This window comes from Mastigoproctus giganteus, chromosome 10, assembly GCF_048544385.1.
Source record: "Mastigoproctus giganteus isolate SK-2022 chromosome 10, ASM4854438v1, whole genome shotgun sequence".
Lineage (NCBI taxonomy): Eukaryota > Metazoa > Arthropoda > Arachnida > Uropygi > Thelyphonidae > Mastigoproctus > Mastigoproctus giganteus.
In genome coordinates this window covers 46464305-46965202 of record NC_143584.1, presented here as the reverse complement: position 1 = coordinate 46965202, position 500898 = coordinate 46464305, and the positions used below count along the sequence as shown (strand labels likewise).

Below are 500898 nucleotides of genomic sequence, written 5' to 3'. Positions count from 1 at the left end.
AGGTAATGTGTGTGTACTTAACAGTAGTAATATGACTGTGTTTGGTTAGCCAGTAACATTTATTAATATATATTATTACTAATAAATGTTATAAAAAATATATATATAATTATTTATAACAGTTATTAACCTTTCCTAGGCCTATAAATTTATCATTTTATATTTTGAGATTATTATGCATTACTAAAGCTATAGGATGAAGCTCGGTGTTAAAGATTATATGTAGTCTATATATAATCTTAAATTGAATAACAGTCGAGTTTGATCATTCATCCATCTAATGCTAGAATTGCTTGTTAGTACTTAGTCCTGTTCAGAGTAATGTTTACTACACTGATTAATTTTTGTTCTTCTAACAATTTTTAAATTTTTTTGCATAAAAATATAAAAAAAAAAATCATTTCCAAAAAATAATAATATAAAAAAATTCATTCAAATTTGAGCTTCCACCATTATTTGATTTCCTATCTCTCTCAGTTCTTTATCAGAGTTTTAAATGCAACAGTATAGAAAATTTTGCTCGGCCTCTCTCTGGTATGTGGTTCCAAATTTTAGGGGAATTATTGCCTCCATCAGCAATTTTTGTGAAAGTTCTTATGTTTTGCCAGTGTATCATTTGTTCCAGTGGGATATATAGACTGTTTGCAGCCTTTTAAGAAAAGTTACTGGAATCAAGCATTCAAATATTCTTCAGAACATCAGACAGTGTCTGATAACTTTCTCTGATAGTTCCCCCCCAATCCCTGTTGAAGAATGTGATTCTTTTTCACTGTTTGCCTTTGAATTTTGCTAGTTTTTTCTAGTACTGCAGTAATCCCATGGTGGATTTTTTTTTATGCAGCATATTCTCTAAGTATTTTCACTGCAGAGAAACACATTCTCTATTTTAATTTCACATTCCAGTGATGCTAAAAATAAGAATTCTACAAATAGCCATTAAAGTCTCACATCTGGTGAGTATTGGCTTGGCATACCCAGGGTCCTGAGCTGGATATCATTATTCTTCTCTTTCTTGGTGATTCCCTTCTACTTTTCTCTCTCTCTCTCTCTCTCTCTCTCTCTCTCTCTCTCTCTCTCTCTCTCTCTCTCTCTCTCTCTCTCTCTCTCTCTCAGGGTAATTCAGAATTTTTGTTTTGGCTGGTGCTGCATAAGCTTCAGACTTCCTTGCACTATATGGCTAATAATTTTAAAGTTAACACTGCCAAAACAGAGCACTATTGTAAAAAAAGTTTTTTTTTTTTACTTTTACTACTTGTTTTACAGCATACAAAATAGCATTCTATTTAATGAAATTTATTTATGTGTAAGTAAAAATAATATTAAGTAAAGTGAAAATGTAATTTCTGCTGATAATAGATAAGAAATACCTAGATTATGCTTGTTTTATATTTGTTAAGTTTTTTCAATTTAGATTTTATACTGAAAGTGTGTTATTTCACTTTGTTTTTTTTTTCACTCTGTTGTCATTCACTTTTTACTAGAGAAGATTAATGTACAGTAGTTGATTTTGGACTGCATTAATGGAATGATTTTGTCTTTTAATAGTTAGATAGCTTTCTCCTGTCATGGTGCCCTTAAAAAAAGGGTCCAAGTACATCTATTCAAATTTCAGCCCAGACCATTCAGCCAGAAGTATGTAAATCCTTGTTAAAAAAATAAACGGGGATTTTTAATTAACAATTCCATCAGTTTAAATGTGACTTCATCAGTCCACTTAACAATGTCAGTGATATCTAGGTTTGTAACACTCTTGCCAAAAACCATTCGGTAAATTCCAATCTTCTGTCTGGGTCATCCTTGTTCAAACTTTGGTATGATAAATCTTTTATTTAAGTTCCTTTTTGATTCTATCTAAGCTTGTTTTAGAAGTTCCAAACTTTCTTTGAGATTTTTTTGGCCTTCTGTCTTCCTTACAAGTTCTAAATTGGCATATGTCTTTGAGATACAAGGTCTGTCAGATTTTGGTAAATTGTGTACTGTTCCCACATCATCAGATTTCTTCACAATTTGCTTTATGGTCTTTATTGTGGGTGGTTTATATCCAAAAAAACATTTTGGACTGGTGTGCAACTTCTTGTTTTCATGTTTCAACATTTTCATGTTTTTAATCCTGTCCTTCATTGTAAGGCTCATGGTACTTTTCCCTATGTTTAAATTATTCTGAAATAATAATAAAAAATTACAAACTATTTGAAACAGAAATATTTATAAAAGAGAAAATATGGTTTAATAATCTCATAAAAAATAAGGTATATCCATGAACAATCCTGTATATATATATATATCCAAGTATGAAAAAGCAAATAGTAAATGTTATAATAAATATAAATTAACACATCACTTTTAACTTTTAATTTTAACTTTTAATTCACTTTTAACTTTTAATTCATATTCATATTCATATTCATATATATATATATATATATATATATATATATTTTTTTTTTTTTTTTTTAACTGTGCAGAATTGTAATCACCACCTCCTACTTCTCCAAATGTACAAATTACCCAAGCATGGGGTGACCAGATGCTGACAGCACAATTGGGACAATGCAAACTTTTCCATGTTTAGGTAATATACTCTAAATTTGAAAAAGAAATATTTATAAAAGAGAAAATATGGTTTAATAATATCATAAAATAATTAAATTCATATATTTGAGGAATAATTAAGCAGTATTACAATAAAATAATCAGGAGTCAAAAGCTTTTCCCAGTCATATTTTATCAAACTTCTTTCTGTCTTAATCATATTTTTATCGATAAAAACTTTACACCTTGTAATGGCATTAATAGTTTTTACATTCATATGGGTTTTATTCATCTGACCAGTGAACATTGATAGGACAAGGGAGTCCAAACATACTTTAATTATTGTGATGTGTTAAAACTATATTCGGGGAAAATAAATTTTCCAAGAAAATGTAGTTTTTAGAATAATAGTAGTAGATTATAAGTTACAAAATATTTAAAATTAATTATAGATTTTTCTCCACTATAATTTGATAACTCAATACCAATGTCGCCACTTATAATAATTTTGAATAATGATTCGTGAATTTCCAAAAATATTCTTTTAACATTTCCATTATATACCAGAATGGTAAACAAAGAGCCAGATAACTTTTCAATTTCCAAAGTCTGTTCATGAAGCACAAACTTCAGAAAAACTGACAAAAGCAGTAACCAATGACTAACAAAATCTTCAGGCAGTCATAATCCCTCTCTTTCATTTCTTAAAAATGAAATTTTTAAACCAAGAAAATTAAGCTAAATAAGTTTGTCAATTTGAAATTTCATGTCAATATTTTTGTGCATATTTGGTAAATTTATGTACCTTTTAAAAGCATTCATTCCATAAATTTAAATTTATTGAAGGGGTTCAGCCTATTTTTTTAGGTATTCACTAGTCCACATGTATCAAATATTTCCTCTTTAAATTATGTCATTTCTTCACCCTAAATAAGTGATTAATTAATTTTGCAAGCACTTAAGAAAATAATTTATTATATATATATATATATATAAATTTTTTTTTTTTTTTTTTTTTTTTGCATAATTTAAGCAATTCAGTCTGATACATGTAGCTCATGACTTCTATTATGCACTTTTCAGAACATTTACTGAATATGCCAAGCACACTGTATGGAAGTACATTTCATTTAATGGTGATTCAAAAAATTTTATAATAAAATTTTGCTGGCTTTTTTATGCAAGAAAAAGATGCCTTTAATACTTAATCAGTTGCTTTGTATAAATTTAACCAGTGAGTTTTTCAGTATGTCAATAACTTCTTATATGTTCTATCTTGTAAAGGACAAAATTTTCAAATTACAAAGTTTGATGGTTTAGTAATGAAAATAACATTGCAGCAACCTTGAGCAAGATCAATGGAGATTGCAAGGCAGGTTGTTTGTCTGCCAGTCCACATGAAAATATGCCTTTTAGCCCACAGGAGAATGCTGTGCAGAATGACAGAGCAAATGCACTCAAAATCTGCACCACTTACAGATAGAGGAGAAGGAAGGGAAATGTATGCCCTTCCTTTTCTTCTGTCTATAAATGGTTATCTGTATGCCCATCTGTCGTCCTTATTTTCTTAGAATCTCGGTAAATTTAACGTGCTTAAGTGGTTTTTGCAGTATTAAAAATATGAATGCCTTTTATAAAGTTACATTTGGTAGATTGTTTGAGTTTGAAAATGAATTCCTGCAAATGGAGATAAAAACTGCTGGGTAAACCATTACATTTAAAATTTCAAGACATATATGCATCCTGAAAATAAACATTTGGGACACTGGGACAAATCCCAAAAAAAAACTGAGACATCTTGTCACCCTTTCCAAGAATAAATCGTATTTGAAAATTTGTTTAGTTTGCTGATATATACAACATGATGATTGCAGAATACCAAATGTCAGAGAGAGAGAGAGAGAGAGAGAGAGAGAGAGAGAGAGAGAGATTGTTCTTGGCATAAAGCACAGAGTATTATGTACAGAGGGGACCACCATTTGATTGAGTGTGCAGTGGTGACCCATAAAACTAACATGGCTTCCAAATCTGGAAGCCATGTTCCCGCATTACCATATATTGTGCTGTTAGAAAATATATTGGATTATTTCTTGATTGTAGAACTGTTTTTTTTGCATTACGGATAAGAGGGTTTTGTGTGCAGAAGTACTAAATCAAGATTATACCAATTGCATGATTATTCAAAATATTGATAGTATCATGATTGAGATATAACTTACCTCAATTTAATAATATAGAAAATGAGCTCCAAGGAGATTTTGCTCTTTTGTCATATCTACTCCTTTGGGTTAACACTGGTGGGTCCACTTTCTATGTATTCAACAGCCAACTCAAATTGAATTGGCTCTGCCAGCATGAAAAAAAACACACCTTCACCCTTTGAAGAGGGAGATTCCCAAATCTGTGTGAGGTTCCTGTGGCCAGTTTCTGAGAGAAGCACTCTCTGTAGAGCGAGTTTCTTTGAAGTTTTGTAAAAATGAAAACTTTGTACTTAAAAATTATTTTATATATTAATTTCTTATTTTGACTTAATTACCAAGCATTAGAATAAAATTATTATCAAAAATCAAACTGGAATTTAAAAAAAAAAATTGGGGGAAAAAATCTTGAAAAAATTTGCAAAAAATAAATTCATTGCTACTTGTTTTTGAAGTAGTAATATCCTCAACATCTCTAAACTTATGCATTATGTATCACTTAATTTGATTTAATCTATTTGTGGATCAAAATTGCAGACTGTTTTGTCAGTTATAGCTTTTCTAAGCCAAATTTGACAATAATGGTTAACAGGTGCAATGTCCCCCCCATTTTTAAACTTGTTTCTGTTTCCATATATTAAAACTGTGTACTATTAGTTTGAGATACAGATCAGAGATGATTGCATGTAGTAGAAAAATTTCAAGACCATACATAAAGGTCTGATGTATTTGAACAAAATGTAGATCTACATACATACATACTCTTGAAAAGGTTATAGATTATTTGATTACTGACATAATTGCAAATTTGATTTCAAAAGGTCCAGATTAAGAAGAAGAAAATTTAAGAATTGGCTTCCTTCAAGATTATTCCCTCCTCCTCCTTCCCTATATTAAAATAAAATGGTGGTCATTTACAGCTGCTACTAATAAACTAAACAACAGGCATGACAAATATCCTCACAAATACAATGACAGAGGTGTTCCATGTTAATATGAGTACTGTGAATGAGCATATTCAATGAAAAAGTGGCATACTGCTGACATTAAACCTTTCAAGTTAAAGTTAACTTGAAACAAGTTATAACATGAAATATTAAATTATAAAAACTGTAGAGTCTTAAATAATTGAACTTTAATCTTTACATTTTAAGGAATAAACAATATTTTTATTTAATTTGATTTTTCCCCCCTGAAAAAGAAACCAATGAGACTTTTTTCTTTGAAATATAATTCCTTAACTTCCCTGACTTGAATGTGTTTTTGAAAAGGGGCCAACATAAATCATTTATCTAGCTTTATGGCTAAAGTAGATTTTTTAAAAAGTGCTATATACTTAAAAGGGCTAATTTGTATATTTCTTATATATATTTATTGTATGTGTGTCATTCAGATGTATTTTTGGCTATTATACATTGTCATGATGTGCACTTTATTGTGTATATGCAACATTCAGTGTGCATTCTTTTTTTAAACATTGAAGTCTTGTTTGTAATGACATATAAATGGTGATATATTTTGACTGAAATAATAAGGAACAAATTGCTGATTTGTATTTTCCTTGTCAATAGATTTGCTCTATGTGGAGTGCACAAAATAATGTGAATTTATATGTTGAATAGCAAAAATAAATAAAAAAAATCATAAAAAGAAAATAAAACTATCATTTTAAACATTGTATTCAAATCTTTCACTTAAAATATTCTACAACATTCAAAATAATATACATAATATTTTAGGCTATTATCACGAACAAGTGCTATAAGATGTTTTCATGGCAAAGAATTTGGGAACTGTCAGCATTAAAAGTTTTAAGTGTGTCAGGGAGTCATACTTATAATTAAAGTCGTTTTATAATATTATATGATTGAAAGAGACTTACTAAATTTTAACAGACAAACTAATTTTAGTATAAAAACTTCAGTAAAATAAGGCAATACCCCAAATTTTGGTACTGTTAATAATCACTTAACACCAGCATGAGAGAAAAAGAGTGAACAAGTGTGCCAGTAACTGAACTGCCATATACTACCAGGTCTGCTACTGTGGAGTTTATAATTATAACGAGAGAGAGAGAGAGAGAGAGAGAGAGAGAGAGAGAGAGAGAGAGAGAGAGAGAGAGAGAGGTTTGAAATCACTGGCAAATGTCTCAATGTATGGAGCTAACTTGGATGTGTAGATGTCCAACACTGTACCCAAATGCTCATGTCATTTGTAACCTGAACCCCAACTTATTCTCAGTGGCATATCCACTAGTAATATTTAGTTCCCCCAAGGCTGAGTAAATTGGAGGGGGGAAAATATATTAATTCAGTTACTGTCAATCTCACACACACACACACACACACACACACACACACACACACACACACACACACACACACACACACACACACACACACACACACACACATAATATATATATCATTATCTCACTATCCTCATGAAAACCTTCTGGTTTTAGCCCTGTTTGTGGTTTTTTTTTTTTTTTTTTTTTATAGAGATTTGTTTACATATTTGTGAGTCCAAATAATGCTGACATCTTCCATACAAACTCTTCAGTTCAAAAATTCATTATTTAATAATCGAAAAAATTAAAGATACTTTGTGGAATTGAACTTCTGTTTTAGTGTATTATCACTTTGAAATTCATTGAGTTCCTCTCAAGCCTTTTGACACTGTTTGTAATGGATAAGTCAGCAAGTAAATGTTCTGGTTTTTGATTAAAGTTGAATGTACTTTCATAAGGTGAAAATGAGAGCACATCCCATCCCCTTTGGAAATTACACCTATTATATAGCCAGATTTGAACAGTTTTCATTGTTTTGTAACAAGTGAAAGTGCAAATATTTTTACTTCATTTATTTATTATTATTATTATTTTTTTTTTTTCAAAATTTTTGCAGTTCAGCACATATGAGAGTGATCACATGAAACATTTATTTACTTGCAACATAAGTTCACACCAGAATTTTAATTTTTCCATCACGTTAGTAAAATTGAGCTTCTATAGTGTGTTCAAAGAGAGATACAGCTAGTGGATCAAGCATACCCATTATGTCACAGTTTCAAAATGGTAGTATGCATTGTGTCATGCACCAAGGTGGAGATGGGTGGTGTTGTATAATTAATCTGCTAAAGTTGATAAACCAACAAACATTTAGGTAGAATGAAGGCCATTAACAATGATCTTTCTTTTTTAAAGGCAGTTTACAGAATTTGAATGCCACTTCTTTTCAAGCATACTATGCTATTACTCCTGAATGCAGTGAAGAAGCAGAATGCTTGATTTAAGAAATCACCTGGTAACTTAGGTGCCTCATGGTTATATACAAACAAACATTCATGGTACGAATTACCATATGTGCAGGGTGCAGAAACTGCCAATAAACCACTTGGATTCAATAAAGTATATGCACTCTGAATGTTATTGGTAACTGACAAATGTGAAGCAGTCCTGTTCATGTTGAATTCTTCCTTATATACCCCCCATACTCATTATACTTCATGCCAAGTGATCATTAACTGACCACCTGAGTGACCATTTGCAGAATTTCTGCCCATCCAGGATGGGTATATTTCAGGATGATACTTCACAGTACCTTTTTGTCAAGCAGTGGTTCTAAAATTACAAAGGTATCCATCTGCTATGGCCTTCCCAGTCACCTGGGCATGTGTAAATTATCAATTATACTTATGTATGGATGTCCTACAGTGTAGGACTGTTCAGAATCTTGTGGATTCCATGCCACGCCATATCGGTGCCATTCTGCATATGGTGGCCCAGTGCCATACTGACTACTGATGGTAGGTACTGTATTTTCATTATTCTGTACATCCCCCACCCTATACAATATAAATTTAAATGCCAGTTAAAATCTTTAAAATTTTGGGAGAAAGAGCGGACTTAAAATTAATTCTACATAGGATGGAGTGGTTTGCTTCTTCTTTGTCAGAATAAATGAAAAAGAGAGAAAAAAATAAAGGATTAATTGCTGTTGTGGGATAGCCCCATAGGCAGATTCGGGGTAGGGGCACCGGGCACGTGTCCCCCTGTAGTTTTTTGGAGAATATACACCAATCATTTAAATTCCCTTCAGCTACAAAAAAAAAAATATATTTTTTCATTTTTAACAGGATTTTATCTCTTTTTGCATTGTGGCTCAGCTATTTTCAACTGACTACAGTTGGCAACACTGATGCTGATGTGATCTAGTTTGAGGCATTATGCAATTTGGTCATGCGTAATATTCACATCAAAGTAATTCAGAGTTTAGATGAGTGCCTGTGTTTGCCAGTCACATTACGTTTGAGTGTTGTATTTGTTTTGTTCTGTGCATTATTTTGTGCCTTGTTTCTGCACAAACAAGGCACAAAATGGTGCACCCCCTGTCACAAATGGTGCCCCTCCTGTCATTTTTTTTGGATCCACTACTGGATAGCCCCATAACAACAAGTCATCATCGGCTGGTACAACTATTCTTTTAAGTAATTTTCAGGGATCCAGTGTTTCTCATCAAATGTATGATAAATTAATTTATCATTAAATTATTTTATCATTAATTTATCAATAAATTAATTTGACATAAAGGTATAATGAAAGAGTAGTGTGATTATTGGAAGAAATAAGTGATTATGCAGCATGATTAATAAAAGATAATATTCACACTATGCAAAATGAAAAACAGAAAAAAATTAATTAACTCACTTGCTGCATCCCAATAAAAGAATGTTTACCATCATCATCATCAACCATTTTCAATTCATTGCAGGATGAAGGCCACTCCGGCAATTTTCCAGTTCCTTCTGTTTTGTGCAATGGCCATCCATTTACTACCCACAAACTCATGAATTTCATCTGTCCATCTCTGTTGTTGTCTTTCAGGTTTCCTTCTACCTCCTCTTGGGTACCATTCTGTTATTTTCTTAGTCCATCTGTCATCGTGTCTTCGAGCTATGTGTGTCCTCCCAAGACCATTTTAGTTCTTTAGTTTTGATAAGAATGTCCTTAACTTGAGTTTGCTGTCTAATCCATGTGTTTCTCTTCTTATCTAATAGTTGATTCCCAATATAATTTGTTCCATTCTTCGCTGTGTAGTTCTCAGCTTCTCTTCCATACTTTTGGTGAGTGCCCACGTTTTAACTTCCTTAAGTCATGGTGGGGAGAATACATTGGTTCACTATTTTATGTTTCAAACAAATTGGAATATTGCTCCTCAGTATGTGACCATATTTCTTGAATACTATCCATCCAAAATTTATTCTTCTCTTGACTTCCCAGCCATTTATCATTATTACAGCTAATGACTTGTCCCAGATAAGTATATGACTCCACCCTTTCAATTACTGCTCTTTCAATCATTATATCCCTTTCTGTGGCATACTTGTTCATCATTACTTTTGTTTTAGCCATATTCATCTTTAGTCCAAAATCCTTACTAACTCTGCATAACTGATTAAGATTTTCCTCTATATGTCATCTGCAAATCGACCACAGTGTCATCTCCAAATCGACCACAATGTCATCTGCAAATCGACCACAATGTCATCTGCAAATCGTAAATGGTTTAGGTACTCTCCATTCACATTGACTCCTTTCTGCGACCAGTCTAATCTTCTGAAAGCTTCCTCAAGGCAGCAGTAAACAACTTCGGAGATATTGTGTCTCCTTGTCGAACTCCTTTCTCAATTTTAAATTTGCTACTGTCTTTGTCTAGTCTAGTCTAATAAAGGAGGTAGCATTCTCATATATTTTCTTCAAAATCATAATATATGGGATATCTATGTCTTGTCTTTCCAGTGCCCGAAACATTGCGTTATGCTGTATGGAGTCAAAATGCCTTTACATAATCCACAAATGCTAGGCATAATGGCGTTTTATAATCATTTGCTTTCTCCATTAGCTGTGACATTACATGAAGGTGATCCATAGTTGAGAATCCTGTCCTAAAACCAGCTTGCTCTTTTGGTTGATTCTCATCAAGTATTCTTTCTAATCTGATAGTAATAACTCTTGTGAACAACTTGTAAATGTGGGATAACAAGCTAATTGGTCTATAATTTCCAATTTCTGATTTATCTCCTTTCTTATGCAGCAAACTATGATTGCATTATTCCACTCCTTAGGCGTCACACCTTTTCTAATGCATTTTGTGAAGAGTCTTGCCAGTTTTTGTGTCATGTCATATCTCTTCCTCCCAATTTTAACAACTCTACAGTAATTTAATCTTCCCCTGGGGCTTTCTTGTTCTTCATTTTCTTCAATGCATGTTCTACCTCATCAGGAAGGATACCAGGTATGTTGTATGTGTTACTAATTTGCGATCCATCTTCCCCATTGATGGCATCGTTCTTCCCTCACTCCTTGTATAACTCTTTATAGTAGTCCTGCTATTTGAATTATGTCTTCTCTGCTATTTATAAGTACACCATCGCTATTCTTCAGCTCAGTATCATTTGTCTTTCTGTATTACTGCTCATGGCTGCTGATTTAAATCCTTTGTTTTCCCTTAATGCTTGTTCTACTTTTCTTGTGGCGCCGCCGTAGCCAGGTGGGAAGGAGCAGCAGTGCGTAGCACATGCTTCTTGATTAGACCGGGGTTCGAGCCCGTCACCACAAAATACGGAGGATGCTGAAAGGTCAGGGAATGATCACCGCATATCCCGGAGCAATATGGCCTTAGTTGCTAATGCTCCTAAAAACCAAAAAACAAAAACAACAACTTTTCTTGTGTTAAATTTTCTTATGTCCTCTCTGAGTCTCTTTTTAGTGGCTTTGCATAACTCAGTATACTCAATTTTCTCCTTGTCAGTGTTTTTCTTGCTCTTCATTTGTCATCTGCAGTTCATTATGACAAGTGTTTCTTGACTAATTTTTTTTTCTTTGGATTTCTTTTTACCTATAGGTTTCTTGGGCTTTATCACTTTCAGAAAGTTGCAATATTCCTCGTCGATATCTTGGTCCTGAGCAGTCTGCAGAAGCTCAAACTTGTTCTTAAGTTCCAGTACATACTGCTTTTTCTCCTCTTTTGTTATCTCAAAGACCTTTGTATTATTTACTTGAGTCAGTTTTTTCCTTTCTTACATCTGTATCAAGTGTGCATCTTACCATTCTGTGATTGCTTCCAACATTTACCTTGTTCAGGACAGTAACATCATTCACGATATATCTTCTGTTAGTGAGGATGAAGTCGATTTCATTAGTTGTTAAATCCATTTAGGCTCTTCCATGTCCACTTTCTGTTTGCCCTTTTCTTGAAAAAAAGTGTTCATTACTGACATTTCTCTAGATTCTGCAAATTCCACAAGTCTTTCACTTCTTTCATTTCTTTCACCAATTCCAAAATTTCCTATAGTTCCCTTTTCTGCGCTGTTTTGTCTCTTTCCAACCTTAGCATCAAAGTCCCCCGTAATGATTGTGTAATGAGTTTTCTGTTCATCTAGAAGACACTCAATTTCGGTGTACATTTCTTCTAACCTCTTCATCATCATCATGGCTCAATGTTGGTGCATAAATCATTATAACCTTTAGCTTATACCTCTTAGAAATCCTGAGTAGTAGTCTTGACACCCTTGGTGATGTACTTTTGAATTACAAAATGTTGTTTTTTATATCTTTATGGACCAGAAAGCCAACTCCACCTTCACTGTTTCCATTGGTGTACAGCAGATTTCCACTTGATAAACTTATAAGTGATTCATTTCTTCTTGTTGTTTCAGCCAAACCGATGCTATTCCAGTTCACATTTTCTAATTCCTTTTCCAGCTCTAATATCCTGTCTTCACTGATGAGCAATCTTACGTTGTAACAGGCCAAGTTCAGTTTATGTGCATGGCAGCCTGGTCTTACCCAGAGATTCTTAGCACTCTCTGCTTCCACTCTGATCCTGAGGGGAAGTGAAAGCCACTGGGGACTGAGGGCCATTTGTTTCGTCTTACTGTCATGTTCTGGAGCGTTTGGTCTTTTCCTCTTCCCACTGACCAGACGTCTTGAAGAGAACCACTCTACACGTTCGTTGCCACCTAAGTGACGTAACAGGGCTTACCATCGAGGTGTGCATGAGTTCATTTTAGGGAGGCAGGCCAACTGGATTTCTCCTAAATCTTCTGAAAGAGAAAAATATTGGATCCATCAGTGTTTTAGACTGAGTGTCTGATAACACACAGAATGCCTGTTCCCTTCTAAGCCCATGTTTAACCATTTACCCTTAAATCGTCTTATGGGATGAAGATTTTGCCTCATAGCCATAAAATTATTTAGCAATTTCCAGCCATTTTGAAGTGAGTACACAATAGAGTAAAATACAGGTTTAGAATTTATAAATGTGTATTAGGTGGTTGTAATTCATTTATGGCATGGGAGGAAGGTTATTATTGCGGTTCATGAGCAAAATTACACTCGTTGATAGTAAAGAAAATTTTTCAGCTAGTTCTTATATAAGCATTAAGTTGAACCAATACATATCTTTCAAATTGTTGTGTTTATGAACAGCATTTCCGCAGCTTTCATCCATTTGTATTTGACCAGAAAAAAGAAATCATTGGCCATACTCAAATAAAATATCTTATGCAGCCTTATGTGTATGCACCAATGTTTGTAACTTGGGGAGAGTAATGTATTTTCATCACATAACAGGGATGAATTTGATTGCACAGGGCTCCACAAAATCATTAGGCCTGGTGTAGCTGCACTTGTTGCACAGCCTAACACTTACTCTGGTCCTTGCTTAATTCAGTCTTTCAAAGTATTGGTATCAAAGTTTAAACAAACTGGGTACATTACTGATAAAAACAAGATCATCCCACAATTTAGATAGAAACCATTGCTGAGATTAGTTGAACACTTCTCTTGCAATCTCCTAAACAAATCAACTTCAGTTGATTTGTTTAGGATAATGCAAGAGAAGTGTTCAGGTGTTTACAAATACCCAGGACATCCAACTTAAAACTCACCAAGATCCTAAAAGTTCAACAGCCCAAGAGTTGTTACTCTCAGATCCAGAAGTCTGAGAGCAACAGTTCATATCACTCAACTGGAATATGACCAGAAATGGTCATATTCCATTTTCTAGACTGCATTTTACAGTTTGACAAAGGCCTTTTTTTTATATTCATGGTGCTGTTAGGGCTATTATGTGGGTTTAAGAAAGGTGCTGTTATGTGGACTTAAGAAAATCCCCACACAAAAACTAACAAACCATTATCTGATGAGAGAGTAATGTAGTGTGGTTTCAAAACCTTTCATAAGTGGACTATATTTTTAACCTGGTATTAGTATTATCTCATTTTGTAACAAGTGATTTCGCTAGCCTGACAAGCCTCAGATTTTAACTTTAATATTTGAAAGAAGTATTTAGTTTTTGAACTGTGCTTGGACTGTAGTAATGGTTGACCTTTTTCCAGTAGATTTCAAAGTTTATTAATTATATTTAAATTATCAGAAAAACGTTGGTAACGTTAAGAGAAACACGAAACAGTCTCTGCTAAATTTCAGTTTGTTGAGAAAATTTCAGTTTGCATGAAATTTCAGCACTACACAAATGAAACCAATGTTTAAAAAAAGACTGAAATTAATATATTTGCAATGAAAAAAAAAAAAAAAAACTATGTAAAAAATATTGTAAACATGAAATCATTCACATTCCTTTTCTTTTAAGTTCTTGTAACATTCACTACATGAAAATTCACCTGGGTTTGCTGATTACCATTTGTAGCCAGAAACTCAACAGAATTTCTCTTATTTTCTCTGATATAATAGCCAAATAGGCAAGTGGTGAACTTTGAGAAGCTTTTGGAATGTGAAAAACATGCTGTTGTGATGAAAAGCAGTGTTTCACTACTTGATGAACTGTACTTAGCTGGACAATGCAAGATGACACAATGATATTGTGTCATCTTGCAGGCCCACTCAGCTTACAAAAAGTTAACACAATATAAATGAACAAAAAAAATGCACTACATGCAAGACTTATGACACTATTAAGAAGGTACAAAATGTAACAACAACTAATCTCCAACAAATAAGTTACCAGAACTGAATATTTTCTCACTGGGCCTGTCAGATGATGTGATGCCACTGCCAAGTTACACCTACATAGGCAAGTGGTGAACTTTGAGAAGCTTTTGGAATGTGAAAAACATGCTGTTGTGATGAAAAGCAGCGTTTCACTACTTGATGAACCATAATTGGCCGGACACAGTGTAGTAACATAAATTATATTGTGTCACCTCACAGACCCACTCAGCTTACAAAAAGTGAACACAATATAAATGGACAGAAAAAGCACTACATGCAAGGCTAAAGATACTATTAAGAAGGTACAAAAAGTAATTACTATCAATCTCCAATAAGCAAGTTACCCAGGACTGAATATTATTTCACTGGGCCTGCCAGCTGGTGTGATATTACTGCCATGTTAAAGAAATAATTAATGGATGCTTCGTTATGTATTTGTGAACGGATGGAGGTATGTGGATATATTGCAAAATGGTATTCAGGTCACGAGACAGAGAGGCATAAGGGAACATTTTAGTGGTGACATCACTGGAACTTTGGAAACAACGTGGCTACCTGGCACTTCAGATTTGAATCCCGAATATTACTGGCTGGGTGGGTTGTCTTTAGACTGCATCTGTAGACATGACGTAAAAGATGTCACACAACTGAAGAGGGTAATCAAAATGAAGATACATCCAAAGATCAGCTTTTCTCTCCATTTTACAATTCCTTTACTAAAATTAGATTATTGAGTCATAAATATTGCTCAAGAGACAACACCTTGAGCAATATTTGTAGCCATGTAAATCGAAATCCCACATTAAAATTGGTTATGTTTTCTTGTAGGTAGTTTAATATGTTTATATCAAAACATTCAATATTTTTTGCATTGTTATTTTATGGCTACCCTGTACTACTTTTAACCAGCCAGCAAACTAGCTATGAAAAAACAAGGTTACATGAAAAAAAAAAAGGAAGGATGTTCTACCCTTTTAATGGGTATCAGTAATTAGTTATTCTGGATATTTACATTTGCAAAATGTATCTTATGTATATGATATCTTTATTTAAATCCAAAACTGCAGTGTGTGCCTGTGCACACTTCAGTAGTATTAGTATTAATCAAGCCAAGCAATGCTAGGAAGTGAACTTATCCTGCATGGGCTTAAAAAAAAAAAAAAAAAGGAATTAGTCAACAATTGGTCCATTTTTACAAATGAAATCAATTTCACCTTGAGCCTTGTCAGACTCTCTGCCTCAGTTACCTTGGCTTGGGGAACAGCTTATTCCAGTGATTAACAACATACTTCCCAAAAGTGAATTTCACAAGATTAATCTTTTAATCTTCTGTCACTTCATAAAATTTTATATTTGTGTCCCCTTGTGTACTTGTTTCACTTGCCAGTGTGAAAACATGTTCCTCATTCATTTCTTATTCCTTTAATACAGTATTTCTCTATGACAGATCCCACTTTCTGCAGTGATATTGATGGCTTAATGGATACTCCAAATCAGGTTTTTATACTGGGCTCCACAGAACTTTGGGATTCTGCGAGATTTTTAATGAGAAAGATTTCATAAACTTTGTCATGTTTGTTTAATGAAAGTGGAAGTCAGAGATGAAGGTTTTTGATATATATATATTTTAATATAAGAAGTCAAAACACTGTTCTAGAACAATGTTTTTCAAAGTGTTCTCTACAGAAGTCGGTATTTTCATTAAGGGACACCAGAGGTTCTGCAAATGTACTGTTAATTTTTTTATTTAATTTGTATAATCATATTACTGGTTTTAAAATATTGTTAATTATTACTTAATGTTTTTAAATATATCAGAGTCCAGAAGGTTTAGAAAAGAAGGATTCTATGGTTTCCAGTGTTGCAAAAAGGTTCTGTAACTAAAGAAAGTTTGAAAAGCCCTTCTCTAGGTCATAAGCATAACCTTGAAGACTGGAGGTTTTTGTAGACTGAGAAAAATGTAGTTTAAAGGACATATAATGTTGCTTATCCCATGCCTACTGGGAAATATATATCCCAGTAGCACCGGATTTTTCCTTGGAGGTGGCTGGATATCAGACCACTGTTTTGACTTGAAGAACATTACTGGTTTAATCATTTGCATTTTAATCAGGTCTCTCTGGGAGTGCCTGATGCTTTCATCCATTTTTTTAAAACAATCTGTGCAAAATGGTATTGTTCTGGTTATTAACCACCCTTCCTACCTTTAAGTCACCAGCAAACTTCAACAACTTCTCCTAACTCCCTCATCAGTATCATTAAGGAAAATGAGAAACAGAAGTGTCCCCAACACCATTTCTTGAGGGACTCCATTTGCTACACTGGTCCATCTGTGGTATGTCCATTTATGGCTACTCTGTCTCCTCTCTCTTACCAACCCCTGATTTAATGAAGGATCTTGTCATTAATCCTAGTTTGCACAAGGAACTTACTAGGAGTGCAATAATTGGTTGGTAGTAGGAGGAATTTACCACTGGGCACTTGTCTACTGGCACCCCTAAATAAATAAAGGATGCCAGATGGACCATTTATTTATTTAGGGGTGCAAGTATATTACATTATCTCTGGGAGCCAGGTAACCTCACTGCTCTTCTGGATCTTACTGACCATTGAAGTTAAACTTATTGTCTATAGTGTCCCATCACTTCTTTCACATCTCTTTTGTGAATTGGAACTGTTACCACTTCTCTACTTCAATGGATTTTGTTAGCCCGAGAGTTTTTACTTTCCCTGTAATTCCAACAAATCCAAACTAATACTCAGTTATCAATATTGTAACAGAACAACATCAAGCCTGAGTCGTGAAACTATCGGGAACTAATTGCCAGTTGAGAGAATAGAGAGAATATTCCCGAAGTAGTCAGGTGACATTTTTATCCCAGAGAACGTGAAAACCTCTCGCGCTAACTAGTTTCCCCCCCATATCTGATGAGAAGTAAGATAAAACTTCCCCGAAGACTATCAGAGCACGTGGGCCAAAGAACAGTACATTCGCAGCATAGGTCGAACATAGGATACGGTGAGCCACAGAGAACGTTATTTAGGGTTGTATATAGAGTTGCATCAATTAATATAAAATGAAAGAATGCAGTAAGCCAGGCTCTATTCGCCAACCATGATACCCAAAAGATTTTGTGACCGGAGTAACAGAATGGAAGTCGTGGGAGGTTGGCAAGAAGGGAAGCCAGCGTGAGAAAAGTAGGTGGGCATTTTTTATTAATACTGTATCTCCAACACCACGGCACCCAAATAAGTTAACCAGAGACAGGAGGACCCCTTTGGGAGTATGAGTCATCCCTGGACCGTCTTGGACAGGAAACTCGTAACTTCCAGTCCAATGAGAGAGTTTTGCTCTAAAAGACAAAGGAGAGCACAGAATATAAAAAGGGTTCAAAACGAGCCCAAAGGGCTGTCAATTTTCTTCCTATGTTCATTGGAAGATCTTCGCCACCATCAACATAGTTGCTGTCAGTTCACTGTTGTCTAGTGGAACCCTGCGGTCGTCTAATCTGGTCACTGTCGCTGCCAAAGTCACCATCGGCTTATCGCCCAAGCCTCTTCAGTAGCTGTCCATGCCATCCGTTCTGGCTGAAGAGATAGAATTGTGAAGACCAGAGAAGATCACCATCAACTCCACTATAGAAGGAAGCCTTGTAACAGGCTCCAGGACAAACCAACTTAACCTGGTAAGCAGACCGTTCTTACGTGTGAATGAGCATGTATGAAACAGCCAAATTTACATTAAACTAAATGCTTCTTATATGTAGAAATTAGTGTTTATTCAATAAGGTATATCATAGTTTATACATTCTAGAGATATTTAGAGGATGCCAAAAGTCAAAGAATGGACTTGTTTCGAAAAGATAGAATGTAGAACTTTGTGAAATCACTAGACCATTGCATTTTATAACTCTTAACTATGTCCTGTTGTTAGCATATGGTTGCAAGCGATGCATGCTTTATTCATTGTATTAATACTGAGTGAAAGTACATTGTATACATGACCTTTTTTTGTTTATAATAAATGTTATGTGTTATTTGTATGTTGCATTCTCTCTGCTAGCATCTTGAAACACGCCAGGGTAAATAAACAAAGAAAATGGATTTTTGCGGGGTGGAAAGACACTAAGTGATCTTTCCATTACAAAACACAACATGATCTGTTGCTGCAACGATCAGCGATCATTAAAACCCTTGACTGTCGAGGGCTCGGATTTTTTGTCCCAACCAATTGAACATTTGAAGCAGGATAGACATCACAGGCGCACCCCGAAGAAAGTGGGGGGTGAACAATTTTTCCAGAATATAATTATCTCATTACATCTTCAATGATATGATGCGCTCATATTCAACCTGTTTTTTAGCATGACATAGCAGGATATTACCTTCCACTCCTAGAGCCTTACCTTTTCTCAGCTTCACTACTTTATTTTCCCATATACCCTCCAAGTTTCAAGTATATCACTTAATTTACAACGGACACTCCCTTTCACTGATTCTTCATGATTTGAGTGGTCCTTCAACTGTACAGATTGTTCCTAAGTAGTTATTTAATTGTCACTCACTACTACTTGGATTTATGACTTTTCCAGTTCAATGAAGTAAGGGATTTATGATTCATGCCTCCTTTTTTGTATTCACGTATACAATGAATTCTGTCTCCATTTTAGCTCTCTTTGCTAGTGATATTGAGTTTTTGCCTGTCTTACCCAGGGGCTCACACCTGGTGAGTATGGGCTTGGCACACCCAGGGTCCTGAGCTGGATATCATCATTCTTCTCTTTCTTGGTGATTCCTTTCTACTTCTCTCTCTCTCTCTCTCTCTCTCTCTCTCTCAGGGTCAGGGTAATAGGGATTTTTTTTTTTTTTTGGCCGGTGCAGCATAAGCCTCAGGCTTCTTTGCACCATATGGCTAATAATAATAATAATAATAATAATAATGTGTTTGTTTATAATAGCAATAGTTTAACTATCCCCTATCCCATGCATCTTTCTTTTGCTCAGTTAAATCCTTAATCTCCATGGTTATCCTCCTGGGCATTTTTCTTTTACAGAACTCCACTTGAACAAATGCATTGGTAGCCTCCAGGATACCTTGAATGTCTCCAGTTAACAGAGCTGAAAAAATGCTTCATTTTGCTATAAACCCTTTTCTTAAAATTGAAACCCTATCCTTTGCCCAAAGAGATTTCTACAGTCAAGGGAAAGGGGGAAGAGCTTCAATTTCAAGAAAGGACACTACCCATTTAATGATATTCCGCTCACTACCTGCTTTTGGTTCCTGCATGTGTTAAATTTTAGATGCAGTTTGGGTCCTTGTTGAGAAGTTGGTGAGAACCGAGGATATTAGAACCCCTTGTACTTTCTCTGGCATTTTGGAAATGAAAATCATCCGGGTGTCTCAAAAATCAGTTTTCCCATGGCCTATTGCCAGTTTATGATTTCTAATCTATAAGAGGCAGGTCAAAATTGCCCATAATGAGGAAATTGCACTTGGTTGCCTATTTAAGTTGCCAGTAGAGGTTTTTGTCATACTCCTCAGAATTCTTTTGTCTGTATTAAACCCCAACTATCATCTTCTACTGCATGTCTTCTTGCACCACACAGACTCAAAACCCATCTAAACTTCATGACTCAATACAGTCTGATTGCTTTCAGAGAGCATTTAATAATAGGCATGGCTCCCTCTTTCACTCCTGAGCACAAGGCGCCTCCGTTGCCAGGTGGGCAGAAGCAGCAGTGCATAGCACACGCTTCTTGATTAGACCGGGGTTCGAGCCTGTGACCACCAAATAGGGAGGATGCGGAAAGGTCAGGGAATGACCATCACATATCCCCGGAGCAATATGGCCTTAGTTGCTAATGCTCCTAAAAACCAAATAACAACAACAACAACAACAACAACAACAACGCCTGAGCACACTATAATAAAATTTGTCATCTGCCCATGTTTTTATAAATTGTGTGTGTGTTTGTTCTCTGCTCTGGTCAATTTGCCTGTTTTGCTAGGCACAAAAATCTGTGTTTCTTGGGGGGGGGGGTGAAATGTTATCCACACCTGAAACCAACTAACTCAGCCACAGTGAAAAAAAAACAATAAAAGTACCTCACATCGTTGATGGTATTCAACCTTGGTCTTTTCCACCGAGTGTGAGGAGAATGATGATTATAACTACTGCTACCCACGTGGACGACTATGAAGGGGGTTGAAAAGTTTATAGCCCAATATAGATCCCTCACGGTTTTCACGAAAGACTATTGCCAATATGTGCTGTGACTGTTGTGTATTCATAGAAAATTTTTCAAGTTTGTTATTCTCCTTTACAGAGGGTGTTGAAGTGCAGAAAGTGAACGAAGATAGCAATTATTGAGAGAAACAAGAACCATGCAGTCATCGAGTACCCTCATTTAGGGGGAATGTTGCTGGAAGAAATTCGTGAAGACATGCAGCAAACATTAGGGGAATCTTGTCCTACATATGCCATAGTTAAAAATTGGGTTGCAGAATTTAAGTGTGTATGAGACTGTTGAAGATGCACCCTGCTGTGGATGGTCTGTTACCATGTCAATACCTGCAGATCTGAATGAATGCCATTCATGACCTGATCTTGCAATGACTACAGAATAATATTGAAGCACATTGAGACTTTTTTTTTTGTATGAAAACCCCAAACATGAGAGATATTAGAACCTATAGTACTTAGTATCGTGCTTGGGTTGGAGGTTGAGAAGAGGAAAGAAGATATTTGTTGACATTAGACTTGAACTTCCGTAAACTGCAATTTTCAGGAAATACGTATGAAGGAAGGTTGTTCCAGAAGGTTGTTTAATGAATAAATGAAGATGAAAAGTTGGTTCTGTGAGTTTGAAGTTGGACAGTAAATGGATGTTGGCTGGTGGCGGCACGTGTTCGGACTGTTTTGAAAGAGAGAGCGGGAATTATAGAAGCCACTTCAGAAGAACAGTACCCATGGACGTATCTGTAGAAAAGTCATGCAGCAGAAACAGTACGTCTATGAGACAGCGAGTGAAGAGACTGTTAGAGGAGTCATTAATTAACCTAACTGCCTTCTTCTGAATGGAATGTAGAAGCCTGAGAGAAGTTTTGGGGGCACCACCCCCAGATGTGGGAACAATATTCTATGGCAGGACGAATTTGCGATTTGTACAGAGTGAACAGCTGTTTGGAAGAGAAGTAATGCCGAGAGCGAAAGAGAAAACCAAGTTTTTTAGATGCAGAGGAAGCAATATTTGTAATGTGCTTGTGCCAAGAGGGATTATAAGTCAGGGTAATCCCCAAAAGGGATATATCATTTTGCCTAGAAATCGGAGTGTCACCAAAGATAAGCTTGTGGGCAACTGAGATGAGCAGTAGTTGAATCAGCCGATAACTGAGATTCTATCAGAAAAAGTATGTGTGGTTTGGCAGACTGCAAGTGGAGTTGACATAATCGAGATTAGAATTGAGACCACGTCTATTTGTGAAATGAAATAGGAAGTGTTTGGGAGGTTTAGATCTTTTTGCGGATAAGCTTACTCTATTAATTTGACAATTCATGGTGTATTTAATAGTAAGAAAAAGTGGGAGGGGGGACGTGCTGTATGGAGTAATGAAATTTTTGGATATGGCATACACATGGTAAGAATATACCCAGATCCTTGACATAACGGCCTCAACAATGCCCCCTGCATACACACTACTTGGACTCCCTCCAGTCACTATCTGGCAGAGTAGAGGTAGCAAGATTATACACTAGCTGATCCGGAAACCTCCCAAAGAGTTACCAATTGGTTCGGTCCCATGTACTAACTAGCAGCCGACCTGCGAATACCGTTTTAGAGCTATACCCTCGAAATATAAGGAAGATTGGATCTCGCCATGACATTCATCATAACCTCAAAAGTCATCAGTCATACTGCATGATGGAAGAGGTGGGGAAGGGTTGACCGGAACTTAGTTGACCGGAAAACAGTGAAACATGGGTTCCATCACTTCAAGCCTCCAGTAAGCAAAGTGGTGGTATTGCACCAGATGATGAGAGTCATCTGCCACCTAGTATTGCCTGGTAACACAGAGGGGCGGCATTGCTCCATGTGGTGTGGGCACCACACCTCAATCCCTGTTTACGTTGGTTCACACCTGGGTGGTCATCCACAGTGTGCTTGTGCATGTTGTTGTTATTTTGGTTTTTAGGAGCATTGGCAACTAAGGCCATATTGCTCCGGGAATATTCTTTCGTCATTCCCTGACCTTTCCGCATCCTCCATATTTGGTGGTGACGGGCTCGAACCCCGGTCTAATCAAGAAGCGTGTGCTACGCACTGCTGCTCCTTCCCACCTGGCTACGGAGGCGCCTGCTTGTGCATGGAGGTTATACCCAGGATTACTAACAGTCCCAGCATTGTGAAGGTGCAAGCAGAGGATTTGGCTGTCACAGACCGCCCGGACTTCACTGAAATTGGGTCCACTTAACTTGAATGTCACCCGAATATCAGTTCCGTCAGCGTTTTAGGCTCCCAGGTAGCAAGTACAGCTTGTCTGGCATATCTAAGAGAATATCTGTGACAACCTCAAGGACCAAGGGCTATTCAACATTTCCCATGAGTGAGCTCACAATATTGTGGGCCGACTGGGCTAGCCGGGTGGAAGTGCCTGCCTGGCAACCCAAAGGTCGCGGGTTCGAATCCCACCTCAGGCTTGGATCAGAGTAGAAAATACAAAAACTTTGAGTGGTGCAATATGGCCACAGAAGCCGACGCGCCAACAACAAAAAAAAAACAATATTGTGGTGAATGTTTTTGGAATGAAGGAGGTTTCTTTGAGGTGGACCCCTAAAGCACTGAATGTAAATCGGAAGCGGGAAAGAAGTGTCATGAGATTGTGCAGTATGAATCTAATGAAGCTCGGTTTTGGAGGCAGTGTATCACTATGACACATCCCTTAGTCGCTGAATATTATTCAAACTTTCTGATTCAATGTGACCTATGAGCAGTCGATGTCTACCTACTTCTGCTCTGAATCGAAAAACAAAACAGTGAAGCATCCTTCCTCTCCCTTCCTAAAACATTTAGAGTATAGGAGTGATTATGGTTGATTTCCTGGGACGAGGTGCCACTATCAATACTGAATATTATTTGCATCACATGCCTCTACTACTACTACTGTTCTAAACTTTCATTCATCGCCTAGAGCCCGATAATTTTCTCAAAAGATGCAAGAACTCATTACTATAAAAGCCATTTAAAAATCAATACCGAGAGATTTTATAATTTAGCGAAATTATAAAAAACACAGTAGACAAATTCCACCCTCCCCAACAAGGATAATAACGTACCTAATAGATTTAATGTCCTGCCCTCAACTAGAATGAGAGGATGCCATTAATAGAACTGTCAAACAGCACAACAGGGATATGGTCAAGGTGTGTTTGTTTTAATTTTGGTCTCCAGGGTTTCTCCTATATACCGCTGTATCACCTGAAAAGGCATAAGGCCAAGGCTGGCAAGTGTATGTATGCAGATGTGTGTGTGTTGTGTTGAGTGCTGGCAGCTGGTGATTTTACAGCCAGGGGGGCCAGGGAACACCAGCTCCCCTAACTCCCAACCTTGGCCATGAGGAGGTGTGCCAGGGTCCACTTTTTACCTGAGACATGGGATATCAGGCAAGCCTGGGAGCCCAAGGTATTCAGGAGGGGAAATAGAAGGAGGGGTATTGAAGGGGAAGAAAAGTGGAGAAAAAGCAAGGGGATGATAGGAGAAGACATCCCCAGAAAAGAAAGTATTAAAAGTTCAGATTATAGAAAGAAATAAATACTTGCAGACCAAACTAACACATTTCGGTAAAGCCACCAATTGTTTCAAACAAATAACTAATTATGCATAATTTACAAGGCATCATTTGTGACATTTGACACAACTTAGAGAAAAAATCAAATACCTTATAAAGAATTGACTTTATGGAGCAAGACTTCCAAACATTTGGAGTCTAACAACTGAGGAAACTGTCCCTCGTACACTCTCACTATCCCTGTTGTGCTGTTTGGCAGTTCTATTAATGGCATCCTCTCGTTCTAGTTCACAGGGGGCAGGACATTAAATCTATTAGGTACGTTATTATCCTTGTTGGATGGGATGGAATTTGTCTACTGTGTTTTCTCCACATTATTTTCTCTAACAGTATGAGAAAATAATGACCTACATTTGTTCAAATTTGCAACCCAAATACAACTCACAATTTACAAAAGAACTCAGTCAATTAAGTAATTGTTATCATAAATTATTCAATTTATATCTCCAGGAAACGGAGAAAAGAATTACAGAATAAGAATCAACACCAACTTAATACTTATTCAGCACTAAATATGAGATGAAAATCAAGTGTGCCAGTGTCTAACATAGTTTCCACCAAAGCCAGTTTACACGAAAGGCAAAATAATGTTTACATAACATATTTGAAATTTATATCACAGTAAAACAGTTCCAGTAAAAAGAAAGTACAATGAGCAACATAGCAGAACTCAATTGCCCTCAGACTGGAGAAGACAGCAGATAGTATTTGCATGCAGTTCACTTTACAAAAGTATACTCAATCTGTTAGCACACTAAAGTTCTTTTTAACAGTCAGTAACAATATAGTAACCGCGTTGAAATATTAATGTCCAGGTAAGAAACTGACAGATTTATATCAGAACCAGAACAGTGAAGTATAAATAAAAAAATTACGTATTTACACATCAGTTCGCCACTCCTGGGGGAACCACAAAATAGTATTAGTTTACCATTTAAAATACTAATACTTTAAAACTCTAATCTAACACTTCAGTATTAGCAATACATTTCCTTCTCTCAAATAATTTATCTGCAAAAGTTTTCCTCATTCTCAAGAAACCTAGCAATATTATCTGAGTCATAAATACCAGTTAGCAGCTGTGAGTCGTTTCTAATGTCTAGGTATGCATAGCAGTCAAATATCAGGGGCTCCACTGTTTCTGGAGCACCGCAACGACAAAGTGGAGAGTTAGCAAAGCCCAAAGCAAATAGTTTACTATTCAAGCTCCCATGTCCTGTAATTAAAAAAGTAGTGTTTAATCCAGGGTTAAACCAACTAAGTTGTTTATTATACTTTGAAATAACCAGTATAAATTTATTTGTAACGCTAACAAGTTCAGAGATAAACCAATTTTGTTGCCACTCTTTCAAGAATTCATTCCTGAATCTACTTACATCATCCTTCTCTTGTAACTCTAGATCATAAGTAAAATTGTCCATCCCAGCAGGGAGAGCTCTCCTATGATGATACATTAAATACTGAAGCATTACTTCGTATTTGATCGGGATCCTATGGCAAACAGCCCAAAGCATAACGGTTGATACGGTTCTGCAAGATTTGGAAACAGCCAGTAAAAAGAAGCATTGTGCCTGAACAATATATTTTTTAATAAAGCGATGATTCACTCTAAAACCCCAAACTCCAGAGGCATAACACACTATTAGTATAAAGATGCAAGAATAGTATAATTTGAGTGCAGAGGTTTATTGTCCCAGACATTTTAGTAATCTTAATGATCTTGCTTGTCAAAACCTTAATTTTCTGTAAAATAAACTTTGCATGGTGTATAAAACGAAAGCGATCATCAAGCGATCATTAAGCCTAAGTGCTTGCAGGTTCTAGTTATTTTACTTTCCACTCCATTTAATCTAATATTTGGGGGACTATTTAGATTACAGCAGCCTTTGAGTATATTTATTTAGTTTTACTGATAGAGATTTGTAACTTGTGTGTTTAACCAACAATTTAGATCATCCAGTATCTCATTAGGTCTTCTCCAATTCAAAGTCTCGAATCACCGAAAACAACACAACGAGGTCGTCAGCATAAGCAACTTTTAAGATTTTTTCCTGGTCCACAGAGAGCCACCTGTCAAGGACCACGTTCCAACAGACAGGTCCGAGCACCGATCCCTGAGGACATCCGATCCATTGAAAAAAAGAACCTGAAAATGCAGGAACTAAAAGGGATACACATGATGCTAGAGTAATCAGAAAGTACGTCCTCCGCTGTCCCATAACTCTGTATGGGTCGTCTGCATACATTCACAAAAAAAATGCCAATTGTTTAATGCTAACCTATCTTCTTCTTCTTCATGTGCCTTGTCCAGTGTCTGCATGGGTAGCACAGTGGTATCATCACTGTCCTACCCACACCGGGTTGAAAAGGCCTGGGTTCGAAATCCGTCGATGATGTGAAGAACTTTAATGGGTTTTTTCACTCCATGGTTGAGTTAGTCGGTCTCAGGCGTAGATATCAAGGTTTCCCCCTCAGAAACTGGGGTTTTTCGTCCAGCAAAACAGACCAATCAACCATAGAACACACACACACACACAATTAACAGACCTAAGACACAGCATGGCAGATGAAATTAATTATTTGGGTGGCCTAAAAATAATAGTTTGGTTTGTTCCTTGTCCAGTCTCTAGACGTTGGCAATGACTAAGGAGAAAGCATTTCTCTCTTCCATTAATCTGAACAGTTTTACATTTCGTCAGTCCATTGTTGAATATTATGTAGCCAAGACGTTCGCCTCAATCCATCTCCCGTTTGCCTTCAATCTTTGCTTTTATTATCAACTGAAGTACATGATATTTTGTCTCCCCAAAGAATGTGGCCAAGATAAGAGATTTAATGCTAACCTACCTGTTATTTTTTGGTTTTAATAAGAGGTGCCTGAATATCTGTGCATGCATGTATCACAAAAAATTATATTAAACATGTAAATAATAATAAATAATAACAAAAAACTACATATTTTATAAATGATTCTTTTATTAATATACAGTATTTGGTAAGTTTAAGCTTTATTTTTTTATTTTTTTTTTGTTCATTGCATGTATATGATATTATACATGTATAAAATATAAGCAATGCTTATATAATTATGAAAAGAAACATGTGAAACAAAATAAACTACAAAAATTATACATAAACGGTGAATTATAGATATAAAAGCTAATATTTTTAAAAACATTAGATAAATACTTAGTACTGTATAATGTATATCGCGGTATTACTTTGCTAAAAATGCTCCACGATACCTGATTTCGGCTTTGAAGGTACAATGTATTTTATGACCCTACCCTGGCTACGTCACTGGTGGTCTGTTCCCACAACAAATTTCAACAAGTTTATTATTATTATTATTATTATTATTATTAGCCATATGGTTCAAGGAAACCTGAGGCTTATGCTGCACCAGCCAAAAAAAAAAAAAAAAAAAAAATTTCAACAAATTTCAACAAGTTTATTATTATTATTAGTATTATTATTAGCCATATGGTTCAAGGAAACCTGAGGCTTATGCTGCACCAGCCAAAAAAAAAAAAAAAAAAAAAACAAATTTCAACAAATTTCAACAAGTTTATTATTATTATTATTATTATTATTATTATTATTAGCCATATGGTTCAAGGAAACCTGAGGCTTATGCTGCACCAGCCAAAAAAAAAAAAAAAAAAAAAACAAATTTCAACAAATTTCAACAAGTTTATTATTATTATTATTATTATTATTATTATTATTATTATTAGCCATATGGTTCAAGGAAACCTGAGGCTTATGCTGCACCAGTCAAAAAAAAAAAAAAAAAAAAAATTCTGAATTACCCCGAGAGAGAGAGAGAGAGAGAGAGAGAGAGAGAGAGAGAGAATCACCAAGAAAAAGAAGAATGATGATATCCAGCTCAGAACCCTGGGTGTGCCAAGCCCATACTCACCTGATGTGAGCCCCTGGGGTTAAATTTCTTGAACTTTAATTAAAAGTCACTGATTCCTGAGATGGTTCAACTAGCACACTATTTCTAGAGCCGAACTATAAATAAACCTTGAAATCACCACCGTGGAAACAACAGATTGTCGCCATTAACATACTTCCACTGGCCAACCTCGTCACAGGACGCCTCGAAGCCCTTGTTATTACGGGATTCGGTTTCTGCCTGCGCTGTGATAATAAAAAATGTTGTTTATACTCCGACACGAAAACCAGGTAAGTGGAGTTTACACTAATTCAATCAATGTTAATTGTATTTAGTAGTCACGGGCTTGAACCGCGGTCCACTCAAAGAGTTTACGCTCATGACCACTCGGCTACGTCAGGCCTGATATGTTCAGCAGTTTCGACTGAGTTGTTTACCCACAACTGTTATACATCAGACTCTCGATTTACGGGGATCGGATTGACCGGGACACTTCAAGACTCCAAATTAAAAAAAAAAAAAAAATCAACCAGAAATCATAAAATTCAAGTAATAACTAGAATAGGTATAAGCAGATATTTTGAAAGTCGTAAATAAGCGAAAAGAAGTGGCGTTATAAGTCATCATTGGGAGATTATTATCTTGCAATCCTCGCTGTCTTCACACCCTCCGCTTAAAAAAAAAAAAAAAAAAAAGACCAAATGTTTAGCATGATTTAGTGCGTCGCTTCGATTGTTGTTTTCCGTTGCACTGCAAAAAGACAAATTTTGTTTCGTTATTTATATCAGAGGGTTGTCGAAATTTATTTTATAGTAAATATATATTTTGGTTAGAAATCGTGAAAATGATGGGTAAACGCAAAAGAGTTGCGCTTTCAGTTAAATTATTCAAAAGTTTGAAAACGGTGCATCCTTTAATTAAATCTCTAATGAACCATTATAATGTTGGTTGACCAAACCATGCGACATTGTAAAAAATAAAGGGAAGCTATTCGATTTAAAATTGACATCACAAAAAAAATAACGGGAAGTATCGTATTTGACACACGAGTAGTATGTGGTAAGTTTTTTATCTATCGCCGTATTTTTTACGTAGGTTGCTGAACATTTTTCGATAGAGTAAGTCCCCGACTTACGCAACTACGGATTTATGTAAATTTGTTTTCACTCAATTTTTTTTTTAGGTTGTAAAATTTAAAACAACAACAAAAAAATAATAATAAGCAATCAATAACGACGATCACTGCGCGCACAAATTGCACAAGTGAGATCGGAGTAACAAGCAAAAAAAAAAAGGTAATTCAAATTTTATTGGAAATAAAACATTAATAATACATAATATTTTTTATTTATTTTAAAAAATGGTTAACATGTATTTTTATTTTCCCTGTCTCTCTCTTTTTTTTAAGGGTCCCAATATTTTCTTCTGCGCCCGGGGTCTCAACCGACCTTAATCCGCTCCTGACTACCAGTGTATAATAGATTGCGTTAACAGAAACGCCCAATAAAACGGAAAGTGCAAATTGTTTTTATGTTTTTTGTTGACCTCCAGAAATGTGCTTTAGTAAAATGTGAGCTCGCGCGGGGTGATGATAGTGAGTTTTCGCCTTAACCCTGGGAAGTTCTTTTCAGAAAATTTAATTTTGACTGTTATCATGGTGCCGACTAAGAGAATAAATGACAGCGCTAATAGTAAATCTACCAAGAAAAAGAAAGCGATCGATTTGGATCAGAAAATTAAACTAATAAGAATGTATGAAAATGGTCCAACATTAACAAGCATCGCGCTGAATTCAGATTTGCCAATAAGATATATGTTATTAGCCATTCCCGAGTTACGTAAAACTCGAGGAAGTAAGAAGTCCTGGAACGTATGTCGGAGACGCCTGTGTTTTCGGATTAACCGGGAAATCGATTATCCGGGATTTGTTTTTTACCATCTATCCCGATAAATCGAGAGTCTACTGTATATATTGAACATCCGCAAAAAATATTCACGGTGGGTGCCGCCACCTAGACCTGCAGTCAAAACCTTCATTTGTCCGTTGCAGCAGCAGCAGCAGACTCGGTACAGATCGGTTCTTACCTAAACAGCTTTTTCCTATCGTCTTGAGCTAGCGTTCGAAATCAACAAACTTGTCAGTTATAAGAAATGATCATACGAGCTGCTCCAACCCCATTCCAGGATTCTCAGCACCGGGTGTGACTTACTCTTTGATTTATTTGTGTTGCGCTTGATTTATTGTGTTTAAGAATTATAAAATAAGGCTCATCAACCTTATTTTATAATTTTGAAGTGCATTTTGATGCCTGTGTGCTTTTTAATTTACCTATTAATCCGCTTCATTGTTAACCCCTGGCTTCCTTCGAGTCTGATGGGTCTTTGCATTTATCGTTTTACAATAAAGAGCATTTATTATTTTTTTATATAGGATATAAGCTCCTTATGATGAGCAATTTTCCATTCACAGGTCTTCAAAGTGAAATAGTTTTAACCATAGTTTTGTTTTAAAAGAGTAAAGATTTTTCTGAAGACAAATCTAGCACTGAATCAATTATACGCATTGTCTGAGGGGCTCACATCTGGTGAGTATGGGCTTGGCAAACCTGGGGTCCTGAGCTGGATGTAATCATTCTTCTCTTTCTTTCCTTCTTGGTGATTCCCTTCTACTTCTGACTCTCTCTCTCTCCCCCGCCTCCCTCTTTCTCAGGGTAACATGGGAATTTTTTTTTTTTTTTTTTTTTTTGTCTGGTGCAACACGCTTCCTTTGCACTATATGGCTAATAATAATAATAATAATATTGAAAAATTCTCGTCAAAATTCGTTAAAATCAGTTTAACCTGCTCAAAGTTCATTACATTTGATTTTTTTTTTTTTTCGAAAGTTTTTAAAATGTTTCAGAAGTTAGGAACCGCGATCGCCGTCCTATAACATGGGGATCCATTGAATATTTTTACTTGAAAAGGTGAATGACTGTTTAGAGTAAACATTGAGGAAACAACGTAACGTTGTTATAAGGAAGAACAAGAAAAAAAAAATAGGTTTCGTTTGAGGTCTTTGAACAGGATAAATCTGAAAATGATTGGTGAAGAATTTGATTAATCTAATTATCTGCTGCCTAGGTAAGCAGATCGATCAGTTACATTGCACGCGAGCTGTTGTAAATCGTATATTGAAAAATCACATATAAAATAGATTTTATTTTAAAAATCATATAAATGGAATTTAAACAAAAGAAAAGCGAACATTCTGTTTAATAAATGAGATTATTATTATTATTATTAGCCACATGGTGCAAGGAAGCCCGAGACTAATGCTACACCAGCCAAAAAAAATTCCCGAGTTAACCTGAGAGACAGAGAGGGGAGAATCACCAAGAAAGAGAAGAACGATGGTATCCAGCTCAGGACCTTGGGTGTGCCAAACCCATACTCACCAGATGTGAGCCCCTGAGGTTGATGAGAGTAATGGAATATTAGCATTAGCATTAGCAAAGGCACATGATGCAAGAAAGCAAGCTTATATAGCATCAGCCAAAAAAAAAAAAAAAGTTTCACCCATCCACTCGCTACAAATGTTTGTCAAGTTCTGCCTTGAATCTATTTAAACTATCAACTTCTACAACGTCAGATGGAAATTTGTTCCAGCAATCAACCACCCGCTGGCTATATCATCATTCTTCTCTTTCTTGGTGATTCCTTTCTACTTCTGACTCTCTCTCTCTCTCTCTCTCAGAGTAACTCGGGATTTTTTTTTTTTCCTGGTGCAGCATAAGCCTTAGGCTTCCTTGCACCGTATGCCTTATAATAATAATAATAAAGGCAAACTTTCGCACATCTATCCTACAACCGTCTTTCCTCAATTTGAATTTATGCCCTCTCAGGCGATTATTCTTAGCAAGAGGAAGAATCACATTAGCATTGAGCATGCTCAAACCATTCAAGGCTTTATACACTTCAATCAGATCACCTCGCAGGTGCGTAGTCTCCAGACACTGTAATTTGCAAAACTTAAGCCTTTCATCGTAAGAGCAACCCTATGTTCCATTCACCAATCTTGTTGCCCTTCTCTGTTCTCGTTCCAACAGCTCTACATCCTTCTTAAAATGAGGCCTCCAGACCTGTATAGAGTACTCAAGGTGTGACATGACCAATGCCGGATTAAGGATAGTTGGGGGGCACTAGGTAAATTATATTTGGGACCCCCCAAAAATAATAAAAAAAAAAAAAGAATGAAAAATAAATAAAAGTTAGGTGGCAAATAAATGAAATTTTGTACTTTTGAATTTTTTGCTTAAATTTTCGCTTAAATTAATCAAGATTTTTATGATGATTACTGAAAAACTATTTTAGAACAGTATAGGAAAATGTCTTGGTTTGGGGGCCCCTAGGCATATGCCTCATTGCCTTAATGGGTAATCCGCCACTGGACATTACCATTGCCTTATACAAGGGGATTATTATTACCTCCTTATCCATGCTAGAAAAATTCCTGTATATCATTGACAATACACCATGAGCTACTCTTGCAAACCGTCAGCACTGCTCAGAAAACTTCATATCTGCCTGCACAATTACCCCCAGGTCCTTTTCATTCTCTACCAGTGTCAGTGTGGTACCACAGAGAGATGGCACGTTATTCTGGGATTACTGCTTCCCATATACAGTACTTTACATTTCTCAATTTTAAACTTCATTTGCCACCTCTCAGACTATCTGCTCATCTTTTCTAGATCCTGTTGCAGCAGTGTACTGTCATTAGTGTCATTAACAACCCTACCAACCTTCGTATCGTCTGCAAACTTGGACATTAAGCCTGATATACCATCATCAATATCATTTATAAATACAGAAAACAACAATGGACCCAACACCGAACCCTGAGGGACTCCACTAATAATATTAGTCCACGAAGAGCAGTGTCCATTGATTACCACTCTCTGTCTTCTCTCACGCAACCATCCCTTTTATCCATAGCAGCAATTTGCCTCCAATGCCACACTGCTCCAATTTTTTCAGCAGTCTTCCATGTACAACAGTATCAAAGGCTTTTCTAAGATCCAAATATATGATATCAAAGTTATTCTTTGCATCCAGTTCCTTTGTGACTACATCATGGTATCCGATCAAATTAGTCAGACAAGACTTCCCTTTAACAAACCCATGCTGTGTCCGAGCTATAACTGAAGTCTTGTCTAGATGATCCTGCAATGCTTCTTTAACCAATGCCTCCATTAATTTCCCTGGAACAGAAGTTACACTAACAGGTCTGTAATTACCTGTGTTTCCCTTTGATCCTCCTTTGTGGATTGGGGTCAGATCTGCACATCTCCAGTCCATGGGTACCTCCCCTGAGTCCAGGGAAGCTCTCATAATTATGGCTAAGAGCTTTGCTTACTTCCTTTGCCGCCTCCTTTAATATAACTGGATAGATTCCATCCACCCCAGGTGCCTTTCTTGTATTTATCTTTGGACAAATATGTTCGATATTTGTTCAAACGATGCGATTGAATGCAATATAAGATTACAGAGATGGATCAGCAAATAGTTGCGTTAAAGAAAACAGCGTAATTGTAAATAAAATCCCAAGGAAAGAACGGAAAGTCTTGATAATAATTTGTATTAGGTTGTGTTGTTTAGAATTTGTTCCAAAAAAGTTAAAACACCAGTCGCCAGTATATTATGTATCTGTAAATCGTGTATATTTTGTAATTGGTTTGCTTGTTTTCGCAGAATGAAAATTTCAAGTTTCCGGGAGAAAAGAAGGAAAAAAAAAAAAAAAAATTCCGCTTTCCTTTCAGACGGTAAGTATTTATTTCCTGGCTTCGACCCGCGACAGGAATTACACCCAAGCTTATTGTAAACACGGTGTGATAGAGGGCGACTGTGATTTATGGCCTAAGGCACCAACTTGGACGTAGCAATATGTCCTCAAATTATGATGCTCTGCCATGGCCACAAGTTGTGTGAGTATCGCATCAGTACGAAATATTAGAAGAAAAAATAAAAATTATTGAAATATATTTAACTAGCCAAATATGTGGCACAAAGAATATTGCTACCGAAACCATTGTTAATCCCCCTTCACAGGGCCGGATTAAGGATGAAACAGGTCCCCGGCCATATTTAAATTTGAGGTCCCTTTAATATATACAGTAGAGGACAAAAAACCTGTATCACCTTAAAAAAAGTAACATTTGTAGTGAAACGCATAAGAAATTGTTTGATTACAGTCATTTTGTTTGTCGCAAAGCAAAGGTATTGCGTCAGATAACGCTTCTATTGCATCAGACAGTAATTGCACGGTATTGCATCAGCCATTTCTATAAATAGGGCGTTGGAAAGGTATACACGCTCATTAGTATCCTGTTTTGTGGAGGTGTAAGCAGGACTCCATATGTTCAGTTGACACCAAGAAAAAAAAAGTGTAACTGTTGCTCTGTCCCAGAAAGAGCTGTTTTATCGCTGATAAAACAGGCTTCCACTAGTCAACAGTATCCCAGGTGCTGAAATTAAAGCGTGAAACCGGTGATGTGAAGAGAAGGCCTGGATCAGGCCATAAGAGAGTGACTATGCCTTCCCAAGATCGATATTTGAAATGGCTTTGCCTTCGTAATCGCTATGCTAGTGCTCTTGATCTAAAACTGGACTTTGAGTTGACCTCTGGTGTTGAAACAAGAGCATGAACTATCCAAAGACGGCTTTCGGAAAGTGGTCTGCATACTTATCGGCCCAAGAAGAAGCCTTTGTTGACCCAATAAATGAGGAAGAAGCGATTTGCTTGGGCTAAAATGAATATTTCATGGACAAAAGAGCATTGGGACATCGTCATCTTTTCTGACGAATCGAAATTCAACCTGCATGGCTTGGATGGAAAGCGATATGTCAGAAGACGAAAATCGGAGGCATACCATCCTGACTGCATAACACCGACCTTAAAGTTCTCCGCCGGTCAGATGGTCTGGGGATGCATAACAAACAAATGGGTGGGGCGAATTAAGTTTATTAACGGAACGGTGAATGCAGAAAGCTGCACTGCTATCTTGGAGGAGTGCCTGAAACCGGTTATTAGGGATCACCATACAGACGTCCAAAACTGCATTTTTCAACAGGACTCAGCACTTTGCCACACAGCAAAATTGGTAAGTTTTATGCTACTTAGATTTAATGATGAGTTTGTCTTCTTGTCTCACAAGGCTTAAAACATACTTACACCAATGTTTTCCCTCGTTTTTCTCCCTAGAGGTGCAGTCATACCTCAGAAATGCTGGCATTACAGTGAGTATACAGGGTTCAAATCTGACTGTTGCTGGACTGGCCCAGCAACAGTCAGATTTGAACCCTATTGAAAATTTCTGGTACATAATGTCCTCTAAAATTTCTCAGAAGAAGCCAACAAGTAAGGTTCAGCTGCAGAAGAGCATTGTAAGGGTGATGTGGCACCACGAAATTGGGCAACCGTATATCCAGAAGTTAGTCTATGCCAGATCATTGCAAGGCTGTAACTGCAGCTCGAGGAGGAACAACAAAATATTGAGGACTTATTTTTCGGATTTACAGTACATAATACTATTACGTTAACTCAGTGGTTTTTAACGGGGGTGCTGCGGCACCTTAGGGTACCGCAACATTCCAGGAGTGCTACGTAATTTGGGGTTAAGTTACTTAAACTTATTTTTTTAAAATTTATATATTTATTTCATTATAAAAAGGTGGAAGGTATCTTTTTAATTTTGTGGCGATCTATAATTGATGTTTATTTAATTCCTCTATATAAAGAATAGGGGAAAGAATAACGAAAATCAGAAGATCAGTATAGCAAATATCGGTGGCTGCAAAGTATCACCCATCCACGCTTGTTTTTCCTGTACATTCAATTTTCTGTTTTTTTATTCTTTTAAACTCCAGTTAAACATTTTTTGTCTCTTTTTTAATGAATATGGAATTTACAAAAATTTAGGGTTAAAATAATACAATGGAATACAATTTACATTAATAAGAAAGTTGAATAAATCACTCCACAACAAGGGAAAATTGGGCCCCAAGAGTATTGAAAAAATTCCTACATTGTTTGCTAAAGGATAATTAAAGAGGTTTTCACGACTTTAATTATTATTATAAAAATCAGCAGGCCTATTTACACTGAGTGGACAAAAATCATGGGACACCTACCAAGTAACGGGTAGGCCCACCTTTCCCCAAGATAAGAGCAGTCACACGAGGATGCATTGAGTCCACTAGTTCACGAAAACGCTCCAGGTATTTCTATCCATGCTTGCTGCACCGCTGTCCATAATTCCGTCACATTCCTGAGTGGAAGATCCAAAGCTCGAACGGACCTTTGCACAGCATCCCGAAGATGCATCACAGGATTCATGTCTAATGAATGGGGAGACCATTCCATGGCTCTAAAATCTGCAGAATGCTCTTCGAACCATGTTCTAATCACCACGGCTCTGCGGGGATACTTCCTGCTGGAAGTGTCCGTTGCCCTATGTGTGCATGATGACCATGAAGAGATGCAGATGGTCTGCAAGGATGGACACGTAACCTGGACCGTTCAGGGATGCGTCTACACGTACCAGAGGGTCCTAACGTGTGCCAGTTGAATGTGCCCCAGACCATTACCGACCGTCCACCTGCCTGAACAGTTCCTTGTTGATATGACGGGTGCATAGCTTCATACAGTTTCTACAAGATATGCACCCTCCCGTCCGCTCGAAATAACTGGTAACGAGACTCATCCGACCAGGAGACCCATCTCCAATCATCCATCGTTCAGTGCCGATGTTCTTTCGCCCAGTTGAGGTGTAGAGTCCTGTGTCGTGGCGTTAGCAATGGGATTCGGTGAGTCGGTGGCTCCCATAACCTGTTGCGGCTAATGATCGCCTGATGGTATTGGTGGGGCCGTTTATCCATACTGACATCGAATTACCGTCTACGTGAATGCAATGATGCAATATGCCTATATACCTGTCAAGCGGTGGATTCGTTCACTAGCGAGAGAGGGTGACAGCGTCGCGTTGTTCAGGAACCAGGTATCCCATGAATTCTGTCCTTTCAGTGTAAACCCTCTTGGCTCCGGAGCTGGGCACAATTTTGTGTCCCTAGTTTGTACGAATATGTAAGTAAATTGTAGTGTGAGCAAATTTTATCCCCCACCTCCCCTCTACTATCACAGCTGAAGACTGGGTCTGCGATCGTGAGGGACAAAATTTGTGCCTGAAAACAAGTCGAGTTAGAACATGCTTGGCAATTACTGCTGGTCTTTTGAAGGCAGGGGCGTATTCAGGGGAGGGCAAAGGGGGAATATGCCTCCTTAACAATTCGTTTAAGTGTATGTGTTCCTAGGTCTGTCTAAAACAACACTCAAAAACCTGGTCATCCATTACGATAGGGTTTGAAGGTATTCGGAGGGGGGGGGGGAGTAAGAGACATGCGAGTAATATTGGAGCTCCAAATATTTTAAACTGATAAAAATTCAAAAATTTTTAAAAGTATTTATTAATAAATTGATAATACAAAAATATCTGTTTTCTCTAAAACCAGACGTAATATTAAAATTTCAAGGACGATATTCGTATTCAGCACTGAAAAGCATGTGATAACATATTTTACTATCAAAAGAAAAAAAAAAAATTAAATCATTTTATTTTCCCCAAACTTCACCCATGTTATTTATTTATTTTGTCAAAGTCGAAACAAAATTGTTCGTTCTAGGGTTTTGCAGTAGCACGAACAGATTGATTGCTAATATGACATATAATGATTGGTCCCTGCTGGAAGTAGCTATGCCTTGCTCTTGCATTTCTGTAATATTCATGTCGTTAAAAGTGAAACCTCGGTTGAACCCCACATCTAGCAAAACCTACAAAAAAAAAAAAAAAATTTTTCGAGAGCCGCAGTGACCTGCCGGTCGCAAATAAAGGCAGTTCTTCCGTACAGCATTATGGCAGTCGGTGTTTTTTTTTTTTTTTTGTTTGTTTGTTTGTTCCAAATGAAAGAACTTATTCCAGCTTTGGCGTTTATGAGTAATAACAGAGTCATCTGAGCATAGCAACTAGTTCTCCAGTGAACTAGAAATTCAAAATGAAATTAGTCTAACTGCATATTTTCCTAGTTTCTCTGATGTTATGACAATGTCTTACTGTGGTATGAAGACGTATAACTTTCCATGCTGAGAAGTTTATTGGACTGGCTCTCTTTACGAAATCAGAAAAGAATCTAGCTACTATTTTCTCTAACAAAACTAAGTTATTTTTTCCACTTTGCTTCTGAAAATAATGTTAAGAAATACCACGGGAAAACCGTCGTTGTTAAAAAGGCTGAATATAGGAAAGAATAAAAGGTAGGATTAAATAAATAACTGTATATATTTATTAGTATGTTGCGAATTAGAATAGAACTGTTACTTGGATATCTTAGCGTTGAATATTTCTCGAGAATAATCTTCTGAGAACATTGTTGTTTTCTCAGACTATAAATTATTCAACTATGCTACTTTGATTCATTGAAAAATTAAGTATTTATTAATGGCCTGTCATTTTTCATATTGCGTAAAGAACTACTAAACCTGAACGCGAATCAGCAAACCTGTAAGATAAAAAAAAAAAAAAAAAGAAGACAACTATTCTTTTCGTGTATGTTGTAATTCCAGCTACCCCCGCTCCCCTATACGCACACGAGTTCATCAGTATTCGGTAAATAGTTCATTTATTTATTAGTCCACTTCGTAAATGGAGTTTTAAGCATTAAAGCTGCTGACCAGTAGTCCTCATGGGTATCACAGTTGGTAGGATTGCCATCCTCCCCACAACGAATGGAAAAGATCTGAGTTCGAATCCCGTCGTTGATGAGAGAAATTTTTATGGTTTTTTTTTTACAACGTGACTCAGTCAGTCGATCTCAGGTGAGAGTAGCATGGTTTTTCTCCCGAAAACTCGGGTTTTTCGGCAGCAAACAGAAAATCGAACTCGGAACACATGCAATTTACAGACAATATACACGGAGCAACATTGCCTTAGTCGCCCATCTCCTAAAACCGGATAACAACAACAGCTTACGAGAATAACTCCATTTCAGTACAACAACTCATAATGCACTGACGTGACATGTTTTTCATGGTGCAAGAAAGAGCGGCTGCTGGTTCGTCACTTCATGAAAAATCGAAGGCAATATTTGCTAACCGGCACATTTTAATGCGCAGAAAACACTTTAGCGGTCCATACACCATTAAATATCGCTAAATTGTAACCGTTTCCTCAATAAAATGAGCTTTAGTTAGCGTTCCTAAAAACTTCAACAAAAAAACGTATGCGTGTGTGTTCTGCATATTTATTTATTTATTATTATTATTATTATTATTATAATACAGGGTGTCTCAAAAATATTGGTACAAACATTTAGGGGAGGTAGGTAACATCTAAAGGAATGTGAATCGCGTAGGAACCCATAACCGGAAACGTCACGGGAAAGTAGTAGCAGAGGCACAAGAAGCAGAAATGACACAAGACAGTAATTAGTGGCAAACATTTATTTGACATAATATTAACAATGGAGTACGAGATGGATGCATTTCATGATGTTACGACAGATGCTCGAAGGTTCCACCATGAGACGCGATGCATGCGTGACACCGACGCAGCATGGATTGGCGGACACGGTCGAACACACCTGGAGTTTCTTTGACAGTAGCAGCAGCGCAGACGAGTCTCGCCACGAGATCCATTTCCGTCTCCACAGGCGATTCGTACACGGTAGATTTGAGGGCCCCCCACAGAAAGAAATCAAGGCTCGATAAATCAGGTGAGCGTGGGGGCGAGGCAACGGGTCCACCACGGCCAATCCATCGACGCCCAAAACGCCTGTTCAAATGGTAATGAACACACCTGCCATAATGGGCAGGCGCCCCTTCATGTCGAAACCAAATTTTGCGTCTCACATTTGCTGGAACATCGTCAAGTAACCCTGGTAGAACTTGTTCAAGAAAGATCCGATATTTAGCGGAGTTCATGCAGGATGGTAATAGGTATGGGCCGACTAAGCAGTCACCGACCATACCTTCCCACACATTTATTGCGAAGCGATGTTGTGCCGCATGGGGGTGCACACCGTGCGGGTTGTCGGGAGCCCACACATGAACATTGTGCTGATTGAATAAGCCTTCTCGAGTGAAATAATCCTCATCCGTGAACAAAACATAGGCTGGAAAATTCAAGTCTTGTTGAACATTTTCTTGGAGAAACCACTGCGCAAAAGCCACACGTGCAGGATGATCTGGGGGAGCAGTAACTGAACCCTTTGGAGATGAAAGGGGTGTAAGGAATCGTCGTGCCAGACACGCTGTACACTGCAACGAGATACTCCTGAGGCAACGGCACATGTGCTGCTAGTAGGATTATTCTGGACGGCATTCAACACACTTTCTTCCGGGCGCCTCCGTAGCCAGATGGGAAGAAGCAGCAGTGCGTAGCACACACTTCTTGATTAGACCGGGGTTCGAGCCCGTCACCACCAAATATGGAGGATGCGGAAAGGTCAGGGAATGACCACCGCATATCACGGAGCAATATGGCTTTAGTTGCTAATGCTCCTAAAAACCAAATAACAAACAAACAACACTTTCTTCCATGGCGGGAGTTCGCGGCCAACGTGGTCTGCCGGCACTACTCATGTTACCTCTAAATGACCCATAATCGCACAAATGTTGATGCACACGCGCAAACAAACGGTGGTCCTGTACATGTCTGTCTGGGAAGCGTTCTCCATAAATTCGTTGAGCGGCTCGTCCATTGCCTCTACTAATCCATACACTAGGTGCATGTCTGCCAGCTCACAGTTCGTATATCGATGCATACTCTTCGTGCGGTGACTACTGCTTGAATGAGTAAACCAGAAATTTTCCCTCTCGCGAACTGATGAACAGCGCCGTATACCGACTTACGGTGACGTTTCCGGTTATGGGTTCCTATGCGATTCACATTCCTTTAGATGTTACCTACTTCCCCTAAACGTTTGTACTAATGTTTTTGAGACTCCCTGTATATATATATATATATATATATATTTTTTTTTTATGTTTTATAATGAATTTACTCACATTTTTCTCTCTAAATAACCACCCAAATACAACGTGTGAGTGGTGGTCTTCTACATTCATGACTAATAAATAATAAGCATTCGGCAAGGAGAAGGCTGTTAACAGTACAACCAAGTATGGTCTAATAGAAGAAAATCTTTATTGTACAGTAAAGATACAATAATGTGCCCGCCACAGCCAGGAGGCCAGGGGCTTGACAATGATATAGGGTAATATAAAAATATGTACAGTATAAAAATATGTGCAGTATAAAAGATTACATAACAATTAAAAACGTAGCATTAGCCATTCAATAGATATGAGTATGTACATAGTTGTGAGGCAGACAGTGCACCAAGGTATGTGCACGTTCATATGTACAAAGCACATATTTAAGCATATTCACACAAGTCAGAATATTTCACAGTGCCAAATTGATGTTCGGTATTGCATTTTCTTGTGAAGACAGTTCGTCGATTAATAATGGGTTCCGGAAAGTTTTCCGAATAGTTATCAAATTGTATAGTACATTTAGTCAATAAACTAACTTAAACTTTAGTGGTTATTTAGAGAGAAACATTTCATGGAAAATCACAATGTAACATTTCCTAATTATATCATGCATATTCTCACACAACTACGGTGGTCCGAGACAGTTTTTAAATTCTATACAGTGGGACCAACTTACGATGTTACCAACAGCAAATTCAAAATGGGAAGCATTCAAAGAACTTATCTTGGAAGTTACTAGGCTTTACATACCAACTAAGAAATATTGTTCAAGGTTTAGACCTAAGTGGATGTCAGATGAACTAATGAGACATGTGGCAGGGAAGAAAAATGCATGGGATACATATAAATTAACAAGTGGCAGTAAAGCCAATGGTATATATAAGCTGGTCTGTAATCAAGTCACAAAGGAGGTTAGGCAGGCAAAGCAGATTACGAGAAATCTTTGGAAAAAAAAATGCAAAGAAAAACAGCAAAGAGTTCTTTGCTTATGTGAACTCTAGAAGGAAGGGAATGAATCAGATTGGTCCACTTGATGTCGATAGATGGTTCAACTGTTAATGATCCTGCTCAGGTAGTTAACAAACTGAATGAGTATTTCGCATCTACATTTACACATGGGGAATTATTTAAGGAGGAGAATTCCGAGGCGTATTAAACTCTGGCAGTGAGCTAGATGATTTTGTAATACCTCAGAGCAAAGTGGAGGAGAAATTGTTGAAGATAAACATAAGAAAGGCACCTGGGGAGGATGGGATCTATCCAGTTATATTAAAGGAGGAAGCAAAGGAAGTAAGCAAACCCTTAGCCATAATTATGAGAGCCTCCTTGGATTCAGGTGGGAGGCACCCATAGACTGGAGATGTTCGAATGTGACCTCGATTCATGAGAGGATCAAAGGGCGACACAAGTAATTACAGACCTGTTAGTTTAACTTCTGTTCCGGGGAAAGTAATGCAGGCATTGGTTAAAGAAGCACTGCAGAATTATCTAGACAAGACTTCAGTTATAGTTTAGACACAGCATGGGTTTGTTAAGGGGAAGTCTTTTCTGACCAATTTGATTGGATACTATGATGTGGTCACAAAGGAACTGGATGCAAACAATAATTTTGTTATCATATATTTGGATCTTAGAAAGGCTTTTGATACTGTTGCACATGGAAGACTACTGTACAAATTGGAGCAGTGTCGCATTGGAGGCAAATTACTGCTATGGATAAAGGGATGGTTGAGTGGAAGAAAACAGAGTGGTAATCAATGGACACTGCTCTTCGTGGAGTAATGTTATTAGTGGAATCCCCCAGGGTTCAGCGTTGGGTCCATTGTTGTTTTCTGTATTTATTAATGATACTGATGATGGTATATCAGGCTTAATGTCTAAGTTTGCAGACGATACGAAGGTTGGCAGGGTTGTTAATGATACTAATGACAGTACGCTACTGCAACAAGATTTAGAAAAGTTGAACAGGTGGGCTGAGAGATGGTAACTGAAGTTTAACATTGACAAATGTAAAGTAATGCATATGAGTAGCAGGTAGCCTCAGAGGAACGTATCAACTGTGTGGTACTACAATGAGGGTGGTAGAGAATGAAATGACCTGGGGGTAATTGTGCAGTCAGATATGAACTCTTCTGAGCAGTGCCGACGGTCTACAAGAGTAGCTCATGGAGTCTTTTCAATGATGTACAAGAATTTTTCTAGCAGGAAAAAGGTGATTATCCCTTTGTATAAGGCAATGGTCATGCCACACCTTGAATACTGTATATAGGTCTGGAGGCCTCATTTTAGAAAGTATGTAGAGCTGCTGGAACGAGTACAGAGAAGGGCAACAAGATTAGTGAATGGAACAAAGGGTTGCCTTACGAAGAAAGGGTTAAGTTTTGCAAATTACAGTGTCTGATGACTAGGCACGTGCGAGGTGATCTGATTGAAGTGCATAAGGCCTTGAATGGTTTGAGCATGCTCAATGCTGATGGGATTCTTTCTCTTGACCAGATTAATCGCCTGACGGGACATAAATTCAAATTGAGGAAAGACGGTTGTAGAATAGATGTGCAGAAGTTTGTCTTTAGCCAGCCCGTGGTTGATTGCTGGAACAAACTTCCATCTGTCGTAGAAGTTGACAGCTTAAATAAATTCAAGGCAGAACTAGACAAACATTTGGAGCGAATGGATGAGGGAAATGGGAAGGGATTTTTTTTTTTTTTTTCTGGCTATTGCTATATAAGCTGGCCTTCTTGCATTATACGCCTCTGCTAATGCTAATTGTTTTAATTTTCTGTTTTTTTTTTTTTTAATCTAAAAATACGTTTTTGAAATCTTGGGTTGGTGTTCCCTTAGTTAACGTTATATTATAAGAATTTTAATTAGCAGATTGATTTCTTTACCATAAAACTTACAAAACAAACATTTACCCCTTCCCAAAAAAACAACCATGAAAGGTCAGGATATTCCTCCTAACTGCACTTAATTTAACAATTATTTTATTTTTATAACATATAATTTATTAATAATTTTGAATTTGTTTTTAATAAATTAATGGTGGACATACGTGTTGTTTTTTTTTTTGTGGTTGTTGGCGCATCGGCTTCTGTGGCCATAATGCACCTCCCAAGAGATTTTTGCAGTACTTTGATCCAAACTCGAGGCGGGATTCGAACCGCAACCTTTGGGTTTCCAGGCAGGTACTTTACCCACCTAGCTAGCCCGGTCGGCCGTGGACATATGTGGATCTACGATGTCTTATGTCGACACATGGACACTAGTTCAACTCCGACATGTGCACTGTGAAATAGTCACAGTGCACAGTGCACTGTGAAATAGTCAGATATCTGTATAGGCCGGCGGTTCTCAATGTGTGGTCCGGGGACCACTGGGGGTTTTCGAAACCCTTTCAGGGGGTCCGCGAGGTCAAAACTATTTTTTATAATAATACTAAGAGGTTATACTAAGACTTTGTGGTCCTCAATAATTTTTAAGAGTGTAAAGGGATCCTGAAACTAAAAAGTTTGAGAACCTCTGGTTTAGTCTATTTTTGTGTATTGTGTTGCTTGTTCCTTCGTTCGTTTAGTTATTTCTGGCGACATTACCACCTGAAAGCAGTTATCATCACAGTGATCAGTAGATATAGGATTATATGCACTAAAATACGTTAAAATATGCACCCAAACATTAATATGTGCACTACAATTTTTACATTTATTACTCTCTTTTGCAATTAACCGAATCAAAATTTCTTTGTATTCAACATTTTAAAGTAATAAAACCGTTTATGAAAAGTTAATATCTTTTTTAAAAGTTTCCCTTTCAAACTCACACCCGGAATAATTTTTGTTACAATGCATGATAATATACTGTATATGTGACTGCGTTGTAATTTTAAATGTGAGATTTTGGAGCCTCTGCTGCATTTTCTTTTCCATTTGAAAATTACAAAAGAGTTACCTCAATATTTCTTCATAGGATAACTTCTATCCTCAATTCTACAGGCCCGATTAAAATGATTTCAGAATGATTTAAAAACGCATAAAAACTTCTTTAAAATTATTAAATGTGTTCAACACTCTCAGAACATGAATGATCCGACGACCCGGGATCATAGTCAAAAGCCCCAACCCGACCCAAGAATCCATGAGTGACTGAAAACATTTATGTCAGATACTTAAAAATAGCCGTTGATAAAATATATTATAAAATAGAATCTACTAAATAAAACCGCGACGATGACAATAAATTTCTTTATAAATTAGTGGTAATGATGCAAGAAAGCAAGCTTATATAGCATCAGCCAAAAAAAAAAAAAAAAACCCTACACAGTTCACTCATCCTTACCCTCCAAGAATTTATCTAGTTCTCCCTTGAATTTATTCAATCCATCCACTTCCACAGATGAAAGTGGATGAAAGGAACAGATGAAAGTCTGTTCCTGCAATCAACCATCCGCTGGCTGAAAGCAAACTTCCACACATCTATCCTGCAACCATTCTTTCTCAACTTGAATTTATATCTACTTGTGTGTAGTCTCAGCATGTGGAAGAATACCATTAACATTCAGCTTACTCAATCCATTCAAGGATTTAAACACATCAGTCAGATCTACCCGCAGACACATAGTCTCGGGACGCTGCAATTTGCGGAACTGAAGCTTTTCTTGGTAAGCGCATCCTTTTGTCCCCTTCACCAATCTGGTTGCCCTTCTCTGCACCTGTGCCAGCAGTTCTTCATCCTTCTAAAGTGAGTACTCAAGATGCGGAGTAACCAAGGCTTTATACAACGGGACAATCATTTACTTATCCCTAGCAAAGTTCCTATATATCGTTGACAAAACCCAGTGAGCTGTCTGACTACACAATTACCCCTAGGTCTTTTTCATTTTACACTACCCTGAGTGTAGTACCACGCAGTTGATAAGTTACTCTGGGATTACGCAGTACCTTATTTGTCAATGTAAAACTTCAACTGCCATTTCGCAGCCCATCAACCCAATTTTCAGGCGCCCCCGTAGCCAGGTGGGAAGGAGCAGCAGTGCGTAGCACACGCTCTTGATTAGACCGGGGTTCGAGACAGTCACCACCAAATACGGAGGATGCGGAAAGGTCAGGGAATGACCACCGCATATCCCGGAGCAATATGGCCTTAGTTGCTAATGCTCCTAAAAACCAAATAACAAACAAACAAACACAAATCATTTTTCCTAGATCTTATTGCAGTAGCTCACTCTGATGACTGTCATTAAGCACTCTGCGACCTTTGTGTCACTGCCAACTTAGACATTAAGCCTGATATGCTTTCATCAATATCGTTGATAAATATTTAAAATAACAATGGGCTCAGCACTGAATCCTGGGGAACTTCACTAATAACATTAGTCCACGAAGAACAGTGCCCATTGATAACTACTCTCTGTTTTCTTGCTCTTTGATCATCCCTTTATTCATAGCAGTAACTTGCCTTTAATGCTACGTTGCTCTAGTTTGTACAGGCGTCTTTTATGTGCAACGGTATCAAGTCTTCCTGAAATCCATGTATATGATGAAAAAATTATTTTTTGCATCCAATCCAGTTTCTTGATCCAGTTCCTTCATAGTATCCTATCAGATTTGTTAAGCAAGGCCGCCACTTAACAAATCCATGGTGTGATTCAGAATAATTGCATACCTGTCCAGATTGTTCTGAATTACTTCTTTAACCAGTGATTTCATTTTTCCCCTTGGAACAGACTTTAAGCTAACAGATCTGTAATTGCTCATGTCATCTTTTGATCTCCCTTTATGAATTGGGAATACATTCGCACATCTCCAGTCCATAGAAACTTCCCCTGAATCTAAAGATGTGCTCATTATTATGGCTAAGGGTTTGCTTGCCTGCTTAGCTGCCTCCCTTAATATGATTGGATAGATCCCATCCATTTTAAGTCAATCATCAACAATTTCTCCTCCACTTTCCTTTCAGTTATCACAAAGTCATTTAACTCATCGGTACAGTTTGATAAATTCCTGGAATCCCTTCCTCCCTCCCCTAAGAATTCTTCTTGTGTGAATGTAGGTGTAAAATATATATTCAATTTGCCTCAACATAAGTAAGTAGGGTCATCAACGGTTAACCTATAGCCATCAAGTGGCCCAATGTGAATCAATCCCATCTACTTCTGTTTTTCTTTGCCAGAGACTTCTCATAATATGCCTTAGCTTCCCTAACTTCTGTTGTGACTTGATTACAGACTAATTTATATCTATCATAGTATTGAAATTGAAAGTTTTACAAATTTTCAAAAATGCATGTTCATTTCCTGGAAGTAAAACTCCATTTTCTGTGAAGTCTTTGCCTTGATGATGCCAAGCTTCTTGCATTCCACAGGAGCAAAGATCTCGTGGGTAGCACAGTTGGGAGGATCGCCTCCCCCCCACAGGGTGGAAGAGACCTGAGTTCGAATCCCGTCGGTCGGTGACGTGAGGAATTTGTATGGGTCTTTTTCACAACGTGGCTGAGTTAGTCGGCCTCAGGCAAGGTAGCTATTTTTTCTCCAGGAAATTCTGGTTTTTCGTCCAGCAAACAGAAAACCGACCTCAGAACACACACGCAATTTACAGACAATATACACGGAGCAACATGGCCATAGTCGCCGATGCTCCTAAAAACCCAACAACAACAACAGGAGCAAAGACTGCATTGTGCCAATTTAATTTGACTGATTCATAAGCGTAATCATGGGTGACAGACAGTGACCGCCCAATATGCTGACGCCTCAGCCGCAGTTGCTTTGGCGATTACTGCACATAAACATACTCATTCAGTGATGTTAACCATGACATCAAAGACGACAGATATTTGTTTTCTGATCACATAAACTTGTCTGCGCGGTAGCACAGTAGTATCGATACCCTCCTCTCCACACCCGTGGAAAAGGCCCGAATTCGAATCCCGTCAATGATGCGAAGAACTTTAATGGGCTTTTTTCACTCCGTGGCTGAGTTAGTAGGTCTCTGGCGTAGATAGCAAGGTTTCTCCCTAGAAACTGGAATTTTTTCGTCCAGTAGATTTGGCAAATCGACCAGAGAACACACGCAATTTACAGACACAAAATGCGAGTTTATGTAATTAATTACGGGTGACCCTAATATAATAATGTCCTATTAGAACGTCAGCTCGGTAGCACAGTGGTGTCTCCACCGTCAAATTCCTGAATATCTTTTCCGCACTGAGTGGTAAAGGCACCGGTTCGAATCCTGCCGATGACAACGCGAGGAATTTTCATGGGCTTTTTTCACTCCGTGGCTGAGTTAGTCAGTCTCAGGCGAGATAGCAAGGTTTTTCTCCCCATAAACTGGGGTTTTTCGTCCAGCAAGGCAGGCAAATCGACCAGAGAGCACACGCGATTTACAGACATAAACAAATGGGTGGATGAAATAAATTTCCGAGTGACCCTAATAAATAAATGTTTTTTTTTTTTTTTTTTGTCCTATTTAGGCCGCCCGAGAATTACCTCATCTGCCCTTGCGTATTATGTCTGTAAATTTCGTGTGTTCTCTGGTCGGTTAGTCTGTTTTGCTGGAAGAAAAACCAAAGTTTCTGGGCGGTGAGGGATATTTCTAGTATTTCTTCCAGCTATCCTCTCATGAGACCTACGAACTCAGCAACGTAATGAAAAAGGCCCACAAAAGCCTCGTTTCATTGACGGGATTCGAACCCCGATCTTTTCCTTCCGGTGTGGGTGAAGACGATGATTATAATTACTAAGGTTCGGATTTTTATGACTTTAAAAATGTCAAAAATGATGAAAATATGTCATTAAATTTAACCAAATATGACCTTTAATATCATGTGATTACTGGCTCGGGTGGAAGTGATGATCAGGGTGTATTTCTTTTAAGAGCTGTACTATTGAGGGCGCCTTAAGGAAGACCTTTTCAGTCAGTGATATCAGCTTGTCAACATCTTTAAATTCCGAACGCACTTGTTCTGCTATACGGTAGAGACCATGGGCTTAACCCCAGGGGCTCACATCTGGTATGGGCTTGGTAAACCCAGGATCCTCAGCTGGAGATCATCATTCTTCTTTCTTGCTTTCTTGGCGATTCCCTTCTACTTCTCTCTCTCTCTCTCTCTCTCTCTCTCTCTCTCTCTCTCTCTCTCTCTCTCTCTCTCTCTCTCTCTCTCAGGGTAATGCGGGAATTTTTTGGCCTGTGCAGCATAAGCCTCGGGCTTCCTTGCACCATATGGCTAATCTTAATAATAATAATAATAATAATAATAATAAACAAATAAGATGTATCATGCTCAGAAAAAATACCTCCAATGCTCTCCCGGCTTTGAACATGTAGGCTGCTGAATCCGTTAATAAAAGAAGTGGAAGAAAACGATCAGCTTTTACACCGTCCAGCCACAAAATACCTGAAACAAATAAGTAATTGTATATTAATTTAATTTATCATTTTATAAATTATACATTTATAATTTTAAATAATTAAATGATAAGTAAAAATACAAAAGTATAATTTTAACCGCGTAGACTCCCATTCATTTGTAGCAGCGATTAGTCGATCACAGAGGTAGGTACTTACCGAGAGAATCATTAAGAAATATAGCAAGAGTTGCATGATTAGTTTTATCCAGAATCTTTGATGCAAGGAGATACGATTTAGATGGTCCGTCTGAATCAAGCTTTCCGACAATAAAAATTAGCTACATTTCTGCCTTCACAATCGGTGGTTTCATCAACTGAACCCTAATCTAACAGGTCTGTAATTACTTGTGCCACCCTTTGATAATCCTTTATGAATTGGGGTCACATTTGCACATTTACAGTCTGTGGTTACCTCCCCTGAGTCCAAGGAAGCTCTCATAATTATGGCTAAGACTTTGCTTACTTCCTTTGTTGCTTCCTTTAATATAACTTAATATAACTGGATAGATCCCATCCATAGGTGCCTTTCTTGTGTTTATCTTCAACAATTTCTTCTCCGCTTTGCTCTGAGGTATTACAAAATCATCTAGCTCACTGCCAGAGTTTAATTCACCTCCCTGAATAACTCCTTATGTGTGAACGTAGATGCAAAATATTCATTTAGTCTGTTAGCTACCTGATGACGGAGATAAATCTGTTAAAATAGCAATGAATGGTAAATTATTATTGCTGGGATCAGTTCGGTTGTGTTTGTCGTTCCAGGATGCTTACCCACCGAAGGGAGTCTGTAAACTATAAGTCATATAATATGCTTGTAAACTGCAAGTTTCTGTGGTCGATTTGCTGTTTGCCAGACTAAAAACCCGATTTGTCGGGAGAAAAAACCATGATACCCCCCGCCTGAAGCGGATTAACTCAGCCACGTTTTCATAAAAATATTATATCAATGACATTACCAATGTGCGTGACGATTCAAACAGCATCCCGGTCCATTTCCAGTACAATGCCCAACTGAAATCTCCTTTGGGTAATCAAACAATTCTTTCTGGAAAGTCTCCAATACACTTGAATAGTCCATGAGAATGAATTCAAGGTCTTCATACAGCCTACTTTTATTGTGAAGGGATTGTGCCTGATTAGTCTAAGGGAGATTAAATGCTGTCTTTAGTGGATTTCAGTTATTATAAGTTGCTATTGCAAGTGTTACAGCCCATTTCAGCATTGCGCATCTGATTTATTTTTTTGTTTTATTGGGTTAAAATAATAAATTTAATACGGCCATTACTTTTTTTTAAAGGGATTAATGAAATAGGAAAAGAGAGACTGAATTCTCTGTTTTCCTTTTCATTAAGCACTTTACTTCTGAAATAGACCCTGTCTGACCTTGAGTTCATTCTCGGGGCGGCAGGAATATACATACTTAATGAGAAGAGAGAGAGAGAGAGAGAGAGAGAGAGAGAGAGAGAGAGAGAGAGAGAGAGAATAAAAAAAAATGAAGGTCTTTAACTCTTCGACCTCAGAGGCATAAGCCCTCATCAGCATACGAGACTTGTCCTCGTGCAACGGCACATGCGCCCTTGACTTGAAAGGCCTCCATCTGTGTAGTTCTACATTAAAACAACTCCTCCAGTTTAACGGATAATTACGTAATTGTCTTCAACCAGTTTCTGTAGAGTTTAATAACCGATGACTATTAGTGCAGAAAAATCTGCAAGTGGCATTAACTGCTGTGTGTTCAAAATTGAAATACTTTCCCTTTTCGAAAAACGTTTTATTTTTTACGTTCAGGTTAACAAATGCTGGGTTAGAAAAGTAAGGAAATGTTGAACGCACATAAAAGGATCATATTTTAATAAATTAAAATATAATTGACTTTTATGGGCGTCAGAAAAACAAAATTGCCGTAGATCCTTTGTTAATGAGATAACCACCGAACAGACTCTTGATCTAAGATTGCGATTTTTCTTTAAAGATGAAAAATAAATCCTTTGTGCTTATAGATGCGTTAAAATTTATTGCTCCAAACACTGAAAGTAGAATTTTCTATGGAATTCAGCATCAATTTTTAGATTCACCATAAATTAGTTAATTAGATCATTTATTGCTAGAAATGTGTCAAAAATAACGATATAATATTTAGCAATTTGACCTTTCACGGCCAACAAGCCTGGGTTCTAATATGATAGGGACGAGGTTGATCTTGCTGTTGCGACTTTGCGTGATAGCAAATGCCCTGGACTGGACCTATTAGAAGTTACCATTGTTAAAAGAATCTAGAGCACCCGTCCCCAACTGATGATGAACCTCTTTAATGACTGCCTACAATATGGGTCCTTTCCTTCTCCTTGGAAAAAGGCAAATCTTAAATTACTCATTAAGCATCCCAACAAAACAGCAAATCAGGCAAATTCGTACCGCTCAATCGCTTTACTTCCGGTCTTCGAAAAAATACCAGAGAAGCTTATTGTAGCGAGATTCCAAAAGTACTATAAAGAAAGAAACCTAAACTACAGATATCAATTTGGCTTCACTGCTGGGATGTCTACAGTGGATGCCATTAACCCGGTTATTAATACTGTTTCAGCCTCCAAGGAAAAGTATGTCCTCGGCCTCCTTGTGGACTTCAAAGGAGCCTTTGACAATATTTGGTGGCAAAGTGTCCTGGAGAGATTCTGAGAGGCCGGGGTCTCCGTGCCTATTTATCGCCTCATCACGGATTATTTCCAGAATCTCTCACTTGTGGTCTCTAGTGGATCCTGCTCTGTTGCGAGACCTGTGACTCATGGTTGCCCTCAGGGATCAGTTCTCGGACCAGTATGCTGGAACGTGGTGTTTGATGGGTGGCTGGCTGCCGAACATAATTGCACTACCAAGATCGCTTACGTAGACGATTTAATTATCCTTGTTTCTGGAAACTCCTGACTTCAACTTGAAATCCGTGCTAATGAAGTCCTATTAGACCTAAATGAGTGGTGTAGTACACATAAATTAACTATTTCTGTTTCCAAAACAAAAGAATTCTTCTCAAAGGAAAATTAGACCAAAATATGCCTCCAAATATTAAGATTAAAGAACAATCAAAAAATTAGTTAATCGTACAAATACCTAGGAATTATGTTAGATAACAAACTTCAATTCATTACCCATGCTAAATATGCACTAAGCAAAATCAAGACTTTGACAGGCAAAATAATCAGAATTACCAAAGGTTCTTGGGGTCTGAAATCCTCCACTCTCAAGCTGTACTACAAATGTATATTTATTCCTATTGTCTGCTATGCTGCCGGCGCTTGGGGCCCCAGTATATGCAGAGTCATGGTGAAAAAAATCTTGACTCAAGCCCAGTGCTTCTTCCTGATTGCAACTTCAAGGGCTTGTCACACGATTTAAATCAGCACTACAGGTAATCAACGGCAAACTTCCAATTAAATACGAAGTACTGTACAATTATTTTCAATATTGTAGAAGGAAGGGTATTGCAGCACAGTTCAACCAGTTTTCTGTTAACATGGACGTGCCAGTAAAAGAAGACAACACTAGATTAAGAACCAGTTCCTCCAGGAATGGCAAAATGAATGGACTATTGCCAACACTGGAAGAATTACTACCCTTTTTATACCTCAAGTTTCTGAATTTGACAAAAACCATTAGCCCGTTTAACCCAGGTCTTCACCTAACTTTCCTTCTATCCGGGCATGGCAGCCTAAACTCAAAGTTATTTACTCTGGGTTTGGCGGCGTCTCCTCTATGTAAATGTGGCTCAGAGGTTGTTGTTGTTATTTGGTTTTTAGGAGCATTAGCAACTAAGGCCATATTGCTCCGGGAATATGCGATGGTCATTCCCTGACCTTTCCGCATCCTCCGTATTGGTGACGGGCTCGAACCCCGGTCTAATCAAGAAGCGTGTGCTACGCACTGTTGCTCCTTCCCACTTGGCTACGGAGGCGCCGTGGCTCAGAGGAGGCAGTCCAACATGTAATCTTAGAATGTCGATATTATGCAGATATTCGATTTGAACTTCAGACATTGACGGAAGTTTATGATGTAAATAACTTCACCAAGTTTTTAGAATGTAAAGTTATGAAGGTTAATGTAGAAATTGGTGCTTCAACATACTGAGTTCCAAGTGTTATAGATAAATAGACAAATGTGCGGCTATACTATATTGGTCTCAGACAAGAGACTTATTGTTTGTAATCATTCCTGTAAAGTTGGTGGATCAAGATGTTTTGCAAAATCACAAATTTTAAATAATGTACAGTTACTCTTTAGCGGCGGATAGGGGAAACCCTGGAGCCCGCAGAAAATAATAAAATACTTTGTTGCCCTGCACTGGGAAGGACGTTTGCCGGAAAAGTCCATTTGAGTAGCCAGAATTCCAATTCAAAGGTGGGTTTTATTGAAGAGGGTGCGGCCGACGCCCAAATTTCAGGCGCGTATAAAAGGTGGATAAACGACGGTCTGAGTGTAGTTGACTGTGCTTGTTCTGTCATCAGCGTTTTCAAGTGTTGCCTGGAAATCTATTTAAGACGCGCAGCACGAGTGAGGAGAAGCTCAAGTCGGCAATTGAATCTTATCTTGTGATCAAACGCTATCCCAAAGTCAGTGTAACTTGACACCATTGGTACGGAGGCTCCGTAAAGCATAGTTAGGGGTTTGTCCCAAAGAAAAGAGCAGGTAGTCAGACTTACTGGGGTTGATTTTAAAATCAAATTGCATGAGATATTAGTAATGGCAATGATGCAAAAAAGGAATCTTATACAGCATCACCCCCCCCCAAAAAAACCCTCCCACATCACCTGTCCATCCCCTCCACCAATCCCACACTGGGTGGAAAAGACCTGAGTTCGAGTCCTGTCGATGACGTGAGCAATTTTTACTAGCCTTTTTCACAACGTTGCTGAGTTAGTCGGTCTCAGGCGAGGGTAGCATGGTTTTTTCTTTCGGAAACTCGGATTTTTCGTCCAGCAAACAGAAAATCGACCTCAGAACACGCGCAATTTACAGACAGTATATACAGAACAATAGGCAGTATATATGGCTTCAGTCGCTAATTCTGAAAAACCGCCACCAGTTTTGTCTAGTTCTTTCTTGATTTTATTTAAGACAGAAACGGACGTTCGCAATAACAGATGGAAGTTTGTTCCAATAATCAACTTCCTGCTGGCTGAAAGTAAACTTCTTACATCTGTCCTGCAACCATCCTTCCTCAAACGTCTGCTCCTTCTGTGTAGTCTGCGCAGAGGAAGGATGCCATCATCAGATGACATCATATGGCTTTACAGTACAGGAACTATTGGCAGGTAGTTTGTTTGAAGATGAAGAAAGATGTGGCAGAAGTTAAAGGTAAAAGCATGGGTTTTAATTTCAGAAGAGGGGAATAGATGCCATGTAGAGTTTAAGGCTCTACGTGGCATCTGTTAATTGGACGAATTGCAGAGGGGGAAAGGATTCATTAGAATTATGCAACACATTATTGTAAAAGTAATTATGCAACATATTATTTTAAAGGTATTCCACAAAAGGTATTCCACCTTTTGTGGAATACCTTTAAAACTATAATTACAGAAGCCGTGAACAGATATACACCATTAAGAAAGTTGCAGAGCGAGGAGTATTCCCGAGAAGGATGGAATCTTCCTCATATGGATGGAATCCTTCTCTCGTAACAGAGCAGAAAAAGATAGCATAGGAAAGTTTTAGAGCGAGGACAAGTTTATCTGTAATAGTACCACATATAAAGTTATGAAGGCCAAGACTGAGTATGAGAAAGCTGGTTAAGAGAGTAAAGAATGGGGACATGGTTTTTCACGTATGTGAACACAAAAAGAAGAAAACGAATCAGATCGGACCCTTCAGCACTGGGTGTGGAAAAGTGTAAGACAACCCAGCTGATGTTGCTGATGAATTGAATAGGTAGTTTGCATCGGTCTTTATCGACGAAAGACCCTGCATGATGAGGGGAGACTGTGTGAGTGAGGCTAAGCCATATCAAATTAGTGATTTCGAAATTACAAAATGACTATTGAAAAAAGTTTCCAGCCAAAAATCATGTAAGGCCCCTGGACTCAGTAATTTTAATTAATTAAATTACCCAGTAATTTTCAGAGTGGTGGCTTGAGAGTGTGTTGAACTATTGAGGTTAATTATGAGGGCGTCGAGTCCATTGAGGTCAATAAATGAGGTAAGTATAAGGCAATTGAGGTTAAAAAATGAGATAAGTATAAGGCAAATCGAGAATGCCAACGTATCGCCAATACATAAAGGCAGGTTCTAAGAGTGAAGTAGGAATTACAGATCAGTTAGCCTGACCTCAGTGGTAGGGAAAATCTTAGAGCCAATGATTGAGTGCAATCAACGGAAATTTATATAGAAATTACATTCTGAAGGACAAACAACATGGTTTTGTTAAGAATAAATTGTATTTAACTAACCTGATAAATCTATTTTGACAGACATAATACTCTATTTTGACAGACATAAGCTTGATGAAGGGAACAATTTCGATATTGTTTGCATCTTATAAGGTATTTGACTCAGTCGCTCATAAGGGTTGCTCTATAAGCTGAAACATTCTGTGATTACTGGAAAGATCCTAAGATGGATTTCAGAATGGCAGCGGAGTACAAGATAAAGGTTGTTGTAACGTCAGAAGTAGGATCCCTCAAAAATCGATTCTTGGAGGCTTGGTCCATTATTGTTTCTGATTTTCATAAACAACATGGAAGAAAGGATACAAGATCACTGCAACAAGATCTAAGCAAATCGGGTCGATGGGCTGAGAATTGGCAGTTGAAGTTTAACATTAACAAATGCAAATTTTTTGCACATGGGTAACAGTAACCCATAATAACTTACCAGCTGTGTGGTACTACACTCAGAATAGAAATAATGAAAAGAACTGGCGTAATTGTACAGTCAGACTTGAAATTCTCTTAGCAGTGGAGACAAGCTGCCAGGACAGCTCGTGGAATTTTGTCAATGATATACAGAAACTTTACTAGATAAGAAGCTGATTATCCATTTGTATAAGGCCATGGTGTATACAGGTCTGGAGGCCTCACGTCAGGAAGGATGTAGATGTGCTGGAACTGGTGTAAAGAAGGGCAACCAGATTGATGAAGGGGAAAAAAGAGTGCTCTTACCTAGAAAGGCTTCAGTTCGAGACTAGGCACCTGCGGAGAGATATGACTGAGGTGTTTAAAGCCTTGAATCAATTGAGTAAGCTGAATGTTAATGGTATTCTTCCACATGCTGAGACTACACATATGAGAGGCCATAAATTCAAGTTCAGGAAGGATGGTTGCAGGTTAGATGTGCGAAAGTTTTCCTTCAGCCAATGGATTGCTGATTGTTGGAACAGGCTTCCATCTGTTGTTGTAGAAGTGGATGGTTTGAATAAATTCAAGGGAGAACTAGGCAAATTATTGGTGGGTATGGGTGAACTGGTTTTTTTTTTTTTTCCTCTTCTGGCTAATGCTACATAAGCTTGCTTTCTTGCATCATTTGCCATTACTGTTGTTGTTGTTTGGTTTTTTTTAGGAACATTAGCAACTAAGGCCATATTGCTCGGGGGATATGCGGTGGTCATTCCCTGACCTTTCCGCATCCTCCGTATTTGGTGGCTTGCCGTTACTACTATTACTAATAATAATTTCTCTCCACTTACCTTTTAGTTATCACAGAGTCATTTAGCTCCTCGTTAGAGTTTGATAAACTTCTGGCATCCCCTTCCCTAAAGAATTTCTCATGAAGTTTAAGTGAAGTGAAAGTCATCGTCAGCCATTTTAAATCCACTGCAGGATGAAGGCCTCTTCAGCAACTTTCCGGTTTCTTCTGTTTTGTGCAATGGCCATCCATTCACCATCCACGAACTCGTGAATTTCATCTGTTCATCTCTGTTGTTGTCTTCCGGGTTTTCTTTTAGCTCCTCTTGGGTACCATTCTGTTATTTTCTTAGTCCATCTGTCATCATGTCTTCAAGCTATGTGTCCCTGCCAAGACCATTTCAGTTCTTTAGTTTTGATAAGAATGTCCTTTACTTGTGTTTGCTGCCTAATCCATGTGTTTCTCTTCTTATCAATTACTGCTCCTTCGATGATTCCCTTTCTGTGGCATACTTGTTCATCATTACTTTTGTTTTAGCCGTATTCATTTTTAATCCAAAATCCCTACTAACTCTGCATAACTGATTATGATTTTCCTGCGATTCTTTGGGATCGTGGCTGTGTGAACGTAAAGATGCAAAATACATACTAGGTTTTTTAACAACCTAACTCTTAAACTCTCAACAGTTAAACCATTGATATCAAGTGACCCAATGAGATTTGCCCTTTCCTTCTAGTGTTTCTTCTTTCTTCTTCTTTGGTCCTTAGCTAGTTTACATATGTATAGAAGTTCTTGCCGCTTTTCTTTGCGTTCTTTGCCAAAAACCTTTTATAACTCTGTTTTTGCTTGCCTAACCTCCTTTATGACTTGATTGCAGACTAGTTTATATCTACGGTAGGCTTCTGTATTACCTGATAATTTTTATGCATCCCATTCATTTTAATTCTTTGCCATGAGCCTTAGTTATTAATCTGACATCCATTTTGGTATAAACCTTGAATAGTATTTCTTAGTTGGTGTAAAAAGCTAAGCTGCTTCTACGATTAACTCCCTGAACGTATTCTTGACTATATAAAAATAAACTTAACTTTTTTCTAGTGGAAATTAGTGCTTTCCTTTGTTTTATATTTGTTTGTATATTCCATGTGTGTCCTTTTCTTAATATATGCAGTCTTTTATATTTTATGTGCAACTAATCAGAAGAGGAACTCCAGCTTTAATTTCATCGTCCTCTGGACAATACAGTAGTTTTAACTATTCTCTCTCGTTTCGAGAGGACTGGATTCTAATCCCAGACTTGCAAACTGCTGGAATTCTGAAAAGCCGATATCAGAAGGAAGAAATAGCGTTTTTTTCATGAGTTATTCTGGGTTTTTCAGCCGCATAACATGCGAATCGACTCGCGGGCATAGCAAGGAAAAACAATGTTTTTCTTTCACAAGCATTTCAGTTTATTTTGCAATCTGAAAAAAACGAACTGAAATTTATAAACGCATGTATAATCAAAATTCATTATAGTATTTTATCTTTATAAAGGTTTTCCTAATTTAAGAAAATAAATTTAGGTATTGTGAAATGAAATTTTCATTACTTTAAACCAAGAGAAATTCTCTTAATTTTTGCTCTCCTGTCGATGTTTATTTTAAGGTGACTTTACCTACTGTCTTTCTGAAAATAAACATAGAAATATAAGTTTAAACTGAAACATGACTACACTGGTGTTCAAAGAAAGTGCATCACCCCTTAAAATTGTAATTGTCGCCCGAATAACGTAAATATATGGCAATATTTCTTACAGATTGCATCAGATAAGATTGACACGCGTAGGTGATGACGTAATATTGCATCAGTTATTACTTTCAGCTATATAAGCACGCTCTGCAAGAGTTGCAGTCATTCCTTGCTTGTGTCAGGATGGCGAGTTATGTGCAGTTGACGCCACGAAGAAAGAGTGCTATTGTTGCTTTACGTGAGGAAGGATGTTCTTCCTGTCATATGGCTTATAGAGTGTCTCGTAATCAGTCGACAGTGAGTAGATTTCTTTCCAAACTCAAGAATACTGGTTCCACTGATGGGAAAAAAGGAACCGAACACAAACGAGTCTCTATGCCAAAACAGGACCGCGTTTTGAAGCGATTATGCCTTAAAAACCGTAAAGCTTCTTCTTTTGAGCTGAAAAAAGAATGGGAAGAACATACAGGAGTGGTAGGAAGTGCAGTAACAGTCAGAAGACGCCTCTTCAAAAACGGACTTGTAGCCGGTCGTCCTAAGAAGCCTCTCCTCGCACAAAAAATGAAAAAGGCCCGATTAATTTGGTGTAAGGAGCATGTCAAATGGACCCCCGAGCAGTGGAAGTCAGTTATTTTCTCTGATGAGAAGGAATTCAACCTGCATGGCTCTGATGGGGGACAAACGATTCGTCGTATACGTGGTGAAAAATACCATCCAGACTATATGGTGTCTACAGTGAAATTCCCTACCAGCCAAATGATATAGGGGTGTAGTTCGTATCACCTGCAGTTTATAAAAGGTTCCGTAAATGCCAGTGGATACTTGGCTATATTGGAAGGCAAATTGCTGCCAACCATTAGAGACCATTTCAACTTGCCAAGTAACTGCATCTTTCAGGACGACTCTGCTCCTTGTCATCGGGCGAAAAGTGTAAGTAGGCACTTCTGTAGTTACTTTAGCTTTATTTCTGCATTAGAGGTTCGACAGTAATCTGTTTACATTTGTTACAGGTGAAAAAATGGTTGGAAGAACAGTCCATTACAACTCTTAGCTGGCCGGGAAACAGCCCGGACCTGAATCCTATAGAGAACTGTTGGCATCGTGTGGAATCTGCAGTTGCCAGAAAGAAATCAAAGGCCCTTCGTGAACTTCAGGAAGCCATAATTCGTGTTTGGAACCACGAACTATCAGTTGATTATCAGTTGCATACCGTCGAGGCACCAACTATCAGTTGGTGCCTCCACGGAGTGCTGCTGTCATCAGAGCCAGAGGCTGTTCAACTAAATATTAGTTTGCACCTGGTGAACCTTTCATTTTGTTTTCCATTTGAAATGATAAACTGAAGCAAATTGAGGGCTTCTGATAATATTTCGGCCATAATTGTAGTGTTTACCAAAACTGTTGTATAAAAGTTGCAAATGCTCATTTTGGAATATTTTGAGAACACCAGTCAAATATTACTTAGCTTTGCCTTAACTATTAATAAATATCTTTTGTTTATATTTCTATTTGTGATGCTAGTCATTAATGTAACATTCCATCGCGAAAAAGGGTTAGAAATATAAAATTCCTAGATGATGCACTTTCTTTGAACACCAGTGTATAATGAGGCCACAATAATATGAATTAGATTGAGGAAACACTCTTCATCGCATGAATAATATAAAAATAATTTTTGTACCTATTTATAAAAGTCTTTCGATATGTCTCCTGCAGATAAACATTGTTATTAAATACGAGCGTTTGCTTATTCTGTTTTGCAAACCGTGCTTGGTTTCATAAGAAGACAGTATATTACGATTTTCTCAACTCTGTTATAAATTAAAAACAACTCCCTTGGAGCGATCGCATTATTTAAAATATAATTTTTGCCTTTCATTTCCTTTTATACCTAGTCGCAAAGTAGTCCAGGAATGGACTGCTTTCGTCTACTATGATGATATGATCTGTTTACACCAGACTGCTTAAACAAGATATGAATAAATCCATTTTACCCTTCCTGGGCTTGGTACAAGGAAGAGGGAAAACTGGTGTCATAAAAGAAACTAATTCGAACTTTATGTAATGTATTTTATGATTTATATATCTTTAAAACACAAATCAGTATTTTGCAAACCGAAATATCGAATGGGTAAACAGTTTTGTTTTTTTTAATAACGAAATTATAAACTTCCGAATTGATTTCTTAATATTTAATTTCTCTTGTTAAATTCATAAGGCATTTATACAACCGTGCATGAGGCTTGCTTGTTTTTCCCCTTAAAGCTTTGGTTATCCAGAAAATAAACAGGCAAACGACAATAAGATACATGCAATTTATGGGCACAATTCGAGGATACTTCATGGCCTTACTGGTGCAAAAATCAAACTACAATTCAGCTATCTTTATAATTAGTTCATACATTAGACAGATTTTATATTTTTGTTATGCATTAATGAACTCATTTACATAAAGGCGCATTAGTTTAGACTAATTCCGCTTCTCCTTTTAGCACAAATATAGTTCTGCAATTCGTGAATGCCTCTTGCCGAAACATTAAGCCATGAAGCAATGACTTTCGTCACCGTTAATAGTTTCAAAGTTTTTCTTTAACACTTTTCATTCGGTTTTTCTAATTCGTCAAATATCAGCTCTGAAACATTGGAACAATATTAATTAAAATGCAATGAGATGGATTTGCTAAGTCTTAATTAAAACACGCAGAATATGCTCATATTTATTATATTGCAAGAAAAGAAAAAGAAAGGAAGAAGAAAGAAAAACCTACTTAGTGACCTGCGTTTTTGGACAAATTGAAAGTCCCGTCCCTGAAAATGTAGGTTTATGACCTCATCTGACCCCATTTTTTACATTAGAAGTAACTCGTTTTCAGGCCGTTGAGAATTTTCCTTTTCTGATGAGTGGCAGTTGCTTGACTTGTTCACATCACGATGAAAGGAATAGTAAAGTGAGTAGTAACTGGAATTACTGAACAAGTAGCCAAATGTGTAGATGAAATTGCACTTGATGTGATTCATATGAACTGCTTTTAAAATAATTTCTTTTGATGCTTTTTGTTCGTTCATCGCAGAAAAACTATAAGGGTCTTAATCTTGTCCCAGAGAAATAATATGATCAAACTGAAATCTTTACTCATATGAAAAAAGTTAAGAAAATTATAAGTTTTTCTCTGTTAGAAATGTTTCGCCTCAAAGGTGAAAATATGTTTAAAATTGAAGAAACGTATGCCATGTAGTATGAAGGTTTAAATGCTTTATCAGGAATGTGCATAAATTTGCAAATGCTAAGCACAGCATTCAAATTCACACGTGCATCCAAAATAGGCATAAAGGTATTTTAAGCCTATTTTTATAGATTTTAATTTCACAGGTCTGTACATCACAACGGTATCATCTGGGTGATTGTTGCTGGATTGTTGATGGAAAGTCTTTGAAAGGATGAAGATAAGCTAATCACGTGAAGACTCAATAGCCACTGACTTGAGAGAATCCGCACAGAAGTTGTAAAAGTTTTCCTTCTGTATCGTTTATTCACGATAAATTTCGGCAGATCGATTTTGAGATTTTTCGCTCTAAAGAGCATTTGTGGTAAAAACCTATTAGCCAAGTGCAGCCTTTATTTTGAAGAGAACAGGAAGGGCACGGCTCTTGGTGAACAGTAGGGATACCTACAACGATCCCAAATGATAGAACTGATTGTCTTTATTCCATTTTAACTGTAATCCCACATCATCCATCTATCATAGATAATGCAAGGAGGTTTGAGGAATTCTTAGCAGAATGGAGAGCTCTGTTGTGCTCGTGGGGCTGTCATGATATGATAGTGTTTCAGAACAATCGAACGTAAGGTCCAGTGTTCTGCAGATAAAGGCGCTTAATTTGGAGAAGCAGGATCCTCAGATTTGCACCCTATAAGTGATAGTAGGGTAAGGAAACTACGTGTATATTTCCTGGTGACAGAAGATAGCTGATTGTTGAAAATTTAGGACATTACCCTTATTCTCCATTGCAGCCACAACGCCTTTAGGTGGAGTATTTCCAGATGAAAGAATTTATTTCTAGCGGAAACGGAATTTAAAGGCAAATATTAGCATTAGTAGAGGCATATGATGCAAGAAAGCAAGCTTATATAGCATAAGCCAAAAAAAAAAAAAAAAAAAAAAATATCCCTTCCCATTTCACCCATCCCCTCACTCTAAATGTTTGTCTAGCTCTGCCTTGAATTTATTTAAGCTGTCAACTTCTACAACGACAGATGGAATTTTTTTTTCCAGCAATCAACCACCCGCTGGCTAAAGGAAAATTTCTGCACATCTCTTCTTCAACTTGAATTCCTCAATTTGAATTTATGTCCCCTCGGGCGACTAATTTTGGCAAGAAGAAGAATCCCATCAACATTGAGCTTGCTCAAACCATTCAAGCCCTTATACACCTCAATCAAATCACCTCAGGTGCCTAGTCTCCAAACACTGTAATTTGCATAACTTAAACCTTTCTTTGTAAGAGCAACCCTTTGTTCCATTCACCAATCTCGTTGCCTTTCGCTGTACTCTTTAGGTGGAGCAACTCTACATCCTTCCAAAATGAGGCCTCCAGACTGTATACAGTATTCAAGGTGTGGCCCGACCATTGCCTTATACGGTACAAGGGGATAATCACCTCCTTATCTCTGCTAGAAAAATTCCCGAATATTATTGACAAGATACCATGAGCTACTCTTGCAGACTGTCCACTGCTCAGAAAACTTCATAGCCGACTGCACAATTACCCCAGATCTTTTTCGTTCTCTACCACCCCGAGTTTAGTGCCACACAGTTGATACGTTACTGTGTCAACTCCTAGATCCTTAGGCTATTATGAAACAGGAATATAACGCATTATACAGTGATGGATTGATCTGCATCGACGTTCTTTCAAGCTATTAGGCCAGTATTATTGGACTTGATGTGTAGACTAAATTGGCAAGGTAATTTGCCAAGGTGAATGAGGAAAAGATTAATTCTTGCAGTGATGGTTTCGCTACACTCGTGTTGGGTGATCTGAACAATGAACATTAGATCATTTGTGTATCTTTTAAAAGGTGTTCTCTACCATGCAAGGAGGGAAGCAGAACTGACGGGAAACGAACCAGAAAAAACTCCTCCATGTGGTATTCCAGCCTTAACCTGTTGACCACATGTTTATGTGAGTTAGAGCGTCGTTCTGGAGAGTAGAACGGACCTTACCTTCAGCATGGAAGTATTCCTTACAGAGACATAAAATGCTATTTATGTTAACAGAGTGAAAAGCTACTTATGTTCCTTCTGTATGTACTCCCTAATAGTGTGTATGAGAATGAGCTGCGCCTCACGTCACTTTTCTTCACACGCTGTAACCTCTGTTGTCTGATTTGAAGTCTGCTGGTTGGTCATATTCATTTGCTGTAAACTCCTGTCACCTGCTTTCTGTTATGGGTACTACTATATGAAACCTCAACCCCTTCAGACAATAAGGATTCCCTTTGTTGTCGAGTTGTGTGAGAGCAATTTCAGAGTTAACCTCAAGAAAATTAAGAATTCTGTTTGTGATTATGCTGTTTGGTGGGTCACGAGATGTACATGAAATCTGGAAACAGAAGTTTTTTAAAAATCTTGAGCGAACATCAGGATAAAATTGGGTCACCAAGTAACTTCCTGCTGGCGGCTTTCCTTTTCTGTGGGCCTCGAACAGAAAGACCTATTGAATAAATAATCGCGCAAATTTTAAACTTTGTAGCTTAAGTTAAATGTATGGACAAATGCTGTCAAAAAGATAAAAATTTTATTACAGCTTGTTTTAAGTTGTGTTCATAGGCTGATTTGAAAGTTGTAAGGCTGAAAACTCTGAAGCTGCTTTATTACTTTAAGAATAACTTTTAAAACGCCTTTGTTCGGTACCTGACACAACCACTTGCATCTCTTTGATAGATTGCAGCCATAGTGGCATAGTATTTAGGGTTAGGCGCCACCTGTGGTTCCCCACATCTACGCCGTATGTACTCCGTGATAGAATGCAGAACTTCTGCATGTCTGGTTTATGCACAATTGTGTTATGTTCTGTTGTTGTGTCTCTGGCTACTTGGCCGCAGGGCCCCTAGTAGAACCCTACGTTGCCCGCCACCACCACCACTGGGAGGTGAGCCAAGCTGCCTTCATACTCTGGCTGATCTCCGACAGGGTCGTCTGAGTTTTCTGGACGGAGACCAAAAAAAAATATAATAATAAAAATATAAAAAAAAAAAGGAAAGAGTGGGGGAGATAGTACAAGTGGTGGATTCAAAGTATGTAAAAGGAGGAGGATGACGAAAGAAGGCATCCTCCAGCGGAAAGAAGAGGTGGGAAGGGAGAAGTAGGAATCATCCCTGGTCTGGGAGCCCACCGAAGGCCAGGGAAAGGAAGACAGCTTGCAGAACAAGGGAGGTCTGAAAAGTTGGGTAGGTGCAATGTCTGAGTTTGATTGCAATTAGTTCAGTGCCGTAATTCCAACGAGGAAGATATCCAGATATTCAGTTCTGATAGTGGCCGGTGATGGAGGAGGTACGAGGAGAGATCATAGCGGTTTCAGGAACGTCTGATCTGGATGTCCATCCAGATCAGACGTTGGTATCATCTCTCCATGTGTGGGATCACACATGGAGAGATGATACCAACGCCTTTTGAAGATTGCTGAGGCATATCTGCTAAAAGCTAAAAACGCTTCTTTTGATTTTAACAGATTGCTTTCCGGACTGAGCGTGGTTAAATTTATATCCAGTAACAGTTGATTACGTAGGTCCAGGTAGCTGTTACACGAGTGCATTATGTTGTGCCAGTCCTCTAGTTCTCCACAGGAATTCAGGTTCTTTGTGATGGCATGGGAACGCCCCTGTGAAGCCCGCTTGGAGGTCAAGGGGGATACAACCTGTTAATACTTGTAGTGCTGCTGTTTATATCATTCTCCAAGCCCGAGTCATTTTTAATAACATCAACCGTTGTATCTGCAGAATAACTTTCCTAGTGCTGATGATGGACAAACGATGGAACCATACAGCAGCGCCGTATGTTACGAACGGTACAAAAACAGCTGAATAAAGAAAGTGGAATCCCTTAAAACCCCAGTCTTTGCGGATGAAGCGAGCAAGCATATTGATATAATTTTTGGCCTTCTCTTTCATGGACTTTAGATGTGGCATGAAAGTTCTGTGATCATCTAGGGCAGAGGTTCCCAAACTTTCTCGGTTCACGGCGCCCTTAGTGTCCCAGTAGTTTTTTCACGGCACCCCTAGGCCAAAATAAATACCTAACACAGTGGTTTATAGATCACCACAAAATTAAAAAGATACAATACAATGGATACCGTACACCTTTTTATAATGAAGTAAATGTATAAATTTCAAAAAAAAAAGAAGGGTTTAAGTAGAGAAGAAGGGCTTAAATTTCAAAAAAAAAAGAAGGGTTTTTTTTTTTTTCAAAAAAAAAAAATTTGGGTTTAAGTAACTTAAACCCAAATTACACGGCACCCCAAGAATGTTGTTGCGGCACCCCGGTTGAAAACCACTGATCTAGAGTAACGCCTAAATATTTGAATGAACGTTGATTCTTGAGTGCATGTCCTTTATAACGAATGGTTGGTGGTCTGTTGATGTCAAGACAGCCGTTGAGAAGCAGGGTTCTGCTTTTATCTGTAGAGATTTCCAGCTTATTCTCTTCAACCCAAACTGACAGGGTTCGTGCTGAAGTTGTGTTGACTCTGGTCTCAAGACTGTGTTGGCTCTGGTCTCACAATAGCTGCACGAGTAGGGCCCTCAACAATGATAACTAGGTCATCTGCACATGAGAGCTGTGTGGTATGAGGGAAGTCCTGCAGGAGTAATTCATTCAGAATCATATTCCAAACAGCTGGCCCCAGAACAGAGCACTGCGGGCAGCCCTGGTGAGTTGGCTGGTGAAACTAAGAAATTTTGTTTTCATGGTAACTTTTCTGTTAGGAAGTAATCTGTAAGACATTTGAAGATGTTGAGGGAGTAGCCGGATATTCTGGCTCGCCGCAAGATCTCTGGCCAGCAGACGGTGTCAAAAGCTCCCTTAAAATCTATAAAAATCGCCAGTACGTAACGGGCATCAGAATTATCTGCTAGCTGAGTGGTTTTCAGTAGTGCATCAATAGTTGAACACCCCTGCTTGAAGCCAAGATTCCTGCCATATCATATGCTCGCCCAGACTTAAACAAGTTTGTAACTAATTGTACCTTTAGAGAGGCTGTGTTTAGCTGACCTTCCATTGAACCTAATATTACCTACTCTTAAGGCGCACCATGCTTGTGCTGTAAGGCAAGGATTCGCGAATCATTATCGTCATCAGTGCACTGTCAAGGGCGGGTACAGGCATACACTCAACAACACTTCTCCATATCTCAATATCCTCAAGCCTCCTCTTAATTTTCCACCATCCCCTTTGAATTCATCCATCATAGTTTTTCCCAATCTCCTTCTAGACCCCTTTCCTTCAATTTTTCCCTCCATCACATCCTTCATCAACCCTTCACCTTTCAACGCAACTTCACCTTTCCTTTATTTCAACGCATATCCAATACAAATTATCTTCCACCTTCGCATCAAACAGCTCTTCTAACTCAGCCACGTTCTCAAAATCTCTGCATTTCTCACTTTATCGACCCACCTTATCTTTTCCATCCTTCTCCATACCCACATCTCAGAACTTTTCAATCTTCCGTTCTCAGCGTCCCATGTCTCTACTTCATAAAGTACTACACTCTGCCAGATATCGTACCAATATTTTCCTTAAACCAATTCATAATTCCCCATATATTCAATATATTCAAGTCTCAAAATCCTTTTTATTCGTGTTCTTATTTTTCTGCGCTGTTTCTATTATTGTTCATATTTATCTGTACTGTTTGCTTCTTCCACCACTAGGCTTTCCAAATACCTACCTGCTCACCTGTTCTACTCTCTCTCTCTCTCTCTCTCTCTCTCTCTCTCTCTCTGTTTCAATATCTAACTCTAATTTTCTCTTCTCTCTATCATAGCCTTTGTTTTCTCAGTATTTATTCTCATTTCAAACCTCTTACAACTTTGTTTAGCCTATTAACTAATTTTTACAACCTCTGTCAGAATTTATCACCGGTGCCATATCATTTGCAAATCTAATACTGTACTCTCAATAGCCCCTTTCCTCATTTTCACTCCGTACAGTTCTCTCTCATTCATATTTCCTTTATTAAATGTCTCTTTAACTATTTCTTCTACATACGAGTACCCGGACTGCAGCAATAAAAGAACACGAAGTGAGAGAACTCAAAAATGGTTTTATTTTTATTCAAAGTAATCACATCTGATTGAAATGCACTTATGACATCGTTCTAAAAGTTTCCGAAAAGAGTCAACGAAGGCATCCAAAGAGATGAATTTCAGTTCGGCGCTTACGTGTTTCTTTATACTCTCAATATCCTGAAACCTCTTTCCTTTAAGGTAGTTTTCACTTAGGGAAAGAGGAAGAAGTCCGCTTATGCTAGGTCGGGAGAGTAGGGTGGATGGTTGATCTGTACAATGCCAGTTTTTTCAGAAATGTCTTCACCACAAGTGCGGAATGGGCAGGGGTATTGTTGTACAACAAGAACTTTGCGCTTCTCTCGAAATTGCGGCTCCAAACGGGAAAACGAGCTTCGGTAGTCTTTGAAGGGCCTATACGTAGAACGCAGCATTGACACACTCACTCTCTCTCTCTCTCTCTCTCTCTCTCTCTCTCTCTCTCTCTCTCTCTCTCTCTCCCTTCAGGTACAAATTCCTTGTGAATCACATCTTGTGATCGTGTTCTTTGTCAAAGAACACGATCAGCATCATCGTAATCCTGGACTTCTGCAAACGTAAATTTTTGGACATTGGTGATGATTTTGAAGTTTACTGCATGCTGTGATGCTTCGTTTCTGGGTCGTGCACAAACGCCCAACACTCATTTCCAATACAGTAGAGGAAATTAGGATTGTCTTGATAAGTCTAGATGAAGTCTTCGTATGATGACACTACGTTGCTTCTGCTGTTATGCGTGGGGCTGTGTGGCAAAATGTTTGCAGAGACCTTCCTTTTCCTTAAATCTTCATGCAAAATTTGACGAATCGTCTCCTTATTCATATCCAGCTTATTAGTCATCATTCTGCGGGTTAAACGCTGATATCTTGTCACAATTTCCCGAACTTTTGCAACTCTGTCCTCATTTCGAAAGGACAGTGTTGCAAAAATTTGTGATGACCTAAGAAGTGGCCGACCGTACACTTCTTAGGTCATTGCGAATATCCTTACGTCCGTCTTTGAATTGCTTATACCATTTAAAAACACTGGTACGACTTAACGTTTCATCACCATAAACAGTTTTTAACATTTTATGCGGTTTTATTGCATATTTTTCCAGTTTAAAGCAAAATTTTATATTCTTTCGTTGCTTCATTGCAAAAGCAATAACACGGAACTGGTTTTTACTTGCAACCTGTCAGCTTGCTGGACAATCTCTGTACCACTGTCTGTTGGAGGAAGTTTGAACTACAACATATTACCTTTATTTTCAAACTCATCGAACATGATTGCAATAGCACCAGTCCGGGAATTTTATTGTCTACTAATCATTCTCCTGTCCTTCAATCCATTCCTATCCTTTCCAGTGTATTGAATAAGTTAACCCAGTCTATCCCATCAATTTGCAGTTTCGCTGCTGCTGTGCAAGATATTCCACCAATTTGCATATAAAAAGATGAAACTGTGGTGTTTACGCTCTGTGTTGCAAGTTACTGTGTTTACTTTATGGAGTATTGTACGAATTTGTATGGCTCTGAGAGGAATCACCACCAGAAGCATTCAAAGAGAAGGAGGAGGCTAGATAATCCAGCACTGCAGCCCTTTGAATGCCGAACTGTCTGACTTCCAACGTATATTGGAAGTCAGACTCATCCAATGCCATACTCAGCGAATTATGGCATTGGATTTTCTAGGAATTCATATGTAGGATCATAGGATTTCTACTATATTAAAAACAATAGTATATATTTGTCATTTTCGTGTTATAATCTTTTTTAAGAAAATGACTGACATTTCATTAACACATAAATTAATTATATATTAATTATAATTAATTTATAATTATAGTTAAGATCGCAGAAATGACGAACCGCTGACCCCGAAGAGAAGTTGTTGTCCGAACATTGAACGATCTTCGGAGGCCCGAATATCCGTAGGGGTATAGGGCCGGACTTGTTGTAACCCTAAGCCAGAGGTTCCCAACCTTTCTCGGTTCACGGCGCCCTTACTGTCCCAGTAATTTTTTCACGGCACCCCTAGGCCAAAATACTTAACACAGTGGTTTGCGACGTTTTAATATATACCTATATAATAATTTTATTCTTTATATAGAGGTGCTAAATAAAGATCAGTTATATATAAAGATACGGTATAATGGATAATGTACCGTACCTTTTATATTGTACCCTTTTTTATAATGAAATAAATATATAAATTTCAAAAAAATAATAATAACTTTGTAACTTAAACCCAAATTACACGGCACCCCGGTTGAAAAACACTGCCCTAAGCTATAACATGTATGAGATTCTTCATCGGTTCACTGTAACAATATTAAGAAAGAATTTAAAGGTGGAGCGAGGCCCCTTGTAATATGAGGCCGTAAGCTGTAGCTTTTTTAGCTTATGTGTAAATCCAGCACTGGGTATGCTAGTTATATTATTGTATTGTCAAGTTGCACTTTTAAGTTGCACTTCATCCTGCAACAAATTTGCAGGATGAAGTATGTATGTAATTTGTTTGGCAACTTTGGTTGGACTTTGGTCAACAGCTTATCACCTCTTGACCTTAATCGCCTTGATTATGGTAGTGATTATGCATACTTATATGTATGTATACACGTATAGCTTTGCTATAGCAAATATCTTATTATATATGTCCATGATAGTGTGTTCCTGGACATTATGTACATTATTATTTCTAGGCTATATAGTTCATTCAATAAATATCATTTATTTATTTGTTTAATTAATTTCAGTCCATGACTGACTTAATTCGTGAATTTTGGTATTTCTGATCATCCCTGCACCCATCGTAAGCAAATAAGGGTGTGTATATATATATATATATATATATTTAAAAAAAAAAAAAGAAAAAGATAAATAAGGGTCAAATAAGGGTCAAATAAGGGTGAAAATAAGGGTCAAATAAACATTATTTCGTTTATATTCTGCATTGGGGATATGGTGGCAATGTGTATTTTCTGTAGCTACACCACTACTGTAATTCATACAACTACGCTACTGTCGACCACGCGTGATTTATGTTGAATTCTAAATCCGAAAGATACGTCCTGATGAACGTGTACATGACGCATGCGCAATCTCTCTCTTTTTTATTGCCATAATGACTGTACTTCTTCTCGAAGCAACAGGCCAATAACACCAGTTCGCGAATTTCCGTTCGAGTGCTCTACACTTCCCTCACGTGAAACTAAATATCGCCTAGGAGGCAATTGAACGGTAGCACGAGGTACACGGTGGTACTCCCGAGAGTAAAGTTTTAATATCAGAAGACAATTTCGATATGGCTCTTGGAGCAACGTACGAGTACTTTTATAAGTGGGCTGAAAAGTAAGTTTGTTTCATGAATTGTAGATCCGTTGTCCATGTTTTTTAACGTACAATAATAACTCGAAATTGCTTTAATTAATTCTTTCAGGAATTAAAGCAATTTCGAGTAAATATAATTGTTGAAGTTACACAATATTTTATGAAAAAGATTACCTAATATCAAGCTTCACGGTACTGGCTTTTTACCAACCTTTGGTCTGTTATCCTTATTAAATTTTTCAGTTTTACATCTTATTTATTTATCAGTCTTTCACTAAGATAATTTGTTGCCACGCGTCAAAGATTCATCTTCTTTGTACTGTAAATTGCACTTCCAATGCTGCCAGAGTGTTTTTTTTTTTAATCTAAACTTTGTACAAGAAGAGTAATTTGATATTGAAACCAGCTTGGCTTGTATAGAATTAAAAACAAAGCGAAAAGGATATTTTAAATGAATCAAGTAAGAAGCGTAGAGAGATTCTTTTCCTGTTTTTTTCTTTCTTTCATTTGTCTGTATTTATGCTTTATTATGTTTTAATATGTACTTTTATTCCTGGAAGATAAAGCATTTGGCAATCAACTGAAACATATTTATTTTATAAACTTTCCAAATAAGGATGGGAATGTCTGGGAATTATTAGTATTTTGCTAATAAAACATTGCTTGGATGTGAAAAACATTTCTCTATTAAAAAAAAAAAAAAGAAAAAGTTAGTTAATGGACGCAGTGTGTTACATTTCAACCGCGTTCGATTTTTTATTAAAGTAATTGATTTTTTTTTCTTTTATATACTCAATATAAATTATAAAGTGATACTCAATTTAAATTATAAGTTATAAATTATTATTTTGAATAAAGTTTCAATTTATTTCTATTATATTTTAGGTTAGTATTCCTTTTTATGATCTATCTTCTTCCATACTCCTCCTGATTTGTATCAAGTGTGTCCGGTATCCAGAGACCGTCCAGCAAGCCTATCTATCTTGAATTAATTAATCGACATAAATCAGCGCCACCTCATGAGCATTGTTATCAAGGTGGCGCTGCATAAATACGCGAAACCGGAAGTTGTGGATATGTGATAGTATCGCCTTTTTTTTTGTTTTTTTTTTGTGGAGACCACGTGGCAATCTAGTGTATCAGTGGGTTGCCAGGTTAAAAAAAAAAAGTTTTTTTTTAAGAGTGGTGGGGGGGGGGGTTCCTTTTGAAATTTTCGAGTAATGAAAAAAAAAAAAATACTGCCACTTCATTCATGTTTACTGGGAATGCAAAGATGCTTGCTCACAGGCGTTGAAATAGTAACACCCCTCCTCTCACATACTGTACACGTACGTCATACACCTGAGTATATGAGGTACATGTACATCGATATCGACAGTCATAGTTTATACAAAAGCGTTTTGGAAAAAGCTCATTGCTTTTTCGTCGCATCATCCTTTTCAGAACTAGTATTTTTTTAAAAAGAATCTTTGGTTATAACGACTTCCTAATGAATGAGTAGAATGCTATATTGCTTAATAAAGACACTACCATGATTTAAATTGAATAGACTTCAGCTGTGAAAGTTAAGCAGAACTTTTCAAGATATACCAACCTCTAAAGGGCGGCTCGTCCATAGGCACTGCAGTACCCCCAGCTATTTAAATCTAGATATAAATATACAGTGAACGGAGTTATATGAAATTTTGTGGAGAACAATGCAACGCAATGAATATTTTTATTAACAGAACCCGCGTATAGTATGCGCATCCTCTATTTCCAGTAATCATTTCAATAATAAACGAATAAAAACACGAAATCGTTTTCAACTTTGAAGTTTTATTAACCGTAGGCCTCGCTGTGCGCCAAGCAGTGACACATTTTGCATTCCAGTGAATATCTGGTAGTTGTTTGCTAACAACATATTGGCAACTTGCCAATATATATTTTTTATAGGTGAAACGAATCAAAGTCACTGAAAAGCGCGCAGTGCGGATTTCATCGTTGACTATGATGGGTGTATAGCCACAATGTTGGTGTATTTTTGTTATTCGCCCGAATTCCCATTATGTAACTAAACTATATATATATATATATCTTAGTTTATTTTTTAACTTTCATTTCCTCTTTTTATTTTATTATTTTTTTATTTTTTATTTTTATATATATATATATTTTTTTTTTTTTTTTTTTTTTTTAGGTCCTAGCCGCCGAAATCTCAGGAAATTAAGCGGCAGGACCTGCCAGAGTAAATCTTAGTCTACTGGTGTTTCCTGGTCTGCCTCCACGGGGCGAAAGTGGGGCAACGTTGGGCCTCAGTAGGGGTCCAGCGGCTAAACGACCAGATGAACAACGGTACATGACATTACACATATACAATATCCATACACTTTTAAATCTCTGGCATTTCCCAGCGAACTGGTTCACTCACAATGAAAGCAACGCGGAGATGGGGGAAACCCCTGGTGCCGTTTGACCCTAAACACACTTTACACTTTACACTTTACACTTTACTTTATGTAACTAAATAATATCAGTGTTAAGTCAATATTCAACAGTGTAATTATGTGATTACAGCTGAATTGCGAATTAAGCTTGTGTAAGTAAAACTATTTCTACTACACAATTTTGTGAAATTTGATTCGATCATGGCCTCCATGCTTCCCGATGAAGTAAATTGCGTGACAGTGAATAAACTTCAACATCTTAGATTTTCACATTTATCTTTCCAAGAAAAAAAAGCGATTAAAAAAGAAGCCCCCCCCCCCATACACCAATGATTCAAATTTCTCATCGGGGAATAAGTAATAATAAGAAATATATTGGCAGTTTTAAAACTGAATGGTACCAAAGGAAAAGTTAGCTTTGTGGTTGTGTATTTAAAAATGCATTGTTTTGTTTTCCATGTTTACTGTTTGGAGGTGACTTAACGTGGACAAAATGTGGCTTTACAAACAAACAGAATGAAAGAAAAAACTCTAAAACATGAGAGTTCGAAGAAACATATTGATAATGTGATTTCACTATTGCTTTTAGGAAGCGTAAATATCAAAGAACAGTTTAGTGAGGCCTACAGACTTTTGATCCGCAAACATAACAGAACAGTTAACAAGAATCGTGTGGTATTATCTAAAATAGTAGACTGCATTAAATTTTGTGGACAGTTTGAAATTCCTTTACGTGGACATGACGAAAAAGACGATTCTAAAAATCCAGGCGTATTCAGAGGATTAATAAATTTTGCCTTTACAGTAGATTCCAATTGCGCCTCCGTAGCCAGGTGGGAAGGAGCAGCAGTGCGTAGCACACGCTTCTTGATTAGACCGGGGTTCGAGCCCGTCACCACCAAATACGGAGGATGCGGAAAGGTCAGGGAATGACCACCGCATATTCCCGGAGCAATATGGCCTTAGTTGCTAATTCTCCTAAATAAATAACAAACAAACAGATTCCAATTTAAAGAACCATTTAGAAAGTAATGCAGCATTTAAAGTCATTTCAAAAACTATTCAGAATGATATTCTTGACTGTTTTAATTTCTCTTTTTATTTCATCCCGGCATATTTGCCGAGATGAAATAAAAAGAGAAATTAAAGAAGCTTCATTCGTAGCTGTCATGGCTGATGACAGCTACGAATTGTTCTGAGATATGAACTAAATGGAGACATTTTTGAGCGTTTTTGGGGTTTTTCACTCCGGGAAAACCAAACGGCAGACAGAATATCGAAGTGAATTCTAGATCAGTTAGACATAATCCTCGAAGGAAATACTCAAAAACTGGTTGCTCAGACATTTAATGGCGCAAGTTGATGAAATGCAAGAAAGGGAGAGTTCAAGCTAAAATAAAAGAAGTGGACAAAAATGCACATTTTATTCACTGCTATGCACACCAACTGAATCTGATGATGAGAAATGCAGCAATTAGTACTCGACATTCAAGAATATTCTTTTCGAACCTCATGTCATTATCAACATTTTTCTCGAGATCAGCACAGCGTCCCTCTATGCTCAGAAAGCATATGTGTTGCCCGACCTTCCCCTACAAGATGGAACTTCAATATACGCACCGTGAACAGCGTTTATGAAAATTTTGAATCCTTAAAAAAGTACCTTGAGGAACTACAATTTTTCTATCAGATAATGTCTCACGTGGAAGTTATTTATAATCAAATGCAATCTCGAGAAATTGAGGCAGTTAAAATGCATGAATATATAGGAAACTTTAAGAATGCCATTCTAAAAATCAGGAATTCAATGTACTGTGAAAATTCTTCAAAAACACTCATGATTGAAGCGAAGGAAGTATTCGACTATATAAGTGTTGGCATAGGTGAGAGATATTCTTTTACAAAGCAATTAATTGCTGCCAAATTGTTTAACAAGGAGAACTTTGTCATTTTTCGTAGGAAAATGCCCATGAAAGAGGTACGGGAGCCTACTGAGGCATATCCCATGATTGAAAGAGAAAAACTTCTTACAGAATTACAAGTTTTCTATAGCAGACATGATCTACACAATTATTGCAAATTAACCGACTTGCTGAAATTTATCTCAGAAAATAATCTAGCCGAAGTTCCTGGTGAACTTACAAAACTCAAAAAAGTTCTTTTGACCATTCCGATGACTACTTCAGAGCCTGATCGCTGCCATTCGACATTAAAAAGAATAAAAACATTTTTAAGGAGCACTATGAATCAGGAAAGGCTAAATGCTCAAGCAATGCTTTCAACAGAGAAAAGCTTGGTCAACATTGCACCAAACTTGAATGAAAAAGTTATTAATCTATTTTCAACAAATAAAAACCGAAGAATGGATTTTGTTTTTAAATAAAAGTTCAAGTCTGTTAATGGTAAATGTCTAGTTAATGTTTTGTAGTATTTTTAACGTGCTTATTATTATTACTGTGTATGTCTACATGTCTTATAACCAAGGCAATTTAATGTAACTTTAAGACGTAGCACCCTCAAACATCAGAGTCACGAGCCGCCACTGCAACCTCTTCAAATCTATGAAAACTCTGTTCTGTGAAACACACGAGTTTTGAACTGTCCTGCTTAGAACTATATGTTCAGTTCACAGAACATATAGCTCTAAGGGGATGAGTCTCTAAGGTGATCGTGGACTGGTGTTGTTGGTGGAGTCCCACAGGGTTCGGTGTTGGGTCCTCTGTTCTTTTGTGTATTTGTCAATGATGTTGATGGGGGTATATCGGGCTTGGTGTCGGAGTTTGCGGATGATGCAAATGTTGGCAGGGTTGTTAATGACAGTGATGGCAGTGTGCTGCTGCAGCAGGATCTGGATGATTTGGGCAGATGGGCTGGGAGGTGGCAACTTTAACCTTGACAAGTGCAAAGTGCTGCATGTGGGTAGAAGTAGCCCCAGAGAAACGTGCCAACTGTGTGGTACTACACTGAGGGTGGTGGAAAGTGAAAGAGACCTGGGAGTGATTGTGCAGTCAGATGTGAAGTTTTCTGAGCGATGCAGACGGGCTGCCGGGGCAGGTCGTGGGGTTTCGTCGGTGATATGTAGGAATTTTGCTAGCAGGGAAAGGGAGGTGATTGCCCCTCTGTATAAGGCAATGGTCGGGCCACGCCTTGAGTACAGGTCTGGAGGCCTCATTTTGGGAAGGATGTGGATTTGCTTGAGCGTGTGCAGAGAAGGGCAACAGGATTGGTGAGGAGAATGAAGGGGTCTTCTTGCCAAGAGAGGCTTGGGTTCTGCAAATTGCGGTGGCTGGAGACTATGCGCCTGCGCGGTGATCTGATTGAGGTGTGTAGGGCCTTGAATGGGTTGAGCATTGAGCACGCTGAGTTCTGTTGGGATCCTTCCACTTGTTCAGATTACGAGCCTGAGGGGGCATAGGTTCAAATTAAGAGGGGACAGATGTAGAATGGATGTGCGGAGGTTTGCCTTTGGCCGGCGGGTGGTTGATTGCTGGAACGAGCTTCCATCTGTCGTTGTGGGGGTTGATAGGTTGAATAGATTTAAGGAGGAACTGGACAGGCATTTGGAGGGAATGGTGTGATTTTTTTTTTTTTTTTTTTTTGTGGCTGATGCTGCATAAGCTCATGCACTTGCTTTCTTGCATCACATGCCACTACTACTACTCTCAAATTCAGAGAGCTTTATGGTCTGTGTTTTATTAAGTGTCACATTGTGACACACTTTTGTCTAAGTACCGTCTCTCGGTTGTACATGAAATTTGTTACTGATGATACCTCTTGTGATTATTATCAATCAAAGCTGGGGCGACAGGCAGGATGAATTAAGAATTTTTAATTATTATAAATAATAATTATTTCAATTATTACTAGCGGGCTTCGCCATCTGCTCGCCCACGCTTTTATGCGTAAAATGCAGAGGTATACCGAGTAAGTCAAATCTTTTCTATGTAAAAGACACATCTGTCGAAACGCACTGGTTGATATCTAATCAGGAAATGACTAATGTAGTTATTTACCTGTGAATTTGTAGTGCGCGGCATTCTCAAGGTCGAATAAATCTCAAGGTAAAACTCCAGAACGGAGTACACCCTCCAACGCGGTGGCAAGTAAAACAGTGGGAAAGAGTAGTTGACAAGTTGTGACCCCCATATTTCGACAAACGGACAGGAAACAAGCAGTGATTGGCAGAAGTCACTGTTTTCCTCGCCCACTGTCCTCCTAGGTTGATATGCCTAGGGTGTTTTTCTCCACATTTTCCGCTATTTTTAAATCGGGAACTCGTTTTTCCATTTTAAAACAGTGGGAGGGAGGGATAAACACCCTACCTAAGCTAAGCTGCTCCCCTCCTCGACGACACGAAACAATCAGAAAAGGGAGGTGACTTCACCTGTCAATTATCGCCGTCTTCCTCGCTTTCATCTAACTACCTGCCGATGTATACTATCCCGGACTTCAGCCAATATATATAACTATGTAATTATTAACCTGCGTTTACATAGGTCACTCAGGAAAAGGCCTTTTGCTTCGGGTTCTATAATAAATGAAGAATATTGTTGCATCCGAAAGAGCAGGACTAAAATATTTGACTGAAATATTTACAAACTATACAAATATTTAAAATATTTACAAATATACAATATTCATTAATACTGTATACAAAAAACATTAAAATTGAACATCAAATGTTAGACAGTGAATCACGTGCACGAGGTTGGTGAATGCAATGGAATCAGTTGTCAATAATTAATTGCATTTGTAGTGATGTAATTGCCTCTCCCTCTTCTCCCATTGGCTCAAATAAATAGGAAATAGGAGGAAAACATTTTTACTGTATAGATAAATATTTTATATTTTAATTATTTTAAATAATTAAAAAGGCCAAATATTTTTGTATCACGCGTGGCACTGTGCGAACTCTTTGCAACAATGAGAATTTGACATTGACCTGTCATGGTGTGAAAGTGAGGTCACGCTGTGACGTCATTAAAGCACTTGCTTATTGCGGCATTAGTCGATACAGGGCTTCCATTTTATATGAGTACAATGATTTATAATTATTTCAAAGAATTAGAGACTATCTTAATTTTTGTTCATATTCAGGTGTTTTTAATCATATTTCTACTGTTTGTTTATGAATTTTTTTTGTTTTTTTAGATTTTATTTTAAATTTGTGAAAAAAAAATTTTCTAAAGAGTATTAATAACCTAGAAGAGCACAAATTTCTTCAAGTGAAACAACATGGGCATGATAACATGCAGTGGCATCGATCAAACTCTTGGTAAATGCCCAGAATTTCAATTGAAAACTTCTCTTGGGTTCGGCCTTCTTTTAGTTCGTGATATAATTAAGGTTGGAGTTGCTGCATCATAGATAATTAATGCCAGGGTATTTTTTCACAAAAAAAGAAAAAAAAAAAAAATGCAAATGATTTTTTTCCTGGGCGGAATTAAAAATGTGAACAATGAAACTTTTTATAGTTATTGATTAGAAACAGTGAATATTTTATCAAAATTTTTATTGTCAAAATATTGTAAAAGTAATAATAATGCTCTCTTATTAATAACTGCAATTATCAGCAGTGAGGTGAACGTGTCTATAGCCAATTTGGGGAGAATAATAATAATCATAATTATTATTATTATTTTAACTATCCCCGGGTGTAACCCATATCTGAGAAGAGAAAAACCCTCCACCTGAGATTGGCTAATCACGGCCTCGATTGAACAAAACTTTAGAAATTCCTGCAGCGGTCGACGGGATTCGAACCAGAACCTCTCCAAACGAATGAGAAGTGATGACACCACTTTATTGTCAAAGAGGACAATTCGGCGGGAATCCCGGAAATACGGCAACCTGGTTACACTTTTGGCCGCAGCAATATATCTTCTTCTTCTTCTTGGAATTCTCCGCTATATCAACAGTTATCCTCTTTTTTTCTAATAATTTAATTTTGTTCCTTCACTCTTTTCTGTCTTCTTAGTCTCCATTTGGACACTGTCATAAGCGTTTTCGTTTGCCACACTCACCCCCTCCATCCATGTGTTTCTAGGTCTTCCTCTCCTTTTCCTTCTAGGGAGTATCCATTCCATTGCTTTTTTAGGTAATCTCTCTTCCCTCATTCACATAATATGTCCATACCATTCTAATCTTTTTTGTTCAATTTTGTCGATGATGTTTATTTGAGCGTCCATTGCTTTTCTTATGTCTTCATTCCTAATTCTTTCTAGTTTAGATCTTCCGACTGACCTCAAAAAATCAATATCGACAGCTGGCAATTTCTTCCTTTGCCTTTCCTTTATAGTCCAAATCTCAGATCCATATAGTAAGATACTCTGAAAAACTGAATTATATAGTAATCGTTTGGTTTTTGGGAGAATGTTATTGCTCCATAATATTGGATTGAACATTCCCAAGACCTTTCTTCCCTCATTAATTCTCCTTGTAACCTCATCTGCAGATGAACCATCCGTCTGCACAATAACTGCTAGATATTTAAACTGCTTCACATTCTTTACCTCTGCTCCATTTACACTCAAAATGTCCCCTGTTGAATTCATATATTCCGTCTTATTAAAACTTATTGTCAAACCCCATTGTCTATATTGTTCCAATAGCTTTCTGCACATATAGTTAGCATCCTGCGCAATCAGTACCTAGTCATCTGCGAACAAAAGGTTTGAAAGGTAGATGTTTTGAGCCACACACACAATCCCATTGGTTTGCATCTTTGGGACCAAGTCTTCAGAGTCACTTCCAGGTAAAACTTGAATAACGTTGAGGATAAACAGCATCCCTGTAGCAAAACTTTTGTTGTTTTAAATTTCCTTGATATTTCTGACTGAATTTTAATGCAGCAAGTGTTATTTTTGTATATTTTTCTTATGTCGACCAGCGGTTGTCGTATTGATATTTTTCCCATGGCACTCCACAGCCTCTTTTTTTGCGGACACTGTCATAAGCCTTTTCCAAGTCAATAAACACTTAATCTATATCCTGTCCAGTAGCTTGGCATTTTTCCAGGATCTGCTTGACCGTGAATAAATGGTCAATACAGGACCGTCCAGCTGTAAATCCACACTGCTCCTTCGAATTTCTTTCTCTAGTTTAGTTTTCAGTATCCCACTAAAAAGCTTTGCAATTGGGTTTAAAACACAGATTCCTCTGTAGTTTGAGCAATTTCTTCTATCCCCTTTCTTAAACGCAGAAGTGATGTCATCCCTGATGGTATTTCTTCTCACTCGTGAGCAGTGAGATGATTTTTCCTCCTTCGTGTTTTAGCAGCTCCATATTCATTCCTACAGGTCCAGATGCCTTTCCATTTATTTACAGAAATATATTACAAAGTTAAAATACTGTACTTTCACCGATAACAAAGAGACGAACGTTGATTTTTTTGTCGCGTGAAACGAGATAAGAACATGACACTCCTTATATGTACATATTAAATATCTTCTGTGAAATTAAGCACGTACAACTGCGCACTTTGTTTCTAAACTTCTGTCTTGTATTTAAAATGGGTAAGAATGGTTGATTTTTGTTACCATCCTCCCTCGCTTGCATGGTGTGTTGAGGGCAGAATTTTGTTACGAAAAAAGCTTATAATTTAACACTCCAATCAAGTATTTGTACAATTGAAAATATAAAAACAAAACTAGTTCCAGAAAATTGCTCGCGTTTAGACCACCCATTAATGTAACACAAAACTACATTGAGAAAATGATACGGTAAGTTTACATGTTCGTCCATATCAGCGATGTACGCATAACTTGTGTTGCAAGCGCATTTCAAGAGGACAAGATAAGATAATGCAAAGTTAAAAATATTCACTTTTGAGGTGTAATTTACGGATGAGTCAAATGTGAAGCTTTTCGAATTTCTGTCGGTTGTAAATTTAAAAAGTCACATCTTTCCACAAAACAAAAACTGGATAAGGACACACACACACGCACTACAATGGCGGAGTTGAACTAACGTTCTAGGAGCCGCCCTATCCTAAAACATTACAATTAGGCCAAGCGTTTGATTAGGTGAGGTGACGCCCTACACACCATTAAGAGCTCAGATTGTGTTGTTGGCTACGCAAGCTTCGCAACACGATTATTGTTTTGAACAGGGCCGTGCAAAGGTACTTCGGGACCAGGATGCCAAAGGGCTTAAGGGGCCTCGTTCATTTATGTTGAAACTTTGATGGCTCCCTAGATCGGTGGCTTTGGTGCGGCGCATCCAATGCACCCTCATTTGCACGGTCCTGGTTTTGAATAGTTTGATATTAACGCTCCTCATTTGCCTTCCTTTCTCACTCTCCCCGCCTGTACCTTAACTGGAAAGCGATTCGGTCTATTCAACTTTAGTAAGTATGATTACCTAGTTTTAAAGTTACGCAAAAGTCGGTCAAGTTGCGTGCCACTTCTACTGTCATCCAACTTAGCGTTGGGGGCCGAAATCGGTGATAATGATAGCGTAGCTCTCTTGCTAAGCGTGCTTTTTCGTGCGTGAAAGAAAGCATTTATTTGATCTACTAACGGATTGTAATTTTTGAATGGTACGTGTTTTGGCAATTGATTTTTATTTTATTATGAATAAGCCATTATTATCATTACTGAACATTCTGCGTGAGAGTTTTGGTGCATATGATCTTCATGGGAGCTACTACGCATATCAGTAGATATCAATCAACTGATATGATACGATAGAAATTTAAAATAAACTGTGTTTTTACTTTCCTTTTTAAGTGTGAGTTAACAGTTTGGAAGGAATTTCCATTTATAATGGCATTAAAGGAAATGAAATGTTTCTGAGTTTACAGGGCCGGCTAAATCATTATATAAAGATAGAATGTTCAATGGCCACGGGTGACTTTCCAACTTTGAGCGTCAAAACACGATATTGACTCTCCAGACACAATTTTTAATTCATTTTCATTATGCAGTCATCTCTGTCATCTAACGAAAAAAAGTGTCACTGGAAAGCCAACGAGAAAGTACCGTATTTCCGAAGCTTGGCCTTGTTCAGATTTTGGATGAGTTGTCATCCTTCGGTGAGTTTTCACATTCGGTGACATTTCACAGCCAATAAAATTTACTTGAATATATATTTATTAAAAAAAAAAGAAAGCAGAAAACCTTTTTACATGTGAAGACAACTGATTTTGCAATTGCCTTATAAGGTACGATGTTTTTGTTGTTGTTCTTTTCCTCAGACGCCTTGTATATTTGTTCCATGTGAACTTTGCAGCATTATAAGCGAATTTTACCATTTTTATCAATCTTATTTTATTAATTACTTCTAAACCGATAAAATTTCGTTATCGAAGAGTGTACTTGATATAAATGTCCAGTTTCATATAATTTTACTTCCAGAATGAATATGAGTATCTCTAGGGGTCAATTCTGTCACGTGGTATCTTTTTAGCTGAGTAAAAAGATATTAATTTAAAAATAACTACCTTTTTGATTCATTTCTTTTTCTCTCAGGTACTACTGCAACTTTCTGTTCGCCTTAAAAATCCCATTGAAGTACGTACTGTACCTTCAATATTTTTAAAAATCCTTTTCCTTTATCTCTGGTTTCACTTGTGTACAGTCGATGTTTGTAAAATTTTATGAATTTAGTCGTATATGTGTTGGACTAAATTTGGTTTAAAAATATTTATGTAGTGCACCTTTTATCTATGGAGATTTACAGTGGAAATTCATTCCAGTTAGCATTTAATTGGTTGGTTTGTTAAAATAAATAAACCTGTTGAGCCCTTAGCAGTGGGGGAAATGTTCTGTTTCCGTTGTAAAAATAAGTTTGCCCTAGGTAGCCGAGTACTCAGTATATATATCTACTCTGATATTCCCTGTCAGACACTTCAGAATAATTTGGAATTTCTTCTTTTCAATGTTTTCTGGTTTAAAATCTCTCTCTCTCTCTCTCTCTCTCTCTCTCTCTCTCTCTCTCTCTCTCTCTACCTAATTCTGCAAAATTCGCGTGCTACCTCTATCGTTCTCCCATCTCCACTAATCACCTGGAGTTCTTCTTTGACTTTTTATCTTTGAAACTCGACTTTCTCCGGTTCAGTTTTTTTGACGGTGAGATAATTTTCATTGTCGATTTTAACATTAATAAATTCAGCTGCCTTCAGTTTTCTAGTCACATGGACCCAGCTGGTCGAGATGATGAAGCTTTTGCAATTACCAGTGACCTCGCACAGATTGTTCATTTTCTTACCAGAATACCAGACAGTCCTAACCATAGAGCCAACATCCTTTATCTTTTTCTCACAAACAACCCTTCCAACTACACAGTCGAGGTGAGTGGTCCACTAGGCAACTCAGATCACGATTAGGTGGAGCCTTTCTTTCATGCCATTCTCAGCCTTGTGTTGTTTGACATTACAAGAATGCAAAATGGGATGATCTGCGAGATTTTTGTTCTTCTTTTCCTTGGTCCGATTACTGTTTTAAATCTTCTGATGTAAATGTTTGCTTAGATCATGTCAGTGAAATTATTCTTGTAGAGATAAAATCCTTTATTGCACATTCCACCTTAAAATCTTGTCTTGTTTATACTCCTGCACGACCACCAAGTCAGAGGAGTTTACAATAAATCATGAATAGAAGACTTAATCGTCCTCTATCCAAACCTTGGTTTCCAGTAAGTGTGCTAAGCCTGTTCAACGTAATGTTGCATATCGGAATTGGCTTGTATCCAAATCTCCAGGTTTATTTCGTGCCTACACCAAACCTCTCAACAGTTTTAAAGCAGTTATTAATCAGTCGAAACTAGATATTGAAAAGGTTAAGAGAAGAAAACTTGCTTCTTCTCCAAACGGTAGTCGAGCATTTCGGTCTCTTGCAAAAGCAATCAGCCGCAACTTTGCCCATTTGTACTCCTCCTCTGTTAAAACTTAATAGTTCTATTGCCAGCACAGCTAAAGATAAAGTTAACTTACTAGTATCCTGCTTTTCTCCTAACTCTTGTATTGACGATCTTGTTAAATCACCTCCTACCATTCCAAGTATACTCCACTTGATACCGCCTATGGCCTTCCATCAAAATGATATCAGAAGAGTTTTGAACAATCTTGATGCCAAGATTGTTCAAAAACTTCAGGTCCTAATGGTATTTCCCAAATTGTTCTAAAAACCTATGTTCGTGAGAGCTTACTCCTGTTCTGCTTTTAGACTTTTTATACATTTTTATTCGACTGCGGTTTTTCTTTTTGCTTAGAAATTTGGTCATATTCAGCCAATTACTAAAAAGAATGACAGATCTCTTACGTCACATTATTGACTCATTGCACTTACCTCTTCTCTTTTCAAAGTAGAGACATCCATTATCCGCCTACTCCTAAACTATCTTAACTTTCCATATGATCAATGGTCGCTAATATGGATTCCGTTAGTGTCAATCTACTGGTGATATATTGGCTTATGTTACCCATCTCGAACAAATTCATTGGAAACGTTTAGCGAAACTCAAGTTGCTGTTCGCATTTCTAGGGCTTTTGATTATTTGCCATAACATGCTTCTTAATAAGTTTCCATTGCAGATTTTTTTTTTTTTTTTTTTGCAATCTTATCGCTAATTGCGGGTAATGGTAGATGGCTGTCTTTCTTTTAACTTCTCCACTAATGCTACAGCTCCACAAAGTTCTCTTATTTCTCCCGCTCTTTTCCTCTTGTATATTAATGCCTTGCTTCCATTCACGAAAAATCCTATCCATAGTGGTGCTGATAATAGCAGATTGCATTTCCACTCTCCAGTTTGAGAAACCTTGCCCTGCACAAACAGCTTCAACAGTTCCTTAAATGCGCATCTCTAAGTAATTCATATATGTCTTATATCTCGCAAAAAGGATGGTGCTATGTTTATCTTCGACGATACTAAGATTTCTAGACAAGATCGTGCATCCATATTAGGGATTATCCTGACTCCTAATCACTTGTGGCATAAACACATCATAAATATTTCTTCCTCTGCATCTAAAAAACTTGGTTTTCTCCATCGCTCTCGGCGTTATATTTCTTCTGAACTGCTATCCACTCTTTACAAAAAACTCAGATCCGCCATACCACGGAATATTGTTTCCACATCTGGAATAGTGGTTTCTCAACCTCTCTGTCTCTCTCTCTCAGACTTCTAAACTCCATTCAAAAGAGGGTAGTTAGTTTAATTAATGACCCATCTTTTGCAAAATCTGTCTCTCTCTCTCTGTCTCATCGCCGTTCTCTTTCTGCTGCATGCCTTTTCAGTAGATATTTCCATGGGCACTGTTCTGAATTGGTTTCTGTATCTCCACTCTTTCTTCCAGACCAATCCGAACACGTGCTGCAGCTAGTCAACATTCATTTACCGTCTTACTTCAAACTCATTGGACCAATTTTCTCCTTTATTCCTTCAACTTCCGTTTTCTGGAACAACCTCCCTTCACATGTATTTGCTGAAAATTATAATCTACGGAAAGTCTAATGTGAACAAGTGTCTTCTTTCATCTTCTCCACCTTCAATCCACGCACGGTACTAAGTACTGTAAGTTCTAATACTTTTCTTGTTTTTGGGGGTTTCATTAAAAAAAAAAAGGAAGTTCCATACTGCATAAACTGTCTATTGGATTCATTATATGAGTATGTTTGATTTTGCTAGATTTCCGTCCATCTGGGGGAAGTCATAATTTTTCCTCTTTTAGACGTTTGTCAATACCGTTATCCTTCATTATGCCTCATAAATATGAAACACATTATTATTATTATGAAAACAATGAATATTATAATTATGAAAATCATTTCTCACGAAAGTGTTGAATTGATATCTCTTAATTGCTTCAACTTTATATATTTCGATTTCAGGCATAACTTTTATGTAATAACATAGTGTTATACGTAATCAAACTGCATTCTGTTAGAGGATAAAAGCCGGTAAAATGCAGAAAAATGAAATAAAATAAAAAACGAATTAGAGCTCGACTTTCAAGACCTGTAGAAATGGGACAATTCGTATTCATCAGGCATTTCTTTCTTTCTTTTTTTCCGACCTGATATGCCGCATTTCGTCCAGTACGCTCTTCCGTGTTTTCCCCTTCGATCTATCAGACTGGCAAAGCTTCCTGTATAGACTGGCTAACGTCATTGGCAGTCCAGTTCTCTTCTTGCTGCCATTACTCTCAGCTCTCTCTCTCTCTCTCTCTCTCTCTCTCTCTCTCTCTCGAAAGATGTACTTTGACCGAAGAGCACCTTCAATCGTGAGGCTAGTAAATGAACCGCACATCGATCAACCGCTTGGTTGATTGGGGATTTTGACACATCGGTTGCGCCAGTTAATTTGGTATGCTATATTTATTAGTATTTTGTTTGCACACGTATTTGTGTGTTTACGGGCTGGTTTGCATATTATGAGATTTGAAAAACCCGGAATAACTGGTGGAGAAGGAGACGCAACTCGTCCTCCGGAGTTGCAGTTTGGCCTTGAACCACATCAGAATATTTATCTTGCAGAGCAGTAGACCGTAGCCTTTCTGGACTTTAGTATTAGACGTCGGATTTCTTAATAAGTTGTTTTTGAGAGCGATAGATTTCCTATCTCTTATCCAAAGTATTATGACAGTTTTTTTTTTTTTTTTTTTTGTAGTTTTAAATAAAATAAATTTTCTGTTTACACACCGAGAGGACTACATAAGTATCAGAGAAGTTCACAAGATAAAGAGAAAATAGAAGAGCATTATATCGTATTTAATGGTCATGCTGACTTGAACTGCAGTCATTCGAAGTGCGTGCGCTCTGGTATCCTAGCTCTTGACCATTCGGATAAGTAGTGACTGTTTTTCATTTCATTAGCTCAATATGCTATATTGGGGGATAGGACACGTGTTGTGTTTTATACAGGAACATTACAGCTGTGTAAAATGGTGTAATGATCAGAGTGCTATGTTTATGTTGTTTTTGATCCCTTTGCTACCAGGAAACAGCGAACTCTAGGGAGTTCGCTGTTTCCTGGTAGCAAAGGGATTTGTGTATATTATGCTACGAGTGGCAGGCCACAACTTTACGCGTACGGTCCTACCAAGGACTAATGAGACTAATGGACTAATGAGACTAATGGACTAATGTACCTGGGACTAATGAGATCCCGTACTCATAAAAAGGCAGGGGCTAAACAGTGCCAGCAAGTACCGTGCCATCAAATACCCAATCTGATAGCACCAGCAGAGAATCCTACCAAGGACTAATGAGACTAATGGACTAATGTACCTGGGACTAATGAGATCCCGTACTCATAGAAAGGCAGGGACTAAACAGTGCCAGCAAGTACCGTGCCATCAAATACCCAATCTGATAGCACCAGCAGAGAATCCGCTCCTAAAAGAGTTGAGCAAAGGAAGTCTCACCCTACAAACAGAGTCTACAAGTCCAGGATGAGATTTTTCAAAAGTCAAACCAGCCCAAAATTCAGTCCAGAATGGGTTCAAGCCATAGTCCGAGTTCAAAACAGGTGTAATTTAAATGAAATTGTTGCAGAGAAAATTCAGTCCACGGAGTCATATAAAAATAAATTGCAAAGTGCACAAAATTTCTTAGCGGTATCTTCCTATGCTGGAAAAATTGACTATCATCTGAAACGTTTAGATTAAATACGTTATCGTTACACGAATTTAGAGTAAAATTCATATTGAGGTATCCAAAGTTAGCTGTGCAATGAGATATAAGACTTAATCAGTCAATGTTTTTTTTTGGCGCTTCATTTTATTTATTTTTATGAGGTCTGTATTTAAAACAATTACTTCCTCCCTTACATAGTATTTTGAAAGTCGCCGAACCCACAAAACTACACATATCTCCGGTTATACTGGCGGGAACAACATACAATTTGGTTAATGTGCAGACCTGAAGCTTACCGTAGTTTCCGATCTAATTCCAATAACAAACGGCAGGGGGAAATTTAGGAAACAGAGTACAGTACTTACATGTACTAGACCGTAAACAAACGAGGGGCCATCGCACTTTATGAAAGTTTGGTGTGTCCGATCGATCATCGGCCTGGTTTTCTTTATAGAAGCGTTCCACACTCAGCGATATCTGTAAATATCTCAAAAGTTCGTAGAACAACTGACCTTGTAGAATGTCTGAAAGGGTATTTACAAGAAAACGGCGCAATCACAAACATGTAAACATTTGCAGTGCCCCCGGAAACAGTAAATTCTGGAGATTGCGTGATCTAGATCTAAGAGACTCGGTGGCTGCTAAGATCACTAGACCCTATCTTTACCTCTCTCTCTTTTTTTTTCTTCTATGGAAAATATCCTAAAGAGCGGGCATTTACGAACAATCCACGCTCAGTTGAAAGAAAATCACCGTTGTAATTGCCGACATTCCTCAGGAGACGCTTCACTGCGTCGCCGAAAACGTGTGGTCGAATTCAAGCTTGTGTAGCACACGATTGGTAGCCACTTCCAACATTTCTTATAACGCAGTGTGACTTTATACATGGACATGACATGTGTTTTTGTCATGGGCGGCACCTGAAACGTCAGTTCATCTCTGCCTCTTATCTCTGTGAAGAACAGTACCAATGTAGAAGGGCCAGACATGAGTAGTGTATGTTTGTGTATATTATGTGTGTTCTGTTCTGGACTCTTGGCTACCCAGAAGCATCAGTCACTGGACAGATGATTTTGGGTACTCGTCCACACCACGGGAAGGTGGCCCAGTCCCAGTGGAACTCACACTGTCTCAATTCGAGACTCTGACCCACCTGATGTTGGTGTGACTTTATACAATAGATCTATACATAAACCAAATTATATGTTGTTCGGTTGGTTGTTGTGGGATTTTAGGGGCATCAGCGATGTAGCTCATATTGCGCCGTATATATTATTGTAAATTGCGTGTTCTGTGGTCGATTTTCTGTTTGCTGGACGAAAAGCAGAGTTTCCTGGAGAAAAACCATGCTATCCTCGCCTGAGACCGACTAACTGAACCACGTGAAAAGGCGCATACAATTTCTTCCCGTCATTGAGAGGATTCGAACTTTGGTTGTTCTTGCAAGAGTGACTGGAAATTTGTGTAATTTATCGGTTCGGCTCTTTATAAACACCCCGTACACCCCTGAATCACGTTTAGATATATCATCATTTCTCTACCACACGCTTTCAACGCTTTGAAGAAAATATGATGTAAGGCTACTGTGCAAAGTTCGTTGTGAATAAGAGACGTTCTAGCTACTTTGAACTGGCGATTTTTATGAAGCTCAGATTTGTTAACTTCAAATGGTTATTATTAATTATTTTCTGTGACCATGTTATATGATGATCGTTTATTTTTGAACTAATCACCGAAATATTTTCATCAAAGGCTGTTATTCTATCCAAAAATAATAAAAGCAGGAAGCCCTACTTATCGATAGTGGCAAGTAAGAGAAATCACTACCAAAGAGAGCTAAATATGGGGAAAAGGAGTTCTACTCATACATGAATACAAAAAAGGAATAGTCAGTCACTTTATTTTATTGTGAAGTAGAATGATTATAGAAAGACCCAGCAGAAGTGGCAGACGAGTTAAATGGGTAGTTTGCAATGATATTTACAGCTGCAAGATCGTTTGAATCATGACTGTGGTTAACAGTGACAAGGAGACCAAGGAGTTGGATTTATGGAAAATAAATGATATAATTATTTTAGAAAAGTCTATCAAATTCAATATTATTAGACATAATAGTGTTATAAATGGTTTTAGAATGTAATTTATTCCTGGAGAGTTTATATACAAGCCAGTCAAGGACCCACCAGATGCCCAGTTAAATATGAACTGATACTTTACACAAGGACAACTGTTGAAGGACCACCCAGAATATACTGTACTATAAACGAGGAAAATAACTCCCCCATAACAGCTGAGAATTCTCACACGCTTTGCAGCATAAACTCCCTGAATTAGCAAAAAAAGCAAAACAAGTTGACAAATCCCAACAATAATGATATGATAGCCAAGATTGTATGTAGTTATCCTTTCCTCTAGGCTTGAAAATTTTAAGTGCACCACTCGGATACTAAAATAAATAAATAAATAAATAAATATTCTTTATTATACAAAGAGAGAAAAAATTAACAGCACTATTCATTTTCTCTGTCGACCCAAGCCCTTCACGATCAGAGGTTAACAGTGAAAGGTTGGTTAATAGATAATAAGAAAATAAATATAACCATGATGTATCAGAATGTTAGGAGCTTGAGAAACAAACTTATTAGCATCCTGCGTTAATATCCGAAACGAAACTTCAGGAGGATTAACGGAACGTTGCGATAGCTCCCTCACCGGCAGTTCTGGTACACTTCACTTCCAGGAAAGGCAGAAGAGGAGGTGGCATTACTATTTTTTACAAAGAGGCAGCCGTTGAATTAATTAGCACAGAATCGAGTAATTCTCTGAACCTTGAGGCATTGGCCATCAGCTTAGCTAAAATTCCTGAATAATAGATATCTGTACAATGTATATCCCTCCTCCTTCCACCACATATCGTAGCCGAGGCATCCAACTGGTCCATAAATTATCTACACCTTTCAGCTTATCATATTGTCATCGGAGATGTTAATCTAACTACATAGCTTATATAGCCTACAAGAAAGTTCTTGTTGGCCATCTCAAGTCTGCACAGCTAATCGATGACCGACCCACCACAGGAGTAAATCATCTAGACTTGCTTCGCCTCCATAGAATATATTTTGGTAGACTCTTGAGACTCATTTTCAGTGCTAATATGTACCATAGTGACTATTCCCATGCATGTCCCAGTTTCGTCAAACAACGTTGAAACTTCCATTATTATCAGCCTCAAGTTCCTGAATGGTCAAAAGTGCTCCAAGACCCACTCTTGTACCTTGTCACTTCCCTGAATCTTGTGAAGCCTTGCTAGCGACAATGCTGCTAACAGTGTGGGCTAACATCACTGCACGTTGTGCCTTCTCAAAGGAGGCAAGGATTTCATCTCACTCCAAGACTTGATGGAATATAAAGACGAACATGGCCTCTGAATTAAAGCAGAAATTGTCAGATGTGGAAAAACCTAGCGAGATTAATAATCGGATATCTTAAGAGTGCGAACGCAATTTAAAAGGAAAAAGTCAAGAGCCATTATAGCATACTTTGGTCTCCAACTACAGCAGGGAAAAATTCTGGTCGAATACGGGTCATACAAATTTATGGTCGATAACTTTCCCAGCCAGATAAACGCAGCCCGATGGCTTGCGTATATTATGAGATTTGACACTCGTGGACAGGCAGCAAAGATCTCTTAACTACTCGAACATTAACAATAACAAGACAAATAACCTTTATTCCCACCACGGCAAGTTTAGGGTTTACAAAGTAAATGTATATTTCATAGAAAAAATGGTACGTGTCGAAAAATAGTATATAAGAGAAACAGAAACAAAATAACATATCTTGTAATAAAAAGAAGATAGAACATAATGAATTTTTCAGGGGAAGACTTAAAAAGGCCTATGGAGCGCTGTGGGAGATGCAGGTAGTCCAGCTTGAAATTATGAAAGCAAGTATTGATTGGATCAGTCCACACAGTTATGTTTGTTTGTTTGTTGTTATTTGGTTTTTAGGAGCATTAGCAATTAAGGCCATATTGCTCCGGGGATATGCGGTGGTCATTCCCTGACCTTTCCGCATCCTCCGTATTTGGTGGTCACGGGCTCGAACCCCGGTCTAATCAAGAAGCGTGTGCTACGCACTGCTGCTCCTGCCCACCTGGCTACGGAGGCGCCCACACAGTTATGATGACCAGTCAGCAGAGGAGCCTGCCATGAGAAGCACATGGCGCCTATGAATCGTGTTCTGTGCAAAAAGATGGAGTTCAGCATAGAGTTCTTGGTTTCTATCAATCACCTGATTTGGTAGGAAACGGTCCGATAAGGCAAGTCTGTTGGAATGCACAATTAAAGTTGGCGTTCATTTAGTCGCGTGGGGGAGAGGGGAAAAGCCTTGAACACGTTCCCATATACTGGGCTCCGATATAATGCCGGTGACTATTTTAGCAATGAAGTCTTCTGTCTTCAACTAGTTTTGGTAGCCTCCTTAGCCCCATTTCTTGTACTCTACAACAGACAACAACAATATTGTCTGTTGTAGAGGAGGGGGGGATTTAATTTGTGGATGGTCCATTTTACTTACCAGTATTCCCCGGATAAATGCGCCTCATGTTAGTGTGGGCACCCGATGCCCATATTTCAGCTCCGTACAGTAGCTATACAACCTGTTGGATTATTTTTCAGTGAGAAGATAATATGGGCTGGTAGATGCGTTGATGGAGAGCCCGAAGCATTTGAGATAGTTTTCGAGGTAGCTGAGATTTTCACTGATATTAGTGTTTAACCTTGTCTCCAGGATTGATTCTAGTTAGTATCTTTAGATCGTTGATAGCATATTGTGTGTGTGTGGGGGGGAATAAAAGGAAGACTTTACTTCTTTATTTTTTTGTTGTTTTTATTTAATGATAATATTAAATATTCTTTAATTTGTTCCCTATTATTTATATAGACCTCTTTTTTCTTATACTCCCACTTACACATCTGACTTAGACTTCACAGGAGAATTCCAGATTCAAGGGAACTTCTCAATTACGTATAATTCCCTTCGGAAAGGCTGAATGTTCAAGAATGACAAAAGCACACGTAATTTATAACATAACATAGTTTATTTACATATATATATATACAACATGATAAAATGATCAAAACTCAAGTACATACTAATATTATTCAAATTTGCCTATGTAGCATCAGATATATATGGGATTAAATACATTGGTTTTACACTAGAAGGGTTATTTCTTTCTACACAACATAATCAACATCCTTACAGAAACTTGCTATAGTTTCTTCTTCCTTCACACATGAACAATAAATACTTAAGAGGTTTAGTTAACACCCTTTATATGCAACCTTTTGTAAATCAAATTTTTACCTTATAAATTTATTTAGGAATTTCACTCTTAACTTCTGATTTAATTAATGCCCCTTTTTGTCTTGGGGAATATGATATCACACATTTTCTCTAATCAAGATGAATCGTACATTTAACACCAATTTCTGGACTAATGCTTGTCCCAAAGGGTTAGCTACATTCAGAAGTTCTTTTTCTTTCTCTGTATTTCTCTACCCTTCCCTTCCAAAATATATCATACATATATGTTAGACAATAACTAATAACAAATATCCAATTTCTTTCCCTTATCTTTCTACACATGTCTAATTATACATTACTCAAAACCCAAAACTATCATCTGACTTATCTCTATATTTATGTATTTTTATTTATATCTTTGTACAACCTTCCCTTAACATCTTTCTAAATTTCTACTAATCTGATATTAGAGTTCCTACAGTCCTTTATAGGTAAGTGAGAATACCTTATAACTAGTCACTTAATTTTACGAATCGGATTTCTCCGTTTTGGGGCCTTCAGCTCCTTGTCTGGGAATGGCATCATCGTTTGCCAAGGGCATTCATCTCAAGACTTCTAGTTTCTCAATGGGCTGTAGTCTACGTCTGGATAGGGCATCACTGTGTCTCTTAGGAATTTATGAGCTCGTCTTCGATACTGCTACTTAGCCTATGGTTCAGCTATTCTGGCGGACTCGGGATTACAACTTTACCTTCTCAGCTCACTTATTGCGCATTGCCTTTATCACTGCCTTCAGATGATGGACTAGGGTTATTTCTTTCCTTGGCCTTTATCACTGCCTTCAGATGATGGACTAGGGTTATTTTTCTCCTTACACTACTTATTTTCACGCTGTCCGCTTTCACTACCATCCTATTACGGACTAGGTTTATTTCTCCATACACTTCACTCATTTGCACACGGGCCACTACCCTTGCCTTCCTCCGATGACGGACTAGACTTATTTGCATACGGGCTACTACCCTTTCCTTCCAATGACGGACTACTCTTATTTGCATACGGGCCACTACCCTTGCCTTCCGATGACGGACTACTCGACTCGACTGTTCTCTTCTATCATGAAACTCCTAACTTTTCTTAACTTACTGACTACTTAAACTTATCTAACCCTTCAGTACTCCATCTTAACTTTGTCAGATCTTTCCCAACTGGCTGACAAGACAGGACAGGACTTATCTAACCCTACACAACTTATTACTCCATCTTAACTTTGTCAGAACTTTCTCAACTGCTGACCTCAGTCGTTATCTAACCCTACACACTTATTACTTCATCTTAACTTTGTCAGATTTTTCTCAACTGCTGACCTGAGTACTTATCTACCCTACACAACTTATTAACTCATTTTCCCATTAACACTGTCAAAAACTCAACTCTGTGTCTCTAACTCATTTCTATAAACACCCACATAAACTCAACTCTGTGTTTTTTCCTATCTCATATTAAAACCACTAACAAAAACTCAACTCTGTGTGACTAACTCATATTTACCGACACTGACAAATATCTCAACCTTCCCTGTCCTTACTAACTTATTTTCACAAAACGCCAACAAAAACTCAACTCAGTCTTCTCTTGGCTGCGTGCGCTCTCTTTTTGTTTTCCGCATTTGTGTACCTCCCTTTTGTGTTGGCCCACTTTCGCTCAGAAATTTAACCACTCGTACATCAATATTTAAATTTACATCCCGACTATTCGCTAGTGTGGGTTTCCCATGCTATCTCCATCCCCGCTAGATTCAACCTTCCATTTTAATATCACTATTCCTTCCCAGGCCGTCTGTTCTCTTTTGAAGTAGGCCGAACCCTACAGACAAGTGTTACTAGATTCGCACCTACCATAAATTTCTTCGAGACCAGCTATTCCAGACTACCAGACGCTAGCCCTATTGTTTTGGACACAGTATTAGCCCTGTGCTCACTTCCTGTTTGTCTCCGATCAAAGGGATGTTCCGTCTGATTCGGCTCACTTTTCTTTGTTCTCGAGCGACCCCCCCCCCCTTTGTTGCCTATTCACCGATGGCTCTGCTACCCGTTTTAGACCTTCAGATTTGTTTACGGTACTTAGCTGAGTGTTTATCCATCTGTTGGTAGAAATTTCGCGCAGTAATTCTCACGACTCTCCCTTACCTTCGATTAGCCCTCTCTTTAATTTAATCTCCCCCATATTTTTAACGATCCACTTTGTTCAATTTATTTGATTTGTTATATTTTATTTTTCAATATAACTATTCCTAACGTATCCTTTCTTATTAAATTCTCAGTTTGGGAACGACGATCTGTTATCTTTATATACAATTTACTTGTAAGATTTTACATCTTATAATATTGACGTTGGACATTCTCAATAAAAGGTAGAAAAATGGCTGTGAATAAAATCCCAGAAAGTACTCCCCCACCTTGTGGTATCTCTTGGGTAATGGTTCTTGAGATCGTACGGTCGTTAGCCTGGAAGATGGTGGTTCTGTTGCGAAGATCGGCACTGATGAACCATAGCATATCCCTATGGATTTCAAAATGTTGTTCCAAGAGGGTGAAAAGTGTCCGATTGTGGAAGGTATTTTCATCCTAATTTATTATTGTTATCATTGTATGAGTATGGTCACTGTATGATCATTGTATGCTAATGGTAGTCCTGGCTTCAGACTACGACGATTAGCTTGCTCTTGCAATAAAGACTCTCTCTCTGTTTTACAGTATGTAGTTTTCCTGTCTCTGCTATTGGAGGTGTATGCATTTCAGGCAATGAAGGTCATCTCCGTGAGGCTGATTAGCGTGGTTGCTGCAGGAGCGTCAGTCGTACAGTAATGTAATCCAAATGCTGTTTCTTGTTCAGCATCACGTGCGGTGGTATTTGCGTGCTAGTAGCGAAGCGTGACGTTTTAGCTTCTTCCTTATTTCTCCAGCGTTATCCAGAAAGCCACTACGGTCTATATGTCACTCTTATTCTACACTACTTTTGTCGACCTCTGTTTTTAAAGCTTTTTCTTTTATTAGTTTTTTTTCTTTTCACGTTTTGTTACGTAAATAAAAGACACGACGATGTAGAATTGAAACAGTTGTAGAATAAAGGAAACGAATAATTTTTAATTGTTCAGCATAGTTTGGTCACGTCATTGCGTGACCAAACTAGGCTGAATAAACGAAATATTTCGATTGTCTTTTTTTTTTTTTGACTCTGAGAAAGTATTTCCTCAGAGAGCGTTTTTTCTTTAGCATTGTGAAGACGAGGCCCTGGTGCGAAGTGGTTGATTTAAGACTCACACCGAGCTGTGTTCTTTCTGTTGTTGATAGCGACAGGAAAAATAATTCGAAACTTTCGCCCATTTAGATCTTCTTTTGTATTTGCACTTTTCATGTACAAGGTGAGCCACTAAATGATTGACATATTTCTTTAATATCTCACATTAACAATTTTATGAAATCTGTCTTAGTAATGTAATTTGCTAACACTTTGGTCTTTAGGAAACTCAGTCATGAAAAACACGTTCATTATGGCTATTAGTCCTTGAACTGGTTGCAACAACTTGTAGTCATATTGCACACACCTGATTTGTTACAGTTCACGCGATAAAGGTCCACATTAATGAAGCTGAACATTTCTATGATTTTTCCTACGAGGTGCATCATGTATTGCAGTTGGTGTCAGAAGACTGTTCTTTACGTACCCTCCTAAGCAGTAATCATGGGGATTTACGACGTGGTAAAAAGTGCAGCCATTATCAACCCACTGCAGGATGGAAGCCTCCTCAACAATTCATGCTGAGGGAAATGGACCATAATCTGCCACGCTGGTCCAGTGCGGGTTGGCAGATCGACCGTATTCAGCAGTCAGGGGCTTGAACCCCGGTCTACTCAAAGAGCGTGTGCTACTGCACTCCCGCTCCTGCCCACTCGGCTACGGAGGCCCGTGGTATGCTCTCCTAAGCCATGGGCTCATTAGTCTCGTATTCTTTGAAGGAACCCTGAACACAGGATGATCGCAACATGCTGATAAAGGGCTCTGTTTCGATTATCGGCAAGGGAATTAAACTCGCAACATTGCTTTTTTTTTCTTTTTTTTCAGGATTGGGTTACACCATAAAAGAGAGGAATTGTATTGGACTTTCTGGGTGAGACATCTCACCACTGCGTAATTTTCACAGAATTTGCAAAGATTTTCCATGTGCTGTGCTGTAGCCATTCATATTTGCAGCCGCCATGTGATTATTTGTTATGGGGATATATCAGGAACAAGGTCTTCGCTCCCGAAGACATGAAGCGTGTCATAGGAAGAATCTGGAACCTTGAAATCACTGTAGCTTCATTAATGAGCATCTCTCTTAGAGTTGCTACCAATCCGGTGCATAGTTTGAAATGAGTGCAGTAACTCAACAGCAGTTATATTGAACATGTTTTTCGTGTCTGAGTATTTCCTAAGAACCAAAATATCTCTAAATCGCATTACTATGTCAGATTTACTAAAGTTATAACTATGAGCCATTAAATAAATATGTTATTTAATGGCTTTTTATGTTATTAAATAAATATGTTATTTTATTTCGCTGCCCATCCTGTATATATGACACCTGAAATCATCAGTTGAATTCTTTCAATGTACTGCGTTCCACATAAGAAAACAATCACTGCAGATCTTTATACTAAAGTTTGAGAAGGGCCATAAAGGAACAGAAGAGGGGAAATTTATACCTGGTATCTTGCCTCTTCATAACAATGTACACACGATTATTGTCATGAATAAGCAAGACTGTTTCTATACACAAGTCTCATAAAACAATTGCTGTCCTGGGAGATTGTGGATTCCCGGAGTTAAACAGCACTTCCTACAGTCCCAGTGATTGTTTCCTCTTCAGAAATATGAAAAAAGATGCCTGGGCGTCGATGATTTTCAGGTGATGACGATCTCAAGGAAGCTATAAATGGTTTTTTCAATACACGTTCAATGCACGTGTACTGAAATAATTAAAAAAAAAGTAAGTAGATGAAGTAGATAACTTTTTTGAATGACCCTCGTAAGTTTTGCACTCGCATCGATCCAAAATTTAACACAATCTCGGCAAAGACTACCTGTATATTAAACGAACATTGCCAGAATTTTTTTGTAGGAGAGGGAGATCATCGTTATGAAATCCAGTATCTGCCCATTCGTGCGTTCCCTTTGCCTCTCCTCCATCCCGATACCCATATTCTTGGATATTTCACGTCCAAGAATATTTCATATTCTTAGATATGAAATTATGTGGTTGGAGTAGGGGTCCCTTGAGCTGTTTCACTTTTTCGGCCATTGAACACACACTTATACAGAGAAACTGCGCAATTAAACCTCATGAAGTAGAATAGTCATAAGAACAATAGGCTCATTATGGCCTGTGTCGATGCACCAAAAATCTGGATATCAAATTTACTGATATTTGGTTGTGGATGATTTCGGTTTGACTGTAGTTTTTTCCGGTTCATTTTTTATGCGAAACGAATCTGTAAATAATTTATTGCGTAAATGGCCATTATGTTGAATGAAGTAATGTGGGTTAGAAGAAAAACGCTCTCCACGTGAAATTTCGCTTGGATGCAGATTACAGATTTTACCCGAATCTGAGCAGCGTTAAGTCACACTTATGTTTACGAGTCTTAATCTGTGTCCGATGTATTTGCACTATTTTTTACACTTAAAACACCCGAAAGTACTATTCACTTTTTTATCGAGTTATTAACCACGTTAGCTTATTTTCGTGCACTAAGGGGCCCGCCCACCGGTTTCCTTGCTCGTCTTTGAAAGTGATGTGTTCACTGACTACCTGTTCATTAGTAGTGAAGCATACTTTCTTTATGTAAATTTTTAATATAGAAACTGCAGGCGTACATTAGATTTTCAGCCATTTCTAGTAAAACTTGGCTTCTTAATGAGTCCAAGGAAGCTCGATTCTTTTTCAGCATGGAGATTTACCACAGCTCGGAAGTGCAGCACCACCTCTGTAGTTCTTTCAGGTTATTTGCACACGCATAAAGCCTTCGTTCCTGAATTGCAACGACAGGGATTTCTATTTATAGTTTAACATAAAAGCAACCACCCACACTACAAGTAATATCATTAACTTTTTCAAGCAACAATTTCTCAAAAAGTAGTTTCTGAATGGGTGACAGTTCACATCCACCTGCTTACCCGATCTAATAACTCCTGATTTCATTATGTTGGATTTCTCAAGAACAAAGTGTACTGTAGTAGACCTGAAAATGTGGGCCACCTGAAAAACAATGGGACTTTGGCTGTTCGTGTTGTTTTCAGATAAACGGAACATTGGCAACTATTTTCTTCATGTTTCTGGTTCTACTTGAATTACCTTTTCTGTAATTAAGGATGTTTCCTTTTTCCTAAAATTCACGAACAGTTGCAGCTGCGTTCATATGGAAAGCAGTTTCAAGTTTCTGTTCGAAGGTTCCTTTGTGCTTTTGGAACAGAATTACCACTTTTTTAACTTAAATTTGTCTTTCCCACGTTGCAGTTAAATTTTGCTTTCTGGTGTAAAAAAAGATAGCCTATTTTGGAAGGTAATTTTATCGGCTATTCCTCTTAGTTAGTGGTTTGAAATTAAGAACAGGAGAACTTTCTGTCCTTAATTTAGCGGTAGGCCCTGTCTGTTTAGCCTTTTAAGGATGCAGTGCTGATCAGCTGAGAGTAATCAACTTATCGTCACTTTTTCCTTCACTTGTGAAATTTCTTGCACGTATATAGGGTATCATTAGAAACTGTTTCATATAACATTGATATTTCGTGCAGTTTCAGATTTATCCTATGGATGGTGACGTATATTATATCGAAACGATGTAAATTGGACATATGTTTAACGTATATACATTACATTTTATAGAGGTAGTCAAATGTTTGGACACGCCAACTTGTTTAAACTTCACTTAACTATTGATTAAAAACAAAAATTATACAAATCAGTAAAAACACACGCATACATGTATTAATATTTTCGATTTACATAATGCATTGACCATGCCACATTACGTTTTTAGAAGCCAAAGACAGAAGTTTGAACAGAATTTTGCTCCTTCCTCCCCCTGATACAGTTCATTACAGCAGCGCAAAAGATCAATCAATTCTCGACTGAACTTGCTGCTCTTTCCGCGTTAGGGTTATCTTTAACGAGAATGTCACCCTTTTCCCGAACACAATGAAGGTTTCAGACATCTTTTATGTCGTGAGCTGTTTTACTTGTGATGCCTGTGTTTCCTCTTCCTTACCTGTATTACCCGTATTTCCTCTTCCTTCTACACCCTTACTGTTTGTTGTTCCAGTTCAACAATTCTCGTTGCTCATTTGAGCATCGTGCGATTTCAGCGTCTTCCCCAAAAAGGGGAGGTCCCAGGATTTTTTAAACGAAGGGATTAAAGCAGTGTTCTGGGCAAATATTAAATTTTAATCATTTCATGTAGTAGCAACAAAATCTAAATTATTTTGATCTATAAGAGCAGATCTATAGGCGCGTTAGCCATTATCTGGAAACTCCTCTTCCCCATGTTACTTACGTCCACAATCTTTAACTGAATTCGGTACATTGAAAAGTTTTGAACACCGTGAACACACTCGGTCACATTTTGCCATACGCTGTTTATCGTAGTAACTTACAAAAAGTCGCCAATGTCTCTGTCAGTATGAGTAATAGATGAAATGCCCATGTGTGCTTCAAGTCAAGATAGAATGAAACAAGCTTTTATTTGTTTTCACTTCTAATCTCGTAGTAGAATCGGCTCTCACTATTCTTACTTTGAAATTCACCAAATTTAAATTTCTTCCATAAAGATAGTTGATTTACATAGTTGGTTTTATATTATATCCAAGAAGGATACAATTAGACGCGTTTATACATATTTGCATAGGTCTTCACCGTGTCTAACTATCCCTCCGGATGGTTAGAAATGGACTCCTAGTAGATGGATACTAGGATACTAATAACTGGACTCCTAGTAGATGGATTTTCATAAATTTTATACTTAACTCTTTTAGAAAGATGTATCGAGGCCATCCCAAATTTCATTAAAATCAAACCAATAGAAATCCGAAAAGTATTGTTACTTTTTCTGTCTGTCCGTCCGCTTATAATAACTCAGATCCCAATAGCTGGAATCCATGAAATTTTATATTTGACTGTTCTAGAACAATTTATGCAACTTTCCCATATTTCATTAAAATCAAACGAATAGAAATATTATTATTTCTTTTTTAATATATATCACATAGGCTATCCATATATTGTTTGTATAGCTGAAACACTGGATATTATGTTTGTTGCCGTGCGCTCATCGGATGATTGAATGGAAATATGGCGGATGCACAGAAAGAAATGTCACGGTTCATGCATAAATGTCGTATTTTGGCTCATTTTTTGTTAATAATCATGAATTATTACTATTAATAGTGGCAAACATATAAGAAAGCAAACTTATTAGCATCGGTCAAAAAAAAAAAAAAAAAAACTCACTTTCCATATCACCCATTCATCTTCCGCACGCTATATCCTGCAACCATCCTTCCTCAGTTGGAATTTATGCTCACTCATGTGTATAGTCTGAGCAAGAGGATGGATTCCTTTCATTAGCATTGCGCTTACTTAATACATTCATATTTCCTAACGCGCCTGAAATGTAACGCCCTGCGTACTTTATGAAGAAATAACAAATCTAATGCAGTGTAGTTGGTTGGTTGGTTATTAGGATTTTTATGGCGCATCAGCATCTAAGGTTATAATGCGCCAAGAAGTGTAGTAGTTGTATCATCCTTCACATCTCGCTAAAGCAGATACCAACTAGAATTCTATTGTATCTCCGAAATTATATCCATTGGAATATTACACGAAGGTTTAGAAGTCACTTTCGACCCCAAGTTTTGCTTTCACAGCTCAATAAAGCCTTAGTAAATAAATTGAGAACCCTGAGATGTCTATCCAAACAGCGTATTCTTTATGGTAACGACCACAAAGAAATACATCAAAACCTTAATCTACTCTACGATGCTGTATGCAGTTAAAATGTGGGCAACAAAGAGAGATCAGTAAAGAAGAGTATTGGTTCCTGAAATGGGCTCTGTCAAAACATTGTACCTCTATTCCTCCCCCTTCCACAAAGGAATGTGTATTATTCAAATGACCACACAAATACACGGTTGCCGCCTACCATTAACCATTATTGTATGAGGAACACGATTACAACTGAATTAATAACAAGAGGTAATTAATGGACATTTGCATTCCTCTCAAAATGCACCAAGACAACCAACACACTAGTGTACGCTGGTAGCTTTGGAAGCACGCGCTGCTTCGAAAGCGACCAACTTGTATATAGGCTTGAACTTTCCGATTTTACCAACAGTGATTCGCCCAGTGTTCCAAATATTGTAAGTAAATGATAAATAAATATGCAATTACTATTTGTCAGTCCCCCCCGCTCCAAACTTAACCTCATATACTGACTAGTACTATGAATGAGACCAATTGCTACTACCAGGAAGTATTTCTCTCCTCTAGAGGGCTTTGTTATGTGATCTCTGTATATAACCACTCTGAATAACATCTGTCTCATGGACTATAATATTGATGCAATCCTAATTCCAACAGGTGCTAATAGGAAATCCATTTGTCCCAATGATTTAAGTGCAGAATTAAAACATGAATAAATAAGGCTTTATTGCATTATCGAAAAAAGTAAAGAAAATGGCTGGTATGGGCTCACGGCACAAGCCAAGCAGGGTTTCACAGAGTAAAAGGAAACGAAATAGACTGAAACTGCTGATAAAATGAGGTTACACAAACAAGTTCACAATATCCTTATATATGCTATATCCAGGTTAGTACATTTACATACGCTTAGTGTAACCTGATTACAGTTCAGAAGTTTCGTTTATAACACATATTACACCTTAAGGTTCGATTCCACGTGTTATGAAATGCGCAAGCGTCGAGTAGCTCACAAAATATGACTCACGTGAGACACCAACTACATGACCAAGTCATTACGGAACAAAGCCTGCCAATCGATAACTCTGTACGTGGTTACACAAGACTCAATGTTGCCTTCACGGCTAGCACAGTGGATAGAATCACCGGGTGGAAAAAGCTTGGATTCAAATCACGTCAATGAGGCGAGGAACTTTTACGGGCTTTATTCACAACGTGTCTGAGTTAATCGGTCTCAGACGAGGGTAGCATGGTTTTTTTTCCTCCTAGAAAAAAGGGTTTTTCGTCCAGCAAATAAATCAAATAAAGCATATCGACCACACACTATTTACAGACATAGTATCCTTGAGCCTCATGATCTTAGTTGCTCTGGCGCCTAACACACACACACATACAAGACCTAATGTAATGGTTTGGTGGAATTGAGGAGGCAGTTAATGTCAGGATTTGCCTCAGACGTTAGTTAAGATACTTTCAGCTTCACGGAAGGGAATTATAAGCCAGCATGGCAGCGGTATATCAGGAAAGTAGGACTGTATTGCTTCAGGTGAGTCCATTGCAGTTTCACTTCTGCAAGAACCGGAGCCGGTTCTTGTAAGAACTAAGCTTGTACTTTTTGTCGTTTAGCAATTTGTTGAAGTCCGTTTTGAGGGTTTGGATCGAGGTTATGTTCGCGAGTATTTTTACAGTGAAAGTCAGCCTTCTATTGGCTACTACAGAGGACAGTCTAATGTAAATTAGACTGTCCTCTGTAGTAGCCAATCTATATTGGCAGTATATTGGACATAAATACTGGAATTTATGTCTGAGAGAGAGGCGAAGAATATTTGTGATCCAGTTTAGTACCAGTACTTAACTGTCTAAATTCTTTGGATCATCGATGATCGGGTACATATTTCGGATGTGTAGAGGATTATAGAGTTCATCATTAGGTACACGTATTTCCTGATTACTGCGGAATCTTTTACTTCTAATAATTGTTTGGCTCGCCATCTCAGTTGGCTGAATCTGTGTGAAACTGCAATATAGAGTCAAATAGTGCATCCATATCACACAAACCAAAAACCAAACCAGACTATTATATTAGGGTCACCCCGTAATTTGTCTGTAAATTGCATGTGTTCTCTGGTCGAGTTCCCTGTTTTGCTGAACGGAAAAACCCCAGTTTCTGGAAAAAAAAATACCTTGCTATCTACACCTGAAACCCACTAACTCAGCCACGGAGTAAAAAAAGTCGATTTAAGCTCCTTGCGTCATCGACGGGATTCGAACCCGGACCTTTTCCACCCGGTGAGGGGCGGACGGTAACGATACCACTGTGCTGCCAGCGCAGACCACCCGTATCAGACAACATACGATATCTCTTGGCCACATAGGAATGGCTGTAGTGAGATAGGGCCAGGTTATGGCATTACCCTGGCATTACATTGGACGAATCTGTACATAGTGTATATTCTGCTGTGTTCCTGAAGAAGAAGATATTGTACATATTGCACATAGTGTCTTTCTGTGGAGCTTTTCAGAATTCGTGGAATTTGCTTTCACTGGTTTTTTTTTTTTTTTTTTTTTTTGTTAGAAGATCAGTCATTTCTTCAACAACTGAAGACGTTCTGCCTACAAGGGGTTAGGCAAACTGTAATTAAGATGTTTTGCTGATCCTAGTTCCTAGGATGGGATTTTCCATGAGATAGGTCTCCATGGTTAGAGAAGTTAGTCCACTTCTCCACTTCTTCCTACTTTATTCTTGCTTAACGTCTTCTCACTTCTAACTATTGGAGAGTCCCTCTGTTGATTCTCCTCTATTCTATCCATTTACCTCCCCAGATCCCAAACTTCTCCCTCTGTATTCCTCTTTTTCCACTTCACTCTCTTTTTCGGGCATTCTCAGGTGTTATGCCCTGGGCTTGCCCAGCAGGAGATAATTGATCCTGGCCGCCTCCACGTGGCGGGGATGGGGGGTGAGACGTAGTGACCAGGTGTTACTGCTTCTTATCTGCTAAGAGCCAGGCACCGGCCGATAACATAACAACAGAACACATCATAACACTTACACGTCCAACACACTACATACAATTGGCCGGTCTTGGCATAAGCTTCAACACAAGAAGTACAATAGCGGCTTATGGGGGAAACCCTGGGATCCGCCACAACAACACATGAATATCCCTGAATATCCCTGTAGTGAGATAGATTGCCATCTTAGTGAAAACACGATTTAGACTGATGTCGCTGGTTTTATGGGTAGTTTGAAACCATCTGGGTTAAATAAATTTTCTGGTTATACTCCGGCACGACAACCAAGTTAGTAGAGTTTACAATAAATCGTCAATACAAATATTTATCGTATTTAGTAGTCACGGGCTTGAACCCCTGTCCACCCAAGGAACGCGTGCTATGCACTCTCGCTCCTGACCGCTCGGCTTTTACTTGTAGGTCATTGAGTTTGACGGTAATGGTGTTTATGTTGATCATTTAACCATTCAGCGTGATTCTTTTAAGGGTTTTTAGATCATCTGCGTGGAATGTTACGTCGGGTTTGGTTTGAATTAATGGGATGGTGGTGAATGTGAATAAAATTCCGGAAAGGACACCAGCTGATGTCCTCGCTAGACTATCTCTTGTTATATTTTTTAATTATAATGTTTTTTCCATACTCTGGCATGACCACTAGCGTAGAGTAGTTTGCAGTAAATCTTGAATACAATCGTTAATCGTGATAAGCAGACACGCAAACTTGAACCACGGTTCATACAAAGAGTGTGTGATACATCGCTCACGCCCCTGACGATTTGCTACGTCAGATCTAACGCCTTCAGTTGTGCTCAAGGTAGAATAACCAAGCGTTTTTGAGTGACGACGAAACGAGACACCAAAGAGTCCCATATTTTCTAAGAATACCATGTTATTTAGAAGTTACACGAACATTTTAAGTTGCGCACACATTTGGTAAGTGGTGTTTTTTTAAATTTTATTAAATGTTAGTTGAACTGATTGTGTAACAGGAAATAATCTTCGACCCGTTTATATCTGTGACATTCTGTTTTATAAGACATGTTATGTGGATAACTTTTCAAGGTTAAAATTATTTAAAGAAAGCAATCACAATAAAATACTATTTACTGATTCACCATTTCTGTTCAATAGACACGAATTTGTAACATCTACAGCATATAGCAGCACATATCAAAGTAGAGTCATCTGTGTTTAATTATAGAAAAGTGTACACACTACACTTTTCTAAAATAACTAAGTGATATTCACGTGTTCGCGATCCACAAGCTCACTACGCAGTCTCACGTGTCGCAATGCCCCATTATTTTTTAAAATCTGTCCCTTAGGTTAACTTATTTTTTATGAAAATCCCTACACGATAGGTATTATAACCTATAGTACTTAGTACCATGCGAGGGTTGAAGGTTTAGAAAATGTACGAAGATATTTGTTGACTTAAATTTCTATAAATTGTAATTTTCGAGAAATACGTGTGAAGGGTGGTTGTATCAGAAAACTGAAGTAGAAGAAATCAGTGAGGAAGAAGAAAACTTGGTTCTGTGAGTTTGAAATAGGACAATAAATGGAGGTAAACTGGTTGCAGCACGCTTTCGGGCTGGTTTGGAAGAGAGAGGGCAAATTATAGAAGCCAGTTCAGAAGAACAGTACCGATGGAAGTATCTATAGAATAGACATGCAACAGAAATAGAATTTCTATGAGATAGAGAATGGTAAGTCATTAATTAACCTAACTGCTTTTTTTCGAATGAAGTTTAGAAGCCCGTGAGAAGTTATGGGGTCACTGCTCCAGATGTATGAACAGTATTGTATGGTAGGGCAGATCTAAGATTTGTACAGTGATTATCTGTTTAGAAGAAAAGTAACGCCGAAAGCGAAAGAGAAACTCCAGTTTTTTAGACACAGAGGAAGCAATATATGTGATGTGCTATCAGTGCCTCCGTTGCCGAGTGGTCAGGGGCGGGAGTGCAGTAGCACACGCTCTTTGAGTAGACCGGGTTCCAAGCCCCTGACTGCTAAATACGGTCGATCTGCTAACCCGCACTGGACCAGCGAGGCAGATTATGGTCCATTTCCTGCAACATGAATTGTTGAGGAGGCTTTCATGCTGCAGTGGGTTGATAAGGGCTGCAGTTTACTTTTTTTTACTTTTATTCCAAGAGATTAGAAGTCAGGGTAATCCCTAATATAATAGAGATATATGATCTTGTCTAGAAATCTGAATGTCGTCGAAGATAACATAGGAGCAGATGAATCCTTTTTACGATAAGAATCCATTTTGCGAGATATAAGATAGGAGTTTTAAAAGGATTGAAATTAACTAAGTTATCTTTTCCCCATTGGAGAATTACTTGGAAATCAGCATTTAAGGAATTGGTAGTGGATGTTCGAGAAGTTTAAGCTGTATGTACAGAGTATAAGGCTTCTCAAAGTGGAAGTTGGAATTCAGTATGCTGTCATCAGCAAAACTATGGATAGAATTTCAAGTTATTGGAAGAAGGTTATTAATATACAAGAAGGAAAAGAGCGGGATAAAGAACTGAACCTTGGGGAACACCAGCATTAGTAGAGAAGTTAGAAGACAAACAGCTATCTACAGTTTTCTCTCTGATTGAATTGAACAGTCAGAGAGAAAACTTGATAACAAATTACAGCAAAAAACAATCGGAAATCCATAGGCTGGCAGCTTATTTAGAAGACCTTTATGCTAAACACAACCAAAAGCCTTTGAAATGTCAAGAACAAATATTTGAGTTTTAACAAACGTTTACATTGAATTTATCCACAGATGGGTCCTGGTAGGTACCACACTTGGCATAATCATCGTCCTCTCCTACCGGGTGGAAAAATGTAAATTGCCACACAGGCCTAGGCGAAGCGTGGGAAAGACAGTCTTTCCGACCTCATTTTTCAAAGGCAAAGACTAGACCTACTCTGCAATATGGGCAGTGAGATAGGAGCTTGTAGGGATCAGAAATTCCCCACTGAAAACATAATCATTACAAGAATGCATTGCCCCAATATAATGTATGCTTCTACAATGCCACCTTCAACGCTAAACACAAACAAATTTCTGGGTCTTCAGTATTGCTATCCATTCTGTTGAACAACTTGAACGCCATTCCCGAAGTTCATCTTAGCAAACAAAGCATTCTGTTTCTTTTTGTTTATTTTTTCCTCAGCTTATTTCTGGACGTACTGACGCTCCTGATATAAATAATTGGTTAGGGATCATAAAGTAGAGAATATCAGCTAGCATATCCACGCCTGCCACTCTGTAGTTTACTGAACAATGTATTGTAAGTGGGCTAAAAAGATTATTTCCCCTAACTCTCTGTTAGACAGTACAATGAGCTTGAAAGCGATCCAAATAGATTTTGTGAAAATATCAACTTTTTTTTTTGTTAGTTGTTGGCGCATCGGCTTCTGTGGCCATAATGTACCTCCCAAGGTTTTTTGCACTACTCTGATCCAAGCCCGAAGTGGGATTCGGGCCCGCGACCTTGCGGTTCCAGGCAAGCATTTTACCCACCCGGCTAGCCCGGTCGGCAAATATTAACTACAGGAGAAAGTTCTTGGATAATACATATCCTATGATCCAATTTGAACAAGCTTTGAAACGCTTTAGTTAAAATGCACAATTGAGATAGCATGAAGAGAATGAGTAACGTATAACTAGGACTGTTATAACCGCAGATATTCAGTTGAAATACCTGATGTGACTGATTTATATAAAGAAAATTGACAAGTTATACATAATAATATATTAAAATCGATGTGTTTAACTTAAAACAAAGTTGATAGACTGTATACACGATTTTACCTAGGTATTAGATGCTGCATATGGAATCTGCGTAATATTAAAAAAAATCAGATATATTTAACTTAAAACAAAATAACAGACTGTTTGTAAAGTGGTTTATATTCTTAACTAAAGTAGTATGGACAAAGGTGGTTATCCTGTTGTATAATGAATGGTTAGGCTGTATAAGGAGTGGTTAGGCTGCATCATGAGCGCGGCATACATGTTTGGAGGGCTCATTTTAAGAAGGATACAGATCAGTTGGAATGTTATGCTGAGAACAACACGGTTAATCAGGATACAAAAGGATACTCATATTAAGAAAACTTTGATTTCTGTAAAGTGCTGCATCTGAAAACTTGAAATGTGCAAGGAGCCCTGATTGCAGTATCTAAGGCCTTAAGTTGGTTCAATAAACTAAATTCTGATGGCATCCGTGCTCGTTCTGGGGCAGCACACAGAAAGGGACATAAATTGAGGAAGGATGATTGCTGGATCGATGTTTGGAAATTTGCCCCCAGCCAGAGAAGAGAGTAATGAATTATTGGAATAAATTTCTACCTGTTGTTGTGGAAGTGGGTATTTATAATAAATTTAAATGGACAAATGAAGTGTACTGTTTTTTTTTTTTTTTTTGTGACTGTGATGGTGTTTCCCTGCATCGTTTAGCCAACACTAATACTAATATGATTTCATATATTATATTATGGAATGTAACGATCGCCCTCCTAGCTGAACGGGGGTGTTCATTGGGAAATAAACCGATTTCATTAAATAATAATAAGAAGGTTAACACTGAACTATATATGCTGCTTCTAACTGATGTTTGCCACCTTTTGCGAAATAGTAATGGCAGATAAAGCGGGTGAACTTCATACGTGGATGCCCACCGCTGTTGCTTGACTCGCCAAGTTACAAAAACTCGTTCCAGGGTCATAGAAGGACAACGGAGTAGATGTGTGTGGTTCAAAAGAGGCAGAATGTTTTTCGGTTGCGACACAGATATCTCCAGAGTTTGGGCGTATTGAGGACGTCTCTCTCTCTCTCTCTCTCTCTCTCACACACACACACACACACCTGACCACATGTGGTGTTGGCGGCGTTCCCATGGTTAAGTATATTGTGCAAACAGCACCATTCTAAATCCTTTCAGTACTGGCTAAATTATGTATGACAATCGAGTCATATATCAAATGAGGTTTTGATAAGAGATTCACATTTCATTTATAGTCTGTATATTTTCCTATTTTAGAATACATTTCGGTAAGTCTCATTGCTGACAGTAATGCGCAAGAACCGGAAGTTCCATTCCCGATTCTTGGTAAAATATAGAATTCTTTGTATTTCCGATTCTCGGGAACAGTACTACAATTTCCACGGAATATTCATTTCAAATTATAATAATACTACTCATTTCAATCAATGCTTTAATTTCAAATAATACTCATTTCAATCTATATTTTCTGAAATATAGATCACGAATATATTTTGTGACTTCCTCTTCCACTGCCACTTCCTGAATTTCTTTTTTCTGTTTATAGACCGGTGCGAATAATGTACTTAATATTCTAAAAGATTTTAGTACAATTTTTTTTTTTTTTTTTCTGTGTAATTCAAGTATGTTGAATAACTCATACACGTTTCGCAGATTACTTTTATCAGGAGTGCACAATAAGTGAATTTGCTATCTGAGGGTGAAAGAGGTTTGGACTACAATTCCCCAACAGTTTTCGAGAATGAATACATTTAGCAATAACTGAAACATTACATCATTACGTAATGTAATTACTGTACGTGTTTTGGTTATAGCTAAATGAAGAATTGCAATTGCAGTAGGTGCAGTGGATATGACGATTCGATGAAGGTGATGAATCTGATAATATATTGTGTTTGGGGGACATTAAAGAATTAAATGTTCCGATGTAACCATTGCGATCGGGTTTCCAAAATGCATTAGTGAAACTGGCAAGATTATCAAATTGTTTAAAAAATTGGCAGAAAAAAAATTCGATTTTATAAAATGATGTTAATTTACATAATTGAAAAGGAGTCTCATTCTCGAGGTGGAATAGTCAGGAAACCATGTTTATTTGAACACATACAAATGTGTATGTAAATTTTGAATGCTATATTAAGAATTTTGAAACTTTTCTGTAAAAACATTGATATAATACATAATTTAACAAAAACGCGGGTATTGAAATATATAATAATCATTTGTGTCCACATATTTTCACACTTCTGTATGTCTGTTTAAAATCGCTTGCCCACGGGGTTAAGTTACTGTTTGTCTGCAATGATGATGAACAGGATTTATCCTAAGCAACGGGGAAAATAAAACAATATCAGGATAATTAAAATGAAACATAGATTTTGGAATAAACAGTTCAGAGTATATGTGGTTAAAAATAAGCACTCTCAGCATTCAGACATGATCCTATCGTGTTGCCGTGATGGATACATGAAACTTCATAGTTGGCATACAACTCCACTGACTACAGGTAAAACCAGTGTGTAAAACCGAATGGTGATATTTGAGTTTCGTCCTTGGGGAACCGAAGATGTGATAGTACAGAGTGGCAGAGCAAGGCTGTAGGCTGGGTGTTGTAGAACTTCCCACCTATATGCTGCAGCTGAAAAATGAGCCTGATTGTTAAGGGCAGCTGTTTTATTAATGATCTTGATGAGCACTGCTGGACGTTTTCAAGTTCACTACACTAGCAAACTACACTCACCGCTCTCGACTCCGATGTGTATCCACCTCATATCACCTTATAGTACGTGTATCTGTTCTGTTTGGTGTGGCCATTTGTTCTTTGCTTATTCCAACTGTTTATTCCAAAGTTTGTTTCATTTGAATGACCTTATAATTCTAGTATGATTTCACAAAATTTATCATTTTTAGCAGGAAAAATTGACAAAAAGAATAAGCAGATTGTAAATATAGAGTTTGAATTATTCATGTAGTGTGAAATATTGTAAGTTCTGTATTAGATGGTTTTTTTTTTTTTCTGTATAAAATTTTTGTAATATAGCGGTAGATTTATTTAAAAATATATTCATGCGCATACAACTTCCACCAGACATCCAGCAGATTTTGAGTAAATATATCGATTATTCATAAAATTTTTAGTTTCGTAGATGGGAGGGAGGGGGGCTTTTGAACTTTTGCCTACGACTAGGTACTTGACTTTGACAAAACGACGAAATCCCGTCCCATTCTAAGTGATGTATAAAACTTGGTAGCAAATTTTAATGTGCAAATTTTAAAGCCAAGAATAGGATATCTATAAACTGCACAATATAGAAATTACTAAAAATATTAATTTAATGGCATTAAGAGGATAAAATGTCCTCATAATGTTATTTTCCGACTTCCAATCTTACAGGGTGCAGTTAATGCTTTTTGCTGTCCAGAAATTTATCCGGTTTTTTTTTTTTTTTTTTTTTTTCTGAACGCTACACAAAGATAACGTTCAAATTAGCTATGCTTACATTATATATATATAAAGAGTAATTGAATAAATTTTAAGTTTCAGGAAGTGTTCAGTAATCGATTGAAAATGTATGACCTTTAAAAAAAATGCTAGAAAAAAGATCCTTGTTATTGGACAGTAGCAGCATGGCACTGCTCCCGGGTAGAGAATTTCAGATCAAGAGAACCGGGAGAGAACGTGAGGACTCAAGTTTCTTTTATAATAATGAAGTTATTGGAAGATATTCTCTTTTATTTTCAAAATTGTAAGCATGTTTAGTTCACTCAAAAACTATTATGAAAATGTTAAAAGTAGAAATGCTTAGTATTCATCTGTTCTCTCAGAATTGAATTCATTTTAGAATTTTCCCCAGTGATTCAGGCATATACTAAGAAGGAATGTACACTAAAAGGGCAGAATTCATGACCTGGTTCCTGGGAAACGCGACGCTGTCACCCCTCTTGCTAGTGGACGAACCCACCGCTTGGCAGGTATATAGGTACACTGCATCTACGTAGGCGGTAATTTGATGATAAACGTATGGATAAACGTCGTGAGTTAATCGCCTTTGAAAGAGGGATGATAGTGGGTGCTCGACGCATGGATCACTCTATCGCGGAGGTGGTACAGAAATTGCATTATCCTCGTTCGACAGTATCAAGGTGTATCAGGAATACGCTATTTCCGGAATAACATCTCATCGTGGACAGCGCTGTGGGTTGAGAAAGGTGTGGATGAACGTGTCCGTCGACGTCTGTCTCGCATTGTTTCTGCCAACCAGAGAGCGACAGTGGCACAAATCACCTCCGACTTCAACAAGGGAGGTGCCAGGAACGCCTACACCAAGACCATCAGGAGATCATTAGCCGCAGTAGGTTATGGGAACCGCCGACCCACCAGAGGTCCTGTTGTTAACGCCACGACACAGGACTCTACGCCTCAACTGGGCGAAAAACATCGGCACTGGACCTTGGACGATTAGAGACAGGTCTCCTGGTCCGATGAGTCCGTTTCCTTTTAAGCGGACGGGAGGGTGCGTATCTGGCGGATACCGCACGAAGCTATGCACCCGTCATGTCAACAAGGAACTGTTCAGGCAGGTGGACGGTCGGTAATGGCCTGAGGCGTGTTCAACTGGCACACGTTGGGACCTGTGGTGACTTTGAACGGTCTAGGTTACGTGTCCATCCTTGCAGACCGTCTGCATCCTTTCATAGTCATCGTGCACCTACAGGGCAATGGACTCTTCCAGCAGGACAATGCGCTTCCCCACAGAGCCATGGTGACTAGAACATGGTTAAAAGAGCATTCCACAGATTTTACAACCATGGAATTGCCTCCTTCTGGATGCTGTGGAAAGGTCCGTTCGAGCTTTGTATCCTCCACCCAGGAATGCTACGAAATTATGGACAGCGGTGCAGCAAGCATGAATGGAAATACCTGTGGAACGCTTTCGTGAACTAGTGGACTTAATGCCTTGCCGTATAACTGACCTTATCCGGGCGATAGGTGGGACTACCCGTTACTAGGTAGAGATATTCCATGATTTCTGTCCACTCAGTGTATAACTGATGTCAGGTGGTTTCTGTAAGTTTGTTTTGTTTTTCTTGAAATTTGTTTAAGAGAAATGATTATTCTAAACCAAAGTGTTATTAAATGAAAGACTACGGACTCTACATACGAAATGTGAGATAGATGTTTTATTTAATATTAAATTTATTATATAATTCCTTTTTACTTTTCTTGAGTATTATTCTTTCAAAAATTATTGTCAGTCTTTGTGACAGCTTCCTTCAACGCCTGAGGCCCACAATGCAGCCTAACTAATTTTTATAATTTTCTCTGTGATCGGAAGAGCCAAGAGCTGAGGGTAATTTTGGACAGAAAAGCAAATTTCTTATAAGGAAATGAAGCAGACACAAAATACGATAAAACAAAACATTTATTATAAATCATAGTTCAGTTTACATATCATATGGAATATTCCACAAAAAATAAGGGTAACCTGTTTATATTATCACTTGCTTTCAACATTAATACCTTCTTAATTAGTACCGCAATGCAGGGCCGTGCCGAGCCATTTTAGTACCTGAGGCAAGAATGAAAAATTGCGCCCTCCCCTAAAATATAAAAAAATAAGGTATAAAGGTATAAGGTATGTTAGTGTCTAACGGCTCCTGGGATTTCTCCCATCTCCGCGGGTGTACATTGTATCGGGGCCAGAGATTTGAAGTGTGTGTGGGGGTGGGTCATGTGCTGTATATTGTGTTGTGCCCTTTGTTCCTCCGGTCTATTAGCCGCCGAGCCCCTAGTGGGACCCGACGTTACCACACCATGCCACGGGGAGGCTGACCGGGTGTACCACTGTAGCTAGAGTACTCTGGCGGATCCTGTCACCTACTTTCCTGGGATTTCAGTGGCTAGGACCAGATTTGAGAATGAGATGATCGCTGTTTCTTGAGCAACGGTTGTAATTTTAAGAGAGCGTAGGGTTGTTCGCTGATAACTTGTTCTAGGGCCAAATAGGTTGGGCAGTAATTTTGATGTTTTAAATTTAGACCTGTGGGGAATGCGTGTGTGTATATATAATTATATGTATATACACACACACGCACACACATATATATATATATAAACTAAATAAAAAAAAAAAAAAAAAAAAAAACGTTGTGCAAGAGAAAAGTAAGGCAGAAGACTGGAGGGTAGGAAACAGAAGAAAGGGGCCAATAGGGAAGATGGCCCCTGATGACAGTGTGGCATGCCCAGTGCCTCACCAGAGAGAGGAGTGGGGTGGCGGGTGGACGAAAACCACCACCCCACAAAAAAAAAAAAAAAAAAATCATTCTGTAAGAGAAAAATAGGGGGGGGGAGTAAAAGAACGGATGGCAGGAAACAGAAGAAAGAAGCCGAAAAAAAAAAAAAAAATGAGAGAGAGAGATATACTCCGCAAGTTCAGGGTAGGTACAGCTAGCACGGCCAGTCAGTTGGAGCCGACAACTTGCTGGAAATCCAGCAGTGTGAGTGCTGCTATGGTGGATGGATCATGTTCAGTAAGGTCTAGTTCAGGTGCCGTCATTGGGACTCCATTTGGTGAGTCTGTGTCGCATCCAGACTGAAGGCTGGTCCAGTAGTCCATCAGAACGAACAGTGGGGGTGGTCAAAACCGGGAGTCCAAGATTGATGGTCAAGTCCAGGGATCGATGCTAGGCCTCTTCTTGATGAAATGTGTCACATCTGGTCGAGAGAAGTTTGTCCAGAAATCAATGATGAGGAATTTGTCAAGGTATGTGCGGACCCTGTCTTTTATTGCACTGCTGGTCAAGTCTTGTGCAAGTTGGCCCAAGGCGTTAGCATTCATGGCTCAATGATGCGTAGCAACAATTGGCAGTCATGGTTGTTATGACCTATTGATTCGGATACTAAGGTGGTGGTAGCGCTTTCTGCCTGGTAAATAAGTCCATTGCAAATTGAGTCAGAGCTCGGTAAGTTTCTTCATTCTGTAGGGTGAGGTGTTCTTGATTTTGGTAGTTGAAACGTAGTTTTGTTATTAGGATCCTCCTGAAGTCCTCGTAGATTTCACAGCTGTGGGCAAGGTGCTCCCACGTCTGATCCTCTCCACAGTGGCAGCGGGGTGAGTCTGAAATTCTGAAGTCATGTAGTTTTTTCTGGAAGGAGCCATGTCCAGTGAGGAGGTAGGTAGCATAGAGTCCTGGTGAAAACCAGACAGGTGTGAGGGGGTAGGAGGCCCTGACATCAGGGAGGAATCTTTTGGTGACAGCGCCTTTAGTTGATGCCTGCAATCTTTCTTGCCAGGTATCTGTTAGATGTTCATTAAGTCTCTTCTTTTCAGCGTTTCTAATATAAAAAATAATTAAAAAAGACGTATTTAAAATACATTTCTGGTACACGTTTTAATAAAAAAATAAAATTGAGGTATGACAACCATGGTGGCGCGCAGAGCTTGGTATCTGTACAGTCGCACGACAAAGATTTTCGTCTTGCAAAAGCAAGATGATAAACGAATTGGAATAATCGAAACATAAAGTCCAAAACGTTGGCAATTATTTAATCTTTCTTTTTACTTTCAGCATTATTTAATCTTTCTTTTAACCTGAGGCAAGGGCCTCTTTCGCCTCACCCTCGGCACAGCTTTGCCGCAATGTAACCGCAATCTTAAATCGATACCATATTTTTACTTTAAAATTCAATATACAAAATTGCCATATTATTATAGCATTCAACAAATGCTATAATGTAGTTTACTACAACGAAACATCACATACTTTACAATTTTTAAGTACAAATGTGTAGTAGTGGCATGTGATGCAAGAAAGCAAGTGTATGAGCTTATGCAGCATCAGCCAAAAAAAAAATCACACCATTCCCTCCAAATGCCTGTCCAGTTCCTCCTTAAATTTATTTAACTTATCAACTTCCACAACGACAGATGGAAGTTTGTTCCAGCAATTAACAACCCGCTGGCTAAAGGCAAATTTCCGCACATCTATTCTACATCTGTCTTTTCTTAATTTGAATTTATACCATCTTAGGTTCGTAATCTGAACAAGTGGAAGGATCCCATCAGAAATTCAGCGTGCTCAACCCATTCAAGGCCTTATACACCTCAATCAGTTCACTGCGCAGGTGCCTAGTCTCCAGCCACTGCAATTTGCAGAACTTAAGCCTCTCTTGGTAAGAGGATCCCTTCATTCCCCCTCACCAATCTTGTTGCCCTTCTCTGTACACGCTCAAGCAAATCTACATCCTTCCTAAAATGAGGCCTTCAGACCTGTACACAGTACTCAAGACGCGGCCTGACCATTTCCTTATACAGAGGGACAATCACCTCCTCCCTGCTAGCAAAATTCCTATAAATCATTGACAAAATCCCATGACCTGCCCTGGCAGCCTGTCTGCATTGCTCAGAAAACTTCATATCAGACTGCACAATTACTCCCAGGTCTTTTTCATTTTCTACCACCTTAAGTGTAGTACCACACAGTTGGTACGTTTCTCTGGGGTTACTTCTACCCATATGCAGTACTTTGCATTTGTCAAGGTTAAACTTCAGTTGCCACTTCTTAGCCCATCTGCCCAAATTATCTAGATCCTGTTGCAGTAGCACACTGCCATTATTCTCATTAACAACCCTACCAACCTTTGTATCATCTGAAAACTTCGACATTAAGCCTGATATACCTTCATCAATATCATTGATAAATAGACAAAACAACAGAGGACCCAAGACCGAACCCTGCGGGACTCCACTAATAACATTAGTCCGCGAAGAGCAGCATCCATTAAAACCACCCTCTGTCTTCTCCCACTTAACCATCCTTTTATCCATTGTAGCAACTTACCCTTAATACCATTCTGCTCGAATTTGTTCAATAGTCTTTCATGCGCAACAGTGTCAAAAGCTTTCCCGAAATCCAAATATATGATATCAAAATTATTTTTTGCAACCAGTTCCTTTGTAACCACATCATACTAAACTATCAAATTTGTCAGACAAGACTTTCCCTTAACAAATCCATGCTGTATCTGAATTATTGCTGCAGTCTTGTGCAGATGATCCTGCAATGCATCTTTAACCAGTGACTCCAGTATTTTACCCGGAACAGAAGTTAAACTAACTAGTCTGTAATTACTCGTGTCACCCTTCGATCCCCCTTTGTGAATTGGGGATAGATTTGCGCATCTCCAGTCCGTAAGGACCTCCCCTGAGTCCAAGGATGCTCTCATAATTATGGCTAAGGGTTTGCTTAGTTTTTCTTTGCCGCCTCCTTTAATATAACTGGATAGATCCCATCCACCCCAGGTGCCCTCCTTATGTTTAACTTCAACAATTTCTCCTTCACTTTGCTCTCAGTTATTATAAAATCATTAAGCACTCTGCTACAATTTGATAAACTTCTGCCATTTTCAAACCTTAATAACTCCTCATGTGTGAATGTAGATGCAAAATACTCAATCTGTTGTTTGCTGTCTAAGCAGGATCATCAACAGTCGAACCATCGATATCAAGTGGACCAATCAGATTCATCCCCTTCCTCTTAGAGTTTATATAAGTAAAGAAATCCTTGGTGTTTTACTTAGCATCTTTTGCCAAAGATTTCTCGTAATCTGCCTTCGCCTGCCTAACCTCCTTTAAGTGAAAACATTTATTATTCATAATTAAAACTAAAATTCCATCCAATATAACATCTCTGCCAATAAAATGCTTTCTAATCGCAGAATGCCTCTAAATAACTGAAATCCAATTCTGTCATCTTAACCTTCTGTATATACAGTAGGCGCCGTTAATGTGATCAATGATATTAGAATTGTCTTCTTTATCGAATCAAATTTAAAAAAAAAACAATTCAAATAATTAAAATGAACTATACTTTTATCGTTTATTAGAATAGTTCGGTTATAAGAATCAATTTAGACCTTTTTTTTTAAGCACGTTTTTGTAGGTCATAAATTTAAACGCCCATAAAACAATTTGCAGATTCCGGTTTCTTATTTAAGTGTTTTTTTTTTTTTTTTTTTTTTTTTACAATCTATTATAAACAGGCAGTAAACTCGATCTTATTGCATTTGCGATAATACCGATACCTAAAATTCTAAGTTTTTACGTATTATGATGAAATGTGTTTCCCCTTCCATGAAATCTTCAATTATATACCTAAACCGTAAAGAAATTTCCATAATCTTCTCTTCATTCCTATAGCTAAACTTTTTAATCATTCAGTATCTCACTTGCGCGTGGCGTCCTAGTTGCAATTTGGACATGCCGTGTTATTGATTGGCGCTTATCCCTTTTACTGTTTTAAAATTTACAACCCAAAAAAGTGTCAATGAATAGAAAGTCAGTGGATTTGAGCTTAAAAGATAAGTTACGACTTCAGAAACATAAGATAAATTAAACTTAAGCAATGTGATTCAAAGGGAAGCAGAAGTAAAATTAGAAGTGCCTCAATCATTTTGATAAAAATGATTAAAATCGCATTAAACACTAATGGGATTAGTGGAACCAGAAGAAGGAAGCGTGAAGAAAATTCCAAACAGTAGATGACGCTCTGTTCGTTTGGTTCAAACAGACCAGCTCATTTAATGCGCCAGTCAGTGGAACATTCTTCTTCTAAAAACTAATGACTCTTAAGGCGATGGATGGATGGCTGACAAGATGGAAGGAGAGGCAGTATTGTTTACAAAACACTTCATGGAGAAAAACAAGATTCCGATGGCTCTGCAGCTGGCAACTGGTTGGAAACTTCTTGACAACTGTGTTAAGCACTTGTAATCCTGAAGACATTTTTAATACAGATGAAATGGGGTTGTAATATACAGGGCTACCCGTGACCATTGCATGATTTTTAAAAATGCCTCTGTGACTGCAGAAAAGAAGATCAAAGACAGAATTACGGTTCTTTTAACATGCTACATGTTGGGAACGACCAAGATGAAGCCATTAGTTATAGGCACGAGTAAATCATCTAGATGTTTTAAGAGTAAAACCTGTTGAATATGGCAATAAATGGGATTTGGGATTGGGGAAGAAAAGTAAAAAGATTGCGCTGGTTTTGGACAACTGCCCAGCTCATCCAAAGTTGACTTTCAGAAACGTTGAATTAGTTTTTCTAACTTTGAATTCCACATCACTGATTCAACCTCTCGACGAGGAAATAATAAAAACCTTTAAGACCTTTTGTAGATCGAATATGAGGCGACGAATCATCCGATATCGCAAAGCAGATAACTGTTCTAGATGCATTTCATATCAGGACCTGTAATGAAGTTTCCGTAATCTGCATTAGGAATTGTTTCCAAAAATATGGATTAATTATTCATTGATAATCAGCTAAGTCACAATACTGATATGTTGAAAAGCCTGAAGACATGAGTGAATGGGAGTTTAATTGATTTGGCGAACACAGATGTGATCCCCAAGTTACTACAGTTTTAACAGATGACGAAATTGCCCAGTCTGTTACTGGTAATTTCATCATGGAGAAGGAGAATGAGGAAAATAAAGGTGAATCCGAACGAATTCTAGTTACAAAACGACAAACTCGCGAAGGTATAGCCATCCTGAAGAGAGCGTTGGAAGAAACTTGTGCAAGTGATTGTGAATATAGACTGTTATACAATGTTGAAAAATCTGTAGACTTTGATATAATTCTTTGAATTATATCAAAGGACCCGTATTTAAAAAAAAAAAACACTTATTTAAAATGCATGAAACTTGGTGGGTTACTATTTGAAGTGTTAAACATTAAGTACAGAAAGTTTTAACGCTGCATCACTACCCTTTCATACTCAGGTCACGAACTTTTCAACCGCTCCTCGTATTTGAAACTTTAATTTAATCTTGTACTCTTTTATTTTATAACGCTATTCCAGTTCTTATTCTTACACTACTAGTACTCAATTCAATGGCAGTTCTGCTGATTTACATTTTTTTTCGCAGCGTTTTCTCTTCGCTCTTTCTGTAGATCTCGTCCCGTTTCCTTGCTTAGATGTAGGACAGCTTTCTTTAGATGCAGGAAAGAAAATATTTACTTATATTGTGGCTTCCCATAGTTAATGGGACCGCAGTCAAGCTTATGGAATGCTGCATAACTACTCGGTCGTTCGACTACGTTTTACTTTTTTTGTTCTTGCTATTTTTTTTTCATAGCTTAAATTTAATATTTTTAAAAATCTCTCACTGCATCATGGTTACTTTACTTCCGAGTCCTTGGTTCTGTGATTTCGTTACTTTTAAAATCGAATAAACGATGTTACTGAATTCATAGCTTATTCACCGAGCTTATTCATAAAAAAAGGTAATAATAATAATAAAGGGCAGAATGAAATTCTAGTAAGTGCCATATAGGTATTTGCAGATGTGATTTATGTATTGATATTTTAAGTCCAGATACTCATTCTTTCTCCATTTTCATCCATTCAAATTCATTTTTCGCTTTATTTGAGCAGAAAATAGTAAATGGAGCTTTGAGCTAAAACTGCACGAGGAACAAATTATTTTAAATTTGGAATTAATGATTTAAAATTATGCACGTGTACCCAATTCTTTGATTTTTATACCGGTAATCTTTTTGTTTGTTTTGTTGTACGAAAAACTCGAGTTTCCAAAGAAGGGTGGGGTGGGGGTAAGAACATACAGCTGCCTTCTCTTTACTGACTAACTAGTAAGACAAAAACGAAACTGTCAAGTTCCATATGAAAATCGTCACTAATATAAAAAGTTTGGAGTATGAATTCACGGGAGTAGAATCCAGATTTCAGTTCTGTTTAAAATCGTCGAAGAATGATGTTAATATGTGTATAACGAAAAGTAGAGTTTCAAATGTGTACCATGTTTTCAAAATAAAACGAAACCAAGTGTTACTCTCACCCAATTGTCTTTATCGTGAGGGATTGATCTCGTTGCTGAAACCAGGTCCGGATAAATCTGATGCGTATTGTTCGCTAAGAATCAAAATGTGATCAGAGGCGGATTTAACGGCAGGCGCACCGGCGCACGCCCGGGGCCCCGAATTCTGAAGGGCCCCGCAAAACCCCAACTTTACATTTTTTTCTAATGACACAAAGTTTGGTTTCATATGTGAAATTTTAATTACATACAAGTTTTACGTTAATTACGTTACGGCGGTAAAACCTGATAGTACGTTTATATTCGCTTATTTTCATTATTTCATTACTACGCTGCATACTATTCACATACTACGCTGCATAGGCCCCGCGCGGCTGCGCTACCGCTCATCAGAGGAATAGAATCGTATTTGCTCCTTTGTACTTACAAAGATGCAGTGCAGACTTACGATATACGCAAATACGCGTATATCGTATATTGTTGAAATTATATTAAGATAAAATTAATTCCTGTTGTTACATCAGCGCCTCGATTTTCGTAGTTTATGAATTTTTTTTCTTTGAATTTTAATTAATCATTAATTTATTGTACTATAACGAAAAATCTCTTCTTTATTATTCTAATCATCAGACTATTAAATTTTATATTTTTCTTTTCATTGATAGGCTACCAATGGTAGCTAGAAAAATGAAACGACATCTATGAGGGGCTGAAAAAAGACAAATTAAAAAAAAGACGCGAATATAATATAATACATATATTATATTCAATTTTTATTTGAAACAAAACATTAATAGTATATAATATTTTTTATTTATTTAAAAAAATGGTTAACATGTATTTTTATTTTCCCTGTCTCTCTGGTTTTTTTTTTAACAGGTCCAATATTTTCTTCTGCGCTCGGGGACTCAGCCGACCTTAATCCGCTTCTGTTAGTCATTAACTAACAGAAGCAGATTAAAGATTTAACTTCTAAAATCAAGTAATTAACTCTTTGTAAAAAGAGTTAATTACTTGATTTTAAAATTTTGTTGTAGCAGCTGCAACTGCCCGTCGATGTTGTCTCCCTCCCCAAGTTTTTTGGGAAGGAAGACATAATGAAATGAAGGAAGACATAATGAAAGTCCTACTACAAAATACAGTAACAGTCAATATGAAGTAACAGTCAATATTACATGAAAAATGAGTTAATAATACAGGTGGCGGCTTTAATAATATAGAACATTGCTCTACAGCGGAACACTTGGGGAGGAAAGCAAACGGAATAGGAACGTGTTATAAAACGTGGGTTATAAAAAGTAGACATAAAGCAGTGTACTAAGAAGATTGTAGCGATTTAGAGAGCTGTATGTCAAGGAATTGGAAGAAATTTGACACAAGAAATTGGATGCGTACAAGAAAGATACGATATATTTTCAAGAATTTTTATAAAACTTAGAATTGTTCTAACGTTACCCTTTCATTCAGCAGAATCAATAATCCTCCTCTAATTCATTTTGGGCCCAATGCCTCGTCATCTAATATGTGACGCCTATACAGGCCGAATGCCTCGGCATCTAATAGGTGACGCCACTCCTGGGATTTCAGTGGCTAAGATTTGAGACCAGATTTGAGAATGAAATGATCGCTGTTTCTTGAGCAACGGTTGTAATTTTAAGAGTTAGTCGGTCTCAGGCAATAGCAAGGTTTTTCCGCCCCCCCCAGACCTGGGGTTTACACCGGACCCTAATATCATAATTTTTGTAATTTTAGCAGAGGTTGTTCGCTGATAAGTTGTTCTGGGACAATAATTTCGATGTATCAAATTCCTTGTGTCAAATTTCTTCCAATTCCTTGGCTCTCTAAATCGCCACAATCTTCTTATTACACTGCTTTATGTCTACTTTTTATAACCCACGTTTTATAACCCATGGGGCATGAAAAAAAAAACGTTGTAAGACGTTGTAAGAGAGGGGAGGGGAGGCAGAACACTGGAGGGTAGGAAACAGAAGGAAGGGGGCTTACAGGGAAGATGGGCTCTGCAGACATTAATCATTAATTTATTGCACTATAACGAAAATACACATATGAAGTAACAATCAATCATCAGACTATTAAATTTTATATTTTTCTTTTCATTGATAGGCTACCAATGGTTGCTAGAAAAATGAAACGACATCTATGAGGGGCTGAAAAAAGACAAATTAAAAAAAGACGCGAATATAATATAATACATATTATATTAAATTTTTATTGGAAATAAAACATTAATAGTACATAATATTTTTTATTTATTTAAAAAAATGGTTAACGTGTATTTTTATTTTCCCTATCTCTCTCTCTCTCTCTCTCTTTTTTTTAAGGGGCCCAATATTTTCTTCTGCGCCCGGTGCCTCAGCCGACCTTAATCCGCTTCTGAATGTGATCCCATTAGATTTTGAGAATTCATAACGGAATCTCATTCTAGTTTGTTTAATATTTGTTTTGTTGAATGTAATAAATGATATTTTATATGTACCATCATTTATTATTATTCCAGTATTTGTTTAATAACTAAAGTCTTTATTACAGTATTACATGGGCAGTAATCACGATTACAGTTTTCTGATATTTTAGGATTAAATAATATTTAATATAAATTAGAAACCTGACTCTTGTAAAGCATACCTTAAACTTCTTCTGCTTCCCATGAAATGTTTACCTATCTACATCCCTGAATTAGTTCCTCCGAGGGCCTTCTCTTTGCCTTCTACTTAGTATTGGATCCCATGATGATGCAATGTCGGCCTCACTCTTTCATACCACTCTCGGAATGATTTCGCTGGTGCATCTTTTGAGCGGTTCTGATTTTATTAAGTCCATCCCTCGACCATGTTTTTTCGACAAAGTAGGCTCGAGAAGACAGACTCATATTACAAGGCGAAGGCGTGTGTGGTAAGCGCCTAATCAAGTAAGGCAACAGTATATTGTATATCTAAATTGCGCGTACCACATGCAATTTAGAATACTCGGGTTTGCTGGACGGAAAACAAAAAGCAATGAAAATTCTGGGGTCATTGACAGGATTGGAACGTGGGCATTTTCCATTCTGCGTGGGATGGATGGTGATTATATTCACTGTGCTACTGGCGAGAGCATGACAAAGCCAGTTAAATACTTATATCAATCAGGACAGTCTTGATAACGCAAAGTAGAATATGTGGATAAGGCAGTGCACATTGAAAAACACAGAAACTGCCTCATTTGATTCAATCCTAGTTAATACCAGTTGATTCAATCCTGGCATTAGCCAGGATTGAATCAACTGCTGATTTTGGTAGTCTGCAACCCTGGTGCGCACATTTTTAGAGTCACTAAAAATAAGGTCGCGGTGGGGGGGCCTTGGACCAACGTTGTTTCGGATTCCCTCCACCTCCTTATGACCTTATAGGTTCTAGAGGGGAGAACCAATATGGCCGTACTTCAGTTCACACTTGTTGTTTTCTGCTCCGCGAATTTAGATATGATTAACTAGTTTTAACTTGTGCCAAAGATTGGATTTTTGCCATACCAAAATTTTTAAAGGAGTTCTTCCAGGTGGTGAGATTTGTTTTTCATTTACTTGGGTATTTTCGTGTATTTTAGCTCGTTATTTATCTAATGCTAGTAACAATGGATCAGCTCACCACGGCGCCATTGTTCTAGAATTGGAGAGTGCAACGATCAAACTTTTCTGCTGCCATGGCTAAATTACACTTCTTTGACTGGGGAGGGATGTTCCCACTTGTGTCCTAGCCTAAAGCGATCTTGTTTTGTACTGAGGGAAGACCACCTGTCTGCATCTCAATGCCCTGAGAACGACTATAGGAACTGATAGTGACCTTCCTTCTTTGTGTCAAGAACAATAGTGACCTTTCCTTGTGTCTGCTCTGACAGAACTAAACCACTGTAAAAGTATTCTGATAAAGGATTAAAATTTGCTGCCCTCCAATAATAGCAGTGAAACGAGCAATATGTCGTCAGAAGATTTTGTTCACACCTGTCAAGCCTATCTGAAGAAGGTAAAGCACATAATAATCCAATAGCGACTGCGGCCGATCCCTGTGTGCGAAAATTGCTCAGGACGGTCACTAATTTCTAAATTGACAAAGGTGGCTAAAGAGCCTTATGTTTGTGCCCATTGCCACTCAGCTGTTGAGAAGCCACAATTAGGCGAATCCAACTACCCAGAAACCGGGGACAGATCTTTCTGCTTGTTTCGGCAAGCTCTATCACCCTCAGTGACTCAGATCCCGATAATCCAACATCGACCCGATTATCCTGAAAACGCTGCCATGAATGAAGAAAAGCCGTCCCGCTTGGATCACCACCTCATTGTTGCCCCTGTAGGTCCGTACAAGACCAAACTGCAACAAAATTTGCAGAAAAGCCAGATGACACCAGACCCAGCTCAGCTTGTAAGAAACGAACAAAGAAGCAATCACCCCCAAACGATAGAGAAATGAGAAGTAACGGCGAACCTATGGATACCCAACTGGTGATGTGTAACCAACCAGACTGAAGAGGTAGCTAAAGAGAAGAGTAAAGAAACAAGCAGAGTACTTGAACCAGCTTCAAACCTGTCACCCATTATGTCTCGACTAACAGGAAACCCTGTTGAGAAAATTATGGCTATCAGGGAGACACTTGAAGAAAACCTTCAAGCGGAATCACTGCTTCCACTCGTTCTGATCTTATCACCATTTTTAGCAATATGGAGACGATCATCCTTAATCTCTACGTCGAGCATGAGAGACTACAAGCCAAGCTGGAGGCCTTAACCAAAGAAGGGGAAATTCAAACGCAACAACGCCCCCCCTACTTTCACAGAGGTGTTGAGGAATGGCGCTAAAGCTGCACCCCACAAATCTGACGAACCCCAAACTAAAAGAGTAACAAGAAAACCAGAGTAGCACATCATCCTAATCAAACCCACAGAGGATGTGCAACTTGAAACAAGCCAAGCAGTCAAGGAGACTTTAACAAAGAATTTAAAAGAACAAATGAAGACAATTAAGTTCAAGAGTATCCAGAAGGCTAGGCACCCAGGTGTGTTGATCGAAATGGACACTAGAGAGGAGGCACAAAATATCCCTACCAATGGTCATATAACTAAGTTTGGATTAAGGGCGGAGGCCTCCAAGAACAAAGGGCCCTCAATTATTTGTTTGGCATAGATTAGAGCATCACCCCTGAGGAACTTGCAGAGGAAATCTATCATAAAAATCTCAACCTCTATCTTCAAGAAGATGCAGAGTCCAACTTTCTTTGAGGGCGTGGCAGGCCCTAGAAGCTCAGAGTCGTATATTCATTGGCTGGGGAAGCCACAGGTCAAGGAACACATACAGGTCCCTAAGTATTATAAATGCCTGCGCTTTGGCCACACATCCTACACGTGTAACCAGCATGCATCAACGTGTGGGCACTGCCCCCAAAAAGGACACAAATACAGGGACTGCCCAGCAAAAGACCAATCTGTGCTAACTGCAAGGCGGCAAAGGCGCCTCACCAGCACTCGATCAGGGATGGAAGCTGTCCAGTATGCCAAAAAGCCTGTACCAATCAAGAATTAATTATGGATAGAGATCCCCCCCCCCCAACTTATCAACATCATGAGATAAAGTTTATCCAGTTAAATGCAATGCACAGAGAGCCAGGGCTGTAGCTGACCAATTAAAAGTTAAAATGGAGGAAAACCACATTGATGGGCCTGTTCAGGAGCCCTACATCCACTCTGGTGCAGTCATGGGATATCCTGCATCATACAAACAGTTTGCTGTACAACGGGCAACCCATGAACTGTAGTAATAGTCAGGAACCCGGACTTCGCTACCACAAAGATTGTCACTGAGTTCTGTCAACAGTGCCTGTGCACAGGTTATAACTTTCCTGGGCTCAGAGTCTCTGCTTTCCTTGTACACCCATCCTGGAGAAGACATAGCTGCAGCAATTACAATTATCCAGTCTGCTCTCCAACTTCTCCCGTGGGGGGGGGGCTGATTCTTGCCATGTATGCAAACTGCCGCTCTGTGCTCTGGCACAGCCATATGCCTGACCGATCTGCTCTTAGGAATGGCGCAAGACTAGAAGACTTCTTTCTAACATAAGGTCTCCAGATTATAAACTGCCCCAGCCAACTCCACACCGACAGCAGCACCCTCTGGGAGAGTACCATCGACGTCACTGCAGCAACCCCTGATATGGCCAGCAAACTGGCGAGATGGGCCGTTCAGGAGTCTTGGACGACGTCGGACCACAGAGCAATATCACTCGCCTTGGTTTGTTCTGTGGAACGCACTTCCCCCTGTTTCCAAGGATGCGATTCGCTACAACACGAGGAAGGCTGACTGGCTCTGTTTCAGGACTGAATTCTCAAGAAGACTCCCTGAACATCTCAGATGTATTTACCCTGGACGACTTTGTAAGAAGAATTACATCTACCATCAGGAGTGCCTGCGACCTCACCATCCCTCGCAGAAGGCCCTACAGGTACGGCGTTCCCTGGTGAAACCACCAGCTACAAGACCTAAGAAGAAGAGCTCACCACGCTAGGAAGACGTTCCAGCGAGCACGGGTAAGACTGTTCCCCCCCCCCTGAGAGGGCGCTGTATCGTCCAGTGTGGCTCATGTGTAGTGAATGTGCTCCTGCTTTTTGAGATATTTAATGCGTTCATTGACAACCCCCTTATGTGTAAATATGTTTTCCTAGAAGTTAAAGTTGTGGTGAGTTCATAGGTGATTTTTTGGTTGCTGGGACCATGGGGTTGTGGAATTATTTGCATGAGATTATATTACAAACTGAGTAATTGATTTCATAGTCGTACATTGCATTGCATAGTGCTTATACATATATCACTGAAATCTCCCATAGAGATACCATTATCCCATAGACTTTGTATGGATGATAATGGCGACTTGAAATATTCCATTTTTTGAAATTAGTCATGGAGACGGAAAACATTTACTAGCGCCATCGCAGTATTGACTTAATATCGTTTGTTCATTAGTTTACTTAAGCCTTCTGTTGGATAACATTGTGGGCTTGTTTGGGCTGTCATTTCTCAATCTTAAAGTTGATATTTCACCTCATCTATTGGTCCTTGGGACCCCGTTATTGGTAGGTGAGGATCTTATAAAAATACTTAATTTCAAGAATTTTTCTGGCGCCCTCAGACTATTAGGGACTGAGATCTAGACACTGCTTTTCGAAGATTTCAGAACTTCCCTTCCACTTTCCATCCAGCTGGATAAGTGAAATACATATTAAACATAGACATATTGATATAACTCTGCCTTTAGGGTACTAATGAGTATCCTATTAGGATTGAGAAGACAAGTTTAGAACAAGAGGATAGACAATAGTCGTGTGGTTTTTTTTTTTTTTTTTCCTACACTTATCTGACATGGATACTGACTTGGACCATGACCAAGTTAGGATACTGACACAAGATATTGACATTGAGAATTCTTCTGGATCAGAGTCTACGGATTCATCTAAGAAAAAAAAGGGGTGCAGGGGGAAGAAAACTCCCAAAACTCCTAGAATTACTCAAGCTCGAGGAGATAAAAACATTGTGTTGGAGGAGAGTCCCTCTGTTTCGTTGGCTTCTGAGCCGCCGATGGTCATTGTCGATAGTAACTCGATTCCAACGGAATCTTCTGAAGATCTTTCTCTAACAGAGGGATTGGACCTGGGTGGGTCTTTGAATGCTTCAATTGTATATGCGACGGTTGCCAAAATCAGGAAAGCTCTGGGAGAGTTTCTATCAAAGGATTCTAGCAAGATAACTAAGTCTTCCTCTAACCGCATTCATAGTCTATGGGCGGATCTAGAGGCAGTTACCACCGCAATCTTAATTGACAATGAACGACTTAAGACCAAAGCATCTGAATTGGAAATCAGAGCAGGTCTTTTGGACAAGATGATACAGATCCAACGTGATCTACATCCTCATAAGACTTTTACGGAAGTTGTTCGTGGTGGTACAAAGCGAAATAGACAGACTCCTGAAATAACAGAGATTCCACTGCTAACGTCTTCAGTGGAGGTGGCAGCTTCTTCGGGCAGACCAATTGCTGGTGAAGATAGGATGGATTCCGGAAGTGGGATCTCTGATTCCGAAAACATACTAATACTTAGGCCCTCAGCAGAATCTTCCCTGGCGTCTAGCCAGGATATCAGGAAGGCAGTTACTGACGTGATTAAAAAAGATCACAAGGACATGAAAATCAAGGGTGTACGTCTTTTGAGAAATAAAGGTGTGTTGTTAGAGACAACAAATCCTGATGATGCCAAGAAGATCTCAAGTGCTTCTGCATTAAAAAAAGCAGGATTATCAATAGAAAAACCCAGATTGTCCGATCCTACAATTTTGATCTACGGTGTCCCGAAGGAATATTCTAAGGAGGATATTTTGGAGGATTTAATTAATAAAAATTTAAAAGACTTTGGTTTTAGCCAGGAGGAAGTTAAGAATGAGATTACATTCAGATTTAAAACTCTGGCACCGGAACCAGAGTGACCAATTGGGTTATTGGTTTCAGCCCACGCCTTATGGGACACGTGGTTCAGAGTGACAAAATTTATCTAGGTTTTACGTCACACAGATTTCGTAAGTTTACACTTGTAAGCAAATGCTTCAGATGTCTGGGATATGGTCACAGTGCGCAGTTCTGTTCCCATAAAGCTGTATCTTGTGGCCACTGCGGGGGTGGAGGCCATGTTTTTTCTGACTGTGTTCACAAGGAGGAACCACCTCAGTGTGTTAATTGTAAACGTAGAGGTAGGGATTGTAATCACTCGGTCAGGGATAATAAATGCCCTGAGTATCTTAAAGCTGTTGAATTGACAGACCGAAGAACCAGACATGAATAATACAACGGTAATTGATTCAACAAGTGTTAACCTGCAATACGGCGAAATAAAAATTCTTCAAATTAATGGCCAAAGATCTCGTGCAGCGGCGGACGAGATTAGGAAAGCTGCTGATGATCTGGGGTTTGATATTGTATGCTTGCAAGAACCATATTACTCTTCTCAGGTAGGGGGTTCAGCGTATAAAGTTATAGGATATCCAATTTCGGCAAGGATTATTGCCTCAAGTGACGATCGACCCAAGGCCGCCATAATTATCTTTAACAGTGAACTAGTAATAACAACTATCTCAAGTGAATGTTCTGCTACCACAGTTTGTATCCTGGTTTCCTCCAGGGACCAGTCGTTTTATCTGGTTTCCCAGTATTTTCCTCCTTCAGAAGATATTCAGCCAGCTTTACACAGACTTGACAGGGTATGTAGCAGATTTTCAGCTAAAAACTTACTAATTACAGCAGATTTCAACGCTAAGTCTACACTTTGGAACAGCGGCTTTTCTGATGCTCGAGGCGAGCAGTTGGTTGATCTGATCTTGGATCATAATCTCTGTGTAAAGAACTTGCCAAATAAACCATATACATTCTCGACGACAAATGGTGAATCTAATATAGATGCTACTTTAACCTCCATTAATCTGGTGGATAGGGTGCAAAATTGGGACGTCAATCCGTATCTAATTAATAGTGACCATCGAGCAATCACCTTCTCGATTTTACCGGAGGATAGGCAAGTGAATATAACAATAAGGGATTTAAGGCGTTTTCGGATGGACAGGGTGAACTGGACCAAGTTTCGTGAATATCTGAATACAATTTTTAATGGAGATGACAAAGTAATCATTAACACCTTAACAGCAAAAGAATATGTTTTTCTGGTTCAATATCATTTATATCAGGCAATGGCCTACTCGACGAAAAGAAAACAGACAGGAAGAACTTCTGTCCCATGGTGGTCTTCGGCATTAGCTGAATTGAGACAACAAACTCAACAAGCACGAAAAGCATACCAAAGGAATAGGCATCTATCGGACGCAGACACTCAGGCTTTGAAAAATGATTACAGAGACTTGAGGAAGAGGTACCATAAAGCAATTGCTGATAGCAGGCAAAATTGTTGGCAACGTCTGGTGAAGGAAACAGGAAATGCTGACCCTTGGGGTATAATCTATAAGCTTTCAAGAAATAAACTTTTGTGTGGTGAAATTTACAACACGATAATTAGAGAGAATCAAGAAACTTCGGACTGGGAATCTACAGTCGAAGGGATAGTGAGTAGCCTATTTCCGGAAGATTTGCCGTTTATGGACAGCCCTGATCAAGCGGAAATTAGACGCAGTAATCGTGAATATAAGGGGACAACCGAAACTGCCATTTTTAATATGCTTGAGCTAGGTGCTGCAGTAGCTAAATTGAACCATAAAAAATGTCCTGGCATTGACCTCATTGAGAATCAAGTAATTGAAAAATTTTATGAATTCTTCCCTGAGATTTTATTAAACTTATTTAATAAATGCTTGCTAGAAGGGCTTTTCCCTCTCGAATGGAAGCTTGCGCTCTTAAAAATCTTGCATAAACCGGGAAAGCCAAAAACAAACCCCAGAGCATACAGGCCAATCTCTTTATTGGCAAATCTTGGCAAATTATTTGAAAGGATGATTGCCCCAAGGATTTTTAAATTATTTACAGAACATAATCTCTCCTCTGATTGCCAGTTTGGATTCAAAAAAGGACGTTCCACTGAGGACGCAATCTCAACCCTGCTGACTTACATTCAGGAGGCAAACAGCAAATATGTTCTTGCTGTTTTTATTGACTTTGAGGGCGCTTTCGATTCCCTTTGGTGGGAGAGTGCTCTCAGGTCACTGCAACTGGCAAAGTGTGATGACTACCTGTTCAGAGTCCTCAGATCTTACTTTAAGGATCGACAAATTAGAGTATGTGCAAAGCATTTATCATACACGACTACCGTTTCAAGAGGATGCCCTCAGGGTTCAGTCTTGGGACCTCTCTTTTGGAATGCAGTGCTAGACCAGTGGCTCACGAAGGATAGCGATGAGTTCATCAAGGTTGCATATGCAGATGACTTGGTGGTGGCGGTGCAGGGAGGATCAAGACAAATTCTCGAACAAAAAATTCAGTCAGTTTTGAATAATTTAGTGGCATGGGCGGGTTTGAATAAACTAAAGATTTCTGTCACCAAGACCAATTTCATGGTGTTTAAACACCACTTCGATTATGGAAGGCCGCCAAAGGTAACCCTATATGGTACTCAAATTCCATATGTACAGAACACCAAGTATTTGGGTTTAACTTTAGATGATCGTCTCAGGTTTCATGTACATGTCACTAAAATCAATGAAAAAATCAAAAAGTTCGTAGCTGCAGTTGTTAGAATTTCCCGCAAGGAATGGGGTTTATCCAAAAAAACTCTGGTATTGTACTACAAGACGATATTTCTTCCCATTGTAGATTATGGTGCTGGTATTTGGTTTGCGGCTGCTACCAAGGTTACAACTAAAGCCAAGCTTCTGTCCCTGCAACGTACAATGTTGCTTACAGTTATACGCGCTCCAAGGACAGTGTCGACAAATGCCTTACAGGTTATTGCAGGTACCATCCCCTTGGATTTACACATTATTTTCCGAGGTATTGTATATAACTTAAAGAAGGGAAGGGCGTTACAAATATTGAATATCACCTCTAATCCAAATAACAACATAAAGGAGGAAAAACGTAGAATTTGGGGCGAGCTTGTGAATTGCTGGCAGCAACGTTGGGATTTGAGTGAGTATGGAACTATTACAAGAGGCTTCATTCCAGCCGTAAGCTTTGCAATGGACAGGAGGGTGTCGTCTTGGTTTGCTCCCACCATGACAACGAGTTACTTAATCACTGGACATGGCTTAAGGGCCAAACTATTTGAAAGAGGATTAGAACCTGACCCCTACTGTTCGTGCGGTGAGGTTGAATCTTGGAGACATGTCATCCTTGAATGCGGACTGTATACTTCAGACAGGCAGGAATTACTAAATAGGTTGCCAAACCTCACGGAGAATAATTTACCTCTCCTGGTTCAGAGGTGGGACATCTTTGCTTTGCTTCAGGAATTCTCGGCCAAAGTTTTTAAAAGAAGACAGGAGCTAAGAAATCTATTGCAGGGTACCAATTAAGGGAAGTGCTGCACATTTGACGAGAGAACACTTCGTGTAATGTCATCTTTATAGGATGTTTCTTGTTTACAGCGAGATGATCTTCTGCTCCTGGACACCCAATTGCAGGCTTGCATTTGTGGATGGACTCTAAAGTGAAGATAATGTTAATGTTAATGTTTCTAAGTGTTAAGTTAATGTCATTCTAAGTGTATGTATTTGCTATTTACATGTAGATAATCGTATAATGTTGCTTTTGTTCAACAAGTGTACATTGTTCTTAGTTGGAAAATTTTTATTTTATTTTATTTTTTTTTTTTTATTTTATTTTATTATTTTTTTTTTTTCGCTGGCCTCCAAGTTTGGGCAGCCTTGGGGGCGGGATTGCTGGCACCTACCAGTATAGCACTACTTCCGGTAGGTGCAGGATTTGTGCATTACAGCACACATAGAGAATGGTGGATCCAGGTGTTAGTTAATCCCTGGTGGCGAAATGGCCTGACATAATGCTCTTTTTTTCAGGCCTGTTTTGCAGACGTTCTGAGCTTTCTCAGGAGTAAAAGGTGGAGATGGGCTTGTGTCTAGGAGCCACCCTTCATATCAGGACACACACAATCAATGTACAGAAAGACTACAGTATATATAAGAGCTTGTATATAAAATCTGTATATAAATATTGTATATAAATTGATTAATATTGTATATAAATTGATTAAGATATCTTGAGAATGTATATACAGTTATGTGTTAATAAATAAAATAAATAAAATAAATAATGTTCCCCCCCCCCCCAAGTGTCTGCGCGGTAGCACAGTGGTATCGTCACCGTCCTCCGCACACCGGGTGGAAATGGCCTGGGTTCGATTCCCGTCGATGACGCGAAGAAATTTAATGGGCTTTTTTCACTCCGTGGCTGAGTTAGTTGGTCTCAGGCGTAGATAGCAAAGTTTTTCTCCCCAGTAACTGGGGTTTTTTTCGTCCAGCAAAACAGACAAATCAACCATAGAACATACGCAATTTACAGACACAAATACGGGTTAATGTATTTAATTACGGGTAACCCTAAAATAATAATTTGATTTTTTGTCCCCCCCCCAAGTATGGGCAACCCTAAAATAATAATAATTGTCCCCCCCCCCCAAGATCTGCGCGGTAGCACAGTGGTATCGTCACCGTCCTCCCCACACCGGGTGGAAAAGGCCTGGGTTCGAATCCCGTCGATGACGCGAGGAACTTTAATGGGCTTTTTTCACTCCGTGGCTGAGTTAGCTGGTCTCAGGCGTAGATAGCAAGGCTTTTTCCCTAGAAACTGGGGTTTTTCGTCCAGCAAAACAGACAAATCGACCATAGAAAATACGCAATTAACAGACATAAGACACAGCACGGCAGATGAATTTCATTATTCGGGTGGCCTAAAAATAATAGTTATAGTTTTTTACCTATATCAGTCTGACCTCTCCTTATCCACTTTAAAACCCAACTTGTCTATACTTTATAATCATAACTTTCTCTTTCCTTCTTACTTTTTTTTTTATCACCGTCAGGAAGCTTAGGCAACCCTGGCAGAAGCCAGCCAGAGTATGATGGGCAGCCTGGTCCCCTTCCCACGGTGGTGGTAGTGGGCAACGTAGTGATCACTAGGGCCCTGCGGCCAAGAAGCCAGAGACATAAGAACAGAACAAAACACAATACTTCATAAATCAGACGTTACACTTTTTCTGGCTTTGCAGTAGTTCTGTATTGTATCACAGAGTACTTAAGGTGCAGATGTGTAAAACGTGGCACTTTCTACAAAACACTGTGCCACTATGTAGGTTCTAGAGCAACCTTCTAGAGTACCACTGCACCTCCGTAAGTACGCCTTTAATGTTAGTACGCGAGGTTGTTTCAGCACTCTATGAACCTTTTTTGAAGTGAAACGTATTTAGGCGCGCCCCAGGTAGTTTTCACATTGAGTACCCTATGGATTGACAATAATCGCCACGAACATGCGACATAAAATGATTCATCTGCCCCCCCCCACAATTATACCACTGCGTACCAGGCACGAGCGACGCGGCGCCGTACGTAGCAGCGAAGCATGACGCAATCAGTACCCTACAACCCGCCCACGGTGTAACGCTTACATGTCGCGTTTACGTTTTAAATCGCTATATCTCAGCTTCTAGCAGTCCGACTTTAAAAATTTAAAAACCAAAATATTTCTTTTGTCATTCTCTACCGTATTTCATAAAAAAAATTCGACGAAAAAAAAAAATTTTAATTCAACATGCCGAAGACTAATAGTGAGCGTTATAAGACGTATAGAGCACACGTTAGATATTAAACCACTGTAACATTGAAATAATAAACGTTTCAAAAGATTTTAAAGAATTTTCAATTAACTTCCGCTGTGCGTGCTCGGTACACACTTTTTTTTTCTTAACAAAATCGTTTTTATTACTCAGTGGTAAACCGCTCTGGATGTCTTTCGGAGTTAGCTTCTTCTCCAAGTAAATAAAGGATCGTTATTACCGAGTCTTTGTTTTCAATAATGTAACTCTACAAACAAATTAGATGGCATTCTCTTCCTCCCTGCAATAAGACACAAAGCGCTCACAGCCTCTACGAGTCATATCTTATTGAAGGGAGGAAAACTGTCATCTTCTAACTTGCTGTACACAGTTTCGCTGTCAACAGACATTGGAATCAGGTTGTTTTTATTAATTAGGTTTGTTACGCAGGAGTAATCAAGCGAAGAAATGTCACAGCCAGTAGCTATATATATCTGCTCGTAATTCAATGTGACCTTTACTGGTTGCTTGAAAGCGGACGACATTGTAAGAAACAATGTCTTAGTGGTTACGAGCAGTTTTCATTGCAGTTATTACGATTTATAAATCGTAACTGCAATGAAAACTGCAGAAAGAGAGACTAACTCTCTTTCCTGCAGAATTGCATAACTCGATTCAATCTTTCTCTAATGCAAGTCGATTCAATTATCTCCACCCTGCTCTGTGTAAACTTATTTACCAATTTGATCTGTTTTGCTTGATAGACTAATTGAGTGGGCGTATTTCTTAGTTCCTTTCCGAGTTCTTTGGAAAGAAAAGTTTTATACCGGATTAATTTATAAATTACGAACGCTGTAAATAGAAAAGCTGTTTTTATAATCCCCAAATTGCGGTCGCTAGTATTAAAGGGATATAGCAGATAAACTTGGAATTTTGCAGTGTCTTCTTATTTAGAGCTATTTCATACCATAGAAGTAAACCACTTCTACAAGAAAATCCAAATCTACTGGCATATGCCGATGATTTAAAGTTATTTATAATCTTCAAAGCCAGTGATGATATTCGCAAAGTTATCAATGATGCGAATTCACAGATTTGTGAAATCATCAAGTACCTGAAAGATCTCAATCTGAATATAAATGCAAGCAAATCTGCTCAAATTACTTATTCCCTTCAGAAACAAACCAACCACATAGAAATAAAAATTGCAGATGTCCCAATCCCAAATGTTTACGCTCACAAAGACTTTGGAGTTGTTTTTGATAAAAATCTCTCCTTTAATGCCCACTATTTATATGTTGCTCAAAAAATTCAAAAAGCAAAATGGTTAATCAAACAAGAAACAGCAGCGATTCAAGACAGAAAAACAGTCATTAAGCATGTTCAAAGATGCATCTTTCCCATTCTGTCCTATGCTTCCGAAATCTGGTCTGGTGCTCCTCAAGTAACCGTCAAGAAATTCCTTGCCCTAGAATATTGGGTTCTTAGATGGCTCAATAGTAAGCTTCGTTTTCCCCATACAATATCCAGGCAACAGCTTTATAAAAACCTAAAAACAAAGCCTCTGCAACAGATGATCAACGAGTCTGGTGTCATGCTTCTTGCAAAGTTAATCACCTCTGCATGCGATTCACCAAACTTAGCCAATATAATAGCTATCCCCAACAGGGAAAATTCAAGAAACTAGCAATTCAAATCCAACCTCTCCAGGCTCAAACAAATGGACAGAATGTTCCCCAATGCATCTCTTCACCTCATAAATCATCACAACATTGATTGCAACAGGTTAATCAACTCTGAAGCCTACAGGAGTCAGATCTCCGATAAAATGAAGAAAAATAATCCAACCCAGTAATTACAACTGAAAGCCAAATGTCCTGTTCTGCAATTTTTTTAAATTCATAACTGTTCTGCAATTTTTAAATTCATAACTAAAATTCCTAGGCATTGTTAATATCTATATAAAATCTGCTATGTACATATACTCGATTATTTTATGTCATTCCCGTTGTATTTTTACCTGCCCCTAGCCATGTGATGGGCTTGCTATATTTGCAATAAATGAATATTTATTTATTTATTTTTAAAGTGCACGAGCGATGTTGAGCTGACTTGGCCATTATTTATTTCAGTCTAGTACCTTTTTCTGTTTTCTTAGATATTTAATGAAATTTTCTGATATTTAATGAAAATATCAGAAAATGAGCTCTTCGTTAAACCCAACGACCTAAATAACAGTTTAAAACAGTTTGATAACGATCTTTTTCTGCTGGCGGAACAGTATTGTTTTGTAATTCGAAAAAAGTAATCAATTGTGGTTAGAAGTACTTTTATGCCCAACATTTACAAACTTCCAAAGCAACTGCAACAGTGTACTTAAAGTCTACAATGACTCAGCACATAACCAGATAAAATTTTACAATGAATGAAATAATGACTGGAAGACACTACAGAATCAATCATGCTCAAATATTATTTGCGAAAATCATATACAAATAAATTTATTATTAGAGTTTGCCTAAGATATTTATGCAGATCAATACTGATACATAGCTGGCTGTGTTTATGTATGTATATGTATTGCTACGCTACATTTAAATTTTTTTCCGCTACGGATTATTGCAGGGTGGGGAGGGAAGATCATCAATTAGTTTTCTTCGCAGACAGGATCCGGGATCCTTTATTGGTGTAAAATTAATAACACGTAAAATAAATATTATAATAATATATTTTTATTTAATTTTATTAAGTTTTATAGCGCACGTAGAAATAAGGTTATAATTATATTGAAAATGTATATAATTATATTTGCAATTAATTGCAAATCTGTACATATAAATGTGCATACTAACGAGAAAAATCAAATAGCTTTTCTTATATACTTAATGGAGAAATATCAGGGATTGCCAATTATAAACAGTTGTTTTTCGGGATTATACCGGATAAATCATTGCTGGGGAGGGAGGAAGAAGTATGGGAACCAATGATTCCCAAAATTTTGTCACTTGAACCACATTCCGAGTTAAAAAGGCGTTATTAAAAAGTGCTTTCGAAACTCAATCCAGTTTATCTTAGTGTTGCGGCTCATCCAAGTGGCGGATACAGTTTGGAAACCTATTGAGTGAACCTTAGGCATGTATTGCCATTAGAAACGAATTTTCCAATGCATCGAACTAAAATAGTTTAATTCAACACCGTTTTAAATCCTTACATTATCAGCAATTTGTGAGGTAGTCCTTAGGCCAATTTCATAAGAATGAACTGGCCCATGCGATAAGTTTTTATTTCTGATACGGAAATAGTTTTGATAATTCAAATGAACGATGTTTGCCTGACTACACTAGCTGTAGTAGTTTCAAGTCTCCAGACAAAGGAAAATAAAAACAGTACTCGGCAGCTCAGGGTTATTCATTGGCCTTCCTCACTGAAAATTAATAAACTTGATAATAAGCACTCAAGCTCCTGCTACCAGAGGACGAGGAGGGGGTGTGGAGTGATCTTATCTTAAGCCACTTCAGAGAGTACTGATATCTCCATTATTCTGAAGGAGTAATGGGGATGTCACAAACAGGATTGCCTGTTGGCAGAACAATTCTGACTACTAGGATGAAATGCCTTCAAGCACCGGATCTGAGCTAATCGTACCACTACTGATCTAGCAACCGCAATCAAAATCCCTGGACTGCCAACCAGAATAAGAGACATCACAATAACTGCTACTGTGGAACTTCATACTAGTACTACGAACATTCCCTACGCTTGGGACCTCTACCACTGAATCCCAACTATGGCAGAGGCTACTGTGTGCCTCTGCCATAATAAACGCCAACTGCATATCGCAGACAGATTCATCCACATTCAGATGGTCCAAGATCTGGATTTTGATCTCTCAAGGTTTTCCAAAACGCTGAGATGCCGAAAAGCATCTTCGATTAACTCATCTATGATGCTTATCCATGAAACTTGTCATTTCGCCAAACTCACTGTGTAGATGTCCTTGGCTTCCTGTAGCTTGCCATCTCACTGGTGAATAAAATGCAGGACGTCAGTGAAATTATACGTTGTATATATAATATCGCCTGTGTTTTTTTTTTATTAGTATTTTTGGCCCCTTTCAAACGAAATGTGTAAATATGTAATTTAAGTCGGTTCCGTAAATAGAAATGCAATGATGGCATTCATTGCTTCAAGATTGTCCAAAGTCTTCTTTTCTCTGACGCTCCAAGATTTTGGTGGGACTCAGGAAAGAAGGTTTATTGATTTCTCGTTTCATGTTTGTGTGTCCTAATTAAGCTGTATTTTCCCCTGTTTTACTGTAATTCATTTAAGTCTTACTCAGTAGTTTGCCTTCTGTGTATTTAACTGTCATCCTTTGATTTACTTCCTTTTTACTTTTTTTCGTCTGTATATTAATTAGTTATATATGTGGAGATTGTGCTGTTTTATTGTAGTTTCAAGTGTTATTTTACACGTGAAACTACAGTAAAATAACAATATTTTTCAGAGCATATAATTACTATACGTCCTCCGCTGTCCTGGATATTCATCCCCAGAAGGAAGTCCAGATTACTTAGGCACGATTTTGTTAATGTATTGCCTGGGGAAGGGAAATAAGCTGAGATTTCCGGTTAATGCCCCTGGCATTTCGGAATTTGCGTATAAATTTGTCCATTTACTGCTCATGGTTTTGAATTAATAAGATCTTCCTGTATGTGCAATGTTTTCTCCACTTGTCGGCCTACTTGGTTAACAAAATAAACTTTATCATTCGTACTTCCGGAAAAGAAAAGAAAGCATTTATAAATTGTTTTATCGCTTGTTGGAACAGTCAGAACTGGCATTCTGACTGTTAAAAGAAAGGAAATTACAACTCTTATGGAGTCGAGGTCTATATTTGTAAGATTTATTTTATTTTAAGTGCACTTTGAGCGGTGTGGGCGACCGTCCAGGGTCTCGCTGTTGAAATTTTCAAGTCGGCTTATAATATAAATATCTTAGTAGTAAATTAATAAGAGGAGTTTACCTCAATATAGTACGTGGAACACTTCCGTATGATACCCTCCAGAAATTAAAACGGAAAAAACGAAAAAATCGACAACTTACCGGTACATTAAAGTAAAATATAAATAATTAAAGTAAAATATAAATAATTAAATAATCAATTTAACACAATTCAAAATCAATTCAAAACAATTAAAATTCAAATTAACGCAATTAAAAGAATCTAACGGAAATATTCAAAACGATTTTCCTTCCTGAAGCTGACAATGCTTTTCGACCGACTGTCGTGATCACAGGAATGAAAATTACCGAATCAGGCTAAACCTGCAACTTAAATAGTGATTATGTGTCTTCGCGCATGCGCGTAAAGGTCCACGCATCGGAGATCAAATATGGCCGCCGAACATTAACAGAATTCTCGTGTAATTTAATTTCAACGGTTTCTGCAATTAATAGTCGCGTATAATTACGTTGAACGTTAAGTATTTTGGCCTCGTTAAATAAAAAAGTATGTTTTTCGTTAATGGCATGAAAGGCTAATTCTGACGCTGCTGAACGAGAAGCACGAACTGAGGCTTCGTGTTGATTTACACGGATATTAAGAGAAAACCGCGTGGAACCCTGATAAGACGAGTCGCAATCACCGCAAGAAATGTTGTATACTAGATCATTAATTTGTGTTGCGAACGCCGAAAGAACCGAGCGATTGTTCAGTATAGTGTGTAACTTCCGTATAGGCCTAGCTATAATTTTAAATTCGGTATCTTTAAAGAATCTGTTAAGCTGTTTGTGCCACTGTTCAACATATGGGACAGAAATAAAGTATTTTTTGATATTACTATTGTTGATTGGTGCAGTATTTTGTATCCTATCCTTAGCTTGTACCCTAATTCGATTTATTGTGTTAATGGGATAACCCCTGTTCAAGAATCTGCTAGTTAATATTTGTATTTCTGAGTCTAAAGCAGAATCCGTCGTTGAATATTTATAGGCATTTAGAAATTGATTAAAGATAATCGATCTTTTGTAGGTGAACGGGTGGTAGCTATTATAATGTAGAAGCATACCGGTGTTTGTGGGTTTTCGATAGATGCTAAATTGTATTTTGTTCGAGTCCCGGGTAAGCGTGAAATTTAGAAAGTTTAATGACTTAGTATCCGTATCTTCCCTTTCCAGTGTAAATTTGAGTCTAGAATGAATATTGTTAAACGAATGTAAAATATCTTGGATAGTACTACTATCGGTAATAACTAGAACATCGTCTAAATACCTCCCATAGTATGTGATACGGGGACGAAAAGGTGTCAAATGTATCTGCTCAATCGTTGAGAGATAGATCTCTGACATTAAGCCACTCAGGCTCAAACCCATTGGTAATCCAAAAATTTGTTACAAATTTTTCCTCAAACCCATTGGTAATCCAAAAATTTGTTACAAACAAATTTTTGGATTACCAATGGGTTTGAGCCTGAGTGGCTTAATGTCAGAGATCTATCTCTCAACGATTGAGCAGATACATTTGACACCTTTTCGTCCCCGTATCACATACTATGGGAGGTATTTAGACGATGTTCTAGTTATTACCGATAGTAGTACTATCCAAGATATTTTACATTCGTTTAACAATATTCATTCTAGACTCAAATTTACACTGGAAAGGGAAGATACGGATACTAAGTCATTAAACTTTCTAAATTTCACGCTTACCCGGGACTCGAACAAAATACAATTTAGCATCTATCGAAAACCCACAAACACCGGTATGCTTCTACATTATAATAGCTACCACCCGTTCACCTACAAAAGATCGATTATCTTTAATCAATTTCTAAATGCCTATAAATATTCAACGACGGATTCTGCTTTAGACTCAGAAATACAAATATTAACTAGCAGATTCTTGAACAGGGGTTATCCCATTAACACAATAAATCGAATTAGGGTACAAGCTAAGGATAGGATACAAAATACTGCACCAATCAACAATAGTAATATCAAAAAATACTACTTTATTTCTGTCCCATATGTTGAACAGTGGCACAAACAGCTTAACAGATTCTTTAAAGATACCGAATTTAAAATTATAGCTAGGCCTATACGGAAGTTACACACTATACTGAACAATCGCTCGGTTCTTTCGGCGTTCGCAACACAAATTAATGATCTAGTATACAACATTTCTTGCGGTGATTGCGACTCGTCTTATCAGGGTTCCACGCGGTTTTCTCTTAATATCCGTGTAAATCAACACGAAGCCTCTGTTCGTGCTTCTCGTTCAGCAGCGTCAGAATTAGCCTTTCATGCCATTAACGAAAAACATACTTTTTTATTTAACGAGGCCAAAATACTTAACGTTCAACGTAATTATACGCGACTATTAATTGCAGAAACCGTTGAAATTAAATTACACGAGAATTCTGTTAATGTTCGGCGGCCATATTTGATCTCCGATGCGTGGACCTTTACGCGCATGCGCGAAGACACATAATCACTATTTAAGTTGCAGGTTTAGCCTGATTCGGTAATTTTCATTCCTGTGATCACGACAGTCGGTCGAAAAGCATTGTCAGCTTCAGGAAGGAAAATCGTTTTGAATATTTTCGTTAGATTCTTTTAATTGCGTTAATTTGAATTTTAATTGTTTTGAATTGATTTTGAATTGTGTTAAATTGATTATTTAATTATTTATATTTTACTTTAATTATTTATATTTTACTTTAATGTACCGGTAAGTTGTCGATTTTTTCGTTTTTTCCGTTTTAATTTCTGGAGGGTATCATACGGAAGTGTTCCACGTACTATATTGAGGTAAACTCCTCTTATTAATTTACTACTATATTATTATCAACGTAGAACATATTGAGTATTACAGCTCTGATTCATACTATCTAATATAAATATCTAGAATTTATTCAGTCTAGATGTTTGAGGAATTATTAGTCTAAAGAGATTCCAGTAAAAAAAGTAGTTTTAAAAAATAATACTTTGACTTGAAGTTACTGTACCTTGTATCTACTAAAATTCAATGCAAATTGTCAGTTTATTATAGTGAACACATGCTTTCAAACAAGTCATTGTTTACAGAGAAACTAATATACAGTTTTTTTCTTTTTCATATTTAATTTTAATACAGTTTAACCCTGTTTCTTAAATTGACAAATTGAACGTACCGTTATCTGTTTTGTTTGCAAATCTACATAAATATTACTTTTTATTAATTTAAGCCAAGGCAGCTATGGCCACGAGGTGCCAGTATATTGTATTTGCACGTGTTCTTCAGTTAGTTTGACAATTCGTTGGATGAAAAACCAGAGTTTAGACAAGCAAAAACCCATGCAAATCACACCCGAGACTGACTAATTCGACCACGGTGTTGAAAACCCCATAACAATTCCTACTTCCTTGACGAGATCGAACTCCAGTGTTTCCCCCACATGGTATGGATAAACGGTGATCTTAAGCACTGTGTTAGCCACAAGCGTTAAGTTATAAGTTAGTGCTATTGCATCATTTTAATACGCAGCAACCCACTAAAGTAGTACATAATTGGCATCATTTAAGTATATCTCATATTAAGAATATTTATTATTATTATTATTGATCTTTATATTATTTCTCCCTGATTGGGGGTTCTACCTCGTAACGGGTATTGCTGCCAAGTACATACACAGGGTTGTTGTTGTTGTTATGTCTGGGGTTACTATTGGTCGAGGAACTCTCTCACTATCCTACAGGTGTTCAGGATTGCGACTTTCTGGAGTTCCTTTTAGGTGTTCGCTACCTGTTGCTGCTAGGTAGGGTCTTTGGCACCATACCGGTGGTTGACACGATGATCGGGGTGGTCGTTACTTCTTGCATATGCCACATCTCTTTGATCTCCTGTCTTATGTTAGTTTACTTCCTGATTTTTTCCCCATAAATTTTCTGCAGTTTGCCAACGTTGGGTACCGCTATTCAATCAATTGTTGTTGTTATTATTATTATTATTATTATTAGCCATATGGTGCAAGAAAGCCTGAGGCTTATGCTGCACCAGCCAAAAAAAATTCCCAAGTACCCTGAGAGAGAGAGAGAGAGAGAGAGAGAGAGAGAGAGAGAGAGAGAGAGAGAGAGAGAGAGAGAGAGAGAGAGAGTCAGAATTAATTAGAAAGGAATCACCAAGAAAGAGAAGAATGATGATATCCAGCTCAGGACCCTGGGTGTGCCAAGCCCATACTCACCAGATGTAAGCCCCTGGGGTTGTTATTATTATTAATTTTTTTCCGAAGAAATGTTCCTTTACAGCTATGCAGCTAGAGAAACGAGTTACATTCAGAAATTAAATAATGGCAGACAAATGCATTGTGTACAGAGTCCAGATACACGGTCTTAAAAAGCCTTTGGTAAAGATACATAAACATAAAGATACAACAAAGCGTGGATAGAGCGGCATCTCCAAGCGACTCAGCTAGAGCATGACGAGGGCATGCATATCTGCAAGAGTGGAAGATCTGTAGGTTTTGTCCTTGCACAGCTTCTCAACGTCAATGGATAACCTATTAAATATTTCAATGGAGTTAAGTGGAAACATATTGTCCAGGGAGGACATACTATGCAGCTTAGATCTGTGTTGGGGTGCGTTGGTCCAGCATCTATTTCTATCTGACGGTTTGGCGATGATCTCCCAGATATTAGGGGAATTCAGTTTCGCGGATAGAAGCTGAGAGAAAGTAACAAGGTTCCTAGAGATGATGTGATACCTCCAAGGAAGCATATTACGATTGGTGATCAGAACAGATTTTGAAATTGTAGGTGTTAGACCGGCGATCTTATTTAGCCATTTTAAAATCCAGTATTCCAGGGATAAGAACCTGGTCTGGTAAGATGAGGTGTAGAAGATCATATAGTTGAGGCATATGAAGGAATTGGAATTATGCATCGAAGAATGTAATTGGTGATAAGGTGCGGATTATGAAAGTTAGAAATCTCCTGTTTCACTGACAATAAAGCCGCATATGTTTTCATTCAAGTGGCATTAAAATGAGGCAAGAAAGTAAGGTCTCTGTGCCAGGTGATGCCCAAATCCTTATGTCGGGTTAGTTTTTTAACTGGGGAGTTCGCTATAATGATGTTCACATCGTTGATATTTCTCTTCTTGGTGATAGAGAGTTGCGTGGTTTTCTCTTTGTTAATGGAGAGCCCAATCGCATGAAGGTAGTTTTCCAGTTCATGTAGCTGTCGGTTGGAGCTCATAGTAGTAGACTGGGGGCATTTTGTAACGATGAAGAACTTTAAATTATCGGCGTACGTGTTAAAGTTAGCATGATTTGCGAGGAAGGGTTCTATAGATGCGGCAGAGAGAACACCGCCTTTGGAGGGCCCTCTGGAACAGAGAATCCGGTGATGATGGTTCTGATTTCTGATGCATAGGGTCTTGGACTGTATTTCTTAAAAAGAAATAAAATGTAGCCAGAGATTTTGAAGTAATCGCACAGTATGGCACGTAATGCATGGATGGACAGATTGTCGAAAGCCGCATTAATGTCGAGGAACACAATATCAAGTTGCTCTTTGTTGCTTAAGGTACATTCAATTCTGAAAAGTGTGTCCATGAGGTTGGTGATCGTAGATCGTCGAGATAGTACACTATGGAGGGTTGTGGACAAACATATGATGAGTGAGAGCAGGGAGTATGGATTTTTGCATGATTTTGAGGAAAGTGCATGCTACAGCAACTGGTCTGTAATCCTTAGGCGATTTTGAGTTAGACTTTTTTTTGGGACGGGAGAAACATAATGTGTTCCAGATGGTAGGGTAAGCTCCTGTTTCGAGGCTGGAGTTGCATTCGTCAAGCAGGAGGTCGATGACATATACACTGCGATGCTACTGAGATAGTGATAGGTGGATCGCAATCATATAGTTTGGGGGGCACGTAGACTAGTAATTTAACAGCAGCTTCAAGCAGAGGCGAAATTGATTCATTCATTTCACACTTTGTGACATGCAGGTTTGTGGGGAAGAAAAGAAGGTCTCTTCTGGGGGATCCTCACGAGATAAGCACATACAGGGACTGTGTTAGGGATACTAAGAGTAAAAATAGCCACACACATACACCGATGAGCCAAAACGTTGTGACCACCTACCTAATATGACGTTGATCCTCCATGTGCAGCCAAAACAGCTCGTACCAGCCGAGGCATGAACGCTACAAGATTTCTAAATGTGTCTTGTGGTATTTGGTACCAACATGTAACCAGCAGATCCTTTATCTCCTCTCAGGTCCGTGGTTGAGACGCCGCAGATCGGAGTTACTATTCCAACACAAACCACAGATGCTCGATGGGATTGATGTCTGGGGAATTTGGAGGCCAGGGCAATACCTGGAAGTCTTCCTCATGTTCCGCGAACCAGTCTCGAACAATCCGGGCTGTGTGACATGGCGCATTATCCTGCTGAAAGACGGCAGAGGGGAAGACCGTTGCCATGAAAGGGTGTACCTGGTCAGCAATCATGTTTAGGTATAGGTATATTTGGGTCTAACGGCTCTTGGGATTTCTCCCATCTCCGCGTATGTACCCTGTATCGGACAAGCCAGAGATTTAAAAGTATATGGGTCATGTGGTATGTAGCATATTGTGTTCATTTGTTCATCAGCCTGTTAGCCGGCGGGCCCCTAATGGGACCCGACGTTACCATACCGTGCCACGGGGAGGCTGGCCGGGTATTACCTGTAATATATAGTACTCTGGTACGTTCTAACACCTACTTTCCTGGGATTTCAGTGGCTAGGTACTTAAAAAAAAAAAAAAAAAATGCTCGCGGTTAGTCATTAGCGTTTATTAGAATAATTTAGAAGAAGCTTGCGAAGGGCTATATATACGCTGAAATAATATTTTCTCTATGCCTAAATGGGTCGGGAAAGAAATTTGATGTAGTTAAATTTGGACACATAGGGCTGGAAACGCTGTAAAATTCAACAGTAAAAGGGGTAGGAGGCTGAAGACTGGAGGGAATAAAAGGAAGTAAGGGGCCGATAGAGAGGATGGCTCCGCGTTTGCAGGGGGAGCAGGCCCGTGCTCCACCAGAAGGAAGAGATTTGGGGGCAAAGCCCCCTCTCCCCAATGGTAGAAAAAGAAAGCACCGTTCAAGAGAGAAACAGTGTATGATGAGTCATATGACCACCTTGGATGTCCTTTATTTCAGGTGCCCAACAAGGCGAGATAAGGTTCTTCTGGTGTTCTGTGGTGTCTCTGACCGAGTCGAATCACAGTTACTGTCACAGTGGAGGACACCGATATGTCCTACCTCCAGTCTTTATTGGTGTCTTTTCTTTGTCTGTGGTAAGAAAGTCTCTTCCAGTTTGGCCCAGTCATATCATAGCAGTTTGTTGTCGCTTAGAAGGTCAACCTTAACACACCCGGCTGCCTCTCCGTTTGGGAATCCATTCCTGTTGACATTCGCTTAGGAGGTCAAGTGGGAGACCAACTGCCTGATCTTTATCAATGGGTTTCTTTTCAAAGTAATATACTAGTCTTATCCCTGTTTTGGACATGTAGGTTGTATAAGATTCGTTGTCACTAAGGTGGGCCAACCAGATCCTGGTTACCTCACAGAGGTAACCAGGATCAGTTCCTGATCGTGTGCGAAAAAATTTCTGTTGTTCTGTAGAGGGGTTTTTCTCTACAGAACAACAGAAATAATGACACCGCCGCCACCGGCTTGTTTAGGTATAGGTATAGGTATATTTGGGTCTAACTGCTCCTAGGATTTCTCCCATCTCCGAGTATGTACGCTGTATCGGACAAGCCAGGGATTTTAAAGTATATGGGTCATGTGGTATGTAGCATGTTGTGCTCTTTGTTCATCTGCCCTGTTAGCCGGCATGCCCCTAATGGGACCTGACGTTTCTATACCATGCCACGGGGAGGCTGGCCGGAGGAACAAGGAAGGATGTTCTTCCCGACATATTGCTTATAGAGTGTCTTGTAATCAGTTGACAGTGAATAGATTTCTTTCCAAACTCAAGAATACTGGTTCTGCTGATAGGAAAAAAGGAACCGGAGGCAAACGAGTCTCTACGCCAAAACAGGACCGCGTTTTGAAGCTCTTATGCCTTAAAAACCGTAAAGATTCTTCGTCTGAGCTGAAAAAATAAAGGGAAGAACATACAGGAGTGGTAGCAAGTGCAGTAACAGTAAGAAATCGCCTCTTCAAAAATGGACTTGTAGCTCATCTTCCTAAGAGGAAGCCGCTCCACACACAAAAAATGAAAAGGCCCCATTCATTTGGTGTAAAGGGCATGTCAAATGGACCCCCCAGGCAGTGGAAGTCAGTTATTTTCTCTGATGAGAAGAAATTCAACCTGCATGGCTCTGATGGGAGACAAACGATTCGCCGTAGACGTGGTGAAGAATACCATCCAGACTGTATGGTGTCTATAGTGAAATTCCCTACCAACCAAATGATATAGGGATGCAGTTCGTATCACCTGCAGTTTATAAAAGGTTCCGTAAATGCCAATGGATACCTGGCTATATTGGAAGGCAAATTGCTGCCAACCATTAGAGATCATTTCAACCTGCGAAGTAACTGCATCTACCTCATTTTAAGAAGGATGTAGATTTGCTTGAGCGTGTACAGAGAAGAGCAACAAGATTGATGGGAATGAAGGGATCCTCTTACCGAAAGAGGCTTAAGTTCTGCAAATTGCAGCGGCTGGAGACTAGACACCTTCGAGGTGATCTGATTGAGGTGTATAGGGTCTTGAATGGGTTGAGCACGCTGAATTCTGATGGGATTCTTCCACTTGCTCAGTTTACGAACCTAAGGGGGCATAAATTCAAATGGAGAAAGACAGTTGTAGAATAGATGTGCGGAAATTTGCTTTTAGTCAGCGGGTGGTTGATTGTTGGAACAAACTTCCATCTGTCGTTGTGGAAGTTGATAGCTTAAATAAATTCAAGGAGGACAAATATTTAGAGGGAATGGTTGTGTAAATTTATTTATTTATTTTCTGGCTGATGCTGCATTAGCTCATACGCTTGCTTTCTTGCATCACATGCCGCTATTACTATTACTATCGGGCGAAAAGTGTAAGTATGCACTTCTGTAGTTACTTTAGCTTTATTTCTGCATTAGAGGTTCGACAGTAATGTGTTTACATTTGTTACAGGTGAAAAATGGTTGGAAGAACGGTCCATTACAACTGTTAGCTGGCCAGGAAACAGCCGGTCCTCAATCCTATAGAGAACTGTTGGCATCGTGTGGAATCTGCAGTTGCCAGAAAGAAACCAAAAACCCTTTGTGAACTTCAGGAAGCCATAATTCGTGTTTGGAACCACGAACTATCAGTTGATTATCTTCAGATAATTGATCTTGTCAGTGCCTCGACGGTGTGCTGCCGTTATCAGGGCCAGAGGCGGTTCAACTGAATATTAGTTTGCACCTGGTGAACTTTTCATTTTGTTTCCATTTAAAATGATAAACTGAAGCAAACTTAGGGCTTTTGATAACATTTCAGCCATAATTGTCGTGTTTACCAAATCTGTTGTATAAAGGTTGCAAAAGCTCATTTTGGAATATTTTGAGAGCACCTGTTAAATATTATTACTTTGCTTTGCTTTAGCTATTAATAAATATCTTTTATTTATATTTCTATTTGTGATGCTAGTCATTAATGTAACATACTATCGGAAAAAGGGTTAGAAATGTGAAATTCGGTGATGATCTTTCTCTGAACACCAGTGTAATTATGTGTTGTGTTATTCACTGTGATATAAGCATCCAGAAAACAGAAGTGAGAGTAGGAGTATGTTATGAGCCAAATGATGATATGAAGAACAGCGAAAACAGACAAATAAGAGTAGGCCAGTAAATCAGAATTATTTGGGAACTTTTGTGTTGATAGTCATGGGCGATCCCACTAATTCCATTAGCACAGCAGAACATTTTAGATTTATTGGAGACTGTTTACTATACCAACATGTTAGAAACAAGAGAAAGAAATACTCTTGATCTGCTTATCAGCAGTGGCTCTTCATGCATCAAGAAACTTCAAGTAAATGAACCACTAGGTTGCGATGATCATAGAATACTGACGTCGGATTTATTTAAGAATGCATTTATTGTTAATCGTAAAAAAAAAGCAAAGATTTTGGCTTTCACAAAGACGACTGCAGTGGTCTCAGACAATTTTTATTTATTTATTTTTATTTTATTTTTTTTCAGAGGGACAAACTAATGTTGTTAACAAGTGCAAAATTCCAAATGGGAAGTGTTCACGGAAGTAATCATAAAGCAACGAAGCATTTTATGTCAACTAATCGAGATTGTCGAATGTCAGATGAACTGACGAGACTACTGGCAGAGGAGAAAATTGTGGGATGATTATAAATCATAGGAGTACACGGAAACCTACAGTGATGTAACCTAATCTGCAATTTGGCAAGCTAACACATTATGAGAAGCCGTTGCCTAAGGATGCGAAAAAATAGCGAAAATAACGAAGAACAAAATGACGAAGTTCATCATTAGTTATGCTATCCAATCTAATTGTTCCATTATATGGATGGCATAACTAATGATGAACCTGTTTAGCTTTCTTCATCTACATTCATACGCGAAGAAGTTTTCAGGGATGGAAATACCAGAAGTGTACACAATTCTAACTGTGAACTAAGTGATTTTATGATAACAGAGGAAGGTCGGTGAGAAATTGTTAGAACTCAAAGTAAATAAGGGGGCTGAAGAATCTAATTTTATTGAAAGAAGCAATAAGGGTGGCAAACCTTTAATCGTAATTATAAGAACATTTTAAGATTCTGGGGAGGTGCTTACAGATTAGATATGTGCAAATGTCTCTCTATTTCACAAAACGGGATCAAAAGGCAAAATGAGTAATTACAGACTTGTAAGCTTGGCTTATGTTGTGTGCAAAATAATCGAGTCAGTGGTTAATGAAGTAATACACCTTGCGAAATCCTGTAAAGGTGGAGGTTCATGGTGAGCAAAGGGTGTAGTGGGTTGTACGGGCTCAATAGCAGGTCACTGCGTGACAGTTGACATCGCACTACAATATGTGGAATGCAAGAACAATATCCCAAATGACAATGCACCGCACATTCAGACGTATGGGGGTTCCACAGCAGACGCCAGAGCGGCGAAGAGTCTACCTCTCTTCACCCCTCAATATCATCGTCGACGGAGAATGCTGTAGTATCAACAACACGCTGGTTGGATGTTGGATGGCTGGAAAAAATGTTCTGGCCTGATGAGTCCAAATACCTGGTGCAACGCGTCCACTGAAGCCTTCGTGTGCGGCGCAAGCACCACGAGTCCATGGACCTATCGTGCATGGTGCCCACTATCCAGGAAGGTGGCAGTGGTTGCTTAATATGGGGCGAGAACTAGGATCTCTGGTGCGTATGGATCAACGATTCACTGGTCAGGGCTAAAAACTAAACTATTATATTAGGGTAACCTAAAAATCACTTTCAGCTACCCATGTGTATTGGTTCTGTAAATTGCATGTAATTCAGGTCGATTTGTCTGCTTTGTTGGACAAGGTCCCCCCCCAAGTTTTTCTCGGGGGGAACATTGCTATCTACGCCTGAGGCCGACTAACTCAGCCACGGAGTGAAAAAAGCCCATGAAATTTGCTCGCGTCATCGACGGGATTCGAACTGAGGCCTTTTCCTCCCGGTTTGGGGAGGACGGCGACGATACCACTATGCTATCCGCTCAGACCACTGGTGAGTGCTTTCGGCAACTCTTAAGAGACCATGTGCACCCTGCCGTGTTGCATTTTGTTCCGAACAGAAACGAGATCTTTCAAGACGTTAATGTGCCGTGTCATCGGGCTCGCACACTGTGCATGAGTGGTTCGGGGAACACAGTTAAAATATAATACATCTTTATTGGCCCTAAATTCGTCTAACCTCAATTCATTTGAATTGAACACGTGTGGGATTTTTTGGAAAGGGAAATGAGGCGTATGGACACGCAACCGTCATCTATTCCGACTGTGTGGAAGCTTGCATGCAGCATGGCCGTAGATCCTTATGGACGTCTTCAGACATCTAGTGGAGTTAATGCCTAGGCGAATAGCAACTATTATTCGTGCGAACAGTGGTCCAACACACCTAAAGAGACATTTTTTAGGGTGAGTAAAAAAATTAAAAATTTTTTTAAATGCAGTTCTCTCGTTGTTGGGGAGGGGGATCGCGATTCGTTGCACTGACAGTCCTCAAGTTTTGATGTATGTGTAATATAAAACAGAGTACTGTATTCAATCGGATACATTTTGAATTTCTCTGTCATTGTCGGACGAATAATTTTCTGAAAGGGAGAGGGGAACCAAAGCAGTGTTCTTGGGAATCATTGAGCTTTAATCGTCATGTATCAGCAAAAATAAAAAAAAAAAAACCTCCACATTATTTTTATCGTGAGGAGGGTATATAGTCCTGTCTGAGACTGCACTGCTTGCGCTGGAATTATTTTAACATGATCTTTTCCGTAATACAGTGGTTTTCGACCTTTGTTTAATAACGGCACCCTTAAGTAATTTATTTAATTTTGTGCACCCCTACTCAAATTTCTGCCTATTATATATATATATATATATCGGTGCCATGTAATTTGGGTTTAAGTTACTTAAACCCAAATTACATGGCACTCCTGGAATGTTGTTGCGGCACCCCGGTTGAAAACCACTGCCGTAGTAGATGAATGAAACGAGTAAAGAGATTTCTATATTTCCCCTATTTTTTGCTCATTCCCCTTCTGTTTTTCTCTTCCTTTTCCTCCTTACAACTGTAACAACAAGTCACATAGCCTGAAGTCAGATACAGCATAACCATATCCGTAAACAAAATTGCTAGTAATTCAGCATTAGTTCTGCTATGTCTTCATTTTTCCCTTCCCTTTCATTCCTGTTTCCTTTTACACTTAGTAGCATAAAAGTAATGAGTAACCATTATTTTTATGCTAACAAGACTTGAATGCACTGAACTTTTCATTTGATATATTGTATTTTCACTTCAATGCAAATTTTTTTACAAATCTTATGTAAGGATCTGTTAGGCTACATTTTGACTAGAATAATTTTTGAAGTAATTCATAATTCATTAAAAATAAAAATTCAATCTGCTATTCGAAACTTAATATTTAATAGATTATTGATCGTTTTATTGAGTGTTGCCAACAGTTTCGTTAGAAAATAAGGATAGACCGTAGAGCAACATGTAGTCAGAATTAATACTCCGTTAGCATTTGTAGAAACAAAGTTCTTATCAAGTAGGGATGGATGTTCAGTTTTGCAGTTGGACGTTGTTTATCTGAACATGATATTTTACATCATCAATGATGTAAATGTCATGGACAATGATTTTGCAATGGTGTACAGACAGTGGTGGATTTAAGGATCAGTGAGATCCGCAAATGCTGGCCGTCTCCCCTCCACACACGGATTAACAACTACAATACAGAAATAAAAGCAAGTACAATTTAGATATTATGACTTTTTTTTTTTTTTTTTTAATTTCTAGAAAAGCTGAACATTGATGGCATTAACAGTTATATATATTTTTTTATTTTTCCATGATCTTTATGTTAGTGTATAAATAGATATAGCAAAATGTTCAAGAACATAATTTTGTATGTTACTTTTTTGTTGTTATTTTAATACATGTAAAAATGCTTCTTTGAAATATAAATTGCTAATCTTTAATTTGTTAACAATTTCATTCGTCATTATACACTACCCTAACATGAAGGGAGGAACATATTTCAGGGATGTAATATGTTCCCTCCCCTCAGAACAAAACTCACTCTGAAGAAGAGAAGTCCGGAAATTTCTGAGACATCCGGGGTGATGTAATTTTTATTGCCTTTGCTAATTTTCTAGGATACCTTAATATTGGCTAACATTATTTGATAAACAGTGCACAAAAATTGGTGATCTGATTTTAATTTTGTTTTAAGTAAAATTATTAATCAGTCACCTCTAGGAACCCCAGAATTATCCATATCCAGGTGCACTTGTCATGTTTTGGTTAACTTCAATAAAAGACGTAACCATGGATCTTTGAGATAACAAATAATGGCCAGATGTAGCTCGCTCACTGCTTCGCCTGATTGCCTAAGCCTTCAGTGTGCACCTTTTTTCGAGTGAATTCATTCCGAATTTAGTGGCGTAACCTGACCTTTTTTCACTAGCGGAAATGAAAACTCCTACTAAAACCGAAGGGCAGGTTTACTGCCCTGTCTATCGTCTTTTTGCCGGCTCTATTCTAGAGGCGGACATGAGAACAGTAGGGAGTACTGTATTAACATCTCCATCCAAACCCAGATATATGATTATTGTACCTGGGTTTGGATTTTGAATTCTGTACAGAATATAGGGACACATAAGGACACAGAAATCAAGTTATCTTTTACGTTAAAAAAAGACAAAAATCAAAATACTTTTCACTATTATAAAAAGAAAACACAATATAATCATATTGATAAATCTTAGTCCAATTCGTTGTTAGATCCTATTTCGTTTAGAAGGTTTTTGTCGTATAAAATTTCAAACAAGTGAATTCGTTATCAGTTGCAACTTGCAGAATTGCGTTCTAAGCGATTTCGCTCCTCTGGCTGGTATATATTCGAAGGAAATACATAATTTTCATATTTACCAGCCAAGTTGTGAAAAAGACCCATAATTCCTCGCGTCATTGACGGGATTCGAACTCACATCTTTTCCACTCGGTGAGGGAGGGCGACTGTACTATTCACGACAGCTTGGTATGAATCACCACTTATTTTGATTTCAAAGTGTGCGCTCCTTTTAGATGGAGCAATTTCAATGATCTTGTGCGAAAAATCGTACCTACTGCCCTGAAAGAGTTTCAGAGCCATCTCTGAAACTCTTTCAGGGCAGTAGGATCATTCTACCATATCACAAGAACATCAACATTCTATAATCTGGTGAGCAGGGGCGTCCACAGAAAATTTTCCAAGGGGGGCAAAGCTTGGAGACAAATAATTACATCAATAAATTTTTATTTAATTAATTATTATTTTTTTTTTCTCAAGTAGATTATAGAATACAGTATTGCACCAATACAAAAACACATACATAATGTATATAAATTTACAATATAAAGGAAACAAGAATTAATATATATATATATAGATAATAATAATTTCAATAATCACGTATCGTATAAGAATTGAATTCTCCGTCTACCGCTTGTAAACCTATTGATGACATTTTCAATAAATTTCTTCTTTACCGCTTCCTCTTCTAGTTTCTTCCTGTGCACACTAATCATACATAAACCTGATAAGTGAGTTTCTGAGATAGTGGACCTTAACCATGTTATCACACGTTTCAAGGTGCTGAAACTTCTTTCAATGGTACAGGTCGTAACAGGTAATGTCATACCAATAGTTATTGCCGAATTAATAGAAGGAAAATAGTCGCAATGTTCCAAAACGTCTGCTAAAGTTTGGGGAATATCAGTCGAAGGAAAATTTGTCCATTTTTCATACAACGTTGCTGCCTCTATTTCTAAATATTGTAAATTGCATTTTTCGCTTACTCTTTTGACGTTGTTTTGGAACTTTATTTTATCTATTTTTAGAATATTCTTGGGATGAAACTAAAATACTGAAAACTATTTCGTTATCTGAGAAAATTCTTGATTTTAAGGATGAAATTAAAGAATCTAAGTATGGGATAAATATTGATTGCCTATAATAGCCTTCAGGTGTGATAATTGCATCTGTATTTCTGTATGGAACATCGTCTAGGTATTTCTATTTTCATTGTTAATTTTTCAGCCATATCTAGTGAAAGTTTATAAATCTCTTCAAATTTTTCCCTATGAAATGCAAATATTTTAAGTAAAATCCCCAATAAGTTGGTGAGCGGCTAGTAAATCTACATATATGACTTGTAATGTTTGGGTTATTGGTTCGAAAATAGCAGAATATTTTGATATTATATTTAAACAAATAATAAACATTGAAGTACTACATGATGTTACTAAGCAATGCGCTTCTCGATGTGTTGATCCTGTCCAGTTTATAGAAATTTCTTCTAATTTATTGAAAATGAGTTGAATTATTTGAAAAAACCGATATACTTTGATATTTCGAAGTCCATCTAGTTTCTGAAAGTAAAGGAATTGGCACGATGGCTCTTCATTTTGGACTTTCTCTAAAAAATTTTACTATAGATTTTATAATTCCTATTTTCTGGCGAACGTCTGGTACAATGTTTAGGTCATTCACAATTAGGTTTAATCTGTGAGAAGCACAATGTACGTAAGTGGCTTTTGGATATATATTTTTTATCTGGGCTTGAACACCAGCTTCCTTCCTGCCATACTTGCACATCCATCGTATCCGTGTCCAATTAATTTGTTCATGTCCAAACCATATTCAGTACATTTATTTAAAATAGCGGAACTAATACTTTTCACATCCATATCAGAGTTTTGTAAATTCTAAAAATTCTTCCCTTATATTTTTATTTTCGTCAACAAACCTAATGCCAAGTGAAAGCTGCTCTATCCCAGCAATATTTGCGGTTTCGTCAGTTAATATCGAAAATCCAGTAGATTTATTTGCAGCAGATACAATGCTTTTTCCTATTTCCATTTCACAAAGTTCAATTAGTTGATGTTCAGTTCGAAGTGTACCGGGCACTTGCAGGAGCTTTCATCAAATGATCTTTTAAAATTAAGTCTCCCGCTTCGATCCGAAATTGAAATAAATCAAATAAATTTCCAAAATCACTCCTTTTTCCCCGTAACGGCAAATCATGTGTGGCACAAAATACAATGGCTGATAAAATAGAACCTAATTTAATTCTATTGGACTCTAGTTTTTTGTATTGATTTATCAATTTTACAAATTATATCTTTTTCTGGATGTTTGTGGATTGTCATAAAAATCTGTCCATCAATGGCAGCTTCTTTGTGCCATTGAGATGACATGTGATTTCTGGAGGCTTGGTTAAAATCTTTATATTTTATAAATGGAGTTTTTATAAATGCGCCTTGACAGCCCCGATGTACTTTTGGTACAAAAAAAAAAAAAAAACCCGCAATATTTTCAAAACGCACCTTTTTGTAGTTTTGAATAACACAACCATGGTGAGTATTCCTCTAATCAGAGCAGGCGCACCGGGCGCGCGCCCGGGGCCCCGACTTCTGAAGGGCCCCTCAAAACCCCAACTTTACATTTTTTTTCTAATGACACAAAGTTCGGTTTCATATGTGCAATTTTAATTACGTACAAGTTTACAATCGGCGGTAAAACCTGATAGTATGTTTATATTCTCTTATTTTCATTATTTCATTACTACGCTGCATATTATGCACATACTACGCTGCATAGGCCCCGCGCGGCTGCGCTACCGCTCATCAGAGGAATAGAATCGTATTTGCTCCTTTGTACTTACAAAGGTTCTCCTGCAGACTTACGATATACGCAAATACGCGTATATTGTTGAAATTATATTAAGATAAAATTAATTCCTGTTATATTCCTGTTACATCAGCGCCTGGATTTTCGTAGTTTATGAATTTTTTTTTCTTTGGATTTTAATTAATCATTAATTTATTGCACTATAAGGAAAAATCTCTTCTTTAGTATTCTAATCATCAGACTATTAAATTTTATATTTTTCTTTTCATTGATAGGCTACCAATGGTAGCTAGAAAAATGTCATCTATGAGGGGCTGAAAAAAGACATCTATGAGGGGCTGAAAAAAGATAAATTAAAAAAAATACGCGAATATAATATAATACATATATTATATTAAATTTGTATTGGAAACAAAACATTAATAGTACATAATATTTTTTATTTATTTAAAAAAATGGTTAACATGTATTTTTATTTTCCCTGTCTCTCTGGTTTTTTTGTAACAGGTCCAATATTTTCTTCTGCGCTCGGGGACTCAGCCGACCTTAATCCGCTTCTGTTAGTCATTAACAGAAGCGGATTAAGGATTTAACTTCTAAAATCAAGTAATTAACTCTTTGTAAAAAGGAAACGTTTAAAATTTTTTGTTACAATTTGTTTCCTTGGTGAACAGCAATAGTTGCCCTGTTGTTGTAGCAGCTGACTCTGCCCGTCGATGTTGTCTCCCTCCCCAAGTTTTTTGGGAAGGAAGACATAATGAAATGAAGGAAGACATAATGAAAGTCCTACTACAAAATACACATATGAAGTAACAGTCAATATTACATGAAAAATGAGGTAATACAGGTTTTAATAATATAGAACATTGCTCTACATTGGAACACTTGGGGAGGAAAGCAAACGGAATAGGAACGTGTTATAAAACGTGGGTTATAAAAAGTAGACATAAAGCAGTGTAATAAGAGGATTGTGGCGATTTAGAGAGCTATATGTCAAGGAATTGGAAGAAATTTGACACAAGAAATTGATTGTGTAAGATGCGTACAAGAAAGATACTATTACAAGTAACGATATATTTCCAAGAATTTTTATAAAACTTAGAATTGTTCTAACGTTACCCTTTCATTCAGCAGAATCAATAATCCTCCTCTATTTAATTTTGGGCCTTGTCATCTAATACTATGTAGGTAACGCCTACATGGTAGCCATATGCTTCGTCATCTAAAACGTGACGCCTATATAGGGGCCAAGTGCCTCGTCATCCAATAGGTGACGCCTAAATGCATCGTCATCTGACAGGTGACGATTATATAGGGGCCAAGTGACTCGTCATCTAACAAGTGACGCCTATATAGGCGTCAAATGCCTCGTCATCGAACAGGTGACACCTGTATAGGTTCCAAATGCCTCGTCGTCTAATACGTGACGCCTGTATAGGTTCTAAATGCCTCGTCACCTAATAGGTGACGCCTGTATAGGTTCCAAATGCCTCGTCATCTAATAGGTGACGCCTGTATATGTTCCAAATGCCTCGTCGTCTAATAGGTGACGCCTATATAGGTGCCAAGCAGCATTGTCTGCAGAGCCCATCTTCCCTGTCAGTCCCTTCCTTCTGTTTCCTACCCTGCAGTGTTCTTCCTCCCCACCTTACTTTTCTCTTACACAACGTTTTTTTTTTCATGCCCCGTGGGTTATAAAAAGTAGACATAAAGCAGTGTAATAAGAAGATTGTGGCGATTTAGAGAGCTGTATGTCAAGAAATTGGAAGAAATTTGACACAAGGAATTTGATACATCGAAATTATTGTCCCAGAACAACTTATCAGCGAACAACCTCTGCTAAAATTACAAAAATTATGATATTAGGGTCCCCTGTAAACCCCAGGTCTGGGGGGGGGAAACCTTGCTATTGCCTGAGACCGACTAACTCTTAAAATTACAACCGTTGCTCAAGAAACAGCGATCATTTCATTCTCAAATCTGGTCTCAAATCTTAGCCACTGAAATCCCAGGAGTGGCGCATGGACTACGCGGGTCATATGCGCCAAAAACAAAGGGCACAACACAATATCCTGCACAATATACACACTTTCAAATCTCTGACCCGATACAACGCACACCCGCGGAGATGGGAGAAATCCCAGAAGCCGTTGGATACCTTGGATACCTTAAGAGGCGGATTTAACGGCGGGCGCACCGGGCCCCGACTTCTGAAGGGCCCCTCAAAACCCAAATTTACACTTTTTTCTAATGACACCAAGTTTGGTTTCATATGTGCAATTTTGATTACGTACAAGTTTACAATCGGCGGTAAAACCTGATAGTATGTTTATGTTCGCTTATTTTCATTATTTCATTACTACGCTGCATAGGCCCCGCGCGGCTGCGCTACCGCTCATCAAAGGAATAGAATCGTATTTGCTCCTTTGTACTTATTTATTTATATTACTATTAATTTATTTCTTTAACTTTATTAATTTTGTTAAATTAATAAATTTAACTTTGTTAAATTTATTAATTTAACAAAGGTTCTCCTGCAGTGCAGACTTACGAAATACGCGTATATCGTATATTGTTGAAATTATATTAAGATAAAATTAATTCCTGTTGTTACATCGGCGCCTCCATAGCCAGGTGGGAAGGAGCAGCAGTGCGTAGCACACGCTTCTTGATTAGACCGGGGTTCGAGCCCGTCACCACCAAATACGGAGGATGCGGAAAGGTCAGGGAATGACCACTGCATATTCCCAGAGCAATATGGCCTTAGTTGCTAATGCTCCTAAAAACCAAATAACCGGAGCAATGTTGTTACATCAGCGCCTGGATTTTCGTAGTTTATGAATAATCTTTGAATTTTAATTAATCATTAATTTATTGCACTATAACGAAAATACACATATGAAGTAACAATCAATCATCAGACTATTAAATTTTATATTTTTCTTTTCATTGATAGGCTACCAATGGTTGCTAGAAAAATGAAACGACATCTATGAGGGGCTGAAAAAAGACAAATTAAAAAAAGACTCGAATATAATATAATACATATTATATTAAATTTTTATTGGAAATAAAACATTAATAGTACATAATATTTTTTATTTATTTAAAAAAATGGTTAACGTGTATTTCTATTTTCCCTGTCTCTCTCTCTCTTTTTTTTAAGGGGCCCAATATTTTCTTCTGCGCCCGGTGCCTCAGCCGACTTTAATCCGCTTCTGCCTCTAACCAAGCAAATCTAAACTGTCTCTTTCCAGAAGAATCTTTTTTGACATCATAGTCCTTGTTGGGAACATAAGTATTAGAAAGGATTTCAAATTTTAAAGTTGGTGTTATAGCAGAGACTCCAACGTAAGAACCAATATCATATTCTAAATAAATTATTTGATGAAATTGACTCGACAGTCATTTTGAATCGATGTTCCAGGAATCGGATCAACTTGTGTATCCGAAGTCATACATTTTTCCTGCTCAATTTCTATTTTACGTTTTTTTGCATTTTTTTCTTGGGAAGAAAAATAATTCCTTATATTCTGAAAGAGGGGAAACGCAAATAAGAAAATGTTTTTTTTTTAGAATAAAACTATAAATACATTATTTTCATTTTACATCGATTTTAATGAACTTTAATTCTTGGGAAAAAAAAGTATTCGGAATTAATACAGTTTTTAACACAATTTCATATATTAAAAAAATTGACCGGCATATTTAATTAAAAATCAACTAATTAATTAATCCCAAAACCCTAAATTAAAGTATTTCAGTTTAAAATTTAAAAAAATCATAAAACTAACAAGTAAAATTTAAAAATGTATTTTTTAAAAATGTATTTTTAAAAATGTATTTTTAAATTTGTAAGATAAAAAAATGTATTTTTTATCTTACCTTTTAAAAATGTATTTTTCTTTTTAAATTTGTTTCACTTTAAATTTACAATTCACACTTCACTCAGTGACTCACTAGACAGAGGGCAACCGAACTGGTGCTGTTCACAACAGTGTAATGAGCATTTTTTTTCACAAATCAGAAAAAGATAAACCAAAAACAGGAACACATGTTTTATTGCTGCAATAAACCAAAAACAGGAATACGTGTTTTATTCCTGAAATAGATGAAACACATGTTCTATGGTTACCCCGCCGAGGGCCGAAACCCTCCAACCCGTAATTAAATTTTAAGGCAGACAAAGCGTCCCATGGTCGACGGTGTAAGTTTACATATCTCAATCACTTTAAATATGATTATAATTTGTGGAATTTTTTACTCGATCCCGGGGGGGGGGGCAAGTGCCCCTCTCTGCGGACGCCCATGCTGGTGAGGGAGAAGGCTTCTGTGAAATTAGCTTCCAATTTGGACAAGGAAGTTTTTAATAAAGGGGGAAATAAGTTTCCCCTGTGTGTTCAGAAATAAAAATAGAAATGTTCGGAAATAAAAGTTTTGGAAAAAGTGAAAGTATTTGATTACATGTAGGTGTTATCAACTTCATAATGTTAGTAATTTAAAGTGGAAGGAAGCGGCCAATGTTGATTCCTCCTTGAACGAATGATGTGAAGTAGGTTTCCACATCTGAAGTAAAGATGAAGTTGACGTCGTTGAGCACACAAGTGAAGATGGAGTTGACGTCGAAGCTGTCTAAGCGGTCATTCGGATGGATCCTGATGTTGCTAATATATTGATGGGGGTTCTTATAATTTTTTTAATATATAGTATTAAAATAGTATAGTATTTAATATATAGTATTAAAATAGTATAGTATTTAATATATAGTATTAAAGTGGCAGCACTGTGCTGCCACTTTATTAGGCACACCTACCTAGTAGCGTGTTGAGCCTCCTTTAGCCTTCAAAACAGCCTGAATTCGTCTAGGCACTGATTGAACAAGATGCTGAAAACGTTGTGCAGGAATGTAGTACCATGCAGACATGAGTGTCACACAGTTCCTTGAGATTCGACGGAGGTGTAGGCCTGCAGCAACAGCCCTTTCCAGCTCAACTCAAAGATGTTCAATAGGATTGAGATCTGAGGGACTGAGCGGACCGCTGCAGCAAAGAAAAGTCATTGTCATGTAACTGGAATCATTCCATAGTAATTCGGGCTTTGTGCACCATGTCAGATGGAAGTAACCATCTGATTGAGGATAAACTGTCAACATGAATGGATACACTTGGTCAGCAACAATGTTTAGGTACGATGTGGCACTCAGACGTGAATCTATGGGTATCAATGGACCCAACGTGTGCCAAGAAAACATTCCCCACACCATAACAATAACCCCACCACCTTGCACAGTAGTCGTCAGACATGATGGGTCCATGGATTCATATTGTTTTCGCGAAATTCTGAGCCTTCTATCAACATGATGCACCAGGAACTTCGACTCCTCAGACCAAACAACTGTTTTCCAATCTTCTAGTCCAGTGCTAGTGTTGCTGTGCCCACAGGAGGCGTGCTCTCTTGTTCTTCATTGATAAGAAAGGTTCGCGATGTGGCCGTCGGCTGTTGTAGCCCATTCGCGACAAAATGCGACTAGTGGTCAGTTGCGATAGTTTGTTCTGCGCACTAAGGTTGTACAGTATTCTGATGTGATGTGCGACATTGTGGCCCGTCTGTTTCCTTGCACAATTCTAGTCATCCTCCTCTGACCTCTCTCATTAACAAGTGATTTTCTTCCACAGGAGTGCCGTTGAGAGGATGTTTTCTGTTCGTTGCACCATTCTCGATACACCCTTGAAACTGTGGTGCGTGAAAAGTTCAGGAGAACTACCGTTTCAGAGATGCTTTGTCCAGCACGTCTTGCAGCTACTGCCATGCCACGTTCGAAGTCCGTTAGATCACTTCTTTTCCCCATTCTACGGTTTGTACGCTTAACTGATACTAGAAAGGTTGTTCTGCTGCATTTATATCCACAACGGTGGTCATGTGACTTGCAACGTTGTGGGACAAACCATTTGTGTGCACAGCAGTGGTGTACTTAATAAAGTGGCAGCACAGTGTATATAAAGGGTGATTGCTGATTACTCTCCTTATGTACTTTAATGCATGGAAACCTAGAATTATTGGGATTAAGGAAGTTCTGTGAAGGAAGTAGTATCGTCGATTTATTTTTGTTCCAGTAGGAGTATTAATATCTCCTTGACCCTCGTATTCAAAGCGAGATCATGGCCACTGATGACTATCGAGGCTTTATTGTTGGGGTACATAAGATGTATTATAACAGTGGCTATGGCTTTATGTATTCCCAATGTGGAGAATGTAATCATTTTGGAAAAGTTGTTGGTTCTGTGGTAGAGAATTGTAATCAAATGATCTGCGATACTTTATTGTTTAAATTGTATCACCAGCACCATTTTTTGATCTTGGTGATAAATTGTACTAAAAATAAAGGATGAGAAACTTAGTACGAATGAATTGCAGCCCTTTGTTATAGAATTTTTTTTTTTTTTTTGAGTGTTGATGACGGATGGTACAGATATTGGGCTTTCTGAGTCCTCAGGCGTGCTTTGCGAGAGGGGGAAAAAAAAAAATATATATATATACTTCTTGTTTAGTGTTTAGTCTTCTTTTGGTCAGCTTCCTGTTACTACGTGTCCTGTAAGTACAGCTCTTCCCGTTGTTTGCTGACTCTTTCATACTTCCTGTTTATGACCTAAGTCTGAATGAGTTCGCTTCCAGTTAATTACAGGTTCATTTAACGTAGGCTTTAAGGACCGTACCGTTTTTTCTACACCGACTAAGCTAAGGAACGATAATCTGTGCCAACGTCCTCGATGTCCTTGAGAAGCGAGACTGTGTGACGCCCATATTTATTAAAATACAGTATGAGCTTTGAAGGTCGTTAAGCAATTTAAAACGACATAAAGGAAGGTAGTTGTTCTGCGTTAAAAATTCACGAATTTGAATGATACTGTAAAAAATGAGGTTATTCACATTGCAAATGTACCGTTCAAAAATCCATACGCATTTTTGTTAGAAAATTTGCCAAGTATTCAGGGAAATATATTAGCATAACTCAGATTTTTCTTGCGAATGGTAATATCAGAATGGAACGGTGCGTTTCAGTAATTTTTATTAATTAATTAAATAAGAGAAATTAAGTTAAATGTAGTTAATTATTAAATGATAATTATTTACCTTACTTATTCTGAATTTAATAAAATTTTAATTATTATGATATAATATTTATATTATAAATAATATAACTATTCTGGTATGACGTAATATTTATATGATGTACATAAATCCTTACGTTCTACGTGTTCGTTATGTTTTCTTACTGCGCCACATGTTAGCCATTCTTTCATTTTCCCAGTAAAATTTTGTAGAAAGCCCTCCTAAAACCTTTGCCCATCTTTACCCCATTGTTCTTTACATTGAGGTAGATGCATTGATGTCTCACTGTACTGAAACCGTAACTATTAGCCCTCTCGAACCCATAAATTCTAAAATCCTAGTACAGTACAGTATTGTGTAGCAAAGCTTTATTCCAGTCATATTGCCTGGCTTTATAATTCTACAATACCTAAAGCAGTAATTCCTATATACACGAGGGGATGGGGTGTCAAAAAGTTCGTACCCTTACCTAGAAATAATAGCCCTAGAAAGGTGAAACTTCACAGGAGCTTTAATCCTTTTCTATGTACTCTCCATGTGTAGTAACACATTTCTCCCATCTATGGATCAGTTGTTTAATGCCGCACTTTTTTGCCTGAAACCACGATTCCACTTCATTGATGACTTTCTGAGACGAATCAAAGGGGAATCCACGCAATGGTTTCTTCATTTCTCGAAACAAGAAGTCTGACGGTGCTAGGTGAAGAGAATGGGGTGCTGCAGTAGCACAAATCCAACAGTTGGCGAGAACATTGCATTCAACATTGCTTCTGCAAAGGCGACAGCAATCTTGGAACTCATCGTGCAGAGACCTTAGATATGTGCAGATGGCCATGTAAAATTCTGTGGGCAGACCCATAACTAATTCCCACTGCATTTGCGATGAAATTAATTGTCACTCAGCACCAACTGCTCAACCTTTGCAACCGTATCACTATTTGTGGATGTCGATGGCCTTCCTTCTCTTGGCTCGTCAAAGACACTTGTACGACCTCACTGGAACTCACTTTTTCCACTTTTTTACAGTCATAAGATGGAAAATTCTGCCCATACACAGCTTTCATTTCTTCGTCAGATTCCCGAGCTTTCTTGCCCTGCAAATGCAGGAACTTGATCGCTGCTCGATACTCCACTTTGTCACCCCTAGCGTCCTTCCTCAGATGCCGGGCTCCACCTCTGGTGTACGATCACCTACGGGAATGAAATTTCACATGTTAGTTATTGAATATGTAGACAACTTATATTAAAAATGGCATCTTCCTACTGATGTTTTATCTAGGTCAGAGTACGATTTTTTCTTTTTTTTTTTGATACCCCTCGTATTATATGCAATATACTCCGCCTGAACGTTTGGAATCACAGAGCATGGCAACAGTTTTCGGTAATTTTTTTTTTTAAATTAGCAATGGCAGTGTAAGTTTTAATATAAAAAAAAACAAAACAACAACACTGCAAAGTATTTTAAGATTTTCTATTAAGCATTGAAAAATTTACAGCAAAAAATACTGTAATGATTAATATTAACAAGTATACTGATTTTTCATCAAAATATCTTCCATAATATTCTATCATTGTTTTACACAGACGTGGTATGCTGAGGATTAATTTTATAATAGTGTCTTGGCTAAGTGTCTTGACCAAGGCTGTAGTGGAGGGCATGCGCCGTATACCCTCTGGAATTCAATTAATACGCACAGTACAGTATACTCCCTGCATGTGTAACATTCACAGAGTATACCTTCTGCTAATTTTACAACTACAGCACTGGTCTTGACTAAACATTATTACAAGTGATCTGCAGTAAATTTTCATGGACTTGACGGTCTAGATCAGTGATTGTCAAACAGATCTATCAACGATCACCCATCTGGGCGAATGTTCGGTCGCCGCGATAAGGTAAAAAGAGGGTTTCTGCGAAAATGGGAAATTATGATAATAAGCTAAAATTTTACCACTGAAATTATTTTTTATCAACATTTTTAAATATAAATACACACATTTTGAAGTGTTTATCATTACTGAGACATAACTACTTGTTATTTTTGAATAACATATATATTTTTAAAATTGTAAATACAGGGTATAGAGAATTTTATTTGTATTTTAAACACAACTTGTCAATTTTAGGACACAAGCCCTCGTGGGTAGCACACTTTGTAGCATTACCCTCCTCCCCACAGCGCATGGAAAAGACCTGAGTTAGCATTAGTAGAGGCATATGATGCAAGAAAACGAGCTAATATTGCATCTTATATAGAGTTTGACTACCATGGATGACATGAGGAATTTTTATGGGCATTTTTCAAAACGGGGTTATAACAACGACAATTGGGGCACAAATTGCTCAGAACAAAACGTAATTCACTATCAATTTGTTTCTCGCCTTACATTTAATTGACATTAAACTAGAAATCGAAATCCACAAAGATAAGTAATGGGAAAAAACCGCTAGGGAATCACTTACAATAAAATGGGATATGTTTACCGACCAGGGTGAAAAGCACGACTAATACTGAGGACTGTTTGTTTGGAAATACACGGTGTGAAAATATACAGTGTCTCTAGAATTTTTATTGTAGAAATTTAACGCTTTGGATCTTAACAATGACTCGTTTCACCCAATCGTACAAAATGAGGCTGACACACACAGAGAAATACTAAGTTAAAAAACTGTTCTAGATGTCTTTTCAAAATTTCACCTAAACATTGCATAATCGTTGGATTGACTCTTCCACTACAGTTTAGTCAAGGATTGAGAGAATGAGGAAAATAATGGTTGAGATAGAGAAGACCCTAAGCTTGAGCAACCCTAAGCAAGAACCACTTGAGAATCACTGGTCTAGATGATCCCATAAAAGCTCTATTGGATTTATGGCAGGCGACCGGGGTGGTCCCGCCATAATTTGCAACTCCCTACTGTTGTTTAATTTCTAGAAAGCTCCTGTACAGCCTAGAGCTGTGCCTTGGGAAATTGTCTTGTTGTAATATAAAATTTATTCCACAAAGTCGAAATCCAGAGGATATTGCATTATGTTCAAGAATGTTTTTGTGGCCTTATTTTCTTAAAATTCCTCTTACTCCTCAATTTATATTATTGCAAAACATTATAATCAAGTGGAAGTAGAATTCTTCCACTTTCTAGAAGCTTTTAAAATGTTCTACCACCTTCAGGAGTCTTCTACATCTTTCTGAAATATTCTAGAAATTATTTAAATATTATTTGAGTTTTTTGATTTTTATACATAATAGAAAATATTTGAATAAAAATTGCTAAACAAGTTGGTCCCATTTTAATAAAATTTGAAAATTAAGAAAAATGAAACGTGATTTCAAACTTTTAGGCGGAAGTATATATATCTATAATTTATATAATATTTTAATTAATTATAATATTCATTAATTTATAAATATCACCCCAAAATTATAACTCCGATTGAGCTATAAGCCGTGATCTTAATAAATGACCCAAAAAAAACTAAAACTTTCGGAAATTCAAGACTAATTTAACATGCTTTTCGGGCGCGGAATGGAACTCGTCAGTATAAAACGCGCAAAAGGCAGTTAATGCATATACGCCCTCGTGGATAGTACAGTTGATATAATCACCGTCCTCAGGCGAGGGTAGCATGGTTTTTTTTCTTTTTTCCCCACGAAACTCGGGTTTTTCTTCCAGCAAGCAGCAGATGGACCACAGAACACAAGCAATTCACGGATATATTATAAACGGCTCAATATTAGCAATATGTCCTAAGTTGCTGATGCCCCTAAAATCCTACAATAGCCAACCAACCAGTAAACGGGAACAGCGGTGATGCTCAGCATCTTTATTGGGATACTTTTACCCAACGACAATGTCCAGGCAATGATACTTTTACAGCCACCCAACTGCGTCCCTAACAGAGAGGATATTTTTTGTCTGTTACTATTGATTTATTGGGTAAGAACCAAAAGGTTTGAACACGTACTTTAAAGGAACAGGACCGTTTGAACACTTACTTTAGAGGAACTGGTGGAAGATAAGATCGAGGATTCTGGAACTAACACGTGAAATGTAGTAGCAGTATTAGGTGTTGCACAGTCAGTTGTATGAAAAATTCTTCGTGAGCAGCAGCTCTACCCATATGACGTATAGCGAGTGTAGACCCTCTCGCATGATTTTTATCCAGGAGAATTGTTGTGTAAATAGCTTCTGAAACAGTATATTGAGCCTTCTTTGTTTTGTCTGTTTTTCATAGGTGAATCACAATCACGACAATTGCCAAAGGGCACAAAAAACTATTATTTTTAGGCCAACCGAATAATTAGATTCATCTGCCGTGCTGTGTGTCCTATGTCTGTTAATTGCGTATGTTGTATGGTCGATTTGTCTGTTTGCTGGACGAAAACCCCCAGTTTCTGGGGGGGGGGGACCTTGCTATATACGCCTGAGACCGACTGACTCAGCCACGGAGTGAAAAAAAGCCCATTAAAGTTTCTAGTGTCATCGACGGGATTCGAACCCGGGCCTTTTCCACCCGTGAGGGGAGGATGGTGATGATAGCACTGTGCTATCCGCGCAGACTGCCCAAGGGAATAGGAAAATCCTCCTGTTATCTCGGCATCAGCAGCACTTTTATTGAAAAATTTGGTCTGGTGTCATTGGTAATTGATCTGATTGGTCCACCTTTCCTGACGTCTACATTCATGGCCAAAATTACAGGCGGAGGAGGAACTGCCTGAATTGCCCAAAGAGTTCCACTGAAAACACACCTTCAAATTTGGTTCCAGCATATTTTGGCTTCGTTGTTCGGTAATTTCTTGATAATAAGTATCATAGCAGTTCAATTACTAGACGTGGAACAACTGCATGAAGTGCAGCTTTACCGAGTTAAATCTGCTGGATTTAAATTGAGATACCTCAAGAGTCTGCTCAGTAGCGCTGTGTTCCTATGTTCCGCCAGTAAGCAAAATAAAATTTGCCGCCCTAAATGTTGAATACTGATAAGCGTTAACCAATCAGAAAACAATATCAAAAAATTTCGGCGCCCTCTTGAACTGTCGTGGAAGACTAACTTAGGGCCGCCGCAAGGGGGTAGGCTAGGTAAGCGTCGCCCGTAAGCGACGCTTACCTAGCCTACCCCCTTGCGGCGGCCCGAAGTCTGTTTATGCTGTCCCGGTGCATAATGCACAACTTCTCCAAGAACGAATCTGAATGGTTGACAAACAATTTGGAACACTCCGAGAATTTTCAAAAGTGTTCAACAAACTATGGAAGACGCACTGAGGTATATGTTGCTGCCCTAGGAGGCCATTTTGAACAATTTCCCTGAACGTAGATGTAAAAGAACGTTCTCATCAGTCACTTACAGTATGTATTAGTTTTTTAAGAAAAAAATGACTTCAGTTAAACATCAGCAACAAGTCTGGACCCATGTTGAACATCAAGAAGACAAAGGTGATGCCTACTGGGATGGAAAATTAAATGGAGGTGAGGTGGTAGTTTTGTTTTCATGGCTACAGAATAGATAAGAATGCTCTAGAGAAATTCAGAGAAGACTAACTGGGAACTTGCTGTGGTAATGTATGTGAGAGTTGGACCTAGAAAAGAAGATTTACTCCTGTCTATGGATCTGAAGAAGGCTACTCAGGATACTTTTGGACAGCGTGGAAACCAATCGCAGAGCCATAGACCAAATAAAGCTTGTCTGTTCCCTCGAGGCAATGATAGTCAAGCAGACGCTATTCTAATTTGGACATGTGATGCATGCACACAATTCCTTTTATACTTAGGAAGACAGAGGGAAGTAGAATAGGAGGAAGACAATACTTAAGACAGATGGATGAGAGACATCCTCAGAGGAACTCCGAAACATAACGAAGATAGAGCGAAATGGCGAACGCTTGTTCAAACATCACCAGGAATTGAGATCGACTTGAAGGGATATGACAACAGTATACCTCGCTTAACGACAGGGTTAGGTTCCTCGAAAACGAGTCGTTAAGCGAAAGCTGGTTAACCACATGGCAATTTCTCATACATTCCAATGTTATAATGCGTTTTTTGAAATTATAGTAAATTTTGAAATAAAGTTGTTGGAGAGTAATAAGAAAAGAAGTCGACCTGCGTATTTTGCATAAATGACGTAACAATGACTGCCTAGGTATATAACAGTATAATAAGAGAAGTATTGAAACTTCGTACATGTATTTAATGTATAACCATGAAAAAAAGGAAAATGTTAAATATAATAATGAATATTTTTTTGTTACTAGCATTTTTTTGAACCTTAATCAGTTACAGAAATAAAACTTAACTTCTGGGTAATTCAAAATAGGAATATCAACATCTGCGTACTTGTCTTTTGACTCTGCTGCTCTATTGCTTGTCTTAGTTTTTCTCAGGTAATGTCCTATAACATGTCCTTGGGTGTTATCAATTTTTGTATCAGTATTAGCATTTGTTCACCGTTGTTTAGCAATTTTTGGTTTCGAAGTTCAAGAGTTCCTTTAATAGTCAAATTTCACAATGTTATTCAAGTAAATCGACTAAATCAGCTTCTCCAATGTTATCCAAGCAACACATTTTTGCAGTTTCTACTATGATTCTTTATATGAATTGTGCTGGATCTTACAGTCCAAGGTAATTTTGAATACAATAGACCATAAGTTTTCTCCAAGCTCCAGTCATATTTGTCTTAACTTCCTTTCATGCCGCTTCATCCTTTCCCCTAAGGGCATTTTGGACCCATTTTAAATGTTGGGAAACAATAAATGAATCAAGTAGGCACAGAACAAATGAAAATAGCCTATAAGTTCCCTCTATTAATAAATTACGCTTCGGTTTAGCGAGATACATCGCATCGATCATTTAATTTTAATCATCGTGGAAGGCTGTTAATCGGTAATTTCTAGAAATTATTTTTAAGTTCTTGTTAAAACGAGGTGAGTGATGTCGTAAGCCGAATATTGGTTTTAAATTTCAGTCAGGTTTCATTATAATGAAATGCGTTGTTAAGTGAATTGTAGTTAAGCGAGGTATACTTCTACCTTGATAAATAATGTCCGCACAAGTCATGACAATCAAACACAACTCGTAGTTCATAACACTGATATTCATAAAATATCATGTATCATATAAACAAAATATTATAAATGACAAAAACATTATATCACTGAATACTTCATTCATTAAATTGAGTGAAGTATTCAGCTAGCTCAAAGTTCATGATGAACAGTGAATTGCATTAATTAAACTTTCCGTTAGTGGATTCTTGTAGTTGGAGTCAGTTGAAAACTAGAAGGTGAATCTTGAGCAGCTGAAGGGTTTGGATCATGGAGAATGTCTGTGCATGCAGAAATCTATCAGAAACATGTCGGTGACGCTTGTATTGAGTAATATGATCGCTGGCATTCGGATATGCCAGAAGTTATGAAATAGCAATGATACTGAAGAACATTTTTCATCGTGAACGTGAGGCATCTTCAGGTTATTTTGCAATAGTCTCTGAAAGTTTTCTGTTAACTAACTGTATGAACAGGATATTTACTAACGATATCTGAATATACGGTATAAGCTCATTTCCTTGCATCATTTTGCTGATATTTATTTAATGTTCCAGCAGAACCATAGTAAGGATGGTAAGTCCAGCTTGCATGCATAGCTGTTTCCCCCTCGTGTTCTCGTTGTGCCCAAGCTGTTGTAATTCACGTTTGAATTGCATGTGTGTTATGTGGTCGATTTTCTGTTTGCTGGACGAAAAACCAGAGTTTCCTGTAGGGAAAAACCATACTATCCCCGCCTGAGACCTTCTAAATCAGCCACATTGTGAAAAAAATCCACATAAAAATTCCTCACATTATTGACGGGACTCGAGTTTATGTATTTTTCCACCCAGAAAACTGCGATTCTACCAACTGTGTTACTCACGAAGTCTAGACAGTCAATTCCTGTCTAGACCGAGGAACTTTTAATGGGCTTTCTAATTTTCTTTTTTTTTTTTTACAACCATGGCGGTGTACTCATAGGTTGCCTTGATTTTTTTTTATTTTAGAAAACCTGATTTTTCATCCCAGAAACATGTCAGACGAACCATGCAATACAGTGTTTTCAATCTTTCTAAACTGTGGGGCCACCCCCTTGCAACCAAAGTGGATGGACACTCCATTAGCAGCAGTGATATAGGTGAAGAAACTCGAAGTATCAATTTTCATTGATAATTTTCGAAGATGGGCAGATTTCAGGACTTGATGGGCTAGACTCTAGATGATTCCATAAAAGCTCTGTTGGGTTTAAGTCAGGCGATTGGCGTGGCCATACCATAATTTGCAAATCCTTCTCCTGTTTAGTTGCTAGAAAGTGTCTGCGCATCTTAGAACTATGCTTCGGGTCATTGTCAGGCAATTAGGTGGCAGGACCTTGCCAGAGAATAATTCGCAGCCTGGCTTACCTCCTAGCGGTGTGTACGGGCAACGTGGGGTCCCATTAGGGGTCCTGCGGCCAAAAGCCAGACCACAACAACAGAACCCAACATAATACTTCTCATATACGACACACAATACTTTTGTCTGGCTTTTACAGAGTAATGTATACTTCACAAGAGTACTTATGGCACAGTTGTGGGAACCCATAAGTGGCGCCCCTCCCCAAACACTATGTACACTATGACTTATTGTAATAAAATCTATTCCACAGAGTCATCCTGAGGAGATTGCATTATGTTCAACAATGTATTTACAGGCTTTTCTTAAAATTCCTGCAATTCTGAATATATCAACCACTGCAGAAAAATAGAAGCAACCCCAGATCATGATAGAATCACCCGTGTTTGACTGTGGGGCATTTTTTCTTCAGTTGATCGCTTCACATAAACCCTCCCTTGGATCCAAAAACTTCAAATTTGGATTTACAAAATGCTATAATTTTTCAGCATTTATTTCTCGTGTCTGTTTGTTATATAATAACATTTATCAAAATATTTTCCTTGTATCTTTTGTCTTTTTCTAATACTGAAATTAATTGGTAAAAAAAATTTCCAATATTTTAATGTAATAAGGTAATGCTCCTCTTCCATATTATTTGGATATTAGTGCCTTGGGATTTAGTCGCTTGCAATGTCAAAGAGAAATTATCTTGGTTGGTCCCTATGGGAAGAGCGAGGTGTCGCTAAGAGCTTCGAACCGTCGAAAAATGGCAGGTAGTGAAAGCGATGATGAGGTAGGATTATGTTTATAATTTGTGTTTCGTCTAGTTTTTTTCAATTTTGTTTGTTGTTATTTTGTTATCAGCTTTGATAAGGAACACTGACTAATTAAAATAGGAACATCTTGTTTAAAAATATATTTTGCAATAAATTGAGCTCTTAAAAATCCAGTAGTAAGCTTATGTAAACATTCTATCACGAGCGCCTAGTTTCTTTGAACGATTTCTTATTTATTTTTATGATTTTGACAAGATTCCATTTATCCATAGAAATCGTAGCAGAGAGATTTATTTTTGATAAATATGCCGGTTAATATAAACATATCAATAAAATGAATAATAAGCAGTGTTTTTGAGCCAATAAGGCAATTGAAAAGATTACACAATGTCATATTTTTACGCTAATACCCAAGAAAATAGTGTAGGTATCTGTTTTATGAAGTTTTCGTTAATCCCCTTTCCCCTGTAAAAGTAGCACTCGTGTAAACATGCAAAGAAGAAGCAGGTCAGCCTGTTATCTTTAGAGTTATTCTAGACCTGCAGTCATAGGGTGAGGCTGTGAATCAGTGCCAGGAGATAGGGATGATTACTAGAGTTGGCTTCCTCTTTTACATTCCCCCCACCACTTCTGAAGACTTAAGGAGGATAATAAAAGATAAATTAAAACTAAGGAGCATTGCACCCTTAAAAACCAGTTTTGCAGGTTTTACTAGAAGATATTGGCTTTGGGGTTTGAGATTTCCAGTTTGTGTTACCAACGTCAAGTTTGTATTATAATAACTGTAGCTTTTTTGCAAATGTGCTCTAAAGTATTGGAATAGTAAATTTATGCAAAAGTAACTTGTCTTTAAAGGGATCATTCAGGAAATCAAAAATTTTAATAAGGAAAGTTTTTTGCACTTTTTCTGAAATTGGTTCTTCAACTCTTGTTAATTGATTGCTTGTTATTTGAAGGCTACATAAACCATGTTAAATGGATGGTGAATACTGATGAACATTCTGGTCACCCCAAAACTTTATTTATTTATTGTTTTTGATATATCTTGTCTGATTATTTACCCTTAGCATGGTGCCATTTTTACTGTTAGTTAAAGAATAAAAATGGCACCATGAACAAAACAAAATGTGTCAGCGGGGTTACTCATGGTGCATTTGAATTCCTGTGATACTACAAATCTGTGAGAATGCTTACATTTTTACCTTTCTTCAACCAGTAAGTAACAGTAGTAGTTGGTAGAAAAGTATTGAAATCCTCACGACCAAGGGTAAAATAAAACCAGTAGAGTGCAGGAAATTTAAATGTTTGTGGTCTGAAAGATAGTATTGCACTAGTTAAGGATTGAGTTTAAACTGTAATAAATTTATGCCATGTATGAAATTTTATACTTGACGAACAGGAAATTTTTTCAGTGTTATGTATATCTACAAAACCTAACTTTGAGGTTAGTGAAAAATATTTATTTTATTCTTCAAGTGATTAGATTTTGCTGGCTGTTGTATATTTATCTTACACTCTCAAGCTAACAAGACACAAGTGTGTAAATTATCCATTCATAATCTTATAAGTTTAACAACTTGATTTTTTTAGTTCATTGTAAAAAAAAAAACACGTAATTGTCAAAATAATAATTCCATAATTATATAATGTTGCAGTATTTCATAATTATGGGATTACTGCAGACCTTTGGCGTGATGTGTTGAGTTTTATTTTTAATGTTTTTATTGAATAGCATTAGTATAGTCATATGATGCAAGAAAGCATCCCCCCCCCCCATACTTCTCCTTCAACCCATGCATGGTACTAAGTACTATAGGTTTGATACCTTTTGTGTTTGGGGATTTCATAAGAAAAAAACACCACCTCCCATTTCACCCATCTATTCATTCCAAATGTTTGTCTAGTTCTGCCTTGAACTTATTTAAGTTGTTGACCTCCACTACAGCAGATGGAAGTTTGTTCCAACTATCAACCACCTGCACTGGCTGAAGGCGAATTTCTGCACATCTACTCTCAGTACTTTGTACAAGTTGCAAAGGATCGTGCACAAAGTGGCGGGGGCGCTGTGGCTCAGGGGAGAACCAAAGGGGGCGATTCTCCAATGTATCATAGCCTAAAGAAATGTGCAACATGTGAAATATTTGCAGACCTTTCTGGGATGGCACACAGTGTTGCCAAAGGGGGATGTCTTTGTGTGTACTTGATGTAAGCAGTGTGAAGTTAGGCGCCAACTCAGTGTTGTTATGGGCCTTTACGAGAGCTTGAAAGACAGGGTAGATGCCCTCGAAGGACTTGAATTGGGGGACCTATCTAGTTCTCAGTTGCCCACAAAACTGCTAGCTTGGTGGGGGTTCAGACTAATAGATTAACGGTAGCCACAGGCAGAGGTGAAAGTGATTCTTGCACTGCTTCTATTGGAATGAGCAGCCTGCAAAGCAAGGTACTTGTGATTTCGATGGCTGCTGGGTGTCATCATAGAACAATTAAATACATGGGTTGTGTTAGGGTAACTAAGAGTAAGAATAGGTGTATGTATACTTGCATGTACACCAATGCTAGGAGTATAGCAAATAAATATGATGAATTTGAAGTGCTGGTCAAGACACCAAAAGAGGATATTGTTGGAATATCAGAGTGCCACACGGATATAAGCAGTGCAGAATTGGAAATTTGGGGAATACAGTGTGTGTAGAAAGGATAGACAGGACATGAAGGGAGGAGGAGTTATGCTGTTAGTTAAGAAACACAAAATCTAAAGAAGTGCATCCAATTGATATTGGTGGACAATGCAATGTTGAACAAGTGTGGTGTGACATAAGCACTGGTAAAGGGAAAATGAGAGTAGGTGTGTGTTATAGGCCTAATGAATCTGATGAGTATAATGAGCAATTGTGCAGAGAAATAGTGGACCAGTAAATCAGAATGTCTTATAATGGGAGATTTTAACTTTCCAGATATTGACTGGAACTTGTGGGTTGGTCACTTGCACGCTAGCAAGACTTTTGTGGATTTATTGGACGACCGTTTTCTACAGCAGCATGTTCGAGAGGCAACCAGAGGGGAGTAATACTCTTGATCTGATTACACTAACCAGCAAAAATTTTTTTTTGTCATACCTCTGCATTGAAAATATGTGATTCTGGAGGAAATAAATGCGCTGATTCCGAAAATCACCATAAAAAATCTCTATCACATCTACATCTAAAGTGTACCAACATTTTAATGTTAAAATAAAGTGAAATATACGTATAATACAAGTAAAAAAATATATGTTCTGTATAGCTCATTAATTTCGGAAAAAATATCATATATCATTGCAAAATATTTATATTTCAATAAAATGTAATCAACATACCTGTAATTGTCCTTAAAAATGTTTACTACTAAGGGATTTTCTTTTGTATTCCTTCTTACTCTCCCTCACAAGGAACCAGCAGTAATTCCCCATCATTACAGGATACTAGTGACCTTGGTACTGCTTTTCCATCATGCAAATATCTTGATGAAACTGCTTCCCTTGTTCATCACTTGCATCTCCCAGATTTTCGGGGAAAAGTTCGAGATGGAATGAAGAAAAAGAATTTTCAATGATATTCTACAGCCCGTGTTTTTTTTAGCACTCAAGTAAGTTTGACACCAACATTTCATAGTTTTTTTCTTTTCTATTACCCAAAAAACCATGTACTACTGCCTTAAATGATCTCCAGCCTCCTTTAACTGGTTTTCAAACACATTGTCTTTCGGCAGTTTCCTAATTTGGGGTTCTACGAAAATTCCTTAAGTTTGGCATATGCTAAATTAGGAAACACACTTCTCGAGTATGCAAATCTGTTATCTTCTTTACCTAGTCGCTTCACAAAATTTTTCACCAATCCAAGTTTGATGTGCAGGGTGGAGGAAGAACCTTGTTTGATTGCACTAAAGGAATATATTTTGCATTTCATTGTCTTGCTTATCCCAATGTTGCGGAACATAAAATGTTCTTCTGTCACATGGCTGTCCCACAAACACAAAAAACAACAATATTTTGTGAAACCCCCCCCCACAAACTAATAACCTTAAGATCACTGCATAAGTTCCAACCATAATCCTGGTATTTTATAGCATGTAGAACCTCAGACATGCTTTCATGACTTTCTTTAAGTCGAACTCAATGACACACAGGGACTGATGGAAATTTGTTGCCATTATGAAGCAAAACTGCTTTTAAACTTAATTCTGAGGCATCTATGAATAAACACCATTCATCTGACTTAAGTACGGCACCTGGTTCTTTCAGAAGTCCAATAATGTCTTTGAAAACCCACATACTGTCCTCCAGGGCAAAATATTTCGAAAACTCTTCATGTCTTTTTCAAAAAACTGAAATCTTTGGGACTCTTTATGTTTGGAGGATTACAACCCTGAGAACATATCACAATCAGTTAATACTTGGAAAACCTTGATACAGCTTACAAAAATCCTCACCAAAAATGCTGTGTGCTCTCTTCAAATGTAAATAGTTGTATCGGAATTTGAACCTAAGAACCATAGGTAGAAGTCTGATTATGTTTATCAGAAGAAAATAGAGGCCAAAATTAAGTATGTCATAATTACTGGGTAGATTATGCGAATGTTTTGGTAAAATGTAATGTAATATTTGGGTAAAAAGTAACTCCCTCTATATTTAATAACTGTGCCGTGATGTGAAACTATCATGGTGATTTTTGAAAAAAAATCTATACATAAAAATTGGTTAAAAGCAGCATTTAATTTCTTGGAGGTAAAAATCGTGTTGGCTAATGTTATCAGCAGTGATTCTTCATGTGTTAAGAATCTGCAGATAAAGGAACCACTAGGTGGCAGTGATCACAGTGTACTGATGTGAGATTTACTGAGACCACTGTAGTCATGTAAAGGTGACTACAGTGGTCTCAGAGATTTTTTTTAAATTCTATAGAGTGGGATCAACTGATGTTGTTACCAATGGTGAATTCTGAATGGGAAGTCTTCAGCAACTTAATCTTGGAGGATACTAGGCTTTTCATACCAACTAAAAAATACTGTTCAAGGTTTAGGCCTAGACTGATATCAGATGAATTAATGTGGCTCGTGGTAGGGAAGAAAAATGCATAGGACGCATATAAATTATCAGATGACACAGAAGCTTATTGCAGGTATAAACTAGTGTGTAAACAAGTCACAAAGGAGGTTAGGCAGGCGAAGAAAGATTACGAGAAATCTTTGGCAAAGGATGCAAAGAAAAACAGTAAAGAGTTTATTACTTATGTAAATTCTAAAAGGTAAGGGATGAAACCGAAGTTTGGTCAACTTACATAGATGATTTGAATATTAATGATCATGCTCGGGCAGCTGATAAACTGAATGAGTGAGTATTTTTCATCTACAGTCACACATGAGGAGTTATTCAAGGAGGGGGAATGCCAGAAGTTTATCAAACCCTAAGAGGGAGCTAAGTGATTTTGTAATAACTGAGTTAAAAGCGGAGGAAAAATTATAGTAATAGTGGCATATGATGCAAGAAAGCAAGCGTATGAGCTTATGTAGTATCAGACAAAAAAAAAAAAAAAATTCACATAACCATTCTCTCTAAAAGTTTGTCCAGTTCCTCCTTGAATTTATTTAAGCTATCAACTTCCACAATGAAAGATGGAAGTTTGTTCCAGCAGTTAACAGCCCACTGGCTAAAAGCAAATTTCTGCACATGTATTCTACAGCTGTCTTTCCTCAATTTGAATTTATGCCCCTTAGGAGTTTCGTAATCTGAGCAAGCAGAAGAATCCCATCAGAATTCAGCATGCTCCTCAACCCCCAAGGCCTTATACACCTCAATCAGATCACCTTGCAAGTGCCTAGTCTCCAGCCGCTGCAGTTTGCAGAACTTAAGCCTCTCTTGGTAAGAGGACCCCTTTGTTCCCCTCACCAACTTGTTGCCCTTCTCTGAACATGCTCAAGCAAATCTACATCCTTCCTAAAATGATGCGTCCAGACCTGTATGCAGTACTCAAGACGTGGCCTGACCATTACCTTATACAAAAGGATAATCACCTCCTTTTCTTTGCTAGCAAAATTCCTATATATATCATCAACATAACCCCATTACCTGCTCTGGCAGCCTGTCTGCATTTCTCAGAAAACTTCATATATGACTGGACAATTACTCCCAGGTCTTTTTCATTTTCTACTACCCTAAGTGTAGTACCACACAGTTGGTATGTTCCTCTGGGGTTACTTCTACCCATATGCAGTACTTTGCATTTGTCAATGTTAAACTTCAGTTGCCACTTCTCAGCCAAGCTGCCCAAATTTTCTAGATTCTGTTGCAGTAGCACAGTACCATTACTGTCATTAACAACCCTACCAACCTTTGTATCATCTGCAAACTTCGACACAAGCCTGATATACCTTCATCAGTATCATTGATAAATACAGGAACCCCCCTAACTTAAGTAATACTTGACTCAGGAAAAATCGTAGAAACGTATTTTGCATCCTGTAGGAATAAATAAATATCGTGAAAATATCGTAATGTGAACTCAATAACACATTGTTTTTTTTTTTTTTTTTGTAATTCATTCCAGGTCCTCAGAATTTGTAAATATTGTTATATTACTAAGCTATTTATCTCTCTAAAAGATCATAAATGTAATGGAACTTGCACTACCCTTTCATCGTTATCATATGTTCCGTTATAAGAATCAATTTTGAACACCTTTGTGATGTTTTTCTAAAACACGCTTCTGGAGGTTACTACCATAAAACAAATAAAACAATTTTTGCACTTTCCAGTTTATTGGTCTTTTCTGTTAGTGTATCTAATTATAAACGGGTAATAAACTCTATCTTATTCCATTTGTGATAATACCGATAACTGCAATTGCATGGGTTTTTACGCTATTATGGTGAAATGTGTTCCTGTTCACTGAAATCTTCAATCATATAAAAAACAAATTTTCGGAAACTTCTCTTCATTCCTATTTACGTATTACAATGATGAAGGGAAAGCGACCAGTAAAAAATGCAAGTGGTGGTAGTGCCAGGAAACGAAACAAAATTGATTTCGAAATGAAGATGAAAATGATTAAGAAGTACAAAGCAGATCAAAGTTTGTAATCTATTGCAAGGGAATTAGGTCTCGCTGCTTGTACAGTAAATACTATTTTAAAGGAAAGTGTGCACATAAAAGAACATGTTAAAGGATCAATGCATTTAAGATGAACAGTGATCACAAAACAGTGTTCAGGTGCTATATCGAAGATGGAACAGCTGTTAATAATATGGATGGAAAATCAGAATCAGAAGTGAGTGCCCCTGAGTCTAATGACCATTCAAGCAAAAGCAACAAGTATTTATAAAGATATTAAGGATAAGTACTGCGAACCCCAACCCAAGTTTGCTGCAAGCAGTGGGTGGTTTAATAGGTTCAAGCATAGCGATGGTTTCCACAACGTTAAAGTATGCAGTTAAGTCACCAGTGCCGATTCTGCAGCCACAGAGAAATTTTGTGATGTGTTGGAAAAAATTATTGAAGGCAGCTATCAACACAGCAAATTTTTAATGTTGACTAGACTGCTCTGTATTGGAAAAAAATGATGCTGGATCGAACATACATTTCCAGAGAGGAAAATACAGTGTTAGGTTTGAAGATGTCAAAAGATAGGGCAATGCTCTTACTTGGGCCTAATGCAGCGGGGGATTACAGATTAAAACCACTGCTTGTGTACCATACTGGAAATCCTCGTGCATTTAAGGGCATCAATAAAGCCACCCTACCCGTGCATTTCCAATTGAACCAGAGAGCATGGATAACAATATCTCTCTTTGATGATTGGTTTAAATGCTGCTTCATTGCTGAGGTTGAAAAATATTGAAAAGACAACATTCACTTCAAGATTTTGCTTCTATTAGATAATCCTCCTGAACATCCTACACATCTAGATGATTTCAATTTGAACGTGAGAGTCATATTTCTACCACCAAACATCACTTCACTCATCCAACCTATAGATCACAGTGTTATTTCGAATTTAAAAGCATACTATTTATGCACAATGTTTGCTCATGCATTATCTGCAGTAAATGATGAGAAAAATTTTACGTTAAGAGACTTTTGGAAATCTTGCAGTATTTACCACTCCATCTTAAACATTAATAAGGCCTGTGTGGAAATTACTAAAAGTTGTTTAAATGGTGCATGGAAGAAAATATGCCCACTGCATGTAAAAGGCTTTGAAGGATTTGAAGAAGAAGAATCATATGAAGAGGTTACAGATAAAATTAGCATTAGCAAGGGCACATAATGCAAGAAAGCAAGCTTATATAGCATCAGCCAAAAAAAAAAACAAAAAAAAAACTCCTTATTTCACCCATCCCCTCGCTCCAAATGTTTGTCAAGTTCTGCCTTGAATCTATTTAAGCTATCAACTTCTACAACGACAGATGGAAGTTTGTTCGAGCAATCAACCACCCGCTGGCTAAAGGCAAATTTCTGCACATCCATCCTACAACCATCTTTCCTCAGTTTGAATTTATGCCCTCACAGGTGATTATTCTATGCAAGAGGAAGAATCCCATCAGCATTGAGCACGCTCAAACCATTCGAGACTTTATACACCTAAATCAGATCACCTTGCAGGTGCCTAGTCTCCAGACACTGTAATTTGCAAAACTTAAGCCTTTCTTCATAAGAGCAACCCTTCATTCCATTCACTAATCTTGTTGCCCTTCTCTGTACTTGTTCCAACAGCTCTACATTGATGCCTCCGTGGGCAGGAGCAGCAGTGCGTAACACACGCTTCTTGATTAGACCACGATTCGAGCCCATGACCACCAAATATGGAGGATACAGAAAGGTTAGGGAATGACCACCACATATCCCCGGATCAATATGGCCTTAGTTGTTAATGCTTCTAAAAACCAAACAACAAGAACAACAGCTCTACATCCTTCTTAAAATGAGGTCTTCAGACCTTAGCATTAGCATTTGTAGAGGCATTTGATGCAAGAAAGCAAGCTTATGCAGCATCAGCCAAAAAAAAAAAAAAAAAAAAAACCCACTTCCACTTCACCCCTCCATTCGTTTGAAATACCTGTCCAGCTGAGCCTTAAATTTATTTAGGCTATCAACTTCCACAACAAGGAATGGAAGTCTGTTCCACCAATCAACTACCCGCTGGCTAAAGGTAAATTTCCGGACACCTATCCTACATCTGTCTTTCTTCAATTTGAATTAATGCATTCTCGGGTGATTATTCTGAGCAAGAGGCAGAATTCCATCTGCATTGAGCATGCTCAAACCATTCAAGGCTTTATACACCTCTATCAGATCACCTCGCCGGTGCCTAGTCTCCAGACACCGTAACTTGCAAAACTTAAGCCTTTCTTCGTAAGAGCAACCCCTTGTTCCATTCACTAATCTTGTTGCCCTTCTCTGTACTCGTTCCAGCAGCTCTATATCCTTCTTGAAATGAGGCCTCCAGATCTGTATACAGTATTCAAGGTGTGGCCTGACCATTGCCTTATACAAGGGAATAATCACCTCCTTATCCCTGCTAGAAAAATTCCTGTATATCATTGATAAGACACCATGAGCTACTCTTGCAGCCCATCTGCATTGCTCAGAGAACTTCATATCTGCCTGCACAATTACCCCCAGGTCCTTTTCATTCTCTACCACTGTCAATGTAGTACCACAGTTAATACGTTGCTCTGGGGTTGCTGTTTTCCTCTGGGGACCTGTATACAGTACTCAAGGTGTGGCCCAACTATTGCCTTATACAAGGGGGATAATCACCTCCTTATCTCTGCTAGAAAAATTCCTATATATCATTGACAAGACACCATGAGCTACTCTTGCAGACCATCTGCACTGCTCAGAAAACTTCATATCTGCCTGCACAGTTACCCCTCGGTCCTTTTCATTCTCTACCACTGTCGTGGTGGAACCACAGAGTTGATACATTACTCGGGGATTACTGCTTCCCATATGTAATACTTTACATTTCTCAATGTTAAATTTCATTTGCCACCTCTCAGCCCATCTGCTCAACTTTTCTAGATCCTGTTGCAGCAGTGTACTGTCATTAGTGTCATTAACAACCCTGCAAACCTTCGTATCATCTGCAAACTTGAACATTAAGCCTGATATACCATCATCAATATCATTTATAAATACAGAAAACAACAATGGACCCCACACTGAACCCTGAGGAACTCCCCTAATAATATTAGTCCACGAAGAGCAGTGTCCATTGATTATCACCATTTTCTGTCGTCTCCCACTCAACCATCCCTTTATCCATAGGAGCAGTTTGCCTCCAATGCAAAAGTTGTGCAACAGTATCAAAGGCCTTTCTAAGATCCAAATATATGATATCAAAGTTATTCTTTGCATCCAGTTCCTTAATGACTACATCATAGTATCCAGGCACCTCCGTAGCCAGGTGGGAAGGAGCAGCAGTGCATAGCACACGCTTCTTGATTAGACCGGGGTTCGAGCCCGTCACCACCAAATACGGAGGATGCGGAAAGGTCAAGAAATGACCACCGCATATCCCCAGAGCAATATGGCCTTAGCTGCTAATGCTCCTAAAAACCAAAATAACAACAACAACATCATAGTATCCAATCAAATTAGTCAGACAAGACTTCTCCGTAACAAACCCATACTGTGTCCGAGTTATAACTGAAGTCTTGTCTAGATTATCCTGCAATGCTTCTTTAACCAGTGCCTCCATTAATTTCCCTGGAACAGAAATTAAACTAACTGGTCTGTAATTACCTGTGTCTCCCTTTGATCCTCCTTTGTGGATTGGGGTCATTGCACATCTTCAGTCCATGGGTACCTATCCCTGAGTCCAAGAAAGCTCTCATAATTATGGCTAAGGGTTTGCTTACTTCCTTTGCTGCCTCCTTTGTTATAACTGGATAGATTCCATCCACCACAGGTGCCTTTCTTATGTTTATCTTCAACAATTTCTCCTCCACTTTACTCTCAGTTATTACAAGATTATCTAGCTTACCGCCAGAGTTGAATATGCCTCTGGCATTCCTCTCCCTGAATAACTCCTCATGTGTGAATGGAGATGCAAAATATTCATTTAGTTTGTTAGCTACCTGAGCAGGTTCATCAACAGTTGAACCATCAATATCAAGTGGACCAATATGATTCTTCCCCTTGTAGAGTTTACATAAGTAAAGAACTCTTTGCTGTTTTTCTTTGCATCCTTTGCCAACGATTTCTCATAATCTGCCTTCGCCTGCCTAATCTCCTTTGTAACTTGGTTACAGACCAGCATATATCTATCATAGGCTTCTGTGTCACCTGTTAATTTATATGTATCCCATGCATTTTTCTTCTGTGTTTTGTTCAGATTTTTTTTTTGGCTGGTGCAGCATAAGCCATAGGCTTTCTTGCACCATGCGGCCGTTACTAATACTAATGTCTAATTAGTTCATCTGAAATCCATTTAGGCCTAAATCTTGAACAATATTTCTTTGTTGGCATGAAAAGCATAGTAGCTTCCAAGATTAATTCTTTGAATGCTTCCCATTTTGAATTTGCTGTTGGTAACATCATCAGTTGGTCCCACCGTATAAAATTTAAATACTGTCTCAGACCACCATAGTCACCTTTACTAAAGCAAAAACCCTTCACTTTACCCTTGATGGTAGTTATCTGTTTGAGTAAATCCCAATTCAGCATACTATGATCACTGCCACTTAGTGGTTCCTTTATCTGCAGATTCTTGATGCATGAAGAATCACTACTGATAATCAGATCAAGAGTATTACTCCCTCTAGTTGCCTCCCGAACATGCTGCTGTAGAAAACAATCATCCAATAAATCCACCAAAAAGCCTTGGTAGTGTGTGTGTGTGTGTGGGACCAACCCACAAATTCCAGTCAATCTCTGGGAAATTAAAATCTCCCATTATAAGACACTGATTTACTGGCCCACTCTATTTATCAGCACAGTTGCTCATTATACTCATCAGATTCATTTGGCCTATAACACACACATCTACTCTCATTTTGTAAAGGTTGCAGAGGTACTTCAGTTGGAGGATGATGCCAAAGACATGGAGGAGTTAAGAGGAAGAAGAGAAGTAATTATCTAGCGAAGAGCTTATTGACTTGCAGGCAGTGATAGTGAAAGAAGAAAATGCTGACGAAGCTCAAAATGAACCTAATGAAGAGCCGAGATGCTTCATCAGAGAGATGGCAATGGCATTTCGTGAAATTGCGTCGGCAATGGCGAGGTTTGAGAAGGTGGGTCCTGACAGGAAACAATTCTTAAAAGTTAACAGGGGGTGAATGATATGCTTGCTTGCTACAAAGAAATCTATGATGGAACAGTAAAGCCACCGTCCAGTCATCCATTAATGTTCTTTCGTAAGGTTGAGCGGCCGACCACTTCTAAATCTCCAAAGCAGTGTACTTATCTGCTGAAGACCTTGATTCTGGCAATGATGCTCAAGAGGTAAAACTTACTGACAATATTCGTGTCTCCTTTCTTTTTTTGTAATTTTATAATTTTGAAATTTTTTTAAATTGCATGCTTTTGTAATTTTTCTTGTGCATGAGACAAAAAATGGAATAATTATAATAAATAATTCTAGTTACATGTTCGTTGAACATTTCTTTTTTGATTCAATCAATTCAGCGAGCACAGTTGCGAGTGCTGCACAAGTATGGGAAAAATTCTGACTTATGTACGTTCTGCGGAGTGCAACCCTTATGTAAGTCTGTGAGTTCCTGTATACTAAACAACGGTGGGCCCAACACTGAACCCTGTGGGCTCGCTGCTGTTTAGTCCACGAAGAGCAGCGTCCATTGATTTCCACTTTCTGTCTTCTCACACTCAGCCACCCTTTTATCCATTGTAGCAACTTATCCTTAATACCATTATGCTCCAATTTGTACAGTAGTCTTTCATGCGCAACAGTGTCAAAAGCTTTCCTGAAATCAAACTATATAATATCAAAATTATATTTTGCATCCAGTTCCTATGTAACCTCATCATAGTATCCAATCAAATTTGTCACACAAGACTTTCCCTTAACCCATTACCAGCCAGAATTGAATTTAAAAGAAAAATGCCATTTTCTTGCTTAATATCAGCTAAAAGCATTCAAATGAAGAAATTGTAAAAAAATTTTATTCAAAAAAACTCCCTGGTTAGAGAAAAAAAGTACGTCCCAAAAATGGGATGTTGGCTGAGAATAAAAAATATTTAGGAAATTAGACAAAGAAAAAAATAAAATAAAATAAAATTTATTCAAAATCAAACAATGGTGTTTTACACTATGTATCAAACATATAATAATAAAAAAGTAATTTAGTGTGAAAGGGAACAAAACATATGTCATGTAGGGGTACATCACATTTGTTACACAAAGTCTCTTTGTTTTTTTACCACATAAAGCACATCTTCGTTGTGTCGTTATTGGAACTACCAAATGTCCATTGCCATCAAATCTCACGTCCAAGCTCACTCATCCACCTAGAAGTTTAGACTTTTGTGGCCCTGGCCTCTTTGAAGCAGAAGTTGTTTTAGAAAGGTAGGCCAACACTACTTTCCTGCGTACATCCAGAAGCAATACATTTTCTTGAAAATTTGTAATTTGATACAATCTCCAAGTGTTGACAATGCATTTATCTAGGAGTTGTGTGAATAATGGCCACCACCATTTTTTTGAATGAATTCTGATTCTATAAAGTGAAACTTGCTTATCTAACATGTCCGCTCCACCCATATGTGAATTATATTCTTGTATGACCTTTGGTATTTGAATTTGCTTTCTGTCTTTATGGGAGTAATGTCTATTTTGTCCTAATGGCTCAATGCAACTGTAATTAGTGGCAAGTGAAACCGGTTTATTATCATTCTATTTTAGCACAAGTACTTCATCTGGAGGATTGATTGGAACATCAACATCATCGTTATCCATGTCTTCCCAAAATGCAGGATCTGCAAACATTTCCTCTATCACTTTTGTAGTTAGATATTTTCTAACAGTGTACTTTCCACCACTCATGGCTTTGTTATATAATATTTTTACAAAGGTAAACCACTAAAATTTCGTTTTGACTCGAGAAACATCCACGTGCTTGCTGATGTTATTTTCAGCCAATGTCCTAAAAATGGGACATCAACATAAATAACAAATTTACAATAAATAATAGTGTAGGTGGCTTACCCTTTTAGTTGAATCACAAAAAGCAACTATTCTAGAATATATTTCTAGAGCCCTTATAGTGTTTGAAAAAACAGAGAAATTTTTATACACTTATCATTCTTATGACACACACACATGCTTGAAAACAAAAAACTTGTAAATGCTTTCTGTCCTAACTTTTTGTATTTCAGCTCTGACAATAAACGCCGTGATTATAGATCAGTTTCAAACTACTGTACTGCCTGTAATCCAGTTTACTGCATTTCCATTATTTTTATTTTCATTAAAAGTTGTGTCCCATAAATGGGACAATGGCTGTTAATGGGTTAACAACCCCCATGCTGTGTCTGAATTATTGCTGCAGTCTTGTCTAGATAATCCTGCAATGCATCTTTAACCAGTGACTCCATTATGTTACCGAACAGAAGTTAAACTAACTGGTCTGTAATTATTTGTGTTACCCTTCAATCCTCCTTTGTGAATTGGGGATACATTTACACATCTTCAGTCCGTGAGGTCTTCCCCCGAGTCCAAGGATACTCTCATAATTATGGTTAAGGGTTTGCTTAGTTCCTTTGCTGCCTCCTTTAATATAACTGGATAGACCCCATCCACCCCAGGTGCCTTTCTTATGTTTAATTTCAACCGTTTCTTCTCTACTTTGCTCTCAGTTATTACAAAATCATTAAGCACCCTGTTCATCATCATCAACATCATCCATTTTCAATCCACTGCAGGATGAAGGCCTCTCCAGCAACTTTCCAGTTCTTTCTGTTTTGAGCACTGGCCATCCATTTACTACCCAAAAACTCATGAATTTCATCTATTCATCTCCGCCTTTGTCTTCCAGGTTTTCTTCTAGCTCCTCTTGGGTACCATTCTGTTATTTTCTTAGTCCATCTGTCATCATGTCTTCGAGCTATGTGTCCTGCCCAAGACCATTTTAGTTCTTTAGTTTTGATAAGAATGTCCTTTACTTGAGTTTGCTACCTAATCCATGTGTTTCTCTTCTTATCTAACAGTCTGATTCCCAATATAATTCGTTCCATTCTTTGCTGTGTAGTTCTCAGCTTCTCTTCCATTCTTTTGGTGAGTGCCCAAGTTTCACTTCCATAAGTCATGGTGGGGAGTATACATTGGTTCATTATTTTACGTTTCAGACAAACTGGGATATTGCTCTTCAGTATGTGACTATATTTCCTGAATGCTATCCATCCAAAATTTATTCTTCTCTTGACTTCCAGCCATTTATCATTATTACAGCTAATAACTTGTCCCAGATAAGTATATGACTCCACCTTTTCAATTACTGCTCCTTCAATCATTATTTCCCTTTCCGTGGCATACTTGTTCATCATTACTTTTGTTTTAGCCATATTCATCTTTAGTCCAAAATCCTTACTAACTGTGCATAACTGATTAAGATTTTCCTCTAATTCTTTGGGATCGTGGCTTATGACCACAATGTCATCTGCAAATCGTAAATGGTTTAGGTATGGTTAAATGGTTCACATTGACTCCTTTCTGCGACCAGTCTAATCTTCTGAAAGCTTCCTCAAGGGCAGCAGTAAACAGCTTCGGAGATATTGTCTCCTTGTCGAACTCCTTTCTCGATTTTAAATTTGCTACTGTCTTTGTCTAGTCTAATAAAGGATGTAGCACTCTGATATATTTTCTTCGAAATCATAATATATGGAGTATCTATGCCTTGTCTTTCCAGTGCCCGAAACTTTGCCTTATGCTGTATGGAGTCAAATGCCTTTTCATAATCCACAAATGCCAGGCATAATGGTGTTTTATATTCATTTGCTTTCTCCATTAGCTGTGATATTACGTGAAGGTGATCCATAGTTGAGAATCCTGTCCTAAAGCCAGCTTGCTCTTTCGGTTGATTCTCATCAAGTATTCTTTCTAATCTGTTAGTAATGACCCTTGTGAACAACTTGTAGATATGGGATAACAAGCTAATTGGTCTATAATTTCCAATTTCTGATTTATCTCCTTTCTTATGCAGCAAAACTGATTGCATTATTCCACTGCTTAGGCATAACACCTTTTCTAATGCACTTTGTGAAGAGCCTTGCCAGTTTTTGTGTTATGTCTCTTCCTCCCAATTTTAACAACTCTACAGTAACTTCATCTTCCCCCGGGGCTTTCCGATTCTTCATTTTCTTCAATGCATGTTCTACCTCATCAGGAAGAATATCGGGTATGTCGTATGTGTTGCTACTTTGCAATCCATCTTCCCCACTGCTGGTATCATTCCCTCGCTCCTTGTATAATTCTCTATAGTAATCTTCTGCTATTTGAATTATGCCTTCTCTGCTGTTTATAAGTACACCATCGCTATTCTTCAGTTTCAGTATCATTTGTCTTTCTGTATTACTGCTCATGGCTGCTGATTTAAATCCTTTGTTTTCCCTTAATGCTTGTTCCACTTATCTTGTGTTAAATCTTCTTATGTCCTCTCTGAGTCTCTTTCTAATGGCTTTGCATAACTCAGTATACTCAATTTTCTCCCTGTCAGTGTTTTTCTTGCTCTTCATTTGTCGTCTTTGGTTCATCATGACAAGTGTTTCTTGACTAATTTTTTTCTTTGGGTTTCTGTTTCCCTATATGTTTCTTGGGCTTTATCACTTTCAGAAAGTTGAAATATTCCTCGTCGATATCTTGGTCCTGAGCAGTCTGCAGAAGCTCAAACTTGTTCTTAAGTTCCAGTGCATACTGCTTTTTCTCCTCCTCTGTTATTTCAAAGACCTTTGTATTATTTGCTCGAGTCAGTTTTTTCCTTTCCTTTCCTACATCTATATCAAGTGTGCATCTTACCATTCTGTGATCACTTCCAACATTTACCTTATTCAGGATGGTAACATCATTCACAATGTATCTTCTGTTAGTGAGGATGAAGTTGATTTCATTAGTTGTTAATCCATTTGGACTCTTCCATGTCCACTTACTGTTCACCCTTTTCTTGAAAAAAGTGTTCATTACTGACATTCCTTGAGATTCTGCAAATTCCACAAGTCTTTCACCTCTTTTATTTCTTTCACCAATTCCAAAATTTCCTATAGTTCCTCTTTCTGCGCTGTTTTGCCTTTTTCCAACCTTAGCATTGAAGTCCCCCATAATAATATTGTAGTGGGTTTTCTGCTCATCTAGAAGACTCTAAATTTCAGTGTACATTTCTTCAACCTCTTCATCATCATGGCTCGATGTTGGTGCATAAATCATTATAATCTTTAGCTTGTACCTCTTAGAAATCTTGAGTATTCAAGATTTCAAGTATTCAAGATTTCTTGTATTCAAGTATTCAAGATATACTTGAGTATTCAAGATTTCAAGAGTAAAGTCGATTTCATTAGTTGTTAATCCATTTGGACTCTTCCATGTCCACTTTCTGTTCACCCTTTTCTTGAAAAAAGTGTTCATTACTGACAGTCCTTGAGATTCTGCAAATTCCACAAGTCTTTCACCTCTTTTATTTCTTTCACCGATTCCAAAATTTCCTATAGTTCCTCTTTCTGCGCTGTTTTGCCTTTTTCCAACCTTAGCATTGAAGTCCCCCATAATAATAGTGTAGTGGGTTTTCTGCTCATCTAGAAGACTCTCAATTTTGGTGTATATTTCTTCAACCTCTTCATCATCATGGCTCGATGTTGGTGCATAAGTCATTATAATCTTTAGCTTGTACCTCTTAGAAATCTTGAGTATTAGTCTTGTCACCCTTGGTGATGTACTTTTGAATTCCAAAATGTTTTTAAAATCTTTATGGACCAGAAACCCAACTCCACCTTCACTCCTTTCACTGTTTCCATTGGTGTACAGCAGATTTCCACTTGATAAACTTATAAGTGATTCATTTCTTCTTCTTGTTTCAGCCAAACCGATGATATTCCAATTCACATTTTCTAATTCCTTTTCCAGCTCTAATATCCTGTTACACTGCACCCTGTTACAGTTTGATAAACTTCTGGCATTTTCCTCCCTTAACTCGTCATGTGCGAATGTAGATGCAAAATACTCATTCAGTTTGTTAGCTGTCTGAGCAAGATAATCAAAAATCAAACTATCGACATCAAGTGGACCGATCTGATTCATCCCCTTCCTTTTGAAGGAAGGGGATGAATGAATTTTTCTTAGCATCCTTTGCCAAAGATTTCTCGTAATCTGCCTTCGTCTGTCTAACCTCCTTTGTGACTTGATTACAGACCAGCTTATATCTGCCATAGACTGCTGTGTTACCTGATAATTTATATGCATCCCATGCATTTTTCTTCTCTGCCATGAGTCTCATTAGTTCATTTAACAACAATTAGGCAATATTTCTTATATCAACCTTGAACAATATTTCTTAATAGGTATGAAATGTTTAATAGCTTCGTTGATTGTTTCCTTAAATGCTTCCCACTTAGAATTTGCTGTTGGTAACATCATCAGTGGTCCCACTGTACAGAATCTAAAAACTGTCTGAGACCACTGTAGTTACCCTTACGGAAGCAAAATTCTTCCATTTACTCCTGATGGTAATTATATCTTTAAGTAAATCCCAGATCAGTACACTGTGATCACTGCCGTTTGATGGTTCCTTTAACTGCAAATTCTTAATACAAGAATAATCACTGCTGAAAGCCAGATCAAGAGGATTACCTTCTCTTGTTGCCTCTCAAACATGCTGTTGTAGAAAACAATTGTCCAATAAATCTGCAAAAGACTGTAGGGAGCATAGTTTCAAAAGAAAGCCAACATTTGCTTTAAATGTTATTCATAAATTTGATATCGCCTTCCTCTACCACAATATAAGTTTCTAACCTATGTAATAAATTAGAATGAACATTCTTTAGAATAGGTCTGTTAGTTTCAGTACATGCATTACACATTCTCCTTTTGATATCAGTGAATTGTTAGTGGGTTTTTCGTACACTTCTGCCTTAATGAAACCTGAGAAGTCTAAAGGATTGAGACTGGGAACATGGTGGCCAGGTTAGCTCATCCCCATATTCTATACACTGGTCTTTGAATATGCGTCATACTGACTGGTACAATTTTTTGTTTGGTGGTGTACCATTGTTTTGCTAGAACAAAAGGTCCTGTCGGGTCTCAACTTATGTAGAACTTTTTAACCAGTCAAATATATTAATGGAAAGTAATTCACAATATTTTGCCCTAATTAGCTTGCCATCAAGAAAAACCAGACTTACAACATTATCTCCACATATGGCTCACCATACAATGGCAAAGCATCTCACACGAATACAAGTATTTCTGCAGCAGTAAGGATTTTGATGGATAGATACTCAGTAGGGGCAGTTGTGTCTGTTTGAAGCCACCTTGTCGGTCCACAGAATATTGCTGAGAAAAACTAAGATTTTTTTTCTGATATGGTTAGCAGAAAATGACAATACTCCAAGCAGGGCCATAAAGGTATTTGGGTGCCCCGGATGCAAAACAGGCCTCATTTATTTATGTTGAAACTTATGATGGTTCTCTTTATTGGGCCCTACGTCAGGGGCTTTGTTGCAGTGCCTCCCATTTGCACGGCCCTGACTTAATGTTTTGTATTATCACTGTCATGCAAAGTGTGCTGTAAAAGCAAGTTATACATGATTTTACAAAGGTACATGTGAATGAACACTAAGAAGTTATATTCCTAATGATGCAGTTCCTCCTGTTGAAGGATACTCCAAACCTGATTGTGCTTGATACTGTATATGGAAGAAGCTTCCTGGACACTGACACTGCTAGTTGAATGTGACATGAAGGCTATAAATTCTTCTCTTGTGAACATGTTTGTTTCTTACTTTTTATTCAACATGCCTCCAGTTAGTATAAAGTAACTTATAACATGCATAATTGTGCTGTGTGATATTTGCAGTCTCTGGGGATGTCTTTTGGAAAATAATTTTGCTATCACTTTATAATATTTTGGCCACATTCTCTGCACAGTAATACCATCTCACATAAATTGGTTTTGGGAACATAATTTTACAAAGGTACATGTGAATGAACACTAAGAAGTTATATTCCTAATGAATTTTGTTTTGCTCTTCCTTCAGTTTTTGTAGCTTGGCTAACACTGTAATATGTAAATTTCATACTTGCATGAAGTGCATAATCTGGATTTTGCCGCATCATGTGAATGGTCAATTCGTGTTATATTTGCATAAAATTCTGTTCTGCAAGGTGTTTGTTATTCTCAGTGGACCAGCAAGAACTTGTTAAATATACAGAAACTTTGCTAGCAGGGATAAGGAGGTGGTTATCCCTTTGTACAAGGCCATGGTTAGGCTGCATCTTGAGTACTGTATACTCACTTTACAAAGGATGTACACCTACTGGTGCAGAGAAGAGTAGCCAGATTGCTGAAGGGAGCAAAAGTGTGCTCGTAACCAAGAAAAGCTTCAGTTCTGCAAATTGTAATGTCTGGAGACTAGGCACCTGCAGGGATACCTGATTGAGGTGTTTAAGGCCTTTGCTAGCGGGTGGTTTATTGTTGGAACAAATTTCCATCTGTTGTGGAAGTGGATGGTTTGAATAAATTCAGGTAAGAACTAGACAAATTCTTTGAAGGTGTGGATGGTGAAGTGTGTAGTGTTTTTTTTTTTTTTTTTTTTTTTGACTGATGCTTTATAAGCTTGCTTTCTTGCATCATTTGCCACTACTATTAATACCATTTCATGGGTTGTTGAAACTGACAACCTTTACATTTAAATCAGACATTGACTCTTAATTTTGTACTGAGGTTTATACTTGCTTTTGAAACTGTACTACCTGTATCATTTAAATAATTACTTGATGTGCTGTTCTCTCCTGTAAACACCATACCAGTTCTAGTAATAAAGTTCCTGGACTGTTTGATGAGTTTGAAAATAAATGTAAATGGTATGTTATAGTTCAAACTTCCTCCAACAGATGGTGGTACTGATATTGTTTAGTAGGCTGACAATATCCGTACCAGGTTGCATATAACAACTGGTTTGTTAATAGCATTAATGTTCCATGTAATGATTTTGCAATGGAGCATTGAACGAATGTCAAATTTTGCTTTAAACTGGGAAAATTTGCAACAGAAATAAAATGCAAGAAATGTTAAAAACTACTTGTGGTGATGAATCTTAAGTTGTACCAATGTGTTTGAATGGTATAAGTGGTTCAAACATGGATGTTAGGATGTTCACAATGAATCAATAAGTAGGCATCCATCAATCAATCAATCTCTCTCTCTCTCTCTCTCTAGGCGCCTCCATAGCCAGGTGGGCAGGAGCAGCGGTGCATAGCACACGCTTCTTGATTAGACCGGGGTTCGAACACGTGACCACCAAATACGGAGGATGTGGAAAGGTCAGGGAATGATCACCACATATACCCAGAGCAATATGGCCTTAGTTGCTAATGCTCCTAAAAACCAAATAACAAACAAACAACCATCAATCTCTTGAAATAAGGACAGTTGCAAAATTTTGGGAAAGTTTGGCAAGAGATTATTGTTTGACCATCAGAATGATGACTGATGAGTTGGATATGAATCAGATGATTCATCAAATTCTGCATGAAGACTTAGGGTAAAGGAAGGTCTGCAAAATTTGTGCCAAACAGCCTCATAGGTGAACAGAAGCAACAAACACTTGCGAAGATAATCGTAATTTCCTCAACTGTATGGTCCCTAGAGATGAGTGTTGAGTGTTTCAGTGCTACCCAGATGTGAAGTGTCAGAGCATGCAGTGGACTTCAAAATCATCACCAAGACCCAAAAAGGTTTCATTTACAGAAGTCCAGGATCAAGACGACAAAGACCATGTTTTTCAATGAAGGTAAGATACACAAGGAATGTTTACCTGAAGGGGGCGGGGGGGGAGAGAGAGAGAGGGAGAGAGAGGGAGAGAGAGAGAGAGAGAGAGAGAGAGAGAGAGAGAGAGAGAGAGAGAGAAGTAGTAGTAGTATGTGATGCTGCAAGAAAGCAAGTGTATGAGCTTATGCAGCAGCAGCAAAAAAAAAAAAAAATTTCACGCAACCATTCCCTCTAAATATTTGTCCAGTTCCTCCTTAAATTTATTTAACCTATCAACTTCCACAACGACAGATGGAAGTTTGTTCCAGCAATTAACCACCCGCTGGCTTAAGGCAAATTTCTGCACATTTTTTTTCTACCTCTGTCTTTCCTTAATTTGAATTTATGCCCCCTTAGGTTCGTAATCTGAACAAGTGGAAGAATCCCATCAGAATTCAGTGTGCTCAACCCATTGAAGGCCTTATACATCTCAATCAGATCACCACGAAGGTGCCTAGTCTCCAGCCATTGCAATTTGCAGAACTTAGCCTCTCTTCATCCCTTCATTCTCCTCACCAATCTTGTTGCCCTTCTCTGTACACGCTCAAGCAAATCTACATCCTTCTTAAAATGAGGCATCCAGACCTGTACGCAGTACTCAAGGCATGGCCTGACCATTGCTTTATACAGAGGGACAATCACCTCCTTTTCCCTGCTAGCAAAATTCCTATATATCATTGACAAAACCCCATGACTTGCCCTGCCTGCCCGTCTGCATTGCTCAGAAAACGTCATATCTGACTGCACAATTACTCTCAGGTCTTTTTCATTTTCTACCACCTTAAGTGTAGTACCACACAGTTGGTACGTATCTCTGGGGTTACTTCTACCCATATTGTCAAAGTTAAATTTCAGTTGCCACTTCTCAGCCCATCTGCCCAAATTTTCTAGATCTTGTTGCAGTAGCACACTGCCATTACTGTCATTAACAACCCTGCCAACTTTTTGTATCATCTGCAAACTTCGACACTAAGCCTGATATGCCTTCATCAGTATCATTGATAAATATACAAAACAACAGTGGACCCAACATTGAACCTTGTGGGACTCCACTAATAACAATAGTCCATGAAGAGCAGCACCCATTGATTACTACCCTCTGTCTTCTCTCACTCAACCATCCTTTTATCCGTTGTAGCAATTTTCCCTTAATACCATTCTGCTCCAATTTGTGCAGTAGTCGTCTTCCATGTGCAGCAGTGTCAAAAGCTTTCCTGAAATCCAACTATATGGTATCAAAATTATTTTTTGCATCCAGTTCCTTTGTAACCACATCATAATATCCTATCAAATTTCTCAGACAAGACTTTCCCTTAACAAACCCACGCTGTGTCTGAATTATTGCTGCAGTCTTGTCCTGCAATGCATCTTTAACCAGTGACTCCATTATTTTACCCGGAACAGAAGTTAAAGTAACTGGTCTGTAATTACTTGTCATCCTTTGATCCCCTTTTGTGAACTGGGAATACATTTGCACATCTCCAGTCTGTGGAGACCTGCGCTGAGTCCAAGGATGCTCTCATAATTATGGCTAAGGGTTTGCTTACTTCCTTTGCTGCCTCCTTTAATATAACTGGATAGATCCATCCACCCCATGTGGATGGATTTCTCCTCCAATTTGTTCTCAGTTATTACAAAATCATTAAGCACCCTGCTACAATATGATAACTTTCTGGCATTTTCAAACCTTAACTCCTCATGTGTGAATGTAGATGCAAAATACTCATTCAGTTTGTTTGCTATCTGAGCAGGATCATCAACTGTCGAACCATCGATATCAAGTGGACCAATCAGATTCATTCCCTTCCTTTTAGAGTTTATATAAGAAAAGGATTCCTTGCTGGTTTTCTTAGCATCTTTTGCCCAAGATTTCTCGTAATCTGCCTTCGCCTGCCTAACCTCCTTTGTGACTTGATTACAGACTAGCTTATATCTTTCATAGGCTCCTGTGTTGCCTGATAATTTATATGTATCCTATGCAGTTTTCTTCTCTGTCACGAGTCTCATTAGTTCATTTGATAACCATTTAGGCCTAAATCTTGAACAATATTTCTTAATAGGTATGAAACTTTTAGTAGCTTCCACGATTAATTCTTTTAATGCTTCCCACTTAGATTTTACTGTTGGTAACATCATCAGTTGATCCCACCGTACAGAATTTAAAAACTGTCTGAGACCACTGTACTCACCTTTACGGAAGCAAAAACCATTTACTTTACCCCTGATGTTAATTATATCTTTAAGTAAATCCCGCATCAGTACACTGTGATCACTGCCACCTAGTGGTTCCTTTATCTGAAAATTCTTAATACATGAATGATCACTGCTGATAACCAGATCAAGAGTATTACCCTCTCTGGTTGCCTCTCGAACATGCTGCTGCAGAAAACAATCATCCAATAAATCCACAAGTCTTACTAGTGTGCGAGTGACCAATCCACAAGTTCCAGTCAATATCTGGGAAGTTAAAATCCCCCATTATAAGACATTCTGATTTACTAGCCCACTCTATTTCTCTGTACAATTGTTCATTGTACTCATTCGAGTCATTAGGCCTATAACACACTCCTACTCCTATTTTTACTTTCGCAGTGATTATGTCACCGAACTGACTCAACAACTGGATGCACTTCTTTTGATTTTATGTTTTTCTTTATTAACAGCATAACACCTCCTCTCTTCCTATCCTGTCTTCCTTTCTGTACACATTGTACTTCCCAATTTCCAATTCTGCATTCCTAATATCTGTGTGAGACCACATCTCTGATATCCCAACAATATCTGCCTTTGATGTTTTGACCAACACTTAAAATTCATCAGATTTATTTACTATACTTCTAGCATTGGTATGCATGCAAGTATACATGCATCTATTCTTATTCTTAGTTATCCTAACACATCCCATATACCCACCTGATTCACGATGACTGATGGCAGAGCTGCATTCTACATTTGGGTGCTATTGAACTACATTTCCTGGGTGAGGCTGCAATTTCGAAAGAAACGCAACTGATTCTTGTTGCATTACAACTTCCTGCCTATTCTGCACTTGTGGTGAAGACATTTCTGATGAAATATGGTATTGTACAGATCAACCATCCGCCATAGTCTCTGTCTATCACCAGTGGATTTCTTCCACTTTCTCAAGTTGAAAACACTCAAAGAAACTCTGAAGGAGATTTCAGATCTGTAGACATATCTTTGGAAGCTTTTTCTCTTCTTTTCAGAATCTTTTGGAATGGTGTCATATGTGCATCTCAATCAGGTGGTGGTTACTTTGAAAAAAAAATAAAATCATTTTTGAACTCCTTGATTTTTTTTTATTCCTCAGTCCAGGAACTTTATTGCCACACCCCTTTGAATGTTTTAAATTATTTGTTTATCTGCTGTTCTTTTATAAAATTAAAATTATTTGAATTTACTATTGTTGTTATTAGTTACATTGTTACCTTTCATTTATGGAAATAATAGGATTGGTCATAAAATATTGTTGACATTATTGATAACTGATCTTTGATAAAAAAAAACATCCAAAATCACGAAGTTAAGCTGAAATATCCATTCCTGTTTCTTTTATCCTTTTTTTTTATGTACTAATTATGCATGAAATAACTTCGAAATTTCTCTTCCATTTTCCTCTCAGTTATTAAAAAATAGTTTAGCTTCTTGTTAGAGTTTGATAAACTTCCAGCATCCCATTCCCTAAAGAATTCCTCATGTGTGAATGTAGATGCAAAATACTCATTGTTTGTCAGTAACCAGAGTAGAAACTTCAACAGTCACACCATTGATATTGAGTGGACCAATTTGATTCATCTCCTTCCTTCTAGAATTTACATAAGTAAAGAAGTCTTTGCTGTTTTTCTTTGCATCCTTTGTTGAAAAATTTCTCATAATCTGCCTTCGCTTGCCTAACCTCCTTTGTCGGCGCCTCCGTAGCCAGGTGGGAAGGAGCAGCAGTGCGTAGCACACGCTTCTTGATTAGACCGAGGTTCGAGCCCGTCACCACCAAATACGGAGGATGCGGAAAGGTCAGGGAATGATTACCGCATATTCCGGAGCAATATGGCCTTAGTTGCTAATGCTCCTAAAAAAAACCAAAAAAAAAAAAAAAAAAAAAACCTCCTTTGTGACTTGTTTACCGACTAGCTTATATCTGCCATAGTCTTCTGTGTCATCTGATAATTTATATGTATCCCATGCATTTTTCTTCTCTGCCATGAGTCTCATTGCACCTCCGTAGCCAGGTGGGCAGGAGCAGCAGTGTGTAGCACACGCTTCTTGATTAGACCGGGGTTCGAGCCCGTGACCACCAAATACGGAGGATGCAGAAAAGCCAGGAAATGACCACCGCATATCCCCGGAGCAATATGGCCTTAGTTGCTAATGCTCCTAAAAAACCAAAATAACAACAACAACAATAAGTCTCATTAGTTCATCTGACCTCCATTTAAGCCCAAACCTTGGACAGTATTTCTTAGTTGGCATGAAATGCTTAGTAGCTTCCAAGATTACTTCTTTTAATGCTTCCCATTTAAAATTTGCTGTTGGTAAAATCATCAGTTGGTTCCACTGTATAAAATTTAGAAAATATCTGAGACCACTGTAGTCACCTTTAGATTCTAATACCTCTCATGTTTGGGGTTTTCATTAAAAAAAAAAACAAAAAAACCCTTCCCTTTACCCTTGATGATGATAGTTGCATCTTTAAGTAAATCCCACATCAGTACACTGTGATCACTGCCATCTAGTGGTTCCTTTATCTTCAGATTCTTAATACATAAAGAATCACTGCTGATAATCAGATAAAGAGTATTACTCCTTCTGGTTGCCTCTCGAACATGCTGCTGTAGAAAACAACTATCCAATAAATCCACAAAAGTGTTGCTAGTTGTGCAAGTGACCAACTCACAAGTTCCAGTCAATATCTGGGAAGTTAAAATCTCCCATTATAAGACAGTCTGATTTACTTGCCCACTCTATTTCTCTGTACAGTTGTTCATCGTACTCATCAGAGTTCTGTTAGGCCTATAATACTCTGCCACTCTCATTTTGCTTTCCTAGTGCTTATGTGACATCAAACTGACTCAACATTGTAGTTTACCCATGTAAACTAGATTCACTTCCTTAGATTGTGTTTTTTAACTAACAGCATAACCACTCCTCCCTTCCTATTCTATCTATCCTTTCTGTGCACATTTTACTCCCCAAATTCCAATTTTGCCTTCTTTATATCTGTGTGACACTATATGTCTTGATATCCCAAGAATATCTGCCTTTGATGTCTTGACCAGCACCTCAAATTCATCTAATTTATTTACTAAACTCCTTGCATTGGTGTTCATGCTGGTATATGTACTTGTTCTTACTCATAGTTATCCTAACACAGCCCATGTATTTACTTATTCCATGATGATTCCTAGCAGTCCTGGAAATCTCCAGCACCATGCTTTCCAGGCTGATGCTCATTCCAATAGAAGCAGTGCAAGAATCACTTTCACCTCTGTCTGTGGCTACTGTTAATCTATTAGTCTGTGAATTCTCCCCCCCCCCCCGAGATGCAGTTTTCTGACCCACCTAACACTGGCTCGATAGCATCAGCCAACTAATTTTGCACACTTTCTATTTAAGTTCATCTTTTCTCTGTAGAAGCACTCTCTCCTGTTAACAAGCACAGACCAAGCTGAGAAAAATTCTACCGCATGAGCCTTACACAGTCTGTCCTGGGCTGAATTGATTGACAAAGCTCCCATTATATACTCCCTTCTATCATGTCTGGACAGAATTTTAGACACTTTCGAATTTAACCATAACTTGTGACTTTTTTCAACACTGACCTGTACTTGAGTCACCGACAATAACTAACTCCTGTTGGACCAGCATATTCTGCCCCGAAGATTGTCACTCTGTTGCTTGATGCACAAGAGTGAGTTTCTATGTTGAGTTGGGCAGCTGAGAGCTTGATGGGCCCCCATTTTAATTCCTTCGAGGACATCTTCCATACTCTTCAAATTCTCATATATTCCCATCAGAATGCTGAGTTAGTGCATAATTTCTTGACTCTCTCTGCAGCAGTGTACACAAAGACATCCTCCTTGGCTAGATCCTGCCCTGTTAAAGAAAGGTCTGCAAATGTTTCACAAGTTGCACAATTTTTTAGGCTGTGATGCATTTTAGAATTTCCCCCTCCGGTTTTCCCCTGAGCCACACTGCTACAAAAATAACTAGTTAAATTTTAAAAATAATGAACACTCTGAAGCCTCTTTAATATCTTTGTAAAACGATTTATTATCTTAATTAATCAAGAATATGGTAAAAATTTCCAAAATACTTGTCCATTTGCAGGAGCTCAAAACTTTACGTCTTGGCACTTCTAATCTCGTTTTTAATTGAAATATTATTTGAAATGGCTTGTATATTATATATATATAAATAAATATATATAAATACACTTTTTCACTACATGCAATGGAAAACAAATTAGGTTTTTATTTTTTATTTATTTATTTTTTATGTAAACCCCAAATACGAGAGGTATTAGAACCAATAGTACTTAGTACCGTGCTTGGGTGGGAGGTTGAGAAGACGAGAGAAGATATTTGTTGATATTAGACTTGAACTTCTGTAGACTGTAATTTTCAGGAAAGACATAAGAAGGAAGATTGTTCCAGAAAACAGCAGTTGAATGAATAAACGAGGAAGATGAAAAGTTGATTCTGTGGGTTTGAAGTTGGACAGTAAATGGATGTTGGCTGGTGGCGGCACGTGTTCGGACTGTTTTGAAAGAGAGAGCGGGAATTACTGAAGACAACTCAGAAGAATTATTGAATTAAGATGAATCATTAATTAACCTAACTGCCCTCTTCTGAATGGAATCAAGAAGCCTAAGAAAGGTTTTGGGCGCACCACCCCAGATGTGAGAACAATATTCCATGGTAGAGCTGATTTGCGATTTGTAAAGAGTGAACAGCGGTTTGTAAAAAAAGTAACGTCGAGAGCGAAAAAGAAAACCAAGTTTTTTAGATGCAGAGGAAGCAATATTTGTAATGTGCTTGTGCCAAAAGAGAATAGGAGTCGGGATAATCCCCAAAAGATATATATCATTTTGCCTAGAAATCAGAGTGTCACCAAAGATAAGCATAGGAGCAGAAGAATCCTTTTTGCAAGATATAAGACAAGACTGAGTTTTAGAAGGATTGAAATCAACTAAGTTGTCTTTGCCCCACTGGAGATGGGCATTTAAGGAATTGGTAGCAGATTTTCTAGAAGTTGGAGCTGATTGAGCAGGACAAGGTTTTTCAAAATGGAAAGTGGAATGCAATGTGCTATCATTGGCAAAACTATGGATAGGATTTCCAATCAATGGAAGAAGGTCATTAATATACAAGAGGAAAAGAGTGGGGGAAAAAACTGTACCTTGGTGGACATGGGCATTAGTGGATTAGTTAGAAGACAGAGAGCCATCTACCATCACTCTCAGTGAGCGCTCAGACAGAAAACTGTATAACCAATTACAAAAAAACAGTTGGCAAACCATAAGATGGAAGCTTGTTTAGAAGACCTTAATGCCAAACATGATTGAAAGCCTTTGAGATGTCAAGAGCAACTGCTTGGGTTTCACCGAACTTTTACATTGAATTTGTCCATAAATGGGTAACATAAGCCAGAATATCACCAGTGGATCAACACTGATGGAATCCATTCTGGCTATCGTTGTTCAGATGGAAGGTTTCTAGATAGTTGTAAGAGTTGGCGGTTAATTGATTTCTCCATTACTTTAGAAAGAGTACAAGTAATTGCAATGGAATGATAATTGGATGGCAGGGACTTGTCACCCTTTTTAGGAACTGGCTGGATATGAGCAAATTTCCAAGCAGAAGGTAAAATACCTTTGGAATAAGAAAGTGAAAAAAGGTGGCAAAGAACAGGAGTAAGTTCAGAAGCACAGATTTTGAGAACAAGTGCAGAAATACCATCAGGATCTGGAGCTTTCTTAGCATCAAGATTCGTCAAAATCCTTCTGACATCCTATTGACGGAAGACCACAGGAGGCATTGAATGGAGCATGTTGGGAATGGTGGGAGGTGTTTTACGAAGATCATTAATACATGAGTTGGAAGAAAAATGAGATTCTAGCAGGTCAGCTTTATCCTTGGTTGAAGTGAAAACAGAACCATCTGGTTTTGACAGTAGTGGGAGCAGAGATGGACAAAAGTTGTGGCCAATAGCTTTGGCAGGAGACCAGAATGCTCGGCTACCATTAGGGCAAGAAGCAAATTTTCTACTCTTAGCATGTTCAAACTCTAGTTTGAACTGATTAATAAGTGCTTTCCAATTGTTTCGAGCTTTGTAGGCAGAAAATGAAACTGAAGAATTAGAAACAACCCAATTCTGATATGCAATGTTCTTCTCTTGAAGAGCCTTAGCACATTTATTGGAAAAACAAGGTGTAGATATAGGATGAGATTTTAAAGTGGAGTGTGGTATAAAGGATTCCATTCTTACAAGAATAAGTTCATTGACAAGATCTGAGCAACAGTTGACATCAGAAGTTTTGAAACGGTAATCCGACCAAGGAAAAGAAGAAAATAAATCTCGCAGGCCATCCCATTTTGTATTCTTGTAATGCCAATCAGTATTCCATGGTAACAAGGTTGGAATTAACCATGAGATAAAGGCTCCATTGGAGAAGAGACAATCACCAAGTTGTGATCTGAGGAGCCTAAAGGACCTCTCACTTCAACCGCGTACTTAGAAGGGTTGTTTGTGAGAAAAAGATCAAGCATGTTGGCTGTATGATTAGGATTGCCCAGTATTCTCGTAGGTAAATGAACAATCTGTGTAAGGTCATTAGTAATTGCAAAAGCCTCAGCATCTCGACCAGCTGGGTTGGAGTGACTAGAAAACAGAAGCCAGCTGGAGATGGATTTGACACAATAAGGTAGAGAGAGAGATTTTGAGCCAGAGAAGATCGAAAAGAGGAGATTCCAAATTAACAAGTCTCTGACAGGGAATATCAGAATGGACATATGCACAAGTTCCACCTTTGAGGCGAAAGGAATCATACATTGAATATTTTGGTCAACTGAGATAAGCAGTAGTTGAATCAGCCAATAACTGAGATTCTGTTAGACAAAGTAAATGGGGTTTGGCAGGCGCAAGCGGAAATGAACATCGTTGAGATTAGAATTGAGACCACGTATATTTTTGAAATGAATTAGGAAGTGTTTGGAAGGTTTAGATCTTTTTGCAGATAAGCTTACTGTATTAGTTTGACATTTCATGGTGTATTCAATAGTAAGAAAAAGTTGGTGGGACATGCTGTATGAAGTAATGAAATTGTGGATATGGCATACATATGGTAAGAATATACCCAGATCCTTGGCATAATGTGGCCTCGACAATAGAGGTAGTAAGATTATACATTAGCCGATCCGGAAACCTCCTAGAGAATTACCAATAGGTTCGGTCCAGTGTACTAACTAGCGGTCGGCCTGTGAACACCGTTTTAGAGCTGTCCCCTTGAAATGTAAGGCAGATTGGATCTCGCCACGATGTTCATCCTAACCTCAAAAGTCATCAATCATACTACATGATGGAAGAGATTGGGAAAGGTTGACTTAGCTCTGGAGACTAAACATGGGTTCCACCACTTCAAGCCTCCAAGCAAAGTAGTGGTATTGCATCGGTTGATGTTAGTCATCTACCACCTAGTACTGCCTGGTAACACAGAGGGGTGGCATTGCTCCATCTGAGAATGGAGTAATGCTGCCACACCTCGACTCCTGATTATGTTGGTTCACACCTGGGTGATCACCCACCGTGTGCTTGTGCATGGAGGTTATACCTACGATTACTAACAGTCCCACCCTCATGATCCACTAAATACGGAGGATGCGGAAAGGTCAGGGAACGACCACCGCATATCCCCGGAGCAATATGGCCTTAGTTGCTAATGCTCCTAAAAACCAAATAACAACGACCCACCATCGTGAAGGTGCAAGCAGAGGATTTGGCTGTCACAGACCGAAAGTTCATACTTATATCACATGCAAGCACAATATCAATGCTAAATTGTTAGCAGATTACGTTTCAGGGTTCTTACTGAATCCTGTCATCGGATCAACAGTAGGCTCGGAAGTCTTCGCTAAAGCTATTTCCACCTTTTGTTTAAGTTTTGTTGTTGACTGATGTTAAGAAATCAGCATCTTCAAAAATCTTTACTATTAATATGAATTGTTCAGTTTCCATGGGCCCTAATCATGTTGCAAATATTTTTGTCTCATATTTTAAATCTCTAGATGAGAATTTACAGATTGTGAATATACATCTAACATTTCATATGTATAAGATATGATGTTGATTGCTGTTTTGTCACAGCCAGCAAGAATTTGATTTTGCTTCTCAAGGATGGTATCCTTTCATTACATTAAAAACATTATACTAAATATTCAGGGTGTCAAAAAAGTCTTGAACCAATGGTAAAAATATGAAGTGAATGAGCAGAATTTCAGATACTGGTTAAATGTCCTTCAATGTGGGCAGGCCCAAAAAAAAAAAAACCTGTATAAGCAAAACACAATAACCCATTGGGTTCTTGTGTGGAATCCATTGGTTCCAGACTTTTCGGACACCTTGTAGAATGTTTTGATCTGTATATATATTAAAAGCATTCATTGCTTTCACATTATCATCCATTTTAGAAAGTCATTCCAGATCCCATCATATACCATATAAAGAAATGACTTATCACAAGAATATATTTACTTTCAAAATGTGAATGCTAATTAGAACACCATTCAGATTACATTTTTAGTTCATACCACAAATTTTCCAAATTTTCTGTATATCAGCATTTGAAGTAATAATTTTATATTTTTAACTTAATGCAAGGTATAATGAGTGAAAATTGTTTTAATTCCTGAAGGAAGTTAGTGAAACTTCCATCATACTACCAACTCATCTTGTTGACTTATTATGTAATAGTTTTTGTTTATTTTTTAATGAAAGCAGCTAAGGCCACAAGACAGCAGTGTATTGTGAGTGTAAATTACAAGTATTCTATGGTCAGTTTGTCTGTTTTTCCAGATGAAAAATTACTCTCTTTAATAACAGCGACAGCAAAAAATATTTAATGGCAAAGGCCTCATGCTATGAGGTAGAATGACTAACATATAGGTTAGCACAAAAGCATAATTTTAACATAGCCATCCACCAAAGTAGTTTAATTAATTAAATTGGCATTGTTTTGGTTATATCTCATATTGTGAATGCCTTTACAATGAGTTGCCATGGTATTGTACTACCTTGAATAAGTAACACTTCACCAGTGGAGAAGACTACTGTTACTTATTCTCAGCGGATACCGCCACCCAGACGGCACCGTTTCAAAGCTTGTTGGTTTCTCCTTGGTTGGTGGGCATGTGCCCTGGTATTGCAATAGTGACAACTCAGTTATGAAGTATAACTTCACAATATGAGAGATGCCTGATGGCGTGCAGTGATGTAGACTATAAATATTTAAGGGCAAAGGCCTCATGTTACGAGGTAGAATGACTAATGTATAGGTTAGTGCAAAAGCATCATTTTAATGTAGCCATTTATCAAAGTAGTTTAATTAATTAAATTGGCATCATTTTGGTTATATCTCATATTGTGAATGCCTTCACAACGAGTTGCCATGTTATTGTACTACTTCGAATAAGTAACACTTCACCAGTGGAGAGGTGGAAAAATGATGCTTTTACTCTAACCTATATAACAGCGAGAGCTTATGGCAAGGTTGTTACAACTACCAGGTTTTTTTTACCTTCATGTGAGGACTTCAGAAACTATGGCAAACACTGGAATATAAATAGCAAGAAAAGTTGAGAATAATAGATTTTAAAATTGCATTCTTAATTCTGACACTAAATTGGATAATAAAATACAAAAGTACCTTCAGAAATAATTTTTGAGGGAGAAACTGTTCACCGTTTGCCTGAAACCAAGTAACAGTTATAGCATGAAAAAAAAAGTTCATGGCAATTGGAAGTTGACAGGGTGCATTAAAGGATTAATTTTGAAAAAATATGGTAATATAATTATTAATTAAAGCAGTTATTTTTAGATATGTTAAACAGTGCATTGCAGCACTCAGAAGCAGTCCATATTCTAAACTCTGAAACTTTCTAGTAAAAGCTATTTCTTGTATTTTTTTCCATGTAATGATCACTACTGTGGTTCTGAGATTGGGCAATAATCTTTAGCATTTCAATTCTGTACATAATTGCCCATAATTACTGCTTTAATGAATTTTTAATTATTTAAAATAGTTTAAGTAATAATAATAAGCTTAGCTGTAGTGTGAATTATGTTTCAAACTACTGATGTTATCACAAAAAAAAAAAAAAAAAAACAATAACACACATACCACTAATTATCAGTTTTAAAGGAAAGAGAGGGAGCTGCTGATTTTTGTAATATAGAAGCAAAGCATGTTTTAAGTGGTTTTTTTTTTTTTATTTCTTTATTATTTATACTTAAAAATTATGGTATTGCATTATATTCATTTTTAGTCAGGCAATCGGTTAATTTGCAAATCTGAATTCTTAGTTGACTTTTTTTTATTATTTTGTTTTAGGCATATGAAGATGCATTGGATGGACAATTGTAAGTGCTTGAGTGTTGTATGTGTGGAAATTAGTGATATTAACGTGATATTCAAGTGACTAATATGTCTTGTTATTTTTTGTTAATGAAGTTTTGATGTTGCCCTAAATTGGCATCTTGAGAAGACTAATTTTTGTTAGAGAAAATTATTTTTTATATCATTTCTAATTTATTTTATATTTTAAATATCTTTGCAAAATTTACAAATAATTATGTACTAGCACATGTTCATAATTTTTGTACTATATGTTTTACAACTTTATTCTGTATGAACCAGTTAGTGCAAAGCATCATTTTAGTTTGTAGTAAATCATTGAAGTAGGTGAAAGGGCATAATTTTTGTTACATCTCATATTGTGAATGCCTTTACGATAAGTTCCTTGGTATTGCACTACTTCAAATAAGCAATGCTTTGAATTAGAGAAGACTACTCTAATTCTGATTCCAGTAGAGAAGACTACTGTTACTTATTTTCGGTAGATACCACCACACAGATGGCACTGTTTTGAAGCTTGTTGGCCTCTCATTGGTGGGCGATGTGACTCATTGTATCACTGGAGTAGATATCCCAGTGATACAGTGAGTGACAACCCAGTTATGAAGTTTAACTCCATAATATAAGAGATGCCAGATGGATATGTCAGAGCACAGTGTGAGATGTAATAAAAACAATGAAATTTTGCCTATTTCGGTGATTTACTATGAACTATAATGATGCTTTGCACTATCTTGTTTGTTTAGTAAATTCCCCTTAGTTTGAGGCTTTTGGCTCTAAACCCTTTTTAGTAATTTTATTCTTTTTAAATGTGTATGAGTTAATGCAGAAAATTAACATACAGGTCAAACAGTTCCTTCTCGTATATTTTGGAAAAACCAAAATACTAAATTGTGTGTGAGAGAGAGAGAGAGAGAGAGAGAGAGAGAGAGAGAGAGAGAGAGAGAGAGAGATGACCAACCATTTGTGTGAATCATGACAGCTTAATATTTGTTATGGCACAAATGGCAGGTACAGTTGATATGCTGTTATTGTCTACTTAAGTTTTTATTGCGGCTTGATTTTTGTAGCATGCAATTTTATATCAGTTTTATATAATGAGCTCACTGAGAGAATGCTGATAACTACATAACATAAGAATGTGAGCATTCTTCCAGAGTAAACCTTGCTTTGTTTAGAATAACAAATTGCAATAAATTTTTGCTTGTGTACCCATGCAGTTAATCATTTTAATTGGTTGATAATCATTATTGAATACATCATCAAATACATATTCTATTATCTTGGATATCACAGTCTGTTCTGTGGGAAACAATTTCTAATAACAGTGGCCAGGTTACACATTTGTATAACCAAATTTTTTTGACTTTCATGCATTCAAGCAAGGCATCAAAAGTTGCGGTAGTGGGTGTATTAGGGTACAGAACTCCCCAATTGGGTTTTTTTGGTATAAATGGCAAAAAAAAGGTGGGAATGGTGAATTTTAAAATTGGATTCTTAATTCTGACCTTATATTAGATAATAAGATTGATAAGTATCTTCAGGTATAATCATTATATTTATATAAAATACAGTAGAATCCAGATAAGAAATTCCCACATAAGAAGTTTTCTCCTGTACTAGGTTTGGTTTCTTAAGTCCAAATTTTTTTCTGTATATTGTAACGTATTATTTTCCTACTTAAGAAGTTTCTGAGTAAAATGTTTTCCTGCATAAAAAGTTTGTGATGCAGAATACAGAGTGTATTATTATAATGACGCTTTCCCACTTATTATGTTTTTTAAATATAGAAATTCTTATTTTCAATATTAAAAAAAAATATTAAAGAATATAAACATTTTGGTAATCGAATAAGTTAGTGCCAAGCATAATTTTAGTTCTTAGAAAACCACCGAAGTAGGTGAAATTGTATCGTTTTTTTTATATCTCATGTTAATGCCTTCACAATGAGTTGCCCTTATATTGCACTCCAATAAGCAATGCTTCGCCAATGGATAAGATTAATGTTACTTATTCTCGGCGGATACCACCACCACCCAAAGGATTCCTGGTGGATACTACCAACCAGGGTTGGTTGCATCTGCCCGAGAATCCACTGGCGAAGTGTTGCCTATTCGAGAATCCAGTGTCAAAGCATTGCTTATTCTAGGTAGTTCAGGGCAACTCGTTGTGGTATTCACAATATGAGATATCATAAAAATGATGCCACCTGCTTCGGTGATTTTTTATGAACTAAAATTATGCGACACACTAACTTGTAGTACATGAATCGAAGTGAGGAGGTTCTGGGTTTAGATGGAATACAGGTGAAAATTGTGCAGCAATTTAAATACCCGAGTGCAATTATCCAGGCTGATGGATCATCTGTGCAGGAAATTGAGGGAAGACTGGGTGAAGGAAGAAAGGCCATAGGAATGCTTAATTCTGTGCTATGGAATAAAAATATTATTAACAAAACTAAACATCAAATATATAATGCAATATTACAAAGTGTTTTATTATATGGATGTGAGACTTGGACTTTAACTGAAAGATAAAAAAATAAACTACTGGCTGTTGAGATGGATTTTTGGCAAAGATCGGCAAGAAAGTCTTGGACTGAAAAAGTTAGAAATGACATGATGAGGAATACAATGAATGTCCAAAAAACCATCATTAATAAAATAGATTGGAGTTGTTTGGCCATGTGAAGAGAATGGAGGATGACAGATTTCTCAGAGGCATCACGGAGAAGGAAAAAGAGAGGGAAGCCCAAGAAGGACGTGGATAGAGGGTGTGAGAGCAGCCATGAATAGAAGAGGACTGGTGGATGGAGATTGGGAAGATGGAAGAAAATGGAAAAAAAGAATAAAGGAATGACTTTTCGGTGTTAGGTTGAGGAGAACTGTTATAATAATGGAATAAATCCTAAGAAGAAGGCGACGACTAACTTCTTCAATTAGTCAATTTTCCATAGTCTGATGCCTTAAAATCTTTTTAGTATAAAAATTTGGATATAATGGAAGTGACATATTGCAATTGTTTTCATCGATATCCATAATTGGATAGCTTCGACTATATGAAGCAAGCACAGTAAAGGAATTTTCTGTTAAGTTCTGATTTTTCTGAACAGTTCTGAATTCCTTAGTGCAGGGGTGGTTAACTTAATTTGTGATGTGATCTATTTTTCCCCCTTCAAAATGTGCTGTGATCTACCATCTCAAGAATTTCATTGCACATGGTTAAAAAAGTTATTCAACACATATTTAAAAATGTTTAAAATTAAATACAATTCAGAATTCTTATTTTAAATTCATATATACATAAATTTTTAATTTATGTGAAGTTTGTGTTTTCATGTCATCTACCAAGCTTTCAAAATCGGGGATATATTGTGATAAGGCCAACGTAAAGAATCTTCTGTATGCAAGTCTGTAAAAGTAGAGTGATTCTTCGTCTTTGTTTCAAATACGAAAAGGCCAATTCACATAGATATGTGGAACCAAAACAGGAATTTAAAAGTTCACTGCATTTTTGACATTTGGGTACTTTTCTCTACAAATGTATTTCCAAAAGTCATTTTCTGATGATCTGGCTTTTAGGAAGATATCGTTTTGCAATGTAATAATTTCATTTTCAAGGAATACTTTCTCCATGTGAAAAATCTTAGCGATGTTTTCTGCAATTTGTTTTGTAGCCAAGTCAATGTTAAATGGATAAGAAATATATTGAACAATGTCTTCAATTGTTTTAAAATCACTGAATCTGGTTTCAAAATCATCCCCAACTTTCTCAATTTCAGAAACCTTATTTCTCACTATTAAGTTCAAAAGCAGGATATTTTTGCAAATGATCTTCCATATTTGCAAAAATGATCAATGTTTTTTTTTTTTTTTTTATTATTTATTGATTTTTTTTCCTTTGAGATCCTTAGCCATTGCCAAAATTTGATATTTATATGGAGAAATACTACTAATCATGCCACTCATATTTTTATTTTTTCCTTGTAATTTCAAATGTTAATGAGTATTTGGTAATGAGTTTAATGAACAGAATATTAAGCAATTAGAAATCCTCAGTTTAAAAATATTTCCCATGGGCAGAGTAAAATATTTATAAATTATAAAATAGTATTTAAAAATGATCTTTAACTTATGTATGTGCATGTTTTCATTTTTATTCGTGTAGTTAATATTTTATACCATTAGGTCATTTTCCCTTCTAAGAAGTTCCCGCGTAAGAAGTTCTAAACCTCCAATCCCTCGGAAAACTTCTTATCCTGGTTCTACTGTATATATATTTTGCTGATTGCGTTTAAGGTCAAATTTAATGATTGAAAATGGAAAGTTTCAAATCTGAGAGCTCCAGAAACTAAAAAAAAAATTCTTTCTCCAAAATGGAGCCTTAAAGAATTTTTTTTATAACTTCTTGTTATTTTTTTAATAAATTTATTTTTAATAAAAATAAATCATTAAATATTTTTTTAATAAAAAAATATTTAATGATTCAAATGGGAATGGGAACAGAGTTGAGAAAGATGAGATATTTATGCGAATATTTTTATGTTGGTTGATATTGGCTGATCATGCACCTCTATGAGGGTTAACTCAAGGTAAATTGGTATGCAATTATAAATATTTTTATTATGGTATTGTGTTACTGTAATCTACTGGAATGAAATGCTTTTTAGTCCTACATACAGGTAAACAAGCCAACATGCATATTAGAAAAAGGGCCTTGTGCATTGGGATAACCTCAATAACAAAATTACTTCAGAACAACTGACTGAATTTTATTAAAATAAATATGAAAAAGTAAGTTAAAAATAAGTTAAGAGCAAGCACAAACAATATCCTAAAAGTGATAAACATATATACAGGATAGAATAAGTTAAAATCACAGAACGTAAGATAAAATAAGTCAAAAACAAGAGTGAGTAGCTTTTAAGGTAAGGGCACCTCTTTAACAGCCAAATAGTATATGGCATGATACAATATAAATAGAAGCTTTATGTGATAGAGAGGAAAACCAAGACACAATGATGTCAAAAAAAGGGGGTGCAATGAATAAGGATGTGGTGTGATAAATAACATGTTACTAACAATATTCTGAGTATGTCAGTGTAGCTGACTCCATATTGGGGTTAGATTCTGGTACCTTTCTTGTGGTTAAAATTGGAGCACTGTGTAGAAATATGGGGCACAAACAATATCAAGCAAAAACAGAAATTGTGTAAGAAATTGTGGTAACAATCTCACCATTATTGCAAGATCAAGCAATAATGTGTTGTTCATTCCAGTAATGCTGAGCAATGTTGGAGCAAGCAAAATTGGCAGTGCTGATAGCCTCCTCATACTCATGAATGTGCCCTTCCGGGTTTACCAATCTGGACACCATATGTGGTAAACAAAACTATTTTGTATAATCCAAGGGTATCTGGGTTTTTACTTTAGTAACGAGAGACTGAAACTACCTGCCAAGGAAGTTGTGCATATTTAATGTGTACAAACTTATTTAATTCAGTAGTACCCTGGCAAGACTTGGAAACACTGGATAGTGGACATCAGCATTAGTAGAGGTATATGATGTAAGAAAGCAAGCTTATACAGCATCAGCAAAAAAAAAAAAAAAAAACCCACCCTTTCCCATTTCATCCATGAAGTTTGTCCAGTTTTGCCTTGAATTTATTTAGGCATAACTGGACAAGATATGTAGGCAATAAACAAGAATTCAATATTGTGAGTGGCGTGCGACTGGGAGGATGTAATGTGACATCATGAACCTGTAGCTCAAGACTTGATCTTGGTTTCTGTTTTTGCTTGTGGCCTAAGGCACTCCATATTTCTACGGCAGGCCCCAATTTTAACTGCAATAAAGGTACCTATATACATTCCATTATGGAATACACCGTCCTTGGTATTGATAAGCACTAATGCACTTGGAATGTTGTTACTAGTGCTTGCTAGTGCACACAGTTTGTAGTATTTGTTTGATCATCTATCTAAACGAGAATATTTGCATCTCCTCGTTTAGATAGATGATCTTTTTGCAACTGTATACAAGGTTATAGCAGTATGACCAGAGAGCTAGGGATTCACAGGACAGATTGTAAAATAGCACATATATATTAAGTTTTTTGGATATTAATTAATCTAACAGTTAATTAATAAATAAAATAACACAATTTTAATTTGTTAATTTAATTTTATAGTTAAATAATATAAGACAAAAGAAATTTGACAAAATAAACAGAAGTAGAAGGGGTAAATGAGGAAAAGTGCTAACTCACTGAGGTGCATGTTCAGACTGGTTTGGAAGAGTGGGAGAATTATAGATGTTAATTCAGAAGAACATTGCCCATGGAAATACAAGAGGGATTTGAAAAGCTTGTGGCCTGAGTATGAAAGGATAGTGGTACAGTGTTAAAATAGTAACCCACCAAGTTTTGTGCAGTTTCAGTAACATCTTTTTTTTTTTAAATTACAGGACTTAAGTCGACAAAGTTGTGTGAATGAAGAAAGATGGACAAAATCAGTTACTGTGCAGTCATCCAGTGTTTGGGAAAAAAGGAACTAATGCCATAGGCAGTTTGTAAGGATATGGTTGCAACTTTGGAGAAGGAGGATGATGTCCCTTCTTATTCCATGGTTAAGAGTTTGACAGCAGAATTTAAACAAAGGAGGAAGACCTTGGAAGATGACCCACCTGTGGAAGACCTGCAGCATCCATCACTCAAGTTGTTGAAAATAGTGTGTATGATTGGTGATGAGTGATTGAAGAGTGATGGTCCAGTACATTGCCACCTTGGGCATCTCATCTGAACATGAGTACCACATAACAGAGTTCCTGTTATGAAAAAGGTGTCAGCACAATAGGTCTCAAAGTTGTTGACAGCAGATAAAAAAAATTGCAACAAGAGTTGTCCAGTTAAGTGAATATTTGCATTGTTTCCTTGCAAATTTCCTTGCAAGGTTTGTGACCATAGATGAGATGTGGGCTCATCAGTTTCAGCCAGAGACAGGAGCAGTCTAAATAGGGGAAACAGCTCATCTCTTCCTACTCAAAAGAAAACCAAGAAAACAAAAACAGCAGAAGGAATCAACCACTTGTGTGTTTGATTCCTTCTGCTGTCAAGGTGATGCCTCTGGTTTTTTTGGGATACTGATGGAATGTTGCTAGTGCGCAGAATGGCCAGACAGTCACAGGGGCATGTTACACATACTTGTGAGTGACTTACTTGCATCAAAATATCAGATACAAATGCCAAAGAAAACTCAACAAAAGAGTCGTGTTTCACCAGAACAATGTGTCTGCTCACAAGTCTGTCATTCCCATGGCTGCACTGCATGAGTGTGGCTTGGAAATCTTGGACCATCCTCTGTATTCACAGATCTAGCACTATCAGATTTTCACTTATTTCCTAATTCGAAAATATACCTGGCTGGCAACCATTTTTCCACTAACAATGACATCATTCTGCAGCAGATGCATTCCTGAAGGCCCAAGAAAAAAAACTTTCTTTGCACTTGGAATGAATGCATTGCAGTATAGGTGGCATAAGTGTATTGGTTCCAAAGGGGACCATGTTGAAAGTAGCATGTTACCAGACTCATCAAATAAACCTTTCATAATCAGGCCATGAACTTTTCAAGTGCCCATCATATCTGTAGAAAAGGCATACAGCAGAAACTGAACATCTGTGAGACAGGGTGGATAGGATTCATAAGAGATACGTTATTAATCATACTGACTGCCCTGTTTTGAACGGAGTCTAGAAGTTTTGGGAGCACTGCCTTAGATGTGGGAATAATATTTCATAGTAAGGGGGGATGCTTCAAGATTTGTGTAGCGAGTTGTTTAGAAGAAAAGGCACTGTGAAAAAGAAAACCTATTTTTTTTCTTGATGCAGAGGAAGCAATATTTGTGATGCACTTATGCTAAGAGATTAAAAGTCAGAGTAATCCCTAATAGAAATATCTTGTTTAGAAATCTTGAGTGTTGCTGAAAAAGAGCATGGGAGTAGTAGACTCTTTTGTGAGAAATACGAATGGACTGAGTTTTAGAAGGATTGAAGTTTTCTTCACCCCGTTAAGGCATTAGCTCATTTTAATTGCATTGTTCGTTTGATTAACTCATTATAAATGCTATTTTCATGAGATATGATCCAAGAAAATTATTTCAGGAAATATAATAATATGTAATGAATATTATTATTATCCAGCCACAGTACAAAAAAAAAAAAAAAAAATATATATATATATATATATATATATATATTTTTTTTTTGTACTGTGGCTGGCTTGGTTGGAATATAATCAACAAGATCATCACTGAAATCTGTTATACCTGGGTGGGGGTATATCTCGGTATTGCTGTACAAATCAATCCTGTGCTGTCAGCCTTCTGTTGACTGTTTTCTTTTATGCTCTTTTGTTTCCTATTAGATCTTTAGTTTTAACCATTCTTACAGAAATACAGTAGAACCTGGATAAGAAGTTTTCCAAGGGGGTGGAGGTTTAGAACTTATGAGGGAAAATGACTTAAGGGTATGAAATATTAACTACACAAATAAAAATGAAAAGATGCGCACATAAGTTGAAGATCATTTTTAAGTACTATTTCAGAATTTATAAATATTTTACTCTGCTTATAGGAAACAATTTTAAACTGAGGATTTCTAATTGCTTAACATTCTGTTCATTAAACTGATTACCAAGCTTGCCTGGAGTTTCAACATACCTTAAAAAGTCACAATTACAACAAGACAGAGGAACAATCCACTAAGTAATTCAGAACTTAACGCTAAATGTGGTCGACGTATCTGATTATGGATATCGATGAAAACATGTCACTTCATTTGCAATATGTCACTTCCATTATATCCAAATGTTTATACGAAAAAGGTTTTAGTGCCTCTGACTGTGGAAAATTCACTAATCGAACAAGTTAGCGCATTGTATAATTTTAGTTCATAGTAAATCACTGAAGTAGGTGAAATGGCATCGTTTTTGTTATATCTCATATTTTGAATGCCTTCACGAGTTGCCCTGCTATTGAATACTTTCGCCAGTGGATTCTCAGCAGATACCACCACCCAGGGGTGGTATCTGCTGAGAATCCACTGGCGAAAGTATTGGCGAAAGAAACTGGAGAAGACTAATGTTACTTATTCTCGGCAGATACCACCACCCAGGGGTGGTGGTATCTGCCGAGAATAAGTAACATTAGTCTTCTCCAGTTTCGAAGTGTTTCTTATTGGAGGTAGTGCAATATCAGGGCAACTTGTTGTAAATCTAATTATTATTAGCTATATGGTGCAAGGAAGCCTCAGGCTACCTTGCACCATATAGCAATCATGTAGCTTGGGTGTGTGCCAAGCCCATACTCACCAGATGTTGAGCCCCTGGAGTTTGAAGGCATTCACAATATGAGATGTAACAAAAATGATGCCATTTCACCTACTTCAGTGGTTTAATACGAACTAAAATTATGCTGTGCACTAACATGTTTGATTGCCAAAATGTTTATATTGTTTTATATTTTTCTAATATAAAAATTAAGAATTCCTATATTTAAAAAAACATTAAGTTGGAAAATGTCATTATAATAATACACCGTGTATTCTTTATCACGTACTTTTTATGCCGTAAAGCTTTTTACCTGGAAAAATAATACATTACAATGTATAGAATAAAATAATATGTTACAATATAAAGAAACCAAACCTAGTACAGGGGAAAACTTATGTGGTAATTTCTTATCTGGGTTCTACTGTATTTGATTCCTCTTAGTTTCCTTTATGCCATATTTATGCCTCTCCTTTATGCCATATTTCTTCTAAATATGAATGAACCAACTTCTAGATAATTTCAAAATTGGCAAATCTGAAATAAAAATTCTGATTATATTCTTCTTGACTTTTCTGCCACATATCTTTAGTGCAGATATTTGATTCTGGCATTCTGTTTAGCATAAAACCTGAATATTCTTTCTCAGGCTTACATTCAACAGTTTTTCTAACCTTCTTCTCTAAGAATTTGCTTAGAATTTTACCTGATACCCTAAACATCAATTCTTGTGCAGTTTTCATAACAGTTTTATTTTCCTTTTTATATATTGATACACTTACCATTGTACTCCAGTCTTTTGGAATTGAGCAAGGAATACAGCCTCTGGATAACATGATGTAACATGTGGTTTCTTTTTTTCATGCAGATCAAATTCTTAGCATTTCCTGTCAAATTTCTTGTACTAGTTGTTTCCTTTACTTGATATTTTCCACCTCAGTAATAGAGATAGTATCCAAAATTTCCTCAATTTCTACCTTTACCTCTTTTTTTGTTCCTTCACTGTAGTTTTCCTCAAATTAGTGACTTCAAATGCAGCAATGGTTGGCTCCAAAGATTTAAAGACAGGAATTCTGAGATTTTTAACTAAACGTGTAAACATTTTTCCTTCTTTGCGATAATGGTTTTCCATATTTTTCCCAGAATATTTCCAAGATTTTCATCTATTTTTGCCGCTTGCACTTATCTTTATTTTCCAATAAAGATTTATTAGCTTTATATGATGAAAAAATGAGTGAGACCACACATTAGCATTATTTCTCTGTTATACTTTACTTTGCCAAAAAATAATTTTTTTTTTTTTTGTTTTCTCTACTGCTTCTTAACTTCTTGTTACGAATTTCATGTAGGATTAGTAGAGGCCTACGATGCAAGAAAGCAAGCTTATCAGCCAAAAAAAAAAAAAAAAAAAAAAAAACCATCCATTCATTCCAAATGCCTGTCCAGCTCAGCGTTAAATTTGTTTAGGCTATTAGCTTCCACAACAAAAGATGGAAGCCTGTTCCACCAGTCAACTACCCGCTGGGTAAAGGCAAATTTCCGCACATTTATTCTACAACTATCTTTCCTCAATTTGTAACTGCCCTCTCAGGTTCTTAGTCTGAGCAAGAGGAAGAATCCTATCAGCATTCAGCTTGCTCAGTTCATTCAAGGCTTATACACCTCAATCAGATCACCTCGCAGGTGTTTACTCTCTCAAGGCACTGCAATTTGCAGAACTTAAGCCTTTCTTGGTAAGACACCCCTTTGTTCCCCTCACCAATCTTTTGCCCTTCTTTGTACTTTCATCAATCTTGTTGCCTTTCTCTGTACTCATTCCAGCAGCTCTACATCCTTCTTGAAATGAGGCCTCCAGACCTGTATACAGTACTCTAGGTGTGGCCTGACCATTGCCTTGTATAACAGGATAATCATCTCCCTGTCCCTGCTAGCAAAATTCCTATATATCATTTACAAGATTCCATGACCTGCCCTGGCAGTTCATCTGCACTTCACAGCAAACTTCATATTTGACTGCAAAATTATCCCCAGGTCTTTTTCACTTTCTACTTCCCTAATTGTAGTACCACACAGTTGGTACGTTTCTCTTTGGTTATTGCTACCCATATGCAGTACTTTGCATTTGTCAATGTTAAACTTCAGTTGCCACTTTTCAGCCCATTTGCCCAACTTGTCTAGATCCAGTTGGAGTAGCATACTGTCTTTACTGTCATTAATCATTAACAACCCTGTCAACCTTTGTATCATCTGCAAACTTCGACATTAAACCTGATATACCTTCATCAGTATCATTGATAAATATACAAAATGACAATGGCCCAACACCTAACCCTGGGGAATTGCACTAATAGCATTTTTCCACGAAGAGCAGTGTCCATTGATTACCACCATTCTCTGTCATCTCCCACTTAACCATCCCTTTATCCATTGTAGCAGCTTACCCTTAATGCCATACCTCTCCAATTTGTACAGTAGTCTTCCATGTGCAACAATATCAAAAGCTTTCCTGAAATCCAAGTATATGATATCAAAATTATTTTTGACATTCATTTCCTTTGTGACCACATCATGGTATCCGATCAAATTGGTCAGACAAGACCTCCCTTTAACAAACCCATGCTGTGTCTTAACTATTACTGCAATCTTGTCTAGATGATCCTGCAATGCTTCTTTAACCAGTGATTCCATTATTTTTCCTGGAACAGAAGTTAAACTAATAGGTCTGTAGTTATTTGTGTGAATTGGTGATGCATTTGTGAATTGGTGATATATTTGCACACCTCCAGTCCATGGGCACCTCCCCTGAGTCCAAGGAGCTCTCATAATTATGGATAAGGGTTTTTTATTTCCTTTGCTGCCTCCTTTAATATAACTGGATAGATTCCGTCCACCCTTTTAGAGGGAATTGTTTTTTAAATTTTTTTTTTTTTTTTTGGCTGATGCTGCATAAGCTCATACACTTGCTTTCTTGCATCACATACTACTACTACTACTACTACCATCCCAGGTGCCTTCCTTATGTTTAACTTCAACAATTTCTCCTCCACTTTGCTCTCAGTTATTACAAAATCACTTAACTCCCTGTTAGCGTTTGATAAACATCTGGCACTCCCCTCATTGAATAACTCATCTGTGAATGTAGATACAAAATACTCATTGTTTATCAGCTACCTGCGCATGATCATCAATAGTCAACCCATCTATGTTAAGTGGTCCAATCTGATTCATCCCGTTCCCTCTAGAGTTTACATAAGTAAAGACCTCTTTGCTGTTTTTCTTTGCATCCTTTGCCAAAGATTTCTTGTAATCTGCCTTTGCCTGCCTAACCTCCTTTGTAACTTCTCCAGGGCTCACATCTGGTGAGTATGGGTTTGGCACACCCAGGGCTCCGAGCTGGATATCATCATTCTTCTCTTTCTTGGTGATTCCTTTCTACTTCTCTCTCTGTCTCTCAGGGTAACTCGGGAATTTTTTTTTTTTTTTTTTTTTTGGCTGGTGCAGCACAAGCCTGAGGCTTCCTTGCCCCATATGGCCAATAATAATAATAAAAACTTGATTACAGACTAGTTTATAACTAACATAGGCTTCTGTGTCACCTGATACTTCATATGCATCCCATACATTTTTCTTCTCTGCCACAAGCCTCATTGATTCGTCTGACCTCCATTTAGGCCTGAACTTTGAACAGTATTTCTTAGTTGGAATTAAAAGCCTAGTAGCCTCCAAAATTAAGTCCCTGAAGACTTCCCCATTAGAATTCAACGTTGGCATCATCAGTTGATCCCACTGTACAGAATTTAAAAACTCTCTGAGACATCTGTAGTCACTTTTACGAGAGCAAAAGCCCTTCCCTTTAGCCTTGATGGTAGTTAAATCATTAAGTAATTCCCACATCAGTACATTGTGATCACTGTCACCCAGTGGTTCCTTTATATGCAAATTCTTAATGCATGAATAATCACTGCTAATAATCAGATCAAGAGTATTACTCCCTCTGGTTGCCTCTCGAACATGTTGCTGTAGAAAACAGTCATCCAATAAATCCACAAAAGTCTTGCTAGTGTGCGAGTGACCAACTCACAAGTTCCAGTCAATATTTGGAAAGTTAAAATCCCCATTATAAGAAATTCTGATTTACCGGCCCACTCTATTTCTCTGCACAATTGCTCATTATACTCATCAGATAGGCCTATAACACACACCTACTCCCAATTTTCCTTTCCCAATGCTTATTTCACACCAAACAGACTCAACACAATGCATTGTCCACCAACATCAATTTGTATCACTTAAAATATGCTCCTTGACATAAACTTGTAGCAATTTTTATGTTGAAATACTGTGCATGGCTGCCACAATTCTACTAGCCATTTATCATTATTGTTAGGTAGGCGCCTCCGTAGCCAGGTGGGAAGGAGCAGCAGTGCATAGCACACGCTTCTTGATTAGACCGGGGTTCGAGCCCGTCACCACCAAATACGGAGGATGCGGAAAGGTCAGGGAATGACTACCGCATATCCCGGAGCAATATGGCCTTAGTTGCTAATGCTCCTAAAAACCAAAACAACAACAACATCATTATTGTTAGGATTTTTCTAAAATATCTTTGTCATTTCTTATAATGAAATCTTACCACCTCAACAATACTGTTCTTTCTTTGGCATTAGTTTCTCTTGTTGTCGGCTGTTTAGTGTTTATACTAAGAATCCTTCTTATTGTACTATTTTTGGAAGTCTTATAGCCCTTGAAAAAATGTAAACCCCAGTGATTGTAAAATAAAAAACAAAGAATTCATAGTTCATCTCACAGCTGCCTGTAAATTACTACCCGTAAATTACTAGTCACCAGTCCAATTTTCTTAGTTGCCAGTGGTGACCTGATTTGTCGAGCTTTGGAGTAAGGTACATTAGACTGTCAAAATAATGGCACATTCAAGATAATGGCACATTGAGATTGGATGTTTACATTCAGTGCAGATGTCTTGCAGTGCCAAAAAAAAAAAAAGAAAACAGCATGTCACTTGAATACCTTTTTGTTTAAATTTGCCATTTTGAAAATTAATTCTGTACTGATATCAAGGATTATAGTGCTGTTTTACATTTATTTTAAATTAAAAACCCCTCACTATGGCTTCTAGGGTTAATAAACTTCATACAGAGAAGGAAAGAGAATAATTAAGAACATTAAAACTCAGTGACAAACTTGATATAATAATAGAAAATGGAACAGACGTAAGCAGGATTGTATTAATGACAGAATACAACATTGGATCATCAACATGTTTGTTTTTTATGTGCAGTTGATAAAATAGCATTCTTAATCTCTCTATTTCTTATTTAGCCTCATTATTTCTACATTAAATATATTAAAAATCAAACTTTCTAGATAACAGAAAAATCAAAATAACGGCATCTTGAATCTCTGAAGGGCCATTATTCTGAAAGTCTACCGTATAACAGTGAAATAATGCTAATGTGTGGCTTGACTCATTTTTGATCTAGTTTGCATTCATGCCTAGTTGTAGTCTGAATGCATACTGCAATCTCTAATCATGTGGCCTTTAATGAGTTAGTCATTATACCCATTGTACAGTAGAAAGTTCAGCATTTTGAATTTGAATTGATCATTGTGATGTATTGAAAAATTAACTGTGTATAGAGTTGTCCTGTGTGATGCCAAATGCATAAACTGGTAGGGCAACTAATTGCTGTATGAAATACATATTGAAATACTAATTGCTGCATGGAAGTTGAAAGTATGACTATTTAGTGGAATCCTGGAAATTCTGTAGGTCTGTGGAACCTTTCTTAGTCTCAAGAAATTTCTTATGCAAGTAACTTCTGAGCTTAACTTTCCTGTGAACTGCAGTTAGTGTAATACATCGCAGTAAGCTAGCAGAGTCAGTAACTGAAATTAAATTACGGGAATGATTTCTTATTAAACAGAATCGCATAGTTTAGAATTTAAAAAGCAGAATTTCTGAATTAGGGATAGCCAAAAGTGAATGTGTTGAATTTTTGGTCAATAAATTGTTGCCTCTTTGTTTTTACAGAACAGTAACAGTATTCTCGCTCATTTAAAAAAAATTAAGGCACTAATGAAACGTGGATGGAAAGTGGTATCAGGCCTTTCATCCAATTACAGTGGTATCCATAAATGGAAAATCTAACAACAATGCACCCCACTTTTGTGAGGTTGCTTGATCAGGCAGTTTCCATAGCCTGTGCATTCTCCATAATTTGGCTCACAAAACATGTTTTCTTATTAGGACATATACAGGATAATGTATACAATTCAGATGAATATAGTGAATTAAATAGAAAAATGAATCTCTCAGGCTTTTAATACTGTCATTACAGATATGTTGAAGTATGAAGAAAGTTATATTGTAAATTGAACATGAAGTTACAAAGGCTCTTTGTATTGAACTGTTGTAGCACTAAAATTAACTATGCACTTGATGCTTTACAACAAAATACATTTTGTTATTTTTCATTTTAAAATCTTTAACAAATATAAATGTGTGAAATTATGATAGTCATTCTTGAAGATCTGTTAATATTCACACTCTTTGTTCAGAATAATTAAATATACATGTTTCATGATATTTAACTCATTGATGAAACTTGTTGAAATTAACTTGTCTAATTTTATTAGTAAGTCAACAGAGATGCCTGGACTTGATCAGTCCATTGCAGAGGCTGCAGGAGCACTAGATCTTTTTCTTCACAACAGATTTAATGATGCTTTGGAGCTAATGGTACCATGGTAAGTACTGTTTTGAAACCTAGTATTGTATAAATAGGCTTTCTTTAATTAGCAATTTAAATAGTATTTTTCCAGGAAAGTTGAATTTTTTTGACTGTTTCAACAGTGAACTTTAATGTGTTGTATAGTTGTCAGTTCAAAATTTTAGAATTTTTTTTTCACCCAAGACAAAGGATTAAAATATATTTTAAATATGCATTATTTTTAGCATTAGTAGGGGCACACGATGCAAGAAAGCAAGCTTATGCAGTATCAGCAAAAAAAAAAAAAAAAAAAAAAAAGCTCCGATTTCACCCCTCCATTCTTTCCAAATACCTGTCCAGCTCAGCCTTAAATTTATTTAGGCTATCAACTTCCACAACAAAAGATGGAAGTCTGTTCCACCAATCAACTTCAACTACCCGAATACTTTATATTTTATATTATCCAAAAAATGTTTACAAAAGTAAACTTATTTTGTTCACAGAATCTTTTGTAAAGCATGTTTTGTATATAAGAAATATTGCATGTTCAGAAATACGTTACAGCACATGCAACTTATTGTTACTTTTTACATGTAATTTGTCAGTTTTGTTTTTAATGTTTAATTTTTTCTTCACATTAATATGAAAATTCACCTTTTAGTGCAATAAAAAACATCCAGGTACCACATAAATAAAATAAGAATTAATTTATTATTTTATTTTATTTTAATTTTATTTATTTTAATTATTTTATTTATATTATAAGAATTATAATAAATATTTTTTCCTTATATTTTAAAAACAGATTTTTTCTTCAAGCAAATGTTTTAAAGCATGTGTTTGAAGAAAATTCACAGTACCATACATGTTTTTCAGCAAAGCTTTCCTTTTTTAACTAGTGCATTTTGAAAATAAATTGTTTTGATGAATTTTTCATAAACTATTTCGTTAAAATGAAACTTACAAAGGCAATAATAGTAAGTAATGAAATATTTTCATTATAGTGAAATTTTCATTAAAATGGTATTCATTGTAACAGAATTTTAATGTATAAATTTTTTTTTTTTTTTTTTTTTCACTTTGTGCAATCATTGAGAAGGCTCTAAGGGTTTAGCAAAACCACTAATTGGAGTTGAGGAGATTAATGGAGTTATGGGAACATTACAAATTAGCTTCACAGAACAAAATTGCACTTTGGTGTAACCTCTAATTAACTTATGAAGCAGTAATAAATATAAAAATACGAAATACCTCACATTTAGAGAAAAACATGCTTTAACAGTAGGAAGAGATATATCAGTACAGTCAGTCCTCGTAACCCGTGTTTACACTACACGAATTTGATCATACACGATTTATAAATAGGGGAACGATATCTTATATAACACGAACCGAATTCGCTTTTGTGTTTACAAGAAATGGCGGTCAAACGCAGAATTGCCCCAACCAAACGCAACACGATAGGAATGAAGAGAAGATTCTGAAAATGTATTTATGTTTTTTATATCAGTGAAGGGGAAACACATTTCACCATAATAACGTAAAAACTAACATAATTCCAGCTATCGGTATTATTGCAAATGCAATTAGATCGACTTTACTACCAGTTTATAACAGATTCCACTAGCAGAAATGCAACTGGAACTTGTTTTTATTGTTTATGGTAGTAACCCCTAGAAATGTGCTTTAGTAAAATGTGAGGTGTTAATAGTGTATCTCTGCCTTTACGGTGTTGTTGTTTATTCAGTTGCTACATGCGCGCAGCTTTGTTTATGTGTATCAAGCGTGCTTCCTCGTTTTGTAATTGTGCTTTATTCCCTAAAAATGAGTAAAATACTTAAAAGGTGGGAAAAGGAAGCGTCCTGGTGAAGACACTGCAGATTCAGAGAGAGAAAAAGAGAAGCAATATCGATAAACAGAGGCAGACTGGGTCAAAAATTCTTACCCAGGAAAATTTGTAGTGGCCTCATACTATGGTTTATGGCCAAAATCACACCGGGGTTTCCCCGGTAAGGCTTATGGCCAGTCCGCCTCTGTCGATAGAGAAAAAATATGAAATTGTGAAATGCTTTGAGCGAAATGAAAGACCATGTGATATTGCACATGCTACAGATGTAAATGAGGCAACGCTGAGAATTACAAAGAAAGCAGAGAAAATAAAAACAACTTTCATAGCTGGAACAACTCAAAGTGTAATTAAAATCCATTTGATTAAGACACAAAGAATTGGAAGAGTTGGAAAGGCTGCCATCTGTTTGGATAGAAAATCAAACAAAAAACAAGTTTGCTTATGATAGAAGCAAAAGCATTAGCAATATTTTATTACGTAATAGTCGTAATAAAATACGTATTTTATTAAGATTATTTATTGTGCTTGGTAATGTTTTGGTTACAAATATGTGTTCAATCTTGGGTGGTCGGCACCTAACCCTATTTTTCCCATACGGCCTGTGTTTATATTGCACGATTTTGCATTGCACGAGGGTTTCTAGGAACACAACTACCGTGCTATACGAGGACTGACTGTATTGTAAAAAGCAACAAGATATAAAATTTAAATTGTCTGGATGGGTAACGTTACCATTGAACTGAAGTTTACTAATTTTCCTGCAGATTAATTAATGTGATCTAATGTGATTAATTATCTACAGGGTAAAACACATTTTTACCAATGGCTTCATTTTGTGCTTTATGCTTAAGCATCCTGAATTATGAAAGGCTAAAAAAAAGTTATTTATGATAGATTGACACGTTTTTACCAATGATTTCATCTTGCGCTTTGTTTAAACATTCTGAATGATAAAAGTTCCTCTAAAATGAAGCAATCCTATGCAATAATTTGTATATGGTGAATTTCACAATGAAAACTATACAGACGTGGTTTTTTAATTCAACAACATCAACTGAGTGAAAAACCATGTTGAAGTGGTGGTGAAGATTATTAAGTCGAGCTTCATGGGTAGGACAAATCAGAATCATTGCATATGAGTCACCCTCAGGTTGTAATGAAGCTATGACATTTTTTAGTGCAAAGTGCATCATTACTACATAATTGAATTTTAAGACAAACTGAAATTCGTACATTAGCCATCATTATTATAAAATCACATACTGTGAAATTGTTCACAGTGAGAACAATTTCATTCGGCATTGTCATAATGACAATGCCTAATGTACAAACTTTGGTATGTCTTAAAATCCAACAATGTAGTGATAATGATGCTAAACAGTATAATAGTTTGAATTGTTTGAGGCTTTTTGCACTAAAATTTTATTAGTTTAAGTTGTAATGAAGCTTATTTGGATAGTTTAGTGAACTTACAAGTATCTGTGCTCTCAAGATGAATGTTTGTTATTGTTATTTGGTTTTTAGGAGCATTAGCAACTAAGGCCATATTGCGCCGGGATATGCGGTGGTCATTCACTGACCTTTCCGCATCCTCCGTATTTGGTGGTGATGGGCTCGAACCCCGGTCTAATCAAGAAGCGTGTGCTACGCACTGCTGCTCCTTCCCACCTGGCTACGGAGGCGCCAAGATGAATGTGATTCATTCTGTCTTTCATGTCATTCCTTTAAAGATTTTCAGTATGTTCATTATTGACAACAACAGATTTGGTTCCCATGTGTTCATTGAGATTACATCTGCTTTAGATATGTAACTTAGACTTCAGATGTGGTAAACTTGCTAGCATAAATCCTCTCTTGTAGTTATTGTTGAAAATTGTATTGATCAAATGGAAATTGTTGTTTTGTCTAGTCTATATATCTAGTCTATATATAGACAAATATCTTCATATTTGCCTATATGAAAGGCACGCCTATTTTCCTTGATCATTTGCAAAATTAATTTCAAAAGAATGTGTAATTTAAAACTAAATTTTATAGTCTATCCCTTAAATTCCTTCTGTATGTTATTATTAGTTTATCCTTCATCAGAAAATTCATATATACCTTGCTTCAAAAATAGTACCTTGTTCCAAAAACTTAGTTTTCATTGATCAAGTGCAAGGTTAAAGTCATCAGTGCATATCAGTAGATATACAGCATTGTGTTAAATTTCAGAAACCATCGGCTAGATTTCTAACAGATTTTCAGCCTTCTTTAATACACCTGTGCTACTTGAAAATTGCAATTTTTTTAAACACACTTGTCTCTGGAAACCTCTCGCTTATCTTTCACAGTCTTCAAATCTTCCGTTATGTAGCTCACAAATTAGTCAACACGTATAGCCTGTAACTTAAAACTATTTTGTAACTACAATGTGACAACACGTTAGAACTTGCAATTGCCAGTGTTTTTTGGCCCTATACTTTATTGCTGTCTACAAGCAGTTTGTCAAAACATGAGTGGTTGTATGATGGTTCTGTCATTCAGCAAATTAAGTGATAGCCTGTGATGAAAGTAGAAAAAAAAAATTTGCTACATGATTATTAGCATTAGCAGTGGCAAATAATGCAAGTAAAGAGCTTATACAGCATCAGCAAAAAAAACCCCCTTCCATTTCACCTATTCATTCCCTCCAATAGTTCGTTTAGTTCTTGAATTTATTTAAGCTGTCAACTTCCACGACAACAGATGGAAGTTTGTTCCAATAATCAACCACCTGCTGGCCAAAGGCAAATTTTCACACATCTATTCTGCAACCATCCTTCCTCAGTTTGAATTTGTGCCCCCTCGTATGTGTGGTCTAAGCAAGAGGAAGAATCCTATCAGCATTGAGTTTGCTCAATCCATTTAAAGCCTTAAACACCTCAATCAGATCACCTCTCAGTTGCCTAGTCTCTAGATGCTGCAGTTTGCAGAACTAAAGCCTTTCTTGGTAAAATCTTGTTAATGCAAACTCATTTTATACAAAGTACTCATTTATATGAAGCACTTACCATTCCCCTGCGAAAGGATAGGATTTTTTTTATGTACATATATTTGTTTATTACAAAATTCTGTTAATATGTATTACAAAGTTCGTTTTAACTCCATGAGAAATAAATATTATTTTGTACATTTAATACAAATCTTGGCACAGTTGTCCAATTATTGCCCCTGTTATTGCCACTGGCCACTTGGTTCCCTGCTTCCCAAAGGATGGCACTGACTTGTTAGAATTTACTTTTGTGTAAACAAAACCAGTTTGTGGTAGCTACAACTTAAGTGCACTCTGAAAAATATCATATTGAAAGATGAGATATTAAATTAACAAAAGAATAAAAATAGTTTTTCTAAGTTGTTTACATACACTCCCTTGCTCTCCATGGGAAAAGGTCAGTTGCAATTGCAATACCAGTTCAAAGAATCTTTTGCTACAGTATAATCTATTTTTTGAGCCATTTTATCTGGAACTTGGGTCTTTAACTTAATTTAAAGTTTGTTTATATTAAATCTCATCTAGTAGTGCTAGGGCAACAAAACATAAATAGATGGAATTAAGCCTGGAAATTAAACTGAAAATTATACAAGAGACTGATAGAATAGAATGGACATTGCAAAGGAATACAAGATCTCTTTACTTACTTTATCTACGATACGAAAAAACTTGAAGTGCAAAATACTGGAGCAGCAATAACAAACAGGAAATAAATTCCTGGCTCAAAATGTGAGGAGCTTGAAACAAAACTTGAGTGGTACCAACAAATGCGTGCATCTAATTTGCCAATATCAGGTCTGATTTTGCAAGAAAAGGCAAATTATCTCTAGCTCAGCAACCCAGAATTAGTGACTTCAAATGCAGCAGTGGTTGGCTCCAAAGATTTAAAAACAGGAATAACTTGGTTTCACAAAATGTTTGCAGCTAGTCTGTATTAATCTACAAAGACAAGGCTACTGACTGGTTGTGTTCTGTACAGTCCATTCTTGAAAAATATGAGGCAAAGGATATTTTTAATATTGATGAGATAGGTTTATTTTATAATTTGCTGCCAAACAAAACATTTACTGTTCGTGGAGAGTCTTGTCGATGGTAGAAAGTTAAGTAAAAAAAGACTCACTGTTATGTTATGCTGCAATTCAGATGGCAGTACGAAACTAGATCAGTGGTCTCCAAAGTGGGGTGTGCGAGATAATCTGCAATAAATCAATATTTATTAATTATGAAAACTTTAGTTTTTCGAAACATAATTGGAAATAAAAATTATAAATAAATATTTCTTTAATACATCAATATGCGGCTTTGTTTGATCGCACGCTTTATTTGGTCATGCCATCGATCATGCACATTCAACTTGAATTTCAATTTAATTTTGTTTTGAACTTTTTTATTTGTGATCTTTTAAAATTATATGTGATTTTATAAATGTGATTTTAGATATAATGCCTTCCATGTAAATGATTTATAAATAAAAAAATATATTAAACTTATCTATTTATTTTTTTATTTCGGGGTGTGCGCTAGTCCTTTTAAGTAAAATAAGGGTGCACGACCAAAAAAAGTTTGGAGACCACTGATCTAGATGATCCTGCGTTACTTCTTTTACCAGTTATCCATTATTTTCCCTGGAACAGAAGTTAAACTGATGGGTCAGTAATTACTTCTGTCATCCTTTAATCCCCATTTGTGAATTGGAGATACATTCACACACCCCCAGTTTGCTGGGACCTTCCCTGAATCCAAAGATGTCATAATTGTGGCTAAGGGTTTGTTTACATCCTTTGTTGCCTCCCTTAATATAATTGAATAGATCCCATCCACTCTATTTTGCTTTTCTCATGTTTAACTTCAATGATTTTTTTTTTTTCCACTTTCCTCTTAGTTACAAAATTATTTAGCTTCTTTTTAGAGTTTGATAAACTTCTGGCATCCCCTTCCCTAAAGAATTCCTCATGTGTGAAACCATCAATACTGAGTGGACCAATTTGATTCATCCCCTTCCTTGTATTGTTTACATAAGTAAAGCAGTCTACTGTTTTTCTTTGCATCCTTTGCCAAAGAGTTCTCGTAATATGCCTTCACTTGCCTTACCTCCTTTGTGACTTGATTACAGAATAATTTATATCTACCATAGCTTCTGTGTCGCTCAATAATTTATATGCATCCCATGCACTTTTCTTCTCTGGCATGAGTTTTTATCGGTTCGCCTGACATCTGTTTAGGCTTATACCTTGAAGAGTATTTCTTATTTGATATGAAGGTCTAGTAGTTTCTATGATTAATTCCTTGAACGCTTCCCATTTAGAATTTGCTGATGGCAACATGATCAGTTGGTCCCACTGTATAGAATTTAAAAACTGGCTGTGACCACTGTAGTCACCTTTATGAAAGAAAAAAATCCCACCCTTTACCTTTGTTAGTAGTTATATATGTTTAAGTAAATCCAAAATCAATACACTGTGATCATTGCCACCTAGTGGTTCTTTTATCTGCAGATTCTTAATGCATGAATAATCATGCTCCATGGTCCTTGAGGTTGTCACAGACATTTTCTCAGATATGCCAGACAAGCTGTACTTACTACTTGGGAGTCTAAAACGCTGATGAATTGATATTCAGGTGACATTCAAGTCAAGTGGACCCAATTTTGGCAAAGTCCACACATTCTGTGACAGCCAGATCCTCTGCTTGCACCTTCACGATGGTGGGACTGTTAGTAATCCTGAGTATAACCTCCATGCACAAGCACACTGTGGGTGACACCCAGGTGTGAACCAATGTAAGTAGGGGTCGAGGTGTGGCGCCCATTCCACATGGAGGAATGCCGTCCCTCTGTGTTACCAGGCAATACTAAGTGGTAGATAGATGACTCATCAACCAGTGCAATTCCACCACTTTGCTCATTGGAGGGTTGAAGTGGTGGAACCCATTTTTAGGCTCCAGAACTTAAGTTCCGGTCAACCCTTCCCTATCTCTTCCATCTTGCAGTATGACTGATGACTTTTGAAGTTATGATGAACATCATAGAAAGATCCAGTCTTCCTTACATTTCAAGGATACAGATCTAAAATGGTGTTTGCAGGCCGGCTGCTAGTTAGTACACCGGACCAAACCTATTGGTAACTCTAGTAGGCTTCCGGATCAACTAATGTATAATTTTGCTACCTCTACTCTGCCAGATAGTGACTGGAGGGAGTCCGAGTAGTGTGTATGCCAGGGGCATTGTCAAAGCCACGTTATGTCAAGGATCTGGGTATATTCTTACCATGTGTACGCCATATCCAGAAATTTCATTACTTCATACAGCATGTCCCCCCCCCACTTTTTCTTATTATTGAATACACCATGAATTGTCAAACTAATAGAGTAAGCTTATCTGCAGAAAGATCTAAACTTCCCAAACACTTCCTAGTTCATTTCACAAATATACGTGGTCTCAATTCTAATCTCAATGATGTCCATTTCCACTTGCAGTCTGCCAAACCCCATGTACTTTTTCTGACAGAATCACAGTTATCAGTTGATTTAACTACTGCTCATCTCAGTTGCCCAAATTATTTGCTGAATGATTCCTTTCACCTCAAAGGCGTTACTTGTGCATACGTCAATTACAATATTCCCTGTCAGAGACTTGGTAATTTGGAATCTCCTCTTTTTGATCTTTTCTGGCTTAAAATCTCTCTACCTCATTGTGTCACATTCATCTGTTGTCTCTACCATTCTCCCAACTCCACTAATCACTTGGAGCTCTTTGACTTCCTCTCTTTGCAACTTGACTTTCTCTAGTCAACTTTTCCTAACAATGAGGTAATTTTCTTTGGTGATTTTAATCTTCACAACTCCAGCTGCCTTTTGTTTTCTAGTTACACCGACCCAGCTGGTTGAGATACTGAGGCTTTTGCAATTACTAATGATCTTGCACAGATTGTTCATTTACCTACAAGAATACTGGGCAATCCTAATCGCAGAGACAAAACACACTTGATATTTTTCTTTCAAACGACCCTTCTAAGTACATGGTTATAGTGGGTGGTCCTTTAGGCACCTCAGATCACAACTTGGTGATTGTCTCTTCTCCAATAGGGCTTTTTTCTCATGGCTATTCCCAACCTCGTATTGTTTGGCATTACAAGAATGCAAAATAGGATAACCTGCGAGATTTCTTTTTCTTCTTTTCCTTGGTCGGATTACTGTTTCAAAACTTCTGATGTCAGCATTTGCTTAGATCGTGTAAGTGAAATTATTCTTGTAGGAATGGAATCCTTTATTCTGCACTCCACTTTAAAATCTTGTCCTTTATCTAAACCTTGGTTTTCCAATAAATGTGCTATGGCTGTTCAAGAGAAGAACATTACATATCGTAATTGGCTTGTTTCCAATTCTTCAGTTTCATTTTCTGCCTACACCAAAGCTCGCAACAATTGTAAAGCAGTTATTAATCAGTTCAAACTAGAGTTTGAACACGCTAAGAGTAGAAAATTTGCTTCTTGCCCTAATGGTAGCTGAGCATTCTGGTCTCCTGCCAAAGCTATTGGCCGCAACTTTTGTCCATCTCTGCTCCCACCTCTGTCAAAACCAGATGGTTCTGTTTTCACTTCAGCCAAGGATAAAGCTGACCTGTTAGCATCCCATTTTTCTTCCAACTCATGTATTAATGATCTTGTTAAAACAGCTCCCACCATTCTCAACATGCTCCATTCAGTGCCTCCTGTGGTCTTCCGTCAATAGGATGTCAGAAGGATTTTGACGAATCTTGATGCTAAGAAAGCTCTAGGTCCTGATAGTATTTCTGCATTTGTTCTCAAAATCTGTGCTCCTGAACTTACTCCTGTTCTTTGCCGCCTTTTTTCACTTTCTTATTCCAAAGGTGTTTTTCTTTCTGCTTGGAAATTTGCTCATATCCAGCCAGTTCCTAAAAAGGGTAACAACAAATCCCTCCCATTGCAAATACTTCTACTCTTTCTAAAGTAATGGAGAAATCAATTAACCGCCAACTCTTACAACTATCTAGAAACCTTCCATCTGATCAATGATCGCCAGTATGGATTCCATCAGTGTTGATCCACTGGTGATATTCTGGCTTATGTTACCCATTTATGGACAAATTTAATGGAAAAGTTTGGTGAAACACAAGCAGTTGCTCTTGACATCTCAAAGGCTTTCAATCATGTTTGGCATTAAGGTCTTCTAAACAGGCTTTCATCTTATGGTTTGCCAACTGTTTTTTGTAATTGGTTATCCAGTTTTCTCTCTGATCGCTCACTGTGGGTGATGGTAGATGGTTCTCTGTCATCTAACTTCTGCACTAATGCTGGTGGCTCCCAAGGTTCAGTTCTTTCCCCCACTCTTTTCCTCTTGTATATTGATATACCTTCTTCCATTGACTGGAAATCCTATTCATAGTTTTGCTGATGATAGCATATTGCATTCCACTTTCCAATTTGAGAAACCTTGCCCTGCTCAATCAGCTCAATTTCTTAAATGCTGATTCCCAGGTATTTCTCCATTGGGGCAAAGACAACTTAGTTGATTTCAATCCTTCTAAAACCCAGTCCTCCCTTATATCTTGCAATAAAGGATTCTTCTGCTCCTATGCTTATCTACAATGACATTTTGATTTCTAGACGTATATCTCTACTTGGGATTACTCTGACTTCTAATCTCTCTTGGCACAAGCACATTACAAATATTGCTTCCTCTGCATCTACAAAACTTGGTTTTCTCTTTCTCTCTCAGCGCTACTTTTCTTCCAAATAGCTGTTCATTCTGTGTAAATCTCAAATCTGGCTTACCATGGAATATTGTACCCACATTGGGAACGGTGCTCCCAAAACCTCTCTCAGGCTTCTAGATTCTATTCAGAAGAGGGCAGTTAGGTTAATTAATTTCTCATCTGTAACAGAGTCTCTCCACCCTCTGTCTCATAGACATACTTGTTTCTACTGCATGCCTTTTCTACAGATACTTCCATGGGCACTGTTCTTCTGAACTGGCTCCTATAATTCCTGCTCTTTCTTTCAAAACAGTCTGACCACTTGCCACTACCAGCCAACGTACATTTACTGTCCAAGTTCAAACTCACAGAACCAAGTTTTCATCTTCCTCATATATTCATTTAACTGCAGTTTTCTGGAACAATCTTGCTTCAAATGTATTTCCCGAAAATTACAGTCTACAGAAGTTCCAAGTGTAATGTGAACAAATAACTTCTTTTGTCTTCTCCAACCCAAGCATGGTACTAAGTACTATAGGTTCTAATACCTCTTGTGTTTGGGGTTTTCATTAAAAAAAAAAAAAAAAAAAGTCAGAGTGCAATTGGTTGTTGGAGCAAAAATATGGTGCAAGGAAGCCTGAGGCTTATGTGGCACCAGCCAAAAAAAAAACCAAAAAAACTTTTTGTTAATTAGCATTAGCAAGTGCACATGATGCAAGAAAGCAAGCTTATATAGCATCATCCAAAAACACACACACACACACACACACACACACACCCTTCTCATTTCACTCACCACTCACTCCAAATGTTTGTCTAGGTCTGCCTTTTATCTGTTTAAGCTATCAACTTCTACAATGACAAATGGAAGTTTGTTCCAGCAGTCAACCACCTGCTGGCTAAAGGAAAACTTCTGTACATCTATCCTACAACTGTCTTTCCTCAATTTGAATTTGTGCCTCTCAGATGATTATTCTGAACAAGAGGAAGAATCCCATCAGCATTGAGCATGCTCAAACCATTTAAGGCCTTATACACCTCAATCAAATCACCTTTCAAGTGCCTAGTCTCAGACACTGTAATTTGCAAAACTTAATCCTTTCTTCGTAAGAGCACTGCCCACAAAACTTCATATCTGCCTGCACAATTACCCCCAGGTCCTTTTCACTCTCTACAACTGTCACTGTAGTGCCACACAGTTGATACGTTACTCCGGGATTACTGCTTCCCATATGCAGTACTTTACATTTGTCAATGTTAAACTTCAGTTGCCACCTCTCAGCCCATCTGCTCAACTTTTCTAGATCCTGTTGCAGCAGTGTTCTGTCATTAGCGTCATTAACAACCCTGCCGACTTTTGTATCGTCTGAAAACTTGGACATTAAGCCTGATATACCATCATCAATATCATTAATGAATACAGAAAACAACAATGGACCCATCACTGAATCCTGGGGGACTAGTCCACTAATAATATTAGTCCACTGATTACCACTCTGTGCCGTCTCCCACTCAGCCATCTCTTTATCCATAGCAGCAATTTGCCTCTAATGCCACACTGCTCCAATTTGTGCAGCAGCCTTCCATGTGCAACAGTATCAAAAGCCTTTCTAAGATCCAAATATATGATATCAAAATTATTCTTTTCATCCAGTTCCCTTGTGACTACGTCATAGTATCCATTCAAATTGGTCAGAAAAGACTTTCCCTTAACAAACCTGTCGTGTCCGAGCTATAACTGAAGTCTTGTCGATCCTGCAGTTCTTTAACTAGTGCTCCATTAATTTCCCTGGAACAGAAGTTAAACTAACAGGTCTGTTAGCAGGTCTGAAGTACCCATGGGTACTTCCCCTGAGTCCAATGAAGCTCTCATAATTAAGGCTAAGGGTTTGCTTACTTCCTTTGCTGTCTCCTTTAATATAACTGGATAGATTATATCCACCCCAGGTACCTTTCTTATATTTATCTTCAACAATTTCTCCTCCATTGCCGGTCCCAAGTTCAGATGAGAAAGGAGGAGCATGCCTCATGTAAAAAAACCCTGGGCTCGGTTGGCTCCGGCCGACAGTACCTGGGATGGGCCCCTGCCTGAGTTACCGGTGAAGATGGAGGATCTATCTTCAGCAGCAGTGGAAGTCTGTCACTCTTCCAAGATACTGGTCTAATCTAAATTGTGGACTCTGCAGCAGAGGAATGGCAAGCTGGCTGCATTATTTGCCTTAAACCCTATGGATCTCAGTCATTGTAAGATAAATAGTCATGCTTCTGCATCCTAGGTAACCAATGTGGCTGTTCTTATACCATGGTGAACAGCTGTGAAGAAAGCTACATGGTCAACCAAAACTCAAATGTATCTCTGAACGTTAAAAACGTAAGATCGCTTTACAAGACCGGGAAAATAAAATTGGTAGAAGAATTGAAAAACGTCAAATGGAATATCGTAGGAATTTCAGTGACACATTGGACAGAAGAAGGAACACTGGATATGACAGAAGGAAGAATATTTTATTTAGGGAGAAAAGACAGCATACATAGAGAAGGAGTTGCTTTCATAGTAAAGAAATATCTATTAAATTCAATAATAGAAATTCATCCACACAGTCAAGAATGATAAGTTTAAGAATAAAAGGTAAAGAAAAAGGAATCTTCATAAAAATAATCCAGATATACACCCCAGACTCCTTACATGATGATACAGAGACAGCTGCCTTCTATTCAGATCTACAAGAAACCATAGATAACACAAACAAAAAAGATATTTTAATAATAATGGGAGACTAATTCTAAAGTTGGAGGTTTTTCAACAGATTTCAGTGACGTATTAGGAAAGTTCCGGATAGGAAATAGAAATGAGTGAGGAGAAGAACTCTTGAACTTCTGCAAAGAAAATAAACTATTCGTCACCAACACACTGTTCTACCACAGATCTCAACATAAGTATACATGGACATCACCACATGGAAATACAAAAAACTGTATCGACTACATTTTAATAAATAACAACTGGAAATCATCCATTCAAAATGTTAAAACTCTTAGAAGTACAGATTTTGACACCGACCATGAACAAGCAGCAACAATTAAATGGAAATTAAAAATACGAAGCCAAAAAACAATAGAGCAACATTAAATATATCATGATTTGAAGTAAAAGAAATTTATTGGAAAACACTACAAGAAAGATTAAAAGATAAACTATTCATTACCTGTGGAAAATATATGGGAGAAAACCAAACAATTGACTAAAGATGCAGCCTTAGAAACCTTGGGAACAAAACCAAAACATCCTTGGATTACAGTAGAAATTTTAGATGTATGAATGGAAAAAAAGACAAATGAAAAACCTCCTAAACAAAGAAAATAGTCAAGACAAAAGGGAAAAGTATAAAGCCCTAAAAAAACAAAATAGACAACCTATGTAAAGTTGCTAAAAGGAAATGGTTGGAAGACAAAGCAGTGCGAAGAGGCAAATAAACGTCACGACTCTAAAACAATTTACTGGGTTATAAAGGAACTCTCTAAAACATACATCCCAAAAATACTGACGATGAAATATAAAAACAGGAAGCATGCAAGAAATTAAAAAAAATATGGAAAGAATATTACCAAACCCTGTTCAAAGGGGAAGGAAAAAACACTCTTGCCATTAGATAATAGAAGAGATAAAGCACCCTTGATAACAAAAGAAGTTCAGAAAGCAATTAGCCAATTAAGAATGACAAGGCACCCAGAAATGATTGTATCCAAGCAGAACTATGGAAATTCAGAGCTGATGCAATGTTAAAACACCTCGCACAATTGTTTAATCTAATTTTATTTACAGGTGACATACCAGAAGACTGGAAAAGTGGAATAATAGTACCTATACACAAAAAAGGAGATAAAGAAAATTGTCAGAATTATAGACCCATTACCCTTTTAAACTATATACAGTCCATTCCGGTTATTTGGGACACATCGGGACTAGTGCATTTTTGCCCGATTAAGCGGCTGCCCCAATTACCCGAAGTTTCACGTAAATAGTTAAAAATACAATGGACCCCCCCCTTTACAATTGGTTCACTGTACAATCAAATCACGTTACGATGGAGTCACCATAGTAAAGTACCGTTCACTATACGATGTGCAGTAAGCGCTGGTCATTGTGATCACCTTTGTGAATTGAATTTTAATTCTATTAAACAGCGATTCTAATTAGTGAAAATAGGAGGAATATTATCCACAGGCTATAAAAGCAAAGATATATTAAGCACAAATTTACCCTTCATTACCTTACCAATTAAAAAATTAAATGATACGTGAAAATCGGAAGAATATACATGATAATTGAAATAATTAATACGTACTGTAATATGTACATACGAACTAGTTGACATTTCTGTTCACTGACATTTGTGGGTGGGGGTTAAAATTTAAAACAGTAAAAAGATAAGCAATCAATAACAAAGAACACGGCACACACAAATTGCAAATAACACAAAATGTGTAAGTGAGAACGGAGTAACGAGTTACAAAGCTTTAAAAATAGGAATGAAGAGAAGATCTGAAAACTAATTTTTTTTTATATGATTGAAGATTTCATGGAAGTGTAAACACATTTCACCATAATAACCCACAATTCCAGCTGTCTATTATTGCAAATTCAGTAAGATCAAGTTTACTGTCCGTTTATGATAGGTTTCACTAACAGAAAAGCCCAATAAACAGGTGACTGCTAATTGTTTTATGGTTGTGACCTCCAGAATTTCGACCGAACCACGTGGTACCGTCAAAGACAATCGTAGGGTAATCTTCAGTGCTGCGGTCTCCTGCCCTGATTAAACGGCATGCTGTCCCAATTAAGTGACGTAAACCCTGGCTATTTTCTCGTTTGGTTTCTGTTTTTTAAGATTTGCCCCGATTAACCGGTGGCCCAAATAACCGGAATCCACTGTATATAAAATATTTATAAGGATCTTACAAAATAGGATACTTAAAACATATGAAGAAACAATAGGGGAAGAACAAGCAGGATTTAGAAAAGGCAGATCAACAATAGACCAAATATTCACACTAAACATCATTGCAGAAAAATATTGGAATAAGAAGAAACCTCTTTATCTGTGCTTCATCAATTTCAAACAGGCATTTGACTCTGTAAACAGAGAAAATTTAATGAAGCAACTACAAAAAATCCCACTTGATCACAAAATAATCATGTTTATAAATAATTTCCACAAAAATATAAGAGCAATAGTAAAATTCAACAACCATAAAACAGAGAAATTTGAAATAGAAAAAGGAGTCAGGCAGGGATGCCCTTTTTCTCCATATCTATTTAATATCTACCTAGAAGAACTAATGAAATCAATTGAAGAAAAAAGAGGCACAATAATAAATGGAAAAAATATAAACCACATAAAATATGCAGATGATATTGTGATTTTTAACAGAAACCAAAGAACAACTAAAAGAAATATTAACAAACATCGATAAAGCAAGCAACAATTATGGAATTAATATTAATATAAATAAAACCAAAGTTAAACAAATTGGAAAAAACATAGAAGACATAAACATCCAAAATCAACAAATAGCACAATAAAAAAATTTGTATACCTGGGTTCTAATAACCGGAAACCTAAGTAATATTGACCAAATTAATCACAGACTGAACATCAGATGGACAAACATAAACAAACTCAAAAACATATGGAAGAGCAATAAAATCTCAAATAGTCTAAAAATCAAACTATATGAAACTGTCATCATACCCACAGCAACTTATGGATCAGAGAATTGGAGAATAAATAAGAAAGAAAGGCAAAAAATAATGTCATTTGAAATGACATTATTTTTTGCCTTTCATAAGGAAAATCAATAAAACAAATTGGAGAGAACATAAAACTAATGAACAAGTAAGGAGAGATCTAAAATTTGAATGCAGAATAATAGAGCAGATATACAAAAAACAACTTTATTCGTTTGGACATGTGAACCAGATGAAACAACACAGGCTGCCTAATGTAGTACTGATAGGAAGAATTGGAGATAAGAGACCACCAGGAAGACCCAAAAGAGAATGGCTCCAATTCCTAAAGGAAAACACAGGCTTTCAGAGTTATCAACAAATGATGGAAGATTCAAGAGATTGACAACAATGGAAGACAAGATCTAAATAGGGACTCAACCCATGCCAAACAGAAAAGTAGAATGATGATTTCTCCTCCACTTTATTCTCAGTTATTACAAGATTATCTAGCTTACTGCCAGAGTTTAATACACCTTTGTCATTCCCCTCTGTGACTAACTCCTGATGTGTGAATGTAGATGCAAAATATTCATTTAGTTTGTTAGCTACCTGAGCAGGATCACCAACAGTTGAACCATCGATATCAAGTGGACCAATCTGTTTCATTCCCTTCCTTCTAGAGTTTACATAAGTAAAGAACTCTTTGCATCCTTTGCCAAAGATTTCTCGTAATCTGCCTTTGCCTGCCTAACCTCCTTGGTGATTTGGTTACAGACCAGCTTACATCTGTCATAGGTTTCTGTGTTACCTGTTAATTTATGTATCCCATGCATTTTTCTTCTCTGTTACATGTCTAATTAGTTCAGCTGACATCCAAATAGGCCTAAATCTTGAACAATATTTCTTTGTTGGTACGAAAAGCCTAGTAGCTTCCAAGATTAATTCTTTGAATGCTTCCCATTTTGAATTTACTGTTGGTAACATCATCAGTTGGTCCCACCATATAGAATTTAAATACTGTCTCAGACCACCATAGTCACTTTTACTAAAGCAAAAACCCTTCCCTTTACCCTTGATGGTAGTTATCTGTTTGAGTAAATCCCAATTCAGCATACTGTGATCACTGCCACCTAGTGGTTCCTTTATCTGCAGATTCTTGATGCATGAAGAATCACTACTGCTAATCAGATCAAGAGTATTACTCCCTCTAGTTGCCTCCCAAACATGCTGCTGTAGAAAACAATCATCCAATGAATCCACCAAAAAGCCGTGTGTGTGTGTGTGTGTGTGTGTGTGTGTGTGTGTGTGTGTGAGAGAGAGAGACCAACCCACAAATTCCAGTCAATCTCTGGGAAATTAAAATCCCCCATTATAAAACACCCTGATTTACTGGCCCACTCTATTTCTCAGCACAGTTGCTCATTATACTCATCAGATTCATTAGGCTATAACACACACCTATTGTCATTTTTCCTTTCCCAGTGCTTATGTCACACCAAACAGACTCAACATTGCATTGTCAACCAACATCAACTGGATGCACTTCCTTAGATTTTGTGTTTCTTAACTAACAGCATAACCCCTCCTCCCTTCCTGTCCTGTCTATCCTTTCTGTACACATTATACTCCCCAAATTCCAATTCTGCACTGTTCATGTCTGTGTGACACCACATCTCTGATATCCCAACAATATCTGCATTTGATGTCTTGACTACCACTTCAAGCTCATCAAATTTATTAACTATACTCCTAGCATTGGTGTACATGCTTCTACTCTTAGTTACCCTAACACAGCCCATGTATTTACTTGTTCCACTATGAATCCCAGCAGTCCTGGAAATCCCCATTGCCTTGCTTTCCAGGATGCTTCTCAATTGCATTTCAATAGAAGTAGTGCAAGAATCACTTTCACTTCTGCCAGCGGCTACTGTCAATCTGTTAGTCTATGTATCCCCCCCAACCTAGCAGTTTTCCGACCCACCTAACTCTGCTTCGATAGCATCAGCAGATATTCTTGCACCCTTTTTATTTAAGTGTATCCCATCCCTGTAGAAGCAGTCTCTCCTGTTAACAAGCACAGACGAGGCTGAGAAAGATTCTACCCTTGCACAATCTCTCCAGGGCTGAATTGATCAACAAGGTTCTCATCATATACTCCCTCCTATCATGTCTGGACAGAATTTTAGACACTTTCAAATTCAAGCCTAACTTGCAGCTTTTTTTCAACATTGACCTGTACTTGTTAAGTAATTCCTCAGGTCTCCTACTCTTAATATCATTAGTGCCAACGTGTACAACAATATCACCCTTTGTTGCCCTTAAAAGATGATATCTGCTTTACGTCATCAACCTTTGCCCCTGGCAGACTTATTTATTTATTTTTTTTAATTAAAAAAAAACTCAAATTCAAAAATCTTTTTTTTTTTAAATTACCCTGAGAGAGAGAAAACAAGAGTCAGAAGTAGAAAGGAACCACCAAGAAACAGAAGAATGATAATATCCAGGTCAGACCCTGGTGTGCCAAGGCCATACTCGCCAGATGTGAGCCCCTGGGGTTTATAGTTTGAATAAATTTAAGGAAGCATTAGATACATTTTTATAGGAGATGGATAAATGAGTGGGTAGGCTTTTTTTTTTTTTTGCTGTTGTATTATAAGCTTGCTTTCTTTCATCATTTGCCACTACTAATTACTAAAAACGGATAGAGCAATGGCTGCTATCCTTAGATTGAGGGTGATTGTATCGAAAATTAAGTTAGTATGTAAGGTATAAATTTTTTTAAGTTAATTGGACATTACTTCCTGGTACACCTTATTTATAATTCAAAATAATTTTTTCCCAATTATGAAGAAATTTAATCTGAAGCTCTGTGTTCATTACTAGATTACCTTGAAATAATCTGAAGTTTAAATTTTACCTTTTAATGTCTTATTCATATAAATTCTTCCTTATGAGTATTAGAATTGTTTTGGTTGTATGGTAATTTTTCTTTAAAGGGCACATGCAAGCATGTATTATGCACTTGGAAAAAGTACTGTTCTTTTCATGCAAGCCATGCTTACACTTGAGTCGGTAAGTGTTGCAGCTTCTTTTTGTATTCTGCTTTTTTTTTTTATGTGCGGGGTATCATAAAGTTCGTACCCTGACCTAGATAAAACATCAGTAGGAAGATGTCGTTTTTTAATATAGGTTGTCTACATATTCAGTAACTAATATGTGAAATTTCATTCCAGTATGTGATTGCACACCAGAGGTGGAGCCTGGAATCTGAGGAAGGATGCTATGGTTGACAAAGTGAAGTATAAAGCAGTGATCAAGTTCCTGCATTTGCAGGGCAAGAAAGCCTGGGAAATTGAAGAAGAAATTAAAACAGAATTGTCCATCTTATGACACTGTAAAAAAGTGAAAACGGGAGTTAATGTGGTTGTACAAGTGTCTTTGACGAGCAAGGAAAAGGAAGGCCATCAACATCCAAAGACAGTGAGATGGTTGCAAAGGTTGAGCAGCTGGTGCTGAGTGACTGATGTGTGACAATTAATTTCGTTGCAAATGCAGTGGGAATTAGTTACGGGTCTGCCCAAGCATTTTACATAACCATCTGCACATGTCTAAGGTCTCCACATGATGGGTTCCAAGATTACTGATGCCTTTGAAGAAGCAATGTTGATCGCAGTGTTCTCGCCAACAGTTGGATTTGTGTAATGCGGATGTTGAGAACACTTTTTTGATTGGTTGATGACAAATGCTGGGGGGTACCAATATGATCTGGAGACTAAAGACATGTGGAAGCACACCTCCACCCCCATCTCCCAAAAAGGCAACGACCACTCCATCTGCAAAGAAGGTGATGTTGTCCATGTTTTGGGACAGAAAAGGTATTATACTGACAGATTACACACTTACTAGAGAATACTACAGAAATCTCTTGAAAAAGTTACATGATGCTTTGAAGGTGAAAAGGTGTGGAATGTTAACCAAAGGTGTCCGTCTTCTGTCAGGCAAAGCACCGACTCACACGGCCATTATCACCAACTTTGTTGCCAGTGTGGCTTGGAACTACTGCAGCATACCTCCTATTCTCCTTACCTAGCACTGTCAGACTTCTTGTTTTGAGAAATGAAGAAACCATTGCTTGGACACCGCTTTGATTCATCTCAGGAAGTCATCAATGAAGTGGAATCGTGGTTCCAGGCAAAAAGTGTGGATTTCTATGATCAAAACATTAAACAACTGATCCATAGATGGGAGAAATGTGTTTTTATACATGGAGAGTATATAGAAAAGGATTAAAGTTCCTGTGGAATTTCACCTTTCTGGGGCTATTATTTCTAGGTAAGGGTACAAACTTTTTGATACCCTCTCGTATATATGTAATAAGTATAAATATGGGGTGGAAAGTTAAGTTGTAACGGATAGATAAATAATAAAAATATGTCATTTGCACCTGAGTGCACAAAGCAGCAGCAAAGGATACAAAAATTTATATATGTGAGGTAAAGTTAATAGTCTGATGAAAAGTGTGAAGACGGATGCATAAATCACACAAAATGCCAGAACTAATAGAAGAAGGATAGTAGAAATTGAAGATGTTGAAGGTGTGAGAAAGATTGAAAGAATGTGAATATCCTATATGATAAAATTAATTATGCAAAATTATAAGCTGAATTGGATAGCCAATTAGAGAGCCTGAAACTGTAAAGCGAAAAATGATTAAATTAATATATACAGTGTGTCCAAAAATGTATGCACACTTTGATTGTTAATAACTTCTATGTTTATTTTCATAAATTCAATTTTTTAATTTTATAATGAAGAAAAAATGTGAGGGAAAAAAATATGCATTAATGCAAGTGTTCAGATTGTCCTCAACATCATAGAGGAACTGAAGTGCTTACATCACCTAAGATAGCTCATGATGTTGCTGCACATTCTGCTTCAATAGCTTGCTGTAATTCAGTGATTGTTGATGGTTTTGTGACATAAACTTTATCTTTGAGGTATCCCATAAATAAAAAATCTAATGGCATTAGATCTGGCAGACACGGATGGAACTCAACACTGCCTCTTCGTCCAGTCCATCTGTTTGGGAAAGTTTCATCCAGATAAGCCCTAACTTCGCAATGAAAATGGGTAGGTGCCCCATCATGTTGAAAATAAAATTCATCATCCTCACATAGCTCACAAATGTGTGGTACAATTGATTCCTGAAACAAGTTGAGGTAAAAAGCACCAGTAACAGTTGCTTCAAAAAAGAATGGTCCAATCAAACCCAAGGATGATAATCCACACCACACTCTAATGGACGGTAAATTCAAATGTTGTTTCTCAGCAGTGTTGTAACTAGAAAAAGTGGGCCCCAATGCAAAGTTTAGTGTGCCCCCCCCACCCTGAAAATATTTGTTTTGGTAAAAATAAAAAATCCTTAATTTCCCTGGAAGCAGCAGCTGTGCTAATACCATTTCATCTCTATTTACTGCAGTTTTGCTTGTGCTGTGCAGGTAGTTAACAATAAACATGCTTTGTGTGAAAAAATTATTGTTCGTTGACAGTAAATTTTATCATAAATGATAAAACAACATTCATTTTATCATAACTGAAAAGCTTCCATTTTTACTAAATTAAATTTTTTCTGTTTTGGGCAGGAGGGCAGTGGTCCTCTTTCAGTCATGGGCCCCAATGCACTGCATTGGCATAGTTACGCCACTGTTTCTTAGTAATGTGTAGATTCTTCGATGCCCAGTACGAACAATTGTTGCGATTAATTGTACCATTCAACTTGAATATTGCATCATCACTCCAAAGGATCTTATTGGCAAACAGTCTTCTGCAGATTTTCTTAAAACCCACTCAGAAACTTCAACCCCTATGATCAGGAGCATCTTTGTCAGGACCTGCACTAACTTGGAATGTAGCTTTTCCATTTTGGACACTTTAAAATGTTATGCACACTGTATTTGGGGATTGTCGTGTCACAGTCAGCTTGTTGGACAGATTTCCTTGGTGTTTGTCGGAAAAATTCCAGCACCTTTTGTGATCTCATGGATGTGCAAGGTCTTCCTGATTGTTGCCTGTGTATGTTTTGCACAGTGCCATCTGCTTCAAACTTATCATGAATATGCGAAATTGTGAGATGCATTGGTGGTTCAGTGTGGTATTCACTCCTTAACTGTTTCTGGACTTCGTTGATATTTTCTGACTTCAACACAAATTTCTGCTGTTCAGATGTAAGTCTGGTCTTTTCCATTATTACCACCAACTTTCAACTGAAAAAGAGAAAAGGTTCTGAGTTATGGGCTGATAAAGTGTGTATACATTTTTTTTTGCACTCCCTGTATATGGAGTAATAGCAAGCATCAGATAAGGGCGGGAAATTTTGGTTATAAGTCCAAGAAATGGGCAGAGAAATTATAAAATTAAAGTCTAATGTTTGCTAAAACACCTGATTATGTATTATATCTGATTATTATGATTATGTATATTATTATAATTGATTATGTATTAATATATTTTTTTTTTGTATAATTTTTTTGTGATAAATTTGGATTAATTATTTTTACTTTAGAGCTTCCAGCTCTCTGATTGGCTAACCAATTCAGCCTATAATTTTGCTTAATTCATTATATCATATAGGATATTCACATTCTTTCAGTCTTTATCACACCTTCAATGTCTCTAATTTCTGTTATCCTTCTATTAGTTCTGGCATTTTGTGTAATTTATGCATCCATCTTTGCACTTTTCATCAGACTTTACCGCACACGTGCACACGTTTCAACACGAAGTATGAAATACCAAAACAAGAATCTTATTTTCAGTTTCAGCACTTATAACTTTTATATAGGCTCTTGAGTATAACTATATGAGGGTATACTGAAAAGTAATTCCTTCTAATTTTTTTTCTAAGAAAAAATCCCGTGTAGTAGTGTGAACTGAGTAGCTCTCATTTTGTTAGGCCTTATTACACTTCTGTGTGAAGTTTCATGTTTCTTTCACTAGAGGTCTTTGAATTACAGCAGAGTAAAATTTTGCAGTGTAAGCAGATGATATTAATGCGGGATAAACATTATGAAATGATTGAATTTTTTTCTGCAAAAAATGTTTCGTTGATTGATTTACATTAATGAATCAAAGTTGTTTGTATTGACAATTGTGTAGACATCAGTAATGTTAAGCTTTGGGCTGCACAAGTTTGTTATGAAGAAGTTGAATGTGTCAGTATTGCAGGAATCCATTAACATTAACTGATGAGACTTACTGAAATTGCATTTGTGAAATTATCAGTGGAAATTGCTGCATTTCTCAGCAGGCAGTAGTAAACACATGATGAGCAGAGGCTGTGATTACTGATTTGGAAAGTTTTGCAAATAAGTTCCTCAAATGCTCACTGAGTAACTGAAACAGAAGCAAGTAGTTGTTTGCTGACATTTGTTATATTATTGAACATGTCAGTAATTTCTTGCATTATCATTAGAGATGAAAGTTGGATATGTCATTTTGAGTTAGAAAACAAGATACAGTTAATAGAATACTGTTGAAAAGGTGTACCTGCACCATAGGTGTAAAGACTACAATAGGCAATGCATGGTTACTGCTTTCTGGGACATTAAAGGTGCATTGCATTATGTCTACTGGCATTGTCATTATTATTATTATTATTGTTATTATCATCATCCATATGGTGCAAGGAAGTCTGACTCTTATGCTGCACCAGCCAAAAAAAAAAATCCTAACTCAGTGAGAGAGAGAGAGAGAGAGTCAGAAGCAAAAGGAAATCACCAAGAAAGAGAATAATGATGATATTTAGCTCAGGACCCTGGGTGTGCCAAGCCCATACTCACCAGATGTGCGCCTCTAGGGTTAAATTGTTTGAATGCTACAAAAATTGAAGGAACATATCCAAAGAAATCATCCTGACATGCAATAATATATCCAAAACAACAGTGCAGTGCTTTATGTAACTACATTGCTTTGGCACTGCTGTCTTAAATCATGCATCATACAGTCTCAATTTCAAGAGACTTCCATCTTTTCTTGAAACTGAAGGAACATCTGAGAGGACATCATTTTTTTTGTCAGACAATGAAGATAGTTGCAAAGATCTAGTTCCACAAATAAGATGTTCAGTTCTTGGGTAAAGATGGACTTACGAATATTGGCACATGCACTGAAAATAGAGGTAATTATGATGAGAAATAATTATACAACAGTATAGAATCAAGTTCAAGAAAAATGTTTTTGTTTGAATGAAATTTCTGTTTTTGTTATTGGGAGGGGTAATTAGGAGGCATTATCTTTCAGAATGCCCTTATAATTTAGTAGAAACATGGTTAATAATGAAATATTAATATATATTATTAAATATAATATAAATAAGCATACTACTGTGAATATAGTCTTTTGGCATACTCATATGACAGTCTTCAGTGATTATAAAGAAATGTTATGGGGAAGCTACGTATTTAGTAAAAATTTTTTTTTTTTTGAAGTTTTCAAAATCAGATAATCATGTAAGTTTGTAAGGAGTTAAAATTGTAGAATATAAATTATGAAGAAATAAAGTTTAAAACATTGGATGTAGAATTCCTGTTTAAAAAAAATTGGAAATTATGATATTATTTATGAAGGTAATTGGAGGGATATGGTTGCAAATTTTATCAAACCTTTGGTGATATTAAACAAAGAAAGTTATAGAATTCTTCATTCTTTTTGCAGTTTTGAACACTGGATACTGATTGTTCTCTTAGAGAGGCTCAAGGAAATACATTATGTTACGGTTCTGTTTTTCAGTATACAGTAAAACTTAACTGGTTTGGACTTCACTAATTCCAATCCACTATAATTCACATTCCTTTTTCTTTTTTTTGTATGTATGTATTTAATTTATGCAGAACAGAAAATTTTCTTAAATAATATTAATACTAGGGGCTTCGCTCCCTACTCGCTTTTCTCACCTACCCCTACGTAAAATGTAGAGGTATGACGGAGTAAGTCAAATCTTTTCTATGTAAAAGACACACCTGTTGAAATGCACTGATGTTCTTCTTCCCCTTTTTACTCCCATCCTTAAGCTATCTCCCTCACTCATGCTTTTTTTTTCTTTCTATTTTTCCATCAGGAAGCTCAGGCGATCCTTGATGGAGAGCAACCAGGGTACTGTGGACAGCCTGGCTCATCTCCTAGTGATGGTGGCGGGCAACATGGAGTCCCACCAGGGAGCCCCATGGCCAAGAAGCCAGCACAAACAACAGAACCCAATCGCTAAACTTCACATGCAACACACAACACTTTTCTGGCTTTTACATAGGTTCTGTATTCATCACAAGAGTACTGATGGCACGGATGTGGGAATCCACAGGTTGGTGTTTTACCCAAACACTGTGCCACTACAATCGATATCTAATCAGGAAATTACCTAGGTAATTTATGGGAGAGAGAGAGAGAGTCAGAAGTAGAAGGGAATCGCCAAGAAAGAGAAGAATTATGCTATGCAGCTTGGGATCCTGCGTGTGTCAAGCCAATACGCACCAGATTTTGAGCCCCTGGGGTTAATTGGATACTGTAGTGTGCTCACAAAGGAACTGGATGCAAAGGATAATTTTGACATCATGTACTTGGATCTTAGGAAGGCTTTTGATTCTGTTGCACATGGAAGACTGGTAGAGAATGAAAAGTACCTGGGAGATAATTGTGCAGTCAGATATGAAGTTTTCTGAGCAGTGCAGACGGTGTGCAAGAGTAGTTCATGGTGTCTTGTCAGTGATATACAGGAATTTTTCTAGCAGGAATAAGGAGGTGATTATCCTCTTGTTTAATGCAGTGGTCAGGCCACACCTTGAGTACCGTATACAGGTTTTGGAGGCCTTATTTTAGGAAGGATGTAGAGCTGCTGGAATGAGAGAAAGGCAACAAGATTAATGAATGGAAAAAGGGTTGCTCTTATGGAGAAAGGCTTAAGTTTTGCAAATTACAGTGTTTGGAGACAAGGCACCTGCGAGATGATCTGATTGAGGTGTATAAGCCCGTGAATGGTTTAAACAAGATCAGTGCTGATGGGATTCTTCCTCTTGCCCAGATTAATCCCCTGAGGGGACATAAATTCAAATTGAGGAAAGACAGTTGTGGAATAGATGTGCAGCAGTTTGCCTTTAGCCAGCAGGTAGTTGATTGCTTGAACAGACTTCCATCTGTTGTTGTTGTAGAAGTTGACAGCTTAAATAAATTCAAGGCAGAACTAGACAAACGTATGGAGCGAATGGATGGGTGAAATGTGGAAGGTTTTTTTTTTTTTTATTTTTCCCCTTGCTTTCTTGCATCATATGCCTCTACTAATCCTAATCTTCTTTGTGGACTTTTCCATCAGATTTTTTCAACGGAGGATTTCTTTGCATGTCAGCAGTTGCAGCATACTTTTTGCAGGATATTGGGCTTCTGAGCTTCCTTAACTGAGTGAAGAACTTTGTTCATTCTGGTATTTCATGTAATGCTATTTTTTCATTTAAGGTTTTTTTTTTTTTTTTTTTTCTTTCTTCAGTTTTGCACTTGTGTGTAGGTTGCAGTTGGCACCTTTTCAGCATTACTTTTAGTTTGTGACAGTTCCTCTATGTGATACAGTTCTATTTAATTATGTAAGTCATTATTTGATAATGTAATATTTAATTTGCAATTTTAGTGAAGGAAAAGTTAAATTATGTAAAGACAAAAGCTGCTTTGTTATTCTCATTGAATTTGCCAATTCTGAAAAATATGTATATTCACAGAGAAATGAAGAAATGACATTATGAAACAATAATACAACAGGATCCTTCACTGAATGGAAAATTCTGGTATTTTGCAAAAAATACAGTCCATTGGAGGAAGGATTCAGTTATTTGATTTTAATTTTCTGTATTCAGTTTATTTTGAAATTAACATATATATTGCTAGATTTGGAATAAATGTTTGTTTTTGTGAATTACAACTCTAAATTATTTACATATAATTATATTCTGTGACTGTATGTGATATAGGAGGAGATATAAAGAGATCAACAATAAGCTTAGATGGGTAGTGGATAAAGCAAGAGAAAGGTGGAATGGATTTTGTAGGGAATTAGAAGTATTAGAAAAGTGTTCATATGATGAGAGAGAGAGAGAGAGAGAGAGAGAGAGAGAGAGAGAGAGAGAGAGAGAGAGGGGATGTAAGCATGGTGACAAAAGAGGAGGTCAAAGTGTTATAAAGAGAGAAGGGAAGAGGGAGGGAATGGGAATATACTGAGAAAGCCAGAGGAGATAGGTAGAATATACAGGGTGTTCATTTTAAAAATAAACCTATGTTATTTGTACTAAGTACAACATTATCTAGTAACTATTGCTGGTGTGAGGGGGAGCTAGTGGAGGATGTTATGTAAGTGGAGGGAGTGACAGTTTTACATTTTATCTCTGTAAACTGCAAAGTTTGCTTTTTTACAATTTGAAGAAGAAGAAATCTTTATTGTATACAAAATGCATATGCCGTACACAATACCCTTCACGGCTAGAAGCCAGGGGTTTGACTACTTTGTAAGTTTATCGAATACTTATAAAGTGTAAAAGAACTGAATTCTTCAGTAGTTTATCCTTATTTATAAAAATAGTGAGAAGTGAATTTATTTTTACAATGGAATGGTACACTAAAACCCATTGAAAGAGCACTGACAACTCATCATTATGAATAAAATGTTAAACATAAACAAAATAGTGATATGGCAGTTCTATGATATTTTACAGTTTTACTAGTGAAAATTAAGTAAAGTTTTGAATCTCTATCTGTTCTTTCACGTGCATCTTGAGGATCCCATTTCAACCATTTAATTTTCTGGTGACCTATAAAGAAAAGATGTAAAGGAGAAATTAAACTCTAATGCTAACTGCACCTTGAAAATTTGGAAATGCAGAGATTTTCAGTTCAGTTAATGACAAATGGGAATCTTAGCTCATATGCTTTAGTGCTGCCCAAAGTGAAATGTAATATAATGATGCTTTTAAATAATATTAATTATAAGGTTAGTTGGTGACCACTGTTATCTCTAGGTTCAAAAACTGTGAAATTGTTTTGCATGCCAAATTATTAATCTTTGTAGAAAATTCAACATGTAATAGATAAAATTTGTTAAATGAAGACAATTATGCTAGCCAACAGTTTTAAACCTTTTTTTTTTACGATAACATGAAGGAAACCAACTGATTTTGACTAAATCGCGTGTGCTGAAAACAAAAATGACAGTAGAAAGTTCATAGTACATCACATTTTCATGTTATGGCTAAGTAAAAATTGTGAATTTTTACTTATCTAAATGTACTGGACTACTTTTCTTGTAAATTAATTGCTTGAAATAGAAATGACAACCAGTAAACATTCCAAATGGATAAAAAATAACATATTTAAATTTTATAAACATCTATTTAGATTTAATTAAGCAATTAACCCACAAAAGTGAAGGCAAAAATAGGAAATCGTACTACTTGCAGTTATTTTTTCCTCTTATGAGCAGAATGGTCCCTTATCAGAAACCAGTAATAGTTGCCCATCATTGCTGGATCCCATCATCATTGATACCTCTGCTCCATAGTATGAATATCTTGGTGGAATTGTTCCCCTCTGCTCATCACTGACAGATCCCGAGTGGTCTGGAAAGAAGTCCAGGTGCGAATGTAGGAAGCGTATCTTCAGTGACATTTGACAACTTTTGATAGTTATGCAACAATTCCATTATCAACTCTTTATAGTTCTCTAATTTTTTATTCCCTAAAAACCTGCTAACAACAGCTATGAAGGATTTCCACGCAGCTAATTCAGTGGTGTTAAGTTTAGTTTCGAAGGTTTCATCCTTTAAAAGCCATATAATTTGTGGGCCTACGAATATACTCTTCTTCAACTTTGCATCACTAATTTTTGGAAACTGCCTTTTAAGTACTTGAAACCTTCACTATTTTTGTCCAAAGGTTATACAAAATTTTTCATGAGACTCAACTTAATGTGCAAACGTGGGAGAAGCATCATTTCAGGTTTCACTAAAGGTGTGCATTTGATGTTGAGTTTCCCGGGAACCTACTCTTCTCTGATGGGCTATTTCTTCACAATATAATGATGTTCTACTGCTCGACTATCCCATAAACACAGGAAATAACAATACTTAGTAAAACCACCCTCTAGTTTAAGCAAAAAAGCGATTACTTTTAAATCACCACAGATTTTCCAACAATATTTCTTATAGTTTAAGGCAGTGGTTCCCAAACTACTGTGATCTACGGACCCTTTCAAAAATCAAAAAAGGAATTCACGATAGGTATTATGATAGATATGTCATTACTACCCATGATAGCAGTGACATGCTATCATAGATTTCTTTCATAGCCGCTGAATGAGTCACTGGGACTGATGGTTTGATATTACCATTGTATAGCAAAACTGCTTTTAAACTGAGTTAGAAGACTCTATGAATACTCTCCATTCTTCAGGATTGTATTCAAACCCTAGTTCATCCATCAATCCGTTTAAATCTTTTGAGACACAAAGAGAACCTTCCATTTGATAATAACCTGCAAGCTTCTCATTTCGGTTTCTAAACATAGAAATCCTAGTGGTTTTTGCCAGCAAATTCCACTATTCAACCTAGATCCTAATAGCTCAGCCTGTTGCTTTGAAAGATTTAAATCTCTAACCAAATAATTTAGTTTACTTTGCTCAATTAAGTGTGGGGTTTGTCATTTGTTGAGGGGCCAGGTATGGGCTCTAGTGACTCTTGTTCTTCTTCCGGAATAGTGATTTCTTCACAACTAGGTGGGGGAATAGGGAGTTCCGGTGTGTGTGTGTGTGTGTGTGTCTGGCACTGTAGAACTTCTTTTGCAGATGGAATGGTGGGATATTTTATTTTAACTGTATTTTCCCTTGAAAACCTCTTAGTATTTGTGAGGCAGAAATAACAATCTTCAAGGTGACTTGTTAGTTCATGCCAGATCGTCGGAACAGCAAAAGGCATTTTAGAATTGTTCCCCTTCATCCATTCAGTCAGATTTACATTGCACGTTATACAGTACACATGCATTGCCCACTTTTATCCTTATCACCCATGTGACAACCAAAATAAAAACAATAAGCTTGTTTCATCTTATCTGTGATTGATCATCATTGCAACTTCACTGTAAATTATCCACAAACATAGCAAAAACTGTTTGGCAAATTAATGCACCCAGTGTTTTCGTTCCATTTCACGAGTTTTCACAAGGCCAAAAACGGAACTTTAAAACACCACAACCTACCACTAGGTCTTACAAATTGAAACTAACCCCAAAAATGTACATTTAAAGGTTCAAGATAGCTTGTAAACAAGTTGTCTTACATAGAGGCACCTGGCCGCCAGAAATATAGTAAGGTCCAAATGTGCTACTGCAAAATAACGATTATAGCAATATAACTCAGAGTGGCCACTCCTTAGGGCCATAAAACTAAAAAGAGATAATAGTATACCATTAAAAAACACAGATATGTCTCTTTTGTTACAATAAATTTGACCAGGAAAGGTACAGAGTGCAATGTTTGATAGTTTCATTGATTTTGAAACGATTTTGTGTTTTTTTAAACTGTTTTTGCATTTTTCTAAAAAATGTGACATGATAGAAACTTTTTACTGTCATATTCGTAATCAGCACATACAAATTAAAAAAAAAAATGCTTACTTTCACCCATGTTAGCAAAACAACCTTGTTGACAAGTATTACTTTGACTTAAAAAAAGTTATTAGTTAATTCATTAAGTTGTTCTAATCATTTGCCTAACTTGAAATGTAGGATTTCAAATCTATGGTTTTTGCTTTTACTCAGCAATACTTTTCATAAAAACAGCTACCCACTCTGTGGAAATCTGACATCTTCCTTACCATGGAATATTACTCTCACATCTGAAATGGTGCCCCCATAACCTCTCTTGGGCTTCTAGACTCCATTCAGAAGAGGGCAGTTAGGTTAATTAATGATTTATCTCTTACAAAGTCTCTCCACTCTCTGTCTCATAGATGTTTCTGCTGCTTGCTTTTTCTATAGGTACTTCTGTGGGCACTCTTCTTCTGAATTTAGGAATATTTGTACTTCTATAATTTCCTCTCTCTCTCTTTCAAACCAGTCCAAACATGTGGTGCAATCAATCAGCATCATTTTACTGGCTAACTTCAAACTCACACTACCAACTTATCTTCTTCCTGATTTATTCCTTCAGCTTCTATTTTTTGGAACAACCGTTTTTTGACCTTTGCACGTATTTCCTGAAAATTACAATCTATAGAAATTCAAGTCCAGTGTCAACAAGTATCTTCTTTCATCTTCTCGAGCTTCAAACCATATATACTAAATGCTATTGAAACATTTGGAACCAGTATGGTCACTTACGAACAGTTGTTTTAGATTACAAATACTTATATCAGTATTCATCAGTCAGGTAATGCAAATCTTTAAAAGTTAAATTGTGCACTGCAAGTTTATTGACTAATGTTTTTTTTTCAGAAGATGAAAAGGTAACAAACATTAATAAACTTATCCTTGAGTGTAAGTATACATTGAAATGTTGATAAGTGTGAAGACATCTAAAACAGGAAATCTCCAGGCAGTGAAGAGTTTTATTTAAATCACAGAGTTTAATTTTAATTCATCATAATACTTGATTGAAAAATATGCTCTTCCTATCTTATATTAGAATAATATAATCCTTTAAAATTTATTGGATATGAAAAAGACATGTGAATAACAAGACTTAGTGTGGAACAGAAAAGACAAGGGCATCAATAAATGTATATTTATTTTCAAATAATGTGAGAAATCTAAAACTACTTACAGCTGCCTGTTTAGCACAAAATAAATCCATGCACCAGACATCTTACAGGATGTACAATTTGTATTATTTATTTATTTATTTATGTTTTTTCAATAAATAGACTTAACTGAAATAAATGTTTTTTAGACTGAAATTGAAAAAGCCATGGAAGCACTAAAGCAAGCAGTGGATGTGTGTAACAGGCGCAGAAGAAAGACAGCAATGAATTATGTGACCAAAATTATTAAAAGGCCAGACTATAATCATTTTACAGAAGGTAATCATTATGTGTAGATTAGCTGTAAACTGTTTTAAAAAAATTAATTTTGTATTTTTTGTTATTTACTATTATTTTATTTTATTTTACTGCTATTTTATAACAGTAGTTAGTTTAAGTACTATTTTTGAATTTTAAAATTATTGCTAGTACACAAAATAAATGCATGCAACAATATATAATTTCATATAATTAGAATAAATTTGGTATGCAAGACCTTACATTTGAGGAAATTTGGTATTCCACTTTTGAAAGGTTGCAAATTCCAAAGTTAGTCTCCTCTAAATAATAATTTTTGATGTGCAGTATGATAAGGAGCATTATCATGTTAGAAGAATAGTAATTTTGAGCAGTATATATTGGAGGAAGATTTCACTAGATTACAGAAATAGAAAGAATAAATGAAGAAGTTGAAAATTTAGTTTGGAAAGTTTGGGACTTGAATGATGAATCAATGTACTGACTGTTTGATATATGGGTTCATGTTGGTTTAGAAGAATGGGTGGAAATAGATGCCATTTGAGAACAGCATGGATGGAATACCTGTAGAAAAGGCATGCACAAAAATTGAACATCTGTGCGATTGGAAATGGTGAAACCAAGTGAAGAATTATATTTTAGCCTAAAAATCTGGGAATTGTACATGGACATAGGTGAAGCAGGTTCATTTTTACAGTTGTGACAGAGTTAAGTTTTAGGACTGAAGTTTAACTTTTCTAGCTCCAGTGGAGAATGTCCTTAAGATTTAAATTTAAGTAACTGAAAATATATACATGCATACCTTGCTAATATGGTGGGTTAGATTCCAGACCACTGCCATAAAGTGAATCACAGCTTTTTTTTCATTTGCCAGTGCATATAAATGCCTAAAAACATATTTACACTATCATTTATTAAGTGCGCAATAGCGATAGGCTTAAAAAAAGATGTAAAAATGATAAAAAAAAAATTACTACAGTACTGTATTGCTAACCTTAAAATATTTTCATCCTTTGCTTGTGGTGACTGACGAATGAACATTTTAGAAGTAATTATGGAAGGAAGGCTGAAGGAGATAGTAGTGCATCATCTGAGCCTTCAACAAATCTTATTCTCTTTGCTGGTGGAGAGCCTTGCCTTGATGTTGATAGCTGTTGAATGGTAGGATTACTTGCTGTTGAAGGTTGGGGGTGGCTGTGGCACTTTCTTAAAATAAGACAACAAATAAGTTTGCCTCATTCACTGACACTTCCTTTCGCAAAGGATTTCTCTGTGGCATGCTATAACTGTTTGATAGTATTTTACCCACTGTAGAACTTCTTTAAAAATTGGCGGCAATCCTCTCAAAGCCTGCCATTACTGTATTAAGTAAGCCAGTGTAGTGTTCTAAATCCTTCGTTGTCATTTCAGCAATGCTCGCTGGATCTTCGTCAGGATTAGATTCCATCTCAAGAAGTAACCTTCTTTGCTCATCTACTAAAAGCAAGTCCTCATCTGTTAAAGGCTGATCATTTGAGATGCCAGCAATTTAGCCACATCTTCAGGCTTCACTTCCAGTTCCAGTTCTCTTGCCATTTCCACCACATTTGCAGTCACTTCCTCAACTGAAGTCTCCGAATACTTCAAGGTCATCCATGTGGGTAGGAATCAACTTCTTCCAAACTCCTTGTAATGTTGATATTTTGACCCTCTTCCCATGAATCACAAATGTTCTTAATGGCATCTAGAATGGCAAATCCTTTTCAGAAGGCTTTCAATTTATTTTGCCTAGGCCTATCAGAGGTATCACTATCTAAGGCAGCTATAGCCTTAACAAATGTCCATCTTAAATAATAGGACTTGAAAGCAGATCTTCGTTGATAGGACTTGATTCATGGGCTGCAGAATACACATTGTGTTAACATGCAAGAAAACAATGTTAATCTGCTCGTACATCTCCATCAGAGCTCTTGGGTGGCCAGGTGCATTGTCACTTATTGGTAATATCTTGAAAGGAATTTTTTTTTACTAAGTAGTAGGCCTCGACAGTGAGCTTAAAATATTCAGTAAACTACGTAGTAAACAGATCTGCTGTCATCCTGGCTTTGTTGTTCAATTTATAATACACAGGAAGGCTAGCTTTAGCATAAGTTTTGAGGGTCCTAGGATTTTCAAAATGGTAGATGAGCATTGGCAGTCCTAGATGGCATCTTCTTCCAATATAGGGCCATTTTGTCGATGTTGAAAATCTGCTGCTTAGTGTAGCCACCTTCATCAATTACCTTAGCTAGCTCATCTGGATAGCTTTCTGTAGCTTCTGCATCAGCACTAGCTACTTCACCTTGTACTTTTATGTTGTAGAGATGGCTTCTTTCCTTAAACCTCATGAACCAACCTTTGCTAGCTTCAAACCCCTCTTCTACAGCTGCCTTTCAGCCTTCATAGAATTGAAGAGAGTTAGGGCCTTGCTCTGGATTAGGCCTTGTCTTAAAGGAATGTTGCGACTGGTTTGATCTTCTATCTGGACCACTAAAACTTCCTCCATAATGGCAATAAGGATGTCCCGCTTTCTTATCACATTCATGTTCACTGGAGTAGCACTTTTAATTACTTTCAAGAATTTCTCCTTTGATTTCACTACTGTGCTAACTGTTTGGCTCGCCAAACCTAGCTTACGGCCCATCTTGGGTATTCAACATGCCTTTTTCACTAAGCTTAATCATTTTTAGCTTTTGATTTAAAGTAAGAGGCTTGCAACTCGTCTTTTCACTAGCACTACACTTAGGAGCCACTGTACTGTAGTTAATAATTACAATAATAACAATAACACAAGTAAAAAGTTTGAGAAATTTTGAAAATTTCCAGAATATGACACTGAGACAGACTGAGTGCGGGTAACAAAATGGTGCTGGTCGACTCTCTTGATTCAGCTTGGAGTCAGCTGATGTGCACGTAAGTGCTGAAAATCCCCTTAAGAGCAAGGCAAACACTGAATATAATTGAAGAGTGCCGTATTAGCAAAGCGTTCTAAAGTGAAGCACCTTAAAGTGAGTTGCACCTATATTGAGTAGTTGCAGAGCAATATTTGTCAAAACAACTTGTGGCAGAAGATTTCAAGCAATTAAGGTTGGTTGTGCAGAGCAAGATTTGTCAAAGTGGAGATGTAAGTATACTCTAATTAGCAAGAATACCCTTATAAAATATTGGTTTATATTTTTAAAATTGCAAGTTTTATATATGATAAAATCTCATATATAAATCATAAACCAAATTATTGGACCTGTGAAATGATGTGTAATCTTGATTTCATTTTGTTGTTAACAGAAATATTGATCTTAATGTTTTGTTTTATATTTTACTTATTATTGCCACCCTTTGCAACTCCTGGCATTTTTGCCACAATGGGCACTATTGTATGCACATTGTCTGTATTATAAAGATTGCTAATTTTGTTTATTTGTTTATTTATTTATTTATTTTTTATATTTAATTGGATAATATGTTGTGTTTTGAATGGTAAAATCCTGTTAAAACGGTGGAAGGTGTATGAATAATTTCATCTGCAAAGAGAGCCAAACTTCCCAAAAACTCTCATTCATTTCACAAATATGATATTCTGGTCTCAGTCCCAATTTCAATGATGTCCATTTCCATCTACGATTTGCCGAGCTTCACTTACTTTGCTTTACAGAATCTCAGTTATTGGTTGACTCAACCACCACCGCTCATTTCAGTTACCCTAATTACTGTTTGGTGGTTCTTTTGTTTCAAAGGTGGTATTTTTGAATGTGTGCTCTGATATATTTCTTATTAGAGACTTGCTAATCTGGGACTCCTCTTTTTGATCTCCTCTCCTTAAAATATATCCCATTACTTCCTCTCCTTAAATCAATAACATTCTGTCAAATTTGTCTTGCCTCAGTTCTCCCATCTCTACAAATCACTTGAAACTTTTTGATTTGGTGTCTTTGAAACTCTACTCTCCCTCTCCCATCCAACCTTCCTAACAGTGAGAATTTCTTTGGTGATTTTAATGTTCACAACACCAACTGGTTTCAATTTTATAGTTACAAAGACATAGATGAACAAGATGTTGAAGCTTTTATTATCACCAATGCCTTTGCACTGCTTGTTCATCTATGAGCCAGAATAACAGACAATACTAACCCACTGGCTGGAAATGTGGCAGAACCAACACTCGATATTTTCCTTGCCAACAACCCTTCAAAGTACATAGTTAGTGGGCCTCTAGTTGCCTAATATCAAAACCCGGTGATGGTAACTCCTCTCCAATGGAGTTGCTTTCTCATAGTAATTCTCAGCCTGGTGTCATTTAGCAGTACAAAATAGGATGATCAGTGTGATTTTTATTCTTCCTTTCCTTGGCTGGGCTATGTTTTCAAACCTTTCAATCCTAATGTTTTCTCAGATGAGAAATTATTTTTTAAGAAATTTCTCAGAAGAGAAATTATTCCTGTAAGGATATCTTTATTCCCCATTCCACCCTAAAATCTTTTTCTTTAACTAAATAAATGTTTTATTTAAATAAATTTATACAATAAATATTCCAAGGCTGCTCAAGATAAGATTTAAATCGACACAATTGGCTTCTATCCAAATCTCCAGCTTCATTTTCTACTTATGCTATAGTTCACAAGAGTTGTAAAACAGTTATTAATCAATTCAAACTATTCTGAACAGGCTAAATTTAGCCTGTTTTTTTTTTTAGTTTTATTAATTCAGTAATGCTAGGAATATACACTGAGTGATCACCGAATTCTGACCACCTACCTAATACAGTAGGTCCTCCTTTTGCCCTCAGTTACAGCAGCTATCTGATATGGCATTGCCGACCGGGCTAGCCGAGTGGGTAAAGTACCTACCCGGCAACCCAAAGGTCGCGGGTTCGATTCCCGCCTCGGGCTTGGATCAAAGTACTGCAAAAACATTGGGAGGTGCAATATGGCCACAGAAGCCGATGTGCCAACAACTACCAAATCAAAAAAAAAAAAAAAAAAAAAGATATGGCATTGATTCAACAAGATGTTGGAAGCATTTGGGAAGTATGGTCAACCAAGCTGTATGTAATGCTGTCAGCAATGCAGGTATGGAGGTGATTGGTATATCCAGAAGCCTGATATGACTTTCCATAGTGTCCCACAAGTGCTCTATGGGATTGATTTCGGAGGTCAATGTGGGACTCCTCTTACTGGAAGTCAGAATTGTGGTCCTCCAACCATTCCTGCACAACAAGTGCCTGATGGCTCGGCACATTGTCATCTTGGAAGACACCATCGCTATTTGTGAAAAGTGTAACATAGTAGGGTGTACACAGTCAGCAAGCAGTTGACGATAGTGGATACCACTGCACATGCACCAGGGGTCCAAGTTCCTGCCAATGAAACATGCCCCACACCATACAACCGCCTCCACCAGTGTGCACTTTTGATACCATGCATGATGGATCAAGAACCTCATGTTGTTGATGCCAAATCCATACACAACCAGCCACCGTGTGGAGTAAATAACATGATTCATCAGACCAGCACACCTTCTTCCAGTCTTCTAACGTCCAACTTGCATGCTCTTTGCACTAGGCAAGTCTTTTATTGCCAATGAACCTTGGTCAGGAGAGGATGCCGTAGGGGTCGTCTGCTGTTATAGCCCATATGTGCGAGCGTGTGACGCATGGTCATACCAGCTATTGTTCTGGTTTGGCCCATGTTGTATTGGGTAGTCAACTCCTAAACAGTGCTGCACCTGTTCGCCTGTACAAGTTGGACTCATCGCTCACCTCTAACATCAACCTTTCGCTGACCTTTGCAGTTTTGCCATTGGGTCGTTGTTTGACCATTTTGATGCCAGTCCTGGTACAGTTTAACTACGGCGGCTCTCAAACACCCCACCAGTTCAGCCATTTGGGAAATCAAGGCACCAGCTCATCGAGCACCCACAATCTGTCCTTTATCAAAGTCCGATAAATCCTTTCTTTTACCCACCATGCTCAGAATTTTACTACCTACTGAACCACTGACACCTTATCTATGCTATGTATGTTGACTAACTCCGCACTCTCGTACCTCACGTGGTCAACGATCACATTCAGTTTTCATAAGGGTGGTCATAATCCGTTGATCACTCAGTGTATATCATGGTCATTATTTCCACGCTGATTTCTGTGAAACCACTAATATGGAAAATATTGGTGGGTTTCATAGAAATATCTATTTCACAGGAATACCTATGAAATAGATATTTCTGTAAAAGTAGACAACCCATTGACAATGCTCCATGTTCCTAGCTTGTTCTAGCAGCAGTTTTCTTATCATGTTGACTGTGCTGGGAGCCTGCTCTTTTAGCATTAGTAGAGGTACATGATGCAAGAAAGCAAGCTTATGCAGCATTGGCCAAAAAAAAAAAGAAAAAAAAAAAAGAACACGCTCCCATTTCACCCCCTCCATCGTTCCAAGTACCTGTCCAGCTCAGCCTTAAATTTATTTAGGCTATCAACTTCCACAACAAAAGATGGAAGTCTGTTCCACCAACCAACCATCCGCTGGCTAAAGGCAAACTTCCACGCATCTATCCTACATCTGTCTTTCCTCAGTTTGAATTTATGCCCTCTCAAATGATTATTCTGAGCAAGAGGAAGAATTCCATCAGCTTTGAGCATGTTCAAGCCATTCAAGGCTTTATACATCTCAATCAGATCACCTCGCAGGTGCCTAGTCTCCAGACACTGTAATTTACAAAATTTAAGCCTTTCTTCATAAGAGCAACCCTTTATTCCATTCGCTAATCTTGTTGCCCTTCTCTGTACTTGTTCCAATAGCTTTACATCTTTCTTAAAATGAGGCCTCCAGACCCCTGTATACAGTACTCAAGGTGTGGCCTGACCATTGCCTTATATAAAGGGATAATCACCTCCTTATCCCTGCTAGAAAAATTCCTGTATATCATTGACAAGACACTATGAGCTACTCTTGCAGACCGTCTGCACTGCTCAGAAAACTTCATATCTGCCTGCACAATTATCCCAGGTCATTTTCGTTCTCTACCACTGTTAGTGTAGTACCACGGAGTTGATACGTCACTCTGGGGTTGCTGCTTCCCATATGCAGTACTTTACATTTGTCAATGTTAAACTTCAGTTGCCACCTCTCAGCCCATCTGCTCAACTTTTCTAGATCTTGTTGCAGCAGCGTACTGTCATTAGTGTCCTTAACAACCCTGCCAACCTTCGTATCATCTGCAAACTTGGACATTAAGTTTGATATACTCTCATCAATATCATTTATAAATACAGAAAACAACAATGGACCCAATACTGAACCCTGAGGGACTCCACTAATAACATTAGTCCATGATGAGCAGTGTCCATTGATTACCACTCTCTGTCTTCTCCAACGCAACCATCCCTTTATCCATAGCAGCAATTTGCCTCCAGTGCCACACTGCTCTAATTTGTGCAGCAGTCTTCCATGTGCACTTCCTTTTGGCAGTCAATGGGCAGAATGCATGCTAAGTGACATTTGTTTGTCAGTTCAGCCATTTTACTCACATGACATTCTGCTATCAATAACTTTGGCTTTAGGCAATGCCCATAATCTTCAAATAAACAAGCAGAAGCATAAGAAATGTCTGGAGATATCTTATATTTTGTTTTAAAATAAAATTACTGATTCTAGAAAATTTAAAATGCATTTAATTCAAGAAAGGGTAGCATTGCATTACATTCTAAATTTTGACCAAAGATCAGAAGGAGTGTTTTAAATGACAAATAACTATGTTGGGCAGTTAGCATCTTTGTCATATATTTTATGCTTTGTCGCATTAGCATTAGTAAAGACACATGATGCAAGAAAGCAAGCTTATATAGCCAAAAAATAAATAAAAAATAAAAAAATCTTCTAATTTCCCCCATTCAGTTGCTCCAGATGTTTGTCTAGTTCTGCCTTGAATCTATTTAAACTATCAACTTCTACAATGACAAATGGAAGTTTGTTCCAGCAATCAACCACATGCTGGCTAAAGGCAAACTTCCACACATCTATCCTACAACTGTCTTTCCTTAATTTGAATTTATGCCCTCTCAGGCAATTATTCTGAGCAAGAGGAAGAATTCCATCAGCATTGAGCATGCTCAAACCATTCAAGGCTTTATACACCTTAATCAGATCACCTCACAGATACCTTGTCTCCAGACACTGTAATTTGTAGTGTCTGGAGACTAGGCACATATATTGCTCTATTATAGAGTACAAGAATTGTTCCAATAGTTCTCAAACATTGAAACACTGGTGTTCTTCAAGCAGGACTGAGCTATTCTACCAGTGAAATCTAATAATGGATGGCTGTCTTTTTCCAGTTTTCTGAAAAAAAAAAAAAATTAATTGGTAGATTTTTCTTAGATTTTTTGTGCTGCTGCTACTTGTCAGCTAACAAGCACTAACTCAATGGCAAAACAGATAAATGAGTAGCAAACAAATGTTTAAGAAGACAAATTTACTAAAAAGGGGTTTAAGGCTGAAAGCCTTAGACTATGGGAAATTTACTAGACTAACAAGTTAGCAAAGCATCATTTTAGTTGTAGTAAAACACAAGTAGGTGAAATGGCATTGTTTTTGTTACATCTCATATTGTGAATGCCTTCACAGTGAGTTTCCTGATATTGCACTACTTCGAAGCAATGCTTTGCCAGTAGAGAAGACTAATGTTACTTCTTCCAAGCAGATAATACCACCCAGATGGCACCCTAATTTCCCGTAATCTGAAAGCCTCAGATTACTGGAAATTTATTAGATGAACAAGTTAGTGCAAAGCATCATTTTAGTTCGTAGTAAATCACCGAAGAGTGAAACGGAATCACTTTTTATTAAATCTCATATTGTAATTTGGCATCTCTTATACTTTGGAGTTAGATGTCATAACTAGGTAATCAAAAAAGGAAATAAGCAAACCCTTAGCCATAATTATGATAGCTTCCTTGGACTCAGGGGGAGGTACCCATGGACTGGAGATGTGCAAATGTTACCCCAATTCACAACGGAGGAACAAAGGGTGACACAAGAATTATAGACCTGTTAGTTTAACTTCTGTTCCAAGGAAATTAATGGAGGCACTGGTTAAAGAAGCACTGCAGGATCTACACAAGACATCAGTTATAGTTTGGTATTAGCATGGGTTTGTTAAGAGGAAGTCTTGTCTGACCAATTTGATTGGATACTATGATGTGAGCACATGGGAACTAGATGCAAAAAACAGTTTTGATATCATATACTTGGATTCAGGAAATCTTTTGATACTTTGCACATGGAAGACTACTGTACAGATTGGAGCAGTATGGCATTAAGGGCAAATTGCTGCTATGGTTAAAGGGATGGTTGTGTGGGAGAAGACACAGAGTGGTAATCAATGGACACTGCTACTCTTCATGGACTAATGTTATTAGTGGAGTTCCCCCGACTTCAGTGCTGGTCCATTGTTGTTTTCTGTATTTATTAATGATATTGATGAGGGTATATCAGGCTTAATGTCTAAGTTTATAGATGGTACAAAGTTTTGCAGGGTTATTAATGACACTAATGACAGTACACTACTGCAATAGTATCTAGAAAAGTTGGGCCGAGAGATGCTAATTGAAGTTTATAACATTGACAAATATAAAGTACTGCATATGGGTAGCAGTAACCCCAGAGTAACGTATCAACTGTGTGGTTTGAGAATGAAAAGGACCTGGGGGTAATTGTGCAGTCAGATATGAAGTTTTCTAAACAGTGCAGACAATCTGCAAGAGTAGCTCATGGTGTCTTGTCAATGATATACAGGAATTTTTCTAGCAGGGATAAGGAGGTGATTATCCCCTTGTATAAGGCAAGACCTGTATACAGTGTCAGGCCACACCTTGAGTACTGTATGCAGGTCTGGAGACCTCAGTATAGAGAAGGGAAACAAGATTAGCAAATGGAACAAAGGGTTGCCTTTACAAAAAAAGGCTTAAGTTTTGAAAATCAAGTGTCTGAGACTAGGCACTTGAGAGGTGATATGATTGAAGTGTATAAGGCTTATACATTGAAGTTTATAAGGCTTAGTGTATAAGGATTGAAGTGTAGAAGTGTATATAATGGTTTGAGCATGCTCAGTGCTGTGGCATTCTTCCTCATGCCTAAATTAATCGCCTGATGGGACATAAATTCAGATTGAGGAAAGACAGTTATGGAATAGATGTGCAGAAATTTGCCTTAATCAGCAGGTGGTTGATTGCTGGAACAAACTTTCATCTGTCGTAGAAGTTGCCAGCTTAAATAAATTCAAGGCAGAACTAGAACAAAACATTTGGAGTGAATGGATGAAATGGGTAAGGTTTTTTTTTTTTTTGGCTGCTGCTGTATAAGTTTGCTTTCTTGCATCATATGTCTCTACTAATGCTGATAATTGGGTTGTCACTCATTGAATCATGAGGGTAGCTACCTGCCCACCGATGAGAGACCAACAAGCTTTGAAATGGTGCTGTGTGTGGGTGGTGGTATTCACTGAGAATAAGTAACATTAGTCTTCTCTACTGGCAAAGCATTCAAGGTATTTCAATACCAGGCAACTTGTTGCGAAGACATTCGCAATATGAAATGTAACAAAAACTATGCCATTTCACCTATTTCAGTTATTTACTACTATATAAAATGATGCTTTGCACTAACTTACTAACCTGTCATCTAATATATTCATCTAGGAGAAGAATTTATTAATGTACATGCAGTTTCAAAATGCAGATATGCTATAATTTCAGTACACCTAATTCTGTTTTTACACGATAGATACGTTCCTGAAAAATACGTGTAAAAAAAATTCGTGTAAAAAAATACATTGTATTTATGGAAGAAAAGAAGATTGGTTCCGGATCTAAAAAATCAGTAAAAATAATTTAAAAAAAAAACACATAAAAATATTCTTTTTAAGCTTATTATTTTATTTCAACAAAATACACATGTAATAATATGTAATGAAAATGTATTAAAGTAAATTTGTATGCATATGAAATGAATTCTTCATGAACAAAAAAAATCTGTTTCACACATAACAAAATTTTATTCATTTTCACTTTCTGATAATAAACGGCACATACGTTTGCGTATGACTGAAATATCACTGCTATCACTAGAAATGTTGTGGACATCGTCTTCTTCCTCTATTAATGAAATTCTTTCTGTGATCTCTTGAGAAAAATCAGCACGAGTCTCCTCTGGTGCTGATGTTTCACCGGTTTTACGAACGAATTCAGTTATTAATCGTTGTGTTCGTGTTTTGGTTAGGCCGTTATATAATTCTCTGTAAGAGGCTGTCAACAATTTCAGTTCAAGTTGAAACTTCTCAGCGCGTTCCTCATTAGGGTCATGTTTGACAAAATGATTACCTAATTTTCTGGCCAGTTCCAGACCTTCTTTTATTAAATCTGCATTTAGAACAGGATCATTTTCTTCATTATCACTACGTTCTGTGGGATAAGGTGTCCCAAGAACAATCTCTAATATTTCATCTTCGCTTAGGGCTTTGTCGGTTAACAATTCATTAATATCTTCAAATGATAGATCACCGAATCCTTCTCCACCAATTTTGTGTGTCATTGTAATGATGTTGGGAAATGCGGTCGTATTAAGGATGATGGCTTTGTCGGTTAACAATTCATCAATATCTTCAAACGATAGATCATCGAATCCTTCTCCACCAATTTTGTGTGTCATTGTAATGATGTTGGGAAATGCGATCGTATTAAGGATGATGGGATCTTTGCTTTTTACACATTGTGGCCAAACCGCTTTCCAACACGCATTTAAAGTTGCTGGTTTTAATTCAGTTAACGCTAATCCAACTTGATTGATACAATCCATAATTGAGAATTTCTTCCACACATCAATGACTGTTAGTGTTTCATCATTCAGTTTGTCCAAAACGTGTTGGAATGTTCCTTTTACGTAGTATGTTTTAATTGTTGCAATTATACCTTGGTCTACCGGTTGTATCAAAGATGTAGTATTAGGTGGCAGAAATAAAATTTGTACGTTTGGGTGTTCCAAGACAGGATGGGCTGGGTGCATTATCAAGAATCAGAAGAACTTTAAATTCGAGACCTTTCAAATTCATATAACGTCTGACTTCTGGGACAAAACATTTGTTGAACCATTCTATAAAGATAGCAGTAGTCACCCAGGCCTTCTTGTTTGCCATCCAGTGAACAGGCAGTTTATTGATATCTACACCTTTCATTGAATGTGGGTTTAGGGCTCGATTTACCAGCAGTGGTTTCAACATATGATCTCCTGAAGCGTTAGAGGAAAATAATAAGGTCACAAGATCCTTAGCTACCTTAAAACCACCAGCAGTTTTCTGCGATTTGGCTACATACGTTCTGTTCGGCATTCGTTTCCAGAAGAAACCAGTTTCATCTGCATTCCACACTTGATCAGGAGTGTATCCTCCATCTTCAATAATTTTTGCAAGTTTCTGCGGGAATACTTTAGCAGCCGATTCATCTGCAGATGCAGTTTCACCTTTAATTTTTATATTATGAAGAGTATTCCTTTTAAGAAACCCTGTCATCCAACCTGTACTCACAGAAAATTCATACTTTCTGTTTAATTGAGATGAAGTGCTTGGCTCCTTTTCTTTAATCTGTCTGTAAATTCTTAGTGCTGTTTGCTTGATGGCATTTCCATCTACTGGTACTTTTTTTTGTGACTGGTCTTCTATCCATATTACCAGAGCCTTTTCCATTTTTTCCTTGACAATATCTCTTGTATATGATGATGAATTAACACTTACTTTTGTTCCAGAACATACCGACTTCCTAATTGCAGCTTCATTTTTCTTAATAATTCTTACGGTAGCTTCATGTACACCAAAATGCTTTCCTACAGACGTAGCCTCTTGTCCAGTTTCAAGACGATCTAAAATTTGAATTTTAAGTTCCAAAGAAATCGCTTTCCTTTTCATTTTGGTAATAGGCGAATTATTCGACATTATATTATAAGGGCTACCAAAAAATATCTCAGTTATAATTAATAAAAAAAGGTATGAAAAATTTGTAAACTTACAATTTATTGACTATCAGCAAAATTAATAAATTTTTATGTGCACAAATTTCACTAAAGATTCTTTCACTTTGAAATAGAGCGTACTACTAAATGTCTTCCGAAGATACAATGCACGAATACCGTAGATGTGCACCAAATTCAATAAAAACATTGACGATTCATAGATACCTAGACATACACATTGGTAAACAAAAGCACGCGTTTCAAAACGCACACACTAGCTGTTATCCAATCTATTGGTGCGTGTAAAATAGAAATGATACTAATATGCCACAAATTAAAAAAAAAAATTTTCTTAGAATTTAGGCAAAAAAAATTAATTGAAATCGTGTTAAATCAAAATGACTCGCGTAAAAAGAGAATGAAATTTTTATTTTGAATTTGTGTTAAATCAAATTCGTGTAAAAAAAGTTCGTGCAAAAACAGAATTAGGTGTATTATGTTTTGAAATTTATATAATTAATAGTATATTTATATTTTACTTTGTTTTTTCTGTATTTTAACTACCAATATGTGTCAGTCATTTTTCCATGAATTTGAAATTTATTTGTGGTCTCCTAATGATTTTTGCCATTATTTTCTGGCCCTGACATTGAATATTTATTCATTTATTATTTATTTATTCATTCATTAATATTAATACAGTGCAACCTTGATATAATGCACCTCTTCATACTTCTGTTTTAAATATACCATGGGTATGATCATGTCCCCCAAAACAAATTATGATAAAAAGTAGTGTTCAAGGAACTAACAATTTCATATTGGAAACTGAACAAATTGAATACTCTATAGACTCATATCTAATGTACATCCTATTCTGTATTTCCAAGAAGGGAAATTAGCTAAAAATTGGCTGCATATTTAGTATTCAGTTGCAGAGTAATTTTTGTAATTAACAGGCCTCATCAAAGACTAATTATTGAAGACACCCAGATTCTTCCCTCAGCTATAGATGCAATAAAAGAGTATATTGCAAGACATACTACATTGTGTAGTATGTGGATACAATAAAAGAGTATAATAAGAGACATACTACATTGTGTTTTACAAAGATATTAAATAGGTTTAGTAGCGTTTGTTAGCTTCTTATTTTGAATTTAACTAGTGATTTTTGAAAGTTATGACTCCCGGTGTTGGTGCCAATATTGTTGAACTGGCCGCCATATTGTAATCGATAAGAAATAGTGCAATTTATATATCTTGTACTGATAGCGTAAGGTATAACGTAATATGAAGCACTGTATTAGGAATCTGTTAGCTTAGTATGGTATTATCAATTAATCAAAAATATTTATTAATATTATTAAATTCTATGGTTAATTAAACTGTATTTAAATGGAAATCATGAACCCAGACAAGAGCTGTGAAGCAAAGATCACAGACTAGCGAGAGTGCTGTGACTCAGGGGAGAAACGAAGAGGGCAATTCTCCAACGCATCAGTCTCAAAAAATGTGCATAATGCGAAATGTTTGCTGAACTTTCTAAAATGGAGCATGATCTAACCAAGGAGGATGCCTAGAGTGTCAAGAAACTAGGGCACGAACTCAGCGTTCTGATGGGTGTCTATGAGAGCTTGAGGTGTAGGGTAAAAGTCCTCGAAGAAATTAATATGAGGGACCCATCAAGCTCTCAGCTGCGCAGCTCAATGGCAGAGCTGACTCCTGTGCATCAGGTAATACAAGAGGCAATCTCCAAGGCAGAATGCACTGGTCCCAAAGGAATTAGTTATTGTTTGTGACTATTGTCAGGGAGACGAGGAATATACTATGCAAGAAGGATAGGTCGAACAGAATCAGGTTATGTCTGCCATGAGCAAAAGTTGATGACGTTGTCGAGCACATATCTTTTAAGGGCACAAAAGGTGATATTGTTGTACACGTTGGAACTAATGACATTAAGAGATCTGTAGATTTACTCAACAAATACAGATTAATGTTGAAAAAAGTTTCAAGTTAGAGTTGAATGTGAAAGTGTCTGCAATTCTCCCCAGACACATTGGGAGGGAGTATATGATGAGAGCCTTGTCAATCAGTTCAGCTCTGGAGAGATTGTGCAAGGCTCATGGGGTAGAATTTTTTTTTCCAGCCTGGTCTGTGCTTGTTGACAAGAGAGACTGCTTCTACAGGGATGGGGTACACTTAAATAGAAAAAGTGCAAGCATATTTGATAATGCTATCGAGGCAGTGTTAGGTGGGTTGGAAAAGTGCTACCTTGGGGAGATACACAGACTAAAAGGTTAACAGTGGACACAGGCAGAGGCAAAAGTGATACTTGCACTGCTTCTATTGGAATGAGCAGCAGCATGGAAAGTAAGGCAATGGAGATTTCCAGGACTGTTGGAAGTCATAGTGGAACAAATAAAAACGTGGACTGTGTTAGGGAAAATTGCTGGGTAACTTAGGGTAACTAAGAGTAGAAACAGGTGCATGTATACTTGTATGTACACCAGTGCTAGGAGTATAGTTAATAAATTTGATGAGCTTGAGGTGCTAGTGAAGACATCAAAGGCAGATATTGTTGGGATATCAGAGACATGGTGTCACACAGATATAAGCAGTGCAGAATTGGAATTTGGGGGGGGGGGTACAATGTGTACAGAAAGGATGGACAGGACAGGAAGGGAGGAGGGGTTATGCTGTTAGTTAAGAAACATATAAAATCTAAGGATGTGCATCCAATGTGGTGTTGGTGGACAATGCAATGTTGAGTCTATTTGGTGTGACATAAGTACTGGGAAAGGAAAAATGAGAGTAGGTGTGTGTTATAGGCCTAATGAATCTGATGAGTATAATGAGCAATTGTGCAGAGAAATAGTGGGCCAGTAAATCAGAATGTCTTATAATGGGGGATTTTAACTTTCCAGATATTGACTGGAACTTGTGGGTTGGTCACTCACACACGAGCAAGACTTTTTTTGTATTTATTGGATGACTGTTTTCTACAGCAGCATGTTTAAGAGGCAACCAGAGGGAGTAATACTCTTGATCTGATTATCAGGTGATTATTCATGCATTAAGAATTTGCAGATAAAGGAACCACTGAGTGACAGTGATCACGATGTACTGATATGGGAATTACTTAAAGATGTAATTACCATCAAGGCTAAAGGGAAGGGCTTTTGTTTTGCTTTCATAAATTATGCTGGTAGTCAAGAAACACAAGAAACGCAGGGGTCTCAGACAGTTTTTAAATTCTATACAGTGGGATCAACCGATGATGTTACCAACGTTGAATTCTAAATGGGAAGCCTTCAGGGACTTACCCTTGTAGGCTACTAGGCTTTTCATTCTAACTAAGAAATATTGTTCAGGGTTCAGGCCTTAAATGGATGTCAGATGAATTAATGATGCTCGTAGCAGAGAAGAAAAATGTATGAGATGCATAGAAATTACCAGGTGACACAGAAGCCTATGGCAGATATAAGCGTGTCTGTAATCAAGTCGCAAAGGAGGTTAGGCAGGTGATGGCAGACTAGGAGAAATCTTTGGCAAAGGATGCAAAGAAAAACAGCAAAGAGTTCTTTACTTATGTAAACTGTAGAAGGAAAGGAATGAATCAGATTGCACCACTTAAGATAGATGGGTTGACTATTGATGATCACACTCAGGTAACTGAATGAGTATTTTGCGCCTACATTCACACATGAGAAGGTATTCAATGAGGGGAATTCCAGAAGTTTATCAAATTGTAACAGGGAGCTAAGCAATTTTGTAAAAACTGAGAGTAAAGTGGAGGAGAAATCATTGAAGTTGAACGTAAGGCAGGCTCCTGGAGTGGATGGGATCTATCCAGTTATATTAAAGGAGGCAGCAAACAAAGTAAGCAAACCCATCATTGGATTCAAAGGAAGTTCCTATTGATTGGAGGTGTGCAAATGTATCACCAATTCACAAAAATAATACTATGATGTGGTCACAAAGGAAATGAATGTCAAAAATAATTTTTTGATATAATATACTTGGATTTCAGGAAAGCTTTTGATGCTGTTGCACGTGGAAGACTGCTGTACAAATTGGAGAGGTATGGCATTAAGGGTAAGTTGCTACAATGGATAAAGGGATGGTTGAGTGGGAGATGACAGAGAATGGTGGTAATCAATGGACACTGCTCTTTGTGGACAAATGTTATTAATGGAGTTCCCCAGGGTTCATTGCTGGGCTCATTCTTGTTTTGTGTATTCATCAATAAGATTGATGAAGGTATATCAGGATTAATATCCAAGTTCGCAGATGATACAAGGGTTGGCAGGGTAGTTAATGGCAGTAAAGGCAGTGCTACTCCAACTGGATTTAGACAAGTTGGGAAAATGGACTGAGAAGTGGTAACTGAAGTTTAACATTGGCAAATGCAAAGTACTGTATATGGGTAGCAATAACCCAAGAGAAACATGCTAACTGTGTGGTACTACACTCAGGGAAGTGGAAAGTGAAAAAGACCTGGGGGTAATTGTGCAGTTAAATATGAAATTTGTTGAGCAGTGCTGACGGATTGCCAGGGCAGGTCTTTGGAGTCTTGTCAATGATATACAGGAATTTTGCTGGCAGGGACAGGGAGGTGATTATCCCGTTGTATAAGGTAATGGTCAGGCCACACCTAGAGTACTGTGTACAGGTCTGGAGGCCTCATTTTAGGAAGGATGTAGAGTTGCTAGAATGAGTACAAAGAAGGGCAGTAAGATTGGTGAGGGGAACAAAGGGGTGCTCTTACCAAGAAAGGCTTAATTTCTGCAAATTGTAGTGCATGGAGAGTAGGCACCTGCAACGTTTTTGATTGAACTGTATAAGGTCTTGAATGGGTTGAGCAAGCTGAATGATGATGGGATTCTTCCCCTTGCTTAGATTAAGAACCTGAGGGGGCATAGATTCAAACTGAGGAAAAACAGTTGTAGAATAGATGTGCTGAAATTTGCCTTTAGCCAGCGGGTCTTGATTGGTGAACAGACTTTCATCTTTTGTTGTGGAAGTTGATAGCCTAAATAAATATAAGGCCGAGCTGGACAGTCATTTGGAATGAATGGAGGGATGAAATGAGAAGGTTTTTTTTTTTTTTTTTTTTTTTTTGCTGATGTATAAGCTTGCTTTCTTGTGTCGTATGCCTCTACTAATGCTTTATCGGTGGAATGCTAATTACAAACAGCTACCTCCTGAGGAGAATGCAACTACTGTTCATCAAGTGCATTACATTAGTTACAAAGTGAGTTTTGTTAAACAACAGCACATGACATCCTTTCTTTGACTAGACGTTACATTTGGGATAGCAAAAACTGCTAAGGGTTAAACTAGAACAAAACTATACATTAACTGACAAGTGATTTATGGACAAATCACGTGACTCTGCTTTGGCACTATGATAGGCCTGACAGTTTGGTTTCAGTTTAGTTTTCTCAAACCATGGTAAATTCTATGGCATCAGAAATAAATACACAGCAAAATTATTAAATCAGTAGGACTGAAGTAATGGTGAAAAGAAAAAAAAATTATACAGATGAAGAAAAGTTAAAAGATTACTGAAAAAATTGAGTGGAGAAACAAATGCAGTCTATTTTGTGGGTGTAGAATTCCAGCAGGAACTATCTGTGGTTGGATGAAAGAGGAATAAAAACTGCATTCATTTGTAGACTGTAGAAGATGAAGGCAATTTTAACCCAATAAATGGGTTAAAATCCCAGGTTAGTCCTGTAGGTGAAACTGCATTTGGTGACATTACAGCAGCGGGACATTTCCCATATTTCTGCATAATGTGATTCAAGATGGTGAATTCACAGATGAACAGTTGTACAACCGTGACAAAAAATTACTGTAAACTTCTCACCAATGAATTGTATATAATGTGGATGTCAAAAAGGGCACCCTGCAAAGTGGGCATGAAAACTAACAAAGAGAGAATTACTGTGTGCAAACATGACTGGAAATTGTAAGCTAATGCCATTGTGGATTGGTAAATTTCTAAGCCCCCCCCCACTGTTTTACACACGTCGAGATGAAATGTCTACCTGTGATTTATAAAAATAGCGCCAATGCTTGGATAATGATGATATTTTTGTTTCATGGTTATAAAGTGCATTTGTTCCATCAGTGAGGTGTCACTTTGCTTTCCAAAAAACTTGAAGAGAAGGCTTTGTTACTGTTCGATCATTGCCTAACTCATCCTTCGGTTGATGTCCTGAAATTGAAAGGTGTCAAGATCAGAGTTGTGTTTCTGCCAAGGAACACAACTGTGCTCATTCAGCCCATGGATCTGGGCATTATTTGAGCCTTCAAAACCTACTATCATGATGAGCTACTTGCTGGTATTGTGAACTCAGATATTCAAGTTCTAGAATTTTAGAAAATATTAACACTTGAAAAATATTGCTTACAATATTGGATTAAGGTGGGAGAAAGTAAACTCAAATGCAGTTGAAAACTGTTGGAAAAAGATTATTGGAAAATGTGAGATCACTAATTAGCAGCATTTTCAGAACAAGGAGCAGTGGCTGCAATGCGTGGCTGCTTGGATCTAGGTGGATGCAGAAGCTCCAGTTTTGCATTACATGAGTGAGGAAGAAATTGCTGCCTCTATGAACAGTGGGAAGACAATCGACAAACAGTAGGCCAGTGACATAGGGAGTGACTCGTGTAAGGAAAAATCACCAGAAATTAATAAATTGCTCGAAAACATTAGTGAAGTGATGGTATGGTTAGAACGTCAGAGTGATAGTGAACACCTTTTCATTTATTGTATCTGACCACTATTAGGAATTATGTACTGAAAAAATACTGTCATAAGTTCTGGCAAACTAAATTACATGAGTATTTCAGAGCAGATGTGTAAAATGTAAGTTCATAATGGAATAGAATGTAAAGGGGTAATATAATCTTGAGTACTTTGTCTCTTAGTCTTTATACTCATAAAACAGTAAATAAATCAAAAATGAATAAGAGGTTTACCTCAGTAATTTCTTGTAAAACACTCCAATATTGACACTCTCTATTATACAATGCTGAGGGAATTATACATGCTGAGGGAATATACTATTCCCTCAGCATGAATTGTTGAGGAGGCTTCCATCCTGCAGTGAGTTGATAATGGCTGCACTTTACCTTTTTTTTTATTATACAATGAATTTAGTAAAAAATTACTGAAATGTATCTTTATACCCGAAGGAAAATCAATGATCCATCATATCCAGTATCATGTTGGATCATCGATTTCCCTTCGGGTGCAGGCACCTCCGTAGCCAGGTGGGAAGGAGCAGCAGTGCGTAACACATGCTTCTTGATTAGACTGGGGTTCGAGCCCGTCACCACCATATATCCCGGAGCAATATGGCCTTAGTTGCTAGATGCTCCTAAAAACCAAATAACAACAACATCCCTTCGGGTGTAAAGATACATTTAAATAATTTTACTAAATTCATTGTATAGTAGAGTGTTGATACTGGAGTGTTTTACAAGAAATTACTGAGGTAAACATTTATTCATTCATATTCATTTTTGATTTATGAGCCTTGTTGTTCTTATATTTTCTAATTAGTAAATAAAGTATTTATTTACTATGTAAAGTGTATTTATATTAAAAATATTTTACAGAAAACATGGTAAAATGTTATTTGGCTATAACGCACTTCACTTATAATGCTGGTATTAAATTCGTCACCCGACACCTGCATTATATTGAGGTTGCACTGTATTTAAGATTTACTTTATTTTTTCTCCATAGAGGAAGTTCATGCTGAGCTGTGCTATGCCGAGTGTCTGCTGCAGATTGCTGTGTTAACTTTTGTTGAGGATCAGAGTCTGGTGAACTTTGTAAAAGGTGGTTTGCGAATAAGGTCTTGTTACAGTTCTTACAAGTAAGAATTCAGAAACTAAAGGAATTGTTTAAACCTATTAACAAAATGGTATTTGGCCATTTTGCTGAAGTTCTTGTTGTATGTCATTTAATGAGTATTATTATGGAAATCTAAATCTGAATGGATTCAAATATTAGATTAAATTAAATTAAAAATTAAAATACCCTTTTAAAGCATTAACTTAGATTAGTAGTTTCCAAATTTAGGTTTATGGATCCTAGATCTCATGTATTTAAAATAAGTTTATTCTAAAATTCAAAATTGTGTGTGTGTGTGTGTGTGTGTGTGTGTGTGTGTGTGTGTGTGTGTGTGTGTGTGTGTGTGTGATAAGCTGGAAAACCTTCGTTATTCACTTATAACCATAATATAATTTTTTATGTTTATAAGCTGGAAATGGAAAACCTTAGTTTTCACTTATAACCATAGTATAATTTTTTCTTGTTGGTATCCTTAAAAGCCCATTATATTAATGCTTATAGTATTGAATTATTACTCACAGAAATCTCCATTTCCAAGGTCAGCTTTTGGGAGACATTGCCTGTAGAAACAATTATGCTAATGGAAATTTGAATGGTTGACATAGATGTACCAAGTAGCACTTTGATTTGTTTGGTATGTGATAGTAATGAGTTTTTCGTTCATTTTAGGTGATTTTGGTTTAAATCCTGCCACAGACCAGAGGAATTAGTATTAGCCACATGGCCCAAGGAAGCCCTAGGCTTTTGCTGCATCAGCAAAAAAATAAAATAAAAATAAAAAATTAGGAAGGAGTACATAGAGCCTTGTCAATCATTTTGGTCCTGGAGAGATTGTGCAAGACATGTTTTTCTCATCATGGTTGTATGTTAACAGGAGAGAGTACTTTTTCAGGGATGGGATACACTCAAATAGAAGGAGTACAAGAATATTTACTAGTGTTCTTGAGGCACTATTAGATGGGTCAGAAAACTACAGTATTAGTTTGAGGGATACAACTAATAGTTTCAAAAGCAGAGGTGAAATTGAACCTTGTTGTTGTTGTTGTTGTTATTTGGTTTTTAGGAGCATTAGCAACTAAGGCCATATTGCTCCGGGATATGCGGTGGTCATTCCCTGACCTTTCCGCATCCTCCGTATTTGGTGGTGACGGGCTCGAACCCTGGTCTAATCAAGAAGCGTGTGCTTCACACTACTGCTCCTTCCCAAGGTGGGAAGGAGCAGCAGTGCATAGCACACGCTTCTTGATTAGACCGGGGTTCGAGCCCGTCACCACCAAATACGGAGGATGCGGAAAAGTCAGGGAATGACCACCGCATATCCCGGAGCAATATGGCCTTAGTTGCTAATGCTCCTAAAAAAAAAAAAACCAAATCCTTCCCACCTGGCTACGGAGGCGCCTTATTGAACCTTGTGCTGCTTCTGTTAGTACATATAATAGCCTGTAAAACAAGGTGCAGGAAATTATAAGGCCTGCTAAGGATCCTCATGGGACAAGAAAATATATGAACTGTGTTAGTTTTTATATGAGCAAAAACAGGCACACACACATACTTGTATGAGGGGCATTTGAAAAGTTTGTGGCCTGAGTATGAAGGGTTTATTTGAGGAGTCAGGTGACATCTTACTTTTCAACATGATTCCCTTTGGAGCTTACACTTTTGCCACCAATGCTGCAATGCATTTATTCCAGTTGCAAAGAAAGTTTTCTCTTGGGCCTCCAGGTCTGTCTCCACTGCAGCAGTGATGTTACTCTCAGTGAGAAAATGGATGCCAGCCAGGTATTTTTTCAAATTCGGAAATAGGAGAAAATCTGATAGTGCTAGATCTGTGAATATGGGGAATGGTCCATGATTTCAGTGCTGCCCTCATGCAGTGCTGCCTTGGGAATGAGAGACTTGTGAGTAGGCACATTGTCCTGGTGGAACAAGACTCCTTTGTTGGAGTTTTCTTTGGCATTTGTATTTGATATTTTGATGCGAGTACCTCACTAACTCTGCATAACATCCCCCTGTGACTGTCTTGCCATTCTGAAGGTAATTCATTAGCAATCTTACATCAGCATCCCAAAAAACTGGTGCCATCACATTGCCAGCAGAAATGAATCAGCTTGGCTTTCATTGGAGGGTGTTTCATCTGTTTATACTGCTCCTTTTTCTTTGGCCGAAAATGATGGATCCACTTTTCAACCATGGTCACAACCTTGCAAGGAAATTTACTGGATCTGTTTGAAAATGATGCAAATATTCACTGGACTCTACAACTCTTTTGCATTTTTATTTGTTGTCAACAATTTGAGGCCCATTGTGCTGACACATTTTTCATAGCAAGAACCTCTTATGTGCTGCCCACTTAACTGTGGAATAGGAAAGGCCATCCGCCCCTAATGTTGTATCCACATCCTCATGAATTGCTTTTGGTGTTTGTCCCTTTTTTCTCAAATAATGGATAAATGTGCTGTGACTGATTTTTATCCATCTTTCCTCATTCACACAATTTTGTTGACTTCAGGACCTGTAATTAAAAAAAAAGATGTTACTGACACTGCATGAAACTTGGTGGGTTACTATTTGAAGTGTTATGCATTTAGTACAGAAATTAACATTGTACCACTACCCTTTCATGCTCATTCCATGAACTTTTCAAATGTCCCTTGTACATCTACAGTCAATAAAATTGAAGTAAAGGTTAAGTCATTAAATGTAGACATTGTAGGGAGATTGGAAATGTGGTGCCACTCAAACATAGGGAAAGCAGAATTTGAATAGAATAAGTACAGTTACATACAGAAAGTATAGACATGACAGGATGGGATTATGCTCTAGTTTAAGCATCGAATCCAAGGCATTGCACCCAATTGAAGTGGGTGGAAAGTATATTATAGGCTAAATGACTCTGATGAGCATGACAAAGATATGCACAAATAAAGTGGGTCAGTAAATCAGAATATCTTATAATGGGGATTTTAACTTTTAGATATCGACTGGAACTTGTGGGTTGAGGATGTATTGGATGATTGTTTTCTACACCAACATGTTAGCGGGGAAACAATACTCTTGATATGATTTGTCATTGGTACTATCAGCAGATCATGCATTAAGAATCTCTAGATAAAGGAACAACAGGTGATAGTGATCATAATATATTGATGTGGGATCTAGTTAAAGATATAACTTCTGTGTTGAGGATAAAGGTGTTGGTAACAGCTTTATTCTTGACATCGAAGGAATACTACTATTCATATACCACGATTTTATATAAATGGATTAAATTAGATAGATTATTTAGATAAATGGAAGCCAAATGAACTAAGACAAATGGCAGAGAAGAAAAAAGCATGGAACGATTATATAATTATCAGGCGGACACAAAATCTACATTAAATATAAACTGGTATGCAATGAAGTCTAAAGGGATCAGGCAAGTCAAGCAGACACAATAAATCTTAGGTTAAGAATGCCAAGAATTCTTTGCTTATGTTAACACTAGAGGGAAAAGGATGAACCAATATCCACATACTAGAGGGAAAAGGATGATCCAGTATGCATATTAGATATGAATGTGGCATAAGTATTGATGATCCTGTTCTGGTTGCTGACAAACTGCATAAGTATTTTGTAATAGGTAATTGTGCAGTGTGACATGAGGTTCTCTTCTTAGTGTAGACATGCTGCTGTGGAAGCTATTGGACTGTTGTCCTTTTATTGATACTCTGGAATTTTGCCAAAATGGACGAGGAGGACTTATAGAATGTAATTATTACATTCTATAAGGCAATAATTGCCTTCTTATTTGTTTTAGGTCTCATATGGAAACGCCATTTTATGAAAGTTGTGAAGCCATTGGAATGAGTGCAAAGAAGAGCAACAAGATTAATAATGGACAGGAAAGAAACATAACTCTTTCAAAGAAAGACTTTGGATTGCGAATTGTAGCATCCTAAAGCTAGGCACCTACTCGGAGACTTGATCGAAGCATTTAAGGGCTTTAAATAAATAAGTTATGTTAACTAAATGCTGATAGTATCCTTATTATTTTTTGGGTGATGTATATAAGGGGATGAAAATTTGTATTGGAAAAGGATAGATGCAGGATACATGTGCAGAAATTTGCTTTCAGCCATAGAGTAATTGATTCTTGGAAAAAACTTCCATCTGGTGTTGTGGAAGGGACAGAATAAATTTATGGACTGACTCAATTGATTAGAGGGTATATAAAGAAGATATGGGCTTTTTATATATATATTTATTATTTTTTTTTGATAATTCGTTATAAGGTTACTTTCTTGCATCTTTTGCTAATACTAATATCAATAATGTAATACCTGTTGTGGAATCCTTTGATTCCATTCTCTGTACATGATCTTTCTATATTCTTCTATAATGTTGTGTGTTCAAATATTGATTTTTTTCTTTATTTCTTCCATTATACCTTGATTTCTTTTTAATAATTTCAGCTGTAAATTGTTAAACTAGTAGAGCAGAACACTTTCATTTTGCACTTTCCAGTAGGTTTACACAAGTTCTGGCTTTTAGAGCAATGATGTTTTCATAATTATGGCTAAGAGTTTGATTACTGCTTTTTCTGCCTCCCTTAATATAATTAGATAGATCCCATCCACCATAGGTGCCTTCTTTACATTTAGATTGAACAATTTTTCTTCTACTTTCCTTTCAGTTATCACAAAATCATTTACCTCCATGTTAGAATTTGATACACTCTTGGCATCCTCATTGCTAAAATTTCATGTGTGAATGTAGATAGAATATATCTATTCACTTTGTCACCATCCTGTGTAGGATCATCAACAGTTGAACCATTCATGTCTAGTGGACCAGTGTAATTTGTCTCCTTCTTTCCTTCTAGTGTTTACATAAGTAAAGAAGGTTTTCTTGTTTTCTTTGCATTCTTTATTAGAGATTTAGTATTAGTAGTGGGCAAATGATGCAAGAAATTAAGCTTATACAGCATCAGAAAAAAAAAAAAAAGATGCCTCCCATTTCACCTATTCATTCCCTCCAATAGTTCGTCTAGTTCTTGAATTTATTTAAGCTATCAACTTCCACAGCATCAGAACTTTGGGAGACAATCAACAGTTGGCTAAAGGCAAACTGCTACACATCCTTCCTCAGTTTGAATTTATTTCCCCTCATATGCATGGTCTTAGCAGGAGGAAGAATCCCATCAGCATTGAGCTTGCTTAATCCATTCAAAGCATTAAACATCTCTCTCTCAGATTGCCTCGCAGGTGCTTAGTCTCCAGTTGCTGCAGCTTTTCTTGGTAAGACCACCCCTTTGTTCCCGACTCCAGTCTTGTTGCATTCTCTGTACCCGCTCCAGTAGCCCTTTAAACTTCCTAAAATGAGGCCTCCACAGCTCTGTGTGGTACTCAAGATGTGGCCTGACCATTGCCTTATATAATGGAATAATCACCTTCCTATCCTTGCTAGTAAAATTTGTGTATATCATTGACAAAATGCTACATGTTCCTGCCAGCCTGTCTGCATTGATCAGAAAGCTTTCATATATGACTGCTCAGTTATTCCCAGGTCATTTTCATTTTCCACTACTCTGAGTATGGTACCATGCAGTTGGTACGTTAATCTGGGATTACTGCTACCCATATGCAGTACTTTGCAGTTGTCAATGTTAAATCTCAATTGCCATTTCTCAGTCCAATTGCTTAATTTTTCTCAATCCTGTTGAAGTAGCATACCATAATTACTGCCATTAATTGCTCTGCGAACCTCTGTATCATTTGCAAACTTAGACATTTAGCCTGATATACCTTCATCAGTATCATTAATAAATATGGAAAACAGTGGGCCCAGCACTGAACCCTGGGGACTCCACTGATAACATTAGTCCATGAAGAGCAGTGTTTATTAATAACCACTCTGTCTTCTCCCACTCAACCATTACTTTATCCATAACACTAACTTGCCCTTAATGCTACACTGCTCCAATTTGTACAGCAGCTTTTATGTGTGATGTATCAAAAGCTTTCCTGAAATCCAAATATATGATATCAAAATTATTTTTTTTATAAGTATCCAATAAAATCAGTCAGAGAAGATCTTCCCTTTTCAAACCCATGCTGTAATTGAAGTATAATTGCACTCCTGTCTAGATGTTTTGCATTACTTCTTTAACAAGTGACTCCATTATTTTCCCTGGAACAGAAATTAAGTATGAGATCTGTAATTGCTTATGTCACTGTTTGATCCACCTTCATGAATTGGGAATTGCACATCTTCAGTCCTTGGAGATTTCCTCTCAATCCAAGGATACTCTCATAATTATAGCCAAGGGTTTGCTTATCAACTTTGCTGCCTCTTTTAATATTATTAGTTAGATCCCATCCACCCCCAGGTGCCTTTTTTTTTTTTCATTTAACTTCAGAAATTTCTCTTCCACTTTCCTCTGAGTTATAACAAAATCATTTAGCTTCCTGGTAGATTTTGATAAACTTCTGGCATCCACTCCCCTAAAGAATTCCTCATGTGTGAATATAGATGCTAAAGTACTTATTTAGCTTGTCAGCAACCCAAGCAGGATCATCAACAGTTGAACTATCAATATCAAGTGGACCTATATGATTCATCCCCTTCTTTCTAGTGTTTACATAAAAAAGAAGTCTTTCTAGTGTATGAGTGACCAACCCACAAGTTTCTGTAAATATTCAGAAAGTTATAATCCCCATTATAAGACATTCTGATTTACTGTACTCATCAGAGTCATTAGGCCTATAACACACTTCTACCTTTGTTTTTGTTTTCCCAGTGTTTGTCACACCAAACTGACTCAGCATTGCACTGGCCACCCATGTAAACTGGATGTACTGCCTTAAATTTTATGTGCTTCTTAACTAAGAGCATAATCCCCCTCCCATATTCTGTCTGTCCTTTCTGTATGTCTGTGCGGGCGGGTAGCACAGTGGTATCACCATCTTCCCCACACTGGGTGTAAAAGGCCCGGGTTTGAATCTCGTCGATGATGCGAGGAACTTTAATGGGCTTTTTTCACTCCATGGCTTAGTTAGTCCATCTCAGGCGTAGATAGCAAGGTTCCCCCCCAAAAACTGGGGTTTTTTCGTCCAGCAAACACGCAAATTGACCAGAGAACACATAATTACAGACAAAATACATATATGGGTATATATTAGAAATAATGGTGGCCCTAATGTAATAATTTGATTTGATTTGTCCTTTCTGTATACATTGTACTACCCATATTCAAATTCTGCATCTTTTATATTGTAGTGACACCATGTCTCTGAAATCCCTATAAAGTCTGCATTTGATGATTTGATCAGCACTTCAGATTCATCAAATTTATTTACTATGCTACTAGCATTGGTGTACATGCAAGTACACATGCACCTGTCTGAATCTTAGTTTCCCTATCACAGCCCACGTATTTTTCTGTTTACGATGACTCACAGGAGGTCTTGAACCAGCATCTTGCTTTCTAGGTTGGTGCATATTTGAATATAAACAGTGCAAGAATCACTTTAACCTCTGCCTGCAGTTGTTGTTAATCTGTTAGCCCATGTATCTTTCCCCCCCCAAGCTAGTTTTCTGACCCACCTAATGCTGCCTCGATAGCATCAGTAAATATTCTTGCAAGCCCTTTCTATTTGTCTATCCCATCCTTGTAGAAGCAGTCTCTCCTGTTAATAAGCACAGACCATGGTGAGAAAAAAATTCTACCCCTTACTTAGCCATGTACAATTTCTTCAGGGCCAAATTTATTGACAAGGCTCTCATCATATACTCTCTCCTAATGTGCCTTAATATTTCTCTGTTCTTGTTCAGTAAACCAAGAGGTGTCTTACTTTTAATGTCATTAGTGCCAATGTGTATACAACAGTATCACTTTTTGTGATCTTAAAAGATGATACCTGCTTTGCAACTTCTTCAGGTGTTTCCGTAGCCAGGTGGGAAGGAGCAGCAGTGCGTAGCACATGCTTCTTGATTAGACTGGGGTTCGAGCCCGTCATCACCGAATACGGAGGATGCGGAAAGGTCAGGGAATGACCACTGCATATTCCTGGAGCAATATGGCCTTAGTTGCTAATGCTCCTAAAAACCAAACAACAGCAACAACAACTTCTTCAGCTTTTGCTCCTGGTAAACGTAGAGACGTACCCCGATCCTGTTCCACCTATCATTTTTGCACAATATATTTCCCATTTCCTTGACAATAGCTAGCTCCTGTGGGACCAACTCATTTTGCACTGGGATTGCCACTGTGCTGCCTGATGCTCTAGTGTGAACGCTGGCATTGAGTTGGTGGCATCCACTCTGCTTTTCAAGCTTTCATTAAGTCCCATCACAATACTGAGTTGGTGCCTCGTTTCTTCACACTCTCTGCAACGAGCACACACACAAAGACATCCTCTTGGCTTTATTAATTGGGTGGCATTTATCCCCTTCCGTTTAGTGTTGTTTATATAAGCAAAGAAGTCTGTTATTTTTCTTTGCATCCTTTGACAAGTATTTCTCATAGTTTTCCTTAACTTGCCTAACATCCTTTGTGAACTTGATTGCAGACTAGTTTGTCTTCCATAGGCTTCTGTATAACCTGATAATTTATATGCATCCCATGCATTTTTTTTTTTTTTTTTTTTGCAACACATCTCATTAATTCATCTGACATCTATTTAGGTGTAAGCCTGGAATGGTATTTCTTAGTTGGTATGAAAAGCCTAATGCTCCTATAATGATTTCCTTGAATGTTTCACATTTGGAATTTGCTGATAGTAACACCATCAGTTGGTACCACTGATTAGAATTTAAAAACTGCAACTATAGTTGCCTTTATGAAAGCAAAAACCCATCCCTTTACCCTTGTTGGTAGTTACATCTGTAAGTAAATCTCAATCAGTACGCCGTGTTCACTGTCACTTAGTGGTTCTTTTATCCGTATATTCTTAATGCAAGAATAATGACTGCTGATAATCAGATAGAGTATTGCTTTATCTTATTGCCTCTCTAATATGCTGCTGTAGAAAATAGTCAGCCAATGAACCCACAAATGTCTTGCTAGTGTGTGAGTGACCAACCCACAATTTTCAAGTTAATATCTGGAAAGTTAAAATCCCACATTATAAGATATGCTGATTTATTTTCCCACTCTATTTCTCTGTACAGTAGTTCATTATACTTGTCACAGTCATTTGGCCTACACACTCCTACTCTCCATTTTTGTTTTCCCTAGTGCTTATGTCATACCAAACTGACTCAGCATAGCAATGGCCATCCCACTGGATGCTCTTCTGTAGATTTTATATGCTTCTTCTAAGTGCATAATCCCCACCCTCCTCTTCCTTCCTGCCCTGTCTCTCCTTACTGCATCCCCTTTAACTGAGCAACACCATATCTTCAGTATCCTCAATGTTTGCATTTCATGATAACCTCAAATTGCTTCATATTCATCAAATTTATTCCTATGCTCTTAGCATTAGTTTACATACAAGTATACATGCATCTGTTATTGATTTTAGTTACCCTAACACATCCCATGTATATGCTTATTCCAATGAGAACCCATAGCAGGCCTTGAAATCCTGAACACTGCTTTCCAGGCATTTTCCAGTAGAAGCATTGCAAGAATTACTTTTCTCTGCCTATGGCTGTTGATAATCTATTAGTCTTTTTATAATTCTTTCTTAAATTTATTCAAACTACCCACTTCCACAAAATCAGATGAAAGTTTGTACCAGCAATTAATTGCTCTCAGGCTGAAAGCAGATTTTCTCATTTTCTCACGTCCATCCTCCTTCAATTTAAATTTATTTACCCCTTGTTTTACCCATCTGAGCAAGAGTTATGATGCAGTCCACTTTTAATTTGCTCATTCTATTTCAGGTCTTGAACACTTCAAGTGGCTCTGCTCGCAGGTGCGTAGTTTTGAAGCATTGCAATTTGCAGAACTGATCTTTCATGGTAAGAGTACCCTTTGTCCTTGGCTAATCTTTTTCCCCCCACCTGGTTTAAGAGATCCACATCCTTCTTAAAATGAAGCTTTCAAACCTATATACATTATTAAAGATATGGTTTAACCATTGCCTTATGCAATGGGGTAATCATTGCCTTGTCCCTCTTGTCATAGCATTCACATAACCACATGAGCTGTCTGCCAGTGGTTCAGAAAACATCATATCAGGCTGTTCAGTTACTCTCTACTGCGCCGACCGGGCTAGCCGAGTGGGTAAAGTACCTGCCCGGCAACCCAAAGGTCGCGGGTTCGATTCCCGCCTCGGGCTTGGATCAAAGTAATGCAAAAACCTTGGGAGGTGCAATATGGCCACAGAAGCCGATGCGCCAACAACTACCAAAAAAAAAAAAAAACCTCTCTACTGCCTTAGTTATGGGGTGTCACCTAATTGGTATGTTATTCTGGGATTACTGCTGCTCATATGCAGTACCATGCATTTATAAGTGTTAAAACTTCAATTGCTACTTCTTACTTATCTACAAAACTTTTCTTGGTCTTGTTGCAGTAGTGCTTGTTTTCTGTCATTAACTCAACTTCCAGCCTTTGCATTATCTGCAAACTTAGACATTAAGCAAGATATACTTTCATCAGTATTGACAAACAGAAAGGAGCCCAGTGCTGAACCCTGAGGAACTCCTTTAATAACATTAGTCTAATGTCCATTAATAACTGCTCTCTATCTTCTGCCACTCAACCATCTCTTTATCCATAGCAGTAACTTGTCCCTAATTTCACTTTGCTCCAATTTGTACAGCAGTCTTGTGTGGAACATTCCAAGTCTCTACTGAAATATAAGACAAGACAGGATCTTCCCTTAACAAATCCATGTTGTGATTGCTGTATAACTCCTTCCTATCGAGATGATCCTGCTTTACTTCTCTGATCACTGAATCCATTCCCCCCCCTTGAATCCATAGGAACTGCCTCTGAATCTAAGGATGCCCTCATAATTAAGACTAAAGATTTACTTACCTCTTTTGCTGCTTCTTTTAATATAATTAGATAGATTTCATCAGCCCGCAGTAGGTGGCTTATTATTTTTAGCCTTAACAGTTTTTCTTCCACTTGCCTCTCAGTTATCACAAAATCATTTACTTCCCAGTTATAAGTTATTATACTTCTGCCATGGTCATTCCTAAACACTTAATGCACAAATGTTGTGCCAGATATTTGTTCAGTTTGTCAGCAAACATAACAGGATCATCAGTAGATATGCCATTCATATCCAGTGGATTAATGTGGTTCATACCTTTCCTTCTAGTGTTAATATAAGGAAAGAACTCTTTGCTACTTTTCTTCACATTCCTAGTCAGGACTTCTCATAATCTGGCTTAGTTTGCCTAAACCCGTGTTTTGATTCAGTTGCAGACTAGTTTATACATTTTATACATTAGTTTATACATTTTCTTCTCTGCCACCAGTGTCATCAGTTCATGTGTTATTCATTTAGGTTTAAACCTTCAGTAGTATCTCTTAGTTGGTAGCTTCTAGAATTACCTCACTGAATGCTTCCCATTTATAATTAGCAGTTGTAACAATATCCATTGGTCTCACTGAAAAGAATTTAAAAACTGTGTCTGTTTTAGTCACCTTTACAAAAGCAAAATCCCTTTGCTTTAACCCTTGACAGTAGTTACATTTTTTCCACACGATCTTCAGATTCTTAATGCATGAAGAGTCATTGCTGATAATCACATGAAGAGTACTGCTTTTCCTTGTTGCTTCTGTATCATGGTGGCTTAGGAAGCAGTCATCTGTTAAATCCAGAATGGTTCTGATTTTGTGTCAGTGACCAGCCCATAATTTCCAATCAATATCTGGAAAGTTAAAGCCTTCCATTATAAGATATTTTGATTCACTGATCCACCCTATTTGTGTGTCTAGCTCTTCATTATACTCATCACAGTCATTTAGCCTATAACGTTCACCTGGTGCTTATGTCACCTGAAAGTGGCCCACCTTGTACTGGCCATCTTTGTCAACTGACTGCACTGGCTTTGAGTTGTGTGCTTCTTAATCAAAAGCATAACTTCCCTCACCTCCTGTCTTGTCTCTCCTTTCTATAAATGTTGTATATTAAAATGCTGTCCATATTCAAATTCTGTATGCCATGTGCAAAGAATTTGAATATTGTGTGCTTAATCTGCATTTTGAAGCAAAAAAGTGCTATTTTGTACATTGGGTACAATCTAAAACACTTTTTTGTGGTCTTTCCTTCCTGATCTTTTTATTGGTTATCAGGAAGGCTGTAAATAGAAATAAATTGGTAGTATTGCAATCATAATTGACTTAATTTTTGTTTTATTCTCAACTGAATTAAGTACATGTGATAAAAGTTTTCTTCCCTTGCAATGTGAGAACTGAGCAAATGCTCAGTTCTCACATTGCAGTTGAAATTCCTAGTGAGTGGCATCTTTACAACATAAAATTCCCCTTTATTAAGTCTAGGAGTTAAAGATTAATCAAGATCAACTATGATGCCTGATCTTTTCTAATAAAAATTCACCCATTTCATCTTGCATTTTATTAATGCTTTTGGACAATTCATCATCACTGGCTAAAGATGAATTGTCCAGAAACTTTTCTGTTATCATTGCAGTTTTTATTAACTAACAAAGGGTATATGCATATTTTTTGGAGATTCATCTATTTAATTATAATATATTTCATTTCATTGCTTCTAAAAGCTTCCAGTCTTCTTTAAATTTATCTTGCATTATTTTGACAGGATTGAATGTGAGTAATGTAAGTGAAATTCACTGCTTTACTAATTTTATAAATTATTACTTCACAATACTGTTGGTTTAACAACAGTCACCAATTTCAGTTAATTACTGTTGTTGTAATGGGGGAACATCTTTGATATGTGTGAAAATAATGTGTTAATGCAAACAGTCTGAAAATTTTGTGTATATTGCTAATTGTTTTGATAATAGTGTTCCAAAACATTCCCTTTTATATTTATTTTACTTCAGAGAATGCATGCATATTATAGAAGGTAGAGCATGGGAAAACCTGAGCAGAAAACAGCATTTTGAAAGTGGTGTACGTATGGGAGTTGGCACTTTCAACTTGGTAAATCAATTTGAATATTAATTTCTTTCGTTTGTCTTTTCTGATGTTTTAAACAATTCAGTGTTATTATAAGTGTAGAATGTTTGCTTGAACTTAAATAATAAGAATTATGTTCTCAACTTACTTCATTTCAATAATTAGTAGTGGTAGGTAGTAAAATATTTAACATTTCTTTATTTGTTGTTGGTTATTATTTCTAGCTAGCCATTGTTTTCAGCCAGGTTAGCTCACAAGGCCATCTTGCTGCTACTGCAGCAAAGTTTTTATTTTTGGAAATGGATATCAGCAGTTTTGGCAGTCACCCTATTGAAATGCAGTTTTTTTTTTTTTTCTTTCCCCTCCTTTTTTTTTTAACGCAATGCTATTAACATAGTTTCTTTTTTGATCAGAGAGGAAAATTGACTTATCTAATAGTTGTCTACAGATATGAATCCTAATTGAGATCTATAGCCCAGAAAACTTAAAATGAATAGAAAATTATGTTCAGTTGTTTACAGAGGTTCCAAAGCACTGTTGATGCTTCTACCATAGTTCTCAAAATTTTCTGTCCCATAATTTCTTACCCCTCTCCACTCTCTGCCGTTGTGATCCTTTTCTCACCCTTACCACTAAGATCAAGAAACTTAATTTGTATCATACCATCGTACCAAATCTTGTAAAAATTGATTGTGAAATTATTTATTCCATTACAGATATATGGTTATGGTTTAGTATTCTGTGTTGGCAGATAATTTATTCCATTGAACTACAATTCACTGCTTGGAGATAAATTTTTCAGCCTTATATATTAATCCCTCAGATTTTATGTTAGTGTGGCCTTTGGTTCTGGTTTCTCATTTCTGGTTTTGGTTCCTCATTTATTTGAAGGATCAAATAAATGAGGATAACTCCCTCATTTATTTGATCCTTCTTTCATACCCTTGACAGCTTTTTAACCAGTCAGTCAGTCAGTTAGGTTCCTACAAACTGTACAGTTGCTAAAGCTTTGTGGCTTGCATCTTCCTTGTAGGGATATCAGTTATTATCTCCAGACCTGAATTTGATATTTCAAGTGCAGTCTCTTGAACAATATCAAGAAAAAACACCATGTTCTTTCCTGGCTGCTTGTTTATGTTGCAAGGCATACTTCATGTTTAATTCTGTTGTAAACCCTAATTTTCTTTGTTTGTTAGTTCTGCATTTCTTTTACCCAGGTGCAAACCCTTTCATTTAGTAGTGTTAAACCTTAATTACCATGTTTAATACCATATTTTTAACTGATCCAAATCATTTTGAAGCAACATAGACTGGTTCTGATTGTTAACCACCTTCCCAGCCTTCATCAGAATTTGCAGCAGGGGACTGCAAGCAAATTCTGCTGCAACTGTTAGCAGACTGATAGTTTCCACTCTACTTCCTCATTAATGTTATTAAAGAAGATTAGAAATAAGTTGCCGCAGCACCAATCCCTGAATTAGATACTCCATTTGTTCTGCTAATTCACTCTGACGAATGCCCATTTGCAACTACCATTTGTCCCCTGTCCTTCAGCCAACCCATGATCCATATGAGGATCCTCCATGTAATTGCATTTCATTGCAGTTTATATAATAGACTCTTGGAGGGAGGATTGTATCAAAAGTGTTACAGAAGTCTAGGTATACAGTGTAAAAGTTGTTACTCTCATCTAGCTGTTTTATGATTTTACATAGTGATTAGTCAGGCAAGAGTTCCCTTTCATGCGCTCATGTTTTACCTCTTTAGAATTCCATTCTTATCTATGTAATACTGTATAGTGTCCTTAACCATAAACTCCACAGTCTTGCTGATCAAACCCACTGGGCTGTAGTTTCCATCGCCTCTTTGGGTTTTAATTTATGAATTTAGGAAACAGTGTTTCTCCCATCTAAGGGTATGTCATCATCTCATTAGCATTACTAACTTGATGTGTGTACTTGTGCATTTTTTAATATAATGAATGTACACTGTCCTCCCTTCCCTTGGGACACCTTTCTACCCTCAGCCCTACTATTTTAGATCACTTATTTTACAGTTGTCATCATTGATTTTCCTGTGGTTCTAATGTGCCTTTAACCATGAATTGAATTTGGCTTTTCTGTAGATCCACCAATTCCATCATGTAAGTTAACTGATTTACCCTCTGTTTTCTTGTAAGGAATAAGGAATATGTATATATGAATAAAATTCCTGTCCTTATTCTTAACTGTAGTTGCCAGTGATTTCTCATGTTCAACTTTTATATGTCATTTTCCATCAGGGGTTTTGTTACAAACATGATTATAATTGTCACATGAATTAGTGTCTTTCAGCAGAGTAATTTTCACATAATTGCTTAGGTATATTTGCATATATACATGCATAAGACTATTGTCTTCACTGTTTATCTGTCTGTCTGTCCATACGTTTGATGTAACAGCTCTACTCCCAGTGGACGTGTTTTCATTAAATTTTATATTAGTCTGTTTAGAAAGATTTGTTAATCTAAATTTCATTAAATTTTGATAAATAAAAATGTACTGATTATTATTTCATTTTTCCATATACAGTTTTATGGAAAAAAGAAATTCATTGGTTAACCACAGTTTTCTGGTAGTGTTGTTAGCTAGACAGTCTGTGCACACTTCACATGTATTATGTAAGACTCATGAATATGGTGTTACTTTAAAAAGAATGCAAAGTAATAAATATTATACACTTGTAATTAAACTGAATAGCTAAGTTTAGGGAATGTAAAGCATTATTAAGTGTTCTATAAAGTATCTTAGTAATTAATTGATAAGACGTTAACTGTATTTACTTTTCATGAATGCAGAACAGAAAAAGGAAAAAAAAAAAATCAATTTAAGAAAAAACAAATGTCTGAATTGTAACATGGTACTTACATTACCAAACTTGTTCTTTTCATCAACATAACCCTGCGACGACTCTCTTGTCATCGATTCTGCCATTTCCCCAATGGAACAGATCAATTAGTGGCTTTCAGAATAAATCTCTTGAACACTTTTTATAGTGTATTTATGTCCCACAGCATACAATTTTCTCCAAGTTAACAGAACCAAAGAAATACCTCATCTTGTTATAGTTCCACTAAAGGGTCTAAATGGAAAATTTGGTGTAGTGGAACCAAATTAATAAAATATGTTATTTTTAATAATCATGTATATAATTACATGATAATGCTTGTGATGATTGTAACAGCATTCTGGTATGCTCTGGTCCTTTTTTTTTTTTTAACCATTTTATAACATTTTGTTCATTGCCTGTTACCAGTTCTTGTACTGTCATAGTGGTTAGAGACCAGAGACATTTCAGTCCTTTTTATTCTGTCATATAATTTTCTGACTGCTAGAATAAATAACTGCTATTCGCTTAGTTCAAAAGTCTGATCCATTTAGTATATTTTCAGTTCATTTCTTGTCTTGGTTATTGAAGGTTTGAAGCTGTCATGAGGAGATCTCACATCTCTTAAGCTAGGCTTCTTGTGGGGGGGGGGTTGATACTGACTGGGATTCAAATCCAGTGTTCACTCCACCTTATGGTTTAACCTCTTAGTAAGGGACTAGCATTCCCATATTGCAGCCCATTCTCATGAATGAGGATGGACTACAATATGGGAATAAACCAACCAGATTAGATAAATTATAGCAAAACTCTTATTACCCAAGTATTATGAAGCAATTAATACTTATACTGAATGGGACATCACATATATTAACAAGTCCATAGTACTAAATATGCTACTGGAATAACCATCAAGATAAAGTTCATCAGAAAGAAGGAAGGAGAAACAGAGCAATGGTTGATGTGTCAGAATAGCAAGTATTTGTTATTGTGATGAAATTTAATGACACATAGGCTGCTAGGGCCATATTGTGTCTTTCTAATGGTTGTTGTTGTTGCTATTAAATTTAATTACACAAGAGCTGCTAAGGCCAAATTGTGTCACTTCATACTTTATTTCTTATAACCATATATCTCTTAACAATTTAATTATATATGTGTATAGGTCAGTACGATTTAAGTATGTTAACAGTTCTCTGTTTGCAGGATTACCAAGAAAATGGAATGAAATCTGGGATTCGTTTAATTTGTTGAATGACTGAAACGTGCTAGAACGGATTGATTAATAAAGAGGACAGCCTACAAAAAAGTGGCAAACTGTAAGTTGGGTGTGACAGGATGTGCACTGGGGTGGATCTTCTCACAATAATAAAAACAAGTGTGTAATATAAGTATGCCCAATTCTCAGTCTTGTCAATGCCACTTCTCATCTGTTTTGTCTGAATCCAGACATTCTGGAAGCTATCAGCTTCCGGAATGTCTGGTGGAAGTTTGTTCCAGCATGCTAGCAAGTTGCTAACTTGCTCCAGCTTAGCTAACTTGCTCCAGCTTAGCTCCAGCTCTAACTTTGTTCCAGCATGCTAACTACCTGCTAGCAAGTATGATAAATACTTTGATTTTCTAAATGAATGAACTGAAGACTTTACTGAGAAGAGGGAAAGATTGAAATAGAGAAGTTTTGGATACTGTGTCTAATATGGAGATAGAAAAGGTCATGGAAAAAATACAAATTATGGAAAGTCAGTTTGGGTGGGTAGGTGAAATCAAACCTGAAATGCTGAAAGGAAAATAGCATCATGGTGATTACATCACATTAACTAGAGGTTGTTTTCCAAGAACTCATTCCTGTCTGAAGATTGGATCAAGGCATTGCAGCATACTTCCCAACTTTGGCCAGACCTATCAGAGTGACCCTGAAAGGTCTGGCCAAAGTTGGGAAGTAAGCTGTGTTCAACAGAAATGTTCATATGAATGTTGGTCCAAAAATGCCCACTTGCTGATTACATCCATGTTGCTCCTCTTGGTGGTGAAATTGTCAGCATCAGCAGTGGTGTCCAACTGATTTCTGTTTCATCTCCTTATGGATTCTCATGAACATGAATTGTTATTGTTCAGATGGTAATGCAATGGGTGCCAGGTGTCTGCATTCTCAGAATGTTATAGATTTGATAGGAAAACTAGCACAGGAAGGTTAGTGGCAGAAGTGAACTGTCTCATTAGCAACTACCTGAATGATTCATTCTTTATAAACAGCACATAAATCCTTATGATTTATAGTGAATGCAGGCCTTCTTACCAAACAGTTTTCCAGTATGCATTGTACTTTGCTACCAGGTTATGCAGCACGTTTGTTGACTTAATACCACCATTTTGATGATACAGATGAGGCACAGTTTATTAGGGATGGTATTAGCAAATTTCATAATCGTTTCTGGGTGGAGAAAAAAATCCTCGTAGGATCATTCATTCATTCTTTGTATCATTAAGGTTTTCCATAGAACTGTTACTGATGCAAAGTAACATTTTGGACTAGTATCACTGATGTTTTTTTTAATTGAACCTCATGTTGCACTTAGTGACAATTCTCAGAGATATTTTTTTGGAAAAAATTGCTTCAGTGGTCTGAAGATGTGTCATTGCAACAGACAGTTATGCATATGGTTTATTCATGATGGAGCCCCTATATTTCAGCATTTTCTCTCATAATTTGGAATGAATATCACCAGTTATTCTGGCTGTTGGATAGGTTGGGAGGGCCAGCTATGTGTTCTCTGTGCTTACCAGATTTGAATCCCATAGAGTTTTCGGCTTGTGCACAAACACCTTAATGTTTTATAACAATACAGTGACAAACAACTTAACATTTTATAACAACATAATAATATTTTCACTATTATCTATATGTTATTATCTTTCTTTGTTGTTAAACTCCAAAAAAATTTGCATATTATTGATTATTGAACATTCATGTTAATTCTTATTTTGTATTTCTGATTATAGGCAAACTAGTGTTTATCACTGTAATGTATGCATTATACCAAACAAATAAATAAAAGTTCCAGAGTATCCATTCTGGTTGGCAACAAAGGAGTTGCATTGCTTGTAACTATTTAAAATAAATAAATGCACAAGGCATAATACTTTAAGAGTTTGGTATCTATATATGATATCGGTGTTTAGATACACCATAGATAACTCTTAAGAAACTACAAAGTAGTTGTTGGCGGCATCATTTGCTCTTTCTCATATTGTGCTCTGCCTTCATGACGAGTTGCCATGATATTGCACTACCTCGAATAAGTAACGCTTCACTGATAGAGAAGACTATTGTTACTTATTCTCAGTTGAGTACCACCACCCAGACAGCACTGTTTCATGGCTCTTGGCCAATCATCAATGCTGTCTGGGTGGTGGTACTCAACTGAGAATAAGTAACAATCGTCTTCTCTATCAGTGAAGCGTTACTTATTCGAGGTAGTGCAATATCATGGCAACTCGTCGTGAAGGCAGAGCACAATATGAGAAAGAGCAAATGATGCCGCCAACAACTACTTTGTAGTTTCTTAAGAGTTATCTATGGTGTATCTAAACACCGATATCATATATTGCTTGTAACACAATATCGAACATTCTTTATTATTTTGAATAAATTTGACAGTCAGTATGAATATATTTTTAACCTGTTTTGAACCCCTGCTGTGACACTAGAAGTCACCATATCATGAACTTTAAATTCCTTTACAACAGCTCGTGTTGGGAACAGTATTTACACTAGACTTATCCTCATTGAATGTACAAAATATGAAAGAAATTGTCAGAATCTCCTCATTCCAGAAAAAAAAAATGAAGTCCCTTCATATATCACTTTTTTGGCAAATGAAAATTATTATCTCTTAATGTAGTGATATCTCTATCCCCAAACTGGCTAATTTACAATTACCGTATACACTGAGCAATCGCTGAATTATGACCATCCCTATGAACACCGAATGCGACCTGTTGACCACACGAAGAACGAGAGTGTGGTGTTAGTTGACCTACGTAGCATAGATAAGGTGTCAGTGGTTCAGTAGGTAGTAAAATTCCGAGCATGGTGGGTAAAAGGAAGGATTTATCGGACTGTGATAAAGGACAGATTGTGGGAGCTTGACGAGCTGGTGCCTCGATTTCCCAAACGGCTGAACTGGTGGAGTATTCGGGAGCCACCATAGTTAAAGTGTACCAGGACTGGCGTCAAAATGGTCAAACAACGACCCAATGGCAAAACTGCAAAGGTCAGCAAAAGGTTGATGTTAGAGGTGAGCTCTGGGTCCAACAACTCGTACAGGGAACCCCTCGATGTGGGCACCTGCACGTGGTGAGGGACTTCCTAGTGATGCTGCTGGGCTTCCAGATTAGCATCACTGGGATCTAACACCCATACCTTGGTTCCAGGGTTACATCCTTGGAATCCGGCGTGTGCAGCCGTGCACCACGACCCGTGGAATTCTGAAAGGGGGATTCTGGTGGTTGAGGGGGCCCAGCCTTAATACACCACTTTGGCCCCTGCTTCGACAAGATGGGTGGTCTCGGACCGGCCCGACTGGGATCAATCGGCGGGTGGTTCTTACTGCTAGGGTCAACTGTGTTCCAATAAGTCTCCCTCCCTTTGGTCCTGGGGTGGGATCAAGGCTTATTGGAAACGTGGGTATGGTGCTCCTAAGTGAACTTGGTGTCCCATTTGTGTACGCAGTACCTGCTAGTTCACGAGTGGGCGTCCCCTCATAGGGCTTCGTGGTGGGTGAGGTACTTAGGGCATCGGAAATTTTTATCTTACTCCTATGAGTAATTTAAATCCTTCTTCTTCTTCTTCTTCTTCTTCTGGGTCCCCAACAAGGCCCCTACCTAATCGATCATCAGATGAGAGTGAGCCAGAACTGAGGAGAAAACACCATCTGTGACACCTCTTTTCCTCATTCTCCATTCCACCGGAGAGCAGTCAATTGGGAAAATGTTACCTTTCTTTATCTAGAAAGGATTAGAAGGGATGGCAGGTTCACCCAAATCTGTAAAATGGCTGTGTTCTGGAGATATTTTAATTGAAGCATCAAACACAAATCAAGCCAAGAAAATTTTGAAAGCCACATCTATAGGGGGAATACCCATCATCGTAACCCCTCACAAAACTTTTGAACTCTTCACGAGGTGTCATATCAGAGTGGGATCTTCTTTACATTTCTGAAGAAGAGATCTGCTCTGAATTAAAAGAACAAGGAGTAAGAGCTGTCAAGCGAATATCCATGCGTAAGGATGGGAATCTCGTCCCTACCCGAGTTCTCATCCTAACATTTAACACTCCACGGCCTCCAAGTTCCATCAAGGCAGGGTACTTAAACTGCCCAGTGAGGATTTACATTCCAAACCCACTGATGTGTTTTAAATGTCAAAAGTACAGCCACTCACAAACAGCTTGTCGTGATAACCCTGCCTGTGCTCGATGTGGTGCTAAAGATCACGAGAGCAAGGAATGTCTAGCTCCTTAGCCTAATTGTACTAACTGCCAAGGAGAGCACCCTGCATACTCTCGAGCATGCCAGCGGTGGAAGGACGAAAAGGAGATTCAAAAATTAAAAACGGAGCTGAACATCTCCTACCCAGAGGCTTGAAAATGCATACAACCAATAAATAGCGGGAAGCCTTCATATGCTCAGAAGGTTTCTGCGAAGCGCATTTTCGGTACACAAACAGAGATGACTGTACCACCGAGAGTCATTCACTCCGATTGCACGCTATTTATTGAGTTCACAAAAGCCCACCAAAAAAACACAGTCCACTGCCATTCCTATATCCGTACCTCCTAGTGCTCCACTACCAAAACCAAGTGGTAAAAAAGAGCAACCAATAATAACAGAAACAATGGATGTAGAGGACAAGGAGGTACTGGATGAATCAGTCTTGAATGGTTCAATTCTTTCTCTTGGTCACCTTCCCTCAAAATTACTGGTTATAGGCTATGTGCTTTCCAGGGCAGATCACTCTTACTTGACATGTAACTTCTTTTGATGAGTGGCTTATTAACTGATATTTATTTATTGCAGAAGCAGACACACCCTGGTCTTACTCCACCTGTTTCCGAATTACAACCTCTTTTGGCACTGGCATTTTCTCTTCCTCGTGTTCCCTCCTTGCAGCTTACTGCACAAGAGGATGACTCTATCATTGAGTTGAACATCTGAATGCCCAATGAAGAGCCTCCTGATTTAATTTCTTTGGAGTCATTATGGAATTAAAGAATTTTGATTCCATAAAAAATCCCATAACTTGTAGAATATTATTGTAAAAAAACCACATTGACCATTAACAATAGTTCTCCCATTTTCCATTTTTACCAGACTTTTGAACACTTGACATTCATTACTGAGATGTAAAATGCACTAGCCTATGATTTTGTTAGAATTATCTTGTTAAATTTATCTTTTAATTTTTCAGATGATTTCTCAGCTGCCATCTAGGGTGTTAAAGCTCTTGGAATTTATAGGATTTTCTGGAAATAGGGTAAATACAAAGTTGTTTAATATTACACTTTATAAATGCAAAAAGAGATTTGTAGGTGAATAAACATTGTTAAGAAAGTCTGGTTTTGGACAAGTTTCCATTTTCTGAAATGTTTTTTAGCATAATAATTATTATATAAGTAGTTATATGAATTTCAGTGTGTAAAAACCTACTGTCAAAACAAAAATATACAGTGAAGAACTGAGAAGTCAGAAGGAAATATAAAATATAATAAATTATCTCATAATACTAGGTATGAGGGTGATATTCTGCCAGGGGTGAAAAGCATACTAAGTTTGGATCTTCTTTTTTCTAACAGAATTTTGTTATTAACAGAATTCTGACTCACTGTTTCTGAAGTACAGTATAGTTATAGTTAGGAAAGGATTATATATTAATATATAATAGTAACCTTAATGGAAGTACAGTATCTTCCTCTAAGCTGGCATTTATCAAGCTGTAGTCCACAGCACAGACTCATAGTTTGTAGAGATATCAGGGGATTCTGCAAGTATTTTTCAAAATTTCATATAAAGATTTCAAAAATATGTATGAAAGAATGGATAAATTGGAAAATAAAGAACAGGAAATTACAGCATAGGGACTTGGTGAGAAGGAGGGTTCACAGAAAAATTTTTCAAGTTATAAGGATTCATTATGTCATCAAAGTTTGGGAACAAAAAAATTGCTCTAAGCAATGATAATTAGTTGGTGCTTTGGTGATTAACAGATAATTCAAGATAGAAATTGTATACAAAAAAAAAAAATCTTTGCTGATGCTTGAAAGTATACTGTGTTGGGAAACCATCCTATGGTGGTAATGTTAATATTGTCAAATTTTAATTTCAAGGCTGTGGATTTAAGAAATCTGTTTTCTTCACTTTTGCAAAATTTTCTTTCAGAAAGTCAAAAGTTGGCAGCTATAAATATTCCTGAATTCATATCAATTAAAGTTTGAATAACTTTGTGGCACATGTAAAAGTTACAGGGGCTTTATGGTTATATCTGAGTTGCTCTTGTACTATTAATGCATTGAAAGAAGATACAATAAAATAATATACATATGCATGCACTGGGGTCTGTTTTGTGTATTTTTCAACGTGATTATTTGTTGTCTGGACATTGTTATATTTGGGCTGAAATTTTTAAATTGATGTTAAAGTTGGACTAAGTATTACTGTTTAGATTTTATGATTTTACAGTCCATAAGTTATAAAACATCCCATATATACATATATCTCAGGAAAAAAGTGCAATGCCATACTAAAGGAGAATTTTTGTTATGTAATGATAGACAAATATGAACTGTCAGTAAGGTTTCATTCTGACTTTGGTAGTGCTTGGTCCCAGAGTAGATTTGAGGATTTAGCATTAGAATTAGTAGTGGCATTTGATGTAAGAAAGCAAGCTTATACAGCATCAGCCAAAAAAAATCACACACACTTCTCATTCACATATTCATTTGCTCCGAAAGTTTGTGAAGTTCTTCCTTTAATTTATTTAAGCTATCAACTTCCACAATGACACATGGAAGTTTGTTCCAGCAATTAACCACTCACTAGTTATAGGTAGGCAAAGTGAATTGTATAGCATTGTACTTTCAGGATTAATTCAGAGCCTGAAATTTGTACTGTATTAATTTAATTTAATTTTTCATAAGTTTGTACTCTAAAATAAGCTTCTTTTCTGAAATTTCCTGGTTGTTCTAATCATATACTGTAACCTAAATATAATAAAAATATTAAATTAATGAGAAATACTATAGGCAATACTGCTTTTACAGATAAGAAAACTATCTCAAGGCTGGCAATACTGCTTTTACAAATAAGAAAAACACAGTATCTCAAGGCTGAAAGAGATAACAGAATTCATTAGTTGCTTGTGGAGGAGCTGGTACAGTTTATAGTGTGTGACAAGGGTGATGTGGAAGTGGTGGTTAAATTCATCTTATTGTAAACTCTCTATAAAAAGCTCTTCTACTGCAGAATTGACAAGAATACGAGATATACCTTTTTATAGACAGGAGCCTTAATTTCAAACACCTCCAAGCTGTGATAAATCCCTGCAAAGAAACTGTAAAACACTTCAGAAGAACCAGTACAGTCCAAAATCACTATTTTCTTTCAGAAGACTGAAAGCCTGTCCACATAGCATTTGTAAGATTACAAATTACTATTTCTTATGCCATGAATCATTCAGATGTACTTTGACCTAGATTATTAGCCAGATAATCTGTGCTCCAAAATAAATCAAGTCCATTTTGTCGTGTTCTTAGTTTTGATTATCTTTTCTCCATATTGTGAAGTATCTTTTTTATTGCATCATTAATGTATTGTATGCATAACCAATGTTTTCTATGTTCTATGAATTGTAGTTGATTTTGGCCAACTATTTTAAATTAAAAATGTTACTTCTTTAAATTGCACATGATTACTTCTTTAAATTGCACACAATTACTTCTTTAAATTGCATGTGATTACTAGAATATATATTATACAAAAATATTCTGTTGATATGTTCTTTGTGAGATGTCAAATACATACTAAATATCTTAAAAATAATCTATCAGAAACATAATCCTTGTGAATTGGGTCCTGTGTTCATAGCAAATAATACTGAAATTTATTTAGTTTTTTAGGGTTTGTAGTCTAACGAAGAACCCTTATAATGTCACTTGGTTGTCTGTCTGTCTGTCTGTCCATTCATCTGTCACAGCATTGTATCTCTGGGACCACTCAATTTTGCATTGGTTTGTACATAATGTGGGCCAACATAACGGCATATGGATCATTGGCAAAAATTTGTTTGAGAAATGGGGGGGGGGTTAAATGTGGGGTGACATAAATGTTGTTGATAACTTATAGCTTATTATACATCGTTGGAAAGAGCTCAATGAGTAAGTTTAAAATATTTTTAAAATTAAAAATGGCGGCACCAGACAGGAAAATGTGAGTAATTTTCATGTCCCCACCCCCTCTATTTCTGTTGCTAATGGAGATAAAAATTTAAAAATCACATTAGCTATGCGTTATTCAATGCTTATCAAGGGAAAACTATGCCGATTGAAATGTATCATTTACTTTTTGTGTTAAAACTAAAAAAACAATTTTTTATTGCATTTCAATAGCGTGCTTCTTTGTACTAAGTAACTCTCCTTTTTTGACAAAAAGGTTGCTAAATAGTTAGTTAATAATTTTATAAAGGTCATTTATAAATTTTGTGATGAGAAGTATTTTTTAACAGTTTTAAAAACTGGAGTTGTCCTTGCAAGGACAACTCTAGGTACTCAGAGAGCCAGTTTGAGGTAGTGGTGGGGAGGAACCTGTGTGGAGTCTTGCATGGCCCTCACCTGCCAGTTGCTTCTCCCCAAGACTTTAATCGCTTCTCCAGGAAGAAGTCGGAGTCGCTTCTCCCACCCTTGTCATTCACAACAACTGGAAAGACTTAAATAGATAATGTTTTCGTTAGTTCCTCAGTTTTTGGCCAAGCAGGGGTACTAGAAACTTTTTTTCAGTTACCATAACGCTCTCTATTTGAGATACTACAATAATGACCATTCGTGACTATGGACCGAGATACTACACTAATGACCATTTGTGACTATGGACCATTCATTCTGAGTGCCTGGCACTCAGTAGTTGACTGATTTATTTTATTGTAATTTTTAACATAACTTTTTTTTTTTTATACTCAGTTTAGGCCAACCATGGTTCTACGTTGATATAGGACTGATATGCACAACCCCAAATACAGAGGTTGTGAGGTTGAGCCCAATATATATACTATCTTAGAATAGACGTGTGGAAGTTTGCCTTTATCTATTTATTTGCCTTTGCCTATATGGTTGATTGTTAGAACAAACTTCCATCTGTTGTTGTGGAAGTTGATAGCTTAAATAAACTCAGGGAAGAGCTAGACAAACTATTGGAGGGAATGAATAGACGAAATGAGAAGTGTTTATTTTTTTTTTGCTGCTGCTGTATAAGCTTGCTTTCTTGCATCATTTGCCACTACTAATGCCTTCAGGCCTTCAGAAATGCATGCTGCTTTGTGAACTGGCAGAAAAAAATCATACTTGTGTCTTAATTCAGAATAATTTTCATAATCTTTGTGAACTGTCATATATGCAGTTCGCAATGAATATGTAAAACTATTCTGGTCTTAACTGTCTTGAGAATAAATGGAAACTTATTTAAAACTTCCTAAAATGTGTACTAATAAATATTTTAAATTTAATAACTTACATTTGAAGCAGGGAGGAAAGTTTTTGTTAGTATATTATATTGTTAAGAAAACTCTGTAATACAAATAATTTTATGCTCATATTAAGGTTTTAGGATTGAAAGAATTAGAAGAAGGATATGCTATTAAGGACAGTCTTCGTTCTCCCTTGTGTGCTCTCATTCTTGTTGCTTATCATACAATTGTTACTTATATTTTTGGTAAGTAGCTGATTGGATTATTGCTTTAATAAACAAGAATTAACAGTGATTAACAGAAGTAGTCTGAGTCTTGTAACAATTAATGTCCCAGTTTTGTTTAGGTGAGTTTAATTTCCTTTGAAATAAATAAAAAGAACAATGTAAGAAAGGATGCAGTTTTTTTTTTTCCTTTTTCTTTGTTGAAACAAAGTTCCAGAACATTGCATAAGTTAACAGTATTGTATTAATTTATAGTCTGTTATTATTGTAATGATAGTGTTGTCATAAAAATAAGAGAAAATTTAAGTCATATATGCAGGCAGGGGATTATATGTCAGTTTATTGAGAAATAGTTTATAGTCATACACAAAAAAGCCCTTTATTTATACCACCAACTAAGTACCCTCTCTGGATGTTAGTATATAAAATAACACTAAACATGCCCACATGTAATTTTTATTTTTTTTCCCTAGAAAACCAACTTTATTTTAAAAAAATGTGATTTAAAAATTAAAATGGTTTAAAAATAGCATGATCTCTTGATTTCAAATAACAAAATATTGAAGAACAATCTTTTTATTGAAATTGATTTTCTTGCTTTTTATCAAAATGTTAAACCGAATAGGGTAAACTGTGCTCTATACTCTCACTTGCATAAAACTTTTGTACCCATAAAGTTGGCTACCGTGCATGCATGCATGCGTGTGTGAGATTTAAGGCTAAAATGCCTGACTGCAGGAAGAGTTTACTGCCATGTAAGTTTAGTGCGTTAGTGTACAGTTGCATCATTACATAACATCTCATATTGTGAATGCCTTCAGGAGTTGCCTATTTTGTTATACCTCAAATAAGTAATTCTTCCCCAGTAGAGAAGACTATTGTTACTTATTGGTTGATGGTGCCCATTGAGAAAGTAACAATAGCCTTCTCTACTAGGGAAGCATTACTTATTCGAGGTATATTGAGATAACTACTTGCGTGAAAGAATTCATAATATGTGTTATGTAATGATGCCACTGTACAACTTTGGTTGTTTACTGTGTATAGAAATGATGCTATTGCACTGACTTATATGACTATCCTGCTTCATTTAATTTTAATTGCACTATTGTGTTTGAAAAAAAAATTGCAATTATATTCCTTATAGTGTTAAAATTATGGATGGCACTGCAAAGCATGCTTCCATTTAACAGTATTTCTAGTTTATATTCCAACAAACTAAATGGTATATGTAAATACACAATTGACCTGCTTGCATGTGATGTTTTTGACAAAAAAAATGCTTTCTTTGTAAAAGGAAGGGATTTTTTTGGATGTTTTGAGTAAGTTTAGTTAGATATCTACCCATGCGTCAATGGTCATATCACATCATTCTTTCTCCAAATATCTATGCCATGTAAAACTAAAAAAAAAAAAAAGGTTAAATTATATGTTAGGTTCAAAATGAAAGAATTTTAATGAGTTAAATGCTCAGCACCAAAAACGTTATGGAAGAGTGGCAGATGAGGGTGTTAGCCAGAAAACAACTGCCCAGAAGTTCAGTGCAGTAAGGTCAACAGTTGGAAACAATAGATTGGGAATATGATTTTGAAGGCTTGAGAGGAGAACTGCAGCGACAAAAGGAAGTGAATATTAGTAAAATAAAAAAATGAATTTCTTAATTTACACATTCTGAAATTTTTTTCATAAATGTTGAGTAGGATAACAAATTTCAGATTCTTTCTGGTGAAGTAGCAGGGTAGACTTGAAAGCAGCAGAAGGGTGCAAGTCGTAACTGTTGCAAAATATATCGAGTGATTTCCTGAAAAGCAATTTAATGCAGAAGGGCTATTTTATAAACAGATTCTTGGAAAACGTTTCTTTCAGAGTAAAGTTGGGAAACTTTTGAAAGGATGCTTAATTGATTTACTACTGGAAACAAAATTGAAACCTTTTGTTACAGAGCACACTTTGTTACCTCATCTGCTGTTGATCCACTAAGAATGCAATGCAGTTACAACAATATTCAGCGAATGGCTTGCATCTGTGAACTAGTAGATAAAAATAGAAAATCAGCAGATTTTGATCCTTATTGATAATGCCACTAGTCATCAAAAAAGGAAAAAGTAATGATCACCATTGACTCACAACATCCAAATTTAAACCACTAGATTGGGAGATACTATGAGCTATTAAAGCTGGTTAGTGGGAGAATGTTTTTAGTATCTTTGGAGAAATCACATAAAATTGCAGTACATAACCAAAATTTAACAAATCAGCATCAGTACTTCATGGAATTTCAAAGTAAGCAGTGCCTGGGGGGAATTTCAAATGAAGTTATTATGAACTGATTCTGACATGCACATTTCGAACACCAAGTTGAAGATGATGAATGTGATATGTCTAGTTGAAATTATTTGTTCTCTTACATTGAATATTTGGAAGGTTGTGGTCTCTGTTGATTAGATAGAAAATGCTGATACTATGCTTATTGTCCCTGAATTACCTTCTTGCCACCATCAAAGATATTCTTGAAATAAATTTTTCAAGAAATTGTAGACCACTGCCCAAACAGTTATGGAGTGGTGATATTGACAATTCTATAGGCATAATGTGTGATGAACATGTTAACTCACTGCCAGCTCACTGCATGTAATATGCTCTGCTGTGGGTAAAAGCATATGAATGCATTAATTTGGAAGAAAAATTTGGCAACAACTCTCAGATAGCTCTGGAATGCAGTTCTGTAGCATTCTGACTAAAGCAAATTTATTAAAAGAAAGTTGTCTGGTTTTCAATTTCCAGAAACTGATAGGCTGTTGCTGTATATATTCATATTAATCACAGCCATTTTACTTACAGAACACTCACTCTTTTATTTCCTTCTGTGTGGATTATGCCTTTTTTGAGATTGATTAATTTACCAAAAAGCAAAACATATATTTAGCATTAATCTAAATTAAAAATAAGTTGTAATAATTTGCATGAAATTATTACAACTTCACTTAAAGTGTATAGTATATACAGAGTGACCAGAAAAAATGTATACACACTTTGATTGTTAATAACTTCTATGTTTATTTTCATAAATTCAATTTTATAATTAAGAAAAAATGTGAGAAACAAATATGCATTAATGCAAGTGTTCAAATTGTCTTCCATTCTCATCCAGGCATTGTTGACATCGTTGAGAAACTGAATTGCATACATCACCTAAGATATCTCTTGACATTGCTGCACATTCTGCTTCAATAGCTTGCCATAATTCAGTGATTGTTGCTGGTTTTGTGGCATAAACTTTATCTTTGAGGTATCCCCATAAATAAAAATCCAATGGCATTAGATCTGAAGAATGCAGAGGGAACTCAACACTACCTCTTCATCCAATCCATCTGTTTGGGAAAGTTTCATCCAGATCCTAACATTGCGATGAAAATGGGGAAGTGTCCCATTATGTTGAAAATAAAATTCAACATTATTCTCAAGTAGCTCACTAATGTGTGGGACAATTGATTCCTGAAGCAAGTTGAGATAAACAGTACCAGTAACAGTTGCATCAAAAAAGATTGGTCCAATCAAACCCAAGGATGATGATCCACACCACACTGTAATGGCCAGTAAATTCAAATGTTGTTTCTCAATAACATTATTGAGAAACAACATATGAATTCTTTAAATACACGATTTCTCTTTTTTTTTTCCTCCTATGATTGCCAACCAAAGACATTTAACACGAAAGTCGCTCATTGTGACTATTGGCTTCACTTGTTTCATATTAATATTTTTTCAAATGACAACCAGGGACGAGGTAGTGCACTTCTATTTCCTTGAGCAAATTTTAATTACAGGCTTTAACAATTCCGTATTCATTCAATTTAACTTATTTTAAACTTCATTTCCACTTCAACTCCATGTAACTAAGTAGATCAATTGAGGTGAGTACTGTCTATTAAGCTCCTATTGCTATTTACATTATTAAGTCGATTATACAACGATACATTAAGAAACTCTATAAATCATCTAAGTGCATGAACTATCCAAAGATGGGTTTTGGAATGTGGTCTGCATGCCTATCGGCCCAAGAAGAAGCCTTCGTTGATCCAACAAATGAGGAAGAAGTGACTTGTTTGGGCTAAAACGCATGTTCCATGGACAAAAGAGCAATGGAACACCTTTATCTTTTCTGACGAATCAAAATTCAACCTGCATGGATCGGATGGGAAGCGATATGTTAGAAGATGAAAATCGGAGGCATACCATCCTGACTGCATAACACCGACTGTAAAGTTTCCCCTCTGGTCAGATGGTCTGGGGAAGCATAACAAGCAAAGGGATGGGGCAAATTTAGTTTATTAACAGAACAGTGAATGTAGGAACCTACACTGCTCTCTTGGAGGAGTGCCTAAAACCCGTTATTAGGGATCACCACACAGACGCCATAACTACATTTTTCAACAGGGCTCAGCACCTTGCCACACAGCAAAATTGGTAAGTTTTATGCTATTGAGATTTAATAATGAGTTTGTCTTCTTGTTTCACAAGGCTTAAAACATACTTACACCAATGTTTTCCCTCGTTTTTCTACCTTAAGGTGCAGTCATACCACAAATTCTGGCATTACAGTGTTGGACGGGTGTGGCAACAGTCCAGATTTGAACCCTATTGAAAATTGCTGGTACATAATGTCATCTAAAATTGCTCAGAAGAAGCCACAAGTAAGATTCAGCTGCAGGAGAGCATTGTAAGGGTGTGGTACCATGAAATTGGGCAACCGTATATCCAGAAGTTGATTAACTCTATGCTAGGTTGTTGCAAGGCTGTAATTGCAGTTCGAGGAGGAACAACAAAATATTGAGGACTTATTTTGCTGATTTACAGTACATAATACTATTACGTTAACTTGTCATTTCAGTTTGTACACGTAAATACAATAAAATGTATGGTTGGTTGTCTTGATTGCCATTTGCATGATTTCTCATATTTCCATTAATTACACATTTTACCCTTTGGGAAGATATTTATGTCTATTAAGGTATATCAGGTGGAGTCTTTTTATTGGATCTCATTCACAGAGTTATGCATCCCATTTAACAAATGCATTATGAACATTTCTGCAACCCACAATGCAGCATAAAACACATTATTTGCAAAATTCACAAGTGATGCCGTTTTTTTGTCTGCCACTGTGTGTATATATATATATATATTTTTTTTTTTTTTTTTTTGTTTTCCTTGCCATCTCATGTAAACCATTAATGATAACTAATAATCAACTTCAGCTGAGGATGAAGTTAATGTATTATATACTTAAAAAATTATTTGCAGCATTATTCTTGTTTACTGCCTTTTATGCACATAATGACACTGACAGAAATTAACAAAATAATTTTATACAAAAAAAATTATTTGTAAGACTCCCATATTTCACAAGTAAGTCAAAATGCATTTTAATTGAAAGAATTTACACCTGTATTTTTAGATTGAGTAAAGATATTAATCACATTTGATCTATTTGAGTTGTTGTGCTGTCATCATATTGCTTTGATTTTAATTTTCAAATAAATAGCACTTCCCTTATTGAAAAATTGAACTTTCATTTATTTTTAAAGACTCCCCTGTGGATTGTTGCCATCTGAGAAGATGGAATTGTAGCTGGAGAGACCAAGCAGAGTTTAAGGAGTTTATCTTGTCATTACTCTATAAAATATTGATGTAAACCTCTTGATAAAATATTTTGCATTATTTATTGCAAAAGATATTAGAGATATTAAAGCTTTTTGAAGTTTTTTATTTTTAACAAGAATGAATTATAGTTTTTGTTTTAATCTTATTTAATTTATCTTTTAAAGATGTCAGTTGGATAAATCTTTGCTATAAACAATTTCCATATAGAATGAATGAAGCAATTTTGATTGAAGTATGTTTATATTAAATTCTTTCTAGGAAGTGGTGATGGCGACATTGAATGTTCTGAAAGAATTCTGAATGAAATGTTACAGAAGTATCCTGAGGTAAATAAACTGTTCCCATAAAATAAATAAATGATATTTAATATGAATGTTTGCTTTTGCTATGTTTATAGCTTATGTAAAGAGCAACTGTAAATGAAATTAAATGTATTGGCATTAGTATTAGCAACATGATGCAAAGCTTCCTATAGTACCACCAAACACACACACACACACACACACACACACACACACACACACACTGTACACACACACTTCATTTGTCCTTTCCTGCCAATAATTTTTCTAAGCCTCCTTTAAATTTATTTAAACTATCCACTCCCACAACACTAGGTAGAAGGTTATTCCAACAGTCACTTACTCTTTTAATTTAATTAATTATTTCTAAATTTTTTATATTTTATTTTTATCTTAAATCTAACTTAGTTTGGTATATTTTTCTTATATTTCATGGTCACCTAGCAGTGGTCACATAGCCTGACAGATCTCTCTTCAGAATGACTGTTGTGCATTAATTGTTGGGTTAAGATTTGGTTGAAACTTTTACCTTCCTAACAGAACAGTCTTCTATGAGCAGTTTTAGAAGTGAGCAATTATTGTTTACTTGGAATTATATGTATAAAGTATATATATGGAGAAAGTGGGTAGTGTATTTTTTTTTTTTTTTTTTAATGTTGATGTGTATTCTTGCATCATTTTGCCAATACTAACACTAATCCAAAAAAAATAAAATAATATATATATTTATATTTTTTTTTCCTAAAAGTTTTTTTTAATATTTATTTAAATAAATTGGAGAATAGATGATTATTAAAACAGAAAATCTACGTATTGTCTTTTCAGTTAATCTTGATGGTTGACCCATGAAAAAGGTCACTGCAGTTGGCTGTATATAGCATCATGAATAATATTTTTTTTTGTATATCTGTTATAATTTTTTAATTTACTAGTGTTTTCCATTATCTTATATTCTGTAGTTGCTATTATCATTATGGCAATAGTTTAATTTCTGGTACGATGACCCATGATGCATACACACAGTGCTGTTTTTTTTGGGACGGTACGCAATGGTATTGCATACCGGCACTTTTATTAAAAGTGATGTGTGATATTTAGATGCAGTACACTTTGAAATTTATAATATTTCGGAATTTTTTTTCACATGTTTATGTACTATTCAAATAAGCCTAAAGTTATTTAACTAAATTTGCATTTAGCATTAGCATTAGTAGAGGCATTTGATGCAAGAAAGCAAGTTTATGCAGCATCAGCCAAAAAAAAAAAAAAAAAAAAAAAAAAAAACCCACTTCCACTTCACCCCTCTGTTCGTTCAAATTACCTGTCCAGCTGAGCCTTAAACTTATTTAGGTTATCAACCTCCACCACAAGGGATGGAAGTCTGTTCCACCAACCAACCACCCGCTGGCTAAAGGCAAATTTCCACACGTCTATCCTACATCTGTCTTTCCTCAATTTGAATTTATGCCCTCTCAGGTGATTTTTCTGAGCTAGAGGAAGAATCCCATCAGCATTGAGCATGCTTAAACCATTCAAGGCTTTATACACCTCTATCAGATCACCTCGCTGGTGCCTAGTCTCCAGACACTGTAATTTGCAAAACTTAAGCCTTTCTTCGTAAGAGCACCCCTTTGTTCCATTCACTAATCTTGTTGCCCTTCTCTGTACTCGTTCCAGCAGCTCTACATCCTTCTTGAAATGAGGCCTCCAGACCTGTATACAGTACTCTAGGTGTGGCCTGACCATTGCCTTATACAATGGAATAATCACCTCCTTATCCCTGCTGGAAAAATTCCTGTATATCATTGACAATACTCCATGAGCTACTCTTGCAGCCCGTCTGCACTGCTCAGAGAACTTCATATCTGCCTGCACAACCACCCCCAAGTCCCTTTCATTCTCTACCACTGTCAGTGTAGTACCACAGAGTTGATACGTTGCTCTGGAGTTGCTGTTTCCCATGTGTAGTACTTTACATTTGTCAATGTTAAACTTCCTTTTCCACCTCTCAGCCCATCTGCTCAACCTTTCCAGATCCTGTTGCAGCAGCATAGTGTCAGTAGTGTCCTTGACAACCCTGCCAACCTTTGTATCATCTGCAAACTTGGACATTAAGCTTGATATACCATCATCAATATCATTTATAAATACAGAAAACAATAATGGACCCAACACTGAGCCCTGAGGGACCCCACTAATAACATTAGTCCACGATGAGCAGTGTCCATTGATTACCACTCTCTGTCTTCTCCCCCTCAACCACCCCTTTATCCATAGCAGCAATTTGCCTCCAATGTCACACTGCTCCAATTTGTGTAGCAGTCTTCCATGTGCAACAGTATCAAAAGCCTTTCTAAGATCCAAGTATATAATATCAAAGTTATTCCCTGCATCCAGTTCTTTTGTGACTGCATCATAGTATCCAATCAAGTTGGTCAGGCAAGACTTCCCCTTAACAAAACCATGCTGTGTCTGAGCTATAACTGAAGTCTTGTCTAAATGATCCTGCAGTGCTTCTTTAATCAGTGCCTCCATTAATTTTCCTGGAACAGAAGTTAAGCTCACAGGTCTATAATTACTTGTGTCAGCCTTTGATCCTCCTTGTGAATTGGGGTCACATTTGCACATTTCCGGTCTATGGGTACCTCCCCTGAGTCCAAGGAAGCTCTCATAATTAGGCTAAGGGTTTGCTTACTTCCTTTGCTGCCTCCTTTAATATAACTGGATAGATCCCATCCACCCCGGGTGCCTTTCTTGTGTTTATCTTCAACAGTTTCTCCTCCACTTTACTCCCAGTTATTTCAAGATTCTGTAGCTTACTGCTAGAGTTGAATACACCTCTGGCATTCCCCTTGCTGAATAACTGCTCATGTGTGAATGTCGATGCAAAATATTCATTTAGTTTGTTAGCTACCTTAGCAGGATTATCAACAGTTGACCCATCAATATCAAGTGGACCAATCTGATTCATCCCCTTCCTTCTAGAGTTTACATAAGTAAAGAACTCTTTGCTGTTTTTCTTTGCATCCCTTGCCAAGGATTTCTCGTAATCTGCCTTCGCCTGCCTAACCTCCTTTGTAACTTGGTTGCATATCAACTTGTATCTATCATAGGCTTCTGTGTCATGTGTTAATTTGTAAGTATCCCATGCATTTTTCTTCTCTGCCATATGCCTCATTAGTTCATCTGACATCCATTTTGGCCTAAACCTTGAACAATATTTCTTAGTTGGTATGTAAAGCCTAGTAGCTTCCAAGATAAGTTCTTTGAATGCTTCCCATTTTGAATTTGCTGTTGGTAACATCATCAGTTGGTCCCACTGTATAGAATTTAAATACTGTCTCAGTCCATCGTAGTCGCCTTTGCGGAAGCAATAACCCTTCCCTTTACCCCTAATGGTAGTTACCTCTTTGAGTAAATCCCACTTCAGCACATTGTGATCACTGCCACCTAGTGGTTCATTTATCTGCAGATTCTTAATGCATGAAGAATCACTGCTGATAATCAAATCAAGAGTATTACTCCCTCTAGTTGCCTCCCGAACATGCTGATGTAGAAAACAATCATCCAATAAATCCACAAAAGCCCTGCTACTGTGTGAATAACCAGCCCCCAAATTCCAGTCAATATCTGGGAAATTAAAATCTCCCATTATAAGACTCTCTGATTTACTGGCCCACTCTATTTCCCTGTACAGTTCCTTATTATACTCATCAGAGTCATTAGGCCTATAGCACACTCCTACTCTCAATTTTGATCTCCCAATGCTTATGTCACACCAAACTGACTCAACACTGCACTGTCCAGCGATGTCGACTTGCTTCACTTCCTTGGTTTTTATGTGTTTCTTAACTAATAGCATTTCTCCCCCCCTTCCTATCCTGTCTATTCTTTCTGTAGACGTTGTACTCCCCAAATTGCAGTTCTGCATCCCTTATATCTGTGTGACACCACGTCTCTGATATCCCAACAATATCTGCCTTTGATGTTTTGAGCAATACCTCAAATTCATCAAATTTATTTACTAAACTCCTAGCATTGGTGTACACGCAAGTATACCTGCACCTTATTATAATATGTAATATGTAAATAAATATTTTAGTTACAGTAAATACTTATTCTTATGGTTGGTGTGAGCTGATTTAATACTAAAATATGGATTTTCCCAACCTCAGAGGCCTTTTTCAGGATATACCTGCACCTGTTTCTATTCTTAGCTACCCTAACACAACCCATGTGTTTACTTGTACCGCAATGGCTCCCAGCAGTCTCTGAAATGCCATTCATCTTGTTTTTCAGGCTTCTGCTCATTCTAATAGAAGCAGTGCAAGAATCTCTTTCACCTCTGCCAGTGGCTACTGTCAATCTATTGGTCTTTGTCTCCCCCCAAGCTAGCAGTTTTCCGACCCACCTAACATTTTTCACTGTCTGTTGTTAAGATATTTTCTATATAAAACTTTATAACTATTTTTAAAATAGAACTCCTTTTATAGCAATTTTTTTTTTTGAATTCCCCTTGGAAATTACATTTAAAATAGTTTCTGTTGAGTGAAGAAAATTTTCATATAACAAACGATTGAGATTAACTATCATAATAGAGATTAACTAGGTATGCACTGTTTGCACTTCTGGCCTTCAGGCAACTTAGGATATTAGTGCTGCTGCTAAGCAAGAATTGAGAGAGCAAGGGGATTACCATTCTACAACTCGGTAGTACCTAGTAAAACCTATCCGACCACCTGTCCCACATACGAAGTCGCGCTGGTCAACAGTGTGCAGTTCAAGGGGTATTCCCAATGGGTCCTTCTACTGGAGTGGCCGTCCAACCGTTTCCTGTACAGGGGCCATATTCAAAGTTAGATTTCTTTCAGGTGTCGCACTGAATGATTCGAGAAAAAATACGGAATTACATTTTCCATATATTGTTACATGTAAAAGGAAGTTTCAGTTTTCATGTTACCCTTTTTTATTTTCAGGCTATATATAAATGACTTTCTTCTGTTTTTCAAAAAAATACCTTACTTTTGCCTTTAAATGCTCACTTTAAAAAATTTGCAACCTGAAAGGATCGCTACTTAAGATGAATATAAGGTGAATAAATAAAAATGATACACCTAAAATTGAAAATATTCAAAAATTTTATTAAATATAATATGCGATTTCAATTACTAAACAAAACAAAGAGAAATTTTTTGATTATTAGCGAAATTTAAAATGCTGTTTTAATTTGTTTTCTGTGCAGGCCGTAGGTTGGACACTGCTACGAATCAATTGTAAGTGCCCCTTTCGAGAATTAGGAGGTAGGGAGTGATTTTCTTTTACCCCAAAAAATAATCATCTGTTGTTTCGCAGAAGTGCGTTATCCACATTTTATCTCAAATTTTCCCTATTAAATTTTGGTCACAGTACCTGAATATCCGAGGGCGCCTCCGTAGCCAGGTGGGAAGGAGCAGCAGTGCGTAGCACACGCTTCTTGATTAGACTGGGGTTCGAGCCCGTCACCACCAAATACGGAGGATGCGGAAAGGTCAGGGAATGACCACCGCATATCCCCGGAGCAATATGGCCTTAGTTGCTAATGCTCCAAATAACAACATAACCTGAATATCCGAATGACAGCGACATTTTGGACAGTTTAAAAAAAAAAAAAAGAAAAGAAAATATCCTATTTAAGAACTAATGACAATATCGATGACGAGAGAAGGAAAATGAGGACAATGAAGGTATTAAACCTTTTAAATATGAAATGTTGGCATTTGGTGATAAAGGAGTTTTGAAAATTGTCAATTAGGCTTCAGTTAAATGAAAGAGATACAATTCGTGCATTTCGGGAATACCTAATTGATAAGATGGTTTCGGAAGAATTGAAGAGTGTTTGATGAACGTTCTGAGTATGATACCAATTTCATCAAGTGAATGTGAACGAGGATTTTCACAAATGAATCTGATCGTCAGCCCAACCAGAGCTTAGTTGATGACAAAAACAATTTCTTCACTAATATTTCTTAAAATTGTAGGCCCATCAGTGACACTCCTCGATCCACAAATATGTCGATTCATGGCTGCTTCGGAAGCATCATTCATCAACAGACACAAACAGTAAGAAAAGAAGTCGGCATAGTGTGTTGGATGAGAACTCAATAAAAATTTGGAATATTCTTTAAAAACTTGATTATGAAATTATTTTTACTAATTATTTTTTACTTATTGCTTATTTTTTATATACTTGAATAATAAATTTATGCTTAATAAACTGTGTGTTAATATACTTAATCTGTTGTTATTATTCCAAAAACATTACTACTAAAGTAACAATATCAGAAATAAGTTTTTTAGAGTACTGTACTTTTCATGTCCTTTTAATTTTCTATTTTTCCTGATTGCAAAAGAGTACTGGCACCTATATATATATTTTTTTTTCTTTTTTACAAAAAAAGTACTGCATATACATAAATAGGTACTCTAACCCCAGTTTATTATACATTATATATTTTGTCTATTATAGTCTATTAGGTATACAGGATGATTCAGGAATTGAGAACAGCATTTCACAAGAGACATTAGTGGATTTAAAGCTCTTTATTGAATCATACATACCAAGTTTCATGGGGACATTACGCAGTTGGACCTTCGAGTACAACTGATTTTCAATTTCCCTTATTCAACATTCATCTGGAATTTAGGGGCTGGTTACTCACACACTAGCAGGGCTTTTGTGGATTTATTGGATGATTGTTTTCTACATCAGCATGTTCGGGAGGCAACTAGAGGGAGTAATACTCTTGATTTGATTATCAGCAGTGATTCTTCATCCATTAAGAATCTGCAGATAAATGAACCACTAGGTGGCAGTGATCACAGTGTGCTGAAGTGGGATTTACTCAAAGAGGTAACTACCATTAGGGGTAAAGGGAAGGGTTATTGCTTCCGTAAAGGTGACTACGATGGACTGAGACAGTATTTAAATTCTATACAGTGGGGCCAACTGATGATGTTACCAACAGCAAATTCAAAATGGGAAGCATTCAAAGAACTTATCTTGGAAGCTGCTAGGCTTTACATACCAACTAAGAAATATTGTTCAAGGTTTAGGCCTAAATGGATGTCAGATGAACTAATGAGGCATATGGCAGAGAATAAAAATGCATGGGATACATACAAATTAACACGTGACACAGAAGCCTATGATAGATAGAAGTTGATCTGTAACCAAGTTACAAAGGAGGTTAGGCAGGTGAAGGCAGATTACGAGAGATCCTTGGCAACGAATGCGAAGAAAAACAGCTAAGAGTTCTTTACTTATGTAAACTCTAGAAGGAAGGGGATGAATCAGATTGGTCCACTTGATATTGATGGGTCAACTGTTGATGATCCTGCTCAGGTAGCTAACAAACTAAATGAATATTTTGCATTGACATTCACACATGAGGAGTTATTCAGCAAGCGGAATGCCTGAGGTGTATTCAACTCTAGCAGTAAGCTACAGAATCTTGAAATAACTGGAAGTAAAGTGGAGGAGAAACTGTTGAAAATAAACACAAGAAAGGCACCCGGGGTGGATGGGATCTATCCAGTTATGTTTAAAGGAGGCAGCAAGGGAAGTAAGCAAACCCTTAGCCATAATTATGAGAGCTTCCTTGGACTCAGGGGAGGTACCCATAGACTGGAAATGTGCAAATGTGACCCCAATTCACAAAGGAGGATCAAAGGCTGACACAAGTAATTATAGACCTGTGAGCTTAACTTCTGTTCCAGGAAAATTAATGGAGGCACTGGTTAAAGAAGCACTGCAGGATCATTTAGACAAGACTTAAGTTATAGCTCAGACACAGCATGGTTTTGTTAAGGGGAAGTCTTGCCTGACCAACTTGATTGGATACTATGATGCAGTCACAAAAGAACTGGATGCAGGGAATAACTTTGATATTATATACTTGGATCTTAGAAAGGCTTTTGATACTGTTGCACATGGAAGGCTGCTACACAAATTGGAGCAGTGTGACATTGGAGGCAAATTGCTGCTATGGATAAAGGGGTGGTTGAGGGGGAGAAGACAGAGTGGTAATCAATGGACACTGCTCATCGTGGACTAATGTTATTAGTGGAGTCCCTCAGGGCTCAGTGTTGGGTCCATTATTGTTTTCTGTATTTATAAATGATATTGATGATGGTATATCAAGCTTAATGTCCAAGTTTGCAGACAATACAAAGGTTGGCAGGGTTGTCAAGGACACTACTGACACTATGCTGCTGCAACAGGATCTAGAAAGGTTGAGCAGATGGGCTGAGAGGTGGCAAATGAAGTTTAATATTGACAAATGTAAAGTACTACACATGGGAAACAGCAACCCCAGAGCAACGTATCAACTCTGTGGTACTACACTGACAGTGGTAGAGAATGAAAGGGATTTGGGGGTGGTTGTGCAGGCAGATATGAAGTTCTCTAAGCAGTGCAGACGGGCTGCAAGAGTAGCTCATGGACTATTGTCAATGATATACAGGAATTTTTCCAGCAGGGATAAGGAGGTGATTATTCCATTGTATAAGGCAATGGTCAGGCCACACCTAGAGTACTGTATACAGGTCTGGAGGCCTCATTTCAAGAAGGATGTAGAGCTGCTGGAACGAGTACAGAGAAGGGCAACAAGATTAGTGAATGGAACAAAGGGGTGCTCTTACGAAGAAAGGCTTAAGTTTTGCAAATTACAGTGTCTGGAGACTAGGCACCAGCGAGGTGATCTGATAGAGGTGTATAAAGCCTTGAATGGTTTAAGCATGCTCAATGCTGATGGGATTCTTCCTCTAGCTCAGAAAAATCACCTGAGAGGGCATAAATTCAAATTGAGGAAAGACAGATGTAGGATAGACGTGCGGAAATTTGCCTTTAGCCAGCGGGTGGTTGGTTGGTGGAACAGACTTCCATCCCTTGTGGTGGAGGTTGATAGCCTAAATAAGTTTAAGGCTCAGCTGGACAGGTATTTTGAACGAACAGAGGGGTGAAGTGGAAGTGGGTTTTTTTTTTTTTTTTTTGGCTGATGCTGCATAAGCTTGCTTTCTTGCATCAAATGCCTCTACTAATGCTAATCTCATTTGCCTTAATTGCACTCTACAATTTGCATATAATTAAAATTAATATCCTTCTAAGTACACAATATCATATATCGAAGATTTTTGTTTTCCAATTTTCTTGTTTAGCATTGAGTTGTTGCTTATATTTATAGATATATGAAAGTATAGTTATCAAAGTAATTTTTTGCCTTAGTGTAATCACATAGTCTTATTGACTTCCTAGTCAATGAGATGATCATAGGCTTCTATCATAGGCCTTATAGTTAACTGGAGAAGTAATCTTTACATTTTTATTTTTTAGTGAACTCTAAAATTTTAACATAATATAAGATGCGGTTTTGGCTTCTCATAAGCCTTAACCTTTCACGAGGTGGAATTGGTTTCACATGCTGCTAAATTATATAAACTTATTATTATGTGTTTCATACAATATATATTTCTACTAGTACAATATACACTTGCATATTTATATTTATTTAGAACATAGCTTTCTTGTTTAAAGAGTAGTACTAATATAAAATCATGACTGAGCTCAAAAATATTTAACATCCATAAAAAATAATAAAATTAAAACAAAAATAACAATTACTCATTAAGGCAACATGGATGCATCAGTTGAGTATACCAAACTTCATCAAATGAAACCCACAAATATAAAAGTAACTGGCAATATACCTGCTTTGTTATATATCCTCATTTGTCATAGAAATATTATGGCATTTAACAGAAAGTTAAAATAGGTTTGCTGGCATGTGCCAGCAAACCTATTTTAACTGATCATAATACATGATCAGTCCAATGTTTCCTCTCACCACTTGTGGAAAAGGCACCTCCGTAGCCAGGTGGGAAGGAGCAGCAGTGCATAGCACACGCTTCTTGATTAGACCAGGGTTCGAACCCATGACCACCAAATACGGAGGATGCGGAAAGGTCAGGGAATGACCACCGCATATTCCCGGAGCAATATGGCCTTAGTTGCTAATGCTCCTAAAAACCAAATAACAACAACAACTTGTGGGAAAAGACACGGATAAATTGCCAAATGCAGTGAGATCTATCAGGGTGTGTATACCCACTGGAATTTTGTAGAATAATACTTTATACGAAACAGTATTCATGTTCTCTTGATTTACATTTAAAATAGTTTTTTTTTTTTTTTTTTTTTTTTTAATGTGAATATTTAAGGCAATTTAATACAGAGTGAAAGTAGTATTCCATTAGAAATAGAAATCATTGAACTAAAAACAGATATTTCATCAGAACTGCAGTAAATGCAGTCAAACGCCTGGCCTGGTTAAAAATAAATAAATAAATAACTGTTTCTAAAAGATGGCTTTCTTTGACTGAATTCGTTTTGGTTCAACATACTTAAAATGATTTTTAGTTTTCTAGAATGAAGAATATTAAATGAAGATAGTGGTCAGTGCTAAACAAGAAACATTTGAAATAGTAATTTAGACAAAAGCTGTAACTTCTGTAGCTAGTTAAAATCAATAAAATAAATCGGTCAACTACTGAGTGCTGGGCACTTAGGATGAAGGATCTGTAGTCACGAATGGTCGTTAGTCTAGTATCTCAAATAGGGAGCTTTATGCTAACTGAAAAAAAAGTTTCTAGGCTTGGCCTAAGACTGAGGAACTAACAGAAAACGTTGTCTATTTAAGTCATTCCAGTTGTTTGAATGACAAATGTTAGAGAAGCGACTCAGATATCTTCCTAGAGAAGCGATTAAAGTCTTGAGTGAGAAGCGACTGGCAGGTGAGGGCCGTGCAAGACTCCGCATCTCAACACTGGCTCTCTTAGTACTTCCTTGCCAGGACAACTCCAGTTTTGAAAATTGTTAAAAAATACTTCTCGTCACAAAATTTATATATGACCTTTATAGAATTATTAACTAACTATTTAGCAACCTTTTTGTCACCAAAAGGAGAGTTGCTTAGTACAAAGAAGCACGCTATCGAAGTGCAATAAAAAATTGTTTTTTTAAATTTTAACACAAAAAGTAAATGATAGATTTCAATTGGAATAGCTAATGTGATTTTTAAATTTTTAGCTCCATTAGTGACAGAAATAGAGGGGGGACACGAAAATTACTCACATTTTCCTGTCTGGCACCGCCATTTTTAATTTTAAAAATATTTTAAAATTATATTTTAAACCTGCTCATTGAGCTCTTTCCAACGGTGTATAATAAGCTATAGGTTGTCGCTATTTTTTTGTCACCCCCCCACCTTTTACCCTCCTATTTCTCAGACAAATTTTTGTCAACAACGATCGATATGGTGTTTTGGCCCACATGATGTACAAACCCATGAAAAATTTCAAGTCAATAGGTTGAGTGGTTCCAGAGATACAATGCTGTGACAGACGGACGGACGGACAGACAGACAGACAGACAGACAACCGAGTGACATTATAAGGGTCCTTCATTAGACTATGGACCCTAAAAACATTCATTGTTATAGAAGAATTTTTAGATAATGTATATTTTAACCATGTTCACATTCCAAATATCAAGTTTTAAATAAATAAAATAATTAAATCCATCTTTAATATATATTTATTTTTATTTTTTATGTTCATGGTTTTAAAAAGTTGGACAAGCCTGTCATATTAAGATGGTCAGTCATTGGGTTAAACTAGATTATATTTCACGTATTTATATCTGATTATAGAGAATAAACGGATAAATAAAGTGTACTATCAATTTTAGGCTGCCCTCTTCGTTTTCTTTAATGGGCGTGTGAAGCAGTTAAAGGGAGAGGTGAATGAGGTAAGTTCAATCAATATGATCTTGAGCCTATTTGATCAGTGCATCCATAAATCCTGCCATCCCTCTTTTTCTGATTTTCTTCAACTTTTTTTTGTTCTGCAGTTTATACTTTTCGTGTTTCACATTTAATTATATTTGCCTTGAGCATATATCTTTTCATGCTAACTATAGAATTGTCATTAAACTTGAGTGGACTTGGGTGGTTAACTGTCCTGGTGTTTTTTTTTTTGTTTTGTGATTCTTAATGTTTATATTAATTTAGTAGCTTTGGAAGAGACTTCAGTTTGTCACTTTTTAGTGTTTGGTATGTAAATGTTAGCATCAAAGTGTATGAAGTACTTGAAATAAAATATAAGGAACTTCAAATGTATCGAAAAGTTAAAATTTATTTAAAAAACAATTGCTAATGATAAAAAATCGGTAACCTTGCATACATTCTGTCAACCCATTACTTTTTATTTCTGAGTTATAAGGACACACAATAACAGCCACACTGAAGTGTGGTTCTGCTTGTGTCTTATATGTAACCAAACAATTAACCACTAATTTTATAGGATCAATATTAGCAGTAACAAATGATGCAAGGAAGCAAGTTTATACAGCAACATAAAAAAAAAAAAACCACTCCCCACATCATCTGTCCAAATCATCTAATGATTTGTCTAGTTCCTCCTTAAATTTTATTCAAACTACCCACCTTCACATCATCAAATGGAATTTCCAACAATTAACTACTTGCTGGCTGAAAGCAAATTTCCACACGTTTGTCCTGCAATCATCCTTTCCCAGTTTATATTCATGCCCTGTCATGTATCTGAATGAGAGAAAGGATGGCATCAGCATTTGGCTTATCCATTCAAAGCCCTTAAATGCCTGAATCAGACCTCCTCACAGGTATCTAACTTCCAGACATTTCAGTCTGCAGAACTCTGGTCTTTCTTGGTAAGCTTACTCCCCCCCCCACCTATATTGTTGCCATTCTCTGCACTAATTACAACAAATCAGCAGTCATCGTAAAGTGCACACTATGGTCACAGATGCTGATTTGCCTAATAAATCCCCAAACAAATAAACAAACAACAATCATCTTAGTGAGGTTTTCAGACCTTTATGCAGTACTTAAGATGTGACTTAACCATTATCTTATACAATGGAATATTCACCTCCTTATTCCCCATTGGTAAAATTCTGTTTACCATTGACAAAACCCCATGAGCTGTCCTGGCAGCGCTGCTCAGAAAACTTCATTAGTGACTGCATATTTTCCACCCATGTTTTAATTTCCCACTGCTCTTGGTATTGTTATTATTATTATTATTATTATTATGATTATTAGCCATATGGTTCAAAGAAATCTGACACTTACGCTGCACCAACCAAAAAAAAAAAAAAATTGATTTACCCCGAGAGAGAGAGAGAGAGTCAGAAATAGAAGGGAATCACCAAGAAGGAGAAGAATGATGATAAATATCCAGCTCAGGATCCCAGGTTGCCAAGCCCATACTCACCAGATGTGAGCCCCTGGGACTAGTATGTTAATCTGGTACGGTATGTCATGGCAACTCGTTGTGAATATAGTTGGCTATGTACAGAAATGATGCAAATGCACTAACTTGCATATTAGTTAAACTATTTACGTAACCTGAGGCTAAACTATAGCATAATCTAAATTACTCCACACCATCAGGCATCTCTTATATTGTGGATTTATACTTCACAACTGTCATCATTCCAACACTGGGATACCTGCCAACCCACTGATGAGGAGCCAGTAAGCTCTGAAACGGTGCAGTATGGGTGATGGTATTCGCTGAGAATAAATAACAACAGTCTTCTCCTGTGGTGAAGTGTTACTTATTCGAGGTAGTGCAGTATCATGGAAACTCATGAAGGTATTCACAATATGAGATATACTTAATGATGCCAATTTATAACTACTTATGTAGTTGGCTAGGTACAGAAATGATGCAAATGCACTAACTTGTACATTAGTTAATCTGGTATTAATGTTACCCATGTGAAGTACCTTGCATTGTCAATATTAAACTTTTAATTGCCACCTCCCAGCCCATCTACCTAATTTTTTCAGATCCTGTTGCAGTAGCATACCCTGATCACTGTCATTAACCACCCTACCAACCTTCATATCATCTGCAAACTTAGACATTGATATGCCTTAATCAATATCATTAATAAATACTGAAAACAACAGTGGTTCTAGCACTAAACCCTGGGGAACTGATAATGGAAAACTAAGAAGAGCAGTGCCCGTTGATAACCACTCTGTTTTCCTTCCACTCAACCATTCCTTTATCCATAGCAGTAATGTATCCCTAATACTACACTGCTCCAATTTGTACAGTTGTTTAGCATGCGGAACAGTATCTATAGCTTTTTCGAAATCTAAGTATATAATGTAAAAATTATATTTTGATTTCAGTTCATTTGTTACTGAATCACAATATTCAATCATATTAGTCAGAAAATATTGCTCTTTAACAAAACCATGCTGTGATTATGACCACCTAGAAAGGTCCTTCATTACTTCTTTAGCCAGTGACTCCATTATTTTCCTGTAACAGAAGTCAAGCTTATGGGTCTGTAATTCCTTGTAGTAGTGGCATGTGATGCAAGAAAGCATGTGTATGAGCTTATGCAGCATCAACCAAAAAAAAAAAAAAAAAAATCACACCATTCCCTCCAAATGCCTGTCCAGTTCCTCCTTAAATTTATTCAACGTATCAACTTCCACAACGACAGATGGAAGTTTGTTTCAGCAGTTAACCACCTGCTGGCTAAAGGCAAATTTCCGCACATCTATTCTACATCTGTCTTTTCTTAATTTGAATGTATGCCCCCTTAGGTTCTTAATCTGAACAAGTGGAAGGATCCCATCAGAATTCAGCGTGCTCAACCCATTCAAGGCCTTATACACCTCAATCAGATCACCGCGCAGATGCCTAGTCTCCAGCCACTGCAATTTGCAGAGCTTAAGCCTCTCTTGGTAAGAGGATCCCTTCATTCCTCTCACCCATCTTGTTGCCCTTCTCTGTACACTCTCAAGTAAATCTACATCCTTCCTAAAATGAGGCCTCCAGACCTGTACGCAGTACTCAAGGCATGGCCTGACCATTGCCTTATACAGAGGGATAATCACCTTTTCCCTGCTAGCAAAATTCCTATATATCATTGACAAAACCCCATGACCTGCCCTGACAGCCTGTCTGCATTGCTCAGAAAACTTCATATCTGCCTGCACAATTACTCCCAGTTCTTTTTCATTTTCTACCACCTTAAGTGTAGTACCACACAGTTGGTACGTTTCTCACGGGTTTCTTCTACCCATATGCAGTACTTTGCATTTGTCAAGGTTAAACTTCAGTTGCCACTTCTTAGCCCATCTGCTTAAATTATCTAGATCCTGTTGCAGTAGCACACTGCCATTACTGTCATTAACAACCCTGCCAACTTTTGTATCATCTGCAAACTTTGACATTAAGCCTGATATACTTTCATCAATATCATTGATAAATATACAAAACAACAGTGGACCTAACACCAAATCCTGTGGGACTCCACTAATAACATTAGTCCACGAAGGGCAGCACCCATTGATTACCACCCTCTGTCTTCTCCCACTTAACTATCCTTTTATCCATTGTAGCAACTTACCCTTAATACCATTCTGCTCCAATTTGTACAATAGTCTTTCATGTGCAACACTGTCAAAAGCTTTCCTGAAATCCAAATAGATGATATCAAAATTATTTTTTGCATCCAGTTCCTTTGTAACCACATCATAATATCCTATCAAATTTGTCAGACAAGACTTTCCCTTAACAAACCCATGCTGTGTCTGAATTATTGCTGCAGTCTTGTCTAGATGATCCTGCAATGCATCTGTAACCAGTGACTCCATTATTTTACCTGGAACAGAAGTTAAGCTAACTGGTCTGTAATTACTCGTGTCACCCTTTGATCCCCCCCCCCTTTGTGAATTGGGGATACATTTGCACATCTCCAGTCTGTGGGAACCTCCCCTGAGTCCAAGGATGCTCTCATAATTATGGCTAAGGGTTTGCTTAGTTGCTTTGCCGCCTCCTTTAATATAACTGGATAGATCCCATCCACCCCAAGTGCTTTTCTTATGTTTAACTTCAACAATTTCTCCTCCACTTTGCTCTCAGTTATTACAAAATCATTAAGTATCCTGCTACAATTTGATAACCTTCTGCCATTTCCAAACCTTAATAACTTCTTGTGTGTGAATGTAGATGAAAAATACTCATTCAGTTTGTTTGCTATCTGGGCAGGATCATCAACAGTCGAACCATCGATGTCAAGTGGACCAATCAGATTCATCCCCTTCCTTTTAGAGTTTATATAAGTAAAGAAATCCTTTCTCTTTTTATTAGCATCTTTTGCCAAGGATTTCTTGTAATCTGCCTTCGCCTGCCTAACCTCCTTTGTGACCTGATTACAGACTAGCTTATATCTGCCATAGGCTTCTGAGTCACTTGATAATTTATATGCATCCCATGCATTTTTCTTCTCTTTTACGAGTCTCATTAGTTCATTTGATAACTGTTTAGGCCTAAACCTTCAACAGTATTTCTTAATAGGTATGAAACTTTTAGTAGCATCCACAATTAATTCCTTGAATGCTTCTCACTTAGAATTTACTGTTGGTAACATCGTCAGTTTATCCCACTGTACAGAATTTAAAAACTTTCTGAGCACTGTACTCACCTTTACGGAAGCAAAAACCCTTTCCTTTACCCCTGATGGTAATTATATCTTTAAGTAAATCTCACATCAGTACACTGTGATCACTGCCACCTAGTGGTTCCTTTATCTGCAAATTCTTAATACACGAATGATCACTGCTGATAACCAGATCAAGTCACCCTTGGGTCCCATTTGTGAATTAGGGACGCATTAGTATAGGCACATGATCCAAGAAAGCAAGTGTATACAGCATCAGCCAAAAAAAAAAAAAAAAAAAAAACCTTCCCATTTCACTGATCCATTCATTCCAAATGTTTGTCTAGTTCTGCCATGAATTTATTTAAGTTATAAACTTCCACAAGAACAGATGGAAGTTTGTTCCAGCAATCAACTACCCACTGGCTAATGGCAAACTTCTGCAGATCTATTCTTTAACTATCTTTCTTCAGTTTGAATCTATAACCCCCTCATGTTTACAATCTGAGCAAGAGGAAGAATCCCATCAGCATTGAGCTTTCTCAATCCATTTAAGGTCTTATACACCTCAATCAGATTGCCTCGCAGGTGCTTCATTTCCAGAAGCTGCATTGCCTAAGGTAAAGGAAGCCTGCACGAGAAGCATGCAAAAATTTGATGAAATTTACCGGTAAAAGTACTTTGTACTTTGCCTTAATGGTATTTGTATTGTTGCTTGCTCGGTAAACAGATGGTGGGTGTTCAACATGGGATTCAACTTCTGGAGGAGAAGTTGAATCCCATTTTCAGCAACCTATGTAAAAAATATGGCAATAGATAAAAAAAACTTACCATGCACTACTCGCTTGTCCATTGCGATGCTTCTCATTGTTTTTTGCGATGTCAGTTTTAAATCTAATATCTTCCCTTTATTTTTTACAATGTCTTGTTTGGTTTGGTCATCAACCTTATAATGGTTCTTTATAGATTTAACGGATGCACAGTTTTAAAACTTTTGAATAATTTCAAGTTTTTGTTTAATTGAAAATGCAACTGTTTTCATTTACCTATCATTTTTGTAATTTCTAAACAAAAAAAAAAAAAAAAAAAAAATGTTATCCCTGACATAAATAACAAAATAAAATTTTTCTCTTTGCGGTGTGACGAAACACAACAATCGAAGTGATGCCCTAAAACAATCTCTCTCTCTCTCTCTCTCTCTCTCTCTCTCTCTCTTTTTTAGTGTTGGGTGTAAAGACAGTGGGGGGTTGCAAGATAATATCTCCCAATTTGGACTTTATAATGCCCTGCTTATTTATTACTTGAATTTTATGGTTTCTGGTTTATTTTTTTAAATTTATTTTTTTATTTGGAGTCTTGAAGTGTCCCGGTTAAACCGATCGTGGTAAATCGTATTTTTTCTGATGCTGTATAAGCTTGCTTTCTTGCATCATATGCCACTACTAATACTAACTAATAATTGGAAGGCAGGAATTTTCCACCCTTTTTAGGAACTAGCCAGATGTGAACAGATTTCGAAGAAGGAAAAACACCAATGAAATAAGAAAGCATAAAGAGGCGACACAGTAAAGGAGCAAGCTTAGAAGCACAGATTTTGAGAGCAAGTGGAGAAATTCCATCAGGACTTGGAGTTTTTCTGGGCCTCAGTATTGTTTGGAATTCTTCTAACATTCTTCTGTCAAAGGCCATAGGAGGCAGTGATTTGAATTTACAGGTATGGTAGGAAGTGTTTTAATACTAACATTGATATAAGACAGCATAAAAGTAGGATAGTGATTCTTTGCTGTCCACATTGATGATTTTGGAGCATATTTTTTGAAGACGGAAAGCTTCTAAATACTCTTTACTTATGGAGGTGGTGGTATGCCATCATATGTTAGACTCTTGAAGGATGTATTCTTCAGTGATGGTATAGAAGTTCTAGATTACCTTCTTGAAAATTCTGAAGCTTAGTAAATCTAGCATTTGTCAACATATCAGCAGTTCTGGAGCTTTTATTAAGCTTGACCTAAGGAAAAACTCCAGAAATTAAAAAGTAATGAAAGTTCCTTTGTTTACAGTGAATCCGGTGGTGGAAGGGTGAAATTAAGGGATTTGAATGTGTAATTTCATACACTATTAGCTAGCTGGGGAGGAGGAAGGATGCACTCTGGAATAGCAGCCATGGACACAGAAATACTACCTTGTCCTGGCTTAATTCAGTATTTCAAGCATGTTCTGCAGGCTGACTAAATTGTTTTTTTGACTTGTATGCATTCTTATTTGTTGCTTTGTGCTAACTTTCGGTCTATTTTTTTGCTTTGTGAGAGAGGCAGAATTAGTTTACAAAGGTTTTTTTTTTTTTTTTCCCTAAAATTAACATGGAATGAATACAAAATTTGTATATTATAAAGCTACATAACCATTTTTTTTGAAGAAAGAGAAAATATTTAGAAAGAATATTTTTTGGAGTAATTATTGGTTTGCTTATGCACTTTTGTAGCCAAGTGCCTTCCTTTCTAACCTTTACTTATTAACACCATTAACTTCTTTGAATAAAGGTGATTTTTAATAGAGAAATAAATTTTTCTCTAAATAGAGAATGCAGTAACATTATTGCACTGGGTTGTTATGTGGGCCTTAATCATTGTCAGCTCACATCGATTTTTTTTTTTTTTTTTTTTCAGTTTGCTTGTTATTAATTCTACCCATCATTGTTATCTGTGCTGTATCACAGGATATCTGATGTCAGTTTTTTTCCCCTACCCTTCCCTTTTTTTTTTTTTTTTTTAATTGGGTGAGGTCACTCTGATTTCCTGCAATCAAGGGCCAGTTGTCCATTTTACTTCCCCTCCTCCATTATTCTGTCTTCATGAGATGAGAGTGAACTTCTTTGAAGTAGGAACGGATTGACATGCAAAAGGGCACCAACAGATTTCCTGGTATCACAGCTCCCCAATCCTGTTTCAAAGCTTACGCTTATCTCATTAATATTGTATTTCTTTCTTTTCTCTAACATATATGTCTCTATTATGTTAAAGTAATCAGTCATGAGAGCTTTGTCAATGCTTGCTTTGTGTCAAATCTTGCAATCACTTGTCATTTAGTTACCAAGAGAGGTTTTATCATCCACCATGGTACATTTATGGATGAACTGCAGTGGCAAATAATCTTACTCTTTGTTTTTAATTGGCCACAAAGCCAACTACGTAATGCAGTTGGCTTTGTGGCCTCTCAAAGAATTACCTGTCAAGAGGATTCTTCATGAAACTTTAAATAGTGCTGTATTAGCTAGAGTTCAAAAATTTTTATGCCCTCTGTCTTTATTTACCTTAGTTATGAATTAAGAGATGCTGATGTAATGCAGTGAGATGCTTTGTAATTCAGATTATACTTTTTAAAGTTACAGAGCGTGCATGTACTGAACATGCACACTGAACTGAATTTATATTGATTTCTGGTGCATTGTAATTCTGGGCTGTTCTGATATATCTGTTCGTATTTAATAATTTTGAAATTTTCATTATCAGTCATTTTACTTTTCTTAGCTTTAGTGGATGAGACTTTTTAGTAGGTTATTTATTTTTAAAAATTTACACAAAATAAATACAAATTTCGCTTATTTTAAAGATGCATTTAAAAGTTTATGCAACTTTATAATAAGTATCAATTATTAGATAAAGATAGAATGTTTAATGTTTTACTGAAATAGATTTTATGTTTAAATTTGTATTATTTTGTTATGTTAATTTCAGTTTTATGGCAAAAAAAATCTTAATGTCATTAATAGGCAATTAAAACATACCATAAAAGTATTAATGTGCAACAAGAATGGAAACAATTTCATTATCTTTGCTATTGGGAACTTTTGTGGTGTAATTGGTAAGTGGAAAATTTTATAAAGAAATTAGTTTTTATTTGATTTTTGTAAATTTTTATGGCTAACTGAAATGCATCTTGTTGATAATTAGGTTGTATATTAGTGAGAGCAAATTTAAAGGACATGCAAATTTTAATTAATATTATATTATTCAGAAAAGTTTTCAAAGCAATAGTGTATAGCTTGATAAATAGAATATACTACATTTTTATATGCTTGGGGTGAAAATTCCACATTCTTGATTTATAATTTTTTTAGTAGGCTTATTTTGTTAGTAGCTGTATCATTATTAAACAACTCAAAACAAAGTATGTTCTCTTTGACCTAAGAATCAAAGTAAGAGTTAAAATAAACAATTTTAGAATTCACTAAATATGTAAAGTATAAGTAGCATATTCAAAATTGTGCGATAAAGTAATCTCCAGCCTGGCCCTTTGCGGCAACCAACACACATACACACAAGGGTTTTTTTTTTTTTTTTTTTTTCCATTTAAAGTTGCATTGTTAGATATTGTCAGTTTGTGCTTACAAAAACCATACCAAAATTCTTTGGAATTCAGATCTAGAAGTTCATGAAATTGCATCAATTGATATAGAAGTATTATTATTGCATTAAAAAAGGGTCAAAGGAACAACAAATTTTAGTAATACCTGGCAGAGTGGGGGGGAGGGGGTCTATGTGCACTGGGGTGAAACTCACCACAGTGCACATAGACCATTTGCACCTGTACCCCCCTCCCTCCCTACAAACTGATGAAAAATAGCAATTGTTATTGTAATATTCGTTCCAAGTCCTTGGACGTTGAAATTTTTGCCACATTTTTTGTTAAATTTTAATTGAAATTTCTTCTTACTGCACTCTTTAGGGGCCATATCATCAGTTTACACAATGTTGTAATTATAAAACATGAATTCGATAAATTTATGTCAAATACAGGTAGTTCCCGAGTTTAAGAGTTTTTTTTTTTTTTTTTTTTCTCTCCCAAATATCAAGTATCAACAGAATCGAAAAATGAACATTAATTGCAATATATAAAGGCTAAAAATTCATAAATATGGCTTTTCAAACCACACAATATACATTACTACTGTGTGTGCATTTATATATTCAGGCAGAAATAAAGAGGAAGGTCCAACTCAAAGAATTTTTGAGTTTTTTAAATTTCATATTTTAAATAAATTATTATTTAAAAAAATAATAAAATGAGCCTGGTACAAAATTACAGAGAAGAACCTGAAGTATGTTTGGAATAAACTCTATCATCATTTTATTGTTAATTTTGAAGGATTTCAAGAACCAGCAGAGATCATACAAAATGAAATAGAAGCGGTCATTAATATTGCTAACCAGTTGCATCTTGAGGTTTCTACAACTAACGTCACTGATCTGCTTCAACCACACAATGGATAGCTCACAAATAATGACCAACTTGAAATGGCAAAATGTGAAGAAGCCGGGGAAAAAGGAGATTTAACAGATGAAACTCCTGTTTGTTCCTTTACTTTCAAGGGGCTTTAAGAAATTTTTCAAAACATAGAAAAAGCAATTGAGATTTTTGAGTCACAATTTGAGCACACTAGAAAAATTGCTACAGATTTAAAAAAATGCTTATGCATGCTATTGTGAAATTCCTAAAGAAAAGAGAAGGCTGTCTTGGAAACACATGACTCTTGAAGTATTTCCTAAGAAGTGGAATACTATGGCCATAGTTGCCGATGCACCGAATAAATCCCTAAACCAATAACAACAACAGCATTTCCGAAGAAGAAAATGACTCCTTGTGCTTCCAACAAACCAAGTGCTGAGCCAACAATGAGTGAAGAACAACCAACTAGTGTGCATTTAGTTGATGTTGATGAAGAACATTCTTTAACATTTGTATGACATAAATAATTTATTTATTATTGTAATTTTTTGATTTTAAAGGCTATGTTTTCATTTCTTTGGATAAATAAATCATTGTTTAAGCATAAACTAATGTTTTGGTGACCTTCATTTAACATTACTATGGTCAATTTTCATTGTTGAGAACACAACTTGTTTTTAACATTACATCTACGGGGAAAAAAATTCCCACTCTACGAGTTTTTGCTTTACGAGCTCTTAGGAACGAATTAACTCATAAATTGAGGGAACTACCTGTAAACACAACACAAAAAATCACATTAACTAAAGCAGTGTTCCCCAAAGCGTGGTATGCGGCAAAAATAAATCACTAAAATTCAAAAGAAGCCATGAAATTTTCAAAATAATTAAATCGACAGTATTTCTGGCTGTACAAATTGTAACTAAAAGCCACTATTTTAAGTGCTGACATTTTCGTTTTATGGTTTTTAGGTTCCCTTTATTTGTTTATTTCACAGCAATAGCTTGTGGCTAATTCTTCATTTGTTTACTGCAAACAAGGCAACGACTTCGTCACAGCCTATAAAGAATACGTTTTATAACCTTTTATTTATATAGGTATCTGTACTATATGCAGTTTGTGGTGGGATCATCTGTTGACAGGTTACCTTGGTGAATGCCTTTCAAAGGACAAAGAAATAATAAAGCTATATAGATGCACAGAAAACTGAAATGAGAAAAATTCAATCAATCATAGGGATTTTCAATCTTGGATTCTTTATCCTTGCCACCTTTTACAAATAATATCACTTGAAGTCCGGCAGACAGTGCGTGCAGTTGGGATAGAATATGCTTTTAGTGAAGACAGGATATTAGAGCTGGAAAAGGAATTAGAAAATGTGAATTGGAATATCATCAGTTTGGCTGAAACAAGAAGAAGAAACGAATCAATTATAAGTTTATCAAGTGGAAATCGGCTGTACGCCAATGGAAACAGTGAAAGGAGTGAAGGTGGAGTTGGCTTTCAGGTCCATAAAGATATAAAAAAAACATTTTGGAATTCAAAAGTACATCACCAAGGGTGTCAAGACTACTACTCAGGATTTCTAAGAGGTATAAGCTGAAGGTTATAATGATTCATGCACCAACATCGAGCCATGATGATGAAGAGGTTGAAGAAATGTACACTGAAATTGAGTCTTCTAGATGAGCAGAAAACCCACTACACTATTATTATGGGGGACTTCAATGCTAAGGTTGGAAAAAGGCAAAACAGCGCAGAAAGAGGAACTATAGGAAATTTTGGAATTGGTGAAAGAAATAAAAGAGGTGAAAGACTTGTGGAATTTGCAGAATCTCGAGGAATGCCAGTAATGAACACTTTTTTTCAAGAAAAGGGTGAACAGAAAGTGGACATGGAAGAGCCCAAATAGATTAACAACTAATGAAATTGACTTCATCCTCACTAACAGAGATATATCGTGAATGATGTTACTGTCCTGAACAAGGTAAATGTTGGAAGTGATCACAGAATGGTAAGATGCACACTTGATATAGATGTAAAAAAAGAAAGGAAAAACCTGACTCGAGTAAATAATACGAAGGTCTTTGAGATAACAGAAGAGGAGAAAAAGCAGTATGTATTGGAACTTAAGAACAAGTTTGAGCTTCTGCAAACTGCTCAGGACCAAGATATCGATGAGGAATATTACAACTTTCTGAAAGTGATAAAGCCCAAGAAACCTATAGGTAAAAAGAAATCCAAAGAAGAAAAAATCAGTCGAGAAACACTTGTCATGATGAACCGAAAACGACAAATGAAGAGCAAGAAAAACACTGACAGGAAGAAAATTGAGTATACTGAGTTATGCAAAGCCATTAGAAAGAGATTCAGAAAGGACATAAGAAAATTTAACACAAGAAAAATAGAACAAGCATTAAGGGAAAACAAAGGATTTAAATCAGCAGCCATCAGCAGTAATACAGAAAGACAAATGTTAGTGAAACTGAAGAATAACAATGGTGTACTTATAAATAGCACAGAAGGGACAATTCAAATAGCAGAAGACTACTATAGAGAATTATACAAGGAGCGAGGGAATGATGCCAGCATTCGGGAAGATGGATTGCAAATTAATAACACATATGACATACCCAATATCCTTCCTGATGAGGTAGAACATGAGTTGAAGAAAATGAAGAATCGGAAAGCCCGGGGGAAGATAAAGTTACTGTAGAGTTGTTAAAATTGGGAGGAAGAGACATGGCACAAAAACTGGCAACACTCTTCACAAAGTGCATTAGAAAAGGTGTGATGCCTGAGTGGAATAATGCAATCATAGTTTTGCTGCATAAGAAAGGAGATAAATAAGAAATTGGAAATTATAGACCAATTAGCTTGCTATCCCACATCTACTAATTTGTTCACAAGGATCATTACTAACAGATTAGAAAGAATACTTGATGAGAATCAATTGAAAGAGCAAGCTGGCTTTAGGACAGGATTCTCAACTATGGATCACCTTTACGTAATATCACAGCTAATGGAGAAAACAAATGAATATAAAACACCATTATGCCTGGCATTTGTGAATTATGAAAAGGCATTTAACTACATACAGCATAAGGCAATGTTTCGGGCACTGGAAAGACAAGGCATAGATATCCCATATATAATGATTTTGAAGAAAATATATGAGCATGCTATCTCCTTTATTAGACTAGACAACGCAGTAGCAAATTTAAAATTGAGAAAGGGGTTCGACAAGGAGACACAATATCTCCGAAGTTGTTTACTGCTGCCCTTGAGGAAGCTTTCAGAAGATTAGACTGGTCATAGAAAGGAGTCAATGTGAATGGAGAGTACCTAAACCATTTACCATTTGCAGATGACATTGTGGTCATAAGCCACGATCCCAAAGAATTAGAGGAAAATCTTAATCAGTTATGGAGAGTTAGTAAGGATTTTGGACTAAATATGACTAAAACAAAAGTAATGATGAACAAGTATGCCAAAGAAAGGGATATAATGATTGAAGGAGCAGTAATTGAAAAGGTGGAGTCATATACTTATCTGGGACAAGTTATTAGCTGTAATAATGATAAATGGCTGGAAGTCAAGAGAAAAATAAATTTTGGATGGATAACATTCAGGAAATATAATCACATACTGAGGAGCAATATCCCAATTTGTCTGAAATGTAAAATAATGAACCAATGTATACTCCCCACCATGACTCATGGAAGTGAAACTTGGGCACTCACCAAAAGAATGGAAGAGAAGCTGAGAACTACACAGCGAAGAATGGAATGAATTATATTGGGAATCAGACTGTTAGATAAGAAGAGAAACACATGGATTAGTCAGCAAACTTAAGTAAAGGACATTCTTATCAAAACTAAAGAACTAAAATGGTCTGGGGTGGGACACATATCTCGAAGACATGATGACAGATGGACTAAGAAAATAATAGAATGGTGCCCAAGAAGAGCTAAGAGAAAACCTGGAAAACAACAGCGGAGATGGAAAGATGAAATTCATGAATTTGTGGGTAGTAAATGGATGGCCATTGCACAAAACAGAAGGAACTGGAAAGTTGTTGAAGAGGCTTTCATCCTGCAGTGGATTGAAAATGGCTGATGACGATGACGCTTTTAGTGAAGTTAGGCACAGTGGCACAGTATAATTTGTTTCATGCCATTTCTACTAAAGAGATTCTGTCGCTTTCAAATGTATGCTTTTTGTCATTAATGCAGTATCATAAATATCAACGTCCATGCAGATGAAAATTTCCTTGTAGATGAACTTCATTATGGGAGAGCATGCTATTTAATAGAGATTGGATCTCAAAGTGTATTTAATGTGGTAATAGGAAAACTAATGGCATAATTGCATTATACAGTTGTGATATAAAAGAAAACTAATGACATTATCTAAATAAGAGGAGCATCAATATTTTTTGTTATATCTGCTTGAAGATGGACTATCCCATTTGTTCATCTTTTATAAGACATTTGGTTTGGAATAAATTAAACAAGCATCACAGCTTAAGTTTGCTTTTATTTAATGCAAAATACCCCAATTTAATAAATGCATTGTGTTTATTAATAAAGTGCATTTAATACAGTTGGATTTTGTGAGAGAGAGAGATGCATCACACAATGCCAAATTCAAACGATTTATGTGGGACTTGTGAGATGTAGTTCATTTACAAAATCCAAACCTGTGCAACTAATTCCCCACAGACAGCATATGCACTTATTGATAGCCATTTTGAATATTGGGTTCAGACGTGATGTTTTGTAGGGACATCTTTGGGATGATGCAACTGTCCTCTTCATCTTTCGCTGGCTATTATCTATCAGTTATCCTGACCTACCAGATCGTGGTTAAAATTCTGTATCACTCATTAGCTTGCTTCTTATATCAACTTTGACCATACCTTGATTTCAAAAAGCTGAAGCTCACACTTGCTCAAGCTTAGAAAGCTCGCACTCACCAAAATATTTCTGATTTGGAAACCTGCATTTGTACCTCTTTGGAGCTCATACCACTATAAGCTCATACCGCAAGCTATATTAGTCTCTCCTAATTTCTGGTGTTTCTGCACACTTTTATCCTTGTTATCTACATACCTCCCTTCTTGCAATGTTCACTACCTTCAAAATGTGGGCAATGGGGGGGGGGTCCCACTAGGGGACCAACGGCTAAAAGTCTGAGGAACAATGCAATCATGCACAATACACTTTTTTGAAAATTTCTGGCTTTCACAGAGTTCTGTGCTACACAAATAGAGTACACAACATTCAGATGGGGGGAACCCATGGGCCATCAGACAGTGAACACTTTATACGTTACCTTCAAAGGGGTACCCGCTTACTGCTGAAAGGAGAGTGAGTTAATTTGAGTTGACTCAATTTTTAGTAACTGAATAATTTAACTGCTACTTTTACCCACATTAGAGGGATTAAGTAATATCGGAGTTGGAAAGACTGAAATGTCACAGCTGATAGCAAACTAAGTTTGAATCATAGTTATTCTTCTAGCTGAATTTGTAACAAACTTGGCTTTCAATATAATATGATTATTATTCCTGAGATGAACTTGTAAAATAAACATTTCTTCAGCATCATGCACTTCTTTTTTGTAGATGCATGCAGCTTTGAATGTTCATTTTGTTTTATTTAGGATGCATCTATCCGATAACCAGGTTACTTTTATGAGTACTTTTTTGCATTAATCAGCAAGAAATCGCTTATGGGAAGAGCTTTTTTATAAGTCGCTGATCAAAGGAAAGGGAATGAACTAAATTTAAGCATTTAAAATTGATGCTACTGGTAGGAGCTTTTGGGTGCTAATACTTAAGTTTATTATTTTTTTTTGTTAATTGTAGGATTAATACATGGTTCTAAAAATATTGCAGTAATGTATTTCAACCTTCAACACTGAGGTTGTTTTGTTAAACCCACCTCTAAGACATTATAGATGCATGGTATTTCAGAGACTGCTGGGAGCCATTGCGGTACAAGTAAACACATGGGTTGTGTTAAGGTAGCTAAGAATAGAAACAGGTGCAGGTATACTTGCGTGTACACCAATGCTAGGAGTTTAGTAAATAAATTTGATGAATTTGAGGTATTGCTCAAAACATCGAAGGCAGATATTGTTGGGATATCAGAGACGTGGTGTCACACAGATATAAGGGATGCAGAACTGCAATTTGGGGAGTACAACGTCTACAGAAAGAATAGACAGGATAGGAAGGGGGGAGGGGTTATGCTATTAGTTAAGAAACACATAAAAACCAAGGAAGTGAAGCCAGTCGACATCGCTGGACAGTGCAGTGTGGAGTCAGTTTGGTGTGACATAAACATTGGGAGATCAAAATTGAGAGTAGGAGTGTGCTATAGGCCTAATGACTCTGATGAGTATAATAAGGAACTGTACAGGGAAATAGAGTGGGCCAGTAAATCAGAGTGTCTTATAATGGGAGATTTAATTTCCCAGATATTGACTGGAATTTGGGGGCTGGTTACTCACACACTAGCAGGGCTTTTGTGGATTTATTGGATGATTGTTTTCTACATCAGCATGTTCGGGAGGCAACTAGAGGGAGTAATACTCTTGATTTGATTATCAGCAGTGATTCTTCATGCATTAAGAATCTGCAGATAAATGAACCACTAGGTGGCAGTGATCACAGTGTGCTGAAGTGGGATTTACTCAAAGAGGTAACTACCATTAGGGGTAAAGGGAAGGGTTATTGCTTCCGTAAAGGCGACTACGATGGACTGAGACAGTATTTAAATTCTATACAGTGGGACCAACTGATGATGTTACCAACAGCAAATTCAAAATGGGAAGCATTCAAAGAACTTATCTTGGAAGCTACTAGGCTTTACATACCAACTAAGAAATATTGTTCAAGGTTTAGGCCAAAATGGATGTCAGATGAACTAATGAGGCATATGGCAGAGAAGAAAAATGCATGGGATACATACAAATTAACACATGACACAGAAGCCTATGATAGATACAAGTTGATATGCAACCAAGTTACAAAGGAGGTTAGGCAGGCGAAGGCAGATTACGAGAAATCCTTGGCAAGGGATGCAAAGAAAAACAGCAAAGAGTTCTTTACTTATGTAAACTCTAGAAGGAAGGGGATGAATCAGATTGGTCCACTTGATATTGATGGGTCAAGTGTTGATGATCCTGCTCAGGTAGCTAACAAACTAAATGAATATTTTGCATCGACATTCACACATGAGGAGTTATTCAGCGAGGGGAATGCCAGAGGTGTATTCAACTCTAGCAGTAAGCTACAGAATCTTGAAATAACTGGGAGTAAAGTGGAGGAGAAACTGTTGAAGATAAACACAAGAAAGGCACCCGGGGGTGGATGGGATCTATCCAGTTATATTAAAGGAGGCAGCAAAGGAAGTAAGCAAACCCTTAGCCATAATTATGAGAGCTTCATTGGACTCAGGGGAGGTACCCATAGACTGGAAATGTGCAAATGTGACCCCAATTCACAAAGGAGGATCAAAGGCTGACACAAGTAATTATAGACCTGTGAGCTTAACTTCTGTTCCAGGAAAATTAATGGAGGCACTGGTTAAAGAAGCACTGCAGGATCATTTAGACAAGACTTCAGTTATAGCTCAGACACTGCATGGTTTTGTTAAGGGGAAGTCTTGCCTGACCAACTTGATTGGATACTATGATGCAGTCACAAAAGAACTGGATGCAGGGAATAACTTTGATATTATATACTTGGATCTTAGAAAGGCTTTTGATACTGTTGCACATGGAAGACTGCTACACAAATTGGAGCAGTGTGACATTGGAGGCAAATTGCTGCTATGGATAAAGGGGTGGTTGAGGGGGAGAAGACAGAGAGTGGTAATCAATGGACACTGCTCATCGTGGACTGATGTTAATAGTGGAGTCCCTCAGGGCTCAGTGTTGGGTCCATTATTGTTTTCTGTATTTATAAATGATATTGATGATGGTATATCGGGCTTAATGTCCAAGTTTGCAGACGATACAAAGGTTGGCAGGGTTGTCAAGGACACTACTGACACTATGCTGCTGCAACAGGATCTGGAAAGGTTGAGCAGATGGGCTGAGAGGTGGCAAATGAAGTTTAATATTGACAAATGTAAAGTACTACACATGGGAAACAGCAACCCCAGAGCAACGTATCAACTCTGTGGTACTACACTGACAGTGGTAGAGAATGAAAGGGACTTGGGGGTGGTTGTGCAGGCAGATATGAAGTTCTCTGAGCAGTGCAGACGGGTTGCAAGAGTAGCTCATGGAGTATTGTCAATGATATACAGGAATTTTTCCAGCAGGGATAAGGAGGTGATTATTCCATTGTATAAGGCGATGGTCAGGCCACACCTAGAGTACTGTATACAGGTCTGGAGGCCTCATTTCAAGAAGGATGTAGAGCTGCTGGAACGAGTACAGAGAAGGGCAACAAGATTAGTGAATGGAACAAAGGGGTGCTCTTACGAAGAAAGGCTTAAGTTTTGCAAATTACAGTGTCTGGAGACTAGGCACCGGCGAGGTGATCTGATAGAGGTGTATAAAGCCTTGAATGGTTTAAGCATGCTCAATGCTGATGGGATTCTTCCTCTGCATAAATTCAAATTGAGGAAAGACAGATGTAGGATAGACGTGCGGAAATTTGCCTTTAGCCAGCGGGTGGTTGGTTGGTGGAACAGACTTCCATCCCTTGTGGTGGAGGTTGATAGCCTAAATAAGTTTAAGGCTCAGCTGGACAGGTATTTTGAACGAACAGAGGGGTGAAGTGGAAGTGGGTTTTTTTTTGGCTGATGCTGCATAAGCTTGCTTTCTTGCATCAAATGCCTCTACTAATGCTAGTAGTAAAAGAAAGCAATCAAAGGACTTTGATTTTTTTCGCATACTGTTAAGCTCAATAAAAGAACAAATATGTGAATAGCAGTGCGTAGCACATGCTTCTTGATTAGACCGGGGTTCGAGCCCATCACCACCAAATACGGAGGATGTGGAAAGGTCAGGGAATGACCACCGCATATCCCGGAGCAATATGGCCTTAGTTGCTAATGCTCCTAAAAACAAACAAACAAACAGCAGTTTGCCTAGGAAGGTGTCGCTTCATTCAAAGCATTGGTGTGTAAAATTTATACACTTTGCTACAAATTGCCTGGTGTCCATATATCTGCTAGGTTATTATCAAAGGCTTAAATAATTTTTGGCTCTAATCACACAGCAGATGTAGGATGCAAGTCCACAAGGAGCTGAGAAATTAATTTACTCTACTTGAAGTGGTTCAGTCTGTTTTCTGTATTATTTAAATCAGTGAATCTTTCTTAATGTAAACAAAGTTTCTTGCTTGTAACTGAAATGTTTATGCAGAAAACGTCTGGTGCTCATTTTACTTTCCCAGGGTAGTGTGGTATTTGTCGTTTTCTGTCATGATTTAGGTAGAATTTCATTTTTTCTGGAGTTCAGCCTGTCATGACTTTTTAATAATAGGGCAGTGCGCTACTTAGATATTAACTAAATAAGCGACTTCACATTCCGAATGACCTTGGAATGAAACGTGATACTTCTGTGGCATCATTCTTCTTATGGTCACAATAAGTTAGTTGCTTCAAGTTAAATGCAAATTCTTTTCATGTAATTGACGCTACCAGCAAATAGAAAAAAGTGTTAAAATGGAATGTTCCTATTTCCTTAACAGATCTGGGGATTTGTTTAATTTGACAGCGACGTTAAAAATATAACCTTTTTTTTTTTTTTTTTTTTTTTCACCTCTCAAGCGTTACTCATTTAAGAATATCTATTTTCATCGCCCATGATCCAGTTACCAAATTACCTTTCTGCAAATATAATTTAACTAAAATCATGGTTATTTGTTCACTCAGTTATTTAGAATGATTTGGTCTAATAAAATCAGGTATGGCAATCGGACCTCCAGATCATTTCCTTGATTTGAAATTTGAGTGGAAGAAACTGTCAATATTAGTTGATTCTTAACCTAAACTAGTCTGTTCTCCATCTTATTCATGCAAAAAAAAAATTGACTTTAGCTCCGTGGAGCCGAAGGTGGATCCGTGATTAATGTCTGCCTCTAATTGATTTTGCTTGCGTTTACACTTACAACTCTCTCTCTTGCATTCCACTGCCGACTTTGGTGCTTGCTTTTCAACATTAGAGTTGTGATTTTGTTGAAATCTTTGAGCACGTTTAGTTACTGTAACTTTCGGCATCATCACAACTTCACTAAATGAAACACAACCGCACTGATTGACAAATGTGAAGTAACTGAACGAAGTAGTTACTTTAACAAGCTCAACTCTCGAAAACTAAAAATCTGATTTGAAATCTAGTTATATATCCTTGTAGAGCTCTCAAAGGGCAACAGTTTTGTTGCTCAATTGTATGCAACATTGCGTCATTACACTTGTGTACAATTGAGTTTTCTTGGGTGCATGCGTTGTACTTGTTACATCACTGCACTTGTTGTCACTGCTATTGAGAGTGAAAGTAACCAAGATGCAACGGCAAATGACCAAATTGTGAACTTTTTAGTTTTTTTGAAAAAAATTATATTAAATATCAAAATTTCTAATTTTTTCTTGCATATTTTTGACGGCATTGTATACCCGATTTAAGTATAAATCGTTTATACTATTGTCTGTTAGTTTCTGAGATATAACAGTGGTTAGATGTTTCACTTTTCGTGACACCTGAGTGCCGTAGGGTACCCCCATAGACATTATTCACATCAGAAAATAACTTTGGAATCAGCTGGTCATTTCAGTTTTCATGTTTTACAGTGTACAGTTCCCCCCAAATATTTATTTTTTAACCATGTTATCAGACAAAGGTTTTGTGTGCATGTTATTGACGAGCCCCCTCCATTCACGATATGTTTGTCATGAGGTCAATGACTATCTTGCAATCTTTTTAACTACTGAGTGTAATTTACCTTGTGAACGCTTTGTTTTCAGCCTGTTTTGCAGCTAGAATACAAGAAAATGTGGCAGAATAGATATGTTTATCAATTTTTAAAAATTAATAAAGCAGCCAAAAAATAAATAAAAATTATCTGTAGAAGTGTAAGTTCATGGGTTGAGTTGCACAATAATATTCAAATTAAATCAAATTAAGAGCATGTGTTGGAGCTGAAAAATCAGGAATGATTTGTATCAGAAAATCCTGTTCCCTCTTTTTTGAGACACTGCTAACAACAGTGTCGAGTGAACAGAGCTTTAGAAATTTTTCCTTTGCTTTGCCAAAGAAATTTACTGTTAGGCAGAAGAAAATACTTCTTGAGAGCAAATAGAATTTATTGTAGCTAAACCATACACAAACTGCAGGCTGCAAAAACTTATTGAGATATCTGGGAATATTGAAATTTAAAATGCCAGATGAAACCAAATCAAGATATTCATTTAGCAAAAGAAAATTGAGATACAGCAAAGTCTCGCCCTTAAAGACCTCTTCAGCAACATTGCTAGTGTTACAGAAGTCTTCAGTTTTATAAAGGCAGTCAATATGTTCTTTGAAATAAATAAAAAAATATGTATATATACACGGGGGTGGTTATAAAATAAGTTTCCCTATTCAGGAGACCCTAGTGTCAAAACGGTTAGTTTTCACTGTGAAAATCTGTGGGTATGTCAGATATGGGGAAGCGATTTGTAGAAGGAAAAAAAAAAATGTTCAAATTTCTGCCATCAGGGGAAAAATGGTGCTGCACATAAGTAAAAGTTGTCATTTACTTCAAGACATGCTGCTTACACAAATGACATCCTGTTAGATAAAAGCAGAAAGGCCAACACCACTGTCAATAACCATTATGGCTCTTACAAAAGAAGAATGTGCTCTTTTAATAAAACTGTTCTACCAGAATAATAGTAATGCTAATGCAGTACCACGTGAATATCGGGAACTTAAAGGTTTGTGTAAAGGACCTTTGATGTCAGTGGGGCTTCGAAAACTAATAAAAAAATTTGAAGCGATTGGGGGAGTTAGATGTAATTCCAGGCATGGGACGACCATGTATTGGAACAGAGGTAGTGGATGAAGTGGCAGTTATAATGGCCTCCAGGTCAGAATGCGAAACACTACCAGTCAGTAGTGCCTGCCAGAGGTGTGTCAAAAGACTTGAACCTTCCTTGGTCTTCTTTACGTAAAGTTCTTCGAATTTATCCTGGTTCCTGTACAAGATTCATGTAGTGCAAGAACTGAAGTCTTGTGATCAGTAACAATGAATAGACTTTGCTCTACAATTTCTGGCTCGTATGGAACTTGACAAGTTGATATATTTGGGACAGAGTCCCATCCAGGGTTTGCTGTCGCTTCCTTGTTGTCTCATTACGCTGTAGAGCCGGTTTAGTGCACAGTCTTTCCTGGGACATAGTCCCGTCCGTGATTGTTGGTCATATGCGTTGTGGCATTGTAGTGATATAGCTGCCTGATGATTTAAGTCTTGCTACAAGCAGGACCTATTGTCGATTATTATCTCAATCAGTATGGATTTTCATTATGGCTTTGTTTAGTTATACTAACAGAGGTTTTGGGGATGTAGATAGAGGCATCCTCAAAGAAACAATGGAAATGAATCCATCAGGTGAGTGTGGTCCAGGGATTAGGGGTAAGTGAACTCTGTTTAGACCAAGAAGTCAATGAACTGTCACGATGAGTTGATGTTTCCTTTTAGTGTTGATGTTTCTGAAATCAAATCAGTTGATGTCATAATCAAAATTGTTGATTCTCAACCTTGATACTGCCATTCTGTGTCTTATTTTCTGTGAAGGTATAGTCAGCTCCTGTGGTTTCAAAGTTAAAATCAGGTAATATCACAGCCTGATTGATTGATCTTGCCTGCAGATTTAGTTTCAGATATCAGCCCGATGGAACTTGGATGAAAGAAGTGAATCTCGGTTCAATTGAGCTTCGATGAGGTTGGCAGTTGATGCTACTAGGGAGGGGTGCCCAGAATCTGTCTTGAATTATTGGTCTTGGTGGTTTAATAGGCTCCTTAATGTTCTTCATCTGTTGAAGGCATCCTGTGCAAAAGTGGTGAAGTATTTATAATTGTCATGGGCATGAATTAGTATATGTTTTTGGTCCTTTGGCAAATTAGTAATCTTTGTGATCAAAATAGATCTCAAGTCTTCATAGTTCAGACAGTCATACATTATTTGGTGCCGAGATTCTTCAGTGCCACAGTCTTATCTGTTGATGCCCAGAGATGTTAATTTTTCTTGTATCAATCCATGGCCTGTAAGGAGGTACATTATGTACAGGCCAGGCGAAAATCAGCTTGGGGCTTTTGGGAATGCGAACGTTACTTCAGGGATGAATTTCTTTGTAATTTCTCCCTTAGTGGATGCCGGCTATCTGTCCTGTCAGCCCTGCAGCAGGTGAGCAAGAAGGCACCTTTTCTCTGTCTTGTGATTGATTGCTCGGATGGTGGTAGTGGAGATACTTTGGACACATGCCACTTTCTAATTATTTCAAGGTCTGGAGTGAGGACTCAAATGAGGACTTTAAGAGCAGGATTGTTCACTGTGCGGAAAGGTCTTGTAATGGTAAGTAGTATTGTTCTTTGAATGGTGGCTAATTTCTTCTGATTTGTGTCAATAGTTGCCGAGTGATTCCAGACCCCTGCAGCATATGAAATGGCTGGAATAAATACTGCTTTGTGAAACACGGCTAGGGTACATCAGTTTAAACCCCAGTCCCTGCTGGTGACCCTTGCCACCAATGCATAGATAAGATGCACCAAAGATAAGAAATGTGTAATTTCTTATCTTCTTTTGGATATGCTGTAGGTGTGAGAGGAACAGTTTTGAGTCAAGGATTACACCAAGGTGCTTAAGCTGGGTGCAGTTCTTGATGGTTGTGGCATTGATCTTAATCTGTGGTGGTCTGGTTGAGCTTAGATTCCCTTTCAGGAGGATGCTAGAGGGTTTTCTCAGCTGAGATTATCAGGGTATTCTGGGTAGCCCACTCCTGGAGGAGCCAGAGTGCTCGATTAGCAGAAATTTCAAGCTTGGCCCTTGAGCCGGCAGGCACAGAAAGGACCAAATCATCTGCATAGGCTTGGGACTTAACATGCTCAATATCTTGATTTAGGAACTCATCCAGGACCATGTTCTAGAAAGTTGGTCTTAGGGCCGAGCCCTGTGGGCATCCCCTGCGGATCTTTCTGATCACCCTGGAGTAGTCTGTACACTGACAGATTATTATTATTTTTTATTATTATCATTAGCCATATGGTGCAAGGAAGCCCGAGGCTTATGCTACACCAGCTAAAAAAAAAAAAAAATTTCAGAATTATGCCAAGAGAGAGAGAGTCAGAAGTAGAAAGGAATCAACAAGAAAGAGAAGAATGATGATATCCAGTTCAGGACCCTGGGTGTGCCAAGCCCATACTCACTAGATGTGAGCCCTGATCTGTCCCATAGATAGCTTTTAATGCAGGAGTAGAGATTTTGAGGAATCTGTGCTTGCCTGAGCCTGCCAAGGATGCTCGGCCATCAAAGTGAGTCGAACACCCCAGCAAAGTCGATTGTGATTACAAGGAAGTATTTTTCAGGTGTGGATTGAGCAGATGTTATCAGGATATTTAGTGCGTCTAATGTCAAGTGCCCCTGACGGAATCCATACTGGTTGTTGGCTGTAGGTTTGTGTTTGTATAATACTTGTGAATTCTGAAGAAATAAGTCTCTCAAAGAGTTGCTGAGAACAATTAGAAGGGCGATTGGTCTGTATGATGCTGGCTGTTGTGATGGCTTATTTGGATTCTTGAGGAGAAATCGAAGATTAGCTGTCTTCCAGTCAAGTGTGGAAAGTTTTCCTTTTGCCAGACAGTGGTTGAAGAGGTTCAGCAGCAAGTATGGCTTGTAGTCTTCTACTCTTCTGACAATCTCGGGCTCCAGAAGGTCAGGACCTGGGCATTTCCTGTCCTTGTGTTTCAGTACTGCTCAAAGTTCCTCCAGGGTGGAAACCATGCAGGAAACTGAAGGGCCCTTCGGTTTCCTGCGTGGTGTAGCAATCATTGGAGACACAGTTGGGCTTGTATTGGTGTGAGGTCAGAGATTGGTCACTGGAAATTGGTATTGAGTTATTATTAATTGACCTGCTCCCAGGTAGTGGTTATTGTGTCTTGTGGTGTGAGAGTGGTTGTCAGAACCTCTCCCCTGGGGAGTTTATTGGTGGTAATTTTATATTCACCCCCCAAGGGTCAGCATTCCCAGTCGATGCCACCAGATGCTCAGATGTCCTTTTCTTTTGGCAGATTAGAGCCGTATAGGTGTTCCTGGCTTTTCTATATTATTGTCTCAAGATGTTCACCTCTGGCTGCAGCCATGATCTCCTTGCTCTTTAGAAAGCTTTCCTTTTATTATTTACCTCTCTACAGAGGTGCTGCAACTCTGAGGACCACCAGGGAACAGCGCTGGGGAGCAGATTTTTTCATTTAAAGGTTGTGGTACAGGCATTTGTAATGACCCTGGTAGCAGTTCTCTGGTGAAGTTCTGTATCCATCAAGTTACAGTCCCTGCCAGGAGTTGCATAACAGATGTCCAGAGCTGCTGTGAAGTTGCCACGGTTAGCATTTTGAGTTGAGAACGAGTGTAGCCTGTGCGAACGTACATTTTTGCCGTTAATGGAACAGAGAAGTTTTTTCTGATTTATTTTCTGTTTTATTAACTTAAATTGGCATATCAACTTATTTTCTGGAGTAGTTTTATATTCTTATTTACGATACTTAGATTAAAGTAACTTAGAGATTTTGTAGGTATTACTTAGTATCGGAAAGGGTATCAAATCCACGTCTTTACCGTTTGTAAATAGCCGCCATTGTAACGCGATACAAAATATCTCGAACTAGATGGCATAAGCTTAATATAGTATAGTATAGTACATAATATTGTAAATTAATCAGATAATTAATCTTGTTGAACTTCATTGTCAATTAAATTGTACTTTTCACTATACATGTAACGACTTGGGTTACGTAACATAAATAATTAGTAAAAAATAAATAATTAATACTTAACTTGATACGGAAGTTATATAAAGGGATTTCGTAGATAACACTCGATACTGAAACATAAATATAGCGTTATAACTGTGTTGAGATATAAGTTTAGAGTTTTTAATTTTGTACTGAAATTGAAATTTTATTGAAATTAAATCTAAATCATGACTCTGACCAGAGCAGCAAAGCAAATGGGAGTGCTGTGGCTCAGGGGAGAACTGAGGGGGGCAGTTGCCCTCTGAATCACAGCCTATTAAAAAGCACTACTTGCGTGATGTTTGTGGAGCAGTCAGGTACGGGACATGATACTGCCATGGGGGATGTCTTTGTGTGTGCGCGATGCAAGGAGTGTAAGGAAATCAGGCGACAACTCAGCATTGTTATGGGCCTATATGAGAGCTTGAAGGACAGGGTGGATGCCCTCGAAGGATTAAAAGTGAGGGGCCCATCAAGCTCTCAGCTGCCCACACCAATGCCAGAGCTTGCACTTGGTCATCACGCAACACAGCGGCAACCCCCAAGGCAGAATGCGCTGGTCCCAAAGGAACTAGTAGTTGTTGGTGACTCTATTGTCAGGGAAACATGCTTTGTAAAAAGGATAGGTGGAACAGGACCAGGGTATGTCTGCCAGGGGCAAAGGTTGATGACATTGTAGAGCAGATATCATTCTTTAAGGGCACAAAAGGTGATATAGTTGTACACGTTGGCACTAATGATATTAAGAGTAGGAGACCGGCGGAATTACTTAACAAGTACAGGTCACTGTTGAAAAAAAGCCGTGAATTAGGGTTGAATTTGAAAGTGTCTGCAATTCTGCCCAGACATGATAGGAGGGAGTATATGATGAGAGCCCTGTTGATCAATTTGGCCCTGGAAGGATTGTGCAAGGCTCAAGGGGTAGAATTTTTTTCAGCCTGGTCTGTACTTGTTAACAGGAGAGACTGCTTCTACAGGGATTGGATACACTTAAATAGAAAGGGTGCAAGAATGTTTGCTGATGCTATCGAGGCAGTGTTAGGTGGGTTGGAAAACTGCTAGATTGCGGAGAAACAAGGACTAATAGATTAACAGTAGCCACTGGCAGAGGTGAAAGTGATTCTTGCACTGCTTCTATTGGAATGAGCTGCAGCCTGGAAAATAAGATGCAGGATATTTCAGAGACTGCTGGGAATCATTGGGGTACAAATAAATTAGCTACCCTAACACATAGGTTGTGTTAGGGTAGCTAAGAAAAAGAACAGGTGCATGTATACTTGCGTGTATACCAATGCTAGGAGTTTAGTAAATAAACTTGATGAATTTGAGGTATTGCTAAAAACATCAAAGGCAGATACTGTGGGGATTTCAGAGACGTGGTGTCACACAGATATAAGGAATGCAGAACTGGAATTTGGGGAGTACAATGTCTACAGAAAGGATAGACAGGGTAGGAAGGGAGGAGGGGTTATGCTATTAGTTAAGAAATACATAAAATCCAAGGAAGTGAAGCCAGTCGACATCGCTGGACAGTGCAGTGTCGAGTCAGTTTGGTGTGACATAAGCATTGAGAGTAGGAGTGTGCTATAAGCCTAATGACTCTGATGAGTATAATAAGAAACTGTACGGGGAAATAGAGTGGGCCAGTAAATCAGAGAGTCTTATAATGGGGGATTTTAATTTCCCAGATATTGACTGGAAATTGGGGGCTGGTCACTCACACACTAGCAAGGCTTTTGTGGATTTATTGGATGATTGTTTTCTACATCAGTATGTTCGGGAGGAAACTAGAGGGAGTAATACTCTTGATTTGATTATCAGTAGTGATTCTTCATGCATTAAGAATCTGCAGATAAATGAACCACTAGGTGGCAGTGATCACAGTGTGCTGAAGTGGGATTTACTCAAAGAGGTAACTACCATTAGGGGTAAAGGGAAGGGTTATTGCTTTCGTAAAGGCGACTACGATGGACTGAGACAGTATTTAAATTCTATACAGTGGGACCAACTGATGATGTTACCAACAGCAAATTCAAAATGGGAAACATTCAAAGAACTTATCTTGGAAGCTACTAGGCTTTACATACCAACTAAGAAATATTGTTCAAGGTTTAGGCCTAAGTGGATGTCAGATGAACTAATGAGACATATGGCAGAGAAGAAAAATGCATGGGATACATACAAATTAACACATGACACAGAAGCCTATGATAGATACAAGTTGATCTGTAACCAAGTTACAAAAGAGGTTAGGCAGGCGAAGGCAGATTACTAGAAATCTTTGGGAAGGGATGCAAAGAAAAACAGCAAAGAGTTCTTTACTTATGTAAACTCTAGAAGGAAGGGGATGAATCAGATTGGTCCACTTGATATCGATGGGTCAGCTGTTGATGATCCTGCTCAGGTAGCTAACAAACTGAATGAATATTTTGCATCGACATTCACACATGAGGAGTTATTCAGCGAGGGGAATGCCAGAGGTGTATTCAACTCAGGCAGTAAGCTAGAGAATCTTGTAATAACTGAGAGTAAAGTGGAGGAGAAATTGTTGAAGATAAATACAAGAAAGGCAACTGGGGTGGATGGGATCTATCCAGTTATATTAAAGGAGGCAGCAAAGGAAGTAAGCAAACCCTTAGCCATAATTATGAGAGCTTCCTTGGACTCAGGAGAAGTACCCATGGACTGGAGATGTGCAAATGTGACCCCAATTCAGAAAGGAGGATCAAAGGGTGACACAAGTAATTATAGACCTGTTAGTTTAACTTCTGTTCCTGGAAAATTAATGGAGGCACTGGTTAAAGAAGCACTGCAGGATCACCTAGACAAGACTTCAGTTATAGCTCAGACACAGCATGGTTTTGTTAAGGGGAAGTCTTGCCTGACCAATTTGATTGGATACTATGATGTAGTCACAAAAGAACTGGATGCAGGGAATAACTTTGATATTATATACTTGGATCTTAGAAAGGCTTTTGATACTGTTGCACATGGAAGACTGCTACACAAATTGGAGCAGTGTGGCATTGGAGGCAAATTGCTGCTATGGATAAAGGGGTGGTTGAGGGGGAGAAGACAGAGAGTGGTAATCAATGGACACTGCTCATCGTGGACTAATGTTATTAGTGGAGTCCCTCAGGGTTCAGTATTGGGTCCATTATTATTTTCTGTATTTACAAATGATATTGATGATGGTATATCAAGCTTAATGTCCAAGTTTGCAGACGATACGAAGGTTGGCAGGGTTGTCAAGGACGCTACTGACACTATGCTACTGCAACAGGATCTGGAAAGGTTGAGCAGATGGGCTGAGAGGTGGCAAATGAAGTTTAACATTGACAAATGTAAAGTACTACATATGGGAAACAGCAACCCAGAGCAATGTATCAACTCTGTGGTACTACACTGACAGTGGTAGAGAATGAAAGGGACCTGGGGGTGGTTGTGCAGGCAGATATGAAGTTTTCTGAGCAGTGCAGACCGGCTGCAAGAGTAGCTCATGGTGTATTGTCGATGATATATAGGAATTTTTCTAGCAGGGATAAGGAGATGATTATTCCCTTGTATAAGGCAATGGTCAGACCACACCTAGAGTACTGTATAAAGGTCTGGAGGCCTCATTTCAAGAAGGAAGTAGAGATGCTGGAATGAGTACAGAGAAGGGCAACAAGATTAGTGAACGGAACAAAGGGGTGCTCTTACGAAGAAAGGCTTAAGTTTTGCAAATTACAGTGTCTGGAGACTAGGCACCGGTGAGGTGATCTGATAGAAGTGTATAAAGCCTTGAATGGTTTGAGCATGCTCAATGCTGATGGAATTCTTTCTCTTGCTCAGAATAATCACCTGAGAGGGCATAAATTCAAATTGAGAAAGGACAGATGTAGGATAGACATGAGGAAATTTGCCTTTAGCCAGCGGGTGGTTGGTTGGTGGAATAGACTTCCATCCCTTGTCATGGAAGTTGATAGCCTAAATAAGTTTAAGGCTCAGCTGGACAGGTATTTCGAACGAACAGAGGGGTGAAGTGGAAGTGGTTATTTTTTATTTATTTATTTTTATTTATTTATTTATTTATTTATTTTTTGGCTGATGCTGCATAAGCTTGCTTTCTTGCATCAAATGCCTCTACTAATGCTAGTTTTCTATTTTAAATCTGTTCAGTGTGAGTTTGGGATTCAGTGGTTGCTTTTGGATTCTAGACATTTGGAAGGTTATAGCCCATTTGTCTGAGTTGGTCCAGTCATCCTGGAAACAGCAGCTAGAGATGTAGTCAGCATTCTGTCTGCTAGCCAGGGTGATATCAATATTTGATACCCAGAGAGTGGAGGAAAATGTTGGCAAATTGTGTGGCCTATTTAATATGGTAAGCTGTGAATTGGAGATAAACTCTTCCAATTGCTGCCCATTGCGGGCGCCACTATGGTCATCAGACCCCACAAACCAAGCAGGAGAGTGGCAGTTTACATCTGCCCCCCATGATAATTTTCTCATTGGGAAAGAGGGCCGCTATGTTTTCCAGATAGTTTATTGTTGGTAGAATATCCTCTCCAGGTCTGTTATATATAGAAACCAAATTATCTGCTTGGATTATTTTGTATGTAAGTGGGTAACCCCCACACCTGTTTGGCACGAGGGTAAGGTTCTTGAAGGATCATGATGTCGATATTTTCCTCATTTGCAATTACTTTTAGCTGGCCCGGAACTGCCTTGGCCTGCTACACTTTAAGTTGGATGAATTTGATCTGTTGGGTGTTGAACTGTTTAATGCAAAGGCCCATAATCGGTTCTGCTTTGTTGTGCTTGCTTTGCACTTAGATAAACTGGACAACCATTGTCTCTTGTTGAGTGATTATGAGGAAGTTTTGAGCTTTTGCAGTTTGTGCAGACAGGCTCGCTGGTTTTGTTGGGACAGTCCTTATACTGATGTCACTTCTGGGCACAGTGCCCACAGGGTGTCTCTCTCTCTCTCTCTCTCTCTCTCTCTCTCTCTCTCTCTCTGCGTGTGCGTGCGTGCGTGCGTCCAAACCTGCAGCAGCAGTTGAAACACTTTGGGACAGCCATGTGTTTTTTAAAATGATGGTTGCACCAGTCTAGATATATATATATATATATTCTGTCTTGATTTTTATTGTATTCCAAGCTGGGGGAGGTAACTCCACCACTCCACACCAAAAGTCTGACAGACTTTTTATGAGATTTTGGCTTAATAAGCTCTTTTGGGGCTGAGTCAGGGTGAGACACTTGCAAGTTACGGTAGTATAGTTCCTCAGTGATTTGCATAGATGTGGAGTCCTTGCTGACATCAAATATGATTACTGAGGGGCCTTTTTTGTTCGGTTGTTCTGCAGTAAGGCCAAGTGTTGAGATGGCAGGATTTTTTATGATGTCTTCTATTTCTTTTGATGTTTCAGTTTTGATCAGTACACCAACATTTCAGGTTTTCCTGATCAATTTAATTCTTGCAGTTTTAAAGTGCTCCTTCAGTTTATTGACAACTGTATTCTTGACTTCCTTGCTAGACTTAATTTCTTCATTGTCAATAGTTTTAGAATAACTAAATTTGAGGTTTTTAGTAGTGTTTTTTAGTTGGTTGTTGGGCCAGAGGCCTCATTACTCGGCTTGATAAAGTGTAAAGTACATTCGTGTCTAATGGCACCGGGGATTTCCCCCATCTCCGTGTTGCTTTCATTGTGGGTGTAACATTGCACTGTAAAGGCCAGAGATTTAAAAGTGTATGGATTTTGTAAGCGTAGTGTTATGTATCATTGTTCTTCTGGTCATTTAGCTGCTAGACCCCTGCAGGGGCCCAAAGTTGCCCACATTTGGCCCCTTGGAGGCAGAACAGGTATCCAGTAGTTGGAATTTTTTACTCTGGCAGGCTCTACTACCTAGTTTCCTGAGATTTCAGTGGCTAGACACTATAAACAAAAAAGGAAAAAAAAAAAAGGGGTAAATGCTAGGAAATAGAGAAGGCCAAAAGGTTTACATAAGTGCAGTTTAAATTTGGACATTTTTTAAAAATTTTTTGATAAGTTGTGTGAGGATTACGCTGGCATGTTAGGCAGAGTAGGGGGGGGGAGACTAAAGACTGGGGAAAGGCAGAAGTATGGGGACGATAGAGAAGGCGACCCCAGAAAGAAAGGGGGATGGCAGGGGAGGGAGGGAGGAAACAGAAAAAACGTCTCTTCCCCTCCTGCCAGGGGTTAGGTAATTAAAAGTGAATAAGGTTAGAGCATCCTATTCAGATTGCCAAATGGCATTTGGCAGCAGAGCTGCAATCTGTCCAGTTGTCCCAGTCTGATCCCAGCAGGGATCAGACCAATTATAAAGTCATTTGTGGGATAAATCCCGTCCGTGCAGTTCGAAGTTTGGAGTCCCTCTGTGGTTTGTCAGGTCCAGGGTATCAATCTTGAGCGGGTTCCTTTGTTACCTTGGGTCAGGTCCTGCGAGTCCCTTATGCTAGTTCAGTTCCAAAGGAAAGTCTTGTATCTGGGTGAGAGCCAGTTTGGTTGGGTCTAAGGATGATTAGTTTTGTTGTGTTGTCTGTTCTTGATCCCTGTAGATAGCAATAAGTGTACTCCTTGAGGTGAACAGTTCCTGTGCAGCACCTCCATAACCAGGTGGGAAGGAGCAACAGTGCGTAGCACACGCTTCTTGATTAGACCGGGGTTCGAGCCCGTCACCACCAAATACGGAGGATGTGAAAAGGTCAGGGAATGACCACGGCATATTCCCGGAGCAACATGGCCTTAGTTGCTAATGCTCTTAAAAACCAAATAACAACAACAGTTCCTGTGCAAATTTTGTCAACTTATCCTCTTGTGAGTCCAACAGGTCTGATTCCATGTCGCGAGGGAAGTAAGTCAATTTTGTCATCAGGAGGCAGCGGAGATCCTCATAGTTTTTCACAGTTGTACATTATGCGAACCATGTGTCCACTTCCCCATAGACACAGTGGGGATCGTTCACTAATTTAAAACTGTTTAGTTTGGCATTCAGGACCCCATGACCTGAATGATATGTTAACAGATATGTTGTGTACAGTCCAGGGTGAAACCATGATGGTACTTTCGGGTATAATCATCCGACATTAGTCAGAAATGTCCTCGTTATCTCCCGTTTTTTGGATTCTGACCACCTATCCTGCCAGACCTGCTGCAGGTGGTTGGCGAGTTTTGTTTTCTCTGTTTTCAGGTTTCCTGTAGGGTCAATGGAGTGGCCCAGGAAGGTGCAGGGAAGCCTTTCTGCAAGATACTGTATCATGGCACAATGCACCACCAGGGTCATTGTGCCATGATGGGAGTGCTCAAGGGGTCAAGGGGTGTGTTCCCTCCAGAACCTGCAGAGCATGTGTAATCACAGTGCAGCAGGCCCATGTCTTAGAGAGGAGTATTCTGCGCTGGATGGAGTCTAGTGTCCATCTGTTAACTGCAGTAGTTAACTACTTGAACTAAGTGCACTGACTAAAGTGCACTTAGTTCAATACCCAACAAACTAACAATTTTAGTTTACTGCTTACAAGGAGTTGTCTCAGAAATTTAATTTATTCATAGAATTAATTGTACATTCTTGTCTTCTTTAACAAGTTGTAAGTGATTTTGGTTTTATAACATACCCATGTCAGAACAAATAAGAAAGAACTTATGTCTAGTTTTAAACAAATAACATTACTTAAGGACTATTTTATTATTTCTTTAAAATTTGAGATAGTGCTGTGGCTGTCTATTTCAAGACTTAAAACAGTTGAAAATCTGCTGGTTGCCACCAAATATTTAGAAAGTCAAGATTGTTGCACTTTTACTGAATGTATCTCTACGGACATATATAGTTTCTGCTATATTAAATACTTCAAGTTATAATGTAATTTGTCTTTAATTTGGAAGTTTTTTTTTTTTGCTTTATTTATATCAGGAAATGTAGTAGCTTAGTGCAAAGATAATGTTGTACTAAAATATTTTATATAATTATAGATTCTCAAACTAATATTACTTAAACTTTTTAAATATTTTGCAGTACCGTGTGTTTGTTTGGGCTTAGTATATATTGATAATAGGAAATAAATGTCCAAAACTTGATAATCCTTGACTATTTTCATATTTGATACACTGCTTAGTTTCAAATGTGATTGGAAAGAGGCAGCAAAATGTTCAGATATTTTGCGAAGAGAATGTCGCTGGTCTCCAGCTATTTATACTTATGTGCATGCATCTGTGCTCTATATGATAATGGATGATGGTCATCAAGAATTGAAAGAAGAAATTAGTGAACTTATGAGGCAAGTCCATTATTTCCTAATAAAAATGTTTAATAAATGTAACTATAATTATTGTGAAAAAATATATTTTAAGCCTTGAATATATTAATAAGCAAAAAATTTTTGCATTTTGTGTAAAATTGGACTTTAGTCCACAACTCCAAGAATATTCACTGATGAGGCTAGTGAGAGCGAGACGTGTTCAAAGCCGCTAAGTGAACTTTTTTATATATTGATCGAAATTATTGTTTTTGTATAACATTTGATTTAAATTTAGTAGTGTAGTTTTTTTTTCAGTGATTTGCTGATTAAATTGGTGCATTTATTTTTTACTCTGCTTTGTAATTGTGAAGAAAAAAAACCACAGTCGATTTCTGCCGGCATTGTGTTGATAGTAGCATTCGAATCTACTGCCATTGTTTTCATATTGATACAGCAAATACTGGTAGTTTCTTCTTAACTTGTAGCAGAGGATTATAAATCATAAATTATAGCACTACTTACGTGATTTAATAATTGAACTTATCACAAAGATTGTAACATAGGTCAGTAATATTCGTAAAGCTTTTCGAATCGGTGATTTGTCATAGATAGCTAGCGGAGAGTTCGAACCACGTGGATGGCAATAGATAGTTAAATTATTATCTATTATAACTACTAAGATTTTACAAACGTAATTTTTTAACTAAATACATATAACAACTTAGATTTCACAAACATAACATTATAAATTAATATATATAACTTGATAGGAGATACAAAATTGACATAATGTAACTCGGAAATAATACTCAGTACTGAAATATGTTTAGGGTTAAATTTTTGTATTGAAATTTGATTTTAAATTGAATTGGAATCATGACTCAGACCAGAGCAGCAAAGCAAAAGGCTCAAGCTAATGGGAATGCTGTGGCACAGGGGAGACCTGAGGTGGGGGGGCGGTTGTCGTCTGAATCACAATCTTTTGAAATGTACTGCTTGTTTGATGTTTGTGGGGTAATCAGGAAGTGACATGATATTGTCAAGGGGAATATCAGGATATTGACATGATATTGTCTTTGTGTGTGTGCAATGTAAGGAGTGTGAGGAAATCATGCGGCAACTCAGGGTTGTTATGGGCCTGTATGAGAACTTGAAGGACAGAGTAGATGCCTTCAAAGGATTTAAATTGAGGGGCCCATCAAGCTCTCAGCTGCCTACATCAATGCCAGAGCTTGTACGTGAACATCACTCAACACAGCGGCAACCCCCAAGGCAGAATGTGCTGGTCACAGAAGAACTAATGGTTGTTGGTGACTATTGTCATGGAAACGGGGAATACATTGGCAAAAAGGATAGGTGGATAGGGGAGTATACGATGATAGCTTTGTCAATCAATTCGGCCCTGGAGAGATTATGCAAGGCCCAAGGAGTAGAATTTTTCTCATCCTGGTCTGTGCTTGTTAACAGGAGAGACTGCCTTCTACAGGGATGGCATACACTTAAATAGAAAGGGTGCAAGAATATATGCTGATGTTATCGAGGCAGTATTAGGTGGGTCAGAAAACTGCTAGCTTGGAGGGGGATACACAGATTAAAAGGTTAACAGTAGCCGTAGGCAGAGGGAAAAAAGATTCTTGCACTGCTTCTATTAGAATGAGCAGCAGCCTGGAAAACAAGATGCAGGTGATTTCAGAGACTGCTGCGAGTCATTGCAGAAGAAGTAAATATATGGGCTATGTTAGGGTAGCTAAGAATAGGAACAGGTGCATGTATACTTCCGTGTACACCAGTGCTAGAAGTGTGGTAAATAAATTTGATGAATTTGAGATGTTGGTCAAAACATCAAAGGCAGATACTGTTGGGATGTCAGAGACGTGGTGTCACGCAGATATAAGGAATGTAGAAATGGAAATTGAGGAGTACAATATACAGCAAGGGAGGAGGGGTTATGCTGTTAGTTCAGAAACACATAAAATCCAAGGAAGTACAGCCAGTCGACATGGGTAGACAGAACAGTGCCGTGTCAGTTTGGTGTAACAAAAACACTGGGAAAGCAGAATTGAGAGTAGGAGTGTGTTATAGGCCTAATGACTCAGATGAGTACAATAAACAGCTGTACAGAGAAATAGTGGGCCAGTAAATCAGTGTCTTATAATGGAGGGGATTTTAATTTCCCAGATATTGACTGGAATTTGTGGGTTGATTCTTCTTCTTCTTTGGTCCTTAGCTGGCAGCTGGGGGAGGCGGTTGGCCACGCAACCAGTATGCTGCTGTAGGTGCCGCAGGGTTTCGGACTTGCTCTGTGATGTTCTTCCATACCTTACGATCCATGGCTTCAGTCCTGGCCTGTTTAAGGTCGAGACGTCGGCTCTTCAAGTCATCTTCCACTTGCTTGGACCACGTTTTCCTAGGCGCGGTCCGTTGGATGCTCCATTGGTTGGGTCGTTGTCTCCAAAGGAGTGTGGATGGTATTCTGTTCGTGCCCATTCTACATACGTGGCCAAACCATCTGAGCCTTCGCTTCTGGATTTGGTCGGCAATGGTTGGTTGCTGTTGGCATCTGGCGCGGATGGTATCATTAGTGATGCGGTCGTGAAGAGAGATGCCCAAGATCTGCCGCAGGCATCGCATTTGGAATACCTCAAGTTTGTTCAAATCTAACTTGAGACAAATCCATGTTTCCGATCCGTAAAGAAGAATGGGCAGGATCAAAGTCCGAAAGAGTCGGATTTTAGTCTTTGTGGAAATGTTGGTCCTCTTCCACAGACACCATTTGAGCGAGGCGAACGCAGTGGCCGCCTGTCCAATTCTGCTGTGGATTTCCATGGGTTGATTAATCACCCACTAGCAAGGCTTTTGTGGATTTATTGGATGATTGTTTTCTACAGGAGTAGCAGCATGTTTGGGAGGTAACTAGAGGCAGTAATACTCTTGATCTGATTATCAGTAGTGATTCTTCCTATGCAATAAGAATATGCATATAAAAGAACCACTAGGTTGCAGGTATCACAGTGTGCTGAAGTGGGATTTTCTCAAAGAGGTAACTGTCCTTGTCTGGTCCTGGAGGTTGTCACAGACATTCTCTCAGATATGCCAGACAAGCTGCACTTGCTACCTGGGAGTCTAAAACGCTGATGATATTCAGGTGACACTCAAGTCAAGTGGACCCAATTTCGGCGAATTCTGGATGGTCTGTGACAGCCAGATCCTCTGCTTGCACCTTTACGATGGTGGGACTGTTAGTAATCCTGGATATAACCTCCATGCACAAGTACATGGTGACCACCCAGGTGTGAACCAACGTAAGCAGGGGTCGAGGTGTGGCGCCCACACCACATGGTGGAATGCCGCCCCTCTATGTTACCAGGCAGTACTAGGTGGTAGATGACTCTCATCAACCGGTGCAATACCACCACTTTGCTTATTGGAGGCTTGAAGTGGTAGAACCCATGTTTAGTCTCTAGAGCTAAGTTCTGGTCAACCCTTCCCTATCTCTTCCATCATGGTATGATTGATGACTTTTGAGGTTATGATAAACATCGTAGCGAGATCCAATATTCCTTACATTTCTAGGGTACAGCTCTAAAACGGTGTTCGCAGGCCAGCCGCTAGTTAGTACACTGGACCGAACCTATTGGTAACTCTCTAGGTGGCTTCCAGATCACCTAGTGTATAATCTTGCTACCTCTACTCTGCCAGATAGTGACTGGAGGGAGTCCGAGTAGTGTGTATGTGGGGAGCACTGTCGAGGCCACGTTATGTCAAGGATCTTGGTATATTCTTACCATGTCTACGCCACATCCAAAAATTTAATTACTTCATACAGCATGTGCCACACATTTTTTCTTACAACTGAATACACCATGAATTGTCAAACTAATAGAGCAAGCTTATCTGCAAAAAGATCTAAACCTCCCAAGCACTTCCTAATTCATTTCACAAATATACATGGTCTCAATTCTAATCTCAACGATGTCCATTTCCACTCGCAGTCTGCCAAACCCCATGTACTTTTTCTGACAGAATCTCAGTTATCGGTTGATTCAACTACTGCTCACCTCAAGGTGGTACTTGTGCATATGCCCATTCTGATATTCCCTGTCAGAGACTTGGCAATTTGGAATCTCCTCTCTTTGATCTTCTCTGTCTAAAAATCTCTCTACCTCATTGTGCCAAATTCATGTGTTGTCTCTACCATTCTCCCATCTCCACTAATCACTTGGAGCTCTTTGACCTCCTCTCTTTGCAACTTGACTTTCTCCAGTCCAACTTTCCTAACAGTAAGGTAATTTTTCTTGGTGATTTTAATGTTCACAACTCCAGCTGGTTTCCGTTTTCTAGTCACACCGACCCAGCTGGTCGAGATGCTGAGGCTTTTGCAATTACTAATGACCTTGCACAGATTGTTCATTTACCTACGAGAATACTGGATAATCCTAATCATACAGCCAACACGCTTGATCTTTTTCTCACAAACAACCCTTCTAAGTACACGGTCGAAGTGAGAGGTCCTTTAGGCACTTCAGATCACAACTTGGCGATTGTCTCTTCTCCAATGGAACCTTTATCTCGTGCATTTTCCCAACCTCGTGTTGTTTGGCATTACAAGAATGCAAAATGGGATGACCTGCGAGATTTCTTTTCTTCTTTATCTTGATCGGATTACTGTTTCAAAACTTCTGACGTCAACATTTGCTCAGATCGTGTCAGTGAATTTATTCTTGCAGGAATGGAATCCTTTATCCCACACTCCACTTTAAAATTTCGTCCTTTATCTAAACCTTGGTTTTCCAATAAATGTGCTAAGGCTGTTCAAGAGAAGAATGTTGCATATAGTAATTGGCTTGTTTATAATTGTTCAGTGTCATTTTCTGCATACACCAAAGCTTGCAACAATTGTAAAGCAGTTATTAATCAGTCCCAAACTAGAGTTTGAACAGGCTAAGAATATAAAACTTGCTTCTTGCCCTAATGGTAGCTGAGCATTCTGGTCTCTTGCCAAAGCTATTGGCTGCAACTTTTGCCCAACTCTGCTCCCACCTCTGTCCAAATGAGATGGTTCTGTTGTCACTTCAGCCAAGGATAAAGCTGACCTGCTAGCATCCCATTTTTCTTCAAGCTCATGTAGTAATGATCTTGGTAAAACACCTCCCACCATTCCCAACATGCTCCATTCAATGCCTCCTGTGGTCTTCCGTCAAAAGGATGTCAGAACGATTTTGACGAATCTTGATGCTAAGAAAGCTCCAGGTCCTGATCATATTTCTCCACTTGTTATCAAAACCTGTTCTCCTGAACTTACTCCTATTCTTTGCCGCCTTTTTTCACTTTCTTATTCGAAAGGTGTTTTTCATCTGCTTGGAAATTTGCTCAGATCCAGCCAGTTCCTAAAAAGGGTAACAAATCCCTCCCATCCAATTATCGTCCCATTGCAATTACTTCTACTCTTTCTAAATTAATGGAGAAAACAATTAACTGCCAACTCTTAAAACTACCTAGAAACCTTCCATCTGATCAACGATCATCAGTATGAATTCCGTTAGTGTCGATCCACTGGTGATGTTCTGGTTTGTGTTACCCAATTATGGACTAATTCAATGGAAAGGTTCTGCTCAATCAGCTTGAGCTTCTTGAAAATCTGCTACCAATTCCTTAAATGCCAATCTTCAGGTAATTCTCCAGTGGGGCAAAGACAACTTAGTTGATTTCAACCCTTCTAAAACTCAGTCTTGTCTTATATCTCGCAAAAAGGATTCTTCTGCTCCTATGCTTATCTTTAGTGACACTGATTTCTAGTCAAAATGATATATCTCTTTTGGGGATTACACTGACTTCTAATCTCTCTCTTGGCACAAGCACATTATAAAAAAATATTGCTTCCTCTGCATCTCAAAAATTCGGTTTTCTTTTTCGCTCTTGGCATTACATTTTTTCCAAACTCACTCTGTATAAATCACAAATCCGCCCTGCCATGGAATATTGTTCCCACATCTGGGGTGGTGCCCCCAAAACCTCTCTCAGGCTTCTTGATTCCATTCAGAAAAGGGCAGTTAGGTTAATTAATGTTTCATCTCTAACAGGTACCTGCCCGGCAACCCAAAGGTCGCGGGTTCGATTCCCGCCTCGGGCTTGGATCAAAGTACTGCAAAAACCTTGGGAGGTGCAATATGGCCACAGAAGCCGATGCGCCAACAATTACCAAAATCAAATCAAAACAATCAATCTCTAACAGAGCCTCTCCACTCGCTTTCTCATAGACGTACTGTTTCTTCTGCATGCCTCTTCTACAGATACTTCCATGGGCACTGTTCTTCTGAATTGGCTTCTATAATTCCCGCTCTCTCTTTCAAAACAGTCCGGACACGTGCCGCCACCATCCATTTACCGTCTAGCTTCAAACTCACAGAACCAACTTTTCATCTTCCTCGTTTATTCATTCAACTGCCGTTTTCTGGAACAACCTTCCTTCATACGTATTTCCTGAAAATTAGTCTACAGAAGTTCAAGTCCAATGTCAACAAATATCTTCTTTCGTCTTCTCAATCTCCAACCCAAGGTACTAATTACTATAGGTTCTAATACCTCTCGTGTTTGGAGTTTACATAAAAAAAAAAAAAAAAAATACCATCAGGGGTAAAGGGAAGGGTTTTTGCTTTCATAAAGGTGAGTACGGTGGTCTGAGACAGTATTTAAATTCTATACGATGAGACCAACTAATGATGTTACCAACCACAAATTCAAATTGGGAAGCATTCAAAGAATTTATCTTGGAAGCTACTAGGCTTTTCATACCAACTAAGAAATGTTGTTCAAGGTTTAGGCCTAAATGGATGTCAGATGAACTAATGAGACATGTGGCAGAGAAGAAAAATGCATGGGATACATATAAATTAACAAGTGATACGGAAGCCTCTGATGGATATAAGCTGGTCTGTAACCAAGTCAGAAATGAGGGCAGGCAGGCAGGCAGGCAGGCAAAGGCAGATTACGAAAAATCTTTGGCAAAGGATGAAAAGAGAAACAGCAAAGAGTTCTTTACTTAAGTAAACTCTAGAAGGAAGGGAATTAGATTAACCCACTTGATATCGCTGGTTCTACTGTTTATTTTATTTTAGATTGCCTATTATATAGTCCAAATGAAGAGTAGCTTCTTCAGGATGTGTCATTTATATTCATTGTGTGCAGAAATTTCTGTAAGTCACTATATAAATATGACAGAGGGCAACTTGTGATGATACAGAGAAACATCCATTGGGTGAGTCTCCATAGTGTTTATTTGCCGTTAGTTACAGCAGTGATATTGTTAGAGCATTGGTTGGCTGGATTGGGGAAGGGCATCTCCAAGCAAGTTCCCAATGATGTGTTCAGTAACTTTTCAAGGGGACATTTTTGCTTTGATCAGATGTTTGTGTTTGAATTAAGGATGGGAACCTCCTGATGTTTAGAACTTAAACCATGTTAGCCATTCAAATTTGATTGACTCAAAACTTGGTGGAAACCTGTTACCTGCTAACCTTGTTTTGATAATCGATATCCATTGTTAATCTAAAACATCAACAATAATGCAATATTATTTATTATGTTGGGCTTGCCTTTTCATAGGAAATAGGTTTGTCTGTTGTTTAATTTCTACTTAAGGGACTCAATAAATAATGTGGCTCAGTTATATAATTAAATTGAGTGTTCACCCTACTATTGACCTTCATACATTATATATGCTTTTTACCATGTCAAAATTTCTTGTCTGGTTATCAAAAAGGGAGAAAGGGGCACACAGTAAAAAAATATATTTAGATTGTTTCCATTATGTATCTCAGGACTGAGCAATCCAAATCATCCATTGGATTACACATTTGAAACCACCCCATCCCAAGAGTTTTTTTTTTTTTTTTTTTTGCCACTTGGTTTTTAAAATTTGATTTTTTTCATAGCAAAGTTTAGTTAATAAAAAATAAATAAGACTTCATTTATTAATACTTATTACCCACTTGTACTAACAATTCTGAATCATTTTTTAAGTTAACAGATTACTATGTATACACAAGTTTTGAGTTACAGCAAGTTTCAGATTTTTAAAATAAGAAGTTTTGAAAAGCCATGACTAATTTTGTAGAAAAATTTAAAAGTTGGTTATAAAAAAAAAAAAAAAAAAAAAATTATTCATCTGTGTCAGAGGTTTTAAAAGAGATAAGGGTGAGTACAGTGATTAATAAATGAAAAAAGTATTGGTTTTGTTGAATTTGAAATAAAGAAGACAGAATTTAGAATGCTATCTTAATTTTGCATGAACAACTTTTAGCTGCATTTAGGTTAGTAATAAACATTTTTGTAGCAAATTACACTGAGTTTTTTTTAATTCATATATATTACAGAAAGGTTCCAAGTTTGAAGCAAAGACTGGCCGGAAAATCCATTCCTTTAGAAAAATATGTAGTTCGAAAATCCCAGAAATTTTTCTCTCAGGATTGTAAACTGTTGCTTCCTGCAGTTGTAAGTATGTCATTGAAGTTAGTTATAAAGGAATCTTATACATACATATTGAGTTGACCAAAATGTGTTTGGACAAACAACTAAGATTCAAAAATTGACATCTAATTCAAAAATCTAATACATAATAGGACCAAGGTATTAGATTTTTGAATTAGATGCAATTTTTTTGGTTCACTTCCATTGTATAAGCTGGTGCAAAGTCACACTAATACTGACAGAGCTCAGTTCAGCAGTACTGGTGATTAACTTCTGGTAGGCCAGAATTTCCCTCCCTTCTGCAAGACAGCTGTCTGAGCTGTTTCAAATTGGAGCACCAGCCTAATTCACTTCTTCAGTTTCCCTTATTAGTACAGGCAGTTCTCACTTTGAGTTTTCGCTTTACGAGTTCCTGGGTTTACAAGTTTTTTTCTTTTTCAAGTATCAACAAAATGGAAAATATGAACATTAATTGCAAAAAATGAATGTTAAGCATAAATACTACATTTAAAACTACGTGCGTAGCTATATAGTACAGTGTGCCCTGCTTTACGATATTAATCCATTACCATCGTATTGCAAAAATATCGTAATATGAACCCAATAACACATTGTTTTTTGGTAATTCATTCCACAATCTCGGAAGTTCAAATTTTTGCTATATAACTCCCTAAAAGGTCGTTTTTATAGTGTAAATTGTATTAGTTACCAATTCAAATCATTAAATGCACTACACTTTCATCGTTATCATATGTTATAAGAACCAACGGTTCAATTATGTTATAATTGAATGGCTTTGTGATATTTTTCTAGAGCACATTTCCTGAAGTCATGACCATAAAACAATTTGCACTTTCTGGTTTATTGGGCTTTTCTGTGACTTCAAGCAATTATAAACGGGTAGTAAACTCGATGTTATTGCATTTGCTAAAATACCGATAGTGTGGGTTTTTTCTGCAATTTTCTGCAATTGTGTGGGTTTTACGTTATTATGGTGAAATGTGTTTGCCCTTTACTGAAATCTTCAATCATATAAAAAACAAATAAATTTTCAGAATCTTTTCTACATTCCTTTTTTTTTTTTTTAAGCTTCGTAAACTTGTTACTCCGCGCAAATCGTGTTAGTTGCAATTTGTGCATTCCGTTAAAAAATGCTTATGCATGCTATTGAAATTTATAAAGAAAATAGAAGATTATCTTGGAAATAAACACCACTTGAAGCATTTCTGAAGAAGACAACTTCTTGTGCAGCAAACCGTGTGTTGAGCCAATAATGAGTGATCAACGAGTGTGCATTTAGTCAATGATGATGATGAAGAATAAATATTCTTTAACATTTGTAAGCCATAAATAATTTCTCTATTATAATTTGCTTGATTTTACAGGCTACATTTTAATTTCTTTGGATAAATCAATCATTGTTTAAACATAAACTAATTTCATTGTTGATAACGTAACCTCTATTTTTAACATTATGTCTAGTGGAAATAAATTCCCACTTTCCGAGTGTGCTAGGAACGAATTAACTCGTAAAGTCGAGAACTACCTGTATTCAATGGGGGATCTACATTGAATCCAGCAGTCCAACAAATATAATTTTCCTTTCCTTTTGATGTAATTTTCCTTAATCAGTGCCACTTACACTGTATAAGTTGGTGTATTGTCACTTTAATGCTGACAGAGCTGAATTCAACAGTACTGATCTAATATAAATGTAATATAGCGCATAATTGACCAAAACATTCAAATAGGTCATGGACTTAGAAGTGTAACTAGGAATTTTAAGTTCTTAATATATTCTTAATAAATTAAGTTTCGGGAACCTTGCTGGAACCCATCCTGAGACCTACGTAGGCTGTTGCCAGCATCCTGCTTGCCGAAAGTCTCATTTCTGACAGTATGTTCCTGACTGAGAATGTACCCATCGTTCAACCCATCCACTTCCACAATATCCTACATCCTTCCTAAAGTGAAACCTCCATACCGTATACAATACTCAAGATGGCGCCTAACCATGGCCTTATACAAAGGGATAATCACCTCCTTATCCCTGCTAGCAAAGTTTCTGTATATCATTGAAAAAACCCGATAAGATGTTCTTCTTTCATTCTCCACTTTCCTGAGTGTAGTACCACACAGTTAACAAGTTATTCTGACGTTCCTGCTACCCATGTACAGTACCTTGCATTTGTCAGTGTTAAACTTCAGCTGCCAATTCTCAGCCTATTGACCCAGTTTTCCTATATCTTGATGCAGTAACTCACCCTGATGATTGCCATTAACCACTCTGCCAACCTTTGTATCGTGTGCAAACTTACGTTCATCAATATTATTGATATTGAAAACAATGGACCCAACACTAAACCCTGGAGAACTCCACTAATAACAGTAGTCCATGAAGCAGTGCCTATTGATAATCACTGTCTTCTTCCATTTAACCATCCCTTTATCCGTAGCAGTAACTTGCTCTTAATGCCACATTGCTCCAGTTTACACAGCAATCTTTGACGTGCAGCAGAATCAAAACCCTTCCTGCAATCTAAGTATATGATGTCATCATTTTTTGTCCAGTTGCTTGATCACTGCATAATAGTAACCTGTCAGATTGGTTAAACAAGACCACCCCTTCACAAATGCATGCCTGAAAATAGTCCAGCATTATTTTCCTTGGAACGGATGTTAAGCTAACAGGGCTGTATTTACTCATGTTGCCTTTTGATCCCTCTTTATTGTGTTAACATGTTAACAGGGCTCCAGACCTGTTAACACTGATTCAGAGGTGCCTTCGTAGCCAGGTGGGCAGGAGCAGCAGTGCGTAGCACACACTTCTTGATTAGACCTGGGTTCGAGCCCATGACCACCAAATACGGAGGATGCAGAAAGGTCAGGGAATAACCACCGTATATCCCCGGAGCAATATGGCCTTAGTTGCTAATGCTCCTAAAAACCAAATAACAACAACAACTGCTTCAGAGCATGACTTAAATCGTCTGAAGAGACTACTCACAGAAAAACAAACTAAAGACATGCCAGCATTTCTCATAATTCATTCACTTCACAACCTGACATCTTTATGTCAGGTCATCTATATTTATCTTCACAATCTGATCCCTCTTTATGAATTGGGGATACGTTTGCACTTCTCCAGTATGCTGGGACCTCCCCTGAATCCAAGGATGCTCTAATAATTATGGCTAAGGGTTTGCTTACCTCCTTTGCTGCATCCCTTAATTTAATTGGATATAATCCATCTGCCTAGGTGCGTTTTTTTATGTCCATCCTCAAGAATTTCTTCTCCACTTTCCTTTTAATTATCTCAGTCATTTAGTTCCTCATTGGCGTTTGATAAACTTTTGGCATCCCCTATCCTAAAAAATTCCTCATGTGTGAATGTAGATGCAAAATACCTATTCAGTTTGTCCACAATCTGAGCAGAGTCATCAATGGTTAACCCATGAACATCAAGTGGCCCAATGTGATTCAACCCCTTCCTTCTGCTGCTAATATAAGCAGAGAAGTCTTTGCCAGAGACATCTCATAATCTGCCTCAGCTTGCCTAACCTCCTTTGTGACTTGATTACAGACTAATTTATATTTGCCATAGGCTTCTGTATCGCCTGATAATTTATATGCATCCCATGCAGTTTTCTTTTCTGCCACGTGTCTCAGTAGTTCATATGACATTCATTTAGATCCAAACCTGTAACTGTATATCTTTGTTGGTATGTACTCTTTGACTTCCTCGCTTTGAAACCTGATTTTCTCTACTTCAACTTTACTAACATTAAGGTAATTTTTCTTGGCGATTTATGCTGACTACTTCAGCGGGCATCCATTTTCTAGTCAAGTGCAACCATCTTGTTGAGAGGCTTTGACTTTTGCCTTTACTAATGACCTCTTACAGATTATTCTTTTACCTACCAGAGTACCAGACAAAAGACCAGACACACTTGATCTTTTTCTCACAAACAATCCTTAAGTACACGGTTGAGGTGAGTGGTCCTCTAGGTACTTCATATCACAATTTGGTGATGGTCTATTCTTCAATGGAGTCTTTCTTGTGACCATTCTCAGCCTTTTCAACTTTCTTTTTTTAGCATTAAAAGAATGCAAAATGGGATGATCTACGATATTTCTTTTCTTTAGTCGGATTAATCTTTCAAATCTGTCAACGTTTTCTCAGATCGTGTCAGTGAAATTATTCTTGTAGGGAAAAATCCTTTATTCCACACTCCACCTTAAAATCTTGTCCTTATCTAAACCTTAGTTTTCTAATAAATCTGCTAAGGCTGTTCAAGATAAGAACGTTGCACATCACAATTGGCTTGTATCCAAATATCCAGCTTATTTTTCCTGCCTACACTAAAGCTCACAACAATTGTAAAGCAGTTATTAATCAGTTCAAACTAGATTTCAAACAAGTTAAGAGTAGAAAAATTGCTTCTTTTCCAGATGGTATTTGAGCATTCTGGTGTCTTGCCAAAGCTATTGTATGCAACTTTTGCCCATCTCTATTCTCATATTGAGAAATTAAGCAGTTGGGTTGAGAAGTGGCATTGTTGAAGTGTAACATTGAGAAATGTTGGGATGATTGCTAAACCTGCAAATAGGTGGTAATAATTCCAGAATACTAAGGGCAGTGGAGAACAAAAAAGATCAGGAGTTAATTGTGCTGTCAGACAAGTAGTTCTCTGAGCAGTGGCCCTGAGTGCCAGGTAATAATATCCAAGGGATTTTCTTGAGTGATATGTAGAGTGATTTTTCTGAGTGTTTTATTTTTAGGGCCTTTCTTTCTTTCTTCAGTTCATTGTAAGTGGTTTTGTACTTAAAAGGTTTTGAGTAAGAACCCAAGAAGGAAATCCACTTTTATTTTCTTAGTATATTTCTTAATTTCTTTACTAACTAAACTAATTTATCCAGTGCCTGGTCACTGGTGGCAACCGCTCCTGCCTCCATGTAGTCAGGGACAGAAATGCGGATGTATAAGACAACAAAATGGATTTCATGACTTATTCATCAATAGCGCCAACATACTCTAACCAAGACATCATGAACGAAAAAGACCATGGATATTCACAGACTAAACAGATTAAAAAAATGACTCATTTTCACAGGAAATACCATCTTTCCTCATTGTGCATTCACTGACCTGCGGCCCTGAGTGCCAAGTGATAGTTCCCAAGCAATCTTTCTAGTGTGATTTTCTAGCGTTTTTCCTAGGGCGAGTACTAGTGCTTTAATAATCCCTCCACCGCTCGCAACGTCGCTGCTTCCCTCGCTGAGCAATGTCACTGCTAACTCCGCTTGCAGTGTTACTGCTATCGCTAGCAACGTACTGCTCTCTTCTTCTGCTGACCGCTTGGTCACTGGTTGGCACTGCTCCTGCCTCCATGTGGCAGGGTCGGTAACCTGGGAGAAGGAATTCCGTCTTCCAGGGCTAAAAGGAGCAGTGATGGATTGCGATGCATATCCACCGCTAGAGCCCATGGGCTCCAGACCTGTTAACACTGATTCAGAGGTGCCTTCGTAGCCAGGTGCGCAGGAGCAGCAGTGCATAGCACACGCTTCTTGATTAGACCTGGGTTCGAGCCCATGACCACCAAATATGGAGGATGCGGAAAGGTCAGGGAATGACCACCGTATATCCCCAGAGCAATATGGCCTTAGTTGCTAATGCTCCTAAAAACCAAATACAACAACAACTGATTCAGAGCATGACTTAAATCATCTGAAGAGACTACTCACAGAAAAACAAACTAAAGACATGCCAGCATTTCTCATAATTCATTCACTTCACAACCTGTCTGCAAGCTATCGCTTTTTCTAATACAGAAATGTTTAGAATCAGTTGTTGGATCTCCCAAAATGGTTAAACATTTCAAATCTGGAGACCTAATTGAAGCTTCTAAGCCAAGTCACTCAGAAAAATTGTTAAAATTTACAACTTTTAACAATATCCCTCTGTCAGTAACAGCCCATAACACTCTGAACACCTCTAAAGGAGTTATCAGTGAATGGGACTTACTAAATGTGTCTAAAGAAGTGATAATTCAAGAGCTTAGCAAACAAAAAGTGACTCATGCATGGAGAATTATGACAAAAAAGATGGCAACCCATTACCAACCAGGTCCATTATTTTGACATTCAGTACTCCGAATCTCACATCTACTGTAAAAGCAGGTTACTTAAACTGCAAGATTCAACCTTACATCCCAAATCCCATTCGCTGCTTTAAATGCCAGAAGTATTGCCATTCTCAGACAGCATGCCGAGGCGTGCCGCGTGTCCTATTTGCGGCTCTAAGGAGACTGTACAGTTTTCACTCCCACGTGCCCAAACTCTAAAGGAAGCCATCCTGCATTTTCTAAAGCGTGTAACCTTTGGAAAATAGGTAAAAAAATCCAGAAGTATAAAGTGGAGCATAAAGTCACTTACCCTGAAGCAAGAAAGCAAATAATACTAGCCATGCCTAGCCGATCATATGCATCGGTCACCAAAAACAGCCACTCAGCTGCAACCCAAACAGATGTCTCAATAGAACCGAATATTTCCTTTGCCACCTGGGCCAAAACTGTGCTAACTTACAATAAGAAAACTACAGTCAATGAGTCCAGCAACACTCTGATCAGTATCCCAACTGATGCTATCTCAACCTTTCCCGAAACAACAAAATAGCTACTATTGAAAAACAGAAGAAAGTGAAACCACGCATGAAGGCCCAGCTGGCACCTGCTACATCATGCTGCAACATCTCACTGAGAAAGCTGTAAATGCCATCTTGATCTTTAGGGAAAACACATATCCACTATCTTGGTGTCATTCAATTGTGTTAGCCTTCCCAAAATCATGGAAAGATCCCCTCCTTACCAAATAAATACAGACCAGTCTCCCCAGCTGCTTAGTCAGGGTACCAGAAAGGGTTGTACAGTGTAGACTACGTGGATCTTAGAAACATGGAACATCATGATTGGCCATCAATATGGCTTTTGAAGGAACCAATCCATCTTAGATGTACATATCAGAGTTAAAGCTAATATCCACAGTGTATGTGTCAAGAGACAGAATTTGGTAATAGTATTATTAAATATTGAAAAACCTTTGTCGCCACATTCTGAAATACCTATATAATTTTGGTCTAGGAGGTTACTTACCCCAACTGATACAGAACTTCCTCAGGACTTTTCAGGTTCTTCACTAGGCATCGTTATCCTCCATATATATTCAAGAAGATGGTGTACCACAAGAGTCCATTCTAAGTGCAACATTATTCACAGTCAGAGTAAACAGTTTGACCCAAGACATTCCAAGCATGGTTGAAGAAGATTTTGCTATTTCCTCTCACTCAAAATATGGGTACTGTAGAAAGACAGCTCCAATTTGATAAATGAACTAGAATGCTGGACTGGGCTCTGAAAAATGATTACTGAATATCTGAGCAAAAATCTACTGCCATTCATTTCTGCAAAAGACATGCACTACATCCTGATCCATAACTTCAAATAAAGAATAATCTGATGTGATTGTCTAATACCATCAGTTTTCTTGGCTTCACAATGAATAACAAATTTAACTTTCAGGCTAATGTAAAAAAAAAAAAAAATCTCCAAACTAACTGGCTACAGAAACTAAATATTCTTCAATTGATATTAGCTATGTCATGGGGCACAGAGACTCACTTTTACATCTCAGTTAAGGCATTATTCAGATTCAATTTATTACGGATCTCTGGTATGTGCCTCAACCAGGATAAGTGTTTTGCAGGGACTTAACACCATTCAGCACAGTGCTGTTCAGACAGATCTTGGAGCTTTTGGTACGTCCTCAGCACACAGTTTGTATACTGAAGCTAATGAACCCCATTATCTCTTAGAAGGCAAACCCTCCTATGTCTACTTGTATATGCTGCAATTATACAAAGCTCTCCTACTCATCTAAGTTGGAACCATCTCTTTGATCCTCAATGGTTTCCTTTCTATGAGGCAAAGCCTAGAGAGCCTCAGCTTGCAGAACTTCATCTGAAACAACTGCTCAATTGGAAATTGGATTTTAGCAACATCCATCAAGGTACTTACTTGCCTTATCCACCATGGAGGACTTATTACTCACAGCGATGATTCCTTCGTACATTGGGGAAAGAATAGTTTGCCAGCCCATAGTTTCCAACATTTGCATGCTGCCTATGCTTCAAAAAATTCCTGTAAACACCAATATTACAATTTTAGCACTAGCATTAGCAAGGGCACATGATGCAAGGAAGCAAGCTTATATAGCATCAGCCAAAAAAAAAAAACTACCCCTATTTCACCCATCCCCTCACTCCAAATGTTTATCAAGTTCTGCCTTGAATCTATTTAAGCTATCAACTTCTACAAAGACAGATGGAAGTTTGTTCCAGCATTTCAACCACCTGCTGGCTAAAGGCAAACTTCTGCACATTTATCCTACAACCGTCTTTCCTCAATTGGAATTTATGCCCTCTCAGGCAATTATTCTGAGCAAGAGGAAGAATCCCATCAGCATTGAGCATACTCAAACCATTCAAGGCTTTATACACCTCAATCAGATCACCTTACAGGTGCCTAGTCTCCAGACACTGTAATTTGTAAAACTTAAGCCTTTCTTTGTAAGAGCAACTCTTTGTTCCATTCACTAATCTTGTTGCCCTTCTCTGTACTTGTTCCAACAGCTCTACATTGATGCCTCCGTAGCCAGGTGGGCAGGAGCAGCAGTGCGTAGCACACGATTCTTGATTAGACCGGGGTTCGAGCCTGTCACCACCAAATACGGAGGATGCGGAAAGGTCAGGGAATGACCACCGCATATCCCGGAGCAATATGGCCTAAGTTGCTAATGTTCCTAAAAACCAAATAACAAACAAACAAACTGCTCTTCATCCTTCTTAAAATGAGGCCTCCAGACCTGTATACAGTACTCAAGGTGTGGTCTGACAAGGGGATAATCACCTCCTTATCCCTGCTAGAAACATTCCTGTATATCATTGACAAGACATCATGAGCTACTCTTGCAGACAGTCTGCACTGCTCAGAAAACTTCATATCTGCTTGCATAATTACCCCCAGATCTTTTCATTCTCTACCACTGTCAGTGTGGTACCACAGAGTTGATACGTTACTCCTGGGTTACTGCTTCCCATATGTAGTACTTTACATTTGTCAATGTTAAACTTCATTTGCACCTCTCAGCCCATCTGCTCAACTTTTCTAGATCCTGTTGCAGCAGCCTAATGTCATTATTGTCCTTAACAACCCTGCCAATCTTCATATCGTCTGCAAACTTGGACATTAAGCATGATATACCATCATCAATATCATTTATAAATACAGAAAACAATGGAACCAATACTGAACCCTGAGGACTCTACTAATAACATTAGTCCATGAAGAGCAGTGTCCATTGATTACCACTCTCTGTATTCTTCCACATAACCATCCCTTTATCCATAGCAGCAATTTGCCTCCAACGCCACACTGCTCCAATTTGTGCAGCTGTCTTCCATGTGCAGCAGTATCAAAGGCCTTTCTAAGATCCAAATATATGATATCAAAGTTATTCTTTGCATCCAGTTCTTTCGTGACTACATCATAGTATCCAATCAAATTAGTCAGACAAGACTTCCCCTTAACAAACCCATGCTGTGTCTGAGCTATAACTGAAGTCTTGTTTAGATGATCCTGCAATGCTTCTTTAACCAGTGCCTCCATTAATTTCCCTGAACAGAAGTTAAACTAACAGGTCTGTAATTACCTGTGTCTCCCTTTGATCCTCCTTTGTGGATTGGGGGTCACATTTGCAAATCTCCAGTCCATGGGTTCCTCCCCTGAGTCCAAGGATGCTCTCATAATTATGATTAAGGGTTTGCTTACTTTCTTTGCTGCCTCTTTTAATATAACAGGATAGATTCCATCCGCCCCAGGTGCCTTTCTTATGTTTATCTTCAACAATTTCTCCTCCACTTTACTCTCAGTTATTACAAGATTATGTAGTTTACTGCCAGAGTTGAATATACCTCTGGCATTCCCCTCCCTGAATAACTCCTCATGTGTAAATGTAGATGCAAAATATTCATTTAGTTTGTTAGCTACCTGGGCAGGATCATCAACAGTTGAACCATCGATATCAAGTGGACCAATCTGATTCATCCCCTTCTAGAGTTTACATAAGTAAAGAACTCCTTGCTGTTTTTTTTTTTTTTGCATCTTTTGCCAAAGATTTCTTTTAATCTGCCTTCGTTGCCTAACCTCCTTTGTAACTTGGTTATAGACCAGCTTATATTTATCATAGGCTTCTGTGTCACATATTAATTTATATGTATGCCATGCATTTTTCTTCTCTGTCACATGTCTAATTAGTTCATCTGACCTCCATTTAGGCCTATCTTGAACAATATTTCTTGGTTGGTATGAAAAGCCTAGTAGCTTCCAAGATTAATTCTTTGAATGCTTCCCATTTTGAATTTACTGTTGGTAACATCATCAGTTGATCCCACCGTATAGAATTTAAATAGTGTCTTAGACCACCGCAGTCACCTTTACGAAAGCAAAAACCCTTCCCTTTACCCTTGATGGTAGTTACCCCTTTGAGTAAATCCCATTTCAGCACACTGTGATCACTGCCACCTAGTGGTTTCTTTAGCTGCAGATTCTTAATGTATGAAGAATCACTACTGATAATCAGATCAAGAGTATTACTCCCTCCAGTTGCCTCCTGAACATGCTGCTGTAGAAAACAATCATCCAATAAATCCACAAAAGCCTTGCCAGTGTGTGAGTGACCAATCCACAAATTCCAGTCAATGTTTGGGACATTAAAATCCCCCATTTTATTAAGACACTCTGATTTACTGGCCTACTCTGTTTCTCTGCACAATTGCTCATTATACTCATCAGATTCATTTGGCCTATAACACACACCTACTCTGATTTTTCCTTTCCCAGTGCTTATGTCACATCAATCAGACTCAACATTGCATTGTGCACCAACATCAATTGGATGCACTTCCTTAGATTTTGTGTTTCTTAACTAACAGCATAACCCTTCCTCCCTTTCTGTCCTGTCTATCCTTTCTGTACACATTGTACTCCCCAAATTCCAGTTCTACACTGCATATGTCTGTGTGACATCATGTCTCTGATATCCCAACAGTATCTGCCTTTGATGTCTTGACTAGCACTTCAAGCTCATCGAATTTATTAACTATACTCCTAGCATATACACCAATAGTGCAAAATCTGACAACCATGTAGGTGGAGTAGCCATTTTTCCTTCCTTTACAGACAGTGTTTGATTACCCCTGGAATGTAGCATACTGACAGCTGAGCTCTTTGTAATCAACCTAGCCTTGATAAAAATCTGGAGTTGCGTGTGGCTGATCATAATTTATATAGATTTCCTCAGTGCATTATCAGTTATTCAAAATAATCTTTCATGTTCTCATCCAGTATTGAAAGACAGAAGTTGCTTTCAACACAGTCAAGAACAAAGTAAAGATATATCACCTGGATACTGGTATGCTCTGCTATTCTGGGAAATGAAACAGTAGATCAGGCTGCAAAATGAACTAATAATTTATTTCTGTCTTCTTCACTAGGTTCCCTATGTTGATTTTAAGAGCATAAGCCAAAAAGCATTCAGTCTTGAATGAACACATATGGAGACAAACTCTGTTAAATTAAAAAATTGAACCACAAAAGTGAATTTCTATGTTCCACTGAAACAGACAATAGGAAGTTGTATCAGCATGTTTATGCATTGGTCACACATGTCTTTCCCATCTCCATTTACTTATGGGCAAAAATTCTCCTCAGTGCACTTCATGTAAACCCTGTTAACTGTAAAAGATATTTAGTTGACTGTCCCTGTTATTATTCAAATATCAGGTCTAGTACCTTTCAGTATCTTTCAAACCTGCAAGGTCTCCCAATGCTGTAACATCTTTCTAGGAAATATAGCAAATTTTATAGAACTTTTTTCTTCCTTAGACAGATCATACTTTGACCACATTTAATAATGATGTGCTGCTCATAATCTGATTTGGAAGTGAATTGCTGCAGAGAGTCACATTTAGGCCTTAGCTGCTCCTGTGCCATTAAGCTCCAATCACAACAACTCTTAGCAGTGCAGATGGGCTGTAGGACAGCTTATGGGAATTTTGCCAGTAGGGATAAGGAAGTCATCCTATTGTATAAGGCAATGGTTAGGCCACATCTTGAGTATTGCATAAAGGTCTGGAAGCTTCATTTTAGGAAAGATGTGGAACAGGTTATTGATAAGTTCTAGATGTGGATCTGGAACTTCTCTTCACCCATTCCAACATTTGTTGGAATGGATGCAGAGAAAAGATTAGTAAGGAAAACAAAGGGGTACTTTTACCAAGAAATATTTAGTTATGCAAATTGTGGCATTTGGAATTCAGCAGCGTCCATACTCTTGTGCAGACAACACACATGAAGGGGCATAAATTTAAATTAAGTTAGGATGATTGTAGCATAGATGTGTGGAAATATGCTTTGCCAGCAAGTAGTTGATTGTTAGAACAAACTTCCATCTAGTGTTGTGAAAGTGGTAGTTAGAATAAATTGTTCAGTGCAGTTTATTCAAATGTTGTGGAAGTGGGTAGGTTGAATAAATTGAAGGGAGAACTGGACAGCTTATTAGAGGGGATTGGATGGACAGGTCAGGGGGAGGGGATTTTTTTTCTGTTGCTATATAAGCTCACTTCTTTGTGTCATTTGACACAACTAATACAATGAAGCAGCAAATTAATATATGTATTAATTTGCCACATTATCTCCTAAGCTGCCTATGCACCATAAAAAAAATTAAACCAACCAATCATATGTATAATTATTTGTAAAGCCTGCAATAGCCTCTATAAAGTAGAAGCAGACAGAAGACTTAAGATTGATCAAAGGAGCATATCACTGTCATCAGATGAGAGGAACTTAGTGAGTCTGCAATGGCCAAACATTTCTCGAAGAATGGTCGACTTCTGCCAGCTTACTTCTTACTTCTCATATTTCTCATATATCAGCTTACTTCTCATATTTCTATCACATTATGTGGTCAGAATCCATATTTATTAAGCATAGCCATTTCTGTACATGCAGTAAATATTAGGATTTAGCATACGTTTTACTTGGACAAGTGATGTAGGTACTTTTTTATTATTATTTTTATATATTTGATTATACTATATAAGCTTGATTCCTTGCAGAAATATGGACTACATACGACATATTATTTGCTGTTCCTAATAGTTCTTCCAAAGTATTACAAAATATGAACAGTTTTTTGGACAAATGTTTATGCCGTTTATTTTAACTTTAATGCCAGTATGAACAATTATTAGAAAAAAGACCCTGAGTGGCATGTATATTCATCCATCCGTCTATCCATCATGTGCAATCTCCATCCTGGAGGTTGATTGCCAAGGATCTCTACACTTCCCTCTGCTCAACCACTCTTGCAAGTTCTTTGTATTTGAGTCCCCTCCAATCCTCTTGTGTTCCCTGTCCATGAATGTCTGGGTCATCCTCTTCCTCTTTTGCCTTCCATTTTTCCTTCTGTTAGCAGTTTCTGAATGTAATTTTTTTCTAATCCGGTGGCCAACCTGATTAGAAAAAATGACATGTTATTTTCTGTTTCAGTGTCCACATTTCAAAAGCATTGATTTTAATTTCAATATTGGTATATTCATAATGAAATAATATTGTACCAACCAGCAAACTGTTTAAAAATAAAACTTTAATCTGAGAATTTAATTACATATACAAATAAAATAAAAAAAAATAAACACTGAGAATTGTATAAATAAAATTGCTAAAAAAACTGTATACAATGAACTAAAATAAAATACACAAAACCAATATAAAACCATTAATATATTGGCAAAAGCCTTGCACATGTGCAGACATCTTCCGGTGCAGATTGTGCTTGGCAGAATTTGGGGGGGGGAGTGAGAAATGGAAAGGGGTGATGGGATGTGAAACATTACTTGCCAGGCCCTGAAAACCCAATGCGGTGGGAATTGCTAATGCAATTAGGCCACCATTTCTCGACACATTGTAAAATAACAGCTTCCATGATGCAAATTTCACCACCACTACAATTAATGGTGGAACCTGCTGCAGCTATACAAAGGGTACTAGGAAAGTTTTGCAATATGACGCAACAATGAATCACAGGAAGCTGCTTGTTGCTGCATGTTGAGACATGTTCATACGTGCATAGTAGCCGCTGCCCCAAGTCGATGGGCTCAGTTACTCATTAGTAGTGAGAGTGTAAAGTGCTTGCGATGGCATCGTGGTCCCGAAATGAGATAAGGACAGTTTTGCGGTATAATTTCGTGCGTGGTTTAACAATAGACCAGTGCTTAGAAGAAATTACTCTTGCACTAGATGATGATTGTCCACATCGTACAACGATATTCAGGTGGTATAGAGAATTCCAAAGGGGAAATTTCACTCTGGAGGATTCTGAGAGGCCGGGAAGGCCACGAACGTCAGTTAGGGAGGAAAACGTTACTGCTGTGAGGAAAATGCTTGACAAAAACAGGCAAGTGACCAACCAACAGATAGAGGATACTTTGGGCCTAAATGCACCAGCAATTCGTTCGATTCTGCAAGATCATTTGCACGTGAAGAAACTTTGTTCTCTCTGGGTGCCGCATCAACTGACTGAAGAGCAGATGACACGACGTGTGACTTGGTGCCAGGAGATGTTAAAAAAGTTTGATAAGGGACAATCTCGGTATGTGAACAACATCGTGACAGGTGACGAGACTTGGCTGTACTATTACGATCTGCCGACCAAGGCTCAAAACAAAGTTTGGATCTTTGATGATGACGACACACCCGTAATTGTCAGAAAATCCCGATCTGTAAAGAAGAAAATGATAGCTGTATTTTTCAAATCGAGTGGAATTGTGGAACGTGTCGTTTTGGACACGCAGAAGACAGTCACAGCTAAGTGGTATACTGAACAATGCCTGCCTAAAGTCATTGGATCTATGAAGAACCTGCGGCCAAAATCAAGAATGGACACCTGGTACCTCCATCACGATAATGCTGCAGCTCACCGCGCCAAAGCCTGCACCGAATATTTGACCACGACAGGACTGAAACTTCTCGAGCACCCTCCCTACAGTCCAGACCTTGCTCCCTGCGACTTTGCACTGCCCCCGCATGTGAAAATGAAGCTAAAAGGGAGGCGGTTTTCCAGTGATGAGTACCTTCTACGGGCTTGGGACAACGAGTGTGCTTTACTCCCTAGTGAAACTTGGGAGAACTGGTTTAAAGATTGGTTTCGGAGGATGGAGAGGTGTATTGAATGTAGAGGAAATTACTTTGAAAAAATTAAATAAACAAAGCTGTATTGCAAAACTTTCCTAGTACTCTTTGTATAGAGAGCTTCTATGGGATTGCAGAAGTTGTGATGCAGTCTAAAACCTCAATGTTGGAACGATTCAACTTTTCATCACCATACATTTCATTTACTATGAAATTGGAAGTGGACAATGCTCTTCAGTTTTTGGATGTCTTGGTTCACTGTGACAGCTTCCTTTTGGTCACCTCAGTCTGTAGGAAACCCATGTGCCAGGGGCAGTTTACCAACTATAAGTCAGTGCATGCCCCAGGACATTGTTTTAGTGCTGTTAGATCATTGTTTAACCATGCTTGGTCACATTGTACTGATGTTGATAGAGAGAGGCTGAGATTCTTAGGGTTAGATTGGATTTGGCCAGATGTGGATACCCCCATATTCTAGATAAGTTTCAGTTATATGATGGGTCTGTTCTACATTCTGCTCAGGATGGACATATTGCTACAGCCTATATCCTATGTGCTGACACTATACAGCCTATGTTCTGACACTATCCAGTTGTGTCAGCACATCTTGCCAGGATATTGCACCAGTACTGTATTGGCTGTCTGCAACTCTCTGGCAGAAAATTGCAATCTATGCTTTCTAAAGTTAAGCGAACGATCCCTTTATTACATCGTGCCAACATAGTTTATTGTATTACCTGGCTGGTGTGTAGGATGTATTACATTGGGAAAACTAAACATAGACTCTGTGATTGTATCTCAGAGCATTGGGGACTATCTGAGTGACCAGTGTTACTAACTCAGCCATTGTGGAGCAGTGTTGAGATGTTAGACTGCATCAGGTTCCACCACTAATCGTAGTGGTGTGGAACTCACATGCATCCTATTATGGAAGCCATTATTTTGCAGTGTGATGAGAAATGGTAACCTAATTGCATTACCAATTCCCACTGCACTGGGTTTGGCGAGAAATTTCCTCCTCCTCTTTCATATCCCACCATTCATTTCTGTTTCTCACTTTTTTTTTCTTTCTGACAACCACGATCTGCACCAGAAGATGTCCACGCATGTACAAGGCTATGCTTCTGCCAATATATTAACCTACTGTTGTATTTCTAATTTCGAGTTCACAAAAAGGTGCAATGCCTTGAAAGCTTCTCATAAGGTTTTATATTAGTTTTGTGTATTTTATTTTAGTTCATTGTACACAGTTTTTTATACGTAATTATACAGTTTGTATATATAATTAAATTCTCAGATTAAAGTTATTTATTTTTAAACAGTTTGCTGGTTGGTACAGTGTTATTTCATTATAAACAGATATCCATCATCAAGTAAAATTCTTATTAGTCAGCTGCTAAACAGTGGTACTTTGACAAATGAGCAGTGAGAGCTTTACTCAATGTATATATTTATGTTAGGATTAAAGTTTGAAATTGCCAGAACACCAAAGTTTTCAAACCAGCAGGAACTCCTAGATATATCCAAGTTAGTACCATTTTCCGTGAACTCAAAATGAGAAAGTTCACCAACTTGTTAGCATGTAGAAAAACAGGAGCTTTCTTGTAGAATGGGAGAGCATCGCTTCCTGATATTCAGTGTAGATATGGTGTTTTGGTTGGAGTCACATCCAAGTTTTTACTTAAGTGATTGTTTCTCACCACAGAAGGCCTTTCTGCAGAGGTGAGAATATCTTAGAAGGTAAAATACATGATCTCTGCACCTTCTATGAAAATATAATTAGTGAGAAAATGTAAAAAAGCAGTGTATTAAATATTGTAATGCACTGGTTTTATGACAGGTTGTGTGACAAACTGAGAATGAGCCTTCGGAAATATTTGAATGGATCTAGGGTAGAGAAATGTGGAGAAGGATAATATGTATCACAGACTGTAGAAGCATTAGGCTATATTGAGTGAATGCAAGTGATATATTAATTAAGTATTTTATTATCAGTAACATTTTAATTGTATAATCACATTTATTTTGTTTGATCTACTGTAAATTTATTGTAAATTTAAATATAAAGCTTTTTAAGATTTTGGTTTTTGTTTTTACTTCAATGGTTGGTGAGAAACTTTAAAAAAACATAGTATGAATATACCCAATTTGAATATGCCTATTTGAAGATATTGTGGGAGAATTTAGATTAAGAACTGGGGCTGTCAGTGACTGCATAGTATTTGGCACTGAGAAACACAGTGGTGTGGGTCTTGGCTGAGATTGTTTAATTAAAAATATTCTTAATTCCAAATTTTAAACATCTACCTTTGGGATGTTAGTCCTTTATATGTTTGCATACTGTATTAGGGAGGTTTATTTTACCAATTTAAATTTCATAATTTGTAAATTTTGTTAGGTGTTTTTTCTTTGTTACCCACTAATTTAAACAGTAGTATTGTGGGTATCTTTAACATATGTGCAATTTTAAGTTCAGCTAATATTTAGAAAAATAAATAAATAAGAGACAGAGAGAGAGAGAGAGACTTATAATATGTAATGTAAATAGATTGTTTAATAATATGCATAGTTTTGTAAAGCTCTTGACATTTTGTTTTTAGGAACTTATATATATCTGGAACAGCTTTCCTATGATTGCAAACTCACCTGACTTGGCAGGAAATATGCTTTCCCTTATTGATAAAACTCTGCCAAATGTTCCAGGACCAAAAGGTAAGCAACTCTATTTTTTCATATTTGATACTATTTACTATTCATATATGATTTTTTATTTTACTATTCAGATTGAGAAATCTTAAATGCTACTAAAGTTAAGTTCCTGTTTCAGCCCAGAATTCTACATAAAAGTTTTGTTTGTTTGTTTGTTTGTTTTTTAAACTTCTCTGTAGTTAGCCAATTCCAGGCATAGACACTTTTCTGTCTCTGCCTGGAATTGGAACTGCCCAGTTTGCATTATATATATATTAATACAAAAGAAATAAAATCTCTAATATCTAAATGATATAAACAACTAAAAGTAAAATTGTCAGGATGAATTAATGCCATCAGCTCTGATTAAACATTACATGTGCCTGCTAAAATATAAGAACTGTGTTTTTTATTTTTAACAGTGTAGCCTAAGATATGTGTGTAACCTACAAGGCCCCTAATAGTCACTATAATTAGCGAAGTCATACTTAATCAAATATTAACAAAATAATAAATCAAAAGTATCAATGTCGGTATTGCATAAGGCTTACATTGAAAGGCACATCAACTTGTGGCTAGCGCCTCTCAATATATGCCATCAATAACAACATGAGCCATCTGTTTCTGCGAGTTATATGCCAGTCTCACCTTATTAATATATACTAAATATAGTATACATAAAAGCTTTAAGATCAATTTTTAAGATTAAATTTAAGTTAAGAATAGCATAATTCGCTAAACGTGCAAAATATGAAACTCTCAATAAGAAATATACGAACGGCTGACTGGCAAAATATAAACTGCTGGCCCTACAGATAGCTTTACTCTTACATTATTAGAATATTTACATGAGTGTTTCTGTAGCTTAATGGGCAGGAAAAAGCAAAGCAAGGGCATATGCCCAAGAAATAGGTGAAAGGAAAAGGCAACAGGGATAGTAATAGCCCTTCAATTTCCCTCAAATTACTCTAATAGATTTTGAGGCATAAGATATGAGAGTTAGATAGCAAATAGATAAAAGTAGAGGCAAAGACAGCAAACTACTTTGGAAAATTACTGGGGGCATAAATCCCCATCCCTTAGATGGGTTCCTGGTAATTAGTTGTGTAAAGAGACTTGTACCATTACCACTAAGATTAAATGACTTAAATGCATAAATGAACATCATGGTAAAAGCTAGTGTCAAGTTCTGCAAAACAATCTTTGAGAAAAATGCAAAAATTTTACAAATACATCAGAGCTACCAAAAATGTGGACTGTCCGAGCTACAGCATGAAACAAAAGAAAGTTCAAAGCTTCCTCTACTGACATATGCGATTAGAGAAATAGCATTCACCAATTGGAAGCGATATGAACAAATGCGACTTCTGGACAAGATAAAATGGGGGGAAAAATATTTATATATATTCCTTCCCATAGAACAACTATGGGTATAGCTTTTTCAGAGCATGAGACACAGATCAACAGTTCTATGAGAAGTACCTAATATGTACTTCTCATAGGAAGTACCTATTTCTCAGTACCTATTTCTCAGTACCTACTTCTCATAAGAAGTACCTAATAAGACATCTTTTTAGTGAAACCCCAAATTCCTAACTATATCTTGTGGGCAAATATTGACATGCCATAATTTTATAGCAATAAAAATAGCTCTACTTATATATTTAAATATAAATTAAGATGGAAGCCATTATTACATAGCTTGTTGATAAAATCGGTCAGTGATACTAAAATATTAACTCGACTATTACATATTCTTATTATTCTTAATCCTTGCGATATAATTATATTATATCGCAATCAATATGAGATTTTCGAATGCCAGTGTGTGAGATTTGTCTCAAATTTAAAATCTGTATGTTTGTCGTAAACATTAGTATCAACCTTCCCAGCTGTAATTTTAATATCAATATCTAAAAATGTGGCAGCTATACAACTACCTTTATTGGTACGTTCAAGCTGCAGATCCGAAGGATAAAAAATAGCCATTTCTTGCAGAAAATTTGGCTCATTAATTGCGATAAGGTCATCAATATATCTATAAAGTATGGCACTGTTATTAAACTTACTTTCAAAGTGGTGCAAATATAGATTGGCTACAATACAAGAACTACATGCACCCATACAAGAACTATACCTGTATGTTGCCTATAAACCGCACTTCCATTAACGATGAAACAATTAAATAAACTTAAGTCCATTAAATTATCCCAATAATACTTATCGCAAGGGATAAGTATTACTGGGATAATTAATTCAAAGTTTTGAATGAATGTTATAATATGCATTATAATATTCATTCAAAACCTTTCTTAAATTTTCATGCGATATACTAGTAAACAGATTTTTGAAGTCATAAGTGCCGATATGTGTAATGGTTGTGGTATTGGAATTAAGAAAATCCAAAACTTTCCATTATTTAATATAATCTTAGTGGCTCCTGCTTTACCCAATACGATTTTTAACAAAGATTCTAGCTTTTTATGTGGTATCTACGTAACTATCTCTACAAGAAGTTATAAACCTAAATGCAATGGGGGACTTATGAAATGTAGCGATCCAATGCACGTCCGGAAACTTAGTGTTATAGCAGTTAACTTTTAACCTTTTTCTCATAGCTATCAGTCTTTTTCTGGTAATATTACTGTTAGTATCCACTATCTTGTATGTGGTACTGTTCTTAAGCCAAAGAGGCAATATAAAACTTTTTACAAATAATCCCATAGTTGGTGGCTGCTTTGTCAACCATGGTTATAATAAATCTTGATTGCAAATCTAATAACTGCTGTTTGATTAACTTTAAATCAAATATATTGGCCCTATCATGCCATTTGAACTTACAATGAACCTGTTTAACTAATGCTTTGTATACAAGGTAAGTCCACATATGGAAAGCCTCCACTGGTATGCTGTATTTGTATGCTAATTTTAGGCCAAATTGTGCTAGATTCATGTGGATTTGCTTACAGATTTGCTTAAAACTAACCCTAAAACAGGGTCTAAATTTAAAGCCATAGGCTAACAACCTCCTAAGTTCTACATGCTTGACAATGCTCAGGTCTCTTGTTATTATGTTTATGGTGTTTATTGACATAAGATTGATACTCCAGCAAATGGCATAAGCAAAGGGTATCATTCTCTGTAATATTCAGCTTTATAGCCTCTTGCTTATAATTACAGATCTAAAGTCCAATAGGTTTAACGTTGCTGAATCTAGTTCCAGTACTAGAATTAGATAATGGCAGTGCAATATGAACAAAGGCAACCTCTGGACAAGTTAAAATGAAAAAAAAAAAAAGATTTAGAATCTGATCTAGATTTATGCTGTCTTAAAACCTTATTTAAAAATTTAAAACTTATGAAATCCTTTGAGCCTACTTTTATATTTTTTCCAGTTTAAACTTAAAAATATCCAATAATAAATGCTCCAGGTGTTCATTAATAAATGTATAATCTCTGCTTACTTTAAGCAATGCCTTCAACCAGCTAACTTTCATTCCAAACAACATATCACGAATAGTCTTAATACTGATAACAGGTTGATCCCAAGTCTTTATCAAATCTGAAGAATTACCTGCACTATCTGCTTTACCTAAATACTCATTGCTACTATCTTGTAAACCATTTTGACCATAATGTCTAACCGCCACTGTTTTTATCAATTGGAATGTACTGTATTTACATTGTTCATGTTTGTAACTAGCAAAGCAATGCCCATTAAACATGCTATTCAGTCCATATGGATAGTAATTTTTGCTTAAGAATGTGTAAGTTTTCTACACTCAGCCTATTATCATAATTACCTTCAATAGCAAGGATAGAGATAGAAATATTATTAAAATTATGAATTTGAAAGTGTTGCAGCTCAATATCATTTTCATTCCTGAAAGACCTGATATGAGGTCTATGAACATTGATTCTTAGATGCTCTTAGAAACAGATGGCTCATGTTGTTGTTGACGGCATATATTGAGAGGCGCTAGCCCCAAGTTGATGTGCCAAGTGGACGTGATAGTTGAAAAAGATGTGAATCGCGCGTTAAGCTTACCGCGATTCGGACGGGCAATAAACATCAACCATTGGAAGAAGACGTGTTACTTGTTTGTCCTCCATTAATAAAGTCAATGCACACTTGCATTTAAAAATTTCAATTTTTAAATGAGCCAGATGAAAATGTTACCACGAAGGAGATAACGGTAAAAGAACTAAATGAAATCTTTCATATCGCAGAGAACCTCAAACAAAAGGTGGTGAGGTTCTCTGCAATATTTATTTTGCCAGGGCCCAGAGAAGATTGTTGTCGGCTATCGGAAATTGATTGATGAAACGAGAAAGTCAACACTGTTCAAATATTTCTGCAACAGTCATTTCTTCATTGTGTATTTTATGTCTCAGAGGTTCCCAAACTTTCTCGTTTCACGGCGCCCTTAATGTCTCAGTAATTTTTTCAAGGCGCCCCCAGACAAAAAGAAATACCTAACAGTTCCGTTTAGTAGTTAGGTCCAAATAACTTAATAAGAAATGTTGAAACTGTGAACTACCTCGAGCTAGTAGTTCACGCAGTGTCCGACAGATGTCGAGTATCGCTGTGTTTCCCTCAAAAATTTAAAGTATTCTGTGGCGCACAGTTTGGGAACCGCTGTTTTATGCAATAAACATTTAATTCCATAATTATTTTCATTTTCTTTTACATTGTATACAGTTAAAGAGTTATTTAAAAGGTATTTTTAAAATTCTTTATGGACATTCCCAGAAGGTCAAGGACCAATTATAATTTTTCCTATTGATTATTATATTCGATTAACGCGTTTCTGTTTTGCGCAGTGCACTCTTGGGACGAATTAATTGCGTTAATCGAGGCCAGCCTGTGTGTATGTATATATATATATATAGACAGACATTTTCACAGATACTTTATTTATGTTACAAACCACACATTATTTATATATATATATATATATATATATATATATATATAATGCAAACTGGGCTAGAACAGCTATAATTTACAGACTCAGTATATTGATGCTTAATTTAATTTTTATCTCTTGTACTGTCCTTTAATACCTTAATTTCCTTAAGTATGTGTTTCCCTACTCATGTAGGTAACTATCCAGATGACTTCTGAATTTCCCATGCAGTCAGCTTCAGTTTTAAAAGAAAACTTCCTACAATGAAGTGTCTGAATTTCTTTGTCTGTATTTCTGGACTGATTTGTAACAATGAAAATTTTTCCTTGATTCATTTTACTATTTATTCTCAGAGCCTTATAGACCTTAGTTAGGTTGTTTCTGAAGTACCTGATTGTCAAGCTCAGTAGCCCACATAATTGAAGTCTTTTCTTATACTGGTGTCCTTTTACAGATCTCACCAAAAAGGTTGCCTGATTTTGAATCTTTTCAATACAAACATTGAAAGGGTTCAAAATGTGCTTGATTAACATTAGTAGAGGTATATGATGTAAGAAAGCAAGCTTGTACAGCATCAGCCAAAAAAAAAAAAAAAAAAAAACTTTCTCATTTTGCCCATCCATTCACTCCAAAAGTTTGTCCAGTTCTTCCTTGAATTTATTTAAGCTATCAACTTCTGCAATGACAGATGAAAGTTTGTTCTGTCAACTACCTGCTGCCTAAAGGCAAACCCCTCAAGTCTTTCCTCATACTTGTGTTCTTTTGCAGATCTTACCAAAAAATGTTGTTGCTTGCCTTTGAACCCTTCATACAAACACCTACAACTATGTAGGTGTCTGCTTGATTAGCATTAGCAGTGGCACATGATGCAAGAAAGCAAACTTATACAGCATCAGCCAAAAAAAAACTTCTCATTTCACTCATCCATTCACTCCAAAGGTTTGTCCAGTTTTTCCTTGAATTTATTTAAGTTGTCAACTTCTACAATGACAGATGGAAGTGTGTACCAGCAATCAACCACCTGCTGACTAAAGGCAAATTTTCGCATGTCTGTTCTACAGCTATCTTTCCTCAATTTTAATCTATGTCCCATCAGTTTAGTAAACTGAGCAAGAGGAAGAATCTCATCAGCATTGAGCCTGCCCAACCCATTCAAGGCCTTATATATCTCAATCAGATCACTTCACAGGTGCGTATTCTCCAGATGCTGCAATTTGCAGAACTTAAGCTTTTCTTGGTAAAGGAAAGCCCTTTGTTTTCCTCACCAATCTTGTTGCTCTTCTCTGTACTCGTTCTAGCAACTCCTCATCCTTCACAAAATGAGGGCTGCAGATCTGTATGCAGTACTTGAGGTGTGGCCTGACCATTGCCTTATACTATAAGGCAATGGTCAGGCCACAATAAGGCTTATACAAAGGGATAATCACCTCCTTATCCCTGCTAGCAAAATTCCTGTATGTAATTGACAAGACCTTGCATGACCTGCTCTGACAGCCTGTCTTGATTAGAGTGAGACACCCTCATTTTGAAAGAAGATAATTGATGTAATTTTTTTCCCTTCCCAAGAGGAATTTACTTGTTTTGATAGATTTATTAGAACATTATTTTAACAGTAGAGCATTTGCAAGATAGTCAAAAGTCCCTCTTTGTGGTAGGGATGGTAACTCAAAGCATTGGATGTGACATGCCATCCTCTGCTGCAAGGTTCAGTGGCCGTACTCTTTTGCATTATCATTTGAGTTTTTCTTCCTTTATTTTGTATGACATGTTTAAAGTTATTGATTTTTATGCCACGAGCCTTGTCTCAGATGCAGCACATCAATTGGATGAAGCTTGAGACATAAGAACTTTAAAGCTAAACTTTGCAAGCAAAAAATGCTTGGACACAAAATATCTTTCTCCTTGCCTAGTTGTCACTCAACACTAACAAGATAACTTTTAGAAATCATTAAAATATCCATGAATTTATTATCAATACTTTTCACATTCTGAACAAATAATAAAAATGACACAGAAGAGGCCAACTTATTGCAATCAAAATTTTCTGATTACACTGGGGAAAAACAAATTTGAAATACCCCTCTACTCTGCTTACCTGTATGAATATATCACAAATCTTCAAGTAATAACAGATAAAATTAAAAATACATCAATCAGGTTGGGGTGCTGGAATGCATCCTCCCTTTTTATGTTATTTCTTATGAAAAGTTTTTGTCCATTTAACACACCTTCATCTTATGTAAAATTTTTCGAATGCACATCTATTTTGTTAGTTGGGGCTTGGTGTACTTCAAAATTAATGTATTAGTGTGCACTGTAAATAGTTTTCTCATTATATTACATGTGTATATGATTAGTAATAAATTTATTATTGGAGTTTTTTTAATTGGTGTAATGTTTGTTTGCTTTTTTGATAAATTTTCTAAATTTATTCCTTTATTTATTTATTACTGTTTATTATTATTCAATTCCTGTAATTACAGGGAATGAAGATGGTCCTTTAGATGATTATTGTCTTGCAATGTTACTTCGTGGTATGTGTTTTAAATGCTTAGGCCATCCTCTGCAGGCAGAAGGTTGTTTTAAAGAAATATTATCATTGTAAGTGCAATTTCATTTATTTATTTATTTGTACTACAGTAGAAATTTGTTAATACAAACTTTTTTTTTTTTTTAATGAAAACCCCAAGCATGAGAAGTATCAGAACCTATAGTACTTAGTATTGTGCATGGGTTTAAGGTTCAGAAAATGAAAGGAGATACTTGTTGACGATAGATTTTAATTTTTGTAGATTGTAATTTTCGGAAAATACATATGAGTGGAGGTTGTTCCAGAAAACGGGAGTTGAAGGAATAAGTGAGAAGAAGAAAAGTTGATTCTATGAGTTTGAAGTTGGACAGTAAAAGGTTGCTGACTGGTTGCAGCACTTGTTCGGGAGAGAGAGAGAGAGAGAGAGAGTTGGGAATTATAAAAGCAATTCAGAAGAACAGTGCCCATGCAAGTTTCTATAGAAAAGGCATGCAGCAGAAACAGAACATCTGAGATAGAGAATGGAGAAACTTTGTTAGAGATAAGTGATTAATTAACCTGACTGCCCTCGTTTGAATGGAATCTAGAAGCCTGAGCGAAGTTTTGGGAGCACCGCTCCAAATGTGGGAGAAATGTACCATAACACTAACAAGATAACTTTTAGAAATCATTAAAATATCCATGAATTTATTATCAATACTTTTCACATTCTGAACAAATAATAAAAATGACACAGAAGAGGCCAACTTATTGCAATCAAAATTTTCTGATTACACTGGAGAAAAACAAATTTGAAATACCCCTCTACTCTGCTTACCTGTATGAATATACAGGTAAGCAGAGTAGACGGATTTGAGATTTGTACAGAGTGAATAGCTGTTTGGAAGAAAAGTAATGCTGAGAGTGAAAAAGAAAACCCAGTTTTTTAGATGCAGAGGAAGCGATGCTTATGCTAAGAGAAATTAGAAGTCAGGGTAATCCCCAGTAGAGAGATATGTCTAGAAATCAGAATGTTATCAAAGATGAGCATAGGAGCAGAAGAATCCTTTTTGCAAGATGAAAGACATGGCTGAGTTGTAGAAGGATTGAAATCAACTAAGTTATTTTTGCTGCACTGCACTTAAAAGTTTTTTGTCCCCTCTTCGGTGGGGACAAAAAACTTTAAGTGCACTGTACTGGAACAGTGTTAAAAAAATACATGAAATAAATTCAAGGTACGAAACATGAGGATCTTGAAAGAAAGTTTTTTGAATAGTACCAAAAGCTCCAATTTTATGAGAAAAGTCTGATTATCTGGCTCAACAACTTGGAATTATTGACTTCGAATGCAGTAGTAGTAGTAGTAGCTAGCTCCAAAAATTATGGAAAAGAATAATTTATTTTCACGACACATGGTCAGTCTGGATCAGTTGACAAAGAAAGGCAACGGACTATTTGCATCCTCTATGGCCCTTATTGAAAAATATAAGCCAAACGATACTTTTAATCTTGATGAGACAGGTATATTGTATAGTTTTTTGACAAACAAAACACCTTGCTGTTTGAGGAGAGTATTGTAATGGTAGAAAATTAAGTAAAAAAAAGCAGCGGTATTCTGTTATGCTGTGAAGCAGGAGGCAGTACAAAACTGCACCCACTTCTGGTTTGGAAATTTTCAAAGCCAAGTTGTTTTGAGTTAATCAACTTCTGTGTGATTATGAGGACACTCGAAGTGTTTGGCTTGTGATTAAAATTTTAGTCTTGTTTGTTGAGAGTGGATAGAAGAATGGCTTCAGAAAAAAAGGAAACATTTTGATGATTCTAGATCATTGCACAACTAAAGTTGACATTTATACAGCTGTCATTTTTACTCTTCCATCGCCACCAGTTTTATGCAACCACTGGATCAAAGCATTGGGTATAATCTAAGAGTGCATAGAGCCGGCCTGATAAGATACAATATAGAAGGAAGGAACAATTTGAAGCCAGTGTGCAATGCTTTGAATGCTTCTTATTATTGCCTGAGACAGTATTGCATCAAGTGTAATAATTAGCTGCTTCACAGAGAGTGGAGGGAATATCATCAAAAAATATAGTCCAAAAAAATGAATGTGATAGCAATGTTGAGGAATCAGGATCTTTGATGGAGCTTATAGATTTTTTGGGGAATTTTTTGAGAAGTTTAAGGTGAATGATGAAGGTGCTACTACACAGAGTGCCAAAGAAAACACTGAAGTTCTTGTTACCAGTAGTGATGAAAGTGAAAAGATGCCTAAAATTTATTGAATATAATAGAGAATGTGTACAGTAATGTTAATAAAGAAACAACTATTACATTTGACATCTATACTGTTATCATCTATGTAAGAGTTAAGAATGCATATACGACAAACTTTGATTCTCTCTTTACGTTAGCATTAGTAAAGGCACATGATGCTAGAAAGCAAGCTTATAGAGCATCAGCCAAAAAAAAAAAAAAAAATTCTCATTTCGCCCATCCACTTGCTCCAAATACAGTAAACCCCTAGCTATTCGCGGGGGTACGTTCCTGAGAAATGCCACAAATACTGAGTTATGGCTCCCATAGTAAAGGGGTTCCGTTCCAAAGTATGAAATATATAAGAAAAACTAATCTAAAATTTTGTCTATGTATGTATTATATGTACCTTTATAATATGACTATGTACATAGATAGTACATAGTGAAATGCAAGCATATGGCGTTGAAATGAAAATAAGAAACAATTTAATATTATATGTAATATTTATTAGAAATTTCAAACAAATCTTTCAAACCGGCGCCTTTGTTAGCTAAAACACTTATCCCGCCAGTTCTATCACAAGTTTCGCTAAAGTGTTGATAAAGGAGTTTTGCCTTTTCACGAATGATGAGTGAACTTAAGGGAATTTTATTTTGAGTTCGGTCTTCTATCCATAGATTTAAAGCTTTTTCCATTTTTTCTAATTTAACATCATGAGTTAGAGAGCAAATTTTTGAAGCAATTAGTGCATTTTAACGGACACTACTGCGGATTTTTTCTTCCGATTTTTTGATTGATCGTACCGTCGACTCATTGATTTTATAATGTTTTGCCACTGAGGAGACACTTTCACCATTAGAAATTTTGTCTAATAACTCAATTTTATTCGCTAATGTCATCACCTTCTTTGATCTTTTCACATTTCCCTTGTTATTCTTAGCCATATTTTTGTACGGGTTAGAAAGAACTTGTCTACAATAAAGTCACTTTCTTCCGTTAACAAACTCGAAAAAGTCTGTTTTACACTGTAAAACTGTAGATTTATCACTTTTGTAAGCATATCAATTTATAAATTGATAAATTTATTCATTTTATAAGCATATGAATTAAAAGCAAACAACAAAACCTTCCATGACAGGCACATAACACATACTGAACAAGGATTAGCGAGAAACATCCACGCTCATGATTTTGTCACCCCTCTCCCCCCACCCACTGAGCGCTGTTTTGAGCGAGAAAGATAATTTTAGCCACGCCCATGTTTTTTTATGGTGGAAAATGTTCACAGTGCTTTAAAATTCACATTTTTTTAGGTTTCATTTTATATTAAATCAGCAACCGCGAATACAGATACCACGAATAGCGGGGGTTTACTGTATTTGTATAGTTCTGCCTTGAATATATTTAAGCTATCAACTTCTAAATGACAGATGGAAATGGAAGTTTGTTCCAGCAATCAACCACCCGCTGGCTAAAGGCAAACTTCCGCACATCTATCCTACAACCATCTTTCCTAAAGTTGAATTTATGCCCTCTCGGGCGATTATTCTGAGCAAAAGGGAAGAATCCCATCAGCATTGAGCATGCTCAAACCATTCAAGACTTTATACACCTCAGTCAGATCTCACAGGTGCCTAGTCTCCAGACACTGTAATTTGCAAAACTTAAGCCTTTCTTTGTAAGAGCAACCCTTTGTTCCATTCACTAATCTTGTTGCCCTTCTCTGTACTCATTCCGGCACTCTACATCCTTCTTAAAATAAAGCCTCCAGACTTGTATACAGTACTCAAGGCGTTGCCTCACCATTGCCTTATACAAGGGTATAATCATTGACAAGACACCATGAGCTACTCTTGCAGACTGTCTGCACTGCTCAGAAAACTTCATATCTGCCTGCACAATTACCCTCAGGTCCTTTTCATTCTCTACCATTGTCAGTGTAGTACCACACAATTGATACGTTACTCTGGAGTTACTGCTTCCCATATACAGTACTTTACATTTGTCAATGTTAAACTTCAGTTGCCACCTCTCAGCCCATCTGCTCAGCTTTTCTAGATCCTGTTGCAGCAGCGTACTGTCATTAGTGTCATTAACAACCCTGCCGACCATCGTTTTTGTCTGCAAACTTGGATATTAAGCTGATTTCCCATCATCAGTATCATTAATAAATACAGAAAACAACAATGGACCCAATAATGAACCCCTGGGGGACTCCACTAATAACATTAATCCACAAAGAGCAGTGTCCATTGATTACCGTTCTGTCTTCTCCAACTGAACCATCCCTTTATCCATAGCAGCAATTTGTCTCCAGTGCCTTACTGCTCCAATTTGTGCAGCAGTCTTCCATGTGTAACAGTGTCAAAAGCCTTTCTAAGATTCAAATATATGATATCAAAATTATTCTTTGCATCCAGTTCCTTTGTGGCCTTATAGTATCCAATCAAATTGGCAAGACAAGACTTCCTCTTAACAAACCCATGCTGTGTTCGAGCTATAAGTGAAGTCTTGTCTAGATCATCCTGCAATGCTTCTTTAACCAGTGCCTCCATTAATTTCCTTGGAACAGAAGTTAAACTAACAGGTCTGTAATTACATGTGTCGCCCTTTGAACCTCGTTTGTGAATTGGGGTCACATTTGCAAATCTCCAGTCCATGGGTTCCTCCCCTGAGTCCAAGGATGCTCTCATAATTATGACAAAGGGTTTGCTTACTTCCTTTGCTGCCTCCTTTAATATAACTGGATAGATCCCATCCACCCCAGGTGTAAACAATTTCTCCTCCACTTTGCTCTCAGTTATTACAAAATCATCTAGACTGCCAGAGTTTAATTTACCTCTGGCATTCCCCTTCCTGAATAACTCCTCATGTGTGAACGTAGATGCAGAATACTCATTCAGTTTATCAGCTTCTTGAGCATAATCACCAATATTCAATCCAGCTATGTTAAGTGGTCCAATCCGATTTTTCCTTTTCTTCTAGAGTTTACATAAGTAAAGAACCTTTTGCTATTTTTATTTACATCCTTTGCCAAAAATTTCTCGTAATTTGCATTTGCCTGCCTAACCTCCTTTGTGACTTGGTTACAGACCAACTTATATCTATCTAGGCTTCCGTGTCACTCGTTAATTTATGTATTATATGTATCCCATGCATTTTTCTTCGGCTGAGGCGCCTCCGTAGCCAGGTGGGAAGGAGCAGAAGTGCGTAGCACACGCTTCTTGATTAGACCGGGGTTCGAGCCTGTCACCACCAAATACGGAGGATGCGGAAAGGTCAGAGAATGACCACCGCATATCCTGGAGCAATATGGCCTTAGTTACTAATGCTCCTAAAAACCAAACAACAACAACAACATTTGGCATTTTTCTTCTCTGTCACACGGTTCATCTGACATCTATTTAGGCCTAAACCTTAAACAATATTTCTTAGCTGGTATGAAAAGCCTAGTAGTTTCCAAGATTAATTCTTTGAATTCTTCCCATTTTGAATTTGTTGTTGGTAACATCATCAGTTCCACTGCATAGAATTTAAATAACTGTCTAAGACCTCCATAGTCTCCTTTACAAAAGCAAAAACCCTTCCCTTTACCCCTGATGGTAGTTACCTCTTTGAGTAAATCCCACTTCAGCACACTGTGATCACTGGCACCTAGTGGTTCCTTTACCTGCAGATTCTTAATGCATGAAGAATTACTACTGATAATCAGATCAAGAGTATTACTCCCTCTCCTGAACATGCTGCTATAGAAAATAATCATCCAATAAATCCACAAAAGGTAGGTGTGAGTGTGTGAGTGAGTGAGTGAGTGTGTGAGACCAACCCACCCACAAATTCCAGTCAATGTCTGGGAAATTAAAATCCCCCATTGTAAGACACTGTGATTTACTGGCCCATACCTTTTCCCTGTACAGTTGTTTATTCTACTCATCAGAGTCATTAGGCCTATAACAGACTCCTACTCTCAATTTTGCTTTCCCAGTGCTTATATCACACCAAACTGGTGTGATATAAGCACCATGAATTGTCAAAATAATAGAGCAAGCTTATCTGCGAAAAGATCTAAACCTCCCAAGGACTTCCTAATTCATTTCACAAATATACGTGGTCTCAATTCTAATCTCAACGATGTCCATTTCCACTTGCAGTCTTCCAAACCCCATGTACTTTTTCTGACTGAATCTCAGTTATCAGTTGATTCAACTACTGCTCATCTCATACGTCCAAATTATTTGCTGTATGATTCCTTTCGCCTCAAAGGTGGTACTTGTGCATATGTCCGTTCTGATATTCCCTGTCAGAGACTTGGCAATTTGGAATCTCCTCTCTTTGATCTTCTCTGGCTTAAAATCTCTCTACCTCATTGTGTAAAATTCATCTGTTGTCTCTACCATTCTCCCAACTTCACTAATCACTTGGAGCTCTTTGACTTCCTCTCTTTGCAACTTGACTTTCTCCAGTCCAACTTTCCTAACAGTGAGGTAATTTTCCTTTTGGTGATTTTAACGTTCACAACTCCAGCTGGCTTCCGTTTTCTAATCACACCGACCCAGCAGGTCGAGATGCTGAGGCTTTTGCAATTACTAATGACCTAGCACAGATTGTTCATTTACCTACAAGAATACCAGACAATCCTAATCATACAGCCAATACGCTTGATCTTTTTCTCACAAACAACCCTTCTAAGTACAAGGTTGAAGTGAGAGGTCCTTTAGGCACTTCAGATCACAACTTGGTGATTGTCTCTTCTCCAATGGAACCTTTATCTCATGCCTATTCCCAACCTCGTATTGTTTGGCATTACAAGAATGCAAAATGGGATGACCTGCGAGACTTCTTTTCTTCTTTTCCTTGGTCTGACTACTGTTTCAAAACTTCTGATGTCAACGTTTGCTCAGATCGTGTCAGTGAAATTATTCTTGCAGGAATGGAATCCTTTATCCCACACTCCACTTTAAAATCTCGTCCTTTATCTAAACCTTGGTTTTCCAATAAATGTGCTAAGGCTGTCCAAGAGAAGAACATTGCATATCGTAATTGGCTTGTTTCTAATTCTTCAGTTTCATTTTCTGCCTACACCAAAGCTCGCAACAATTGTAAAGCAGTTATTAATCAGTCCAAACTAGAGTTTGAACAGGCTAAGAGTAGAAAACTTGCTTCTTGCCCTAATGGTAGCCGAGCATTCTGGTCTCTTGCCAAAGCTGTTGGCCGCAACTTTTGCCCATCTCTGCTCCCACCTCTTTCCAAACCAGATGGTTCTGTTGTCACTTCAGCCAAGGATAAAGCTGACCTGCTAGCATCCCATTTTTCTTCGAGCTCATGTATTAATGATCTTGGTAAAACACCTCCCACCATTCCTAACACGCTCCATTCAATGCCTCCTGTGGTCTTCCGTCAAAAGGATATCAGAAGGATTTTGATGAATCTTGATGCTAAGAAAGCTCCAGGTCCTGATGGTATTTCTCCACTTGTTCTCAAAACCTGTGCTCCTGAACTTACTCCTATTCTTTGCCGCTTTTTTCACTTTCTTATTCCAAAGGTGTTTTTTCTTCTGCTTGGAAATTTGCTCATATCCAGCCAGTTCCTAAAAAGGGTGACAAATCCCTCCCATCCAATTATCGTCCCATTTCAATTACTTCTACTCTTTCTAAAGTAATGGAGAAATCAATTAACCGCCAACTCTTAAACTACCTAGAAACCTTCCGTCTGATCAACGATCGTCAGTATGGATTCCGTCAGTGTCGATCCACTGGTGATATTCTGGCTTATGTTATCCATTTATGGACTAATTCAATGGAAAGGTTCGGTGAAACACAAGTAGTTGCTCTTGACATCTCAAAGGCTTTTGATCGTGTTTGGCATAAAGGTCTTCTAAACAAGCTTCCATCTTATGGTTTGCCAACTGTTTTTAGTAATTGGTTATCCAGTTTTCTCTCTGATCGCTCACTGAGGGTGATGGTAGATGGCTCTCTGTCTTCTAACTTCTCCACTAATGCCGGTGTCCCCCAAGGTTCAGTTCTTTCCCCCACTCTTTTCCTCTTGTATATCAATGACCTTCTTCCATTGACTGGAAATCCTATCCATAGTTTTGCCGATGATAGCACATTGCATTCAACTTTCCATTTTGAGAAACCTTGTCCAGCTCAATCAGCTTCAAGTTCTCGAAAATCTGCTGCCAATTCCTTAAATGCCGATCTTCAGGTAAATCTCCAGTGGGGCAAAGACAACTTAGTTGATATCAACCCTTCTAAAACTCAATCTTGTCTTATATCTCGCAAAAAGGATTCTTCTGCTCCTATGCTTATCTTTAGTGACACTCCGATTTCTAGGCAAAATGATATATCTCTTTTGGGGATTACCCTGACTTCTAATCTCTCTTGGCACAAGCACATTACAAATATTGCTTCCTCTGCATCTAAAAAACTTGGTTTTCTCTTTCGCTCTCGGCGTTACTTTTCTCCCAAACAGCTGCTCACTCTGTATAAATCGCAAATCCGCCCTGCCATGGAATATTGTTCCCACATCTGGGGTGGTGCCCCCAAAACCTCTCTCAGGCTTCTTGATTCCATTCAGAAGAGGGCAGTTAGGTTAATTAATGATTCATCTCTAACAGAGTCTCTCCACTCGCTTTCTCATAGACGCACTGTTTCTGCTGCATGCCTCTTCTACAGATACTTCCATGGGCACTGTTCTTCTGAATTGGCTTCTATAATTCCCGCTCTCTTTTTCAAAACAGTCCGAACACGTGCCGCCACCAGCCAACATCCATTTACTGTCCAACTTCAAACCCACAGAACCAACTTTTCATCTTCCTCATTTATTCATTCAACTGCCGTTTTCTGGAACAACCGTCCTTCATACGTGTTTCCTGAAAATTACAATCTACAGAAGTTCAAGTCCAATATCAACTTCTTTCGTCTTCTCAACCTCCAACCCAAGCACGGTACTAAGTACTATAGGTTATAATACCTCTCGTGTTTGGGGTTCTCATAAAAAAAAAAAAAACTGACTCGACACTGCATTGTCCAGTCATGTCTACTGGCTCTACTTCCTTGGGTTTTATGTATTTCTTAACTAACAGTATAATCCCTCCTGAGGGCCTCCGTAGCCAGGTGGGCAGGAGCAGCTGTGCATAGCACATGCTTCTTGACTACACCGGGGTTCGAGCCCATGACCACCAAATACAGAGGATGCGGAAAGGTCAGGGATTGACTACCGCATATCCCCAGAGCAATATGGCCTTAGTTGCTAATGCTCCTAAAAACCAAATAAACAAACAATAGTGTAGTTCGGTCCAAACAACTTAATAAGAAATGCCGAAACTGTGAACTACCTTAAGCTAGTAGTTTGCACGGTGTCCGACAGATGTCGAGTATCGCTGTGTTTCCCTCGGAATTTTAAAATATTCCATGGCACACAGTTTGGGAACTGCTGTTTTATGCAATAAAATTTAATTCCATAATTATTTTTATTATCTTTTACATTGTATACAGTTAAAAAGTTATTTAAGAAGTATTTTTAAAATTCTTTATGGACATTCCAGAAGGTCAAGGACCAATTATAATTTTTCCTATTGATTATTATATTCGATTAACGTGTTTCTGTTTTGCGCGATGCGCTCATGGGATGAATTAATCGCGTTAATCGAGGCCAGCCTGTATACATGCACCTGTTCCTATTCTTAGCAAGCCTAATACCGCCCATGTATTTACTTGTTCTGCAATGACTCCCAGCAGTCTCCGAAATCCCCTGGATCTTGTTTTCCAGGTCTGATAGGAGCAGTGCAAGAATCACTTTGACCTCTGCCAGCAACTACTGTTAAAGTATTAGTCTGTGTATCCCCCAAAGCTAGCAGCTTTCAGACCCACCTAACACTACCTCGATAGCATCAGCAAATATTCTTGCACCATTTCTATTTAAGTGTATCCCATCCCTGTAGAATCAGTGCCTCCTATTAACAAGCAGAGACCTGGCTGAGAAAAATTCTATCGCCTTGAGCCTTGCAAGGGTAATTTAATTCTTCTGTCTGATTTATATATATATATTTATACATGAAAGAATTAAATTAAATTAAATTAAATATACTGTATTTTTTATTTCAATTATGTTGTTTCTTTTCCTCTTAGTTTGTCTTAAAAATAAAGATAAAACAAAATATGCAGTATTCTTATTATTGTTAGGCAAAGCTTTTTTTTTTATTTTAACTGTTTTATCTTGTTTTATTTTTTTAACTGTTTTATTTTAATATTTCATTAATTTTGTTATTTTAGCGCAACCATGATACATTTGTATAATGTAGGTGTTAGGTGGGTACTTTAATACCTACATGATAAGCAAAGTGCATTATAGCCAAAAAAAATTTACCATTCCCCACTCATTTTTTTAAAACATAAATACATTTTACTGAATAAGTAAATACTTTATTTGCTCAAATTTATGAGTATACAGATTAAAAGATAAAGTATTAAAGCTTATATCATTCTCTTTATATTCTACTAATACACAACTTTTAAGGTGTGTTCAGTTGGACCAGCTGATGATGTTACCATGTTAAAATTCTAATTAGGAAGCACTTAGGAAAGTAATCATAGACACTACTAAGTTTTTGATACCAAATAAAAGATACTCTTTCAAGGTTTAGACCTGAAGGGTATCAGGTGAATTAATGGGACTAGTGGCAGACCAGAAAATGTCTGCCACTAGCATGGGATGATTACAAATTTTTGGGGACAGAGAAACCTACAGCAAGTACAATCTCATCTGCAATCAAATTGCTATGGGAGTTAGGAAAGCTAATGTAGATTATGAGAAGTCCTTAGCTAAGAATGCAGTAGAAAATGGGAAAGATTTCTTTGCTTACATAAGCACCAGAAGGAAAGGGCTGAACCACATTACTCCACTGGGTGTGGATGGCAGAACTATTAATTATCCTGTTTGTTTTGCTGAGAAACTGAATAAATATTTGTATCTAGATTCATGCATAAAGAAACTTTTAGGTTTGGGAATACCAGAAGTATGCCATGTTATAGCTGGGAGCTGAATCATTTTGTGATAACTGAGAAGAAAATAGAAGAAAAAATGTTGAAACTAAAAGTAAATAACGTAATATTAAATTCAATTTCTAAATTCTGCTGAATTTAGAAAAATTCAGCAGATGAGCTGAACATGCCAATTGAGGTTGTTTGTTGTTGTTTGTTTGTTATTTGGTTTTTAGGAACATTAGCAACTAAGGCCATATTGCTCCAGGGATATGCGGTGGCATTCCCTGAGCTTTCCGCATCCTCCGTATTTGGTGGTGACAGGCTCGAACCCTGGTCTAATCAAGAAGTGTGTGCTACGCACTGCTGCTCCTTCCCACCTGGCTATGGAGGTGCCTACCAATTGAGGTTTAGTATTGATAAATGCAAGGTACTGTATATGGGCATCAGTAATTTGGGTGGTGCTGCACTCAAGGTGGTGGAGAACAAAAGATACCTAGGGGTAGTTGTGTTCCAACATCACATTTTTGGAGCAGTTCAGTCAGGCTGTTAGGATAGCTTATGGGGTTCTATCAATGATATACAGAAACTTTTCTGGCAAAGACAAGGAGATGATTATTCCATTGTATAAAACAATCAGTACAGGTCTGGAAACTTCATTTTAAGAAAAATGTGGACTATTGGAATGGGTGCAGAGAAGCGGAACAAGATTAGTGAGGGACATAGTAGGATATTCCTACCATGAAAGACTTAATTTCTGCAATTTCTACAAAGAAAAACTGTAGGCACTTGGAAACCAAGTGCGTACAGTTTTTCTTTCATGTAAAATATATTTTTATTTTTGTTTCTATAGTTAGTTTTCTTTATAGAGTGATAATTGTCCTTGATTGATAATTTTATTGAACAAAACAATTACAGATCTATTTGTATACTGTTTTATGAAATAACATTAATGTTGTCAATATTATGGTGTCCTAAAAAAACAGGAAGGTAAAAATTTTATCACTTTGGCTTTTATAGATGGTGCCCTTCAATGTTCTGTTGTTCTCTCCCCCCCGCAGAGTGCTGGTTTTCATTCCTGAAAGTCTGGTGTCTCTGCTTCTTATCAAAACAAACATATCTTCTAATAGTAAACTACAGTTGATATGAAGAATGTCTAAAAAATATATAAATTCATACACCGACCATTGAATAAAATTTAATATGACTACAATCTTTACACAAAAATATTTACAATAAACTATTGCGGAATGCTAAAAACTGTAATAAAAGATCATTTACAATAAAATTTGCTAAAATATAAACCATTAAAAACGCTAAAAACCTGAAGCTTTCGGGAGCGTCAGCTCCCTTCTTCAACAGTGACATGACTTCCTGCAACATCTCCTTAAGTAGCAGGCTCACGGTACCCCCACACGTGGTATTTCTCCACGTGGTTCAATCGGCACATGGTCAGAACTGGAATTTCCGCTTCCAGTTCTGACCATGTGCCGATTGAACCACGTGGAGAAATACCACGTGTGGGGGTACCGTGAGCCTGCTACTTAAGGAGATGTTGCAGGAAGTCATGTCACTGTTGAAGAAGGGAGCTGACGCTCCCGAAAGCTTCAGGTTTTTAGCGTTTTTAATGGTTTATATTTTAGCAAATTTTATTGTAAATGATCTTTTATTACAGTTTTTAGCATTCCGTAATAGTTTATTGTAAATATTTTTGTGTAAAGATTGTAGTCATATTAAATTTTAAATTTTATTCAATGGTCAGTGTATGAATTTATATATTTTTTAGACATGAGTTTTCCCGACCTCAGAGGCCTCTTTCAGGATGATATGAAGAATATATTAAACTGCAGGCAACTTGAATGGAAAAATTGTAATATTCTTTTTTTTTTGGCTGATGCCCTATAAACTTGCTTTCTTGCATTATATTATTATTATTATTATGGTGCAAGAAAGCCCGAGGCTTATACTACACCAGCCAAAAAAAAAAAATTCCTCAGTTATGCTGAGAGAGAGAGAGAGAGAGAGAGAGAGTCAAAAGTAGAAAGGAATCACCAAAAAAGAGAAGAATGATTATATCCAGCTCAGGACCCTGGGTGTGCCAAGTCCGTCCTCACCAGATGTGAGCCCCTGGGGTTAATGCTAATGCTAAAAATATATCTGAGGAAGAATCCCATTAGCATTGAGCTTTCTCAAACCATTCGAGGCCTTATACACCTCAATTAGATCACCTTGCAGGTGCCTAGTCTCCAGAAGCTGCAATCTGCAGAACTTAAGCCTTTCTTGGTAACACCAACCCTTTGTTCCACTCACCAATATTGTTGCTCTTCTCTGTACTCATTCCAGCAGCTCTACATCTTTCCTAAAATGAGGCCTCCAGACCTGTATATAGTACTCAAGGTGTGGCCTGACCACTGCCTTATACAAGGGGACAATTACCTCCTTATCCCTGCTAGCAAAATTCCTGTATATCATTGACAAGATACCATGAGCTACTCTTGCAGCCTGTCTGCACTGCTCAGAAAACTTCATATTTGACTGCACAATTGCTCCCCATGTCCTTTTCATTCTCCACTACCCTGAGTGTAGCACCACTCAATTGATACATTACTCTGGAGTTACTACTACCCACATCCAGTACTTTACATTTGTCAGTGTTAAACTTCAGTTGTCACCTCTCACCTCATCTGCTCAACTTTTCCTGATCCTGTTGCAATAGCATACTGTTATTACTTGTTTATTTATTCCAAAACAATTATCCTTGACTTTGGTCCCACTAGCCACCCTAATAGCATCAGAAATACCAGTGCAGCAGATGATAGATAGTAACGACTTTATTGATAAAAATGGGGATGCCATTCAAACGATTTAAGTATTTCTTGGTTCTCATTGGGGTGAGAACCAAGAACTGTATTGTTGATTACAAATGTATTGTGGGTATTGAGGGATATATTCTCAAAGCTATAAACATTTTCATTTTAGTGAGAAAGTACCATAAACAAAGATCTCAAAATAGATGGTGAGATTGCTGAAAAGTTTTTGGCTGGGCTGAAAAAAAGAAAAAGCATGTAATACTGTCATAAGATGCCAATTAAATTAAAGCATATATGTGGATGACGTTACATAACATCATTCACATTTTCTAATTAAATGTTCCCTGTGTATTTATATGTGATCAAATGTTGAATTATTTTGTTTTAGCATTATTCCTATTTCATTGCATTATTAATATGTGTAAAATGTTTTTTAATAGTGAAAAGAGAATAAAAGAAGATATATATGTTGTGCCTTTTGCTATGGCAGAATTGGGCTTCATGATGATGGAACAAGGTTCTGCTACTGAAGCTAAGGAATTCTTAGAGCCTGCCAGGTCATAAATTCATTGCTCTTTCTTTTTTTTAATTTGTTCATTTCAGTAAATGTATTTTGATGGTATAAATAAGAAAAATATTTTTAGGGAAAAAAAAAATTTTTTTAAAGGTCAAAACAAATTTCTCTTCTCCATATGAGATCTACTAACAACTATAATTAATTGAGTCTGAATACCAGATTTTGATTATTTCTGCAATGTCTTTGGATGATTGAGATACCAGTGCTACATAGTATCTCAATATTGGAGAGCCAGATATTTGAATATAAACCTTTGTATACAAACTGATTATCTCCTGCTAATTTCATTCTAATGGATGAGAATGCCCCCCCCCTCCATAGAGTGCATCTGGTGGAGGACAGAGGATGGTTATGGTTTTAGAGTTGTTGTTATTTGGTTTTTAGGAGCATTAGCAACTAAGGCCATATTGCTCCGGGATATGCGGTGGTCATTCCCTGAATGACCTTTCCGCATCCTCCGTATTTGGTGGTGACGGGCTCGAACCCCGGTCTAATCAAGAAGCGTGTGCTACGCACTGCTGCTCCTTCCCACCTGGCTACAGAGGCGCCTATGGTTTTAGATGGGCAATCCTCTTCTTGAACTGTCTTCAGGGCTGGGCTGCCTGCTGTTTTTGATATTTATTAATATTATAATGATATATTTATATCTGCCTTTATATATATATTTTTTTTATATATTGCCATTTTATTTTTTGTTATTATTTTTAAGTTTTATTTATTTTTTTTTGTTTTTAATTTTTTAAATTTAATTATTTTTTATTTATTATTATTATTTATTTTTATTTTTTTTTGGCCAGTGCAGCAAATGTCTGTGGCTTCTTTGCACTATATAGCTAATACTGATGCTTAAAATGGAGTGGCCATCCACTGGAGATCTCCAGATCTGAATTCATTAAGTATGGGATGCTTCTTTGGGGGAAGCAAATTAAGTCATCAACTACCCACCAAAATCTTATATGAGTTGGACTTCTTCCCTAAGAAAAAAGTGGGCTTCAGTACCACCAGTCTGAACATTGTCACCAACAGCAGAGAGTGTTGTGTGCACTGCCTGGGTAATCATACTGTGGTCTTTCATTCAGCAATGGACAAACTGATTTTAGAATACACAATACATATAGGCAAATTACACTTTGGAATTTGCAAAATACACCCGGGCCATAGGTGGCCAAATGTGGGATTGCACATTCGACCACTTATGGCCTGGGTTTCCTTTCCCTCCCTCCTTCCACATTCCATGTAATCTGATATTCACAAATTCTGTCCAGTTTCTATCTGCATTTCATCTCTCTCTCTCTCTCTCTCTCTCTCTCTCTCTCTCTCTCTCTCTCTCTCTCTCTCACACACACAAACATCAATAGGAAAGGTATTAGAGCCTGTAGTATACATAGTACTATGTGTGGGTTGAAGGCTGATAAGACAGAAGATACTTGTTAACATTATACTTGAATTTCTGTAGCTAATAATTTTTAGAAGTACATGTGGCGGCAGTATGAGCCTTCACATGTATTATCATTTATATGGAAGTTGAAAGAATAAATGAGAAAGAAGAAAAGTTGGTTCTTGAGTTTTAAATTGGATATTGAATGGTTGTGGCATGTGTTCAGACTGGTTTGAAAGAGTAGGGGGAATTGGCCAATTCAGAAGAACATGTCCATGGAAGTATCTATAGAAAAGGCATGCAGCAAATGGAGTACGTCTATAATGATAGAGTGGAGAGACTGTAAGAGACGGGCCATTAATTAACCTGACAGCCTTCTTTTGAATTGATGCTTGAAGCCTAAGAGAGGTTTTGGCGGTATCACCCCAGATGTGGAAACAGTATTCTATTGTAGGAGTGAGTAGCCATTTAGAAGAAAAGCAATGCTGAGAGCAAAAAAAAAACAAACCCCAATTTTTTGGATGCAGATAAAGCAATATTTGTAATGGTTTATGCCAAGAGAGATTAGAAGTCAAGGTAATCCCTAATAGAGATATGTCAGTGTCGTTGAAGATAGGCATAGGATCAGTAGACCCATTTTTGCAAAATCTAAGTTAGGACTGAGTTTTAGAAGGTAACTTGAAAATAGCCAAGTTATTTTTGCTCCATTGTAGAATTACCTGGAGAGCAGCATTTAAGGAATTGGTGGTGATTATTCAAGAAGTTGAAGCTCTCTGTGTGTGGAAAGAGGGCAAGGTTTCTCAAAATGGAATGTGAAATGCAGTGTGCTATCATATATCATTAGCAAAACTTTGAATAGGAATTTCTGTCAGTGGAAGAAGATCATTAAGTTACAAAAGGAAAAGAGTGGGGAAAAAGAACAACCTTGGGGAATACCAGCATTAGTGGAGAAGTTAGAATATAGAGTCATCTACTGTCACCCACAGTGAAGCAGTCAATGAGAAAACTGGATACCCAATTTCAAAAATGGGCAAAAGTTCATAAGATGGAAACTCGTTTAGAAGTCTTTTATGCCAGAAATGAACAAAAGACTTAGAAGTGTCAAGAGCAAGTGTGTGAGTTACACGAAACCTCCCTCAAATTTGTCCATAGATGGGTAACAGCCAGTATATCATCAGTGGATTGACATTGATGGAATCCATATTGGCAATCATTCATCAGATGGAAAGTTTTGACAAAGTTTATGAGTTGGCAGTTGATGGATTTCTGTATTCTTTGGAATGAGTAGAGGTAAGTTCAATGGGCAGTAAGGTGCCTCCGTAGCCAGGTGGGAAGGAGTAGCAGTGCGTAGCACACGCTTCTTGATGAGACCGGTGTTCGAACCCATCACCACCAAATACAGAGGGTGCGGAAAGGTCAGGGAATGACCACTGCATATCTCCGGAGCAATATGGCCTTAGTTGCTAATGCTCCTAAAAAAAACCCAAATAACAATAACAATGGCAATGGGCAGTAATTCGATGGAAGGAATTTGTCACCCTTTTTAGGAAGTGGCTGCATATGAAAAAATTTCCAAGCAGAATCAAAAACACCAATGGGATAAGAAAGTACAAAAGACAACACAGAATAGGAGCATAGGTTTTGAAATCAAGTGGAGGAATTCCATCAGCTGGAGCTTTTCAAGATCTTTCAAAATTCTTATGACATTCTTTTGATGGAAGACCACAAGAGGCATTAAGTGAAGGGAATGGTAGGAGGTGCTTTGCCAAGATTGTCAATACAAGAGTTAGAAGAAAAGTAGGATGCTAGTAAGTTGGTTTTATCTTCAGCTGAGGAGGTAGTAAAACCATCAGGTTTTAAAAGAGGTGGGAGTATAGATGATCAAAAGTTCTGGCCATTAGTTTTGGAAATAGGCCAGTTTTCTACTGTTATTCTGTTCAAAATCTGGCGTGGACTAATTAATAATTGCTTTATGATTGTTGCAGTCTTGTAGGCAGAAAATTAATCTGGACTTTTGGATGCAAGCCAATTATAATATGCAACATTCTTATCTTAAACAGCCTTAGTACCTTTGTTGGAAAACCAAGGTTTAGATAAAAGGCGCAATTTTAAGATGGAGTGTGCAATAAAGAATTTCATCCCTTGAAGAATAATTTCACTGGCACGATCCGAACAAACACTGACATCAGAAGATTTAAAACAGTAATCCAACCAAGGAAAAGAAGAAATCTCATAGGTCGCTCTATTTTGCATCCTTTTAGCGACAAGCAACATGAGGCTGAGAATGGCCATGGAAGATGGGCTCTATTGGAGAAGAAACCATCACCAAGTTCTGATCTGAGGTGTTTAGAGGACCTCAGTAATGTACTTTGAAGAGTTGTTTGTAAGAAAAAGATCAAGGAAGTCAGGTGTTTGGTTAGGGTTGTCTGGTATTGTGTTTAGGCAAATGAACAATCTGTGCAAGTTCATTAGTAAATGCAAAAGCTTCAGCATCTCAGCCAGCTGGAGTTATGACAATTAAAATAGCCAAGGAAAATTACCTCACTGTTAGGAAATTTGGACTGGAGAAAGTTAAGTTTCAAAGAAGGAAAAGTGAAACAGTTTCAATGATTAGTGGAATTGGCAGATTGATAGCAGCAACAAATGAATTTTACAGAAAGAAGAAGATTTTGAGCCAGAGAAGATCAAAGAGAAGATTCCAAATTATTAAGTCTCTTACGGGGAATGCCAGTTTGGATGTGAAATGAGTGAGAAAGTGTTTGAGAGGTTTAGATCTTTTTGCAAATAAGTTTGTGTTATTAGGTTGACTATTTGTGATGTCAGTGAACAGTAATATAGTGAAAGTGGGGGAGGGAACATGTTATATGAAGTAATGAAAATTTTGGATATGGCAATACACACTGCAGAAATATACCCCGCTCTTTGATAATGCCCTCCATATACACACTACTTGGACTCCCTCCAGTCATTATCTGGCAGAGTAGAAGCAGAGGGATTATACACTTTCTTTACCTTCATCGTTTGGTCTAGTGGCCAGCTTGCAAATGCTGTTTTAGAGCTGTATTCTCGAAATGTAAGGAAAATTGGATATCACCATGATGGCCATCACACCCTCAAAAGGCATCAGTCATACTGCATGTTGGAAGAAATGGGGGCTGCTGGAGCTTTGTTCTGGAGACTAAACATAGGTTTCACCACTTCAACCCTGCAATTAGCAAAGTGATGGTACTGCATCGGTTGATGAGAGTTATCTAATACTTCGTATTGCCTGGTGATGTAGATGAGTGGCATTCCTATGTCTGATATGGACACTACACCTTGAACCATGTTTACATTGGCTAACACCTAAGTGGGCCTCTTCAGTGTACCAGGTGCAGTATTTTGGGACTTGCACATGAGGGGTTATTTCCAGGGTTACTAAGTCCCACCAGTGTAAAGGTGCAAGCAGAGGATTTGGTTGGTGCAGAACAACTTTCCTTCATCAAAATTCGGTCCATTTGACTCCCTGGTTGTAAACCGTAGCTTGTCATACTTGAGGGAATGTTTGTGACCAGGCTCAAGGACAAAGTTACATCAATTAATGTAATTTTTGGAAAGGTGATACCCAAAAACTAATTCCCTGTAAATATGAGGAAAAACAAAAGTAATTGTCTGCTGATTGGGATAGATATAATGTGCATTTTGTGTACAGAGCTGCACATTTTCGAGAAGGAATAACCAAGACCGTTAAAAAAAAAAAAGGGTAAAGTGCAGCCATTATCAACCCACTGCAGGATGGAAGCCTCCTAAACAATTCATGCTGAGGGAAATGGACCATAATCTGCCACGCTGGTCCAGTGCGGGTTGGCAGATCCACCATATTCAGCAGTCAGGGGCTTGAACCCCGGTCTACTCAAAGAGCGTGTACTACTGTACTCCCGCTCATGACCACTCGGCTACGGAGGCCGTTTTTAATGTACCTTGGAGACAAATTTCAAGAACCTTACTTGGGTTATGAACTGGTCTCCTGAAGTGTGGACTTCAGTATGACTTTTGAATGTTCTCATTTATAGTGTAGTGAAATTCTGTAGGAAGTTAAATGTCATTTGTTGCCTTCATTCTGTATACCTTTCCCCAGAGCCGGATTTAAACTTGTGGCCCTATGCTATAACATATATTAGGTCCATCTCCTCTCTTACAGTTCATGTGTGAAAATATTAAAAACGGTTTTTTATAAGATGGTCGGAGGCCCCTTGTAATGTGAGGTCATTAGTTGTATCTTGTTTAGCCTATATGTAAATCCAGCCCTGCTTTCACCCTGTTTAAGCCCTTTTCAACTAATAAGTTCATATGTATGTGGTCTTGGAGCAGCTAGTTTTCTACCAGGAGTCAGCTCTGTGGATGGATTTTTTATTTCATGGAATTTTGGTCTTATTAAAATGAAAACTTTATTCATAATTGCTTTTAATATTAATTTATTTGTAATTTGATTTAATTGCTCATCATTAAAAATTAGTCAAAAATAAAATCAAAAATGCTAAAAAACTTGAGAGAAAAAAAATTGTACATTTATTTTTATCACTTGATTCTATTTCTTTTTTTTCTTTTTTTTTTATGTAAACCCCAAACACGAGAGGTATTAGAACCTATAGTACTTAGTACCGTGCTTGGATTGGAGGTTGAGGAGATGAAAGAAGATATTTGTTGACATTGGACTTGAACTTCTGTAGACTGTAATTTTCAGGAAATACTTATAAAGGAAGGTTGTTCCAGAAAATGCCATTTGAATGAATAAACGAGGAAGATGAAAAGTTGGTTCTGTGAGTTTAAAGTTGGACAGTAAATGGATGCTGGCGGCACGTGTTCGGACTGTTTTGGAAGAGAGAGAGGGGAATTATAGAAGCCAATTCAGAAGAACAGTGCCCATGGAAGTATCTGTAGAAGAGGCATGCAGCAGAAACAGAATGTCATTATGAGACAGCGAGTGGAAAGACTCTGTTAGAGGTGAATCATTAATTAACATAACTGCCCTCTTCTGAATGGAATCAAGAAGCCTGAGAGAGGTTTTGGGGGCACCACCCCAGATGTGGGAACAATATTCCATGGCTGGGCGGATTTGCGATTTATACACAGTGAGCAGCTGTTTGGAAGAAAAGTAATGCTGAGAGCGAAAGAGAAAACCAAGTTTTTTAGATGTAGAGAAAGCAATACTTGTAACATGCTTGTGCCAAGAGAGATTAGAAGTCAGGGTAATCCCCAAAAGAGATATATCATTTTTCCTAGAAATTGGAGTGTCACTAAAGATAAGCATAGGAGCAGAAGAATCCTTTTTGCGAGATATAAGACAAGACTGAGTTTTAGAAGGGTTGAAATCAACTAAGTTGTCTTTGCCCCACTGGAGATTTACCTGAAGATTGGCATTTAAGGAATTGGTAGTAGATTTTCAAGAAGTTGAAGATGATTGAGCAGGGCAAGGTTTCTCAAAATGGAAAGTAGAATGCAATGTGCTGTCATCGGCAAAACTATGGATAGGATTTCCAGTCAATGGAAGAAGGTCATTAATATACAAGAGGAAAAGAGTAGGGGAAAGAACTGAACCTTGGGGTACACCAGCATTAGTGGAGAAGTTAGAAGAGAGAGCCATCTACCATCACCCTCAGTGAGCGATCAGAGAGAAAACTGGATAACCAATTACTAAAAACAGTCGGCAAACCATAAGACGGAAGCTTGTTTAGAAGACCTTTATGCCAAACGCGATCGAAAGCCTTTGAGATGTCGAGCAACTACGTGTGTTTCACAGAACCTTTCCATTGAATTAGTCCATAAATGGGTAACATAAGCCAGAACATCACCAGTGGATTGAAACTGACGGAATCCATACTGATGATCGTTGATCAGACGGAAGGTTTCTAGGTAGTTTAAGAGTTGGTGGTTAATTGATTTCTCCATTACTTTAGAAAGAGTAGAAGTAATTGCAATGGGACGATAATTGGATGGGAGGGATTTGTTACCCTTTTTAGGAACTGGCTGGTATGAGCAAATTTCCAAGCAGAAGGAAAAACACCTTTGGAATAAGAAAGTGAAAAAAGGCGGCAAAGAATAGGAGTAAGTTCAGGAGCACAGGCTTTGAGAACAAGTGGAGAAATACCATCCGAACCTGGAGCTTTCTTAGCATCAAGATTCGTCAAAATCCTTCCGACATCCTTTTGACGGAAGACCACAGGAAGCATTAAATGGAGCATGTTGGGAATGGTGGGAGGTGTTTTACCAAGATCATTAATACATGAGTTGGAAGAAAAATGTGATGCTAGCAGGACAGCTTTATGCTTGGCTGAAGTGACAACAGAACCATCTGGTTTGGAGAGAGGTGGGAGCAGAGTTGGGCAAAAGTTGCGGCCAGTAGCTTTGCCAAGGGACCAGAATGCTCGGCTACCATTAGGGCAAGAAGCAAGTTTTCTATTCTTAGCCTGTTCAAACTCTAGTTTGGATTGATTAATAACTGCTTTACAATTGTTGTGAGCTTTGGTGTAGGCAGAAAATGAAACTGAAGAATTAGAAACAAGCCAATTACGATATGCAACAGCCTTAGCACATTTATTGTAAAACCAAAGTTTAGATAAAGGACAAGATTTTAAAGTGGAATGTGGGATAAAGGATTCCATTCCTGCAAGAATAATTTCACTGACACAATCTGAGCAAATGTTGACATCAGAAATTTTGAAACAGTAATCGGACCAAAGAAAAGAAGAAAAGAAATCTCGCAGATCATCCCATTTTGCATTCTTGTAATGCCAAACAACATGAGGTTTGGAATAGCCATGAGATAAAGACTCCATTGGAGAAGAGACAATCACCAAATCGTGATCTGACGTGCCTAAAGACCTCTTACTTTGACCGTGTACTTAGAAGGGTTGTTTGTGAGAAAAAGATCAGATGTGTTGGCTGTATGATTAGGATTCTTGTAGGTAAATGAACAATCTGTGCAAGGTCATTAGTAATTGTAAAAGCCTCAGCATCTCGACCTGCTGGGTTGGTGTGACTAGAAAACGGAAGCCAGCTGGAGTTGTGAACATTAAAATCACCAAGGAAAATTACCTCATTGTTAGGAAAGTTGGACTGGAGAGAGTGAAGTTGCGAAGTTGCAAAGAGAGGAAGTCAAAGAGCTCCGAGTGATTAGTGGAGTTGGGAGAACAGTAGAGACAACACACGAATTTGACACAATGAAGTAGAGAGATTTTAAGCCAGAGAAAATCAAAGAGAGGAGATTCCAAATTGCCAAGTCTCTGACAGGGAATATCAGAATGGACATATGCACAAGTACCACCTTTGAGGTGAAAGGAATCATACAGCGAATAATTTGGGCATCTGAGATGAGCAGTAGTTGAATCAACCGATAACTGAGATTCTGTCAGAAAAAGTACATGGGGTTTGGCAGACTGCAAGTGGAAATGGACATCGTTGAGATTAGAATTGAGACCATGTATATTTGTGAAATGAATTAGGAAGTGCTTGGGAAGTTTAGATCTTTTTGCAGATAAGCTTGCCCTATTAGTTTGACATTTCATGGTGTATTCAATAGTAAGAAAAAATGTGTGGAACATGCTGTATGAAGTAATGAAATTTTTGGATATGGTGTACACATGGTAAGAATATACCCAGATCCATGAAAAAAGTGGCCTCGACAATGTTCCCCGCATACACAATACTCGGACTCCCTCCAGTCACTATATAGAGGTAGCAAGATTATACATTAGCTGATCCGGAAGCCTCCTAGAGAGTTACGAATAGATTCGGTCCGGTATACTAACTAGCGGCCAGCCTGCGAACACCATTTTAGAGCTGTACCCTCGAAATGTAAGAAATATTGGATCTCGCCCCGATGTTTATCATAACCTCAAAAGTCATCAATCATACTGCATGATGGAAGAGATAGGGAAGGGTTGACCGCAACTTAGCTCTAGAGACTAAACATGGTTTCCACCACTTCGAGCCTCCAATAAGCAAAGTGGTGGTATTTCACCGGTTGATGAAAATTATCTACCACCTAGTACTACCTGGTAACATAGAAAGGCGGCATTCCTCCATGTGGTGTGGGCACCACACCTCGACCCTTGCTTACATTGGTTCACACCTAGGTGGTCACCCACCATGTACTTGTGCATTGAGGTTATACTCAGGATTACTAACAGTCCCACCATCGTGAAGGTGCAAGCAGAGGATTTGGCTGTCACAGACCATCCGGACTTCGCCGAAATTGGGTCCACTTGACTTGAGTGTCACCCGAATATCAGTTCCATCAGCGTTTTAGACTCCCAGGTAGCAAGTGCAGCTTATCTGGCATATCTGAGAGAGAGAGAGAGAGAGAGAGAGAGAGAGAGAGAGAGAGAGAGAGAGATGTGTGTGACAACCTCAAGGACCAGACAAGGACATTTACCTCTTTGAGAAAATCCCACTTCAGCACTGTGATATCTGCAACCTAGTGGTTTCTTTATATGCATATTCTTATTGCATAGGAAGAATCACTACTGATAATCAGATCAAGAGTATTGCTGCCTCTAGTTACCTCCCTAACATGCTGCTGTAGAAAACAATCATCCAATAAATCCACAAAAGTCTTGCTAGTGGGTGATTAATCAACCCACAAATTCCAGTCAATATCTGGGAAATCCCCTCCATTATAAGACACTCTGATTTACTGGCCCACTATTTCTCTGTACAGCTGTTTACTATACTCATCTGAGTTGTTAGGCCTATAACACAGTCCTACTCTCAGTTTTGCTTTTCCAGTGTTTTTGTTACACCAAACTGATGCACAAGTACATGGAGGTTATACCCAGGATTACTAACAGTCCCACCATCGTGAAGGTGCAAGCAGAGGATTCTTTAATTGTGTCAGGTGATAAAGTCACCCAAAGTTTCCAACTAATAGCAGACTGTGTCTGCTATTAGTTGGAAACACAGATATGATATGGCAGCATGATAATCACAATTGTCATAGATTAATGAGTTTATTACCACGTTGGCCAACGTTTTTGCAGCTCTGGTGAACACTACGTTTTCATTATATTTAGTCGTTTTATTGACTTAATTGTTAAATAAAATTATTTTCTATAAGTAGCTTCATAGTTCTAGCCAAGCTCCTTAGCTTATTTTGAATTTAGATAGTGATTTTGAAAGTTAATACTTAGTGTCCGTAGATTGTATGTTTGTATCTTGCCGCCATTGTTATACAATTAGCATTAGCATTTAGCATTAGCATTAGTAGAGGCATTTGATGCAAGAAAGCAAGCTTATGCAGCATCAGCCAAAAAAAAAAAAAAAAAAAACCCCACTTCCACTTCACCCCCTGTTCGTTCAAAATACCTGTCCAGCTGAGCCTTAAACTTATTTAGGCTATCAACCTCCACCACAAGGGATGGAAGTCTGTTCCACCAACCAACCACCCGCTGGCTAAAGGCAAATTTCCGCACGTCTATCCTACATCTGTCTTTCCTCAATTTGAATTTATGCCCTCTCAGGTGATTTTTCTGAGCTAGAGGAAGAATCCCATCAGCATTGAGCATGCTTAAACCATTCAAGGCTTTATCAAATTACAGTGTCTGGAGACTAGGCACCTCGCTGGTGCCTAGTCTCCAGACACTGTAATTTGCAAAACTTAAGCCTTTCTTCTTAAGAGCACCCCTTTGTTCCATTCACTAATCTTGTTGCCCTTCTCTGTACTCGTTCCAGCAGCTCTACATCCTTCTTGAAATGAGGCCTCCAGACCTGTATACAGTACTCTAGGTGTGGCCTTACCATTAAAATTATACAATGGAATAATCACCTCCTTATCCCTGCTGGAAAAATTCCTGTATATCATTGACAATACTCCACGAGCTACTCTTGCAGCCCGTCTGCACTGCTCAGAGAACTTCATATGTGCCTGCACAACCACCCCCAAGTCCCTTTCATTCTCTACCACTGTCAGTGTAGTACCACAGAGTTGATACGTTGCTCTGGGGTTGCTGTTTCCCATGTGTAGTACTTTACATTTGTCAATGTTAAACTTCATTTGCCACCTCTCAGCCCATCTGCTCAACCTTTCCAGATCCTGTTGCAGCAGCATAGTGTCAGTAGTGTCCTTGACAACCCTGCCAACCTTTGTATCGTCTGCAAACTTGGACATTAAGCTTGATATACACCATCATCAATATCATTTATAAATACAGAAAACAATAATGGACCCAACACTGAGCCCTGAGGGACTCCACTAATAACATTAGTCCACAATGAGCAGTGTCCATTGATTACCACTCTCTGTCTTCTCCCCCTCAACCACCGCTTTATCCATAGCAGCAATTTGCCTCCAATGTCACACTGCTCCAATTTGTGTAGCAGTCTTCCATGTGCAACAGTATCAAAAGCCTTTCTAAGATCCAAGTATATAATATCAAAGTTATTCCCTGCATCCAGTTCTTTTGTGACTGCATCATAGTATCCAATCAAGTTGGTCAGGCAAGACTTCCCCTTAACAAAACCATGCTGTGTCTGAGCTATAACTGAAGTCTTGTCTAAATGATCCTGCAGTGCTTCTTTAACCAGTGCCTCCATTAATTTTCCTGGAACAGAAGTTAAGCTCACAGGTCTATAATTACTTGTGTCAGCCTTTGATCCTCCTTTATGAATTGGGGTCACATTTGCACATTTCCAGTCTATGGGTACCTCCCCTGAGTCCAAGGAAGCTCTCATAATTATGGCTAAGGGTTTGCTTACTTCCTTTGCTGCCTCCTTTAATATAACTGGATAGATCCCATCCACCCCGGGTGCCTTTCTTGTATTTATTTCCAACAATTTCTCCTCCACTTTACTCTCAGTTATTACAAGATTCTCTAGCTTACAGCCAGAGTTGAATACACCTCTGACATTCCCCTCGCTGAATAACTCCTCATGTGTGAATGTCGATGCAAAATATTCATTCAGTTTGTTAGCTACCTGAGCAGGATCATCAACAGTTGACCCATCAATATCAAGTGGACCAATCTGATTCATCCCCTTCCTTCTAGAGTTTACATAAGTAAAGAACTCTTTGCTGTTTTTCTTTGCATCCCTTGCCAAGGATTTCTCGTAATCTGCCTTCGCCTGCCTAACCTCCTTTGTAACTTGGTTGCATATCAACTTGTATCTATCATAGGCTTCTGTGTCATGTGTTAATTTGTACGTATCCCATGCATTTTTCTTCTCTGCCATATGCCTCATTAGTTCATCTGACATCCATTTTGGCCTAAACCTTGAACAATATTTCTTAGTTGGTATGTAAAGCCTAGTAGCTTCCAAGATAAGTTCTTTGAATGCTTCCCATTTTGAATTTGCTGTTGGTAACGTCATCAGTTGGTCCCACTGTATAGAATTTAAATACTGTCTCAGTCCATCGTAGTCGCCTTTACGGAAGCAATAACCCTTCCCTTTACCCCTAACGGTAGTTACCTCTTTGAGTAAATCCCACTTCAGCACACTGTGATCACTGCCACCTAGTGGTTCATTTATCTGCAGATTCTTAATGCATGAAGAATCACTGCTGATAATCAAATCAAGAGTATTACTCCCTCTAGTTGCCTCCCAAACATGCTGATGTAGAAAACAATCATCCAATAAATCCACAAAAGCCCTGCTAGTGCGTGAGTAACCAGCCCCCAAATTCCAGTCAATATCTGGGAAATTAAAATCTCCCATTATAAGACTCTCTGATTTACTGGCCCACTCTATTTCCCTGTACAGTTCCTTATTATACTCATCAGAGTCATTAGGCCTATAGCACACTCCTACTCTCAATTTTGATCTCCCAATGCTTATGTCACACCAAACTGACTCAACACTGTACTGTCCAGCGATGTCGACTGGCTTCACTTCCTTGGTTTTTATGTGTTTCTTAACTAATAGCATAACCCCTCCCCCCTTCCTATCCTGTCTATCCTTTCTGTAGACGTTGTACTCCCCAAATTGCAGTTCTGCATCCCTTATATCTGTGTGACACCACGTCTCTGATATCCCAACAATATCTGCCTTTGTTGTTTTGAGCAATACCTCAAATTCATCAAATTTATTTACTAAACTCCTAGCATTGGTGTACACACAAGTATACCTGCACCTGTTTCTATTCTTAGCTACCCTAACACAACCCATGTGTTTACTTGTACCACAATGGCTCCCAGCAGTCTCTGAAATACCATGCATCTTGTTTTTCAGGCTTCTGCTCATTCTAATAGAAGCAGTGCAAGAATCTCTTTCACCTCTGCCAATGGCTACTGTCAATCTATTGGTCTTTGTCTCCCCCAAGCTAGCAGTTTTCCGACCCACCTAACACTGCCTCGATAGCATCAGCAAATATTCTTGCACCCTTTCTATTTAAGTGCATCCCATCCCTGTAGAAACAATCTCTCCTGTTAACAAGTACAGTCCAGGCTGAAAAAAATTCTACCCCTTGAGCCTTGCACAATCTTTCCAGGGCCGAATTGATCGACAAGGCTCTCATCATATACTCTCTCCTATCGTGTCTGGGCAGAATTGCAGACACTTTCAAATTCAACCCTAATTGTCGGCTTTTGTTCAGCAGTGACCTGTACTTGTTAAGTATTTCTGCCGGTCTCCTACTCTTAATATTATTAGTGCCAACGTGTACAACTATATCACCTTTTGTGCCCTTAAAAGATGATATTCGCTCTACAACGTCATCAACCTTTGCCCCTGGCAGACATACCCTGGTCCTGTTCCACCTATCTTTTTTACAAAGCATGTTCCCCGTTTCCCTGACAATAGAGTCACCAACAACTACTAGTTCCTTCGCGACCAGCGCATTCTGCCTTGGGGGTTGCCTCTGTTAGATTAGTATAGTATTATTAATTAATCAGTAAAATTTATTAATCGTATTAAATTTCATTGCTAATTGAATTATACTTAAACGGAATCATGACCCAGACTAGAGCAGCAAAGTAGCGTTCACAGAATAGCCAGAGTGCTGTGGCTCGTGGGAGAACCGAAGGGGGCAATTCTCCAGTGCATCAGTCTAAAACAGTATGCGAAATGTTAAATGTTTGCAGACCTGTCTAGAACAGGACATGATCTAGCCAAGGAAGATGTCTTTGCATGTGCTAGGTGCAGAGACTGTGAAGAAATTAGGTGTCAACTTGGAGTTTGGATGGGCTCTACACCTCAAACTCTCATAAAATGAGAGTTTGAGGTATAGGGTAAGTGCCCTCGAAGAAATTAATATAAGGGGCACCTTTCATTTGCCCAACTCAATGCCAGAGCTCACTCCTGTGCATCAGGCAACACTGAAGTTTAACATTGACAAATGCAAAGTACTGTAGCTAAGGTAAAGAAAGCCAACACGAGAACCACTGAAAACATAGGCTAACTTACTCGGAAAATTAGAATCCCCGATACCGCACTCTAGTGCTGCTCGCTTGGTAAACAGACGGTAGGTGTTATTGGTCTGGAGCTTGTTTGTTTGTTTGTTATTTGGTTTTTAGGAGCATTAGCAACTAAGGCCATATTGCTCCGGGGATATGCGGTGGTCATTCCCTGACCTTTCTGCATCCTCCGTATTGGGTGGTCATGGGCTCGAACCCTGGTCTAATCAAGAAGCGTGTGCTACACACTGCTGCTCCTGCCCACCTGGCTACGGAGGCACCTCAGGTCTGGAGCAGAAGTTGAGAATGATATATTGATTGACAGGTAGGCATGGCAGACGATGAAATGATTGGTGGTGGGCACAACAGACGACAAGCTACTGTGTAGTAATTGGTTGGCATTATGATGTGTATTTATGAGTCTAAATTAATAAGACTGAAATTGTACTGTTTTAAGTGTAGTGATTATTTTAATTTAATTTAAATACGAACAGACCCGTGGAAAGTTCTGGTATTGTAAAAAATGTACTGCACGAGTTTCTTTATTAAAACATAGTTTTATGGAAAATACAAAACTTCCATTAAAAAAGATAAATGTATATTATATACTTTTGGTCAAAGTGCATGCTAGTAACTACAGCAGCATTCCATCTGGAGATTTCGAAAGTAACAGCAATTAAGTTTCATGAGAAACTAAGAGATATTTGTGAATTGCAGTTGTTAAAAAAACCCATTCATTTTGGTGGATCGGGGAAAACTGTAGAAGCAGATGAAACTGTATTGGTAAAACCAAAACATCAGAGGGCAAAATTTAATTGCTAAGAAGAAATGGGTGTTTGGAGTATTTGAAAGCGAATCAAAATTGTCTTCATGAAATTCATAAAAAATCTGAAAGCTTAAACTCGTTTATGCATTATTAGAAAAGTAGTGAATAAAAATACTACCATCATAACAGGTGAATGGCATGGATATGGGTGTATTATGGCTTTAGAAAAAAAAGAATTTCAAACATTTAATTGAATCACAAGGAACATTTTGTAGATCCACATACAGGAACACATACAAATAACATCAAAGCCCAGTGGAAGAGACTAAAAAGTGTGACTAAATGGTAGCTGCAAAGATATGTTGATGGGTCACACAAATGAATATACATGCCATCAAATTTATGGAAAAAATCATGAAGATACTTTTCAGAATATTGTTACTCAAATTGCGAAAGTTATTGAGGTCCAACTATACGATTTGTATTCATGAATTTTTTTTTTTTTTTCTTTTTTTTCCGAAAAAGTTCCATTCCATTCATTTTTATGTTCTTTGTTTTTTTTTTAAGCAGATTTTTGGATTTCATGAGTGTTTTTACTATATTATTGATTTAGGTTTGGTTATGAAAAAAAGAAAAGGTTTCTTTATTTTTCGTTTTATTTCATAACCTGGCCTTAAATGGTAGATTAAGAAATAATAGAAAAGGTTTCCTTATATTTCGTGACCTAACCTTAAAGGTTAGGAAAAGAAAGATTCTTTATATATATATAGTGAATAGCTATTGATGTTATGATACGTGTGTATCCACACGCTTGTGTGTCTTTAAAAATACAGTAATAAAATATTAATATTTTTTTAATAAACAATTTATGTTCTAGTCAACCCATGATTCTAAAGAAAAAAAAAAAGGTCAGGTTACCCCATCCACTTCGGGAGGGGTTCAAGCTCCCATGGAATTCAAGTGGAGGTAACCTGACCTTTTTTCACCATTATGGAAAGCATTAATTAGGGCAAGTGGCCATTAGTGCTTCTGAGATTAGAGCAAGTGATACTAAACTGATGTTATCATCTGTTGTGTTCACACACCAATCAGCACATTGTTTGCCACGTTTACCTGCCGATCAGTATATCACTCTCTACTTCTGCTCCACACTGATAACACCTACCATCTGTTTACCAAGCGAGCAGCACTAGAATGCAGTATTGGGAAACTAATTTTCTGCGTAAACTAGCTGACGTTTCCCGTGGTTCTCGTGTTGGCTTTCTTTACATTTTCCAGTACTGTGTATGGATAGCATTAACCGAAGAGAAATGTACCAACTGTGTGGTACTACACTCAGGGAGGCGGAGAATGAAAAAGACTGGGGGGCTAATTGTGCAGTCAGATATGAAGTTCTCTGAATAGTGCAGATGGGCTGCCAGAGCAGGTCATGGAGTTTTTGAGTAGGCAATCCTTGAATAGGCAATGCTTCCCCAGTAGAGAAGACTGTTGTTACCGATTCTCCGAAACTCTGGGCCTCATCAGACTCTCCTGATGACCTTTTCAGGGCTATTTGGCCCTCCTTCGGTAAGTGAGTAGGTACCCTGGTGATGCAATGATGACAAAACAGTTATGAAGTATAACTCCACAATATGAGAGATGCCAGATGGTGTATAAAGTGAATTAGTGTTGGCTTTCACTAATTCACTTTATACACCAAAAGCAGCATATCTGAGCCAAAGTTCACTTTATACACCAAAAGCAGCATATGGGAGTCTGAGGTCGAGGATTTCCTGTGCGGACGTGCCTTTCTGCCGCTCTTGGAATAGAGAAGTTTTTTTCTGATTTATTTTCTGCTTTATTAGTTTAAATTGACATATTAACTTATTTCTAGAGTAGCTTTATATTCCTATTTACGGTACTTAAAGTTAAAATAACTTAGATAGAGATTTTGTAGGTATTACTTAGTATCGGAAAGGGTATCAAATCCACGTGTTTACCGTTCATAAACGGCCGCCATTGCTACGTGAAAATTAATCAGTAAAATCTATTAATCTTGTCGAACTTCATTGGCAATTAAATTGTAATTTTAACTATACATATAACCACTTAGGTTACGGAACATAAATAATTAGTAAAAATAAATAATTAATACATAACTTGATACAGAAGTTATATAAAGGGATTTCGTAGATAACACTCGTTACTGAAGCGCGATACAGCATATCCGGAATTCGATAGCATTAGCTTTGTATAGTATAGTGCATAATATAATATTGTCAATTAATCAGTACATCTATTAATCTTGTTAAACTTCATTGTCAATTAAATTGTACTTTTAACTATATATATATAACGACTTAGAGTACAAACGTAGCAAATAATTAATACATACTTGATACGGAAGTTATATAAAGGGAACTCGTAGATAACACTCGATACCGAAAAATAAATATAGCGTTATAACTGTGTTAAGATACAAGTTTAAGGTTTTAATTTTGTTCTGAAATTGTAATTTTATTGACATTTAAATCGAAATCATGACTCTGACCAGAGCAGCAAAGCAAAAGGCTCAAGCTAATGGGAGTGCTGTGACTCAGGGGAGAACTGAGGGGGGCGGTTGCCCCCTGAATCACGGCCTTTTAAGATGCACTGTTTGCTTGATGTTTGCGGAGCAATCGGGTACGGGACATGATACTGCCATGGGGGATGTCTTTGTGTGTGCACGATGCAAGGAGTGCAAGGAAATTAGGCGACAACTCGGCGTTGTTATGGGCCTATATGAGACCTTGAAGGACAGGGTGGATGCCCTCGAAGGAAATAAATTGAGGGGCCCATCAAGCTCTCAGCTGCCCACATCAACACCAGAGCTTGGACTTGGTCATCTTGCAACACAGAGGCAGCCCCCAAGGCAGAATGCGCTGGTCCAACAGGAACTAGTAGTTGTTGGTGACTCAATTGTCAGGGAAACGGGGAACATGCTTTGTAAAAAGGATAGGTGGAACAGGACCAGGGTATGTCTGCCAGGGGCAAAGGTTGATGACGTTGTAGAGCAGATATCATCTTTTAAGGGCACAAAAGGTGATATAGTTGTACACGTTGGCACTAATGATATTAAGAGTAGGAGACCAGCGGAATTACTTAACAAGTACAGGTCACTGTTGAAAAAAAGCCGTGAAGTAGGGTTGAATTTGAAAGTGTCTGCAATTCTGCCCAGACACGATAGGAGAGAGAGTATATGATGAGAGCCTTGTCGATCAATTCGGCCCTGGAAAGATTGTGCAAGGCTGAAGGGGTAGAATTTTTTTCAGCCTGGACTGTACTTGTTAACAGGAGAGATTGCTTCTACAGGGATGGGATACACTTAAATAGAAAGGGTGCAAGAATATTTGCTGATGCTATCGAGGCAGTGTTAGGTGGGTCGGAAAACTGCTAGCTTGGGGGGAGACAAAGACTAATGGATTAACAGTAGCCACGGGCAGAGGTGAAAGAGATTCTTGCACTGCTTCTATTGGAATGAGCAGAAGCCTGAAAAACAAGATGCAGGATATTTCAGAGACTGCTGGAAGTCATTGCGGTACAAGTAAACACATGGGTTGTGTTAGGGTAGCTAAGAATAGAAACAGGTGCATGTATACTTGCGTGTACACTAATGCTAGGAGTTTAGTAAATAAATTTGATGAATTTGAGGTATTACTCAAAACATCAAAGGCAGATATTGTTGGGATATCAGAGACGTGGTGTCACACAGATATAAGGAATGCAGAACTGGAATTTGGGGAGTACAACGTCTACAGAAAGGATAGACAGGATAGGAAGGGAGGAGGGGTTATGCTATTAGTTAAAAAACACATAAAATCCAAGGAAGTGAAGCCAGTTGACATCGCTGGACAGTGCAGTGTTGAGTCAGTTTGGTGTGACATAAGCATAGGTAAATCAAAATTGAGAGTAGGAGTGTGCTATAGGCCTAATGACTCTGATGAGTATAATAAGATACTGTACAGGGAAATAGAGTGGGCCAGTAAATCAGAGAGTCTTATAATGGGGGATTTTAATTTCCCAGATATTGACTGGAATTTGTGGGTTGGTCACTCACACACTAGCAAGACTTTTGTGGATTTATTGGATGACTGTTTTCTACACCAGCATGTTCGGGAGGCAACTAGAGGGAGTAATACTCTTGATCTGATTATCAGTAGTGATTCTTCATGCATTAGGAATCTGCAGATAAATGAACCACTGGGTGGCAGTGATCACAGTGTGCTGAAGTGGGATTTACTCAAGGAGGTAACTACCATCAGAGGTAAAGGGAAGGGTTTTTGCTTTCGTAAAGGAGACTATGCTGGTCTGAGACAGTATTTAAATTCTATACAGTGGGACCAACTGATGATGTTACCAACAGCAAATTCAAAATGGGAAGCATTCAAGGAACTAATCTTGGAAGCTACCAGGCTTTACATACCAACCAAGAAATATTGTTCAAGGTTCAGGCCTAAATGGTTGTCAGATGAACTAATGAGACATATGGCAGAGAAGAAAAATGCATGGGATACATACAAATTAATGGGTGACGTGGAAGCCTATGATAGATATAAGTTGGTCTGTAACCAAGTCACAAAGGAGATTAGGCAGGCAAAGGCAGATTATGAGAAATCCTTGGCAAAGGATGCAAAGAAAAACAGAAAAGAGTTCTTTACCTATTTAAACTCAAGAAGGAAAGGGATGAATCAGATTGGTCCACTGGATGTTGATGGTTCAACAGTTGAGGATCCAGCTCAGGTGGCTAACAATCTAAACGAGTATTTTGCATCTACATTCACACATGAGGAGTTATTCAGGAAGGGGAATGTCGTAGGTGAAGTAAACATTGGCAGTGAGCTAGATGATTTTCTAATAACTGAGAGGAAAGTGGAGGAGAAATTGTTGAGGATAAACATAAAAAAGGCACCCGGGGTGGATGGGATCTATCCAGTTATATTAAAGGAGGCAGCAAAGGAAGTAAGCAAACCCCTAGCCATAATTATGAGAGCTTCTTTGGACTCAGGGGAGGTACCCATGGACTGGAGATGTGCAAATGTAACCCCAATTCACAAAGGAGGATCAAAGGCTGACACAAGTAATTATAGACCTGTTAGTTTAACTTCGGTTCCAGGAAAATTAATGGAGGCACTGGTTAAAGAAGCACTGCAGGATCATCTGGACAAGAATTCAGTTATAGCTCAGACACAGCATGGTTTTGTTAAGGGGAAGTCTTGCCTGACCAACTTGATTGGATACTATGATGCAGTCACAAAAGAACTGGATGCAGGGAATAACTTTGATATTATATACTTGGATCTTAGAAAGGCTTTTGATACTGTTGCGCATGGAAGACTGCTGCACAAATTGGAGAAGTGTGGCATTCGAGGCAAATTGCTGCTATGGATAAAGGGATGGTTGAGTGGCAGAAGACAGAGAGTGGTAATCAATGGACACTGCTCAACGTGGACTAATGTTATTAGTGGAGTTCCTCAGGGTTCAGTGTTGGGTCCATTGTTGTTTTCTGTATTTATAAATGATATTGATGATGGTGTATCAGGCTTAATGTCCAAGTTTGCAGACGATACAAAGGTTGGCAGGGTTGTTAAGGACACTACTGATACTATGCTGCTGCAACAGGATCTGGAAAGGTTGAGCAGATGGGCTGAGAGGTGGCAAATGAAGTTTAACATTGACAAATGTAAAGTATTACATATGGGAAACAGTAACCCCAGATCAACGTATCAACTCTGTGGTACTACGCTGACAGTGGTAGAGAATGAAAAGGACCTGGGGGTAATTGTGCAGGCAGATATGAAGTTCTCTGAGCAGTGCAGACGAGCTGCAAGAGTAGCTCATGGTGTCTTGTCAATGATATACAGGAATTTTTCTAGCAGGGACAGGGATGTGATTATTCCCTTGTATAAGGCATTGGTCAGGCCACACCTTGAGTACTGTATACAGGTCTGGAGGCCTCATTTCAAGAAGGATGTAGAGCTGCTGGAACGAGTACAGAGAAGGGCAACAAGATTAGTGAATGGAACAAAGGGTTGCTCTTACGAAGAAAGGCTTAAGTTTTGCAAATTACAGAGCCTGGAGACTAGGCATCGCCGAGGTGATCTGATAGAGGTGTACAAGGCTTTGAATGGCTTGAGCATGCTCAATGCCGATGGAATTCTTCCTCTTGCTCAGAATAATCACCTGAGAGGGCATAAATTCAAATTGAGGAAGGACGGATGTCGGATAGATGTGCGGAAATTCGCCTTTAGCCAGCGGGCAGTTGGTTTGTGGAATAGACTTCCATCGCTTGTTGTTGAAGTTGATAGCCTAAACAAATTTAAGGCTCAGCTAGACAGGTATTTCGAACGAATTGAGGGGTGAAATGGGAGTAGTGGTTGTTTTTTTTTTTTTTTTTTTTTCTTTTTTTTTTGGCTGATGCTGAATAAGCTTGCTTTCTTGCATCATATGCCTCTACTAATGCTAATGCTAATATCGGTACACAGAAAACTCTAAAATAGCTAAAAACAGCATCGTTTTAGTTAAATCTTCTATTGTGAATTCCTTCACAATGAGTTGCCATGATATTGCACTACTTCAAAATAATGCTTCACCGATAATGGACACATTATTTGAAGCTGTCCTCAGAACATATTCAGTATATATGTGCTTATATGAGCCCGTACATGGTGGGTGGGTGGGTGGGTGTGGGTGGGTGGGTGTGTGTGGATAGATATATTGCTAAACCTGTTAATACAGGTTTATTTCAATTTCTAAACAAAAATTTCAGACTTGAGGAAAATAAAACATTTAAAAAGTTATCTTAATTAATCAGTAAGGTGTTCAGTCTGTCAGATATCCTACTTAATTTTTATTTTTGCTCTCTCTCTCTCACACACGCACACCAGGGGGAGGGGAGAAAGAGAGAAAGATCAACATTTAGATATATTCCTAAACTGGTTGGTTTGGGAAAATGTCTGCTTAGTAAGTAGTATTTGCATTACAAATGCCAATAGCCATTATTAAATGGAACATGAGAGAAATGTGTTTATCTTCAGTCTAAAGCTTGGCCTTTCATTGTGTAAATTTGAATATTCTCATGAAAATTTTCTTTTCTGAATTGCATTTTAATCATCATCATATATATGTAATCCAGTCATTTTATAGATGATGAGTGAACTGCTTTCTTAGAATGATCCTTTAATTAAATTTTAATAATGTTATCTTTATAGGCATAATTTTCACGGGTATCCTCTGGAAACAATTCTGCATTTTCGTGTACATTCTGCCCTAAGAAGTCTTCGTGCCAAAGATCATCTTACTCCTTCTCCTCAAGTTACACCATTACCTTCACCAGAGCCATCACCATTACGTACAAATTCTGACATAGGCGGATTTTCATTTAAGTCAAGTCCAACAGTTCCTCCTCGAGGTAACCAGCTATTACGGCCTCATTCTCATCAAGAAGAAAGCAATTTTGTAACTAGTCCATGAAAACTGCCTATGATTCACATCAGTTGTGCTCCACTTCACTCAAGTACAGCTATGAAAAACTGTTCTTAAAGAGTGAGAATTAAGTTTAAACTTAGGTTTTAAGCAAAAGAGTAGGCTGTATAAATGTCAATATCATTAAGAGGTCCTGTACTTATGATATAAGAGATAAGATGTTGAAAGAAAACATATATATATCATATTTTAGAAGATCTTGTCTGATATTTAGTACTGTTATGATTGTAAGAGTTTATTGATCATATTGTAAATGACCTGTTTTTTTTTTTTTTTTTGGTATTGGAAAATAATGACTTGCTTGTTCATGGAATTGTTGGGTGGTGTCTTTTAAAACTGTTGCTCTTTTTTTATTATTATTATACATTTCTAGAGAAACTCTTTTCTTTTAGCTTGTATATACATCTTTTTTCATGATTTATTCAGTTTCTCTTTGCAACAATGTTAGAAGTAAAACTAAGAAAAAGCAAAAAAAAAAAAAAAACCACCTAGATTTATTTGAAATTATCAAATGAGAAAATGTGTGATCACAGATTGCATTTGTAATCTTGTATATAGTGTCTGACTGGCCCAAGTGGCTGGGTGTGATTCAAAAAGGATAAAAATTGTTGGGAGCTGCTCTGGCCTAAATTTTTCATTCTGGCCCTGCTTGTATTTCTGACCCTACTTTCAGAAACAATGTTTGCACTGGATTGAATCTCGTTATCTTAATTATAGTTGTCCTTACTGATCATTTTATATTTCTTTAAATTGTTCTAGTATACTATTGATAAAAGTATACATATTTCTTAATTTTTGTACATCATGATCTTTCAACCCTCCCTCAAGATCTTTAAAATTTTCTTTCATTAAGTTATTTTTTTAATAGCACTTAAATTGCAGATTTATAAAAATAAAAACATTACGGATGTCATTCTGATAGCCCCTTAACTATCTTGCCTTTAACTTTATTTCATTTTGTTATTCTTTCATGCTATTTCTTTCTCATTCCTTTCCATTATTCCTCATCATCATCATCATCAGCCATTTTCAATCCACTGCAGGATGAAGGCCTCTCCATTATTCCTATCATCCCTTTATTTTCAGGTTTCTTTATTTACCAATAAATGCATTGTCACACTATTTTTATAGAAATACTGCATTGCAGCAGTTGAGTTGTGTGTGGTTTTGAATTCGTGGTTAGGTGGATTTATGATACTGTATTTCTATATAATTATTATAATTTTGATCGTGATTTTGAGGGTTTGTAACCAGTTGATTTAAGTATGAAATAACTTGATTCAAAGTTGCTTTTTTTATTTTAATTAGTTTTCTCTTTTAAATAATTTTTTTAGTTATAAAGTTACGTATTAGAATTTTTTACAAACAAGGAGCATTTAAATTTTTTTTTTTAAATAGCTAAAGCAATTAAGTAAAGTTAAAAAATTACAGTTAAAGTTTAAAAAATTACAGTTAAAGTTAAAACCATAAATCAATAGCAGATCCAGCCTTCATATTTTTGGGAGGTAACAGAATAGGTAACTTTTTCTGTTTACAGAACCAGAATATGTAAGAGAGCATAGCATGCTCAAATGCCTGAACATGTCTATAAAAGGATAAAAATACTATAAATATTTAGTTTGTGCAGAACTTTTTAGTCTTTTGTTTTTAAAAATTCAGTTTTTATATTGATTAGAAAAAATGTAGAACTAAATTTTTTTTCATGCTTTTGAGTAACATTTAGTTGAGGGGTTGATGGCCCATAATTACCTCCACTTCCTGGATCCACCCTGGCATAAACAGATTTAGTAATCAATAGATTTTTTTAATAAAAAAAAAAAGAAAGACCTCATTAGAAGGAGCTATTGAGACAGTATTAATAAGTCGGCGTAAAATTCAGAAAATTAGCAAAAGGAGATGGATTAAAGTAACATTGTGTAAATGCACATGCACATAGGTTAATAGTTATTAACTACTAACCTACATTTTCACAGTGACTTACACATTTACATTCTCCCTAATAAATTACTAACAAAAATTTGTAAACCCATTAATCTTGGGGAGTATTTAAATTTGGGGTTTATCGGTCTTTTTCATGTTAAAAAAGAGAAAATGGGATTCAGCATCTTTTACTCCTTACAAGAATGCATTTAAGTATACATTTTAGTTTGATATATAAGATGTGATGATAAAATTTCCCAGATGGTATTAAAAAAATTTTCTTACTGTGTGCATCATGCTGCCACGTGAACTGAAATAGTCCTCTGTGATACAACAAATCCAACAAATTCTGCACTGTTGGAAGAAGCCTGTTTTTATCTGTCCTTTCAATGCAAATTTTAAAAACACAGGGTGTTAAATCTGAAGAATATGGAAAATGAGGGACAATAGTGATGTTACTTTTGGCCAGAAATTGTTTTACATTCAGGCTAGTGTAATAGGTCCACTTGAATGTTAAGCACTGCTTAATCACATTTTTGACATTAATGAGATTATGCATCAAGATTTTGTTCTGCTAATTCAAAATGTAAGTTGAACAATTGCTGTAAAACTTCTAAAAAGTTCTACAGTGAGTACTGGGAGATGCTATAAAAATGTGTCTGAAAATGACATGGTTGACAGTTGGTTTGCAGCTCCTGCTCAGAACAATCTGAATGTGTAATACCTTCAGTCAAGAGTAATTTGGCTCTGATTTACCATTGTAAATTTTTATCAGATGTAGCTGCAGTGATTCCTTTTGTTTTCCACACAAGCAGGTGAAGGTTTGATATTTCAGATCCAGCCAAAAAATGGTATGTATTGAAGGAGTTAACAAAATAGACTCTTTCAGTGGTGCTGAAATCACTGTACTCAGTATATGAAGTTTCAAAAGGACTAATTTGGTTGTGATAGCATGGAATACTTGGTAAATGACAATATTAGCCAGAAGTTCTGGTGTGAGGGAAGGAGCTATTCTACAGAATGCTACATACAAGGGTGGGCTGAAAAGTAATGCATGTCTCTTATTGCATAACTTTTGAAGGAATAAAAAAATTAAAAATACATATATACCTGTAGATAAGTCTCCAATTTGATATATCATTTTTCTACAAATGTCCCACTTAACTCCAGTTCATTGTATGCTGTTTTAGTAAAATATTTGGCTGTTCTCACTCACTGCCAAATCTGAGCTATAGGAGGATGTAGAACAACTTCAAATTGTAGCGATGGAATTTGTCAGTGTTTGATGGCTGCAGTGAGGTTGTGCATTATTGCATTCGTTAAAGTAAAATTGCTGTAATACCAGGCCTTACTCACATATATATATAGACAATTGTATATTATCAGTGCATTGGGTAGGGGTGCTGACCTGTCAAGTGTAATTACCATGGAACTGTATAGAGAACTTTTGTCTTTGGTCTCCGATGTAGCTCGGTATTCACAACACTCAGCTAATTTCACCGATTCCAGTCTAATCACCCAGTCAGTAAGTTGTCATAAACCTAACTTTATTCCTTTATCTTAAGTTACTTTGTTTAAATTTCATACTGAATTTTGCCTTCTTTTTGAATTCAAACTTTCATTCATTTTTCCTTTAACAGGATTTAATTGGCATTATTTTAGCTTTTTAACCCGATTTTATTTATTTTTATTTATGCTTGAATTTTATTCCTTCATCATGGGGCTGCGGACCCCATGATGAAGTAGTTAGTCCTAGGACCCGCTGCTTTAGGTACCATTAATGTTATCATTATTATTTTTATGTTAATCTTAATTTCAGGTAATCTGCTTTTATCTTGCAGGCATTCTTAATTTTTTCCATGGTATTTACACTTGACAGGTCAGCACCCCTATCCAATACATTGATAATATACATTTGTCTATATTTCAATATGGTTGCTGGGTATTTCTGCTATAACTAGTAGTGCCCCAGATCCATAACACAATTTAATAATTTATTACTTTTTCTTGCTTGCATAGTCATTCAGTAATGTCATTATATCCTATGATTTTTATCAATATTATATATATATGTATATATAAAGAAGAAAAACAGAATGGAGCCTTAGTCAAAATTTTTTTCAGCAGGCAGAAACTGACTGCACATTGTTTAAACTGTATATTTTTTAAAGACACTTTCATTTAAAATAGCATAGCTTTCTAACGAACAACCACACATCAGTGTCGATTTTAATATTGCTCAATTAATTATGATTCCTTTTCGATCTATCTACATCATTAATTGTTTTGTTAATGAAGAAGTTTGGTGATAAACAAATAAAAAATAACACATTTTCATTAAACTTAATACATGCAATTATTAAAAATATGAATTTAAAATTAGTGTGATCTTTCTGTCTGATTCTGACAGCATGCTACCATCACATGTTTTAGGAGCAGCTTGAATAATTTACATGTGCACACATAAATATTTTGAAAATGGTAATGAAGAAATAAGTTTTTTCCATAAAGTATAAAACAAAATACAACACATAAACAAATAGAGCAGCAGTAATGAGGGAACATGGGAGTTTCATTTTCAAAAGTGCCGCAGTCTACTATTTTCATTGGCTGGAGCCTTAGCAACACATGCTAATTCCACTAGCAGCAAATTAGGTTACACCCAAAGAAAGGGAAGGCAAGTTTGAACAAGAACAAAGTTGCATGCCCCAGGGGTTTTATTTAAAGAAACATTTCAAAACATACATTTTCAATTTTAAAAAAAATGGATTTTTCACAGTTGTCTTCATAAATAGATTGAAAATGTAAAGTGGCATTTAAAAGTTAACAATTTTGAATTAGTTCTTGCAAATAAAAGATTTTAGAAAGGTAGCAATTGAGAGGAAGTGCATTTCCCACTATGATGGGAAAGCTGTGCTCATTCGAAGATTAAAGCGTAGTGAGAACTTAACTACCATTGTGAAGCAAACTAACTGCAAAAATCTTGGTTTTTTTTATCAATCCCTCCCCCCCCCCAGTCTTTTACAATCTCACCCTCACTTAATTCAGCAACAGTTTTCTTTAGGGACTTGCCTTTATTGTGTCTTTCTAGCTCTTACAACTTAATTTGCTTAGCTGATTTCTTTGGAAGCATAAAGCTTAACAAGCAGGCACGGTGTATGCTGTGGGAATCAAGTTTTAAAGAGGTGGGGAAGTCAGTTTAGTGGAGGTTGGTTACGAGGGCTTATACTGTGTGTGTGTGTGTACATGCTTGCACGTGCACATATATATATATTTATTTATTTTAATTTATTTTTTAGAATTCATTTATAAGAACATAGGAGCTTAACCTGTAGATTGATTCATTATCTGCGGGTATTGTTTTCTTCATATGTGTCAGTCATCTACTCTGGAGTGAAAAATTCTATATCATACATAGTGAAGGTGTTAATTTTTTATTTGAAGGGTTTGTTTGTGAGCAGGTGAGGTTACCATTACATTTCTTCAAATACAAATGACGATACCAAAGGTCAAAAGAGAAGTATTATTTTCAAAAATTGATTCAAACCGTTCATGTTATATAAAATTTTACAGCTTATTTTGGTTTTAAAATGCAGGAAACTAGCCATTAGACTAATTTTTATCATAGATTTTTTTAAATTAAAAATAAAAGAATAACAACGAAGGCTGCTTTTGTAGTTTTCCACATTATTACAGTAAACGAAGAAACAAATTTTGTGTGTGACAGCTATGCTAATGATTTGTTGCATTCTTTTAATAAGTATTTAAGGATTAAATTAATCTTTAAATAGAATTGAATGTGTTGGCAATTTTACATATTAGCTTTGTTCCTGACTAATGAAACTTTGAACCTGACAATGAGACTTTGTTCTGTCTTGGAATGCAGATATTTTCCGTAACCAGTAATTAAACCAGATGGGGCAGAAGGTACTTTTAGAACATAATAAATAAATAAATAATTTTAAAATACAATTTTCATTACATAATGCTGTGTATAAGTTTCTCCTATACATATGATAATGTTAATTATTTATTATTTTGGTTAACATGGATAGAAAGATTGTGCAATGCAGTTCTAATGCATGACCACTGGAAGACTGATCTATATTAAAAGTTTTCTGGATTCTGATTTCTAAAAGATGAAAGGTGCATGTTTAATTATTTTCATGCAATTACAGTTTTATACATTAAATCCAAAAATTAATGTACTCTAAATACAATTTTTTAAAATTTTATCTTTTATTAATCTTTTATCAGCTCTAGAATTTCTCTTCATAATTAATTACCTCTTAATCAGTTTGCTGGCACATCTTGTTCTTTCACCCAGTGGCTCTCTAGGATCTGTATAACCATAATTATTGGCCAGTTTGAAATTGGAGAATGCAAATTTCTTTTGATATGAGTGAATTGTCAGATTCCATCCCTTCTTTTTCATAAAAAATTTCATTCTGTTCATTACCATTACTTAGTACATCTGGCCATGTATACTGTCTAATATATTCCCTTTTAAGGCCTCCATAGCTGAGTGGTCAGGAGAAGGAGTGCAATAACACATGCTCTTCGGGTAGACTAGGGTTCAAGTCCCTGACTGCTAAATATGGTTGATCTGCAAATGTACACTGGACCGGCATGGCAGATTATGGTCCATTTCCTCAGAATGACATATTCCCTTTTATTTATGATTTTAAATATTTGTATACATAAAAATAAAATTTTGAGTTGCATGACTTAATTGGCAGATGTTGCAATAATGGATACCTACCTACTTGACAAGATGGCAGTATCACTCGAATGGCTGCTGTGCAGGTAGCAATATGCGTTACAGATAAATAGCACCAATGGGGCAGTTTGTAGCGATATCCTCATGATATGTGAGATTAAGCATGTTTGAAAAGGAGTTACATTGTGTAAACTTTTGGTTAACATAGATTTTTGTGTGTGTGCACACGCACGCACAACAGACTTTACTTGTGTAAAATAGTAAAAGAAAAGGGTTGGATCACATTGGTTTGCTAGATATAATTAGATTAACTGTTGATGATCCTGTTCAGGTTGCTGACAAACTGAATCGGTATTTTTCATTGACATTCACACGAGAAATTTTTTATGGGGATGCCAGAAGTGAGTCAAATTCTGGTGAGCAACCGTATGATTTTGTGATAGGAAAGTGATTATTCCTTTGTATAAAGTAATGGTAACTGGGAGGAAAGTGGAGGAGAAGTTATTGAAGATAAATGTAAAAAAAGCACCTGGGATGGATAAGATGTATCCAGTTATCTTAAAGGAGGAGGAGCAAAATATATAAGCAAATCGTTAGTCATGAATATGAGTTCATCCTTGGATTCAGAGGTGATCCCTGTGGAACTGGAGATAAGCAGATGTATCCCTAATTCACAAGGGGAGACATGAGTATTTATAGAGCTTTTAGCTTAACTTCTGTTACAGGGAAAACATTGGAGTCATTAGTTAAAGTAATACAAGACCATCTAGACAGGAATGCAGTTATACTGCAGTCACAGCAGCAATTTGTTAAGGGATGATCTTGTCTGACCAATCAGATTGGACTCTATGACACAATAACAGAGGAACTGGATGCAGAAAATAGTTTTGACATTATATATTTAGATTTCAGAAAAGCTTTTAATACTGTTGCATCTAAGACTACTATACAAATTGGAACAGTGTGGTATTAAGGACAAGTTGCTATAGATGAAGGAATGGTTGAGTGGGAGAAGGCAGAGAGTGGTTATCAGTCAGCACCAGTCTTCGTGGACTGTTGTTGTTGTTATTTTTTTTTTTTAGGAGCATTAGCAACTAAGGGCATATCAGGGATATGCGGTGGTCATTCCCTGACCTTTCCACATCCTCCGTATTTGGTGGTCATGGGCTCGAACCCCGGTCTAATCAAGAAGCGTGTGCTATGCACTGCTGCTCCTCTTTGTGGACTAATGTTAGTGGAGTGCACTGGGGTTCATTGCTGAGCCTGTTTTTTTTTTTTTTTTTTATTTATTAATGATATTGATGAGGCATATCAGGCTTACATATGATATGAAGGTTGGCAGGGTAGTTAGAGTGAGCAGCTGTAGTACTGCAGCATGATCTAGATAAATTAGGCAGATGGGCCGAGAAGTGGCAATTGAAGTTTAATATGGATGCATGCAAGGTACTTCATATGGGGAGCAGCAATTCCAGATTAACATTGTAGTACCACACTCGGGTCAGTAGAAACCCGGGGATAATTGTGCACTTAGATATGAAGTTCTCTGAGCAGTGTAGGAATTTTGCAGGTAGAGATAGGAAGGTGATTAATCATCTGTATAAGGTAATGGTATGGCCACTTCTTGAATACTGCGTATATGTCTGGGAGCCTCATTTTAGTAAGGATGAGGATCTGTTGGAATAGATGCATAAGGGGAGCAAAAGGGAGCTTTTAACAGGAAAGTTTTCAGTTTTGCAAATTTCAGTGTCTGGAGACTAGTCACCTGCAAGGGCATCTAATTGAGGTGTTTAAGCCCTTGAATGGATCAAATAAGCTCAGTGCTGATTTAATCCTTCCTCTTCCTCAGTCTATACACATGAGGGGGCATGAATTCAAATTGAGGAAGGAAGATTGCAGGTTGGATATGCAGAAATTTGCTTTCAGCCAAATGGTGGTTTGAACAAACTCTCATCTGGTGTTGTGAGGGTGTGTAGTTTGAATAAATTTAAGGAATAACTAGATAAACTGTTAGAAGGTATGGACGGGTGAAATGGAAAGCATCAGTTTTTTTTTGGCTGATGCTGTGCAAATTTGCTTTCTTTCATTGTTGCTACTAGTACTACTAATAATGGACCATCTAGACAGGAATGCAGTAATGCATAAAATGTGTGTGTATATATATATATATATATATATATATATAAAAGTAAATTAGAATGATAATTAAAAAATAATAATAAATAATGCCAGTAGCATGGCAAGACAGAAGAGCAAAAATAATCAAAATTAAACATAGCGATCAAACCAACAGGGAGAGAAGAGAAGGGTAAAAAGAGTAAAAATATTGCAGCAGAAACTCTCCAAGATAATTTTGAATGCCAATTATATAGAAATTTAACAGTGCACCCCCTCTGATGGGCACCAAGTTCAAATTTATGTGAAATATCACCAGCAGAGATGTAAACCAACTACATTAAAATAAACAAAAATAAACCAAAAGTAGACTCACCATTATGCCCCATCTCAACAAAGGACTGCAAAGCCAATAATGGTCAGGGAATCACTGCATTTCGATCGCTAGACAAATCGCCACAAATTTTTCCTATATATTATTATTAGCCTTATGGTGCAAGGAAGCCTGAGGCTTATACTGCACCAGGCAAAAAAAAAAAAAAAATTCTGAATTACCCTGAGAGAGAGAAAGTAGAAAGGAATCACCAAGAAAGGGAAGAATGATGATATCCAGCTCAAGACCCTGGGTGTGCCAAGCCCATGCTCACCAGATGTGAGACCCTGAGGTTAATATATATATATATATATATAGGGGGAAAAAACTCCATATGTATTGCTTTCTGATTAAGCACTGCTTTGTAAGATGGGAGAAGGCATTCAAAATTAAAAGTAAAGCAAATCAAAAATAGATCAGATGTATTTTAATTTTTTTTTTTTTTTTTACTGGATCATCAGCATATAGATAATATTGCTCCTGTCTGTTGTTTGTTGAAGTGCATAAACATGCAAAATCCTGTAAACACAGGATTTTTATGTTGTGTGGACTGAAAAACACAGAACTCCTGGGCAAAGACCCTACTTCCTCTGCCTGAGATTTGGATTCCAAGCCTGACTCTTTCTAAATGAGTGACAAGTGGTAAAATCACTATAATGGAAAACTGAATAGTTTGTGTGTCTGACTGAATGTATACCTAATGGAATATATTTTATATTAATTGTACTTATGGGGGGGGGGCACGATGTAGTATTTCTAGCAAAGTATATTTGATCTTGGTAATTTGTCACCAGCCTGATTTATCCTTTGGTTGTCAGATATTGCAGTGATGGATTCTTTTAATCAAAAACTTTTAATTTTATTTTAAAAAGGCTTGTCATGATTAACAAAAACACTGACTAATAGAGCAAAAACTACCAGAGAAAAGACTTGGTATGATCTGATGGCATTTTGTTTCTGTACATCCACTGTCATGTGAACTATAAATTTAAAAACCAATTCTGCAGATTATTACTATTTTCCATCTACTTCTTCATTACTATTGGGTGATGAAATCATCACCATCTAACTGTAAACCATTCCTTTAGAGATTTATTGTTAAGTTTGTTGTTGAAATGCCTATACTTAAACCATGTGTTGTAAAATTTTGATTCCAACTTCTGTTGAGCCAACATTCCATTTTAACAAATTCTTTCAGCATTATCAATGGTTTAAAGTTTACTGCCATACTTCCATGTTATCCACATCCTGAATTGAGATTAGTTTGTGGACTCAATTAAAAAAAAAAAAAAAAAAAGCAGCTCAGGACACAGTATTGCATATTTTTTTTATATATCACTGAGCAATTTTAAGAGATTACAATAAGTGAAAAGAGGAAAAATCAGCTAGCTGTTTCCATAGATGCAGGATCCAGAATGGAATGGAATTCACCAGAGCAGTATTCCATGTCACTTGCATTGGTAATGTTATGTACATACTTTATTAATAAAACCAAGCTATTTTATTAACGAGTGTTCCATTTTGTAAAATTCTCCATTTCATCTATTGCACAGAAGTGAAAGTTTAAACCCTCAAAATGGTGGACAAAGATGAAACTGAACAAAACATTTGTATGGATATAGTGTAAATCCTATAATTGTATTTTATTTATTTTATACATGTACTTTTAGTTCCTAAAAGGTAATCAAAATACAGAAACTACAATATTTTTAATAGACCTTATGTATGTAATGTATTTAGGGAATCTTGGATTTTGAACCACTCAAGTAATTGAGTACAGGCACTCCTCTATTTACGTACAAATGACTTACGTACAACTCATAGATATGCACAAAGCCTCTCAAAATTAATAAAAATACTGTATATCAACAGTTTTGAACCATGCGTGCAAAGTGCCAAAATCAGCTGCCGTGTACAGTGGATCCCTGCTTTATGTTATTAATCTGTTCCAGAAACACCATCATATCATGAAAATATGTGAACCCAATAACACATTGTTTTTTGGTAATTCGTTCCAAGACTTTGGAACTTGAAATTTTTGCTGTATAACTAAACTGTTTATCTCTCTAAAAGGTCATTTTAATAATAGAAATTGTATTAGTTTTATAAAAATTTATGTCAAATTAGCACAACCCAAAAATCACTTAACTAAAGGATGAAAAGCAAAACATGTAGCCAACATGTTTACAAATGTTACTACTGGCTGGAATGAAGGACTACATGGTCTGGTGAGACAATTGTAAGTCGTGGAATAAGTAGGTGCGGTTAACATGATCACCAGAATAAGCCTGGTTTTTCATCCAGCAAACAGAAAATCGACCACAGAACACACAATTTACAGACATTATAAAATGGAGCAATATGGCCTTAGTCACTGATGCTCCTAAAAATCCCTACTCAAACACCGATTATTGGTGTGTTTGGTTATAAGAATCAATTTTGAATGCCTTCGTGATATTTTTCTAAAGCACATTATTGGAGGTCACTGCCATCAAAGAATAAAAACAATTTTCAGTTTCTTGTTTATTGGGCTTTTATGTTAGTGCAATCTATTATGAACGGATTTTAAACTTGATCTTATTTCATTTGCGTTAATAACAATAGCTGGAACTGTGGGTTTTTATGTTATGGTAAAATGTGTTTCCCCTTCCATGAAACTTCAGTCATATAAAAACATATAAATTTTCAGAATCGTCTCCTCCTTCCTATTTTTTAATCTTCATAAACTTGTTACTCTGTATCTCAAGTTGCAGTTTGTGCATGTAATTGATTCCTTATCTTTTTTACTGTTTTAAATTTTACAACCCAAAAAAAAAACTCTTGTTTATTTTTGTTCTTATATATTGTATCTTGTTATATGCTATACAGTACTATTTACAGGTATTAGATTAAATTACTTTTGAACAAATACTATGCTCTACATTATTATTCATTGTGTATTTTTGTAGCCTCATTTAACTTGGTCACAAATTGTAAAATGCTATAAACAATACTTTACATATGGCCTGGTGAAGTTTGTTGGGGGTTATAATCTGGTGTACTGTACATGTATTTAGTATCTGTAAGACCAAAGTTGGATTTGCATATGAAACACACTTAGGTACATGAAAAAAAATCCAATTAAGTATGTAAGTCAAGGAGTGCCTGTAGTTATTTTAGAAAAATATCCAGTACCCAGAATTTACAAATATATAATTTTAAAATAACATTTATTTTTTATTTAAGAAATAATATTTTAAAAATACAAGCCTAAAGCCTATTTAAAGTGTACATTTTTAAATTGCTTTGATTTAGTAATGAAGTTTGAAGCTGCTGAAAACACCCTCTCACTAGCTCTCAAAATGGGTTGCATTGTTAGCAAAGCCCAGAACAACTTTTCTGTGTGATATCCAATTTTTCCATGATATGCTTCCATCAGTTTTAGCTTCTTTTCAAATGCTGATTTGGTTGAAGTTTCTTTTGGAATAGTAATAACAGATTGTGTTGTTTTCTGCATCTCATCATAGAAGTAGCAGAACTTTGATTTTCTGTAGGTGGCTCTTCTTGCTCATTTTCATGTTCATCTTCACCAAAAAATCTATCAAGTACATCTTTTGCCAATGATGTGATTACATTTTTTGAAAAATGTATAACATGATCATTGCCACTTTACAAAAAAAAGAACACAACACAGTATTTTTTTGTTTTGCCTTTCATCGATTCTTTTTATTATGGCACCCATCATTTCAGTAGTGAGATCTGTATCTGCATATAATTTTTTCAAAAGAAAAATGCAGATTCCTTCAGCTCTTAGTATATTGAATCTTATTTGCTTAACTCTTTCATAGCAAGCTCAACAAGTTGAAGAACATCCAACATATTAAAATTGCTTTTGACAAGAAATATATCAGTTATTGTATTACTGATAGCCCCCTCATCTTGATCAGCATAATCATCATCTTGGAATTCTTCATCTTCATCATCAGTGAGAGGCTGCACTGTTTTCTTATAATTTACGTCAAGAACACCTAGATGGATTCTGTGGTTGCAGCAGAATTGAGCCAGTGTCAGAATATTTCTTATATATTTTACCATTAATGCAGATCCACCGTGGGTTGATGCGATGACATCAGAATCTATACAGATTCCAATCTCATTATGTCTAGAGACTCATTAAGACTCTCATTGAGACTAGAGCTATAGTGGCATTATAATCGCAAGAACCTTCAATAAGAACCAATCCAAAAACAAATGTTAACGTTGCTGCTGGCTCAGCTGAATGGACTATAACATTCATGTATCTTCTGACATTTATGTTATTCCATTCATTTTATGGTGAGGGCGAACCTCTTTCGAGATTTTTTTTTTGTTGCGATAAAACTAATTTCATTATGAATTTCATCACCACTATTTTGCTTTTGGGCATGTTGTAATTGCAACTTATTACAAAATCTGTAATGGATTCAGATGACGTTATTCCTCTGATCTGTCTTTTTCAGCACATTTTGCTGATATTTCATTCAGTTTTTGTCTTCTGACAAAATCAATATTCCTGCCTGTTTTGGTTTTTTAGATGATACAGTAGTATATTCATTTGTTTTGCCCATTTTTTCTTTATCAAGGAAATATGTATTTTTAAGTGTTGATTATTCTGGTAGTATTTGATCTTTAATGTTGGATAGTAGTTTGACATATTAGCATTAGTAGATGCAAATGATGTAAGAAAGCAAGCTTATGCAGCATCAGCCAAAAAAAAACAAAAAAAAAAAAAAAACACCACTCCCATTTCACCTCTCCGTTCATTTGAAATACCTGTCCAGGTGAGCCTTAAATTTATTTAGGCTATCAACTTCCACAACAAGGGATGTGGAAGTCTGTTCCACCAACCAACTACCCGTCAGTTGGTGGATACAACTGAATATATTGCATGTTGCTTCTGTTTTTCCTCTTTTTCATAAAATGTTCCAATACCACTGACTCATTGGAAGACATGCATTATCTTCTTTTACTCTATTAGGTTTTGCATAAATATAAAACAGAAATTTCAAAATATAAAACAGAAATTCCAAAATATAAAGCAAAAATTCAAAAAATATAAAACGAAAATTCCAACAAATATAATATTAGAAGAAATTTTTTCTTGTATACAAATCAAAGTTGCATGTTCTGAATATAGAAACATTAAGCCATCTTAAAACTATTAAATGAATAATTTAAATTTATGAAATTTAATTTTAAAATACTTTAGCATTATTTAAAATTAATCATGTTCATTTCTGTATATTTTAGATAACTTAAGATTAATTAAATATATACATTGTATAAAAATAAAATATATGTTCTATGCCTAATGATAGAATATGCTATTTGATACCTGGTAAAGTAACTCCACCAGTTGAGTACTCAAAAAAGGCTTAAAAATTCCAAGTACTTGATACCCGACTTGTATTCCCTGAATTCATTATTAGCACAATATTACATGTATGGTTTTTTATGCATTTCAACTGAAATTTCAATTTTTATCTGAACCAGCAAACACCGAATTCTGTTTACTGATTGACTGAGAGACTACTGTACGTGTCATTATAAGCAGTGGGTCTTTGGCATTAAAAAAAAAAAAAAAAAAAACTTTTGTCACAAACTATTAAATGCATAATATAAGTGTGATTGAAATGACTGTGGGCAGCCCCTTCCAATATAACTTAATATAATGCAAGCATTGCATAAGATTTAGCTAATATACAGGACTTAGTAATAATATTTTCTTTTTCAGAATGAAATATGTATATTAAATCAGTGAATTCATCAGTTATTTTAATGTCAAATCAAATATAAAGTAAAACTGCAGCTTTTTCTGAGCATTACTTACCACCTAACTCTGGTTATGCTAACTTGTTAGCCTATTCTGTTGTTCATTTAATGAGTGACACATAATTTTTGTAAATACAGGTAGAAGTTCAAATATAAACAAAATTTCACAGGTGAATGTGCTAAATTAAATTTAATATATTTAAAGAAATAATACCAGTTTATTTTTAGTTTATTTGAAAGGTATCTAATTATAAACCATATGATGAAACATCTGGGTTGTTTACATAGAGACTTATTATAACAAGTACTTATTAGGTGAATATGAATAAATACTCATGCTGTATTTTCAGAACCACAGTCATTATTCCTTAAATGTTGCTCAAATAAAAATAAATGGTTATATTTAGGAGTTATTTTTGTTATATTCTGCTAAGCAGCAAGCATTAATGTTTAGTTTCATTACTGTTTAATTATGTACATAAATATATCTTACATGTGCAATTATTGTTATTTTTTTAGTATTCAGCAGCATAATCCTGTCTTTCATGTTGTAAATGATGTACATTTTAACTAAGAAAGCTCTTAGGAGCACTGTGATAAGTGGGGCTATATCAGTATTGTGAAAATATACTAATTGTTTTAAATTATATTTTATGTGAATTGTTGATGTAAATGTTTTAATCTCTTTATATGCACATGAAAAGTGAAATTATATGTATATATACATATTATATAATACATATGTATATATATATGTGTGTGTACATATTTAACAATAAATGCTTACATATTTATGTAATACCTATGTTGAATTGCTACACATTCCAAATCTGTGTATATTATATTAATAGAATAAAATTTAACTTCTTAGTTTGTTTATTTTGAATTTCACGTATTGAAAGTTTTTTTTTTTTTTTCTTTCTTTTTCCATTTAGTAAAAACATCTGACTAGTCTATAGCTGCTAGAAATTTATCGTCACCAAGAATTGGGAAAGCTTTTTAAAAGCATTTTTTTTTGTTTTTTTTGCACAAAATCTTTATTAAAAAGATCTGCTTTGATACCTTAGACACAAATGTGTTAGCAACATTATGAAAAAATAGAAATGCTCTACTCCTTTACCAAACCATGCCTGTCCCATGTAAGGATAAGATGTATGAAGCATAATAAGACTAAAAAAAATTTGAACATCAAAGCCAACTGTCAATAGTTAATGTAAAATTAAAGGGTATTTTCCAATACAGAAAAGAACTTTTCGGTAATAACTTTGGTCTCTGTAGGATTAAAAATGTCTAAGAAATTGCATTTTTACGAGGTGGTGTTTTATAGTAAGTGAAACCTTGTATCACTAACTATCAAACACATTTCACAAAGTGGTTTCCATTCTTTTTGACAACTTGCTTGTTTCCAACCCAGTCAGAGAAAGAACAATTATGGACTCCCTAAGTGCAATCCAGCACTTAGATACTGTTAACCATCTGCATATAAAGTCAAATCCATACCTAGTTAGCACATCTTAGGAGAAAAATCTAACCTTAAAGCTGGCTTTGGATACCTGGGATATTCAGTTATTTAAGACAATGAGCAAGCAGACTGAATTGAAAAATATGTGACATCAAAGTCAGCATCATAATGTATAGTACCATATCATGACTCTCTTCCTCTTATAACAAAAAAAAAAAAAAAAAAAAAAATTATAATAAAAACAATACAGAAAATTATTGTTTTTATTACCCATTTGACATTTCCAGGCACAAATCTGGAAATGTCAAGTGGGTAATAAATTATTGCAAATAAAACAGGTACCCATTTTATTTACAATAATCCTTGGAAATCAAGCTTCTAGGTAGACAGACACAAAGAAGTAATGCTTACAAGACTGTATTTGGCACATGCATATTTAAATTAAAAAAAAAAAAGTATCAATACATTTGCAAAGTGAAATTTTCCTTGCTCTACTGCATCTATTACTAGACTGCTTGCTTTATGAAACAAAACATATTGAAACTATCTTTAAAAATACCCAGCTTACAACAGACTCCAAAGAATATTTTCAGAGATGATGCAAACCCCTTTAAACTCTAAACTTCTATCATCAAATCTAATAACAACATTTAAGGATAAAAATTCAAAGAGGTAGCAGAGAATGCAAATATAAAAGGTGTAGTATGACAAAGCTCTTGTTGAAAAAAAGAAACTATACTTGTGTGATGCACTCCACCAGTATCACTCATGGGGGATGCTCATTTGGACTAACTCTTGCTGAAATCTTATTTTTTTAATGGCTTCCATAAATATATTTATCATACATATCATTCCATATCACCTGTGTGGTACTACACTCAAGGCGGTAGAGAATAAAAAGGACCTGGGGTAATTGTGCAGTCAGATATGAAGTTTTATAGCACGGATAAGGAAGTGATTATCCCCTTGTGTAAGACAATGGTCAGGCCACACCTTGAGTATTGTATACAGGTCTGGAGGTCTCATTTTAGGAAGGATGTAGAGCTGTTGGAATGAGTACAGAGAGGGCAACAAGATTAGTGAATGGAACAAAGGGTTGCTCTTATGAAGAAAGGCTTAAGATTTGCAAATTACAGTGTCTGGTGACTAGGCTCCTGCAAAGTGATCTGATTGAGGTGTATAAGACCTTAAATGGTTTGAGCAAGCTCAATGCTGATGGGATTCTGCCTCTTGCCCAGATTAATCGCCTGAAGAGACTTAAATTCAAATTGACGAAAGACAGCTATAGATGTGTGGAGGTTTGCTTTTAGCCAGCACATGGTTGATTGCTGGAACAAATTTCCGTCTGTGTGTAGAAGTGGACAGCTTAAATAAATTCAAGGTAGAACTAGACAAACAGCGAATGGTGGGTGAAACGGGCACAGGTTCCCCCCCCCTTTTTTTGACTGAATCTGTATAAGCTTGCTTTCTTGTGTCATATGCCTATGCTAATATGTATATTTCATACATATTATAATTTTTATATTACTAGTTTTTTTTTGTTTTTTTTTGTTTTTTTTTATCTTATATAGTGGGTAATTGCTTTGGTGATTACAGAACTCCATTTCTAGAAAATTATAGAGATGCATTGCAGGATCATCTAGACAAGCCTGCAGCAATAATCCAGACACAGCATGGGTTTGTTAAGGGAAAGTCTTGTCTGACAAATTTGATTGGATATTATGATGTGGTTACAAACGAACTGGATGCAAAAAATAATTTTGAAATCATATACTTGGATTTCAGAAAAACTTTTGACACTGTTGCACATGGAAGACTACTGTATAAATTGGAGCAGAATGGTATTAAGGGTAAGTTGCTACAATGGATAAAAGGATGGTTGAGCGGGAGAAGACAGGGTGGTAATCAATGGGTGCTGCCCTTCGTGTACTAATGTTATGGGTGGAGTCCCACAGGTTTTGGTGTTAGGTCCACTGTTGTTTTGTATATTTATCAATGATATTGATGAAAGTATATCAGGCTTAATGTCGAAGTTTGCAGATGATACAAAGGTTGGCATGGTTGTTAATGACAGTAATGGCAGTGTGCTACTGCAACAGGATCTAGATAATTTGGGCAGATGGGCTAAGAAGTGGCAACTGAAGTTTAACCTTGACAAATGCAAAGTACTGCATATGGGTAGAAGTAATCCCAGAGGAATGTACCAGTTTTGTGTTACTACACTTAGGGTGGTAGAAAATGAAAAAGACCTGGAAGTAATTGTGCAGTCAGATATGAAGTTTTCTGTGCAATGCAGACAGGCTGCCAGGGCAGGTCATAGGGTTTTATCAATAATATGCAGGAATTTTGCTAGCAGGGAAAAGGAGGTGATTGTCCATCTGTATAAGGCAATGGTGATGCCACGCCTTGAATACTGCATACAAATCTGGAGGCCTCATTTTAGGAAGGATTTGCTTGAGTGTGTACAGAGAAGGGAAATAAGATTGGTGAGGGGAATGAAGGAATCCTCTTACCAAGAGAGACTTAAGTTCTGCAAATTGCATCACCCGCGAGGTGATCTGATTGAGGTGTATAAGGCCTTGAATGGGTTGAGCACGCTGAGTTCAGATGGGATTCTTCCACTTGTTCAGATTACGAACCTAAGGGGGCATAAATTCAAATTGAGGAAAGACAGCTGTAGAATAAATGTGCAGAAATTTGCCTTTAGCCAGTGGGTGGTTAATTGCTGGAACAAACTTCCATCTGTTGTGGAGGTTGATGGGTTAAATAAATTTAGGAAGGAACTGGACACACATTTAGAGGGAATGGTTATGTGAATTATTATTATTATTTATTTTTTTTTTTTTTGGCTGATGCTACATAAGCTCAAACGCTTAAACTACTTTATTATAAAAACAACTAGTTTTTATTTTAATTTCTCAACCTAATGGATCATTTTTGTTGACCATTGAACTCCATTTGGGAAAATTATACTGTAGTGGCAAACAGCTTTTATCAGATCTCCTTTACTGATCAGTTCAGTTTCTGAGGACAAAATAAAACATTACATTTTAATAAATGTTTCTTTTTAATGTATTAGAGCAGGTGTGGGCAAACTTTACGAATGGCACGTACCTTTTTTTTTTTTTTAGATTTCCACAATTTTTAGGATTGTTAAAATGGCTTATAATAAAAAAAATTGTCATAAACAGTTTTATGTTATTTATTGTAATATTTATAAATACTCTGCATATAATTAATTTTTTTAAGAAAAACGAAATTCAAGATAAAAATACAATTATAGTAATAAAATACAAATACAATTCCAGTGTCAAAAATTGCAATATTTTATTTTTATCAGTGAATCGATATTTGTCAGAGCAATGTGCAGAATATTTTTGAAATTTACGTCAGAAATTCCATTAATTCAAATATATTTTGAAAACAACTACTTGCCGGAGGTTGCTCACCCCTGTATTACAGAAAAAGAAGAGAACGCAAGAAAGCAAGCTTATGCAGCATCGCAAAAAATAAAAAAACTTGCATTTCACCCCTCCAGTTGTTCCAAATGCCTGTCCAGCTCAGCCTTAAATTTATTTAGACTATCAACTTTTCCACAACAAAAGATGGAAGTCTGTTCCACCAATCAACTAACCACTGGCTAAAGGCAAATTTCTGCACATCTACAACTGTCTTTCCTCAGTTTGAAGCTATGTCCCCTCAAGTTCAAAATCTGAGCAAGAGGAAGAATCCCATCAGCATTCACCTTGCTTAACCCATTGAAGTCCTTATACACCTCAGTCAGATCACTTCACAGGTGCCTACTCTCCAGGCACTGCAATTTCAGAACTTAAGCTTTTCTTGGTAAGAGCACCCCTTTGTTCCCCTCATCCCATTACATTCCAAAATTTATCAATGAAAATGTTCCGCTAAAATCGGAGCATCAGTTTTATTTAAACCAGCTTCTAAATTATAGTGCTTTAATTATTTCATTTATTTACTTTTTTGCATCTTCTGAATCTCTCCAAATATGTTTTGTCAGTTTTTGTATAGAGTAAGGAAATTTGTTGAATTTCATTGACAGTTTAAAAGTTAGGTTGTGTTGATGAAACAGTTTTGTATTTAAGATACTGGGTTAGATTAAGCTTTTTCGAATTCTGGGAGCTAATAATGGCAAATTGATGCAAGGAAGCAAGCTTATGCAGCATCAGTAAAAAATTTAAAAAACATATATATATATATATATATACAGGGTGTCTCAAAAATATTGGTACTAATGTTTAGGGGACGTTACCTACCTCCCCTAAACGTTTGTACCAATATTTTTGAGACACCCTGTATATCCAACCCACTTGCCTTTTCATCCTTTGCGCATATATTCTGCATCAAAACAGTTTTCTGTTTAAATTGACGTTGCACAATAAAATTGTGTCGTTAGAGTTCAAGGTATCAAACAAAAATTTCATCTTTCTATCACAACTACTCATGGGTGAATATAATAAATCTTTTTTGAACCCCCTTCCCTTATATTCAGGTTTTCTCACAGTTTTCTAGCCTGAAATAATCCGGAACTGAAGTTTTTCATGTTAAGAGTACCCTTTTGTGAACTTTTGATCTGTTGCTGTTCTCCACGTTTCAACTGATTCGTGTCCTTCCTAAAATGAGGCTTCCAGACTTACATGCAATAATCAAATTGCAGTCAAACCATCATGTTATACAGAATAATCGCTTCCTTGCCCCTGCTGACAAAGTTTCTGTTTGAATGGCAGATCAGTTCTAGCTGGAGGCTCAGAGGATCTGGCAACAGTCGAGCCAAACATCTGGGTTGACGTTCCAAAAATTAGCTCTTGCTTTCTACACTGGTGTGCAAAACTTAAGTACCAACACTATTTCTAAAGGTTACAATCACAAAATCTTTACTTAAGGTACTCTTTACTGATGAGAGTAGATTCAGTCTCACCAGCGATTTTGGAATCAGCTAATCTGGCAAGAGGTTGGCACATGGTGCCAACCCGCAAACATCACTGGAAAGACTCAATATAGCGGTCAAGGTGTTCTCGTCTGGGGGAGGCATTATCTTGGATGGACGTACACAACTCCAGATGCTGGAAGGCAGTACTGTAACCGGTGCATGCTACTGTACTGAGGTAATTTCTGTTCCGAGGTGCCATTGGCCCCGAGTTCGTGTTTATGGATGATAACGCCACACCCCCATCGGACTGCAGCTGTTATGTTTTTCAAAAGTGAGGATATTTTTCATATGGATTGACCTGCCCATTCCGTCGATCTAAATCCATCGAACACATATGGGATGCTCTGAGGAGACACCTAGTGGCGCGTCCACACACACCAGAAAATATTCACCAACTAAAGATGGCGGTGACAGAAGAATGGACGATGTTACTACAAGAACTTATCAATAACATTGTTCTAAGTATGGACAGGCCTGCATCAACATTAGGGGTGACCATATCTCCTACTGAGGACCACCTCTTCCCTTTGTTCCATCTGTGGCACTGATGCATCTGTATCATGGCAGCCAGTGCTATGTTTTCATTTTTGAATAAAGTCCCTTTGTACTGTTTTGTTTCTGTTGTTGTGTCAGTTTTGTTTCCTTCATTTCTGTACCTCACGAGGTTCCTTTGGTATGCTTTTCCCATATCCAGGCCATTCCTATGAGACGTTACAGGTGAAAACCTGACTGGTCCTTAAATTTTTGCACTCCAGTGTAGAATAGTTTTCCATTTTGGATTCTATCAAAGTTCATCTTTGATAGAATTTGATACCTACTTGATTCTTACTTGATTTTGATACCTACTTGATTCTTACTTGATTTTGATACCTACTTGATTCTTACTTGATTTTGATACCTACTTGATTCTTACTTGATTTTGATACCTACTTGATTCTTAGCCCAGAGAATGCTATACCATCTTTCCCATCACCAGTTTCCCACAATCACTGCCCACCAAAGCTTTCTTTTTGATGGGCAGGGATTGTTTGAAGTGGAAGTTTTGGTTGAGCTGGGAAGTCCAGTCTCTGGAGTGATGGTACCAGGCCTAGTGGCACTATGGAGGACAATAGTATTTGACCCATTTAGTCATTATGTCAGTTGCAAGGATTCGCTCACATCTATACAAGATAGTTGAAGATACTTTAAGGGACGACAGATGCTGCTTTGATGCTGCACTGCAGATCAAGAAACTGTGGGGCAGCAACCTTGTGAATAGATTTGGTCGAAGGAACATTGAAATTTTTGAAGGATAATAGAAGTTCAAAACTGATGCTTTGGTATTCCGATTGAAACATCATCACCTGTGATTTTTTTTCTGGTTAGCATAACACAAGTTATATGTACAGAAATCTACATATGACATGACCAAACTTTTTGGCTGATGTTGTATAAGTTTGCTTTCTTGCATCATATGCTAATACTATTAGAGAAAGACCATTGTCATGAAGAACTTTACAGCTTCTATAATCTTGGAAAAAAATCAAGCAGGACATATGCGATCAAATCCAAAAAAAAACAAAGAATACGGACAACACAGAACCAGAGGAGGATGAACAAGAAGAAATGCAACTCAGAGCAGCTAAAGTGAAAAGAGATGAGGTCATGATATCCAGAATAGAAGATGAGTGGAAGAAGGCCATAACAGAATTCGAAGGAATGGACCCCACAAAGATCCACATGATACTGATGCAAGAGACCCAATTGAATCCTGGGGAGAGACACCACCTCATTAAAGATAATGTGGAAAACAATACCACATTATCTTTAATTGCAGCAATGATAGAATAGAATAGAATCTTTAATTGCAGAAATTCTTTAATTGCAGCAATAAACATCTTGGCAACAATGGTGCAAAACTAGAGGCTGTCCACACAGCTGTGTACTATGCTGCCATAGCTGCTAGGATTAATGAAAGAGAAATAAGAGAACCAAAAAAAAAAAAAAAAAAAAAAAAGGAACTGCCAGCTTGGGAGTTCTTTGTTCAGCAGAAGATAGAAGAATTAAAAGTCAAGATAGGCCAATTGACTCACTACCGACAGGATAATAGGAGTAAAAAATCGAATGGAAAGGTGAAGACCATTCTCAAGAGAGAGACAGCAAAAATGGGACCAAAAATCAGAGAATAGGAGAATACTTGGACACACTGAAGCAGAACTTGCACTGAACAAGAGACTATGCCAATACAAAGAGCTCCCAGAGGAAAATAAACAACCGAATCTTCGATGAAGACCAAAGAGCCTTCTACAGGAGTTTCAGAGAAGATGGGAAAGATGGAAACAGACCACCCGAACAAAAGACAATCAAGGAGCAGTGAAGAAAGACACCAGCCGAGTGCCCTGGATAGAACTAGAATGGAAGAAAACCAAGGACGTACAAAAGATGAGAGAGTGGGAGATTCAGGAGGAAGAAGTAAAACAGCCGATCTTCAGGAATAGATAGCATGCAAAACTACTGGTACAAGAAGCTCACTTGCGCGCGCGCACGCGCGCACGCACGCACGCACGCACACACACACACACACACACACACACACACACACACACACACACACACACACACACACACACACACACACACACACCTAGCAGGGCAGCTCACCAGAATGATAAGGCACCCAGAGACTCCCAAAATTTCTCACTCAAGGAAACACATCAATCCAATCACCTATCTCCCAACGGCGCCTCCATAGCCAGGTGGGCAGGAGCAGCAGTGCGTAGCACATGCTTCTTGATTAGACCGGGGTTCGAGCCCGTGACCACCAAATACGGAGGATGCGGAAAGGTTAGACAATGACCACCGCATATCCCCGGAGCAATATGGCCTTAGTTGCTAATGCTCCTAAAAAAACCAAATAACAATATCTCCCAACGATGTAGAAGATCCTGACCAGCGGCATAAAAAATAAGAGAGACCACTCGGAGAGCCAGAACATAATGGCCAAACAGAGGAAAGGATGCAAGGAGGAATTAACCATAATTGCATAGATGCTGCAGTTATAGAGTAAGCCTACAAGAAGCACTGCAACCTGTACATGGCCTACACCGATTACTGCAAGACCTTCAACTCCGTGCCTCATAGCTCACTAATAGAGACACTGAAGATCTACAAAATCAATACAACAGTGGCAAACTTCCTAGAAGCAACCATAGCGAAATGGAGAACCACCAAGGTCTAGAATATCACAACCAGTCCGATCCCCATCAGGAGAGCAATCTTTCAGGGAGATGGCCAGAGCCCACTGTGGTTCTGTCTAGCACTGAACCCGCAATCCACCACGCTCTAAAACAGCAAGTATGGATATAATCTCAAAGAAGGAAAGAAAAACATGTACATACTCTCCCACCTAATGTATATTGATGACATCAAGCTCTACGCGGCAACTGAGAAGGAACTCTAGCAACTAGGCTGGATCACCAAAGAATTCAGCAATGATATCAGGATAGAACTTGGTCTAGATAAATGCAAGATCACGGATTGTATCAGGGGAAATTAGTCGGCCGAAACTACCAGCTGAAGACTAGTAAATACATCGAAGCATGACATGGAGAGGCCTACAAATTCCTGGGGACGATGTAGGTTCAGCAGTTAGAGCACAAGGAAATCAAGGCCTGCCTGACAGAAAAATGCTCCACTTTTTTTTTGGGCTCCACTCTTTTCCTTTTTATTTTCATCCATTTTTAATGAAAAAATTTTATTAATTTAATTTTAAATACAAATAACAGTAATAAACAAATACATTTTTGTATGTCAATTGCTTTTTTGATAATGACTTGAACAAACTTGAATTGAAATTGGGGAATCCTGAACACCACACGATATGACGCATATATATACACTAACTGAACGGGTGTCTGATCATTATAAAAAGTTGCATTTGTAAAAGCAAAATAAAGACTGCCGCCGCTCGGGGTTATGTTTTGTCGGGAAGATATTGTTGTTATTTGGTTTTAGGAACATTAGCAACTAAGGCCATCTTGCTCCGGTGCGGTGGTCATTCCCTGACCTTTCCGCATGTACCGTATTTGGTGGTGACGGGCTCGAACCCCGGTCTAATCAAGAAGCGTGTGCTACGCACTGCTGCTCCTTCCCACCTGGCTACGGAGGCGCCTCGGGAAGATATAAGAATTCCTTCCTTATTCTAGATGTATCATATTGTTGAAGTGCTCAGTGAGAAAAATGTTTTCACTTTGCGTCCCTAGCGTAGTAGGGTCGGCCCCTACTTGCATTTGTTTATGGTTCCTAATGAATTAGGGCCCCTAATTCACTAGAGCCCCAGATCTTTGCCTACTTTTGCTATATGGTAGCTATACCCCTGGACTGGACCCCTTTGGGGTCTTTGTGTGAGGTTGCCATTATGCACAAGGCAGTAGGAATGGAACAGTTTGTATCCATCTGGCTACTTTTCTGGGAAGCTTAGGTTGTCTAGTAAGTTTGATAATACTGCCCCGTTACGTGAAACTCGAGATCCTTTTCAAGATGCCGAGTTTGTTTCTTAAAGATCTGATATTTTTGAACATCATTCGTATGACGGAAGAATTAGTTATCTTTACCCTTATCCACGTTCGAGACAGTCGATAGGCCAAAAATCTCCTAAACTTTAACAACCAAAATAAATTTTTATCTTTTTACTTGCATGTTTTTATAAATTTTAGAATAATGTAAAGTTTTAATCTTGTGCGATTATTTAAAATTGGGACCGACGAACACGGGTAGATGGGGAGGCTTGTAACCAATTGAATGTATGTTTTTATCCATTAAAAAAACAAACAAACCATAGGATACCCACAGTAGCTCGTTTACTCATACTGGACATGCAAGTACACTGGACATGCAAGTATATCGCCTAATATTTGGTGACTACAAAGTTGTACTATTTTTTTAGAATTTCATCAAAACACAACTATAATAATAATATGTTATTTATAATTGCGACAATTAAAATGTCCTTAAAACTTTAGTCAGTCACAATCTGAGGTTGTGACTTACTGGTCGCTGTGGATTGTCGCCGACATTCTTCCCTGTATGACAGGCTAGGGCTTGCTACTTGGGAACCTAAAACGCTGATGGACATGGTATTCAGGTTCCCTTTGGTCGAAATTTGGTGAAATGCAGTCGTTGTACGATACCAAACCTCTGCCTGCACCTTGACAATAGTAGTAGTAGTAGTAGTAGTGGCATGTGATGCAAGAAAGCCAGTGTATGAGCTTATGCAGTATCAGACAAAAAAAGAAAAAAAAAAAAAAATCACACCATTCCCTCCAAATGCCTGTCCAGTTCCTCCTTAAATTTATTCAACCTATCAACTTCCACAACGACAGATCGAAGTTTGTTCTAGAAATTAACCACCTGCTGGCTAAAGGCAAATTTCCGCACATCTATTCTACATCTGTCCTTTCTTAATTTGAATTTGTTCCCCCTTAGGTTCGTAATCTGAACAAGTGGAAGGATTCCATCAGAATTCAGCGTGCTCAACCCATTCAACGCCTTATACACCTCAGTCAGATCACTGCGCAGGTGCCTAGTCTCCAGCCACTGCAGAACTTTTGTAGAACTTAAGCCTCTCTTGGTAAGAGGACCCCTTCATTCCCCTCCCCAATCTTGTTGCCCTTCTTTGTACACGCTCAAGCAAATCTACATTCTTCCTAAAATGAGGCCTCCAGACCTGTATGCAGTACTCAAGGCGTGGCCTGACCATTGCCTTATACAGAGGGACAATCACCTCCTTTTCCCTGCTAGCAAAATTCCTATATATCATTGACAAAACCCCATGACCTGCCCTGACAGCCTGTCTGCATTGCTCAGAAAACTTCACATCTGCTTGCACAATTACTCCCAGGTCTTTTTCATTTTTTACTACCTTAAGTGTAGTACCACACAGTTGGTACGTTTCTCTGGGGTTACTTCTACCCATGTGCAGTACTTTGCATTTGTCAAGGTTAAACTTCAGTTGCCACTTCTTAGCCCATCTGCCCAAATTATCTAGATCCTGTTGCAGTAGCACACTGCCATTACTGTCATTAACAACCCTACCAACCTTTGTATCATCTGCAAACTTCGACATTAAGCCTGATATACCTTCATCAATATCATTGATAAATATATAAAACAACAGTGGACCCAACACCGAACCCTATGGGAGTCCACTAATAACATTAGTCCACGAAGAGCAGCAGCACCCACTGATTAACACCCTCTGTCTCCTCCCACTTAACCATCCGTTTATCCATTGTAGCAACTTACCCTTAATACTATTCTGCTCCAATTAACAGTCCAACAATGGGGGACTGTTAATTACCATGGGTATACACCATGCGCAAGACTTGAAATACTGGGCCTAGTATACTAGTGGTGACCACACAGACGAGAACCGTGGTGAACAGTGGTCAAGGTGTGGCATCCAAAGCAAACACCCCCATTATATCACCTTAAGTGCTTTTCTGCAAGACTTGAAATACTGGGCCTAGTATACTAGTGGTGACCACGCAGACGAGAACCATCTTGACGCCACACCTTGACGAATTGTCAAGGTGTGGCGTCAAGGAACAGCTCTAAAACGCTGTTCGCAGGCCGGGCTCTAGATAGTCTACGGGAACAAATACTGGTAACTCTCAAGGAGGCAACCGGATCAGCTAGTGTATAATCTTGCTGCACCTATTCTGCCAGATAGTAAGCGGTGGGAGTCAGAGTACTCTGTATGCAGGGGAAATTGTCGAGGCCACGTTATGTCAAGAATCTGTATATTCTTGTTTGGGCACCATATCCAAAAATTTCATTATTTCACGGAAACATAATTTTCCCCCTCACCGTTTTTATTTTATCTACTGAATGTGCATCATGAATAGTAACTAAACTATCAGAACAAATTTATCCGCGAAAGCTTGTGTAAACCTCCAAAAATAGTTTTATTCTTCTTCTTATTTTCTCATTACATATTGTTTGTTGGGTAACTCCTCAATCATTTCACAAAGATATTAAGTCTCAGTTCCAATCTCAGCGATACAGTGATATTCATGTCCAACTACAGTCTGCCAAGCGCTACTTACTTTTCTGAAAAAGTCTCAATTATTGGTAGCCCCAGACTACTCATTTCAGTTGCTGAACTTATTCGCTTTCTGATTCCTTTCGCTTCACAGGTTGTAATTGTGTATATGTGCGATTAATATTCCTTATCAGTTATTTCTTACTTGAAATATTATGTTATGATCTTCTCTAACTTAAAAATTCTCTTTGTACTGCATTCTATCAAAGTCATATATTGCCTCTATCATTCTCTCAACTCCATTAATCATTCGGAACTCTGGCTTCTGATTGGCCTTCCTTTCTTTGAAACGACTTTTTCTAGTGTAACATTCCTAATAGTGAGGTAATTTTCATTGATGACTTTAATGTTCACAACACCAGTTACACAGACCGAGCCGGTTGCTATGAAAATGCTTTTTTGATTACTAATGATCTCACCTAGCTTGTTCATTTAACTAATAGAATATTTACAATCCGAACCACTCACCGAACACCTTTGATCTTTTCCTCACCGACTACTCTTCCCGGTCAATGCTAATGTTCCACTGAGCATTTCAGATCACAACTTGGTGATGATCTCTTCTTCAGTGCAGCCTCTCTTTCATGGCATTCTCAGCTTTGTGTCGTTTGTGATTATAGGAATGCTGACTGGGATGATCACTGGCGTGAATTTGTATATTGTTCTTTTCCTTCCTTGGGTTACTGGTTTGTTCTTCACTTGTAATCCAGGGGTACCGTCACCGTCCTCCCCACACCGGGCGGAAAAGGCCCGGATTTGAATCCCTTCGATGACGCGAGGAACTTTAATGGGCTTTTTTCACTCCGTGACTGAGTTAGTCGGTCTCAGGCTTAGATAGCAAGGTTTTTCTCCCAGAAACTGGGATTTTTCGTCCAGCAAAACAGACAAATCGACCATAGAACACACACACAATTAACAGACATAAGACACACAGCACGGCATATGAATTTAAATATTTGGGTGGCCTAATATAATAGGTTTTTTTTTTTTTTTTTTTTGGGTTACTGGTTTAAATCTTATAATCTCACGTTTTACTGAGAACTTGCCAGTGAAATTATTCATGTAGGGATAATATGCTTTATTCCACATTACACCCTAAAATTTGTAGTTTTTTTTTTTTTCAGAAGCATCAGCGATTAAGGCCATATCGTTCCGTATATACTGTCTGCAAATTGCGTGTATTCTGTTTGCTAGACGAAAAACCCGAGTTTCCGGGAGAAAAAAAAGCATGCTACCTTCGCCTGTGACCGACTAACTCAGCCACGTCGTGAAAAAGGCCCATAAAAATTTATACTCAGTTTACAGACATATTCTATACGTTGCAATGTGCTAAGTTGCTGATGTGCCTAAGACACTACTGCAGCCAGCAACTCAATATATGCTGAAAAAGTGAAATATAGAAAATCGTTCCAATCAGAGTTGATACTTCTCCGGGGTTACAATTCCGGTGACGATGGAAGCCCGGAGTTATCGTTTTAAGATAAAACGGATTTTCTTTTTAAGCCTTTTTCGGCTATAAACGATAATTTCGGGTTTCAATTATATAAGGAAAGAGAAATAACGATGCGGGCGAAAAAGAAAAAAAAAAAAAAAAAAACAATAACAAAAAAACACCATTTTTTTTCACTTGGCGCATTCTCTTGGGAGAGGGATGAAACCGAATCGGAGTAAATTTGTAGTTGGTTATCCTAGCTTCCACTACTGTAAATGCGTTACCGCATTTACAAAAAAAAAAAAAAAAAAGCTGACAATTCTTGGCCTTCATTGCCTACACAAAAATTGAAAACGAACCGATACCTCTCCACCCCTTCCGTTTTCATTTCCCTGTTGCTTTATACTGTTATCAGCTGTTCACTTCGCAGTAAGGAAGACTTTGCTCAGGAGATAGACAAAAACTTCCCATTTTGAAATGATCAGTTTACTTTTATTTTCTCTGAAGGTTGCTTTTAGGAGGAGTGTAGTGTAGTCGGTCAAGTTAGTTATTCCGCTAGCGGATAAAGTTTTAATTTCTGTTTCTTGAACTCTAAGGTATGGCAAAGGATTTTCTCTCCCATCAATTTTCATTAGTGTAAATTGGTACATGTTGCTTGTCATTTTGCTCAAGCCATTAGAACTAGTCTGCATGTGACATGGATTTTTGATGGAACACCTCTTACTGCTTATGTAAGATGTTTGTGGGTTTACAATATACTATTATACACGCAACAAGCACTTGTTTTCAATAAAATGTGTTTGTAGCAACGTTTTATTATTGTTTTTTTTTTTTTTTTTTAAACAAATTGTTATAATTAGGTGCTTGTATTGGGAATACTTTGCGTTCAAATGAGCATCAGCGACTAAGGCGATTTTATTTATTTTTTGTTTTTTCGTGTTATGCAAAATCTGCATAATCCATTGATTCCCACAACGCAAAAAATGTTTTCCTCTATATTGTGAAGTCAGGTACGAGACATCATAGAAGTAAAATGGAATTTCTGGTTGAACCTTTAATATAAAATTAACACCAGAATTTATTGGATATTAAATTATTCAGGATAATATTCAACAAAAGTCGCGTGACTTGTGCGCAACGTATAAAATAAATTGCTCAAAAAAAATAATAATAAATAAATAAAAAATAAATAAAATAATAATCAAAAATAAAGAACCAAAAAAAATTCGCCTTTTTAGTTATGTAAGGCATAGAATATATAAATTAAAACTCCTGGATAATTTAACTTCTGTTTATTGATATTACAAAAAACCCACAAAGGTGTGGATGCTTTCATGTATTTTATTCAAATTCTGAATGAAAATATTTACTTACTCAGTGTGTGTGTTTTGCTGTGTTATCATTTTTTTGTACTTGATATCAACGTACGGTATTAACCCAACTGTTCATTATAAGTATGTAACTTCATTATTTACTAAAGAAAAGGGGATGATAAGGGGTATCCCTCCTCTTCTTTGTAAATATTGATGCTCCATCATTCTCAAAGTATTTAATTAGTATTACTATTGGCAAAATGATGCAACAATGCAGGCTTATATAGTATCAGCCAAAAATTTACCCACTTCATTTGCCTAATTTTCCTAATAACAATAATATAGGGCTCACATTTGGTGAGTATGGGCTTGGCACCCCCAGGGTCCTTACCCCAGGGGCTTGCATCTGGTGAGTATGGGCTTGGCACACCCAGGGTCCTGAGCTGGATATCATCATTCTTCTCTTCTTGGTGATTCCCTTCTACCTCTCCCTTTCCCTCCCTCTGTGTGTGTGTGTGTGTAACTTGGAAATTTTTTTTTTTTAGCTGGTGCAGCATAAGCCTCAGGCTTCCTTGCACTATATGGCTAGTAATAATAATAATAATATCATCATTCTTCTCTTTCTTGGTGATTCCTTTCTACTTCTCAGTCTTGCTTTCTCCCTTTCAGGGTAACTCAGAAATTTTTTTTGTTTTGGCTGGTGCAGCATTAGCCTCAGGCTTCCTTGCACCATATGGCTAATAATAATAATAAGTCCAACTCTTTAAATTTATTTAAAGTACCCTTTTCTACAAGAGAATTAGAAGATTACAACAACAATTGGTTACTCTTTGGCTGAAAGCATAGTTCTGCCCATTTATTCGGTAACCGTCCATTCTCCCTGCTCCTGCTTACTCTTTCTCAGATGACAAACACACAATGGAGAAATTTAAATTGAAAAGGATGGTTACAGGATAGATGTGAAAGAGTTATTTCAGCTAGAGAGTAATTAGCATTAGCATTAGTAGAGGCATATGCAAGAAAGCAAGCTTATACAGCATTAGCCAAAAAAAAAAAAAAAAAACACCCTTCCCATTTCATCCATCCATTTGCTCCAAGTGTTTGTCTAGTTCTGCCTTGAATTTATTTATGCTGTACAGTTTTACAATGACAGATGGAAGTTTGTTCCAAAAATCAACCATCTGCTGTTTGGAGCAAATTTCCATCTGGCATTGTAGAAATGGGAAATGTGTTTTATTTTATATTTTTTAACTGATGCTGTAAGTTTGCCTCCTTATATCATTTTGCCACTGCTAATGCTTAAATGTTAGTTATTAAATATGTATATGTGTTTCTGACTAGACAGTTCCCAAGGATCACCTTACAATTGCTGATGTGTGTGGGAAGCATTCAGGAAATGGGTTTGTTGGAACCCATTTCCAACAAACCATACCAACTAAGAAATACTATTCAACATATAGGCCTAAATGGATGACAGATGAAATGATGAAACTTGTAGAGAGAAGAAACATGCATAGGATGCATATAAATTATTGGGCGACACAGAAGCCTATGGTAGATATGAACTAGTCAGTAATCAATTCCCAAAGGTCAGACAAGTTGAATGCAGATTATGAGAAATCTTTGGCAAAGGATGCAGAGAAATTGACTAAGTAAACCCTTAGTCATAATTAGGAGAGCATCCTTGGATTCAGGGGAGGTCCCTGCAGACTGGAGATGTATGAATGTATACCTAATTCATAAAGGGGATCAAAGGGTGACACGAGTAATTACAGACCTGTTAGTTTAACTTCTGTTCTAGGGAAAATAATGGAGTCGCTGATAAAAGAAGTAATGCAGGATCATCTAGACAAGGCTGCAATTATACTTGAAGCACAGCATGGGTTTGTTAAGGGGAAATCTTGTGACCAATTTGATTGGTTACTATGATTTGGTCACAAAGGAACTGGATGCAAAAAATAATTTTGATATCATATACCTGGATTTCAGGAAAGCTTTTGATATTGTTGCACTTAAAAGACGGCTGTACAAATTGGAGCAGTGTGTCATTAAAGGAAAGTTACTGCTATGGATAAAGGTATGATTGAGTGGGAGAAGACAGAGTGGTAATCAATGGACAATGCTCCTCATTGACTAATGTTATTAGTGGAGTCCCCCAGGACTCAGTGTTGTTTGTATTGTTGTGTTCTATATTTATCAGAACACAACAATGACCTTGATGAAAGCATATCAGGATTAATGGCCAAGTTACAGATGATGCTAAGGTTGGCAGGGTGGTTAATGACAGGAATGACGGTATACTACTGCAACAGGATCTAAAAACGTTGGGCAGGTAGGCTGAGAAATGGCAATTGAAGTTTAACACTGATAAATGCATTTACTTCATATGGCTAGTGGTAACCCCATAGTAAACTTGCCAACTGTGGTACTACATTCAGGGTAGTGGATAATGAGAAGACTTGTCCACTCAGATATGAAGTTTTCTGAGTAGTGCAGACAGGCTGTGTGGACAGCTCATTGGGTTTTGTAAATGATATACAGGAATTTTGCTAGCGGGATTAAGGGTGTGATTATTCCATTGTATATGGCAATGGTCGGGTCACATCTTGAGTGCTGCATACAAGTCTGGAGGCCTCATTTTAGGAAGGATGTGGAGCTGCTGGAATGAGTACAGAGAAGGGCAATGATATTGGTGAGCAGAACAAAGCAGTGCTCTTACCAAGAAAGGCTTCAGTTCTGCAAATTGCAGCATATGGAGACTAGTCACTTGTGAGGTGATCTGATTGAGGTGCTTAAGGCTTTGAATGGATTGATTAAGCTCAATGCTGGGATTCTTTCTCTTGCTCAGACCACACACGAGGTGGCACAAATTCAAATTGAGTCAGGACGGTTGCAGAATAGATGTGCAGAAGTTTCTCTTAGTCAATGTGGTTGATTGTTGGAACAAACTTCCATCTGTTGTGGAAGTTGATAGTTTAAATAAATTCAAGGAAGAACTAGACAAACTATTGGAGGGAATAAATAGGTGAAATGGAAGGTGGCTTGTGTTTTTTTTTTTTTTTTTGACTGATGCTGTCTGCTTGCTTTCTTGCATCATTTGCCACCAGTAATGTGTTGTGTAGGTTTTTGCATTTAGTTTTGCATCATGTTATGTTATAGGTGGCCACTTAGCAATCAGTGAGCAGAAAACTACTTGTAAATTTGCTGGCTGGACACATCCTCTGCAATGGGGAAATGGGTCATCTGCACCGCTTATTATTTACTAAACTTCGTAGGCTGCATGACAGCTACCGCTTACTAGTCAGAAGGAGGAAATCATGGTGTGTTGCATTATACTCTGTGGTTGCAGCAGTTTGACAGTGCATGTGTGCTTTAGTTCTTAAACAAAGTGTGGCATAATAAATATTTAAATTAACGTATAATGTCTTTATTGCCAAAGATATGCATGCATACAGAGAAGTACATGGAAGTAGACAAAAGTCCTCCATAATGCCAAGTATGGTCAGGGGATTAACATAATACATAAATTAGTGATGTGAGGAAGCTGACATCAAGATATTAAGTCCCTTTCCATGGCAGGTTAGGAAAATGAAAATAGTAATGAAAGATTAACATTAATATCAAGAAGTATTTGGTTCTATAATAATATATATTATATTGCTGAAAGCAACTGGACACTCCTAAGATTTAAAAACTAGTTAGTCAGTGTGTGCAGTGCATTACATTTCAGGTCTGTTAACAAACAGTTATAATTTATGATTTAAAAAAAAAAAAAAAAAAAGAGCAAACAAAAAAACAATGACTTTTATGAGCAAACTGAAAACATTCATTTCTGTGCATCTGCCAATGTTGCCCATTCATTCCTCAGTCAGCTCGTGGCAACAAACATAATATTCAGTGTTTCAATACATGTTATATGGATAGCCTACATGATATGTATGAAAAAAAAAATAATTTCCAGGTTTCTGTTGATCTGGTTTTAATAAAATTTCAGAATGCTTCACAGATCATTCTAAAAGAGAAAAATATAAAATTTCATGAAAACTCATCCACTTATTACATCTGGACTGACAAATGGACAGAGAAATAATAATTTTCAGGTTACTATTGGTGCAATTTTAGTGAAATTTGGGATGGTCAGAGAAACATTTAATATAATATTGCATGAAAATCCATATGCTAGGAGAGGAATCATTACCTGTGGATGCCCAAGATAAAAACAATATATGCATGTTTGCTAATGCACCTAAAAAGGCCATATATATCATCAATATGTCAGAATTAGGTATAGAAGAAAGTGCATTTGTGCCAGAAGTATTCATATCAATGAATTAGAGTAGACTGGTGTAGGTATTAAGCTTAATAACTTCCAATGAGTTTATCATCAATCAGTGGTGAGTTAGCAGTCAGTCTGTTTCTGCAATTGCAGAAAAATTGGAATACCGTCAGCGGTGGTTGATGTAATCACCAAATTAAGTATGGATGGCATCTTTCCTCTAAGGCATGTTGGGGGGGGGGTGATCCACAGCTCAGCTTTCCTGGGCCTGGACATTGTGCGGGACCCGGAATTGGACTCCGGGTCCTCTGTGTGGAAAGGTTGGCCACTCATTGACACAGTTTGTCCCAGTGCCCCTCTGACAAGAGCTAGAAATGTCAGGTAGACCATAGAATTTGACAGAAGAGACTGGTGGGTGCTTAGAAGAATGATATATAGATCCCATCAGTTCTCACTAAAAACTGTTAATCAGTTCAGGGAGGCTACAGGAACTAATATTGGTACAAGAATGATAGTAAGAAGCTGTTTAACATAATATATTATGAAAAGCCTCAACATAAAAACCAAACATTATAGCATGCAACGTGAAATTGGTAGTGCACAACCCATTGTAATTGGTCTGTGGAACATTGGAAAGTGATGTTTGGAGTCAGAACCAGCCCTATCAGTGCCCTGTGCAAGATTATTTGGTGCACCCTCTCCAACTTCCTATTAAGTTTATGTTTATGCATTATATTTTTATTATTAATTAACTGAAAAATACTTACTTTTTTATTTTAAAAGAGAAACAATGTATGAGAGCTGCTGAAGGATAGAATCAAATATATTATTTAGGAAATAAATAAATTAACCACATTTTGCTTGAATTGCTTGAATTGGAAGATAAGATCGCTACTTGAGATTTACAGCAAATCAATGAATTTGTGGGGAATTCCCCCCCCCCCACCCTAAATTTTGGTACCCTGTGTGGCTGTACCACTTTATCGCCCTGAAGCTGGCTCTGTTTGGAGTGAAAAATTATAGTTACACAGTTTTCCTATCTGGTGGCTATGGTTGGGTCTGGCTTAGATTCTTATTTATCACAGTATGTCACCACAGCTATGAAGTTTTGCAGAGGTTCTGTCACTGTTTGAAGGTTATTTCTTGTGTTTGGACTTTGACCATTAGTTAGGCATTACCGAAACAGTGAATGTTATGCAGATGCATTGGCATCCTGTAAAATTATACTCTTCCTTTACTGTAACAGGAGGACAGGACTCTTTTCTGTTTCAGCATGATCATGTGCCGTGCCATGCCATACTGCACAGCCTGTTGTGACACTTGATTTGAAGACATAATTATGCAAGAGCATCATTGGTGTCTTGGCCTTGTGCTGAGTTCTGGGTAGTGCAGTAACACCACTGTGGATCCCTTTGGGATGAATTTCAAACTCAGGTTTTGGACATACCTTGATCTTTGTGTCAAAAGAGGAATGGACCAAAATGGCACTGTTGCATTTTCAGAAATTGGCTGAAAATTTATTGACAAGGTTAGAATGCATAATTAAAGCCAAAGGTGGGCTGACTTATTTAATTTTTTTTGGCGTGCTGCCAATGCATGATACATTCAACTGCTGTAGGTACTTGAGTACAAGTCAATTCCTAGTTTAGGGAAGGCGCCTCGGTAGCCAGGTGGGAAGGAGCAGCAGTGTGTAGCACACGCTTCTTGATTAGACCGGGGTTCGAGCCCGTCACCACCAAATACGGAGGATGCGCAAAGGTCAGGAAATGACCACCGCATATCCCGGAGCAATATGGCCTTAGTTGCTAATGCTCCTAAAAACCAAATAACAATAACAATCCTAGTTTAGGGCCTTAAGAAGTCAGAAAACTTATTGACCTGTGTGTAAGGTAATATTAGAAAGTGTGCCTTGAAGGCATAGCTGATAATGCTTGACCTTTTATATTTTGGCATGATGAAATGGGTGACGTGTACAAAACTTTGATAGTAAATGAATGGAATAATTATATTAACATAATTTATAAAATCAAATGTAATCAAAACAAATAAAATCAAAATTTAATATTAAGTAATAAATTGCTTAATATTAAATGATTAAGCATTCAAAAGCAGTTGAAAAATTATTTTATTTGCAAAAACTTTGATAATGCAATTTTATTCAGAGGTATGAAACTCTTTGTTGTTGCCAAAGAGTAGTTTAGCCTTTATTGACATAAATTTTTCTGTACTGTCCATCTGTAGAAACTTGGCATGAAATGTATATAAGGTGACCCTGCAGTTTTTGGTTTTGAAACGTCCGGACTTTCTTGATGTGTACTTGAGTGTCTATGGTACTTCTTTATATCTCCCTACTCTGATATACCAACTTCTTCATTGCCCCAAACCTCCCCCCCCCCCACCTCTCAATTAATCTATCATAGTTTTCCTCAGTCTTCCTCTGGGCCTCTTTCACACAACATTCCTCTCCATTCCCTGACCTTGTGACACATGTCCAGTCCTATTTTTTCCCACTTTCAGTCAAATCTCTTCTCATTTTTCACTTTTCCAAACTATTTTATCTTTTTCATCCTCATTCATTTTATTATTCCCTCTCAGAGAATTTTAGACTTGATCCTCCATAAGGTACTCTGGGTACCAAGTGCGGTGGCTCACATATCTAAAGTCTTTGTTCATATGGTTGCCTCTTGCTGAACTCACCAGGGTATTGCCTGTCTTTTGGCCTTTTCAAAAAGTTCAACTAAAGATATAGTCCCCATACTTAGACAGTCTTTAAAGATTTCATTATCCCTCTACATATGCCTCATGTAGCAGAATTATGAAATCTTATCTCTACAAGCATTCAGTAAATTATTCATAGAACAACAGCATGGCCCTCCCCCTTAGGATTAACATTAGTAGAGGCATATGATGCAAAAAAGCAAGCTAATACACATTAGCCAAAAAAAAAAAAAAAAAACCTTTCCATTTTCACCCATCCATTTGTTCCAAATATTTGTCTAGTTGTGCCTTGAATTTCTTTAAGCTGTAAACTTCTACAACAGATGGAATTTTTTTCCAGTAATCGACCACCCGCTGGCTAAAGGCAAACTTCTGTACATCTATTCTACAACAGCCTTTCCTCAGTTTGAGTTTATGTCCCCTCAGACAATTAATCTGGACAAGGAGGAAGAATTTCATCAGCATTGAGCATGCTCAAACCATTCAAGGCTTTATACACTTCATCAGATCACCTCGCAGGTGATTAGTCTCCAGACACTGTAATATGCAAAATTTAAGCCTTCTTCATAAGAGCAACCCTTTGTTCCATTCACTAATCTTGTTGCCCTTCTCTGTATTCATTCCAGCAGCTCTACATCCTTCCTGAAATGTGGCCTCCAGACCTGTATACAGTACTCAAGGTGTGGCCTGACCGTTGCCTTATACAAGGGGATAATCACATCCTTTTCCCTGCTAAATAAATTCCTGTATATCATTGACAAGACACCATGAGACTGTCTGCACTGCTCAGAAAACTTCATGTCTGACTGCACAATTACCCCCAGATCCTTTTCATTCTCTACTACACTCAGTGTAGTACCACTACACAGTTGATATGTTACTCTGGGGTTACTGCTACCCATATGCTGTACTTTACATTTGTCAATGTTAAACTTCAGTTGCCACCTCTTAGCTCATCTGCTCAACTTTTCTAGATTCTCTTGTAGTAGCGTACTATCATTAGTGGCATTAACAACCCTGCCAACCTTGGCATCGTCTGCAAACTTAGATATTAAGCCTGATATACAATCATCAATATCATTAATAAATACAGAAAACAACAATGGACTGCACTAATAACATTAGTCTGCGAAGAGCAGTGACCATTGATTACCACTCTATCTTCTCCCACTCAACCATCCCTTTATCCATGTCACCCTTTGATCCTCCTTTGTGAATTGGGGTCACATTTGCACATCTCCAATCCATGGGTACTTCCCCCATGTCCATGGAACCTCTCATAATTATGTCTAAATGTTTGCTTACTTCCTTTGCTGCCTCCTTTAATATGACTGGATAGATCCTATCCACCGCAGGTGCCTTTCTTATGCTTATTTTCAAAAATTTCTCCTCCACTTTGCTCTCAGTTATTACAAAATCATCTAGCTCACTGCCAGAGTTTAATATACCTCTGGAATCCCCCCCCTCGAATAACTGTGTAAATGTAGATTCAAAATATTCATTCAGTTTTTAGCTACCTGAGCAGGATCATCAACAGTTGAACCATTGATATCCAGTGGACCAATCTGATTCATCCCCTTCCTTCTAGAGTTTACATAAGTAAAGAACTCTTTGCTGTTTTTCTTTGCATCCTTTGCCAAAGATTTCTTATAATCTGTCTTTGCCTGCCTAATGTCCTTTGTGACTTGGTTACAGACCAGCTTATATCTATCGTTGGCTTCTGTGTCACCTGTTAATTTATATGTATCTCAATAATTTTTCTTCTCTACCCACATGTCTCATTAGTTCATCTGACATCCATTTAGGCCTAAAGCTTGAACAATATTTCTTAATTGGTATGAAAAACCTAGTAGCCTCCAAGATTAATTCGGCGCCTCCGTAGCCAGGTGGGAAGGAGCAGTAGTGTGTAGCACATGTTTCTTGATTAGACCGGGGTTCGAGCCTGTCACCACCAAATACGGAGGATGCGGAAAGGTCAGGGAATGACCATTGCACATTCCCAGAGCAATATGGCCTTAGTTGCTAATGCTCCTAAAAACCAAATAACAAACAACAAACCAAGATTAATTCTTTGAATGCTTTCCATTTAGAATTTGCTGTTGGTAATCAGTTGGTCCCGCTATATAGAATTTAAAAACTGTCTCAGACTACTGTAGTCACCTTTACGAAAGCAAAAACCCTTCCCTTTACCCCTGATGGTAGTTACCTCTTTGAGTAAATCCCACATCAGCACACTGTGATCATTGCCACCTTCTTGTTTCATTTCTACACTGCATAGGGAACATTTCTCCCTGTATGGTAACCCCCAGAGCTCTTTCTTCCTCTGCCATTTTTAATTCAACCATTTCAAGTGTATAAGTTTGCTATTTTCCAAGTGTAATATGATATTACTGCATGAAAATATAGCTGCTGCTTTTCTGATCATCTTTGAAGCCTATGCAAGTCATCCTAAAGTAACACTACTTAGTTTTTGTTATTAACCAGGCCGACCGGGCTAGCCGAGTGGGTAAAGTACCTGCCCGGCAACCCAAAGGTCGCGGGTTCGATTCCCGCCTCGGGCTTGGATCAAAGTACTGCAGAAACCTTGGGAGGTGCAATATGGCCACAGAAGCCGATGCGCCAACAACTACCAAATCAATCAATCAATCAATCAGTTATTAACCAGTCTTCTGATCTTGACATCATTTGCAAATTTTGAAATCACACCCTTTGTCCCTTTATTAACGTTGTTTGAAAAAATTACAAAAACAACATCAATAAAGTCCCAGTACTGATCCCTGAGGGACCTTAGCCCATTTGATGAATAAACCATTAATCCCAGTCCTCTGCCTCTTTCTCTGTTGTAGTCCAAATAAACAATGTCATTTGTTTCCTACATCCAGGTGACGAATGTTGCTGTCAAATTGTTAACCAGGTTAGTCAGCCATGATTTTTTTTTTTTTTACAAAATATTGAGGGTTAAATTCTTTGTCATCACCTCCATGATATTTCCTCTGACTGAAGTCAGACTGAGCAGCATGTAGTTATCCATATTTGTTCCTAGAACCACTGCTATGTGTTGGCACTTTCCCAATCCAAAAGAACCACTTCCAAGTCCAGTGATACTATCATAATTTAATGTATGTTAATGGTCTTGTGCACTTGCTCACTGCTTGCCTCAAAATTGCTGAGTATGTGTCATGAACTCCAGGGCTTACTTGCCTTCAGGAACAAATGTTTTTCCAATTAGTCTTCTGTAATTTCAATATTCCTAACTGGAAGTCTGAGTTCAGTTCATCAGCAACACTGGCTGAATTATCTACCACCTTTTCCACATTCATTATGCAAGGGTTCAACTTGATTTTATTTTCTTTTTTTATATTTACAAATGTGAAAACTACCTTGTTCCTGCCTGTTCTTTGGTCTCACTTAGTGATTTTTCATAATCAGACCTTGCCAGCTTAATGTGTTCCAGCTTAATGCGCATATTATGGATCAACTTAGTGCAAACTTCTGTACATTTTTATCACTTTGTAACTTTCCCATACCATCTTCGGAACATCTAATAAAGAACAAAAAAAATTAATAATATATTGTATTATTAATAATATATTATTAATTATGGATATATTAATAATATATCCATAATTAATAATATATGGATCCCGAACACTGCTAGTAGCAGCAGAAATATCAAGCAACCATATTGAAATATAGATTATATAAGTGTATGAGTAGGGGTGTTGACCTGTCAGGTGTAGTTACAATGGAAAAAATAATTAAAAAGTGCCTGAAAAATAAAAGCAGATTACATAAAATTAAATAAAATAAATGAAAATGTACAAATAGAACTTAATGCTATAGATCCTAAGATTTTAACTACATCATCATTAAATCTGGCAAACAAAAACCAAAGGAAATACAGCAGAAAGTAAGGCCTCTGTTTCTGTTATGATATATACGTAGCAGACAAGAAGCGAGCTGACGTATATATCATAGCCGACCCAACACAGACCAAAAAGAAAAGGAATAAAAACCAAACAATTATAATTCTAAAATAAATAAAAGTAAATACAAAATTAAGCTAAAATTGATGGTGAAATGGGGTGATGAAAGCAAACACATCAAGGCTGTATCACATCAACACAGTAAGTGTTGAAAAGACACTAAACTTTGTAGTAGAAAAAAAAAAAAAGGAGCAATAGCAGAAAAATAGTATCTCGAATATTGCTTTCGGCAAGCCTAATTATGCACGAGATATAAGATGTAGTGATTAAGAACAGCAAAAAGTAATTGGAAGAGGAGGAATATAACAGTGCTCGTGCAGTCCAGGGTTGCATAACCCATACCAATAGTCCCTGGACATAGGACTGGACGTATGCCTCATTTGTTAAGTCAGTAATGGTATTGTTTTTACAAATATGAGACTAAACAATGTCAGAAAATAAAAATAAAGATGAAAAAACAGCTAACACATAACTAACAAAATATAATACCCCTGTGGTTAGCCAATCCGTGGGTACAAGCTTTCTACACTTTGAGACAGGAAAGAGGCTAGGGGATATTTGACTATACAATATGTACATGTATATTTACTTTGACCTATTTACACCTTCATACCCCCCCCCCCCAATACACAGGGTTCCTTTAGCGGTTATAAATTTGCTGGGAACTATCAGCTAACTTCTTCGGTTTCCAATACAGCCCTGAAGTGTTCGCTTCCATCAGCCCATTTCACCTGTCGAGCCTGCCAGGCTCGACAGTAAGTTGCCATATTTTGGCTATATCCTTTTGTCTTTATATCACACTTTCTTTGTTAAAATTCAAGTAGGGCTGTTTACTATTCATTCTATTTTTCTTTAACTGGAATTAATTGGCATTAATTTTAGCTTAACTTTGCTTTTTACTTTTATTTTTATTTATTTTACAATTATATTTTTTTTTTTTTGTTCCTTTTGTTTTTGGTGTCTGTTAGATCAGCTATGATATATACATCTGCTCGCTTTTTGTCTGCTATGTATATATCATAATGGAAACAGAGGACTTGCTTTTTTTTGTATTTCCTTTGGTTTTGGCTGTTGGCCCTTGATGACATAGTTAAAATCTTAGAATCTATAGCATTAAGTACTATTTGTATATTTTCATTTATTTTATTTTATGTAATCTGCTTTTATTTTTCAGTTACTTTTTAATAATTTTTTTCCCATTGTGTCTACACCTGACAGGTCAGCACCCTTACCTAATACACTTACATTCATACACTTACCTAATATATTTGTCTATATATAAATATATATACATACATGCATACGCATTTGCAACTTATTTGATTGCTGTTTTAAAAGTGTTTCATCTTCTGTATTCTCCTTCCCACCTGTGCTATCTGCAGCTGGTCAAGTAGCAGGGAATATTATCTTGTGGTCTATCTGTATGCATTCTATGAATTAGTGATGATTTAATAATTGACTCTGAATGCGTAAGTTACAAATGAACTAAATTTAATATTTCATTGTTTTGTATAATCATGAAATGAATGTACAAAAATTTCTACTAATTATATCAGCTTTGAGGTGTAAAATTCAAATATGTGACTACTTTGCTACTAGAACTTATTGTCATCTTTAATATTTTCATTATTTAACATTTTTTGCTGGTAGAATCTGCCCTCCTGGGCTGTGCTGAATTCCAAAACTAGGAAATATCGCAACTCTTGTAAACTTCACAGATTTATTCATACCATAAGAAACCCTGAATCTCATGCATAATTTTGATGGGACCTCAACAAGTTTGCCTCTAACTGTACCTACAGGAAAAATATATTAAAAATCAGATGCACCATGCCCCTAGTGGTAGAAATACTGAATCCATGAATGTGGAAGGTGATTCATGGAATTCTCCTCCTGATAGACTCTTCAGGATAGTTACACCTCTCACACCAAAATTCATGTAACGTTAAAAGTTGGCTTTGAAACTGCTGTCAAAGAACTGTTATATTTCTGATTCTGTCATATTGTAACATTTTGTGTAATACTTAAAATGTGGAATGTTTTGTTGCTAAAATTTAGCCATATTTTAACTGTACTAGCATTCATTTATTGTATATAATATACTCCAGCTGACTTGTTAGAAATTAACTTCTGCTTAACTTTTGCTCTGAGTTACTTTGTTACTGTGATGTAGTAACAAAGTAACTCGGTGGAAAAAATAATTTTGATACCATATACATACTTAGGTTCAGAAAAACCTTTGATATTGTTCCACATGAAGGGCTGCTCTATAAATTGGAGCATTAGGGCAAACTACTGCTGTGGATACAGGGACGGTTAAATGGCAGAAGACAGAGATTGGTTATCAATGGGCACTGCTCCTCTTAGACAAATATTATTAATGAAGCCTCCCGGGGTACAGTGCTATTTTCAGTATTTATTAATGATATTGATGAATTTGCATCAGGCTTTAATGTCTATGTTTGCAGATGATACAGAGGTTGCCAGAGTGATTCATCATCAGCCATTTTCAATCCACTGCAGGATGAAGCCCTCTCCAGCAACTTTCCAGTTTCTTCTGTTGTGTGCGATGGCCATCCATTTACTACCCACAAATTCATGAATTTCATCTGTCCATCTCTGTTGTTGTCTTCCAGGTTTTCTTCTAGCTCCTCTTGGGTACCATTCTGTTATTTTCTTAGTCCATTTGTCATCATGTCTTCGAGCTATGTGTCCTGCCCAAGACCATTTTAGTTCTTTAGTTTTGATAAGAATGTCCTTTACTTGAGTTTGCTGCCTAACCCAAGTGTTTCTCTTCTTATCTAACAGCCTGATTCCCAATATAATTCGTTCCATTCTTCGCTGTGTAGTTTTCAGCTTCTCTTCCATTCTTTTGGCAGTGCCCAAGTTTCACTTTCATGAATCATGGTAGGAAGTATACATTGGTTCATTATTTTATGTTTCTGACAAATTGGGATATTGCTCCTCAGTATGTGACTATATTTCCTGAATGTTATCCATCTGAGATATATTTGTCCTTGACTTCCAGCCATTTATCATTATTACAGCTAATGACTTGTCCCAGATAAGTATATGACTACACCTTTTCAATTACTGCTCCTTCAATCATTATATCCCTTTCTATGGCATACTTCTTCATCATTACTTTTGTTTTAGTCCAAAATCCTTACTGACTCTTCATAACTGATTAAGATTGTCCTCTAATTCTTTGGGATCGTCCTATGACCACATAGGCTTATGACCACAGTGTCATCTGCTGATCGTAAATGGTTTAGGTACTCTCCATTCACATTGACTCCTTTCTGTGACCAGTCTAATCTTCTGAAAGCTTCCTCAAGGGCAGCAGTAAACAACTTAGAAGATATTGTGTCTCCCTCCTTGTCGAACTCCTTTCTCAATTTAAATTTGTTACTGTCTTTGTCTAGTCTAATAAAAGAGGTACCATTCTCATATATTTTCTTAAAAGTCATAATATGTGGGGTATCTATGCCTTGTCTTTCCAGTGCCCAAAACATTGCCGTATGCTGTATGGAGTCAAATGCCAGGCATAATGGTGTTTTATATTCATTTGCTTTTTCCATTAGCTGTGATATTACATGAAGGTGATCCATAGTTGAGAATCCTGTCCCAAAGCCAGCTTGCTCTTTCGGTTGATTCTCATCAACTATTCTTTCTAATTCTGTTAGTAATGACCCTTGTGAATAACTCGTAGATGTGGGATAACAAGCTAATTAGTCTATAATTTCCAATTTCTGATTTATCTCCTTTCTTATGCAGCAAAACTATGATTGCATTATTCCACTCCTTAGGCATCACACCTTTTCTAATGCATTTTGTGAAGAGTCTTGCCAGTTTGTGTGTCGTGGCTCTTCCTTCCAATTTTAACAACTCTGCAGTAACTTCATCTTCCCCCAAGGCTTTCTGATTCTTCATTTTCCTCAACACATGTTCTACCTCATCAGGAAGGATATCAGGTATGCATGTTGTATGCCAGAGTGGTTAATGACAGTAATCATGGCATGCTATGTGACAGGATTTAGAAAAATTAGGCAGATGGGCTAAGAAGTGGCAACTGAAGTTTAACGTTGAGGAATACAAGGTATTTCACATGGTAGCGGTAAACCTAGGGTGACTTACAAACTGTGGTGCCTCACTGAAGGTGGTGAGAACAAAAAAAAGACCTGGGGCAATTGTGCAGTTGTAAATTAAGTTCTCTGAGCAGTATAGATAGGCTGCACTGGGACAGCTCGTGAGGTTTTTGTCAGCGATATCGAGGATTTTGCCAACAAAGGTAAGTAGATGATTATTCTGTTGTGTAAATAATGCTTAGGCCACATCTTTTTGTGCTACATACTGTAAGCTTCAATTTAGCAAGATGTGGATCTGTTGAAACATTTACAGAAAAAGAGCAATGAGATTGATATTAGTGCAGTGGTCTCCCAATCATTTTGTGCTTATAGGTAAATTTGAGAGTTTACAAGAGATTGATGGGCACCAACCAATTAACCTGGCAGTAGTGGTGCTCCCACTGTTGTAAACTCAGTGGTGGGGTATATGACAAGGAATCTAGGAAAAAAATGCCCACTTTATTGGGAAAAAAAAAATAAAAAAAATATATATATATATATTGGTTCAAGATTATGAAGTGTGCAGGCTAAGAATTATGGGCTCATGGGAACAGATAAGTTTTTTTTTAATTTTTACCATCTTTTTGATTAATTAATATATTAAATTGTGTTTAACAAATAGTTTAATAGCCTTAGTCACTTTTGTTAGCTTATTTTTAAATTTTTAAATTTAGCTAGAGGTTTTGTAAGTTATGGCTTTTTATTCGTAGAGCTTTTGTATTGGTGTTTCGCTGCAAATATCATAGCATGTAACTAGTAGTGCAGTGAAATTGTAAGATTTTAATAGTGAAAAATAAGTAGCTTGAAATTTCTGATCACATAATTTGTCATATTTTTTTTTTTTCTAGCTAAGGAATTTTGCTTTCAGTAAGGATGTAACTAATTTAAAACCCTGCAAACATAATGTATAACTTGAACTTGATAGCATAATGTGTAACATAAACTTAAGCGTGTAATATGTATCATTGCATTTAGGAATATCTACTAACTTAATGTAGAATTGCCATTTAATCAAATAAATTGATTAATTTTATTAATTTTTTTGGTAATCAATTAAATTGTCTTTAAATGGAAATCATGCCCCCAGACTAGAGCAGCAAAGCAAAGTAGAACCGAAAGGGGGGGGGGTGATTTTTCCCATGAATCATGGCCTAAATAAACGTGCAACTTGTGCAATGTTTCAGATCTAATACAGGACACGATACAGATACAGTCAAGGGGAGTGTATTTTTGTGTGTGAAGAAATTAGTTGCCAATTCAGCATTCTGATTGACATTTATGAGAGCATAAAGAGTCGAGTGGATGCCCTTAAAGGAATTAAAATGGGGGTCCATCAAACTCTCAGCTGTCTAACTCAATGACAGAGCTCACACTTGTGCATCAGGCAACTTGGCAGCAATCCCCAAGGCACAATGTGCTGGTCTCACAAGAGGTAGTTATTGTTCGTGACTGTTATCAGGAAAACAGGATATATATTGTGCAAGTAGGGTAGGTAGAATAGGACCAGGGTATGTCTGCTGGGGGCAAACATAGATGATGTTGTAGAGCAGATATTTTCTTTTAAGGGCACAAAAGATGATATTAAGAGTAGGAGATCTGAGGACTTATTTAACAATTTGTTTTCTACAGCAGCATGTTTGGGAGTCAACTAGAGGGAGTAATACTCTTGATCTGATTATCAGTAGTGATTCTTCGTACATTAAGAATCTGCAGATAAAGGAATCACTAGGGGGCAGTGATCACAGTGTGCTGAAGTGGGGTAACTACCATCAAGGGTAAAGGGAAGGGTTTTTGCTTTCGTAAAGGTGACTGCGGTGGTCTGACCACAGTATTTAAATTCTATACGGTGGGACCAACTGATGATGTTACCACCAGCAAATTCAAAATGGGACTCATTCAAAGAATTAATCTTGGAAGCTACTAGGCTTTTCATACCAACAAAGAAATATTGTTCAAGATTTAGGCCTAAATGGATGTCAGATGAACTAATTAGACATGTGGCAGAGAAGAAAAATGCATGGGATACATGTAATACATAAATTAATGGGTGACACGGAAGCCTGATAGATGTAAGCTGGTCTGTAACCAAGTCACAAAGGAGGTTAGGCAGGCAAAGGCAGATTACGAGAAATCTTTGGCAAAGGATGCAAAGAAAAACAGCAAAGAGTTCTTTATTTATGTAAACTTTAAAAGGGGATGAATCAGATTGGTCCACTGGATATCGATGGTTCAACTGTTGATGATCCTGCTCAGGTAGCTAACAAACTAAATGAGTATTTTGCATCTACATTCACACATGAGGAGTTATTCAGGGAGGGGAATGCCAGAGGTGAATTAAACTCTGGCAGTCAGCTAGATGATTTTGTAATAACTGAGAGCAAAGTGGAGGAGAAATTGTTGAAGATAAATATAAGAAAGGCACCTGGGGTGGATGGGATCTATCCAGTTATATCAAAGGAGGCAGCAAAGGAAGTAAGCAAATCCTTAACCATAATTATGAGAGCTTCCTTGACTCAGGGGGAGGTACCCATGGACTGGAGATGTGCAAATGTGATCCCAATTCAAAAAGGAAAATCAAAGGGTGACACAAGTAATTACAGACCTGTTAGTTTAACTTCTGTTCCAGGGAAATTGATGGAGGCACTGGTTAAAGAAGCACTGTAGGATCATCTAGGCAAGACTTCAGTTATAGTTCAAACACAGTATGGGTTTGTTAAGTGGAAGTCTTGTCTGACCAATTTGATTGGATACTATGATGTGGTCACAAAGGAATTGGATGAAAAGAATAATTCTGATATCATATACTTGGATCTTAGGAAAGCTTTTGATTCTGTTGCATATGGAAGACTGCTACACAGATTGGGCCAGTGTGGCATTGGAGGCAAATTGCTGCTATGGATAAAGGGATGGTTGAGTTGGAGAAGACAGAGTGGTAATCAGTGGACACTGCTCTTCGTGGACTAATATTATTAGTGGAGTCACTCAGGGTTCAGTGTTGGGTCCATTGTTGTTTTCTGTATTTATTAATGATATTAATGATGGCATATCAGCCTTAACGTCCAAGTTTGCAGATGAAACGAAGGCCGGCAGGGTTGTTAATGACACTAATGACAGTACGCTGTTGCAACAGATCTAGAAAAGTTGAGCAGGTGGGCTGAGAGGTGGCAACTGAAGTTTAACGTTGAAAAATGTAAAATACTGCATATGGGAAGCAGTAACTCCAGAGTAATGTATCAACTGTGTTGTACTACATTGAAAGTGGTGGAGAACGAAAAGGACCTGGGGGTGATTGTTGATTGTGCAGGCAGATATGAAGTTTTCTGAGCAGTGCAGATGGTTTCCAAGGGTAGATCATGGTGTCTTGTCAATGATATACAGGAATTTTTCTAGCAGGGATAAGGAGGTGATTATCCTCTTGTATAAGGCAATGGTCAGGCCACACCTTGAGTACTGTATACAGATCTGGAGGCCTCATTTTAAGAAGTATGTAGAGCTACTGAAGCAAGTGCAGAGAAGGGCAACAAGATTAGCGAATGGAACAAGGGTTACATTGAGTACAGGAAGGACAGGAGGGATGGGGTTTATGCTTTTGGTTAAGAAGCATATTTAATCTAAAGCAGCACATCCAGGTCATGTGGGTTATTGGTGCAATGTTGGGTCAGTTTTAATGTGACATAAGCACTGGAAAAACAAAAATGAGAGTAGGAGTATTCTATAAGCCTAATGACTGTGATGAGTATACCAAAAAACTATACAGTACAGAAAAATATAGTGGGCCACTAAATCAGAATGTCTTATAATGGAGGATTTTAATATTTAAGATATTGGCTGGAATTTGTGGAACTTGCTCTGCCAAAACCACATGAAATCACTTTAGAAACTATTGCAGTAAAAGTTTAACTATATTTAATGAGGTAGAAAAAAATTCCAGATTAACTTAACCCATTTTTATGGACACCAAATATATAAAAGAACATGTTTAATGATACAGTTCACCATACAATTAAAAAATTTATAGTTTTGTAAGTAAACATTATTATTATTATTATTACTCATGTGGAAATTTAGTGTGATCTTTGGTGTCATTGTTTTCAGTGGCCAATTTTTCAAATTTGAGTAGGAACTTAAATGTGGGAACTTATTCCTGCCCACAAACAATAGTCAGGGTGGGCTCAGTAAGTTTAGATCTGTGCTTTGATTTTATAATTTTCACAGTTGAAACAGTGATTATACAATTAACAGGAACCAAAAATAGATTTCATCTTGAATTGGAATTTGGTATCAGAAAGTTTTCCCCCTGACCTTTGTATTCTATGAACATTGTTTTTTTATTGAATATTTTGTTTATCTAGTAATGTATGCCAGGAGTTTCATTTCTCTGATTCTTATGTTTCTTTTGTTACAGAGCTGAACAGAGTATAATCATGGATAATGTTGAATATTATTCCATTATTAAATTCTTGTTTTTGCAAGGCAAACAGCCAAGGACTATTCACGAAGAGATGTCTTTTGGTGTATGGATATCTGTCCATTGTATGACATTGTAAAACATTGTTGGGGAGACAGTTCATGTGCAGGCAGGAAAGTGTTCATGATGAAGATAGAAGTGGGTGGTCATCCATATTTGACACTGCTGAATTCGTGGAGAAAACTGAACAGCTGATCCTCAACGACTGTCGGATAATAATTACACAGTTACTGAGACTGAGATGAGCAATGAGTCAGTAGAGAGCATAATTCACAATGATTTGAATGTGAATATGGGCTTAGCAACATGGATTCCTTGCTTGCTTACATATCTGCAGAATGATAAAGACAGGCCTGCTCTGCTGAATTAATTGCCATGTGTGACAGTAATCCTGACCTGTTTTTTACTTCTGATTGGTGACCATGATTGAATTGTGGATATGTCACTTTGATCCAGAAACCAAACAGGTGTCAAAAGAATGGAAACATCCATCATTGCCAACTCCCAAAAAAGGCCAGACTGCAACCATCTGCATGGAAGATATTACTGTCAATTTTTCTGGGATGAATTGGGCATTATTCTCATAGATTACCTGGACAAGGTACCGACATCAATGCACATTACTTTAGCAACTTACTGAAGCAATTACATCTGGTGATTAAGAAAAAGTGACAAGGATGTTCAGCAAAGGCATGTTGCTTCATGACAATGCACCAGCTTGCACTGCTGTTGCAACAGCTGATCTTACCCAGAAGTTAGGACTTCATATCTTTCCGCACCTGCCTTATTATTAGCTGAAATCATTTTTTCATGGAAAGCATTTTTTTGGAAATACAGAGGTAATTTCTGTGACAGAAGCATGGTTTCATGAGCAAAGAGAGACCTTCTAACAAAAATGGCATAAGGAAGTGCTGTAAAAGATGGGAGAATGTGTTGCTTTTGGTGATGACTTCCAAATATCAACCTCCTGCACACATAGAATCTGGTAAAAGGAAAACCTTTTGATACTACCTTGTACATTGCACTTTTTAAAGAAGGAAACGTTTCTTGGTCAACCAGATTCCAAAAGTTCTCATATGTTGCATAGGATTTCAGAACATTGTCATTTTGAAGGTCTCTCTCCAGTTCCAGTTTTTCTGCCCTTGCTCGAAAACCCAAAACATGAAAGGTATGAAAACCAGGGCTCCCACTCCTGGGTTTTTCCACCCAGATCTGGGTTTTTTGATTGTCATCTGGGTTGATAGGTTTTTTTCACAAAAATATCTCATTATCTGGGTTTTTTCGGTAATTTTTAATTTTAAGTCAACATTTATTTTTATTTCTTGTAAATACAATACAATTTAATACATTTAATAACAGTTTACAATTTTCTTAATTTTATATTCTAATCATAATTTGTAATATCTCAAGTGCTTGTACAAAATACTATAAATGTAAAAGGATTTCAAAGTTTTCACAGGGTTCTACACTATGAAATTACGCTTACATGTTCATACATGTAAGCATACATGATCGTGCTACTAACATGTATGTGCAGCCTATTGAGCAGGCGGAAGGCGGTCTTTTACTGCACAGTCTTTTGTGATCGTTCGTGGTATTATTGCATTATTTGGGGTGATTTTTACATTTATGTGTATACTACATACAGTGATATAATAAATTTAAATTGTAGTGACTATTTCTATTTTATGTTAATGGATTAGTGATTTATTTTTTATTTTATAGAACATTTTAAATAAGATAATTGCTAATTAGCCATACCCACAAATTGCCCACAATGTCTGAAACTTGTTCCCCACAGAGAAAGATGAGTAAGCATTAGCATTAGTAGAGGCATTTGATGCAAGCAAGAAAGCAAGCTTATGCAGCATCAGCCAAAAAAAAAAAAAAAAAAAAAACCACTTCCACTTCACTCCTCTGTTCATTCAAAATACCTGTCCAGCTGAGCCTTAAACTTATTTAGGCTATCAACCTCCACCACAAGGGATGGAAGTCTGTTCCACCAACCAACCACCCGCTGGCTAAAGGCAAATTTCTGCATGTCTATCCTACATCTGTCTTTCCTCAATTTGAATTTATGCCCTCTCAGGTGATTCCTCTGAGCTAGAGGAAGAATCCCATCAGCATTGAGCATGCTTAAACCATTCAAGGCTTTATACACCTCTATCAGATCACCTCGCTGGTGCCTAGTCTCCAGACACTGTAATTTGCAAAACTTAAGCCTTTCTTCGTAAGAAGAAAGGCTTATGTTTTGCGTAAACGGTGGTATACTCAAAATTTTAGAAATGAATGGTTAGAAGATCTGGAATTAAAGGATTGGTTGAAAGAAGACAGTAATGAAAAAGATGCGTCTTACTGTATTTGTTGTGATATGAAATTAAAGAATGCCAATAAATCGATGTTACTAGCGCATAAAAATACAGTTAAACATAAAAAAAAGTGCAAATATTGCTAAGACAAGTTCAACGTTAGACACGTTCTTCACAAAACGTAAACCTACGAGAATGAAGACGTAGCAAAGGCAGAGTTAACAATTGCTGCACTCATTTCTGAGCATAATGTTCCATTTGCGCAATGTGATCACCTTATAGAAGCATGTAAGAAAGCATTTCATAATAGCAATATTGCAAAACAAGTTCAGATGAAGGCGACTAAAGTCTCTTATCTTATACAAGATGGCATAGCCTATCATGAAAAAATATACATTTCTAACATATGCTGAAACAACAAGTTTTCAATGATAATAGATGAAAGTACAGATTTATCTTTATCACAAGTTCTAGCTGTTGTTGTTAGATATTTTGATATTCAAAAACTTGATGTTGTAGATGTGTTACTTGACACTGTTTGTGTTGAAAATGGTATTTCAGAAGGGCTTTATCAAGCTGTAAAAGATCTTTTCATAGAAAAAAACATTCAAATAAGTAATCTCGTTGGCTTTGATAGTGATAATCGTGCCACTATGATGAGTACTAAGAGTGGGTTCCAGTCATTGCTAAAAAAGGATGTACCATCAGTATTTATAATGGGATGTGTTTGCCATTCTTTTGCATTATGCGCTAGTCATTCAGTCAAGGTACTACCATCATATCTAGAAATATTTATAAAAGATATCTCTTGTTATTTTTCCCGTAGTAGTAAAAGATTAAACGAGTTCAAAATGATTCAAGATGTTGTAGATACTGCTAAGCATAAAATCCCCAAATTAGCACAAACACGTTGGTTATCCCGTGGCAATGTAATAAAAATTATTATTGAGCAGTGGGATGCGTTAGTTCTTTATTTTCAGTCTCAATCAAAAATTGATAAAATCGATGGTGCAGGCAATATTTACAATACTATGATCACCAAAGGAACTAAGCATATGTTGTTGTTTTTAGGATATGTACTGGAGAAAATAAACTTCCTGAATATTGAATTTCAATCTGAGCATTTCAGATTGCACTTACTTCATTCAATGGTTTCAATTGAGTATAAAAATATTCTTAATTTTTTCATAAAAGAAGTAATTACTTCGTGCAAGCTGGTTGAAATTGATCCAAGCAATGCAATAAATCATAAACCTCTGAATAAAATATATTTGGGAGGCCGTTGTATGGCCTTATTAAATTCAACACCGCTTGGTGACAGTGAAAGCAGGTTTAAAAATGATTGTTTAAAATTTCTTGTTGAACTTGTATGGAAATCAGAAAAAGATTTCCTCTAAATGATGGAATTATCGCCAGTCTCAATGTTCTTGACCCAGCAGTGATACATGATTGTGCCAATTCGCCATGCTCAATTTTCCATTTAGCAATGCAGTTCCCTCACCTTGTTTCTGAAGACAAACTAGATCTTCTAGATGATGAATGGAGATCATTTCGTTTAAATCAAGATTTAGATTTCTCTTACAAAACCATCCCTGAGTTTTGGTATCTGTTACGTAATGTAAAAGATGGCTTTAATAATTCTAAATATGAGATTTTATCTAACTTTATGACCAGTCTAACTATTTTACCTCACTCTTCGGCAAGCATAGAAACAATCTTCTCCCAAGTAAACCCTATAAAAACAAAAGCCACAAACTCCCTTAAACCAGAAACTGTGAAAAATCGACTAATGGCAAAACAGGCGATAAATAGATCTAATCAAAATTGCTATACATGGAAACCTAAATCAGAATTGGAAAAAGAAGTCATACACGGAACTTGTCATAAAAGATACGAAGAACGTTTGAAAAAAATGAAAGAACTTCAAAAAATAAATGTGGAGGGAACTGAATGGGATGAAAATTCTGATTACAATTAAATAAAAGATATTTTTGCATGGTAAGTTTTATCTTATTTGTGTTGCTATACTATATGATGAAAACTAGGTTTTTTTTGGGTTTATTTAAGTTGCAATCTAAGTTTTTTTTAAATTTGTGAGTGGGAGCCCTGATGAAAACCTATAGTTCTTAGTACCATGCATGGGTTGAAAGAGATGGGGAAGGAGGGGATCCCGGAAACTTTTCTCTGGTGACTAAACATGGGTTTCACCATTTCAAGCCTCCAATAAACAAAGTGGTGGTATTGCACTGGTTGATGGGAGCCGTCTACCACATAGTGTTAGTATTAGTAGTGGTACCAGTTAGTATTACTATTAGTAGTACCATGCATGGGGTTCAGGGAGAAGGGGTGGATGCTGGAAACTTTGCTGTAGAGATTAAACACGGGTTTCACCACTTCAAGCCAATAAGCAAAGTGGTGATATTGCACCAGTTAATGAGAGCCATCTGCCACCTTAAAATGGAACGAGTCTTCCAATAGATGCATCAGTTTCCGTAGCCTCACTTTGGCAAGTAAAATGATATACAAGAAAGCTGCCATTGGCTGAAAGGTTGTGAACTGTTGGAATCTCTTTTCAAACTCTTTCTTGGTGATTCCTCTCTCTCTCTCTCTCTCTCTCTCTGTAACTTGGAAATTTTTTTGGCTGGTGCAGCATAAGCCTCAGGCTTCCTTGCGCCATATGACTAATAATAATAACTCCTCTAGAAGTGTTTGAAAGTGACCAACAAATGGTGACACATCAAAATCATTATCATCTACCACTTCTTCATATTTGGGAAGTGTACAAGAGACTTCATCTTCATATGTGTTTTCGGCAGGACTAGTTTTGTTTTGAATGATTTCACAGAGCCTGCAATTTGAGCCATGTGTTTCTGTATCCCTGAAGTTCCAGAAACATGTGGCTCAAATAATAGATTTAAAGGATTTGTTTTGTCATTGATGTGAGTAAGCAAAGTTAAGTCCAGTAGCCAGCAAGAGTCACTTAATTTGTTGACATCTGCATTTTTGGACTTTAGAGACTCTTTTATCTCCTGAATCAAGCTTAAAAACCATACAGGAACTTTAACCTTTGATAAGCCATTGCACTTCCATGTGAAAGGTAAGATCAGAACGTTTGTCTTAAAACTCCTCTAGTGTAGGGCCTTGAAAAGTCAGTGTTGCAAAGTGCCATGCAAATAGAGTTAATTATTTTTTAGAAACATTCATGATGTTTCCAAACAGAAGTATTTTAACACACACACAGAAAATCTTGATGGAAAATATAGCGATACAATATAAAGTCTGGAGAGAAATCCTTTTTTGCAGAAGGCAATGAATTCACTGATGCTGCTGAACATACTCTGCTAATGTCATCATTTTTTTTTATATTTTGAGTGTGGTTCTGACTTAGTAGATGTGGTCACTGTTGAACTTCTTAGTGGTTTTGTTAATGTTTATTGGATAATTGTTTTGGCTAAGTTAGGGATACACTTGTTAAGAATTGTGATAGATTGATCTTGGAACCTTTTATATATATATATATATATATATATATATATATATATATTGCATGATCCCTACTCTTTGGAGCATGGATAAGCAGTTTCAGTGTTAAAAGGGAAAGGAATCTTTTGGGATAACAGTTGGCTGAAATGGGGTCTGCCATTTGTAAATCTTTTGAGAAATCCTCATTGATGATGATGGGTCTGGCTGGGTATCCCTTGTTTATGCACCTTATTATTGGCAAATATGTCAAGTAATTTGGTGTGAATTATTAGGATTGAGTTTTTTATGTAGTTTATCAATTTTCTTCTTGTCTGACAGATATTTGAGTGTCTACTTTACTTTCTTTTCAGTGCTTAAGGTCTAATGTTTGGATACTGATGCATAAAGTAGATTGCTGATACATAAATCAAATATGATAGTAGATTTCCAATATTAGTTGAATAATATCAGGTAATAATGATTTTAATTGCTTTGCCATTATTGAATTTTAATATTGTGGGGGGGGGAGTTTGATGGCGCATAAGCTTCTTTGGCTATAATGCTTTAATATTGTGACGGTTCTGTCTTTTTAAAATTTTAATTACATATCTCTCCTCTCCAAATAGGTGTATGCCTTGAAAATTTTTTTGTTGTGAAGATTCCTGCTTTGATTCCTTGTTAATTCCTGCTTTGATTCCTGCTTTATGTGAAGTCCTTGTTGTTCCAGTTGTAATGGAATTTCTTATTACTTGATTCTGGATGCTGGCCATTTTGGCATGAAGTTTGACCAAGAAATCCTGGACAGTTTTATTTGGGGGGGGGGGGATAAAAGTGAGGCTTTTGTTAAAATAGTGTTCAAATTTAATTTGGATTATTTATTCATTTTAGATGCATCATTAATTTCTTAGCTATTCAGATGGTTGCATCATTTGTGTACTAATACCAATAGCTGGAATTCTGTGTGTTTTTACGTTATTATGATGAAATGTGTTTCCCTTCACTGAAATCTGCTCTTCATTCCTGTATCTAAACTTCGTAAACTTTTTACTCTGTATCTCACTTGTTCGTGTCGTGTTACTTCCAATTTTTGCAAGCCGCGGGCTTTGTCATTGATTGCCGCTTATCTTTTTTATTCTGTTTTAAATTTTAATACACAAAAAATGTCAGTGAACAGAAAGTGAGTGAATTTGAGTGTAAAAGATGTTACGAATTATAGAAATATACGACAAATTAAACTTAAGCAATATGTCTCAAAAGGAAGCAGCAGTAAAATTAGGAGTGCCTCAGTCATCTTTATCGAAATTATTAAAATCACTCCACACATTAAACACTAATGTAATTAGTGAAACTAGAAAAAGGAAACATGAAGGGAAATGCATATAGCTGTCAATTACACCCTTGTTGTCTTTGCTCTAGTTCCCATTTCCCAGCAGACAGATTTTTATGAAATTTTATATTTGGGCCTCTTAAAAAGATTTGTCAAGCTATTCCAAATTTCATTAAAATTAGACTAATAGAAATATGGAAATTATTATTTTATTATTATTAATTTTTTCCATCATAATAATTTGATTTTTAGTGGATGAATTTTCATGAAATTTTATATTTGAATCTGCCAGGAATATTTGCAGTCATTGCAAATTTCATTAAAATTGCATTAATAGAAATCCAACAATTATTGTTTCTTTGTCTGGCTGGCTGCCTGCCCATCCATCCATCCATCCCCAACTCCTAGTGAATGTAATTTTGTGTAATTTTCTTTTTTGGGCCTGTTAGAATGATTTCTATATCCATCTCATTTAAATCAGATCCATAGAAATCTGGAAGTCATATCTTTTTTTTATGATGTATCACATTGGGCTATCCATATGCCATATATTGTAGTTGAAGCACTGGATATTATATTTGCCATGTGTTGGTTGGAGTGAGCAATGTTGGTGAATATGTGGAAACAAAATTTTTTTAATTGTTGTTGCTCACTTCTTTTGTTTTTGTTACCAATCATGAATTATTACTATTTGCTAATGCACCTGATATGTAGTGCATTGCACACATTAACTTGTTTATTAAATATTCTTAATTTTAATAGTATTCACATGTAATGCTCTTCTCATGCTTAAATTAAAATATTTTTGAATTATATGAAATGTTAATTAGAGCATATCTGATAAATTTTTGTAAAGTGAAAGTTTGTGTGAAGTGTAAATTTGGCTGTTTCAGATAATCTGATTTCTTGAATTTCTTTTTCATGGTTCCCATATAGAATTCATCATTTAAAAAAAAAAAAACTAACTAAGATGGAAAAAACTGAAACCAGCAAAAAATATCAGGAAATGTCTTCCTTAGTAGAGGTACTTGAGCAACTTGATTTGAAACTCAGTGCAGCTTGCAGTGTATGTGCATCTAAACAATCGCAGCTTGCTTTTCTACGGCCCTATCTAAAAGGTCTTGAAATCTCTTGCCATGGAATTCCTTGGCTTTCACTTTGCTTGATAGTTCTTTGGTTTTCTACAGGTAGTGAGGCAGAAACATTTTTCATGAATTTATTAATTGGTAAGTATATATTATAATGAATATCAGTCATTTTAAAGCTGTGCGAAAAATTAGTGCATGTAATAGTTTTAAATATTATGAATTCTTATGTAGTCTAGTACAACCCAATGTAAACCTTTCTTAAATTACTTAATGATGCTCTAATTCTAGAGATGGCAAACTTTGGCTAAGGTAAAGAAAACCAACATGAGAACTATGGCAAACTTCGGGAAACTTACTGGACAAACTGGTTTGCCGCTACAGCAGTTTCTCCCTGCATTCTCAGTAAACAGATAGCATGTGTTATAGGTAGTGGTAATAGAAGTCAAGAATGATGTATTGATTGAAGCTTTGGCATGACAGACGATGTAATGATTAGTTTTTTCTCATTAGTAAAAGCAGATTATTGGAGTTTGAGTGTTTTCACTATTAAAAAAACTATATTACTGATTTCTTTGTATGTTTTTAAGGTTAAGTTTCTTAACCTACTTTAAAGGATAGGTTATGAAAAAAGGAAATGGTTTCTGTATTTTTCGTTATATTTCATAACCTGACCTTAAATGTTAGGCTAGGAAATGATAGGAAAGGTTTCCTTATTTTTTCTTTATATTTCCTAACCTAAACTTTAACGTTAGGTTAGGAAATAATAGGAAAAGAAAAAAAAATCTTTATATATACAGTCAGTCCTCGTATAGCATGATAGTTGTGTTCCTAGAAACCCTCGTGCAATATAAACAACAGGCCCTATGGGAAAAATAGGGTTAGGTGCCGACCACCCGAGATTGAACACACATTTGTAACCAAAACATTACCAAACACAATAAATAATCGTAATAAAATACGTAAGTATTTTATTAAGACTATTACATAATAAAATATTGCTAATGTTTTTGTTTCTATCGTAAGCAAACTTGTTTTTTGTTCGATTTTCTATCCAAACAGATAACAGCCATTCGTTCCATCTCTTCCAATTCTTTGTCTTAATCTAATGGATTTTAATTACACTTTGAGTTGTTCCTGCTATGAAAGTTGTTTTTCTTTTCTCTGCATTCTTTGTAATTCTCGGCATTGCCTCATTTAGGTCTGTAGCACGTGCAATATCACATGGTCTTTCATTTCGCTCAAAGCACTTCACAATTTCATATTTATTCTCTATCGACAGAGGCAGACTGGCCATAAGCCTTACCGGAGAAACCCCTGTGGGCCGGAGGCCGGTGTGATTTTGGCCATAAACCATAGTATGAGGCCACTATAAATTTTCCCGGGTAAGAATTTTTGACCCAGTCCGCCTCTGTTTATCGATATTGCTTTTGTTTTTCTCTGTGAATCTGCAGTGTCTTCACCAGGATGCTTCTTTTTCACACCTTTGAAGTATTTTACTCATTTTTAGGGAATAAAGCACAATTACAAAATGAGGAGGCACGCTTGATACACAAACAAAGCTGCACGCGTGTAGCAACTGAATAAACAACACCATAAAGGCAGAGATTAACACCGCACATTTCTAGGGGTTACTACCATAAAACAAAAACAATTTCCAGTTGCGTTTCTGCTAGTGGAATCTGTTATAAACTGGTAGTAAACTCGATCTAATTGCATTTGCGATTATACTGATAGCTGGAATTGTGTTGGTTTTTACGTTATTATGGTGAAATGTGTTTCCCCTTCACTTATATAAAAAAATATAAATACATTTTCAGAATCTTCTCCTCATTCCTATCGTGTTGTGTTCAGTTGGGGGTGATTCTGCGTTCGACTGCCATTTCTTGTAAACACAAAGGCGAATCGTCATTAGCGAATTTGGTTCGTGTTATATATGATAACGTTCCCCTATCTATAAATCGTGTATGATCGAATTCATGTAGTGTAAACACGTGTTATACGTGTTTACACTACATTATGATATACTGACATTATGATATATACTTATCATAATGTCAGTCAATCACTTAATGCTATGATGTTATCGTGAATGTCAGTCACACCTACGTGTCAATCAGTATATCCTTCTCGACTTCTACTGCCACTACCGATAACATGCACCGCCTGTTTACTGAGAATGTAAGGAGAAACTGTGGTAATGACAAACCAGTTTGTCTGGTAAGTTTCTCGTAGTTTGCCGTGGTTCTCGCGTTGGCTTTCTTTACCTTCGCCCAAACTTCTTCCAGCCTGCATGCAAGAAATAAGCTGAAATAAAAATATAACATTAAATTCAATACAATGGTGAAATTGCAGACCTTTTGTCAGATGCTGTTATCAGACCAGTACATTAGCTGATATCAGCTCCTTGTGCCTTGGCTGTCAAACTAAGCCTGCTGCTAAAGATATTACAATTTTTCACATGCCACTGGGATAAAACTGACTAAAATCAGGGTCTAGGTTGATACGGTATTATAAAAGGTAACAATACACTGAAAGCCTCTAAAGAGAAATTTGCTGCTTAATTGTAATAATGCATAACACACAATTTTGTGCACAATTACACTTAAGGTTTTCATTGCTAGATGTGGTTTAGTTGAAACTTTTTTGATATGTTCACTTGAAAGTTAAATAACTTACCACATTTAAAAAGATAAATGCTTAAATGTTTTTTTTTTTTTTTGTGAATTGCTTTTATTTATGAAAGTGTCCTCCACGTTGGCACAGTAGCCAGTGGCCAAACCCAAATTTCTCCAAACTTGTTTGGAGAGATTTGGGTTTCATTTTCATCATTGATTGGAGGAATTTCTGAAGTCCTCTTTAATGAAGGCTGTAGTTAGCTGATGTCAGGTGGAAAGAGTGGGATTCCTCCATGAATTATTCAGGGTTTTTGACCCAAACATATAGATTGGACCACAAACACATCTACAGACAAATACAGTATATTGTATCAGCATCACACAGACTGTGAACCATGTCTGATGAGCATCTGCAGGAAATTTGATTTCTCATTATGCACACTATGAAACTATGAAAATACAAGCTCACCTGTTGCATTAGTTGTGAGATGTAGATTGTCAGATACTCCTACCCCCTCCCCTAATCATTTTTGGAAGCAAAGATATATGCGATTATGTAATGGGTGGATGAGTGTAGACAGAAAAATAGGTAGATTTTTTGATTTTATTTTTTAGACCTAATTTGTAAAAATATTTCTAAATAAAATGTAATGTTTTATTAAGAAGAACAATAAAACAAAATATTTTATTTTGAAAGCCTGCAGGTAAAGCTATTAATGAAAACTGGTCTGTGCCAGAAAAGTTTGTGTAACACTGCACTACATGGATGTGAGTGACAGACTTTGGTAGCATTAAAGTAAAAATTAAAAATTGTGTACACACACACACACACACACACACACACACACACACACACACACACACACACACACACACACACACACACACAGTAGAATGTCAGTTATCCGGAATAATTTTGAAAGGGTGATCTTTCTTCTTTTTTTTATTAATAATGGTAGTGCAGTAAGCGTTGGTTATAAGTGATCACATTTGCAAATTGAATTTTGATTCTAATAAGTGAAAGATTGAGTTTACTTCCTGTTTATAACAGATTGTACAAATAAAAAGCCCTATAAACAGAAAACTGCTAATTGTTTTATTGTGTCATGGTTGTGACCTCTAGAATTCTATGTGGCCTTCAGAAATGTACTTTAGAAAAATATCACAGAGACCTGGATTTTCTCAGAAACCATAATTGAATTTCAGATTAATTTAGTTCCAGATTCTGTAAGAATAATATATGCCTGAAACTATGCGATTTATTATTTTTCTCAATTTTTTATGCTGAAAGGTGAATGAAAAGAAAATGCATAGTTTTAACATTGTAACAAAAAATGGAAATTATTAATAGAATTAGAAAAGGTGAAAATTTAGGAAATCTCTCAAAAGCATTTAATGTGGGGACTTCAACAATTTATGACAGCAAGAAAAATTCCAATGCTATAACAATAATTTGTGTCGATTATGGATAGAAGGAGGATCTAGCAGGAAAAAGTCAATGTCGAAACCTTAAAATTCCGCTTTAGAGAGTGCACTTTATTTGTGGTTTCTTCAGAAGCGAAGTATAGGTGAACCAGTGTCTGTTGTGGTGAACTAGTGTTGTGGTCAAAAGCATTGGATTTTAATTGAAAATGAAGAGGTAATGAAGATTTTAAGACAAAACAGGTTGGCTGAAAAACTTTAAACTGAGACATGGTCTACGTGAACTAGATATTCAAGGCGAGAAACTTTATGCAGACGAAGTGGCAGCTGTGTCCTTTAAAAGTAGGTTTGCTTCAGTTATAGCAAATTACGAGAAAGAAAAAGCTTATAATGTTGATGAGACGGGTGTATTATGGAAAGCATTGGCGAGAAAAACCCTAGCCACTAAAAGAAAAATGCCTGCACCAGGTTTTAAGATGAGAAAAGAGTGAGTTACATTTGCTATGTGTGCAAATGCTACTGGGACGCACAGATTGTCCGTGCTCATTATCAGTAAGTCGAAAAAACCAAGAACATTTAAAAATCTTTCTAATTTTCCTGTTTTGTATAAAAATCATAAAAATGCCTGAATGGATGTTTCTGTTTTCCGGATTGGTTTATAATTTTTTTTATTTAATTAATCTTAATTATTTAATTTAATTATAAGATAAGATTAAATTTATTTAATCTTACCTTACTTTCGATTATCCGGAAAATTTGGCTTTCTGGAAGAAGTCTGACATCAGTTATTCCAGATAACTGACGCTCTACTGTATATGAACGTTACAAGTAGTTTGAATGTATGTAACCTCTGCACTGCATGGCAGAGTTAAATTAATTACTAGAAATTATAGTAATTCAAAATGTTTGCTCTTGCTCCCTCCCCCAGCACCTGTCTCATGATATTTTCCATGCAGATAACATCCTTAAAATTTACTCCAAGAACACCCAGTTCCAGTTTTCTCTGCTCTAACCACGTTGAATATAAGCCCTTTCTTGGTAATATGAGATTTGATTTGCCTAGGTTACTTTTTATTTGCATGCAGAGGCATGAGATGTTATGGCTTAAGAAAATAAATGGCAAACTGTTTATAAGTTATTAAACTATTAAGCTGTACTGACTGTTAATTATGGAATAAATTAACTGTATTTTTATTTTGTATTACAGCTTTACTTCTGGACATTATGTTTGTTGCAGTTTTAAAATCTCTTTTCCGGAGAAATCGGCCTGCACTCAATGAACCAGATATGTTTTTAACACTGGCTGTTGATAAGATGTCCTGCCCATCGGGACACACATCAAGAGTGATTATGCTGGTATATATTCTAATTAATAACTGTCCTTCAATTCTGTATCCAGTATTAATTTTCTGGGCTATTAGTACTTGTGCTTCTAGAGTGATGTTAGGACGTCACTATATTGGGGATGTTGTTGTTGGTGCTGTTTTAGGATTCTTTGAATATTACTTGATGTGCATATTATGGATGAGTCCATCTACAAGTAGGTGGTTTGCCAGTTTTTTCAAAGATGTTGGTAATTTTATAGGAGATGAGATTTAATATTTAGGTATTTTTAATATGTGATATCTTTCTACTCTTGTGATACACTTTAGTCTTGATTGCAGAAGTGCATAGTCATTAAGATTTAAAAAAAAAAGTTATGGCTTATAGAACATGATATTTTGCTGATTGTAATTTTATAGTCATTGATATATTTTTTGAAATTAATAATGACAAAAGAAGTGGAGGAATTTTCATATATTTCCATGCCATGAATTGTATTCATAACATAATCAATAATTAGTGTCACAATCATTATTCCTAAGAGAGAAGTAAAGGTTATATCAAAATTTTTTTAGTTATAAAATTTTGGCTAACTGTTTCAAGCATTCTTGCTGTGTCCTTTAAGGAAAGTTTACATTGAAAGTTCAAATATTGTTTATCTGTTTAATTATTGGCAGTATTTTAATACTTTTTGTGAATAAGTTTGCAAATTCCAAAATTATTGTATAGTATTTTGTACTTCCTGAATATGTGGATATCACATTTTGCTATATGGGATATCCACATTCTGAAGTTGAAATTAATGTTTGAGTTTGTGTGATGAAATATGCTGTAGAAAATGTGTTGCTGAAGCAATTCTCAACAGAAGATTAAGTGTAGAAATACTGTATCATCTTTAGAACTAGTAAAAAATCTTGCATTTGGATGGATCTATATGTCAGAAGTTGTTCGTTATAGATTTTGTGAAATACATTAAAACTTTAGTATGGCTTCATATAATGTGCATTCAGTTTTACTTGGTATCCGCTAATATACAAAAGACTTTTCAAACAGTTAACCTACAAATAGTGGTAGGTTAACTCTCTTTTATGTAGATCAACATCAAAGACCAAACTACCAATATTGCCCTCAATTCGATTTTTATTTTTTAAACATTTCATTTAACATAAAATAAATCTGTATTAATTCAGATTTTTGTTATTTTACCTTACATTACATATATTGCTAGAATCTTAGACTGAATATTTGGAGTGCATCTGATTTTATAGTTAAAAAAAAACACCTCACTGAAAATACAGTATATATTGCACAGAGTGTTCAGACCAATGGCCTCCCATAATAATTAAATGTGATAAATGTAAGTGAAGGAAAAAGATTTTGGTGTATGTGTACACTGCCAGCTTTCTTCCATGTGCATTTTGAGATAATAATATACCGGTACTAATAATGAGCCATTCCTCAAATACTTCCTGAAGAGACGGATTTTAGAATTTACATCTATAAACTTGATGATATATAGATTTCTTAACTAATTTAAAATCTAGATATATGATTTTTTTTCTTGTATGTCCGAGTCTACTAATAATTCTTTCTAATAATTTTATGCAGTCTACAAAGCAAATTTTCATATGCTTTCCTTTTCAAAATCGAAAACAATTGTTTTTGATTTTGACATTCTTGCTGTTTTTTTTTTTGATCTGGGGGATTGTTTTGTCTTCCATTGCATTGACTTCTTTTAGTTTCTGGGTTGTACAGGAACAGCCAGCTTTCTTCACAAGTAATTGCAGTATTCAGAAAGTATGGATCTTCAGTTTTTTCCAAAACATCTGCAGAAACTTGGAGTCTTCTCATTCTTTGGTCTTGGTTTAAAATTTTTTGCACCATCTTGGCGCACACTTTTCTCATGCCTAAATTTTCAGTTAAAATTTGCATAACTGTTTCTCTGACCATACTGAGCTCTGATGCAGCAACCATTCTAATGCTTAAATGACAATCACTTCTAATCGATGTCCCTACCTAGTCCACATTTTCATCAGTTTTCATGGATACCAGTGGACTTGGTTATTATTCTCCATATTCTCTCTTCCTTCTAAAGTTCTTTTATACAACTCAAACATACAAGCTCTTGACATAGTATCTTTCCCACAAATGTGACATAATAACCCATACCTTTCAGTTGGTATTTTTTTTAGTTTTGTTAAAAATTTGAAGTTGATTCATAATTCAATTCTTTTTGTCTGGAAAACTGCAAAAGTACAAGGTAATGGAACCTGTTTCATTGCAAAGTGAAGGAGTGTGTTGGAACGTGACTTTTCAGACAACTAGGGAAAGGTTCAGGGTCAACTACTGTGCCTTTGCTTCACAGGTGACACTTGGTGTGTAGTGGTTGCATGTGCAGTTTTATTATTTAATAGCCACACCTCATATATTTTCTAAAACATTTGATTCAACAAGTTTATATTCATTAATTTGCTAATCAATACTTTCCTCCTTTGTTTTAAAAATATCATCAGTGCTACATTCCATAATGTTAGTGCACTGTTTAAACCAGTTTTCATAAAGTGTACACTGGAAAAGAAGACTATCAAAAGTGTTAAATCAATAAGATAAAATGATATGAACCCAACTTGCACAAACCTGCAGTGTTACCTGCTCTGTGCTTATCCAATGCCACACTTATTGCAGACATCTTCTAATAGAGTAATATTATATTCTTTTGTAGCACTGCTTTATTGATGCATTTGTTGATAACCTACATGGCTTTGCTGTTCTGGACATTATTTGTTACAGTTTTAAAATCTCTTTTCTGGAAAATTTGGCCTGCACTAAATAAACCAGATATGTTTTTAACACTGGCTGTTGATAAGATGTCCTGCCCATCAGGACATGCATCAAGAGTGATTATGCTGGTGTATATTCTAATTAATAAATGTCCTTCAATATACTTTCTGTACCCAGTATTAGTTAACTACATGGCAGTTATGTAGTGTATGTGCTGATCATTTCATGGGTGTGTGTTTGATGATCATTGTTCTTTCCTCCAGAGTATTTATTAGGTTATATATTTACTCCACTATTGCTTACCTAACTTTATAATACCCAGAACATACAACAGTTGTCATTAGAAGATTGCACATGTAACACAATTAGATGAAAGACATAAGTAATGGTCTACATTTAGCTGAAATTAATTTTTGCAGGAGAATAAGTGAACTTTCAAATACTGTTTCATGCTTAAAGGAAAAAAATAGTTTTTTAAAATTTATAATATAAATTTTTAAGTGGGTGGGAAACAATACATTAAAAGTTATTTTGAAGCATTGATGATCTCATTGTGGTTGACTGGATGGTGATGCCATTGTTGACAGAAGTTTTTGTTTTCATTAAAATATCTTTCATTTCATTTTTATGCATAGTAAACCATTGCTTTATCAAACTTTGGAAATAATGGACAGTGCCCACTGAATTGTCATGGAATTGCCTCAGTTTGCTGGTATTTATTATCAATTAAAATATTTTCAATGCTAAAGAGAAAAGATTTACCCTCTCTGGAACATAATCAACTTTCACTATTTTCTTGTGTGGGTCAGGCATCAGCATGGAGTCATGTGAATTTTCAGTAAGGGTATTGTTGGCTCATCAGCAGGGGTGGCTCGTCCATAGGCACTGCAGCACTCCCAGCTATTTAAATCTAGATATACAGTGAATGGAGTTATATGAAATTTTGTAAAGAACAATGAAACGCAATGAATATTTTTATTAACAGGACTGCATATAGTATACACATCCTCTATTTCTAGTAATCATTTCAATAATAAACGAATAAAACCATGAAATCGTTTCCAGCTGTGAAGTTTAACTAACCGTAGGCCTCACACCAGGCAGTGACACATTTTGCATTCCAGTGAATATCTGGTAGTTGGTTGCCATTGGCAGCCAGCGTATTGGAAACTTCCTGATATACATTTTTTATGGGTGAAATGAATCAGTCAATGTAAAGCACGCAGTGCAGATTTCATTGTTGACCCTGATGGGTGTGTAGCCACAATGTCGGTGTCTTTTTGTTATTCACCCGAATTCCCATTAAGTAACTAAATAATATCAGTGTTAAGTCAGTACTCAACATTCAACAGTGTAATTATGTGATTACAGCTGAATTGAGCTTGAACTTGGTAAGTTCAAGTTATATTATGAGATGATGTGAAAGAAAAACATTATTTCTACGACACATGATTTTGCGAAATTTGATTCGATCATGGCCTCCATGCTTCCTCATGATATAAATCACGTGACAGTGAATAAACTTCAGCAATTTAGTTTTTCACAATTATCTCTCCAAGAAAAAAAAATTTGATTAAAAAAAGAAAAGCCACCCTGCACCAAAGATTCAATTCTCTCAGCGGGGAATAAGTAATAATAAGAAATATATGCACAGTTTTAAAGCTGAATGGTACCAAAGGAAAAGTTGACTTTGTGGTTGTGAAGTTAAAAATGCATTGTTTTGTTTTCCATGTTTACTGTTCGGAGGTGACTTAATTGGACAAAAAGTGGCTTTACAAGCATAAACAGAATGAAAGAAAAAACATGAGAGTTTGAAGAAACATATTGATAATATGATTTCACTCTTTTACAAAGTGTAAATCTTAAAGAACAGCTTAGTGAGGCCTACAGCCTTTGATCTGCAACCATAACAGAAAAGTACAGCCTTTGATCTGCAACCATAACAGAAAAGTACAGCCTTTGATCTGCAACCATAACAGAAAAGTACAGCCTTTGATCTGCAAACATAACAGAAAAGTACAGCCTTTGATCTGCAACCATAACAGAAAAGTACAGCCTTTGATCTGCAACCATAACAGAAAAGTACAGCCTTTGATCTGCAAACATAACAGAAAAGTTACCAAGAATCGTGAGGTATTATCTAAAGTAATAGACAGCATTAAATTTTGTGGACAGTTTGAAATTCCTTTATGTGGACATGACGGAAAAGATGATTCTAAAAATCCAGGAGTATTCAGAGGATTAATAAATTTCACCTGTACATTAGATTCTAATTTAAAGAACCATTTAGAAACTAATGCAGCATTTAAAGGCATTTCAAAAACTATTCAGAATGATATTCTTGACTGTTTGCTGCAAATATGCTGGGATGAAATAAAAAAAGAAATTAAAGAAGCTTAATTCGTAGCTGTCATGGCTGATGACACAACAGACATTTCAGAACATATACAAATGGTAATTGTTCTGAGATATGAACTGAATGGAGACATTTTTGAACATTTTTGGGGTTTTTTCACTCCAGAAACCAAATGGCAGATGGAATATCAAAGTGCATTCTAGATCAGTTAGACATAATCCTCGAAGGAAATAACTCAAAAACTGGTTGCTCAGACATTTGATGGCACAAATGTGATGAAAGGCAAGAAAGGGGAAGTTCAGGCTAAAATAAAAGAAGTGTACAAAAATACACATTTTATTTACTGCTGTGCACACCAACTGAATCTGATGATGAGAAATGCAGCAAGTAGTACCTGAGATTCAAGAATATTCTTTTCAAACCTCATGTCGATACCAACATTTTTCTCCAGATCACCACAGCGTCTCTCTGTTCTCCGTGTTGCCTTACCTTCCCCTACAAGGTGGAACTTCAATATATGCACCGTGAAGTCTTTATGAAAATTTTGAATCGTTATAAAAGTGCATGGAGGAACTACAAGTGACAGCAAATGCAGATAAGACGATTTCAGAAGCAACTGGAATTTTGCACATCTTGAGTAATGAAAAATTCGAGTTCTGGTTAGAACTTTTCCATCAGATAATGCCTCACGTGGAAGTTATTTATAATCAAATGCAATCTTGAGAAATTTAGGCAGTTAAAATACATGAATATATAGGAAACTTTAACAATGCCATTCTAAAAATCAGGAATTCAATGTACTGTGAAAATCCTTCAAAAACACTCATGATTGAAGTGAAGGAAGTATGCAACTATATAAGTGTTGACATAGCTGACAGATATTCTTTTATAAAGCAATTAATTGCTGCTAAATTGTTTAACAAGGAGAACTTTATTTTTCGTACGAAAATGCCCATGGAAGAGGTATGGGAGTCTACTGAGTCATATTCCATGATTGAAAGAGAAAAACTTCTTGTGGAATTACAAGTTTTCTATAGCAGACATGATCTACACAATTATTGCAAATTAACTGACTTGCTGAAATTTATCTCAGAAAATAATCTAGCTGAAGTTCTTGGTGAACTTAAATTCATAAAAGTTCTTTTGACCATTCCGATGACTACTTCAGAGCCCGATCACTGCCATTCGACATTAAAAAGAATAAAAACATTTTTAA

The 500898-nt window shown here is 37.1% G+C and overlaps 2 protein-coding genes across 2 annotated transcripts; both read left to right on the top strand.

Annotated features, from left to right (window-relative positions):
* Positions 1 to 71969: 71969 nt before the first annotated feature.
* Positions 71970 to 430282, top strand: LOC150079015 (tetratricopeptide repeat protein 39B-like). Its single transcript, XM_090382637.1, has 19 exons — positions 71970 to 71983; positions 175815 to 175941; positions 210552 to 210580; positions 226559 to 226669; positions 245935 to 246010; positions 258905 to 259034; positions 279786 to 279918; positions 292872 to 292971; positions 302281 to 302346; positions 306677 to 306788; positions 312690 to 312757; positions 324516 to 324575; positions 333049 to 333140; positions 358631 to 358792; positions 367126 to 367243; positions 385128 to 385239; positions 392609 to 392726; positions 407126 to 407242; positions 429997 to 430282. The coding sequence occupies exons 2-19, from the start codon at positions 175915 to 175917 to the stop codon at positions 430256 to 430258; spliced, it is 1893 nt and encodes a 630-aa protein (XP_090238763.1). The 5' UTR covers positions 71970 to 71983; positions 175815 to 175914; the 3' UTR covers positions 430259 to 430282.
* A 58755-nt stretch (positions 430283 to 489037) lies between these two features.
* On the top strand, positions 489038 to 494911 carry LOC150079014 (polyisoprenoid diphosphate/phosphate phosphohydrolase PLPP6-like). The gene is made up of 2 exons (XM_090382734.1): positions 489038 to 489323; positions 494430 to 494911. Exons 1-2 carry the CDS (start codon positions 489068 to 489070, stop codon positions 494819 to 494821), a joined length of 648 nt encoding a protein of 215 aa, XP_090238860.1. The 5' UTR covers positions 489038 to 489067; the 3' UTR covers positions 494822 to 494911.
* The last annotated feature ends 5987 nt before the right edge of the window (positions 494912 to 500898 follow it).

Coding starts and splice junctions, on each gene's coding strand:
- LOC150079015 (XM_090382637.1), top strand. CDS start 175,915: ATGGCAGGTAGTGAAAGCGATGATGAG. Junction 312,758..324,515: donor TGTTACAGAAGTATCCTGAG/GTAAATAAACTG, acceptor TATCAATTTTAG/GCTGCCCTCTTCGTTTTCTT. Junction 385,240..392,608: donor AAATGTTCCAGGACCAAAAG/GTAAGCAACTCT, acceptor CTGTAATTACAG/GGAATGAAGATGGTCCTTTA.
- LOC150079014 (XM_090382734.1), top strand. CDS start 489,068: ATGGAAAAAACTGAAACCAGCAAAAAATATCAGGAAATGTCTTCCTTA. Junction 489,324..494,429: donor TTTCATGAATTTATTAATTG/GTAAGTATATAT, acceptor TTTGTATTACAG/CTTTACTTCTGGACATTATG.